Source organism: Equus asinus, chromosome 20, assembly GCF_041296235.1.
Source record: "Equus asinus isolate D_3611 breed Donkey chromosome 20, EquAss-T2T_v2, whole genome shotgun sequence".
Lineage (NCBI taxonomy): Eukaryota > Metazoa > Chordata > Mammalia > Perissodactyla > Equidae > Equus > Equus asinus.
The window spans coordinates 100,653,850-101,227,113 of record NC_091809.1 but is presented as its reverse complement, the minus strand read 5'-3'; the positions used below and the strand labels follow the sequence as shown (position 1 = coordinate 101,227,113).

The following is a 573,264-nucleotide window of genomic DNA, read 5'->3' as shown; positions in this document are numbered from 1 at the left end:
CTCTGCTCCACGGCCACTGCCTCCAAAACTGAAACGGTCTGTGAATCTCTGAACATTCTCTCTGGCATCGCTGATGGAGGAGAACAGGCAGGAGATTAATCCGGGGCTGAGGAGCAACAGCCCAACTCTCCCTGTGTCTCCTCTTTCCCAGGGATGGCTCTGAGAGGAGCCAAGGAGAGAGGGACTCATACACTGAGCCTGCCCCGGCACAGCCCACCCAGCCTCACTGATCCCCTGAGCTAGATGAACAGCACCCAGAGGGCAGCGTTGGGAATCACTCCTTGGAGCTCACTTTCTCTTTTGGGAGCAGGGGTCACATGTGTTTACCAGCCACACTCTGGCTCTGCTGGCACTGGGCACAAATGGAGATGTTGGACAGGATGCTCGCAAGGAGGAGATCATATCTCCCGCAAGACCCCTCACCCGTGCCTGCCCCTCCTGATCCCCAAAGGCAGCCCAGCTCTGCGCAGCCACCCCTGCACCCTCAAGCCCTGAGTCACCTGATGACTTTAGCAGCCCAGGCGCCCCCAGGGCCCCTCTTTGCAGCATCATAGTTCCCGCGGGCGTGGAAGTATTTGTCTGCACCTATGTAATTGGCTTCTCTCATGTCCTGGTAAGCTCTTAGCATGTCCCAAGTCCCTGGAAAGGAAAGGACACGGCCAAAGGGACACAGGGTGAACAGAAAGACTGTGACATCCCTTAGAGAAGAATCTTGAATGCAGAATCTTCCAGTGTCTCCATTTCTGCCTGAGGTCATAGCACCTTGGATTCCATAGGATGAGGAGCACATTGCTAATCCCAGTTGGCGTCTCCAGGGCACTCTAATGAGAGTCAGTGAGGTGGGCACAGCCGTGCTGTTGGGTGGTCGGACCCTCGTGATGCTGTCTGTGTGCTCCATCTCCCTTGAGGTCCACGTCTTATGTTTAAGGTAGGGAAGGGAGGCATGGTTATGGAACAGGATTTCTCCACTTCAGCACTATTGAAACCGCGAGTCAGACACGTGTCTGTTGAGCAGGGCTGTCCTGACCACTGGGAGATGTTGAGCACCGTCCCTGCCCTCTACACCCTAGAGCAGCAGCACGCTCCCCAGGTGACAACCAAAATGTTCCACACATTGCCAAATGTCCCAGAGCACAAGACTGCCCTTGGTCAAGAACCACTGCTACAGAATGAAGGATATATGAGACTAGCCAGGGGACGTGGGTGGGTGAGGTGGTGCCATGAAGACAGACTTGGGGAAGGCTGCAGACATACAGCACTTCTGTCCTGACACCTAAGGAAAATGAACTTGCAGACAGAATGCACATAATTGTGACTCGAGTCCCTGGGAGCGCTAGGGGCCTAAATGGCATCCTGAAAACCTTCTCGATAGACTGTCCTGCTGATGTAGGTGCTGAGGAAAGCAGCGCTGGAGCAGTGGTTCTTTTCTCAGGCTCGGCTGCACTTTCTAATCACCTGGGGATATTGGAAGTCTGATGGGATCACACCCCAGGTCAATGCCTCACACTCTGGGGGTGGCACTGAGGCCTCAGTAGTTTTAAGGCTTCCAGGGGACTCCAGCCTGCCGCTGGTTGGTACGCCCTGAGCCCTAGGAAGTGGTACCCACACCATTTACCTGGGAAGAGCTCTGGCCTCATGCACACCTGTGTTCAGACCTCTGCTCTGCCACCTGCTGACTGGTGGACAGTCCCTGGGCAATGGACTCAGCTGCTCTGAGCCTCAGTTTCCCCCCTTCGAAGTGGGGGGAAGACGCATTTGGAGGTATTCTGCAGTTAATGTAGGTGATCAGCTGCCACAGCTTGACCACAACTGCCCCTGTTTGCCTAGAACCATCCCAGTTAGCACTGAGTGAGTGTCGGAAAACCCCTCCGGCCAGAGCAAACCAGGATAGATGATCCCCCTAATTGCATGAATGCTCTCAGTTCCCAGCTGAGGCTTCATGTATGTTATTATTCTCTCTTTTTTTTTTACCAGTTAACAGCGTAGAAAAGGGTAGGAAGCCGACTAAACCAGGGACAGCGTCACTGACAACAGGAACCATCAGCAAGAGCTGAGTGAAGGACTCTCTAAACTATCCAGTTAGGAAATGGAGAGAAGAAAGGGAGGGAGGGAGGGAGGGAGGGAGAAGGGGCCGGAGGGCAGAGGGAGGACGCAGGAAAGAGAAGAAGAAAAGATGGAGAGCTTAATCAGTTTTATGCAACTTCGTCTGAGGAAACTTTATCCGGCTTCAGGACTTCTTTTGTGTCTTCCATTCAAACCTACCTTTCGGTGGGAACCATCATTGTTCTTTCTCTAGTCACTGATTGAAATAAATCCTGTGGTTTTCAATCCGTTTGAGGAAAAGCTCCCCAAACCCCTGGCACATGCAGCACCTAGGACAACACAGCCTAGGACAGCAGCTCCACCCTTGAGAGTGCTCAGGTGGATCCTAGTGGCCGGGGATGCCACCCCCTCCATCAGCCTTACCTCGAGCAGCCTCTCCAAGGAACGATAACAAGCCGCTGGCTCCCAGGACCAAGGAGCAGAAGATGAGGCCTGTGAACAGCTTCATGGTGCTGCAATGAATGGAGAGAGTCAGGGAGACTCGGACAAGACGGGCACACACCCTCGGGCGTGTGTGTCAAAGGGAGCCTCGCTGGATTTCCCACTGTTCTCGGTAGACTCTTAGTGGATCCTCGAGCAAACACTGCAGGAGGACCTCACGCAGAGCCACAGCCCTCAGTTCTGAACCCATCACCCCTGAACCCAAGACTCTCCGGGGTCACCAGGGCGGCCTTGATGGAGGAGAGGGCAGTTAGGACCAAATTGTCCCTCCAGACAGCCCCGTATTACTAATCAAAAACCATGTCCCATTTGCACAGTGCCAGCCCAGACCTCCCACAGGACAAACCCAAAACAGAATAATTGTTTTTGGAGGCAATAACAATCTTTCTGGGAAAGAGAAAGCAGAGTAAGTCTTTTAAACAGATCCCTCTTTGGAGTGGTCCCTCACCTGACTTCCAGTGAGCAGGGCTGCCGGTCCCTGCCTCTGGGGAGAGGTGGCTGCTTTTTATACTCAGCCTTCCCTGCTGGGGTCACAGGAGGCAAGAAAAGAAAGACTCGCTGCCTGGGTTAAAGTCCCTCCAGGTCACTTCCCCTAGAAAGCTGCAAAGGCACACTTACCGGACACCAGCAGTTGTCTCCATGCACAGGTCATTTCCCGGATTGTGCAACCCTGAGGGAGCAAGGCAGGCTGCTGGGCCTTGGTGGCCGTCGGGCCCAGAGGATGGCTCTGCTGTCAGAGTTGTGGGGTTTGAGGGGGGCCATGTGGGGAAGGGGAGAGGAAGGCTGTGGAGCCCCAGGATGGTCACCTGGGCTGCTGGAAAGTGTGGGGTTAGAGGACGGCTCCTCCCGCCAGGACTTTGCTCCACTGGACACTTCCTCAGATGGTCCCTGCTGGGCCGGCAGCAGATGTGTCAGAACGTAATTCCTCTCAGCTCCTGTCTAAAGCCCTGAGCTTCAAAACTGACAGGCGGCCCACCCAGTCTCCTGGGTGCTCCTTCCACCGCTCTGCCTGCGTGGCTCAGCTTTCAGCTCCAAGGCTCAGAAAAGCATGCTCGGCTGCTCTGCCAATGAGGAAGTGCATCATCTAACCTGTGCCTGAGGTTGGGGCATTTGTGTCGGGACTTCTTGCTTCCCCCTCTACCCCCAAATGCTGGAGACACCTCACAGTGGGAGTGGGAGTGTTTTGGTGCAAGGAACTAACGTGGAAACTCTATAAACCTGTACTAGGACAGAGGGAGGTAACGTCTGTAATGGGAAAATGGCAGCCCAACGGGAGACCTGCCAGGCTCCCAGTCAGGGGAACGTGGGGTGAGCCCTTTGTCACCTATATTTTCCAGGGTGGTCACTGTCTGCCCCATTGTCACTGTGAGTCAAAAACATCAGTAGGGTCAGCCCAGCGAGCTGAGTCCTTTATAGAAATGAGCTGAGCACCCAACTCTTCAGCAAAAATATGCTGGTGCCTCTTCCTAACCAGAAACCTAGAAAGAGAATTTTGGAGGCTGTAGCTCAGCCCAGACAAGTCGACGTTGCTCCAAGGTGTCTGAGGGCAGATCAAAGAGAAAGGCTGCTTCTCTGCCCGAGACCTAGTGACGTTCCTTCTTCCTCCTTCCTTTTGCTGGAATTTTTTAGACTTGCCAGAAAGTACTACTCTTTTTGACTCTCAACTCTCTGCCTGTTTAGTCGACTGTTCCCTTGTCATTATTTTCTAATATAAATAGATACAGAGTCTCAAACTCTCAGACTTCATTTGAAGAAGAAATCTGGCGAATGGAAGAAGATGTGCCAAGATGTTCTTGCGACACTGCAAAGATATCTTACATGTGTTTATGCCACTTGGGACAAAAGATTTCAGTTGCATTCATCCTAACATTGTTACCAGGGTGACAAATCCTCAGTGAAGACAGCCAAGCTGGCTGCTTCTTTGGAGGTTAAAAGTACAGGGAATGCAAACAATTCTGAGGTCCAGTTGCCTGATAAGACCACTAAAAAAAAAAAACCTCTTCCAAGAAACAATTTAACTTTAAATTAACAACAGAAGCCATGTCTGTCATGTCACTTTTGTATACATGGTGTTTATTCCACTGTCTGGTCAGTGACAGCACTCATTCATGACTCTGTTCGTCCACAGGTGCTCACCGAATCCTCCTGCACGCCAGCACTCCTGCAGGGGCTGGGAAATCCCTAACCTTGTGGCGTTGAGTTGTATTGATCGGTCAATGAGGATGTAACGCAAATAGTGACACCCCTCATTATCAAAACCGAATCCATTCCTGACAATGTGTTGGGTGGCAATTATATTTTGGGGTCAGGAGTAGCAAATTTTTGAATACCAATTTTTTATAATTGAAAAAATGATAATCCCTTCTAGCCAATTTTCCCAAATGTTATCAGAACCACTGGAACAGCTCTTTAACAATCTACCAAGGAGATCCACACAATATAAAACAATTAAAGCACCGATTACCTAATTATCTAATAATTAATGAGCCCATTAGTGGGTGTTTTGTGTGCAATCCACCATAATACTCTAGAAAGTTGGACACAAATTACATTTTCTTTCTATATTGTAACCATTATGTACCACAAATCTTAAAAGTTAAAAATATCGCTAAAGATGAATGAAAAAAATTTTCACATAATAAAATACACAGGAATTTTGGTGACAGAATAAATGAAAAGGTACATATATAAGATTTGTCTGTGTCCCAATTCCAGGAGTTGGGTGACAGTCTTTTCTACTTGGCACTGGAAATTCTGCACACAGATGGTAGTGAACAATGGGCTGAAGCTACAGATGATGGAATTACGAAACACACACACACATAGACACTCGCAAAATGGATGTCTGTGTAGCCTTTACTTTCTATCACACAAGCCCTGATAATGTGAGACTGTGTTTACAGTTAAATTTTTGAGTGGGTCGTAACGTTTATGTGTTGATCACTCACTAGCAACAGGCGTCACTATTGTGTGCATGATCTAAACCTAAGGGTGGTCTTAGGTGGTGATGTGGACAGGTAGCCCCTAGTAACAGGAGAGGCAGCAGAGAACCCGGGAATAAATGCAGGCAGCTCAGTGGGTTTCACGGTGGGAGCCCGTGGAAGTGAATTTCTGACGGCTCCTCTTTTTCAGTGAAATAGGCAGGAAAGGCATCAACTGAGAGGAGGATAGAGGCAGAGGAGGTGTGGAGAGTCCAGGAGAGAAGTGCAAATGGTCATCTAGGATAATAGCAGAGTGAACAAATGGAGAGTGTAGTACGATTGCAAGGCACTCGAGGTTACAAATTTAAAGTGTGACTAGTACTGTGGTTGTGTATTTTTCTCTGACCACATTCTTTGTCAGGGTCCAGACTTGACATAAGTGGGAATTGGATATCACCACTCAATATATACTTCTTGAATTGTTGAGTGAATTAATACACGCAAAGGTCAGAGAAGGATTCATTTAAAGATGAGGCAAGGTCATAGGCTACAGGGAGAGAGTTCACAAAGAGAGAGTGACTGAGGGTGAAACTAGGGCAAAACACATACTCCAAGGTCCATGGGCCCACAGAACCCCTGGGAATGGGGTTGCCCTGAGAGTAGTAGGAGCAGGTCTTTCTCTCATAAAGGAAGAAAAGGAGAGAACATGAGGATGATGGATTTTGAGATGGAGGATAGAGAACTGAGGGAAACCAGGAGCACTGGTCCTTCACCTGTCACAGGACTCATCACTGTCTACCTGTCGGCATTTCTGAGTTTGGCCCCACAGCGCACAAGTACCAGGGGTAAACCCTGTCTGGCTTATTGATGGACAATCTGCTGTCTCTCTCACCCCTAGTACAGCGTCCCACCTATCACAGGTTCGCAGTCATTTTCATTGATTGAATGATTCAATGAGCAAATGAATGAGAAGTAATCTGCATAGAATGATAGAGGTGGTGTGATGGTGGAGTTTGGAAGTTGAGAAGAATGGAAAAGCTTTGAAACAATGGTGTGCACTGTGTAGTGTTAGTCATTCAGAAATGAACATGCACATTGTTTGTATGCAGTAAAATGCCAGGCTCTTTGGAATGCATGAACTTATTGTCAAAAAATACATCCTGAAAGCAAACGCTTACCACCACCTCTCCCTGCACCCCGTTATTTCGCACCATCATCTGGATCATTGTGGTGAATCCCTAACTGCCTTCCACGTTTCCACCCTCGTCCCCAACAGGTGTCTTCTCAAAACAGCAATGAAACTGTTAAAACACAAGATAGATCAAGTCACTCTGTGCTCAAAACCCTGCAGAGGTTCCCACTTTCACTCAAAATTGAAGCCAAATCCCTTCAAATGGCTTAAGAGAGTCTCCTGTAATTGTCCCACTCAACCTCATTGCCTGCTTCTCTCCTCGGGCTCCCCTTGCTCCAGCCACAGTGGTCTTCTCCCCGTTCTTCAAATACCCCAGATGCAGGTCCCTTGCACTAGCTATTCCTTTCACGTGGAACATTCTTTTTCCAGATATTTGCGTATCGGAGCTTTGTGGAGAGCGAGATCTTAGATTTCTGGATGCTGGAAGGTCAACACTATAATTTTGTCTCTGGGAGTGCTGGCAGTGAGTACATTGGAACCAGGGCTGTGAGGGAAATGTGGAAATTTTCCATGAAGATGGGAGAGGAGTGGAGAGATGTATCAATAAACATAATAGAGACAGGCTTTGGCCCCAATAATTACTAATCAGATTGCCTATTTCAGATGTAACTGGCAGGTGTTTTAGGAATGCAGATTCCTGGGGCAGAATCTTCTAGGTTCTGATTCAGCAGGTTTGGAGTGGACTTCAGGAATGCCTGTCTTTGAAACTCTCCGTGTTGTGGCAATCACTTGTGCTGATAACATTGGTGAGGCCGGAGAGAGGGTGGCAGGAATGTGGCAGGGACCTAAGAGAAGACACTCACAGAGCATGGAGCCAAAGAACGTGGAGATGACAGTGGGAGCAAAGAGGATACCAACCCCACTTTCCCCTTCTATTGTTCAGGAATGGCAGGAGGTGTACCCCAGGGGAGATGATAATAAAGTGGAATCAACATGGGAAAGGGAAGTTTCAGGATTTTGCAACCAGGAAGGAAATAGGCAGAGACAAAGGGGAGACCCACAGAGCCTTCTCGCTCAGGGCTCCTTGGCAGCAGCAGGGGAAGACCAGTTGGAGAGTAGAGAGGGTTGAGACTGATGCACAGAGAAATTAGTTTATGTGAAGTGAAAGTGGGGACAGGAACACAGGGGTAAAGGGAGCATTGGTTTAGCGTATTGCTTAGTGACAGCAGGCTGTGATGATTGATTGCTCTGGGCTGAGTGTGGGTGCTGTGCTGTGAAGGCTGGTATGCGGGAGCCCGTGGAATCACCCCTCAGGGCTCAGATGGAGTGTAAAGGGAAACACCGGGGATGCCCTTCTGCCCTCCTGCCTTAGGTGCTGAAGTCTACTATGAACAGAAGTTCCAGAGCCAATGGAGGGACAAAGGAGGAGAGTAGGGGAAAGAGAGGTTAGTGAGGGTAGATAAGGTTTAGTTCCAACACATGTTGAATACCAAAAACTTATAAATCAGAAATGAGTTTTCATGCTGACACACAGCATTCAAATTTGGAGGCAAGAGGCCTAAAGGGCCAGGTCTTCCTACTTCTTGAGATCTCTAATTTCCCGAAAGAGGATCCAAGTTTTCTCCCCAGAAAACAGGTGCTTTGTTTATCTATGAATCTGTCATTCACTGAGTCACAGGCCACTCCTTCTCTCACACATACACCAGATCTCCTAGGAGTGACTGGCTTTTACTCATTAAAACACAATCCACCTTCAAACTCCTTTCTGATGAAGAATTGATATAGACTATGCATGGATCACTCAAGGACCAGAACTGAGGTCCCCCAAATACCCGTGTCCTTCTATTCCAGTTCCTTGCCTTCGTACTTAACAAATGTTCCTTTCTGGGAACTTGTATGCCCCTTGAAAATATGAGGGATGGTTTCTGATAAGTGCTGGTTGGATGATTTGGTTTGGGAGAATGCCATCAGACACAGCCATCTCAGCTTCTGGCTGTAGAAACCTGGACTTTGCCACATTCCATTATTGCTAGTGTGTCTCTAACAGAAAGTTCCATTACAAAACACCAGAATACTTTTCCAGTAGAGATTGTGACACTGAGTTCCCATCACGGATCCTAACACCCAGCCACCTGGATTTGGCGGCATCATGGCATAGAAGCTAAGAGCCAAGCTCCAGATTCAGACAGACCGAATCTGACTTCTTCTCTGTCATGTACTCATATTGTGGAAGTGCATTTACTGACCTGGAGAAGTGTAGATGGTGTCTTCAGGCAAAAGGAATGTAATAGGATATGATCCCACTTGTGTTCAAAGACACTTTCCCACAGTGAAACACAACCTAGGAAGTTGCACATCTGATGGTATCCATGTTTCTAGATCTGGGGAAGTGTTCGTGTTTTCTGGGCTTTCATAATTCCCTAAATGACATGTTCATTTATTCTCTCACTCATCAACTATTCATTGAGTGCCTTCTATGCAACAGCCACTACACCAGATGTTGGGCCTACATTTGTGGGAGGGAGGTGAGAAAGGATCAGATCCAAGCTATGTCTTCATGATTTGATACTTGTACTTGGGGAGAATAATGGTTATACACATGTAGAAAGCTCATGCTTCTTTGAGGATAAAATCAGTAAGATTTCAATAAATAAATGGATAAGATGATATATACAAAACAAACCATGGGGGCTGACCCAGTGGCATAGTGGTTAGGTTCACATGCTCTGCTTCAGTGGCCCCAGCTTCACCAGTTTGGATCCTGGTTGGGGACCTACACACCACTCATCGAGCCATGCTGTGGTGGCATCCCAAATACAAAGTAGAGGAAAATTCCCACAGATGTTAGTTCAGAGACGATCTTCCTCAAGCAAAAAGAGGACGATTGGTGACAGATGTTAGCTGAGGGCCAATCTTCCTCAACAACAAAACCCCCTAAAAAACAGAAGAGGGAAGGGAAGGTACCACTCATCCTCCTAAGCCTGTTGTCTCTCCCAAAGGGCCACCATCCTCAGGGACTAACGTCCTAACTCACTCCCATCCTGTCCTCCTTCAAATGAATAAAATCAGAAATGGCTCAGCTGTCAAGTGGCTCCCGCCATTTTTCTTCCTGCCGTCCCTCCAGCCAGCAGGCTATGGATCACAGCTGGTGGGAGGACAGGAGGAAGGACTTCCCTCCTCTTTCTTCCACCTAACAAGCTGATCATCAGGACCGTAGAAAGATCAACATTTTCACTGAGAGTGTGCACTCCTATGCTGTTGGGAGTGTGTCCTCTTCTCACGAAGCCCAAACCCGCATGGAGAGAGACCCTTTCCTCCCAGCCCGGAGTTTCCAATCTGCCTTCTCCAGTCCCCTGGAACCCGTGACTCAATCCCGTCTGTCCTTGGTTCTGCGTCTCTTCCCTCGAAGGCTGTTGGCTGAGGCTTGTTGCTCCCCTGAGGCCTCCTCGACTCCACCTGAGGGAAAGGATCAAGGTCAGGGACCTGCAGGGGACGTGGTGGGTTCAGTCACCAGCCCCCTGTCTGCCACATTGAGCCCACCCTCAGAGTCTGGAACTGCTGTTGTCAACGTACAAAAAGGCTGTGCATCGTTTCAAAGTATTTTCTTTTCTTTCCTTAAAACATTTCCGGAGGGGAGTAGTGAATTATAGACAACTCAAAACCCAACACCTCTGATGGAATTGTGTGGTATTGATGAGACTAAGGACTCACTTGGGGAGGGGACATTTTTAAAGTGCCAATAATTCTTCCTAGGTTTTGTGAATTTTCAAGCGATTAATAAGTACATCTTATGAATCATCATGAAACCTTCTGTATCAGTTGGGCTATTCAAATATCGAAGTTGCTAAGTGTGGTTTTCTATTTTATAAAAGAGAAAAGGTTTTCATTCTAAATATATAATAAGATGTTGTATCAGAAAGAGACTCGTTTTTCTTTTACATTCATGCAACATGGGAAATGTACCACTTATGACTGAGCAAAGTCAAATTTGTAGATTTACCGGACAGTCTGTCTCAATCTGATTAGTCGGCAACATGCGGAGTGCTTGTTTAGCTCTCTGTGTCCTAAACATCTGGAACTCCCTGCGTCTCTCACCCTCAGAGAGCTGTGACTTACAACTCATGGTTCAATGAACAAAAAGTGCTTTCAGGTCCAAGTGATTTGTCTTCCAATTTTGCCCTAATTAAAGCTCTCTGCCCACATGGAGACTCACATCTCTCTTGACACACCATCTCCTTCCATAATCCCAGTAGTGTATCTTCTGGGGAGACCTGCTGGGTGGGCACACTGCCCAGAAGCCGAGCCCTCCACTTCTCTGAAGCCCCCAGCCTGACTCAGAAGCTCCAGGCTCCCCACGTGAACTCCCAGGGCTGGGGGGCTCACAGCAGGCAGACCTGACCCCACCAGATCTTAGAAGGGAACCTGGGGCAGGCGTCACTCACAGAAAGATTGGGGATAAAGATCATGTGAGCCCCTGCTGGCATGCCTGCCCTTCTTGGCACACACATGTGCTCACCCGAGGCCCAGCGTACTTGAGAAGAGGCTATAATTACTGGCATTTAGACCAGTGAGAAGACTTCAGTGTCAGGGATGAATTAAGCCTATGACTTCCTGGGGTCCAGAAAGCTGTAGGTCCCAGTTCTATTTCCTATCTTTCACCAGGACTGCTCATTTTTCCAACTCAAATCCTGTGGGATCCCTCAGACTGGTGGGGAGTCATCGGGGAAGGAAACCAGACCTTCAGCCCAACCCCCTCCCAACTCCAGTGAGACGTATAAGCTCCAAATTCTGAGTTTCTTTAACGCAACAGGGCCAACGCCTCACCTTGCCTATCAACTAGTATTCCTGCCTGGCTGAATCGAGATGCTTCCCCTCCCACTGATGACGTGTGTGGCTTTTTTGTTATGGTTGCTTTTTCAATTCTTAACAGTTTTGGCTCTCTTTTCTGCTTGAAATACTTGGAAGAATAAGAAAGTTTCTGCTTTAAGATATAGGTTTTATCATTACTCAGGTATGGCAAGGCCAACAGATCAGGAGACGACTGCCAGCGAAACGATAGTTTGTTACTCACAGATCCCAAAAGAAGGGTGCATGCCACACCTCAGGGGGCCATCTAGGGAAGCAGCCAGGATAGGGCAAGGGGCAGAGGGAGTGGGGCCACTGTGGGGAGGAGCCTTTATTGTGGTTTCTGTGGTAGGAACAGTTCAGGCAGGGTAAGCAGGCTTAGGATTGGCTAGTTTGAATAATTTCAGCCAGCTCGGGCACAGGGGCCGGGCCTTAGTTGTCTGGTACTTGGCCCTTGATGGTTAGGGCAGGTGGCTAGTGGGCCAGAGTGTGGGGTCTCCACAGAGGAGGCGGATGGGGCGTGGGCTCTGGATTGGTTGGTGTGCTTGCGAAAGGTGCACTCACAGGTTAGTCATTTATGTTCTCCAGGAATTGGCCAGCTCTGGGAGGGGCTGTCCCGCCAGGGTCAGCAAGGCCTGTGACGTCAAAGCATCACAAATACAGACATGATTAACACAACTTCTGAGGCACCCTTGATTGGCTCAAGGATCCTGCAGTTGTCTGGTGAGCCAGGCTGTGTGAGGCTCAGTCCCGTGGAGGTTCCACCCTTGCCCGGCTTGCTGTATCTTGTTGTACATCCCTACAACCTTTGCTATCCTACCTCCAATGTCTCCAGTCTCAGTCCACACCTAGGAGTCCACTCTTCCTCTCTCTGCAGAGTGGTCAAGAGCCCAGTGACCTTCTCCACAGCAGATTCCACTAGGTTCTAGAGCTTTTGTCAGTCGAGCGCAAGTGCCTCCTTTTCCCAGCTTTTACACATTTTGCACCTAGCCTACCATTCCACAATGGAGAGTGCACTCTCTAAGTCTTCCATAACCTGCCTGCACCCATCCTGGGGACAGTTCGTTCCCATGTCCCCAGTGCGTTCCGTCCACTGTTCACTTGGTCTCTCCTTGGCCTGCCTCACACCTCAGGCCACAGTCCTGTCATCAGGTGCCAGAGTACAGGCTGCACTCTGTGTCCTAGAGCAGGGAGGATGAGATCTGATGCCCACTGGGTCTTTCCCTCTCTGCTCCATCTCTCCTGAAGCATCCCCAGGGGCAGTCCCAAATCTCCGTTCCCCAGGCGCAGTCCAACATCAGTTTAACATTCCCCGCAGGATGGTGGTGGGCAGAGGGGTACACACATTTCTCCACAGGCCCCCACTGCTCTCCATCGGGTTGTGTCATTCGGGCCTGGGGTAAGGAGGGTCTTCAAAGCTGTGCGGCTCCACCTCTCGGCACCCATTCTGGATGTAACCGGAGCTGCAAACAGCTCTCAGTTCTCCTGCCCCCCGAGTCACCCTCTGCCCCGGAGAGAGAGGACCAGTCACAGCGTCTCCCCACTTGGGTTAATCCCAGGTTCAAGCTTCTCAGAGACCAGGACATGTCCGTCTTTGCTCTCATCCTTTTAAATTGATTTAACTATTTACAGACCTGTATGCATCCATAAAGAATGAATTTGTTGCATTCCTAACAAAATTCCACTGGCAATTTTTAATTAGCATTGCGTTGAATTTATAAATTACTATGAGGAGAAGTGATGTCTTGACTAAACTAAAACATCCTCTCCATAAACATGACATACATCTCCATTTTTTGTCCCTTAACAAATTTTCAAATTTTCTCTGTGAAAGTTTATGTATTTTTTAAGGTTATTTCCTAGACAGTTAATATTTTTGGGACTATTTTGTACTATATTTTTTTAACTATTAAGAATTATTGTAGAGAAATTCTATTGATTTTAAAAATTTTATCTTGAATACAGCAGTCTCATTGAATTCTCTTTATAGTTCTACTAGTTTGCCATTGATTCTGATGGGTTTTCTGTGTAAAAGGTATCATCTTGAGATAATGATAGGTTCATTTCTTCTCCTCCATTTCTTACCATTCTTAGGTTTCTTGTCTTCAGCCGTGGCCAGGTCCTTCAGGAGGATGTGAAACTGAAGTGTAAGAGAAGGACATTCTGGTCTGATTCTTGGTCTTCTTGAGAATGCACCTAAGATTTCCTCATTATACATGAAGTTTGCTGTAGACAATGATCCTCAAACTTTTTGGTTTCAGGGTTCCATCACACTCTTAAAAATTATTGAGGACCCCAAAGAACTTTTATTTATGGAGACTCTATTTATTGGTATTTACCATACTAGAAAGAAAAAAATTTAAACACATTATTTTAAAACACAATAATAAATTAATTATGTCATGATAAATAATAACACTTTTATGACAAATAAACTTTTTCCTAAACAGAAGAAATTAGTAAGAAGAAAGTAGTTTTACATTTTTGAAAAAATTCTTAATGTGTGGCTTAATAGAGGACAGCTAGATTCTCATATTTGATTCTGCATTCAACCTGTTGCAATATATCATTTGGGTTGAAGTATATGAAGAAAATTCAGCCTCACACAGATATATAGTTGGGAAAGGGGAGAGTGTTTTAATAGCATTTTTAGATAATTCTGTCTATTCTTTGATGTAACACCAAAACTTGACAAGTGGTAGTTTCTTACAGGTCAGTTGCAATGTCAAATCTAAAATCATATCAATGAACTTTTCATACCCTGTACATTCAAGAGGAAATGAGAATGAAAAGTGAGAATTTTTGTAGCCTAATATGTGATCTATCCTTGAGAATGTTCCATGCGTGTTTGAAAAGAACATGGAGTCTGCAGTTTTCAGATAGACTGTTCTGCATATATCTACTAAGCCCATCTGGTCTCGTGTGTCATTTAAGGTCAACGTTTCTTTGTTGATCTTCTTTTTGGATGATCTATCCATTGATATAAGTGGAGTGTTAAAGTCCCCTACTATTATTGTGTTACTATTTCTGCTTTTATGTCCTTCAACAATTGCTTTATATGTTTAGGTGCTGCTATGTTGGGTGAATAGATATTTACAAATGCCGTGTCCTCTTGTTGGATTCTTCCCTTTATCATTACATAGTGCCCTTCTTTGTCTCTTGTTACAGTTTTTGCTTTAAAGTCTATTTTGTCTGATGTAAGTATTGCTTCCTCAGCTTTCTGTTCATTTCCTTTTGCATGGAGTATCTTTCCATCCCTTCACTTGCAGTTTGTGAGTGTCATTAGATCTAAAGTGTGTCTCTTGTATGCAGCATATGTATGTCTTGTTTTTTTATCCATTCAGCTACCCTAAGTCTTTTGATTGGAGCATTTAGTCCATTGAAATTTAAAGTAGCTATTGATAAGTATGTACTTATTGCCATTTTCTTACCTTTTCTTGAATATTTTAGCAGTTCTTCTCTGTTCCTTTCTTCTCTTGCTCTCTTCCCTTGTGATTTGATGGCTTTGTTTAGTATTATGTTTGAGTTCCTTTCTCTTTAGTTTTTGTGTATTTATTATAGTTTTCTGATTTGTGATTACCATGAGGTTCATATATAACAACCTATGTAAATAACAATCTAGATTAAGTTGATGATCTCTTAAGCTTGACCTCTTACTAAAAGCCCTGCACTCCACTCCCATCCCCCCGCATTTTATGTTTTGATATCATATTCAGCCTCTTTTGTGTGTCTGTGTACCCCTCAAACTCTTATCATGGAGATAGATATTTTTAGTATATTTGTCTTTTGACCTTAATACTAGCTTTATATGGGGTTGATATGCTACCTTTACTATATATTTGTCTTTGCCATTAATTTTTAAAAATAATTTTCTCATTCCAATTTGTGGTCATTTCTTTTCCATTTAAATGAGTCCCTTTAACATTTCTCATAAAGCAGTTTACTGGTAATAAACTCCTGTAGATTTTGCTTGTCTAGAAAACTGTTTCTCTCTCCTTCCATTCTGACTCATAACCTTACTAGATAGAGTATTCGTGGCTGTAGGTTTTTTCCTTTCATCACTTTGAATATATTATGCCACTCCCTTCTAGCCTGTAAGGTTTCTGCTGAGAAGTTGGCTGATAGACTTATAGGATTTCCTTTGTATGTAACTTGTGGTCTTTCTCTTGCACCAGCTAACTAATTTATTATTGAGTTGCATTGATCCATTGTTTATTCTTTAATGAGGTGTTTAAGTATTACATTTATAATCTTTATTTCCATTTGATTCTTCTTCAAAATTGATAGTTCCTACTTCATGTTGTGTTTTAACCCTTTTGATGATATTTATTACGTTTCTTATAAGTTTTCTTTGCATCTCTCCAACCCGCTAATTCTGGGACATCTACTATTATTTTCTCAGTTTGTCCTTCTTTCATAGCAGCTGTGCTGCTTGGGTGTGTGGTAGCTTTTCGCTGTGAGCTCCTTCTCCACAGGGAAGTCAGCCATCCCACCTAGATGTATGTGAGTGCGTGTGTACTCCAGGTTCTAGCATGTACGACACCCAGTGGGTTTAAAGTATTTAGATGTAGTGTGTGGGGTAAGTGGGCTTCGGGGCAGAGAGTCGGCAATGTTCCAGGTGGAGCCACTCATTTGCAGGCCATTTGGCCCTCCTTTACCTCCTCCCTGGCCCTGCCCCTTTGCAAGAAGCTTCTTGAGTTTTTCTAAAGACCCAGACCTCAGGGTGTGAAGATGGACATGTCCCCCAGCTTCTGTTCATATCTTGGTCAAAGCTCTGCTGGGCTCTGGTACTCACCCCTCTCTCACCCCCATGCTCCTCCACCAGCCCTCAAGGAGCTGGCCTGGCCTCCTGATATTTCTGTCTCATAGACAGTGGGGTGGGGTGGGGGGGGGTGGTGGTTCTGGCAAACAGTGACCCCTTCAGGGTAACAGAGGCAACAAAGAGCTCTCCCCACCTCTTGCCTGACTGGGAGCCTGGCAGCTCCAGCTGGTGTGCAAATTTATTGTACAACATTCTCACTCTCACTAGAAGGCGTCTCCAGGATTGGGTGAGGGGATGCAGAGATCCCCCCCCCTACACTAGATTGCCCCCAAATCAGGAGCAGCTTGGATGCTGCAGTACCTCACAGGCTAAGCCAGCGGAGAAGCTGACCAGGGCTTTTCTGTGCCTTGGAGCTGAAAGCTTGGCATCTTCTAAGATCTGGCGGGGTCAGGTCTGCCTGCTGTGAGGCAACTCATCCCTGGGAGTTCACGTGGGGAGCCTGGAGCTTCTGAGTCAGGCTGGGGACTTCAGAGAAGCGGAGGGCTCAGCTTCTGGGCAGTGTGTCCACCCAGCAGGTCTCCCCAGAAGATACACTACTGGGATTATGGAAGGAGATGCTGTGTCAAGAGAGATGTGAGTCTCCACGTGGGCAGAGAGGCAGCTTAATTAGAGAAAAATTGGAAGATGAATGACCTGGACCTGAAAGCACTTTCTGTTCATTGACCCACTTATTGTGAGTCACGGCTCTCTGAGGGTGAGAGGCACAGGGAGTTCCAGATGTTTAGGACACAGAGAGCTAAACAAGCACTCCGCATTTTGCCGACTAATCAGATTGAGACAGACTGTCCGGTAAATCTACAAATTTGACTTTGCTCAGTCATAAGCGGTAAATTTCCATGTTGCATTTTCCTGCCAATGAATGTGAAAGAAAAAGGAGTCTCTTTCTGGTAGAACATTTTATTATCTATTTAGAATGAAAACCTTTTCTCTTTTATAAAATAGAAAACCACACTTAACAACTTCGATATTTGAATAGCCCAACTGATACAGAAGGTTTCATGATGATTCATAAGGTGTACTTAATAATCGCTTGAAAATTCAGAAAACCTAAGAAGAATTATTGGTACTTTAAAAAGTCCCCTCCCCAAATGAGTCCTTAGTCTCATCAATACCATACAATTCCATCAGAGGTGTTGGGTTTTGAGTTGTCTATAATTCTCTACTCCCCTCTGGAAATGTTTTAAGGAAAGAAAAGAAAATACTTTGAAACGATACACAGCCTTTTTGTACGTTGGCAACAGCAGTTCCAGACTCTGAGGGTGGGCTCAATGTGGCAGACAGGGGGCTGGTGACTGAACCCACCACGTCCCCTGCAGGTCCCTGACCTTGATCCTTTCCCTCAGGTGGAGTCCAGGAGGCTTCAGAGGAGCAACAAGCCTCAGCCAACAGCCTTCGAGGGAAGAGACGCAGAACCAAGGACAGATGGGATTGAGTCACGGGCTCCTGGGGACTGGAGAAGGCAGATTGGAAACTCCGGGCTGGAGGAAAGCTGCTCTCTCCGTGGGCGTGTGGGCTTCGTGAGAAGAGGACACACTCCCAACAGCATAGGAATGCACACCCTCAGTGAAAACATTGGTCCTTCTATGGTCCTGATGATCAGCTTGTTAGGTGGAAGAAAGAAGAGGGAAGTCGTTCCTCCTGTGCTCCCGCCAGCTGTGATCCATAGCCTGCCGGCTGGAGGGACGGCAGTAAGAAAAGGGGCAGGAGCCACTTGACAGCTGAGCCATTTCTGATTTTATTCATTTGAAGGAGGACAGGATGGGAGTGAGTTAGGACGTTAGTCCCTGGGGATGGTGGCCCTTTGGGAGAGACAACAGGCTTAGGAGGATGAGTGGTACCTTGCCTTGACTCTTCTCTTTTGTACACATTTTCCCATTTATTTATTGGCATTTCACCGATTTTATCATCAAAGAAGTATCAGCTTTCTACACATGTATGATCATTTTTCTCCCCAAATACAAGTCTCATATGGTGAAGAAATAGCTTGATCTGGTTATTTCTCACCTTCCTCCGCCCAATGTATGCCCACTATCTAGTGTAGAGGCTGTTGCATAGAAAGCACTCAATGAACAGTTGATGAATGAATAAATAGATGAGTGTGTCATTGTATGGAATTCTGAAGGTCCGGAAAACAGGAACACTCCCTAATACCTAGAAATATAGATATAATTTGATGTGCAAATTTCTTGGTTGTGTTTCACTGTGGAAAAGTATCTTTGAACAAAAATGGGATCATAACGTATAACATTCTTTTTCTCTTAAGACACCATCTACTCTTCTCCAGGTCAGTAAATGCTCTTCCACAACATGAGTACACGACAGAGCAGAAGTCAGACTAGGTCTGTCTGAATCTGGAGCTTGGCTCTTAGCATCTATGCCAGACTGTGTCCAAGTCCAGGTGGCTGGGTGTTAGGATCCGTGATGGGAACTCAGTGTCACAATCTCTACTGGAAAAGTATTCTGGTGTTTTGTAATGGAACTTTCTGTTAGAGACACACTAGCAACAATGGAATGGGGCAAAGTCCAGGTTTCTACAGCCAGAAGCTGAGATGGCTGTGTCTGATGGCATTCTCCCAAACCAAGTCATCCAACCAGCAATTATCAGAAACCACCCCTCATATTTTCAAGGGGTGTACAAGTTCCCAGAAAGGAACATAAATTCAGTTATGGACGCAAGGAATTGGAATAGAAGGACATGGGCCAGGCATTGTGTGGGGCCTTAGTTCTGGTCCTTGAGTGAGCCATTCATAGTCTATATCCATTCTTCATCAGAAAGGAGTTTGAAGGTGGATTGTGTTTTAATGAGTAAAAACCAGTCACTCCTAGGAGATCTGGTGTATGTGTGAGAGAAGGAGTGGCCTGTGACTCAGTGAAAGATGGATTCCTAGAGAGACAAAGCACTTGTTTTCTAGGGAGAAAACTTGGATCCTCTTTCCGGAAATTAGAGATCTCAAGAAGTAGGAAGACCTGGCCCTTTAGGCCTCTTGCCTCCAAATTTGAATGCTGTGTGTCAGCATGAAAACTCATTTCTGATTTATAAGTTTTTGGTATTGAACATGTGTTGGGACTAAGCCTTATCTACCCTCACTAACCTCTCTTTCCCCTACTCTCCTCCTTTGTCCCTCCATTGGCTCTGGAACTTCTGTTCATAGTAGACTTCAGCACCTAAGGCAGGAGGGCAGAAGGGCATCCCCGGTGTTTCCCTTTACGCTCCATCTGGGCCCTGAGGGGTGATTCCACGGGCTCCCGCACACCAGCCTTCACAGCACAGCACCCACACTCAGCCCCAGAGCAATCAATCATCCCAGCCTGCTGTCACTAAGCAATGCGCTAAACCCCTGCCCCCTTTACCCCTGTGCTCCCGTCCCCACTTTCACTGCACATAAACTAATTTCTCTGTGCCTCAGTCTCAACCCTCTCTACTCTCCACCTGCCCTTCCCCTGCTGCCTCCAAGGAGCCCTGAGCGAGAAGGCTCTTGGCGTATCCCCTTTGTCTCTGCCTATTTCCTTCCTGGTTACAAAATCCTGACACTCTCCTTTCCCATGGTGATTCCACTTTATTATCATCTCCCCTGGGGTACACCTCCTGCCATTCCTGAACAATAGAAGGGGAAAGTGGGGTTGGTATCCTCTTTGCTCCCATTGTCATCTCCACATTCTTTGGCTCCATGCTCTGTGGAGTGTCTTCTCCTAGGTCCCTGCCACATTCCTGCCACCCTCTCTCCGGCCTCACCAATGTTATCAGCACAAGTGATTGCCACAACACGGAGAGTTTCAAAGACAGGCATTCCTGAAGTCCACTCCAAACCTGCTGAATCAGAACCTAGAAGATTCTGCCCCAGGAATCTGCATTCCTAAAACACCTGCCAGTTACATCTGAAATAGGCAATCTGATTAGTAATTATTGGGGCCAAAGCCTGTCTCTATTATGTTTATTGATACATCTCTCCACTCCTCTCCCATCTTCATGGAAAATTTCCACATTTCCCTCACAGCCCTGGTTCCAATGTACTCACTGCCAGCACTCCCAGTGACAAAATTACAGTGTTGACCTTCCAGCATCCAGAAATCTATGATCTCACTATCCTCAAAGCACAGCTACGCAAATACCTGGAAAAAGAATGTTCCACGTGAAAGGAATAGCTAGTGCAAGGGACCTGCATCTAGGGGATTTGAAGCACAGGGAAAAGACCACTGTGGCTGGAGCAAGGGGAGCCCGAGGAGAGAAGCAGGCAATGAGGTTGAGTGGGACAATTAGGGGAGACTGCCTTAAGTCATTTTAAGAGCTTTGGCTTCAATTATGAGTGAAATCGGGAACCTCTACAGGGTTTCAAGCACAGAGTGACTTGATCTATCTTGTGTTTTAACAGTTTCATTGCTGTTTTGAGAAGACACCTGTTGGGGACGAGGGTGGAAACGTGGAAGGCAGTTAGGGATTCACCACAATGATCCAGATGATGGTGCGAAATAACGGGGTGCAGGGAGAGGTGGTGGTAAGCGTTTGCTTTCAGGATGTATTTTTTGACAATAAGTTCAGACATTTCAAAGAACCCGGCATTTTACTGCATACAAACAATGTCCATGTTCATTTCTGAATGACTAACGCTACACAGTGCACACTATTGTTTCAAAGCTTTTCCATTCTTCTCAACTTCCAAACTCCACCGTCACACCACCTCTATCATTCTATGCAGATTACTTCTCGTTCGTTTGCTCATTGAATCATTCAATCAATGAAAATGACTGCGAACCTGTGATAGGTGGGACGCTGTACTAGGGGTGAGAGAGACAGCAGATTGTCCATCAATAAGCCAGACAGGGTTTACCCCTGGTACTTGTGCGCTGTGGGGCCAAACTCAGAAATGCCGACAGGTAGACAGTGATGAGTCCTGTGACAGGTGAAGGACCAGTGCTCCTGGTTTCCCTCAGTTCTCAAAATCCATCATCTCAAAATCCATCATCCTCATCTTCTCTCCTTTCGTTCCTTTATCAGAGAAAGACCTGCTCCTATTACTCCCAGGGCAACCCCGTCCCCAGTGGTCATGTGGGCCCATGGACCTTGGAGTATGTGTTTTGCCCTAGTTTCACCCTCAGTCACTCCCTCTTTGTGAACTCTCTCCCTGTAGCCTACGACCTTCCTCATCTTTAAATGAATCCTTCTCTGACCTCTGCGTGTATTAATTCGCTCAACAATTCAACAAGTATATATTGAGTGGTGATATCCAATTCCCACTTGCTTCAAGTCAGGACCTTGGCAACTGAATGTGGTCAGAGAAAAATACACAAGCACGGTAACTAGTCTCACTTTAAATTCGTAACCCCCAGTGCCTTGCAATCCTACTACACTCTCCAAGTTCGTTCATTATGCCCTTCTCCTAGATGAACATTTTCACTTCTCTCCTGGACCCTCCACACCTCCTCTTCCTCTATCCTCCTCTCAATTGATGCCTTTCCTGCCTATTTCACTGAAAAAGAGTAGCAATCAGAAATGGACTTCCACGGGCTCCCACCTTGAAATCCACTGAGCTGCCTGCATTTATTCCCAGGTTCTCTGCTGCCTCTCCTCTTACTAGGGGTGACCTGTCCACGTCACTACTTAAGGCCACCCTTAGGTTTAGATCATGCACAACAACAGTGATGCCTATTGCTAGTGAGTGATCAAGACATAAACCTTACAATCCACTCAAAAATTTAACTGTAAACACAGTCTCACATTATCAGGGCTTGTGTGATAGAAAGTAAGGGCAACCCAGACATCCATTTCGCGAGTGTGTATGTTTCGTAATTCCATCATCTGTAGCTTCAGACCATTGTTCACTACCACCTGTGTGCAGAATTTCCAGTGCCAAGTAGAAAAGACTGTCACCCAACTCCTGGAATTGGGACACAGACAAATTTGTTTTTCTTTTTTAAGATTTTATTTTTTTCCTTTTTCTCCCCAAAGCCCCCAGGTACATAGTTGTATATTCTTCGTTGTGGGTCCTTCTAGTTGTGGCATGTGGGACGCTGCCTCAGCGTGGCTCGATGAGCGGTGCCATGTCCTAGCCCAGGATTCGAACCGAGGAAACCCTGGGCCGCCTGCAGCGGAGTGCGAGAACTTAACCACTCAGCCACGGGGCCAGCCCCAGACAAATCTTAGATATGTACTTTATCACTTATTCTGTCACTAAAATTCCTATATATTTTATTATGTGAAAATTATTTGCATTCATTATCTTTAATAATTTAACTTTTAAAATTTGTGGTGCATAATGTTTACAGTATAGAAAGAAAGTGGAATTTGTGTCCAACTTTCTAGAGTATTATGGTGGATTGCACACAAAACACCCACTAATGGGCTCATTAAGTATTACATAATTAGGTAATTGGGGCTTTAATTGTTTTATATTGTGTGGATCTCCTTGGTAGATTGTTAAAGAGCTGTTCCAGTGGTTCTGATAACATTTGGGAAAATTGGCTAAGAAGGGATTATTATTTTTCCAATTGTAAAAGAATTGGTATTCAAAAATTTGCTACTCCTGACCCCAAAATATAATTGCCACCCAACACATTGTCAGGAATGGATTCGGTTTTGATAATGAGGGGTGTCACTATTTGTGTTACATCCTCATTGACCAATCGCTACAACTCAACACCACAAGGTTAGGGATGTCCCAGCCCGTGCAGGAGTGCTGGCGTGCAGGAGGATTCGGTGAGCACCTGTGGACGAACAGAGTCATGAATGAGTGCTGTCACTGACCAGACAGTGGGATAAACACCATATATACAAAGGTGACAAGACAGACATGGCTTCTGTTGTTAATTTAAAGTTAAATTGGCTCTTGGAAGAAATTTTTTTTAATGGTCTCATCAGGCAACTGGACCTCAGAAATTGTTTGCATTCCCTATACTTTTAACCTCCAAAGAAGCAGCCAGGTTGGCTGTCTTCACTGAGGATTTGTCACCCTGGTAACAATGTTAGGATGGATGTAACTGACATCTTTTGTCCCAAGTGGCATAAACACATGTAGGATATCTTTGCAGAGTCACAAGAACATCTTGGCACATCTTCTTCCATTCGCCAGATTTCTTCTTCAAACCGAGTCTGAGAGTTGAGACTCTGTATCCATTTATATTAGAAAATAATGACAAGGGAACAGTCAACTAAACAGTCAGAGAGTTGAGAGTCAAAAAGGGTAGTACTTTCTGGCAAGTCCGAAAAATCCAGTAAAAGGAAGGAGGAAGAATGAATGTCACGTGGTCCCGGGCAGAGAAACAGCCTTTCTCGTCGATCTGCCCTCAGACACCTTGGAGCGATGTCAGTTTGTCTGGGCTCAGCTACAGTCTCCAGAATTCTTATTCTAGAAGGTTTCTGGTTAGGATGAGGCACCAGGATATTTTCACTCGAGAGTTGGGAGCTCTGTTCATTTCTAGAAAGGACTCAGCTCGCTGGGCTGACGCTGCTGATGTTTTCGACTGACAGTGACAACGGGGAAGAAAGTGACCCCCTAGGAAAAGGGCTCGCCCCACGTTCCCCTGACTGGGACCCTGGCAGGTCTCCAGTTGGCCCACCATTTTCCCGTTACAGATGTTACCTCCCTCTGTCCTAATACAGGTTTCTTAGAGTTTACGCCTTAGTTCCTTGTACCAAAACACTCTCACTCCCGCTGTGAGGTGTCTCCAGTATTTGGGGGCGGAGGGGGAAGCAGGAAGTCCCCACACCATTGCCCCCACCTCAGGCACAGGTTAGATGATGCACTTCCTCACTGGCAGAGCAGCCCAGCATGCTTTTCTGAGCCTTGGAGCTGAAAGCTGAGCCACGCAGGCAGAGCGGTGGAGGGAGCACCCAGGAGACTGGGTGGGCCTACCTGTCAGTTTTGAAGCTCAGGCCTTTAGACAGGAGCTGAGAGGAATTGAAGTTCTGACACATCTGCTGCCGGCCCAGCAGGGACCATCTGAGGAAATGCCCAGTGGAGCAATGTCCTGGCAGGAGGAGCCGTCCTCTAACCCCACGCCTTCCAGCAACCCAGGGGACCATCCCAGGGCTCCATAGCCTTCCTCTCCCCTTCCTCAGCTGGCCCCTCTGAGACCCCCCATTCTGACAGCAGAGCCATCATCTGGGCCCGACGGCCGCCAAGGCCCAGCAGCCTACCTTTCTCCCTCAGGGTTGCACAATCCCGGAAATGACCTGTGCATGAAGAAACTGCTGGTGTCCGGTAAGTGTGCCTTTGCAGCTTTCTAGGGGAAGTGACCTGGAGGGACTTTAACCCAGGCAGCGAGTCTTTCTTTTCTTGCCTCCTGTGACCCCAGCAGGGAAGGCTGAGTATAAATAGCAGCCACCTCTCCCCAGAGGCAGGGACCGGCAGCCCTGCTCACTGGAAGTCAGGTGAGGGACCACTCCAAGGAGTGATATGTGTAAAAAACTTACTCTGCCTTCTCTTTCCCAGAAAGATTGTTATTGCCTCCAAAAACAATTATTCTGTTTTGGGTTTGTCCTGTGGGAGGTCTGGGCTGGCACTGTGCAAATGGGACATGGTTTTTCATTAGTAAGAGGGGTCTGTATGGAGGGACAATTTGGTCCTAACTGCCCTCTCCTCCATCAAGGCCGCCCTGGAGACCCCTCGGACAGTCTCGGGTTCAGGGGTGATGGGTTCAGAACTGAGGGCTGTGGCTCTGAGTGAGAGCCTCCTGCAGTGTTTGCTCGATGATCCACTAAGAGTCTACCAAGAACATTGGGAAATCCAGCGAGGCTCCCTTTGACACACACGCCCGAGGGTGTGTGCCTGTCTTGTCCGAGTCTCCCTGACTCTCTCCGTTCATTGCAGCACCATGAAGCTGTTCACAGGCCTCATCTTCTGCTCCTTGGTCCTGGGAGCCAGCGGCTTGTTATCGTTCCTTGGAGAGGCTGCTCGAGGTAAGGCTGATGGAGGGGGTGGCATCCCCGGCCACTAGGATCCACCCTGAGCACTCTCAAGGGTGGAGCTGCTGTCCTAGGCTGTGTTGTCCTAGGTGCTGCATGTGCCAGGGGTTTGGGGAGCTTTTCCTCAAACGGATTGAAAACCACAGGATTTATTTCAATCAGTGACTAGAGAAAGAACAATGATGGTTCCCACTGAAAGGTAGGTTTGAATGGAAGACACAAAAGAAGTCCTGAAGCCGGATAAAGTTTCCTCAGACGAAGTTGCATAAACCTGATTGAGCTCTCCATCTTTTCTTCTTCTCTTTCCTGCGCCCTCCCTCTGCCTTCCGGCCCCTTCTCCCTCCCTCCCTCCCTCCCTTTCTCTCTCCATTTCCTAACTGGATAGTTTAGAGAGTCCTTCACTCAGCTCTTGCTGATGGTTCCTGTTGTCAGTGACGCTGTCCCTGGTTTAGTCGGCTTCCTACCCTTTTCTAGACTGTTAACTGATAAAAAAAGAGAGAATAATAACATACATGAAGCCTCAGCTGGGAACTGAGCGCATTCATGCAATTAGGGGGATCAACTATCCTGGTTTGCTCTTGCCGGAGGGGTTTTCCGACACTCACTCAGTGCTAACTGGGATGGTTCTAGGCAAACAGGGGCAGTTGTGGTCAAGCTGGGGCAGTTGGTCACCTACATTAACTGCAGAATACCTCCAAACGCCTCTTCCCCCCACTTCGAAGGGGGGAAACTGAGGCTTAGAGCAGCTGAGCCCATTGCCCAGGGACTGTCCGCCAGTCAGCAGGTGGCAGAGCAGAGGTCTGAACACAGGTGTGCATGAGGCCAGAGCTCTTCCCAGGTAGATGGTGTGGGTACCACTTCCTAGGGCTCAGGGCGTACCAACCAGCGGCAGGCTGGAGTCCCCTGGAAGCCTTAAAACTACTGAGGCCTCAGTGCCACCCCCAGAGTGTGAGGCATTGACCTGGGGTGTGATCCCATCAGACTTCCAATATCCCCAGGTGATTAGAAAGTGCAGCCGAGCCTGAGAAAAGAACCACTGCTCCAGCGCTGCTTTCCTCAGCACCTACATCAGCAGGACAGTCTATCGAGAAGGTTTTCAGGATGCCATTTAGGCCCCTAGCGCTCCCAGGGACTCGAGTCACAATTATGTGCATTCTGTCTGCAAGTTCATTTTCCTTAGGTGTCAGGACAGAAGTGCTGTATGTCTGCAGCCTTCCCCAAGTCTGTCTTCATGGCACCACCTCACCCACCCACGTCCCCTGGCTAGTCTCATATATCCTTCATTCTGTAGCAGTGGTTCTTGACCAAGGGCAGTCTTGTGCTCTGGGACATTTGGCAATGTGTGGAACATTTTGGTTGTCACCTGGGGAGCGTGCTGCTGCTCTAGGGTGTAGAGGGCAGGGACGGTGCTCAACATCTCCCAGTGGTCAGGACAGCCCTGCTCAACAGACACGTGTCTGACTCGCGGTTTCAATAGTGCTGAAGTGGAGAAATCCTGTTCCATAACCATGCCTCCCTTCTCTACCTTAAACATAAGACGTGGACCTCAAGGGAGATGGAGCACACAGACAGCATCACGAGGGTCCGACCACAGAACAGCACGGCTGTGCCCACCTCACTGACTCTCATTAGAGTGCCCTGGAGACGCCAACTGGGATTAGCAATGTGCTCCTCATCCTATGGAATCCAAGGTGCTATGAGCTCAGGCTGAAATGGAGTCAGTGGAGGATTCTGCATTCAAGATTCTTCTCTAAGGGATGTCACAGTCTTTCTGTTCAGCTGATGTCCCTTTGGCCATGTCCTTTCCTTTCCAGGGACTTGGGACATGATAAGAGCTTACCATGACATGAGAGAAGCCAATTACATAGGTGCAGACAAATACTTCCACGCCCGCGGGAACTATGACGCTGCACAGAGGGGCCCTGGGGGCGCCTGGGCTGCTAAAGTCATCAGGTGACTCGGGGCCTGGGAATGCAGGGGTGGGTGCGCAGAGCTGGGCTGCCTTTGGGGATCAGGAGAGTGTAGGCTCTGGAGAACAGTCCTGAGGGGGGATTAGTTTCCTCCTCCCGTGCATCTTGTCCACCTTCTCCATCCATGCCCAGTGGCAGCAGAGCCAGAGTGTGGCTGGTTACGACCGGTGAGCCTGTCCCAAAAAAGAGAAAGTGAGCTCCATGGAGTGATTCCCAACTCTCCCCTCTGGTTGCTGTTCACCTAGCTCTGGGGATCAGTGAGGCTGGGTGGGTTGTGCCAGGGCAGGCTCAGTGTATGAGCCCCTCTCTCCTTGGCTCCTTTCAGAGCCATCCCTGGGAAAGAGGAGACACAGGGAGGGTGGGGCTGTTGCTCATCAGCCCTGGATTAATCTGCTGCCTGCCCTCCTCCATCAGCGATGGCAGAGAGAATTTTCAGAGATTCACAGACCGTTTGAAGTTTGGAGACAGCGGCCACGGAGCGGCGGACTCGAGGGCCGACCAGGCTGCCAATGAATGGGGCCGGAGCGGCAAAGACCCCAATCACTTCAGACCTGCTGGCCTGCCTGACAAATACTGAGCTTCCTCTTCACTCTGCTCTCAGGAGATGGGCTGAGAGCCCACTGAGGGCAGGGACACCCAGTTATTGAGGTCTATGGCCACAGAAGCCAGTGGGGGTCACAGAATTAGTGTCTAATAAATGCTTAAGAGATTGAATTTGTTGAAACTGTGTCTTTTTCTTTGGTCTAAGGACTGCCCCTTTGTTCCCAGGGGGTGATGGATGGACACTGGGGTGAAGGCCGAGCGTGTGTGTGCAGGTGGACAGTCTCAGCGTCACACAATACAGATACCCTGCACGACCCTCCCCTCATCAGCACCGCTCCCCTCTCCAGGCTGCTCTGGTTACATTGGTGCTATTTCCTGGTCTGTCTGTGTACAGGCCTCCTCACTGCCTGTCAGTTATGTCTTGTCACCTTCTCTGCCCCCAGGGCCTTAGTCCCTTTAATTGTATTCCTCAGTGGTCTCTGTCTGGGGACAGGAGGCACAGCCACGGAAGGTGTGGACTGTGGAATCCTGCTCCAGAAACTCCTTGGTCTTCTGCTCATTTCTTAGCAACGCCTACAAATCCAATTATTAACCATTTCTGTCCGTGCCATCCAAGAAATGCCTCCAGAGCAGTTTCCGGACACTCTATCTTCATCGTCTTATTTCAAGTCTAAATGAAGATGCAATACCACTTCACTTGTGAATATTTCCTCATTCCTCCTTCACCATAACTAGCTCAAAACTGGGGCATTGGTAGTGAAGAGAGAGCAGGATAGAGGAGACCCCTTTTGAATGTCAGGGTCCAGTCATGAGACACAAACCAGGCAGAAATTTGAAAAGGGAAATTTTAATACAGGAATTTCTAGCTGGTAACAGGATCAACTAGTAAGAAGTAAAGAATACAAGAAGGGATAGATTTGAGAAAGGGCACCCCACAAGGGTGAGGGGTAGACTTCTTGCTAAATCTGTAGCCCATTGGGAGGCTGATACAGATTGCTAGGTGTCACAAGCCAAAGTCGACAAACAAGAGCTCCCCGTCTGAGATGCCCATGAACCCGGGCAGGAACCCACCCGGGGAGCAGTTGAACTCCCTGTGAATGCAGCCGGGTCCCTGGAGCTCCCTGGAGGATCGCCCACACGGGGGTTGGAGGAAGAATGCTGCTGAACTCCCTGGAAACCAGCTGTGGAATAGGCAGGTCCATGGCCTGAATTGTGGCCCCCAAAATGTATGTTGAAGCCCAAGCGTGCAGTGTGGCTGCATTTGCATTAAGGAAGTAATTAAGGTTAAGTGAGGTCATAGGAGGGGGCTCCTGGTCTGATAGGATCAGTGTCCTTTAAGAGGAGCTGAATGGAGAGTTCATGCTCTCTCTACCATGTGTCTACACAGCAAGAAGTTGGGTGTCTGCAAGACAGGAACAGAGTCCTCATTAAGCACTCTTTCTGCTGGCCCCTTGATGTTGGACTTCCCAGCCTCCAGAAGTGGGAGAAATAATTTCTGTTGTGAAATCCCCGTCCGTGGTATTTTCTTATGGCAGAATGAGTTAAGACAGGTAGAATTCTGCTGAGCACCTTAGGAATCTAGTGGAGACACCACAGAAGTTGACAGGGGACTGTCTTGGCCCTGGGTTCCCACTGAAACTCCCTGGGGTGAGCGCTATGGTTGTGCTGCTCATGAGAACAGCACCCCAAGGGCTGGAGGAAGGAAAGCACACATGACCCGGAAGAGATGTCTTTACTTCCTGCTTCTCCCTCCAGTGCCCTCTGCTGACGAAGGTTAGCATCATGCCTAGCGGCACAGGAGAAACGTTTACAGGCTCCAGCTCCAGTGTCACCAACACGGAAAGATGGTGGATGTGGAGCTCAAAGTAAATAAATTCATAACTGACATCAACTCCTCTCTGAAAAAGAACTGAGGAGAACTCCTAAGGGGAGGAGATAATGATAAAATATTTGCAGAGGAATGACAAATTTGGTTATTTGTCAAGGAGAAAGGAGAAGCGTCAGTCACAACAGAACCTTCTCATCTGGTTCCCCTCAGAAGCCTCTACCCCCATTGCAGGGGCAGCAGGGTTGGGAGGTTCGAGGCTGAGCCTCACAGGACTGACGGGCAGGGGCGGGAGAATTCGGTGAAGGAGACCGTGCTGGCTGCTGGCTGGTGAGAGCTGGCTCCGAGTACTTCTGAGGCCGAAGTCCGAGCACTAGTGATCGAATGTTTTGTTAGGTTGTTAAGTAATATCTAATAAAAGCCAGGAAACCAATCATCTAAGCTTCTATGATGTAAAACTGGAAAAAGAAGAGCAAACTAAACCCAATGAAAGTAAAAGGAAGGAAGGAACTAAAAGCAGAAGGAAGGAACAAAAAGCAAAAAGGTTTAGTTTTTGAAAAGCTAATGAAACTGGTAAACCCCTAGCAATACTGATCAGGAAAACAATAAGGAGAGAAAACATGAAATCTGCATCAGGAATGAAAAAGAAGCTATCACCACATACACCACCAATACTTAAAAGGTTATTTTCAATGACTCTTTGACGATATTTGTGAATTGAGATGAAAGAAAGGAATTCTTTGAAAAAACATGCCTTACCAAAATTGATCAAGAAGAAATAAAAAATCTGAATAGCCCTATATCCACTAAAGGAATTGAATTTGTAATTAAAAAATCTACTAGGTGAAAACTCCCGGCCCAGAGAGCTGCACTGGTGAATTCTGTCAAACATTTAATAAAGAACTTTTAAAATAAAGTGTCTAAGCTTCCAGCTATAGAAGCAAAATAAAGAAGAGCAAGCTAAACTCAAAATAAATAGAAGGAAGGAAACAATATGGTTAAGAGCAGAAACCAATGAAACAGAAACAAACAACAGAGAAAATAACCAAAACCATGGGCAGAACCTTGGAAAGATTCACGACATTTATAAATTTTCAGCAAGATGGATCATAAAAAAGGATAGAAGTAAGTTATCACTACCAGAAATGAAAGTAGGAATATTACCATAGTTTCTATAGACATTACGAGGATAAGAAAAGACTATCATGAACAAATTTATGTCCATAAATTCAACAACTGAGATGAAAAGGACACATTCCATAAAAGACACAGCTTACGAAAACTGGTAAAAAAATTGAATAGCTACACATCTGTTAAAGAAATTCATAATTACAATTTTTCACACAGGTACATGCAAAAATATAGATCTACAATGGATCAGAATTGAAAGCCCAGAAATAAACCAACACATCTACGGACAGTCAATCTTTGACAAAGGAGCCAAGAACATACAATGGAGAAAGGAAAGTCTCTTCAATAAATGGTGTTGGGAAAACTGGACAGTCACATGCAGGAGAATGAAAGGAGACCATTATCTTGTACCATACACAAAAATCAACTCAAAATGGATTAAAGACTTGAAGCTAAGATGTGAAACCATAAAACTCCTAGAAGAAAATATAGGAGGTACACTCTTTGACATTAGGCTTAGCAGCATCTTTTCGAATACCATGTCTACTCAGGCAAGGGAAACAACAGAAAAAGTTCACAAATGGGACTGCATCAGACTAAAGACCTCATGCAAAGCGAAGGAACCTATGAACAAAATGGAAGCACAACTCACCAACTGCAATAAAATCTTTGCAAATCTTTTATCAGACAAGGGGTTGATCTCCAAAATATATAAAGAACTCATACACTCAACAAAAAAACCACAAACAACCCGATCAAAAAATGGGCAGAGGAAAAGAACAGACATTTTTCCAAGGAAGATATACAGATGGCCAACAGACACCTGAAGAGATGCTCAACATCACTAATTATTAGGGAAATGCAAATCAAAACCTCAACAGACATATCACTTTACACCAGTCAGACCGGATACAATTACCAAGACAAAAATCAACAAATGTTGGAGAGGATGTGGAGAAAAAGCACCAATATCCCATATGAACATAGATGCAAAAATTCTTAACACAATATTAACAAATAGAATCCTGCAATATGTCAAAAGGACAATGCAGCTTTGCCAGTGGGGTTGATTGCAATGTTGGTTTAACATTTGTAACACAATCACGGAAATTTACCACCTTAACAAAAGAAAGAAGAAAAATCATGTGATTATCTCAATAAATCCAGAAAAAGTAGTTGACAAAATTCAGCACCCATTCATTACAATAAAAACACCCAGTCTGATAAAGGGCATTTATGAAAAATCTTTGGCTAGCATCGTTCTTAGTGGTGCAATTTTGAACACTTCTCCTCAAGATGAGGAACAAATTAAGTTATCTTCAGTCCCATGAGTTTTACTCCACATTTTATTTGAGGTCCCAGCTAGTACAATTTAGAAGAGAGAGGAAGAGCAGGGGGAAGGGTAGGAGGAGGAGAAGAAGAAAAGAAAGAGGAGGAGAAGCAGGAGGCGGAGAAAGAAATCAAAAGCACAATGAAAGGATAGGAAGAAGTAAAACTGTCTTTATTGCTGATGACTAAATTGTATACAGAGAAACGGCTATGGAATCTGAAAACAACGAAACAGAACTAATAAGTGAATAGAGCAATGTCCCAGAACGTACAGAATCAATTGTGTTTCTATATTCTAGCAATGAAAAATGGGAAAATGGAGTGGAAAAAATATCCCGTACAGTAGGATTAGAAAACACAAAATATCAATTTAACAGAAGATGTGCAAGACTTGTAAAGTGAAAGCTACACAGAGCTGCTGAGAAAAGTTAAGGAAGATCTAAATAAATAGATATACCATGTTCATCAGTTGGAAGACTCTTTATTGTAAGAGGCCAATTATCAGCAACTTAATCAATAGATGCAACACCATCACACTCAGAATCCCATCAGGATATTTGTGTGGAAGTTGAGCTTATTCTAAAATTTATAGGCAAATACACATGGCCTAGATTAGCTAAAACCATCTGGAAAAAGAAGAACACAGTTAGGGAACATACACGACTTGATTTTAAGACTTACCAGAGACCTGCAGTCTTCAGAGCAGTTGCTGTTGGTGTAAGAATAGAACAGGGATCAGTTAACATTTTCGAAAAAGGGCCAGACTGTAAATATTTTAATGTTTGCGCCCATACAGTCTCTGTCACAACTCCTCAATCTGCTGTTGTAGCATGAAAGCAGCCACAGTCTGTGAGTCCATGGGAAGCCTATGTTCCAATAAAACTCTATTTACAAAAACAAGGGGCAGGTTAGATTTGGTCCATGGGCTTAGTTTGCTGACTCCTGGAACAGACTAATAGCACAGATTAGAAAGTCCAGAAATAATCCCACACTTAGAAGGATAATTTTGACAAAGGGCTAAAGAATTCAACGGAGAGAAAGAATTCATTTCAGCAAGTGGTGCCTGAGCAACTGTGTGACTGTACAGGAAAAGGGGTACCTTGACTTCTACCACAAAACATGCACAAAACTAATTTGAAATGGGTCTTATGTCTAAATGTGTAATTCTGTTAGAAGAAAACAGTGGAGACTACCTTGTTTCTGTGGAAGTATGCAAATTTCTAAGAATGCTTAAGGCACTCACCATAAAAGAAAAAGTTGATCAGTTGAATTTCATAAAAAGATAGTTATCAAAAGTACTCATCCAAAACACTTAAAAATGGACAGATAAGCTATAAACAGGAAAACATATTTTCAATACACAAATCTAACAAAGGATTTTCATGCAGAATGTACACAGATCTCTAAAAAAAATCAACCTAAAACACAAACAATTCAATTAAAATGAAGCAGATTTGAACAGGCATTTTACAAAAAGCTTATACCAACGGTTAGTAAACACGTGCAAAGATGCTCATATCGTTAATCAAAAGAGAAATGTCAATTAAAACCACATTGAGATACTGTATTAGTCAGTGTTCTCCAGAGAAACGGAACCAGTGGGATACATGTAGATAAATACATAAGAGAATATTTATTGTAGGAACTGGCTCACTCAATTACGGAGGCTGAGAAATCCCACAATCTGCTCTCTGTGAGCTGGAGAAGCAGGAAAGCCAGTGATGTAATTCAAGCCTGGTCCACAGGACCAAGAGCCAGGAGCGCTGATGTCTGGAGGCAGGAGACTGTGGATGTGCCAGCTCAAGCAGAGAGCAAATTTGTCCTTCCTCCACCTTTCTGTTCTACTCATCGGTGATGATAATCTTTGTTACTGACTCCATGGACTCAAATGCTAATTTCTTCCAGAAACATCCTACAGACACAACCAGAAATAATGTTTTACCAGCTACCTAGGCATCCCGTAGCCCAAGCAAATTGACACACAAAATTAATGGTCACAGGTACAACTTCACACGTCTTGGAATGGATACATTAAAATGAGTGCTCATACTAAGTGCTGGTGAGCATGTGCAGCAACTGGAAATGGGACAACCATCTTGAAAACAGTTTGGCAGTTTCTTCTAGTGTTAAACACACACCTTCTCTGAGACCCAGCAATTCCATCTCTAAGTTATTTCACCAAGAGAAAGAAAACACATGTCCATAAAAACTCTTGCATATGAACTTTCAAAGCAGATTTATTTTAGTAGCCTCAAACCGGAAACAACTCAAATGTCCATCATTTGAAGAATGGATAACCTGTGCTGTGTCCATACAGTGGACTTCTCCTCAGCAGTAAAAGGGAGCACATGAACATGAAAGTCTCTCAAATTACTGTACTGAGCAAAAAAAGCCTTACACATGAGTGATTCCATTTACATGAAGTTCAAGAACAGGGAAAACCAATATTTAACAGTGACAGAGCAGTTGCTGCCTCTGGGGCAGAGGGCATTGCCCAGGAAGGGGTACGAGGGCATTTCTGACATGATGGAAATGTTCCACATCTCTCTGAGGGCATGGGTTGCACGGATGTATTGATTTACCAAAACTCATATTCACATAAATGTCAGGGTGTGAAATTTCATGGTATATACGGTAGACCTTTCTCTTAGTTCAGGCTGCTATAACAAAATACCACTGACTGGGTGGCTTATAAACAACAGAAATGTCTTTCTCACTGGTGGCTCGGGAGTCCAAGATCAAGGTGCTTGCAGATTCGGTGTCTGATGAGAACCCACTTCCTTGTCACAGATGGCCATCTCACCACTGTGTCCTCACATGGTAGAAGGGACAGGGTGATCTCTGGGGTCTCCTAGGAAAGGGCTAATCCTATTCACTAGGGCTCCACCCTTATGACCTAATCACCTCCCAAAGGCTCCACTTCAAAACCGTCATGTTAGGTACTATGGTTCAACGTATGATACTTAGGGGGACACAAACGCTCAGTCTAAAGCCACCTCAATTTAAAAATAATAATTAGAAAATGTAGTATTCTGAATAAATGTCATCTTATATGACAATCTAAAATATGGATGTGTAACTAAATTAGTAAGATACACATTGTGAAGCATTTAGGAATGTACGGGTGATGCTGATGTGGCCCTGCCCTCCAAGAACAGGTGGTCCAGATGTAATAATCATTGAAAACCTGCCCTGAGGGAAGAGAGAGCCCCCCAGAGAGGGAGAATCGGGGCAAAGCCCAGGGAGGCCATGGAAGGCTTGTGCCTGGGACTATGACAGAGAGCATGGAAAGGAAACGGCATGAAGAACCCTACCACAAACCAGAAATTTTGTAGTTAATTTTTCTGATGAAATTGGTAAAAATAATGACCTTAAAGATAGCTGACCTAAATCTGCTAAATAGAGATTTAGCACAGGCTTGGACTAAAATTTCATTGCCTCAATTATTTATTTACTAAGTCATTTATTCAATAAATATTTGACAACTGTTTGCTGTGTATACTCTGTGACAGGCTCTGGGTTAAGCTAGGAAGATATTATACGTCTTGTCAAAATTAGGGATGGCTCCCCTTTCTGGGATAGTCTGAACTGCAATTCTTTTAATTGCTTTGAGACAGAAATTGTAGGACATCTAGGAAGAGAGTTGTCAAAAACATTTAATACATCCTTTTGGTCCCTATGAAGTGCAGCGATCAAACAAATTTAGACATTACCTGCACTGCTTGCAGTCTCTGCTGAAGTGGGATTGTTCAAGAGTGGGAACGGTCCCGGAGCCCAGAGTTAACAAAGCTCCACGGGCACGGGGTGAAGGCCCCTGAGGAAGGCAGCCCTGGAGAGGCTGCGCTCAGTGTGTGTTTAACAGGCACTGTCCCACTCAATGCTCATGAGGAGGATTATTATCTCAAGAAAGTTGTCCATACCGATGGGCAGGTTAGTACTCAAAGCCACATCTCTGTGACCCCAGAGCAGAGCAGTAGGGGCCGGCAACGGCCCAGACTGCTGAGGAATGAAAGTTTGGGTCACCCCTACAGGCAAGGAACCACAAGTAGCTGAGGTGAGGGTGAGGTGGAATCGGCGGTGGAAGAAGGTAGGTGTAAATACCAGCAACAGCCGTGTGACCAACTGCCAAGGATGTAACGGGTATGAGTAGTTCTGTGCTGTGAATGTGCTTGTATATACGTTGTCCAAATATTCTTTTCTTCTCTTCTCCTAATCCCTTACCATCGTACAGAATGGGTACTAACAGTAGTTAACTGTGTGACTCAGTGTTTAAGTTACAGAATTTCAAAAGGGGAGAGTGACCCACTAGAAGACAAATAAGCATCACCCAGAGCTGAAAAGGAGACTTCGTGTCCCCTTGGGGGAAACGATGGTATGTTTCATGAGTATGTGGGGTAGGTGTATCATGTTAGGGAGAAGGTGCCTTCGCTGTTGTCTTTATTTGCAATGAACTGTGGTTTGGGGAGGTGGTTACAGGTGCCAAGCTGACAGGGGGTAGACTGTGATGGGTTTGAAAGTGTCAACTTGGCTAGGCTGAACTACATTCCCCAGAATTCCCTTCCTTTTACGTTTCTGGTTGGGGGGGCATCAAGAGACATCTTAAACAAGATTTGGTGGTTGGAAGCGTGCAGGAGAGATACTGTTTTCACGTGTGGAAGGCTGGTGCAAGGACACCAGCATGTTCGTGCACATTGTGGCTTCTCTGCGGCGTGAGGCAGCTGCAGCTGCTCCACCTTCCTTTGGATCCTCCTTCAGCTTCTCTGACTCCTGCACCAGGGGTGTGTTTAGCTCCATGAGGAAGGGAGCCAACTTCTCCCACGGAACTCCTGCATCATCAAAACTGGAGGCGCTGAGAGAGACTGACAAGAGTTCTGGCTGGTTCTCACGGGTTTTAGCTCATGCTCCTGGGTTCGAGTTTTCCCTGCAGACATCAAGCTCTGGTATCAGACAAACAGACAACAGCATTACAGAGACAACTCGACCAGCACCCACAACAGTGGTGTAGGGTCAAACCATTCGCAATTATGTATAGACTCTTCTATAAGTCCTACTTCTGACTGAACCCTGCTTGATCCAGAATCACCTCATGAAACTGCTTCCCGACATCACCCTGGGTTCCTGAGGAAAGCTTCCTCCACTTCTCTTCACCTCAGTCGTGTCCTCCAAAGCTCCCTGGAGAACCAGCCTGAGGGTCTGCCGCTGCAGCCTCTGGTGCCTAAAGGAACCAACAAAAGAGGAGATGCTTGGGTTGGCACTGCTCTTAATGCCAGGTAGGTTCACCCCAGTCCTTCCAAGATAACTTGAGAACATGTTGGAGTCCTTCTGAATCCAGCAGAAACCATTGAAGCCAAAGGGCAGGCCGCAGAGGAGGAAGACCAGCACTGTGAGCAGGATGACCATGCAGAGCCTGGTCAGCTGCATCTGCCGGGAGCTACAGAGGATCCTGAGCAGCAGGGCCGGGCTGGACCCAGAGAGAAGCACCAGTAAGAAAATAAGCAAAGGGGCCAGCCAGGTGGCGTAGTGGTTAAGTTCATATGCTCTGCTTTGGTGGCCCGGGGTTTGCAGGTTTGGATCCTGGATGCAGACCTACACACTGCTCATTAAGCCAGGCTGTGGTGGAGTCCCACATGCAAAATAGAAGAAGAAGATCAGCACAGATGTCAGCTCAGGGAAAACCTTCCTCACCAAAAAAAAAAAGGAAAATAAGCAGAGATGAAATCAAATACCTAATACCAAACATGGTCACAATCCCTAGACAGGAAGCCACAGTAGCTTCCTTCCAGAACATTCAGCAGCAGGGACAGGGCCCAGAGCAGGGCACACATGACACTTGACATGTGTCTGCCATGGTGGCAGAGGTACCAGATGGGGCACAGGGTGGACAGGCAGTGCTCGGTGCTAATGATGCTGAGAAGGCTCAGGTCTGCGATGTGGGCAAAGTTCACCACAGTGGTGAAAAAGCTAGGGAAAGAGATGGAGATGGAATGGAAGGAGGTGATGAGTTCCTCCAGGGAATGTGTAATCTGGCAACAGTGGAAGAGGAAGCTGACTGCAGCCAGGTTGCAACGTAGATAGAGAAGGCAGTCCTCCGCATGTGGAAGCCCAGGAGCTAGATGACAACCGTGTTTCTGGGCAGCCCGACCAGGGTGATGACGACTATCAGCAAGGCCCGGATGAGGGTCTCCATGTTAAAAGTTTGAGGTGGGGCCTGGTCACGTCCATTCACTGGTGTGAATTCAGTCCCCCAGGCTGAGATGGTTAGATGTGTGCTCAGAAACCCTCCACTGGAAACCGAAACAAGATGTGAGCACCTGCTGTATGATCACTGACTCTCACGGCCACCCTGTGACGTGGGAATTGCTGTCCCCATGTCACAGGATGGAAATGGAGGCTTGCGGAGATTAAGATCCTTACCAAAGGCCGCATAGCCTTGGAGACCTGGAACCTGGATCGAAATCCAGTTCTCTCTGACTCTAAAATCCTGGGCTTTCTCTGCTGCACCACGGACCCTCTACTGACATGCGGATGTTCTGTAGTCTAATCATACTCCACCGCCACACCACTGACTGTCCAGAGGTTATGTCACGTCCCCAGAATTTCCTGAAGAAGGAAGAGAAAAGTCTGGGATAGGATCTGAGAGACCAGGAGAGGGCTATGGGCCCAAGCATTCCTTCTGTTCTGGGCCAAAAATTTCCTAACAGGTGCAGGAATTCAGGAAGACACAGAGATGCCCACAGCCCACCCTCATCACTAAGAGTGACCCAGCCACTGAGGAGAAAGAAGATCATGCTTTAGGGACATGAGGGGAATGTGACCTCTTGCTAGGACAAGTGTGAGGATGGCCAGGCAAGGTGGGCTGGAAATGGCTCAGTGTGTGAGCTCTACGGACACAGCAGCACTTTTTATATACATCCCCAGTGCCTAGATCTGTATGCGGCACACAGTGTGTCCTCAATAAATACTTATTCCATGAATGAGGAGGCTAACAAAGTGAAAGATTTGGGTTAAATACAAAAAAAATGAAAACACAATTAAAGAGACTAGAACACATGTGTGTAATGGATGAGGAAAATTTCACTCATGGTGACTCTTTCCTTGGAGAGCTCTGTGTGTGTTTAGAAGAATTCCTCATGTGTGCCCAAATTACTTAAGCTGGTCCTGATGTGCCTTTGAAGCGAGGATGCAACACAGCTTTGCTGAGCACCTAGAATCGTTTTGGTGCACAAGTTGGAGGCAGGTTTGGGGCTGAGCGGAATACAAGGGAGGAAGAGTAAGCGAGGGTGAGGGCCGAGGGCCACTGAGAAGAGCTGCTTGAGGTTCAGGAATGTCTCTGGGGGCTGTTACGTGGGCTGCTGTGGCATGTGCAGTGCAAACCCGCTCCGTTCTCCCTCCCAGGAGATCTCCAGTAGAGTTTGCGCCGCTGAGCTAAGTTTCAGTGTGAGAGGGATCTGTGCGGGGAAGTGGAAAAAGTGCAGGGCTTGGAGTGTGAAGGGAGATGCTCATGCAGAATTCAGCTGGAGGGAGATGAGGAGCTCAGGCTGGGGCAGTAACTGTGGCCACTTGAGGGCTTATCCCGTATTGCCTCCTTCAATCCCCTCAAGAGCCCTGTGAGGTGAGAACTGGTATTATCCCCAGTTTACAGAGCATGGAATTGGAGTACAGGAAAGGTGAGTGGTTTGCTCCTGGTCTCATACAGTGTGGATCTGAACCCAGCAGGGCTCCCTCAGCGTCTACACTTCTGACCAGACCTGCACACCTGCCACACTGTAGTGTCAATTACACGTGGACGGGAGAAAAGCAGAGAAGGAATTCCCAAGTTGAATCCAAGATGGCCGTCAAAATTATGGATTAAAAAATCATGTAACACAAGCAAACTCCAGAAACCCAGAAAGGGCAAGAGAAGCCAGTCAAATAGCGAAAAAGGAGAGGTGAGTAGAAGGTGTTTAGGGGCAGACAGCAGAATCCAGGAGCCCTTTCCTGCCTCACAAAGTCTCCAGAATCCAGAGGACTCACACAGGCAGAAGACCTCCAAGTGGGAAGAGGATGCGTCCTCCTGCGGGGCACAGAGAGGAAACAAAGACAGAATCATCCATCGTGCGCTCTGTTAGAGAGACAAGACCCCACAGCCCAGATTGGCCAGAAAAGGCTGTAGGAGGAAAACCAGAACCTCTGCTATCTCCACTCACACACCTGACCATTTATAAATATGTTACTAGGGTGGGGTGTATTTGTATTCCTTATCAAATTGGAAGCTCCATGAGGACCCAGTCACACCTGTTGTTGGTCACTACTGTATCCCCAGCATCTTGCACGTTCCTTAGGGACCGTCTATTGTGATATCCTCCCTTAACACAGAAGAAGCTGAGGCCTAAGGAGTCGGAGGGATTTTCCTGAGATGTCACCGTGAAGAGCAGATCCAATACCATCTCTGGTCTCCTGGAGCCCTGTCCAAGGATTTCCCACCGTTCTCAGCTGCAGCGTTCATCATTTCTGAGGAGCCCCCGAAAAATCTTCATGTGAACACAGAATGCGAGAGATAATCAGCAAACGCAGAGACTGCCCCTAATATCCATTCTCATGTCACATACTCTCTGAGTAGCTGCTCCTTCCCTGGTCCCTTCAAGCCTGGGGGTGGACAGTGCTTCACTTCTGCTTGCCTTAGGCTGCTTCACCATGCTTTGTCACTTTTCCTTAATCCTGCCCAGCTTTGCAAATACTCGGTCCCCTCATGAAACACTCCTCACTCATCCCAGTTTGGGCTGTTTCCTCCTGGGACTCTGCCAGATTCACAAGAGAAAAGAACTTTGAAAAGCCAGTGAAACAATGAAACCTGGGTTAACAGCAGTTCGTCTCCGGGAAGCAATGCCAGCATGTTCCCTTGCTCCCTAAATTCCTGTAAGAGGCGGCATCCTCTCCATGCCTGCAGATTTGAATGGTTCAATGAAGGGGAGAATATGAGGTGATGAATCAGAAGGGAGAAAGGTTCTGGCTGACCCCATTCGGATCGACCACAGTCGGAGCTGCCATCACCAAAGGTGCTAATGGAGAGCTTCAGTCTCCTGCCTTTTCCTGAAGGACACACCATGACCCCCTGCAGGTAGCACCCCAAAGTAGAAAGAGGGGACGGGAACTTAGAGCAAAAACCATCACTGGCCTTGGAAATAGGGCAGTTCTTGCTATATATCCTGACCCTTCTTCCATTCTTCTGGCCAGAGTGGAGAGTGAGAGCCTTTCTGTGGTTGAGTGACACCAGAGGACACTTCCCTGTCCTCTAAATCGGGAGATGCCTACAGGAGCTGGAGTGAGGGGCGGTGACCAAGCAAGGCTTATCAAGACACTGGACAGAACTTGCAATTTCCCGTGTAGACCCGGTGGGCAATTCAGAGGCCAGGGCTGTTTGAGACGTGACCCCTCACCAAGATGTTTCCCAGCATTTGCCCCACTTCCGCCCACACACCAGCCTCGCCCATCCCACCCCATCTGGTCCACCTCCTAGCAAGTAATCACTGTTCTGGAGCATACGGTTGACAACTGGGGACCTGGGTAGCAATGTCAAGCAATGTGAGCTTGCATTGTGAGGCTTCGTAACTAAAGAAAAGCCTATCATAGGGTGATTGAAAGTTCGCCATGACCTGACCTGATTTTTTTTGCTTGTTTTCTTTATGCTAACATAATGCATTCACATCTGGAACTTCTTTCCAAATGATAGAGAAACATATACAAAGTGGCAGTCTCCATGACTCCCGTTCTCCAGAGGCCACCCCTGATTATACTTCCCATTATCATTTCTTTTATTATTAGCTCAAAATAGTAAGCTTATATTTCTATATTTTAATTTATCAGCATTAACAACTGCATCAATGGGCTCCCCTTATAAAATGCAAGGAATTCAGCTCATGTAACATATCTTCTGCCTCCCTCCACTTCACAATATTTGCGATTTACTTATTTTCAGTTGGTCTGTATATCCAATATTTTCAGTCTTACGTTTTACGACTTCAGCTCATGTGTCTCATGCTACAGCCATATCGATCTACTTGTCATTTTTATACATGACATTTGAATCAGGAACTATTTAACATTCAGAAAAGTTTTTCCATGCCTTCATTCAGCAAATATTTAATAATTACTAATTGTGTCCCAGACACTGTTTCAGGCAATAGGGTGTGGTGTGAACAGCATCTCAGACAAGACCATGGCCCTGTGGAGCCCGTGCTCGAAGGCCTGGCTGAGCTCCCTCAGGATGCGAATGGAACTGAGAAGAGAAGAGGTGAAGGCTCAGCAGAGGGGTCTCCATCCATTAGAAGTCCGGAGGAGGAGCTGATTCAGCAAAACAGACTGAGAAGCAACAGCTGCTGTGGAAAGAGGAAAACTAGGAGAGTGTGGTGTTCCAGAATCCCAAATGACAGAGCTATTGCTCAGTAGTGTCAAATGCTGCCAGTGGTTGAGAAACCGACCTTTGGACCTGCAGCGTGGAGTCCTTGCCAGTCTCATCAATGTGGTTGCAGAGAAAGAGCGGCCTGGAGGACTAAGCAGAGCGGCTGGGAGAGAGAAGGGCAGGTGTGGGACGGGACTCCCGGACACCCCGGACATCAACTGAAACACTGCCACAGGCAAGGGGAGAGTTAGGATTGCTGGCTGAGCCACAGATTATTGCAGAAAAAATCAATCGTGTTTCCGAATACAAAAATAAAAACATAGAAGAAATCATAGGAAAAAACCCAACTCCTTCTTCTGAAAAAGAAGCGCAGTGAAGGCATTTCATACATTGAATACAGCCTCCGTAAGCGCAGCAGCGTAGCCCTGACTCGCACATGCTGACCCACTGACACAAATGCGTCCGCTGACTCAGTTCATGATAAAAGCTGAGCATCGAACTAGCAGGTAAACAGGGACTATTCCGTGAATGGAACTGGACAACTGGGTGGCCATCTTAAAAAAATAAACTGGAAAAGGTACTTCATGTATGATATTAGGGCAAATTCTAAATATACTACATATTTAAAAATAAATAATGAAGGTATAATTATTCCTGGAGAAACCATGGGAAAATGCTTTTGTAAGTCAAAGTAGGGAAATCCTTTCTAAATTTAGCACAAAATTTCCACAAGAACATAAAGAAATTTTGAGAACAAAATGAGACACCCTAATCGAAAGATAAATTAAAAGCTGGAAAAATATTTGTAACTCACAGATAAAGTTCTAATTTTTCCTATATGCAGAAGTTCTTACAAAATGTTAAATTAGAAAATGCAACAAAGCAATAAGAAAATTAAATTAAATTAAAATGCAAGATATGAGTTCACATTTCCTAAAAAAATACAAATGGCTCTTAAACACGAGAGAAGATGTGAAACCGAACTCATAATAAGAGAAAGGCAAAGTAAATTACACCGAGTTATAATTTACCTGCCAAAATTTCGAAGACCAAAAAGTTGTCAGTATCCCAGTGGGAGATCATGTGGGACAGATGCTCACACTTTTCTGGGGGAGTGAAGATTGATAGAGCCCCCAGGGAAGGCAGTTTGCAACTTATATAAACATATATAAAGTATCATACTTTTTTGCACTTTAATTCCTCGTTTAGGAATTTATCTTAGGGATATATTTGTATACATATGTACAAGGTTAACAAATGTGGGATTATTTGCATTAACGAAAGACTGGTAAAAGCCAAATGGCCACCAATACTGTATAAATTACGGTCCATCCATACAATGTATAAAAAGAGCCACAGACATGATATGGAAGGACCTTCAAGATACGTTAAGTTACAAAAAGAGAGTGCAGAGCGATGCATGTTTGCATATACACATGCATACACAGTTTTTATCAATATGAGATCTGCTGCCTAGAAGACCCTGCTTTAACTGCCTGCCTTCTTTGGTTCTCCCAGAATCATTACTTCATTCCATGGCTGGTCAAGCTGACAAGTCTTGCTTGTCCTGTGTCCTCACATGCCTTAGAGAGAAGCCCCAAGAGAGAAGCTAACATCCCCTTTGCTAATAATATGGATCCCCTCTTAGAGCATGACATCCGTGTGTAATTTTTTGGGAAGATCCTTTTCCAAACAGGGGTGAGACTGGAAAAACACACAGCGGAGGAAGTGGAGAAAGGGCCCTGTCCTCTCACGGCTGATTTTGCAAATGCAAGTTTCTCCTGTAATGTAGGAAACTAAAAAGAGAGCAAATGTGGCAATTAGGAAAATCTGCCAGAAAACAAATGCCTTGAATGACTCCACTTGAAAGAAACTACTTGAGGATAAGGAAAATAGTTTTATTCAATATGCTAATTTTTTATTTACACAGAAGAATTGAGCAAGATGGACTTTACCAAGGCACATTGTTGGACTTAAGACTTCTCTTCCCACTAATGCCAAAGCCAGGAGAGACACCAGCGACTGAATTTCAGCTGGAGAAACGGCCACAGGTGAGGCTTTCTTCTGGGGAGTAATTCTCTTGTTTTTCTCCTTCGAGATCTTTTTCTCACTTTTTGGTAAATTCTGACTGGGGAGGAGTTGTGTTTTCTACCCATTATGAGGTCAATGCTGGACAGAGTAGGACCTCAGGAAATGCTTATTGATCGACTCTAATCTGCTTTATTGAGTGACAAATTGGCCACAAACCGGTAAAACTTTGGGAACTTCTTATTTTCTTTAGAGATCTGGGCTGAGAATTAAGGGTTTATGCTTCATCCTAAAACCCATTTCGATCTTTCCTACAGTAATGATCCTAATAAAAACAAATGGAAATTGGGAACTAGGCTGTCTTTGAAATTCAGAATCCCAAAACATGTGTCTACCTTGGTTGTGATTCTCCGGCCCTCTGTGTCTTTCACTTCAGCACAATGAAGCTTTTCACTGCCATTGTTTTCTGCTCCTTGGTCGTGGGAGTCAGCAGTGAAGGCTGGTTTTCATTCTTCAAGGAGGCTGTCCAAGGTAAGAGCCCTGGAGGATGGAGGGCGCATCCAGCTGTCCCCAGGATTCACTCTGAGCAGAGGCCACATAGCCACTGGAAGTGGGTGCTCCTCAGAGAAGCCGCAAACGGGTCAGAGCAGGAGTGTTTCTCCTTCCAGGCTGGTCTGCCTCAGCACCCTCCATGGAGTCTCCAGACCAGAGTTTCAGCGGTGCTTCGGGCCCAGCCTGTCCTTGCCGGGAGTGTGCAGAGGGGTCAGCACTCCCTGGGGGTGAGCTCCTTGTGGGAATTCACAAGTGGCAAATTCCTCAGTCTTGGAGTCTCACTGTGAACTCAGTGTGCTCCCAGAGACGGAACCTTCAGTGTCAGTTTTTGCAAGACTTTAAACTTCACGTGTCGTTATTAATCTTGCTTTACCTTCCTTGTTCCTTCTTTAATGCTCTTCCTTTCTTTACATAGATGGGAATTTCTGACCTATATGATTTCCCTTCTCTCTAAAGAACTACTTTCAGCATTTCTTGCAAGGCAGGCCTACTACCAATAAATTCCTTCGATTTTTGTTTGAGAAGGTCTTTATTTCTCTTTCACCTTTGAAGGATGATATCACAGGGTGCAGAATTTGGGGTTGGCAGTTTTTTTCTCTCAACATGTTAAATATTTCCCTCCACTCTCTTCTTGTTTGCATGGGTTCTGAGGAGGAGTCAGATGTGATTCTCATCTTTGTTCCTCTGTAGCTAAGGTATTTTTTCCCTCTGGCTTCTTTCAGCATTTTTCCTTTATCTTTGATTTTCTGTACATGCCTAGGTGTGTTTTAGTTGTTCTTGTTGTTGGGTTTATCCAGCTTGCTGTTCTCTGAGTTTCTTGGATCTCTGCTTGGTGTCTGACATTAATGTGGAGAAATTCTCACTCATTATTGTTTCAGATATTTCATCTGTTCCTTTCTCTGTCTTCTCCTTCTGGTATTCCAAACACATATGTCACCCCTTTTCTAGTTGTCCCTCAGTACTTGGATGTTCTGTTTTGTTTTTTTTTCAGTCTGTTCTCTACTTTTTGATTTTTGAGGATTCTATTGAATCCTCTTGCTCGAAGATTCTTTTCTCAACCATATCCATTCTACTGATAACCCCATCAAAGGCATTGTTTCCTTCTGTTCCAGTGTTTTTCATGTCTAGCATTGATTTGTTCTTTCTTAGCATTTCCATCTCTCTGCTTACGTCACCCATCTGTTCTTGCACACTGTCTGCTTTATCCATAGAGCCCTTAGCATATTCAGCATGGTTGTTTTAAGTTCCCAGTCTGATAATTCCAATATCCCTGCCACGTTTGGGTCTGATGTTTGCTCTGTCTCTTCAAACTGTGTTTTGCCTTTTGGTATGCCTTGTGATTTTTTCTTGATAGCTGGATGTGGTGTATTGGGTAAAAGGAGCTCTTGTAACTGGGCCTTTAGTGATGTGCTGGTGAGATGTGGGGGGAGGGAGGGGTTCTATTGTCCTAGGGTTGGGTCGCAGTCTTTCAGTGAGCCCACGCTTCTGGACTGGGAACTAGTTAAGTGTTTCTCAGTTTTTTCCTCCCCCTCAAGTGGGGCAGGATGGCTGGAGTGGGCTGGAGTTGGGTATTTCCCTTGCCCAGGGCAGTTAGACTCTGATAATACAGTTTCCCCTGAGGGCGGCCCTTGGGAAGAAGAACAGAGGACTCTGACTTGCTTCAAATGGCTCCTTTTCCCTCCTCCTGCTGGAAGCCTGAGGGGATTTTTTGTGAGAACCTGGCAGCACTCCTGAAGGTAAATCTCACAATAATGTGGGGCCCCCTGTGACTGGGGCCCCTAGAGTTTTTAACTCTCAGAGTTATGCCCACTGAACCTCCAGAAATTCATCAATTCCAGTTCAGGCTCTCCTCCCTCAGCGCTGGTTCCCGCACTGGTGGGGCCTCCTGAGTCTCTGCTCCAGTAGGACTGGCATCCCTGTGTCTGCCCGTCTGACTCTCCTGTCTCGGGGGCAGTGGTCTGCCCTGTGTCCTCCCCTCTCTTACAGAGTCAAGAAGAATTGGTGCATTTTCAACCTGTTCAGCTATTTGCTTGTTGCTGAATTGGAGTATTGACTTCCAAACTCCTTACATGCAGAACTGGAACTGATGTATTAATGTTGCAATTGAAAGTTTTGTAATTTTTTTGTTGAAATTTGACAAATTCAATATTTCTATATTTTGAATTTCCTGTGCTATTCTTTTTTTTGTAAAAGATTGACACCTGTGCTAACATCTATGGCCAATCTTTTTTCTTTTCTTTTCTTTTCTTTTTCTTTTCTCTCCAAAGCCCCCAGCACATAGTTGTATATTCTGGTTGTGAGTGCCTCTGGTTGTGCTCTGTGGGACACCTCCTCAACAAGACCTGATGAGCGGTGCCCTGTCCGTGCCCAGCATCTGAACCGGCAAAACCCTGGGCGGATGAAGCGAGCGCACGAACATAACTACTCCGCCACAGGGTCTGCCCCATGCGCTACTCTTTTTAAATGAATTTCTATGAATACAGTTCTTAAAAAGAATTTTGGTGCTAGCTGCTAAGTTTTCTGCACATAGTAAAAAAATATCTCCTCCCTTAGGTCAGCGTATTTCAGAATTTGTGCTGTGGTGCACCTGCATTTGAATCTGCTGGGAGTTTTTGTATGAAACGAAATCCTGAGCCTCTTCTAGCCTCTGAGTCAGAATCTTGGAGATGGGGTGGGGCTAGGAATCAGCGTTTTGAACAAGGCTTCAGGTTATTTTAAACACAATACCAATGAGAATGACTATCTCAGGTGTTGCTACAACCCAGTGATAGAATCTATCAAGTACTTGGAGAAAACTCTTACCTATCAAACTGGAGAACATGGAATGAACGTCAAGGCAGCATCAGAGAAAGAACTGTTGTTAGGCTCAGCCCCAGATCAGCGATTCACGGACTCAGAGACAAAAGAATTAATACATGAAGTTAGTGAGACATATGCCACAGAACAAAGCACATCAATAATAATTAAGGTGGGGCCAGCCCCGTGGCGCAGTGGTTAAGTTCACGCGCTCTGCTTCAGCAGCCTGGGAATTGCAGGTTGGGATCCTGGGCGCGGACCTACGCACTGCTCGTCCAGCCACGCTGTGGTGGCGTCCTACGTGCAAAATAGAGGAAGACTGGCACAGATCTTAGCTCAGGGCTAATCTTCAAGCAAAAAAAGGAAGATGGTAACAGATGTTAGCTCAAGGCCAATCTTCCTCACACACACACATACACACACACACAAACCAAAGAATAATTAAGGGGCTGGCCCCGTGACATAGTGGTTAAGTCTTGCATGCCCTGCTTCGGACCACCGAAGCTGGCTTGGATCCCGGGCACAGACTTACACTGTTTGTGAAGTCATTTTGTGGTGGCAACCCACATATAAAATATAGAAAGATTGGCACAGATATTAGCTCAGTGCTAATCTTCCTCAAGCAAAAAAAGAGGAAGATTGGCAACAGATGTTAGCTCAGAGTGAATGTTTCTCACAAAAAAACAAAAGAAAAAGAATAATTAAAACTATCCATCTTGGTTTTTCTTTTCTCCAAGTGAGTAGGTTTAAAGAAATCCTTGACATGTGAGCCACGGCACGTCTCAATAAATATTTACTGAGCAACACAGGCACGACAGACACTTCCTCCAGCTCTTCCTCACTTAGATCTGTTTTGAGCATCTATTTTTCCACTAATGGTCTTTTAAACTCTTTTCATTGAGCTATAACAGTAAACTGAGATACAGTAAACTGCACAGCTTGATGAACTTCTGCATAGGTAAACACCCACGCTACCACCATCAGACCAAGATGTGTCATATTTCCAGCACCCCAGAAGGACAGCTCGTGTCCCCTCCCAGTTAATGTCCCCACCAAAGGTAACCCCTATTCTGGCCTCTATGATTATAGATTAGTTTTTCCTGCTTATTATCTTTAACAAAAATTTTATTGAAGTATAATTGACATATAACATTATATTAGTTTCATGTACAGCGTAATGATTCAATATTTGTATGTGTTGCGAAATGATCACCACAATAAGTCTAGTTAATATCCATCACCACACATAGTTACAAAAATTTTTTTTCTTGTAATGAAGACTTTTAAGACTTACTCTCTTAGCAACTTTCAAATATGCAATACAGTGTTATTAACTGTAGTCACCATGCTGTACATTGCATTCTTAGGACTTAACTATTTTATAACTGAAAGTTTGTGCTTTTGACCCCCTTCACCCATTTCTCCCGCCCACTACTTCCTGCCTCTGGCAACCGCCAATCTGTTCTCTGTATCTATGAGCTGGGATATTTTTTGAGGTTCTCCATATAAGTGAGATTATACAGTATTTGCCTTTCTCTGTCTGACTTATTTCACTTAGCACAATGTCCTCAAGGTCCATCCATGTTGTCATGAATGGCAAGATTTCATTGTGTTTATTTTATCTTTTTAAGATTGGCACCTGAGCTAACATCTGTTGCCAATCTTTTTTTTTCCTTCTTCTCCCCAGAGGCCCCCAGTACATAGTTGTATATTCTAGTTGTGAGTGCCTCTGGTTGTGCTATGTGGGACGCCACCTCGATATGGCTTGATAAGTGGTGCCATGTCCGTGCCTAAGATCCGAACTGGTGAAACCCTGGGCCACCGAAGCGGAGCGTGCGAACCTAATCACTCGGCCACGGGACAGGCCCCAAGATTTCATTCTTTTTTATGAATGAATATAGTCCATTGTGTATATGTATGTGTGTGTGTGTGTATATATATATATATATATATATATGTACACCTCATCTTCTTTATCCATTCATCCACTGATGGATGTTTAGTTTGTCTATATCTTGGCTATTGTAAATAATGCTGCGATGAACATAGGGTGCATAGGTCTATTCAAGTTAGTGTTTTTGTTTTCTTTGGATAAATACCCAGAAGCAGAATTGCTGGATCGTAAGGTAGTTCTATTTTTAATTTTTTGAGGCACCTCCATACTGTTTTCCATAGTGGCTGCACCAATTTACATTGATCTTCACATAAGAGAAATTAGGTGGAATGTGCTCTTTTGATCTGGCATTCTTCCATTCAACATTGTGTCTATAAGATTCATCCATGTTGTTGCTTATATGTATCAACAGTTTGCTCTTTTTCATTGGTGTGCAGTATTCCATTGTAGAAATGTACCATGATTTACTTGCTCACTCTATGTTGTCGGATAATTGGGTCTTTTCAGTTGTGGGCTGTTGTGGATGAAACTGCAGTGACATTGTGCACGTTGGTGTGCGTGCTCTCTGGTGGACACACACTCACTCATGCTGGGGACAGATACCCAGGAGAGGGGTTGTGGGCTAACAAGGGAGATGGAGGTTTAGCTCCAATAGATGCTGCCGAGTAGCTTTCCAAAACGGCACCAATTTACAATTCCATCCACAAAATATAAGAGTTTCAGGTGTACCACATCCTCACCACAACTGATACCATCAGTTTTTAAAATTTTTGTCGTTCTGATGGTGTATAGTGGCATCTCATTGTCCCCACTACCGTTCACTAACAGGAAAAGGAAACTAACTTACATCAGGCCCTCTGACATGCTAGGGATTGTTGGGCAGTTCCCTTATTATGTTTTATTTTATTTATTTATTTTTTCAAAGATTGGCACTTGAGCTAACATCTATTGCCAATCTTCTTTCTTCTTCTTCTTCTCCCCAAAGCCCCCTGGTACACAGTTGTATATCTTACTTGTGGGCCCTTCTACTGTGGCATGTGGGACGCCGCCTCAGCATGGCTTGATGAGCGGTGCCATGTCCGCACCCAGGATCTGAGCTGGCGAAACCCTGGGCTCCCAAAGTGGAGGGTGCCAACTTAACCACTCGCCAGGGGGCCGGCCCTCGCTCATTTTCTATTCTCATTTCCTCTGCTCATGTCATCTACTGTGGAGGTAGGTATGATGCTCCCGAGTGAAGGGTGAGGAAACCGGAGCTCAGTGAGCAGGCAGAGACCTGAACAGGATGCTCACGCCTTACAGCGCAGTCTGCCTACACAGGGCCTGTGGAGCTCCCTCAGGCAACTCCGCCTCATCCCTTACTGCCGGTTTCAGCATTTGTTCTGTGCCTTTGATGCCTGTCATGTCGAATTTATTCAAGCCCGAGTTGCCCTCCCTCAGTGGAAAGGATGTATTTGTCTTATGCACCATCGTAGTGGAAAAATGTGGAACCCCTTCTCCTCTCACTGCTTTGTCAGGAGTCAAAATCTGAAAGGAGTGGACAGTTTCCATTCCTTCACTCCTCCGGTATCTCACCAGCTTCATTTTGGTTATTTTGTCTCTTTCCAGGGCTTGGGACTTGGTGGGAGCCTACTGGGACATGAGACAAGCCAATTACCAACATTCAAGCAGATACTTCTATGCCCGGGGGAACTATGATGCTGCACAAAGGGGCCCTGGGGGTGTCTGAGCCGCTCAAGTGATCAGGTGACTGGGGTGCTGGGGTGGCCAGGGAGAGCGGAGCAGAGTTGTCTGTCTCCAGAGTCAGGAGGGCTGTGGTCCCCGCTCTTATTGCCCCTGCTCCTGAGGTCTGGGTGGCCAGCAGAGCCAGAGCAGGGCTGGTGTGGATGTGCCTCCCCCACCCCCAAAGAGAAAGGGAGGGATCTCTGCAGAGCTCTGTTGCGGAACATGGAAAGAACCAGTTGACCTGGACCTTTGCCCAAGGAGGTGCATGTTTTAGCCCCTCCTTCTTGAGCATGGGCTCTTCCAGCCTCCTCTGAAAGCCATTCCTTGGTGGAAAGAGAGAAGGGAATTGGGAGGTGGAGCTGTCTAGAATGACCCAGGAGACAATCTCCTCTCTCACTTCCTTTCAGCAACGCCAGGGAATATCTTCAAGGACTCTTACACAAGCTTTCCTTTGGAAGCAGCAGCTATGACTTGGAGGACTTGACTTCTGACCAGAGAGCTGGGGAATGGGGCTGGAGTGGCAACGACCCCGAGCATTTCAGACCTGCTGACCTGCCTAAGGAATACTGAGCTGCCTGCTCCCTCTGCTCTCAGGGGATGAGGCTGTGAGCCACACAACTCTCCCCACAAACAGGGCACAGTGTCACTGAGCTTTGTGTCCCCAGGAACTCATAAAAGGCCCCATACATGTTTGTCAAATTGAATTCATTGACAGAAAGTGGAATCTTTGAGACGGACTCTCAGGAAGAATGGCTAACTGGTCCCATATGGAAAATAAGCAGCACTGTGGAAGATGAGCCTGTGACTGTGGGGGCCCTGGGACCCCCACTGGATCTGTAACCATGCTATGTCCTCACATGACCCCACGGAGCCTCTCTGGTCCATAGTGGGCCCAGATTCTCCTCCTGAGTAAGCCGAGCTGGCAAAGCATTGGCCATCATGCTGGGCTGCTCAATGGCTGCCGGCATGGCTCTGGCACAAGTCCTGGGCAGCCCCCACCCGCCACTTCTTCATTGTGACCAGGCCTCCCCAGTTCTCTTGTTGCTGTGCCCAGGCCTCTTTGGGTCCAGACACTTCACTGCCCAATCAGTTGCATCCTGCCCCTCTGCCTCCAGGCCTTGTTGCCAGGGACCTCTTTCCCAATCAAGCAGGTACATTGCTTCGGGAAGCCTAATCCCAGGATCCCTATCCTGGAAACTTCCATCTGGGACTCCAGCTTATTTCTTGCCAACACCACAGCCTACCCCTGACTCAACTGTTAGCCAGTGCCTGCTCCTTTTACCTAAGGAAGCGTTCTCTATTAGTTCAGCTTGTCTTCATCCTCACTATCTTCAGTTCAGATGAAATACTGCTTTCCGTTCTAGAGGGAAGTCAGATGTGGGTAGACTCAGCCACAATTTAATAAGACCCTCCACAGAAGCACACACTGGGGGCAATCCACACTCTGCTGGGGTGTGGGAGGCTGGTGAACAGTAATGGGAGTAGCTTCTGTTTTCTTTCATTGCAAATGCCAGAAGGTGCTTGATAATTTACTGTCCCTATGTGATGTAAGCCACAGAGAAAGTCTTTGCAGTTCTCATTGGGAGCAACTGAGGTTTTTCCATTAAATAATATGTTTGCTATGACTTTTTGGCATAGAAGCTTATAAATTAAGAACATTCCCTTCGATGTACAGTTTTCTAAAGGATGTTTTTCGACTAGAAATATGTCTTAAACTTTGCGAAATTATTTTTTGATCGATTGAGATAATATTATTTTTCTCTTTTGGCTATGCATGTGGTGAATCACATTGATTGATGTTGTAATGTGGACCTAGTTTTGCATTTCAGGAATAAACCACTCTCAATCATGAGGCAGTTTTAATACTCAGATTGGGCTAGTTAGCACTATGTTTTACTTTGAATCATTATGACTTTGAAAGCAAAATGGGACTATAGGTTTAATTTCTTGTATTGCCCATCTCTGGTTTGGGAATCAAGATTACTCTAGTTTCTTTAAAATTGGCTGGGCAACAACATTCTTTATCTGTATAATTGCTATCTGTATGATACAGAATTGGCTGTGCCCTGAGACGTTAGCTGAAATCCCTGAAAAACCATCAGCATCAGCCAGGGATACTGGGGAGGAGAGATCTTTGACAAGCACTTCGATTTGTCGAATACTTGTTTGGCTTCCTAAAGATGTCTACGGCTCTTGCATCATCAAGGTGTCTTACTGACTCAAATAGCTTTCAGGGTGTTATTTCATCTTAATTAACAAATGTCATGTCACTGTGAGTTGATTAAATTGAGATCTGAGTAGGATGACTCCACACTCAGCCCAAACTGGAACCAGGAAAGGAGAACTCAGATGAACCTCCTTTGGGTCTGTATGGGGACTCTATCTGCCTCTTGAACTGGTTCTAACCAGCTCAGAATAATGCTGTTGCAGAGCTGAGAAACGCTGCAGTCATTGGAAGGCAGAATAATTAGGGTGTTTTGTGTTGTGTTGTGTTGTAGTTATTGCTGTGGTTGATTGCTGTCTTGTGGCTCCTCCAGAAGCCACTGTGTGAACACCCAGGGAATGCAGGGGTATTCTTACCTGTGAACCATCAGCGGTTGGCTCAGAGGAGAAACATTGTAGATCTGTTTTCTTAAATGCTTCTTTCCAGGTTTGATAGTCAGGTTAGACTTGGACGTGACTCTAGAAAAGTCGGCCATCTTTCCTTATGACACTTGTGGCTCAATGGAGAGCGCTTTCCCACGCTCCTGGACCTGGACAGAGTGAGGAACCACCCAGAGCAGGAACCACCCACAGCCTTAGCAGGTCATCTCCCCTCTAAGAATAGGGACTGCGGCCCTCAACAGACACATGTAGGCATGACGGTGCTGGTCTCCGGAAGCTCAGAGCAGCTGTGTAAGCGTGTTTTCCTTTCCGATGTGTGCATTCCCCCTCCCTGCGATGTGTGTTTTCTTGCAGAAAAAATGCAGCCACATAATCACCAGCACACACAAGAATTTAACGATTTCTTCAGTGATTTGAATGGAACGTTCTCTTTTAATCTCCCTGAGTGAGCTGGAGAGTAGGGAGTGGGGAACAAGCCTTTGTGGTGCTGGAGCTGTGTGTTTGCCGCAGCTGCCCGTTCCTCCAGGATTCACTTGTCTCTGCCTGGAAGGACCAAGGAAAGATCTGTGGAACTTTGATTAGAAGGGGTAGTGCCAGGCATGTGCCAGGAATTGTTTAATTACTGGCTCTGGAAGGAAAAAGTAAAGCCCTGACTTAAGGTGCAAGGTGTACACGGTCCCACAAGGGTAATTTGAAATGACCAACGACTTAGCAACTGCCTCGCAGAATCCCTGAAAACTTGACGGTTGACTCTGCCAAGCTGGTCTGAGCTGATTCCAGCACAGCACTGGGTGTCCACTTCCAAAGGTAGAGGCTGTCATCCATTTGAATTGAAATGGAGAGTTTCAAAGATGTCTCAGGTGAAAAGAGGAAGCCAAATAAAACTAATCCTTTAAAAAGTGCCAGCTTCTTAAGAAAACCCTCCAATTTATGAGAAAAATGAAAGGGTAGCTCCCACAATGTTTGTAAAGATAGCTAAGGGATGAGTTATGTATTCTGTACCTTGAGCAATACAGCAATAGGTTATAGAAGTTAGTTGTCAGAGGACTAAATAAGATAATTTTCCACTTTAAAACATGGTTTCAATGGCCAGTCCCAGTTGTTTGGTGGTTAAGTTTGGCGTGCTCTGCTTCAGTGGCCTGGGTTTGGTTCCTGGTTAGACCTGAACCATTTGTCTATCAGTGCCATGCTGTGGTGGCAGCTCACATACAAAAAGAGGGAAGATTGGCAGTGAATGTTAGCTCAGGATGGATGTTCCTCAGCAAAAAAGAAGAAGAAGAAGAAGTTTCCAAATTGGGGAAAAATTGCAACAAAGGTGATCATTAGTGTTCAGCTCGCCCCGTGATGTGGTGATTAAGTTCACGCACTCCGCTTCAATGGCTCGGGGTTCATGGGTTCAGATCCTGGGTGCGGACCTACACACCGCTCATCAAGCCGTGCTGCTGTCACATCCCACATGCAAAGTGGAGGACGATTGGCATGGATGTTAGCTCAGGGAGAGTGTTCCTCACCAAAGAAAGAAAGCAGGAGAGATACCATAAGGAAACTTTTTTTAAAAAAGGCAAAGTTCACTAGACAACTTTGTGGTCCTGGGATTACCACTCATTATTGTAAAACCTGATAAATAAAGGGAAAGACAAAAGCACTTAAAAGGATTAGTCCATGGTTGTATGTTATAATTTTGTTGAATTATGAGTTTGTTAAATATAAAATCAAATACATTTACTTTCCTAAAAAATGACTGAAAATAAAAGCCAGAAACTGGGGAAGATATTTGCAACACGCATAATCAAAAAGCCCTTGTGTCAAGCGTGTAAAGGACTCCTACTAATCGTCAAAAAGGAAAAAGAAATGAATATAAATTTCACAGAAGAGGAAGCACAAATGGCTCATTAATGTATAGAAATGGTGAATCTGATAGTCAGGAAAACACATATTTAAGCTACAATGTGACACTGTTTATCGCTCACCAACTTGACATAAAAACAAGCCTGGCCTAGAATGTGGAGCAGAGGCCGCTCATCCATCACTTCTGGGAACGTAAACTAGTGCAGCCATTTTGGAAAACAATTTGGCATTATCAGCTCAAGTTCAACACAGCTGTCTAGTATTCCACTCCTGGGTCTGTGCCCGTAGAAACTCTTGTACCGGGACATGTGTACAAGATCATTAGGAACAACACTGTTTGTAATAGCAGAAAAGAAACAACTCAAATGGCATAATAAGCTGTGAGACATTCCTGCTGTGGAATAGTATTCAGCAGTGAAGATGAATAAGGACTATAAGAGACGTCAACATGCCCATATCTAAAAAGATAGCATTGACCGAAATGCGCAAGTGACCAGAGAATCCATACAATATAATTCTGTTTACAGAAAGTTCAAAAACAGGCAAAGCCGAAATAGTGAATTGCTTATGAGTACACACACGTGGTCAAAACCACTTTAAAAGGCAGGGGACGATAAACACGAAGTTTAGGAGGGGATTCCCTGGGGAGAAAGGGCAGGGAGGAGCCTGCAGCCGGGGAGAGGGCACAGGAGCTTCTGCGGTGGGAGTAACAGCCTGGTACTGGGTTGCTTGGGGGCTCATCCAAGAGTGAGGGATGATAGTCTAAAATTTTTTAACTGATAAAGTAATATAACTTAATATATTACATTTTAAAATTCTGCCTCTGCTCCCCCTCATGAACAAGGTACGGAAGTTCTCAAACTTCCCACCAAAAGATACGCTTGTAGCCCAAATTGTTCCTCAAATCATTCTAATAGCTGCCAAATGATTGGTTGATGTTTTGGTTGCTGTGTGTGTTCTCTCACTCAGCTGTCACTAGTCAAGCGATGCCTTTCTGTGCCTTGACTGACATGGAGGAGCACGTGTGCTCTTCAGTGACACCCCATCAAACTGATAGTCATTGGATGATGTGAGGTCTCAACAGGTGGAGAACGAAGTGGTCCGTGGTGCTGAATTCTTCCCATGCCCTGCGAGGCAGCACACGCACAGGTTCCAGGACTCGGACCTGGACAACTTTCGGGGCACTGGGAGGAGGGTGGGATGCATTATTCTGTCTGCCACACTAGTCCACTCTTTCAGCTAAGGCTTCCTGACTCAAAAGTTTTTTCCTCACTTATTTATTTTTATTGAGCTGTAATTGATATATAATGTTATATTAGTCTCATGTGTACAACACAATGATTTGATATTTGTATATATTGCAAAATGATCACCACGATAAGTCTAGTTAACATGTATCACCACACACAGTTACATGTTTTTTTTCTTGTGATGACAACTTTTAAGATCTACTCACTTTGCAAGTTTCAAACATGTAATGCTAACTATAGTCTCCGTGCTGTACATTGCATTCTTAGGACTTAAGTTTTTTGCATTTTTTTTTTTTAGGAAGATTAGCCCTGAGCTAACTGCTACCAATCCTCCTCTTTTTCCTGGGGAAGAATGGCCCTGAGCTAACATCCGTGCCCATCTTCCTCTGCTTTATATGTGGGACGTCTGCCAAAGCATGGCTTGCCAAGCGGTGCCATGTCCGCACCCGGGATCCAAACCGGTGAACCCCGGACCCCCGAAGCAAAACGTGCCCACTTAACCACTGCGCCACCGGGCCACCCCCTGGACTTAAGTATTTTATAACTGAACCTTTGTGCCTTTTGACCCCTTTCATCCGTTTTGCCCACCCTCACTTCCTTCTTCTGACAACCATCAATCTGTTCTCTGTGTTATGTTTGGTTTTTGTTTTGTTTTTTTTTCAGATTCCACGTATAAGGGAGATCACACAGCATTTGTCTTTCTCTGTCTGATTTATTTCACTTAGCAAAATGTCCTCAAGGTCCATCATGTTCTCGCAAATGGCAAGATTTCCTTCTTTTTCATGGCTGAACGATATTTCATTGTGTGCGTATATATAGACATCACGTTTTATATATCCATTCGTCCATTGACAGACACAGGTTGCTTTCACATCTTGACTATTGTAAATAATACTGCAGTGAACATGGGGGTGCATATATCTTTCCAAGTTAGTGTTTTTGTTTCCTCCAGATAAATACTCAGAAGAGGAATTGCTAGATCACTTAGTTCTATTTTTAAAACCAGTATTTTAGGTGGCTCTATTTTCAGATTTTTGAGGAACCTCCATGCTGTTTTCCATACTGACTGCGCCAATTTACATTCCCACCAACAGTGCACGAGGGTTCCCTTTTCTCCACATCCTCGCCAACACTGCTGTTTCTTGTCTGTCTGATAACAGCCATTTTAACAGGTGTGAGGTGATATCTCATAGTGGTTTTCATTCAATTTCCCTGATTAGTGATGTTGAGCACCTTTTCATATAGCTATTGGCTATCTGTCTTCTTTGGAGAAATGTCTATTCAGATCCTCTGCCCATCTTTAAATCAGATTATTTGGGGGGGGTCTTTTTTTTTTGGTATTGAATTGTACAAGGTCTTTATGTATTTTGGATATTAACCCCTTATCAGATATATGACTTGCAAATATTTACTCCCATTTTGTAGGTTGCTTTTTCACTTTGCTGATGGTTTCCTTTGCTGTGCAGACTTTTTAGTTTGATGTTTATTTTTGTTTATTTTTGCTTTTCTTGCCTCTGCTTTTGGTGTTAAATCCAAAAAATCTTTGCCATGACCAATGTCAAGGAGCTTACCACCTATGTTTTCTTCTATTTTAAGTTTCAGGTCTTATGTTCAAGTCTTTAATCCATTTTGAGTTAACTTTTGTGTATGGTGTAAGATACGGGTCCAGTTTCATTCTTTTGCGTGTGTCTGTCCAGTTTTCCAGCACCATTTATTGAAGACACTGTCTTTCCCCCATTCTGTATTCTTTGCTCGTTTGTCATAAATTAATTGACCTTATATGTGTGGGATTACTTCTAGGCTCTCTATTCTGTTCCACTGATCTTTGTGTCTGATTTGATGCCAATATCATACTGTTTTGATTACTATACCTTTGTCATATAGTTTGAGATCAGGAATGTGATGTCTCCGACTTTGTTCTTCTTTCTCAGTGTTGCTTCAGCTATTGGGGGTCCTTTGTTCCATCCCAATTTTAGGCATCCACTCAAATTTAAGGTTCCATACAAATTTTAGGACTGTTTCTTCTATTTCTGGGAAACGCCTTTGGAATTTTGATAGGGATTGCATTGAATCTGTAGATTGCTTTGTGTAATATGGACATTTTAACAATATTAATTCTGCCAGTCCATGAGCAATGAAATTTTTAAAAAAGGCATTTTAAAGATGTTGGATATAATACTTCTTTTTAAAACCAGTAATATTTTAAATAGTTTATGAATGTATATGAATTGTAGCCTTAAAGGATGCCCAATGTTCTCATCTGGATACTAAATAGGTAGTTCATACTGAAAAGAGAAATCTGAAGAGTAAGAGAAAAAGAGCTCCTACAGATGGAAATCCAGATAATGTGTTGTTTAACTTTAACAAAATGGGGGACTTTAGATACAAAAGATTATGCACCCAATATTCCGTCTGTCCACGATCCTCCTCGGGCCTTTTCTTTCCTCAGGGTAAGTTCTGAGCCTCTCAGGCCCGTCTCTCTCTCTCTCATGGCTGTCTAGTGGGATCCAGGCTTAGCCTTAGACCCCGGCAGGAGCTCCTGACTGCTGGAGACAGAAGTCCTGCCGAGGTGAGGAGAGAACGTTGCCTCTTCTCCTGCAGCTGCGCAAGATACAGATGGTTCCTGCATCAAAACGCCGTCCTGGCAACAGGTATTTCTCAGAAAGGAAACTCGAAAGACACCCAGACTTCAGAGAATGGTGCTACATCCTGTAAAATGTATCTCTTGAGGGCCGCAGTCCCTAATTCTTCTGAGGGGAGACGACCTGCTAAGGCTGTGGGTGGTTCCTGCTCTGGGTGGCTCCTCACTCTGCCCAGGTCCAGGAGTGTAAGAAAGCGCTCTCTACTGAGCCACAAGGGTCATAAGGAAAGATGGCCAACTTTCCTAGAATCACGTCCAAGTCTAACCTGCCTATCAAACCTTGAAACAAGCATTTAAGAAAAAAGATCTACAGTGTTTCTCCTCTGAGCCAACTGCTGATGGCTCACAGGTAAGAATACATCTGCATTGCCTGGGTGTGCACACAGTGACTTCTGGAGGAGCCACAAGACAGCAATCAACCACAGCAATAACTACAACACAACACAACACAAAACCCCCATCATTATTCTACCTTCCAATGACTGCAGCATTTCTCAGCTCTGCAACAGCATTATTCTGAGCTGGTTAGAACCAGTTCAAGAGGCAGATAGAGTCCCCATACAGACCCAAAGGAGGTTTATCTGAGTTCTCCTTTCCTGGTTCCAGTTTGGGCTGAGTGTGGAGTCATCCTACTCAGATCTCAATTTAATCAACTCACAGTGACATGACATTTGTTAATTAAGATGAAATAACGCCCTGAAAGCTATTTGAGTCAGTAAGACACCTTGATGATGCAAGAGCCGTAGACATCTTTAGGAAGCCAAACAAGTATTCGACAAATCGAAGTGCTTGTCAAAGATCTCTCCTCCCCAGTATCCCTGGCTGATGCTGATGGTTTTTCAGGGAGTTCAGCTAAAGTCTCAGGGCACAGCTAACTCTGTATCATACAGATACCGGTTATACAGATAAAGAATGTTGTTGTCCAGCCAATTTTAAAGAAACTAGAGTAATCTTGATTCCCAAACCAGAGATGGGCAATACAAGAAATTAAACCTATAGTCCCATTTTGCTTTCAAAGTCACAATGATTCAAAGTAAAACATAGTGCTAACTAGCCCAATCTGAGTATTAAAACTGCCTCATGATTGAGAGTGGTTTATTCCTGAAATGCAAAACTAGGTCCACATTACAACATCAATCAATGTGATTCACCACATGCATAGCCAAAAGAGAAAAATAATATTATCTCAATCGATCAAAAAATAATTTCGCAAAGTTTAAGGCATATTTCTAGTCGAAAAACATCCTTTAGAAAACTGTACATCGAAGGGAATGTTCTTAATTTTATAAGCTTCTATGCCAAAAAGTCATAGCAAACATATTATTTAATGGAAAAACCTCAGTTGCTCCCAATGAGAACTGCAAAGACTTTCTCTGTGGCTTACATCATATAGGGACGGTAAATTATCAAGCACCTTCTGGCATTTGCAATGAAAGAAAACAGAAGCTACTCCCATTACTGTTCACCAGCCTCCCACACCCCAGCAGAGTGTGGATTGCCCCCAGTGTGTGCTTCTGTGGAGGGTCTTATTAAATTGTGGCTGAGTCTACCCACATCTGACTTCCCTCTAGAACGGAAAGCAGTATTTCATCTGAACTGAAGATAGTGAGGACGAAGACAAGCTGAACTAATAGGAGAACCCTTACTTAGGTAAAAGGAGCAGGCACTGGCTAACGGTTGAGTCAGGGGTAGGCTGTGAGGTTGGAAAGAAATAAGCTGGAGTCCCAGATGGAAGTTTCCAGGATAGGGATCCTGGGATTAGGCTTCCTGAAGCAATGTACCTGCTTGATTGGGAAAGAGGTCCCTGGCAACAAGGCCTGGAGGCAGAGGGGGCAGGATGCAACTGATTGGGCAGTGAAGTGTCTGGACACAGAGAGGCCTGGGCACAGCAATAAAATAACCGAGGAGGCCTGGTCACGATGAAGAAGTGGTGGGTGGTGGCTGCCCAGGACTTGTGCCAGAGCCATGTGGCCAGCCATTGAGGAACCCAGCATGATGGTCAATGCTTTGCCAGCTCGGCTTACTCAGGAAGAGAATCTGGGCCCACTACGGACCAGAGAGGCTCCATGGGGTCATGTGAGGACATGGCATAGTTACAGGTCCAGTGGGGTTCCCAGGGCCCCCACAGTCACAGGCTCATCTTCCACAGTGCTGCTTATTTTCCATATGGGACCAGTTAGCCATTCTTCCTGAGAGTCCGTCTCAAAGATTCCACTTTCTGTCAATGAATTCAATTTGACAAACATGTATGGGGCCTTTTATGAGTTCCATATTTTAGATTATTATATAAAATGACATATTTATTCAGAATGCTACACTTTCTAATTGTTATTTTAAAATTGAGGTGTCTTTAGACTGAGCGTTTATGTCCCTCTAAAAATCATATGTTGAACCCTAATACCCAACAGGATAGTTTCGAAGTGGAGCCTTTGGGGGGGGATTAGGTCATAAGGGTGGAGCCCTAATGAATAGGATTAGCCCTTTTCTAGGAGACCCCTGAGATCACCCTGTCCCTTATGCCATGTGAGGACACAGTGGAGAGATGGCCATCTGTGACAAGGAAGTGGGTTCTCATCAGACACCGAATCTGCAAGCACCTTGAACTCGGACTCCCAAGCCGCCAGTGAGAAAGAAATTTCTGTTGTTTATAAGCCACCCTGTCAATGGTATTTTGTTATAGCAGCCTGAACTAAGAGAAAGGTCTAACGTATATACCATGAAATTTCACACCTTGACATTTACATGTCAATGAGTTTTGGTAAATCAATACACCCATGCAACCCATGCCCTCAGAGAGATGTGGAACATTTCCATCATTTCAGAAATGCCCTCGTACCCCTTCCTGGGCAATCCCATCGGTCCCCAGAGGCAGCTACTGCTCTGTCACTGTTAAATATTGGTTTTCGCTGTTCTTGAACTTCATGTAAATGGAATCACACAGTATGCACTCATATGTAAGGCTTCTTTTGCTCAGTACAGTAATTTGAGAGAGATTCGTGTTCATGTGCTCCCTTTTATTGCTAATTAGAAGCTTCCCTGTATGGACATATCACAGTTTGTTTATCCATTCTTCAATTGATGGACATTTGAGTTGTTCCCAGTTTCAGGTTACTAAAATAAATCTGCTTTGAACGTTCATATGCAAGAGTTTTTACGGACATGTGTGTTCTTTCTCTTGGTGAAATAACTTAGAGATGGAATTGCTGGGTCTCAGAGAAGGTGTGTGTTTAACACTAGAAGAAACTGCCAAACTGTTTTCAAGATGGTTGTCCCATTTCCAGTTGCTGCACATGCTCACCAGCACTTAGTATGAGCACTCATTTTAATGTATCCATTCCAAGACATGTGAAGTTGTACCTGTGACCATTAATTTTGTGTGTCAATTTGATTTGGCTACAGGATGCCTAGGTAGCTGGTAAAACATATTTTCTGGTTGTGTCTGTAGGATGTTTCTGGAAGAAATTAGCATTTGAGTCCATGGAGTCAGTAAAGAAGATTATCATCACTGATGAGTGTGGCCATCATCCCACCTCTTGAGGGCCTGACCAGAACAGAAACGTGGAGGAAGGACAAATTTGCTCTCTGCTTGAGCTGGCACATCCACAGTCTCCTGCCTCCAGACATCAGCGCTCCTGGCTCTTGGTCCTGTGGACCAGGCTTGAATTACATCACTGGCTTTCCTGCTTCTCCAGCTCACAGAGAGCAGATTGTGGGATTTCTCAGCCTCCATAATTGAGTGAGCCAGTTCCTATAATAAATATTCTCTTATGTATTTATCTACATGTATCCCACTGGTTCCGTTTCTCTGGAGAACACTGACTAGTATAGTATCTCAATGTGGTTTTAATTGACATTTCTCTTTTGAGTAACGATATTGAGCATCTTTCCATGTGTTTACTAACCATTGATGTAAGCTTTTTGTAAAATGCCTGTTCAAATCTGCTGCCATTTTAATTGAATTGTTTGTGTTTTAGGTTGATATTTTTACAGGTCTGTATGTATTCTGCATGAAAATCCTTTGTTAGATTTGTGTATTGAAAATATGTTTTCCTGTGTACAGCTTTTTTAAGTGTTTTGGATGAGTACTTTTGATAAATATCTTTTTATGAAATTCAACTTATCAACTTTTTTTATGGTGAGTGCCTTAAGCATTCTTAGAAATTTGCATACTTCCACAGAAACAAGGTAGTCTCCACTGTTTTCTTCTAACAGAATTACAATTTTTGCTTTTACATTTCAGAATAAGACCCATTTCAAATTAGTTTTGTGCATGTTTTGTGGTAGGAGTCAAGGTGCCCCTTTTCCTGTACAGTCACACAGTTGCTCAGGCACCACTTGCTGAAATGAATTCTTTCTCTCCGTTGAATTCTTTAGCCCTTTGTCAAAATTATCCTTCTAAGTGTGGGATTATTTCTGGACTTTCTAATCTGTGCTGTTAGTCTATTCCAGGAGTTGGCAAACTAAGCCCATGGACCAAATCTAACCTGCCCCTTGTTTTTGTAAATAAACTTTTATGGGAACGTAGGCTTCCCATGTACTCACAGACTGTCTGTGGCTGCTTTCATGCTACGACAGCAGATTGAGGAGTTGTGACAGAGACTGTATGGGCGCAAACATTAAAATATTTACAGTCTGGCCCTTTTTCGAAAATGTTAACTGATCCCTGTTCTATTCTTACACCAACAGCAACTGCTCTGAAGACTGAAGCTCTCTGGTAAGTCTTAAAATCAAGTCATGTATGTTCCCTAACTTTGTTCTTCTTTTTCCAGATGGTTTTACCTAATCTAGGCCATGTGTATTTGCCTATAAATTTTACAATAAGCTCAACTTCCACACAAATATCCTGATGGGATTCTGAGTGTGATGGTGTTGCATCTATTGATTAAGTTGCTGATAACTGGACTCTTGCAATAAAGAGTCTTCCAACTGATGAACATGGTATATCTATGTTTTTAGATCTTCCTTAATTTTTCTCAGCAGCTCTGTGTAGCTTTCACTTTACAACTCTTGCACATCTTCTGTTAAATTGATACTTTGTGTTTTCTAATCCTACTGTACGGGATATTTTTTCCACTTCATTTTCCCATTTTTCATTGCTAGAATATAGAAACGCAATTGATTCTGTACGTTCTGGGACATTGCTCTATTCACTTATTAGTTCTGTTTCATTGTTTTCAGATTCCATAGCCGTTTCTCTGTATACAATTTAGTCATCAGAAATAAAGACAGTTTTACTTCTTCCTATCCTTTCATTATGCTTTTGATTTCTTTCTCCGCCTCCTTCTTCACTTCCTCTTTCTTTTCTTCTTCTTCTCCTCCTCCTACCCTTCCCCCTGCTCTTCCTCTCTCTTCTAAATTGTACTAGCTGGGACCTCAAATACAATGTGGAGTAAAACTCATGGGACTGAAGATAACTTAATTTGTTCCTCATCTTGAGGAGAAAGTGTTCAAAATTGCACCACTAAGAACGATGCTAGCCAAAGATTTTTCATAAATGCCCTTTATCAGACTGGGTGTTTTTATTGTAATGAATGGGTGCTGAATTTTGTCAACTACTTTTTCTGGATTTATTGAGATAATCACATGATTTTTCTTCTTTCTTTTTTTAAGGTGGTAAATTTCCGTGATTGTGTTACAAATGTTAAACCAACATTGCAATCAACCCCACTGGCAAAGCTGCATTGTCCTTTTGACATATTGCAGGATTCTATTTGTTAATATTGTGTTAAGAATTTTTGCATCTATGTTCATATGGGATATTGGTCCTTTTTCTCCACATCCTCTCCAACATTTGTTGATTTTTGTCTTGGTAATTGTACCCAGTCAGACTGGTGTAAAATGATATGTCTGTTGAGGTTTTGATTTGCATTTCCCTAATAATTAGTGATGTTGAGCATCTCTTCAGGTGTCTGTTGGCCATCTGTATATCTTCCTTGGAAAAATGTCTGTTCTTTTCCTCTGCCCATTTTTTGATCGGGTTGTTTGTGGTTTTTTTGTTGAGTGTATGAGTTCTTTATATATTTTGGAGATCAACCCCTTGTCTGATAAAAGATTTGCGAAGATTTTATTGCAGTTGGTGAGTTGTGCTTCCATTTTGTTCATAGGTTCCTTCGCTTTGCATGAGGTCTTTAGTCTGATGCAGTCCCATTTGTGAACTTTTTCTGTTGTTTCCCTTGCCTGAGTAGACATGGTATTCGAAAAGATGCTGCTAAGCCTAATGTCAAAGAGTGTACCTCCTATATTTTCTTCTAGGAGTTTTATGGTTTCACATCTTAGCTTCAAGTCCTTAATCTATTTTGAGTTGATTTTTGTGTATGGTACAAGATAATGGTCTCCTTTCATTCTCCTGCATGTGACTGTCCAGTTTTCCCAACACCATTTATTGAAGAGACTTTCCTTTCTCCATTGTATGTTCTTGGCTCCTTTGTCAAAGATTGACTGTCCGTAGACGTGTTGGTTTATTTCTGGGCTTTCAAGTATGATCCATTGTAGATCTATATTTTTTCATGTACCTGTGTGAAAAATTATAATTATAAATTTCTTTAACAGATGTGTAGCTATTCAATTTTTTTACCAGTTTTCGTAAGCTGTGTCTTTTATGGAATGTGTCCTTTTCATCTCAGTTGTTGAATTTACGGACATAAATTTGTTCATGATAGTCTTTTCTTATCCTTGTAATGTCTATAGAAACTATGGTAATATTCCTACTTTCATTTCTGATAGTGATAACTTACTTCTCTCTTTTTTTATGATCCGTCTTGCTGAAAATTTATAAATGTCGTGAATCTTTCCAAGGTTCTGCCCATGGTTTTGGTTATTTTCTCTGTTGTTTGTTTCTGTTTCATTGGTTTCTGCTCTTAACCATATTGTTTCCTTCCTTCTATTTATTTTGAGTTTACTTTGCTCTTCTTTATTTTGCTTCTATAGCTGGAAGCTTAGACACTTTATTTTAAAAGTTCTTTATTAAATGTTTGACAGAATTCACCAGTGCAGCTCTCTGGGCCGGGAGTTTTCACCTAGTAGATTTTTTAATTACAAATTCAATTCCTTTAGTGGATATAGGGCTATTCAGATTTTTTATTTCTTCTTGATCAATTTTGGTAAGGCATGTTTTTTCAAAGAATTCCTTTCTTTCATCTCAATTCACAAATATCGTCAAAGAGTCATTGAAAATAACCTTTCAAGTATTGGTGGTGTATGTGGTGATAGCTTCTTTTTCATTCCTGATGCAGATTTCATGTTTTCTCTCCTTATTGTTTTCCTGATCAGTATTGCTAGGGGTTTACCAGTTTCATTAGCTTTTCAAAAACTAAACCTTTTTGCTTTTTGTTCCTTCCTTCTGCTTTTAGTTCCTTCCTTCCTTTTACTTTCATTGGGTTTAGTTTGCTCTTCTTTTTCCAGTTTTATATCATAGAAGCTTAGATGATTGGTTTCCTGGCTTTTATTAGATATTACTTAACAACCTAACAAAACATTCGATCACTAGTGCTCGGACTTCGGCCTCAGAAGTACTCGGAGCCAGCTCTCACCAGCCAGCGGCCAGCACGGTCTCCTTCACCGATTTCTCCCGCCCCTGCCCGTCAGTCCTGTGAGGCTCAGCCTCGAACCTCCCAACCCTGCTGCCCCTGCGATGGGGGTAGAGGCTTCTGAGGGGAACCAGATGAGAAGGTTCTGTTGTGACTGACGCTTCTCCTTTCTCCTTGACAAATAACCAAATTTGTCATTCCTCTGCAAATATTTTATCATTATCTCCTCCCCTTAGGAGTTCTCCTCAGTTCTTTTTCAAAGAGGAGTTGATGTCAGTTATGAGTTTATTTACTTTGAGCTCCACATCCACCATCTTTCCGTGTTGGCGACACTGGAGCTGGAGCCTGTAAACGTTTCTCCTATGCCGCTAGGCATGATGCTAACCTTCGTCAGCAGAGGGCACTGGAGGGAGAAGCAGGAAGTAAAGACATCTCTTCCAGGTTATGTGTGCTTTCCTTCCTCCAGCCCTTGGGGTGCTGTTCTCATGAGCAGCACAACCATAGCGCTCACCCCAGGGAGTTTCAGTGGGAACCCAGGGCCAAGACAGTCCCCTGTCAACTTCTGTGGTGTCTCCACTAGATTCCTAAGGTGCTCAGCAGAATTCTACCTGTCTTAACTCATTCTGTCATAAGAAAATACCACGGGTGGTGGTTTCACAACAGAAATTATTTCTCCCACTTCTGGAGGCTGGGAAGTCCAACATCAAGGGGCCAGCAGAAGGACTACTCCATGAGGACTCTCTTCCTTTCTTGCAGACACCCACCTTCTTGCTGTGTAGTCTCATGGTAGAGAGAGCGTGAGCTATCTGGTCAGCTCCTCTTAAAGGACACTGATCCTATCAGACCAGGAGCCCCCTCCTATTACCTCACTTAACCTTAATTACTTCCTTAATGCAAATTCAGCCGCACTGCACCTTAGGGCTTCGACATACATTTTGGGGGCCACAATTCAGGCCACAGACCTGCCTATTCCATAACTGGCTTCCAGGGTGTTCAGCAGCATTCTTCCTCCAAACCCCGTGTGGGCGATCCTCCAGGGAGCTCCAGGGACCCGGCTGCATTCGCAGGGAGTTCAACTGCTCACCCGGGCGGCTTCCTGCCCGGGTTCATGGGCACCTCAGAGGGGGAGCTCTTGTTTGCCGGCTTTGGCTCGTGGCACCCAGCTATCTGTATCAGCCTCCCAATGGGCTACAGACTTAGCAAGAAGTCTACCCCTCACCCTTGTGGGGAGCCCTTTCTCGAATCTATCCCTTCTTGTATTCTTTACTTCTTCCTAGTTGATCCTGTTAACAGCTAGAAATTCCCTGTATTAAAATGTCACTTTTCAAATTCCTTCCTGCTTTGTGTCTCATGACTGGACCCTGACACTTAAAGGGGGTCTCCTCTATCCTGCTCTCTCTTCACTACCAATGCCCCAGTTTTGAGCTAGTTAAGGTGAAGAAGATATGAGGAAACATTCACAAGTGAGGCGGTGTTACATCTTCATTTAGGCTTGAAATAAAGTGATGATGATAGAGTGCCGTGAAACTGCTCTGAGACATTTCTTGGATGGCACGGATAGAAATTGGTTAATAATTGGATTTGTAGGTGTTGCTGGGGAATGAGCAGAAGACCAAGGTGTGAGTTGCAGGAGCAGGATTCCACAGTCCACACCTTCCGTGGCTGTGCCTCCTGTCCCCAGACAGAGACCACTGAGGAATACAATTAAAGGGAGTCGGCCCTGGAGTCAGAGAAGGTGACAAGACATAACTGACAGGGACTGAGGAGGCCTGGACACAGAGAGACCAGGAAAAAGCACCAATGTAACCAGAGGGGCCTGCAGAGGGGAGCGGGGCTGATGAGGGGAGGGTCCTGCAGGATGTCTGTCCTGTGTGATGCTGAGACTGTCTCCCCTGGACCCACACACACGGGCACAGGGTCACCCTTCACCTCAGTGTCCTTCCATCACCCCCTGGGAACAAACGGGCAGTCCTTAGACCAAAGAATAGCACGCGGTTTCAACAAATTCAATCTCTTAAGCATTTATTAGACAGTAATTCTGTGACCCCCCACTGGCTTCTGTGGCCATAGACCTCAATAACTGGGTGTCCCTGCCCTCAGGGTGCTCACAGCCCATCTCCTGAGAGCAGAGTGAAGAGGAAGCTCAGTACTTGTCAGGCAGGCCATGAGGTCTGAAGTGATTGGGGTCTTTGCCGCTCCGGCCCCATTCATTGGCAGCCTGGTCGGCTCTCGAGTCCTCTGCTCCACGGCCGCTGCCTCCAAAACTGAAACGGTCGGTGAATCTCTGAAAATTCTCTCTGCCATCACTGATGGAGGAGAACAGGCAGGAGATTAATCCGGGGCTGATGAGCAATAGCCCCACCCTTCCTGACTCTCATCTTTCCCAGGGATGGCTCTGAGAGGAGCCAAGGAGAGAGGGGCCCATACACTCAGCCTGCCCCGGCACAGCCCACCCAGCCTCACTGATCCCCTGATGCTGGGTGAACAGCACCCAGAGAGGAGGGTTGGGAATCACTCCTTGGAGCTCACTTTCTCTTTTGGGAGCAGGGGTCACATGTGTTCACCAGCCACACTCTGGCTCTGCTGCCACTGGGCACAGATGGAGAGGTTGGACAGGATGCACGCAAGGAGGAGATCATATCTCCCGCAAGACCCCTCACCCGGGTCTGCCCCTCCTGATCCCCAAAGGCAGCCCAGCTCTGCGCACCCACCCCTGCACCCTCAAGCCCTGAGTCACCTGATGACTTTAGCAGCCCAGGCGCCCCCAGGGCCCCTCCTGGCAGCGTCATAGTTCCCGCGGGCGTGGAAGTATTTGTCTGCACCTATGTAATTGGCTTCTCTCATGTCCTGGTAAGCTCTTAGCATGTCCCAAGTCCCTGGAAAGGAAAGGACACGGGCAAAGGGACACAGGGTGAACAGAAAGACTGTGACATCCCTTAGAGAAGAATCTTGAATGCAGAACCATCCACTTACTCCATTTCAGCCTGAGCTCATAGCACCTTGGATTCCATAGGATGAGGAGCACATTGCTAATCCCAGTTGGCGTCTCCAGCACACTCTAATGAGAGTCAGTGAGGTGGGCACAGCCGAGCTGTTGGGTGATCGGACCCTCGTGATGCTGTCTGTGTGCTCCATCTCCCTTGAGGTCCACATCTTATGTTTAAGGTAGAGAAGGGAGGTATGGTTATGGAACAGGATTTCTCCACTTCAGCACTATTGAAACCGCGAGTCAGACACGTGTGTGTTGAGCAGGGCTGTCCTGAGCACTGGCAGACGTTGAGCACCGTCCCTGCCCTCTACACCCTAGAGCAGCAGTACGCTCCCCAGGTGACAACCAAAATGTTCCACACATTGCCAAATGTCCCAGAGCACAAGACTGCCCTTGGTCAAGAACCACTGCTACAGAATGAAGGACATATGAGACTATGCAGGGGATGTGGGTGGGTGAGGTGGTGCCATGAAGACAGACTTGGGGAAGGCTGCAGACATATAGCACTTGTGTCCTGACACCTAAGAAAAATGAACTTGCAGACGGAATGCACATAATTGTGACTCGAGTCCCTGGGAGCGCTAGGGGCCTAAATGGCATCCTGAAAACCTTCTCGATAGACTGTCCTGCTGACGTGGGTGCTGAGGAAAGCAGCGCTGGAGCCATGGTTCTTTTCTCAGGCTCGGCTGCACTTCCTAACAACTGTGGGGTATTGGAAGTCTGATGGGATCACACCCCAGGTCAAAGCCTCACACTCTGAGGGTGGCACTGAGGCCTCAGCAGTTTTAAGGCTTCCAGGGGACTCCAGCCTGCCGCTGGTTGATGTGCCCTGAGCCCTAGGAAGTGGTACCCACACCATCTACCTGGGAAGAGCTCTGGCCTCGTGCACACCGGTGTTCAGACCTCTGCTCTGCCACCTGCTGACTGGCGGACAGTCCCTGGGCAATGGACTCAGCTGCTCTAAGCCTCAGTTTCCCCCCTTCGAAGTGGGGGGCAGAGGTGTTTGGAGGTATTCTGCAGTTAATGTAGGTGATCAACTGCCACAGCTTGACCACAGCTGCCCCTGTTTGCCTAGAACCATCCCAGTTAGCACTGAGTGAGTGTCGGAAAACCCCTCCGGCAAGAGCAAACCAGGATAGTTGATCCCCCTAATTGCATGAACGTGCTCAGTTCCTAGTGGAGCCTTCACATATGTTATTATTCTTTTTTTACCAGTTAACAGTCTAGAAATGGGTAGGAAGCCGACTAAACCAGGGACAGCGTCACTGACAACAGGAACCATCAGCAAGAGCTGAGTGAAGGACTCTCTAAACTATCCAGTTAGGAAATGGAGAGAGAAAGGGAGGGAGGGAGGGAGGGAGGGAGAAGGGGCCAGAGGGCAGAGGGAGGGCGCAGGAAAGAGAAGAAGAAAAGATGGAGAGCTCAATCAGGTTTATGCAACTTCGTCTGAGGAAACTTTATCCCGCTTCAGGACTTCTTTTGTGTCTTCCATTCAAACCTACCTTTCAGTGGGAATCATCATTGTCCTTTCTCTAGTCACTGATTGAAATAAATCCTGTGGTTTTTAATCCGTTTGAGGAAAAGCTCCCCAAACCCCTGGCACATGCAGCACCTAGGACAACACAGCCTAGGACAGCAGCTCCACCCTTGAGAGTGCTCAGGTGGATCCTAGTGGCCGGGGATGCCACCCCCTCCATCAGCCTTACCTCGAGCAGCCTCTCCAAGGAACGATAACAAGCCGCTGGCTCCCAGGACCAAGGAGCAGAAGATGAGGCCTGTGAATAGCTTCATGGTGCTGCAATGAACGGAGAGAGTCAGGGAGACTCGGACAAGACGGGCACACACCCTCGGGCGTGTGTGTCAAAGGGAGCCTGGTTGGATTTCCCACTGTTCTCGGTAGACTCTTAGTGGATCATCGAGCAAACACTGCAGGAGGCCCTCACTCAGAGCCACAGCCTTCAGTTCTGAACCCATCACCCCTGAACCCAAGACTCTCCGGGGTCACCAGGGCGGCCTTGATGGAGGAGAGGGCAGTTAGGACCAAATTGTCCCTCCATACAGACCCCTATTACTAATCAAAAACCATGTCCCATTTGCACAGTGTCAGCCCAGACCTCACACAGGACAAACCCAAAACAGAATAATTGTTTTTGGAGGCAATAACAATCTTTCTGGGAAAGAGAAAGCAGAGTAAGTCTTTTAAACATATCCCTCTTTGGAGCGGTCCCTCACCTGACTTCCAGTGAGCAGGGCTGCCGGTCCCTGCCTCTGGGGAGAGGTGGCTGCTTTTTATACTCAGCCTTCCCTGCTGGGGTCACAGGAGGCAAGAAAAGAAAGACTCGCTGCCTGGGTTAAAGTCCCTCCAGGTCACTTCCCCTAGAAAGCTGCAAAGGCACACTTACCGGACACCAGCAGTTGTCTCCATGCACAGGTCATTTCCCGGATTGTGCAACCCTGAGGGAGCAAGGCAGGCTGCTGGGCCTTGGCGGCCGTCAGGCCCAGAGGATGGCTCTGCTGTCAGAGTTGTGGGGTTTGAGGGGGGCCATCTGGGGAAGGGGAGAGGAAGGCTGTGGAGCCCCAGGATGGTCACCTGGGCTGCTGGAAGGTGTGGGGTTAGAGGACGGCTCCTCCGGCCAGGACTTTGCTCCACTGGACACTTCCTCAGATGGTGCCTGCCGGGCCGGCAGCAGATGTGTCAGAACTTCAATTCCTCTCAGCTCCTGTCTAAAGCCCTGAGCTTCAAAACTGACAGGCGGCCCACCCAGTCTCCTGGATGCTCCTTCCAGCGCTCTGCCTGCGTGGCTCAGCTTTCAGCTCCAAGGCTCAGAAAAGTCTGCTCGGCTGCTCTGCCAGTGAGGAAGTGTATTATCTAACCTGCGCCTGAGGTGGGGGCATTGGTGTGGGGCCTTCCTTGTTCCCCCTCCGCCCCCAAATGCTGGAGACACCTCACATCGGGAGTGAGAGTGTTTTGGTGCAAGGAACTAACGTGGAAACTCTAAGAAACCTGTATTAGCACAGAGGGAGGTAACGTCTGTAACGGGAAAATGGCAGCCCAACGGGAGACCTGCCAGGCTCCCAGTCAGGGGAATGTGTGGCGAGCCCTTTGTCACCTATATTTTCCTGGGTAGTCACTGTCTGGCCCATTGTCACTGTGAGTCAAAAACATCAGTAGGGTCAGCCCAGCAAGCTGAGTCCTTTATAGAAATGAGCTGAGCCCCCAACTCTTGAGCAAAAATATGCTGGTGCCTCTTCCTAACCAGAAACCTAGAAAGAGAATTCTGGGGGCTTTAGCTCAGCCCAGACAAGTCGACATCGCTCCAAGGTGTCTGAGGGCAGATCGAAGAGAAAGGCTGCTTCTCTGCCCGAGACCTAGTGACGTTCATTCTTCCTCCTTCCTTTTGCTGGAATTTTTTGGACTTGCCAGAAAGTACTACTTTTTTTGACTTTCAACTCTCTGCCTGTTTACTCGACTTTTCTCTTGTCATTATTTTCTAATATAAATAGACACAGAGTCTCAAACTCTCAGACTTCATTTGAAGAAGAAATCTGGCGAATGGTAGAAGATGTGCCAAGATGTTCTTGTGACTCTGCAAAGATATCCTACATGTGTTTATGCCGCTTGGGACAAAAGATGTCGGTTACATCCATCCTAACGTTGTTACCAGAGTGACAAATCCTCAGTGAAGACAGCCAAGCTGGCTGCTTCTTTGGAGGTTAAAAGTACAGGGAATGCAAACAATTCTGAGGTCCAGTTGCCTGATAAGACCACTAAAAAAAAAAAAACCTCTTCCATGAAACAATTTACTTTAAATTAACAATAGAAGCCATGTCTGTTCATCCACAGGTGCTCACCGAATCCTCCTGCACGCCAGCACTCCTGCACGGGCTGGGACATCCCTAGCCTTGTGGTGTTGAATTGTAGCGATCAGTCAATGAGGATGTAACACAAATAGTGTCACCCCTCATTATCAAAACTGAATCCATTCCTGACAATGTGTTGGGTGGCAATTATGTTTTGGGGTCAGGGGTAGCAAATTTTTGAACACCAATTTTTTATAATTGAAAAAAATAATAATCCCTTCTTAGCCAATTTTCCCAAAATATTATCAGAACCACTGGAACAGCTCTTTAACAATCTACCAAGGAGATCCACACAATATAAAACAATTAAAGCACCGATTACCTAATTATGTAATACTTAATGAGCCCATTAGTGGGTGTTTTGTGTGCAATCCACCATAATACTCTAGAAAGTTGGACACAAATTCCATTTTCTCTCTATACTGTAACCATTATGTACCACAAATCTTAAAGGTTAAAAATATTGCTAAAGATGATGAATGCAAATAATTTTCGCATAATAAAATATACAGGAATTTTGGTGACAGAATAAATGAATAGGTACATATATAAGATTTGTCTGTGTCCCAATTCCAGGAGTTGGTGACAGTCTTTTCTACTTGGCACTGGAAATTCTGCATACAGATGGGTGTGAACAATGGGCTGAAGCTACAGATGATGGAATTATGAAACACACACACATACACACACTCGCAAAATGGATGTCTGGGTTGCCCTTACTTTCTATCACACAAGCCCTGATAATGTGAGACTGTGTTTACAGTTAAATTTTTGAGTGGATCGTAACGTTTATGTCTTGATCACTCACTAGCAACAGGCATCACTGTTGTGTGCATGATCTAAACCTAAGGGTGGCCTTAGGTAGTGACGTGGACAGGTCGCCCCTAGTAACAGGAGAGGCAGCAGAGAACCCGGGAATAAACGCAGGCAGCTCGGTGGATTTCAAGGTGGGAGCCCATGGAAGTTCATTTCTGACCGCTCCTCTTTTTCAGTGAAATAGGCAGGAAAGGCATCACCTGAGAGGAAGATGGAGGAAGAGGATGTGTGGAGGGTCTAGGAGAGAAGTGCAAACGGTCACCTAGGAGAACGGCAGAGTGAACGAACTTGGAGAGTGTAGCAGGATTGCAAGGCACTGGACGTTACGAATTTAAAGTGAGACTAGTTACCCTGCTTGTGTATTTTCCTCTGACCACATTCAGTTGTCAAGGTCCTGACTTGAAGTAGGTGGGAATTGGATATCACCACTCAATATGTACTTGTTGAATTGCTGAGCGAATTAATACACACAAAGGTCAGAGAAGGATTCATTTAAAGATGAGGGAAGGTCATAGGCTACAGGGAGAGAGTTCACAAAGGGAGAGTGACTGAGGGTGAAACTAGGGCAAAACACATACTCCAAGGTCCATGGGCCCACAGAAACCCTGGGAATGGGGTTGCCCTGAGGGTAGCAGGAGCAGGTCTTTCTCTGATAAACGAATGAAAGGAGAGGTGATGAGGATGATGGATTTTGAGATGGAGGATAGAGAACTGAGGGAAACCAGGAGCACTGGTCCTTCACCTGTCACAGGACTCATCATTCTCTACCTGTCGGCATTTCTGAGTTTGGCTGCACAGCGCACAAGTACCAGGGGTAAACCCTGTCTGGCTTATTGATGGACAATCTGCTGTCTCTCTCACCCCTAGTACAGCGTCCCACCTATCACAGGTTCGCAGTCATTTTCATTGATTGAATGATTCAATGAGCAAACGAACGAGAAGTAATCTGCATAGAATGATAGAGGTGGTGTGACGGTGGAGTTTGGAAGTTGAGAAGAATGGAAAAGCTTTGAAACAATGGTGTGCACTGTGTAGTGTTAGTCATTCAGAAATGAACATGCACATTGTTTGTATGCAGTAAAACGTCGGGCTCTTTGAAATGTCTGAACTTATTGTCAAAAAATATATCCTGAAAGCAAACGCTTACCACCACCTCTCCCTGCACCCCGTTATTTCGCACCATCATCTGGATTATTGTGGTGAATCCCTAACTGCCTTCCATGTTTCCACCCTCGTCCCCAACAGGTGTCTTCTCAAAACAGCATTGAAACTGTTAAAACACAACATAGATCAAGTCACTCTGTGCTCAAAACTCTGAAGAGGTTCCCACTTTCACTCATAATTGAAGCCAAATCCCTTAAAATGGCTTAGGAGAGTCTCCTGTAATTGTCCCACTCAACCTCATTGCCTGCTTTTCTCCTCGGGCTCCCCTTGCTCCAGCCACAGTGGTCTTCTCCCAATTCTTCAAATCCCCCAGACGCAGCTCGCTTGCACTAGCTATTCCTTCCATTGTGGAACATGCTTTATCCAGGTATTTGCGTATCCGTGCTTTGCGGAGAGCGAGATCTTAGATTTCTGGATGCTGGAAGGTCAACACTATAATTTTGTCACTGGGAGTGTTGGCAGTGAGTACATTGGAACCAGGGCTGTGAGGGAAATGTGGAAATTTTCCATGAAGATGGGAGAAGAGTGGAGAGATGTATCAATAAACATAATAGAGACAGGCTTTGGCCCCAATAATTACTAATCAGATTGCCTATTTCAGATGTAACTGGCAGGTGTTTTAGGAATGCAGATTCCTGGGGCAGAATCTTCTAGGTTCTGATTCAGCAGGTTTGGAGTGGACTTCAGGAATGCCTGTCTTTGAAACTCTCCGTGTTGTGGCAATCACTTGTGCTGATAACATTGGTGAGGCCGGAGAGAGGGTGGCAGGGACCTAAGAGAAGACACTCACAGAGCATGGAGCCAAAGAACGTGGAGATGACAGTGGGAGCAAAGAGGATATAGACCCCGCTTTTCCCTTCTATTGTTCAGGAATGGCAGGAGGTGTACCCCAGGGGAGATGATAATAAAGTGGAATCAACATGGGAAAGGGAAGTTTCAGGATTTTGTAACCAGGAAGGAAATAGGCAGAGATAAAGGGGAGACCCACAGAGCCTTCTCGCTCAGGGCTCCTTGGCGGCAGCAGGGGAAGACCAGATGGGGAGTACAGAGGGTTGAGACTGATTCACAGAGAAATTAGTTTATGTGCAGTGAAAGTGGGGACGGGACCACAGGGGTAAAGGGAGCATTGGTTTAGCGTATTGCTTAGTGACAGCAGGCTGTAATGATTGATTGCTCTGGGCTGAGTGTGGGTGCTGTGCTGTGAAGGCTGGTATGCGGGAGCCCGTGGAATCACCCCTCAGGGCCCAGATGGAGTGTAAAGGGAAACACCGGGGATGCTCTTCTGCCCTCCTGCCTTAGGTGCTGAAGTCTACTATGAACAGAAGTTCCAGAGCCAATGGAGGGACAAAGGAGGAGAGTAGGGGAAAGAGAGGTTAGTGAGGGTAGATAAGGCTTAGTCCCAACACATGTTGAATACCAAAAACTTATAAATCAGAAATGAGTTTTCATGCTGACACACAGCATTCAAATTTGGAGGCAAGAGGCCTAAAGGGCCAGGTCTTCCTACTTCTTGAGAGCTCTAATTTCCGGAAAGAGGATCCAAGTTTTCTCCCTAGAAAACAGGTGCTTTGTTTATCTATGAATCTGTCTTTCACTGAGTCATAGGCTACTCCTTCTCTCACACGTACACCAGATCTCCTAGGAGTGACTGGCTTTTACCCATTAAAACACAATCCACCTTCAAACTCCTTTCTGATGAAGAATTGATATAGACTATGCATGGATCACTCAAGGACCAGAAGTGAGGCCCCGCACAATGCCTGGCCCGTGTCCTTCTATTCCAGTTCCTTGTCTTCGTAACTTAACGAATGTTCCTTTCTGGGAACTTGTATGCCCCTTGAAAATATGAGGGATGGTTTCTGATAAGTGCTGGTTGGATGATTTGGTTTGGGAGAATGCCATCAGACACAGCCATCTCAGCTTCTGGCTGTAGAAATCTGGACTTTGCCACATTCCATTATTGCTAGTGTGTCTCTAACAGAAAGTTCCGTTACAAAACACCAGCATACTTTTCCAGTAGAGATTGTGACACTGAGTTCCCATCACGGATCCTAACACCCAGCCACCTGGATTTGGCGGCATCATGGCATAGAAGCTAAGAGCCAAGCTCCAGATTCAGACAGACCGAGTCTGACTTCTTCTCTGTCATGTACTCATATTGTGGAAGAGCATTTACTGACCTGGAGAAGTGTAGATGGTGTCTTCAGGCAAAAAGAATGTAATAGGATATGATCCCACTTGTGTTCAAAGACATTTTCCCACAGTGAAACACAACCTAGGAAGTTGCACATCTAATGGTATCCATGTTTCTAGGTCGTGGGAAGTGTTCGTGTTTTCTGGGCTTTCATAATTCCCTAAATGACATGTTCATTTATTCTCTCACTCATCAACTATTCATTGAGTGCCTTCTATGCGAGAGCCACTACACCAGATGTTGGGCCTACATTTGTGGGAGGGAGGTGAGAAATGATCGGATCCAAGCTATGTCTTCATGATTTGAGACTTGTATTTGGGGAGAATAATGGTTATACACATGTAGAAAGCTCATGCTTCTTTGAGGATAAAATCAGTAAGATTTCAATAAATAAATGGATAAGATGATATATACAAAACAAAACAGTGGGGGCTGACCCAGTGGCATAGTGGTTAGGTTCACATGCTCTGCTTCAGTGGCCCCAGATTCACCAGTTTGGATTCTGGTCGTGGATCTACACACCACTCGTCGAGCCATGCTGTGGTGGCATCCCAAATACAAAATAGAGGAAAATTCCCACAGATGTTAGTTCAGAGACGATCTTCCTCAAGCAAAAAGAGGACGATTGGTGACAGATGTTAGCTGAGGGCCAATCTTCCTCAACAACAAAACCCCCTAAAAAACAGAAGAGGGAAGGGAAGGTACCACTCATCCTCCTAAGCCTGTTGTCTCTCCCAAAGGGCCACCATCCCCAGGGACTAACGTCCTTACTCACTCCCATCCTGTCCTCCTTCAAATGAATAAAATCAGAAATGGCTCAGCTGTCAAGTGGCTCCCGCTATTTTTCTTCCTGCCGTCCCTCCAGCCAGCAGGCTATGGATCACAGCTGGTGGGAGGACAGGAGGAAGGACTTCCCTCCTCTTTCTTCCACCTAACAAGCTGATCATCAGGACCGTAGAAAGATCAACATTTTCACTGAGAGTGTGCACTCCTATGCTGTTGGGAGTGTGTCCTCTTCTCACGAAGCCCAAACCCGCATGGAGAGAGACCCTTTCCTCCCAGCCCGGAGTTTCCAATCTGGGCTCTCCAGTCCCCAGGAGCCCGTGACTCAATCCCATCTGTCCTTGGTTCTGCGTCTCTTCCCTCAAAGGCTGTTAGCTGAGGCTTGTTGCTCCTCTGAAGCCTCCTGGACTCCACCTGAGGGAAAGGATCAAGGTCAGGGACCTGCAGGGGACGTGGTGGGTTCAGTCACCAGCCCCCTGTCTGCCACATTGAGCCCACCCTCAGAGTCTGGAACTGCTGTTGCCAACGTACAAAAAGGCTGTGCATCGTTTCAAACTATTTTCTTTTCTTTCCTTAAAACATTTCCAAAGGGGAGTAGAGAATTATAGACAACTCAAAACCCAACACCTCTGATGGAATTGTGTGGTATTGATGAGACTAAGGACTCACTTGGGGAGGGGACATTTTTAAAGTGCCAATAATTCTTCTTAGGTTTTCTGAATTTTCAAGCGATTATTAAGTACATCTTATGAATCATCATGAAACCTTCTGTATCAGTTGGGCTATTCAAATATTGAAGTTGCTAAGTGTGTTTTTCTATTTTATAACAGAGAAAAGGTTTTCATTCTAAATATATAATAAGATGTTGTATCAGAAAGAGACTCGTTTTTCTTTTACATTCATGCAACATGGGAAATGTACCACTTATGACTGAGCAAAGCCAAATTTGTAGATTTACCGGACAGTCTGTCTCAATCTGATTAGTCGGCAACATGCGGAGTGCTTGTTTAGCTCTCTGTGTCCTAAACATCTGGAACTCCCTGCTCCTCTCACCCTCAGAGAGCCATGACTTACAACACATGGTTCAATGAACAAAACATGCTTTCAGGTCCAAGTGATTTGTCTTCCAATTTTCCTCTGATTAAAGCTCTCTGCCCACGTGGAGACTCACATCTCTCTTGACACAGCATCTCCTTCCATAATCCCAGTAGTGTATCTTCTGGGGAGACCTGCTGGGTGGGCACACTGCCCAGAAGCTGAGCCCTCCGCTTCTCTGAAGCCCCCAGCCTGACTCAGAAGCTCCAGGCTCCCCACGTGAACTCCCAGGGCTGGGGGGCTCACAGCAGGCAGACCTGACCCCACCAGATCTTAGAAGGGAACCTGGGGCAGGCGTCACTCACAGAAAGATTGGGGATAATGATCATGTGAGCCCCTGCTGGCATGCCTGCCCTTCTTGGCACACACATGTGCTCACCCGAGGCCCAGCGTACTTGAGAAGAGGCTATAATTACTGGCATTTAGACCAGTGAGAAGACTTCAGTGTCAGGGATGAATTAAGCCTATGACTTCCTGGGGTCCAGATAGCTGTAGGTCCCAGTTCTATTTCCTATCTTTCACCAGGACTGCTCATTTTTCCAACTCAAATCCTGTGGGATCCCTCAGACTGGTGGGGAGTCATCGGGGAAGGAAACCAGACCTTCAGCCCAACCCCCTCCCAACTCCAGTGAGACGTATAAGCTCCAAATTCTGAGTTTCTTTAACGCAACAGGGCCAACGCCTCACCTTGCCTATCAACTAGTATTCCTGCCTGGCTGAATCGAGATGCTTCCCCTCCCACTGATGACGTGTGTGGCTTTTTTGTTATGGTTGTTTTTTCAATTCTTAACAGTTTTGGCTCTCTTTTCTGCTTGAAATACTTGGAAGAATAAGAAAGTTTCTGCTTTAAGATATAGGTTTTATCATTACTCAGGTATGGCAAGGCCAACAGATCAGGAGACGACTGCCAGCGAAACGATAGTTTGTTACTCACAGATCCCAAAAGAAGGTTGCATGCCACACCTCAGGGGGCCATCTAGGGAAGCAGCCAGGATAGGGCAAGGGGCAGAGGGAGTGGGGCCACTGTGGGGAGGAGCCTTTATTGTGGTTTCTGTGGTAGGAACAGTTCAGGCAGGGTAAGCAGGCTTAGGATTGGCTAGTTTGAATAATTTCAGCCAGCTCGGGCACAGGGGCCGGGCCTTAGTTGTCTGGTACTTGGCCCTTGATGGTTAGGGCAGGTGGCTAGTGGGCCAGAGTGTGGGGTCTCCACAGAGGAGGCGGATGGGGCGTGGGCTCTGGATTGGTTGGTGTGCTTGCGAAAGGTGCACTCACAGGTTAGTCATTTATGTTCTCCAGGAATTGGCCAGCTCTGGGAGGGGCTGTCCCGCCAGGGTCAGCAAGGCCTGTGACGTCAAAGCATCACAAATACAGACATGATTAACACAACTTCTGAGGCACCCTTGATTGGCTCAAGCATCCTGCAGTTGTCTGGTGAGCCAGGCTGTGTGAGGCTCAGTCCCGTGGAGGTTCCACCCTTGCCCGGCTTGCTGTATCTTGTTGTACATCCCTACAACCTTTGCTATCCTACCTCCAATGTCTCCAGTCTCAGTCCACACCTAGGAGTCCACTCTTCCTCTCTCTGCAGAGTGGTCAAGAGCCCAGTGACCTCCTCCACGGCAGATTCCACCACGTTCTAGAGCTTTTGTCAGTCGAGCGCAAGTGCCTCCTTTTCCCAGCTTTTACACATTTTGCACCTAGCCTACCGTTCCACAATGGAGAGTGCACTCTCTAAGTCCTCCATAACCTGTCTGCACCCATCCTGGGGACAGTTCGTTCCCATGTCCCCAGTGCGTTCCATCCACTGTTCACTTGGTCTCTCCTTGGCCTGCCCCGCACCTCAGGCCACAGTCCTGTCACCAGGTGCCAGAGTACAGGCTGCACTGTGTGTCCTAGAGCAGGGAGGATGAGATCTGATGCCCACTGGGTCTTTCCCTCTCTGCTCCATCTCTCCTGAAGCATCCCCAGGGGCAGTCCCAAATCTCCGTTCCCCAGGCGCAGTCCAACATCAGTTTAACATTCCCCGCAGGATGGTGGTGGGCAGAGGGGTACACACATTTCTCCACAGGCCCCCACTGCTCTCCATCGGGTTGTGTCATTCGGGCCTGGGGTAAGGAGGGTCTTCAAAGCTGTGCGGCTCCACCTCTCGGCACCCATTCTGGATGTAACCGGAGCTGCAAACAGCTCTCAGTTCTCCTGCCCCCCGAGTCACCCTCTGCCCCGGAGAGAGAGGAGCAGTCACAGCAGTCTCCCCACTTGGTTTAATCCCAGGTTCATGCTTCTCAGAGACTAGGACATGCCCCTCTTTGCTCTCATCCTTTTAAATTGATTTAACTATTTACAGACCTGTATGCATCCATAAAGAATGAATTTGTTGCATTCCTAACAAAATTCCACTGGCAATTTTTAATTAGCATTGCGTTGAATTTATAAATTACTATGAGGAGAAGTGATGTCTTGACTAAACTAAAACATCCTCTCCATAAACATCTCCATTTTTTATCCCTTAGCAAATTTTCAAATTTTGTCTGTGAAAGTTTATGTACTTTTTTAGGTTATTTCCTAGACAGTTAATATATTTTTTTTCTGCTTTTTCTCCCCAAATCCCCCCAGTACATAGTGGTATTTTTCCGTTGTGAGTCCTTCTGGTTGTGGCATGTGGGACGCCAACTCAACATGGCCTTGTGAGTGGTGCCATGTCCGCACCCAGGTTCTGAACCGGCGAAACCCTGGGTCACCGAAGCGGAGAATGCAAACTTAACTGCTGGGCCGTGGGGCAGGCCCCTAGACAGTTAATATTTTTGGTACTATTTTGTGTTGTATTTTTTTTTAACTTTTAAGAATTGTTGTTGTCCAGAAATGCTATTGGTTTTTTCAATTTTGTCTTGAATACGGCACTCTCATTGAATTCTCTTAATAGTTCTAATAGTTGCCATTTGATTCTGAAGGGTTTTCTGTGTAAAAGGTATCATCTTGAGATAATGATAGGTTCATTTCTTCTCCTCCGTTTCTTACCCCTCTTAGGTTTCTTGTCTTCAGCCATGGCCAGGTCCTTCAGGAGGATGTGAAACTGAAGTGTAAGAGAAGGTCGTTCTGGTCTGATTCTTGGTCTTCTTGAGAATGCACCTAAGATTTCCTCATTATACATGAAGTTTGCTGTAGACAATGATTCTCAAACTTTTTAGTTTCAGGGTTCCATCACACTCTTAAAAATTATTGAGAACCCCAAAGAACTTTTATTTATGGAGACTCTATTTCTTGATATTTACCATACTGGAAAGAAAAAAAATTTAAACATTTATTAATTATTTAAAAACACAATAATAAATTAATTACGTCATAATAAATAATACATTTTTATGAAAAATAAACTTTTTCCTAAACAGAAGGAATTAGTAAGAAGAAAGTAGTTTTACATTTTTGAAACATTTTTAATGTCTGGCTTAATAGAGGACAGCTAGATTCTCATATCTGATTCTGCATTCAACATGTTGCAATATATTATTTGGGTTGAAGCATATGAAGAAAATTCAGCCTCACACAGATGTATAGTTGGAAAAGGGGAGAGTATTTTAAAGGCATTTTTAGACAATTTTGTCTATTCTTGGATATAACACCAAAACTTGATGAGTGGTTGTTTCCTACAGGTCAGTTGCAACGTCAAATCTAAAACCATATCAATGAACTTTCCATACCCTGTACATTCATGAGGAAATGAGAATGAAAAAGGGAAACAGTGTCATAGAATTATTGTGAAAACAGTTTGACCTCACAGATGCCTGAAAGCTCCTAAGAGATCCTTAGGGGTCCCTGGAACACACTTTGAGAACTGCTGATATAGATAATTGGTATTTTTGCCTTTGGTTTTAGAATCAAGGTTGTTCTACCCTCATAAAATAAATTACACAGCTTTCCTCCTTTTTCTATTTTATTAAACAACATGTATAGATTTTGGTAAAATGGTAATGTTTTTGTAGAAACTGAGTCTACATTTTGGGGGGAATTTGAGGGGATGGTCTCTATCATTTCAATTTATTTATGCATATGGTTCTATTTTAATTTTTCTATTTCTTCTTGTGCTCACTTTGGAATTTATGTTTTCCAAGAATATATTTATTTTCTCTGGGTTACCAAATTGATTGGCATATTTCTTTTCTCTCTGAGTCATGAATTCTTCCACTATTTCTACCTTTCCTGTTTATTTTTTCTCTTCTTGGGGATTCATATTGATAATTCTACTGCTACCCTACATCGTTTAAAAATTTCTAGGGGCCGGCCCGGTGGCGCAGCGGTTAAGTGCGCACCTTCTGCTTCTTGGTGGCCCGGGGTTTGCCAGTTTGGATCCTGGATGCGGACGTGGCACCTCTTGGCAAGCCATGCGGTGGCAGGTGTCCCACATATAAAGTGGAGGAAGATGGGCACGTATGTTAGCTCAGCGCCAGTCTTCCTCAGAAAGAAGAGGAGGATTGGCAGCAGTTAGCTCAGGGCTAATCTTCCTCAAAAAAAAAAAAAAGTTTCTAATAATTTCCTCCTGTTTCTTTCTGTTGCCTCTTGGGAAAGTCCCTGGAGCTGTTCTGCCAGCTAACTAATTTATTTATTTATTCTTTATCATGAAAGTATGTTCTTTATTGAGGTAACATTGGTTTATAACATTATATAAATTTCAGGTGTACATCATTATATTTCAATTTCTGTGTAGACTACATCAAGGTCACCACCCAAAACTAATTACCATCTGTCACCAACACATGTGCACTATCACCCCTTTCTCTCTCCTCCCTCTCCCATCCCCTCTGGTAACCACCAATCTCATCTCTGTATCTATGTGTGGCTTGTCGTTTTTATCTTCCGCTTATGAATGAAATCATGCGGTATTTGACTTTCTCTGTCTGACTTATTTTACTTAGCATAATACCCTCAAGTTCTATCCATGCTGTTGCAAATGGCAAGATTCCCTCGTTTTTATGGCTGAGTAGTATTCCATTGTGTATATATACCACACCTTCTTTATCCATTCATCCCTTGATGGGCAGTTAGGTTGTTTCCGAGTCTTGGCTATTGTGAATAATGCTGAAATGACCATAGGAGTGCAAATATCTTTACGCGTTCATATTTTCATGTTCTTTGGATAAACACCCAAAGTAGAATAACTGGGTCATACGATATTCCTATTCTTAATTTTTTGAGGAATCTCCACACTGTTTTCCATAGAGGCTGCACAAATTTACATTCCCACCAGCAATGGATGAGGCTTCCCTTTTCTCCACATCTCTCCAACACTGGTTATGTGTTGTCTTGTTAATTATAGCCATTCTCATGGGCATGAGGTGATATCTTATTGTAGTTATGATTTACATTTCCCTAATAATTAATGATGTTGAACATCTTTTCATGTGCCTGTTGGCCATCTGTATATCTTCTTTGGAAAAATGTCTGTTTAGATCCTTTGCCCATTTTTTAATTGGGTTGTTTGGTTTTTGTTGTTGAGTTGTATCAGTTCTTTATATGTTTTGCGTACTAAGCCCTTATCAGATATATGATTTGCAAATATCTTCTTCCAATTGTTAGGTTGTCTTTTCGTTCTGCTGATAGTTTCCTTTGCTGTGCAGAAGTTTTTAGTTTGATGTGTCCTATTTGTTTGTTTTTACTGTTGTTTCCCTTGCCTGGTGAGACATGGTATTCAAAAAGATACTGTTAAACCAATACCAAAAAGTGTACTGCCAATATTTTCTTCTAGAGTTTTATGGTTTCAGTCTGTCATTCAAGTCCTTAATCCCTTTTGAGTTAATTTTTGTGCATGGTGTAAGACAATGTCCTGCTTTCATTCTTTTGCATGTGGCTGTGCAGTTTTCCCAACACCATTTATTGAAGAGACTTCCCTTTCTCCGTCCAATATTCTTGGCTCCCTTGTCGACAATTAGCTGTCCATAGATGTGTGGGTTTATTTCTGGGCTCCTGATTCTGTTCCATTGTTCTGTGTGTTTGTTTTTGTGCCTGTACCATGCTGTTTTGATTACGATAGCTTTGTAGTATATTTTGAAACCAAGGAGTGTGATATCTTCAGCTTTGTTCTTTTTTCTCAGGACTCCTTTGGCTATTCAGAGTCTTTTGTTATTCCATATAAATTTTAGAATTATTTGTTCTATTTCCGTGAAAAATTTCATTAGGACTTTGATAGGGATTGCACTGAATCTGTAGATTGCTTTAGGAAGTATGGACGTTTTAACTACGTTAATTCTTCCAGTCCATGAACACAGAGTATCTTTTCATTTCTTTGTGTCTTCCTTGATTTTTTAGACAATGTTTCATAGTTACTAGTGTACAGATTTTTCACCTCTTTGGTTAAATTTATTCCTAGGTATTTTATTCTTTTTGTTGTGATTATAAATGGGATTGTGTTCTTAACTTCACTTTCTGCTATTTCATTGTTAGTGTATAGAAATGCAACTGATTTTTGTATGTTGGTGTTGTATCCTGCAGCTTTACTATATTTGTTTATTATTTTTAATAGTTTATTGGTGGATTCTTCAGGGCTTTCTATATATAATATCATGTCATCTGCATATAGTGACAGTTTTACTTCTCCCTTTCCAACTTGAACCCCTTTTATTTCTTTTTCTTGCCTGATGGCTCTAGCTAGGCCTTCTAATACCGGGTTAAACAAGAGTGGGGAAAGTGGGCATCCTTGTCTGTTTCCTCTTCTTAAAGGGATAGCTTTCAATTTTCACCATTCGGTCTGATGTTAGCTGTAGGTTTGTTGTTTATGGCCTTTATTACGTTGAGGTACTTTCCTTCTATACCCATTCTATTTGGAGTTTTTATCATAAATGGATGCTGTATCTTGTTGAATATTTTTAATGTTTTGTTGTATTCAGTTTGCTAGTATTTTGTTGAGGATTTTTGCGTCTGTTTCGCCTCAGGCCCAGCTAGGCTAGGGCGGCAGGATATCGTGCCGAGGGACCGAAAAAATGAACCAGACTCTGCAAATGACACATATAGGTTTATTGGGTCTTACTTATGGGAGTGTGTCCAGTGGCAGCCAGCTGGACGGAAGTGTGCACCTGCAACCACCCCCTAAGAGAAGCTTGCTTAAGTAGGCAGAGGAACAAAGGCTGCATGCTTGCCAGAGGGCTGTCCTTGGTACAACCAGCGTTCCCAGGAACAGTAGGTCACATGGAGGGGCAATGTGTCCCCGTAAGACGTGATGCTCTTTCTGTGGGATAAGGGAGGATCTGGGCTCCCAGGCCCAAATTGCTACAAATCCCCGTAGCTGGACTGCCTGCTCAGAAGGGCGCCGGAAGGACACATGGTTGCAATGGGCCTGGGGGCTTTTTCTGAGCAAGCGAGGCCCAGGCCCTACAGCATCTATGTTCATCAGTGATATTGGCCCGTGGTTTTCTTTTTTTGTGTTGTCCTTGTCTGGCTTTGGTATCAGGGTAATGTTCTCCTAGTAGAATGAGTTAGGAAGCCTCCCCTCCTCTTTAACTTTTTGGAAGAGTTTGAGAAGGACAGGTATTCAGTCTTCTTTGAATGTTTGGTAGAATTCACCAGGGAAGCTGTCTGGTCCTGGACTTTTGTTTTTTGGGAGGTTTTTGATCACTGTTTCAATCTTCTTGCTAGTGATCAGTTTATTCAGATTCTCTATTTCTTTTTGATTCAGTTTTGGAAGGTTGTATGATTCTAAGAATTTATCCATTTCTTCCAGGTTATCTAATTTGTTGGCATATAGCTTTTCATAGTATTCTCTTATAATCCTTTGTATTTCTGTGGTGTCTATTGTAATTTCTCCTTTTTTGTGTTTGATTTTATTTATTTGAGACTTCTCTCTTTTTTTCTTTGTGAGTCTAGCTAAAGGTTTGTCAATTTTGTTTATCTTTTCAAAGAAACAGATTTTAGTTTCATTGTTTTTTTCTATTTTTTTTTTTACTCTCTATTTCATTTATTTCCACTCTGATTTTTATTTCCCTTCCTTCTACTGATTTTGGGCTTTGTTCTTCTTTTTCTAGTTCCTTTGGGTGCACCGTTAGATTGTTTATTTGAGCTTTTTCTTTTTCTTGAGGTAAGCCTGTGTTGCTATAAACTTCCCTCTTAGCACCGCTTTTGCTGTATCCCATAAATTTTGGCATGTCATATTTTAATTTTCATTTGCCTCCACGTATTTTTTTATTTCTCCCTTTGCTTCTTCATTGACCCAATATTTGTTCAGTAAAATTTTGTTTAATCTCCACATATTTGTGGCTTTTCCAGTTTTCTCTTGCAGTTGATTTCTAGTTTCATACCATATGTTCAGAAAAGATGCTTGGTATTATTTCAACCATCTTAAATTTATTGAGACTTGTGTTGTAGCCTAATATGTGATCTATCCTGGAGAATGTTCCATGTGTGTTTGAAAAGAACATGAAGTCTGCAGTTTTCAGATGGACTGTTCTGCACATATCTACTAAGCCCATCTGGTCTCATGTGTCATTTAAGGTCAACGTTTCTTTGTTGATCTTCTTTTTGGATGATCTATCCATTGATATAAGTGAAGTGTTAAAGTCCCCTACTATTATTGTGCTACTGTCTATTTCTGCTTTTATGTCCGTCAACAATTGCTTTATGTGATTGGGTGCTGCCATGTTGGGTTCATAGATATTTACAAATGTCGTGTCCTCTTGTTGGACTGTTCCCTTTATCATTATGTAGTACCCTTCTTTGTCTCTTGTTACAGTTTTTGCTTTAAAGTCTATTTTGTCTGATGTAAGTATTGCTTCCTCAGCTTTCTGTTCATTTCCTTTTGCATGGAGTATCTTTCCATCCCTTCACTTTCAGTTTGCGAATGTCTTTAGATCTTAAGTGTGTCTCTTGTATGCAGCATACGTATGTCTTGTTTTTTTATCCATTCAGCCACCCTATGTCTTTTGATTGGAGAATTTAGTCCATTGAACTTTAAAGTAGCTATTGATAAGTATGTATTTATTGCCATTTTGTTACTTTTTTCTGAATATTTTAGCAGTTCTTCTCTGTTCCTTTCTTCTTCTCTTGCTCTCTTCCCTTGTGATTTGATGGCTTTCTTTAGTATTATGTTTGAGTTCCTTTCTCTGTAGTTATTGTGTATTTATTATAGTTTTCTGATTTGTGATTACCATGAAGTTCATATATAATAACCTATGTAAGTAACAATCTAGATTAAGTTGATGGTCTCTTAAGCTAGACCTCTTACTAAAAGCCCTGCACTCCACTCCCATCCCCCTACATTTTATGTTTTCATATCATATTTAGCCTCTTTTGTGTGTCTGTGTACCCCTTAACCTCTTATCATGAAGACAGATATTTTTAGTATATTTGTCTTTTGACTTTCATATTAGCTTTAAAGGTGGTTGGTCTGCTACCCTTACTATATATTTGTCTTTACCAGTAATTTTTTTTGGATAATTTTCTCATTCCAATTTGTGGTCTTTTCTTTTCCACTTAAATAAGGCACTTTAACATTTCTCAGAAGGCCAGTTCAGTGGTGATAAACTCCTGTAGTTCTTCCTTGTCTAGAAAACTCTTTCTCTCTCCTTCCATTCTGAATGATAACCTTGCCAGATAGAGTATTCGTGGCTGTAGGTTTTTTCCGTTCATCACTTTGAATATATTGTGCCACTCCCTTCTAGCCTGTAAGGTTTCTGCTGAGAAGTTGGCTGACAGACTTATAGATTTCCTTTGTATGTAACTTGTGGTCTTTCTCTTGCACCTGCTAACTAATTTATTGTTGAGTTGCATTGATCCATTGTTTATCCATTAATGACATGTTTATATTAAGTGTTATATTTATAATCTTTATTTCCATTTGGTTCTTCTTCAAAATTGATAGTTCCTACTTCATGTTGTGTTTTAACCCTTTTGATGATATTTATTACGTTTCTTATAAGTTTTCTTTGCATCTCTCCGACCCGCTAATTCTGGGAGATCTGGTATTATTTTCTCAGTTTGTCCTTCTTTCATAGCAGCTGTGCTGCTTGGGTGTGTGGTAGCTTTTCGCTGTGAGCTCCTTCTCCACAGGGAAGTCAGCCATCCCACCTAGATGTATGTGAGTGTGTGTGTACTCCAGGTTCTAGCATGTACGACACCCAGTGGGTTTAAAGTATTTAGTGTCTGGGGTAAGTGGGCTTCGGGGCAGAGAGTCGGCAATGTTCCAGGTGGAGCCACTCATTTGCAAGCCATTTGGCCCTCCTTTACCTCCTTTCTGACCCTGCCTCTTTGCAAGAAGTTTCTTGAGTTGTTCTAAAGGCCCAGACCTCAGGGTGTGGAGATGGACATGTCCCCCAGCTTCTGTTCATATCTTGGTCAAAGCTCTGCTGGGCTCTGGTACTCACCCCTCTCTCACCCCCATGCTCCTCCATCAGCCCCAGAGGAGCTGGCCTGCCCTCCTGATATTTGTCTCATAGACACGAAGGCGGGGTGAGGAGTGGCAAACAGTGACTCCTTCAGGGTAACAGAGGCGACAAAGAGCTCTCTTGACCTCTTGCCTGACTTGGAGCCTGGCAGCCCCAGCTGGTGTGCAAATTTATTGTACAACATTGTCACTCCCACTAGGAGGCGTCTCCAGGATTGGGTGAGGGGATGCAGAGTCCCCCCCCCCCCCCACTAGATTGCCCCCAAATCAGGAGCAGCTTGGATAGTGCAGTCCCTCACAGGCTAAGCCAGCGGAGAAGCTGAGCAGGGCTTTTCTGTGCCTTGGAGCTTACAGCTTAGCATCTTCTAAGATCTGGTGGGGTCAGTTCTGCCTGCTGTGAGTCCCCCATCGCTGGGAGTTCACGTGGGGAGCCTGGAGCTTCTGAGTCAGGCTGGGGGCTTCAGAGAAGTGGAGGGCTCGGCTTCTGGGCAGTGTGCCCACCCAGCAGGTCTCCCCAGAAGATACACTACTGGGATTATGGAAGGAGATGCTGTGTCAAGAGAGATGTGAGTCTCCATGTGGGCAGAGAGCTTTAATTAGAGGAAAATTGGAAGACAAATCACTTGGACCTGAAAGCACTTTTTGTTCATTGAACCACGTGTTGTAAGTCACGGCTCTCTGAGGGTGAGAGGAGCAGGGAGTTCCAGATGTTTAGGACACAGAGAGCTAAACAAACACTCCCAACTTTGCTGACTAATCAGATTGAGACAGACTGTCCGGTATCTACAAATTTGGCTTTGCTCAGTCATAAGCGGTACATTTCCCAGGTTGCATTTTCCTGCCAATGAATGTGAAAGGAAAAGGAGTCTCTTTCTGATGGAACATATTATTGTCCATCTAGAATGAAAGCCTTTCTACTTTATAAAATTGAAAAAACCCAACAATCTAGATATTGGAATAGTGCAACTGATACAGAAAGTTTCATGATGATTCAGAAGATGTACTTATTAATCGCTTGAAAATTCACAAAAGCTAAGAAGAATTATTGGCACTTTAAAAATGTCCCCTCCGCAAATGAGTCCTTAGTCTCATCAATACCATACAATTCCATAAGAGGTTTTGGGTTTTGAGTTGTCTATAATTCACTACGCCCCTTTGGAAATGTTTCTAAGGAAAGAAAAGAAAATACTTTGAAACGATGCACATCCCTTTTGTACATTGACAACAGCAGTTCCAGACTTGCGGGTGAGCTCCCTGTGGCAGACAGGGGGCTGGTGACTGAACCCACCATTTCCCCTTCATGTCCCTAACCTTGATCCCTTCCCTCAGGTAGAGTCCAGGAGGCTTCAGAGGAACAACAAACCTCAGCCAACAGCCTTCAAGGGAAGAGACGCAGAACCAAGGACAGACGGGATTGAGTCACGGGCTCCTGGGGACTCGAGAAGGCAGATTGGAAACTCCGGGCTGGAGGAAAGCTGCTCTCTCCGTGGGCGTGTGGGCTTCGTGAGAAGAGGACACACTCCCAACAGCATAGGAGTGCACACCATCAGTGAAAACGTTGGTCCTTCTGTGGTCCTGATAATCAGCTTGTTAGGTGGAAGAAAGAAGAGGGAAGTCCTTACTCCTGTCCTCCCACCAGCTGTGATCCATAGCCTGCGGGCTGGAGGGACAGCAGGAAGAAAAGGGACAGGAGCCGCTTGACAGCTGAGGCATTTCTGATTTTATTCATTTGAAGGAGGACAGGATGGGAGTGAGTAAGGACGTTAGTCCCTGGGGATGGTGGCCCTTTGGGAGAGACAACAGGCTTAGGAGGAGGAGTGGTACCTTGCCTTACTCTTCTCTTTTGTACACATTTTCCCATTTATTTATTGGCATCTCACTGATTTTATCATCAAAGTATAAACTTTCTACACATGTGTAATCATTTCTCTCCCCAATTACAAGTTTCATATGGTGAAGACATAGCTTGATCTGGTTATTTCTCACCTTCCTCCCCCAAAGTATGCCCACTATCTAGTGTAGAGGCTGTTGCATAGAAAGCACTCAATGAATAGTTGATGAATGAATAAATAGATGAGCGTGTCATTCTATGGAATTCCGAAGGCCCAGAAAACAGGAAGACTTCCCACTATATAGAAATACAGATATAACTAGATGTGCAACTTCCTAGCTTGTATTTCGCTGTGGGAAAATAGCCGTGAACAAAAAAGAATCATAACCTACAACATTCTTTTTCCCTTAAGACATCATCGACTCTTCTCCAGGTCAGTAAATGCTCTTCCACAATATGAGTACATGACAGAGAAGAAGTCAGACTCGGTCTGTCTGAATCTGGAGCTTGGCTCTTAGCTTCTATGCCATGATGCCGCCAAATCCAGGTGGCTGGGTGTTAGGATCCGTGATGGGAACTCAGTGTCACAATCTCTACTGGAAAAGTATTCTGGTGTTTTGTAACGGAACCTTCTGTTAAAGACACACTAGCAACAATGGAATGGGGCAAAGTCCAGGTTTCTACAGCCAGAAGCTGAGATGGCTGTGTCTGATGGCATTCTCCCAAACCAAATCATCCAACCAGCACTTATCAGAAACCACCCCTCATATTTTCAAGGGATGTACAAGTTCCCAGAAAGGAACATTCATTAACCTACGAAGGCAAGGAACTGGAATAGAAGGACACGGGCCAGGCATTGTGCGGGGCCTCAGTTCTGGTCCTTGAGTGATCCATGAATAGTCTATGTCAATTCTTCATCAGAAAGGAGTTTGAAGGTGGATTGTGTTTTAATGAGTAAAAGCCAGTCACTCCTAGGAGATCTGGTGTATGTGTGAGAGAAGGAGTTGCCTTGACTCAGTGAAAGACAGATTCATAGATAAACAAAGGACCTGTTTTCTAGGGAGAAAACTTGGATCCTCTTTCCGGAAATTAGAGCTCTCAAGAAGTATAAAGACCTGGCCCTTTAGGCCTCTTGCCTCCAAATTTGAATACTGTGTGTCAGCATGAAAACTCATTTCTGATTTATAACTTTTTGGTATTAAACATGTGTTGGGACTAAGCCTTACCTATCCTCACTAACCTCTCTTTCCCCTACTCTCCTCCTTTGTCCCTCCATTGGCTCTGGAACTTCTGTTCATAGTAGACTTCAGCACCTAAGGCAGGAGGGCAGAAGGGCATCCCCGGTGTTTCCCTTTACACTCCATCTGGGCCCTGAGGGGTGATTCCACGGGCTCCTGTCTACCGTCCTTCACAGCACGGCACCCAGACTCAGCCCAGAGCAATCAATCATCCCAGCCTGCTGTCACTAACCAGTACGCTAAACCCCTGCCCTCTTTACCCCTGTGGTCCCATCCCCACTTTCACTTTACATAAACTAATTTCTCTGTGCATCAGTCTCAACCCTCTCTACTCTCCACCTGCCCTTCCCCTGCTGCCTCCAAGGAGCCCTGAGCGAAGGCTCTGTGGGTCTCCCCTTTGTCTCTGCCTTTTCCTTCCTGGTTACAAAATCCTGAAACTTCCCTTTCCCATGTTGATTCCACCTTATTGTCATCATCTCACCAGGGGTACACCTCCTGCCATTCCTGAACAATAGAAGGGGAAAGCGGGGTCTATATCCTCTTTGCTCCCACTGTCATCTCCACGTTCTTTAGCTCCATGTGCAGTGTCTTCTCCTAGGTCCCTGCCACATTCCTGCCACCCTCTCTCCGGCCTCACCAATGTTATCAGCACAAGTGATTGCCACAACACGGAGAGTTTCAAAGACAGGCATTCCTGAAGTCCACTCCAAACCTGCTGAATCAGAACCTAGAAGATTCTGCCCCAGGAATCTGCATTCCTAAAACACCTGCCAGTTACATCTGAAATAGGCAATCTGATTAGTAATTATTGGGGCCAAAGCCTGTCTCTATTATGTTTATTGATACATCTCTGCACTCCTCTCCCATCTTCATGGAAAATTTTCACATTTCCCTCACAGCCCTGGTTCCAATGTACTCACTGCCAACACTCCCAGTGACAAAATTATAGTGTTGACCTTCCAGCATCCAGAAATCTAAGATCTCGCTCTCCGAAAAGTGCCGATACGCAAATATCTGGAAAAAGAATGTTCCACGTGAAAGGAATAGCTAGTGCAAGGGAGCTGCGTCTGGGGGATTTGAAGAATAGGGAGAAGACCACTGTGGCTGGAGCAAGGGGAGCCCGAGGAGAGAAGCAGGCAATGAGGTTGAGTGGGACAATTACAGGAGACTCTCTTAAGCCATTTGAAGGGATTTGGCTTCAATTATGAGTGAAAGTGGGAACCTCTTCAGAGTTTTGAGCACAGAGTGACTTGATCTATGTTGTGTTTTAACAGTTTCAATGCTGTTTTGAGAAGACACCTGTTGGGGACGAGGGTGGAAACATGGAAGGCAGTTAGGGATTCACCACAATAATCCAGATGATGGTGCGAAATAACGGGGTGCAGGGAGAGGTGGTGGTAAGCGTTTGCTTTCAGGATGTATTTTTTGACAATAAGTTCACACATTCCAAAGAGCCTGGCATTTTACTGCATACAAACAATGTGCATGTTCATTTCTGAATGACTAACACTACACAGTGCACACTATTGTTTCAAAGCTTTTCCATTCTTCTCAACTTCCAAACTCCACCGTCACACCACCTCTATCATTCTATGCAGATTACTTCTCGTTCGTTTGCTCATTGAATCATTCAATCAATGAAAATGACTGCGAACCTGTGATAGGTGGGACGCTGTACTAGGGGTGAGAGAGACAGCAGATTGTCCATCAATAAGCCAGACAGGGTTTACCCCTGCTTCTTGTGCGCTGTGCAGCCAAACTCAGAATTGCCGACAGGTAGAGAATGATGAGTCCTGTGACAGGTGAAGGACCAGTGCTCCTGGTTTCCCTCAGTTCTCTATCCTCCATCTCAAAATCCATCATCCTCATCACCTCTCCTTTCATTCGTTTATCAGAGAAAGACCTGCTCCTGCTACCCTCAGGGCAACCCCATTCCCAGGGTTTCTGTGGGCCCATGGACCTTGGAGTATGTGTTTTGCCCTAGTTTCACCCTCAGTCACTCTCTCTTTGTGAACTCTCTCCCTGTAGCCTATGACCTTCCCTCATCTTTAAATGAATCCTTCTCTGACCTTTGTGTGTATTAATTCGCTCAGCAATTCAACAAGTACATATTGAGTGGTGATATCCAATTCCCACCTACTTCAAGTCAGGACCTTGGCAACTGAATGTGGTCAGAGGAAAATACACAAGCAGGGTAACTAGTCTCACTTTAAATTCGTAACCTCCAGTGCCTTGCAATCCTGCTACACTCTCCAAGTTCGTTCACTCTGCCGTTCTCCTAGGTGACCGTTTGCACTTCTCTCCTGGACCCTCCACACATCCTCTTCCTCCATCCTCCTCTCAGGTGATGCCTTTCCTGCCTATTTCACTGAAAAAGAGGAGCGGTCAGAATGAACTTCCATGGGCTCCCACCGTGAAATCCACCGAGCTGCCTGCGTTTATTCCCGGGTTCTCTGCTGCCTCTCCTGTTACTAGGGGCGACCTGTCCACGTCACTACCTAAGGCCACCCTTAGGTTTAGATCATGCACACAACAGTGATGCCTGTTGCTAGTGAGTGATCAAGACATAAACGTTACGATCCACTCAAAAATTTAACTGTAAACACAGTCTCACATTATCAGGGCTTGTGTGATAGAAAGTAAGGGCAACCCAGACATCCATTTTGCGAGTGTGTGTATGTGTGTGTGTTTCGTAACTCCATCATCTGTAGCTTCAGACCATTGTTCACTACCACCTATGTGCAGAATTTCCAGTGCCAAGTAGAAAAGACTGTCACCAACTCCTGGAATTGGGACACAGACAAATCTTATATATGTACCTTTTCATTAATCTGTCACCAAAATTCCTGTATATTTTATTATGCGAAAATTATTTGCATTCATCATCTTTAGCGATATTTTTAACTTTTAAGATTTGTGGTACATAATGGTTACAGTATAGAAAGAAAATGGAATTTGTGTCCAACTTTCAAGAGTATTATGGTGGATTGCACACAAAACACCCACTAATGGGCTCATTAAGTATTACATAATTAGGTAATCGGTGCTTTAATTGTTTTATATTGTGTGGATCTCCTTGGTAGATTGTTAAAGAGCCGTTCCAGTGGTTCTGATAACATTTGGGAAAATTGGCTAAGAAGGGATTATTATTTTTTCAATTGTAAAAAATTGGTGTTCAAAAATTTGCTACCCCTGACCCCAAAACATAATTGCCACCCAACACATTGTCAGGAATGGATTCAGTTTTGATAATGAGGGGTGACACTATTTGTGTTACATCCTCATTGACTGATCGCTACAATTCAACACCACAAGGCTAGGGATGTCCCAGCCCGTGCAGGAGTGCTGGCGTGCAGGAGGATTCGGTGAGCACCTGTGGATGAACAGACATGGCTTCTATTGTTAATTTAAAGTAAATTGTTTCATGGAAGAGGTTTTTTTTTTTTTTTTTTTAGTGGTCTTATCAGGCAACTGGACCTCAGAATTGTTTGCATTCCCTGTACTTTTAACCTCCAAAGAAGCAGCCATCTTGGCTGTCTTCACTGAGGGTTTGTCACCCTGGTCATAATGTTAGAATGGATGTAACTGACATTTTTGGCCCCAAGCGGCATAAACACATGTAAGATATCTTTGCAGAGTCACAAGAACATCTTGGCACATCTTCTCCCATTCGCCAGATTTCTTCTTCAAATGAAGTCTGAGAGTTTGAGACTCTGTATCTATTTATATTAGAAAATAATGACAAGAGAACAGTCGAGTAAACAGGGAGAGAGTTGAAAGTCAAAAAGAGTAGTACTTTCTGGCGAGTCTAAAAAATTCCAGCAAAAGGAAGGAGGAAGAAGGAACGTCACTAGGTCTCGGGCAGTGAAGCAGCCTTTCTCTACGATCTGCCCTCAGACACAGCCTCCAAAATTCTCTTTCTAGGTTTCTGGTTAGGAAGAGGCACCAGCATATTTTTGCTGAAGAGTTGAGGGCTCAGCTCATTTCTATAAAGGACTCAGCTTGCTGGGCTCCCCCTACTGAAGTTTTTGACTCACAGTGACAATGGGCCAGACAGTGACTACCCAGGAAAATATAGGTGACAAAGGGCTCGCCACACATTCCCCTGACTGGGAGCCTGGCAGGTCTCCCGTTGGGCTGCCATTTTCCCATTACAGACGTTACCTCCCTCTGTCCTGGTACAGGTTTCTTAGAGTTTCCACGTTAGTTCCTTGCACCAAAACACTCTCACTCCCACTGTGAGGTGTCTCCAGCATTTGGGGGCGGAGGGGGAACAAGGAAGGCCCCACACCAATGCCCCCACCTCAGGCGCAGGTTAGATAATACACTTCCTCACTGGCAGAGCAGCCGAGCAGGCTTTTCTGAGCCTTGGAGCTGAAAGCTGAGCCACGCAGGCAGAGCGGTGGAAGGAGCACCCAGGAGACTGGGTGGGCCGCCTGTCAGTTTTGAAGCTCAGGGCTTTAGACAGGAGCTGAGAGGAATTGAAGTTCTGACACATATGCTGCCGGCCCAGCAGGGACCATCTGAGGAAATGCCCAGTGGAGCCAGGTCCCGGCAGGAGGAGCCGTCCTCTAACCCCACACCTTCCAGCAGCCCAGGGGACCATCCCAGAGCTCCATAGCCTTCCTCTCCCCTTCCTCAGCTGGCCCCTCTGAGACCCCCCAATTCTGACAGCAGAGCCATCCTCTGGGCCTGACGGCCGCCAAGGCCCAGCAGCCTGCCTTGCTCCCTCAGGGTTGCACAATCCCGGAAATGACCTGTGCATGGAGACAACTGCTGGTGTCCGGTAAGTGTGCCTTTGCAGCTTTCTAGGGGAAGTGACCTGGAGGGACTTTGACCCAGGCACCGAGTCTTTCTTTTCTTGCCTCCTGTGACCCCAGCAGGGAAGGCTGAGTATAAAAAGCAGCCACCTCTCCCCAGAGGCAGGGACCGGCAGCCCTGCTCACCGGAAGTCAGGTGAAGGACCACTCCAAAGAGGGATCTGTTTAAAAGACTTACTCTGCTTTCTCTTTCCCAGAAAGATTGTTATTGCCTCCAAAAACAATTATTCTGTTTTGGGTTTGTCCTGTGTGAGGTCTGGGCTGGCACTGTGCAAAGGGGACATGGTTTTTGATTAGTAATAGGGGTCTGTATGGAGGGACAATTTGGTCCTAACTGCCCTCTCCTCCATCAAGGCCGCCCTGGAGACCCCTCGGACAGTCTTGGGTTCAGGGGTGATGGGTTCAGAACTGAGGGCTGTGGCTCTGAGTGAGGGCCTCCTGAAGTGTTTGCTCGATGATCCACTAAGAGTCTACTGAGAACAGTGGGAAATCCAGCGAGGCTCCCTTTGACACACAAGCCCAAGGGTGTGTGCCCGTCTTGTCCGAGTCTCCCTGACTCTCTCCGTTCATTGCAGCACCATGAAGCTGTTCACAGGCCTCATCTTCTGCTCCTTGGTCCTGGGAGCCAGCGGCTTGTTATCGTTCCTTGGAGAGGCTGCTCGAGGTAAGGCTGATGGAGGGGGTGGCATCCCCGGCCACTAGGATCCACCCTGAGCACTCTCAAGGGTGGAGCTGCTGTCCTAGGCTGTGTTGTCCTAGGTGTTGCATGTGCCAGGGGTTTGGGGAGCTTTCCCTCAAATGGATTGAAAACCACAGGATTTATTTCAATCAGTGACTAGAGAAAGAACAATGATGGTTCCCACTGAAAGGTAGGTTTGAATGGAAGACACAAAAGAAGTCCTGAAGCGGGATAAAGTTTCCTCAGACGAAGTTGCATAAACCTGATTGAGCTCTCCATCTTTTCTTCTTCTCTTTCCTGCGCCCTCCCTCTGCCCTCTGGCCCCTTCTCCCTCCCTCCCTCCCTCCCTCCCTTTCTCTCTCCATTTCCTAACTGGATAGTTTAGAGAGTCCTTCACTCAGCTCTTGCTGATGGTTCCTGTTGTCAGTGACGCTGTCCCTGGTTTAGTCGGCTTCCTACCCTTTTCTAGACTTTTAACTGATAAAAAAAGAATAATAACATATGTGAAGGCTCCACTAGGAACTGAGCACGTTCATGCAATTAGGGGGATCAACTATCCTGGTTTGCTCTTGCCGGAGGGGTTTTCCGACACTCACTGAGTGCTAACTGGGATGGCTCTAGGCAAACAGGGGCAGCTGTGGTCAAGCTGTGGCAGTTGGTCACCTACATTAACTGCAGAATACCTCCAAACACCTCTGCCCCCCACTTCGAAGGGGGGAAACTGAGGCTTAGAGCAGATGAGTCCATTGCCCAGGGACTGTCCGCCAGTCAGCAGGTGGCAGAGCAGAGGTCTGAACACAGGTGTGCATGAGGTCAGAGCTCTTCCCAGGTAGACGGTGTGGGTACCACTTCCTAGGGCTCAGGGCGTACCAACCAGCGGCAGGCTGGAGTCCCCTGGAAGCCTTAAAACTGCTGAGGCCTCAGTGACACCCTCAGAGGGTGAGGGATTGATCTGGGGTGTGATCCCATCAGACTTCCAATACCCCACGGTTGTTAGAAAGTGCAGCCGAGCCTGAGAAAAGAACCACTGCTCCAGCACTGCTTTCCTCAGCACCCACGTCAGCAGGACAGTCTATCGAGAAGGTTTTCAGGATGCCATTTAGGCCCCTAGCGCTCCCAGGGACTCGAGTCACAATTATGTGCATTCCGTCTGCAAGTTCATTTTCCTTAGGTGTCAGGACACAAGTGCTATATGTCTGCTGCCTTCCCCAAGTCTGTCTTCATGGCACCACCTCACCCACCCATGTCCCCTGCATAGTCTCATATGTCCTTCATTCTGTAGCAGTGGTTCTTGACCAAGGGCAGTCTTGTGCTCTGGGACATTTGGCAATGTGTGGAACATTTTGGTTGTCACCTGGGGAGCGTGCTGCTGCTCTAGGGTGTAGAGGGCAGGGACGGTGCTCAACATCTCCCAGTGGTCAGGACAGCCCTGCTCAACAGACACGTGTCTGACTCGCGGTTTCAATAGTGCTGAAGTGGAGAAATCCTGTTCCATAACCATGCCTCCCTTCTCTACCTTAAACATAAGACGTGGACCTCAAGGGAGATGGAGCACACAGACAGCATCATGAGGGTCCGACCACCCAACAACACGGCTGTGCCCACCTCACTGACTCTCATTAGAGTGCCCTGGAGACACCAACTGGGATTAGCAATGTGCTCCTCATCCTATGGAATCCAAGGTGCTATGAGCTCAGGCTGAAATGGAGTCAGTGGACGATTCTGCATTCTTGATTCTTCTCTAAGGGATGTCACGGTCTTTCTGTTCATCCTGTGTCCCTTTGCCCGTGTCCTTTCCTTTCCAGGGACTTGGGACATGCTAAGAGCTTACCATGACATGAGAGAAGCCAATTACATAGGCGCAGACAAATACTTCCACGCCCGTGGGAACTATGACGCTGCACAGAGGGGCCCTGGGGGCGCCTGGGCTGCTAAAGTCATCAGGTCACTTGGGGCCTGGGGCTGCAGGGGTGGGTGCGCAGAGCTGGGCTGCCTTTGGGGATCAGGAGGGGCAGACCCGGGTGAGGGGTCTTGTGGGAGATATGGTCTCCTCCTTGCGTGCATCCTGTCCACCCTCTCCATCTGTGCCCAGTGCCAGCAGAGCCAGAGTGTGGCTGGTGAACACATGTGACCCCTGCTCCCAAAAGAGAAACTAAGCTCCAAGGAGTGATTCCCAACCCTCCTCTCTGGGTGCTGTTCACCCAGCATCAGGGGATCAGTCAGGCTGGGTGGGCTGTGCCGGGGCAGGCTGAGTGTGTGGGCTCCTCTCTCCTTGGCTCCTCTCAGAGCCATCCCTGGGAAAGAGGAGACACAGGGAGGGTGGGGCTGTTGCTCATCAGCCCCGGATTAATCTCCTGCCTGTTATCCTCCATCAGCGATGGCAGAGAGAATTTTCAGAGATTCACAGACCGTTTCAGTTTTGGAGGCAGCGGCCGTGGAGCAGAGGACTCGAGAGCCGACCAGGCTGCCAATGAATGGGGCCGGAGCGGCAAAGACCCCAATCACTTCAGACCTCATGGCCTGCCTGACAAGTACTGAGCTTCCTCTTCACTCTGCTCTCAGGAGATGGGCTGTGAGCACCCTGAGGGCAGGGACACCCAGTTATTGAGGTCTATGGCCACAGAAGCCAGTGGGGGTCACAGAATTAGTGTCTAATAAATGCTTAAGAGATTGAATTTGTTGAAACCGCGTGCTATTCTTTGGTCTAAGGACTGCCCATTTGTTCCCAGGGGGCGATGGGTGGACACTGAGGTGAAGGCTGACCCTGTGCCTGTGTGTGTGGGTCCAGGGGAGACAGTCTCAGCATCACACAGGACAGACATCCTGCAGGACCCTCCCCTCATCAGCCCCGCTCCCCTCTCCAGGCCCCTCTGGTTACATTGGTGCTTTTTCCTGGTCTCTCTGTGTCCAGGCCTCCTCAGTCCCTGTCAGTTATGTCTTGTCACCTTCTCTGACTCCAGGGCCGACTCCCTTTAATTGTATTCCTCAGTGGTCTCTGTCTGGGGACAGGAGACACAGCCACGGAAGGTGTGGACTGTGGAATCCTGCTCCTGCAACTCACACCTTGGTCTTCTGCTCATTCCCCAGCAACACCTACAAATCCAATTATTAACCAATTTCTATCTGTGCCATCCACGAAATGCCTCAGAGCAGATTCCCGGCACTCTATCTTCATCACCTTATTTCAAGCCTAAATGAAGATGTAACACCGCCTCACTTGTGAATGTTTCCTCATATCTTCTTCACCTTAACTAGCTCAAAACTGGGGCATTGGTAGTGAAGAGAGAGCAGGATAGAGGAGACCCCCTTTAAGTGTCAGGGTCCAGTCATGAGACACAAACCAGGCAGGAATTTGAAAAGGAAAATTTTAATACAGGAATTTCTAGCTGGTAACAGGATCAACTAGTAAGAAGTAAAGAATACAAGAAGGGATAAATTCGAGAAAGGGCTCCCCACAAGGGTGAGGGGTAGACTTCTTGCTAAGTCTGTAGCCCATTGGGAGGCTGATACAGATTGCTGGGTGCCACGAGCCAAAGCCGACAAACAAGAGCTCCCCCTCTTAAGAGCCCATGGACCCGGGCAGGAAGCCGCCCGGGTGAGCAGTTGAACTCCCTGCGAATGCAGCCGGGTCCCTGGAGCTCCCTGGAGGATTGCCCACACTGGGGTTGGAGGAAGAATGCTGCTGAACACCCTGGAAGCCAGTTATGGAATAGGCAGGTCCGTGGCCTGAATTGTGTCCCCCAAAATGTATGTTGAAGCCCAAACATGCAGTCCAGCTGCATTTGCCTTAAGGAAGTAATTAAGGTTAAGTGAGGTCATAGGAGGGGGCTCCTTGTCTGATAGGGTCAGTGTCCTTTAAGAGGAGCTGACCAGATAGCTCACGCTCTCTCTACCATGAGACTACACAGCAAGAAGGTGGGTGTCTGCAAGACAGGAACAGAGTCCTCATTAAGTACTCAATTGAAGGCACCTTGATCTTGGACTTCCCAGCCTCCAGAACTGTTGAGGCCGGTACCTGAGGGTCACTGCAAATATTCAACAAGATTACCTTTGATCTTGTTATGAAAAGATGTTAATCTGGTCAATTTGCTGTTTTCTCATTTAACCTGTCAGGTGATTGAATGGTCACAAGGATTTCTGAGCTTGTTTTGCTGAAGAAAAAGAATGCCTTTGAGAGAGTTACAGGTGACCCCTTTGTTTCTCCTAAACTCCTCCTACCAGGCCCTTTAGTCCATAAAACTCCCTGCTTCTTCTCTTGTGAAGGCGGATTTGAGAGAACTATCCTCTCACCTGGTTTCGGCTAATTTGAATAAACTGTTCTCCATCCCAAGCATGATTTCACAGCGATTGGCTTACTGCACATCAGGCACACAAATTTGCAATGAAGAAGCTTGGTATCGATTTTGGCAAAGTTGGCAGGTGTTTTGTTCCCATGGCTGGACCACCCCTGTGAGGGTTCATGTGGTCAGTTGTCCCCCAGTAGCTGCCTGTGCATCTTTGCCCAGGGGACTTCCCCTGCCACTCTCCCCTTCCTGCTAGTGTCAGCTACCCTCAGCCCAAGACTGGCTTGGAGTGGAGACATGCAGTGGACTTCAGTCTACTTTTGGTTTTGCATTTCTTGGGAGTTGGGTTTTGTCCTTGTGTGGATGCGTTAGTCTTGTATGTGAGTACTTTCAGTTTTGCTTTTGCTGTGTGAGTCACTATGATCTGCACAGTCATCAATTCTCCTTCTTTCCCTTTGCATTTTGTCTGATTGGAAAGGGAAGCCCATCCTTTGGGAGAGATCTAGGGGATTGTTTGACTCCACTTTCTGTTTTTGCCCTCAAGGAGTTGGTTTTGTGTTTGCCAGTGTGTCGTCATGACATGCATGGTCATGAATTTCCTGTCTCTCCATTTGCATTTTGTGTGATGGAAGGGATGGTCCCTAGTTTGGAAGAGAGCTAAAGCATTGCTGGACTTCATCTTTTGTTTTCCTCTTGCAGGAGTCAGAGTTTGTCTTTGTAGTGGTGTGTTTTTCTTGTGTGTGAGTCAGCTATGGGAACACTGATTCAATCCCCATCCGTAGAGCCCTGGGCTACATTCTCCAAAATTGGATGACTTTTAGCTAAGAGCCCATGAAAAAAGAAAAACTTTTTCTTTTATAAGGTCATGTGGTCACAATATTCACTAAGGACCTTTAAATTGGAAAAACTTCTAAATTGGAAAAATTTTTAGACAGCTCTTGTCATAATTGTTTTATTGGTACATATTAAAAAAAACAAATGAGGGGCCGGCCCCGTGGCCAAGTGGTTAAGTTCTCGCACTCTGCTGCGGCGGCCCAGGGTTCGGATCCTGGGTGCAGACATGGCACTGCTCGTTAGGTCACGTTGAGGCAGCATCCCACATGCCACAACCAGAAGAACCCACAACTAAGATATACAACTATGTACGGGGGGCGGGGGGTGTTGGGGAGATAAAGCAGAAAAAAAAACAAATTAAAAAGCAAATACAAAAAAATAATGACTAGCCTTAAGAGTCTGACTCAGGTACAATTAAACTGAAAAATGAAAAAGTTTAGGGTTGATAAGATTGTAAAGGTTGGAATATTTGAGCTAATTTTATATAAAGATGTTATATCAACTTTGCCTGAGCTTGTTTTGGAAATGGACATTATGTCTGGCTGGGAATGCTTCCTCTACCTAATATTATAAGACTGACACTTGCTGATGGAGTCCTGATGAAGGCTGTGATTAGAGGTATAAGAGTTGGTGGAATTAAGTGATTATATCTCTTTTGCATGATTTATTATAAATTGTATTGTGGAGATAGACATCCTGTCCCACTGGAGGAAATGTTCTCCCAGTATTGATTTTGTAAAACAACATAAAAATCTGCCCTTCAGACAGTGTTAGTTAAACACGCTAAAGGAAGTCAACAGGGTTGCCTGAGCCCATACCATGTGACATATTTTCTATCTCCGGATGGCTATGGCCAAAATTAAGAGCTCTGTTTAGTTGGCTTAATGCAATGGAAACGAATCCAAACGTCTTTCAAATTAACATGATACGGAATAATCTTTGGTAAACGAAAGCTTCTTTAAGTTTGTTGGTTTGATTGAAATAGGCATGTCCTCAAAGTTATCAGAAAGTAGGATGTATGTTTTCAGTAAAGAAAGTATAAGACATAAAGATATTTTTGTTCGTTAAAAAAAGGTTGTAGAAGGTTTATGGAAGAAAACCTCTGAGAAAAGAATTTTATACTTGGTCAAGTCGGCTAACATTAAAATGAATCAATGAAGCGAATGAATTTTGATATGAAAAGTAAGCTGGTACAAAATTAGAATTTGTTTTTTCCCTCTCTTATAAGGATAATTTTCTTAAACTTTTAGTCCACTCTTAATAAAGGGATTATGGAAGTTTTTTCTCTTTCTTTTGTGAGAAAGATTGGCCCTCAGGTAACATCTATTGCCAATCTTCCTCTTTATTTTTTTGCCTGAGGAAGATGGTCCCTGAGCTAACCTCCATGCCAATCTTCCTCTACTTTGTATGTGGGATGCCCTACAGCATGGTGTGTAGGTCTGCACCCGGGATCCGAATCTGTGAACCCCAGGCCACCAAAGTACAGCATGCAAACTTAACCATTACACCACCAGGCTGGCCCCAAGATTTTTCTTTGAGTGGACTACCACAAGGGCATGGATTTTATGTTTTATCAACATAAATGTCCTGTATTGTTTTTAACAGGTCTTTAATCATAGGTGCTAATGTTTTTTCTTACAGCTATTTAATTTTCTGCATTTGCATAAAAGTCTTTAATTGTCACCATGGATAAATGGATGACTAACCATTGTTTCATAGAGGCCTATGAAATGGTGTTGGTAAAGGTTATTGATATATGTGTTTTAAAATTACATAACATTCCTAAAATTCTGATCTGTCCTGGTTGTCAGTCATAATTTGAATTCTGCCTTTGCAAATACATTTCATCTTCAGAGAGATTCATGGAAAAGACTCCTACACTTACTCTAGAATACTGCTTTCTGATAAACTTTCAGATAATAAAACTGAACTGGGTAAGAAATTACAGGACTCTAATGAAAAACTGATGACTTCATGAAACTGCTAAAAAAATCAATAGTTCATTACATGGGACTAAATGAACTGATGAGGAGGAATATAATTTTACAACTTTTGATTGGCAGTATTGCTGATTTTTAATGTTTTGCTTTTTCAGACTTAAGAAAATCTTTTCCTCTTTTCTCTTAAGGTAACTATGACTTATAGAAGTTTGGTAAATTATACTTTTGTAAGCAGAATTGAAACATTTATCTTTTTCTCCCTGCCTGATCCCTCCAGAATTTAGAAACTCTTAGTGAGTTATTCAAATATTCTTATTTTCATGGCAATTTAGTTATTTGTATAAGTTCAATAAGAATCTGTTGTCCAAATAACAAGACAAAATTGGAAACACTGGTTGTATTACCAAAGCTATGACTGGAATGTCATATTTGAAAGAAACATGCAGACTCAGATATGACACACAGGTAGGGAACAAAGATTGAATTTATGACGTAAAGCCACTTGGAAATATTGGCCTGATACCTTGCTTGCATAGTTCCCAGCAACCTTACCAGGTGAGTAAAGATGGTCACTTCTCTGGCAGGCAAAGAACCTCAGGATATTTTGGGGAACCACAAGATAAGAGAGGAATTGATCCAAATCTATAGGTATTGCAGAGAAAGTCTGATGACAAGTACTTGGCAAGGCCTGGCTTGGCCTTGAGAGATCTTTAAGTTCAATCTGAGATTCCTTATAAAAAGTTCCAGCAAAGCAGATTTAAAAGAGCCTATATGATCAATTGCTATTCTTCCTGTACTTATGAAAATAATTGGGCCGAGCCAACCAATTAGTCTTAATTTGTCTATCTTTGGTAAAAATTAGTCATTTTAGAGAGAAAAATTATGTTTCAGTAGAAACTATAATACAGAGTTATGGATATTAGATTCTACTTTTGTAAATTGTCCTTAACATTTTTGTTTTCTCTCTGTAAACTGGCTATTATGCTTCCTTGTTGACTTTGACCCCCAAGCCTAGAAGGACAATTGGATTATTAGAATTTCTCAGATGTTAGCAAAGGCAAGTAATCTTTCTAGAAGTTGGATATGTCATTCCAAACCTTATTCAGTGCATGACCATGAGGATGCCTTGATAATTCCAGTTTATAATGTCTAGAATAATTTTCAGGATGGTTCTCTTGGATTCCCTAAGGGATTATATCTATTTTTCAGGCACTACTAAAATTTGGGGCTCTCGCTACTTCTTATCCTTCTGGCTGGATATCTGATGATAAAATGTGCTTTTAGATGTTGTACTAAAACTATTGAACAAGGTGCAAAAATTCTAATGATGCTAAATGCAAAATGTCACCCAGTACTTGACAGTATTTTCAATCTCAGGTTGAAAATTTTCATTCCTCAGTTTGCTTATCTTGGCTCCCTTTCAGCAGTAAGTAGCCAGAATGATTGGCCCCCTGCTTCCTGCAATAATGAGAAAGGGAAAAAAGACAGTGAGATTGAAGTCAAGTACCTGAGGGTTGCTCTAAATATTCAATAAGACTACCTTTTCACTTTGTTATGAAAAGAAGTTAATCTTGTCAATTTTCTGTTTTCTGTTTAACCTGAGGGTTGACTCAAGGGTCTCAAGGATTAATGAGCTTGAGAGAAAGAACAGTCATTAGGTCATGCCTGAGAGAACCTACTCAACAGAATCACAGATATAAAATAATTAATACATGAAAGTAGTGAGAAATATCCTATAGAACAAAACACTTAAAGAATAATTAAAACCATCCATCTTAGGTTTCCTTTTTCTAAGTGAGTTTGTTTAAAGAAATCCTTGACATGTCAGCCATGGCAGGTCACAATAAATATTTACTGAGCAACACAGGCACTTATTCCACCTCTTCCTGGATTAGATGTATTTTTTTTTTCTGCTTTATCTTCCCAAACCCCCCTGTACATAGCTGTATATCTTAGTTGCAGGTCCTTCTAGTTGTGGGATGTGGCATGCTGCCTCAATGTAGCCTGACAAGCAGTGCCATGTCTGCGCCCAGGATCCGAACCCTGGGCCTCTGCAGTGGAGCGCATGAACTTAACCACTCGGCCATGGAGCCAGCCCCCTTTTTTTCTTTTTTGAGCATCTATTTCTCCACTAATCTTCTTTTTAAACTCTTTTCACTGAGATATAACAGTAAACTGAGATACAGTAAATTGTACAGTTTGATGAAATTCTATGTATATAAACACCCATGCTACCACTATCAGACCAAGATGTATCATATTTCCAGCACCCCAGAAGGATACCTTGTGTCCTCTCCCAGTTAATGTCCCCCACCAAAGGTAACCCCTATTCTGACCTCTATCTCTATAGACTAGTTTTTCTTGCTTTTGATCTTCAAATAAAAGAAGTCATACATCATGCACTCTTTTGTATCTGGCTTTCTTCCACGTGACATTATGTCTCTCCACTCACACTGCTCAGCTCTTATGTCTATAAGATTCAGCTGTGTTGTTGCTTATATCAATAGTTTGTTCTTTTTCATTGATGTATAGTATCCCATTATATGAACATATAGTCATGCACTGCATAACGATGTTTTGGTCAATGACAAACCACATATGGGACTGGTCCCATAAGATTAGTACCATCTAGGGTAGGTGTGTCGCAGGATATACCATCCAGGTTTGCATAAGTACACTCTGTGACATTTGCACAATCACAGAATCACCTAACAAGGCAGTTTTCAGAATATATCCCCACCACTAAATGACACATGACTATATGGCAATTTATTTGCCTATTCTATGTTGTTGGGTTTGTGAAATTGTGGGCTGTTATGGAAAAATTCACAATGAACATTGGTCTACCTGTTCTTTGGTGGATATGGCAGTCATTTATGTTGGAAGCGTATACTCAGGAGTGGGACTGTAGAGTCATAAGGCAAATGTAGGCTTAGTTTTAGTAGATACTGTCAAACAGTTTTCCAACACTGTACCAATTTAAACTTCTATCGACAATGCATAAGAGTTCCAGATGCACCACATCCTCACCACAACTGATAGTGTCAGTTTTTAAAATTTTTGACATTCTAGTGGGTGTATAGTGGCCTCTCATTGTCACCACTAGCCTTCACTAATAGGAAAAGGAAACTAACTGGCATCAAGTTCTCCAATATGTTAGTCACTTTATGGATATTTCCTCATTTTATCTTCTCATTTCACCCACCATGAAGGTAGGTATGATGCTCCCAATCCAAGGGTGAGGAAGCCAAAGCTCAGTTAGCAGGGTAGAGAGTTAAACAGGATGCTCACCCCTGACAGCGACAGCGCAGGCTGATTGCACAAGGCCTGTGGAGCTCCCTCAGGCAATTCCACCTCATCCCTTACTGCCAGTTTCAGCATTTGTTCTGTGCCTTTGATGCCTGTCATGTCGGATTTATTCAAGCCTGAGTTGCCCTCCCTCAGCAGAAAGGATGTATTTGTCTTATGCGCCATCGTAGTAGAGAAATGTGGAAGCCCTTCTCCTCTCACTGCTTTGTCAGGAGTCAAAATCTGAAAGGAGTGGACAGTTTCCATTCCTTCACTTCTCCGGTATCTCACCAGCTTCATTTTGGTTATTTTGTCTCTTTCCAGGGGCTTGGGATTTGGTGGGAGCCTGCTGGGACATGAGACAAGCCAATTATCAACATTCAACCAGATACTTCCATGCCTGGGGGAACTATGATGCTGCACAAGGGGGCCCTGGGAGTGTCTGGGTAGCTAAAGTGATCAGGTGACTGATGTCCTGAGGAGGTCAGTGAGCTGGGAACACAGCTGTCTGTCTCCAGAGTCAGGAGGGCTGTGGTGCCCACCTCCTCCTGCCCCTGCTCCTGGGGTCTGTGTGGCCAGCAGAGCCAGAGCAGGGCTGGTGTGGATGTGTCTCCCCCAATCCCAAAGAGAAAGGGAGGGGTCTCTGCAGAGCTCTGTTGCAGGACACGGAAAGAACGACTTGATTCAGGCCTGTGCCCAAGGGCGTGAGTTTTAGCCCCTCCTTCTTGAGCATGGGCTCTTCCAGCCTCCTCTGAATGTCATTCCTTGGTGAAAGGGAGAGGGAATTGGGAGGTGGAGCTGTCTAGAGCGACCCAGGAGACAATCTCCTCTCTCCTTTCCTTCCAGCAATGTCAGGGAAGATCTTCAAGGACTCTTAAACCAGCATCACTTTGGAAGCAGCAGCTATGAATTGGAGAACTTGAATTCCAACCGGAAAGCTGGGGAATGGGGCCAGAGTGGCAAGGACCCCGAGCACTTCAGACCTGCTGGCCTGCCTAAGGAATACTGAGCTCCCTGTTCCCTCTGCTTTCATGGGACTACACTGTTGGGCACACAGCTCACCCTCCAAAAGATAGGTGTAGTGTCACGGAGCTTTGTGTCCCCAGGAACTGATAAAGGGCACCCAGAGGTGCCCAGTGTTTTTCAAATTGAATTTGTTGATGGAAACTGGAATCTTTGAGACAGACTCTGGAAGAATGCCTACCTGATGCCATATGGAAGATAAGCAGCACTGTGGGGGATGAGCCTGTGACTATGGGGGCCCAGGGACCCCCACCGGACCTATAGCTATGCCATGTCATCACAGGACCCAATGAGCTCCTCTACTCTGTAGTGGGCCCCGTTTCTCCTCCTGAGTAAGCTGAGCTGGCAAAGCATTGGCATCATGCTGGGCTCCTCAATGGTTGGACGCATGGCTCTGGCACAAGTCCTGGGCAGCCACCACCCGCCACTTCTTCATTGTGGCCAGGCCTCCCCAGTTCTTTTGCTGCTGTGCGCAGGCCTCTCTGTGTCCAGACACTTCACTGCCCAGTCAATTGTATCCTGTCCCCTCTACTGCCAGGCCTTGTCCCCAGGGACCTCTTTCCCAATCAAGAAGATACTTTGCTTCTGGAAGCCTAATCCCAGGATCCCTATCCTGGAAACTTCTATCTGGGACTCCAGCTTATTTCTTGCCAACACCACAGCCTACCCCTGACTCAACTGGTAACCAGTCCCTGCTCCTTTTACCTAAGGAATAGTTCTCAGATTAGTTTCCCTTATCTTTAAACTCACTATGTTTATTTCAAATAAAATACCACTTTCAGCTCTCGAGGGGAAGTCAGATATGTAGATAGTTACAACACAGCTTAATAGGGGCCTCCACAGAAGCACACACTGGTGGCGATCCGAACTCTGCTGGGGTGTGGGAAGCTGGTGAATTGTGATTATAGAAACTGCCATTTTTGTTCATTTCAAATGCTGAATGTGCTCTACTGTAGACGCTTTCTTCGATTCACCCAAGGAGACAGTCTTTGCAGTTCTCAGCTGGAGAAGCTGAGGCTTAGAGGTATGTGCTTAGGACCTTGTCCAAAGTGCCGAGCCAGGATTGCAGGCTGGTGTGTCTGACCCCAGGACCTGCGACATGCTGAACAAGGCCAAGGGGATGGGCAGTGGGGACTCTCTCCTTCCCGGACCTCTAGCCCTTGGGGTAAGTGGCCAGGAGAGCACTTATGCCTGGAAATGCCTGACTTGTTAAGGTAGACAGCCCATCTCGTTCATCCTTGCAGGCACAATGCCCAGCAGGGTCCAGGCACTCAGCAGCTGCTTCCAATAAAATACCACATTGAAAACCCTGACTTCAATCCATTTCAAACTGCTCTTGCATGTTTTTCTCTTCCTCTTAATAGTCAAAATGTTGAAAAGCTGCCTGTCCACACTTTCTGATCCCTCACTTCTGACTGAGACTTGAGCCCACTCCAGCCTGGCCTCTGTCCCCACCACTCCAGCAAAATAGCTCTTGTCACCATTGACCACTCTGTTGCCGAAACAACTGACACATTTCTCTCCTGCTGGCAGGAGGGCTCTGAGCAATGGTCAGCACAGTGGCCCTCTGCCCCCTTCCCGGAAGCTTCTCTCTCCTGGCTTCACAATCCCACACTCTCCTTGTTTCTACTTCTATTTTTCTTTATCTCCTTAGACCTCTTCTTTCTCCTCTCCCTGAAACTCTAAAAGCTCCACAGACTTGGTTCTGGGCTCGCCCTTTTTATTTCTCTACACTCTCAAAAACAAGTGTAAATAGCATCCACATGCTGATGGCTATTCAGTCATGTCTCCACCTCAGAACCTCGTTTCTGAGCTCCGTGCTTGTATATCCAACAGGCCTCTTGACATCCGTGATTGTGGCGTCCAGAGATCACAAATTTCCCGTGTCCCAAGGGGAACTCTCCCATTCTCCCTTCCCTCTAGAATCTTCCTCCCCAGGCTTCTCCTGGTCAATAAATGACATGAGTACTCTCTCTCTCTTGCTCACCCCAGAAACTGGGGAACATGCTGGACGCTTCCCTCCCTTTGCCCCACATTTAATCCACTAGCAAGTCCTGCGACTCTCCTTCCAAAGTTCATCCCTAGTCCATCAGCTTGACCTCATGCTCACCTCCTTGCTCCCTGCCGCGTCATTGCTCACCTGGGTTACTGCAATTGCCATCTGACCAGTCTCCCCACTTCCATGGTTCCCTCTATACTGAAGTTGACTACGTAATTACTCATCCAAACCAAGTCACTTTTCAGAGTGAAAAGGGGCATTATTAATAATTATGCCAAGATACCAGGAACAAACTGGGACTGTCTCAGGCAAAATAGGACATCTGGTTACCGTACCTCTCAGTCTAACGTGCAAGCTATAATCAGATCACATCTCTCCCTTGATAAAAATCCATCAAGGATTCCTATTTCCCTTAGAATAAAATCTCCATCCTTGTCTCGCCCTACAAAGCTCAGTGTGATCTGTCCCTGGCCACCCTCCAGCATCATCTCATGCCATACCCTCCTGAGCTCCCCATTCTCCACTCCCACAAACAAGCCAAGCTTTTATTTGCCACAGGGCCTTTGCACATGACATTCCCTCTATGCAGAACACTCTTCTGCTTGCTTTTCATAGGCCTGAGCCTTTCTCAACTTGTGGGTCTCTCCTAAAATCCCTCTTTCTTGACAGAGGCCTTCCCTGATCATCTTGGTTGGCCTACCATGGGTACTCTTACTTTTTTACCAATTTTCAATATGTGAGATTCTTTTACTAATTTCTCTCTTTATTCTTCTGATTTTTGTTTGGATTTTCTTTTGGCCCATCTTCCTCCTTGTATTATAAAATCAATGAAAAAAGAGACCATTTCTGTCTTGTTCACCCCTAAATATCCAGTACCAAGCCAGTCGCTGTCATGTCATGGGATCTCAACAAATGCTTACTGAGTGAAGACATGAATGGTTGAATTAGTTTATTAAATTACTGATAAAAGGAAGATTTTCTTTCAGTATTGCTCAGACTAGTTATAAGGAACAGGGAGGAGCTATTGAAGAGGGAGACGCTAAAGATGAAGAAGAGAAATCACAGCTGCACCAGAGTCAAGGGGAGCAGGAGGCAGTGGGATCGAGCGCACAGGGGCGGTTAACCGCAAAGGGAGCAGAGACCTCTCGTGCTCTGAGAAAGGACAAATGGAGGAGGGAATGGGGTGGGGGTGCAGCACATTTGAGGCACAGGACCAGGCCTGTGGGGGCCCAGCTCTACCTGCTTGTGTCACCCATGATGCTCGGCTCATCTCACCCACTGTGTTTCCCTGCTTTCTTGTCTGTCTTCAGGGAAAGTGGGTGGGAAACCCAAGGACATCTGTGTGTCATCCTGTGTCCAAGTCCCCGTCAAAGCGCCTTGCAGGGAGCACACGCTTGGTAAATAGTGGCTGCAACGAACAAACAAAGCAGGAGAAGAGTGTTGTTCAGAAGCCGGCAGAAGTGGGAGGAGGGTTTGGGAGTCATAGAAAGTACGGATATTCGACGCAGGGTGCGACCTGCAGAGCGTGGTCATGAGTCCCTTTCAGGTGACTATGTACATCTGCACCAGCGTCATACTAAGATCCATCCAAAGTGACATCCCTTTATTTTATCATAGAAAATATGTTTCCTCTAACAATGCCTTGCACGCTCCCTCATAGAAATGAAAATTAGCAACCCAAGTGTAAATAAACTATTAGTCCTTATGGTATATGATGAGCAGCATTGGAAGAAAGCAATAAATACTTTGAATTTCCACAGCACAGTGCTGTCTCTCAGAGGGACGAGTGAGCAGAGAGCACTCTGTGAGGCTGGAGGAGCGGGAGGGACGCACCGCATTCTCTGAGTCCAGGACACCACGGACTCAAAGACGCATTATTGTTTATACACCACCAAGAAAAGCACGCTGCTGGGACAGAGATTTTAATCTTACATCACTCTTGCGAATAAACAAAAAGGAAAGAATACACAAAAGACATTTATTTAATTATTTCTAAAGCGATTACTACTATTTCATTAGCGCTGCCTGGTCAGTAGTGAATATAAGACACGTCCTACTTCAGAAATTTCTAATCAGGAAACGTGTGTCTTAGAAGTGATGAGATATGATATTTAAATGTAAAGCTATACAGCGTCTCTTTCTCATTGTATTTACTGAGAAGAAATAAGCTTTGAGCTCTTATTAACCACGAAGCGAGGGCTGTGCTCCGGAGGTGACGTTCAGCTTCACACCAGCCCCTCCGACACACAGGCCCCACAGGGAGGAGCAGGTGTGTCCTCGACTGTCCTGACAGGGGTCCGTGTGCCCAGCCCCCTCTGGGTGAGGTGTCGCCTCACCTGGCCCAGCCTCTGTCTCTCTCACCCAGCTGTCTTTCCAGTAGCCCCTCCCAGAATGAGTGAGGGCCTCTCCCCTTCCTGCCCAGGGCTGCAGAGTTGTGGGACGGGAGGGGGCTCACCCGTCTTCTTCCCAGCCACCCGCCATCACTGCCTCTTCAGCTCTGCCAGCCTGGGCCGCTACATCCTCTAGAAATCCCTAGAGGAGAAGCAACCAGGAAGGTCACTGGGTCCCACACACCTCAACTCTCTCAAGAACTCCCTTCCCACGCTCCCCTCTGGTCTGACGGGGGCACCAGGATGAGCCAGCAGTGCTGGCAGCTCGGCATGGGCCTAGCAGGGGACTGAGAGGAATTTTCCTTTTCTTATTGGCACTCAGAACCTATTTGAGGAACCCACCTGTCTCCACAAATACTGTACTCCCCACAAGACTGGCAACCCCAGTGTCTCCTGAACCCCTCTCCTCAGCCTCCCCTGTGCGGACCAGGGTGGGAAGGGATGAGGAGGTGGCTGATTGTGAAGGCTGGCACTGCCACCTCTTTGCAGCCCTGGGGGCTCACAAGATCTGGCCCTGCTCCGTGGATGCTCTCTCTAGGATGTGGGGAACTCAGCGCCACTTTGTCCCCAGCTGTGGGCAACGAGAAAGAAGCTTCACTCCACAGCCTGCCGCTCACTCTTGGGTGTGAAGGGAGCCCTGTCGCAATCCTCCAGCTCCCCAGGTCACTTTTGAAATCTCTGCTTCTGGGAAAGAAAATCCAGATCCTCTCAGAGAAGAGTGTGCTTGGCTTACATACAAGTTCATTATTTATGGAGTCTTGTCAAAGCACACTGTTTAAAACCCGTTTGCAAACCCTCCCGTCCGTGCCCCACTGGGGCCTTTCCTTAAAGAGTTGGGCAAACTGACAAGAGGTCCATCCTCGGCCAGGTGCCTCGTCCTGAACGACCTCACCTGGGAGCGAACCCAACGCACTGCCATCTTCCTTGCTCCCTCAGGGCTGACTCAGGGCTGTCCAAATCGTCTAACGAAGAGCCCTTAAACACCTCCACCTGTTTACCTTTCCGGGAAAGATACTTGCAAAACTTCTTCATCCGTCCACTCACTTATTCAAACCCTGTTTACTGAAATCCTCGTCTTGGTAGGACCGGTGCTAGGCCCCGGGGACAGCAGAAAACGAGACAGACAAGATCAGTGCTCTCCTGCAGGTAACATTCCCCTGGGAGTGTTATCATGAAGCTAAGAAGCAGTTAATCCATTGAATTAGACTGTGTGGGGCACTGATTGGCTTATGTGCTCTCCTGCGGCCAGGTCCAGGCGGCAGCTGCAGAGCACATGGCTGAGAACCCCCGCCCGGTCCTACAGAGCCGAGCTGAGTTTCAGCTTCGCCGTGACTGGTGGTAGGTGAGGGTGGTGACACGCAACAGTGACCACGACACGTTGTTCAGTGACAAAGCAGAACATAGAATGAAGAAATGACACCCCCCGTCTTTGTTTATGCATTCGTCTAGGTGCAGACACTTCGAATGTAGAGTGGAGGCCAAACAGGAGGCATCCACGAGGCTCTTCCCGTCCCAGCCCCTGATCTGGGCTGACGACATTAGTCCTGCTGTTGATTTTCATCTTTTTTTTTCTATTTTTTTCACTTTATTTTCTATTTTTCAAATTTTCTTCAGTGAACATGTTCATTTAACTAAGATTCTTTAAGCCTGTCTATATCTAGGCATTTTCCTAGGCACTGAGTGCGAATGGTGAAAAAACCAACAACCAGTTCCAGTCCTGACCGGGATTCCAAGATTGAGATAAGGAAAAACAACAAATGTCTATTCATAATAGAGTTTCCACGTCTATGCCTCTCTCTCTCACTCTCTCTCTCTCTGTCTCCGCACACACCAAAACAACACTGCATGTGCAAACACATATGTACACATAAATAATGCACCCACATTAATAAAGATTACAATAAGATAAAAATTAATAAGAGAGTCAGGGTCACTTGTAAAAATTTATAGTGGAAGGTAAGAGGGACAATACGTCACTAATGTCCATATTCCATATTCCATGTGTTAGTAATCCTTCCATGAGCTTTTCTTTTCCATATGATTCTGTTTCCTCTCAGGCCTGAATCTCTTTCAGAGGTAACCAATGTTATTCCAGCACTTGACCTTGAAAACTATGCGCCCTATTAATTTCTGGTGGAAGAACCTTCCTCGAGACAGACAAGAGAAAACGTTCCCTGTCCTTCTGCAGCTGCAAGAATGGCAGGTACGAGAACAAGAACTTACAAAGTTATTCCTAACAGAGGAGCTTTTATAACAGACTTCAGAGATGGTCGCTATGTCCTGTGACAGCAACTCTGTAATATTTTACTTGATGTTTAGACTTTAATCTCTGTCTTTGAAACACAATTCTTTTTTTTTTTTTTTTTTTTTTTGCTGAGAAAGATTTGCCCTGAGCTAACATCTGTGCCAATCTTCCTCTATTTTATATGTGGGTCACCGCTGCATCATGGCTGACGAGTGGTGTAGGTCGGCACCTGGGATCCAAGCCTGCACACCTGGGCCACTGAAGTGGAGTGTGCCGAACTCAACCACTATGCCACAGAGCCAGGGCCAGCCCCCAAAATTCTCTTTTGATGGAAGCTATTAGACTGGAAAAATGGATAGCTGGATCATGCCACGTGTTGGGAAGGATGTGGAGCTATAGAAATCCTCATGTACTGCTTTGGGCATATAGACTGGGGCTGCCATCCTGGAGAGCAGTGTGACACTTCAAAGCGAAAATGATGATATGCATAGCCAGCAATATCACTCTTTTGATATACATGACATTCCACAGGTATCATTTTTTCTGGTCTAATACATGCGACATAACTGCTTGTTGTTTTATTTGCACTTTTTTTTAAAATTAATTGATTATTTTTTTGAGGAAGATTAGCCCTGAGCTAACTACTGTCAGTCCTCCTCTTTTTGCTGAGGAAGGCTGGCCCTCAGCTAACATTGTGCTCATCTTCCTCCACTGTATATGTGGGACGCCTACTACATACAGCATGGCTTGCCAAGCGGTGCCATGTCTGCACCCGGGAGCTGAACCGGCGAACCCCGGGCCGGCGAGAAACAGAACGTGTGAACTTAACCTCTGCGCCACCGGGCTGGCCCCTTATTTGCACTTTTTTGATTGCTAATAAATTGTGCATCTCTTCCAGCTTATTACTTATTCATGTTGTCTATAAACTATTTTTTTCACATTCTTCTCCCATTTTTCTACTGGGTTGCTGTCTTCTCCTTATTGACTCATAGAAGTTCCTAGTATTTGAGATATTAATCCCTGGCCAGATTTTAGACACTGTCTTCTCCCATTCTGTATCTGAAAAAAACACTTAATTTTGAAATAATGAAATTCACCAGTTTCTGCCTTATATTTTTTGCTTTTGAAGTTTTGTTGAAGAATTTCTTCCCCATCTCTAGATCACAAGCATATTCTTTTCCATTAACTTTATAGTTTTCCTTTCCCATTTAGGTATTTAAGACTTCTAGAGCAGACATTTATATATGTGTTAGGTAAGGATCTGGTTTATTTTTCCCTGTATAGTGACCAGTTCTTTCTCAAACTCTCTACGAAATATCCCATCCTTTCCCCATGATTTGTCATGTCTCCTTGATCGTATATTAGTGTCCTATACGTGGGGCCCTTGCTCTGCACTCTCTTGTCTCCCACAGGTCAATGTGTCTTTTGTTAGCCACCACCGCTGTTTTTATTACCATGTTTGCTGCGTGTCTGAATGCTTGGTAAGGCAAGTGCCTCTTAGTACTCTTCTTTTCTAAGATTGATTTTTATATGCATGGACCTTATTTCTCAATATGAATTTTAGAGTAAATTTCTTCAGTTCCTCAAAAATTCAACTGAAATTTTGATTAAGATTGCATTAAATTTGTGGATTAATTTGGAGGAGAACTGACACATTTACAATATTAAGTTCTCCCATTAAAGAGCCTGGAACTTCTCTCCATTTGGTCAAATCATATTTTAAGGTATTTATTAGAGGTTTGAAATCTTCTCCATTGTGGTGGTGTGCATTCTTGGTTAAATTAATACCAAAATATTTTATACTTATGTTATTGCTAAGAATGGTTTATTATTTTTGATTATATTTTCTATTTGGTTATTTCCAGTATGGAGAAATGCTTTTGGTTCTTGTATCAAGCATCGGGAAACCTTATTAAATTCCCTTATATTACTAATAGTTTGTTTATTGTGTTTTTTTGGAGTTGATGATCATACTATCCACAAATGATAATTTTTTTCTTTTGTTTTGTTTTGCATTTTGGTGAGGAAGATCGGCCCTGAGCTAACATCTGTTGCCAATCTTCCTCTATTTTTTTTCTCCTCAAAGCCCCAGTACATAGTTGTATAGCCTAGTTGCAGGTCATTCTAGTTCTTCTATGTGGGATGCTGTCACAGCACGGCATGATGAGTGGTGCGTAGGTCTGTGTCCAGGATCTGAACCAGTGAACCCCGGGCCGCCAAAGCAGAGCACTCGAACTTGACCACTGGCCAGGGGTTTGGCCCCAGTGATGACAGTTTTATCTCTGCCTTTCCAATCTTCATATGTCTTATTTCTTTTTTATTTTCCAAGGCGTTGTCCAGGGATTCCAGAACAGCGTTAGACAACACTGCTGATAGTGACACTCCCTTTATTGTTCCCGATCCTCAAAGGCAACGAGATAAAAGCTTTTCTGTGAGATGAAATGTGCGCACTCTTTGGCATTAACCTTATAAAGTTAAGCGAGTTCCCTGTGATGCGCAGTTTTCCAGAGGAGTTTTTTAAGAAACTGTAAATATGTTTTCAGCTTTGTCAAATGTTCCTTCTTGGATCAATTGAGATGATATTATTTACCTCCATTAGGCTATTAATGTGGTGAATTACATTGATTTGGTAATTTTGACCTACTTTTGCAGTCCAAGAACAAACCACGCTCGATCATGGGGTGGTTTTAACACACACATTTGGTCAAGTAACGCTGCGCTGTATTTTGAATTGTGGTGCCTTTGTAAGTGAAACGGGAGTACTATTTTCTTCTTTTGTCTTGTCCATCTCTTGTTTTGGAATCAAGATTATTCTAGTTTCTTTAAAATGTCATTTTTTATATGTTTTTTACAACAACTTGTGTAACACAGAGTTAACCGTGCCCTGAGATTTCAGCAAACTCTCCGGAAAAACCATCTGGCCTCAGCCGGGAATACAGAGGAGGAGATCTTTCAACCACTTCAATTGTCTAATACTTATTTGGCTTCCTAAAGCTGTCTAAGTCTCTTGCATCAAAAAAGGTGTTTTACTGACTCAAATACCTTCGAGGGTGTTATTTAATCTAAACTAACAAACGACACATCACTGTGAGTTAACTAAATTGAGATCTGAGAACAGTGACTCCGCACTAAGCCTAAATGTGAACGAGGAAAGGAGAACTCAGATTAATCTTATTTGCTTCTATATGGGGAGTCTGTCTGCCTCCGAGAACGGGTTCTAACCAGCTCGGAATAATGCTGCTAAAGAGCTTTATGCTGAGAAATGCTATAGTCATTGGAAGGTAGACTAATTTTGGGGGTTTTGTGTTGTGTTGTGTCGTAGTTGTTGCTGTTGTTGACTGCTGTCTCATGGCTCCGCCAGAAGTCACTGTGTGCACACCCAGCGAATGCAGGCGTATTCCTACATGTGAGCCATCAGCAGTGGGCTCAGAGAAGAAATATTGTAGATCTGTTGTCTTAAATGCTTGTTTCTAAGTTGATAGTTGGGTTAGACTTGTGACTCTAGGAAAGTCGCTCATCTTTCATTATGACACTTGTGGTCCAATGGAGAGTGTTTTCCCACACTCCTGACCTGGGCAGAGCGAGGAGCCACCCAGCGCAGGAGCTACCCATTGGCAGTTTGCTTTGCCTCAGAGTTGGGGAGGTGCCGCCCTCTACCAGGTAAATGTAGAGGCGAAGGGTCTGGTCTCAGGAAGGTCAGAGCAGCTGCAAAAACATGTTTTTCTTCTGATGTATGCATTCCCTCCCCAGCAATGTTTTTTTTTTTTTCTTGGAGAGAAAATGCAGCCATATAATCAACAGTATGTGCAAGAATTTAATAATTTCTTCAGTTGCTTGAATGTAATGTTCTCTTTTAATCTCCCTGAGTGAGTTGAAGAGTGGGGACTGGGGAATCCAGCCTTTTTGGTGCTGAAGCTGCGTGTTCGCAGCAGCTGCCCATTCCTCCAGGATTGGTTTGTCTGCGCCTAGAAGGACAAAGGAAAGGCTCTGTGGAACTTGGAATTGGAAGGAATAGACCCAGGCGTGTGCTGGAAATTGTCTAAGAGCTGGCTCTCTGGAAGGGAAAAATAAAGTCCTGACTTACAGTGTTTGTCAGTTTCTAAGGTATACATAGTCTCACAAGGGTAATTTCAAATGCCCAATGACTTCACAATTCACTCACAAAATCCTGAAAATTTAGCAATCAACTCTCCCAAGCTGGTGTGAGCCGATTCCAGCACACCACTGGGTGTCCACTTCCAAAGGGTAGAGGCTATCAGCTCCACATTTGAATTGAAGTCGAGAATTTCAAAGATTTCTCAGGTGAAAAAAAGGAAGCCAAACAAAACCAATCCTTCAGAAAGTGCTAGCTTCTTAAGAAGCTCTCCAACTTGAGAGAAAAATGAAATTATAGCTCTCACAAGCTTTGCAAAGGTAGCTAAGGGATAAGTTATATATTCTGTACCTTGAGCAATACAGTAAGAGGTTATAGAGGTTGGTTGTCAGAGGATTGAATAAGATAATGTTCCACTTTAAAAGATGTTTCCAAATTGAAAAAAAAAATCTACCACAAAGGTAAGCATTAGCGTTCATCAAAAGATCATAAAGAAACCAAAAATAAGGGCAAAATTCATTAGACACCTTTACAGATGCTAGAATTACAACTCACTATTCTAAAATTTGATAAATAAAGGGAAAGAACAACACAGTTAAAAAGAATTAGTGTATGGCTGCACATTGCAATTTTGTTGAATTATGAGTTTGTTAAATATAAAACCAGATCCGTTCATTTCTATAAAAAGTGACTGAAAATAGAGTGAAAGTAAAAACCTCAAACTGGAAGGCTATGTTTCCAACACGCATGATCAAAAAGTCTTTGTATAAAGTATGTAAAGAACTCCTGCCAATCAATAAAAAGGAAAAGGAAATGAACAGACATTTCACAAAAGAGGCAGCACAGGTGGCTCGTCAATGTATAGAAACGCTGAATCTCATTGATAATCAGGGAAATGCAAATTTAAACTAATACGCAACACTATTTATCACTCACCACTTTGACATTAAAAACAAGTCTACCCTAGAACATGGAACAGGGCCACTCACCCATGACTTGTGGGAACATAAACTAGTGCAACCACTTTGGAAAGCAATTTGGCATTATCAACTCAAGTTCAAAATAAACATATTCTATTCCACTCTTGGGTCTGTGCCCACAGAAACTCTTTCACCAGGACATGTGCACAAGATCGTTAGAAGCAACACTGATTGTAATAGCAAAAAAGAAACAACTCAAATGTCAAAATAAGCTGTAGGATATTCATGCTGTGGAATAGTATTCAGCATTGAAAATGAAAGGACTACAGCAGACATTGACATGCCCATGTCCAGAAAGGTATCATTGACCAAAATAAGCAGGTGACCGGTGAATCCATTCAATATAATTCTCTTTACAGAAAGTTCAAGGACAAGGAAAGCCTAAATAGTAAATTGTTTATGAGTACACACACGTGATAAAAACAATTTTAGAAAAGCAGGGGGGCAATCAGCACAAAGTTTAGGAAGGGTTCCCTTTGGAGAAAGGGCAGGGAGGAGCCTGCAGCCAGAGAGAGGGCACAGGAGCTTCTGCGGTGGGAGTAACAGCCTGTTACTGGGTTGCTTGGGGGCTTACAGGGATCATAGTCCAAATATTTTATCTTGTAAAATAATATAAATGAACATATGAAATGTTAATGTATTGAAATTTAAAATTCTGACCCTGCTTCTCCATATGAATTCTAAAACTTCACACCAAAAGATATGGTTGTAGCACAAATTGATCCTCAAATCATTCTAATAGTCTCCAAATGATTGGTTGAGGTTTTGGTTGGTGTGCGTGTTCTTTCACTCAGCTGTCACTAGTCAAGTGATGCCTTTCTGTGCCTTGACTGACATGGAGGAGCATGTGTGCTCTTCAACGACTCCCCATCAAGCTGATAGTCATTAGATGATGTGAGGTCTCAACAGGTGCATGGAGAAATGGTCCATGGTGCTGAATTCTTCTCCTGCCCTGTGAGGCAACACATTCACAGGTTCCAAGGACTAGGATGAGAACAACTTTCTGGGTATTGGGGTGGGGGGAGGTAGTGGGATGTGTTGTTTTTTCTACTATACTAATAAACTCTTTCAGCTAAGTTTTTCTTGACTTTAAATTTTTTCCTTATTTATTTTTATTCAGCTATAATTGACATACAACATTATATTAGTTTCGTGTGTTCAGCATGATGATTTGGTATTTGTGTATATTGTGAAATGATCACCACAATAAGTCTAGTTAACATCCATCACAACATTTAGTTGCAATGTTTTTTCTTGTGACAAGAACTTTTGAGCTATTCTCTTAGCTACTTTAAAATATGCAATAAAGTGTTATCAACTATAGTCACCATGCTGTGCATTACATCGACAGGACTTAATTATTTTATAAGTGGAAATTTGTAGCTTTTGATCCCCTACACTCATTTTGCTCCTCCACCTCCACCTCTGGAAACCACCAATCTGTTCTCTGTATTATGAATTTGGCTTTTGTTTTTTTTAGATTCCACACATAAGTGACAATCCAGTATTTCTATTTGCCTTATTTCACTTAGCAAAATGCCTTCACATTCCATCTATGTTGTTGTAAATGGCTAGATTTCCATCTTTTTTATGGCTGAATAATATTCCAGTGTGTGTGTGCACATAGGTATACTTGTCAAGGTAAGGAGAGAATATATACATAGATACATACATATATATATATATATATCTCACATTTTCTTTATCCATTCATCCATCGATGAACAGTTATGTTGCTTCCAAATATTGACTATTATAAATAATGCTGCAATGAACACGAGGGTGTACATATCTTTTCAAGTTAGTGTTTTCATTTCCTTCAGATAAATAGTTAGAAGTGCAATGGCTAGATCATTTAGTTCTTTTTTTTTTCCTGATGGGGAAGTATCACCCTGAGCTAACACCTGTTGCCAATCCTCTTCTTTTTGCTGGAGGAAGATCATCACTGAGCTAACACCTGAGCCAATCATCCTCTATTTTGTATGTTGGACAGTGCCACAGAGTGGCTTGATGAGTGGTGTGTAGGTCTGAGCCTGGGATCTGAACACACAGACACTAGGTTGTTGAAGCAGAGTGTGCGAACTTCACCACTATACCACCAGGCCAGCCCCTAGTTCTATTTTTTTTTTTAAAGATTTTATTTTTTCCTTTTTCTCCCCAAAGCCCCCCGGTACATAGCCCCCGGTACATAGTTGTATATTCTTCGTTGTGGGTCCTTCCAGTTGTGGCATGTGGGACGCTGCCTCAGCGTGGTCTGATGAGTAGTGCCATGTCCGCGCCCAGGATTCGAACCAACGAAACACTGGGCTACCTGCAGCGGAGCGTGCGAACTTAACCACTCGGCCACGGGGCCAGCCCCCCTAGTTCTATTTTTAAAACCATTTTTTTTTGGTAGGTCTATTTTTAATTTTTTGAGGAACCTCCATACTGTTTTCCTTACTGACTGCACCAATTTACATTCCCACCACCATTGCACAAGGGTCCCTTTATCTCCCTGTCCTCACCAACACTTTTTATTTCTTGTCTTTTTGATAAGAGCCATTCTAACAGGTGTAGGGTGCTATCCCATTGTGGTTTTGATTTGCATTTCCCTGATAATTAGTGATGTTTAGCGCCTTTTCATATACTTGTTGGCTACATGTATGTCTTCTTTGGAAAAATGTCTGTTCACATCCTCTGACCATTTTTACATCAGATTTGTTTGGTTTTCAGCTATTGAATTGTATGAGGTCTTTATATATTTTGGATATTAAGCCCTTATCAGATTCATGATTTGCAAATATTTTCTCCCATTTGGTAGGTTACCTTTTCACTTTGTTGATGGTTTCCTTTACTGTGCAGAAGCTTTTTAGTTTGATGTAGTCCCACTTCTTTGTTTTTGCTTCTGGTATTAAAGCCAAAAGACATTTGCCGTGACCAATGTCAAGGAGCTTACTGCCTTTGTTTTCTTCTAGGAGTTTTATGGTTTCAGGTCTTACATTCAAGTCTTTAATCCATTTTGAATTAATTTTTGTGTGTGGTGTAAGATAAGGGTCTAGTTTCATTCTTTTGCAAGTATCTGTCCAGCTTTCCAGCACCATTTATTGAAGAAACTATCCTTTCCCCATTGTATATTCTTGGCTCCTTTATTGTAAATTAATTGACCATATATGTGTGAGTTTATTTATGGGCTCTCTATTCTGCTCTGTTGATCTATGTGTCTGTTTTTATGCCAATACCACACTGTTTTGGTTACTATACCTTTGTCATATAGTTTGAAATGAGGCAATGTGATGTCTCCAAGTTTGTTCTTCTTTCTCAATATTGCTTCGGCTATTTAGGGTCTTTTGTTCCATTCAAATTTTAGGATTCCATACAAAATTAAGTTCCATACAAATTTTAGGATTGTTTGTTCTATTTCCATGAAAAATGCCTTGGGAGAAGTGACATCAGTGTCACGGCGGAGTGAGCTTGCCTGGGACTCTCTCCCCTCCAACGTACAAAAAAAGGAGCAACAATATTCCCACAAAAAATATCCCAATAGCACAGGAATCCTCGGAGACCCACAGCAGCCAAACGACAGAGGGCAGAGAGACTGGCAACCCCTCGGAGGAGCTGGAACAGGTAAGAGAGAACTTCACTCCCTCCCCTAAACACTGGGATCGCTGCTGTGGGAGGCTGCATGAGGGAAGGAGTGGGGGAGGGGCTGTGCATCAGCAGGATCACCCAGGACTCCCTAGCGCCCTTGCAGGCCAAATGGAAGCCCTCTAATGGGGTGAAAGCTTTCATGTGGGGTGATCTCATCAAGCCAATACCCCAGGAGACCAGATAGCAGGAGCTGGTCAGGAAAACCCAGTCTGCATGCAAAAGAAAGTACCCCTCTGCCTCCCAACCTGCCCTGTGCCACGTCATCTTGGCTGAAGGTGAAGGCTCAGTATATGTGCCTCTCAAGCCCCATCAAGTGGCGACAGGCTGTAACTGCAACCAAATAATATCACTATGTGAAAAAATCGTTCTAGCATCAAACAATTCATAAAAGCTCCAGACCAGAGGGAAAACAAGCACCCAGAATTATGTCCTGAGGACTCAGAAATAAGTAAACTAAACGACAATGAATTCGGAATATCTATCATCAAAAAACCCAATGAGGTAAAGTAAAACATAGAGAAACAAGCCAATGAGTTCTGGAGTAACTTCACAAAAGAGATTGAAACTATAAAGAAGAATCAATCAGAAATACTAGAGATGAAAAATACAATGGAAGAAATAAGACATAATACAGATTCCTTGAATGCCTGTGTAGATGCCATAGAGGAGCAAATCAGCATAATTCAAGATAGACATGTTGAATGGCTCCAGACAGAGGAAGAGAGAGAACTAAGACTAAAAAGAAAGGAAGAAAATCTCCGAGAAATAGCCAACTCAATGAGGAAATGCAATATAAGAATTGTAGGTATCCCTGAGGGCAAAGAAAAGGAGAATGGAGCAGAAAGTGGCTCAAAGAAATAATAACAGAGAACTTCCCAAACCCAGGGAATGAAAGAGAAATGTGTACGGAGGAAGCTTTCAAATCTCCTAGATTTGTCAATGTAAAAAGACCTACGGCAAGGCATATAGTAGTAAAACTGGCAAAAATGAATGACAAAGAAAGAATACTCAGGACGGCAAGGCAGAAGAAAACAACCTACAAAGGAACCTCTATCAGACTTTCAGCAGATTTCTCTGCAGAAACCTTACAAGCTAGGAGATGTTGGAATGACATACTCAAAACTTTAAAAGATAAAAATCTTCAGCCAAGAATACTCTATCCAGCAAAAATATCCTTCAGATATGAGGGAGAAATTAAATCTTTCCCAGACAAACAAAAGCTAAGGGACTTCGTAGCCATGAGACACCCCCTACAAGAAATCCTCAAGAAGGCCCTCATACCTGAGAAAAGAAAAAAAAGGGAGAAAGGGGTCGCAAAACACAGAGTAAGGAGACAAAGAGATAGAACCAGAATAGGATAGCAAATATTCAACTATAGCATTAGGATAAAGGGAAGGAAAACAGAAAGACAATCTTGTCACTTTAACCACAAACTCACAACCTAAGTTGGAATAAGAGATGACAATAATAACCTAGGAGGGGAGGAGGAAAGGGACTTAATCAGTTTAGGCTGAGGAAGTAAGAGGCCACCAGAAAATGGACTATGTTATGCACGAGATTCTGAATACAAACTTCAGGGTGGCCACTAAACTAAAAGACAGAACAGAGACACAAAAAATAAATTAGGAAAAAGCTAAGAAACCCAGCATAAGAAACTGCAGTAGAAATGCAGGAAAACCAGAAAACGAGTGACAGAATGACAGCATTAAGCCCTCATACATCAATAATCACCCTCAATGTAAACAGATTGAACTCTCCAATAAAAAGACACAGAGTGGCAAGATGGATTAAAGAACAAGATCCAACAATCTGTTGCCTCCAGGAAACACATCTCAGCTCCAATGACAAACACAGGCTCAGAGTGAAGGGGTGGAAGACAACAATCCAAGCTAATGGCAAACAGAAGAAAGCAGGTGTCTCAATAGTTACATCAGACAAAGTAGATTTCAAGATAAGGCAGATAAAGAGAGACATAGACGCTTAGTATATAATGATCAAAGGGACACTACGTCAAGAAGAAATAATGCTTATAAATATCTATGCACCCAACACAGGAGCACCAAAGTTCATAAAGCAACTAATAACAAACCTAAAAGAAGATATTAAAAATAACACAATAATAGGAGGGGACCTCAACACCCCACTCACATCAATGGACAGATCATCCAGACAGAAAATCAACAAGAAAGCAGTGGAATTAAACGAAGAGCTAAAACAGTTGGACTTTAGACGTATACAGAAGACTCCATCCAAAAACAGCAGAATACACATTCTTCTCAGGTGTGCACAGAACATTCTCAAAGATAGACCATATGTTGGGAAACAAGGTAAGCCTCAATAAATTTTAAAAAATTGAAATAACAACAAGCATCTTCTCCAATCATAATACTATAAAGCTAGAAATGAATTACAAGAAAAAAGCTGAGAAAGGGACAAAGATGTGGAGACTAAACAATATGCTATTGAACAAGCAATGGATCATTGAAGAAATTAAAGGAGAAATCAAAAAATATCTGGAGACAAATGAAAATGATAACATACCATACCAACTCATATGGGATACAGCAAAAGCTGTATTAAGAGGGAAATTTGTTGCAATACAGGCACACCTTAACAAACAAGAAAAATTCCAAATAAGCAATGTTGAACTACACCTAATTGAATTACAAATTCAATTACGAGAAGAACAAACAAAGCCCAAAGTCAGCAGGAGAGAAATAATAAAAATCAGAGCAGAAATAAATGCTATTGAAACAAAAAAGTCAGTAGACAGGATCAATGAAACAAAGAGCTGGTTCTTTGAGAAGATAAATAAAATTGACAAACCCTTAGCCAGACTCCAAAGAAAAAAGGGAAAAACCTCAAAGAAACAAAATCAGAAATGAAAGAGGAGAAATAACAACAGACTCTGCAGAAATACAACGGATTATAAGAGGATACTATGAAAAACTATATGCCAACAAAATGGATAACCTAGAGGAAATGGATAAATGCTTAGACTCTTACAATCTCCCAAAGCTAAGTCAAGAAGAAGCAGACAATCTGAACAGACCAATCACAAGGAAGAGGACTGAAACAGCAATCAAAAACATCCCAAAGCATAAAACCCCAGGACCAGAAGGCTTTCCTGGGGAATTCTACCAAACTTTCAAAGAGGATTTAATACCTATACTTTTTAAGCTATTCCAAAAAATTAGGGAGTATGGAACACTTCCTCACACATTCTACGAGGCCAACATCACACTGATACCAAAGCCTGACAAGGACAGCACGAAAAAGGAGAACTGCAGGCCAATATCACTGATGAACATAGATGCAAAAGTTCTCAACAAAATTTTGGAGACTCGAATTGAGCAATACATCAAAAGGATCATACATCACAATCAAGTGGGATTCATACCAGGGACACAGGGATGGTTCATCATCTGTACGTCAATCAACGTGATACACCACATCAACAAATTGAGGAATAAAATCCACATGATCATCTCAATAGATGCAGAGAAAGTATTTGACAAGATCCAACAGCCATTTATGATAAAAACTCTGAACAAAATGGGGATAGAAGGAAACTACCTCAACATAATAAAGGCCATGTATGACAGACCCACAGCCAACATCATCATCAATGGGCAAAAACTGAGCAACATCCCCCTGAAAACAGGAACAAGACAAGGATGCCCACTATCACCACTCTTATTCAACATAGTACCGGAGGTTTTGGCCAGAGGAATTAGGCAAGAGAAATGAATAAAAGGAATCCAAACAGGGAGGGAAGAAGTGAAACTCTCGCTGTTTGCAGACAACATGATCTTATATATAGAAAGCCCCAAAGAATCCATTGGAAAACTTTTAGAAATAATCAACAACTACAGCAAAGTTGCAGGGTATAAAATCAACTTACATAAATCAGTAGCATTTCTATGCTCTAATAATGAACTAACAGAAAAAGAACTCAAGAACACACTCCTATTCACAATCACAACAAAAAGAATAAAATACCTCGGGGTGAATTTAACTAAGGAAGTGAAAGACCTATACAACGAAAACTACAAGGCTTTCCTGAAAGAAATGGATGATGACATAAAGAGATGGGGAGACATTCCATGTAGATGGATTGGAAGAATAAACATAGTTAAAATGTCCATACTACCTAAAGCAATCTACAGATTCAATGCAATCCCAATCAAAATCCCAATGATATTCTTTACAGAAATAGAACAGAGAATCCTACAATTCATATGGGGCAACAAAAGACCCACAATTGCTAAAGCAATTCTGAAAAAAAATAACAAAGCTGGAGGCATCATAATCCCTGACCTCGAAATGTACTACAAAGCTACAGTAATCAAAACGGCATGGTACTGGTACAAAAACAGGTGCACAGATCAAGGGAACAGAATTGAAAGCCCAGAAATAAAACCACTCATCTGTGGACAGCCAATCTTTGACAAAGGAGCTGAGGGCCTACAATGGAGGAAAGAAAGTCTTTTCAACAAATGGTGCTGGGAAAACTGAAAAGCCACATGTAAAAGAATGAAAATTGACCATTCTTTTTCACCATTCACAAAAATAAACTCAAAATGGATCAAAGACCTAAAGGTAAGACCTGAAACCATAAGGCTTCTAGAAGAAAATATAGGCAGTACGCTCTTTGACATTAGTATTAAAAGGATCTTTTTGGACACCATGTCTTCTCAGACAAGGGAAACAATAGAAAGGCTAAACAAATGAGACTTCATCAGACTAAAGAGCTTCTTCAAGGCAAGGGAAAACAGGATTGAAACACAAAAACAACCCACCCATTGGAAAAAATATTTGCAAGGCATACATCCAACAAAGGCTTAATATTCATAATATATAAAGAACTCATACAACTCAACAACAAAAAATCAAACAACCCGATGAAAAAATGGGCAGGGGACATGAACAGATATTTCTCCAAAGAAGATATATGGATGGCCAATAGGCACATGAAAAGACGCTCACCATCGCTGATCATCAGGGAAATGCACATCAAAACTACACTAAGATATCACCTTACACCTGTTGGAATGGCAAAAATAACCAAAACAAAAAGTAACAAATGTTGGAGAGGTTGTGGAGAAAAAGGATACCTCATACACTGCTGGTGGGAATGCAAACTGGTGCAGCCACTATGGAAAACAGTATGGAGATTCCTCAAAAAACTAAAAATAGAACTACCATACAATCCAGCCATCCCACTACTGGGTATTTATCTAAAGAGCTTGAAGTCAACAATTCCAAAAGTCCCATGCACCCCTATGTTCATTGCAGCATCATTTACAATAGCCAAGACATGGAAGCAACCTAAGTGCCCATCAACTTGGGTAAAGAAGATGTGGTATATATGCACAATGGAATACTACTCAGCCATAAAAAAGAATAAAATAGTCCCATTCACAACAACACGGATGGACCTTGAGAGAATTATGTTAAGTGAAATAAGCCAGATAGAGAAGGACAATCTCTGTATGACTCCACTCATATGAGGAATTTAAGCATGTAGACAAAGAGAACAGATTAGTGGCTACCAGGGGAAAGAGGGGTTCGGGGGTGGGCACAAAGGGCGAAGGGGGGCACCTACAACACGACTGACAAACAATAATGTACAACTGAAATTTCACAAGATTGTAAACTATCATAAACTCAATAAAAATTAACTTTAAAAAATGCCTTGGAATTTTGATAGGGATTGCATTGAATCTGTAGATCGCTTTCAGTAGTATGCACATTTTAACAATATTAATTCTTCCCATCCATGAGCATTGAAATTTTCTAAAGTTATTTTAATGATATTGGATATAATAATTGTTTAAAATCAGTAGTGCTTTAAATAGCACATAAATTGTAGTCTTAAAGGATGCCCGCAAATGTTCTCACCTGGTCACTAAACAGGAGGTTCATATTAGAAAATGAAATCTGAAGAGAAACAGTGTTGTTTAACAAGATGGGGGACTTTAGATACAAAACATTATGCACCCAACATTCCGTCTGTCCACGATCCTCCTCTGGCCCTTTCTTTCCTCGGGGTAAGTTCTCAGCATCTCAGGCCCGTCTCTCTCTCTCTCTCAGGGCTGTCTAGTGGGTTCCAGGCTTAGCCTTAGGCCCCGGCAGGAGCTCCTGACTGCTGGAGACAGAAGTCCTGCCGAGGCGAGGAGAGAACGTTCCCTCTTCTCCTGCAGCTGCGCGAGATGCAGATGGTTCCTCCATCAAAACGCTGTCCTGGCAACAGGTATTTCTCAGAAAGGGAACTCAAAAGACACCCAGACTTCAGAGAATGTTGCTACGTCCTATACAATGAAACCTAGATCTTTAAAGCTGTATTGTGATTGATAATCTTAGTTAATAATGTGTTAATAATGTGCGGCCTTGGTAATAACACAGTAATTAATCTTTTTGTCTTCAGCAAAGCATAACTTATGATGAATTTTCATGGTTGAGCCAGAAGAGCTAAAACGTGTGAGGTGCTTCACGCATGCCCAGAACTGATCCAAGGCCCTCTCAGCGTCAATCACGTCATCCTGAGACAACCCTGTGAGGCCCGTGTCCTTATTTCCTCATTTTATCTCCGCGGGCCTGCACATCCTTCTTCCTGCTGTCCCTCTGGATCTGGGACTTAGTCCTAAGATGCCATCCTTGGAAAGGCTATCGTGTGGGGCTTTTCTTTCACTTTGGTTTCTGACCCTAAGGGCCTTTGTGCTCTTCTCTTCCACTGGCATCAATCGTAACAGAAGAGACGGAGGTGTCTCAGACCTCTCAACAGCCTGCTCACACGTGGCTAGTGGAGCAGGGGCCCATCAGATTTATCATGAAAACCAGGTCACTTTCCAGAGTGCAAGGGGGCGTCACTATTAACAATTAAGATGGGACAATAGTTGATAACAGAGACTGTCTCCCTAACCCAGGACACAGTGACTCATGGGAGACTGTTGGGAAATCTCTTTAAGGCCTGGAGATCCTGATCTCCCCATGACAGGGTAGCTTCCTTTGGCAGGAGAAGCAAGTGAAAAATGCAGCTGGCCATTATGGTCTACTGCTCCAAGCATGGCCCTGCAAGGAACTGGGTGTCCCTTCCCAGAAGACAGAAGACATTGAGGAAGAAAGGAAGAGAACTTGCAATGCTGGCCAGAGTCCCTGCGAGGAGTTCCTCTTGGCATCTAGAAACTGTACTTGATTTCTCTCCAATGATTCTATCAAAGAAGAGAACAATCTGAATGACGTGAGAAAGTGGGGCATTGATTTCCCGCAGTGAATGGCTCCAAAGCGAGTAAAAGAAGTATAAATGGATGTGATCACTGGCCCACGACTTCCGTCCCAAGGAAGGTAGGAGAAAGGGGATCTGGACAATCACGTGCCCTCCTCAGTGGAGTAGCCCCCTGGCATGCCTGGGACCAGTGGCTGTGAGGGTTAACAAGTCCCCCTTCCCCATCAAGCCTACATCTAGGACTAAGTGAGCCAAGGCAGCTCAGGGACCTGGACTCCCCGGACCACAGGGAATCCACCTTTCCCAAGGAAGGAAGTTGTCTGTGGAATATCTGATGTTGCTTAGCCTTGTCTTGGATAAGAACAAAAGGCACAGGGAAATCCTTGACAGTTATCTGCCCTACAACTTTCATCTCATTATATCTACAAGCGTGAAAATATGACCCAGACCCAGAAAGAGCCATCACTCCTAATTCTGGCGGATCTAATCTAAGACAATGAGTCCCAAACACTAGCATAATCTGTGCTTGACTTGCTTCCCCTGGTTCATCGCTCCTCTTTCTAAGGTCCTACTCATAGTTCCTCTAGTCTTGTAACAAATTATGAGCCCTTCATCCTCACCATTCTCTCATGAGGCACCAGTCTCCCCTCCTTCTTGGCCATTGTTTCCATCTTCCAGCATCTTGGCTGCAAGTCTCCATGATGTGCCTGCCTCAGTCTTGGAGATTCCCTCCCTAGTATCTCCAATGCACTGCTCATGTTCCTCGTCTCCCAGAAACACTCCAGGCACAAATCCTGAGCTGGTACTCCCTGGGCTGGGCCTTACTTGCCCAACACTGTCCTTAGGCTTCAGCCAGGGTCCCACTGTGAGAAGGACCAGATCTGTTCCTTGGATCCTCCATCATCTCTGCCACGTTACACACACGTCATCTTTCCTCTCTAGGGAAATCCAGCCGCTTTTAAGATTTCCCTTTTGGATGAAGAGGCAGGAACGGGGCAGGCGGTGGACCATGGACGCCATCTGCCTGATAGCACCTGCATGCAATTTCTTCCCAAGATTATCTTACTAAACTCAAATAATAAAGCCCAGTCCTGCTTTTCTGGTTGAGACAGCTGTTCTCTATCATCACATCCTGCCAGCATTCTTGTGCGGCCTCCCAGCTTTCTCTGCATCCTTCCTGAATCTTCTATTCTGATAATTTGGCAGCCATTGGGCCATTTCCTGCTCGTTTTAATAGTGTGTCATTTCTACACAACATTGTAGCAAATGTCTACACTGCAGTTCAATGTTTCTGGGTTACAGCATCCTCCAAATACAACTTGTCATTATGACCTTCAACAGCAACTGATCCTGAATACACCTGAGTCTGGAGGACTCTCTTTTCCAGTTGAGACCACCTCATGTGGGTGCTCTGAATTTTATTTCCCTGGCTGGTCTCTCTCTCTCCTTTCCTACTCCTGTGCCCCGGGGTCCAGTTTCATCCTGAGCTGTCCCTTCAATGGAGCCAGTTCTGCTGGTCCATTTGACCTGTTTTGCTATATTTTCTAATCAAATCTCTTTTTCTAATATTGGTTTCCCTTCACAGCAAATGTCAGCACATTGTTCTGGGGAGGGAATAAAAACTTTCCCCACCAGGAGTGAGACTGGAAATGGACACAAAATACAACTTGTTACGCTCCTGAAAGCTGCCAGATTGCACAATCTGGGAAATTAGATGTGCGTGAAGAATAACCCTGATGTTATCGATGCTGTGTTGTGCCCAAGAGGAATTTCCCAAATTTCTTCTTTTTGCTTCACACCTGTGTTCCCATTCGTTCCCCTAGCGAAGTGTCGGTATATATAGCACCAGCCACATGACCCGGGCAGGCAGCACAGTCAGCCCAGCTCATCAGGAGTCCGGCAGAAAGGGACAGCCACAGGTGAGGGGCTAGAACTTTCCTACAGCTTTCCCCTTTGGAGATTCTCTTTCCCACCAGCTTCCTTGTGCTGCATCCCAGCTCTCTGCCTCCTTCCTGAGTCTGCTATTCTGACAATTAGAATTCAGCAATGTGAATACTTTTGGGGTAGGGATTTTGTTGTAAGCTTCTTCTGTGTGAAGTCAGTGATGGGTAGAGCAGGCTGCTACAGATAGTTGTAGATGGTTTAACTCATCTCATATTACAGAGAGGTGTGTGGTCACAAAATCCCCAAATGCCTCTCTGGGAAGTTTCTGTACAGTGGGCTTCAGAGATGATAGGGGATGATTGAAATGGAAAGCGGTTTATTCTTAGAACTCATTGCAATCTCTCATCCAGTATATCGCTGGGGTTCCAATGAGACAAATGGAAATGGAGCACTGGACCCTCTGAAATACAATCTGTCTGTCTATCCGTATAGATAGATATGCATATACATATACATATGCATGTATAATATTGAGTGGGATTTATTTTTAGAACACAAAGGTGGATCAATTTTACCAAAAAAGGAAAACACCTGTCCACTTTTGTTGCGTCTGCTTGACTCTCTACAGCAAAATGAAGCTTTCCATCAGCATCATTTTTTGCTCCCTGGTCCTGGGCGTCAGCAGCCGGGAATGGTTCACATTCCTCAAGGAAGCTGGTCAAGGTAAGGACCAAGGGATGGGTGGTGGGGAGGCTGCAACTGGCTGCCCCCAGGATTCATTGAGCAGAGGCCACATCCCCAGAGGACAAAGGCCACAAGTGGCTGGACAAGGAGCACGGTTTTCATGATAGCAGTTCCTCAGGGCGTTTGTGGGCAGCTTTGCACTCTTTGGTGGGGATCCCTAGGACAGAGGTCATAAGGTTTGGGCCTCAACTTTCAGCAGGAGTGAGGAGGAGACGTAGAGTTCAGGGAGCATGTCCCCTAAATACGAGTGGGGCCCTACTGCCGCCTAGTGGGGAGTCAGGGACAGCTCATGTCTGTGTCTCAGGAGCCATGAAGTGGGTGCATCAGTGTGTGGGGTGTGTTGGCACCCCCATCCACTTAGTAATTACAACCAGAGTAAGTGAGCTTTTGACACGTCCTAGGCACTGTTCTAAGAGCTTTACATGGACGAATGAACTCATTTTCATCCTCAGGTTTTAATCATTTCATCCTGTGATGTAGGTAACAATTATCCCTCAACAGGGAAACTGAGGCACAAACTGATTAAATACTTAGCATATTAAGTCCCAAAGCAGAGCGGGGGTTAGCTCAGGTCGTGGAGCTCCCCAGACCTGGCTATTAACCAGGAGCAACACGGTCTCGCAGACCAGAGTGCACCTGGGAGAGGGAGGGAACTGTGAACTCACACCCTGTTCTCACCTGAGCAAATGGACAACAGCGGGACGTGGAGCCTTTGGAAGCAACTCTACAGAGCTGCTCTCCCCCCAGCAAAAGGCACAATGAATTCCTGACGACGGTTCCAGTGGGGCTGAGAATGACCAGGAAACCGGGAGCAAGAGATATTTACCTCACTAGCCATTGGAAAGTAGCAAAAACTTCTTTATTTCACAAGATCAATTTGTGAGTTTTTTCTGTGATACTCTCTGAATAATTGCTTTACGAGTCTGCTGTTAATCCCATCTAAATTCTTGCAGACACAGCTGAAAATCTCTTTTCATCTCTTAGGCCACTGTTTCTCAAGGGCTGTCCTAGGACCACTTGCATGAAATCCCCTGGGGTCTGGGTGCTTGTGAAATGCAGACACCTGGGTCCACACACTCCCCTCCCTGAATCTCAGTCTCTGGGGCCGAGTTGGAATCTGGCCTTTACCAAACCCCCCGGGTGACATTTGTACACTAAAGGCTGAGAACCACTCCCTCCGGTTTGACCCCTCAAGTGACAAAATGTGTCACGCATTTTAGAAGTACTTATTGTGCAAGTCTGAACTCCTAGGATCTATTTAAGTGAGTAACTCAGAGGGGATAAGTACAGTAAGAAAGTCATAGCTCTCAACAAAACTATCATCTGAGCACCAGAAATAATAAAGACATCAAATGAAAGTAAGATATCCCACGGAGATATCTCATAAACTGAGATCACAACTCTACGTTAGATTTTTCTCTTTTTCTTAATCAGCTAATTTTTAAATCGTTGCCATTTTATTCCTGCATGATCAGATTCCTTCCGTCCATGACTTCCTGATCTTCACCTTAGGTGAGCCTCTTGACTTTTTTGTCCCACTGTTCCCAAGGACCAGACAGGTGATGGTACATTGACCACTACAATGTTCTAGAAGTCATACCTGTATCTCCTCAGTCTCTCTGCATAAACACTCTGAGGGAGGCAACACTCCTCCACTTTACTGGGGATGACACTGTCCCTTAGAGCTGGTGGGTCGTTGCCCTTGGTTGCACCTGATCACCCGGGTTCTTCACAACTCTCTTAGGGACTCACCTTTATCACCTGCCCATTGGATTCTGACCCCCATCCAGGCGCAGATGTGCACAGACACTCAGACATACTCAGGACCAAGCTGTCCTTGTGCTGCCCATGGGGACGAGTTTCTCCCATGACTGGGTTGGGAACCCCGTGGGTGCACAGCCTCCCTCAGAGTCGCCTTTGTCCTCACACTCAGGTCAGAGGGTCTCCTGCATCTTTCCAGGTAGAGGCTCATTGTACAACCAAACCTCCCTCAGGGACCATCCCACCTCGTCATCATAGGCATCACACATGGCCAAACACAATGTAGCAACAGAGCTGGGAATGCAATCAGGCAGAATAAAATTTGCACCTGGTGTGATTCTCATCGCATTAACCAGGAAGGAATATTCATCTCAAGCCAACACCATCTCCAAGGACTCTGTCAAAGGACGAAATCTTGGAATCAGTGGGAGGAAATTTCTTATTACTCTATTTTGCCAAGATGTGATCACCTTCATCTCATCATTTTTTTTCCTTCCAGGGGCTAAGGACATGTGGAGAGCCTACTCTGACATGAGAGAAGCCAATTACATAGGCGCAGACAAATACTTCCATGCCCGCGGGAACTATGACGCTGCACAGAGGGGCCCTGGGGGCGCCTGGGCTGCTAAAGTCATCAGGTGACTCGGGGCCTGGGGGTGCAGGGGTGGGTGCTCAGAGCTGGGCTGCCTTTGGGGTTGAGGAGGGGTAGGCCCCGGAGAAGTGACCTGTAGGGACCGTGGCCCCTCCTCCTCCTCAGGCCCACCGTCCCCCTCTGTGCCCAGTGTGGGGTCTGAGTGGTGATGGAGCCAGAGCAGGGCTGTGGGAATGGGTGACTCCCAACCCTCCCCTCTGGGTGCTGTTCACCCAGCATCAGGGCATCAGTGAGGCTGGGTGGGCTGTGCAGGGCCAGGCTGAGTGTATGGGCCCCTCTCTCCTTGGCTCCTCTCAGAGCCATCCCTGGGAAAGAGGAGACACAGGGAGGGTGGGGCTGTTGCTCATCAGCCCTGGATTAATCTCCTGCCTGTTCTCCATCAGCGATGCCAGAGAGAATGCTCAGAGATTGACAGACCGTTTCAAGTTTGGAGACAGCGGCCACGGAGAGGCGGACTCGAGGGCCGACCAGGCTGCCAATGAATGGGGCCGGAGCGGCAAAGACCCCAATCACTTCAGACCTCGTGGCCTGCCTGACAAGTACTGAGCTTCCTCTTCACTCTGCTCTCAGGAGATGAGCTGTGAGCCTGCTGAGGGCAGGGACACCCAGTTATTGACGTCTATGGCCACAGAAGCCAGTGGGGGTCACAGAATTAGTGTCTAATAAATGCTTAAGAGATTGAATTTGTTGAAACCGCGTGCTATTCTTTGGTCTAAGGACTGCCCATTTGTTCCCAGGGGGCGATGGGTGGACACTGAGATGAAGGCTGACCCTGTGCCTGTGTGTGTGGGTGCAGGGGAGACAGTCTCAGCATCACACAGGACAGACACCATGCACAACCTTCCCCCCATCAGCCCTGCTCCCCTCTGCAGGCCCCTCTGGTTACATTGGTGCTATTTCCTGGTCCTCCTGTCTCCAGGCCTCCTAACTCCCTCTCAGTTGTGTCCTGTCACTTCCCTGTCCCCAGGGTCTAGTCCCCTTAGTTTTGTTCCTTGGTGGCCTCTGTCTCTGGGGACAAGGGACCCAGCTAGGGAAGGAGTGGACCATGGAATCCTGCTCCAGGAACTGCCACCTTGGTTTTCTGTGCATTTCTCAGCAACAGCTATAAATCCAATTATTAACCAATTTCTGCCCATCCCATCCAAGAAAAGCCTCAGAGAAGTTTCCCTCTACCTTTTTTTCATTCCTTACACAGAAGTTCCCAGGAACAAAACATGTCGAGAAGCAGAGGCCTAGAGACAACATCAAGACTGCGTGTCAGGAGACCTTGTCTTGTCCGGATATGTTTTGTGTCCCGAGAGGAACTCAATTGCCCCCCCAAGCCCTTCCCAACAGAGGGGAGCCAGCAGCGTGTTATCTCCAGTGGGGAAACCAGGGTCGGTAACAAAAGGGGATGGGGTCTGTGAGAGCACAGGAATTATGGGAGACTCTCTAAATCATGGACTCCTACAGCAACCAAGAATCTTCAAAAATTTGTACAGCAATGTTCACAGGAGGATTATTCAAAATAGCCAAAAAGTGGAAGCAACTAAAATATTTGTCACTTAATGGGTATTTAAATGAAGTGTGGTAAATTCATACAAGAGACTATTATTCAGTCATAAAAGGAATGACGTACTGATACGTGCTACAGCATAAACTTGATAACATTATGCTAAATAAAAGAAGCCAGACACAAAAGCCCACATATTGTATGTTTTATTTATATGAAATGTCCACAATTGGCAAATCCAAAGAGACAGAAAGAAGATTCATGGTTGTCAGGGGCTGGGGCAGGGGGAATTGGAGAGACTGCTAAAGGGTGTGAGGTTTCTTTTTGGGATGATGAAAATGTTCTGGAATTACATAGAGCTGAAGAGTGCACAACCTTGTGAATATACCAAGACACTACTGAATTGTACACTTTAAAAAGGTGAATTTGGGGCTGGCCTGGCGGCATAGTGGTTAAGTTTACGTACTCCACTTTGGCAGCCCTGAGTTTGCCAGTTCAGATCCCAGGTGTGGACCTACGCACCGCTCATCAAGCCATGCTGTGGCAGGCGTCCCACATATAAAGTAGAGGAAGATGGGCACAGATGTTAGCTCAGGGCCAATCTTCCTCAGCAAGAAAAGGAGGATTGGCAGCAGATGTTAGCTCAGGGTTGATCTTCCTAAAAAAAACAAAAGGGTAAATTATATCTCAGTTTAAAAACTGTATGAGAAAAATTTTGTAAATAATAGACTATGGTCCTGGGGAAAAAAGGAGAGGACGTTCATTAAAAATGTGTGCCACGTGGACAAAGAGAACAATTTAGTTGTTACCAGGAGAAGGGAGTTGGGAGGTGGGCACAAAGGGTGAAGGGGCGCCCCTATATGGTGACTGACAAATAATCACATACAACTGAAATGTCACAATTTTCTAAACTATCATAACCTCAATAAAAATAAAAAAAATAAAAAAAGTAATAGCACTGAGCTATGGAAACTTTAAGTAATGTATGGACATGGGTTGCAATAGTTGTGGCCCACTGGAACAAAACCCAATATATAATAAAAACTTATCTATAAAGAAAAAAATAAAAATAATGTTTGCCACAGCCTTAAAATAGAGTACTATGCAGTCACCTAAGACAATATCCATGTTATATAGGAGAGTGTTTAGAAGTTCTGTTTACTGTTATCTCGTTGAGACAACTAAAGACCCTGCTGTTTATCTCGTGCATAGGGAATTTTCTAAAGAATATTATTATCTCCTTGTGAAAGAAGAAAAAGAGCTCTTGCTATGTTTAGCGTGAGATATTAATTATGCTTTGGTTAAAAAATAAAAACTAGGGATTCCTGAGATTGGCCAGAAGAATATTTGAATAATAATAACAGTCACAACGGATGACACTTGTTGAACTCGGACTATTCCTAGTGCGTCACATGACTCTAGGATGCAGATCACTTTTCCCATCAGGACACTGGGCACAGAGAGGCCGAGTCACTTGCTCAAGGTCACAGAGCTAGTGAGTGGCAAGGCCAGGATCCATCCCAGGCATTCGGCTTGAGGCTCCTGCCTTGACCTACACCACTTCCTCAAGTAGTAAGTATTGATAGATAATAATAAGACCCCCAAGTCCTCAGAGAGGACTCACAGTTAGTGGCCAGGGAGAAAAGCCGCCACTGCTGATGCGACTGTTGTGGGGAGAGAAGGACCAGGCAAGACCCAGCCCCACCTGGGGGCGGGAGCTCAGCAGTGAGGCACATGGAGCCAGCCTGGTCACAGCCTGGACTCTGCTCGGTGTGTCATCCACCCCATTCAGAGGTCCGAGTCCCCACCTACGCCCTCCCGCTCTTCCGGACAGCGCTGGGGAGCCCATCGCAGCCAAGTGTGGTCCAGGAGGAGCTTGATCCAGCATCCTGGGAGGGAGAATGCCAGGTCAGGACATGGCCAGGTCCAGGGACAGGGCAAGGGAACAGGAGGACCGGAGTCGGTGTAACTTACTTTTATATTTACATCATCAAAAAACAGACCACTGCTTTTCTTCTTTAAGTTCATGATCTTAAGAGGACTCAAAATGGTAGAAAGCGCCAGTGGCTGCACCTTCCTTGGGCACCAGCCTGCCTGGACCACTCGGTGGGCTGTCCCCTGAATAACCCCAGGCTCTTTGGGTCTCACTATGGGGAAGTGTGGACGTCCCTTCTCCCCTGGGCCCCAGACGGTAGTTGGGGGTTGCCCAGAGATTAGAGTCTGAGAACCTTCAGTACTTTCCTCACAAGCCCCAAGCTGGGCTGCACCTGCAGGTAAGGAGGTCAGGGGTTCCGCAGTGGGGACCTGGGGACATCAGAGTGAGGGAAGGGTGAGGAAGCGGGTTCTGTCAGGGGAGAGACAACGCAGCCTGTGATGATGGCTGAGAATCTACTGTTGCTTATCTGACGGATCCTTAACCTGGATGACAGAACAAGTCTAGGTGATAAAGCCTCAGGGAACAGAAGGTTTCCCCAACCTCAGCCCCTCCCCACCCCCACCACCTCCCCATGGTCCTTAGAGCAGTTTCCCAAGTATTTCTTTGCAAATGGTCCCAGAGAGCAGGAGTGAGAGAGGGGGAAGTAACACCAGGGAAGAACAAGGCCAATATAACGACAGATTATAGAGCAGCTCGAGTAAGAGCCTTACAGCTGGAGCTCAGCCCCACTGGGACCGTCTGAGGACTGTAGTAAAACGTGTCTCAGCACGATCCACCAGGAGCCGGAAAAGAAAAGCGCCCGTCCACTGGCTTCCATCTCCATGGTCAAGGGTGGGCCCTCAAAGGTCAGCTTTCCCCCATTTCTTGGTGTGCACATGGGAGTGCCCAGTGGGTTTCCCTGGGGTGTGAAGAGGAAGGTCTACGAAGTGGAGCCAAAGCAAGGTGCTCTCAGGGTGCACCCACGTGAGAGGGATCAATGCCCACAGGGAGCTCATGACTGCAGCAGCGGCTGGAGCGGAGGAGGGGCGGGAGGGTCTGGAGCAGTGCGGAAGCGGGTCAGCTACCCCACGGCCCGGTGCTTATGTAAGGCATGTGGACAAACACAGGCTCCCCAACGCATGGACGCAGTAAACTCACTCAGGAATGAAGGACTGTGGCTCTTAGACTGAGGATACCAGAGAGAGAAGGAAAAGACACTGGTTACCCAAGGGGTGGGGGGAGCAGGGGTGACTGGGAAGGACAGAGAGGCGTAACGACCGTGGACGTGTGGGATGAACCAGCCATGAAGCCTGAGGAGCACATGGACAGAGGCTGCCCCAGGGGGGACGTGATCTGGACCACAGTGCTCCGATGACTTTGGGAGTGCTGCGGGGCTTTCGCAGGTGAGGGACATGGTGGCACTCTTACCAACAAGATTATGTCTGCTACATACCACACAATATATTGCTTAAAATAGGTTGTTTTTGTGTCTTACAACAAGAGTAGTTAGTTTGAAGTTGGGGTAAAACTAGAATAATAGGATGGCCATTATTGGCTAGTGGATCCAAGGAATACACAAGCCACAGGGTCCACTGGTGGAGGTAAGTCCCAAAGGCCATGACCAGCAGCTTTGCAGCTAGGGTCTGGCCCCAACTTCCAAACCGAGCTCAGGCTGCACTGTCTCGTCTGGCTGGGAGTCCAGTGTCCTCTTCTCCTCCAGTTCCAGACTCAGTCTACAATCCCCAGCTCAAAAAAGCCATTCAGCCAGCTCCCACTCACATGGGGTAGGGCAACCAGACAGCCTGAGCTGTTGTTGACCCAGCTGGAGCCCAGCTCCCAGGCACCCCTCACACAAAGCTATTTCTCCAAAATTATTTACCCCTGAATAACTGAGAACAGAGCAGGCTGTGAGACTGACTCTACGCTCCCTTCAGTTACGGGAAGGCCAAGTGCTGTAACAAAACCACGGAAGCTTAAGGAATATGGAAATTTGTGACTCACTTACAGTTAGTGGCCACTAATCCAGCTGCCAGGGGCCTGGGGCGTGCTGTCTTCAGATTCCTTCCACGTGGCTGCTCTGCTGGGCTGCAGACTGAGCCTTGCTGCTCAAAGCTGATCCAAGGGCAAGAACCCTGAGCGTCACCTGGGATCTCGTCAGAAATGCACGATCTCAGGCTCCACCTCAGTGCTACTGTGGCAGCCAGGACCAGTTACATAACATGTGTTAAGTGCAGAACAAAAACGTGGGCCAAAGTCAGAAATTACTGAGAATCCCAGGATGGTGAAAGCAGGACCTGAAGCCAAGGACAGGGCCCTGCTGAGCACGGGGCTCCGCCCTTCTGCTCGGGCCTCATGCTGTGAGGACGGGAGGTTTACCAGGAAAAGCTACACAGCCCGGGTAGAAACACAGATCCACATCACTAAACCCAGGCTCTGCCCATGACGATCAGATGTAAACAGGGCCTCGCCCACTAAGGAACACAGGAACTTGATATTCAGATGGATTCAGAGAGTCGCCCATGTGGAATAATGAACCACCTGGGCAAGATGAGAAACCTCCATCTAAGAAAACATCCTCTGGACTCGGGACACGGCAGGGCCTCTTAGTATCTTTCTGAACTCTCAGAAGAGCTCCCGAGCGGGAATTTTCCAGGCCTCTCTTGTGATCCTCTAGACCTGGGCTGACTGGACGCACCAGGCTCGTCATCACAGCACAGCAGCGCTGTGTGCAATTCTGCAGGGTTTTCAGGAAGTTTAGTGGGATCCAGATTCTACCACAGGAAGGGGCGGGAGAGCTGGTTTTGGCTCCGCCCTCACTCTAAAGTTGCTGTTCCTGCCTCGAGGGAGATTTCAGCCCCTTATTCAGCCACAAAATGGTTAGGATGGTAGATTTCATGTTATCTGTAATTTACAGTTAAAAAAATTTTTGACACGTAGACCTTCGTGAAGGGACAGACCCCTGGTGGGATCTCAGCAGGCAGTGGGGCAAAGGGTACGTCAAGGTTGAGCGGGGGCACAGCCAGAGGGCCAAGAGCAGAGTGTATCCAAGAAGCAGAGAACCCAGGATGAGAGGCAAACTAGGGCTCTGAACTGAGAGTTTGGACACAAGTCAGAGGGCCTTGAATACCAAGCTCAAGGATTTGGGCTTTATTCTGAAAGCAGAGGAGAGCCCCCACAGTCTCTGATTGGGGAGAGGCTCGATTAAGGCTGTGCCTCAGGGGACAAGGACTCCGAGAAGGAATCTCCAGTGTACCTCCCAGGAGATCGAGACAATTGCTCTCTCAGGGGTCTTGGTTCATCTGTGAACCAGGATAACTGTACGTCCAAATCTGGGAACAACGTGGGGGTGGGGGCCAGTTGAAGGAGGTTAGATTTGTCTCTAAATCTACAGAGTCCAGGGCTGGGGCAAGATCCCTGGGTTCCGCATCTTTAACCAGGTCTGGGGTGACTGATGGGTGGCGGGCTGTGAATCACCTGATTGTGGTACCTGACGGGCTGCTGACATTGTCACGTGCGCAGACTGAGCGGTGGTGGTGGGAAGGCAGGGTACACAGTGAGGAAAGAGAGCTCCCTCAGGCTGCTGCCCCTGTCTAGGCAAGAAGGAGTGAGAAGGTGGGCTGGGGACGAGAGAGAACAGAAAAGAATGACTAATGGAAAACCCCACCAACCTAGAATTGAGAGGATTTACCTCGTAATTGGAAGTGAGGGTTGAGGAGGGGAAGAGGCAAGGATGACCACAAGGTTGTGAGCTTGACCAGGGCAGTGACAAGTTTAATAGGTGCAAGAACCTCAGTTTTGGTCTTCCCCCTCCCTCTGATTCATATAAACCAGTTTACACGGGTCTGATCACTACTGGGTGAAAGATGTTGCAAACCTTTCAGACAACAGCTTGCCCTTGTTACCCACAGACCAGGTCCCAGACACTACGCTCTGAGCTTCAGTCTCATTTGATTGTCACTGCCGGCTAGCTCTAACCCCAGTCTACGTGCTGCACATTCATCGTGTCATTTCATCCTCAGACTATCCTAAGTGAGTGCTACTATGAGCCCCATTTCACAGATGAGGAAACTGAGACAGAGAAACTCCCCCAAGGTCTTTTAGAAAAAGAGCCGACGTTCCAAGTCAGACCGTATCTCTGAGAACCCAGGCTCTGAGCTGCTCTGCTCCCTGTCACCCAGCTGTCAGGGCTGCACACGAAGGTGAGCAAGGTCACCATGAGCCACAGTCTGTGCAGCATTTCCAGGCAAGTGAAGGACACGAGTTGTAGTTGAGAACGCTGCCTAACATCCACGAAGACTGTTCAAATTTACATGTTTAACTGAATGGGAGGTTGGGTTTTTTCTATTTGTTTGCCTTGGAAATAAATTCAGATGATGTGATTTTTTTTTAATACTAGCAAATTCTCTGTACCCTTTTGGTAAATGAGGATTGCTGTAACACGCCCCAGAAAGATCTGTTGGGAAATGATTGCACAGTCGTGCAGTTCAGGCTGTCTCCTGAGATTTCCTGTGGGTCCTCTCTTGGACAAGCGCTGTGTAACAACCAAGCCGACAGACTGTGCAGGGAGGGCTCTCGCCCATTATCTTAGTACAGACATTCAGCATAATCCAGTCCAGCCAAGATCCAGCTGACGCTAGTGGGAAGGTGGACATGGGTATGATGCTCCCGAGTGAAGGGTGAGGAAGCCAGAGCTCAGTGAGCAGGCAGAGACCTGAACAGGATGCTCACGCCTGACAGCGACAGCGCAGGCTGATTGCACAAGGCCTGTGGAGCTCCCTCAGGCAATTCCACCTCATCCCTTACTGCCGGTTTCAGCATTTGTTCTGTGCCTTTGATGCCTGTCATGTCGGATTTATTCAAGCCTGAGTTGCCCTCCCTCAGCAGAAAGGATGTATTTGTCTTCTGCACCATCGTAGTGGAAAAATGTGGAAGCCCTTCTCCTCTCACTGCTTTGTCAGGAGTCAAAATCTGAAAGGAGTGGACAGTTTCCATTCCTTCACTTCTCCAGTATCTCACCAGCTTCATTTTGGTTATTTTGTCTCTTTCCAGGGCCTTGGGACTTGGTGGGAGCCTGCTGGGACATGAGACGAGCCAATTACCAACATTCAACCAGATACTTCCATGCCTGGGGGAACTATGATGCTGCACAAGGGGGCCCTGGGGGCATCAGGGCAGCTAAAGTGATCAGGTGACCGGGGTCCTGAGGAGGTCAGCGAGGGGGCAGCAGAGCTGTCTGTCTCCAGAGTCAGAACGACCCATGGCCCCCCTCCTCCTGCCCCTGCTCCTGGGGTCTGTGTGGCCAGCAGAGCCAGAGCAGGGCTGGTGTGGACGTGCCTCCCCCACCCCCAAAGAGAAAGGGAAGGGTTTCTGCAGAGTTCTGTTGTGGGACACGGAAAGAACCCGCTGACCCAGACCTTTGCCCAAGGAGGTGCATGTTTTAGCCCCTCCTTCTTGAGCATGGGCTCTTCCAGCCTCCTCTGAAAGTCATTCCTTGGTGGAAAGGAAGAAGGGAATTGGGAGGTGGAGCTATCTAGAGTGACCCAGGAGACAATCTCCTCTCTCGCTTCCTTCCAGCAATGCCAGGGAATATCTTCAAGGACTCTTACACAAGTTGTCCTTTGGAAGCAGCAGCTATGACTTGGAGGACCTGACTTCCAACCAGAGAGCTGCGGAATGAGGCCGGAGTGGCAACGACCCCGAACACTTCAGACCTGCTGGCCTGCCTAAGGAGTACTGAGCTCCCCGCTCCCTCTGCTCTCACGGGATGAGGCTGTGAGCCACACAACTCTCCCCACAAACAGGGCACAGTGTCACTGAGCTTTGTGTCCCCAGGAACTGATAAAGGGCACCCAGAGGTGCCAAATAAATGTTTGTCAAACTGAATTTGTTGATGGAAACTATAATCTTTAAGAAAGACTCTCAGGAAGAATGGCCACCTGGTCCCACATGCAAGATAAATAACACTGTGGAGGAAGAGCCTGTGACTGTGGGGGCCCAGGGACCCCCACCAGATCTGTAACTATGCCATGTCCTCACATGACCCCAATGTGCCCCTCTAGTCTGTAGTGGCCCCAGTTCCTCCTCCTGAGTAAGCTGAGTGGCAAAGCATTGGCCATCATGCGGGGCTTCTCAATGGCTGGCCACATGGCTCTGGCACAAATCCTGGGCAGCCTCCGCCCACCACTTCTTCATTGTGACTGGGCCTCCCCAGTTATTTTGTTGCTGACTCCAGGCCTCTTTGTGTCCAAACACTTCACTGCCCAATCAGGTGCATCCTGCCCCCTCTGCCTCCAGGCCTTGTCCCTAGGGACCTCTTTCCCAATCAAGAAGGTATGTTGCTTCAGGAAGCCTAATCCCAGGATCCCTATCCTGGAAACGTCCATCTGGACTCCAGCTTATTTCTCATCAGCATCAGAGACTAGCCTTAACTCAAATGGTAACCAGTCCCTGTTCATCTTACCTAAGGAATAGTTCTCATATTAGTTTCCCTTGTCTTCATTCTCACTATCTTGAGTTCAGATAAACTCTCCTTCCATTTCTAGAGGGAGGTCAAATGTGGGGAGACTCAAGCACAATTTAATAAGGGCCTCCACAGAAGCTCACACTGGGGGCAATCCACACTCTGCTGGGGTGTGGGAGGCTGGTGAACAGTAATTGGAGTAGCTTCCATTTCTTTCATTGCAAATGCCAGAATGTGCTGTATACTTTACAGGCCTTATTTGATTTAAGCCACAGAGAAAGTCTTTGCAGTTCTCATTTGGAGCAACTGAGGTTTTTCCATTAAATAATATGTTTGCTGAAAAATTTGGCGTTTAATCTTATAAAATTAAGAAGACTCCCTTCGAAGTGCGGTTTTCTAAAGGATTTTTTAAAACTATAAATGTGTCCTGAGCTTCATCAAGTGCTTTTTTGGATCAATTGAGATAATATCATTTTCCTCTTTCAGCTATTAAAATGTGGTGAATTACATTGATTGATGTTGTAACGTTGACCCATTTTTGCATCTCAAGAATAAGCCACACTCAATCATGAGACAGTTTTAATACTCAGATTTGGTTAGTAAACACTATATTTTATTTTGAGTTATCGTGCCTTTGAGCAAAGTGGGGCTATTGTTTTATTTTCTTGTATTGCCCATCTCTGGTTTGAGAATCAAGATTACTCTAGTTTCTTTGGAACAAGCTGAACAACTTCATTCTTTATCTGTTTTCTACAACGACTTGTATAACATAGAATTAACTGTCCCCTGAGACTTTAGCTGAACTCCCTGAAAACCATCTGGCCTCAGCAGGAGATATTGTAGAGGAGAGATCTTTGACAACCACTTCAATTTGTCTAATGCTTGTTTGGCTTCCTAAAGATGTCTGAGCCTCTTGCATCACATAGGTGTCTTACTGACTCAAATAGCTTTGAGGGTGTTATTTCATCTCAATTAACAAGTCATATGTCACCGTGAGTTGATTAAATTGAGATCTGAGAACCATGACTCCATATTAAGCCCAAATTTGAACCAGGAAAGGAGAACTCAGATTAACTCTATTTAGGACTGTATGAGGAGTCTGTCTGCCTCTGTGAGCTGGTTCTAAGCAGCTCAGAATAATGCTCTTGAAGAGTTTTTATGCTGAGAAATGCTATAGTCATTGAAAGGTAGAATAATTATTGGGTTTTGTTTTGTGTTGTGTCGTGTCGTAGTTATTGCTGTTGTCGATTGCTGTCTTATGGTTCTGCCAAAAGTCACCCTGTGCATACCCAGGGAATGCAGGCATGAATGTACACATGTACCTGTGAGCCATCAGCAGTCAGCTTAGAGGAGAAACACTGTAGATCTGTTGTCCTAAATGCTTGTTTCTAGGTTTGATAGTCAGGTTAGACTTGTACGTGATTCTAGGAGAGTCGGTCATCTTTCCTTATGACACTTGTGGCTCAGTGGAGAGCGTTTTCCCACGCTCCTGGACCTGGGCAGAGTGAGGAGCCACCCAGAGCAGGAACCACCCACAGCCTTAGCAGGTCGTCTCCCCTCGGAAGAATTAGGGACTGCGGCCCTGAACAGACACACATAGAGGTCATGGCGCTGGTCTCCGGAAGCTCGGAGCAGCTGTGTAAGCGTGTTTTCCTTTCCGATGTGTGCATTCCCCCTCCCCACAGTGTTTGTTTTCTTGCAGAGAAAATGCAGCCATTTAATCAACAGAATACACAAGAGTTTAATAATTTCTTCAGTTGTTCAAGTGTAATATTCTCTTTTAATCTCCCTCAGTGAATTGGAGAATGGGGAGTGGGGAATCCAGCCTTATTTGGTGCTGAAGCTGTGTATTTGCAGTAGCTGCCCATTCCTCCAGGATTGGTTTGTCTGCGCCTAGAAGGACAAAGGAAAGGATTTGTGGAACTTGGAACTGGAAGGAGAAGTCCCAGGCACGTGCTGGATACTGTTTAACAGCTGGCTCTTTGAAAGAAAAAATAAAGCCCTGACTTGTAACGTTTGTCCATTTCCATGGTGTAAATACTCCCATCACGGCTCATTTCAAGCTACCAGTGACATAACAGTTGGCTCACAAAATCCCTGAAAACGGCACAGTGGCTCTCCTGAGCTGGTCTGAGCAGCTGCAGACCACCACAGAGGAGTCCACTTCCAAAGGGTAAAGACTGCCAGCTATACATTTGAATCGAAGTTGAAAGTTTCATAGATTCCCTGGAAGAAAAAAAAGAAGCAGAACAAAACTTTTAATCCGTTACAGAAGTGTAAGGTTTTCAAGAAAACTCTCCAGCTTGAGAGAAAAATGAAAGTAGAGGTCTCATAATGTTTGCAAGGACAGCTGAGCCGTAAATGACCTCCTCTGTACTTGGAGCAAGCACGTTAAATAGGTTATAGAAATTGGTCACCAGAGGACTGAACAAGATCATGGTCTACTCTTAAAGACAGTTACAAACTGAAAAAAAAAACTGCAACAAAGTTAAGCTTTAGCGTTCAGCAAAAGATACCATATGAAACTTGAAGGAAAGAAAAAGGCAAAGCTCATTGGACTCGTTTGTGGTTCTAGGACTGTAACTCATTATTCTAAAAATTCATAAGCAAAGGGAAAAATAAATCATTTTACAAGAATTAGTGCGTGGCAGTAAAATATAATTTTGTTGAATTATGACTTTGTTAAATATAAAACCAAATCCACTTACTTCCATAAAAAGCGACTGAAAATAGAGTGACAATAAAAGCCACAAACTGGGGAACATATTTGCAATATACTTAATCAAAAAGGCTTTGTATCAAGTGTATGTAGAACTCCTACTAATCAACAAAAAGAGGAAAAGGAAATGACTAGAAATTTCACAGAAGGGGAACACAGATGGCTCATCAATGTATAGAAATGGTGAATCTCAAGATAATCAGGGAAATGCAAATTTAAACTGCAATGTGACACTATTTATCTCTCACCAACTTGACATAAAAACAAGTCTGGCCTACCACCTATGTTTTCTTCTAGGAGTTTTATGGTTTCAGGACTTATGTGAAGTCTTTAATCCATGTTAAGGTAATTTTTGTGCGTGGTGTAAGACGGGTCCAGTTTCATTGTTTTGCATGTGTCTGTCCAGTTTTCCAGCACCATTTGTTGAAGAGACTTTCCTTTCCTTTCCTCATTGTATATTCTTGGCTCCTTTGTCATAAATTAGTTGAACTAATTTCTGGGCTCTCTCTTCTGGTCCATTGATCTACGTGTCTGTTTTTATGCCAATATCACATAGATTACTGTAGCTTTGTCATATAGTTTGAAATCAGGAAACTTCATATCTTCAACTTTGTTCTTCTTTCTCAATATTACTTCGGCTCTTTGGAGTTTTTTGTTCCATTCAAATTTTAGGATTTCATGCAAATTTTAGGGTTGTGTGTTTTATTTCTTTGAAAAATGCCCTTGGAATTTTGATGAGGATTGCATTGAATCTGTATATCACCTTGGGAAGTATGAACATTTTAACAATATTAATTCTTCCCATCCCTGAGCACAAAAAGGATCTAAAGGCGTTTTCATGATGCTGGATATAATCGCTGTTTTAAAACCAGTAACATTTTAAATAGTACATGAATTGTAGCCTTAAAGGATGCCCACAAATGTTTTCACTGGATATTGAGCAAGTAGTTCATACTGGAAAGAGAAATCTGAAGAGTAAGAGAAAAAGAGCTCTTGCAGATAGAAATCTAGATAAAGTGTTGTTTAACTTTAACAAAATAGGGGACTTGAGATGCAAAAAATTATACACCCAACATTCCGTCTGTCCACGATCCTCCTCTGGCCCTTTCTTTCCTCGGGGTAAGTTCTCAGCGTCTCAGGCCTGTCTCTCTCTCTCTCTCAGGGCTGTCTAGTGGGTTCCAGGCTTAGCCTTAGGCCCCGGCAGGAGCTCCTGACTGCTGGAGACAGAAGTCCTGCCGAGGCGAGGAGAGAACGTTTCCTCTTCTCCTTCAGCTGCGCGAGATGCAGATGGTTCCTGCATCAAAACGCCGTCCTGGCAACAGGTATTTCTCACAAAGGAAACTCCAAAGACACCCAGACTTCAGAGAATGTTGCTACGTCCTATACAATGAAACCCTGATCTTTAAAACTGTATTCTGATTGATAACTTACCTATTAATGTGTTAATAATGTGTTGTCTTGGTAATAATATAGTAATCAATCTTTCCATCTTCGGTAAAGTATAAATTACTATGAATTTTCATGGTTGAGCCAGAAGAGCTAAAATGTGTTAAGTATTTTACATGCGCCCAGAACTGGTCCCAGCCCCTTTCAGGGTCAGTCATGTCGTCCTGATAACAACCCTCTGAGTTCGGTGTCGTTATTTTCTTCATTTGATACTCATGGACCTGCTCATCCTTTTTCCTGCTGTCCCTCCAAATCTGGGACTAATGCCTCAGATGCCATTCTTGGTCAGGCTAGCCTGTGGGGTTCTTTGTGTGTGTGGGGGGTGTGTGTGTGTGTGTGTGTGTGTGTGTGTGTGTAAGATTCACTCTGAGCTAACATCTGTGCCGGTCTTCCTCTATTTTGTATGTGGGCCGCTGCCACACCTTGGCTTGACAAGTGGTGTAGGTCCATGCCTGGGATCTGAACCCACAAACCCTGGACATGGAAGCAGAGTGTGCCAGAATTAACCTCTACCCCATGGGGCCAGCCCCTTTTAGGGCTCTTTCCTTTACTTTAGTTTCTGATCTTTTACTAAGGTTTCTGATCTTTCTCTTTCACTTACATTAATCGTAACAGAAGAAATGGAGGCATCTCAGGCCTCTCAAAAGCCTGCTCACATGAAGCTAGTAGACTAGGAGTCCATCTGGTTTATTATGAAGAACAGGTCACTTTCTAGAGGGAAGGGGGCGTCACTATTAACAATTAAACTGGGATAATAGGTGCTAACAGAGACTGTCTCCCCAAACAGGGACACAGTGACTCATGGGAGGCTGTTGGGAAATCCCTTTAAGGCCTGGAGATCCTGATCTCCCCATGACAGGGTAACTTGTTTTTGCAAGATAAGCAAGTGAAAAAGGCAGACGGCCACTATGGTCTACTGTTTCAAGCATGGCCCTGCAAGGAACTGTGTGTCCCTTCCCAGAAGACATCGAGTAAGAAAGGAAGGGAACATGCAATGCTGGTCAGAGTCCCTGTGAGGAGTTCCTCTTGGCATCTAGAAATTGTACATGCTTTCTCTCCAATGATTCGATCGATGAAAAGAACAACTTGAATGACGTGAGAAAGTGGGGCATTGATTTCCAGCATTGAATGGCTCCAAAACGAGTAAAAGAATTGTAACAGGATGTGATCACTGGTCCACGTCTTCTGTCCTGAGGAAGGTAGGAGAAAGAGGGTCTGGACATCACATGCCCTCCTCTATGAAGCAGCCACCCAGCATGACTGTGACCAACGGCTGTGGAGGGTTGACAAGACCCCCTTCCCTAGCAAGTCTACTCCAAGGGCAAAGTGATCCAAGCCAGTTCAGGGACCTGGACTCTCTGGACCACAGGGAATCTACCTTTTCCAAGGGAGGAAGTTATCTGTAGAATACCTGAATGTAGCTTAGCATTGTCTTGGATAAGACCTAATGGCCCAGGGAAATCCTTGACAGTTATCTGCCCTACAACTTTCATCTCATTATATCTACAAGAGTGAAAATATGACCCAGACCCAGAAAGAGCCATCACTCCTAATTCTGGCGGATCTAATCTAAGACAATGAGTCCCAAACACTAGCATAATCTGTGCTTGACTTGCTTCCCCTGGTTCATCGCTCCTCTTTCTAAGGTCCTACTCATAGTTCCTCTAGTCTTGTAACAAATTATGAGCCCTTCATCCTCACCATTCTCTCATGAGGCACCAGTCTCCCCTCCTTCTTGGCCATTGTTTCCATCTTCCAGCATCTCGGCTGCAAGTCTCCATGATGTGCCTGCCTCAGTCTTGGAGATTCCTTTCCTAGTATCTCCAACGCACTGCTCATGTTCCTCGTCTCCCAGAAACACTCCAGGCACAAATCCTGAGCTGGTACTCCCTGGGCTGGGCCTTACTTGCCCAACACTGTCCTTAGGCTTCAGCCAGGGTCCCACTGTGAGAAGGACCAGATCTGTTCCTTGGATCCTCCATCATCTCTGCCACGTTACACACACGTCATCTTTCCTCTCTAGGGAAATCCAGCCGCTTTTAAGATTTCCCTTTTGGATGAAGAGGCAGGAACGGGGCAGGCGGTGGACCATGGACGCCATCTGCCTGATAGCACCTGCATGCAATTTCTTCCCAAGATTGTCTTACTAAACTCAAATAATAAAGCCCAGTCCTGCTTTTCTGGTTGAGACAGCTGTTCTCTATCATCGCATCCTGCCAGCATTCTTGTGCGGCCTCCCAGCTTTCTCTGCATCCTTCCTGAATCTTCTATTCTGATAATTTGGCAGCCATTGGGCCATTTCCTGCTCGTTTTAATAGTGTGTCATTTCTACACAACATTGTAGCAAATGTCTACACTGCAGTTCAATGTTTCTGGGTTACAGCATCCTCCAAATACAACTTGTCATTATGACCTTCAACAGCAACTGATCCTGAATACACTTGAGTCTGGAGGACTCTCTTTTCCAGTTGAGACCACCTCATGCGAGTGCTCTGAATTTTATTTCCCTGGCTGGTCTCTATCTCTCCTTTCCTACTCCTGTGCCCCGGGGTCCAGTTTCATCCTGAGCTGTCCCTTCAATGGAGCCAGTTCTGCTGGTCCATTTGACCTGTTTTGCTACATTTTTAAATAAAATCTCTCTTTCTAATATTGATTTCCCTTCAAAGAAAATGTCAGTACATTATTTGGGGGGTAAAAATCTTTCCCCACCAGGAGTGAGACTGGAAATGGGCACAAAATACAACTTGTTACACTCCTGAAAGCTCCCAGATTGCACAATCTGGGAAATTCGACATGAGCGAAAAATAACCCTGATGTTCTGGATGCTGTGTTGTGCCCAAGAGGAATTTCCCAAATTTCTTCTTTTTGCTTCACACCTGTGTTCCCATTCATTCCCCTAGCGAAGTGTTGGTATATATAGCACCAGCCACATCTCCCGGGCAGGCAGCACAAGAAGCCCAGCTCATCAGGAGTCCGGCAGAAAGGGACAGCCACAGGTGAGGGGCTAGAACTTTCCTACAGCTTTCCTCTTTGGAGATTCTCTTTCCCACCAGCTTCCTTGTGCTGCATCCCAGCTCTCTGCCTCCTTCCCGAGTCTGCTATTCTGACAATTAGAATTCAGCAATGTGAATACTTTTGGGGTAGGGATGTTGTTGTAAGCTTCTTCTGTGTGAAGTCAGTGATGGGTAGAGCAGGCTGCTACAGATAGTTGTAGATGGTTTAACTCATCTCATATTACAGAGAGGTGTGTGGTCACAAAATCCCCAAATGCCTCTCTGGAAAGTTTCTGTACAGTGGGCTTCAGAGATGATAGGGGATGATTGAAATGGAAAGCGGTTTATTCTTAGAACTCATTGCAATTTCTCATCCAGTATATCGCTGGGGTTCCAATGAGACAAATGGAAATGGAACACTGGACCCTCTGAAATACAATCTATCTATATAGACAGATGTAGATATACATATACATATGCATATATAAAACTGAGTGGGATTTATTTTTAGAATGCAAGGGTGGATCAGTTTTACCAAAGAAAGAAAAATCCTTTTTGTGTCTGCTTGACTTTCTATAGCAAGATGAAGCTTTCCATCGGCATCATTTTTTGCTCCCTGGTCCTGGGTGTCAGCAGCCGGGAATGGTTCACATTCCTCAAGGAAGCTGGTCAAGGTAAGGACCAAGGGATGGGTGGTGGGGAGGTTCCAACTGACTATCCCCAGGATTCATTGAGCAGAGGTCACATCCCCAGAGGACAAAGGCCACAGGTGGGTAGACAAGGAGCATGGTCTTTATGATAGCAGTTCCCCCAGACTCTTCCGGGAAACTTTTTACTACTTTGTGGGGATCCCCAGGCCAGAAATCATAAGGTTTGGGCCGCAACTTTCAACAGGAGTGAGGAGGAGACATAGAGTTCAGGGACCCTGTTCCCTAAACACGAGTGGGGCTCTACTGCCGCCTAGTGGGGAGTCAGGGACAGCTCATGTCTATGTCTCAGGGGCCATGAAGTGGGTGCATCAGTGTGTGGGGTGTGTTCACACTCCCCATCCACTTAGTAATTACAACCAAAGTAAGCGAGCTTTTGATACGTCCTAGGCACTGTTCTAAGAGCTTTACATGGACGAATGAACTCGTTTTCATCCTCAGGTTTTAATCCTTTCATCCTGAGATGTAGGTACCATTATCCCTTAACAGGAAAACTGAGGCACGAAGAGATTCAGATACCTAACAAACTCCCAAAGCACAGCGGGAGTTAGCCCAGGTCGTGGAGCTCCCCAGACCTGGCTATTAACCAGGAGCAACACGGCCTCGCAGACCAGAGTGCACCTGGGAGAGGGAGGGAACTGTGGACACACACCCTGTTCTCACCTGAGCAAATGGGCAACAGCGGGACATGGAGCCTTTGGAAGCAACTCTACAGAGCTGCTCTCCCCCCAGCAAAAGGCACAATAAATTTCTGATGATGCTTCCAGTGGGGCTGAGAATGACCAGGAAACCGGGAGCAAGAGATATTTACCTCACTAGCCATAGTAAAGTGGAATAAATTTATTTATTTCTCAAAATTATTTTGTGGGTTTTTTTCTGTGATAGTCTCTGAATAATTGTTTGAAGAGTTTGCAGTTGATCCTATTGAAAGTCTCCTAGACCCAGCTGAAAATCTCTTTTCATCTCTTAGGTCAATGTCTTTCAAAGAGTTGTTCTAGGACCACTTGCATGAGAGTTCCCTGGGGTCTGGGTGCCTGTGAAATGCAGACACCTGGGTCCACACACTCCCCTCCCTGAATCTCAGTCTCTGGGGCTGAGCTGGAATCTGGCCTTTACTAAGCCCCCGGGTGACATTTGTACACTAAAGGCTGAGAACCACTCCCTCCGGTTTGACCCCTCAAGTGACAAAATGTGTCAGGCATCTTGGAAATACTTACTGCGCAAGTCTGGACTCCTAGGATCTATTTAAATCAGTAACTCAGAGGGAATGAATATAGTAGGAAAGTCATAACTCTCAACAAAACTATCTTTCTGAACAGCAGAAATAACAAAGATATAAAATGAAGACAAGTTATCTCATGGACATATTACATAAACTGATATTACAACTCTCCGTTAGATTTTTCTGTGTTTCCTAATCAGGTAATTTTTAAAAATCTTTGCCATTTTATTCTAGCTTGATCAGATTTCTTCCATCCGTAACCCCTACTCCTCATCTTGGTTCATTCTTTTTCTTCCTTCTGTCCTGCCTTTCCCAAGGACCAGACAGGTGATGGTACATTGACCACTACAATGTTCTAGAAGTCATACCTGTATCTCCTCAGTCTCTCTGCATAAACACTCTGAGGGAGGCAACACTCCTCCACTTTACTGGGGATGACACTGTCCCTTAGAGCTGGTGGGTCGTTGCCCTTTGTCCGCATCTGATCACCCGGGTTCTTCACAATTCTCTTAGGGACTCACCTTTATCACCTGCCCATTGGATTCTGACAGCCATCCAGGCGCAGATGTGCACGGACACTCAGACGTACTCAGGACTGAGCTGTCCTCACGCTGCCCATGGGGACGAGTTTCTCCCATGACTGGGTTGGGAACCCCGTGGGTGCACAGCCTCCCTCAGAGTCGCCTTTGTCCTCACACTCAGGTCAGAGGGTCTCCTGCATCTTTCCAGGTAGAGGCTCATTGTACAACCAAACCTCCCTCAGGGACCATCCCACCTCGTCATCATAGGCATCACACATGGCCAAACACAATGTAGCAACAGAGCTGGGAATGCAATCAGGCAGAATAAAATTTGCACCTGGTGTGATTCTCATCGCATTAACCAGGGAGGAAAAGGGAAGGAATATTCATCTCAAGCCAACACCATCTCCAAGGACTCTGTCAAAGGATGAAATCTTGGAATCAGTGGGAGGAAATTTCTTATTACTCTATTTTGCCAAGATGTGATCACCTTCATCTCATCATTTTCTTTCCCTTCCAGGGGCTAAGGACATGTGGAGAGCCTACTCTGACATGAGAGAAGCCAATTACAAAGGAGCAGACAAATACTTCCACGCCCGCGGGAATTATGATGCTGCACGGAGGGGCCCTGGGGGCGCCTGGGCTGCTAAAGTCATCAGGTGACTTGGGGCCTGGGGGTGCAGGGGTGGGTGCTCAGAGCTGGGCTGCCTTTGGGGATGAGGAGGGGTAGGCCCTGGAGAAGTGACCTGTAGGGACCGTGGCCCCTCCTCCTCCTCAGGCCCACCGTCTCCCTCTGTGCCCAGTGTGGGGTCTGAGTGGTGATGAACCCTGAGCAGGGCTGTGGGAATGGGCGACTCCCAACCCTCCCCTCTGGATGCTGTTCACCCAGCATCAGGGCATCAGCGGGCTGAGTGGGCTGTGTCCAGGTGGGCTCAGTGTATGGACCCCTCTCTCCTTGGCTCCTCTTAGAGCCATCCCTGGGAAAGAGGAGACACAGGGAGGGTGGGGCTGTTGCTCATCAGCCCCGGATTAATCTCCTGCCTGCCTTCCTCCTTTCCAGCAATGCCAGAGAGAATGCTCAGAGAGTCACAGACCTTTTCAAGTTTGGAGACAGCGGCCACGGAGCAGCAGACTCGAGGGCCGACCAGGCTGCCAATGAATGGGGCCGGAGCGGCAAAGACCCCAATCACTTCAGACCTGCTGGCCTGCCTGACAAGTACTGAGCTTCCTCTTCACTCTGCTCTCAGGAGACGGGCTGTGAGCCCACTGAGGGCAGGGACAGTTGCTGAGCTAGTGTTACTGAATTCTATACCCCTAGTAGTTGATGCTTGATGAAGAATACATAAAAGTGTTTAATAAATGCTTGTGAAATCCAATTTGTTGTTGGCATCTGGAAACAGTGTATGACAGTCTTTCTGAGAACATAAGCCTACCTAATATAGGTACAATGACCAATAAACACCATCACTTTTATTTTTAAATAGGAGATAAGGCACTAATAAACAATAGGAGTAAACTTGGGTAAAACTGTCAGTCCATAACACCAACCTTACTGTAAAGACCATATATGGTCCATTACATGGACCAATTATCAGACCATAACTGTTTCATAACATGGAAAGATAATAAGAGAATACTCTGAAGAACATCATCGATAAAGCTTAAAACTGGTCAAAAATCAACAAATTCTTGGAAAAACACAACTTACAAAAACTGACTCAAGAAGAAAGGAAAACTTGGATTATGTTATAATTATGGTAAAAGATCAAATCTTCCCTCAAAGGAAACAGCAGGCCTGAATATTTCTATAGATAAATTTAACCCTTTAAAAAAGCAAACAATTCCAATTTTGTACAAACAATTCCAGAGAGTAGAAGAGAAAATACTCCCCACCCTTTCCATGAGGGTATGAAAATTTGATGTCAAAAAAATCAAAGGAAAGTACAAAAAGGTACTCTGACTCACCCCAGCAGTGGCCATCTTCTTGGGTCAAAGTGTAGACTGAGGTTATGTCTCTTACATAACCCCAGAAGATCCTGAAATCTTGTAGAAGTGTGGTCAATCTCACATACCACACAGTTTCTTTCCCAAATCAGACCCTCTCCCCTGGGTTCTTGCTGGCCCCAGTGTCTCTGGTTACAATGGACTGTTTCTAGATCCCTCTGTGTCTAGACTTCCTCTCTGCCCAGTCGGCTGTGTCCCTTCTCCTCCTCTGCCTCCCAGGAGCCTGGGTCCCTCAGTGGTCTCTTTCCCTGTCATGGAGACCTAGTCACCAGGAGTCTTTCTCCTCTCCCATCCTCTCCTCCCAGATTCATTTGTTAACCAGTCCCTGTCCATGGTGCTGGGAGATATCTTTCAAAGTCATTTCACTTCTCTCTTTCCCCGCTAGGTGGTTAAGGTCATATAGAACTCAGGTCCTCAGTGCACCATAACTGTCAGCCCCAAATGTTTAATATTAAATGCCTCAGTAGCACTTTTCTTTTTAAAGATTGGCCCCTGAGCTAACATCTGTTGCCAATCTTCTTTTTTTTTTCTTCTCCCTAAAGTCCCCCAGGACACAGTTGTATATTCCAGGTGTGAGTGCCTCTGGCTCTGCTATGTGGGACGCCGCCTCAGCATGGCTTGATGAGTGGTGCCACGTGCGCGTCCAGGATCTGAACCGGTGAAACCCTGGGCTGCCGAAGTGGAGCGTGGGAACCTAACCACTCGACCAGGGGGCCGGTCCCCTCAGTAGCACTTTGTTCATGCTTTCTTGGGAATCCATATCCATCCTTCTCAGAGTTAGCGGCTTCTATGTCAGTCCTCCTGCTGGTTGGTTTTTAAGCTCCTCCAACACTAGTTAATAATAGGATGATAATGATAATGACAGCTAACATTCAGCGAGTTAACTGTGGGCCAGGCATGACTCTAAGTGTTTTCTTGTGTTATCTCATTGGACACTCACACTTTAATTATCTTTGTTTTATAGCTGAGGAAACTTGAGGCACAAACAGTTCAAATAATGTACCCAAGCCACATTGCTAGTTTGACACTAGAACCAACATTCTTAACGATTTTCTATAACTAGCATTTATATTGTAGTTTAGAGCTTATAAAACACTGTTGTATACATTAGTTCACTTAGTCATTCCTTCACGGAATGTATTCCATGTACCACCCCAGCTGATCCTCACAAGCCTATACTGGGGAGCGAGAGCAGTGGCAATAAAGGACTGAGGAAAAAGCAAGCAAGAATTTGGAGGAGATTATATCATTGTGTCAAGGGAACTGCAGAAAGAGGTATGTAGACACCTCCTTAGAGAACGGCATTAAGATAATTCTTCCCCCAACTTGTCAGTCCCTGGGACAGAGAGATATCTAGACCCTAGTTCTCAACAGGAACAGCACTGAACCCACCCCCATCCCCACCCCAGCTTTTAGATATCTTTGGGGACACTTTTGGTTGGCACAATAATTGGGGGCCATTTAGTGGATGGGCCCGAGATACATGCATCTTACAATTTATGAGACAGTGCTGCAAACAGAGGACCATCCTACACCCTGCATGACTTTTGTTATGTCCTATCAGACATGCAGGTAGGCAGAGTCAGATTCACTGTGAAGCTGATGAAGCTTAAGCTTCAAGGGCTCCTCACTTATATGGGACTATTCCACATCCCTGGGAGAGGCCCTAGAAAAGTGTTTATATGGTCCAATAGTGTAGTAAAATCTTCAAAAGTAAACTATGTTAACTGCAAGTAGTTAATGCCTCTGACTCTGTCCACTCCAACAGCCCACCATCACATTTCCTTTTGTGTTAAGTGGCACTGGGTGGTTACAGGCATTTTGTTGAACTAAGGAAAATCTGAGTTGGGAATACAATCGATTTGTATTTAGTGGGACATATTCATGTGGTTTGTGGTCATTTCCAAGTATAACTAAGTCATTGATCGCTATCCTGTAGGAATGGCCTCTAGGTATGCTTCCACCACCCACTGAGGTGGCTCCCAGGTGCAGGAGCAGAGGTCATAGGGCAAAATGAAAATGTCCTGTAGAGCCCAGCACAGAGAATGTGGGTAGTTGGGAAGAAAACTTTGGAATGTACAAGGTCAGGATGAGTCTATGGAGAACTGTAAGATCCTAAGTGCAAGACTTTATTCTCATCAAATCTGAGTCAAAACAAAAGTTCTCCCCCAGAGAGAGGTTTTCCAAATTGGACAGCAGTCAAAACTTTACAGAATATTACCACTAACAAGTAGAGAAGCTGAAAGAAACTTTCCTAAACTACCAATAATAATTTTTAAAAATTCAAACAACTAGGCTAGAGTAAAGACAGAATTATCTTTCTATTTTTCATTATAGAAAATGATCTTACAAGGTCATTGTCCTAGAAAGAGATGATCAGAGAGAACGCAACAAAATATGTTAAAAAAGGATTGCAAGTAGGGGGAGCACAGAAGATTTTTAAGGCAATGAAACTACTCTGTATGGTACTATAACAGTGGATACATGTCATAAATTTGTCCAAACTCATAGAATATACAACAGCAAGAGTGAACCCTATTGTAAACTATGGATTCTGGGTGATAATGATGTGTCATTGAAGGTTCATCAATTGCATCAAATGGACCACTCTGGTGTGGAATGTTGATAATGGCAGAGGCTATCGATGAGTTGGGGCAAGGGCTCTAGGGGAAACCTCTGTACCTTCTGCTCAACATTGCTGAGAACCTAAAACTGTTCTAAAGATAAAGTCTTTAAAAAAAAAAGAAAAAGGATTGTAGAAGTGTGTCAGGCTATTTATTAACAAAAATATTTGAATATTTTTCTGGATTTCATGATGTTTTAGGTATTTGTTGGCAATTTAAAATTGGTAATTTGTTGTGATGTCTTTTTTCCCATTCTAAATAAATATCTCCTATTATAACTAATTTAATATTTGTAATTTTGTACTGTTTTTCCTAAAGAAGACTTTCCAAATTGCATAATTCGGGCCCCACAAAACCTGGGTCCGCCCCTGCACATAAGATGAAAAGAATATTTATAATTATTTGAGCCTAAGACCCAATTGTATTTTATATATTAACACGGAGTATTTTTGTCCAGTTTTAATATACCTTAAAAATTTCCAGAAATGCAATTTTTGTGTAAATCAGAACTTCGTTTTGGTGGAAATTTTAACATCATCTGTTCATGATTTGGGAAGCCCCATTCCTGATGGAAGCACACCCGTGTCGTCCTGCATTTGTAACTGTTGGGTTCACAGTGACTTGATGCATATGTGTTAACATCAGGGACCTTTATAATGTCTTCTAGTACAGTTGTGCCTGAGCATTTAAAATATTGAAATATGTTTATCACTAAATAAGATTAATTTTATTTCTCCTTCTTTCTGTTAGGGCATCATATTGATATTTTTGAACTTACATGTTGAGGTAGGCCATATCGTCTATAATCTTCACTTCATTGAAGTAAAGTGGATGTTGTAAAATATTTGTTGCAGGGGTGGGAGGGAACGTTGGGTCTGAGGTTGAGTACCGTTGAACTAAATAGAAGCACGAACTGAAAATACAGGGAGTTGGAATATTGACATTCCTACTGGTGACTTTCGTCTTTCCCGGGATTCCAGTCACACCTTGGGAGAAGAATGAGCCCCTACTGATGTCTTTAAGTGTGGCAACATTGTCCAGAGATCCTTGGTCCCATAAGTGGAGATTCACTGCCCTGTTCCCTGCCCCAGCCTCCACCCCGGACCCTTCCAATCAGGCTAAGAGCTCCGGGAGAGATGGGATATCTGGTCCAGTGAGGGTGACAAATAACAGTTATGAAAAGGACACTGTGAGGGTCCTGGGTAGGATGAGGTGGGGGAAATACGTCATCGCGCTTCCAGGCCCGATGGGCAGATAGGGCTGGCTCTCGGGCCGGCCGGGCTCCGAGCAGCAGAGGGCGCTGTGGCGGGAGCCGCGCCGGGCGCTCCGGGTCCTCTGGCTCCAGGAGGCCTCTCGCTTCCTCCGGCGGCTTCCGGCGCGGCTGCTGCGCGCGGGTGGCCGTCGAGTCATGGATCGAAACCCTTCGCCGCCGCCGCCGAGTCGGGACCAGGCCGAGGAGGAGGCGGCCGGGGGCGACTGCATAGGGAGCACGGTCTACAGCAAGCACTGGCTCTTCGGCGTCCTCAGCGGGCTCATCCAGGTGCGGAAACCCGCGCCGCGCGTGGGCTCCCCCGCGTTCCCTCAGGCCCCCAGCCCCGGGGCCGCCATCCCCACGGCGACCCCTCCCCGGGCCCGCGCGGCTCGGCTACGCCCGGGTCCTGGCCGCCTCCGGGGTCCCCAGAACTACGGGGAGCCGCTCCCAGTGCACCTCAACACGAAGAGGGGTATAATGGCAGGGATGCCGGGATGCTTGCGGTTAAAAGACTTTACTTTTGCAAAATCTCCAAAAATATATGACTATGTAAATACAGTGTTCAGGCTTTTGCTCCTCATCCCCTCACTGTCATTTCCGAAGGTCCTGAATTATCCATTTCATGGACTGTTATTGTAGTAGAATAAGTGGTGATTTGGGGGTCATACAGATCTCATATCAAAAACGCGGCTTATCAACTACTGACTGTGTACTTTGGAGAAAGTCATGCGGGTGCTCAGAGCCTCGGCTTCTTTCTTAATTTCTATAAAATGGGATGATAATACCTATATTGTTCTTGTATAGGTTAAGTAATATTATAATGGCCATAGAGTACTTACCATGGTGTTTGGCTTGTAGGAGACTCTCCGTGAATGTGAACTTTCTCCTCCCCACGTCTCCCTAACTGATTTCGCTCACTCCATCTTGGTCCTCTCCGGTCCATCATCTACACTGCTGCCAGAATAATTTTAGAAAGAAAATGCTGTCCATGGAAACTCCTGGTAGTTCCCTTTGCCTACAGGAGAAAAATGCTAAAGTCTTAGCTTGGAATCTAGGGCTCTTCGAAACCTCTCCAGCCTCATCTGCCTGTGACACACTGTGTTCCATCAACACTAAAGTGCTCACCGTACCCCAGACATGCCGGGCCCTGAACTCTCAGCTCTCTACTTTCCTCTGGATGCACTTCTCCCCTTCTTCACATGGCAAACTCCTTTTCTCAGAGATTTAGTTGAAATATCCCCTCCGAAAAGAAATTTTCCCTCACTTCTCCCAGACCTTGGTCCTTGGTCCATGAGTTTTGCTCCCATGACTCTTTGTCCACCTTCAGTTGAGTCACTTAGCCTTTTCTTTGGGATTATCAGTATACATGTCTTTTCCCCACTAGATCCTAAAATGCTTGAAAGCAAGAGATTATATCTTATTTGTCTTTTGTTTTTCTACCCCAGTGCCTAGTGACACTGTTTACTCCATGAATGTTGAATGCAAAGCTCTACCCAAGGTACTAATTTTTTTGAACAAGGTTTTTGCAAGAGAAGGTAGTTTGAGGATAGTATCTTTGTGACTTTTACATGATTGTGGGATAATAGTACCTGGAAGTGCTACAGGCAGCTTGCATTCATCTCTTTTTTTCCTTTGTGTTTCTGAAGACTGTTAACCCTGAAAGCGCCAAGTCCAACTCAGATGATGAGGAGCAGCAGATGGAGCTTGATGAAGAAATGGAGAATGAAATTTGCAGAGTATGGGATATGTCAATGGACGAGGTATGGGGTTGGAAACGAAACAGAAAAGACTGTTGGGTAAGGAGGTGGTGGATGGATTTTTTTAAAAAGGTTCAGTCCTTAAGTCTCTGGAGAAAGACTTTAGCGTCTGTATCACTCCTATCTATAGTACAGGGAATGAGGTCCCAGGAGCTATAAATACTTAACTTTTATCTTTGAGGGTAGAGGAGCTGAGCTCTCATTAGATTTGGGCTAAATATATGGTTCTCGTGAATGCTAGAACTCTTGTAGCCCAGGAAGGTTCCAATACTTATCTCCCTAAAGAGGAGGCTGGCCTTGTGTTTGAGAGCAGGTGAGGAGTTGGAGACCACTGAGGTACCACGACTAAGTTAGAAGGGAGGGACAGAAGGAATTACATATATATAATTACAATAGTGGTATTTTGACATTTATACTCTATCGCTTGAAAACATTTTCATATATATTATTCCATTTGATCTTCACAATAGCCCTGTGGTATAGATAAGTATCCTTATTTTATAGATTAGAAAAGAGGTAAACGGAGATGGATGTGCTTAATCTCTCTTTTTTTTTTAAAGATTTTATTTTTCCTTTTATTCCCCAAAGCCCCCTGGTACGTAGTTGTATATTTTTAGTTGTGGGTTCTTCTAGTTGTGGCATGTGGGATGCCACCACAACATGGCTTGAAGAGCAGTGCCATGTCTGCACCCAGGATCCGAACTGGCAAAACCCTGGGCTGCTGAAGCAGAGCGCGCAAACTTAACCACTGGGCCACGGGGCCGGCCCCCATCTCATTTTATTGCTTGGACTCTTGTGGTAGATTCCTGATTAAAATCCTTGTTTTAATCTCTTTCACCTCCCTTCGGTCCTCCACACTGCTACCTATGTTATGTTTTTCCTAAAACGTAGATTTAATTGTATTCTTTTGTCTTAAAAATTGTCAACAGCTATTTGTTGCCTTTAGCCATTTTTTTAAACAGCTTTATTGAGCTATAATTGACCAAAAAAACTGCATATACTTTGAGATATAATTGACGTACAACAGATTGCACATACTTAAAGCCCAGTTTGCTAAGTTTTGATGTGTGTATTTGCACATGAAACCATCACCATAATCAAGATAGAGAACATATCTGTCACCCCCAAAAGTTTATGCCTCTTGCCCTTCCCTGCCTCTACCCTCTGCAGGGGAGCACTGATCCGCTTTCATCACTTCAGAGCAGTTTGCATTTTCTAGAGTTTTATATAAATGAGATTATATTCTTTTTTTGGAGATATCTGACTCTTTCACTCAGCATCATTATTTTGAGACTCATTCATGTCATGTATAGCAAGTTTATTATTTTTTTATTGCCGAGTGGTGTTCCATTATATGTGTATAGCACGATTTAGTCATCTGTTTACCTGTCGATGGATATTTGAGTTGTTTACAGTTTATTCCAGATAAAGCTGCTGTGAGGACTTCTGTGTATGAGTATGTATGGACATACGCTTTCCTTTCTGTTGACTGCATACCTAGAGTAGTATGGCTGGATCATATGGAAGGTCTATGTTTAACTTTTTAGAAATGGTTAAATTATTTTCCAAAGTGTTTTTTACCATTTTACATTACCACATGCAGTCTGTGAGATACACTTCTAGTTTCTCTGCATCCTTGCCAACACTTGGTATGGTCAGTGTTTTTAATTTTAGCCATTCTAAGTGTGTAGTGATTCTCATTGGGATTGTAATTTGGATTTCCCTTATAACTGATCATATTGAACATATTTTCATGTGCTTGTTTATAATCTGTATCTTTTTTGGTGCAGTGCCTTTTTTTTTTTTTTTTTTAACATTTAAAAGCTAAAGTTTTTTTGCTTAACAGATTCTGGTTTTTTTTTTTTTTTTTTATTTATTTATTTTTTTATTAATGTTATGATAGATTACAACCTTTTGAGATTTCAGTTGTACATTTTTGTTAGTCATATTGTGGGTACACCACTTCCCCCTCCGTACCCTCCCCCCACCCCCCCTTTTCCCTGGTAACCACCGATCAGATCTCCTTCTCAATATACTAATTTCCACCTATGAGTGGAGTCATATAGAGTTCGTCTTTCTCTGACTGACTTATTTCGCTTAACATAATGCCCTCGAGGTCCATCCACGTTGTTGTGAATGGGCCAATTTCGTCTTTTTTTATGGCTGAGTAGTATTCCATTGTGTATATATACCACATCTTCTTTATCCAATCATCAGTTTCTGGGCATGTAGGCTGGTTCCACGTCTTGGCTATTGTAAATAATGCTGCGATGAACATAGGGGTGCAACGGACTCTTGAGATATCTGATATCAGGTTCTTAGGATAGATACCCAGTAATGGGATGGCTGGGTCATAGGGTATTTCTATTTTTAACTTTTTGAGAAATCTCCATACTGTTTTCCATAGTGGCTGTACCAGTTTGCATTCCCACCAACAGTGTATGAGGGTTCCTCTTTCTCCACAACCTCTCCAACATTTGTCGTTCTTGGTTTTGGATGTTTTTGCCAATCTAACGGGGGTAAGGTGATATCTTAGTGTAGTTTTGATTTGCATTTCCCTGATGATTAGCGATGATGAACATCTTTTCATGTGTCTATTGGCCATATTCATATCTTCTTTTGAGAAATGTCTGTTCATGTCCTCTGCCCATTTTTTGATCGGGTTGTTTGTTTTTTTGTTGTTAAGCCGTGTGAGTTCTTTGTATATTATGGAGATTAACCCTTTGTCGGATAAGTGGCTTGTAAATATTTTTTCCCAATTAGTGAGCTGTTTTTTTGTTTCAATTCTGTTTTCCCTTGCCTTGAAGAAGCTCTTTAGTCTGATGAAGTCCCATTTGTTTATTCTTTCTATTGTTTCCCTCAACTGAGGAGTTACAGTGTCCGAAAAGATTCTTTTGAAACTGATGTCAAAGAGTGTACTGCCTATATTCTCTTCCAAAAGACTTATTGTCTCAGGCCTAATCTTTAGGTCTTTGATCCATTTTGAGTTTATTTTGGTGTGTGGTGAAAAAGAATGGTCGATTTTCAATCTTTTGCATGTGGCTGACCAGTTTTCCCAGCACCATTTGTTGAAGAGACTTTCTTTTCTCCATTGTAGGCCCTCTGCTCCTTTGTCGAAGATTAGCTGTCCATAGATGTGTGGTTTTATCTCTGGGCTTTCAATTCTGTTCCATTGATCTGTGGACCTGTTTTTGTACCAGTACCATGCTGTTTTGATCACTGTAGCTTTGTAGTATGTTTTGAAATCGGGGATTGTGATTCCGCCGGCTTTGTTTTTCTTGCTCAGGATTGCTTTAGCAATTCTGGTGCAGTGCCTTTTTAAATCTTTTCTCCACTTCTTAATTGTGGTGTTCTCATTTTTTTCCCCCTAAAAGTTGTATAATTTAAGGTTTTACTTATAGCGGTATGATCCATTTTGAGTTAATTTTTGTGTAGAGTGCAAGGTGTGGATTGAAGTTCACCTTTTTTGCATATGGATAGCCAGCTATTCTAGCTCATTTGTTAAAAAGACTGTTGTTTCTCCACTGAATTGCCTTTGCACGTTTTTCAAAAATCAGTTGTCCAGACGTATACATGTGACTCTATTTCTGGACTCTGTTCTGTTCCATTGATCTGTCTATCTTTATGCCAATACCACGCTGTTTTCATTACTGTAGCTTTATAATAAATCTTGAAATCAGGTATTATTAATCCTCCAACTTTGTTCTTAAAGTTGTTTTGGTTGTTTTGAGTCCTTTGTATTTCCACGTTAATTTTAGAATCAACTTGCCAGTTTCTATGAGCAGCCTGCTAGTTTTTTGACTGAGATTGAGTTGAATTTATAGATCATCTGGGAGAAGAATTGACAAATTAATGATAATGAATCTTTTGAGCCATGAGCAAATTAAATCTCCCCATTTATTTAAGTCTTCTTTAATTTCTTTCTGCAAAGTAGTTTTTAGTGTATAGGTCTTTCACATCTTTTGTCAGATTTGTTTCTGAGTATTTCATATTTTGGGATGGTATTTAAAAAAAATTTCAATATCTGATTGTTCGTTGCTAGTGTATCGAAATGCATTTGATTTTATATATTGTATATTCTGCAACTGTGCTAAATTCACTTAAGTTCTAGTGCCTTTTTTTGTAGATTCCACTGGATTGTCTACAGAAATAATTATGTCACTTATTAATAAGAGGTTTTACTGCTTCTTTTCCAGTCTGAATTCCTTTTATTTCTTTTTCTTGCACAGTTTCTCTGCCCAGAACCTCCGGTGTGATGTTGACTAGAGGTGATGGGAGGGGAAATCCTTGTCGTGTTCCTGATTGTGGAAGGAAAGAATTCCTTCTTCCACCATCAAGTGTGACGTAGCTGCAGATTGAGAAAGTTCTGTTCTGTCCCTAGTTTCTCAGGAGTCTTTATCAAGAATGGGTTTTGGATTTTGTCATGCTTTTGCTCAGTCTACTGAGATCATCATGTGGTTTTTCTTTTCAGTTTGTTAATATGGTGAACTACGTTTATTGATTTTCAAGTTGCTAAAATCTTACTTTAAAAAATTTGCATCTACGTTCATGAGAGATGTTCATTTTCTTGTCATTGTCTGGTTTGGTACCAGGGTAATTCTCTCCTCACAGAATGAGTTGGGAAGCTTTCCCTCTTCACTTTTCCGGAAGAGTTTGTCTGGAGTTGATGTTATTTCAATCTTAAATATTTGGTGGATTTACCAAAAAAGCCATCGGAGCTTGGAGTTTTCTTTTTAGGAAGATTTTTTTGTTTGTTTTTCAGTTTTATGTATTTATTACTTTTTTTAAAATAACTTTTTTGAGATATAATTCACTACCATAAAATTCACCATTCAGTGGTTTTTAGTATATTGTGGGAAAGACTATAAATTCAATTCTTTTAATAGATAGAGAGCTAATTCAGGTTACCTTGGAGTTTGTGTTTTTGAGGGAATTTATCCATTTCATCTAAGTTGTCAGATTTGTTGGTGTAAAGTTGTTCAGAGTGTTACATTATTGTCCTTTTAGTATTTGTAGAATCTGTAGTGATGGTGCCTCTCTCGTTCCTAATATTGATAATTCGTCTCTTTTGCCTTTTTTCCCTCATCAGTCTGGCTAGAAGTTTACCAATTTTATTGATCTTCACAAAGAATCAGCCTTTGGTTTCATTGATTTTCTCTATTGCTTTACTGTTTTCGATTTTATTGATTTCCACTTTGATCTTTATTTTTCCTTTCTTCTGCTTACTCTGGTTTGGTTTGCTCTACTTTTTCTAATTTCTTAAAGTAGAAGCTGAGGTCATTGATTTGAGACCCTTCTTTTTTTAACATAGGCAGTTAGCATTATAATTTTTCCCCTAAATATTGCTTTAGTCATGTCCCACAACTTGTGGTATGTTGTGTTTCATTTTTTTCAGTATACTTTCTAATTTTCCTTAATTTTTCTTTGCTTCTTGGATTTTTCTAGCAGTATGTCATTTAGGTTTTGAGTATTTGGAAATTGTTCAGATATCTTTCTGCTAACTGTGGTCACTGGACACTCTGAATCTTTTTAAACGTATTGTTTAAATGCAGTGTAAATGTTCCATGGCACTTACAAAGAATGTATATTCTCCTGTTGCTGAAGTGTGGAGTGTCTTACAAGTGTCAGATCAAGTTGGTTAAGTCTTCTTTCTACTTGTTCTACAATTAATGAGAAGCTGTGGTTTGAAAAGAATTTTTCTTTTAAAGAAAGATATTATTTTTCCGGTGAATCTTAGTGTGAAATCCTCAGATAGAAAGTAGATAAACAGAGCTGCTGTTTGAATGATATTGTTGCTGGAGAGGAGGGTCATGTTCTCGCCTCCTCTTCACCCTCTTATGGAAGTTCTTGAGGCCCCTCCAGAGAACTGAGCTCTCCACTCATCACTGAGGTCTCTGGCATTAAGTCCCTCCAATGAGACTGCTTCTCAGCCTTAGCTCCTACCACTCAAGGTTTGAGCAGGACCAGAGACTTCCAGATACTTCCTGCATTTTCATGCGTTCATGGTCTGTTCTCTGGAACACTCTCTGCCTGGAATGACCTCCAGCTGGCAAAATCTTTATAGCCCAGCTTAAATGTCACCTCCTCTATGATGCCTCCCCAGACACTCCGGGCAGAGTTCCTCTCTCTCCTGTGCTCTCATGGAACATGCTCACCCTGTTGCATAATACCTTCCTAGTTATTCAGTGATGGTTTTGAGCCTCTGTGTGCCCTGATTGATCTAAGTTTCTTCTCATAAAAGCTTAATGTCACCTCTTCAAAGATACCTTTTCTGATGATATATAAAGTAGACCTTGTTATCTTGGATTCTAGCACACATCATCTTGTTCATTTTCTTTGTAGCACTTAGAAATTATGTAGTTTAGTTGTTTATGTGTTTATTGTTTGTCCTTCTAGAATGAAAACTCCATGGGACTGAGACCTTAAATAGTTTGTTTACTGATGTGTCCCTACAGCCTGAAACCGTACCTGTTACTTAGGTTTTTCAGTAAATATTTGGTGAAGAATGAATGACTGAATGAATACCAGAAAGGTCGCCTGGTGTGGTGGTTAAGAGCGTGGCCTCAAGTTAGACTCATCTGGGGTCAGATCCTGGCACTGTTCTACTGAATGCATAATCTTGGGCAGATTGTTTAACCTTCTAAAACTTCAGTTTGTTTATTAGTGTAATAGGGCTAATAATAATAACTACTTTATAGAGTTGTTTTGAGAATTTGATGAGATAGTATGCAAACCACTTTACTATGCCTGACATGTAATGCTTGTTCAGTACGTGTTAATTGCTGTTGTTATTGTTGGTGTTGATATTGTCAGGCCACCTTGTGCTTCTCCAGGAATTATTAACTGTCATTAAATAAATCCCTGTATGCTACAAAGAGTTGCCCGCATGACAAACAGTTTGATCACTTAGAGTGGAGAGCATCTGCTGCTGTGACTTTGCATTTGGAGTGTATCTTTGAAAATATTTTCTCTGACCGTGCTCTCTTAATAAGTACAGTATGTCTCCCAATCAGCAGTCTCCTGCAGGTCACCTTGGTTTCCGCTGCTTTGAAAGATTACTGCCTCTCTCTTTGAGATGCCCCCAAGGGCCTTTCAAAGTGAATTGTCATGTAACCATGTAGCCTGTGTTTTAAGTTAAATTATCCCAAATATACACCTCAAGTTTGGTAAAAATCCTAGGCAATAGAGAGCCAGAAATTTGGTTTTATTTAAATATTTTACAGCGTGGGTCTCCCCGGCTAACTGATGTAGTTTTGGGGCTCACATTTCTCGGTGAGATTGGAACACATGTCCACTCCAGGTGTGTTTCCCTGTGTGGTCTATCCTTTCGGTGCTGTGGACCAGACAGTCTAGGAAGGAGCAGGAAGCTGCTACAGTCACAATATGATCAGAATTTTTTCTACTGAGGATTTTGAAAACACAAGTTCTGATTTGGGGCCCTTGGGGACCGAGCCAGTAGGAGTTTTCACCTGTTTTCCCCTGTCATGTTTTAAGCTCTTGGAAGACAGAAATTGCGAATTTTACTCTTTTTCCTTAGCCCCAGCTTCTAACATGCTACGTGGCAATCAGCAAATGTGCTTGAATGAGAATAATCTTATGGAAGTTCTTGAGGCCCCTCCAGAGAACTGAGCTCTCCACTCATCACTGAGGTCTCTGGCATAAATAATCATTAAGGGAGACAAAGGAGGACAGTCCTTTGGAATATGACAATTAAGACTAATTTCTTTGTGGAATTGTTCCATTGCCTTGGGACCAGATACCACAAAGACTCTCTAATCTTACTTTTGTCTCTTGACGCAATTCCTAACCTTATGGGTTTTTTTCTCTCGTGCCTGAAAGGAAGTGTATATGGAATTGTTGCTTTTTCTTTTTCATGGTTGCCTAAGCTGTGGGGTTTAAAGAGGAGTATTCAGCATCCAAGTTAATAATCATTTTTATTTTCAGGATGTGGCTTTATTTCTCCAAGAATTTAAAGCTCCTGACATATTTATGGGAGTGTTGGCCAAATCCAGATGTCCTCGATTAAGAGTAAGTGTGTACATTTCTAAATCCTTCCTCTTTGGAGCAATAATAGCAGATAGTATTTTATTTTTCTCACTTTAATTTTCTTACTGGCTACAAATCAGTCTGCAGATGTTTGTTGAACATCACCAGGTACTAGGTAATGTGCTATTTAAAATTATTAGAGTCCTAGAATTTTAGATTGGGGCTGGACAGGAGATCAGTACTTTCATGTAACGGTTGTGGAAACCAGATAGGCGCAACTGAAGTTACATCGCTTAGATGTGGTGGAACAAGAAACAGTGTCCAGACCTCCCATTTCTCGGTCTATTGCTCTTTGTTATTCATAAAATCCTCCATTTCTTAGAACCTTTCATTCTAAACTCAGCCTGTTGCTCAGAACTTTCCATAATCTAAATCTAATTCATCTTCTCCAACATAAAATCTCCAACATAAAGAAAGTCCTTCTAATTTATCCAGGCCCGTGTGCGTCTCCTCTCAGGAGCTTAGTGTGGTCATCGCCATCTCCGTGCCTCCCTTTGTCTGCCTTCCATCCCTCTCAATATTCACAGCAGTTGTTCCCGGTGATACTTTCCTTCTAAGTCTTCCCAAAGAAGCAAGCTCTCAGTGGCCATTGCTGACAGTAAACTCCCCAAAACACTTATCTGCACTTCTCACGTAGTCTTTATCTGTTCTGTGCTTCAGTGCCACTGAGGTTGCCATGTGCCATGCATATTGTGGGTGATTAGTAAATATCTATTAAGTGCTTATAATTATGAATAACTGCTATTTACTGAGTATTCGATTTTACTACTCTATGAGGTAGGCATTTGTCTCCACTTTATAAATAAAAGAACTGTCTCAGGCTAAGAAATTTGTCCAGAGTCGCACAAGTACAAGAATGGATCTGGGATCTGAGCCCAGACCTGTCTCACTTCGTGTAACGACTAACCACTGTGCTGTATGCCTCTCTCTCTTTAAGATTATAAAGTGGAGAATTGTACATCGTATTTTTCAAATTGAATGTTGAATTAAAATTCTATTGAGTAGAATTCTGCACCCGAGTTGGAGCCTGATGAACCACTTTTCCTTGGGCCATTATATCAATATAAAGATTTGACAGTTATATAACATTTCTCATGGATTTTTCTAACTTAAATGTATTGACTCGTGATTAGTACTTAAAGAAAATGAGCTTATGTCAGGAATGGCTCCTTTCAGGAATTAGTCATATCATTACCTGTGTCGGTGAGCCGCAGCCGCTCTGCTGCAGTGAGTCTCGGCCTCGGCACATGTTAGAGTCACCCAGAACGTGGGCCTTCAACCTTCAGCATGTCCCAGAGTCACTGATTCCTGGGCCCACCCCCACACTTTCTGACCCAGTAGGCCTGGGGAAGGATCGAGGATGTCTAACAAGTTCCCAGGTGATGCTAGTGCTCTGGACCCAGGCCACATTTTAAGAAGCTTTGCCCTAGTGAACTTTTAAAAATCCTAAGTCAGGCTATACCCAGATCATTTAAAACAGAATCTCCAAGTGTGAGGCTCCAGACAGCTTTGAAAGTTTCTCAGGCAATTCCTGTGAGCAGCTGAGACTGAGAAAGTTGATCTTTGATTGGAAGTTCGATTATTCCCTCTTCAGTTTGTAAGGGAGATGAATGTTTCTTTTCTGCCCCTGCTCTCTTTTATTCTTTTCCTGACATTTGACCACCCACATTTTATTGAAACTTTCCGCTCCTGTGGCTTCACTGCCACCTCACTCTCCTGGTCTCTGATCTCTTCAGTCACTTTCATTGGCTTTTTCTTTCTTGAGTGTGGACTCCTTCTAAGGTGTAGATCCAGATCCCTTGTCCTCTTTATATTTATTTTCTTAGTGGGCTTGTCTACTCTTTACACCTTTAAGTTACAGATCTGTGCCTGTGGGATCAAAGCTCTGACCTTCCCTCTGATTTTTGGCACTACATCTTCAACCTTCTTCAGGCATTCTCTGTTTGCATGCTGCATTTTCCAGTTCAAAATTCTGTATGTCCTAACTCAGTGTTATCACACTTTTCTGATCATAAAAAATCACATAGTGTGCTTGGTAAGCAGTAGCTTCCCAGGTCCTCCCCTGGAGCTTCTGATTCCGTAGCTCTGGGATGGGACTCGGAATCTGTGCTTTTAACTTGCTCCCCCAGTGCTTCTGTGTTCCAGCATGTTTGGAAACACTGTCTTAACTGAATTCATTGTATCTGTTTCTACACTTTCTTTTCCAATTTTCCTGTCAGTGGCACCATTATCTGCGACTGGAGAAATGAAGCAACTTGAAACCTAAGAGTCATTTTCCACTGCCTTCTCCCTTTGCCTCCCATCAGATTATTTTGCTTTCACGTTGAGTCTTTCTCAGCTTTATCCCCTTCCACGCCTGCCATCACCACCCTCGTCTTCTTGCACCTTGATACTTGAGATGCAGTGTGGCATGGGGGTTAAGTGCCCAGGCTCTGGAGCTCTGCTGTTTCCTAGTTGGAGATCTTGGGATAAGTTGCTTGACTTCTCTCTGCTACAGTTTCCTCATCTGGAAAAGGGGGATAAAAGTAGTGCGTACCTCCTACGTTCTTATATGGTGCCTAGAGTAGTGCCTGGACAGGGTAAGTGCTAAATAACGTTGGCTGTTGTTACTGAGGTTATTAACTTCTTTTAAAGTTTTTCACTATCTTGCACTATGCATTTTGCTACCAGAATAATCATCCTAGAGTGTCATTTCAGCATGTTGTCCCCCCTCCCTGAGAACATTCATGGCTCCAGGAAACCTAGATTAAGTCTAAGCTCTTCAACATGGCATTCAGGGCCCTTAGTCCTGATCCTTTTTCCCTGCTGTGTTTATCTCCTGCTGTTGCCCTGCTGTGTGCTTAGACCCTGCTTTCTTTCCTGCCCCATGTTAGCCATGTGCATAATTCCCTTCCTGCCTTTGCTGATACTTTCCCCCTTCTTTGAGTATCTGTCTTCTTGTTTGCACGTCTGAATCCTAGCAAACATTTAAGACTGAGTTCATGCATAAGATTTCTTCTTCAATAACTCCTGCCAGCTTTTGATCCTTCTCTTTCTTGTGTCTTTCATTCCTTCTCAAATCCTGTGAACGTGTCAAGGTTAGGGTGCAGGCAGTATATTTCTATATGCTGCCTCCCCTTCCCTTCTCCCCCCAAACTTGGCTCAGTGAAAGTTTTTTTTTTTAAGTTGTTCCTTTTTTTTTTTTTTGTATATGTGTCTTTCACTTCAGAGCCATTGTGACCTGTGAAATTTGATTTGGCAGGAAATCTGTGTGGGAATTTTAGGTAATATGGCCTGTTTCCAGGAGATATGTGTGTCTATCAGCAGTGATAAAAATCTTGGGTAAGTTTTACTACATAATAATTATGTTTTTTTAAAAATAGATTCGAATTTCATATCCCTAAGAAAATCCTAATACATAGGAGAGAGAGGAAAATATTACAAAATGTAGTACTTCCTTGCTCCTGATGAACACTCCAGGAATGTCATTGTGTATTGATAGTAGTAAGGGCTTCCATGCTATTTATGGACATGATTTGGGTTTTAGGCCTGTTTCCTTTATCAGTAGCAAAGGGACATAAATCATCAGCAGGTGGTAAGCCAGATAAGATAAGAACCAGTGGGCAAAGCTTGGAGATGGGGCACTGAGCACAGTCCAGAACAGTTTAGGCTCGGGGAATCCAAGGACTCAGAGAGCTAGAGTCTGGAGAGACTAGGCTTTCTGAGCAGGGTCACCCTGAGAACGCTGACTTAGATCAGGGGAGAGACTTGCCCACAGACTGGAAGATACAGGGCTGCCGCTGGGATTCAAAGGCTTTTGTGCTTCTGCTTGAAGGCTAGTTCTCGTCTACGCACAGGGAAGTTTTAGGCAGAGGGTATTTTAATGGTGGAAACCCTGGTAGTTACTTTAAGAGGTCTGAGAACACCCTGGAATTACATGCTAAATTTGGTGAGTGTATTCATTTTCTAGGTGGAGGGTTCATGGCTGTCAATCAGAATCTCAAAGAAATTTGTGCCCACAATAGGTTAGGAAAAGTGTTTTGGGTGGTTATTGTCAGCTCGGGCTGTGAGGGTTTATCGCAGGATTCAAGTACCTGGGTCTCTAAAACAGAGGTGATTACCTTTTCTAGGTGTTGGGGGGGGCTTTAAGATCCTAGTTTAAGGTATTTGTTCCTCAGTAATTCACAGTCATTCATGGAGTAAGTGATCAGGATTATGTTTGGTCTCTAGTGGACCCTGTCAAAAACCTGAGAATGAGTGATGTTAACAAGTTTTGTAAATTCAATTAAATGCTTATCTTAAATTTAATATGGAACAATTTACATTGCTGATGGGACGTAAATGTGTTCAACCACTTTAGAACAGTTGGGCATTATCTAGTCGACTTGGAAGATACGAATATGCTGTGACCAAGCCATGCCACTCATAGGTATATGGTCAGAGAAGCTGCATGTGTCCATCAGGATACTTGGACAAAAAGTCTTACAGGAGCCTTGTTTGAAATAGCCCCAAATTGGAATCAACCCAGATGTCCATCAGTAGTAGGCTGGAAAAATGAATTGTGTTCTCTTCATACAATGGAATGTTCTGCAGCAGTGAATCAAAGAACAGTAGCTACAGGAACAACGTGGGTAGATCTTAAAGATGTGGTGTTGAGCAAAAGAACTAAGGCTCGAAAGAGTATGTAGAATATAATTCCTTTCATATAAGGTTCAAAACCAAAATATATAGAATAATAAAACTATAGAGTAGAGCAAAGAAATGATCCTGGGAAAGTTAGGATGGTGGTCACTGCTAAGTGGGAAAGAGGACTGTGATTGGAACGGGCACACGGGCTGGAGGGGGCAGCACTGTCCCCTTCCTTTGAAACATAAATGTTTGCTTTATGATTAGTCGCTAAGTATAGATTTGTAGCTTATAAGCTTTTCTGTATATATGCTGTATTTCACAGTGAAAGTGTTCACAAAATTAAATGAAAACTCTACCTTGGTATTTGAAATGAGAGAAGTGAGGTGTATTGTGTTAACTTTTTTATTTTTGTAGACAGGTATTATTGCATTGTTTGTATGATTCAGACCCTCCTACTTTGCTGGAAACAAGCAGGTATGCATTCCTCTTTTTATGGATTCTGTAGGGGAAGGCCTGGTGGCGCAGCGGTTAAGTGCGCACGTTCTGCTTCGGCATCCCAGGGTTCGCTGGTTCGAATCCCAGGTGTGAACATGGCACCACTTGGCAAGCCATGCTGTGGTAGGCATCCCACATAAAATAGAGGAAGAGAGGCATGGATGTTAGCTCAGGACCAGTCTTCCTCAGCAAAAAGAGGAGGATTGGCAGATGTTAGCTCAGGGCTAATCTTCCTCAAAAAAAAAAAAGGATTCTGTATACTCGCTCGTAAGAGATTCTAGGACGATGGAGTTAATTCTTCATTCTTGAATTTCCTTTACTGGTTTTGATATAAAGATAGTAAGCCCACATTTATCGTGCAGGTTGTTGCTTACTTGCCTTTCCCAGACAGAAGTGGCCAGTGTCTGGGTTGAAAGAATTCGAGAACATCCAGCTATTTATGATAGCATCTGCTTCATTATGTCAAGTTCAACAAATGGTAAGGCACAGTGTAATCTAAGAAAAGTTTTTTTGATTGTATTTAATTATTAGGAAACCATGTAACTATTTCTAGAGGTCATTTAAAAAAACGCTAAGTGTGAGGTGAGAAAGTATTTCAATTCAAGATATAAAATTTCTTCTTAAACTCCACTTAAAAATCCCCCATTTAAAAATGAAGGAAGACAAGCAAATTTAAACAAAGGAGGTAAATAAATCTCCCCTGGAATGAGTAATCCTTTGGCGAGATTTGGCTTTCTTGGAATAGCTTTAGGAATTTTGATTAACCATCTGCTTTTAAAATTTTGTTTCTCATTTCAGTATCTGTTTTATTCTCTGCAGTTGACTTGCTGGTGAAGGTCGGGGAGGTTGTGGACAAGCTTTTCGATTTGGATGAAAAGCTAATGCTGGAGTGGATTAGAAATGGGGCTGTTCAGCCTCTGGACCAACCCCAGGAAGAGTCTGAAGAGCAGCCAGCGTTTAGAATTGTGCCCTGTGTACTTGAAGCTGCTAAACAAGTACGGTAGGCGAGCTCTTTGGTGTAAAATGTTCTAGGCAAATCCAGTAGCCAGAAATATCCTTGGATGAAAGTTTTCGTTTCCTTTCAGCAGGATGACTAGCACACAGCTGATCTTTGTCAGGTTTGGTTCACTGCTAATATTTGTGGTAACAACATATTGGCTCTTTGCAAGAATTGTAATGGTTACAAAGTACCTGTTCTAATATTACATAGGTATAGGCTATTTTTCAGTATTAATTATGATTACTGCCTTAAAATCTGCAATTTTGTGTAACTTAAATCAAATAGAAAAGTATTCTTGTGTTTTATTTTCCATTGAATGTTTAACAACTTCTTCAGTTAATGTCAGACATCGTTTGTTTTCTTGTTCCTTGTGTATATATATGCCAGTCTTGGATAAGTGATTTTGGGCTCTGATGTCTTGCCAGGAGTGATTACGAGGTCTTGTAGGTCGTTGGAACTGTTTATTGCTAGTCACTAGAAGGTTAATTTATGAACTGATCTGCTTAATGGTCAGTTGTGCACTCTTAGTGCTTAATAATCCACATTAAACCCTGTTAATTTTAGGTCCTTTACCCAAGTGAGGATTAAACTCATCGTCTTTCCTCCAAACCTGCTTCTCAGTGCTGTCAATCTCAGCGAGTGATGTAGTCGTTATCCCTTCTGGATGATGTGGAAGCAGCGTGGTAGTCATTACTGACATTGCCCCGTCCCACTCTTTCCCCTGGCCAGGCACCCTCAGGCCTGCCTCCGGGCCATCTCTGGGATCCCACCAATGCCATCACCAGGCCTCCGTCTCTCGGCTAGACAACAGCAACATTCTCTCACCTGCGATCCCTGTCTCCAGGCTTGCTCTTTCCAAGCCTCACTGTAGAGCCATCTTTCCAGAGCACATGCTCATCTTCTCGCTTTCATGCTTCAAACTCTTCAGTTGTCTTCCTGAGTCCTCGGTCCATATTTTTTAAAAACATGGCTTAGAAGGTCCTGCACAGGACCTCTCCACTCCTACTGCTTGTGCTCTGTGTTTCAACCGTGTGAAATTTCTCTCATTTCTTCAGCTGAACCAAGCTGTCTCTCCTCTAAGGCTTTGCATTCTGTGTCTCCTCTACCCTAAACATTTCTTTGCCACTTCACGTTTCTGTGTAAACATCGTTTCTCTTAGGACGCCTTTCCTGGCTCTCCAGACTAACTTGTCTGCTTGCTGTGCGGTCCTCTGGCACCTTGGACTTCCTCTAGTGTTACATTCCTAGCACTTTATTGTAATCACCCCTTTAATTATCTTCTTTCCTTTTAGACCATAAACTTCATGAAGGTAGGGCAGTGTCTTGTACGTCTCTGTTTTCCCAGCCCCTAACATAGTGCCTGAAAACAGTAGGTACTTAAATATTTGCTGAACCATCTTTTTAATTGTTCACTATTTTTTCACTTAATTGTTTGGCTGAAGAACTAAGACTGAGTTTCTAGGAATCCAAACTGTTGATCACAAAAATTATACTAATATGGTTTTAGTATTCTCAGCTAGGGAGCCAGGATAATCCTGTGAAGTTTTAGGAATATCATTATTGTTGATGCTTGGTGCACTGGGCCTGTCATTCACTCTATGACAGTTTTAGCATTTTTTGTCCTGATTATTCAAGTAAATGAGAATGATGGAGTATCACCTACCAGGTTTCTGCACTGTCGCTTTTGTGGGACAGGGCCAAAAAGAATTTTTCTCTCTTGTCCTGTGTGTTGATTATATTCTGTAATATTTGTTTGTTGTTTGACTGATTTCTTGATTAGAATGTAAGCTCCCGTGAGCACAGAGACTTTCTCCTATTCCCTGTTTCATCCCCAGCGCCTAGGGCAGTGACTAGTAGAGCGATAAATATTTGTTGAATGAATGAAGGATTGCAGTCCCATAGACAGTAAAGTTGTTGATTCAGTGCTTTTGCTTTTTGTATTTAGTTCTGAAAATCCAGAAGGGCTCGATGTTTACATGCACATCTTACAGCTGCTCACCACAGTGGATGATGGAATCCAGGCAATTGGTAAGATGCTTCATGGGGAAGAACTATGGTTACTCATTTAATTGTTTTCTGTTTTTTTAAATTACTACTTTTCTTTATCGTCTTTATTAAGTACAGTGTCCTGATACTGGAAAAGACACTTGGAATTTACTTTTTGACCTGGTCTGCCATGAATTCTGCCAGTCTGATGATCCCCCCATCATCCTTCAAGAACAGAAAACAGTGCTAGCCTCTATTTTTTCAGTGTTGTCTGCCATCTATGCTTCGCAGGCTGAACAGGAGTATCTAAAGATAGAAAAAGGCAAGTATCATTTAGTTCACTGAATGAAGTTCTAGTCTATGAGATTTTTTTTTTTTTTTTTTTTTTTTTTTTTATTTATTTATTTATTTTTTTATTAATGTTATGATAGATTACAACCTTTTGAGATTTCAGTTGTACATTTTTGTTAGTCATATTGTGGGTACACCACTTCCCCCTCCGTACCCTCCCCCCACCCCCCCTTTTCCCTGGTAACCACCGATCAGATCTCCTTCTCAATATACTAATTTCCACCTATGAGTGGAGTCATATAGAGTTCGTCTTTCTCTGACTGACTTATTTCGCTTAACATAATGCCCTCGAGGTCCATCCACGTTGTTGTGAATGGGCCAATTTCGTCTTTTTTTATGGCTGAGTAGTATTCCATTGTGTATATATACCACATCTTCTTTATCCAATCATCAGTTTCTGGGCATGTAGGCTGGTTCCACGTCTTGGCTATTGTAAATAATGCTGCGATGAACATAGGGGTGCAACGGACTCTTGAGATATCTGATATCAGGTTCTTAGGATAGATACCCAGTAATGGGATGGCTGGGTCATAGGGTATTTCTATTTTTAACTTTTTGAGAAATCTCCATACTGTTTTCCATAGTGGCTGTACCAGTTTGCATTCCCACCAACAGTGTATGAGGGTTCCTCTTTCTCCACAACCTCTCCAACATTTGTCGTTCTTGGTTTTGGATGTTTTTGCCAATCTAACGGGGGTAAGGTGATATCTTAGTGTAGTTTTGATTTGCATTTCCCTGATGATTAGCGATGATGAACATCTTTTCATGTGTCTATTGGCCATATTCATATCTTCTTTTGAGAAATGTCTGTTCATGTCCTCTGCCCATTTTTTGATCGGGTTGTTTGTTTTTTTGTTGTTAAGCCGTGTGAGTTCTTTGTATATTATGGAGATTAACCCTTTGTCGGATAAGTGGCTTGTAAATATTTTTTCCCAATTAGTGAGCTGTTTTTTTGTTTCAATTCTGTTTTCCCTTGCCTTGAAGAAGCTCTTTAGTCTGATGAAGTCCCATTTGTTTATTCTTTCTATTGTTTCCCTCAACTGAGGAGTTACAGTGTCCGAAAAGATTCTTTTGAAACTGATGTCAAAGAGTGTACTGCCTATATTCTCTTCCAAAAGACTTATTGTCTCAGGCCTAATCTTTAGGTCTTTGATCCATTTTGAGTTTATTTTGGTGTGTGGTGAAAAAGAATGGTCGATTTTCAATCTTTTGCATGTGGCTGACCAGTTTTCCCAGCACCATTTGTTGAAGAGACTTTCTTTTCTCCATTGTAGGCCCTCTGCTCCTTTGTCGAAGATTAGCTGTCCATAGATGTGTGGTTTTATCTCTGGGCTTTCAATTCTGTTCCATTGATCTGTGGACCTGTTTTTGTACCAGTACCATGCTGTTTTGATCACTGTAGCTTTGTAGTATGTTTTGAAATCGGGGATTGTGATTCCGCCGGCTTTGTTTTTCTTGCTCAGGATTGCTTTAGCAATTCGTGGTCTTTTGTTGCCCCATATGAATTTTAGGATTGTTTGTTCAATTTCTGTGAAGAATGTTCTTGGGATTCTGATTGGGATAGCATTGAATCTGTATATTGCTTTAGGTAGTATGGACATTTTAACTATGTTTATTCTTCCAATCCATGTGCAAGGAATGTCTTTCCATCTCTTTATGTCATCGTCAATTTCTTTCAAGAAAGTCTTGTAGTTTTCATTGTATAGATCCTTCACTTCCTTGGTTAAGTTTATCCCAAGGTATTTTATTCTTTTCGTTTCGATTGTGAATGGGATAGAGTTCTTGAGTTCTTTTTCTGTTAGTTTATTGTTAGTGTATAGAAATGCTACTGATTTATGCACGTTAATTTTATACCCTGCTACTTTGCTGTAGTTGTTGATTATTTCTAATAGTTTTTCTGTGGATTCTTTGGGGTTTTCTATGTATAAGATCATGTCGTCTGCAAACAACGAGAGTTTTACTTCTTCGTTACCTATTTGGATTCCTTTTATTTCTTTTTCCTGCCGAATTGCTCTGGCCAGCACCTCCAGTACTATGTTGAATAGGAGTGGTGAAAGTGGGCACCTTTGTCTTGTTCCTGTCCTCAGAGGGATGGCTTTCAGCTTTTGTCCGTTGAGTATGATGTTTGCTGTGGGTCTATCATATATGGCCTTTATTATGTTGAGGTACTTTCCTTCTATACCCATTTTACTGAGGGTCTTTATCATAAATGGGTGTTGGATCTTGTCGAATGCTTTCTCTGCATCTATTGAGATGATCATGTGGTTTTTGTTTTTCATTTTGTTGATGTAGTGTATCACATTGATTGACTTGCGGATGTTGAACCATCCCTGTGTCCCTGGTATAAATCCCACTTGATCATGGTGTATAATCTTTTTGATGTATTGCTGTAATCGGTTTGCCAAAATTTTGTTGAGGATTTTTGCATCTATGTTCATTAGTGATATTGGCCTGTAGTTCTCCTTCTTTGTGTTGTCCTTGTCAGGTTTGGGGATCAGAGTGATGTTGGCTTCATAGAATGTGTTAGGGAGTTCTCCATCTTTCTCAATTTTCTGGAACAGTTTGAGGAGAATAGGTATTAAGTCTTCTTTGAATGTTTGGTAGAATTCTCCAGAGAAGCCGTCTGGTCCTGGACTCTTGTTTTTGGGGAGGTTTTTGATTACCGTTTCTATTTCCTTACTTGTGATTGGTCTATTCAGATTCTCCATTTCTTCCTGATTCAGTTTGGGGAGATTGTAGGAGTCTAGGAATTTGTCCATTTCTTCCAGGTTGTTCAATTTGTTGGCATATAGTTTTTCATAGTATTCTCTTATGATCTCTTGTATTTCATTGGTATCTGTTGTGATTTCTCCTCTGTCATTCCTGATTTTATTAATTTGCGATTTCTCTCTTTTTTTCTTGGTGAGTCTGGCTAGGGGTTTGTCAATTTTGTTAATTCTTTCGAAGAACCAACTCTTTGTTTCATTGATCCTTTCTATTGTCTTTTTTGTTTCAATATCGTTTATTTCTGCTCTTATTTTTATTATTTCCCTCCTTCTACTGACTCTGGGCTTTGTTTGTTCTTCTTTTTCTAGTTCTGTTAGGTGTCGTTTGAGGTTGCTTATGTGAGCTTTTTCTTGTTTAGTGAGGTGAGCCTGTATTGCGATGAATTTCCCTCTTAGGACTGCTTTTGCTGCATCCCAAATGATTTGGTATGTCGTGTTCTCATTTTCATTAGTCTCCAGATAAAATTTGATTTCTTCTTTAATTTCTTCAATGATCCATTGTTTGTTGAGAAGCGTGTTGTTTAGTCTAGTCTATGAGATTTTTAAACCCCGGGCTTGTGTCTGCTCTTCATTTAGGTTTTAACTCCCCTTTTTTTGTTTTTTAGTGCTTTTATGCCCCTGATTACAAAAATACTGCGTACACTGTACAAAAAATTTATAAAATTTATAAAGGGAAGCATAGTGCTTGTTACCCCACCATCCGTACATTCACATGCATATATATTTTCAGTCCTGCTTTTTGGGCAACGTTTTTCATTTAGAAGTATGACATGAATATTTTCCTATGTAAACAAGTGGTCTTTGACAGAATGACTTTTACGACTACAATTAAATCCATGACCCATCTGGAATTTTTCTGGTGTTACATGTGAGGTATTATTTCAACTTTCTTCCCAAGGGCTACCCAGTTGTTTGTGAATAAACCAGTTTATCCACACTAGTGTGAAATTTCATCATCACTGTGTTTTAAATTTCCCTGTACATTTTGTTCAGTTCCATTGCTCTACTCGTGTATCAGTACCCATAGTGTTTTAGTTATTAAAGCTTTATATTTTAATGCTTAGTGGGGCTAGTCCTCCTTCATTCTAATTTTTCAGAATGTTTTTGAGTATTATTCTTGTCTAACACTGAATTAGATTGACAAGTTAGAAAAACAGAAACTCTTCCTGATATTTTTATTGAGATCATCTTAAATTTATAGCGTATCCAAGATGATGGTGTGCTTCCGCATTTTTTCAAGTCTTACTTTGTGTCCTCAAGAATGTTCTAAGATTTTCTTCATGTAGATCTTGCGTATTTCTGACTAGGTTTATTCCTAGATATTTTGTTTTGTATTGCTGTTGTCTGTGACGTCTTTTCTTCCATTGATTATTGCTCTTGGAATATGTGAAGGCTATTGATTTCTGTATATTTTGCATCTAGTAACCTTACTGAATTCTCTTACTGTTTTTAGTAGTTGTTCCAGTGATTATCTTGGGCTTTATCTGATAATGCTTTGGGTTTAAGTTAGATATGTTTTATCACTTTTCTCCCTCTGATTTCTTTCTCTTATCTAATGGATTGCCTTATACCTCTGGTGTTAAATAATAATGGTGGTAAAACGTCCTTACCTTGTTCCTGACTTTATTAGGAATGATTCTGGAGTTACACCATTCGTCATGATGCTGTTTTGAGCTTAAGCTATTTATGTTTTACCATTTAAGGAGATATTAATCTATTCCTATTTTACTAGAGTTTTTAATCAAAAATGAATGTTGAATATTTTCAAGTGTCTTTTCTGCATTTATGGTAGATAAGTTACCTCATTGAGAAGGTGGCTTTGAGTGCAGACCTACAGGAAATAATGGAGTGAGTCCCGTGACTACGTGGGGAGGAGAGCATTCCAGACAGAGGGGCTGCAGGTGTCAAACCCTGAGTGGGAAGTGTGCCTGGAATGTCTGAGGAGGGGCAGTGAGGCCTGTGTGGCTGGGGGCTCCAGCAAACAGGCCAGGCAGGCGAGAGGGGCTGGAGAGTGAAGGTCCGGGTCAGCCTTTTACTCTGAGTGAGATCGGGCGCTGTGGGGGCTTTGGAGCAGAGGATGGACAGACGTGCTGACATTACTAGGTCCCTCTGGCTGCCATGTTGATAAGAAATGCAGGGGGCTAGTTGGAAGGCTGTGTGAACTTGACGCAAGAGGTGATACAACAGGGATCAAGGTGGTAACAGTGGAGGTGGTGCAACAAATAGTCAGATTGCGATCATTTTTAGGTAGTGCCAATAGGATCTGCTGACAGGATGGGGAGGGTGAGAGGAGAAAAGTCAAATTATGTCTGGCATTTTTGTCCAAAAGAGTTGCCATTTTCTGAGATGGGAAAGACTTTTTTTGTTTGTTTTTCTTTCAGTTTGAGATATAATTGACATACAGCACTGTGCAAGTTTAAGGTGTACAGCGTAGTGATTTGGTGTACATATACTGTGAAATGATTACCACAGTGAGTTTAGTTAATGTCCATCACCTCACATAGTTACAAAAAAATGCTTTTTCCTTGTGATGAGAACTTTTAGGAGGAAAGACTGGGGGTTTTCTTGTTGTTTTTTATTATTATTTCTTTTTATTGAGGTCATAATAGTTTATAACGTTGGAAAATTTCAGTTGTCCATTGTTATTTGTCCATCACCATATATATGTGCCCCTTTATCCTTTATGGCCACCCCCAACCCCCTTACCCTCTGGTAACAGCTAATCTGTTTTCTTTGTCCATGTGGTAGTTTATCTTCCACATATGAGTGAAATCATATGGTGTTTGTCGTTCTCTGTCTGGCATATTTCACTTAACATGATACCCTCAAGGTCCATCCATGTTGTTGCAAATGGGATGGTTTTGTCTTTTTTTATGGCTGAGGAGTATTCCATTGTATATATATACACCACATCTTCTTTATCCATTCATCAGTCGATGGGCACTTGGGTTGCTTCCCTGTCTTGGCTATAGTGAATCATACTGCAGTGAGCATAGGGGGGCGTAAGTCTCTTTGAATTGTTGACTTCAAGTTCTTTGGATAAATACCCAGTAGTGGGATAGCTGGATCATATGGTATTTCTATTTTTAATTTTTTGAGAAATCTCCATACTGTTTTCCATAGTGGCTGCACCAGTTTGCATTCCCACCAGCAGGGTATGAGGGTTCCCTTTCCTTCACGTCCTCTCCAACATTTGTTATTTTTTTGTCTTGGTAATTGTAGCCATTCTAACGGGTGTAGAGTGATATCTCATTGTAGTTTTGATTTGCATTTCCCTGATGATTAGTGATGTTGAATATCTTTTCATGTACCTGTTGACCATCTGTATATTTTCTTTGAAAAAATGTCTGTTCATATCCTCTGGCCATTTTGTAATGAGGCTTTATTTTTTGTGTGTGAGGAAGATTGGCCCTGAGCTAATATCTGTTGCCAATCCTCCTCTTTTTGCTTGAGGGAGATTGTTGCTGAGCTAACATCTGTACCAATCTTCCTCTGTTTTATGTGGGATGCCACCACAGCGTGGCTTTGCAGGTGGTGCTAGGTCCACACCTAGGATCTGAACAGACAAACCCCAGGCCACTGAAGCGGAGTGCACAAATTCAACCACTGTGTCACTGGGCCCATACACTGACCATTTTTTGATTGTTTGTTTTTTTTGTTGTTGAGTTATATGAGTTCTTTATATATTTTGGAGATTAACCCTTCGTCAGATATATGATTTGCAAATATTTTCTCCCAGTTGGTGGATTGTCTTTTTGTTTTGTTCTTGGGTTCCTTTGCCTTGCATAAGCTCTTTAGTCTGACGAAGTCCCATTTGTTTATTTTTTCTTTTGTTTCGCTTGCCCAAGTAGGCATGGTATTCAGAAAGATCCTTCTAAGACCGATGAGTGTACTGCCTATATTTTCTTCTAGGAGTTATATAGTTTCACTTCTTACTTTCAAGTCTTTGATCCCTTTTGAGTTAACTTTTCTGTATGGCAAAAGATAATGGCCTACTTTCATTCTTTTGCATGTGGCTGTATGAAAGACTGGTTTTACGTATGTTCGAGATGTCTTTTTGATGTGCAAGTGGAGGTGCCAAGCAGGAGATTCTGATCTGAAGCTGAGGGGAAGGCCTGAGCTGGAATATAAATGTTGGAGCTGTCAGTTGTCATGCTGACGAGCTCTTCTGTAGCCTTAGTGCTTTCTTGTGTCTTGATTTAATGTAGGATGAGAGGAAAATTGATATCTTTTACGACTACTATGTCTGTCTATTTCTCGTTTTATCATTTGTAGTTTGCTTAATGAGTATTACATCATTTGGTATATAGAGATTCATTATAAATTGCCCATCTTGGTCTCCTTTCATGCTTTTTTGGCCTGAATCCTGTATATCAGCCGAAAACTTCACACCCTGTTTTCCTTCTGTTTGCATTTGCCACTAATACCTCTGCCGATCTTTGTCTTTTCAACCTTTCTAAATACTCTGTTGTAGGGGTTTTAATTTTTGTTCAATAGATGATTTTGACTCATTTAAATGTATTGATGTGGTATTTATGTTTGCTCTGAATGCTGTCGTGGTATATTTTCCATTATGTATATTTATAGTTAAATAAACAGCATATGGCTTATTTGTTTTGTTTCTGTGTGGAGTTCTAACATTAGAAAGATGTGTATTTTTGGTCTAGGAATTACCTTTATAATTATAACTGCTCTCAAAATATAATTATAACTACACCCCAATTTTTTTTTTAATTCTTAAAATCTAATAACTTAAAGGATATATCTCAGTGTTGGCAATTTCTTATCCCCTTTCCCCTGGTGCTTTCAAACTACAAATTCAACACTTGAAGGTGGCATTCTCGAATTACATTTTAAAATATTTGTTCTGTTCCATCCTTTTGAGTTTCTTCTTTGAGAGTTACAATTTTATGTCAGATCACCTTTCCTGTCTTCCATAACTGTTATTTTCTCCACTTAAGGGAACTTCTTGTTTCATTCCCTTTGTTTTGCTGTCCTTTACCGCCTCCATGCCTGGGCTGTCTTCTCAGCAGCATCCACTCTCCTTTGTGCACCTGTCAGCTTTGCCTTCCTTTCTGTGGTGGCTTTAATTTCTTCTTTTAACTTCTGCCTTGAGTTCTACCTGCTCAGGTTTTCTCTCCTGTCATCATTCGTTCTTTAGTCTGAGCTCTTTCATCTCTGTTTTGTGTTTAATTACATGTTGTATTAAAGCTCATGGCCAAATATTATCTTAACACTATAAGCTTCATATCAACTTCTTTTGATGAGTATTATTTGTCTGTCGTTTGTTTTTCTTGTTCCTTTCTTTCTTTTTTCTTTTAGTGTCTTTGTGTTGCTCCTATGCTGGTTTCTTTGTGCGTACTCATCTTTGAATGAATTGGGCTTTTCCTGGATTAACTCTTTCCAGGAAGCTCATGTAGGAGAATGGCTGAAGCTGTGTTCTAGGCTAACGGGAGTTGGGTCTCTGAGTCTCCTGGCTCTTTTTCCCAGGTACAAGGTAGCCATGGTAAAGACTCACCTTTCCCGTTGGCATTTGCTTCCTGTCTATGTGGCTTGTCTGTGGAATTACTCATTTCCCCCTCTTCCTCTGTTTCTTAGAACCCTAAGGAAGCACCGGCTGTCTTGCACACTCCATTCCCGCTGTTGCAAACAAGGGATTCTAGATTTGTGCCTCAGAGGAATGTGCTTAACCTTAGAAAAGCGGACTTTTCTGACCCTTGTGAGACCTGCAGCCTCAGGCGTCCTCTCATCACTTCTTCATGCCCCCCCGCTTGATTTACACTGCCTTTGACATTATTTCCACTTGCCTTGTGTTTAAGGTTTCAGCTGTCTCTTAGTTTATCCAAACTGGAATCTGGGTTTTGTTGCTTATTCTCTTTGTTTCTTTGGTGATTTCTAAAAGGAAGAGGGGAGAAATGTTGACCTTGAGCCCGATGCTCTTTCTAACTTCCTTGTATATATGCGCTTTCTGTTGAAATCATATAGAGAGTTTTTATTTGGAATATTAGAAGTGCATCTTTCTTTTTTTTATTAAGATTATGATAGTTAACAACCTTGTGAAATTACAGTTGTACATCATTATTAGTTATGTTGTAGGTACACCACTTCACCCTTAGTGCCCTCCCCCACCCCCCCTTTCCCCTGGTAACCACCGATCAGTTCTCCTTGTCTATATGTTAACTACCACCTATGAGTGGAGTCATACAGAGTTCGTCTTTCTCTGTCTGGAAGAAGCACATCTTTCTTGATGTTATGTGACTCAGTGTTCTTTATCCTTCCCTCACTTCCCAAAACTTTATGTATGATTTTTATGATTGGGTGAGAGAGTAAGGATTAAAGGCACTCCTTTGACTCTAAGCCACTAATTAACACTCACTTCCTTATCCTGCCTTGAGCCTTGAACAGGGGCTTTGTAGAGTTAGGGCTGGGGGTGAGGGAGGGCGAAGGGAGCCTGGTGTGGCATAGATTGATGCGACCTGCAGGGAAATCACGGATGAAGGACTCACTGTCAGAGTCGAGGGCTGGTGACAACACAAGTGCGAGAGGAGGAGTAAAGCCAAAGGGAGTATAATAAAACCGCCAGGCAGGGGAGGTGCTTAAAGAGGTGACATTGAGTTGAGAAGTAAGGAATACAACTTCCCTGGTTGCTAGTTTTTTAAATGTTGTTTCCATGTATTGTAAATGACCTAAGTTTGGAAGTGAAGTTAGATTTTTTTAAATTAAGATATTGATTCAATGCTAAAGAAAACTTTTTCCTGGATTTGTAACTATTAAGCAGAAATGGTAGGGTTAGAATCAGTGATTGAATCATGTTCATGCTATAGCATATAGTTTGAGTCTGAGTTGTAGTTTTATTTTTTACGTTCGATTTTTATTATAGGTTAATTAAAATGACTGTTCAGTCTTTTAAGAAATCATACTATTTTTGAAGCTAACTTAATAAAACATACAATTTAAAAGCTTCGTTTAAGATTTTTATGATCCAGTTTAAAGTTTAAATCTTTTCTCTCTGTGGCCTCCAAGGCCCTGCACGGTGGGACTCCTGTCCGACTCTGACCTCCTCGTGTGCCTCCTGCCCCTGCCCACTTGGCGTGAGCCGCGCTGGCCCTCTGTCTCTTCTTCAGACCTTCCCTGACGTTGCCTGTGTGGCACTTTTGCATTTGTTCCCTCTGCCTGAAATGTTTTCCTGGGCTCTTCACATTGATGCTTCTTACCCTTTAGTTCTCGAATCACTGTCACCTCTTCAGAGAGCCTCCCCTGCCGGCTGCTTTATTAGAGTCCCCTTTAATTTCCTTCATAGAACTTAGCAAAATCTGAAATGATCCGTTTTATTCATTAGCTTATTTAAGAGTGTACAAATGGAAGCCTCTGGAAGGCTGTGGCCTTGACGGTCTTGTTTACCGCTGTATCTATAGGATGCAGTGTCCAGCACTAGTAGGCGTTCAGTGCAAATGAATGAATGAGTGAAAGACCAAATTTAACTGGCTAATTCCGTGCCTCTTGGTTTCTTTGTACACTAGATCTTCCTCTAATTGACAGCCTGATTCGTGTCCTGCAAAATACAGAACATTGTCAGAAGAAGCCAGAGGACTCGGCAGAGTCTCGCACAGGAGAAACTAAAAAGTCTGATTTAACCCAAGATGATTTCCACTTGAAAATCTTAAAGGATATTTCGTGTGAATTTCTTTCTATTATTTTTCAGGTCTTAACAAAGGTAAGGAAGAAGCATTGATAATTTCTTCAGGAAAAGAAAGTGTGAATTGCTTAATGCTCCAAACTTTATTACTATTGTTTTTTAAAATACAAAAGTAGTATAACTATATTACATAAATTTAGGGAAATAGAGAAAGAAAAAACTTAGCACCATAAGTTTATAATCTTAAACCAGCAACTGATGTGGTTTGGTGTATTTATATGTGTATTTTTCATGTACTTATAACCCAGTATACACAATTTTTATAGACTGCTCTTTTCACTTAACATTATATTATAAGCACTTTTCCTGACTCTAATTCGCTGAAAGACTTCTCACTGAGAGCCAGTTTTATACCCAATTTGCCCAAAAATCAATTTTCAAAATTGACTGCAAACTTGTTTTAAGGAATATTCTTCCTGAATATGTTCGGGATAATTAGCATATTCTTCCTTTGGGCATACTTTCTATCCATGTATTTTACAAAAAAAATACATTTATCAATATAACTATGAAGAACACATTCATTGAATTTTTTCAAGAAGAATAGTTTTTGAAACAAGTTTCTGTTATTCTGCTGATTTGGTTTTTTGTGAATTGTCGTGCTTTCTTTTTCCAGATTTGGAGTCGTTACCTTAGCATAGATTTTCAGAAGTTAGATTATAAGGTTTGACATTATAAAAGTGAAGATGACTGAGGCGTAATGGCTACATATTGCCAAAATGTTTTTTTAACAAAGTATGTAACATGTTAGTTTTACTTGATCCTTATGGGTATTATAATTTTTATATCAAGTAAAGTTCAACAGGTGATAAATTGTGCTTTATTTTGATTTATGTTTTCTGTTATATGGAGGTTGAAACCTTTCCATATATTTGTATATTATGTTTCCTGCTTTGTGACTTTCTCTATTTTGATTATTTGCATGAACTCCTTGGGCAATAATATATCTTTTGCATATTCATTACAAAAATTTCTCCCATTGTTTGCTGTTGCTTTTGTTTTTTTTGGAGGGAGGGACATAGATGTTTGTTTATTTTTAAGTGACAGGAAGATAGGAGGAAGGTGGGCTGAGAACAGACCAGGGATATGTCATGAAAATTCTTCTATGATGTAATTAATAGAAGGTAGATTTAATCTTGAAGAAACTGAGGAGCTACTAAGGATTTTTTTTAAGCATCAAGTGATATGATCTGATTAGGAAGATTACTCCAGAAGCAATGGAGAGGATTAGAGAGCACTGAGGCTGGAGGCCCAGAGACCAGCCAGCAGGCTCTGGTGGTTGGTAATCTTCAAGAATAATCTGAAAAATAATAAGAGCCGAAACAGTGGAAGTGTGGATGGAGAGGAGGGGTGGGATGAGTGAGATTGAGGAGAGTAGATTAAGCACCTCGGCGGGGTCAGCCGCAGAGGAGGAAGGTCCTGGCTGTGTCCCGAGTTTCTGTTTGTGCAGCAGGGCGGGTGGGTGCTCGTGCCCTTCCCTAAAGTAAGGACTAGTGGAGCGCGTGTTTGGGTGACAGGAGGAGGAACGATGCTGGGTTCAGTTTGGGACATTTGAAATGCCTGTAGGATCAGTAGGAATTGTAGATACTCATTTGTATTTATTTACCAGATAAAGCTTTAGAAGTTTTCCTTTTTTGACATTAAATGGTTTTTTGTGTCTGTTTCAGGAGACTGTAGCTCAGGGACTAAAGGAGGGCCAGTTAAGCAAACAGAAGTGTTCCTGTGCATTTCAAAATCTTCTTCCTTTCTATAGCCCTGTGGTGAGTATGAGTGAATGTACAGGTTGCTGAGTTCCACAGGATTACTAAATAAAGTGTTTTTAAGTAAGTGCTTAATCTCTGAGGCCATTGTCAAAAAAGATAGTGCATACAGTTGACCCGACTTAATGCCTTTGTCAGATAGATGACTGCTGGATAATTCAGGGGACTAGCCTGAATCACAATTCTAATTTTATTTTATTTTTTTGGTGAGGAAGATTGGCCCTGAGCTAACATCTGTCACCTGTCTTCCTCTTTTTTGCTTGAGGAAGATTGTCCCTAAGCTAACATCTGTGCCAGTCTTCTTCCATTTTGTAAGTGGGTTGCCTCCACAGCATGACCTGACAAACGGTGTGTAGGTCTGCGCCTGGGATCCGAACCCATGAACCCCAGGCTGCCAAAGTGGAGCACATGGACTTAACCACTATGCCACTGGGCTGGCCCCACGATTCTAATTTTAAGAGAAAGAAATCAACACTGAATTTATCTGACCCCTTTCTGTTACAAAGTAGACAGCATATATATTAAGCAAAAATAAGATTCTTAGGTAGGATTAGTCAGTAGGTTTTATGGTTCTTCAAATTACATCACATTTGCTACCATTAGAGGTAATTTCAAAATAAGAACTTTTTTTTTTGATGAGGATCAGCCCTAGCTAACATCTGTTGCCAATCCTGCTCTTTTTGCTGAGGAAGACGAGCCCTGAGCTAACATCCATGCCCCTCTTCCTCTACTTTATATGTGGGACGCCTGCCACAGCGTGGCTCAACAAGCAGTGCATAGGTCTGCACCTGGGATCTGAACCGGCAAACCGCAGGCCGCCAAAGCAGAACATGCAAACTTAACTGCTGTGCCACCAGGCCGGCCCCAAAATAAGAACTTTTTTGGGAAAATGAAGTATGGAATGTGGGAGTGAGGGGACATGTCAGCAAGGAGGATGGTGATAAACTCTAATAATGGACCCTAAAGGGGAAGCAGCAGGAAGATAAATACTAGTTCAAGAGTGAAACAAAATGGTGAGGGCTGGTTCCCTCCTGATGTTTCAGAGGACCAGCCAGGAGGTACCTTGACTGTCCTCCAGGAGTCTGTTAACGTTTCTTTTCCACTGAACTGTTTAGAAACCACAGTAGAGCATTTTTATAGTCAACAGTTAGTACCTTAAACCACCCTTTCCTCTGCTTAGGTTTTGGGTCTTTTGTGTGACTCACAGGTGGAAGACTTCCTGAGAGTCCTGCGTGAAGTTGATGAGACTCTGGCTGATGACCTGGAGGAGGCCTTCCCAAGTTCGAAGGTTCAGACATAAAAACTGAATTGGAATCTCCTCTGGCCAAGAAATAAACTTTATTTTCTTCACTGGCGGTTGAAATTGATGAATAGGAAGTATTAGATAAAGCCTGTATTAGGTCATAGTTGTCTGGGATTACACTCCTGCCCCTCTCCCTCCCCCAGCCCCACCTCACTTTTATTTGGCATTGGAATCTGGAGTTTCACCACCATCAAGGCCCCCTCCCCCCTCTTTTTGTATTTGTTGTGTGGTATTTGTCATCTTCAGATAAAGAAAACAAAAATATGCAAGCTTATCATTGAGGTTCTTTTTAGAATATTTGAGGGGTTGGTGAGGATTTTCTTCATAGTCTTTAATGTGATTTTTACATGAAAAAATTTTTTTTAATTATTTTATTATTTCTTCTTGTTTTTCTTTTATTTGTTCTTTTGTGAGGAAGATTGGCCCTGAGCTAACATCTGTGCCAGTCTTCCTTTTTTAGGTGCGACGCCCCACAGCATGGCCTGAGGAGCAGTGCTAGGTTTGCACCTGGGATTGAAACCTATGAACCTGGGCCGCCGAAGTAGGGTGCGCATACTTAACCACTATGCCACTGGGCTCACCCCCAAAATTTGTATCCACTGCAGCTGCATTCAGCTACACTAATAGAAAACCCTACTATCATAACTTAACCCAATAGCTTTTGTGTATCTTGTGCAATAAGAAATCCGGAGGTGGGTAGTCCAGACCTGATTTGGTTGCTCAGGGACCCTGATTCCTTTCACCTCCCCACGTGATCTGCCATATAGACCTTTGTGTTCATATTTATTATCTTGTGGTTAAGGGGACTATAATGTCTCTGAATCGTTCATCTACATTCGGGGAGAGGGGGGAAGGAGAAAGATGTAAAGGGGCTTTATCCTCTCAAGTCTTCACCTTTTTATTTTGAAAGGACAGCGCTCCCTGGCCAGAACCACATCATGTGGCCATCCTTAACTGCAGGTGTTTGGGGTCAAGTTTTTTCCCTTTACAGCCTCTGTAGGAGAGGGAGGCAAGACAGAAGGGAGATATGAATGGCTTTTGGATAGCCAATCCATGGTGTTTGCCACAGTGTGCAAAATATTTCAGCCATCTTGTGATTGTTAATTTTGTTGATTCTGTGCCAGATTGTTAGTAACAACTCAGAAGCAGTTAGTAGTTTAGCTTTGTTACAGTTCAGTTTTTTTCTTTGTGTATGTGTGAAGATAGAAGTGCTAACATTTTGATGAAAGCACATTAGCAAAAATCTCTCTTTTTCAGCATGATTCCAGTGGTTGGGTTTTAGAAAATGATTTGCTTTAGTGAGTTCAGAGTTTTTAAATTAAGATTGAGGGAGTTACTTTTGATCGTTTACAAACTGCTATCCATGATTTTCTCTCTCATACTTTTATCATTCTTTGTAGTGCTTCCTAATGAAATATATTCAGAGAATCAACCAAGTACACTTATGGAAGCATCCAGTTTGCATTATTTCAGTTACTGAAAGTGGAATCGTAACCAAACTCAGTGGGTTCATCTCTTGGTGAGTGCGGAGCCAAAAAGCACAACCAAGCAGAAATAGGTGAAGAAAGCTTTATTACCTGCACAAGCAAATGGAGAACACTGGGGATAACTCCCAAAGCAGTGTCTCCCCGAGCTCAGTGCTCATGGAGACTCTGCAAAAGAGGGCGGAAGATCCAGGTTGATTTGCATAATAGCTGTAACAGCAGTGTTCACTGTGTTCTTTTAAGGCGCATGCATAGCATGTATACATGTTACTACATACACTATATGATCTAAAAATGGCTTTTTGGACCCTCCCGGGGAGGAGAATTTAAGATGCTAAATAGTTTAGGTAACTTCAGGACATCTGGTGCTGGAATATTTTGTGGAGGTCTTTCTGCAAACCATGTCATTTCTCTATATGTGATTTCTACAGAACACATAGTTTCTTTTTGTCTGAAAAACACTTGACAGATTATGTTAGTTGTTAACCAGATCCTCAATAATCCTTTCTTTGCTTGGTTACAGAATTTTTAATAGATTTTAAGAAAATATCAGTTATGAATGACAAAGCCAGCCTTTAAACTCTTCTTCTAGAGTAGCCCATTCCCAGTTGATTGCAGAATATTCTTAGCTTTAAAGCATTGTTCTTGCCTCACACTTTGTATTCTTTCCTTGAGTAACTTTTGCTGATAAACACAGGAGATAGTGTTATCGGGAAGAGATTTCCGATGTGGAGGTGGTTTCATTGTTGACAATGTCCCTGCTGAAAAGAATTGAACTATAAAATTAAGATCTTATCGTTGAAACTCTAGTTGATAGGTTTGCTTTATGTGTATTTGCATGTCTTCAATGCTAACCTTATCCACAGGCTGAACGTGGCTGTGTTTAACATGAGATTTCAAGGTGAAACCACTCCTACCTGCTGGCCAGTGCTACAAACTCCGTTCTTGTTCTATCTCTCTTTTTTTTTTTTTTTGAGGAAGATTAGCCCGAGCTAACTGCTGCCAATCCTCCTCTTTTTGCTGAGGAAGACTGGCCCTGAGTTAACATCCGTGCCCATCTTCCTCTACTTTATATGTGGGATGCCTACCACAGCATGGTGTGCCAAGCAGTGCCATGTCCGCACCCAGGATCCGACCTGGCGAACCCCAGGCCGCTGAAGTGGAACGTGCGCACTTAACCGCTGCACCACCGGGCTGGAGCCTCTTGTTATCTCTTGAAGTTTAACAGTTAAGATGCAAATAACCCCATGAGAGTAAAACTCTGATTTATTAGTTATGTTTGCCTCAGTACATATGAATTTCACCTTTTGTTTTCCTGAGAGCATGTTTTAAAAGGGGGAGCACAAGGATCTTGGTATCTGAGGGAAAGAGTGCAGCTCAAAGCTGGTGAGTTACAAAGGGAGAAAACGGATATGTTGTGAGAAGGCTGGTGATGTCCAGGTTACTGTCTGCTTCCCATTTCTGGCTTGGACCTGCCCTGTTTACTTGTTACTAATTGCTATTGTAACAGCATGAGGTGGTGTATATGTTCATAGTACTTATTTTGATATGTTTCAAAACTTCCTAAATCTATAAATTATAATAAACAGTTTTTTTAAAAGAGCAGAGGGCCGGCCCCATGGCCAAGTGGTTAAGTTCACACACTCCACTTCGGTGTCCCAGGCTTTGCCAGTTTGGATCCTGGGCACAGACCAACACACTGCTCATCAAGCCATGCTGTGGCAGCATCCCACACAGAAGAACTGGGATGACCTACAACTCGGATATACAACTATGTACTGGGGCTTTGGAAAGAAAAATTTTTAAAAAAGAGACAGATTGGCAACAGGTGTTAGCTCAGGGCCAATCTTCCTCACTAAAAAAAGCATACTTTAAAAAGAAAAAAAGAGCAATGTTAAAACTTTTTTAATCTACACAATCTGATGAATTCACCAAAAAAAATTTAGTGCTTACATTAATTACAGTGATGTTTTGAAACGGTGCCTTCTCCGGAAGCATAAATGTGAAATTTGGAGTTATACCTACAAATGAAACTGAAACTCATTCTTTTGCCTGTCCTTTATTGCAGGGGAGGGGAGAAATAACAAGAGGAACTTGAGTTAGCATTTGTTAAATATGTCATTCTATTTCTAATTAAATTTGAGTTTGATTTTGAAGTATCTAAGCCACTTAAGACCAGAACACAGAAGACATGTTCTCCGTCTGCCTACTGCGTTTTTTTTTTTTTAAGGTATTTTATCACCTGCTGTTAATGGGATATAGCTAAATTGTTTTCTTGGTTGATCCAACTTTGTAGATAAGAAGGCTTTCTACTCTTTCTTCAACATTTCCCATTGCCTTGGCTTTGGATTAGGTACCCTGGATTACTGGCATGTAAGTGGAAAAAGAAGTTTAAAAGCCGCCTTTCAACATATATATTTTTTTTGATGAGGCATGTCGACAAAAATAATCCATAACCAATCTATAAATGAAAATATGGGTGAGTTTATTCTGAGCTTAAATCTTAGGATTATAGCCCGGGAGAGTCTTTCCACAAAGGAACAGAGCACTCCAAAGAAGTGGGGGTACACAGGGTGGTTATATACCCTCAAAGAGGGTGTTTCACATGTGATTGGAATGTCCCTCCCACAATAGTCACAAGATTGCCCTGTCGGCACAGCACTTGATGGACACAGCAGGTAGTGGGTCTGCTCTCTCAGAGGGCGGAGCAGGAGGCAAGTCTATTGTCTCAAGCTGGGTGGTCACAGGTGAGCGCAGCAATCAATTCCTAGCCTAAGGAAAGATACTTAATCCTTAAGGAGACGCCAACGTTGGGAGGGGGAGAGAAGTTGCGCCTTTATCTCAAGGGCCTTTGCTCTTGCCATAGGGAGTGTCTAAAGCAGATATACAATGCGTGCTCAACGGCCTCGGTCAGGCCCTTTTCGAAAGACAAGGTCAGGCCGAATTAGGTTTACACCAAATGGCTTCCTCATATTCTCCAATATATCCTATAACTTGCCATTTTTATTTGTCAGGCACATGCAGAAACCAACCATATTAATTAAGACGTTAAAAAGCAACCTCTGTTTGGGATTCAAAAAATCTTAAATGCATGAAATGTTGAACGCCACTTTCTGTTCTGCAGGAACGGGCTGTAGTGATGCAGTGTCTGAGAGCTAACTGTGAACTTGAGTAAACTGAAGAAAAGGAATAGTACACTTATAGATTATCTTGCCTGTCTTAACTAGCATTTTTAAAAGCTGATCTGTAGCCTATGTTTTAAGAAATCAGGCAATATTCGTTTAGGACTGAACTGTGTATTCTACTTGAGCTTATATTCTCTTTTACCCCTTCGCAATTCCATCTGCTCTCTGCTCCTGGCAGAAGTTTTAAGAAAGAAAACAGGGAAACATCACTCTCAAGTTAGTCCATACCAGTACTTTTCTTTCTACTGTGTGGTGAGATCTAATCCAAGAACCATCATTAAAAGTCATGTTTCTAGTGGAATGATATTGATGCGGGGTCGGTGAGCCGAGGAGTCGAAAGAAAGATTTCTTAGACTCTTAAGATCTGGCAGTAGTGCTCTTTTATTTAGAGAGTAGAATAGCATGGGGACAAGACCCATGGGCAGTCAGAGTTTCTGCTGTTGCTGCTGCTGCTGCCCCCGCTGGCATGGGGACAGGACCCATGGGCAGGCAGAGCTGGTGCGTGGGGACAGGACCCACGGGCAGTCAGAGCTCCTGCTGCTGCCCAGAGTTGAGGGTTAGGGCTAATTTTATAAGGCATGGGTATGTGAATCATGTCTTTACAAGACAAAGGAAAGAACATGAAAAAAAGTTAAAATGGTATCAGTGCAGGTGGGGTCTGGTCGTTGGGTGATCCCATGACTTTTAGACAAGAATCAAATCAGATTAAGTAAAGGTCAGAAGCCACCACCCTAAATCAGTTACATGAGATTGCCAGACAGCAACCAACTTAAATTCTTGCCTTCCCCATTAAGAGTTTCTAGGGATAAGGTCATCTCTCCTCTTCTTCCTGGTACAGAGAGGGAGGCACCTTTTACAGATAGAGATTTACCTTACAAATGTAAATGTGTCCCAAAAAGGGCAAGTTCCATTCCCCAGAGCCTCCTTCCCTGTCCCAGTTTATCGAAAGCAATCAGCCCAAAACAATCCTGATGCCAAAGAGACATATGCTGGGGTGGCCAATTTCAGGTCCCTACAAGGTCATCCCCCCTTCCTTCACAAACGCAAATGTCTCAAAAGGGCAAGCAAAATTCCAGTCCTCGGAGCCTGCTTCTCATCTGCAGTTTTAAAAGTAACCAGCCTAAAAATCCTCATCATAAACCATTTTAAAATTAAGCAGCCTAAAAATCCTCATCAATATGATGTCTTAGATTTGCTTCAGAATAGCCTGGGATGAGGGGGAGGAAGGGGTTAAGGGAATAGGTGACAAGATTGGCCAAGAATTGGAATTGCTGAAGTTGGAAGATGATTACATGGGAATCTGTTCTACTGTTCCTTCTATTTTTGTATATGTTTGAGGTTTCCTCCTAATGTTTTTTAAAAGCAAGTAAATCTCACACAATTTTAAGCCTTAATTTAATTATGAATGATACTTATTCCTTTTATGTCTAAGTAAAAAACTATTGTATTAGCATTTAACTATTGAATTCAACACAATTGAAACCAACATAAATACTTGATAGAAAAGATTATCACCAGTATGTAACCAATTATGTAAAAATTATCATCTTGTTGTTTTAGCTGACTCGACAAGGAGACTTGTCATGAGGAATGTTAGTGACCAGTAACCAGATAGGAACTGATGTCGTATATGTTTTAGCACCATACTGGGGTACTTCTACTAACAAAAGTTCTTATTGGTGATCTTTAATGGTGTATATTGTGGGTAAAGGAAACTAAGAGAAAGAAGCAGAATCACAGAATTTTAGAGATGGACAGATTATTAGAGACCACAGTTAGTTAGGTTAGTCAGACGAGCCTGGGCCAATGCAGTCCTGAGGGCCAGGCCAGGCCTAAAGCAGCAACCAAAGGACACCAGGTAAGACTGGAAGCGGGAGGCCACCTGGTGGATGCTTCCAGCCTTCCACTCTCACCTCATGGTGTTTGTTTATCAGCATGACTGCTCTGCATCTCTGTATGGAATGCAGAGTCTGCATTGCCAAAATATCATGATGTACTTCAGGTTAATATGCATAAAGTCAGATTTGCTTGAATCCAATTTTGTACAAGTGAGGGAACATCTGTAATGTGAAAGCTAACGAGCCTCCATTGGTTTCTAGTTAGTTTTCAAAGCCAGAGAGTTTGGAACATTAGACGACTGCTTATACCATGACTTTTGTCCCCGTGTGAGTGCCCTTTTTTAACAGCTGTGTTTCCCCTTGAAGGCCATGCCTGCAAGACTTACATAACTTAGCAGCATGTGGTCTAGGCCATTCTCGCTTTACCCCAGTTCTCTGTGTCTCAGAGCCCTGGTGAGGGGCGAAATTCTGGAAACGGGCCATGCCACACTGAGACCAGGCCTAGAAGGGAGATCTGTATCTCAGGCAGTTGTGGGTCACTGACCAGCCTGTGGATTGGCGACTTTGGGCTAAGTGTCCACCCCTAATATAATCAACTGAAATTGAAACGAAAATGAATGTGATACAGAATTTGTCTAAGGACACAGAACAGTGTAGTAGACACCAGAATTACATACCTAGTAGAAATGGCCACCATTTATTGAGAGGTTACTGTGTGCCAGGCACTCTGTGGAGATCTTTGTATACATTATCTTCTTTAATTCTGCAGTAATCTCACAAGGTAATTACCATTTAACAGATGGAGAAATGAAGATTCAAGGTGGTTAAGTAACTTGGCCAAAGTTACGTAGACAGTAAGTAGCTGACCCAGGTCTGAATCCAGGCTTGCCTGACCCTAAAGCACGTTGTTTTAACCCCTATACTATACTTGGACCCTGTAGGTAGAGATGGACCAGATCTTGAAGGGTCCTATATATCTTGTGGAATAGACACCTGAGATATCTGCTTATCCATGCCGCCTTCTCTGAGAATTGTCCCTGAGCCACCCACATTCTTCCTCTGGTTACAGTGTATGGTTGAAGAAGGGATCCATTCCTGACCCAGGCTGGGCAGATCACATTGGGTCAGGGGCATTGGACTCTAAAGATCAAGTAACTTTCAAGGCTGAGGACACTGGGGGCAGCCAGCCGTGTTTGTTGTCTACTACGTACGAGGCGTTTTTCTAAACACTAGAAAGATAGCAGTGAAAAAAACCCAGAGTCTGCATACTGACAATACTGCAGAGGACAAAGACAAAATCTTGCCAAATGGAGCTTACATTCTAAAGAGTCGTGTGTAAGAGGTACCAAGGAAGAAGCTGGTCTGCAGAGAGGGACAGACAAGAAGTCATGTGGCCTGTAGCAGATTGGATCATTGTTCTCAGTTCTTCACCTCTGTGCACCCGTTCTCGTGCCATGGTTTCTCAGTGGATGGAGTATACTTCCCTGGCCCTTGACTTTGAGCTTGGCCAATAGAATGTTAATGGAGCTGATGGAAGCAGAGTACTTTGATGCACCATCCTTTTTTAAGGCTGAAGAATATTCTATTTGTGTGTGTGTGTGTGTGTGTGTGTGTGTGTATATATACACACACATCACATTTTCTTTATCTATCTGTCAGTGGACATTTAGGTTTCTTCTGTGTCTTGGCTTTGTGGATAATGCTGCAGTGAACATGGGCGTGCAGATATCTCTGAAATCCTGATTTCAGTCCCTTCAGATATGGACCCAGAAGTGAGATTGCTGCATCATATGGGAGTTTTATTTTTAATTTTTTTGAGGAACCTCCATACTATTTTCCATAGTGGCTGCACCAGTTTACATTCCCACAAACAGTATACAAGACTCCTTTACGCCACATCCTTGCCCACACTTGTTATCTTTGTTTTGTTTTGTTTTTTTAATAATAGCCATCCTAACTGGTGTGAGGTGGTATCTCATTTTGGTTTTGATTTGCGTTTCCCTGATGATCAGTGATGTTGAGCACATTTTCATATACCTGTTGACCATTTGTATGTCTTTGGAGAAGTGTCTATTTAGTTCCTTTGCCAATTTTTCAATCCAGTTATTTGGGTTTTTTGCTGTTGACTTGCAGGAGCTCCTTATATATTTGGATATTAGCTCTTTATCTGATACATGATTTGGAATTATTTTCTTCCATCCATAGTTGCCTTTTCATTTTGTTGGTTGTTTCCTTCGCTCTGTGAAAGCTTTTTAGTTTGATATAGTCCCACCTACCTAGTTTTGCTTTTGTTCCCTGGACTCTTGGTGTCATGTCCAAGAAATGATTGTCAAGACCAGTGTCAAGAAGCTTTTCCCCCATGTTTTCTTCCTGGAGTTTTGTGGTTTTAGGTATACATTTATGTTTTTATCCATTTTGAGTTAATTTTTATTTATGGTGTGAGATGAGGGTCCAATTTCGTTTTTTGTGCATGGATAGCCAGTTTTCCCCAGCACCATTTATTGAAGAGACTGTCCTTTCTTCATAGTATGTTCTTGGCACCTTTGTTGAAGATCAGTTAACTATATATATGTATGGGTTTATTTCTGGCTCTCTCTTTGATTCCATTGGTCTGTATGTCTGCTTTACAACAATCCCATTTATAATAGCATCAAAAAGAATAAAATACTTAACAATAAGCTTAAGCAAGGAGGTGAAAGATTTGTACACTGAAAACTAGAATGCTGACAAAAGAAATTAAGGCAGACACAAATAAATGGAAAGACATTCCTTGATCATGAATTGGAAAAATTAATATTGTTAAGATACCCATACTACCCCAAATAATCTACAGATTCAGTGCAATCCCTATCAAAATCCCAATGACATTTTTCACAGAAATAGAAGTAAACAATACTAAAATATAGATACAACCACAAAAGACTGAATAGGCAAAGCAATTTTGAGCTAAAAGAGCAAAGCTGGAGGCAACACACTTCATGATTTCAAAATATGTTACAAAGCTTTTTAGATTTTCTTGAATGGTATCTGGAAAATCACAAAAATTTGAAAATCCCACAACCACGTTTATTTTCCACAAAAGATAAATTAAGTGAATATATCCCATACTCGACACTTCATTACAAATATGATTTGTCCTGGAGCATCAAGACCTCTTTGACTGCAGTCTTACTGTGTCTTGCTGCCTCTAAATGCCTTTCCTTGTGAAATGGTTTTTAATTAGTTTTCAACACCAGCTTCCTGTGTTCCACTGCTAAGGCTACAGCATATATTTATAAAAACTTTTCTGCTCACTAGGACACCTCATTAGTTATATACTGAGCTTGTATCAATATTGGACTTGTTGACCTGCAGGCTGTTTAGAAGTTGAAGCCTTACCAGACCATCTGCCGAACCCTGCCCCTGGAAATGCTTTTCCCCATTACTGTAATGAAATCACTAAAATCATTTCCTGTTCCCAGTCCTTGTTCAGATCTTCTATCTATTGTCAATAAGAGGATATTAAAATACTCAGGAAAGTCCACAGATCCTTTTCATCCTGGTCGATGTAGCACATGGCTCTGTGTTTTAGTGTTGGAAATAATAAATAATGACGTCAAGCCTATTGTAATAAAAGAAGGCTGCTTATTAAACTCTTTCTCCAGCTGTTTTTCCTTTGACATCATGGAATCTGTTTATAATGAGTTTTATGGGTTTTCCCCCTTACCGTCCAAGGTTTATATGATTACATGAGCAATTGAAACGTTTTAGGAACAGTTCCTTCATAGGACTGACACTTCTCTGCTCATTCAGGCCTCTTGTGCACGCAGATTTCAACAATGGGATGGTGGGAAGGAAGGACGAAGAGGCTTTCTGTATTCTCCTGGAGGAGTTTGACTTCCTGAAGTATGGGCTTTGTTCCAGGAGGGAGTGTACATGGAAATCATGGCAAATGGGTGGGGAATGTATATTTATCATAGTTCATGATTCAAGAGAATGCACGTTCAGTGCTTTGTTATAAGTCAATCAACATAGGATCATGTAATCGACCCCACACCATCTGAGGAATTTGGCATCTCTAGAAATTCAGTTCCTTTGGGACTGTATTTGGGAAGGCTGGTGGCATTTATAAATCCATAAAATTCATGCTGTCTTCGAAGTACGGCTGGTTGCACTTTTCCTACCTGTACCCAGGAACAAGCATTCACTTGGCCAAGCGGCAAGTACTTCTCCCGGAGGAAGCTTTAAGTCCTTGACCTCTCTCATCACGGAAAAGTCTCTGCTCTGTCACCATTGGGACAAAAAAAAAAAATCTGCTAATGTTGTGCACCCTGGAACGAAGTCCCTAAGTTGAATTCTCTAATTTCTTTTTATGTTTGTTTTAGGTTTGGACAAACCATATAACTGTCGTGTTTGTCCTAGATAATTTCTAGAAGTTATTTCAATTTGTATGATTATAATGACCAGTATTTAAAGCAATGCGGAGACGTCTTGCTCCAAATGCACCCCTTTGCTTGTTGCCTACATCGAGTAGTATCTGAATGGTCTTTAAGGATCCAAATTGCACATTTTCAGATGAGCCTTGAGTAATCTGAAAATCTTAGTAGATTCTTCTCTTTCCTTCTATTTGGACATGTTTTAATGTGGGTTGGCTGTTTCTTTAGAGCAATTGTAGGAAAACACAGTTTTTCAGAACAAATCATGAAACACTCAAGGATTATTTTATCTTTTTGGATGTTGCCTCAGGTTGTACCCTGAGCACTTATGACCCTGAAGGACACCGGGAGGACCTTGCTGCAGATGCCCTTTGGAGGAACGTGCCAACTGCTCCGTAACCATGAGTTGGCTCTCCTTTGATGGAGAGATTAATATTTCCATAATTATATCATCCTGGTTGCTCTGTGCCCAGAGGTTACTCAGACTTGAAAGAAATGGAAATTAATTGAAAAAGAAAAAAAAAATTCATCCTCTCCTGTCTCCCCTCCAAGCCTCTCATCTGGAGAAGTGATGAGAAAGACATTCAAGGGTTTGTTGCCAGTAGGAGCCGACATGTTTATTTTCTTTCACAATTCTGAATATAAAGAACTAGAATTGGACAGTGGGAAGGAGGTAGGCACAAGAAGGGTATAGCTCTGCCTTAATAATTCCAAACAGAACAGAAACACTGGGTGGTGGACCCAGGATATACATGGAGGGTTGTCCTGTGAAGCTGTGAGCATCTGATCCTGGAAATAAGTGCAGAGGGAGCAAAAAAGGGATTTATAGCTGATGTGCTTGTCATCAGATGAATTAAACTGGTCTCCTACTACAGAGGAGCTGCCATCAGCTTATTTGCCACATCCTGGAGTTTTGGAAATACTTTGGTTAAAATCTTTTCTTTCTTTTCTGGCTCTGAAATTTGAGCTCAGTTATTTTAAGCTCCTACCATCTGTCTTGACCAGTTCTCTCACCCTAGATGCTAGTGCTGATTTCTGTAGTGCTGCGTTGAGCATTGGAGGGTTTCAGTGGGCAGAGGATTTCATCCTCCCTGGAAGAATTGGGACGTTAAGAGAGTGCAGGTTTCTTGTCATATCTTCAATCAGAGATAAATTTCCAGTATGCGATCAGTAAGCGCTTTGTTGAAGTTTATTGAACCAGTCAGAGAGAAGCTGTGAATTGTAGATGGGCGCTTCTCATGCATTCATTCATGCCACAAAGTGTGTTGTGATTTGTTCAATTTGCTGTGTGTTAAGCACTTTGCTCAGTTAGTGGGACTAAGAATGTGACTATTCAAGATAGGAGGAAAACAGGCAGCTAGTTAATACTAGCTGTGCATTTCATCAGTTCTGAAAGTCAAGATCCATGTCACTTCCCTTGAAGCGATGAACTTTCAGTCCTGCACGTTCCATGCTAGTTGGAGATTTGGGGCTCTCTTGAGGCTTACGTGACCATGAGAGAGAGAGAGCTTTTTGTAGGTGGATATCTCCCTACAGTTTATATGTGGGCCCAGCAGCAAGCGCCCTTCCACCACTGCTGCCCTCAGTAAAAATTAAGGACAGCAGATAAATGCTTGCCCTGCTCCTCTTGTGGGACCTCTCAAGGAGATCGCTTCTCAGGCTGCTCCATTCCAGCCTCGTGCTTAGCCATATCCCACCTGCAGAGGGAGGCTCTGAGTTTTACCTTCTCAAACTGCCTGAATTTCCCATGCAATATCAATGCTGAATTGAGAGCTGCTGGACGTGCCAACAGGCCTGCCATAGCTGGTCAAGATGATGCCTCAGCAGAGACCGAATGGAGGGAAGGCCCTGGCCCAGGAGGCTGGAGGAATGATGTGTGTATAGGAGACTCCAAGGTTTGTTGCCAGTGGGAGCGGAGATGAGGCCTAGTCACTCAGGGAGTGCTGCGGAGCCTGACCCCAGCCCAAAGAGACGAAACCCTGAATTCATGTGAGCCATAAGACGCAGCCTCAAACGACGGTGAAGTGACCAGCACTCTGGAAGCCAAGAGTTCAGAGATGGAAAGAACATAATCCTCATCACATCCGCCATGAAGTCTCATAGATACACCCGTCTGTACACCTCAATACCATCTTAGGAGGAAGCTATCTAAGACACTAAACCTTTTAAACCATTTTTTTTTTTTTTAATTAAAGACTGGGAAATTCTTGAAGGGTCTATTTAAATTGTTGGACCAGAGTAAATTTAAAATGAATTGGGTCTTTGGTTTATTGCTGCTTCTGTTACTAACAGATGGGGCCTCCAGACAAATACCAAATTTGTTATGGGCAAACTGAAGCTTACCTTCTCTCTCCACATCTGAGTAGTAGTGTGAGTTGAGTCTTGAGACCCTGTAACATGGGAAAAGAGTTGGATGAGGTGGAGTTGCCAGTTTTAGCAGATAAGAGAATCCTTACAGACTTCTTTCAGAATTTCTACAGTCAGGTGTACTCTATACTCTTCCACATAGATTCTTTTCCAAGAAAACAAAGAGGAGGACAATAGATGCGAAAGAGATTTCATCACATTTCAGGAGGTTTGCTGACTGACTTCTTTTGTATCGAGAATCCATAGGGACCACTTAATATGTGTGCCATGAAGCATCTTTCCCTGGGGGTGAGCCCAGAGGGTTTCTTTAAAAGCTGACACATCTAGAGGGAAAGATAAACTGTAAATCTAGTTTACAACCTGTCTCCAGTGTGAAACAGAAGAGACTGCCTAACTAGTGTTCACTTCCGTAGTCAACGAGCATTCACTGATGACCAGCTACATGTCAGGCACAGTGCTAAGTGCTCGGGAGACAGTGCTTGGAATATGGCAGTTGTTCTGTAAATGTTAGTTAAATAAATGAATGAAAACTGGGCTCCCTGTCCAGAGACAGATTTACCTGAAGCTAATAAAGCTTAAGCTTAAAGCAGTGATTCCCAGACTTTAACGCACATAGGAACCATCTGAGAATCTTTAAAAAATACTGACGCCTGGCTCCCACCCTAGATATTCTGATTTAATTGGTATGGGGTGCAAACTGGGCATCAGGATTTTTAAAGCTCCCCAAGTGGCTCTAATGCTCAGCAAAGTTGGGGGACCACTGCATTAAGGGCCTCTCGTTTGCTCAGGTCTCTTCCAAAGGTCCTGGGGGCAGGGTGCCCAGCAATTTCAAATTTGAAGTTTTGTATTCTTTTTCTTGAACAGGGCCCCCAAATTGAATGAGCTTCCGGTCGCGCAAAACCTGGATCTGACCTTCTCTGTCCTTGAGGCAGTCTTAGTCCAATCAGCAGGTTACTTAGCCGGCAGGAGCTTTTCAGAAGTGTAATTTGGCTGAAAGATGTGGATTAACAGTCCTTTTATGCTGCTACCACCACGTGAAAGCTAAACCGTGACAAGCAACAGATGCCGCTTTTTGTGCGCTCGTCCCTCTTTTTCTTTGGCCCCTGACCTTGGTGGTGATTTTTGCAGTGCTTTCAGAAGAACTCCACTTTGGAGAGGACGAATTGGTTGCTACAAGTGGTGGGGCTCTGTGGTTTTAACGGGTTTTGCAATATACTGATTGGATTTCACGGTCAGCACGAAGTTTATAGCACTAACGGTGCAAGGCCTTTGCTAGAGACACACTGGTCCTTTTCCGTGTCCTGGAGTTCTGTACCTCACCATCCCCCGACCTTTCCTGGAGGAGTTGCCTGGTGATGCTTATGAGGCTGATTTAAGGCTCTACAAGATTTACTCACTGATTTTATTACAGAGGCAAACAATAACCATTTCTGCTGCACATGTGGGCTTCTTGGCAGACAGGATGGCCACGTGTGGAACTTCCTCTTTTTTCCCTGTGGCCAGGTGCACACCTGGGAGTGTGTCTCCATGAGTCTCAATCGGATGAGCATGAACACAGCCTGAAGAGGAAAGAACGGAGCAGCTCACTGTGTAGGAGCTGACGAGAGGCGCTTAGTGTTTTGAAGTGGCTCTGAACTTGCTAAGTGGCCGTGTGAGCTGTGTTTACTCCTATCATCTACAGAATACAAAGGCTACTCCTGGGTTCCTGAGGCTTCCTTTTCCTGGCCATGCTTTGTTGGGAGTCCTCTTGGCCCTTTCCGTGTATCAAACACCTACTTGGGAGGTGACATCCAGGTTATTTCTGCACCTGATTATCAGTGGCTTTGTTGCCCTCTGGGGCAGAAGTTACATAATGCATAAGCCAGAGCCCTGGTGCTGACCATGGCAGGTTCAGGGCACAGCTGCTTCTCTCTGTCGGGAAAGGTGGGGGCTTTTTTGATGAATTTTTGCCACAGTGGAGCCTGTGAAGTCTTTTAATATCTGGCACCTAAGGAAAGGTGCCCCCAACTAACCTCTTCCGGGGTGGGGTTCGGGGTGTTAATGCCACGTAGATTGGATTTTCCCAAAGATGAAAGGACCATTTCTCCTTTCAATCCTTTTGGAACTGCAGGAGTCGCACTCCTTGTCTCTCCACAGGGTGCATTATCTTCTCTTGACTCTTCCAGGTGGTCGCATTCAGGTTCTTTCAGCCTCTTCCCACTGCCTGTGAAAGCTCGGCCATACTGCGTTGAGCTCATTTGGAGCTGCAGAGGAGAAGGGAGGTTGACCGGCAAGTTTGCTCATTTTCCCTGCTGTAGACACAGTGCTACTCTTTCATAAAAGCCTCAGAGCTCGTTAATTAGACAAAGGGCTTTGCTTTCCACAGCCCCAGCACATGCTGTTTGCCTTGTAGGAGAAATGACCGGTTGTACTGAATGAGAAGGGTGATATTGCCTCTTTGAACAGTACAAAGCAAACATTAAGACGTCAGACATTCGGGGAAACCACGTGCGCCCAAGCAGTGGGGCCCCTTCTCCAAGCGCAGTTGTTTGTCGTGCTGTAAGATGGTCTCCCTCAGCCTAGAAATCTGAATAGCCAGCACTTCCTAATGATTCAGAACTCTGTTTTTCTGTGGTTAGTGGCGTTTTATCACTGTTTGCTGCATCATCTTGAGCAGGAGTGCTGTATTGCACAACTCAAGGGGGCACCATTGGCACTGTCTTATGTCAGTCATGCTACCTTGATTTAGAATGTCTTGGCTCTTCCCGATGGTGTAGGGTGCTTTCCTAATTATCTCTTAATAATGGCCTAGGAGGTATAACTTAGAACCCAAAGTCCCCGAAGTCTAAGAACCTGAAGAAACTAAAAAGAAAGAGATCCTTTTGCTTCCTTAGTCCATTTTTTAAAATTCTGTGTGAGAAATTCCCTGGGATAAGTGAGGCCTTGGATTCTAGTCCCCCTCTGTCACTTGCTGTGGGACTATAGGCAAGCTATAATGCACAGCAAATAGGAGGGTTGGTCATGACCCACACTAAGTGGGCTGCTTTGCTCCATGTGTTTCAAATGACCACAAGGCAACATTTCTTGGAGTTATGGGCTGAAGCAAAGATGTTCAAATGACAAACAGAGTTTCCCTTGGTAACTTTTGAAAATGTAATTGAGAATTGAAGCAGATTTGGATTGAAACTTGCATAAAGCTGTGTGTGAACAGACTTGGACACAGCTTGGCCCGGGAAGCCCTTCGGGCATTATGGGAGATGAGTGCTCACTGAAGGCGTCACGTTGTGAAGATTACTGTGCTTTTTGGAGGGAGATTTAGTAGACTTGGATCTTGAAAACTCCAGAGATTATGTCCTGGCCTGATCTCTCTCCTTCATCCCTTTGCCTCATCAAATTACTTTCCATTTGAACATGGATAGAATCCCATATGGCCTCTAACATCGGAGGTCTTGTAGAAACAGCCTCTGTTTCATACTCAGATACAGACATGGAGATTTGACCTTTCTGACTAAGGGTTACAGAGAGAATTTTGTTTTATTATCACATCTTTCATTTCTCCCCCATGGACTTGCTCATTTCTGTATTCATTCATTCCTTTTCTGCAAACATGTATCGGGTAGTAATTTACTGAGCATCTTCTCAGTAACAGGCGCTGTGCTGATCCTGGGCTACAGAGACGAAAGGCACAGTTCTCACCCTCAAGGAGTTTGTGGTGAAAGAGAGAGATGAGGAAACAAATAATGACAGCGCCATAGAGAGGGGGAAGCTCAGGGAGCATTCCCACTGGGGTGTGGCCTCTGGAGGATGGTTGTAGCTTGTTTCAGAGATCCCCTTCAATTAGATAACATCTAAAGTGAACGCATAGTCATTGACTGGAGTTCAAACCAGGTTTCCTCTTGGAAGTGGTAGCATGATGAGTAGAACGACGCAGAGCTGAGAGACAGAACAGGTGGTTTCAAGTTCTTTGTATGCCATTTACAGGCAGTGCAACTTTAGATAAGTCACCGAACCATTCTGAGTCTCAGTTACTTTAAGGACCAAAGTAAACAATATAAATAAAAGAACTTTGTAAAATGTAAAACACCATATAAATTTAAGGGTTTGTTATTAGAGGAAAAAAAAACAGTTTCCCACATACACACGAACATCATGCTCCTGATATAAACACAACTTTTACTTTGGACCTATTTTTTTTTCCTGAAAGGACTTTTTTTCTCCCCTGAAAGAATTTTTTCTTAACCACACATATAAATCACATTGTGATATCCAAAACAATTCTTCCTTTTACCTACGTAAGTCTCCAGTCACAAGGCAAGTAGAAAGTCTGCATTTTAGACCCTCAGTTTGTGTATAACACGGTATTAAAATGAAACCCCCATAGGGAGCCTCAGGATAGCTTTGCAGAGAACGACTCTTCCTGAGGCGCACATTCTGTGAGGTCAGGCCACACTTTGCTTCAGTCTTACTGCACAAAAAAGAAAAGCTGTTCTCCATATGTTCCATACAGTATACGCCCACATTTAATATATTATTAATAACTCAACACTAAAAACTCAACATATCTTTTCCTATCTTAGGAGTATAACATCTTGGGTCTACAACTTTTTAGAAATAATCGTGCAGATCATGCATGCTAGTATTACTTTTCAAACTTTGATGAGGTGTTTGTATAAGGATTTGGGGTTACAACGCGTGTTAAAATAAGTGGTGTTGTCCATGGTGATATTCTACTTTACTGCTTTCTGGAAACGCCTCGGGAAAGGGAAGTGAAAGGAAACTTGCAATCACTGAGTGCTTCTTGTACGCTGCGGCCTGATCTAGGGGATCTCCATACACAATCTTACTAATACAACAGTCTCACAAGGGAGGTAATATCACCTCTGACTTCTGGATGAAGAAAGGTTCAGAGAGGTTAAGAAATATGTCGGTGATCACATAGATAGTCAGTGGAAGAGTTGGAATTTGACTCAGTTTGTCTGACTAAAAAGCCCATTTTCTTACCTAACATTGAATTGCCATCATATGAAATACTGTATTAGTTTTACTTGTTTTCCACATGAAATGACAAAGACAGCAAGTTTCCAGAATTGGAACCAAATGAGTATTCCGAAAGTATTATAACGATGCGATCTTTCTGAAAAAAAATTATTCAAGGATTTACTTCAAGAAAACTAAAAATGAATTCATAGCATAGAAGAAACAGTAACTTATGGGTCAGAACCCTTTGGTTTAATTAAAAAAAAAGGATCAAACTTCAGGTATGGCTGGTTCCAGATGTTCAAACACTGTCATTAGGTCCTAGTTTCTCTTTATCTTCCAGTAGTGCTCTTCTCCATGTTGGCGTCACCCTCAAAAAGTCTTCTTTGCTGGACAACTTCCATTAGCTGTGGGCTTTTATCCTCCAAGGTTAAGGATAAGAAAATATCTCTTCTTCTAAATTGTAAACAAGTCTTGGGCTTGATTCTCATTGGCCCAGTTTGGGCCATATGACCATCATTGAACCAATTAATCTGGCTAAAGGCTTCTAATCCTCTGATAGGCCAGTCCAGAGTCATGTGACCACCTTAGAACTGGGTGGGGAGGGCATAGAATCAGGTCCACCTAAAGCAATTGGATTGGGACTGGGAGTCAGGAGTGAGTCTGCAGAGGAAAACTAGGGTTCTCTTAACAGAAGAAGAGGGAATAGATGCAGAGCATCCAGAACAGTAATGTCCTCTACGAGCAACGAACCAGTAAACCAGGAAAACTCAAAATCAAGTAATCGCTGATAATGTTAATGTGACATTTGATGTGATTGTTAAATGTTAATGCACTAACAATTTATAAATAAAATTCCAGATAATTTCAACACATAGTTGAGGCTCAGTAAAGATTTGTGGAACAAATGAATGAGACATTAGGAGGTTTAGGATAGAGTGGGCAGGGGAAAAGAGAAGCAAGAGTGTTCTAAACTCCTTGTATTGTTAAGGAGAGAAGTTATAGATACTGATGAATCTTGGTGTTGATAGAAGTATGTATATTTAAGTATGTTTGTTAAGCGTTCAAATATAATCACTATTGAAATAGGAAAAAGATGTGGAATTTCTAAACCACTAGATTTAAAAAAAAAAAGGACCAAGGAAAATTTTATCAATCCAGCAAAAGTCAGGTTGGGAAAGGAAAAGAAGTAAAAATGCATTTTGAGGCTAAATATACCCATGATATGAATGTGCTGAATCCCATTATTAAAAGGTAAAGATTTTTATGTTGAGACAAAATCAAGTTTTATGCTCTTTACAGGAGAAACACCTGACAGAACAGCACACACTAAACGGCTGGATAAACAAAAACTAGCTAAGTGATAAAATAGGAAGCAGGAATTGAAAAACTAAGAATAGAATTCAAGGCAAAAAAAGTTAAAGGGCCACTTCGGCTGTTTTATAATTATAAGTGATACAATTAATCAATAAGATGTAACTTAAATGTAAACATAACTATACCAAACCATAGAACAACCAAACATATAATGCAAATTTTGTTAAAAATACACAAAAATTTTTTTTTCTTGTAGGAAACTTCAACTCACCTCACAGAAATGGACAGATCAAGTTCAAAAAATTAGTAAATTCATAGAGGATGTGAATAACAGTATTTTACAGTGTTGATTTTATATATTTGTCTTACTTATTTATCTCTCAAATCTAGTACTTAGTATGTGCCAGGAATTATTCTAAATACTTTACAGATGTGAACTCATTTAATCCTCCTAACAATCCTTTGAGACAACTGTGCTATTATCCTCATTTTCCATATAGAGAAACCGAGGCATGCAAGAGTTTGACTTGCCCTGGGTCACACAGCTCAGTAAATGATGGGACTGCACTGGGCTCCACAGTCCATGCTCTTGGCTCCTGTGCTCAAATGAGCAGATATATAGACCTTTGTACCCCACAGTAAAGAATATTTGGGCTTTCCATATATGGTTCTTAACTTCTTCCTGGCTTTTGGGAAGACCATACCCGGCAGCTCTCTTGCAGTGAGGAGGGGCAGTGTGATTAGTCATAGCCAATGAAAGAAGAGCAGAAATGGCACTTGTTGTTTCTGGGCCAAAGCATTTAAGAACTGGCATGCCACCTCAAAACTCTCTTTTCTCTTTTGGTGGCAGCCGTAGATTGAGATGGCACAACCACAGGATAGCAGTAGCCTAAATCCTGAGTAACCACACAGAGAATCATAGGGAGAGGAGCTACCCTGGAGAGTCACCCAGTACGAGAGAAATAAATCTTTTGTGTTAACATAGTAACTTTCACATTCTTTTCAAATTTAATGGAATATTCATAACTAATGTGATGAGCCACAAAGAACATCCTAATAAATTTCCCTAACTAGAAACCATACAGGCACATTCTCTGACTCTAGTGTAATAAAGCAAAAATATTTTTTTGAAGGGGGAAAACCAAAAGAGTATAACCACATAGAAATCATTAAATAATGGATAATTTTCTAGGAAAATAATGTTGACCCACAAAGAGGCAGAAAACTTAAAAGGCTAATATTCACCTTGAAATGGTAATAAAAGAACTACCCCCATCTCTACCTCAAAGCAACAGAAAATTGTGGGAAATTTTCCAAATTCTACAGAGATAACAAAACCAGATAAGAGCAGTCACACACACAAAGAAAACTATCATATGGATGCAAAACTTCTAGACAACATATCAGCAAATAAATTCAGCACCATATTAAAAGATATATAAAAATATATTTTAAAAATCCGTCATGATCAGGGTGAGTTTATCTTATGAATGCAAGGATGGTTTAACATTAGGAAATTTTTAAATGTAATTCACTGCATTCATTGATTTTTAAAAAAGAAGAGCTATGTGATCATTTCAGTAAATGCCAACAATTCATTTGATAAAATTTAACATCTATTCCTGAGAAAAACCCCTTTATAGTCTGAAATAGAAGAAAATTCCATTAACGTGATACCTATAGCAGATATGATTCTTAATTGAAACATTGGGAACATTCCCATTAAAGTATGCAACAAAACAAGGTATTATTATTGAGCATTATTCTGACAGCCCTACCTAGTACAATAGGATGAAAACAAGTAGATATAAAGTATAAATATTAAAAAGAAAGGATAAAAAATACTATTGTTTTCATAGTTTATTTTTCATTAATTTTTTTCTTGTCAAATAAAACACAAACGGAAAACTGCATGAAACAAATGTGCATGTTATTGAATTATTAAAAAGTAAATACTCTTGTATCCATCACCCAGCTCAAGAAATAAAACTTGGTCACCTGGAAGCCCCTTTGTAGCCCCCTCTCAGTCATAACTCCTGCCTTCCCCCAAAACAAACCGATATCCTGACTTTTATGGTGATCACTTATTTGAAAAGTGCTATTATTTTTTTCCAAGTGCCTTTTCAGGAAATATGATTCTGTACCTAGGAAGTCAAGAGACCCACCTGGCTGACCTTGTAGAACTAGTGAGATCAGGAGGGTGGACTTCACTCCTACAATTACTCTCCCACTTTCCTACGCCATCCATTTCTTCTGCCCTATTGGACCCTTCTTTCTCTAGTATCTCTTATCTTAAAAGAATAGAAATCCCTCCGTGTTCCCCACGTTCCTCTCCAGCTGCTACCACATTTTTTGCTCCGTTTTACAACAAAGCTGCTTCTGAAAGAGCTGACGTAATCTCTGTGGCCTACTCTTGCCTCTGCTCAGGTGCACTAGATTCCCTCTGCCCCTACCACGGGCATTCTTCTTGTCAAGGATCCCAGTGACTTCCCTGTTGCTGAATCCAGCGGTTCCATTTCTTTCCTCAACTTGAAGTAGCAGTAAAGGCAACAGACGGTTCCTTCCTTCTTGTAATGCTTTCTCTTCTTGGCTTCTGGACAACACGTTCTTCTGAGTTTTCTCCCTACTTGGTGTCGGTTCCTTCAGCCTCTTTTTCTGGCTCCTGTTCCTCCTCTTCTTAACCTCTGAACCTTGGCATGCCCTAGGGCCCAGTACTGGCCCTCTTTCTTTCTCTTGATACATTGTCTCCGTAGGAAATTTCACCTAGTCCTGTGATTTTGTATACTATTTAATATATCGTTGTCATACCAGTGACTTCTAAATTTATGCCTCTGCCTGTGATCTTTCTGAATTTTGGATTCTCATTTCTTAATGCCTACATTACATCTTCATCTGGATAGCGAGGAGGCATGTCAAACCTTCCACGTCCAAAACAAGACCTAATTTTCTCCTCCTTGCCAAACCTGCTCTCCCTCCCCACATCTGCATCTTGGTAAACGGAGCCATAATCTACTCAATTGCCAAGTAAGATGCCTAGGAATCATCCTTGAAATCCTGTTTCCCTTACCAGCCCCCCACCTCAGCCATAAACTGATCCTATTGATCCTCAGTTGTTACTCCATTCTCTTCATCTCTGCTCTGCCTGTATCCGCCATCAAACCCCAGCTGGACTCCTTCCATCGCCTTCCAGCGAATCTCCCTGCTTCCACCCTTACTCCTCACCCCACACCCACTGCCACAACCAGTCTCCACCTTAGAACTGGGAGGGGGGAGAAGTGTGTGATTTGGGGACCTCTCTAAACTCCAGCATAAAAGATTGATTTGACTTTTTGTAAAAACAGAAAAAATAGTAAGGTACAAGACATGTTAAAGGAAGTTAAAGACAAATGAAAGGTTTAGATGGCAGCCATGCATATAACGGTTAGTGTCCGTAATATCTAGAGAGCTCCTACTTATCAATGAGAAAAAATAACCTGTGAAAAATGAGCAGTGACATAGGAAATTCACATGTGAACAAATGTCTGAAAAGATGCTCAGCTCTGCTAATAATTTTAGAAAAAATGCTAATTAAAAATTATATACCTGTTTTTGCTATTCAGATTATCAGAAATTAAGATGAATAACATCCACTTTTGGTTAGGATGAGGGTGTTGTTTATATTCTTGAGAGAGGACTGTAAGTTAGTCTAATCTTTTCAGAAGGCAATCTGGCCGTATTGCACATCTGGGAATCAGTTCTACAGAAATGCCAGGCTGAATGCATGTATGCACATATTTCAACATAGGTTCTATCATTCAGTTGTCACTAACTGAACAAATGTGCCAGGCACTGGGATAGCCGATGGAGATTTAACAGCAAAACAAGTTAAAGAAAAAACAGACACAATTCTTTCCTGTGGGGAATATTAGTAAACAGACAGTCACACAAAGAACTATATAATAGCAGTTGTTAAAAGTGCTCTAAAGCAAAAGGGCAGGATGTGAGAAGGGGGCAAAGGGGAACCTAGTATAGACAGGGCGTCATCTTGTTTCAGGGAAGGAATTGATCCTTAAGTGAAAGCCTAAAGGATGAGAAAAGTTAATCAGCTGACAAGGCAGGGGTTGGGGTGTGTAGGGTGGAGAGCTTCCGGTCCAAGCATGTGGGAAGGTCCTGAGGTGGGAGGGAGCTTCGATTTGAGGACTGGAACCCAAGGCAAGGGCCGGACTGCAGTGAAGAATGGGAGAGTGAAGGGTTAAGAGGGCAGGTGCATAGGAGCCAGATTTGGGGCCTTTCAGATTGTGGGAAAGATTTTAAACTTCATCCTGTGAATAATGGGAAGCCATTTTATGGTTATCAGAGTAGTGACACGATCGTGTTTGCATTTGCGAAGTGTGGCAAAATTGTGTAGACTGCACAGTACGTTTTGGCATGTTTTAAAAATGAGAATGGATAAGAGGAGGGGCTGGGGTGGAGAAAAGGGAAACCGGTGAGGAGATGATAGCTACGTTTCAGAGAGGAGATGGAGGCTCAGCTAGCATGGTGACAGAGGAGGTGGAGAGGAGAGGATGAAATCAAGCGTATTTTGGAGGCAGAAGATACCAAATCTGCTAATGTACGGGATGAAGGCGATGAGAGACAAGCACATGCAGGAAGGAGGGAGGACTTGGAGGGCAGGGAGCTCCAGTTCACTTTTTTTATTGAGGTGAAATTCACCTAATAGAAAATTAACCATTTTTAAATGAGCAGGTTAGTGGTGTTTAATACACTCACAGTGTTGTGCAACCACTACCTCTATCTTGCTCCAAAACATTTCCATCATTCCAAAATAAACCCCCTGCCTATTAAGCAGTTACTCCTCGTTCTCTCACCCCGAACCAGCAACAGACTGCCCTTGGCAACCACCACCCTGCGTTCTGTTTCTATGGATTTACCTATTCTGGATATTTCATATAAATTGAATAATACAATATGTGACCTTTTGTGCCTGGCTTCTTTCATGTAGCATAATGTTTTCCAGGTTCATCCAAGTCGCAGCATATATTAGTGCTTCATTCTTTTTTATGGCTGAATAATATTCCATTGTATGGAATACCATGTTGTTTATCCATTCACCCATTGATGGATATGTGGGTTGTTTTCACCTTTTGACTATTGTGATTAGGGCTGCTATGAACATTTGTGTATAAGGATTTGTTTGAATACCTGCTTGCAGTTCTTTTGGTTATTTACCTAGGAGTGGAATTGCCGGGTCGTGTTAATTCTCTGTTTAACTTTGTGAGGAACTGTCAAACTGTTTTCCATAGTGGCTGACCCATTTTATATTCCCACCAGCAATGAATGTATAAGGGTTCAAATTTCTCCACGTCCTTGCCAACATTTGTTATTTTTCCAAGTTCACTTTTGAATATGGTAAGGCACTAATGTGTCATGTTAGTGGAGATATAAGATAAATTATTGGATATAAATGTCTGGAGTTTAAAAGGGAGGTTTGAGCTTGAAATATACATTTTGGAGTTGTTGGCATATCCTTGACATGAGAGGGGATGACATTGGAAGGAAGAAGGAATAGACTGAGCAGAGAAGAGGACCTAGGTCCTTGCCCAGAGAAACCCTGAATATCTGCAGGAGAGAGAAGGAGGAACTGGCAAAGAAGATCAAAGAGGACCAATCCAGAGGTACCACCCCGCCATCTTAGCAAGTGAGAAACTGGAGATTGGGATGTGTCCCCTCTCAAGTATGCTCTGCTGAAGATGTGAGGAGTGCACTGCGGTGTCCTTCTTTACCATCCTTGGAGCCAGAACTTTTAATTTCTCAAAAGGCACATCTCAGGGTCAGAACACTCCTTTGCCATAGATTCCACAGATGAAGATGATAGGACAAACATAAGGAAAAAGACCATTTCCTATCTGGGTTACCACCCAAAGCTTCTAATTTTGGTACAAAGATGCCCATGTCCTAATCTCTGGATTCTGTGAATATGTTATCTTACATTGCAGAAGGGACTTTGTAGATGTGATTAGGGATTTTGAGATGGGGAGGTTAACCTGAATTATTTGGGTAAGCACAAAGTAATCACAAAGGTCCTTACAAGTGATAGAGGAAGAGGAGAGTCAGAGACAGATTCAAAGATGCTGCATTGCTTGCTTTGAAGATGAACAAGGGGATCATGAGCCAAGGAATGCAGGTGGCCTATAGAAGCTGGAAAAGGCAGGAGAACAGATTCTCCCCTGGAGCTTCCAAGAGGAACACAGCCCTTTCAACCCCTTGAGTTTAGATCGATGAAACCCGTTTCAGATTTCTGACCTCCGAAACTAGTGTTGCTTTAGATCACCGAGTTTGTGGCAATTTGTTACAGCAGCAGGGGAAAGCCAATTAAACACTTCTAATTAGGCAAATATATATTTTCTCCAACTGACAACCCTTTCTCTGAACCTTCTCAGAGTATGTGAATTTTTAAATCATATAATTGAGCCCATTGAAAATTATTGATAGGTGGGATTCCAGGCGCAATGCTGGAGATGTTTTGAGAAGGGTCAGAATCATTTTAGAAACCTGTCAGAGAAGTGGGAAAGCCCAGGTGCCTGGAGTCCCCCAGGGTTGTGGGGTCTAGGTATGTTCAGAGAGGCTCAGAGAAGGTTCCAGCTCAGTCCTTCAAGATGACCTTGGATGGGCTTCAGTGAGATCAACTCCTCAGGCCTCTCCACCTCAGGGCCAGCACCCAACCAGTACTGATTTCCTTGGGGATGAGCTGACTGAATGACTTGGCCCCATCTCTCTTCTTTAACAGAGGTGGTTCACGCCCTCCTGTAGACCTAACTTTAGGAAAGCCATCTTGGACTTCAGCATGGTTCTCAAAGGTCTCTACCTGGCCAGTGTTCCTCAAGGTATTGCAGTAAGAACACCAAATTTAAAGTCAGAATGCTTTTGTTTGAGTCTTCATTCTGCTTACTAGCCTGTGCCATAAGATGGTCATAGAGCCTCCCTAAGCCTGAGATTCCTTATTTGTAAAATGAGAATGATATTTACCTCATAGAATTATGCAGATAAAATTTAAAAAATGCATGTGGAAGCTGTAAATGTCCTATATTTGAAAGGACATCCACACTCAGCAATGAAAAGGAACAAATTACTAATGCATGCAACAAAATGGATGCAGCTCAAAAGCATCATATTAAGTGCCAGGAGTCAAAAACCTATACATACCACATGACTCCATTTATTGACATTCTGAAATAGGCAAAACTATAGGGACAGAAATAACATTGGTGGTTGTCAGAGGTTGAGTGTGGGGGGAGGGGTTGAGACAAGGTGACTTTTTTGAGGTGATGAGTGTTTGGTGGCTACGCAACTGTATATGTTTGCCCAAATTCAGAACTGAATGTCTCAAAAGGGTAAAGTTTACTGCGTTAAATTATACATCAATAAATTTGACTCTTAAAAAAATTAGGGAAAAAAAGTCCTGCAACATAATGCCTTACCTGTATAGTCTTTTGAGACAGGATCTAATGAACTTAGCACTCAACCAATAAAAATAATGTAGCTAGCCCCAATTTTTGGCTTCTGTGCCGTATTGTTCATACAGCAGGTAACATGATTTTCTGCTAATATACCTTGTTCTTCTGCTTGCAGCTTTAAAATTTCTTTAATTGGAAAAGTACTGAGAACTTCCCTTCTAAGAAGTTCATCGATGGCTCTGCCTTGAGGAACAAGGGAAAGCACCAAAGAGTGATGAGGGCGGTCTGGGCCATCAGATAACCTAGAAGCACAGAGATATGAGAGGGGTTCCTGCCGTGGTCGCCAACCGGGAAAAGCAGAACGGAGGTCACGATGTCGGTAACAGATGTGATCTTGGTTTGGAGGGAATTTCCCACTCTGTTTAATATTAGTCAGACTTTTGTAGTTAAGCATGGCCGGACATTATCTTAATTAAAACACCAGGCAGATACACGTAAAGGCTGAGGCGTGCGAGCGTCGGCGCAGGCTGGCTGGACGGTCAGCACCGAGCGGAGGTCAGCTCCGGCGGAGGCTCCGCCCCGGGCAGGCGAGCCCCCTTCTCATTGGCCCTGCCCGGCTTCCCCGGGCGCCCATTGGCCCGCTCGCACGGCCGCTGCTATAAGAGGTGGGCAGCGCAGTCCTCGGGCTCACCCAGCTCGCCGCTAGCAGCACCCGAGGTGAGTGGGGTGGCCCTCTCCCGCGGGGACACGGGTCGCTGTCGCGGATTTGGGGGCGCTAGGCTGGCACGGGGCAGAGGCGGGGTCCCCCTCCCGGGATGTAAATGCACCCAGGGAGCTGGATCTGGGAGGTTGGAGTTCATCCCTATGGTCACTCACTCTTCTCCTTTCCTCCTACCGTCTTTGGGGAGAAAAAACTATTTTTGAGGGCCACCTGTGTGCCAGAAACAGGTTATTTACACGTCGTCTGATTTCACCTTCACACAAACCCTGTGAGGTAAATAGTTCTTGCATTTTACACATGAGGAAACAGGGGCAGAGTCGAACCCGGGTCTGTGTCTCCCTCTGTGAGCCAAAACATGTATATTCTTCTTCCATCCCTTCCTCTCCATCAAATGACATCTCTTTTTTCCCTCCTCCTCCCATAAAGGGAGCCTTAGACATCCCTAAAGAAAAGGGAGTCTCAGATGCAAACCTCTCAGCATTACACCTACCCTCATCACCTCCACCCCAAGACAGGACTGAGAGTTCCGGTGGGAGGTTACAACTGAGGAAGAGACTCAGGGCCTGGTAGTTCAGGTCCAGTTACTAGTCCAGATATGCTTAACCTTACCTCTGACCATTTGGTTTTCAAAGGCTTAAATTTAATTCCCCATTGATGTTCTACTCTAGTTGGCTTGGGTGAGAAAAGACTAGAATTGAGCTTTCTAATCTAGTAAAAGTTTGTGCTTGTCAATTAATATTCAAAGAAAAATGGAATTCACCTGTTTGGCTTAAAAGTAGATGTGAGCACCGCTTCAAGTAACTATACATGTTTCTGTAAAGCTGTAGTCTGTGGTCTGTGTTTCATCACTGGAGTTCCTTTCTACGTGAACTGTTACCATATTAGATCATCTTCTGGTAGGGATGTATCTTCCATTTCCATTTTCTTTGCCTCTGCCTTTATTTCCTAGACCAATGTTTTTCATAGGCAGTATTTTCTCTTGTATTTCATCTCCACTTTCACTCTCATTCTCTTTATTCCCCATTTAGAATAGAAAAATCAAGATTCTCTGGAGGACTCTGTCCCTCCACACTAGTCCTCCTCACAGCTTTTGGTTCTGTCTTCAAGTAGTATCTGTGGTTTCAAGATACTTTAATTTGATAGTCTTTCTGCTTCCTAGATCAGATAAATTTAAATTACACTTGTTATTGATGAAGGGGAGGAAAGAGTTAGTCAGTATGTTCACCTTGACCTCTACTCTGCCAAGGGGCTGTCAGTCTTCTGAGCTGCTTCTTAGTGTGGCTCCCTTGTTTCCAGTGGCGTGTCCTCACGCCAGTGCATCTTTCCTCAGGCCAGGAAACGCAGCAGGAGGATGACTCCCTGCCTTCACAGGAAAAGGGAAAGCACCAGTTGGCATTGGCCTATTAGGTGTTGCTTTAAAAAGAAAATATAATCTTGTTGATGAGACATGGATTCAAAAAGGTGTGCCCCCTTGGACACTTTGTAGCCTCTTAATCTTACCAGCTAGTGTTGTAGGGTTTTGTTCCTGAAGGAGTAGGAGGGGGTAGCTAAGTTGAAGGAGGAAAAGCAAGAAAATGACGAGTGAAAATTGTGAGGTTCTGAAAGGCATTTGGGTTAGCTGAATAAAGGAAAAAAGAACTGATGCTCATAAGCTCTGTCAACTCAGCAAAGTTAGGGCCCAATTTTAGTAAAGGTCAAAGCTCTATGCTCTGTAAGCTTATTTTGGGGGTGGGGAGTGGCGGAAGAGGAAGAGATGAGAATTCTTTTCTTCTAATTCCTTAGCAAAAGTTCCTTTTGTGAAACCTTATTCTTATATTGACTTAAACAAGAAGGATAGGAATTTTTCCAAACATCTGTATAAAATGCCTTCCACATCATAAATATTATATCCTTCATCCTCCTCTGCCTCCACCCACAAAGGTGATGTTGGTGGCAAAACTAGATCCATTCCAGAACCAGGGAAAGAAGAGAGAATTATGAACCCCAAAGGAATGGAGTTAGACCAGCCATGGCTTTTAGTAGCTTCTTACAATGGCTCCTGTCAGGGGAGCTTGAGGGCCAGTTTTGAAATGTGAAAGGAAATCTTTATGTAGTTTTATACGTAGAATTGCATTCTAAGCTCTGAGAGATTGTTGAAGGATGAACTGTCAGGAGATCTGAAATTCTTTCAGTGTCACCACTGACTGCAGAAATTGCTTTTCTTTACTGTTCTCTGATCCTTGCTCCCAGTTGTTACAGTTTGCTTGTGTTCGGGAATAGTGGTGGGCCAGGAAATAGCTCATTTTGCAGAATCCTCTTCCTTCAGCATGACATGGTGATGATATCAGGGAAAACAGGAATTCAGTAAGTATAGGCTGACTCAAATTATACTTTGGGGTCTTCATCTGCTTGCAAAAGAATTGCTAATTATTCACTTGAGATTTGGAACTTAATGCACTTTAGGGGTTTCATAATAAATAAACTAATGAAATTGAAAATCACCTTCAGACAAAAGAATACTTGACATTTTCTGTCATAAAACAGCCTTTCCATGTGCTTGCTACTATAAGAAATAGGTTTGGGGCTGGCCCCGTGGCCGAGTGGTTAAGTTCGCGCGCTCCGCTGCAGGCGGCCCAGTGTTTCGTTGGTTCGAATCCTGGGTGTGGACATGGCACTGCTCATCAAACCACGCTGAGGCAGCGTCCCACATGCCACAACTAGAAGGACCCACAACGAAGAATATACAACTATGTACTGGGGGGCTTTGGGGAGAAAAGAGGAAAACAATAAAATCTTAAAAAAAAAAAAAAGAAATAGGTTTATAACTATCCTGTGAAATGCTTAATTCCCAGGGCAAGAAAAATTCTTAGAGGAGTTTAGAATGTCAATTCCATTACAATTTAGCATTTTCCCTTTTTTCTGAAGACTGGGAAATTTGGGATGTACTATCCATTATCAGAGCTAATATTCACTGAGTACTTAGCATAGGCTGGCAACTGTTCTAAGGGTTTTATATATAATATATCTATTTAATCCTCCTTATAATCATAGATAGGTGGTAATTATCCTCCTTCTAATTTTGCAAATAAGGAAATTGATGCACATGGAAATTATAGCTTGCCTCGAAGGATTTGTAGATGGATTTATTACCAGACAACTGCTATATTATTTTACATCTCTCTTATTGTTTGCATCTGCATACTACAGGACAAAGTCACCTGTACTCTACATGAGAAAAACTCATCTGTGGTCTTTGAGTGATAGTTAGACAGATGAGAAATGTTTCCAAAGGTTTTCACATTTCTAAAAGCATTTTGAGAACGCATATCTGAGACCATTCCTGAATTTTTAACCCCAGCGTCACCAATTCAGAATTTCCTGTGTATACTGAAGTTTACCTTAAGAAATGGTCAATTCCTTTGAAGCCAAAGATCTCTCTTAGGATTTCTTGCTTCTCATCCATAAATCCTTTCTGATTAGGGACTTAAGGACGGGCCAGAAGCCATCTCCAGTCGTCTTCAGAATCTTGTGGGATATTGATCAAGGGGTGGGGAAGTAGGGGGGGAGGTTGGGTGTTTTCCTCAGATATCATAGCTGGGATCTCAGGGTCTCGTTCTCTTCTGCTTATTTGCACCTATTGGAAAGTCTGTCTCTCCTCCTCCCCCTCCCTCATACATATGCCTCTTTGGAGGCGAATTGTCTTCTTTGTTTTTTAATCTTTACTGCCCTAACACTGACTATGGTACTTTATACATGTGAATGTACTTGGGTTGAAATTTCACTTATTTTACCATTAGTAATCATTTAAGTCACAGAAAAAATCCACGTTAATATTAAGTTTAAGTGGTCATTTAGTTTTAAAGCTTTTGACATGGAGATTGTTTTAGTTGTAGAGAATAAATTAACACAATTAAATATATCTAAGCAGCTTTGATTTTAAACTCAATGAATCAATAAGTATTTGTTAAATTTTGAATTATGTATCTAAATCTTTTCTTGGTACCCGAAATAGGCTTGTTTCTTCTGTGGGGAAAACATCAAAATACCAAGTCACAGTGCGTGTTTTAAAGTGCATAAGAAAGTTTTGGATGTTGTGAGTTCCAGTTAATTGCTTGGGAACTTTGCCATTTCAGAAAGGTTAAGTAGCATGCCCAAGGTCATATACCGATAAATGTTAGACCAGTGATCGGATTGTCTGCCTTCACATTCCAGATATTTCCTTACACTGTTTTGCAGTGTAAATAGGTGGTTAAGAAGATGCCAAAGTAGATATCTGGGTCATCTTCTGAGAAGGCAGCTTTCAATTAGATGTAGAATTTTGTTCTACCGTCCATGTTTCTGGACATTTTTAGGGTAACCCCAGTGAAATCAGATGGATGTGTTAACATTCACATTTTCAAGGACACAATTTTAAATATGAGTTCCCACATTCTCCAGCTGTATGACCTTGAACAGGTTAGTTAGTTTCTCTAAGCTTCATTTTTCTCATTTATAAAATAGCTATAATTCCTATCCCCTCCTGCCAACATTTTATGAGAATTATATGAGATAATATTAGTGCGTGACATTTATAGACATTTGACAAATGTTGGTTCTCTTAGCCCCCTCCTGGGGTTGCTAAGAATGGATGGAATCTTGCCATCACAGAGTGGAGAATTTTCTTTTTTTCTTATCTTCATACTCTCTGAACTTATATGTAGAAGTCCTTCAACTTAGCACATGCCTGATTAATATTTGTTAAACCATATTCCAAAGGTGTCAGAAAGACTGAGTTCTGAAACAGAAAATTGTATTCCATTGGCAAATTTAGTAGCAGACTATTGTTTATGACCATACAGCTGAAAATTACTGAGCCATATTTGGTAGTTTATACCCTCTATCAAGACAGATAGGTCTCTTGGGCCTGCCTCTTATAAGGGGCCCCAAAATGTTACACAGTATGGATAAGAAAAAGGCTTTATGGAGGAAAGAGAAACTCACCAGGAGCTCTCTGGTCAGAAAGACAGAAATGCATGAAGTGCCTCATTTTGCATCATCCTATAGAAAAGCATTTCAAAGCTGGGACTTTAGCTAAATGGAAAACTACCTTATCCTTACTTTTCTCACTTAGCCTTTGATCAGACTGGCCATGGTGCTTACATAGGTATTTGGATGGGCATAGACGATCAAGTCCAGACTCCCCATATTACCTTCACAGAGTGCTTTGAAGGATCTGGCCCCACTTACCTTGCCTACATGATCTCCCACTGCTCTGTAATGGGTGAGCCCCACCTCATCCTTTGTTTTTCACTTCCTCATCTACTCCTTTCCCCTTTTTTCTTTAAGATCCAATTCAAACACATCTTCTTCAATGAAGCATCTCTGAACATGTACCAGAATAATCAATCTAGTCACTGCCATCACTATGCCATCTGTGCTCCCTGTTACAGTGCCCATCCATCTGCATTGTCACTCTCACCAGACTTCCAGTTCCCTGAGGGTGGAGACCATGTCTTAATCAATCTTTCATTCATTTATGCATTCAATGACATCTATCCAGGGCCTGTTATGTGCAGGGACTGTGCTGGGTCCTGGAGATACAGTGGTGAGTAAAAGCACATGTGATCCCTGCCCCCATGGAGCTCACCATCTAGTTGGAGAGACAGACGTCACCAAGTACTCACCAAGACAGAGCTACATCTGCACCTGTGACTTTGTTATGACTGGGGGGCATATGGTGTCATGATGCCAGCACCAAGGGGAGTTGACGCGGGGAGGTCAGGGAAGCCTCCACGAGAAGTGAAGATTGAGCTGTGAGGGACTGGAACACAGCCTGTCTGGCTTCAAGCCTACGCGGTCGCACTGTACCTGCTCGGAGTGGTCATGCTGCAGGCTTGGGTCAATGAGAGAGAGCAGGTGAAAGACAGTAGGATCACTTATCTCAGTTTAAGTTGTTAAAAGTTAATTCTACTAGAACTGCAACATGACACTGGGTGATTAGGAAGAAGTAATAACCAAAATAAAACTAATAAAAATAAATCCTCAATATGCGTTTTCTATTTATTAATCCAAATCTTATTTCTCAACTGAAAGTCATCAATACAAAGTCACTGTACCCTACTTCTAGCTCCCACAATATCCTCCCCTCTCCCAACACACACACACAAAGGTGGATTTATAATCGCATAGCACGTGCAGGCCAATATTGATTCTCCAGGGCCCATGGCCTAGGGGATTCCACAGTCAGAGACGAAAGGAGATACTTGTATGGAACTAGAACTCTCTTGGTACAGTTATTCTTCTAGTCCACATGTGTCCAGAGCTGACCAGGCTCTTGAACTTATAAAAGAAATACTGTAGAAAGCCTCATCCCTGTTCTGAAGGAGCTCACTGCTCCTTCATGTATGAATGTATTCAGACATGTATGAATAAACATTTGAGGAAGCCATTCGAGACCTGGTATAACAAAGTGCTACAATTGTCAGGAGAGAGGAGGTAGGTTTTCACAGAGAAAGAACACCTTGTTCTGGCCACAATAGTCTGGAAGACTGCGAGAAGCCGGCCGGCTTGAGTCATGCCCTGAAAGGTTTGGATTAGAGAAAAAGAAACAGTAACTACTAACGTGTATTGTATGCCTATTACATCCTGGGCACCGTGCTAGGCAATGTTTTATTTCACTTCGGTCTCATCACAGTCTTGCAAAGCATATCTGCATATCCCTGTTTTACAGGTAAGGAAACTAAAATTTTTGGTTAATGTTATCAAATATTGTCTACATTGCACAATTTCTTTCTTAGACCTTCCTTTATATTTTCATACTTTCTTGTTAGAGAAATACACCAACTTCATCATGATTGAAGACAACAAGGAAAACAAAGACCATTCTTTAGACAGGGGAAGAGCAACTCTCATTTTTTCCTTAAAGAATGAAGTTGGAGGACTTATAAAAGCCCTGAAAATCTTCCAGGTAAGCACTCTCCATATTTCTGCATAAAATTCTGCTAAAATGAGTCTCTAAAATTATATTTAAAATATAAATTATTGTAAATTCTTCAGAAGTGGACTACAGAAATTTCTTAAGCACTTAAATTTCTAAAATATTGCTCAATTCTAACAAATGGACAAGGGATACAAGCGATTTACAGGAGAGGAGATGCAAATGCTAATAAAGAAATGGGGGAGGAAAGATTCACTTCATAGATTTCAGAGAAGAAAATTTTAATTAAATAAAATATTAAAATTTTAATGATATTTAATATAGCAAAATAGCAAAGACTGTACGATTATACCGTTTCCTACTGCCAAAGCTTCCATGTGTTTTGGCACTTAAATACACCTTTGGTGTGAGGGTAAATTGATGTGACATGTAGGGAAACAATCTGGCAATATGTACATTATGAGCCTTAAAATGTTCATATTTTTTGAGCCAGTAATTCCACTTCCATAAATCTATCTTAAGGAAATTGGGGTCAGTCAGGCAGAACACAAACATTTACTGAGTACTTCTGTGTGCCAAGTCCTAAGGATGTGGATGTGATCCAAGGAGACACAGTGCCTGCCCTCACGGTGTGTATAACCCAGAGGGGGAGACAGACACTAAACAAATATTGTAGTAAATACATAATTACATGCGTGTAAAATGACCTGAAAGAGAAGTACCAGGTACTATGCTAGCATTGAACTGGGGACCTAACCTGGTTTAAGGGCTTAGGGATACAAAGATTTGTTTATGGGAACTAAAAATTATAAGCAAACTACTTGTCTTAAGGTAGGGGAGAGGTTAAATTATGCTACGAGAACATCACTGAGATTGAGCTTTTGCTCTGGAGGCAGATGACCTGGGTTCAAATCCTTGCTCTGTCACTTACTGGCTGGGTGATCATGGGCAAATTAATTAGTCTCTCTGTGCTTCAGTCTTTACATCTATAAAACAAGAACTCTACCTACCTCAGAGGGTCATTGTGAGAATTAACAGAGTTAATATATATAAAGTGCTTTGGATAGTTCAAAGTACATTATCAATAAATGTTGGCTATTTTAAAAATCAAGTTCACATCATATGACGTAATATTATATAGCCATTTGAAAATATTTCAAAGAATTATCATTTCAAAATATAGACAAATAGTCTAGAAGAGTTAGAAAAGCATCAGTTTTCCCACCCAACACACCATATCCTCAGTCTCACTCCGTGGACTATGGCAACCTTTTTTAACTATTCTGTTCCTTAGTTCCTTTGATGGTAAGTTTATAAAATGTAAATATTGCTCTTGTAGCTCTCTTTGAGTTATCAACTTCATACAATATTCATTTACTCTCTTTTGTGAATGATACTGTTACCACCTCCCTCCTTTCTCCCTCCTACTCCTCCTAAAATTTGATAATTAAGCTCTTCTATTGATTACCTTTGAGTCTCTAAATAATATGTCTTTGTTTCTTCTTCCATCAGCTGTCTTTTTAAATTTTATTTCTAATCAAAGAATACTTGTGTATGGTTTAAAAAGTCAACCCACACTATAAAGCTTGTGAAGAAAACAGCAGTCTTCTGCTTCATCTCTCTTCTCTCCTGAGTTCCATTTAATGTTTTGGTTAATCTTGGGTGCGGAGAGTTGAGTTCATCATACTCACTAAATACTCCCTAACCGTGTGCCCTGTTTAATTGATTTATGCAGCCTCCTCCTGCTTTATTTCCTCGTTCCACTCCATCTCCGATTCTTTCTTCTGATAGACAACTGCTCTGAAATGTTTAATCTATACATTGAATTATTTTTTGTGTGTACTTGGGGACGTGTAGAGTTTTTGTGTGTGCAGCATTGGTAACTTATATAAACGTTATCGTGTGGTACGCTTCTTCCTTCACTCAGCACTGTCTTTAAGACCTACCCATGCTGCTGTGTGTTGGTCTCATTTGTTCTTCTAGCGGCTGCATAGTGTTCTGGGATGCATCCACTCATTTTACTTATCCTCAGCCTACAGGAGGCAACCATTTCAATTCTTTTAACTATATTTTCTACCATTCAATTCCATATTTATAAACAATATACTTATTATGCTACTATTTCTTGCTTTTTTCAATTGTAGGTCTTTCTGAGTGATTTCCTACAATGGAAGTAAAGATTTAGCTTTCTTGACACAACTCCGTTTCCAGTGGCCCCCTCAACTTCCTTTTCCCCCCACCTTCCCAATGAGGTTATGTTGCCATTTTTGGCTATGTCAGTTTTTAGTGTGTCTATTCTTAAGATTATGGAAATCTTGTTCAAAGAAGAGCCATGTTATTCATTATTGTGAATCCTGCTTTCTTGTGCCACTGGATTACAGTCTAGTGTTTAAGAGCATAGACTACGGAGCTGGGCAGCCTGGGTTTGAATTACTTGTTAGCTGTGTGCCTTTGGGCAAACTGCTTAACCTCTCTATGCCTCTATTTCTGTAATTGAAATTTCTGATAGGGAGTGTCTCTCTTACTATCTGAATTTTCCTTGATCTTCTTGACTAAATTTTTCTTCCAGATGGACTTTTAAATTGTTTAGGTACGTTTCCTCACCAAATATCATCAAGATTTTGATTTTGATAGCATTCAATTTATAGATTAATTTAGGAAGGATTGATATTTTATGTTTTTTCTCCAAAAACATAATTTAGCTTTATATTTATTCAAGTCATCATTCAGAAAATATTTATGAATGCATTCTCATTGTAGAAATTTATAAGAAATAGATTAAATGAAACTCTCCTTCACTCCTGATCAATTCCAGTCCATTTTGTAACTGGCTTTCTTCTATTGATTCCATGATAAATTCTGTGTTCCATGATAAACCCTGCCTATTCCAATTTCCCAGCATCCCTGATACTCCCTCTCCTTTCTCGGTTCATGTCCCGTGATAATTCTTATCTCATCCCTACCTTTGCTCGTACAGTTTCTCCTGTTTGAATCCTCTTTCTTCCCTTCTGTCTTCCTATTCTATCTGTTCTTTAGGACTCATTTCAGTTCCTATCTACTCCGTAGAACCTTCTACTCTCTCTAACCCATGATGCCTTTTCCCTTTGCCAAACATCTTCTGCACCCGAACACTCATTACTTTTGTTTTCTCTTAGTCTTTCGTGCTAGCCAACTAGGTTAAACTCCTTGTATGTCTTACCCTTTTTCGTCTGCTTCACAGCTCTTATCTGGCTACATAGGTGTTTGCTAAGTTAACTTAGTTTGAACTGGTTAGTACTGAAGATCATCTACTCTAATCTTCTCATTTTTTAGATGAAAAAACTGTTGAATGATTGTTTCTTATGTTTCATTACTATGTCTCCACTCCTTTTCCTCAGCTACCCAAATTGGTGAGAGAAGATGCCCTCCTCCCACAGGTTTGCACATATGGCACCCGTAGCCTGGGCTGCACGGCAAGAGAACAGAAGAAGCAATCTGGTTCAGCTGGTTACTAAGTCTGTAGCTTAAGAGATTTGAGGTTTTAAATACTCTGGGTTCACGCTGTTCATCTAATTTTGCTAAATGCATTTTTGCAAGGAAACTTTTCTTTCTAAAGGACTAACATTAATATCACTTTTTGAAAACTGGCTTTTATTTATGATAATTTTCAAAAGGTTCTTTTTTATCTGGGAGAGTTGGTATTTTGATTTGAAGTCCAATCAGTTCTGGCAATCTGAGAAACTTCTAGTGAGTGTGATTTTATCAGTTTCTGGGGGATGTGATGAATTTTTCAAACTTTCTTGAATAGTACCTAATATTTAGGGAGAATTATTTTGCTGTTGGCAGCACTAAAAACAGCCTTTTTCCCCTTTGGCTATTATGACAAGTGTGAAGTTGACTTTTAATGGTAATGAAAGTCATCTTCTCAGAGACTATTATCATCTGAGGCCACTGAGGCCATCACACGTGATCTTGACCTTCTGTTTTACACAGGAGAAGCATGTGAACCTGTTACATATCGAGTCCCGAAAGTCAAAGAGGAGAAACTCAGAATTTGAGATTTTTATTGACTGTGATATCAACAGAGAACAATTGAATGATATTTTTCACCTCTTGAAGTCTCATACTAATGTTCTCTCTGTGAATCCACCAGATAATTTCACTGTGAAGGAAGATGGTAAGTTTGAAAAGTGAAAATACGACTCAGAAGATTATGTTCATAATCTGTGTGTAATCTTGTATTTATCTTAAAGGCATGAAAGTGAAAATAAAACACTGTCTCTTCAAATTGCTCACAGTTTTGTAGTGAAGGGAACACAAAATATAGTTTGCTCAAAATGCGAAAGAAAAATCATCAAGCAACATTTTATTACATGTGAGAGAAGTGAAAGGAAACTTTGAATATAAGAAAGAATTCAGCATAGTTAGAAATCAACTAAGTTATCTCCATTTCCAAATCATCAAGCATTTCTTGACTTCACAAACCTCCGTTCACAATCCCTGAGCACTTAGAAACTCTCACAGGGCTTAGCATTAGTAGAGTAAGTGAATATTTGAATTTGTTGAGAATGTTGACAGCTGCTGACAACTATGATGTGAAATACAGTCTGTACAGCATTCCTGCCTGTCCCCACTCCCACCAAAAACAATTGAAAAAGCAGTAAAGCCTTCTGAAGTTTCAGACACTCAGATCGCAAAGATATAGGCTAAGATCTTCCATTGTGAAAAAACCCTGGTAGTTTACTTGGGGCAAAGACAAATGGATAATTCAGCCAGGTTTTATATAGAGTATTCAATTGAAAATAATCCCTTCAGATTACGTCACAGTGTTTGGGGTATCATCAGAGCTGATATTTGTCTGCTATGTGTTCGTATGGCTGTACAAGCTATTACAATATTGATGTACTTCCATTTCTGCCTGGCAGATAGCTGCTTCCCTGAGTCCTGTGAGTGCCCCCCACCACTTGTGAAGCCAGTGTGCTCCAGATCCTCCCCGAGGAGTCCTCTCTCCACCACAAACAACTAAAGGGTTAACACCTGGCCAAGCAGGAGCCTAGGACTCTGCTCATGTCTATTTTAAGTGTTTAGTGCCCCTGTTGTATTTGCTAAATCTCTTGAATAGCACTTCTGGATTTGTTAGAAAGAGCGTTAGACTGGGGCAAGAAGGATGGAGTTCTAGTCCTCTCTCGTCCATTAGGAATGAGTTACCTTGGAGAAATTACTTTACCTCTCTGTACTTTGGTTAGCTCATCTATTAAATGAAGAGTTTTATAGAGGCTAAATGGTTTGGTTGATATTTAGGGCACATCAACTTGTATCAGATATTTCTACCAAGAAATGGAGAAACAAAAATATATAGTCCCTATCCTGGAGTCATTCCCATTCTTTTGTGTGAAACAGACACATAAACAGATGCATTGTAATAAAATATAGTAAAAGCTTTCAGGGGGCCGGCCCCGTGGCTGAGCAGTTAAGTTTGTGCACTTTGCTTTGCCTGCCCAGGGTTCGCAGGTTTGGATCCTGGGTGCAGACCTACACACTACTCATAGAGCCATGCTGTGGCAGCATCCCATATAGTAGAACTAGAATGACCTACAACTAGGATATACAACCATGAACTTGGGCTTTGGGGAGAAAAAAAAAAGAGGAAGATTGACAACAGATGTTAGCTCAGGGCCAATCTTCCTCACCAAAAAAAAGCATTAAAAAAAAAAAGCTTTGAGAGAGTTAGAAATATAGTGTCATAGGAACACAGATGACAAAGAATTAGCTCCACCTACAGGGTCAGTGAAGGCTCATTTGACTTGTATCTTGAAGGATGAGGAGAGTCTCAGGAAAATAGAAGGATGGAGTGGAGTGGAAAGTGGAGTGGGATAGGTATTCCAGGCAAAAGAACAGCATATGCAAAAAGCCAGAGTCTTAGGAGGGCTTGTATGTCTGAGGAATGATGAGAAGATCAAAGTGGCAAAGACATAAATGATCTCCAAGGTCCCATCATCAACAAAACTTAACAATCAAAGTTCTTACTAAATTTGCACTTAGTCTGTAAAGTTGCACATCTTTATTCTGTTTTTTTTTTTTAAGATAACTAAATATGTGGGTTAAGTTGTTTTGTTTTTCTTTTTAAAACTTTTGGTCTATTATTAAAGTACAGCATTTCTCCAACAACAGGTTGGTAGAAAATCAACCTGATGACTCAAAAAAATTTTAAAGCTCAAAAATTTTGAATGAAATTTACTTACTAGAAATAGAGTAGTTTACTTGTATAAATTTTGCCTCAATGTACGAGCTAAAATAAAAATCTCATCCAAAAGCATTTATGGCTTTCTTAATTTCTTCTTCCTTATTGCCTTATTTGAGACTGTCTCTTCAACTTTTAGTGGTTTTTGTATTTTGCAGATATGGAAACTGTTCCTTGGTTTCCAAAGAAGATTTCTGACCTGGACCTTTGTGCCAACAGAGTTCTGATGTATGGATCTGAACTAGATGCGGACCATCCTGTAAATATTCCTTTTTTTGAAAGTAATTTAAAGCAAACTAAAAATAAGGGCAACTTTTTGTTTTTTCCAGAAAGTGCTTATTCTAGACTAAATAAGATCTCATTTTAATCCGGATTTCAGGAAGTGTTAGTAGGCTTCCACATTGGTGGAATTGAGACTAACTGCCTGAAGAACATCTAACTTCATTGGCCCCAAAACATCTGCCCCATGCCTAGCATTCCTATTATTGAGAGCTATTTCAAGAGTTATACTAAAATGAAGACAGTGTCTGCAGTCAGTTTTTATTAAAATGGCATGAGTTATTGGAAAGCGGAGTAAATAGAGGAAGGAGAAAGACAGCACTCATGCTGCCCAGGATAATTGGTTTATTAGGCAGTCGATGAACTCGGAAGTTGTTTCCTTGGAAAATTATATGGGATACAGTACAGGTGTGAGTTGGAGAATTAGTAAATCCTGGGCATTAGGATTGCTTAAGGAGCTCTAGGATACTGGGAGGGGAGGAGAGAAGAGAGCCACAGACCAAGGATTTAATTCAGCTTCTACCACTTATTAGCTGTGTGAATGTGATCTTATACTGCCTTAACTGCCAGCTGATCCGTTCATTTATTCTATAACATCTTATTGAGTCACTATTGGAATTAATAAATTGCTATACCTGTCCTCAGGGAGCTTACAGTCTAGTTGGAAAGATAAAGCACGCATATATAAATAAACACACACAAGGTAAAAAGTAAAAAGTGTGCTAAGTGGCATGAACAGATTGCTTTGAAATATACACAAGAGAGCAAAGACTTCTAGCTGAAGAGATCGGAGAAAGGCAACATTTTTACTGAGCCTTAAGGGATTTTGGCAGGAAAGAGACGGAGAGGAAGGACAATTCATTGCAATATGAGCAAAGGTTCAGAGGCAAGAAAATTTGAGGGATGTTTTTGGAAAGATGAATAAATAAGTTTTACTGAGCTGCTACTTAGTCCTGCTGATTTTCACCTCCTAAATATTTCTTAAATTTGTTCTTTATTCATTCCTATGACCATATTCCTTAACTGGGCTCCCTGCTTCCAGTCTTACTATCTCAAACCCATCCTCCTCTTAGTCACTAGAACGATCAAAAACCTCAATATGATCATTATCTTTCTTCTGCCTAAAAATCACCAATGGTACAATAGGTACATATCTAAGAGAACTGAAAACATATGTCCTCGCAGAGACTTGTACACAAATGTTCATAGCATCATTATTCATAATAGCAAAAAAAAGGAGACAACCCAGATGTCCATCCGCTGATGAACGGATAAGTAAAGTGTGCTATGTCCGTAAAATGGAATATTATAGGCCATAAGAAAGCGTGAAATACTGATATGCTAAAACATGGATGACCCTTGAAAACATTATGATAACAAGAGAAGCTGGCCACCAAAGGCCGTGTATTGTATGATTCCTTTTATATTTTAGCACCAGCCAGGTGCGTCGTAGGGGCTCATGAATCTGTGTTAGAGATGAGTCTCATTCTCTCTTTGCAGGTGTCCTCCTCTTCTTTCCTAGTATTTGCATTATTGGCTATTTCCTCCTGGGCTTTGCTTTTTGATGCCTTATTTTGTCTATTTTTTTCCTAAATGTTTCTCGTAGATATAAATTCTAACATTGCTCTTTTGTCTATTTTTTTTATCATTGTGTGCTTCTGTAAATGATGAATATGTTTGCACTTTGCAATAAAAATATAAGGTTAGATTCAGTTGAGTCATGATTTCCAGTATTATTAATTACTATTTTATTATGAATTCCTATGACAGGAAAATATAAGTGAAAATGTAGTTGAACATTAAGAAAAAAAAACTCATCCTTGGAAAAGAGCCATGTATTTAACTAGGGTGGTGCTTTTCTCATTCCTCAAACTATTTTATTTTTGTAGTCACTATAGTATCTTTGTATCAATAATACCTTTTATCTTTGTAGCCACTGTAGTATAAAGCTCTAGTGTGGTACTGACTTTGAAATAAAAATGATCATAGATTTCTAACAATGCTTGCTCATAATAACAATTATGTAGCCCTTTAATATAATAGCTCAAGTAATAATGAAATGTTTCCTATATATCATTTGTCAAGGATTTTTTAGTGTGAATATTTAAAAACTTGTCTTTAATTATCAGGGCTTCAAAGACAATGTCTACCGTAAAAGACGAAAGTATTTTGCAGACTTGGCTATGAACTATAAACAGTAAGTGTATTGTAAAAATAACTTATCCAACTTTGAAATAATAAAATAATAGAGTACACTATGCTCATTTAGTAAATAGAAAATAAGTGCTACTGTTGATTAAATGCTAATTCAAAGTAACTCCTTCCCTGTATCTCACTAGTGGAGACCCCATTCCTAAGGTTGAATTCACTGAAGAGGAGATTAAGACGTGGGGTACTGTGTTCCGAGAGCTCAACAAACTTTATCCAACCCATGCGTGCAGAGAGTATCTCAAAAACTTACCTTTGCTTTCTAAATATTGTGGATACCGGGAAGATAATATCCCACAACTGGAAGATGTCTCAAACTTTTTAAAAGGTAATAAGCTAATTAATTTTTTGGAAGGGGAATGTTGAACTCTGTTTTGATCATGATAGAATTCTTAATAGAGGAATAAGGTCCAGTTATATGGGAGGTCAGAATTTTCCTGTACTCTGTCCTGGAGTATCGGGTACAGTAGTTGGCACCACATTTGAAGAGGGACAATCACAACCTGGAGGAAGTGTAGAGGAAAGTGAGCAGAATTATAAGGGGATTGGAAAATGTGTCATATAAGTAAAGTTTGAAGGACTCTTAGGGTGTTTAACTTGGAGATTTAGGGGACATTACAGCTATATTTAAATATTGGAAAATCATTTTTATGTAATAGAGGGTTACTCGGTGGCCCTAAAGTAAAGGACTATTGAAGAGAAACTGCAAGCTTTTGGCTCAGAATGGAGAAGACCTTGCTAAAAGAGCCATTTGAAAATAGAACAGGCTCCTGAGATGGTTAGTTCCCCATCCCTGGAGGTATTTGCAAGAGCGCCACACCACTCTCAGGGATGTGGTGGAGGAGATTCAAGCCACTTGGCCAAGGTTGGAGCAGATGATCTCTGAAGCCCTTTCCACACCAAGATTTTATCAGTTTCCCAAGGGAGGAGATGTGCTAGCAGGAACATAAACAAAGGGGAAGGACAATTGTGTTCCTTGTAGTTCTTCATATTTATTTGGCCCAGGCCTCCTTGTTTTTTCTATTTAATATAGGAAGTAAAATGGTCACTGATTTCCAGAGTCTAGAGAATGTAAGAAAAATAAAAATCTCCTTTGATCACAGCAGATTAGCACCTTAGCGGAAAAAAGAAGTTATGTTTTTGATTCAGAGTTTAGTTTCTTCTCATCATGGTCTGAAATTACTCTCTCTGAATTTCTTACATAGACTGTTACAAAAATCTGCATATCTATTCAACTCCATAATTATCATCACTCAACCACTATACACAAAACGAAGAAAGACTAAACAGGAAAGGGCAATATAGTTTTTACAAGGGAATAATTCACTTAAGTGGTTCCTACAAAAACTGGATTTTTATAAAAATACTGATTAAGGATGACAGAGAACCAATGCACATGACCTCGTGGGACATACAAAGATGGACAAGCAGATGCTACAGAAGTTGTCATCAAATCAAATTTTGCATAAGATTTGGAGGAAATATTTGCTACAGATACAAAACTGAAAGCTGTTCACTTAGGGTCTGGAGCTTGCATGGCTGCAGAACATTTTGCTAAAGGTATTTCAAGGGAAAGTGTCAAAGAGAGCAACCAAAATTAAAAGACAGTTCAAACAAAACATTAGTTGGAAGAGACCACCTGCGCTATCAAATACGGTGGCCACTAGGCATATAGTTGTTTAAATAGTTAAAATTAATGTAAACCAAAATGTTAGTTTCCTAGCTGCACTAGCCACATTTCAAGTACTTAATAGCCACATGTGGCTAGAGGCTACCCTATTGGGTAGCCTGGATATAGAACATTTCTATCATTGTGGAAAGATCTGTTGGACCATGAAGTCTGCATGTCAGAGTGGGAGAATCCGAGTACAAAGCAACTGGGTGGAACTGGAATACCAGAGTGTGAGGGTTTGAAATGAAGGGCAAGATTCAAGCTTATAGAGATGCCCTGAGCCACTGCACCCTAGTGGCTGCCCCTTCTACAGCGGGCATGCAGTCTTAGCTGTTGAGGGATGGAAGAGCATCATCCGGTTTAGATAAAATAAAGAAACTACAAGAGGTAGTACTGGCTTAAAATGACATAGATTCAAGAGTAGTTCTGGTCTAAATTAGTACATCTTGTTACTAAGTTATTTTTTTAAAAGAAAGTAAGGTTGTCTAGGGGGTATTCTGAACTCTTTAGGCAGGCAGCAAGGTGTAATATAAGGAAACCCGAGTTCTCATTCTACCTTTATCATCTACTGTGTGGCCTTGGGCACAATATTGAGTCTCTGAGCCTCAGTTTTATAGTTGTCACAGTGAGGAGAATAAACTCATCCTGTAAACATGAAAGGAGATCTGATATGTAAAAGGTCTAACTAATTGCCTGGCCATGGTAAGTGCTTATAATTATTACTTCCCCATAGTACACATATAATAAATTTTTAGTTTCCATGTCCTCCCTCAACGTGTTACTTGGTGCCACTGGCAGAATTAAAGTGTTGAAGTAAACAGTCTGTTCTGGTGAAGATTTTCTTTCTGTCTTTCTTTTTTTGGTGAGGAAGATTGGCCCTGAGTTAACATCTGTGGCCAATCTTTCTCTTTTTGCTTGAGGAAGATTGCTGCTGAGCTAACACCTGTGCCAGTCTGCCTCTATTTTATGTGGGATGCTGCCACAGTGTGGTTTGATGAGCGATATCTAGCTCCGCGCCTGGGATCCGAACCTGCAAACCCTGGGCTATGGAAACGGAGCCTGAAAACTTAACCACTATGCCACGGGGCCGGCCCCTGGTGAAGATTTTCTGTTTTCTCCTTTGCTTTGCAGAGCGCACAGGTTTTTCCATTCGTCCTGTAGCTGGTTACTTATCACCAAGAGATTTCTTATCAGGTTTAGCCTTTCGAGTTTTTCACTGCACACAGTATGTGAGACACAGTTCAGATCCCCTCTACACCCCAGAGCCGTAAGTACTTGCACTTCAACTTTCATTCATCAAATAGCTATTCGTAATAATGGTACCTACCTCATGAGGTTTTTGTGAAGATTAAATGAATTCACGTAAAGCATTTAGAACAGTGCCTGGCCCAGAACACATGCCCCATGCTCTATGTATGTTCTCCATTGTTAGTACTATTATTAATTGGCAGCCTGTTAGGTGCCAGGTGCTGTTCTAAGCATAGGAAGTGTAACGCTGAAAAAAATCAGACAAAAGCTTCTGCCTTCATAGAGCTTATATTCCAATGGAGAATATAGATAATAAACAAATCAGTAAATATATGTATTATTTCAGATGGTGATAAGTGCTGTGGAGCAAAATAAAGCAGGGAGAGGACATAGAGTTGTGCATGGGAGGTGTTTCTATTTGGAAAAGGGTGATCAGGGAAGGACATGCTGAGAAGTGACATTTGAGCAGAGCTCTGATTAAAACCCCTAAAGGAATGGAGGTCATGTGGCTGTTTATGGGTATCTGTATGCACTTATGTGCGTGTGTTTGTGAGTGGCCAAGGTTTTGAACCAAAATAGTTTCTTTATTTGTATTAGTGTCCTTTGTGGTTCATTTCCAAGTAGTACCACCTGATCAATCTGAAAAACAAAAAAGATCAGATTAATGGTTGGTTGTGCATTCATGAGAAGCATCACAGTGTGACAAGCTTGTACCTCTTTTTCAGAGATACCTGCCATGAACTCTTAGGTCATGTCCCCCTTTTGGCTGAACCTAGCTTTGCTCAGTTCTCCCAAGAAATTGGCCTGGCTTCCCTTGGAGCTTCAGAGGAGGCTGTTCAAAAACTGGCAACGGTATAAATCTGGAAATAGCTGTATAGATCAATAATTCTTACCTGGGGTGGGGTCTGAGTATTTGGGTAAAGTGTACATTCAAGATGACCATTTGAAAATTTGTCTTAATTTAATTTAAATAATTTAAATAACACTAAAGGAGGATGTAAAACTCTAAGATTTATCAAAAGGAGACATGAGCTTTAAAAAAAAAAAAGGTAGAGAAACTCTGGAGTACAATAATGTTAGTAGTTTGTATATCTTCTTTTTTCAACAAAAATGATAGATTCCCTAAAAATGATGCTAAAAATATTTTTGAGCGCAAGGTGCTAGACATCGTGCTGGAAATACAAAGATGAGTAAGGCCTGGTTCCTGCCTTCAAGGAACCTACACACTTCTTGAGGAGACAGTTGTGTTAGAAGGAGATGAGGTCTCTAGAGAAGTTCAGGCAGAGAGCTCTGGGAGTGCAGAGAACTGCTTGGGGCCGCTTTCATGGAAGACGAACATCCGGACTGGCCCATGGAAGAGAAGTAATGTTTTCATGTGCCGAGAAAGGAAGGAAGAACATCTCAGCATGAAGGCACACAAGAAAAGACAGGGAGTGCTTGTTGTAACTGGGGAAATGACAAGAAGCTGGAGCAGCCTGTGAGAGTGGGGGATGTGGTATGAAATAAGCTAGATGGTTAGAACAGTGCTTCTCGAATTGTGGTTTGGGGACCTCTGGGGTCTCTGAACGCCTTTCACAGGGTCCTTGAGTAAAAAGATCCATTCAAAGTGCAAAGTGGATTTGAATGTAATAGAGTTCATTGATGTGGTTTCAGATTTCACATTGCAGCTGAACTTTAAGAAACTACTGTTGAGTTTTGATGGAATATCAAAGAAGAATATCCACAATTGTCTGAAAAGGCTATTACAATATTAAACCCTCTTCCAACTACTTATCTGTGTGAGGCTGACTTTTCTGCATATACTTTAGCCAAAACAACATATTGCAACAGGCTAAATACAGAAGTAGATATGAGAGTCCATCTGTTTTCCAGCCAGACATCAGAAAGATTTGTAACGATGTAAAACAATGCTACTTTTCTCATGATTTTTGTTTTGTACAATATGGTTACTTTTCATTAAAATGTCTATATTACCATAAAATGGTTTATTATATTTTAAAATTAATTAATAAACTTTAAATTTTTCTCAGTTTTATTTCTTGATATGGTAAATATAGCTCGCTAATACCCAGATAAACAAAAGGTCTTGGGGTCCTCAGTAATTTTTAAGAGTGTGTAAGGGTCCCGGGAACAAAAGTTTGAGAAGTGCTGGTTTAGAACAAGACCGATTGAAGAAATACTTGTGAGCTGGTCTGGGGGTCTGGGGCTTCATTCCAGGGTGCTCTGGGTTGGGGATGAAGAGCTGTGATTTGTTATGTTGAGTCACTCAGGATGTGAAGTGATGTCGATGTCCTTTCGCAGTGCTACTTTTTCACTGTGGAGTTTGGTCTGTGTAAACAAGACGGGCAGCTGAGAGTCTTTGGTGCTGGATTACTCTCTTCTATCAGCGAACTCAAAGTAAGAGCTGTAGATCTTTGCACATAACCATACCCACTTCATAGAATTGATAAGACCTGAAATTATATTTGGATTTGAACAAGAGCTTACTATGGAAAATACTTGGGGTGGCAGTAAACATTACTTAAGAAACATTTTTCTCTAATTTCCAATTTAAATAAAAAAACTATGTTAAATCAGATGTGCAGGAAATACCATCCAAGGCACTGTCTTGCTCTCAGGAAGCTGACCGCCTGGTGGTGGGTACAAGTCGTGTATAGGAGTAACTAGTGCAGGGTAGAAAGTAGGTGCCATAATGCAGAAATAAAGAAAGAAAGATCCTTGGGTGCCTCCGACATGGAGAAGAGTGTTAGAACAATGGAGGTGATCTTGGGGCATTTATGGGGAATAGCAAGCTGTTTGTTTTGCTGGCATATATTGTGGGGGTAAATAGAGCTGTAGGAAATAAGTTTGGAAGTGGAGGTTGGGGCCAGTGCCTTAGTAATACATTCAGAGGTGTGCCGATTCGGGCAGTTGTGTGTAGATGTGATCCATGAAAATAGATAGCAGTCTTTGATTCGCTCACTCTCCCTCCTCCAGCATGCACTTTCTGGCCATGCCAAAGTAAAGCCCTTTGATCCCAAGATTACCTGCAAGCAGGAGTGTCTCATCACAACTTTTCAGGATGTCTACTTTGTGTCTGAAAGCTTCGAAGATGCAAAGGAGAAGATGAGGTAAAGTATATCTTCCTCATGACTTGATTTTCCCCTGCGAAAGATAGGTCCAATAATGGTAATGAATCGCAGAAGTAAACAGCTGGATATTTAGAATCTTACCCTACGCCTCTGCCTGTAACACATCTTTCTTTCATAACAAATATTTAGAGTATGTTGTTTATTATGATGCTCGGTAGTTGCAAATATGAATCAGATACATTGACAAGTTGCTTTTCTTCCCATCAGAGTTTGTAATCTAAAAGAAAAATAAACTACACACAATGAAACATTGTTCTGCACTTATTCAGGAGCAATTTATTCCAGCTAGGGGAACAGGTAAAGCTTAATGGCATTTGAGAAAGGATTTGAAGGATAGATAGGATTTAGATATGTTAATTTTTTGGCCAAAGGACAGCATAAGAAAGGTAAGGAGGTAGAAAAATATAGGAGATATGTGTGAGGCATTCAAAGCTGCTTTAATTATCAATCAGCTAAGTGTGTTGTTAAGAAAGGATATTGGAGGCAGAGAAACTGCTTAGGAGATTCTTGCAATACTTCAGGTGTAAATAAAAGCCTGAACTCTTTAAAGAGAGAGGTAGTAGGAAAGGAAAGGACTATAGGAGCAGAATCAACAGAACAATTGGTGGAGGGCTTATGATGCCACATTGTGATGATGGAGATAGATGGGGTTGAAGACATATTCCTTGTCTTCCGGGGTTTTCCCTTAGTTGAGGAGTTGGGCTATGCACAGAATCAAATAACAATCCCAGCAGGGCTCCTTCTAGCACATATGGCACCTTCGTGCAAATTAGAAGGAGAGGTCCCCCTGGGTTGACCGGGTGTATTGCAAGCTGGATTTCAACCCCTACTCATGTACAGTTGTCCTCAGCTGTGTCCTTAAAGGTCCTGAACACAATTGTTCTTGGGGGTGCCAAACGAGAGGTTCAAATGTTGGCTAAAGAAGGCACAACTTTAATGCTTGAAGAAAGGGTAGAATTTAGGTCATTTGAGAGAAGTCTAGAGGAAAACATTCTAAACAGAATGTATGTGGGTAGGAGGCAGGACTGTTCTTGGCCTGTTTCAGTGTCTGTGTGTGTGTGTGTGTGTGTAGGTGTAGTTATGTAAATCACAACTGAGGGGTCTGTGTCAATTATTGTCACTGTCTACTGATAAAGCTACTGTAGTTGGTCTCCTTACTGTATAAAGTAATGAATGGTTACTAAAGCCATCCACAGGATCTTTCCCCAGTAATACAGGGGCAGATGTATCCATGTCTACTTTCGATTTCCTACCCGTGTGGGATTCCAGGGGGCCTCTGCACATGCAGCGTAGGGAAGTAGCTCAGATTGGTTGCACGAATAGCTAATGAGATTTGTCTTTTGCCTAGTGTGTGAAATAGTTTTGCTGTTATTTAATTTTCATCATTTTCCCCCTAGAAATTGATCGCCTCTCATTTGTTTTCTTAAATAGAGAATTTACCAAAACAATTAAGCGTCCATTTGGAGTGAAGTATAATCCATATACACGAAGTATTCAGATCTTGAAAGACACCAAGAGCATAACCAGCGCCATGACCGAGCTTCAGCACGACCTCGATGTTGTCAGTGATGCCCTTGCTAAGGTTGGCAGGCAGCTGAGCATCTGATGTCGCCAGTCCTAATCCTGAGAGCAGCTGAGCATCAATTCAGAGGCCTGTGGGCCAACTCTTGCTTTTCTTGAAGAGCTGGTTGTGGGGGGGACTGCAGCCAAACAATATTCTCTATTCCCATCTCTTAATGGATCATTAGTCTTTGAAAATTTGTACCTGGATACTCTAGCTACAACTTATTCTTTTTCTAACATCTTTAGTGAAATATGATTCACATACCATACAATTCATTGACCACTTGCTTTTCATAGAGAACTTGTTTGACCCAATGGATAGATCTAGTCCCAGCCTGATTCTATTTTCCTCAATCCTTCTTGGCAAAATGACATTTATAATCATTTGAAGTATCTTAATGGGGTATTATGGAGCTGATTCATATTGTTATCCAAGATCCTCTTATTTCTGAAGTGTCTTACTTATCGATGAATTTGTGCCAAGCTTGGTCACATTCACATGCCTAAATTTAGTAGCCCAACTGTCTCCTCTGGTAGCATGAGCAAAGTGTAGAGGCCTTTGCACACGAAACATACCCAGTAAAGAGCAAGTAGTCTAGTTCAGGTGTAGTTTCCTGCAGGAAAATAGTAGCGGCAAAGTCTGGAAAGGTTGATTGGGGTATAATCCTTGAGATCAGGCTAAGAATTTGGGACTTTTTTTTGTAGCCACTAGGGAGTCCCTTCCAAGTGACCATCTTCCTTGAAACTCTTTTTCCTGTCTATGGCATTGCATCATGCTGGTTTGTTTTAGATTATCTGTCCTACTCGTGGGGCCAAGGGGAACTTGGTGGGGGTGCCACTTGCAAGGCCCATGTATCGTGATGAGATTGTCCTCTGGTTAGCAGGAGACAGCACTGCCAAAAGGAGAGTTCAAACTGAGAGACAAGAGAGAAGCACAAAGTTAAAGGTGGAAAAGCAGTGTCAAGTACTTTATTTCCAAGGTATAAGGTGAGACTGTAAATAGGAAGGCAAGTCATGAGGGTAGAGGGTGAGGAAATAAAGAAGAAGTGGAATGTAAGAAAGATCAAGAAGACCATTTCAGACCCACCACTGTAATAATGCAAGGGGTTGCAAGGATTGGTTATGTCGGCTGTATAGTTCAGGGAGTACTGATGGTGCTGTAGTACAGGCTTGATATAAATGAGTGAAGCTGAACTCTCAAATACATGCTGGGTCTCTTTATTTTGCTCCTTTCCTCCCCCTACCCACTAAAGGAAGACTTTCCTCAAATTTCTGTCTTTGGCCCTCCTCTCTCTGCCATCTCTTCATGAGAAATGTCATCCATGTCCACGACTTCAATTCTTATTTCAGATGACTCCCATATTTGCAGTGCTAACTCTGACATATTTCTTGAATTTTTGCCTGTTAATTCCAGCTGGCTGCTGGATATTTTCATCTAGATGTCCTATTCGTTAGGCCAACCTTGTACAACTCCTTGTAGTACCATTCATGCAGAATGAAATGGGATTGTGTAACACAGCAGCCCTGTCAAGTATCTGAAACTCAACAGGTTTAAAAGGAACTCAGAATCACCTGAATATTGTACCCCGTCAGCTTCCTCGCCCAGTGATCTTATTTCTTAATGGCACATTCACAGTCACATTTTAAGTTAATTTTCCAGTCTTAATCAGCTACTGGAAGAATTGTGTCCTTATTTTTTTTCACATTAATAGTCGAATTACATACCATTTAACATGTTTTATTTCACATCAGATCACTAGATCTTTTAATACTTTTTAGACCTCAAAAGAAATTATTAAAAACTTTAAAAGAATTTATTTCACTTTGTTATACAAAGAACTAGAATTGGGAAGAGTAATTCATGCTATTTTGGATTTACACATTACTTATAAATTTTAATAGCTGACCGACTGTTAAGTATACCTTTGATGGTAACAGACCCAAGTCAGCTAATCTAAAATCATTTGAAATATTGATTAGCTGGTTTATAGTTAGCATATTTTGTTGCAAGGAAATCTATTATAAGCAAACCATGATAGCAAATAACAGCAAATTATGCATACTGTATGTGGTTACTTTCATACAACTTTGATCATGGTAAAGAATCATAGTTGTTGAAGTTTATACTAATGGTATTTAAAATCACTCTATGACTAAAGCACACTGAAATAATGTTAAGGCACAACAGTTATAATTCACAACTTCAGAATAATGGAAATATTTAATGATTGATTTCACTTCTTTCTTCTAACCTCTGGATTTGTGATATTTAGTAAATCAGGAATCCTGAGAGTCTTAGAATTTTCATGCATTTTACGTATATATCTGCAAAGCATCTAGGAATATGTTAACAGTTATTCAAATATGAGAACAGAACTGAACCAAAAATTTGGTTCATAATTCTTAATCAGTGAGTTATTACTCAAAGATATAGATGGTGTTTTCCTGACTTTTTGAAGAAAGCTCGAAATGTTGGTCATCAGAATGCCCACATTTCTTAATCTGCCTATTTTGTCATTCAGAGTTATCCAGTAGTAACGACACACCAAAATGTACAGAATTATAGTTAATTTTTAAGTTGGCTCCCAAGTTGAAAAAAGAAAAAATTCTGGATTTCTCTAAGGGGACATATAATAGAGTTCATACATTAATTTCTAGGACATGTATCAAGATACTGTGGTCTATTTCAGTCTAGTCTTTATTTTACTATATAACATACATTTATGATTTGTAAGTTTGTTATTCAACTGGATAATAAATTAGCACAAAATTCATCTTCTCAACAAGCATTTATTTTTTGTCAAACAAATGTTAAAAACTAATTTAAATATATGTTAGCAATTTTATTGGTTTAAGGAATCTATAACATCCTTACACTTCTTAAAAAGCCTATGAATATGAGATATAAGGGAAGCCAAACCTGGAACCTAGAGTAACCGCTTTTCAGAATTCTTGATGAAGTCTGTCTCATGTTCCTCATCTGTAACACGAGCTAAGTCTACTTCCCTGGGTTATGGAGGAATTCTGTTATGAGAGGACTTTGTAAAAGAAACTTATTGTCATATGTAAAGAATCTTTAGTATAATCACTCTCCTAATCAGAGGTCCCCCATAGCTTCTGGATGATTTTATCTTTCTCCAGAGGGAATTCACTTTTGCTTCTAGCAGGCAGTATATAAAGGCATGGGAAGATCTCCTTAGTCCAACCAGGAATCAAGGCAATTGGAGCTGAGCTCAGTCTTTGTGAGGGCTGGTCTATTTCCAGGTTGCTTCTACTACTAAGGTGCAGCCCTATGGAGACCCCAAAGGAAAGCTATGGGTGTGGACCAGCGCTTTTCCTTGGGAACCCTGGGCTCCTACTTTTGTCCCCTCCTTCGCGCTCATCTGCCTCCCCCATAGGATTGCTAAAAGTACTGTTCAATTTCTCAGTTTCTCAGTTGCTGCTTTCAGCCCAGTTTCTTAGCCTCCAAGTCACTGCTTGCTAATTAGCAAATGCTTCAAGCAGAAAAGTTATGCCAAATATAATCTCTCAGCTTCAAGATCTTGGCCCTTCAAGTTCTGGCTGCTTTGACAGCTCTCCAATGACTTGAAACAGATTTTTAAAATGTGTTCCCCCAGTTTTTCTAGTTGTTTTTGGTGAGGGAAGTGGTCTGGAGCTAGCTAATCTGCCTTTATCAAAACAAAAATCTGACCTTGAAGTAAATCATTTAACTTCTTTGAGCCTCAGTTTTCTCATCTATGAAATAATGATCCTAACAGGACTTAGTGTACCAATAATATTGAGAGGATCAAATAAGATAATCTAATGGAAAAAAATTTCCTAACCTGTATGCTACAGAGGTATAGTGTGTACGGCCAGATACTTTATATTTTCCTCCTGTCGGGAGATAAGGCATCTGAAAGTGACACCATTAAATAGTTTAAGGCTAGCCCAGTTCAAGAGCTGCAACTCAACCAGGAAGAGTTAGTCGGCGGCATGTACCTAGTTGAAACAGTTGAAACATCTCAGTGCTTCCAAGAAATTGTATTAAGGGATATAACTGTAGGTTAGCTGAAGTATTGATGCATGTACATTCAAGAGGAATTCAAGTTGGGAAATGACTGAACTCTTCTAGACCCTCTCTCTATTAGAACTGACTCTGGGTACTCTGGGTACTCCTTGCCCCTTTGGTTGAAATCTGAGGTCCCTGCCTTGAAGTTTCTGCTCGTTCCCAGTCCTTAGCTTCTAATCTCTCTCTGCCTCTCTCTTTCACACACACATACACACACGCACTCACTGTCTCATTTCAGTATTTTAAAAGCCCAGTCTTGTGTAAAAGTTCAAAACATCGAACTTTATGTAATGTTAAAGTTTTTCTTCTCTGGAATCGAGAAAGGAAGGGGTGTGCTTAGTTAGCTTCTTATTTTCTTGCTCCTCCTTCCTCAGTCTCTAGGATGCCTCTGGCTCCTCCAGGGTTTGGGAATGGTGGTGGGGAGGGGAGGGTAAGGAGTAGAAAGTTCTTTTTGTTCTGATACTGTGTGAGTTGGCGTATGTGCTTCCTGTCCTTGGTAAGTATAAGGCTGACTCTCATTCTCTGTGGGTGTTTTGGAAGACCTTCCTACTTCTTATTCCTCAGGATCTCTTGATGTGGGTACCTCTCTGACTGGGCTGTTGAATTCATCTCCCTCAGCCTCTAGGAATGTATTGGCCAACTCTCTTGTGGGTGTCACTTGTCTGGCCAAAAGCCATTGGATTTCTCAGCACAAATTGGACAGCAGCCTGCCCAGGCCCCAGTCTGGAGGGATACATACCAAGTTCACTTAGTGGCCCTCTGAGGCATGCCTCTCCTTAGACATGAGGAGGGCAGGACTCACTGCACATTGACAACTAACACCACATATCCAAACAGAATTCTCTCTCAGCCTCTCTAACCTCTTTCATGGACTGGAAGTCATACACTGGTTTCTAGAGACCTCCTTCACAAGTTCTGCTTTGGTGGTCTTGTACGTCACTTAATAATGGGGGAGTAATTGGCACTTATTGCCTTGGAGTCTCAGCCAAAACTGAGACGGGAAGGGTCTGATTTTTACATTCTAGTACACATGCTTTAAGGAATGCTCAGAACGCTCTTACAAAACCATCAGCAATCATGGTATAGTTTTTGCACATCAAGGTCTCTCGAGAACAAAGAGCTGCTTTGCCTCGCTCAAGTTTACATTTTTCTTGGCATGGGCACTGATGTTCTCAAGATGTCACAGGCAGGAGAGGTAAAGGTGAGGTGCTGCCCTCAAGTGGTCTTATAGGCAGAGACACCAAGGAATGGGTGGAGTGAAAAAACAGGAAAGAACTGTGTCAAGTGCTCACCAGAAACACTTTCCAGGGCCCCCAGGCATAAAGGGTGATGAGTACTTGTGTCAGCAGAGGGGTCAAGTACTAGTGAATGTGGATTATCATCTTGGATGTGACCCCACTTGTACCCACAAGATAATGTGTGACTTGGAAAATATGCGTTATGTACAAAAAAGGACAAAAAAGAAAATAAAAATCACTTGTAATCCACTACCTGGAGTATATGTGTGTGTGTGTATGGAAAACTAGTATGATACTTACTTTAATGAAATATCATGAACATTTTCTCCTTGTTTAATATCCCCCAAAACATCTTTTAATGGGAACCTAGTATTCCATTGCATGGCTATGCCATAATTTAATCAGTTTATTTTTGGACTTTCAGGTAATAAGTTCTTTCCTATTATATATAACCCCATAATGAATAACTTGCAGTCTAAGTCTTTGTGCACAGCTCTGATTATTTTCTTGGGATAAATTAACAGAAGTGGAATTACCGGGTAAATATCTATCTTCACTTTCCTAATACGCATTGCCACATTTCCCTTCAGGAAGACTGTATTTAGCTCCCACAAGCAGCGTATGAGGGTGTCTGATAAAAACCATTTTATATGAAAATCTCTGTTGGGTGAAAATTACCCTGTATTGATGATCAGAATCAGGGCAGGGGCATGCTCGGAGCGCTGAGGGTTAGAAGGCCGCCCCGGCAGGAATCCGCGAGAACCAGCCTCCTCCATTCAGCGCCCCGGGGTGTAAATTCCCGCTCCGTGCCAGGAGCTGAAGGCGAGACCGCTACAGTGTAGAAAGGAAGACACTACACGCGCCTACCGAGAAGCTCCCTTGGATTTCGCAAACCCACACCAAAGCAGGCCCAAAGACAGTTCGGCCTAAGACGCGGGGGCAGGACCCCTTCCACTCCTCCCCGGGCTCAATTTCTTCCCCATCAAATAGCGATACAATCCCAGCCTCTCTGGGCTGTCGTGGGACACCAAGGAGACAAAAACATGAAGGAGCGTAACGCACCCCTACAGAATCATTACTAAAAATAAAGAGCGCCAGGGGAGGCAGAGAGTGGCAGACCCACGCTGCGAGACAAGGAGGCCTCTGGCGGACACGCTAAGACCGCGCCGGGGCAAGGCGGCTGCAGGCGGCCACCGCGCTCCTGGCCACCCCGCCCCCGCAGGCCCCACCCCCGTCGGGCTCCTCCCCCGGCGGGTATTCCCTCCCCACAGACCCCTCCCCCGGCGGGCCCCGCCCCCGGCGGCCCCTCCCTCCCTCCCGACCCCTCCCCCGGCGGGCCCCTCCCCCGGAGGGCTCCTCCCTCCGCGGGCCCCTCCTTCCCCACAGACCCCTCCCCCGTCAGGCCCCTCCTCCACCACAGACCCCTCCCCCGGCGGGCCCCTCCTCCACCACAGACACCACCTCCTCCCCGACCCTTCCCCCGTCAGGCCCCTCCTCCACCACAGACCCCTCCCCCGCCGGGCTCCTCCTCCACCACGGACTCCTCCCCCTCCCCAGACCCCTCCCCCATCGGGCCCCTCCCCCGGTGGCCCCCTCCCCGCGCCAGCCCCTCCCGGAAGCGCCGGCGGAGCGTCCCGCATGGAGCGCGAGCCGCGCGCCTCAGAGGCCGGCCCTGCGGCGGCCGCGCTCTTCGCTTGGGTACGTGACTCCGCCCCCGGCCGGGGCACTGGGACGGAGGGGCGCTCGGGGGCTGGGCGCTCCCGGCCTCGGCGTGGGCGGGCTGGGGCAGGGGCTGGGGCTGGGGCTGGGGCTTGGCGGGCGGCTGAGGCCGAGCCGGCCTAGGCTGGAGGATCCCGTGTTGGGGCTGAGGCGGAGAGGGCGGGGAGGGAAGGGCTTTCGCGGGGGGACTTAGGGGCCTGCTGTGGAGGGGTCCCGACCCGAGGGGCTGCGGCGCCGCGGGAAGAACCTGACTCCTGGCCGAGCGTCGGGTTCGGCGGGAGCCCTCGGGCCTGGATAGCGCCGGGAAGACAGCGTGGAGGGCTCTGCAGGGAGAGGACCGCCCCGTCTGAGCCCCGTGGGGCCACCTGTGCTCCACCCACCGTTTGGCCGGAGGCTGCAGGCCCTTCCCCAGCCCCACCCCTGCCTGGCGGGAGCATCCTCTGATGTGAGGCCTGCGGTGTTCGACCGTGCACGAGGCGGAGACCCTGCACATTTGCGGATATTCAGCTGTGACCGGATCTTACCTGTATTGGGGGCGTGGGGGTCTGCGCTGGTGTTGGTTTGACAGGAGCACCGAGAGACGGTCATCTTTATGTGTCGGGGGATGGGGGGGTGGGTGTCTGCCCAGGAGTGTGTGGCAGGCATCCATCCGATCAGCTGCTCGAGAACAAGCAAACCGAGTGTCTCCTAGTTCTTCATAGCACGTATCACAACTGTAATGAAATATGTATTTGTTCGAGTCAGTCTGCTTGGCTGGAACGTAAGCGTCCTAAGGGTGGGTTTTGTGCCTGGCTTGCTCAGGGTGCCAGGCACGTTGTAGGGTGCTCAGTAAATACTTGTTGGCTAGCGAGTGAATACCTGTGTGTGCCGAGCTGTGTGTTGGTCTGGGAACAACGCAAGAGTGAAAGACTTCCAGCTCTTGTGTCGGGAGAGGGATAACATCTATAGTGCAGTGAAAACCAGTATGTATTGATTAATTTTTAAAAAGGTGATTATCAGTACCAGGCAGAACTTGTTGAATGTCAGGCTGCAGACTGGCAGAAGGGAGAGCGTGGTGTGGCCTGAGGGAGCCTGGCTGGCTGAGTATCTTTGGGGTGGCGCTTGAACTGGGGGTGGAGTTGGGGATTGAATGTGTGCCTGGGGTGGGTGGCTGTCTCTGGCGTTTTCCTGGCAGGAGACTGGGGTCTGTGTGTCAGCTATGACCTTGTCCCCGTGAAACAGAGATGTTGTTGAACCTAACGCCACTGCTGTGTTTAGGGGCCTGCTGGTGTGTTCTTCCTGCTGCATGATCTTCGGGGAGGCGTGTGTTAGTCTGCTAAGGCTGCCGTAACAAAAGACCACAGACTGAGAGGCTTCAACAGGGGCAATTTATTTTCTCGTAGTTCTGGAGGCCAGAAGTCCAAGATCAAGGTGTCAGCAGGTTTAGTTTCTTCTGAGGCCTCTTTCTTTGGCTTGCAGAGGCTGCTTCTCTCTGTGTCCTCATGTGGCTTTTTCTCTGTGTAAGAGCATCTGGTGTCTCTTCTTAAAATGATACCAGTTGTCCTGGATTAGGGACCCACCTGTATGGTCTCATTTAACCGTAATTACCTTTTTAAAGGCTCTATGTCCAAATATAGTCACATTCTGAGGTACTGGAGGTTAGGGCTTCAACAGATTAGTTTTAGGGGAACACAATTCAGTCCATAACAGGGGATTTACCTTCTTGAAGGGATATGTGTGTCCATGGTGGAGGGGTGTCTGGAGTGTTTGTAAGGAAGGGAGGCAAATAGAGTGGTCGGCCATATGCAGTATTAAATTTTCCTTTGTTTTGCTTTATCCTGGATTTAGGGCCTCTTGCTGCATTACAAAAATTGAGTGCCATACTTTGAATCCCAGAATGCCTGTGTCTTCCCTTACTTTCTGTTTGGCAGCCTGCAGTCCTGGTAGTGGGGCAGCCACAGAGGTCTCAGGGCTGACAGAGAAATCCTTTGCGTTTACACTCCATTGATCTTTCTTAGGTAGGGACTCATAGGGTCTTACAGTCATTCGCTATAAAATATATGCACACCTTCTCTGGGTCAGCACAGTTTCAGATGCAGGAGAAATAGCAGTGAGCAAAACAAAGTTCCTGCCCTCATGGAGTTTACTTTTTGGAGAGGGGGAGGTAGATGGTAAATAAGTAAACAAATATGTAATGTCAGGAGTGCCATGAAGAAAAATAAAGCAGAAAAAGGGGATAAAGTGATGGGGTCGTACAGTCAGCCTCCTGCCAGGTAAACCTTGTCTGTCTCACTATCCTGTTTTTTCTTTTTTCTTAGAGACACAGTATGGTGTAATGAAAGGAACGGGGTATCTAACTTGTTGCCTACCCAGCTGTGTGACTATGGAAAGTTGCTTAATCTCTCTGAGCCTTAGTTTCTTCATCTGTGAAATGAGAGTGATAATGCCCATCTCTTCCATTTTTGTGAGGATTAAGGGTGAATGCTTACCCGATGGAGAAGCACTCAGTAACTGGTAGCTAATATTGCTTCTGAGGGCCTCTGGGACCTGTGCCCCTGCCCTGGTTTGCTCTTCCCTTGGAGACCTTGCAGCTAGGATGGCTGTGGAATAGACCACAAGGGATAGGAGTTTGCATGTATGTATGTATGTATGTGTATGTATGTATTTTTTGTAGTGGTTTTAAATCACTTTTCCTTATTCAGGTGTCTTAAAACATGAAGACGTTTTAAAGGTTTTGCTACTCATCTTTAGGAAGAACCAGCCAGGAGTAGATACTTGGATAAATTATAAGGATGTCTGAAATCTTAATAAGATTCTTCCTGCAGGGTCCACAATCCTTTATCTCCAATTTTGAATACAAAAAGCTCTGGAAACCCAAAACTGACCTGACATAAGGCTCTTTATAGTCTTTGCCCACTTACTGTATTTGTAGCTTTTACTGCAGAAATAATAGTTTTGCTTATAAGTGCTGCTCCAGGACCTTGCAGCAGTATACATGATTTATATATGGTATTACTATTCTTAAGTCTATAAAATTCTGAACCTGAAATACATCTGGCTGCAAGGGTTTTGGATTAGGGATTCTGGACCTTTATTGTGTAATAACAATGATAGACATATTGCCCACCAAGGGGAAATCTGTTCCCTTACAGGAATCTCAGCATGTGAATCTTGGAGTCACAAAACGTTGTACTTGGAAAGGGCCTTAGCGATCATTGCCAGCCTCTTTGTACAAATGGAATAACAACGGTGTGCCCTGCGTGAGGGCACAAAATCCTAAGCTCCTTTGATTAGAGAAAGATGTTGCAGTTTCCCCAGTGAGCGTGTGGGGAGAAGGGACAAGATCTGTTCCCAGGGCATTTCCCACCCGCTTCATTCCCATTTCCCCTCCTTCTTTCTTTCCTTAGTCTCTCTAGATAATTAGCTTTTATCAGAAGGAACTCCCATGCTCTCCCCCAAAGGCAACACAGGGGGCCTGGGCATTGGAAGGGGAAGGTGAGGAGTATCTTTGGATAAGCTGTGGATGCTAAGGGCTCCTCTCACATGGAAATGGTGGTGTCATGGGGGTGGGGCCACCAGCTAAGTATGGGTTTCCTATAACAGCCTCTTAAGATGAGCCTGTGAAATCCCATCTGTTATAGGCTCTGAGAGGTGTGTCAGGGTGAGAAGGATAGAGACAGGTAAGTACACACTGGCAGTTAGGGTTCCCATACTTTTTTATCCTTGGCTTATTTTATCCCTAGGGTGCAAACAGCTATGGACAGCTTGGCCTTGGCCATAAGGAAGATGTGCTTTTGCCCCAGCAACTGAATGACTTCTGTAAACCCGGGTGTGTCAGGAGGATCACGGGAGGAGGGGGCCACTCTGCTGTGGTCACAGGTAACTTCCTTCAGGAGTATAGAGCCCCTAATTTTCTTATCTAAACATTTTCCCTTAGGGGGTCATGTTGCCATCTTTCAGCCTTTTGTATTTTGCAGAGGAAAACATTTTTGTGATGGAGCCAAGTTACCATCAGAGAATCCTAGATTGTCAGAGCTGAAAGGACTTCATATAAATGAGGTTCAGAGAGGATAACTGACTGCTTAAGATTACAAGACAAATTAGTGGCAGAGTTGCGACATGTATCACATTTTATACCATATATTGCTATTTAACTTTCACACATGATTTAGAAGTCTTTGCAATTAGATTGAATATTTCTTGAGAGCAAGAACTTTGTATTTTCCTTAATCTTCCCTCACAATACCTAGGATAGTACTTAACAAGTTCGACAAGTGCTGTAAAGTTGCAAAAGAGGGCATATTGCATCCTGGTGAAGAACATGAGCTCTGGAATCAAACTGCCTGGGTTCAAATCCTGGTTCTGTTATTGATTTGCTGTGTGGCCTTGGGCAAATTACTTAATTTCTCTGTGCCACAAGTTTCCTCTCTGTTCCACGGGGCTAATAATGGTGGATGAGCAGAATCAGAGTTAAAGGGCTGCAGTATGACTTTTGTGGGTCCTTGGCACTTTTGCCTTTGTGGACTCTTTCCTCTATGAAGAAATATTTAAGATTATATTTTACAACTGCATTGATATAAAGATTAATATAATTCAGGCTAGATTTAGTATTAGATATCATTTTGTTACATTTATTTTTTCTTATTTTAAAAGAATTTAAAATGAAAACATTTTTGTGGGCCTCTAAAAGTATTGTGGGCCCTGGGCACTGTGCCTAAAGGATAGTCAGCCCCACACATCCAGCTCTTAGAACAGTACTTGGCACATTCTACTGTTTGATGGTGGCTTTTATTGTTCCAGTAGACGCTCAATTTGGTGATTGATTGGCCACTGCTGTAGGACTTGGAGTTTCCATTTAGATATTAGATTTGAACCCCTTGGCCCTGTGCCATTTGGTCCAGAGCACATTAATATGCATGGCTGATTAACGTGAGGGGGAAAAAGTTATGAGTCTGTGACTCCAAATAATTAGTGAAATTCTTTTGCTCCCTCTGGCAGTTGTAATTTCTCCTATGCACGCTATCACCAAAGCTTTATCTTTTGCAGATGGAGGAAGCCTTTTTGTTTGTGGCCTGAACAAAGATGGGCAGCTGGGGCTTGGTCACACGGAGGATGTCCTGTATTTTACCCCCTGCAGATCCCTCCTTGGCTGTCCCATCCAACAGGTGGCCTGTGGCTGGGATTTCACTATTATACTCACAGGTGAGTTGACTCTTAAGTAAGTCTTTATCACCTCAAAGGCTTTGGGTGAGAAAAACGTGGTGGTGGGGATGCTTATTGAATGAAAGTCTGTCTGTGTTTAAAAACACATGCAAATGTTCTCTCTGCTTGTCAAGCAGAGCTTTAACAGTAAAGCTTTGGGCTGGAAAACTTTTGCCAGAGACTGGGGAATGATCTAGATCACTTTCAGTGGCCACTTTCTGTCCCAGAAGTTCATGTTAGCTGTGTGTCTGGGCTTGCCAGCCACTACTGCCAGCTAAGGGTTGCTTACGGGGCATTGTGGTGGGTTGTATGAGGAAATCAGAGGCTGCCAAAACAGTAATAGCAGCTTTTGCCCAAAGAGGAATTAAAAAAAAACATAAATAAACATGGCTGGGCAGAACTGTTCAGTCTCTGCGAAGGCAGATAGCAGAATAGGATGTAGAGGGTTATGGGCAAAGGGCTGATAGGATAATGCTCTTGGGAGCAGCTGGCAATAGGTACTTTGTCAGCTCATTTCTCCCTGGAAGCCGTTTTGACCTTTCTGTTCACCTTTGCCCTGTCTAGCTTGCCATCCTGGATTGAAAGGACCATCTAGAGTTCTGACTGGGCTCCCTCTTTGTCACAGTCCTCTTGCAAGGGCATCTTCTGACCATGTCACCCCTGCCCCAAACCCCTGTGGATTCTCACAGGCATAGCTCAGACCCCAAGTGTTTAAGCATATGGCCTCCAGGTGCTCTTCCCACCAGTCCCTGTGGTTGCCTTGCCTTTTGTTCTCCACACTCCTCATACTTTCTTTCTAGTGAGACCAAGCAGTCCGTGCTGCTCTCTGTCTGGAACAGCCCCTCAGCTCTTATCCCGTCTTTAGAACCCTGCTCAGGTGTCACCGTCTCTCTTCTGCAGAGCGGTTCCGTCATGTGTGTTGAATTTGGTAGTAATTATTAGAATATGAATAACAGCTCTCGTTTATGAAGTGCTCAGTGTGGGCCTCTGGAGAAGTTGCATGGAGTGAGCAGATAACGCTGTTTCCTGCTCATCTTGGGAACCGGTCATGAGAAAGATGCAGAGCAGTCACACAGGTGGAGATCGCACTGCTGGGTTTTTACTGATAAAAGCTAGGTTGGAGACCTGGGTTAAGTGTCAGGCCAAGTGGTTCTGCTAACACTCCCCTGATCCAAGCCTACCCCCCAAACTCTGGGACTTCCTAAGGGGAAACGTTTACCATGTGTCAGCCCAGAGTGCCTGAGAAGAAGGTGCTAAGCCACACGTGTCCTGTTTCTTCTCCCAAACTCAGCAATTGGCTAGGTTACCTGCTGCCCCCCCCACCCCCCCCATCCTCCGGAAAGCAGTGAGTATGGGGAAGGGCACGGAGAAAGGCCTGGAAATTCCATCACATGGAGACCTGAAAAGTGGGAGATAAGTATCTTCTGCTCCCAACACCAGGCCCTGGGCTGAATGTTCTGCACAGCTCCTCTGCCGTTCATTGGGTGGTGTACTGGAGAGTCGGCGTGAAGCAGCCCTGTGCCCACTGTTTTTACTCCTAGAGGGGTAAAAGCAAGGACTGTGGTTTGAATGTGCTGAAGCCCAGGGCCCCGCTTGCTCCTCTCACTCCCTGTGCTCTTGTCATCCCTCAGCATTTGCCCACTGGTCACAGATATCTTACTTCTGAGGTCTGTGATTTAAATATTTGTATTTTGCAGGAAATGGTCAACTTCTGTCTTGTGGATCCAACTCCTTTGGCCAATTAGGAGTTCCTCATGGGCCTCGAAGATGTGTGGTTCCCCAGGCCATTGAGGTAAGGACGGCACCTAATCTTTAGCTTGCCTGTGTCCTGTTAAAGCGTTTCCAGGGTATTAGAGTTATTCCTCCGCAGACCAAAGGCTGGCTGGGTCCCTGAACACAAGCGAGGGAGTTAGAATTTAAGTTGAAAAACTCAAGTTCTTCTGGGAAAAATTAGGTTGAGAGGATGGATCTTATGAATGAAAAACCTCTGTTAGTTCTCAGACATGTAACTCTTTGTGAAGTAAAACAATACAGATAATATATCTTATAAAGACATTAATGGCATTTTACAATTCTAAAATTAGTGTTAGTGGGAACTATGTTAGAAACAGGTCCAGATAGAAGTGTCTTGCCTGAAGAAACCAAGCCAGGTAAATGGTGTAGGCCAGTGCTGTCCTGTAGAAATATAATGTGAGCCACATGTGTAATTTAAAATTTTCTAGTAGCACTATTTAGAAAAGTAAAAAGAAACAGGTAAAACTAAGTTTTAAAACAATAGCTTTATTGAGATGTAATTCATGTACCATAAAATTTACCTTTTAAAAATTTATAATTCAGTGGTTTTTAGCATATTCATGGAGATGTACAGCCAGTCACCATTATCTAATTTTAGAACATTTTCATCACTGCGTACCCGATAGCAGTCACTTCCCATTCTCTCCTCCCCCAGCCCCTGGCAACTGCTACTCTGTCTCTATGGATTTGCCTATTCTGGACATTTTATATAAATAGAATTATGCAGTGTGTGGCCTTTTTTGTCTGGCTTCTTTCACTTCACGTGATGTTTTCAAGTTTCATCCATGTAGTGGCATGTAGATGAAATTAATTTTAATAATTTTTAAACTAGTCCAATGTATCCAAACTATTATTTCATTTTATATGCCACCAATATAAAACTTTGTTAATGAGCTACTTTATATTTCTATATTTTATACTAAGTCTTTGAGTTCTGGTGTTCCCTTTTTCCTTGCACTGTCTCTCACTTCAGTCTAGTCACGTTTCCAGTGCTCTGTAGCCACGTGTAGTTAGAGGCTACCATGTTGAACAGCATGAGTGTCAGATAGGACTCCTGGCCCGATTTCAGAGCTCTTTCACTCATACTTAAAATGTACACATTTGTGAGGATTATGTTGTAAGTGAATTTTTAAAGAAATTATGCTGGAATCTAAAATGAGTTCCACCACCTAAGCTGCTCCACTCATCTCTAATTTCCTTAAACTCTGACTAATAGTGGGAGCTCTATTTTCATTGGAAAGAGCTTGTGTCTGTTCCTCTCATCTTGCTGAATTCCACTTGATCTGTGGGGTATTATTTGGGGTCATGATTTCCGTGGGGTTTTAGTCCCTTTGGGCTGTTCAAACAAAAATACCAAAGACTGGGTGGCTTAAACAACACACATTTATTTCTCACAGTTCCGGAGGCTGGGAAGTCCAAGATCAAGGCACCAGCAGATTTGGTGAGGGCCAGCTTCCTAGTTCATAGAGTGCTGTCTTTTTGCTGTATCCTTACATGTCAGAAGGGGCAAAGGCACTCTCTGGGGTCTCTTTTATAAGGGCATCCATCCCTTTCTTAAGGGCTCTGCCCTCATGACCTAATCACCTCCCAAAGGCCCCACCTCTTAATACCATCACATTGGGGATTAGGTTTCAACATGTGAATTTCACGAGAACACAAATGTTCAGTCTATAGCACATGGTATGCACACAAGTCTAGACTCTAGTCTCTGTTGTAGGAAGTGTTACAGCTTCCAATTGCAAATAGATGGCTTTTTAAGAACCTACATATGAGTTATAATTAATTTAGCTTAAGTCACATGATTAAAGAAGACAGAGAGGAACATTAGTTAAGATATGTTGGATGATAGGATCAGAAGGTAAAAGCGTTTTGACAGGCTGTATCCTATAGAGCAATGGGAGGAATGTGCCAAAGTGAAATATAATACAAAATTCATTCATTTATTTAAAAGCAACTATTGTGTATAGGCGCTGTGATTAGGCAGTGGGGACAGAGGTGAGTAAGATCCGATCCTAGCATTTGAGTTCTTGTAGTTTAGTAATACATGTTAGCTATGGAAATACCTAAATGCATCACCATGTTAGAACTATGGTAGATATGATATATCTACCCCAAAGGGGGAGTACTGAACTCTTTCTAGAGGAAATGCATCACCATGTTAGAACTATGGTAGATATGATATATCACCCCAAAGGGGGAGTACTGAACTCTTTCTAGAGGAAGAGGGGGTGAGAACAGGCTTATGCTTAGTCTTGAAAGTTGAGTAGAAGTTTGCCTGGCTTGGGATAGTAGGTTGCACAGAGCAGGTACAAAAGCAGCACAGTCCAGACAGAAGGAACCCTGTAAGCGAAGGCATGGAAGCATAAAACAGGAGGGTTTGGGATACTGCAGCAGTTTACTGTGATTGGAATACAAGGAAGTGGTGGAAGTGCCACCGGGGAGCGGGCAGCAGGGAGGTAGTGTGACAAACGCTAAGTCCACTGTGTTAGAGAGGGTGGGATGGGGTGGTGCGGAGGATGGAGGGAAAGAGGATGACTCAGGAAACTCCTGCTGATAATCCAAAGAGATGATTCTGGCCCAAACTAAAGCAGCAGCAGTGGGGATGGAGAGGAAGGGCTGGAGGTAAGTGGTGTTGAAGAGATTGAATCCACATGTCAAGTCCCTCAGTTACGTTTTTTTTTTTTGAGGAAGATTAGCCCTGAGCTAACATCCACCACCAGTCCTCTTTTTGCTGAGTAAGATTGGCCCTGAGCTAACATCTGTGCCCATTTTCTTCCGCTTTATATGTGGGATGCCTGCCACAGCATGGCTCGATAAGTGGTGCTTAGGTCTGCTCCTGGGATCCAAACCGGTGAACCCCGGGCCACTGAAGCAGAGCCTGCGAACTTAACTGCTATGCCACCAGGCCGACCCCAGCCCTTCAGTTACTTTTGAAAAAAAAAAATTAAAAGAAAAATTTTAAAGGACGATATGTTCAAATTATTATTAGCAGTAAGATTTGGTCTTTCCCAAAGCTAATATGATTGTGGGCTGCATTAACAGAAGTATAGTCTCCAGAAGGAGGGAGACCAGAGCCCTGTCCTTTGTGCTGGTCAGGCTACATCTGGGATGTTGTGTTGTGGTGTGGGTTTGGTTCGTAAGCCCTAGACATTAAGATGAAGAAGACTGAGACCCTGCCCTTGAGGGCCTTAAAGTTTAGAAAGACACTGTGCACTGTAAATAAACAAATGTGGTAAAGCCCCAAAGGGGCTGTGATTGGCGTATATACAGTCCCTTTAAAAGCGAGAGGCTGGGTCCCAAGAGCATGTTTAGAGGAGGGAAGCCAAGAAGGGTGAGGGAATTTGAAATCAGGTGGCAGCTGATGGAAGTGGGGTGTTGGGCCTAAAGAAGAGATATGTATTAGTTATCTATTGCTGTGTAATAAATTACCCCAGAATTTAGCAGCTTAAAACAACAAACGTTTATTGTCTCACAGTTTCTAAGAGTCAGGAATCTGGGAACAGCGTGGCTGGTCCCTCATGAGGTTGCAGTTGAGGCGTCAGCCGGGGCTTCGTGAGGTCTGCTGGAGAGCTGGAGGCTCTCCAGGCTGGTGGGACCACTTCAGCGGTCTCTCACCTGGCAGGCGGCTTCAGTTCCTTGCCAGGGGGGCCTCTCTATGGGACTGTTCAGACATGGCCTCTGGCTTCCCCCAAGAGTGATGGGGGAGAGAGAGAGGTCAAGCAAGAAGCCTCAGTGCCTTCTATCACCTAGTCTCTGAGCCGCTCATCACTTCCTTATCCTCTTCATTAGCAGCAAGTCACTAAGTCCAGCCCACACTCAAGGGGAGCAGAATAATGGGCACATCTTGAAGAGAGGAATCTCAAAGAACTTGAGAACCTATTTTCTTTTTGGTGAGGAAGATTGGCCCTGAGCTAACATCTGTTGCCAATCTTCCTCTTTTCTTTTTGCTTGAGGAAGATTGTTGCTGAGCTAACATCTGTGCCAGTCTTCCTCTATTTTGTATGTGGGATGTTGCCACAGCATGGCTTGATGAGCAGTGTATAGATCTGCACCTGGGATCTGAATTGGCAAACCCCTGGCTGCCTAAGTGGAGTGCACAAATTTAACCACTATGCCACTGGGAGGGCCCCGAGAACCTATTTTTAAAACCACCACAAGATGTCTGAGACAGGACATGACAACTGTCTTCACATATTTGGAAAGCACTGTCAGAAACTCTAGACAGAGAAGTTTGGCTCGCCTAAGGCAATAAATGGAGCTGTGCAAAGATGAACAGGCACCTGGGGAGGTGGTGAGCCGTGTCACTGGAAGTAGGTGTTTGGGGGGGGTTAGACAACCACATGGTGGGTGTATGGAGGGGTGTCTGGCATTGGATGGAGAGTGGACTAGCTAGAGCTCAGCAAACTAGAACCCTTGGTAAATAAAGTTTTATTGGAACACAGCCATGCCCATTCATTTCCGTAGTTATTGTGTATGGCTGCTTTTATGTTACGGTGGCAGAGTAGAGTAGAGTGACCGAAGACGTATTGCCTGCAAAGTCTATCTGGCCTTTTACAGAGAATGTTTGCCAGCCTTGGGCTGGATGACCTTGCAGGTCCCTCCCAACCCTGAGAGGCATTGTGATGGGGTATTTTTAAAAGACTTTTGTCTTTTAGGGACACATGTGCAAGTATTTATGGATGGAAATGTTGGGGGTTGGGAGCTCTAAACCAATCAGACACCTGATGAGGGCCGTGCTGCCTTGGATTTGGGCGTGAGTTATATAACATTTTGTAGATGGCTGATTCTGAGATCTCCACCCCTTTCTTTGTTTTGACAGCCCCTGAGAGAGAAGGTTGTTAGTATTGCTGCTGGACTGAGGCATGCTTTAGCTGCTACAGGTGATCATTTTGCTTTTGTTTTTTAAATAGGCATGTAATAAGGAGAAACAGCTTTATGAAAAAAATTTTTTTTAAGTTCTTTTTAAAAAAATTTTATTGAGGCCACATTGGTTTGTAACATTGTGTAAATTTCAGGTGTACATCATTATATTTCAGCTTCTGTATAGACTGCATCGTGTTCACCACCAAGTCTAGTTTCCATCCGTCACCATACATTTGTGCCTCTTTACCCCTTTTGCCCTCCCCGACCCTCTTCCCCTCTGGTAGCCACTAATCAGTTCTCCTTATCTATGTTTTTGTTTGTTTATCTTCCACATATGAGCAAAATCATACTGTATTTGTCTTTCTCTGTCAGACTTATTTTGCTTAGTACAATACCCTCAGGGTCCGTCCATGTTGTTGCAAATGGCACGATTTCATCTTTTGTTTATGACTGAGTAGTATTCCATTGTGTGTGTGTGTGTGTGTGTGTGTGTGTATGTATATAGTGTATAAATATAGGGTATAAATATATAGTGTATGTATCGTGTATATTTATATATGTATCTCACATCATCTATATCCATTCTTCAGTTGATGGGTACTTGGGTTGCTTCCACATCTTGGCTATTGTGAATAATGCTGCAATGAACATAGGAGCGCATGTATCTTTTTGAAATAGTGTTTTCATAGAGAAACAGAGCTTTGGAAGAAATAAACTTTAAGGAGTAATTTGGAGTGTCCTGCTGGTTGCAGTTCTGATTAAGAGGAGGGGACCTAACACAGATGTCATGTGGGAGGCGGGAGGAAGGAAATGAAGTTTTTAGCTCTTTCTTATGTTCTAGCCATGGTGCTTGGTTCTCCTGATTTAATTACTACCTCATTTAATCCTCACCACTGTGCAGTGATATGAGTTAAAGTTCTCCATATGAAGAAACTGAAACTGAGGTCTGGAGAGGCTGATGCACTGTCCACGGTTACATAAGGGAGTAAGGTAGCAAAGGTAGGGGTCAGAGTCTAGGATGGTCTGGATTCCAAGCCCAAGACCCACATTCTTTGCTGTAAACTGCACTGCTTTCCTAGTGGATTTTAGCGTTTATTAATTTAAAACCTTCAAATAAGCTTGTCTCCTGAACCATGAGAGGGTGACGGCTGTGGGGCTGATGCTGTGCAAGGTGGAGGGTGGAAAGTGGGGAGGTGGTGGGTGTGGATGAGCGATGACCCTTCTTTTTCTCCCTGGCTCATTGTTCTGCTCCCACTCCTGTGGGCTGAAGGACAGCTCTGATGGCTGTGGCAGCCGAGGCTCAAGTGCTTGGCCAGTCCAGCTGTGGAGTGGGGAGAGAGGAGGAGGCGAGGAAGAGGCTGGTGCAGCGCTGGGCTGATGGTCGCCTGGGGTTTAGTGTTGATTATACTTAAAAAAAAAGTTTAACTTTTTATTTTGAGATGATTGTAGATTCACCTGCAGTTATGAGAAATAAAATAGAGATCTCATGTACTCTTTTCCCAGTTTCTCCCAACGGTAATATCTTGTGAAACGACCACGCAGCAGCACAACCAGGATGTCTTGATACAGTCAAGATACAAGAGTTTCATCACACAAGGATCTCTCTTGTCGCTCTTTCATAGCCACACCCACTTCCTACCTATCCCCACCCCATTCTTAGCTCCTGGCGACCACTCTTCTGTTCTCCAACAATAATGTTGTCATTTCAACAATGTTATATAAATGGTATCATGCAGTACACAGCCTCCTGGGCTTGGCTGTTTTGCTCAGCATGATTCCTTGGCAATTTGTCCTAGTTGTGTCAATAATTTGTTCCTTTTTTTTTTTTTTTTTGTAAGATTGGCACCTGAACTAACAACTCTTGCCAATCTTTTTTTTTTTCTGCTTTTTTTCCCTCAATACCCCCAGGACATAGTTGTATATTTTAGTTGTGGGTCCTTCTAGTTGTGGCAAGTGGGACACTGCCTCAGTGTGGCCTCATGAGCAGTGCCATGTCTGCGCCCAGGATCCAAACCAGTGAAACCCGGGGCCTCCAAAGCATTCAAACTTAACCACTTGGCCATGGGGCCAGCCCCAATTTGTTCCTTTTTATTGCTGAGTAGTATTCCATTGTATAGATATACCACTGTATTAGTTTAGTAGGGCTGCCATAACAAAATACCACAGATTGGGTGGCTTAAACAACAGGAATTTATTTCTCACAGTTAAGGAGGCTAGAAGTCCAAGATGAAGATGCTGTGAGGGTTGCTTTGTGGTGAAACCTTTCTTCCTGGCTTGCAGATGGCTGCCTTCTCACTGTCTCCTCACATAGTCTTTCCTCTATGATGTCTCTTCCTCTTGTAAGGACACCAGTCCTATCAGATTAAGGCCTCGCTCTTCTGACCCGTTCAACTTTGGTTACTTCCTTATAGGTCCCATCTCCAAATACAGTCACCTTGGAGGTGAAGGCTTCAACATATGAATTTTCAGGGCACACAGTACAGTGGGTAACAACCACAGTTTGTTTAACCAGTCACCCACTGAAGGATCTGGTTGTGTCTAGTTTTTGGCCATTAAGAATAAAGGCATAAACATTTGTGGACAAGTTTTTATGTGGACATAAATCTTCATTTCTCTGGGATAAATGCTTAGGAGTGTGATTGATTGCTGAGTTGTATGGTGGCGGTTACCTTTCCTTAAGCTGCAGCTTCTCTTAGAAATTAGCAGGGCTGTAGAGTTACCCATCATTGGTTAACTTGCCCCTTTCTTGCGAAATTTCTGTAATTGCTAGTTATGTGTACATTTCTGTCCAGTTACAAAGCAGCACAGTTTACATCATGTGTTTGATAAACTTAATTGTAAGTCCTCCCCTCCCCTATTTAATCTGTAAATATTTCTGCATGCAGCTCTAAAAAATAATGACTTTTTCTGAAAATACCGTCATCTTACCTACAAGAAATTAACATTAATTCTGTAACTTCGTCCAATATCCAGTGTTTAAATTTCCCTGATTGTCTCAAAAATATTTTTTTTACAGTTTGTTTCAATCAGGATCTGAATTAGTCTACACATTGCAGTTGGTTGATATGTATCTCAAGTCTCTCTCTTTTAAAATATTCATTTATTCCTTTTAGTTATTGTGACAAAATACACATAAAATTTACCACCTTAACCATTTTTAAGCCTGCAGTTGAGCGGTAGTAAGTACATTCACATTATTGTGCCGCCATTACTACCGTCCATCTTCAGAACTTTTTTCATCTTGCAGCACTGAAGCTCTCACTCCACTAAAGAGTCCCTCCCCGTTCCACCCTCTCCCCAGACCCTGGCAGCCACCGTTCTACACCCCTCATACAGCTAACTCATATAAGTGAGATCGTACAGTATTTGTCTTTTTGTGGCTTATTTTACTTAGCATAATGTCCTCGAGGTCTATCCGTGTTGTAGCATATGTCAGGATTTCCTTCCTTTTTGAGGCTGAATAACATTTCATTGTATGTATATACCACATTTTGCTTATCCAAGAGACACTTGCGTTGCTTCCATGTTTTAGCTGTTGTGAATAATGCTGCTATGAACATGAGTATACAAATATCACTTTGAGATCTTGCTTTCAGTTCTTTAGGAAATATACCCAGAAGTAGAATTGCTGGATCATATAGTAATTCTATTTTTAATTTTTTGAGGAACTGCCATACCATTTTACATTCCCACTAACAGTGCACAAGGGTTCCAAATTCTCCACATCCTCACCAACACTTATATTCTGTTGTTTTTGTTTTTTTTAATAGTAGCCAACCTAATGAGTATGAAGTGGTATCTCATTGTGGTTTTGATTGCACTTCCCTAGTGATAGTGATGTTGAACATCTTTTTGTGTACTTATTGGCCATTTGTCTATTTTCTGTGGGGAAATGTCTATTCAAGTCCTTTGCTCATTTTTAAAACAGATTGTTTTTGTTGTTGTTGAGTTTTAGGAGTTCTCTATAAATTCTGAATATTATTTATCAGATATCTCATCTCTTTTAATCTATAAATTCCTTTTCATCTTTCTTTTTTTCCCTTGAAAGTTATTTGTTAAAGAGATGTTAAGTTTTGTTTTATTTCAACACTGTGTTTTGCTCACATTGTGCTCATCACTTACAATTCACAAAGCAGGCTAGACTGTTTACAGCCTAAAGGACTATTGGTTATAGGATACTTCCAGAGGAACAGAACCTTAATGTTGCCATTGGGTGATGGATTGTAGTTACACACATCTGACTATAGACCCAATGTATAAAATTTCATCTACACATTTATATGAGGTTCAGAACATGGGTACATGAATTAGCTTCAGTGGATATGGAAATAAGAGGCCATTCCACTGAAATAATGGCTATTAAGAAGCTATCTTGCAGTCATAAATATGTATTTATTTGGCAATTAGGAATGTCCGAGTCCATGTTGGTATAGTAGAAAAGGCAGTACATTAGGTGTTAGGAGAGCTGAGTCCAGTATTTTCTCTGCTACCAGCTCCCTGTCTGACCTTCGACAAATCGCATGCCCTCTTCAGGGCTCAGTTTTCTCATCTAGTTAATGTGAGGAATGGACTTGATAATCTTCAAGATTCTTTCCCACTCGGTCTGGAGTCCGAGTTGTCCTTTCAGGTTAATCATGAACAAGGTGTCATTCTAGTTGACTCTGCAGGAGTGTCCTGGAAGTTTTTGGAGGGAGTTTTATATGTTGGAATTTTCTTTGATGGTCTTCCATTGCCCTGAAAGTTGGGCTTGTGATTGGCATGGCGGTCATCCTTATGACCAGTCATAGGGCCCCTTGAAGCAATAGGCTTCTCCATAATATGCATGTTAACTGAGAATGAATTGAGAGTCTCCCATAGAGTGCAGTTCAAAGAACAATCTGGTCTTATCTGGATAAGCATTTTCTCTTTTTTCTCTTCTGCTCCATTGGGAAGCAAGTGGCATCGTGTTCCAGTGGGGCACTGGCTTGGCATCGTCTGGACGTCGGTTGTGCCCTGGGGAGACTCTCCCACTGTTTTTGACAGCAAAGGAACCAAGCAGAGTGACAGGTGAGGCCCTTATTTCTTCTGAGTTCTATATTTATTCCTTGTCAAGAAGTAGAGACACAGGCATGCAGAAAATGGGTAAATGGAGTTTTGCTTTTGTTGTTTCTTGGTCTCTCTGTCTTAACTCTCTCTGTTGGTTGCTCTGTTAGTCTTGCTGGGATTTTTGAGGGCCCAGTAAAAGCGTTCCTCTTTGCTGCCAGAGTTTGGAACTCATTGAGAGAGAGATGCGAGTCAAGTAGGTGGGGATCAGAATGCTAGCTCCAGAACTGTTAAAAGGTAGGTTGGAAGACGTGACTTAGGTGTTTGGAAGTAATGTGTAGCTACAGAGAGCCTTTAAATTCTGGCTCCTGGATGGAACTCACCCACCAGGCACTGGAGCAGCTGCGTAGTCGGCCCTGCTAAGCTTCCTGCACAGCTGAGGACAATGAGGAGGCACCCTCTCCACAGGCAGGCACATCTCACAGGGAGAACCCAGAAGGACTGTCTCACGTGTGCAGTTCCTTCTCCTCAGGGGAAAGCAAGTGTGAGCAAGAATGTAGAGAGAGGGCCTGGGAGTGTTCCCCTAGGGAAATCTCTCCATAGGGCACACGAGGAGTAGGTAGTAGGTATTCTGCCTGTGGGTCTGTGGGTCAGTTAGCCTATAGGGCTGTCTCTTTTTCTCTGTTTCACTCTGGGACTCAGTCTCTCTCTCTCTTTCTCCCTCCCTCTCCCTCTCTGTCTCTTAGCTGCTCTCTCCCTCTGCTCTACACTCTTCGTGGGCCTTTCTCTCTCTGGATGGAGCACCATGTCTCTGTCTCTCCTCTTCTCCCTGTCTTCCTCTCTCACTCTTACTTTGTACCACAGGTACTGAGGATTGGCTGAAGGAAGAACCTCCACAGGAAACCTCTGCTCTCCTCTAGCTCAGAACGAAGGAGGGATTTGTGAGGGTGGTGGGAAGGGGGGAAGGAAAAGGGAGGGGTAAGCCTCAGTGGAGTGAAGCACAGGATGTCGGGATTATTCCGATTTTCTTAAGTCCTGGAGGCTCTCCTTCAGCTGGGGTGAGGTTAGCCGCCCTGAAGCTCATGGGTTGAGTTGGGGGGGGTACTCAGAGGAGGAGAAAGGGTGCTGGATGCTGGACCGAAGTCCACTTCACATGACACTGGAAACATTCATAATATGAACTCCTGTTTCCCAAAGATTTTTTCCTGCCTCACCAGGGTATTCACTGCTCCCTGGGCATATCCTCCTTTCTCATTTTTCTCTGTGCCTAGGGGCAAGTTGTTACCTCTGCCTCTTCATTCTTGTTGCCCCTGCAGAAATCCTGATAATTTTTCAAGGCTTAGCTCAGATACAGCTTTCTCAGTAAAGACTCTTCCCTCTTCTTGCGTCTGTTGCCTTTTCTTCGTGTGCATGGACAGCACAGGGTGTTATGTTATTATGAATTGATTATATGTTTTCCCACACTCCAAAGATTATGAGCTTTTTAAGGGCAGGAACTGTGTCTACTTTCTGTTTTAGCACAAGACCTGTAACTAGAAGGAATCAGAAATGTTTTGATTTGATTTGATTGTAACGACTTATTTGGCATCTGCCTGGGGCACAGCTTAGGTTCAGGGCTGATTTGGAGGAGTTTTCTGATGAGACATTAGAATGGATCACGAACTTCCTGCCCTCAAAGCCTTTCACTTTTCCTTCTTCCATCTTTACTCTGTCATGTAGGTTCCGGACCTGGGACCCTGGGTGTCCTTTCCTCACTTGGCCACCAGGGGCCCAGGGCTTCCTCTCTGGTGAATGTGGTGGAAACCTTTGTTTTGTCCCTTCCTCCTTCTACAGGATACTTGAAGGTGTGAGGGGCATTTTATTAAGACACTCATTAACTAAACAGAAGTGTCAGAAAGAAGAATTACAGAGTAAGACTATTTCTTCACATGCTAGACCAGGTGACCACAACTTCTAGCAGAGTCGATCAGATTATACTTCGTCAGTGAAGGCAGGTAACTAAGGGAGGAAAAGTGCTGGATTTGGAGATGGAAGGCCAGTTCAAATTCTAGTTCTGCGGTGTGTTGTTAGAAGGCCTGGGTTTGTGTTTCAGTGCCTGCCTGTGATGGCTGAATGTATGAGATGTCGTTACTTCTAGGCCACTCAATGGACAGAGCTAGGAAATATACATGTACAGACACATATTTATATCTATATATAACCTATATCTATTTATCGATCTCTACTAGAAACCATGAGTTTACACTGATTTCTCCAGTTAAAATCCAACGTTGCATGGTCAAGTCCAGCCTTCCACCTTTCTGTGTCTGGACCTTTCCTCTCCTCTCTGATAGTGAGAAATTTGCCTCCTTTATCCTCAGTACATTTACTTTTTTGTTCAACCCCCTGGTACGTAACCAGTCTCTCTACCATGCCACCTATCTTCTTGGCCAATGCCGCTGACTCAGACCTTTCTGTACTGGCGGAGTTTCTCCCCAAGCCCTGGTGGTGTTTCTTGAGTTCCTTCTCTGCCTAGTTTGTTCTGTTATAAATGTAATTTCAAAAGAAATTAATTTTTTTGTAGGCCTAGAGGATTCTAAGGCGACATGTGTTGTTGCTGGCTCAGATCACTCAGCTTCATTGACAGGTGGGTACCTGCTCTTTCAGGTTAACGTGCCATCCAGAATTCTGTAGGTTTCTGCCTCAAGTGGTGCTATCAGGACACAGAGAGAAGAGCATAGACTTTGGAGTCAGAATTCTGATGCCACCATTGGTGTGATCTTAGGCAAGTCACTTTACCTTCCTGAGACTGTTTCCTTGTGTATAAAATACCTTGTGGGTAGTTTTGAGAATTAAATATGCAAATACATGTAAAGCACTCACATGAAACATAGGCTCACGTCCTTCCCCTGAGTTTGTTTTCTCAACTACCATAGGGATGAGCATATCTTCCTCTCAGGGTAATTGTGACTGTCCAATCATATAACCAACAGTAGATCTATATCTAATGTATTGTGATCTTATCCATTAAATGAGTTTCAGTGTCTAATATAACTCTCTAAGCTCTCTGTCTATCTATTCTCTCTAGCTGTTTAATCTCAAACTAACCTATTTTATCCACCTGTATCCTTCTGATCCATTTATCTATCTCTCTGTTTGCTCTCTTTGTATTTATCTACTCTATTTTATTTACTTAACTGTATATCTCTATTTTTATTTATCTTTCATCCTTATATCTTTCATTCTAGTCTGTGTATCTATCTCTCTAAATCTAGTTTTGTTTATATTTCTCTAATCTATTTTATATTTTTCTATATTTCTCTTGTTTATCTCTATTCCGTCTGTTTTTCTTTCTCACCCTCTATCTTTTTGGCTGTGCATCCATCCATACGTTTGGCACACCCAGCCGATGCAGTATAAACTTTCTAGTGACAATGCAGCATTTTCTTGAAAGTGAAGGTTCTGTCTTCCAAGGCCTAGCTTGCCCTGACCCCTGCTGGTGGACAGGAGACAGTGGCTCTGAGAGATTTGTTTTGCTAAGACCTCTCACACGGAATGAATGGTTTACATTTTTTAAGCAAAGGGAAATGACTTTCATCCTTAGTGTTTTCAGTTTTATGTGGCTGGTATTAAGGTGTGTACATAATATATGTAAATTAGTGATGGCCTGCATTCCTCAACATCATATTTGCCGTGCAGCCCAACTCAGAAGCTGCATTGTCTCTGGAGTATGAGAGCCATAATGTGAGAATTTAAATAGTTTACAAATTCTGAGCTATAGATAATTTATTTAATGAATTTAAAACAACCAAAGAACAAAAGAAATACCTACTTTTAGCCTATGTTTCATATGAAGTAGATTTATATATATGTGAAAAGGGTTGAACTGAAATGAATGCCAGCTATAAGGGACTCCACTGGTCCCATCTCTCCTTTTAGAGGAAGGACTGGAGGCCCCAGGGCGAGAAGTGACGTGTTCATGCCCCACAGTCAGTGAGGGTTGGGCAAGGCATTCTTTTCTGAGAGTAAGGGCAGACTAAGATGTTTCTATGCTGTTCTAATTAATTTGAAATGGCTGCATGCGTAAACCTAGAGACTCTCTAATTCCTAGCTAACGTCAGTCTCTTCGAAAATCTTGTAATCAGTAAAGTTATTTATTCATATGTGGAGCACTTCTATTATGGTGTTTTTAAAACATAGATGTTGAATTTTTGTTTTATTGAGATGTAATTTATATATAAAATTCACCCTTTTAAAGTGTACAATTTAGTGATTTTTAGTATATTCACAAAGTGACTTGATTTTTGGTATTTTGAAAGTGACTTAAAAATTGTCAAGATTAATATCCCTCTTTCCTGGTCAAGTTCAAGCTGTTACACAGTGAATTTTGTTCAGTGCCCTTTAGACCTTTCCTCTGGAGTTGTAGATTATGTAACTATTTGGCATTGCCGCAGAATTTAATTTTGCCTGCTGATGCAACAGTGTAATGATCCGCATGTGGAAGACAGTTTGTCTTTGCGAAAAGGTGGTTTAGACTTACTAAGATAAATGAAGGCTCATTGCAGACACAGGCTCATCGTCAGTGGCATTTTGGTAAGCTAACCAGTCCATTTCATGGGTTGAGACTTTGGTGAGGGGCTCCTCTGCCCTCCTGTAAGGGGTCCTCATACTTTGCATACCCTGGTGAAGTCCAGGGAGATTGCCCTCTCTCTGGGCATGAAATACACTAAATTCACTTCATAGAACTGCAGAATGTCAGCGCTGCAAGGTCACCTGGGTGACAAAAAGGCTCTACTGATTTACGCTCCCTCATTTTAGACTTGATGAGACAGAGGCCCAGAATGTGAAGGGATGTGCCCAATGTCAAAGAGTGGTTGAGTAGCAGATGTAGAACTTGAACCCTGAATCCTGGCCTAATGTCCTTAGATACTGTTTGACTTTTGATAAGTTTTTGAGAATATACCAGACTGCCCTAGGGCAAGCAATACTGTGAAGCTTTATTGGGAGGTCACACAATGCAGGGAAGTGAAGACCTGGCTTCTAGTTCTGCTTGACTCCTTATTGGCCATGTGATCTTTAAAGGCATTTAACTTCTCTGAGCCTTGATTAATTTATCTTCAGAGGAGTGCTGTCTAGTACAAATGTAATGTGAGCCACATTTCAAAAAGTAAAAAGAAGTGGTGAATTCATTTTAATATTTTACTTAATCCAGTATATCCAAAATATTATTTCAATATGTAATCAATATGAAAATTATTAATGAGCTACACTCTTTTTGGGTTTTATTTGCATTGTCTTTGCAATCTGTTTTGCCTTTTTTGGTCTTACAACACATCTCAGTTTGGACTAGCCACATTTCAAGTGTTCAGTAGCCACTGTGTATGCCGTGTGCTGCATAGGACAGTGTAGAATCTTAAATGTTAGGGTTGGAAAAGCGCTTAGAGGCCATCCAAGGAGTCACAAACTGTAGGTTCATCGGCCAAATTGTAGCCCTTGGCCCCATTTTGTTTGACTTCCAGTTAAAAAATTTTTTGGATGTAAATTCCTGGAGACAAGTGTGTGTGCCTCTTGTTTGCCAGAGTCGCTCACCTGTCTGTCTTGTTACCACTGTCATCAGATCGTCTGCCCTTCTAGATCAACCACCCTCTCCTGCAGTTTCCAGCTGGTGAAACTAAGGCATGGAGAGGAAATGATTTGCCCAAGGTCAGTAGCTAGTTAGCAGATCCAGGAATAGAGCCAGAGTCACTTGACTCTGAATTTGCTCTCTCTCTTCCTATTAAACCGCAATGTCAGTCAGTCACATTCCTGCTTATATCACAGAATTATTGTGAGGGTCAGATGAGCCAAAGCGCCACACGGATGGGCTGTGGCAGTGTTGTGCTTTCTGCTGAACAGGGCATGTAGTAAAGTAAGCTTATGCTTGAAAAGTTTGTTTAAATAATGTGTCTTTTAACCTGTTATTTTTAAAAGTTAATATATTTTTTCCTAACAAAAGGTAATGCAAACATGTATTTTAAAAATGTAGAAAATAGTGAAACATATGTCTTGCAAATGGTAGATGTTAAATAAATATTTGTTGAATGGATTAATGAAGAAATAAACTCCCACATTCCTATTCCTTGACAAACTACTAAGAACATTTGGCCTTGTTTCCTATTTACAGAATTAAAAAAAAATCGTGTATGTTATGCTATACGTGAGTTTTGTATCTTGCTTTGCTCGACTCAACACTGTAGCATATGAGTAATACAACCTCTTTTAACCCCTTTTTGTTCTGACTTGTATTATCTTCCATCATTTTGGACTAATGTTCCTTCACCTCTCTTGTTCCCCTCTGTTGAAGATGCAGGAGAGCTGTATGTTTGGGGAAGCAACAAACACGGGCAGCTGGCTTCCCAGGCTGCTTTCCTTCCTGTGCCCCAGAAAATAGAAGCACATTGTTTTCAGCATGAAAAGGTCACTGCCGTCTGGAGTGGGTGGACACACCTAGTTGCTCAGACAGGTGAGAGAGCAGAGAACTTGTGGTTGGCAAGAGCAGCTGGGGGACAGCTGTCTCAATAGCCCTGGGTGCTTGGGATCAAGTAGGTTGGCTTTTACTGATGAAAAGCTTGAAGGGCTGGGAAGGGGAGGACCTGGGACCTAGTTCTGCAATTGTTGTGTGGGTTAGGTTAACTCCTTCGGGCCTCAGAGCCAGGAGGCTTTGAGAAGGAACCCATGGCAGCAAGCATCACCTGGAAATTCTCCAGGGTGTTGAGGCGTCTTTGCTGTGTCAGAGCTGAAGGGATGACTCTGTTTGCATTTCTGCCTGAGTCTAAGTTAAAGGCGTCAGAAACTGTGAAGTTAAAGATAAATATTTCAAGAGTGAGGCAGGAGCATTGCTTTGAATCGTAACTGACATATTTTGATTGAGATCTTTATTAACAAACTCTGTACATTGATTCAGACATCCAGAGGTTCCCTCACATGTTACCTTACTGTGCCATGCCATGCAGATTCTGGCATCTTTATCTTTTCTTAAGACTTCATGTAGTTCTTGTCTTTTCTGAGGGCAGTTCTCCTTTCCTGGTCTTCGTATTCCTGACTTTGTTCTGGGGGTTGTTTCCTTGCGGCCTCTCTTGTTCCCTGCCTTCCTAGAGCTCCTGCTGACTTCCGCAGCCTTTCCCAGACAGGCAGTCTGTAAATCTTAAGATCTATTATAGTGTCAAGGCCGTCTGAACTTCAGGGGTTCTCGGGAGTCCCCTGGACTGCTCTTGGCCTGCTTGTTAGCTATACCCAGACCTCTGGACTCCCACATACCTGGTGACTGTTATTCCAGTACTTTCTGGCTTTTGTGGGTTTTCAGGTCAGCTTCAGTTATCTTTGGTAAGTCACACATACCACACATGTGAACACACAGACATAGACTTACGAGTATTCATATCTATGATGCTTTTAATTGGTCTGTAAAAGAAATTTTACGATCATTTTGGGACAGAGGCCTGTATAACAAAGGTGTATAGTAAACTTTCCATGTTTACCACTTCAGAGGATGCTTTAAGGAAAGTTTCATTCGTTTGGAGGAAAATCATGACTTTCCTCAAAGAGGTTCAGACTGTTTGAATATTGGGACTATCCACAGAAATTTTTCTTAAAGAGACTCACTGAGCATAGTAGCTGCTTATTTGTATAATTGTTTTTTTTTTATTGCTGTAACATTGGTTTATAACATTATATAACTTTCAGGTGTACATTGTAATATATTTCGAATTCTCTGTAGATTACATCATGTTCCTCACCCAAATTATAATTATAATCCATCACCACACATGTGTGCTGTATAATTGTTAATCTCTCTTTTCCTGCAGAGAGTGAGCTCTGTGAGGGAAGGCACCATATTAGTCTTGTTCACTTCTGTGTCTCCACTGCCTAGCGGAGAATATATTCGTTTCCTGCATTAAACTGTTTCTGGTTAAAAAGAGACTAAACGTACTCAGATGCATTTGAGTCAGCGTAGACAGCTAGGACTTCTGACCTCTTTCCTTGGCCTCACTGGTTCATGAACAGAAGACTTCAGTTTGTCAGTTTGGATTCAAGAGTCCAACCAAATCAGTTACTGTTTATAGGGAACCTATTGAGCGATGTGCTAAACCTTGGAGAAACAGAGGAGGAAAGACATGGGCCGTGTCCTTCCACTAGAATGTGCAGACAGGCTTAAGTCTAAGAATATAGAGATGAAAGACTTTACCATCCATCCACCCATCATACAAATGATGAGGATCTGTTTATGTACCATGCCTCGTACTAGATACAAATCCTGCCCTCCAGGAGCCCACTGTCCACTAGTGGAGACAGACCTGTGATCAAGTTTCAGTACATTGCAGTCTGAGATGTGCAAGAACAGAGGTAAGTGCAGCATGCAGAAGTAGCATAGAAACTAGCAGTAGTGTGAGTAATTGGGTGTTAACAGGTAGGCGTTTCATGGTTAGTCAGCCTTCAAAGAATTGCAGTGCAGTAAAATGCACTTACTACCAAGTCATAGTGAGTATGGTTGAGTCTGTCAGTAAACCCTTTGCCTAGTTAGGTAGCTGACTAATGAAAGACATAAAGATGCTGCTCCTTTGATTCTAGCTTTGAAGCATTGTAACCGACGCTGATTTCCACGTCTGGGCCAATGGCCCAGCCCTTGGGGCAGGAGGTTGGAACCCACATCCCTGATACTGTGTGAGTCACTCCAGCTGCTCTGAGCTCAGCTTCAGGTCTCCACCTCCACTTGAGAGTGATTTTTTGGTAATGTTTCAGCGATTTAATTAACTTGTTAATTCAGATCACTTGTTTATGTACTTTTTCACTTTCCCCCTTCTCCTAAGTCCAGAATTGTTCAAAGCTGGTATGTTTGAGTGCCCTGGTTATTGTACTGAATTTTGGGTAAATGAGCGTGTCTTGCTGCTTAATTCACCAATTTTGTGCTCCCTCTAGCAGCCGTGGAAGCCTTTGCCCTAGCCCAGTATCATTGAGAAGAAACACCCAGGTCTTCTAGTTTAATCAGACGCAGCTGCTCATATTAATTGGAACAAGATTTGCTTACAGGATCAGAAGCAGCTCATTAGTGGAACAAGGAGTTAGTTGACTCTAGTTGTTTTCACAAGCTCTGGTGGTGGATTGTTCCTGGGACCTACCTATAGGCCACATCAGCACGGAGGCTGCTCTGTCTCATTCTGGAAGGCATTAGTTGTGTGATATTGATTAAAATTGATTAAGAGTTTATGCACAGTGACCATATATCTGTCCAGTAAGATGGGATGGGATGGGTTAGTCCCTAGACCAGTGATTTTCAACCACAGGTGATTTTGTCCCCCAGGGGACATTTTCAATGTCTGGGGACGTATTTGGTTGTCATAACTGGGGTGTGCTACTGGCATCTAGTTGGTAGAGGCCAGGGATGCTGCTAAACATTCTACAGTGCAAGGGCAGCCCCCACAACAAAGAAATACCCAGCCCCAAGTTGTGCCAAGATTGAGAACAGCTGCCCGAGACTGACATCCCCCGTGGTAGCTGCTTAGCTAGGACAGTTCACAAGGTATCAGAATAACTTTACAGTTTTTCTGTATGGGAATCTGGGATGCAGTCTGCTCTCCCTCTTCAGGAGTCTGGTGCCTGCCTGCAGTGTTTGCAGTGGAAAAATACTTTTCTCTGTTAGTCAGAGGCACTTGGAAAAAGTCCAAGAGAACCTGTTCTAATCTGGGAAAGTTGGCAAGGGTACCTGTGTCTCAGGCTGATGGAGCTGCATTTTAGAAACCTTTCCCAAGCTGCTTAATGTCCCTGACCACTGTTCTCAGGAACTTCATGGGACTCCTGGGTGACTTTATCCAGGCTCAGTGACCTGCAGCTGTCTCATCTGAGCTTCATGATTTCCTGGCCTGAGGTGCTTCTAGTGAGAGTTGTGTGGCAGACCTGGGAGCCTTCCTAGTTTCATGACCTTGGTCACTTAAATCACTTCGCCTGTCCAGGCCTCAATTTCCCTGCCTCTCAAGGAGGATATTAAAACCTACCTGCATTCTACATAGGACTGCTTGTGAACTTCAAATGAATAAATCTGGGAGAGAGATCCCGGCGAATTGTAAAATGCTGTCCATACATACGTGAGGGGTGCCTGAGGTTGGGGTATGTTAGTATGTTAAGGCGTTAGCTGCTGCTTTTAGAAAGACTTCTATTTCAACGAGGCCTGCGCAGAGCTTGAGACATACCAGCTTCTCCCCTGAGGGCTTGAGCTGGCCAGGGATTCGATGCTCAATATCCAGCTCTGACAGGCAGTTTCCTAAAGTCTTTCACTTATGTGCAGCCAGCAAGTGGTTCTTTTATATTATCAAAAATTTGGAAGATCTTCGTGGCCTTATAGGTCACCTTCCTTGTTAAATTCTCTGTTGTTCCTCCGTGGTGTTCGTCCCAATTTGTAATTGTATGCATCTCTTTGTATTCTTGTTTGTTTAATGACTAGACTGTAGATTCCCTGAGAGCAGTGTCTGTTTTGTTCCTGGCTGTATCCCTAGCACCTGGCACAGCCCTGGCACACAGTAGGTGATTAGTCACTAATTGCTGAATGAGTGAATAAATGACAAGGTAAAGAGAAACATGGGCTTTGAAGTCACACAGGCCTGGGTTTGTATCTCAGCTCTGTCAGCTTCCTGATTGTGTGGTTGTGGCCAGCTCTACCTCTCTCCAGCTCCATTGCCACCACTGTAGTTCAGGCTACTGTCCCCTCTTTCCTGGATCCTGCAGGGGCCTCTGACTGGTGTCCTCCTTTTCTCACATCCACTTCCTCTCCCATCCAATCTGTTCTCCATATCTCAGTTGGAACATCTTTTCAAACCATTGTGTCACATTCCAGAGGTGTCCCATTGCTCTTAGGATACAAATATAACCCTTCGTGGCCTGAGAGGCCCTGTGTGCTCTGCTCTCTGCTGCCTTTCCAGCCCCATTTCTTCCTGTGCTAGCTCTGGGGCTCTAGCTGATCTCCCCTCTGGCCACTTCTTGGTACCTGCAATGCAGCATGTATTTCCCACCGTAGGGCCTTTGCACCTGTCGTTCCTTCTATTTGGCTCACTTATCCCTGCGCTCCTTCCTTATTTTGACTTAGCTACATCTTTTTTTTTTTTTTTCATACCTCAACTTAGTCATCACCTCCTTGGGAGGCCTTCCCTTGACATCCCTGACTAGTGCCTTTTCCCTTCTATCTGTTCTTGCAGCACTACAACCTCTCCTCTGTGCTGTTTTTTGTAGGATTCTTTGATAAATTCTCCCTCCTACTAGACTATAAGCTCTGTGAGGGCAGGAGCCACGTTGGTTTGCTCAGCATTGTACCCTCAGTGCTTAGCAGAGTACTTGGCATATATGAGGTAGGTACTTAGTTCATGTTGAACAAGTGAATAAACCTGACTTCTCTGATAGGAAAATGAGGAAATGTTGCCGACCTGGTATGAGGGTTAAATGAGATGATGAATTAAAGCTTCCAGCATCAGCGCAGGACTGGGCTCAGGTGTTTGCTCAGTCCACACTAGTTCCTCTGCCCTTGGAAACTTGGGAGCTCTCCGGAGCTCAGATGCCCCATATCTTCTCTTTCTGGTGAGGTCTCTGCGTGTCTCTGGATAGGTAACAGTTGATTCAGGACTCCTGGAGAGTGCAGAAAGATCATTGCTTACAGATGCTAAGTGCTGGTTGCTGGTGATTTATTAGAATTTCAAGGGGAAGGATTTACATAAGATCCAAGCCTTAATGTGAGGGTGGTCAGAATGTCTAGAATCTGTTGGTTTTAGGATGCTGGAAGCTCTCCCTGAGCCATGCAGTGTCCCAAAGTAGCTTTGTGGTCTTACAGAAGCTATGGATTGAAAAAATGGGCCTAAATACAGAGTTCTCTACATTCTTCACTTTCTTCAGTGTCACCTAAGAAAGTTCTAGAGTCTTAGAAGTTTGAGAGAATTAGAGATGGAAGAAGAAACTTCCTCACTTTACAAATGGGCAAACTGAAACAAAGAGGAGAGAGGGTGGCTTTATGGCCGCATTTAAGCTAGAGATCCAGCTCTGCTTTTCTGTGATTTTTTCCCCTCCCATCACTGCCCTCCTTGTTCTTGGATCTATCCTTTTAGTTGAGATGTTTTTTTATTCTTTAGTTTCTCTAAAGTGGGGAATTACATGGCACATGTGGAGGGGACCAGCTGTTAGCTACTCTCTTTTCTTCAAGTGTCACAGACCAAGAGCTATTTTGTTGCATGTGATGTCTAAGCATTAGTGAAATCCAAGCCTAGCCATTGATTCACATAAACTGAGTTTATAAATATACCTAATGCTGATTTTTCTGTTTTGGGGCAAAGATCCTTTCCAGAATAAGGTGACAGTGTATATTACTCCATCTTTGGGACCATATATCATGAAACCTCAACCCAGCTCAGGGAGCTTCTGACCTCATGGGCTCTATTTAAAGCCAGTGCTTTGGAATTCATGATGTTGGTGCTTTAGGACTTTGAAAACCTAGTGGTTGAAAGTCAAACTGAGCCCAAAGAACTTTTTTTTTTGGGTGAGGACTATTTGTCCTGAGCTAACATCTGTGCCAATACTACTCTACTTAGTATGTGGGATGCCTCCGCAGCATGGCTGATGAGTAGAGTAGGTCCACGCCCAGGATCCGAACCTGCGAACCCAGGCCACTGAAACAGAGGGTGTGGAACTTTAACCACTTGGCCGTGGGGCTGGCCCCCGAAAGGACTATTTTGAAAGGGATAGTTTTTGCCTATTATTAAAGTCATGAGTTTTTATCCTAAAATCCTTGGAATGTCAGAAATGGATGAGAACTTAGAGCTCACCTGGCCTGGCTGTCTCAGTTTAGAGATGGGGAAACTGAGGACTAAAGAGGGGGAAGCACAAGGAGTGAAGGAGCTGGGACAGAACTCAGGTCTCATGGCTCTCGGTCCAGTGCTCTTTCCGCCTTGTCACATTCTCTCCAGAGATGGTGAGGAAGTGTAGATGACTTAACCAGCCCCAGGGACCTGAACTGGGAATAATATTTCTTCTGTACATGAAGTTCTGCTTCCAGAAAACACCGATCCTTACCTGAAATGTGTAGCCATAGATCCCCTTATTGTATTTGTGCATTCAGTGGAAACTAGGGGATGGCACCCCAGGAGCGAGGGTCAGGAGGCCATTCCAGGATTCATAGAAGTTGCCGAATTTCCATTTATGATAAAACAACAGCAGTCACAGCTCTCATGGACCACTTCTGTCACCACAAAGTGCCTTCACATCCATTTTCTCCTATGAAGTTGGCAAGGTGGGTGGTGTTATCCTTGCTTCACAGACGAGTTCCTAATTGGTTCGCTGCGTCATCCCAGCTCACAGATGGGCAGCGCTAAAGCTTGAACCTAGTCTTCTGTCCCCAGGCCTGCTCCTCTTAATTTCCAGTAGTGTGTATCTCATGATGCTCTAACTCATTAACTGAACTGCTTTCACTCTTCAAAGAAGCATCTTTCTCCAGCTTTGCCAGTGCTTCTCCCAAGCAATAAGGAAGGAGATTCCTGTTATCTTTGGTCCTTCAGCAGGTGTTTGTGGAATGCTTATCTAGATGTGTGTAGCATTGTGCTACAGAACATAGGGTATATAAACTCCAGAACTACCTTCAGGAAGCTTGTAGTTGGGTGAACAAATGAAGTATTTAGTAGAAGAATAAAAAAGAATGTGTCAAAGAGCCAGAGGAGTGGCCCAGACACCGTAGGGTATCAGGGGAAGGAGAGGTCAGTGTGGGCTGGGTGGGCAGGGAAGGGTGTGAAATCCTTTGGGAAGGTCACATTTTAATGGGTGGAGAGTTTTGGACTTGGTTCTGTTGCTTTCTCTGTGTCCTCTGCCAAGCACAAAACTCTCTGGTCTGGGGCTAGCCTTGTGGCGTAGTTGTTAAGTTTGAGCACTCTGCTTCAGCGGCCTGGGGTTTGCAGGTTTGGATCCTGGACGCAGACCTACACACTGCTCATCAAGCCATGCTGTGACTCACATACAAAACAGAGGAAGATTGGCATGGATGTCAGCTCAGTGACAATCTTCCTCAAACAAAAAGAGGAAGGTTGGCAACAGATGTTAGCTCAGGGCCAATCTTCCTTACCAAAAACAAAAACAAAACCCAACCCAAACCCAAAGCTCTCTGGTCCCATTCTTTCATCTGGACAGTTGGAGGTTGTGGACATAATGATCTCTAAGGGCCATTCTGACTCTGAAATTCTATCCTGTAAAGAATAAAACTGGCCTAAGGAAATAATTATGGATGTATTGGAAGATTGAGTATAAGGTCATTCATTGCATCCTCATTTATAATGACAAAAACCAATGCATGGAAACAAATGAAATTGTAGGGGGACTGGTTAAATAAATTATGTACAACCATATGTTGGGATATCTGGCTGTTAAATAGAATGTTTTAGAAGGATATTTAATGACAGAGGAATATGCTCATATAGTAAGTGAAAAGAGTAGATTACAATAAGTTACTACACTATAACTTCTAATTTGTTTTTTTTAAATGAAGGATGTTTGCATAGAAAAGACTGGAAGGAAATATGCCAGAATATTATCTCTGACTGGTGGGATTATGAGTGCATTTTATTTTCTTTTATATTTTTTATGCTGAATTTATAATTTGCAGTCTGATTATATCCCCCGAAATGTTAAAATTAAGGAAGAAACTTTCTTGCCCCTTAGTGCAGGGAACTGGCCCCTTCGCCACCCATTCCTGTGTGTATGTCCTTGACAAATCACTTCCACGGGCCTCAGTTGGGAGGTCGCATGGAAAAGAGGCAAGAGACTGTAGAAGGAGGCAGGAAAGTGGGGATCTATTTTTGGCTCAGTGGTGAGTCAGCTTTGTGACCTGAGTCAGGTCCCTTCCCAACATCCCTGAGCCTTGGTTTCCTCATCTGAAGACGGGAGTTGGAGGTCACAAAAGATCCTTTGAGCTCCAAGATGTACTGGTTCCTGAAGATGGAGAATTTCTCTGCTGTCGTGGAGCTGGCCCCGAGTCCTCGTGGGTTCCTTGAGTCCACGTCCCTGCTTTCTTTCCTGCTCCCTGCACCTGGGCTCGTCTGCCCGGCTGCAAGCCATTCCTCCTGTTCAGAGTTCAGGGTGGGATTGGATGGAGTTCAGCGATGGGGCTGGGCTGAGAGGAGGCAATGACAGCATTCCACCGCTAGAGGGAAGCATGGTAATTGTTTCCCCCTCTCCCACTGTCATAGCTGCTCTGCAGGTGAAGAGGAGCCTTGATTTGCCTTGATTTGGTTTCAAATTCTAGAATTTTACAATTAGAAGGGCTTTGAAGATCATCTAGGAGAACCCTATTATGCTGCAGATGTGAGATAATAGAGGCCAGAAAAGGCAAGTGACCTACTTAGAGTTGCACAGTATGTTTTATTGGGGTCTGCCCTTTACAGTTTAGAAGAAGGCTGCAGACAAAGCCAAGAGTCATGTCCACAAAGGGTGGACAATTCCCATGATTGTGCAGGAGTCTAAGGGGTCTGCTTGCATATACCTTTACGGAGCTCCTTTGGCCAAGTGCTAAGGGCCTGCAGCTGGAGAATCAAAGCTCTGACTCTACCCTGAGAGCTCATGTCTGGTGGGGAAGGCACACGCCAGCACGTGGTGCTCCCCAGTGTCTGCCTCATCATCTGGGTCTGCCGCACCTGGGATCAGGCTGTGGTGGTGGCTTGGAGGCTGGTTTGTGGAAGACCTGTAGGGGTCCTCACGACACCCCCTAGGTTAGGAGGTATGCCCGGCACCCTCAGGTTGTTATTTCCAGTGAATTTCTGCAGGCAGGGCTCACATGTTCACGTGTCCTATCTTTTCTTGAGGTTCGCCAGGAATCCTGACATTTCGTTTCCCACCTGCCAAAGGCTTTGTTTCCTCGGCCCTGGGCTGACTTTATTTTTGGTTTCCAGGGTGCTCAGCAGCCCTGAGCACTATGGTAAAGTGGAACTGTGCGCTGGTCTGGGAGCCAGGCAGCTGTGCGACCTTGGGCCAGTTACTTCATCTCTGGGCAGGGAGATCAGGCTCTCAGCTGCAGGTGGTCATCTCTGCCAGAGAGATGAAGTTCTGGTTTATTTTTGGTTTCTGTGTTTGGCAATGGAGACCCGTTGATCTGTGGTCCCGCGAAATGCAGTGTGTGTCCCACCGAAGCAGAAGCAAGGTTCACCCTTTGAAGTAGGTTCATTTGGATAAGGGACTTGCAGGGGGCCTGGCCAGAGCCAAGTGCTGCTGGTCTGGAGGGCCACCAGATGGCAGCAGTGGGCACACAGAGGGCTTTGGGGTTGAGGCCAGTAGGGCCAACATCCAGTCAGAATTAGCATGGTCAGAGCTGAAAGGACCCCCCTGAGGTCACGCGGGCCCTCCCCCTCTTTTTATGGATGGGAGAACTCAGGCCCAGAGAGGGAGAGGGCTACCTAAGGTCTCACCGTGAGTTAGTACCTGAGGATCTCCTTGGTTGTGTGAGGAACCGCCATCAGCCTGGCCTCCAGCTGGCTGCCCCACAGGAGAGCTGGGAGACAAGGGCCTGGGCCCTGGGCCAGTGAGCCGGAGGCGGGCAGGGAAGGGGACAGCAGTTGACTGCCTTGATCCTGGTTTCTTGGAGCGTCTGGTGCTAATGCCTTCCTCCCTCCCCCTGCAGCAGGGCGGTGTCCCTCCCATCTGCTCAGTTCTCCTCCGGGCCAGGGCCCTCCTGTCAGGCTGTGCCGTGATGGAAGCTCACAGCCCCCATACCCAACAGATGCCCAGGCCCAGGGCCTTGCCAGTGGCACGCTGCAGTAGGATGTGAGTTACACAACTGGTTGAAGAAAACAATTTAAAAAAAAATCTTCCAGGGGGCAGAATAGGGCAGGGCAGCAGTGTTTGCCAGGCACCTACCAGGTGCTGCCCTTACATACTCCTCATACCCCTGATGTAGGGTTCATTCCCTTGCATTCCAGGTGAGGAAATTGAGGCTCAGAGAGGCTGAGTGGCTTGTCTAAAGTAACACGGTGAGGTGAGAAGCAAAGCAGACGCTCAGACCGTGGTCTGTTTGATGTCAAGGGTCATGCTCATTTCATCTCATTGTGTTACCTGCCTCACAGCGACTGCCCTGGAAATGTAGCAAGTGGCCCCCGGACTTTGGGGCAGGGAGGAACAGATGTTTCTCTCTTCCCTGGAGAAAGCTTGTGGGCAGTTGTGGTGGTGGGCTGCTGGGGGAGAAGGCAGTACAGGGCAGGTATTTGGGGGCAGTGGCAGCTGGCCCCTGAGAGGAGGGAAGGTGCCCTTCCTCTGTGTGCCTTACGCTAGCAGCTCCCTCTGCCAGCCGTGCTCGCCTAGCCAACCCCCTTGAAGCTATTGCCAGCTTCCATTGTTTTCTGCCCAGCTGTCACCTCTCATAGAGGGCCCCCCCCCCGCCCCGCTCCATCCGAAATGGCCACCACCACCCTCAGCCACACTCTGGTTCCTGCCCTGCTTTATTTTTCACTGCCTGAAGCCGTAATTTGATTATTGCTTACTTATTTGTGGTCACGCTCTCCTCACCAAATGCGAGCCCCCCGCGGTCAGGGACTTGGTCAGTTTCTCTCCCCCAGATCTCACCTGTACAGAGGAGAGGGCAGTGAGGGCTGGCTGCGTGGAGTGGCTGCAGCTTTGGGATGGGGAAGCTGTACCATCTCTAGGGGCCGTGCTTAGGAGACCCAGCCTGGGCCTTGCCCTCTTCCACCTTTTCGGAGAAGCCCAGGGTGGAGAGCCTCTGCTCCCTGAGGCAGACAGTGATGCCTGGGGTCCCAGAGTCATAGGGCCCGCCTTACTGCTGCACATCTGCAAGGCCTTGCCATGGGTCCTCGGCCTCCCCATTGTCCACAGCCGGTGGGGCACCAGCCATCCTGTGAGCTCACTGGATGGTTCTGGGAAGGGTGTGGAGGTCCCTGGCGAGGGCTCGGTTTCCAGTCAAGGAATTGTCGTCTTCTTTCCTGGTGGGGATTGATTTGTTCCAGGAGTTCTCTAAAAGTGGGTATTAAGTGACTGGCCTGTAATATTGCCATAATTCTTAGGTTCTTGATGAATGGCACTGTGCTTGCCCTTTCTCAAGGGACCTTGCTTGTCTCATGGGAACTTTCAGTAATCTGAACTTTCAGTAATCTGTCTCACGGGTAACTTTCAGTAGTAACAGCTGGTGCCTTAAAGTGCTCTCTGATGTGTGCCAAGATGAAGGTGGCCCATTTTGAGGAATCTTGGGTCAGCTTTTTCCTAATCTGAGAATGACTTTTTATCTTAGGAGGAAGCCTGATGTGGCCAAAAGAGGCTTGAAGAGCTGGGTGTAAGTTCTACTTTGGCTGCTGGTTGGCTGTGTGATCTTGGTCAGGTCATTTGACCTCTCAGGGCCTGAATTTCCTCATCTGTTCAGTGAGAGTCGTAATCCCTAATTTGTCTGCCTCAAGGGATATACTATGTCTCTCATTCACACATTCCTTCCTTCATTCCTTCACAGATATTTATTGAATAGGCAGAGATGAGGGGAGGTCATTCTAGGCAGAAGGAATACTGCAGACAGAGGTGTAGAAGTGGGAGGTGCTCCCTGGTGTAGTTTGCTTAACATGGAGCCAGGTAGACTGAGAAGGGCCTGGAAACACTCGAGTGTGATGGGCATGGTCCTTACTCAGGCTCTGTTATGGGGCAGTGGAGGGAGCAGCTGAAGGCATCTCTGACCGGGGGCGGCGATAAACATGAACAGTGAAGGAGCGACCCTGCATCAGGTGGCTCTGACGGCACCTCTCTTGAGCCTCATGCTTGCTTCTTGCTCCAGGTCTCATCTCTGTGGCTGACTTTGAGGTACTCTTTGTTCTTCAGGAAGCCGTATGCCCCCTGAGCTGGGGTGACTATTAGAATCCACAAGATGGTAGGGCCTGGAGTTCTCTGGCTCATGGGTCTGCCTTCTGGGAAGCTGGCCACGTGGAAGGTGAGTTAGGAAGCCATCACGTTGCCTTCAGTCTTGAAGCATGTCTTAAGGGCCTAGAGATGAGCAGCTTTGCTGCTTCTCGCACGCCTCCCTGAGGAGATGGAGGTATGTGGGGAAGGGTTACTCACATTTGTCAAGGACGCCCTGTGTGCCAGGCGTTTTGCCAGGGCTTTACAAAATTGTCTATTTAATCCTTACACAAAGTTTGCCGAGAGAGGCTCATTCCCATTTTCATGAAATTGAAGAGCAGTTGAGACATGGACTTGCCCTACCTAGTTACTTAGCCTCACCTTGTTCAATGTGAAACTGGGGTCAACAACATCACCGTGTCCCCTTCGAGGGTGTTGTAAGGATCAAGTGAGATCCTGATGTGAAAGCACTTTGTAAACTGGAAATTACTGTCTGCATAGGCAGGGTCATTAATAGTACTGCTTCCCAGTGAAATTCTTGAGATTTGCTTGGACCTTTCCTGCCTCGGCAGGTAGAAGGTTCTAGCCTTTGGTTTCTTTGTGCACTTTCTTCCAGCCAGCCCCAGAGTCAGTGGCTCCACTCACCGCTTGTCTCTTTAAAGCCCACAAATATGAAGGTACTACTCTTCTTTTAGAAAAATAACCCTACAGTACAAAATTAATATCAAAGTAAGCTTACTTTTTTGCCATTTTGGTGAAAACAATAAGAAGTCATGGAGTTTTAACGGTGGAAGGGACCATCTCGTCCTTATTTGAAATTTGAGAAAACGGAAGCCCAGGGAGGCAGTCCTCCTACAGCTCACGGATGCAGAGGAGGTGGGGTGGTTGCCCAGGACCCCTCCACTGCCCCACATCACCCCTCTCAAGAGAGACTTCAAGTGCTTCCTCTCTTTTATGGAGGAAGGATCCAGTTTAATCAGTTTCATTACACCAGCCCCTTTATGTAACAGGCTGTTTCCGGGTCCTGGCAGATGGTCCATAGTAACAGTGCTTTGCTGATTTGGTTGGAGCTGATCCTATGAAATGAAAAATCCTGTGCAGCAGATGCCTTTCCCAGTCCCTGGCCATGGAAAAGTCAGCCTCTGCGAGGAAGGTGCTATAGCTTTGTACTTACCGTCTCTGCTGTGACGGAAGGTGAATGCCAGGGAGGTGGTCTTAAACCCTGTCAGGTTTTTACAAAAGGTCTCACTGGGGCCTTAGAGTTTCTTGCTGGTAAAGGGTGTTTCTTCTGGGGCCTGAGGGATGGATGGGAGCAGGGAGCAGAGTGGGAGGGAGATTAGCAGATGTGGTATGGAAAGATAGGCTGTCTCACCATGGATCGGGCCTGGTGGCCCTTCACACCATGAGGATGTGCACATCCAGATGAGCAATTTGAATATAATGCAGTGCTTGTCACACCTCCCAGCAGCCTTGACGGTGGGCTTTGATCCCAAGCTTCCCCCAGCCCCTTCTGTTGAAATTCCTGGTCTCCAGGTCTCCTGATCATCTCCCCTTTCCTGGTGGGCTTGATCATAATGGCTTCTCCTCAGTGGCCTCCTCTGGCCATGCTCATAAGTGCCACTGCTTGGTGCAACAGGCAGATCCCCAGACCACTGACAGTGAAGTGGGCATCCGTTGCACGGCCTCTTCCTGACCTGGACCTGCTGCTCGGTTCTCACCCTGGCAGGTCCTCACGTGTGGGGTGGGAGAGTGCTCCCTCTCTGTGAGTACAGCTCTGTTAGGACCCCATAGGTCTTTTAGACCCACCACTCATGAGGAACCTGGAGAGTTTCCCAGAGGTGGGGTTAGAGAAAGTTTGTGAGGCACTGTCCAGTCAGGTCCTACGATGTCCTCGCTGGTTGACCGTAAACTGGCATCCCACGATAGGCTCCCTCCCCTCCTGGCTCCTGCCCCTTGGTGAGTTATTTGCCCATAGAAAGATTGGGGGCAGCCTTTGTCTCCCCTATTTGAAGATCTTAATCTGGGCCTCTCATTAACTGAAAGCCAATTTCTCTTTGGAAGCCAAGGATGCCTATAGTATTTCTGGGGCTTGTGGGATCTCTTGGGGTTTCAGAGGTAGGACCTGGCTTCCTAACGTAATAGCTTTGATGTGATGGTTTCGCTGGCCCAGTGTATGGTTTGTCTCTAGTCCTGCTCCCGCGGGGCCTCAGAGAGGTCTGCAGGGGGAGCTCTGTCCCCACAGCCAGGTGCTGGGTTCTTACTGAAGGAACTCGAGCATTCCTCTCTGCAGGCCCAGGCGTGCTTGGGAACTGCGGCTTTCCCTTGGCTGTGCTGAATCTCCCAAGTCTCGTTCCCAACTCCAGCCTCCAGCTCCGGCACTGTGAGTCATCATCACCAGTGGAAAACGCGGCCTCGCCAACAGCTGGGTGCAACGCTTGGCCTTTTTTATTCTTTCTTTTTTTATAACTTCACAGAGATGGAAACTGCTGATGATCTTTTGCAGTGGACAATAACTGAAGAAGTCTGGGGCTAGATATGGCAGTTCTAGGTAGGGAGAGGAGAACCCTGAGGAGATGGTGTAGGGATGTGTGTCTTTCCATCACCCGGTCCCTGGACCTTCCAAGAAGCCATCCCAGGGAGGCAGGCAGGAGGGAGCATGTGGCTCTCACCTGTCTCTATCCTTCCCTGCCGAGGAGCCAGGAGGCCTTTAGTTGTTAGCTGATGCAGGGAGCAATCGAGCTTTGAGAGGTTGACTGGTACTTTTCTAAGAGGCTGTAGACAGGATATACTGGAAGTCAGGATCGCCTGGGTTCTAGTCTTGCTTTGCTTCTCACTCCCTATTTGACCTTGGGTAAGTCAGTCACTTTCCTTACTGGGCCCCACTTTTCCCAGCTGGAAGCAGACAGTTGGGTTTAGAAGGGTACTGAGGTCCCTTCTTGCTCTGATGGTCTGTGAGTCTGAGTTGAATGTGAAGAATTTTGAACCTTATTCCGATATTCCTCTTGAACATCTGAAACTTCCAGCTCTTTCTCCAAGTGAACAGTGCTCACCGCATAGGAAGAGTCACACAGGTGCGATTCCTCCCTCCTCCAAGAATGTGCAGCCTTCCTCCTTCCCTCTCCCCACGAGGTGGTGGACAGAGTCTACTGGGAAGCAGGAAACTGGGATTCTCGTCTGGCTCTGGCAAAATACATATTTGTCCTTGGCAAATCATTCCCCTCTTTCAGCCTCTTTTTCTCTAAAGTCAAGGGATGACACTTGCTTCTTGGCTTCAACTCCCCCCTTTCCTCCCCCTACCCCTGCTTGAGCCTCCTAGTAGCTTTTCTGCAGGGTGTGATTCTTAGCTGCAGAAGCCCCGGGGTATGGTTTCCTTTCTTGCTGGGAGGGAGAGAAGCAAGATTATTTTTTTAATTACACAGCTAAGATTAGGCTGCAATCTACATTTTAAAATGTTATTAATAAGAATCTAAAAGTGTACAAAGAATCTGTGGAGTCTGAATGTGGAATGAGCTGGGAAACATCTGCAGAGGTACTGGCCCCAATCAGGGATTTTTCTCTGGGTGCCGAGTAGCTGCTGGGTATGACTGGCAGCCTGATGCACTGCTGCCCCTGCAGGAGCGGGGAGCCTAGCACTCAGCCGGAGCAGGGCTCACGGGCTGGCCTCTCGAAACGGTTCCTTGCAAAATGGCTTTAGAGAAAGAGTTATGGTTATTATATTACTGGCACCTCTATTTAGAGTTTATAAAGTGTTTCATGTCTTGTCTCCCTTTTCATCGTAGTGCCGAGAGGGAGTTAGGGCAAGTTTCCCGGCCCCTTCATGAGTTGGCTGAGGTCTCTTAAATTTAAGGTTTTTCCTTTCAGAAAGGTAGTGTGCTGTAGAGGAAAAGCCCCAGACAGCAAGGTGGGAGCTGGGTGCACTCCCGTGCCGCCGCCTCCCTCCCAGCTCTGCCTTTCCCCTTTCCCTACTTTATATTTCTCTAGAGCACGTAAAGTCATTTGCCACGGGTTATGTTTTATGTGTGGTTGGTCAGCTGTTGTCTTCTCCCCACTAGAATGTAAGCTTTTACCCAGGAAGGGAGTTCTGTCTGTTTTGTTCACTGCTGTGGCCCCAGCACCTGGGACAGCACCTGACGTGTATGAAGTGCTCAGGAACTATTGGTTCGATGTTGTTAATGCCTGGCTCTGCATCTCAGTAGTCCACGTGACTTGACAAAGTTGTTTATTTCCCTCAGTTCTGTTTTCTCATTGGGGAGTGGGCTGGGCTGGGTTCTGGTGTCCTGGGTGGCATACAAAAGTCCATGTCCCTGTGGCCGAGTGGTCAAGTTCGCGCTCTCCGCTGTAGGCGGCCCAGTATTTCGTTGGTTCGAATCCTGGGCGCGGACATGGCACTGCTCATCAAACCACGCTGAGGCAGCGTCCCACATGCCACAACTAGAAGAACCCACAACGAAGAATACACAACTATGTACCGGGGGGCTTTGGGGAGAAAAAGGAAAAAATAAAATCTTTAAAAAAAAAAAAAAAAAAAAGTCCATGGGAAGAGCAATGCCTGGAACTCTTCCCTCTTTCAGCAAACACTGGGCCCCGGCTGTGGGTCAGGCCCTGTGCTGGATGATGTGAGCAATGCAGGGAGAAGAGGAAGGACCGCTGTTCTCCACCCTTCAGTGCATGTGATGGGGGATTTTATGTGTCAGCTTGACTGGACCTCAGCTGGTCAGATACTTGGTAAACATTATTCTGGGTGATTCTGTGGGGGTGTTTTTGGATGAGATTAACATTTACGTGGTAGACTGAGTGAAACAGATTGCCCTCCCCATGTGGGTGGGCCTCATCCTATCAGTTGAAGACCTGAATAGAACAAAAGAGTGACCCTCCCCAAGTAAGAGGATTATCCTGTTTGACAGCCTTTGGACTGAGACATTGGCTCTGCAGATTTTAGACTTGCCAGACTTCATGATCATGTGAGCCAATTCCTTATAATAAATCTCTCTATATAGATCCTATTGGTTCTCTTTGTCTGGAGAAGCTTGGCTAATACAGTGGGCAACATAAGTCATGTCATCATATCATCTTTTATTTGGTGGCTTAGAATTAGTTGTTGGAACAGAGGTACAAGCACATGCCAGTGGCTCCTAAGGAATGAGTGGCTTATTCTGATGAGGGGATAATGGGACACTTTAGGGAGAGAGTGGCATTTGAGCCAGGCCGTGGGGGTGAGAAGGAGTTTGGTGGGTGGGACAAACAGGCTGACCAGCTTTGCAGGCTGGGGCAGAGCATGACCCTAAGGCCTGAGAGGGAGGAAGTAGGGTATGCCCTTGACAAAGGGGTGGGCATCCAGCTCTGAGATGACAGGTGCTTGGAGGGAGGGACTGTGTGGATGATGAGGAGGCTAAACAAACTAAGCGAATTAGCGCTGGGGCTTCCTGCAATGCCCTCACCTTGTTTGGGAGAAGACACCATTCTTCCCTGCTCTTGTCTAGGAACCACCTGGCCCTGCGTGGTGGATAGTCCTGCAGCCGGTCTAGGAGCTCCTCGGGGTGCAGTGTGTCTTGACTCCTATCACTGGTGCTCCTGATATGACAGCTAATAAGTCAGTGGTGAAAATGGAGCAGCTGTGCGGAATGCCTGGCATGTTTTGGGACTCTGATCTTTTTCATGTAGGTGAAGGATGACTCTTACTGGCTGGGCTTTCTTTGTGCTCCTGGCCCATACTTGTGTCCCTGTGACTCTGAACAACCTCCTGAAGTCCTTGGGCAAGTTCAATTTTGAAGAGGCAATGTGACCCAGTAAAAAGTGGAGCTGAGGTCACGCAGACCAGTGCATCCTCTGTGGGGAAGTGATGGGGGCACCGACTCTGGGACCAGGCTGCTGGGTTCCATCCAGGCTCTGCCACTGACAGCTGGGGGACTCTGAGCCCAAGACTTCACCTTTCTCTGTGCTATAATTTCTTTACCTCTGTTTGAGGATTATAATAATGTGTACTATGGGGTATTTTTTTGGACAAAATGTGACAATCCATGTAAAGAGCTTGGCAGGAAGTAAGTTCCCTCTAAATATTAGCTATTATCATCATCATCATCATCATCATCATCATCATCATCATCACCACTGTCAGTGTGGCTTTGCCACTTACTAGCTGTGTGATCTTAAGCAAGTCATTTAACCTCTGGGATCTGTTTCTTTTTCTGTAAAACGGGGTTCACACCAGGCATTCAGCATTGATTAAATTATATAACTTGGGGCTGGCCCCGTGGCTGAGTGGTTAAGTTTGCGGCTCCGCTTTGGGGGCCTGGGATTTCGCCAGTTCGGATCCCAGGTACGGACATGGCGTTACTTGTCAGACCATCCTGAGGTGGCATCCGGCATAGCACAACCAGAGGCACTCAAAACTAGAATATACAGCTATGTCCTGGGGGCCTTTGGGGACAAGAAGAAAAAACAAAAACAAAAAAACAAAAATACCCCAAGATTGGCAACAGATGTTTGCTCAGGTGCCAATTAAAAAAAAAATTATATAACTTAATGGCAGTGCCTGAAATGGAGTTTTACACAGAGTCAACTCTCAATAAATAAATTCTCCCCAGTTCCTTATGTATTTGTTCAGTCTCTTTGCAAGCTGCTGTTTTAGTTGAGGAGCCCATGTTTGAAAATTTTATTCCTATATTAACTTTTGAAAAATTCTAAATCTTTTGCTATGTGATATTTTCGTCATAGGATTTTGTAGACTTGGGAAATTTTACAAAAAAATAACAGGGTATACAGTCAAGTCCCAATTTTTATTTAGATTGTTAACTATATTAGTGGTCTTTGATATTAGAGTGGATGTTTTATTTTAGGACATTGGTAAGACTAAATGTGCCAATAAAATTAGATTGTACACCACTCATTTTGACACTGAAGATTTTTAGGCATCGTTACTGTAGTTTAGATCAGGAAGATATCTCGGAGGTCATCTATTCCAGTCCTCTTATTGTACAGATGAGAAAACTAGACCCCCAGAGGAGAAAGGGACTGTTCAAGGTCATGTAGCCTAGAAGAGAAGCCAGGATTAGGATCCAGATCTTCTGAGTCTTAGGTTAAAGCTTCCTCTCTTCTCCAGCTCACCTGGCTTCATCCCTCTTCTCCATTGCTCTCTTCCTTTTTTCCGCTAGTTTAATTTATTTGTGGTACAGTGTGCCAGATGCTATGCTTATATCTTACGAAAATCCAAAAATTCCATGGTGAAGCCTTGAGTGGTAGAGGCATTGACCCTAAGACATTGGTAGATGGGAGTTGGCAGAGAAGATTTGACAGCTTTGTAGAAACTGGGTAGAACTATGGAAATCCTTGATAAGGCTGTGCTGTTCAGTCTGGAAGAATAATAGTAATAGTGGCTAACATTTACTATTATGTATTATATAATTTATGCAAAAGTATCCTTGTAACCACCCTACAAGGTAGATATTATTGTTCCCATATTGCAGATGTTGAATAATTTGCTCAAGGTTGTGGAGCCAGCAAATGATAAAGCTCAGTAGTGGTGAGCAAGAAGTAGGTAGGTAGAGATGGTTAGATTCATTTGTTCATTCAGGCAGCAGCTATTTTATTGAGCACCTACGCTGTGCTGGGCTTTGTTCTAGGATACAGGGATGAACGAAAACAGACAGTCCCTGCTCTCAGAGCGGACTCTCTGGAGGGGCCGACGTGAATCCAACAGTCCTCCTAATGAGTGCACGTTTATAAACTGGCATAAGAGCTCCCAAGAAGAGGAACATGGTTCTCTGAGGTCATTACAGAAAAGAATCTGATCTGGGTTGAGGGCCCAGCAGAGTTGACGAGTGAGCAGGAGTTGAACAGGTTTGGGGGTAGTGCAGACAGCCAAGGCAGAGGGAAGCAGTATATAGGCCTGAGGGAGAGTGGCAGGGCACGTTTGCGCACGGGAAGTGGCCTGGTATGACCTTTCCAGCACCTCAGCTCTGAGCTCTCTCCCTTCCCTCTCTCCTGCTCTTTACATGGGAAGATTGGGCTGGATGACTCTTGGGTAGTTAGTTCTGTGTTTGACCAGTCTTTGGTTATTATCATCAAGTGCCTTTTTATAAAGTCTCTGTCCACGTGGCAGAAGAAAGGATTAGTTACTGAAATGAGGTTCTGACACTCTCAGGACTTAGAATTAATGACCCTGAGAGTAACTGGTGTTTGTCAACAGATGAATTATAAATATGACAAACTCTTAGGCAGACAGTGGCCTCCTTCTCATGTGTGTGTGTGGTGTGTCCTCTAGAAGGCCTCAAAGCATCCTGGAATATTAGAGGTGGGAAGGACTGAAGAGCTTATGGCCTTTCCTCTACCTGACCCATGGGTGTTCTTTTATAGCTTTTTTTATAACATTTCTACCATCTATTTATTAGCCCCATTTTGATATATTCAGTGACATTCTGTTCCCTTTTGGGACATATTTTGTTAAGAAAATATGGATGTTCCTTATATTACACTGTAATCTATCTTCTTGTCACCTTCAGGGCCCTTTCCCTAGAACAGGGTAGAAGTTCCTCTTCCCTGAGGAGCTCAGATATTGCTGGAGCAGCTTCTTACTGTGCCCAGAGCTGGGGCTGCCGCACCTGCCTCACCGCCATCCCAGGCAGCCATCTGGTGGATGGTAAAGGAAGCTGGCTCCTTGAATATTTGTCATCCACCCACCCTCCGGAGTCTCCTCTGACCTTAGAGCACACCTCCCTCTCCCCTCCTGCCCCCCCACCCCAAGGCTTTTCACCTAGTAGTCTTTCTCCTCATTCACTCCCTCTTTATTTATATTTGACTATTTGATAAGATATTTGCAGAAGGCCCCAGTATACTTAAATCATTTAGTAATGAAACAACATTTCATGATTTCCAATAACAGGACCCTTGATCAAGTACCTCTGCCCCTTTGTCTGTTTCTTTTAATGGCACACCACCTTCCCACTAACCTTGAAATCCTGAAATCTCAGAGTGGTGTTTCTCTCCTCCCGTTCCCTTTCTCTCACATCTAATGGGCGACAAGCCTTGCAAATTCTTACTTGTTCTCCCCCTATGACTTCAACCCCAGTTTCAGCCCTGGTGCGTCTTAGGCTTGCATGTTGTGGTTATTCCTTCCTTCCTTCCCTTTTCACTTACTACCTCTGCAACTTTGGGTAAGTGCCTTGTTCCCTGTCAGTAAAGTGGGGCTGGTAGGAGTTGGGAGGGACAAGCAAGATACTACCTAGAGAGGGCTTAGAACAGAAGGCTCACGCACGGAGTAAGTGCCATGGAAGGACGTGTCAGCTGTGAATATTATTGTTACTGGCCTCTCCAATCCTTTGCCACATGTACCATCCCCAAATGTTCCTTTCATCAGGCCCCACCCCTGCTCACAAGTCTGCTGTCCCTCCATGGTCTATTTAGCAGTAGTCCCCAAAATGAGCACGATGAATTGCCAGATGATTCTAGCTCGAAATGTTTCCTCAGAGCTCCCTAGGCATTCTTTCTCAACACTACTAATTTGACCCTGTTTTTTTCTATGCTGCATTGGGAACTTTTGCTGTGTGTATTTCTTGGCTCCATGGTTATTCTATGTTAATTCTCACAGGGATGTGCCTTTAAATTATATTTTACTTGCTGACTTTATTTTGAGCTGTTTGTCATTTCTCTCATTTATCTGGAGACACATACCTACACTTTTTGGATGACACTAATGTATTATTTTTTATCACAGTAGTATATAATTCTTTACTCTAAGGAAAAGATTCATTTGTTAATTTGTGATCTGAATCTCCTTGGGGTTGACAGCATGCTTCAGCTTAAGGCAGACATTTATCTACATTATGAACATTTTTTGTATGTGGATTCGTTGTTTTCTTTTGCACTGGGTGACCTAAAATCATAATCCTTGTGTTTAATGCCTTTATTTCAGCGCCTATAGTCCTGAGTTCTGCATGGCCTCCTGGGAAGGAGGCCATTCTAGGAGGAAAGCTGGATGGTACACAGAACATATCCATTTGATCTGGGTTCCCCTCCTGAAATGCTGTAACGATGGCTGTGTCGTCAGCCAGGTCTCTTCAGTCTGTGTCTGTAGCTGCGCAATCATTGGCGCAACCATTGGTCTCGGAGTCAGAAGACACAGGTTTACATCTTGATTCCACCACTTGCTGGTTGTTTGGACTTGACCAAGTCATTTAACTTCGTCTGTAAAATAAGCTTAATAATCTGTACTTCACAGAATTATTATGAGGATTAGTTGAGATAGTGTCTATGAATGTGCTGGACACATCGGAGGTGATCAATTAATGTCTATTTAAAAGAAGAGGAAGTGGAAAAGAGCCTCCTCTGTCCTCTGTGAACCTTCTGATGCAGAGTGTATTTTGGGGAGAAACAGACAGACAGTTTCAGAGAGTCCACCTGCCCGACTGACAAACTTCAGTTGGAGACTGAAGGCTGGACAATAGTCCGCCTGGTTTCTGGGCTTGTCTCTAATAGAATGTCTATGGCCTCCCCAGGGAGCATGAAGATTAATTAGTTAATCTTTGTAAAGTGCTTTGAAGGTGAAAAGTGCAACGTAAGTGGAATGGTTGAAATGCTATTGGAGATGTAATAATGGTAGCACCATATTCTGGCAGTCTTGCCTGTCTTGGACATCAATAATCAATAGCAGAGCAGGTTCTAAGATGTTTTTTACTTGATAAGAAGGGATTCGTTGTGGGATTTAGTGATAAGACATTTCTTTTTGTAATCTTGCAGATAGAAACTTGCCAGTTCTTCCCAGTAGAGGAATGCAATCAGTAACAGTCTCATCCTCAGGCTTCATGGGCGTCTCCTTGCTAAGGTAGTCTGGTTGTCAGTCCTAGCCAGCTCAAGTGGAGAGACAGTTTGCCAGTTTGGGATGCTTTGTGGGTCCTGGGCACATGGGCTATTTGGTCTAATCCTGCAGAAGCTGAGGAAGAGTGTTATGTGGTTATCCAGTGGTGTGGACCACTGTGAATAACCAATGCAAAGTGGTACTATGGGCCAATAGGAGATGTGGCTTAGCTGTGTGACCCTGGGCTGGTCGCTTCTCTGAGCCTAATTTTCTCTCCTGTCAAATGGAACATAGTAATTGATGAGAACAATAATAAGGGTGACTCACAGGAGGGTGAATTTCACCCTTTCTCTGGAGAATTGAGGAGTCTAGAAAGGTTTCAAATTACTGGTGGTACATAAGCTGGACTCTAGAGATTGAGCCATAGTTTACCAGATGAATAATGTAAGGAAAGGCTGCCATGGCAGCAGGAACAGCACATTCCAAGCCATGAGATCGCACATCCGAATGGAGCCCCCCCAGTTCTTTTAATATACCCAGTACCCCATGAGCCTTTTCTTCCTCTTTGAGGAAGCTTGGGAGTCTGATTCCTGTGAACTCCTTGGCTTCTGTGTTGGTGTCGGTGATCACGTCGATCCTGAGAACTGTATCCCTGCAGAGCCCTGTACCCTGCAATATTCTGACATGTCCCCCATGAGTCTGTGGTTGTTTTTTAGCTGACACTATAAACCATATGTTGAATGTGGGGCCAGATGAAGCTTTGATACTAAACACAGAGTAAGTAGTAGATTTGTCTAGAATTTAATATGCATTACTTGATGTTTTGTCTCTTAAGCGAAATTTTTCTTTGTTAAAATAAACATGTATAAAGAATTTATACAGCGCACATGGTTATGCATATTTATTGCAGAGAATCTGTTAATAATCTATGCCTCATCAGATTTTGCATTTCTGTTGAAATAACAAATGCAGCACTTGGCACAACTGAATGAGTTTGGTGAATTTTCTCTTATCTGGGAGAAGAAAGGCCATTTCTCCTTTTCCAAATTTCATTTTCTTCTGTCGTCTTTAGCACTGGCCAGCTTCCCAGGTGGTGCATCTGGAGACTGAATGCTTTTCTGGCTCCCAGTGATTTTGTCCTTTTTTCTCTCTCCCTCCCTTCCCTCCAGCACACACAGACACTGGCCTTGGCACTGTTCGCGTTGCTCCTTTGGGCGAGAGCATAGCCTCCGAAAGGCCCTCTTATGATACACGGAGGGGAAAACATGTGAAACTGACTGTTAATTGAGCTCAGAGTAAGACCCTGAGATGTGGCACGGACAAGTCAGGAGGCTGGGGAACTTCGGGGTGGCTGACAGGATCCCTGGATGGAGTGAGAGAGAGGAAATCCTGAGGACAGACACCTGGGCCAAGCACAGGACAGTGTGAGGAGGGGAGAGGCTGTGGAGGCCATCCGGTGAGGTTGAAGTGTTGCCTGTGGTCATGTCCATATCTGTTAGAATGTCGGAGCAAGGCTTTAGAATCAGCCTCTGTTGGAATCCAACTGTGGTACTCACCGCTTGTTTGATCTTGGGTGAGTCATTTCACCTCTCTGAACCTCAGTTCCCACAGCTGTGAAAATGGGAATTCTTGTGCTTTCTTTATAGGAAGATAGGCTCCTGGTACATTGTTGTTGGTACGAAAATAAATGTTCACACTTTCTCTTGTAATTCATTGCCTACCCATGAGAGCACAGCTGTGGAATGTAGCCTTAATTCAAATAATGTTTTATTTTAGAAACTGGCAAGGTGTTTACCTGGGGCCGTGCGGACTATGGTCAACTAGGGAGGAAGCTGGAGTCTCATGAAAACTGGAAACTGGACAAGCAGGGTTTGTCTCTCCCCTGCCCGAGACCACAGAAGAGCACGCCTTCACCTCTGCATTGCTTAATGGGAGCTACTGAGGTAGGAAGTGACTTTCCATAGATGTCATGCGTTCCTTTTCCCTATCTTTCAGTGAAACGTTTTTTGAGGGCCTACTGTGTGCTCATAGTCCAAGCATTATGGTAGGTTCCATGCAGGAATCTGAAGGGTCCTTGCCCTCACATTGTCTGTAGTTTAATATGGTAGAAAAGGCAGTTACCCAGATAACTAAACCACAAGGCAGACTACGTAACTCCTTTAGAGAGGCTCAGAGTACTGTGGGTCCACTTCAAAGAATAAGAAATGAATTCAGGATACAGGAATTGGGTTGAGGGGATATGGCTTTGATCTGTGCCTGGGAGCATGGGTCAGACTTGAGCAAGCAGCTGTAAGAAGAGGAGGACTTTCGGCTGGGCACAACAGCTTGAGCAGAGTCACAGAGGAAAGAAAGTGAAGAAAGTGTGTGGTGACCACTGGTGGCTCAGTTTGGCTAGAGCATGGGGTGTCTGGGGGCAAAAATGAGGTGCTATCAGACAGTTTGGTGGGACCTGATCAAGGGGGGCCTTTAAGTCTGAGCTGAGGATGCTGCACTTCTGTTTATATCTCCCAGTGTAGACAACACTGCGGTTCAGTTGCTTCTTCAGGCCCCTTTAGTTCCCTGAAATGTCTTGAATTTGTACATTTAAGGCTGAGTCTTAATTTCTCCAGGGTGTGTGTTTCTGGTACTAAATTTTACTTTACTGCTGTCCTTAAAAAAAAGAAAAGGCTAGGTTTTTGAGAAGAGTGAGGATGGCCACGCAGGAAATGTGCCTTTGAACCCAAGTTGGCTTAATGAAGGAATTCAGTCTTCATTCAGAGTCTGTCAAAAAATTAATAAGCTAGTGAGACTTCTGTAATTAGCATCAGACTAATTACAACCCTCTCCATACCTAGAGGGCTTCCCTTCCCCTGGGGCCTGCCTGGCCTCCTCCTTCCGGGTATGTAGGACGGCTCTCAATTTCTGCTGCACATCCCAGCCCTGGGCCTCTCGGGCCCTTCCTAAGTGCTGGGTTGATCTGTCTGTCTTTCTCTCTCTTTTTCTTTAATTGAAAAGGTACTAAACCACACCACAAAGACAATTTAGACGTGGTAATAATAATAATAAAACCATCCATAATCTTACCGGCCTAACACAACTGCATTCCTTTTTGCGTACACACATGTACATACTTACAAAGTTGTAGTGATAGCATTTATGGTGGTTTGTATTTGGTCTTCATTTATTTTGTCACAAATGCTTTGTTTTGTTTCCTCTTGGTCTTACAACATTATATGATCTGAAGGTTCTGGGGTTTTCCAAATCATTCTTTGAATGTTGGACATTTAGATTATGTCCTCCCCTGCTTTTTTTTGTCACTATGATGGATTCTGCAGTGAATACCCTGTTGAACTGTTTCCTTAAGATACAGTATTGGGGATGAAATTGCTGGGGCAGAGGCCATGAGCATCTTGATGACTTCTGCTGTATTTCTGTAGGTTCTGTCTGAAAGGAGTCAACTCCCCCAGCAGGGAACGAGGGAATGCAGTGCAGTATTTAAGCTAGATTGTCTGCCTAGCGACTTAGTGTGCTGAGGGCTCGGTTCCTAGCGCTTTAGACTCCTCAGCTTTTCTTTGTCTTTCCCAGGACATTTGAGACTTTGTGATCAGGTAGCATAGCGGAGGCATAGAGGCCTCATGGATTTTTCTGAGTCTGGTTTTATTGGCAAGATGAGGGTAATAATACCGACCACGGAAGGACATTGACGAGGGTTACTCGGAAAGTCCTTGGCATGCAGCAGGCACCTGGTAACGGTTGATTCCTTTCTCTTCTTCCCCTTTGAAGCATTTTAATGCCCTATGCTGGCCATGATGTGTGGCTCTGTGACAGACATGGCCAGTGCAAACATACAGCCTGAGAGCCTGACAGTGAGGTGACTTATTTAGCTTCTTGCTGAGGCAATCTGAAGAGTCAACTTGCACCCTGAGCCCCTTAGCAGCTTCATTTCAGGGCTTCCCTCCCTCTCTGCTCTAGTCTCTGGGGTGCTAGTGTGTATACACTCAGGTCTCACTGCAGAGTCAGACTCCAGGCTGTTTCCTGCTGGGAAGGTGAGTCTGGGAATTCTCTCTGGCTGTTGATGTCTGTGTCTGACCTGTCAGGCATCTATTTGCCTGAGGTGTAGAGCCAGGCCAGGGGCAGCTGGAAGCTGCTAGGAGTGGGTTCACCGTGGAAAAGATGACAGCCATGCTAAACTAGGCGCTGCCTTGGTCAGGGGCTTGGCCGGGGAGGTGGAGGGACACCTGGGGAGACAGGAACAGCCTCAAACTAAGCTGATGATTCCTGACCTTCAAGGAATTGAGTGTGGCCTGTAGCTGACCAATTGCCTTATCTGTCCAAGGGATAAGCAGAGGGAGGAATGAGCTGTCTGGGCTGGGACCTCAGGTAGGTCTGCCCAGAAGAGTCTGGAGGGACAGCCAAGCGGGAGGGGAAAGCACAGGTAGATGGAAGTGGACTGTGGTATAACCATCCCTTCCCATGAGCAAAGGAAAGCAAATAAGCACAATTACTTAGTGCTTATTATGGGCCAGGCAGTGTGCTAAATGCTTTACATATATTGTTTCATCTTCATAATGAGCATGGGCACAGGTATTATAATCATTGCTTTACGCACAAGGAAACCAAGGTCAGAGTGGGTGAGTCACTGGCCCCGGATTGCACAGCAGGTAAACAGTGGGGCTGGGGCTTGGACTTGAGTACTTGAAGCTCACATACTTCCTGTATAGACAACGTAAAATTGCTTATGTCCTTTTGCATGTGTGCCCTTAGCTGGATGAAAGTTCTAGAAGTCTGGGAGTCAGGGTCTCTGGTTCCCTGAGAGTCTCAATTCTTTTCTTTTGAGCTGTGTCTCACGTTTAGCCTGAGAAAGACTGAGATTTTAGACCTGCTGGGCCTTCCTTTAATGTTCATACACTGGTGAAAACTAGGTTTTTCCTGCATTCTGTATATGAAACTTGTGTATTTAAGCTTTACCTTAGATACTGGGTCTCTCTAGCCACTCCAGGAAAATTCCAGGGGTAGCACAGCAGTTGGGATTAATCCCCTCAAGCACGTGTCAGGGCAGGGTGTGTATGAGCAATTTTGTTTGCTTCTTAGCACTAAACATATTCCACAGCAGCTTTTTGCTTTCTAAGCCCCAGGTGGGGATGTTCCCTGCACATTTCCTGTGGAACATTGGCTCTGGACTCTGTCCAAAGGTGGAAGCATTCACAACTAGGCAGAAGTGCTTATGCTCACTTAGTGGGGACACTGGGGCCTCCCCAGGATTCTGAAGCAGCTAGAATTGGGCACCTGGTATGTAAGTGTAACCGGCAGGAAACCTGCTTGACTGAAGGTCAACAGCCCTTGGGAGACAAGAACTAGATGGGAGTCAGAAAGCCTGGGTTCGAGCTTTGGTTCTGCCCAGCTGAGTGAGTTTGTGCAAGCCCCTTTTCCTCCTGGACCTTCTGTTCCCCCAGGATGTTAGAGCAGATGATTCCTAATGTTTCCTATAGATCTAAGAGTCCTTTCCATCTCTGATTCCATTTCATGGAAATGATCACTACTTAAATGTGTAATGGCTCCTGTCTCTGGAGTCCCTCAGTGTTACAGCCAAGTCACTTAACTCCCAGCTTCTGGCTCCACCCTGGCAGACCTGGGAATGTTAACTTATCTGGAAGTTCCAGGCTTCACTACCGTTTCAGCCTTGCTCTCCTTCTTTGCCTTGGCTCTGTTCTCTGCCCTTCTTCCTTGTCCCCAAGCCCTGTTGTTCCCTTCTAGTTCACTGGTACTTAGTATGAGGCTCCTACTCCTTGGTCCCTGGACCTCAGTATGGTCCCCCTGCTCCCTGTTCAATCCCTCATTTTTTCAGGACCTCCCAGGTTTGGCTTTGATTCTCGTCCCTGTGGCTGTGCCCTTAGTGCCAGGGCAGGCAGACCTGGTGACACTACCTTCCTGGACTCCCTGCCTGACAGCCCCTCTGCTGGCTCTGTCTGTGCCGTCCCAACTTTTCTGCTCTCTTGCTGTACCTCTTTCTTGGCTTTGGGCTCTTGCCCATTCCATAGTCAACCCGGTAAACATTAGTTGACACCTGCTGTGTGCCTGCGTCAGCCACATAGTGGTGGTGCGTGGGGAAGTGGTTACAAAGATAAGGAATACATGATCTTTGCTGTCAGAGAACTTCCAGGAACCTAGATAGATAAATCCTTACTGTACAGAGTGAAAAGTGCTATGAGAGGTATGTATAAAAGGCCAAGGGCTCAGTGAAGATGGAATGATTTATTCTGAAGTCACTAACAGAAAAGAAGTGTTGTTTGAAGTAGGTTCTTAAACATGTAGGAGTTTAGCAAAGGTGAAAGGACATTCCAGGAAGAGGGAGCACAACAAGCACTAAAACTGTGAATCCAGGTCCGTGTTTAACTCCTGGTGCAGTTGGGATGCCTGTGCGTTCCAGTGGTCCGGTCTGGCTGCCTGTCTAGCCTGCCCCGTCACTGCCATCCCTCCTTCTGATAGGAGTATGATCTGAAGGAAAATAACTTCCACACACGTTATCTCATTTGATCCAAGTGTAATGCTATGAAATAAGGCAGAAGGGGGATAATTATCATTTTCTAATTGAGGAAACTGAGGCCCAGAGAGGCCAGCTAGGAATTAGGAAAAGACACAAGACAAAAAGCCTGAATCCCAGTGTTTCTGAGGGCCTTGCTCTGGGCTCAGTCTGCAGCCATCGTCCTGAGTCATGTTCCTGGTTTAAATTCTGCCCACGTTTGGTTGAGGAGCACCAAATGCCAGTGAGGGAGCTCGGTGTGCACGTGCACAGCCAGTGGAGCAGAAGCGGGAAACGTGGCAATAAACAAGAGCTGAACCAGAGACGGGGTAATTCTCATGCCAGATGCCATCAGCCCTCATTTTGCTGCAGGACTAAAACTGTTTGTTAGAGGATCAACCTGTGCACAGGGTCTCAGTGAAATCTGTCAGAACGAGTGGGAAAGGAGCTATTTTTAGTTTGCAGAGTCACTCACTCGGCTGTGTTAGCTGAGGTTTGAGCCAGTCCCCTACGCTTTCTACAGTGTTATTTCTGAAGGAGGAATCCCACTTGAATGCTGTGTAAAACCCATTAATGAACCTGGAAGTTTCCAGGGCATCTTTGTCCTGCAGCTCCCTCGGAAGGCTACTTTTCCTGAATGACCTTCCTCCTTTCCTATATTTATGCATTTCTAATTTTAAGTTTGTGTCAAGACTGTGGGACTTTGGTGCCCTAAATAACACAGAATCTACCACCAGCAATCAGCTGAGTCCGGAGGGCTCTGGCAGAATTGAACACAACCTGAAAAAGCATTCCCAAGTAGCTCTGTGGTGAGGAACCTGTGGCGCCTTTGCCGTTCTTAGACGAGTGTGAGGTTGCTGAGGCCATGGCGCCCGGGCAGTCAGAACCTTCCAGGTGTAGCTAGTTTTTGAGGCCTCCCCAAAATGGCGTAGCAGTGTTTACCCAAAGACTGTTTCGTGGGAGATTAGAAAGGCCAGCACGTTGGTGCTGTTGCTGCTGACCTAACGGGAGGAGAAGTAACACACACAGTCTCAAAGCTGTGGACTGGTTTTGTCTGTGTGAACACTCAGAAGAGAGGAAGAACGACCAGCCAGGGCTGGGCTGCCTTGTTTGAAAGAGGTGGAAAAGGATATGATACAGCAAGTGCTTACTTACTACCTGCGCTTTTCGTATCTATTTATAGTTAATCATCTCTCTCTTAACACTAAAACATAAGATCCAAGAGGGCAAGGGCCTTGTCTGTCTTGTTCAAAGCTGTGTTCCCAGTATCCAGAATAGTTCTTGACACTTCATATGTGCTAGCAGATGTTTGCTGACTGAATAAGTAAAAAATGAATGAAAGAAATGGTTTGGCAGGGATGTGCTCCTCTTCTGTCTCCCCATAGTCTGCGCTTCTCGGTTCCAGGCCAGTTCAGAAATAGGCATTCCCGTGTTTTTAGGCATTTAAGGATCAGATGTCCTGCAGAGCCAGAGAACAGACAGGCTTTGCCCCTGTGATGTGCTTGAACAACCCTGAAGTTTCTTACGAAGGCTGTTGGTGATGAGGCGTATAGTCCTTTAACACTTCACAATTTACTGAGTGCTTTCACGCTTATTCATCTTTGGCTTTTCTTCTTTAATCCAGCAGAGGCTTGTGTATACCTGTCTGTCTGAGCACTGCATTAGCTGAATAGGGGAAGCAGAGAAGAGTGGAACAGTTTCTGTCGCAGGGCTCAGATAAATTCATTGCGGGACAAACAGAATATGACAATGGCTATAAGAGAGAGTCTGACAATGAAAATATGTTGATCCCATCCCTTCCCATGTCCTTGGGGACCTTTTCTTTCTTGCATTTTCAGTCCTTGTGGTTCTGTTGGGTTCTATAGGGTTGGGGTTGGGGGGAGTTGGGGTGGGAGGTGGTGACTGGAAAGGCTTCCTGAATTGGAAGCTTTGACATTAAATTAGTTCTCAAGGGAGCTAATATAAAGTAACAGGGGAATCTTGGCAAGAACTTGCATTAAGAGGAAAGCAGAGGAAGAGCAGCCAGATAGAGACTGAGTATTGACAAGAGAGGGAGAAAGCAAGCCAGGAACTGCAGCATCTCAGAAGGAAGGAAATTTCAACAGGGAGGTCAGAGACTGAGAAGACCCTGGATCTGCTGATGGGGAGGTGTGCTGACACTTTGGAGAGAAGCTTCGGTGGAAAGGTGGAAGCTAAAGCAGGGACATGGGGAATGAAAAGGTGATGAGAAACTGAGGCTGCAGATGTGAATGACCCTTTCAGGAGATTCGTTGGCCAAAGAAGGATGAGAACAGGCTCAGGAGCTTGAAAGGAGAGCTTGGTTTGAGTTGGTTTTGTAAGCTCAGGGAAACTGGAGGGGGTCAGAAGGCTAAGAGAAAGGATTAGAGAGAGAGAGAAAAGCTTATGAGTAAAGATGCAAGGAGAGGCCATAGCCGGAGCCAGGCCCCCAAGGAGAGGAGAGAGAGGATTGACATCACTGTGAAGGAATTGGTTCTGCCAAGGAGGAAGGACACTTTTTTTCCTGCACAGGAGTGGAAAAAAAAGGGAGGATATGTGGGGATAGAAGTTTCAAGGTGGACCAGAGAAATGCTTTTATTGAAGTGTGTGTATCCTTTGTCACCATGGTATATCTTAGTTTTATTTATTTCCTCAATAAGTGTTTACTGCATCCTACTGCAGGCCGTGCACAGGGCAAGGTGCCCAGAATTCACAAAGAAAGGTCAGAGTTGCTGCCCAATACTGTAATAAAGTAATTATGAATGTGTCCATCTCTAAATCAAACTGAGTTCTTTGAGAGCATATTCTGTCTTATTTGTCTTTGTATTAGAAGTGTGCTGAAAAAAGTGTGAGAGCTCCTGTTGGGTGGCTTGCATCTTCCTCGTTAGATTGAAAGCCATATTGTCTTCTGGTGTGATGAGGTTAGTGTGGGAGGTCTCAGGGACGGACTAGTTCACTCTACTCTGTAGTGGGTCCATCCAGCACAGTCTGGCAACTGCCTGGAAGTAGGAGAAGAAAGACATCATTATTGGCTCTGACCCCTGAGTAGTGGGCAGGGCAGATGTTGCTGCCTTTGTTCTAGGGATGAGGAAACTAAAGTTCAAAGAGAAAGCTGTCACGAGTTCCAGGTTGCATGGACATGGCAGAACAGGACTTGAACCTGCCTCTCAGGGCTCTCAGTCTTCTCATTGCCAGCTCTGTGACACCAACATCTTCCTCTCTGATCAGAGAGGACAACTCTGATCAGAAAGTGGCCCTGGACTCTGGCTTTTCTATCACTAGGTGGTAGTTGGGTCTGCAGGAGACCTGGTAGCCGTCTCTAGACTCACAATCTGAGTCAGTGGCTCATGAGGAAAAGCAGGGGGAAAGGAATAGCCTCAGTGAGGACTGGGGCAGTGAAAACAGCTCCTGACTGGTGAACCGTAGTGCCTACTGGAATTGGAGGTCTGATGGACAAAATCTTGAATGTGGAGTGAGACCTGAGTTGGAATTTTTGCTTTGTCACCTACAATCCATGTGACTTTGGGTCAGTCTAAACCTCTCCAAAGTGGGAATAATAATATCTGCTTTACCTTGCCCACAGGGTTATCGAAAGGTGCATATAGAAGATATATAAGGGCTTTGGTAAACTCTAAAGTGCTGTGCATCAGTTATTTGTTCATAGCATATGAGCCACTCTATGATTCAGATACAGGTTTTGTTATAAGTATAGGTGAGAGCTGCTCTTATCTTTCAGTCACTTGAGATCTTAGGAACTACATACAATTGTCTTGGGTCTTGTGGGAAACACTTCTCAGAATCAGAACCTGTGATGATAGTGGAGGCCAAATGTTTGGTAATCCATAGTCAAACTCCATGCAGTGTCTGAGAGCATGAATTCCTGTCGAGGTAGCCATCAGCGTCTACAGCAAGGATGCTTCTTGCTTGCGCTCTCTCAGCCCCAGAGGAAATTCATCAGCACTGATTTAAAGTCCCAGTGACCTCCTATGTCACTACCACGCTCTGCAGCATTATGACTGCCCCGGCCATGCCCAGGGTCACCCTGGAGCTGACCAGCTATCTTTTGTTGCATTTGACCTTGAAAACTGGGCTGTCCCAGGGTGAAAGTAAATCACACAGAGGTTTAGAGTGAAAACAGAAGCCAATGAGGGTTTAAAGGAGGTTGCAGTAGTTTGATGAAAGAAGTGCGAGGTCTGTGAAAGCTGAGTGAGCTGTGCATGAATCCGTTGGTCGGGGAACTAAAACTACCTCCATCTCTACCACTGTCCCTGTAGCTCGGGCCTCCGTCATCTGTTGCCTTGTTACAGTGGCAGCCCCTTAGTTAAGAACCCCTTGTCTTTAGTCTGGCCTCATCCCAGCTGCCCCCACCCAGCTGCCAAAATGATGTACTAAAATATAAATCTGATCGTGCTATGCTTTCTTTTTTAAGATCCTTAGAAAATACAGAAAACATTCATCCCCACAATAAATGCTTAATGGAAACCTGCATATGGGAGAAACTAAGCCAAGCCTTTAGGATGTAGTGGAGAATAAGACCCAGCCTCTGCCCTTAAAGAGTAGGAAAAGCTCACAACCCATACTCCTCATAGCCAGAGTGCAAAGAATGGAGTTCCAAGAGTGTGAGTGCCAGGAAGGTTGTCGGCCTGTTCACCACTGTGTCCCCATCACCTTGATTAGAGCCTAGCACACAGTAGGTACTCAGCAAATAATTGTTATAGGGATGAATGTATGCCTTTTCTTTTTAATGCCTTCCCATCCAGGATGAAGTCCAAAATCTCTGGCTCGTCATAAGAAGCTCTTATTGACCCTGCCCTTATCAGAATATGCAGTTTCACCTTCTGCTCTTCTCTACCTTGCCTTCTGCAGTTCATCCATACTGCACCAACAGAGTCATCATGTTGTTTGATACTTCTGAGTCTTTGCATGTGGTGGTTATTCTGCTTCCCTTTGCCCTTGGCTACTTGGACAACCACTACCCATCCCCCAACAGATAGTAAGGATGATGTCTTATATTCATCTCAGTATTCCTACCATCCAGCCTGACTAACCTGCCCCTTCTTTCTTTCTTGATTGAGTTTTTCTTTGCTTGGTGTCATTACCCACCTTCCTTGGCTCTGTTGAGCTGTTGTCCCTCAAACCCTTTTCCACTTTCCATCTACCTCGGTTGTCCCTGATCCTTCTTGAGATTCCAGATCTGGAATTTGTTGACCTGCTGGAGGCCTGGCTCCTTGGCTGTGATGAACCCTGGCCTTCCTTTTGTCTTTCTTAAACACCGTCTCTCCCCAACAGTGGTCCTGTCAGACAGCTAGGCCTCTCTACCAGTTCCACTTGCACAAGAACCCTACCCTGAGCAGGGCCTAGACTTTGTCAGTCTCATTGCCCAGGGACTGGACTCTGTCCTGGATCCCCAGTCGCTTGAAACCTTGTTCTGGATGGCTAATTCCCCAGCAGAATGCCATCTGCTGGACTTTGAGGGCTGCTGCTGCTTGGAGCTTCCTGCTTGGAGGCCATCTTTGATATTGGCACTGGCCTGAATCAAGCCTCTCTCTGCCAGGCCCCTTTGGGTACTGTATATTGGATGGTTGTCTTAGGAGCCAGCCCTGTAGTCACCTTCTTCCCCAAAGGTTATTCCCATCCAGTTCCAGCCTCTTCTTGGCCTGTATGTTCTGAGCCACTGAGGCCTTGCCTGGCAGGGGCCCCCTGACATAGATAAAGAGAAAATATTGCTCTTATCACTTCCAAGGAAGCAAAACCAGGCCATTCTGTTGGGATGCGGCCTTCAGTACCCCAAGTCCCCAGCCTAGTTGGTGGAGGGACTGCAGAATGATGGCTAGAAAGAAGGAGGTTAGTCTTTGTCTGGTTACATAATTCCCTTCTGTGATGCAGTAGTTCTCTCTGTGGGAACACTGTCGGTGGTGGCCACCGCCTGCATCTGCAGCTTGCTGTTTGGAAGGGAGTTCTTTTTACTGGATGCCTGGTATTGTCTTAGATTAGGGAGACTGGCTGTAGATAGCAGAATTGGAAAGAATCAGAGATGTCATTGCAAAAAGATCAGCTGATACAACAATCAGTTGTGAAGCCTCTGGCTTTTCAGAAGGGCCAGAAGTATAAGGAGAAAGCAAAGCAGGGGGCAGAGTAGGAGCCCACTCACAGGTGCTGGGAGGCTGCTGGTGTCTCCCGTGAGGACCTTCCCATTGCCACTTCAGGAGCTGGCTGGGGAAGATTGCTCATGGCTGCTGAACAAAATGTGTGTGTTGTAGCCAGCACTCCCAGGACTGAGTGAGCAAAGTTCCTCACTCCAGGAAGGTGATTTAGTCATGAGTATCTTCTCTGTGTTTTTATCTCCACTTGGTCCCTGTTGGATAAGATTTTTTATTAATTGCCTGGAGCATGCACATCATATGAGGATAGAGTCTACATGAAGCTATATATATTGCCGTAAATAGGAGAAGGACTTGGAAGAATCAAGAGACTTTTCACTGTGGCTTGATTCTTGGACACTGCTTTACTTCACCGAGCCTCAGATTTTGCATCTGTTAAATTGATATTACACTTATTAGGCCTGCCTCTCCAAGTTATTGTCAAAATGATTTCGTAAATGTGAAAGCATTTTATAAACTATGAAGCAATAAACACATGTAAGTTGTGTTAGTAGATTTCTTTGTCATATCCAACCTTCTGTGTGTTTTCAGGAAACTCTAATTTCTTGTAGGTCTGTGGAAATTGTTGTCGGTTATCATAGAGCTGGAGTTTCATATGAATCATTTCCATGCTTCTTGTGTTCCTCTTGCTCCATCAGTATGTGTCGAATACCCAGGGTGCGTTCATTACATAAGAGCGGTGGACTTGGAATGTGACAACAGGGAGGACACAGAGTCCTAACACTTTCTAAATGTGATTGATAATATAAATCTCCTTCTGGTAAGAAATGAGGACATGTGAGAAGAGAGATCTAGAAGAGTGTTGGCCAGGTCTCTTGAGTCTTTGAGAGAGCTTCTTAGAGGGGATGAAATTTGAAGGCTAGAGGAGAGTTTGGTGGGAGGCAAGCTCAAGCCTCTTTAGGCTCCTGAAGGATCTAGGGGAAGAGGCTGGTTCCTTCTCAGGCACTGAACCTGGGGATGGTGTTGACAGGCTTGGGTTTGAGCACTGAGGTTGGCAGTTAAGAAAGACTTAATTGGGAACAATAGGATTTTTTAGAAATAATAATAATGATAGCTCCCATTTGTTGAATATTGACTATGTGCCATGTATTGTGCTAAGCACTGTTCAAACATCACTTTTAATTCTAACAGCATTCCTCTGAAACGTTATATATTTTATCTCATTTTGTGGATGAGGAAACCAAGACTTGAAATAGCTTGTCTAAGGACACAGACAGGAAATAGCAGAGCTAGCACAGTGCTAAAGTTGTGGACTAGAGGACATACAAGAGCCTGGATGATGGTTTTCCAGGTTGAAGGGCCAAAAGGTGACTATGAATGCTACTCACTCCACTCCCACCCTAGACGTCCAGATGGTGCCAGAAGAGGTGGAGCCTGTGACAGCTCCTTGGTGCCTGGGTGCAGACTAGGGGAGGCACACCTAGCAGAGCCACTGAGTGGCTTTCCTTCCCCAGAAACTCCCACTTTAAAGCTGGGACAGTGAAGTGTGCCTTTGAAGAGTTGAGAAAAGATATTTTAATTGTTCACTATTCCTTCCTGGGCTTCTGTTTCCGTTCACAGTGGCAGCAAGAATGAGTTTGGGAGTATTGCAACCCCAGCCCCTTACCTACAAATCTAAGTTGTACCACTTTACAAGGCTCACATTAGAGCTTACCCAGCTGAATCTTTTCTGGACAACTCCAGTTGCCATTTCGAGTTTAAGCTACCTGAAGACAGGTACCATGTCTCGATTGCAGCTTGATCTTCAGTACATGGTACAGTGCCCATCAGAAAGCAAGTGAATGGGGTTTATTATGGAACTAAATGAAAACCTGTCCTCACTTAGCATCTGAGTGAGTCCCCTGTTACTGTTTGATTTCACTGTAACATCTGGTCACCTCATGTGTGGTGATCTTCCAGAGGAGAGCATCTGGTGCTGAAGAGTGGGTGCTGTATTTTAGATTGTTTTTAAATTTTTTTATTGAGGTCATAATAGTTTATAACATTGTGAAATTTCAGTTGCATGTTACTATTTGTCAGTCACCATATATATGTGCCCCCTCAACCCTTGTGCCCACCCCCCAACCTCCTTCCCTCTGGTAACTACTGAACTGTTCTCTTTGCCCGTGTTTATCTTCCACATACAAGTGAGATCATATGATGTTTGTCTTCTTCTGTCTGGCTTATTTCACTTAACATAATACCCTCAAGGTCCATCCGTGTTGTTGCGAATGGGATGATTTTGTCTTTTTCTATGACTGAGGAGTACTCCATTGTGTATATATGTAAATATATATACCATATCTTCTTTATCCATTCGTCAGTCAGTGGGCACTTGGGTTGCTTCCACGTCTTGGCTATGGTGAGTAATGCTGCAGTGAACATAGGGGTGCATAAGTCTCTTTGAATTGTTGATTTCCAGTTCTTTAGATAAACACCCAATAGTGGGATAGCTGGGTCGTATGGTATTTCTATTTTTAATTTTTTGAGAAATCTCCATACTGTTTTCCCTAGTGGCTGCACCAGTTTGCATTCCCACCAGCAGTGGATGAGGGTTCCCTTTTCTCTCCAACCTCTCCAACATTTATTATTTTTTATCTGGGTGATTATAGCCATTGTAACAGGTGTAAGGTGATATGTTACTGTAGTTTTGATTTGCATTTCCTGGTCCTTAGTGATGTTGAGCATCTTTTCATGTACATGTTGGCCATCTGTATATCTTCTTTGGGAAAATGTCTGTTCATATCCTCTGCCCACTTTTTGATTGGGTTGTTTGTTTTTTTGTGGTTCAGTTGTGTGAGTTCTTTATATATTATGGAGATTAACACCTTGTCGGATATATGATTTGCAAATATTTTCTTCCTGTTGGTGGGTTGTCTTCGTTTTGATCCTGGATTTCTTTGCCTTCTAGAAGTTCTTTAGTTTGATGGAGTGCCACTTGTTTATTTTGTTTGTTTCCCTTGTCTGAGTAGACAGGGTATTCGAGAAGATGCTTTTAAGACTGATGTCAAAGAGTGTACTGCCTATATTTTCTTCTAGAAGTTTTATGGTTTCAGGTGTTACCTTCAAGTCTTTGGTCCATTTTGAGTTTACGAGTTTTGAGATAGTGGTCTACTTTTATTCTTTTGCATGTGACTGTCCAGTTTTCCCAAAACCATGTATTGAAGAGGCTTTCCTTTCTCCATTGGATGTTCCTTGGCTCCTTTTTTGAAGATTAGCTTACTGTAGTTGTGTGGTTTTATTTCTGGGGTTTCAGTTCTGTTGCATTGATCTGTGTGTCTGTTTTTGTACCAGTACCATGCTGTTTTGATTGCTATAGCTTTTTAGTATATTTTGAAGTCAGGGATTGTGATGCCTCTAGCTTTGTTCTTGTTTCTCGGGATTGTTTTGGCTATTCGAGGTCTTTTGTTGCCCCATATGAATTTTAAGATTCTTTGTTCTATTTCCGTGAAGAATGTCATTGGGATTCTGATTGAGATTGCATTGGATCTGTAGATTGCTTTAGGTGGTATGGACATTTTAACTATGTTTATTCTTTCAATCTATGTGCATGGAATATCTTTCCCTTTGTTTATGTAATTATCAATTTCTTTCAGTAATGTCTTATAGTTTTCCTTGTATAGGTCTTTCATCTCCTTGGTTAAATTTATTCCTAGATATTTATTCTTTTTGTTACAATAGTAAATGGGCTTGTATTGAGTTCTTTTTCTGTTAGTTCATTATTGGAGTATAGGAATGCTGCTGATTTTTGTAAGTTGACTTTGTATCCTACAACTTTACTGTAGTTGTTGATTATTTCTAATAGTTTTCCTATGGATTCTTTAGGATTTCCTATATATAAAATCATGTCATCTGCCAACAGCGAGTGTTTCACTTCTTTGTTGCCTATTTGGATTCCTTTTATTTCTTTTTTCTTGCCTAATTACTCTGGCCAAAACCTCCAGTACTATGTTGAATAAGAGTGGTCAGAGTAGGCACCCTTGTCTTGTTCCTGTTCTCAGAGGGATGGCTTTCAGTTTTTCCCCATTGAGTATGATGTTTACTGTGGGTTTGTCATGTATGGCCTTTATTATGTTGAGGTACTTTCCTTCTGTACCCATTTTATTGAGAGTTTTTATCATGAATGGATGTTGGATCTTGTCAAATGCTTTCTCTGCATCTATTGAGATTATCATGTGGTTTTTGTTCCTCACTTTGTTAATGTGGTGTATCACATTGATTGATTTGTGGATGTTGATCCAACCCTGTGTCCCTGGTATGAATCCCACTTGGTCATGGTGTATGATCTTTTTTATGTATTGCTGTATTCAGTTTGCCAATATTTTTTTGAGGATTTTTGCATCTGTGTTCATCAGCGATATTGGCCTGTAATTTTCCTTCTTTGTGTGTCCTTGTCTGGCCTTGGTATGAGGGTGATGTGGGCTTCAGGGAATGTGTTAGGAATTGTTCCATCTTCCTCGATTTTTTGGAATAGTTTGAGAAGGATAGGTAATAAATCTTTGAATGTTTGGTAGGATTTTCCAAAGAAGCCATCTGGTCCTGGACTTTTATTTTGGGGGAAGTTTTTGATTACTTTTTCAATCTCTTTACTTGTGATTCGTCTATTCAGGTTCTCTGTTTCTTCTTGATTCAGTTTTGAGAGATTTTAAGAGTCTAAGAATTTGTCCATTTCTTCTAGATTGTCCAGTTTCTTGCCATATAGTTTTTCATAGTATTGTCTTCTAATCTTTTGTATTTCTGTGGTATCCATTGTAATTTCTCCTCTTTCATCTCTAATTTTATTTATTTTATCCTTCTCTCTTTTTTTTCTTAGTGAATCTGACTAAGGGTTTGTCAGTTTTGTTTATCCTCTCAAAGAACCAGCTTTTTGTTTCATTGATCCTTCCTTTCTGCAGTCTTTTTTGTTTCAATTTCATTTATTTATCCTCTAATTTTTATTATTTTCCTCCTTCTGCTGAGTTTGGGCTTTGTTTGTTCTTCTTAATTCTGTCAGGTGTAGTTTAAGATTGCTTATTTGAGATTTTTCTTGTTTGTTAATGTGGGCCTGTATTGCTATAAATTTCCCTCTTAAAACTGCTTTTGCTGCATCCCCTATGAGTTGGTATGGTGTGTTTTCATTTTCATTTGTCTCCAGATATTTTTTGATTTCTTCAATGATCCATTGGTTGTTCAGTAGCTTGTTGTTTAGTCTCCACATCTTTGTTCCTTTCCCAGCTTTTTTCTTGTAGCTGATTTCTAGTTTCATAATATTATAGTTGGAAAAGATGCAGATATAATTTCTATCTTCTTAAATTTATTGAGGCTTGCCTTGTTTTCCAGTATATTGTCTATCCTTGAGAATGTTCCATGTGCACTTGAGCAGAATGTGTATTCTGCTGTTTTGGGATGGTGTGTTCTGTATGTATATCTATTAAGTCCATCTGATCTAGTTTTTCATTTAATTCCACTATTTCCTTGTTGACTTTCTGTCAGGATGATCTATCCATTGATGCAAGTGGGGTGTTGAGGTCTCCTACTATTAGCGTGTTGTCATTAATATCTCCTTTGAGGTTTGTTAATAGTTGCTTTATGTACTTTGGTGCTCCTGTGTTGGATGTGTATATATTTATAAGTGTTATGTCTTCTTGGTGGAGTGTCTCTTTTATCATTATATACTGCCCCTCTTTGCCTCTTGTTACCTGTTTTGTCTTGAAATCTACTTTGTCTGATAAGTATAGCAATACTTGCTTCCTTTTGTTTGCCATTAGCTTGGAGTATCATTTTCCATCCCTTAACTCTGAGCCTGTGTTTGTCTTTGGAGCTGAGATGTATTTCCTGGAGGAAGCATATTGTTGGGTCTTGTTTTTTTAATCCCTCCTGCCACTTTGTGTCTTTTGATTGAAGAACTCAATCCATTTACGTTTAGAGTGACTATTGCTATATGAGGGCTTAATGCTGCCATCTTATTGCTCATTTTCCAGTTCTTCTGCATTTCCTTTGTTTCTCATCCCATATATTTCAGACTACCAATTCAGTTAGGTAGTTTTCTATGATGGTTTTCTTAGTTTTCTCCATGTTTGTCATTTGTGTCTCTGTTCTAATTATTTGTTTAGGATTACCATTAGGTTTGTATAAAAAAATCTCATAGATGAGATAGCCCATTTTCTGATAGCCTCTTATTTCCTTAGACTAAGCTGATTCCATCCCTTTCCTTTTCCCCTTCTAAGTTATTGTCATTCCATCTTGTGTTGTGAGTTTGTGGTTAAAATGATGAGATTATTTTTATTTTGGTGTTTTCCTTCCCTTTATCTTTAATGTTATAGTTAAGTGTTTACTAACCTGAACTGATAGAGAGCTACCATTTTCTGATTATTGCCTACCTATTCCTCCCCTTGCTCAGGGCTTTGTAGCCCCTTTCCGTTTTTTTTTTTTCAGGTGTGAGGGCCTTCTTGTGGATTTCTTGTGGGGGGTGTCTTGTGGTGATGGACTCCCTTAGCTTTTCTTTATCTGGGAAAGTTTTTATTTCTCTGTCATAGCTGAAGGATATTTTCGCTGGATGGAGTATTCTTGGCTGAAACTTTTTGTCTTTCAGTATTTTGAATATATCATTCCACTCTCTCCTAGCCTGTAAGGTTTCTGCTGAGAAATCTGCTGAAAGCCTGATAGGCGTTCCTTTGTAAGTTATTTTCTTCTGCCTTGCTGCCCTTAATATTTTCTGTTTGTCATTAACTTTTGCCAGCTTTACTATCATCTGCCTTGCAGTAGGTCTTCTTACACTGATATAGTTAGGAGATCTGTTGGCTTCATTCACTTGTATTTCCAGCTCTTTCTCCAGGTTTGGGAAGTTCTCCGCTATTATTTCTTTGAACAAGCTTTCTGCTCCATTCTCCTTCTCGTCTCCCTCTGGAATACCTATAATCCTTATGTTGCATTTCCTAGTTGAGTCAGAGATTTCTTGGAGAGTTTCTTCATTTCTTTTTAGTCTTAGTTCTCTGTTCTCCATCTGAAGCATTTCTATATTTCTGTCCTCTAGATTGCTAATTCAGTCCTCTATAATATCAACTCTGTTATTCAAAGACTCTAGATTTTTCTTTATCTCATTCATTGTGTTTTTCATCTCCAGCCATTCTGATTGGCTTCTTAGGATTTTTTTTTGAATCTCATACACTATTGAATGGTGGGGGAAGGGGCCAGCTCAAACAGCAGGCATGTGGAGAAGCCTTGGGGACTTGAGCTCCATGACCTCTGAAGCAGGCTTGGAGAGGTCTGTGAGGGGATAGCTGTGTTGGTTGCTAATAGAGTTGTGTGATATATTAGTTTTGGAGGGAGAGGAACAAAAACAGAATGCTGACTCCTCCAGTTGTCTCAACATGAGGGTCATAGAAATATAAGCATCTTTCTCACTCTGCAGTGCTCCATTCCTCAGACGCCTATTTAAAAGTGAGAGCACAGAGGCACAAAAATGGTACATTTCCCTTTGCACCCTTCAAGGTGAAACTTCTGCTGCTGCATGGGGACTTGTGGGAGCAGTTCCGTAGTTACTGCTATACGATGCATTTATCATTCTGTCCCCTGGCACATTTTGCCAAGCTGCATAATTTCCCTGTTCCTTCCTACACTCACCAGCTTCATGATGATGATGTGTCTAGTGGCCACAGACTCCCTGATCAGAGTTTGTGGTGTAGTGGAAAGGGCAAGGTATTAGCTAATAATGACAGCAGGTAGCATTCACCAGGTCCCAGTGCAGTGCCAGGTTCTCTGCTAAGCACTTTCTAGACGCCATCTCTTTAGTTCTCATGATAGCCCAGTAGAGTTGGGATTATTATTCCTTTGTTTACAGATGAGGAGAATGAGGATTGGGGGTGGTCACTTGTCCAATGCCACATGGCTAGTAAGTGACAGAGTTGTGATTAAAACCCAGATCCTGGGCCAGCCCTGGTGGACTAGTGGTTAAGTTTGGCATGCTCGGCTTTGGTGGTTTGGGTTCTGTTCCTGGGTGCAGACCTGACTTGTCTGTCAGTGGCCATGCTGTGGCCATAGCCCACACAACAAAAGAAGAGGGAGATTGCCCATAGATGTTAGCTTAGGACAAATCTTCCTCAACAAAAAGGAGATTGGCAACTGGTGTTAGCTGAGGGTAAAACAAAATCAAAATAAAACAAATCAAACAAACAAACAGAAAACCCAGATCCTACCTCAAAGCCCATGCTATGAATTCCAGGATTCCATTTTGGACTCTAATGTTAATTCTCTGTGGGACTTGGAGCCAGAGACTCTGCCTCCCTGGGCTGCAGCTTATAATCTGTACAGTGAGAAGCAGTCCAAGGTTCTTCCAAAGCTCTAAGGCCAATACCATTCTGGTTTGGTTAGAACTCTTACCCACCTGGAGGCTGATTTCTTTTTAGCTTTGAGATTTTTTGTTTGTATGATTTATTTTATAGTGGTAGCCTGGCTGCCATGTATTAATTCTACAGCAACAACATTAATATGAGGCAATTAAGAGTGTACATAGTGTAAAATAGTATGGATCGGTGCTGTCCTTTAGAACTTTCTATGATGATGGAAATGGTTGTGTCAGTCCAGTACAGTAGCTAATAAGCACATGTTGCTACTAAGTACTTGAAATGTGGCTAGTGTGACTGAGGAACTGAATATTAAATGTTATTTAATTTTAAGTAATTTAAATTTAAATAGCCACATGTGGCCAGTAGCTACCATACTGGACAGTGCAGGGATAGATAGTATAATAATGTAAAACCAAATAGAGTATGGAGTCTTCTATTCCCATCTATCTTTAATTTGTCTCCTTTGTTCCAACTAAGGCTTCTGATTTCCATGTTGATTTTTCCAGAGGTGTAATACCTGATATATTATTACATTTGTATTGTGCTTTCAACATTCAGCACACATTCAGACATACATTATTGCATCATTTTTTCCTGCCTATAAAGCCTATAGAAAAGATGGATAGTGCTATGTGCTTTTCTAAGGAAACTGAGGCACAGAGGGGTTGAATATGCTACTTGGAGCTGAGTAAATACTTTTAGCATGAATAAGTGGTTTATCTGAAGCCATTTTTGGAGCCGTAGAACCAGGACTAGAAACTTAGGTCTTCAGATTCCTGGCTAGAGTCTCTTTTAGTTCTCCCATCACTGGTATGCCAAGCGTGGAGTAGAGAGACTTTAGATAACTAACTGTTTTAATGTTAGGTGGAGGACTTTTTATTTTCATTTTATACCTTTCTGTACTGTTTGATTTTTAAACTGTAGATAAGCATCATCTTAATTATAAGTTTAAAAATCAATATTTGGAAAAATTAAATGAAATGGTATGAGACTGCATAATGGAGCTATTCCTATTTTGTACGTGTGAGAACTGACATGCTAGTCAGAAAGGCAGCTTTTCATGTAAGATCTGTGATCAGAGGAGGATTCCATATGGTTCCATTTCCAGTATTGGTGGAGTAGTTCCCGTTAGACCAATCCTCCCACAGAAAACACTGTGAACTAGACAACATGTGAAAACAACTACCTGAAGGAACTGGACAGTGACCCAAAGCAGGCCCAGTCTCCACAACTGTCAGGTCCTGAAGGTCAAGGAGAGACTGAGGAACTGCTCCAGATGGAAGGATTCTAAAGAGACATGGCAACTACATGAAATGTACACTTGTGAACTGGATCCCTTTGTTGTAAAGGACATTACTGGAAGAAATGATGAACCCTAAATGGAGTTGAAGTTTTGTTGGTAGTTACATACCAGTGTTAATGTTTTAGTTTGGATGGTTGAATTGTTGTTATATAGAGAGTGTTGTTGGTTTTGGTGCCAAACACACTAACGTATCTTGGAGTGGTGAGGCATCAGTTTGGCGACTTGCTTAGAGATAGTTCTGAAAAAATAGAGAAAGAGAGGGAAGCGAATATAGAGCAAAGATGGTAAAATGTTAAAATTTCCTTTGAGGGAAATTTATATCTTTAAATACATATGTTAGAAAAGAAGAAAAAAGACTAGATTCAGTGACTTAAAATTCCACCTTTAGAAGCTGGCAAAAGAAAAGGAAACCTAAAATAAGTAGAAAGAAGGAAACAATAAAGGTAAGAGCAGAAATTAATGAAATAGAAAACAGACAAAAATAGAGAAAAATAACAAAGCCAAAAGCGGTGCTTTGATATATCAACAAAATTGATAAAGCCCTTGCTGGACTTATCAAGGAAAAAGAGAAAGAGGTCACAAAATACCAGTATCAGCAATGAAAGAGGTCTAGAAACATTAAAGGATACTGCAAATGTTATGAACACCTTTGTGCCAATAAATTTGGCAACTTAGATAAAATGGGTGAATTCTTTGAAAAAATGTAATTTACCAAAACTGACAAGGTGAAATAAATCTGATTATCTGTATATCTGTTAAAGAGATCAATTCATTATCTAAAACTTTCCCACAAAGAACCTTCTAGGCCTAGATGGTTTAACTGGTAAGTTTTATCAAGTATTTAAGGAAAAAACATGATTTTTACACGAACTATTTCAGAAAATAGAGGGGGGGGGTCCCTTCCCAACTCATTTTATGAAGTCAGCACAGTTCTGATATCAAAACCTAAAAAAGACACTACAAAAACCGAAAATTATAGACTGCTATCACTCATAAACATAGACATAAAAATCTTCAACAAAATATTAGCAAATCAAATCTGGCAACATCTAAAGAGGATACCTTATGACCAAGCTGTGTTATCCCAGGAATGAAAGCTTGCTTCAACATTTGAAAGATAGTGAAAGTAATTCACCATATTAACAAAATAAGAGAGGAGAACCATATGATAATCATTTCAGCAGATGCAGAAAAAGCTTTGACAAAATTGCAATGAGCTATCACCTCATACCTTTTAGGATGGCTGTTATCAAAAAGACAAAGATATATTGTGTGTTGACTAGGGAAAGAGTGTGGAGAAAAGGGAACCTTTATATACTGTTGATGGGAATGTAAATTGGTACAGACATTATGGAAAACAGTATAGAGGTTTCTCAAAAAATTAAATTTAAAATAAAAAGTAGAACTACCAGGGCTGGCCTGATGGTATAGTGGTTAAGTACACGCACTCCACTTTGGTGGTCAGGAGTTCACAGGTTTGGATCCCAGGCGCGGACCTAGCTCTGCTCATCAAGTCACTCTGTGGCAGCATCCCACATAAAATAGAGGAAGGTTGGCACAGATGTTAGCTCAGGGCCAATCTTCCTCATACACACACACACAAAAAGAACTACCATATGATCCAGCAATCCCACTTTTGGGTAGATACCCAAAGGAAATGAAATCAATATCTCAAAGAGATGTCTGCACCTCCATGTTCATTGCAGCATTATTCACATTGCCAGGATGTGGAAACTACATAAATGTCTGTCGATGGATGAATGGATAAAGAAAGTGTGATAAACACACACACACACACAACACACACACAGTGGAATATTATTCAGCCTTTAAAAAGAAAGAAATCCTGCCATTTGTGACAACATGGATGAACCTGGAGGACATTATGCTAAGTGAAATAAGCCAGACACAAAAAGACAAACACTGCATGATCTCATTTATATGTGGAATCTAAGAAAGTCTAAGTCATAAAAGCAGAGAGTAGAGTGATGGTTGGCAGTGGCTGGGAGATGGGAGAAGTGGGGAGATGTTGGTCAAAGGGTGTGAAGTTTCAGTTACGTGAGATAAGTTCTAGAGATTAATGTACAGTATGGTGACTATAGTTAATAATACTGTATTGTATACTTGAAATTTGCTAAGAGAGTAGATCTTAAGTGCTCTTACCACGCATACACACTCACACAAATAGTAACTGTGAAGTGATGGATGTGTTAATTAGCTTGATTGTGGTAATCATTTCACAATGTATTTGATATATATCAGATCACAGTGCACGTCTTAAATATATATAATTTTTATTTGTCAATTATGCCTCAATAAAGCTGGAAAAAAATTAACATCCATTTGTGATGAAAAACTCTTGGCAAATTAGAAAGAAACTTCTGCAATCTAATAAAGGGCATTTATAAAATGCAAACATCATAATTAATGGTGAAAAATTGAATGTGTTCCTCCTAAGATCAAAATAAGGCAAGCGTGTCCTCTTTCATTATTTTTATTTAACCTTATACTGGATGGAAGTTCTAGCCAGTGCCGTAAAGCAAGAAAAAGCAATAAAAGGCTTAAAAATCAGAAAGGAATGAGTAAATAAGTTTTTATTCACAGATGACATGATTGTTGACATAGAAAATCTTAAGGAATCTCTAAAATAACTATTAGGATCAAGAAGTGAATTTAGAAGAGTACAAAGTTGACATTCAGAAATTGATTGTATTTTTTATAGCACAGCAGTCAAGAATTGGAAGATCTTAAAAAAGCAATTTATTTTAAATTACATCAAGAAGCCTAAAATATCGAGGTATAAACTTTACCCAAAAAATGTGAAAGACCTGTGCATACAAACTACAGAACAGTGCTGTGAAAAGTTAAAGAAGACCTAAATCAATGGAGACATATATCACATTCATGGATTTGAAGATTCAGTGCTATTGTCAGTTCTCTGTAAATTGATTTATAGATTTAAAGCAATCTCAATCAAAATCCCAAGAGGCTTTTTTTGAAGTATAAATTGACAAGCTGATGCTAACATTTATGTGGAAACAAAAAGGACCTCAAATATCCAAAGAAATCTTGAAAAAGAATAAAGTTGGAGGATTCTCATTATCTGACTTCAAGATTTGCTGTAAAACTGCAGTGTGTCAAAAACAAAAATACAAATAACTTAATTAAAAAGATGGGCAAAGGACTTGAGTAGACATTTCTCTAAAGATGATATACAGATGGCCAACAGCATATGAAAAGATGCTCAATGTCCCTAATCATTAGGGAAATGCAAATCAAAACCACAGTGAGATACAGCTCATACCCATGAGGATGGCTACTATAAAAAAAACCCCAAAAAACAGAAAATAACTAGTGTTGGCCAGGATGTGGAGAAAGGAGCTGTCGTGCTCTGTTGGTGAAAATGTAAATTGGTGCATCTTCTATGGAAACAGTATGATGGTCACACAAATATTAAAAATGGAATTATCATATGATCCAGCAATTCTACTTCTGGATATATATTCAAAGGAATTGAAAGCAGGATCTTGAAAAGTGTTCATAGCAGCATTATTCACAATAGCCAAAAGGTGGAAGCAACCCAAGTATTCATGGACAGATGAATGGATAAGCAAAATGTGGTATATACATACAATGGAATATTATTCAGCTTTAAGAAGGAAGGAAATTCTGACACATGCTACAACATGGATGAACCTTGAGGACGTTGTGATAAATAAAATAAATCAGTCACAAAAAGACAAGTACTGTATGATTCCACTTATATGAAGTACCTGGGGTAGTCAAAATTGTAAAGACACAAAATAGAATCTTTATTCATAGTGGCCTCAAACTGGAAACAGCCCAAATATTCATCAATGGAGAATGGATAAATAACAGTAGTATATTTATACAATTCAAAAGGAGTGAAGTGATACATCCAACAACATGGAATCTCAAAAATATTCTGAGTGAAAGAAGCTTTACACAAAAGAGGACGTGCTGTGTGATTCCATATATATGAAATTCTAACAGGTAAAACTAAAACCAATAATATTAAATTAAGTACACATTATCATCTCTGTTTTACAGGTGAGGTCACTGGAACTCAGAGAAGCTAAGCACCTAGCCCAAGCAGGTCTGTGGCAGAGCTGGGCCTGCCACCCAGATGTCTTGACTGCCAGTGTATTGTCCTTTCCACTCTCCCAGGTGGCCTTGTTAGCATTCTGGGATGTTAATACACTGCCCATAAGGATGGCAAGGAGTACAATGCTGAGGGTGCAAGGTGGCTTGGGTTTCCTCTGACTCCTCTTTTTATTCTGAAAAGTGCTCTTCCAACTTCCCTGTTGAACCTACTAGAACAGACTCAGTTGGTTTGTCAGACTTCTTCAGCTTTCCTCTTCTTTGCTAGACTGGAAGAGGGAAGCAGCAGCCAGGCTGGAGAGTGCTCTGACTGTGCTATTCGAAGGGTTTTTCTGGGGCTCCTTCCTCTGCAATTAACACCTTTAATTAAAAATAAAACAAGCAAATAACTGTGTTCCTTCTCCTTTCCAAATATTGCAGAGAACCTTTGTGGTATTCTTGGTGGCCTGTCCTGGTGATGTCTGAGCATTAAATGCAAATTGAGAAAGGAACTGACAACAACATTACCAAGGAGGTTTTCTCAAAGGGAATGACCAAGTCTGGAATAGAACAGCCAACTGCTGCCAGATGGACAGGGTTCCACTGAGCTGTGAATTTGACCCAGACGCTGGCCTTTTCTGTGTATTTGCACTTTTGGGGTACCCCTCAGGTCTCTGCTCCCTGCTGGCTCCTTGACTCCCCATCCCGCAGGAGTCACGCTGCCTGTGATGCCGGGGCACACCCGATGATGCAGAGGAAGCCAGCAGCACACTGTATTCATGCAGCGAGGTGGCACCTCAGCTTCTCTGCCCAAATTAATTCACCGTTGTTAGCAGTCCTCCCAGCTGAGAAGACTCACAGCAGTTCAGAGTGTTCCAGTGCAGGAGTGGGTGCTGAGGAGAGGTGGACTTTTCTGTCCGTACTCGAATGCTCTTGCCTGATTTCCCTTGATCCTCCATTACCTTGGAAGACAACGGGCTGGGGAGGGAGGTGGAGACAGGTCGGTGGGTGGATAGAAATCAGAATAATGAAGTCCACCTCCCTTTTTAAGTTAGAAAGAAAACACGTATGTTTCCTGGCTTGTCATCGAACTTGTTTGTGATAAAAATATGCTTTTCTAGTCTTCTTTCCTCTCCTCTAATCTTCTTTTCCCTTTCTCCTTGTCCTGCTACTCACTCTTCCTCTTGTCCCTGCCCCACCTTCTGTTCTTTTATCATTTGTTTTCTGAGAGTGTGAAAATAGGGAATAGTAGGAAAAATAGGACATCACCAGACTCCTGCCCCTTGGCAAGGGGCAGGAGTCACCATCTTCCAGAGAAAGTCCAGAATGGAACATTCGCTCATTCAGTTTATCCCATTTGCTATGCTCTGTCTGCACAGTTCACTGTCTGATGAGAGCAAAGCTATAGCCAAGCTGAGGAAGACCAAGACACCAAAGCAGAAGTGGATTATCTTTCCCTAACTCATTCCATCAATTCAGCCCCTTCTGATACCCACGAGCATCCCTGCCTCTCTCCTCTAGGAGCAGTATGGATGAGTGCAGCTTTGTTTATGGATCTCCTTAGCGGTAAGAGGCTATTTGTTCACTTTCTTTAACTTGGTTCTCCATCACCCATCCTGAGGAAGCAGGGGCTCTCTGTCTCCTTAACCCCTCGTTCCTAGGATGTCCTGTTTGCCCACTGTCACTTACTCTTGAGTCCTAAGTATGAACTTTTATTTCCCCATGTTTTGGTCACTGACAGCTTCAAATAAGAACTGACATCTCTTGTGATCCTGAGCAGAGAGACCCACAGGAGGTGGAAGATTCTGGGGCTCCTCCTAATATCAGGATCAAGAGTCCCTGGAGAGCCAGGAATTCTGTAATGTAACACATTGAACTGAAAGTCAGACAGCCAGCTTCTAGACCCAGTTTGCAATAACTTGCTGCGTGGCCTTCAACAAATCACTTTCCTTCTTCTAGTCTCAGTTTTCCATCTATCTGTCACAAGCTTCAGTGCCTTCAGGGGGCATAGGTATAAGGTAAGCTGCTTATACACTGTATTGTGACCAAGCCAAGCCGCTGCTCAGGTGTATTATCTTTTAAAATGTTTGGTGGGCCACTCCTCCTGTCTCTCCCATGGCATGCCCTGGACCGCACTGCACAGTGAAGCCTTAGGACCAGTTTAGGTCCTCAGGGAAGTCACCATGAGCACTGTGTCACACAGCCAGTGGCAGAGGTCCTAGCAGCATATTTGCTGGGCAGGAGGGCCTTTACTAGTGGAGTGTGGGAAGCTGGTAAGGGCATAGTGGCCGCTGGCTGCTTGGGTTGCTCCCCAGAGGATCTCACTTTCTTGGCCACTGACTGCTTGCTTTACCCCTCATAGTGCATACCACTGAGCATCAGAACACTAGACAGGAAGGGTGGGCCCAACCCACTCCAGCCCTGCCTTGCCAACAATGCAGGACACATCCTGTGGGCAGAGGGATTTCACAGAGGCCTCTAGAATCCCAAGTTCCTAAAGTCTGACCTAATCACGGGCCATGTGGTCACCCAGTGCTGCTTGAACCCTTTCCCTAGGGATTCCATTTTTAGGATAGTTCTTATTGTTAGAAAGTTCATCCTTCTATTTGTTTTTATCTGTATACTATGTGGTAGGTAGGAGAGGAATTTTAAAAACATAATTTTCAATTTTTAGTTATAAAAACAGTGCATGCTTATTGTACAATGATAGAACACCAAAATCATCCATAATTTCACAACCTAGAGAAGCCCACTTGTAACATTGTAATGCCTTTTTATACATGTATTTTTAAAAAAATCCAAGATATTATGTATAGTATGTTTGCTTTGTATCCAGATTATCCACCTATAATTATATCGTGAACATTTCCCCCATATTATTAAGTATTCTTAACTATTTAACGTTAAAAAATAATATTCTATTATTTGGATATGCCACAATTTATGTATTATTTTTGGAAATTCAAGTTGTTTCCAAATTTTTCCTACTAAAAATTATGCTGTGATCAATATCTTCGTACCTAAATCCTTAGTCAAATCTCTGATTATTTTCTCAGGAAGAATTTCTAGAAATAGGATTCTTGGATCAAAGGATCTGGACTTTTTAAAGGCTCTTCACACCTGCTTAGTGTGGTAAGGATTATTCAGGGTTGCATTTTAGTCCCTGATCCCCATGCTGATCACCTGTGTGTTAGCAGATGCCTCAGTGTGAAAATTCTCTGTACCCATCAAATAGGGATTTTAAAGGTCCCCATATGCTCTTGCCATCCTCAGTGCTATTGAATGGCACCCCTAACTCTGCGAGTCTTTCCGAGGGCCTTGCTGGTTTCCTTGGCCAGAGCCACACCAGGACCAGAGTGGCACTGGAGAGCAGGAAACTTCATATTACCCTGGATTGACTGAAGGGTCAGCCTTCCTTAGTAGAACATGAAAAAAAAAGCTGTTCTGTTCACTCTCAGATGAGAATAATGCATGTGAAAACACATTGAAAACTGTGAAGAATTCTATAAATGTAATTTGTTATTATTAGGGTTACTTTGGAATCAAGTAATAACGCTGATATGACTACTAAGATATTATACAATGCTTTTGGCACATTGGAGGACATTGATACTTGAATGATAGCATGGAACTTCAGAGAATATTTACGCTGGCCTCCTTATTTTGCAGATAAGGAAACTGAGGCTCAGAGAACTTAACCCTCTTATCCAAGATCACACAGCAGGATAAGCCTGGCAGCCAGGTCTCCTTACTTGTAACTATTTTTTGTGCCACATTCTTTGCCTCTTCTAGAGCCAAGTGCCACAATTAGTATCTTACTCCTGTGTGCTTTTAAAATACTGTTTAACATTTTTACCAAAGAATTTTATCACTCTGCTTGTGTATTATACTGATTTGCTTTGTATACCATTTAAGAAAAAAAAAATAGGTCGAGTCCTGGGAAGTTCCAGACAGACTTACCATTAGATTATTTCTTCTTCTGAATTAGTGAGCTGAATTAATGAGAGTTATAGCACATACACATATATTTTTATTAGGTACATAAAGACCTTATGGAATGATCTTTGAGGAAATTCCCTAATTGCAACCTGTAACCCCCACCTTGGTGACCCCACCCCCCTTCTTTGCTTTATTACCTTCTGATGATTATGTTGGTGGTCTGGTGAATAAGATTGTAGCTCTAAGAGCCAGCAGCCCAGGTTCATTTCCTGGTCAGAGAACCACACCACCCATCTCTTGGTTGCCATATTGTGGTGGCTGTGTGTTGCTGTATTGCTGAAAGTTATGCTGCCAGTATTTCAAATACCTGCAGGGTTACCCATGGTGGACAGGTTTCAGCAGAGCTTCTGGATTAAGACACACTAGGAAGAAGGACATGGCCACCCACTTCCAAAAAAATTGGCCATGAAAACCCTATGAATAGCAGTGGAGCATATGTCTCATATAGCACCGGAAGATGAGAGGACGGCACCAACAGACCAGGCAGGGTTTTGCTTTGGGTCATTAGGATTCGGAATCAACTCATGGCACTAACAACAACAACAACATATATATATATATACACTTTACTTATTTGTTGTGTTTATTATCTGTCTTCCTCTATTAAACTGTAAGTGCCTTGAGGGCAGGATTTTTGTCCCTTTTAACTTCTCAGTGCTTAAATCAGTGCCTGGCACATGAGAGCATTTGATAGATTGTTATTGGTTGAGTAAATGAATAGGTCCTGAATTAGGAATAGGATCTCTGAGTTGGGGATAGAGACCTGGGATCTAATTCTAGTTCCTACTTGCCGGTATGAGCTTGGGTGAGTCTTTTTTCTCTTTGGAAAGTCTCCTTTCAGCATCTGTAAAATAAAAGCAGTGGATTTCTTAGGTTCTTTCTAACTCTAAAATTTCATGGTTCTATGCATTCTTAGTTTTTAAATGATTAGTAGTAGAACTATTTTTGTTTTATTTTCAAATAAAATTTTGTGCAGAATCTCAAAATCTAAAACAGATAAAAATGGAACTGTTCTGACTGCATTGGGAATAGGGATAGGAACATGGGGGAGGGAGAATGCAGCCTTAACTTGGCTGCCTGCAGGCAGGCCTATCTTGTGGGAGCTCCTGGGGTGTATCCATGCAACACAAGGCTCTGAGGCCACAGTTTGAAAACCCTCTCTGTAGATTAGTGAGAAATGGGAACTGGGTCATATCTCTGAGTAAAATTCTGTTTGTGCTCAGACAGAGATTTGAAGGGAAAGTTGAATAATGAAAAAAAGATGTGTTGTTAGGTAGTTGAATTGAATATGAAGTTTTCTTTCTACAAATAATTTATTTATTGTTATACAAAAATAAGATTGGGATAAAATTTTTTGGTTATTTGGTTTTATTAGAAACTCACTTGGTTGTGGTTACACAAAACATCTTTGTGTCTCGTTCCTTTTTCTTCTATGGCTACAAATGTCATGTAGCTTGAGGCCTAGAGATCTCTTTATTTTGGAATTGCCAGAGGACAGAAGGTTTTTATGAAGTTTTTACATTAAGATCCCCCAAGTCATGGCACCACCACTGGTCCCATGACATTAAAGTGGACCATTGTTGTAAAGAGTAGAACTCCGGTGCCCGCCTTGTGGCCCAGTGGTTAAGTTCGCTTGCTGGGCTTCAGCAGCCCAGGGTTTCCCCAGTTTGGATCCTGGGTGCGGACATGGCACCGCTCATCAGGCCATGCTGAAGTGGTGTCCCACATAGCACAAGCAAAGGCGCTCACAACTAGAACATATAACTATGTAATGGGGGGCTTTGGGGAGAAGAAGAAGAAGGGGAAAAATAACCAAAGATTGGCAACAGATGTTATGTTAGCTCAGGTGCCAGTCTTTAAAAAAAACAAAAGTAGAACTAACGTCTAAGCTGTCAGTCTTACCTGGAGGAGAGCTGTCAGATGTGTAGGTTCAACAGGACAGTGAATTAAAGATAAATGACATAGGCAGTTTCTTTTCTCCTGAATCTATAACCGGATTGAACTCTGATGGCCTACCAGCTGGGAAGCAAGCTAAGCTAATATTTGTCTAGCTCTGCGATCTGAATTATTTGAAGGCTGATTTGGCTTATTTGAATTTGAGTATCCACTAATAATCAAGAGAGATTGAAAGCTCTTGTTTTGTTGAGTACATATTTACCATGTATTGTATTATCTTTTATTAATTTAGCAGCTAAAGAAACATTCAGAGTAAATTGTCTGTAGACTCATTTGATTGATATTCCTTCCTGGATAATAGCAGTGATGTATGTCCCCAGTCAATACCTGTCATTCAAGGATCTCAACACTTAAGTAAAGTTCTAGTGTTTTTTATTATTCAATTTATTCTGAAAATCACCTGAATCTGGTTAATTCCATGAGCATTTTGAAACCATATGTTTCAGAGAAGTATAAGCATAGAGGCACCCCCTTTAGTAGAAACTTTCTTGTGGCTGTCACAGGAAAAGCAGAGCCACTTGTTGATGGCTCTTATTGATTGCTCCAGCTGAATGGTCCTGTCTGTTGCTATGGTAACTCTGGCATCATTTGGGATTATTCAAACTCAATTTTCCCAAAGACATTTATTTTGGTGATCCAAAATTTGAGGATCCAACAACACAGAGAACTATTTTCCAGTTTTCCTATGTGCCCACCTTGATATTTCTCATCCTTAAAGCAGCATATTTTTCTTTGCCTAATTTTAAAAGCTTTTAAAAGTAGTTTGTTCTTCAGTAGAGGATTTGTTTGCTGGTTTGATTTGAATTTAGGGGAATCTAGGTACCATCTCATAGTAACAACTCCTTGTTTTCTCATTGGCTCATCACAGTTTAGTTAATTATGCAAAGGTTATTGTTTTGTTTTATGTGTGAGGAACCCGAGCCCAGAGAGATGAAGTGCCTTTCCCAGAGATCCTAGCTAGTAGACTAAGCAAGTGCTAGACCCCAGGTCTCTTGATTCCAGGCTTACTACTCTTTCCAATAGAGGTCCAACTCAATGCATATCATTTTTCTTCCTCAGTTTGCCATTTGGATGTCACAAAATGACATTAATCAGTCAATACAGATTAAAATGAGAGAAAATCAATGGAACTAGTAGTGAATTGGAACAACATTATTAAATTTACAACCTTCCAAGCCCAGAGAGTTGTTTAAACTTCCATTTAAAATGAAAGATGATAGAAATGAACTGTCTTTAGATGGATTTACGATTAACCATGTGTGTCTTTTCCTTTGTGACCTGTAGAACCTCAAATCATTTCTACAGGAAATTTGCTCTTACAGTACAGCTGACTTTTCATTATTATTGTCTTCCTCAGTATTTAACATTTTGTGGTGTGCTGGAAGAAAATTGCATTTGGACCATAAAATTAGACCTAACTTGACATTGAGTTTCATTCCAGGAAAATAAATATTTTAAAATCAAATGTACTGTCTTAAAATTTAGTTGCAGTAAAATATTAATGTGTAACTCAGTATTGCCTTTATCTTCAAGGGTACTTTTTATTACATGGTTGCTCCCACATTTTAAAATATAGTGATACTCTTTAATTAAGGTCACTGACTCAATTAACATGCATAAAAACAATCCGTCGTTCTTTATACTCTCCCTGCCCCCAGCCACCCAACTTGAAGTTGCTCTGCATCTCTATTCCCACCCCAGAGCAAAAACAAAACAAGAAAAGACAAAACAAAAGCTTTTGGACAGCAACTCAGCTGTGCTGGGTTGATTTTGCCACCTGGTGGCAGAGGCGGAGGACTGTCCCAATATTCCTTCACTGCCTCCTTCCTTCTGGGGCTGATCCTACCCTCCTCTCTCTTGTTATTCAGAGCTCAGCAAAGCCTACTTTAAATAATCTTTCTCATATGTACTCACATATTTCTTTCTCCCTCTTTTAATTCTCCGTTTTTTAGTTTGGTGACCCTGCAACATTTATTGCCCACTCCTTTTTTACTTTCCACTCTCCTTTTGTGAGTCCAAAAAAAAAAGGTGACCTTCATTGTGGTTGCTGAGTCTAAGAGCCGTGCTGGTGAGTGCGTGGGAACACCCTTTGAAGTTATGAGCTCCCAGCTGAGGGGACAGAAGAGCCCTGTGTTTGGAAATGAAGTGTCACACAGCAAGAGGCCTGGGGCCTGACCTCCAAGGTTCCCAAATATGCGCAGACATTCCCTTCTGCATCAGAACCAGCGTTTCTCTCTCTTCCTCCCTCCCCTGATAAACCTGCTTTTTCCAAAACACGAGCATTTAAGATAATTTTTAAAACTATTTTTTACCCGATTTCCTTGTTTTTCTCCTGGGTTTAATGGACAACTTAGTTTTCTACCATTTATACTGCAAATATTGAGCAGTTGGGACCCTCCGAGGCAGTGGTTCTCATGCCTAAGCATGCATCAGAGTCGCCGGACGACCTGTGAGAAAACAATGCTGGGCCCCACCCCGGGAGTTTCTGATGCAGCAGGTCTGGGGTGGAGTCTGAGACTTTGATTTCCAAGTTCCCAGGCGGTGTTGCTGCTGAGGGCCTGGGGCCATGCCTTGAAAACCACTACCCCAGTGTTATGTGGCCTCTGTGGTAGGGATATCCGGCAGTGTTTTGCAATTCATTCTTTGGTCTAAGCGCTTGCAGAGGCCATTTTCTGGCAGGTGGACTGGGTTCCCATCTGCCAATTTTTCTTCCACAGCTGGAACCATTTGACCTATAGCCTCAGACTTTGTTTAAGGACAGAAATTGCATCTTATCATTCTATTTCTCTAGCCCTAAGAAGAGTGGCGAGGATACATTAAAAGGTGCTTAGCTGGGTATATATCTGGTGGTGAGGGTGGATGCTGTTGCAAGGCAGCAGGCCCGGGCTATTGAGTATCCTTTACAGAATTGTTTCCCTAAGAAAAAGGCCCTGGGTAGTGTGAGGGTTACGCTACTCTGTGTGGCGTGGCTTGTTGGTCAGGTGGGCATTGTAGACTTGCCCCAGGTCCCTTCTGGTAGCTGTCTGACTTGCAGTGCAGGTCAGCAGCTCATTAAAGGTGTTCCTATTATTAGTGGAAACAAAGAAAGGAGAAAAGTGTTTTCTGGGTAAATTTTATTTGGCAGTTTTCTTGATTAGTTTTATAATACTCTAGTTAGTCTTTTAAAAAAGACCTGAAATACCCAAGCAAATGACAAATGGTGGCTGTTTCAGGCAGTGCCTGTGGTGACATTGTCTGGTAAATTGTGGATGCAGAGGGAACAGGTGCAGTGGTGAATCGGGAGACTGGACTGCGCAGGAATACCATATTGGTCCTTCCTCCTGACTGGCGTGTCCGCTGTGTAACAGAGCCTCAAGTCAGGGGTGTGTGTGACTGCAGAGTGTTCCCTCGCTCACTGATTATAGCTGGTTGACGTGCATCCGTCTCAGATCTTGAGTGCCGTCAGGGCCCTTAGATGTTGTCCTAGTCCAGTCCCTTCTGTTTACAGCTGGTGGAATGAGGCCTGGGTAAGGGAAAGACTTGCCCCAAAGCAGGCGTCTAACGGGGCGATAGAATGGGCTTGCGCTGTGTCCTCCGAGTCTGGGCCTGGCGCTCCTCCCACTCCCTGTGCTGCCTTTGCCCTCACTGGTCTTCCTCAGTGACTGGAGCCCACTGTAGACCTTTGGGCTCCCTTTAGATACCTGCAGACAGCACAGTTGGGGAAGAGACTGGTGTCAGCTTTTGTCTGAATGCTCCAAAGGTCATTTTCTGTCATGAAGAATGGTCTCAGTCTGTGCCGTCTTCTCCCAGAGCTGCAGCCATTTGATCTCCAACTGTAGGCTCAGTGCTGCGCCCAGGGTTGTACCTTGGTCAGGTAGATGGAACCAGCTCAAGTTCAGAGCCTGGGAGTCAGTAAGATGCCATCTGGGCTGCTACCCCTGTCCAGCCTGGTCCAGCTTCTGTCTTGTTACCCTGTGCCTGATTCCTGTTTTGACAAGTTGATAAGTTCTTCTGGGGTCGGGGCCCTGCTTTGCTTTTATCAGTTCTTTCTTCACATAGACAGTTGGGGGAGGGGGTCACGGGATAATATCTGTTGAGCATCTATTTTGTGCCAGTCACACTACTCACATCGTATTATTTATTTGTCACTACATCTTTATGAAGTGTTCTCTCCATTTTACAGATGAAGAAACTGAGGCTCAACAAGATCATGGCACTTGCTTAAGGTGACATAGCTAATGAGTGGGGAAGCCAGGGTTCAAATTTGAGTCTGTTGAGCTCCAAATCCCACACTTTCCCACGGTACATTTCAGGGCCTCTAGTTTGCCCATAAATTCCAGTTCAATCGTTTGTTCAGTAAATGTTTATTGAGTCCTACATACTCTAGTAACTGTGCTGGTCACTGGAGAGGCAGTCCCTGCCCACATGGAGCTTACCATCTCTTGGGGTAGAAAAGTAATAATGAGGATGTTAGAGTGTTAAAAAGGAGGTACTGTGGGGTATATAACAGGAAAGGCTAATCTAGTCCAGGGTGGGGTGGGGGTTGGAGTATGAATCAGGCAAGACGTCCTGGAGGAAGAAACATTTAAGCTGAAGCATGAAAGGACCTTGCACAAAGACCTGAAGGAAGGCTAGTGTGGCAGGAGCACAGTGAGCAGTTGTGGACTGATGTCCTGCTACTTACCAGAAATCCTTCTTGCGCTGCCTGCCTGCCCAGCACAGTGCCTGGCATATACGGGGGACCCAATGAATGTTTGCAGAATGAACGCATGAATGAACGAAATAATAAATGAATGACAATTCTAAAAGCTCATTTTGTTTCTTATATAATAAGTTACTTTGGAATGATTCATAGTTCCAAACAGCTTTTTCCCCTAGCTCCTCTTATCTTTCTGTTGTTTTGGGTTTCCTTGCTATATTTTGAATGTCCTCACACGTGTCCTGCCTTTCCTTCACAGCCATGGGGTGTCTTCCTGCCTCAAAGAGAGCAAAAGCTGAGCTGCCCTATTATCCTCTTAGTGGCTGCCCTGAGCATGAAGTTTGAAATAGCGTCAGTGATTTGATTTTTTCCTCTGGGGATCTGGCAATTGAAAATAAATGTAGAAAGAGCCCCAAAGGAGGTTTTTCTTGGGGCCATGAGAGATGACAGCACCAGTTATTGGTGCACTTTGACAATGCAGAGTTATATAAGTGGATGAAAAATAGAGGCTATTCCACCAAAGTCAGCTTGCCTTACTTAAGAGCTTTTATATTCACAGAAGAGGGAGGCCCAGGGTGGTTCTGTAACTCCACTATTTGCAAATTCCTAGTTCGTGACATAGAGAAATAGAATTCTATAGATTGAGGTTCAATAAATGTTAATTTAAACAGTGAATATGTGCTGGGTGCTTTCACATTGCATTTAATAACTAAAATATAAACAGTATCCAGTTTCTAAAGAAATTTCTGACCTAACAGTTCTGGTAAGAGTAGCACAACACTGCAGAACCTGAAATAGGTGAGAATAGCGTACTCATTAGTATACCTTGGTCCAGAAAAAATTCCAAGACATTTTGAATTCCAATTTTTTTCAGATTTAACCTCCTGGGTCTTCCTCTGTGCTAGCTTCTGGACTGAGGAGTAGGCCTAGCACACAGTAAGTTTGAAGGGCAGTCTGGACTGACGCTGATAAAACTGAGTAAATGATCTTTGGTCTTTGTTTATTTGTTTTCCATTGGTGGGCCTATTCATTCATTCACTCATAAAACATTTGTTGAATGACTCCCATGCACAGGCCACAAGAGATACAAAGACAAGTTTCGCGGTCCTGTCCTCACAAAGCTTACAGCGCATGGGTGAGACAGATAAGAGTATGCTGTACAAAATGAGGAGGGAGTGTTGGGATGGGCGCCTAAAGCAACAGTGAGATCAGACGGGCATCCTAGGAGAAGGTGAACTTTAGAGGTCCACCAGGGTTCAGCTCACAATGACGACTCACAAAGGCAAGCCCTCGTCCCTCCCTGAGTGAGGACTGGGGCTGGCCGTGGTTCACTGAGTAGGTACTCAGAGTATCTTGCCCACGTCTCCCACCACAGGAAGGGTAGGATTATTTAAGGATAATTAGGAGTCCTAACACCTTACTCCTTTAGGTTCTGTTTAGGATTTGGAGGTCTTGAAGTTTGACTTTTGGAGGCTGTAGCTAATGGCTTCTAGAGAGTTTTATAGTCAGATCTCCACTTGGGATTTCTATCAGAGTTGGTTGGGGAAATCAGGTTGTCAGAAATCCTCCCTGATGCTATATGTCGTTAATGTATGATCCTGAAACCATAAGATGGAAGAGGAGCCTTTGCAGGTACAATAAGGCGTTTTGGAGCTGGGCTCTGAGGATTATAATTTATTTTTTCACAGTGTGCTTAGGATGAAAAACAGGCACTGTGATACTGAGCATGCCTCAAGAAAGAGGGTCCCTTCCTAACTTGCTGATGACCTGCACAGTCATCAAGTCCAAGCTTCTCCCCCCACCCTCCCCTGTCCCCTCCGTTGCTAGGGAAACAAGCAGTTGAGATATAGCCCTTGCATAGTGGGTGATGTGACCATGCAAACAGAGGAATGATTCTACAGTGTGTAGTAGAATCCCATGTCAGAGGAGCAAGTGGTGACTCTCATCTGGTGGGGAGGGGGAGGGAGGCTGCCTCTCAGGGACACATAGCACATTAGTGTAGCGTCAGAAATAGAACTCAGGGCCTAGGATGTTTTCTTTGCTTGTCTCAAAGCCCCATTGGCTGAATGAGACTTTCTCAGCTGGATGGTCATCAAGCCAGAAGCTGGCCTTCTCCCTGGATGTGGAAGCAAGGTTTGTTTAGTCGTTGCTGCTTCCAGTCTATGCTTGTCTTCCTCTTCCCTTTCTGCCCCAGGGGACTGACTCTGTGTGGGTCTGTGACCCCAGAGGTTGTGGCCGTCTCCCGCCTCTGACCTGCTGTGTAGGTCCAGGTAGTGTTCCTTTGAGCGTGGTCTTGTCTGTGGATTCCAGCTGAGACTGAGGTTCTAGTAGGGCAGGACCAGTCAGGAGACAGGTGGGGCTGAGAGAAGCGCCGTGGTTTCAGAGGTGACCTCCTTGCTGATTTTAGAGCTCTGTTCAGTGCCACTGGCAGCACGCCAGTACAGAAAGAGCTTTGGATTCACTAATGCTTGGGTCATGGTTAGACTTCCGTGCATAATTAGTATTTTTTAAGTCATTTTATCTAAAGACTTCAAATTTAGAGACTCTAAGTACTTGAGAGATATTTTATGGATAGCAGCTGAGTTGAAAAGGATCTTGCAGTATTTCTCCCTGGCCCTTACTTCTGGCCAGCTGCTTCTAATCACATTCGGTGAAGTCCTGTGACAGACATTCTTCCAGCTTCTTGCAGAAGATGTTATGCTCCAGGTCAGCCTGGGTTTTTCCGAGGAGCTGTAGAATAGTGTTTCTCAAACTTCAGTGCGCATGCACATCACTTAGGGATCTCGTTAAAATGCAGATCCTGATTCTGTACATCTGTCAGTAGGTCTACTCTGCATATGTTACAAGCTCCCAGTTGCTGTCAATGCTGTGGTCTGAGAACCACACTTTGACTAGCAAAGAAATTGTTGAATGTTGGGCATGGAAAGGTCCTTAGAAGTGGATCACCAAGTCTGAGTCTGTGACCGTTTAATATAGAGACCCAGGTAAGGAGAGTGACTTGCCTGAGGTCGCACAGCAAATTAGTGGAAGAGACCAGGACCAAATCTCAGGTCATTACTTTCTCTTTGTGTTGTATGTACTTCTCCTCTGCTGATCTGCAAAAAAGTATAAATAAAGAAGTAGAAATAAGGTTTCCTACTTGTGTTATCAGGTTTAGAGTCCAAATCTGATATGTTGTAGTCTAGACCCACCTGGAGCCCTTCTTTCTTAGGTTTAGTGAGACATTTTCTGTGTCAACCTCAAGATCGTCAACGGAGCCTCCTTCACACCACTCTTGGTGTGTAGCAGTGCTTGTTGAACAGAATTTGAATCCCTGTACACTGGTGCCAGAAGGTGCCAGATGGCCTAAACTGAGTCTCTAAACTGAGCTAACGCTCAGATTCTGGGATTGAAAGGTAGGTCTGGGACACTGAGCCAGCTGCCAGACGTCAGAACTTGCTTAGCACTTTGACTCTTAGAATGCACTAAGTGGCAAAGGGGACATACTGGGAATGGGGTAGTAGGTTTGACGCAGAACCCCGCCAGGGGCCTGGAGTTGTGGGAACAGCACAGCAGCCAGGGAACATGGCAGTAAGCAACAGTACTCTTGTCCGTTAAGTGGGGAGGGGCGTAGGAGTGGTTTGCAGGTATCTAGGCAATTGGGCAAACTTTTCATTCGATAAATATTTATTATATGTCTGTAACATGCCAGACACTGAGCTGCGCACTGGGGGATGTAGAGATGAATTCCTAGGAGCTCTGATCTCCGGAGGCTCCCAAGTAGATTCTGCATCAAGACAGATTGTTGGAGTGTTAGTAGGCAGTTCTCTGCTCTGAGTGGAATGGTTCACCAGGTGGGGATTCAGATAGAGGAACCAATTCAGGCTCATCCTTGCTAGACCTCTGGCACAAGCACGGCATGGTTTCTGGAATAAGGCAGGTGCTTAGAGATGAAAACTAAGGAACAAGGTCAGGGTGAGAATGGCCGCACACTGAGCTTGTTTCTGAGCTGCTAACTTCAGATACTTGAAACCTTTCCTAACTGAGGCAGGACTGATGGTCAGGGCTGGGCTGGGGCTGAGCCTGCAGGTAAGGTCACCTGGTGAAGACATGGAGCCAGGCACTCTGATACCAGAGGGACATAGCCGTGCAGGCTTACCATATTTTTACCTGCCTACCCTGCCTCCTTTGGCCCTGGCTCTAAGAATCACCGTATTCTGTGGTTATGGAGAGTAAGGTTCTAGAAGCTTCTCAGGATCAGGCCCTCTGGGGTAACAGAGGTGGCAAGAGGTGCCTGTCCCCATCATCATTTGTACTAACATGTCCCAGGGCCTCCCAGGGCTAAGATGTTATTAAATATCTCTTGATGGAGGCAAGTGACTAATGCTTCAGTGGGGAAAAGACTGGGTGAATGGATGGGTGGCTTGAGACCACAGACCAGGCTGCATTTGAAACTGATACCCAATGACTGAGGTGGAAGGGGTGCAGTGTTGGTAAGGATGGTAACAGTCAAACAGGAACAATTCCTGGCACCTGGTAGGCCCTCAGTAAATATTTGTTGACTGAGTAGGTGTTGACAAAGTACATTATAGTTTGCAAAACACTTCCAATTACATTCTCTCCCCAGACTCTATGAGATAGGCAGGGCATTATGCCCATTTAATACTGAGGAAGCTGAGCTCATGGTGTTATGTATTTTGTCCAAGATCATGCAGCTAGTAAATGTCAGAACTAGAACTCAGGTCTTCCGAGTCTCTCTCTAATGTTCTGTCTTTGAAGACATGTCTGAAAATGCACACAGGTGCTGCCAGGGATCTTGCTGTTGTACATTTGATTTTTGGTACTGATTAAACAGATATTGTTTTTTAATGCAAAACTTTTTTTTTTAAAGGAAATGTGCCTCTCTGTGTGCATTTTTACCAAATTGAGCCCTGGGGTGTCTTTATTTTTAATAAGGAAGAAACACTTGGGTCTGGAACAGCTGAACCAAGCACCATTGCTGCCTACTCATTAGCTGTGTCTAATTAGATTGAAACCAAGGAAGGAAGCAGCAGAGGCAACCATTTTTGTTTAGCAGGAATGGTCATGTATGGCTTTGAACCCTCCCTCCCTCCCTCCTCCTCCATAAGGCCATTAGAATGCAGCTCCTTTCACAAAACAGTAGTATATTTCTGTTGGGGGGAGGGTAAATGAGTGTGCGTGTGTGACAGGCAGGCAGACAGACCCACTGACTTCTGGGACCCTAGAGACTTAATGAGGAACTGCATCTTTTTGTTGGCGTCCAGATGTGTAGGGAGGGCAAAAAGACTGTTGTTTTTTCTTTAAGAACACACAAAATAGGAGCCATTTCTCTGAAGTACTTGGAGAAATTTGACTTCCTGTAAATGGCTTTAAAAAAACTACATGTGAAAGGTTTTGTTGCTGAAACTTGGGTCCCAGGTTTTCACATGGGTGGAGCAGTGCTGGCCTCCATCTCAGACTTGTGTAGATGGTTTTGTCCTATGAGTGTGACTGTGATCTCTGGGCCTGCTCTCTCCGGTCAAGCTTTCAGCTGGGGTCCTCCGTATCTGTGCTCCTCTGTTGTGCTCACACTGTGAGGCGGTCAGTGTGGAGAGCAGCTGATTTCTCTAACTCAGACCCGTCCTGTATGTGAAGGTACCTTGGGGACTGCCAAGGACCAGTTGCAGTTTTTCGGAGACTCGGTTTCTCCCAACTCCTCGAGCTGGCTGGCTTCACTTCTCCCCTCGCTATGCCTCCATCTCCATTCCCTCCCTCCCCCTCAAGTCAGCCCCCTCACTGCTGCATGATTATCCCTAGTCCTGCCCCATTTCCCATCTTCCACCCAGCTGCCAGAGTGCTGTGCCATGTTCATTCCCTGCTCAGAATCCTACAGTGGCCCTTCAGGGTTCCCGGGGGAAGCCATTCTCCTTGGCAGAGCATGCTGGGAGTTGTTGGCTCTCACTAATCTCCTCAACCCGTGTGTCTCCACCGCGCCTTTGTGCAGACCCTTCTTGTAGCCAGACTCGTAATTCCTGAACACACCAGATTTTCTGTCCTGCCTCTGTGCCTTTGCACATGCCATTCCTTTGACTAGATTTCAGTTCTTTAGATTTTAATCCAAGTGTTGCCTACCTGTTCTGTGAGATTTTCTAAATATGCCCAGGGAAAACTAGGTTCTTTCCTTTCTGCTATCTTAGTAATTCAGATGTATTCCTGCCATATTTTTGTTAAACAATTTTGTAGTAATTTGTTTGCATGTTTATCCCTCTCTGTTATTCCCAGTTCATGAAGCATTTGCTTGGTGTCTGCTTTCTAAAACTTCTCCTCTCTAACTATTGTTGAGTACTGATTCTTAATCGGGTGCTGGGCTAAGGAAAGTGTTACGTACATTTGCTCACTTCCTCCTCCTTGGGTGCAGAGATTATCATCATCTCCACTCTACAGACTAGGGAATCAAAGCTTAGAGAGTTTAAGTGACTTGGCACTATCACAGGGCTAGTCACTGGTAGACCTGGGGTTTGTGCCAGGTGCTATGCTAGTGCCATAGCTGTAACGTCAGTACAGCTGGACAGTCTCTTCCCTCGAGGAGCTTGCTGTCTAATAGCTGAGACAAATAAGTCAGAGCGTCAGCCCAGGAGGCTGAGTCCAGTGATGAGGGGTTCAGAGTGCTTCAGGGGGAGGGTGGGCTGGGGCTGTGTGCACACCCACATCTGTATCCCCAGCGCCCAGCACTTGTTAAATTGTTTTCCCCTGTGACCAGGATGCCACATCTCAGTCATCTTTTGTTCCATTCTCTCACCCTCTGTATTCTCATCAGTCCTTCCACAGTGCCTTCCTTTCCATCGAGTCTGGAATCTATGTTGTCTACACCCTGGGCTGGGCCCCATTCACATAAACTGCTCCAAGTGTGTGAGAAATGTGCGTGCGAGTGTCAAGGTTTCTGTAGTACCAGGAGTCTCTGGAGATCGCCTGTGCTCAGCTCATTTGTCATTGCCTAGGCTTCCTGGAGTGTTTCCATCCTAGGAAATTTTTTCTTGGCCTCAAGACAGGACTTCTAAGAACATGTCCCAGGATTGGGCCCTCTGGCACCATGTCCCTCTCACCCCACCAGCTCTGGCCAGCCTCGCTGTATGCTGGATCCTGTACTTCTTGCAGAGCGGAGAGCAAGGAGATGTGGCCCTGCTCTCCAGGGGCTCCGGATCCAGTACCTCAAACCAAGGGAGAGCCAGGAGCCTGGCTAGGACTGGAGGACGCTCCCTGGGCCTGTGGCAGGGCTGGCCCTGTAGACAGGAATTAGCTGTGAGGGGAGGAGAAGGTGGCACAGGCAGGGAAACAGGCTGACCTCATAGATGAGTCAGCTGGGGAGGAGCACAAGCAGAGATACAGCCAGGTGGAGTGGACTGTCCGTGGTCAGAGTGAGGAGAGATGGGAAAGGCTGGGATCCTCACCCATATTTCTTCCTGTTATGGAAGCCTTGGGTGGAAGTTAGTGTCGAACCAGGCAGAGGCTCCGAAGGATGACTGTTTCGGTCTGAAATCAAAAGAGGTGAACTCAGTGCCCAGAGAGGAAAACGTTCTAATTTTTCAGGGACACAAAGAAAAGGAGTAAAGGGAGTGAGGAGCAAGATGTAAGGAGGCCCTCCTGTGTGCATGTGCCAGGTTACTATATAATAACATGTGGTGTTTAATCTTCACCACAGCCCCATGAATCTATACTTATAGATGGGGAAACTGAGGCTGAATGTCACACAGCTAGTAACAGGAGAGCAGTCCTGAAGCCAAGTGTGACTGCAGAGCTTTGCCGCAGCATGCTGCTTGTCCCAGGAATTGAAAAACACCCCCCGGGCAGACAAGTGAGTAACTGCCTGAGCACCACGCAGAAAGCCGAAACTGCCAGTGTGAAAATCCAACCAAGGGCCAGACGTTGTCGGTGAGGGCTTTGCCAGCGTGGGCTGTTATACCTAGAAAACCCCCTGTTTTCCACGAAGAATCAGTTCTATGTTCTCTTCCCTGCCCTGGGCGGGACTGTCCCTTTCTGGGGTTCTTGTAGGTGAGCTCTGGGTCGCCGCTGATCCTTCGAGCTCTGAGAGCCCTCCATCACGCCCTGTCCGCTGTGCCTTGATGAATCGCCCTGCCACAGTTTAGGCGGAACCCTGTCTGTGAGTGTGTGATCTGTCTTACTGCCAGAGCTCATTGGGCTCCTTTAATAATTGAAGACCAACGTTAAACGCTTCAGTTTGTCCTCCGTGAGCAGGAGCCGTTTTCTCTAAGTGATATGCCCTGTCTCCCAAGGACACTCTGTTTCCTGAAGCGCAGGGATTCGGTTCATTCTGACGTTGCCACTGGGGAGCTTGATTTCATCAAGTCCTCTTTTCAACAGAGGTCTCCTATCTCATCTTTGAGGGCTGGGGGCTGGGCCGAGATCACTTTCCTGGGAGTTTGGACTAGGAAGTGGGTTCCAGGAGACAGGCTCAGCCACTTCTGGCTGTGCTGACAAGTCACTGCATTTTGTCACTTTAACAGAGAGGGGACACTGCAGGTCTGAATACCATCTGTTTACCCTGCCTGGGTCGTTCTGGGGGTTCTGATTGCGGTTTCCCAAGATCGTGTGCTCCTTGCTCCCAGGCCTCCCCGCCTTCCTCACCTTTCCCCACTCTCCTCAGACCTCTCTTCCCCTTTCCAGCTCCGCTCAGGGCCTGCTCCCCTTGGGGTCTGGGGATGGGCTCCTTCTCTGCACACGCAGCACTTCATGTCCCCCTCTTTCTTAGCACTCATCCCGCAATGTGGGGGTTCCTTGTTTACCTGCCTTTCCCCAGTGGACTGAGAGCTCTTTGGGGATGCTGGAATGACCAAATGAACAATTGAGGTAGTTTGTAAATTCTGCTGCTGGGAAAATAACAATGATAATTAAGGAAGAAAATTGACATTTATTGAGGACCTATTGTGACCCAGGTGCTGGGCGAGGTGTGGTAGCTCATTTAATTTTCACAATGGCCTTGGACTGTGGCTGTTAGAGGTTACATGAAGAAGTCAAGCTTCCTGCAGTCTTTCATTGTTATCCTTCTGCTTTTGGACTGACTCATCATAAATGACCTGCTTTATAATTTAATAATGAGTACTTTTGAAACTTAAAACGCTTTCTTTTAATTTTTGCAGTTTCACAGTTTAGCACTGAATACAATAATATATCAGATGACTGTCAAAATGCAGAACCAACTCTTTTGCTGGAAATAATTACACTTTGCCAACCCCGTTTATTTTGAGCAGCTTCGGCGCGCTAATGTACTGTGCTCTAAAATGAGCCTGTGATGTATGGATGATGCGGGGGGATCAGAGTGGCAATGAAACCAAGTGCAGATCCACTGGATGGTGGTAAAAAGGGAAATAGAACACGTCCCTTTGTTAAATACATCCTCTGAAGATAGTTTGTAATTTGACAATTTAGACAGCTGGAAAAATTAGGAGCTGCTGTGCTGGCGAAGCTGGCTTGATTCTGCAAACTTGCACTTGGAAAATGAAACCGTTGGTCCTCTTGGTGATGCTCTGGTCAGAGTGCGTGTCACTCAGGCGATAGGCAGGTTGGGACCTGCATACGTGGGCTTGCCCCTGGTCAGGCCAACTCCACTGTCTTGTGGGCATGGCTGCTGTTGCCTCTAATCTTACATTTCTCACTGCTTGCTCATCATTGCCTGCATCATGGGCTACTGTCCCCTTCAAGGTGGCCTGTCTAAAGCAAGACTCAGCCTGGCAGAGTGGATGTTGGAGTTGGACAGATTTGTGTTTGAATTCAGACTCCCACTACTGACTGGCAGCTGTGTTAGTTAGGGAAAGTCACGTTACCTCTCTGAGCCTCCGTTTCCTCATCTACAAAATGGAGATAATTCATTGAACAATTATTTATTGAGAACCTGTCATGTGCCAACCACTGTTCAAGGCATTTGGGAAATAGAAATCCTTGTCCTCGTGGAATTTACGTTTTAGTGAAGGAAGATAGACATTAAACTGTAGACGTAATAAATAAGAAAATTATATGTTTCAAGGTGATAAGTACAATAAAAAGAAGAGAGAGAGAGCAGGGTAAGGGACTTTGGGGATTCTGGAGGGGAGCTGGGATAAATGTGGGCTGCAGTTTTAATACGCCTCATTGAGGTGGTGACATGAGGGTAAAGAGGTGGAGTTGGTGAGGGACCTGGCCATGCAGATACCTGGTGAAGAGTGTCCCAGTGCAAAGGTTTGGCATATTCGAGAAGAGCAAGGAAGCCAGCGTGGCTCAAGCAGAGTGAGCATGGGCGCGAATAAGAGGGGATGAAGTCAGAGAGGCATTGGCAATAATATCTCCAGGGTTGTGAGGATTAAATGAAGCACCTTGCTCTTCCATCCGACTTCCCATTTTTCCATTGGCGTTGTCACTCTCCCAGCCACCCAGGCTCCAAACTTCAGTGAGACTTTGGTGTCTCCCTTCTCTTTGCCCCTATTGCCATTCTCTTGCTAGGTCCTGTAGCTGTGTTTCTCTCTTCTGTCTCTTTCTACTCATTCCATTGTCTTTAATCTAGTTGGTGGCCTCTCACTCGTCCAGTCACAATAGCCTCCTAAGCATTAGATCTGCCGCCAATCTCTCCATCACCCCCTTCCTTTCCACGCCATGCTGCAGTGCTGAGCCACCTCTCCCCTGCCCAGACCCCTCAGCTGCTCCTTAGTGTACTCATTTATCCATTCCTTTGTTCACACGTTCAGCGTCTTTTGAGCATCTGATCCTCAAAGTCATTTGAATTGAGTCCAATGGAGGAAGCAGACTTGAAAATAATAACAATGCCAATTCAGAAATGTTTGTTTTTACTGTATCCTCTTTCAAAAAGGATTTGGACTTCAATGACTTATTATGGAGTATGATGAGAATGTGAAGTGGCCTCTATAAATGTAAAGTTCCAACCTCTCCACCTGGCATTTAGAGTCTCCTCTGATTAGGCACGGACCTGCCTTTCTAGTTTTGTCTCCCGCATGCAAGGTAGGTGAGCCTTTTGCTTCTACCCAGGGGTCACTGCAGCTCTCCCATTCGGCCTTCTCTTCCAACCTCCAGGCCTTTGCTCACACCCTTGCCTTTGCCAGGGGTGCCCTTTTTGCCTGATCCATGTCCTGTCCATCCTTCCAGACTCAGCTTTAGATGGCGCCTCCTTGGGAAGTCTTCCCTGATCCCAGGTCCCAAGTGATCTCTCCCTTCTCTCAACTTCCATTAGTGTTTCTCTTTGTCATTCACCACTTTCCACCTTGGATTTTCGGTGGGAGGGGGGTGTGTGTGTTCCTGCTTTATTTCCTTCACTGGACTGTGCATTCCTTGAGGCATGGATCATTCTCATCTTTTATCACCAATTGCACCTGGCACGGCACCCTTTCTGTAGGAGGCACTCAATAAATCTTTGAGTGAGGGAATGATTGGGTGTTTCCCGAGCCGTAACATCTGGGAAGGGATTTGCCTTGGAGGTGCTTTCTCTTATGCTGATATAAATGAAGTACTAACAAGTTTCTGGAGCCCAGATGCATTGACCCTGCAGAGAGCTGCTACCGTCTGGTGTTGTAACTCAGAACGCATTTTCTTGTAGAAGCCATGATGTAAATAGTTTTTATAAGTAGTTCCATCACTAGTTCCAAATATCTGACTTAGAAACACATACTTTTGGAGGCCTGCTCATTCATAAGTTGGCTTGCTCATTCTTTTTTGAAGTTGCTCCATTTGTACCAGCAGGCAGGTAGTATCTGCTTAGCCGTACTTTGAGCCGCTGTCCACAGGCACAATGGGGTGGAGACAGGAACACAGACTGTCAAACAGAGATGACCAGCCCCACCACTTCTTAGCTGTATGACCTTCAGCAAGCTGCTTTACTGATTGTCTAATCTGTAAAACAGGAATAAAAATACCTACCGCTAGGCTTAGTGAGGATGAACAAGGTAACCTGTGTAAAGACCGTGCCTAGTCAGTACTTATAAATGCCGTCTAACAACAACAGCACCTTTAGGTCCCTTTTATCTTGCGTGTCTGTGAAGTTGCTGTGGTCTAGGACGGTGCTGCTCAGATGGTATTGTGCGTGTGAGTCCCCTGGGGACCTCAGTACAATGCAGAATCTGAATTCGTAGGTCTGGGATAGGGCCTGAGGTTCTGCATTTCTGATATGTCAGGCTGCTGACCCACGGACCATACTTTGAGTAGCAAGATGTTAGGGCAATGGTTCTCAAACTATATAGCCTGCCTCTCAATTGCCTGGAAAGCTTGTTAAAACAGGTTTCTGGGCCCCACCTCTAGTGATGTACTCATTCAGTAGGTCTGGGGTGGGACCTGAGAATTTTCATTTCTAAATAATTTCCCAGGTGATGCTGATGCTGCTGGTTCAGGGACCACACTTTGAGAACCATTGTGCTAGGGGGATTATGGGGATGAAGTTAATAAGAAAAATGAGGTAAGTGATGGTAGTTCTTCCACTCCAGGATACTTGTGCTCTCTGCTTTTTTATTGTAGATGCCCATTTAGTAACTATTTTCTGACCAGGCTCTGGAATGTCTTCTTAATAATTAAATAACAACAACTAGCAGTGAGCACTTACTGTGTGCCTGGCAATGTGCCAAGAACCTTATCTAGTTCCACTTAATTCTGGGAATAATCCTATGACATGGATACTATGATTTTTCAGTTTGGTGCGTCTCACGCTGACCAAGTCATAAGAATCACCTGATGTGCTTGCTAAAAATACAGATTTCTAGGTCTCTACCCTGGTAATTTTAATTTGGTGTGGCCCAGTGCCCCTAGGTGATTCTTTTGATTAGGTAAAGCTGAAAATCTCCTCTCTAATCAGCCTTCTTCTTCTTTTTCATCTATACCCAAATTACAAATTTCAAAGAAATACCAAATCAATATGATACAATATACTTGACAAACTAGAAGTTATACTGGGTCAAATTTTTCTTTGATGATTCAAGAAACCCTCTAGGATCTCCAAAAGCCTTAGGGTCCTCATTTTGACCATCCCTGGACTGTAGAGCTGCAGAAAAGCCACGTGATAGAGCATTCTATTTACTACAAGGCCAAGGAAGCCTGGCTGACTGTGTAATATTTGGCTTTCTTCAAGAAGAGTATTTTGTTTGGAACATTATTCTAGAAGATTGGTCTTCATTGCATCCTGATGGATTCTGTGATTCCACAGGATTTTGAGAAGATGTTTTACTTGGTTGTCTTCAGGGCAGAGCTTTTTGCCCACACCAGGGCCAGCTGGTGAGCCACTTGCTTGGAGCACACCCCATTGCTCCACCAACAATCCCAGCACCTGCTGCTCTCCCTCACCTTGTCAGGTGAGGTCAGGAGCCTTCAGCTCCTCTCTGTTTTTCCGGTCACTGGCTTATTTGCATAGGCATTCCCATTTAGCCTGGGGTTGTGTGTCCCATATGTCTCTGGAACTGTGGCTAAGAATGGAAAAGGGGAAAGGTTCAGATTGTACATGCAGTCGGAAAGTCACCAACCCTTTGCCTGCCTGGGAGGTCCTGTCTGCCTGCCTTGATGAGGGTGGTGGAGTGAGGCGGTGAGGTGTAGCCAGGGTGAGGTTGTCTATTAAATGTACCGCATGTTAGCCATCAGGAAAGACTGTTCTGAAATCAATGAAAATTGAGGTTTTCTTTAGTTCTACTGATGCTAATCTGAGATACTTCTTCGGCTAATTGATTTAACAGCCCTCAGAATAATTTTCTGCTGCTAATGGGAAAGGTGTTTCAGTTTGATGAAACGAGCACTGGACCAGGAGTCAGAAGAGCTGAGGACTCAGGACAGCTCTCCTGATTTCTTCTGTGATCTTGGACCAGTTAGGTAGTCACTTCTCTGGATATCAGTTTTAGCTTTAAAATGAGGAGATTGGGCTCAGTGATCTCAGAATCGGCTTGATGTTCTGTGATCTTGTGATGACCCATTCCCAGGAGCACGTGCCATCACAATAGCTTGTCCCAAAATACAAGTTCACCCACTCAACCAGCATCTATTGAGCGTCTAGTGTGTTTCAAGTACTGCCCTGGGCACTATGAGGGATGTAGCCGTAGATAAGCCATGTTGATCCATTCACTCACTTGCTCATTCTGTCATTCTTTCATATAACAAACATTTATTGAGCACCTGTCATGTGCCAAGCACTATGCAAAAAGCTGTGAGAGATACAAAGGTGAACTAGACACAGGTTTTGTTGTCAGGCAGTGCGCTGTCTTGAAGGGAGATAAGATGTGTGCATTAATAAAACTGTTCCTAACCACCTTCTAAAAGAGGGCCTCTCCTTTGCTTCTCCATCCCCTGACCCTGCTTCTGCTGTCCCTCGCCTCCCGACCTTGTGTTATTTGTTAGGATCATCTTCCTCTCAGAGTGTAAGCTCCATGAGAGCAGGGGCTTTGTTGTGATCACTGCTATAGTCTAGTACCTAGAATAGTGCCTGACACCAAATAAACACTCAATATAATCTTTTAAAAATAAAGCCTATAAAAGAAGGTAAAAATTATGTGTCATAAGAGATATTTAGATAAAGTGTTATGGGAGCTCAGGGAAGGGAGACCACTCTAATTAGGACAATGGTTTTTTAATCTGATTGCATATTAGAAACACCTTGGAAACTTTAAAAAAAATGTATCAACTGCCTAGGTCCTATTCCTAGGACTTAATCCTATTGATTAAATCAGAATCTCTTGGTGATGCCTGGACATCATTATTTTCTAAGAGCTCCCAGGTAATAATAATGGGTAGCTAAAACAAAGCAACCTAGAAGACTCCAGGAAGCTTCATGGAGGAAGTGGGATTTGAAACGGCTTGAAAATCGGGTAGGATTTGGATAAGAAGGAGGTATTCCAGATGGAGCACACAGCATAAACAAAGTAAAGAAGCAGGAATTACAGGCTGAGTTCAGGGATCAGAAGTAGTTCATTTTGGCTGGAGCCTACAGAACATGAACGGGAATAATTGAAGCGACATTATGAAGGTTAACTGGGGCCACTTTGAGGTCTTTGATGCAAGGCCATGGGGTTTGGGCTTCATTCGGCTTTGCAGTCATTGAGGATTGTGAATGACTTTTAAACAGAAGTGATGGGATCAGAGCTCTCTCTGGCTGCCCTTGGAGGATGGCTTGGAAGCAGACAGGGAGACCAGCTAGGAGGCAGTGCCGTGGTCCACATAACGTGGACTCAGCTTGGGGCTGCATCACTGGTGCTGGAGAGAAGGACTGAGGTAGAGCCAGGCTGCAGGGCCTGCCCACCCTCCAGCCGTGAGTCTCCTTTGAGGGCTCTCGGTGGACTCACTGGCATTCCAGTGATCAAGCCAAGGGACTCAGGCTGCACTGGCATTCCTAGCCCCGTTTGTTCCCATGCATGACTGACAAACTGATAGAGCAGCTGGGCCTCCTTCCTGAAATGACAGGCCATTTTAGCCAGAGAAGCATTTCTGCAAGCAGAACTCGGTATTATGCCAAGCTTCCTTTAGACAGAGGTTTCTGTTGTTTTAATATAGCAGTGTGTGTCTTTGCTTCATCTTTGGCTAATTCTGGCACCAAGGACACTATGAGGAATGACTGGTAGAGGTCAGCTCTACCAGAATCTGGAGCTGCTGATTTCTTAAGCTCTGGGTGTACTGAGGACAGGTACACGTCTTGCTTTCAACAAGACAGCTTTGAGTAAGGGCTGGGGGCCATGGGCCAAGTGGTATATTTCCAGTAGCCTTGTAGCAGAATGCTCATCTACAAAGAGCTGAAGTTTCTGGGGGCCCAGGACATCTGCATAGGCAAGGACGCCATATGTGTGTGGGGCTGCAGGAAAGTGGGTTTGGTGGAGGCCGGATGGTGCTTGGGTCTAGGTTGCTGATACAGGCTTGTGCAGAGAGGACTGCCTGCCCTTGGCCAGATGCTGCCGGTAGCTGGTGCATCCCCAGGGTCATATACTACTCAAAAGGACAGGCAAGCAAGAGATGGTAGTGCACATGCTATTTTCCTTCCTTCTCTCTGTTTTGCCAGGGCTGACCTTATTCACAGTCAGTTTCAGAATGTCAGTCCCTCAGACATGCACAGACTTTAGAATTTGCAGGGAGCTTTCACGTTATCTCATTGGAATCTCACAACAGTTTGTGAATTACTTAGGACAGGAATTGTGGATCCATTTTACTGGTGAGAAAACTGGGGCTAGGATGGGGTTAGGTAGCTTATTCTAAAGTCATGTAGATGTCAAGCATAAAGGGTGAGGCTTGTTCATGTGGGAGCCAAGAGGCAGTAGAAGAAGTTAATGTTCTGGCTCCTTCATTAGCTAGGTGGGTGACTTTGGGCAAGTCCTTTATTGTGCAGCTCACTTTTGTCAGCTCTAAATTGGGGATAGTAACACTTACTTAATAGGATTATTTGAGGTTTAAAATGATCATTTATTAAGAGAGTGTCCAATACAATGCTTGGCATACATTAAATGTTCAATTAGTTCCTGTTTTCAAACTTTTTTTGAAATACTTTTATAGACTCAAGGCAGTTGTAAAAATAGTACAGAGAGTCTGTGTGCCCTTCACCCAGCTTCCCCCAATGGTAGGATCTTACGTGGTAATAGTACAGTATCAACACTAGAAACTGACATTGCTACAATGCCTATTGTTAACCAGACTACAAACCTTATTCAGATTCCCTTTAACTTTTCAGATAAAAATTAGACTACATTATTTCTGAGTTTTTTTCCTAGCTCTGAAATGCTATATACAGTGTCTTCGTTGACCTTGACTTTTCTGTGGCATCCCTGTCCTCTCTCTTGGTTTTCACAGCACCGTGTGTCTCTCATTGTCTTCTCTGATCTTCTCCATCCCCTTCACTGTCCTCTGTACTGTTTGTCTCTCCACATTCAGTTCTTCATCCTGCTCTTCCCACCAGGGCCTTTTCCTCAGGTGAAATCTTACTTTCACCTTTCTTGAGGATTCTGGAATCAGTAAGCCCACCTCCAGTGGCCAAGCCCCTCTCCACTTCCCTGTGTATGGCTCTTTGCTGAATATAAGCTCTAACTCAGCGTATCCAAAACTAAACTTGTCGTTATTGAAATGCCACACTAGCACCCTGTCAGCTCTCCACTGACTTCTGGTTCTGTCAGTGAGTCGTCGTTAAAACCGCCCAGAGCTGTACAGGGAAACTTGGCTGATGGATACGTTCATTATCTTAATGGTGGTGAGGGTTTTGCTGGGTTTGTACATATGTCAAAACTTAGCAAGTTGTACATGTTAAATGTGTATGTGTCGATTATACCTCAGTGAAACTGTTAGAAAGAAAGAGAGAAAGAAAGAAAACTGCCCAGAGCCAGACAGCCTAGGTCTCGGTCCCGCTCTACTCCTTGGTCAAGGTACTCAACCTCTCCATGCCTCATTTTCCTCATCTGTAAAATGAGGATAATAACGACAACTTACTAAAGAGGGTTTTTGAGGAGGGTTAAATAAGTTAATTCAGGTGAAGTGCTTAAAACAGTACCTGCCACATGTTAAGCTCTCCAAGTGTTTGTTGTGTCTTCATCTCAGGTTCACAGTTCTGGCACGGAGTAGGTGTTCAATAAAGGTTTGTGGAATGAATGAATGCTGCTGTAATCTTGAAGTACTGTTTTCCTTCCTCAACTTTTATCCAAATATTGCTGCTGCTTGAAGGTCCAGCTTAGGTTCTCCCTGCTCCGTGGAGTCCTCTCCCCAAGGCCCTCCTGGCGTCCCTCCTCTCCCTCCTACACTCATGTTTTGCATTGGCACATTTGGTACTGATTCACAGCCAGATTTTTTCTTTTTTCTTTTTTGAGTGGCTTCATGTGTACATGTCTTTCCTCTCCATCTACATTGGACATCTGAGGGCACACATCATTTCTGATTTTTTTCTCTGTCTCCTTTGTCTATGCTGGGCATACAGTAGGTGCTCAGTAAAAATGGAATGAATGGATGAATGGTGTATGAGTCACAAGGTATTATGAGGACTTCATGTAATAAGACAAATTCCCATCAGTTATCTCATTATTAAAACGAACCCAGAATTTATAAAATTTAGCCCTGGAGGGAAATTTTCTGCGTGTGTGTAGGTGGCAAATGGTCCTGACTCTGCCGTCTGATCCACCTTCCCTTTTAGGTCTTGAGAGAGCTGTGGGCCTCCTTTAACATCATGGTCAGGTTGGACACAGACCTGCCTCCGAGTCCCCTGAGCACGGCTGAGGCAGGCTGGCACTGTTCTGAAGACTTGTCTGCATGATGGTGAGGGAGCCGTAGGGGACTAGGCAAAGAGGAGGAGAGGCTGAAGCAACTGGCTCCCTCGAGCTAAGACACTCAGCCTCTTGCCCCAGAAGTTGGGCACAACTCCCTCGATTCTGGCCTGGTCCTCTGTTTTCTAGCTGCAGCCTCTTGCCTACATGGAAGGTCCAATCTGAAAACTCATTTCCCAGGAGATCCTTCTTAGACATCCCGACATTTTTGTGTCTAAGACTGGAGAACCTGGCTTCTGTTCCTCTTGACACACATTTCCTTTATCCAATCTGAGAGACACATCCAGGATGATCACCATTCAGGTGACACTCCTTCCAGACTTGGTTTTGGCTTGTCCTGTATACAAGTCTAATAGTGTAATAATACCTCAGCCTTATCATCAATAAGACATCCATCCTGTGACAGTTACTCATGCAAATAACACATTATTCTGTGCCATCCCTACTGGGCCCTCACCTAGGTTACAGATTCATCATTATTAGTGCCATTTCTTTGGATTAAGCATTGCCCTTTCCAGCAGCATGTCCCACTAGAAATGGTAACATATTGGGCCCCTCATGTCTTGAAATACATTCATTTATCAACATGCCTCCCTCCCCTTCACAAGGAATCTAGAACAACTTATAAACACTAGATGCCTTGAGACAGAAGAGATACAGCTTCTGGTCAACAGTTATAATAATAGATGTCAATACTTCTGTTGTATACTTGTGTCTATTGTATATTAGAATACATTGTTCCTTTCATTTAGAAAGTATGGTACATCTCATATGTTTCTTTAAACAATCTATGAAATGGATATTATGTTCTCATTTTACCAATGAAGAATCTAAGATTCCTGGAGAAAAAAAGGCTTGGCTTGTCCAAGGTCATAGAGCTAGTAAGTGGTGGAGCCACCTAACTCTCAGCCCTGTTCTCTTTCCATTGTACGTCCTGACTCCTCCTACCAGTATCTTTTTGATGAGCTTGTTCTGGCTTTATAGCCCTAGATTTTTTCTGTGATTCCAGGCTTTATTACTTTCTCTACTGCTTCTATATCTTTTTAGTCTTGGTTGAGTTCCATAGATTCCAACAGGAAGAAGTTTATTCCTCTCAGACCCCAAGATTCCTCTATGGCTTCCTGTGCTGACTGTGCAACTCCATCCATCTCCCCTAGCTAGAGCTCCCTCTGGTCTCTGCCTTTATTTTTCCTTTGACCCTGCTTTGTTCCTTGTCTTTTTTCTCCTAATTTGTCCCATATTTCTCATGGTTCTTCCTGTCAGTCTTGGTTCTTTGATAGACTAAGGCTCCCCCTCCTATCAAGTAAGCTCAGTTTCCTGGATTTATTTGCTCAATCATTTATTTGCTCCTCCAGCCTTTTCTGAATGCTGGTGTCAAGCACTATATTTAAGCACTGGGACTTCCAAGATGGTAGAACATGGTTGAGGAGCCCGTGACAAGTCAGGAGCCCTTTACGGTTCAATATGGTAATGCTTGTGAAGGCATAGACAAAAGATGTTTGTTGGAGCTTAGGAGGAGGGACATGTAATCTGGATTTGGGGGTCAGAGATGTTTTCTTAGAAGAGATCATGTACCAACTGAGTCCTCAGGGGTGAACTAAAGTTGGCTCAGGGTGAGTGAGTGGTGGTGGTGGTTGGGGGAGTCCTGGGGAGGGCAGCATGCCAGGCAGAAAGACCTGCTTATATGAAGACCCAAAGCTTTGCGTTTAGGGAACTGCAAGCACTTTGGCCTGACTAGATCAGAGATTGTGCGGACAGTGAGAGATGAGGCAGAAGTAATCTGGAACCAGACCACCCAGGGCTCTTATTTTGTTCTGAAGTTGATGGCTGGTCATAGGAAGATCTTAAGTAGAGGAATGAGTTGTTTAGAACAGCATTTTAGAAAGATCACTACGATGGCAGGGTGAAGGATGGATTGGAGAGAGAAAGAGACACAGATAAGGGGTGAGTCAGAGGACTCTGGCAGTGATTGAGGCCTGGGTTGATGAGAACTTGAACTAAGGTTATGGCGGCAATAATGGAGAGAAGTAAATGGATTCAGAATATAAGGGAGGTGGCATTTCTAGGGTAGTAGCTGATTAGCTGTCCATACTGTTAGAGGATGAATGCCATTTTGTCTCACTCTCCCATGTGTCTGCCTTGCCTTTTCCTACATGCAGGTCCTCTCTGCTGTCAGAAGAGAAACTTGATGTTTGATTCCTTGTTGACTCTGTTTGCTCAACCCCCTTCCGCTACGCCATTCTCCCTGCAAGTCCCTTCTCCTTTGGCTAACCCTACCTCTATCATCTTTCTGATCAATGTCCAGGGCATTCTTTCTGTTTGCATTTGGAAACCTGGGTGACACCTGAGGTAACCTGAAGTCCCGCTCTGCGTGGATAGTGCCATCCTCTTCCAAGAGTGGTGCCTGGGGGGCAGTGAGATAAAGGTGACCTTATTTGCTGAGTTACCTCTAAAAGAGGAAGAGGCAAGTATCCCTCTTGCCTTTTTAGAATGGAAAGTCTTTAAACACAGTGGGAAAGAACATGTAACTAATTCTCATCAAGAGAAGAGGAAGCCCAGTGTGGGTAAACTGCAGTGCTCCAGGCTGGGCATGTTCGGATCTGTCCTCTCCGTGGTAGTGCCGACCAATGTAATCTTTTATGGAAGAGAATAGAGCATTAGCTTCAGAAAGGACCTTAGAGTTCATCCAGTTCATCGTCCTCATTTTGCTGATGAGGACTTGAAGTCTCGGGTGGTGTGGTTTACCCCAGGTCACAGTTAGCTAGTAGCAGAACTGGGACCCGAGTCAAGGACCCCTAGTGCAGTTCTTGTCTCACTAGCCGCATGAAAGTACATGATTTTTTCCCATAAGTTAGACAGTTTGACAGTCTGGAGAATAAGAGACTTAAAGGCTGTTTTAGTGGCAGTGTAGTTTGATAAGCCCCCTTTTCCCAAGAGACTGGAAATAGCTTGTCCAAGGTCACAGGGTGAGTGAGGGGTAGAGAGGCCTCCAGACTTGTAGTCTAGTGCTCTTTCCAGCTCAGTCCAAGGTGTCACCCAGGGCCCAAGACTTGGACAGCTTGGCTCCAAGGACACTGAACAGAATCATTCTTCAAATGCATCACAACCACAGTCGATTTCATAAGATCTAAAAGACATGATTTCCTTCTTTTTTCTTTTTTCCCTGAGTGTGTTTTTTTTATTTGATAAAAGTGTATGGCTGTGGAAATTACGTCAGTTTAATTAGGCTGCTTGACACAGTACTTTTCCACTGAATTTACTAGGAACTGTGAATTTGTTGTAGCAAACTGCACTGCAGGCTGCAGTATCTGATTGGCATGCCAGGAGCATCACTAGCGAACAGCTAAATAGAGATTGGGGAGAAAACTGGGTCAGGAAACAGGCCTCCCGTACCTGCAGCGGCTGCGGAAGGCGGCGCAGAGGCGGCAGGTGGCCACAGCATGGCACTGTCTCCCAGAGCCTGAGCCGCCGAGCACCCCGCCCCCAGCTCTGCGCTGCAGCCCCCAACCCGCCCTTTCCTTTGCAGGTGATTGTTCCTGTGGCCATTTTGCCTTCTGTTTCTCTACAGGCTGCAAAGCTTTTATACCTGGCAGCTCAGGAATGGCTTTTTCTCAGTAAAAAAGCCAAAGATTGGTTCAGATGGAATCTTCATTAGCCATTGTATTCCAAACCATGGAGCAAGTCTTTTGGCTTTCCAGAGCTGGGTCTGCTGGGGCTGGAACTGGGTTTGGGAGTTCTGCACAGGGATGAGGAAAGGCTTGGTAATGTTTCTGTTTGCCTCTCTCCAGTTTCCCTTCCCGTCTTTCTACCCCCGACCCTCCAGATTATATTGTATCCATCGTCTCAGTGCTGAGCACCAAGACCAATCAGAGGATCCTAGAAGGAAGAGTGAGTGATGATGCCAGAAGAGTCAGGAGGAACTTCTTGAAGGCAGTGGCATTCGAGCTAGGCTTTGCGTGATGAATTGGGTCAAGACAAGGAGAAATGAAGGAGAATGCTCGTGGCCTGCCCGTGCTGGTCTCAGGACTGCCTTGTGGAAGCTGGAGACCTCCCCAGTCATCTGGGGCTAGAATCTATCTCAGCGTGTCAGAGCTGACTGGGATCTGTTGGATCTGTTGTTTATCCTAGCTCCTTATGTTATGGTTGGGTAAATGAAGGCACAGAGAGAAAGGGGCTGGAACACGGACCAGCCCAGTACTGTTATAAGCACACTATGCCCAGTGATGCACTTGTCCTCATTGCTAGGGGGGCTCTGAGAACATCCACTTCCTTTTTCTGGCTTTTACTGCTATCATCATCTTTCTGACTCCTGTCATGTGAATTCAGAGATGCCCAATGCTCTCCACCTGTAAATTAACTATTAGGGAGAGAACCTGGGTCCTGCTGGCATTGGATTCCTAGGTCACTCGGGACCCTGCTGGACAGTCGTATCCCTTTCCTTCCTCAGGCCAAGCCAGATCAGGCCAAGACTGCTTTTTCAGTAGGGCTGGTGCCTCTCCAAGAATTCTTGGTAGGAATGGGTCTTGCCTCAGAGTGAGGACTCAAATTCTCACAGTCAGAAAAGCTGATTGTGGCAGGAATCCAGGCCATTGTACTTTCACGTTATTTTGTGAGAAAATTGGGCTTCTTTTGACTGAAAATTGTTTTCAATAAAGTATACTTAAATTTACTGAAATTTACTTTAGAGACAACTTTTGTTAGACCATTTTAATTTTGTACAGCATCTCTTTCCCTTTTGAGGAGAAATCAGAGGGTAGGAATAAAATGGTCTCCCTAGTGGTTTTCCCTGGATCTTTCGGATGGTCTCACTTCAACCTGAGGGATTCTTTGGACTAAGTATTGATGTTACAATTGAAATGCAGAAATGCATACCCATTTTCTGATAGATGTCCCAAAGTTTGCTAATCAAATGAACCATTTGCACAGGATCTTCCAAGGCCAACATGTTTTGGAAGACAGTTGATAATTCAAATGTCAAGTAGTCTCTGGCTTGAGCTAAGTGGAGTGAACAGAAGAACAAGCCCATTCAAACAGTTGTCAGACATTCCGGCTGTGAAAACCAGGCTTTGATGGCCCTGGTTGTCAGGTGGCCAGAACAGATCCAGTCCTCCTCAAAGCAGAGGTTCCTTTATTTTATATTATTTTGCTTTAGGTCAGAGCAGATGGTTTAAATGCCTGTAAATAATTTCCCTGGTCTTGGAAGGTTACATTCATTTGCAAATTAGTAGGCCTCGCGTCTGGTTAGTATTTACTGAAAGAAAGGAAGGAAAATGGGAAGGTAGGGAAGGAAAGAAGAAATGCTTCTTGATGCTTTGGCAGGTTTTCACCCAGAGTCTGACACATTCATAGAAATTTCCATACATTCACATTTTGGGGTCATACTAGGACTTGTCACTAGAGCGAACATCATCCAAACGGTTCATAGAAGTGGTTGAAATAGACAGAGAACAGCTGGAGAGAGGCTGCAATTTGAAGTTTGTCAGGAGTCACCTATCTTCCTTGCAGGATTACATAAAGGGAAGCGAAAGGCAGAGCTGCAGTCACAGTAGAACACCAGGGCAGGGCTCAGTCTGGCGTGGCGGAGGCCCTCTGGATAGTCTTTCCTAAACTTGTCCACCCCTGGCCACAGCCTCTTTGGTCGTGGACACTTAAGAGTAGTCCTTAGTCCTCAGCCATTCATGTGAGCTGTTGCCAAGCGCAGCTTGGAGAACCCAGGCTCTTCTGCTTGAGGACTCCCCCTCTGCTCCACTGGTTCAGGCCATGGTCCCTGCTCCCATTTCCAGCCTTGGAAATGCTTTTCTGTTTCTTGGAGCCCTCATTAGCCCTCTCTAAGGAAGAAAGTATATGAGACACAAAACCAGTATAGGGTCTAACGCAGTGGGCTTCTGACATTTTCTCCTCTTCCGTCTGCTTTGCCACTCTCTAGCCCCTGAACACTTCCCGGAATGTACTCCCCTGGCCCTAGACACCCACTGCTCTGTTCTGGGCACAGAGCAGATGTGGACTGACTGCTCAGGTGCTTTGTGTCATGCCTTCAAGGCCTGTAAGACTAGGATGAAGGGGGGATTGTAGTGTGCACTGCTGATGGCTGTTGTCTTGTCCCTTAAGACCATCCACAGGGCATGGAGACTCCCATTCCTTCTCTCTCCGTGGCTGACTTCTTGTCTAGTCTGGTGACTTCCCAGTTCTGATGCTGGTTAGGAATCCCAGGCAGCTTCAGTGTGCTTCCTCCTTCCTTTCATATCTATGCATTCAATTATCAAATACCATGATTTCACTCCTGTAGTTTCCCTCATATGTATCCCCATCTTCTCACTTGTGTTGTCACCTGAATGATTGCAAATAAGTTTCTCTTCCCAAAGCTCTGCTCTGGGAATGTCTGCCTTGGTTGCAGCCTTCACAGTGTTGGCTTCCTCTGCTTGCTGACCAGGCCCTCATCGTTTACTTGTTTGCATCTCAGGCTCTGATATGAAATGTTCATTAAACGTTCTACGATCTGTCCAGAGCAACCTTATCAGAACAGCGAGGGAAAAAGCAAATATCTATCTTCTCTCTTGTCGTTTCTTTCAGATGAATGAATTAAATATTTTTATTGCCTTGAAGATTAATTATCTTCTGTCCCCAGGCCAGCTTTAATATTCTAGCGGTCTCTTCTGGTGACTGGGACCTGACAGTTGGAATCTCTGCCCCAGCTCTAACCCTGCGCTTTGGCCAGGTGTCTCCGCAGCTCCAGATCATGTCGGGGTGAGTCACAGTCCAGGGCTTTAGGGAGATTGCAGTCCGACCTGCAGGATTTAGTTGAAGCACTGAGTCGTAGATCTTAGAACTGAGAGATGTCCTGAAATCTTCTAGTCCTTTCTGGCACATGAGATACTGTTATTACTGTTAACAGATAAAATACCTGAGACCCAGAGAGAGTTTAAGTGACTAACCCAGGGTCACTCGGCTCATCTTTGGACCCTAGTGCCAGACTAGATTTTAGGCTGTAAATGTACTTTATCTTCTCCATGTAAGCCAGCTCTTTATTTGGGGAAGGCACCAACTCTGTGAATTTCTCTCTGCAAATAAAACAATTTGGGACTCCTTTTGCAGGAGTAGTATGCCTCGTCAGTGTAAGGAAGGAAAGGCAGCCTAGAAGAAGCGACCTCCTCCCAGGCAGGTGATGTCTGGTGGGTAGGCAGACATCCTCTGTCCCTTGTTCCCCAGATTGCTCATGGGGTCAGTGTGTGGGACACTTTGTCCTACATGCCTCTTGTTCATGAATCCTTGTAGGCCCTCATGTACAAAAGGACGTTTTTGTTTGTTTCTAAAGTGGTTTCTCAGTCCCTCAGGATCGTCAAGCACTAATTCCTCATTTCTGCCTTTTCCACCTCAAACTAAAAGAGTAAACTATGTTCTTTCTGCATTTGCTACTCTCCTCCACCCTCCCCACCTCCAAGCTATCCTGCAGTTCTCCAGTGTTCTGTTCTCCTAATTACCCAGGCTTGGAGTCCTCCACGACCCAGCTGGATAAGAGTCCTCCAGCCATTTGGTCTGTCAGCACTCACCAACCCTGTCACTGCTGTCACATGCCTTGGAAATCCAGCCATTCCTTTCTGCTCCCTTGTGGCTGCCAGCAGCCACAGTGAGGTGTTTGTGCCTCTTCCCTGGACCACTACAGCAGCCTCTTAGTCATCTCCTGGTCCTTCGTCCTTCGTCCATCATGCAGAGGTAGACTCTAAACACTGCTACACTTTTGAGTTTTAAAACCTCCTGAAGCTATCAAACCAAACATTCCAGCTCTTTCATAGTCTATCCCTCCCTCCCCAGAATGAATTGTTCATGCCAATCAGACTGGGCTACTCATGTCTCCTACATATTTAGTGATTCTTTGCTCATTTTTTCCATGAAATGAAAAAATATAATAACATTTCTTTGCAAACTATAAAGCATGTGAGGTTTTGTTTGATCAACAAGTACTCTGCTGTGTGAAAGGGAAGAATGGGGTTTGGATTTGGTGACACTACCTACTGTATGCTGATAATTTACATATATTATCTTATTTAACCTTCTTGATAGTCCCATGAGTTAGATTGAGTTATGTTCATATTGCAGATGTGGAAACTGAGGCCCTAAGAAAAAAGCACGTTCTCTTCTGCTACACTGTGGACCTGGTGCTAGGGGTAGAGTGGTGGGTAGGAACTAAAAAATGTCTGGGCTGGCAGGAGGGATAGGGCGTGCACATAAACAGCTGTCATGGAGGAAAATGTCCATTGTCCTGAGAATTGTAGATATGGTGCTATGGAAATTCTGAGGATGGTGAAATTTCTTCTAGCTGGGGGATTAGAGAAGACTTCATAGAGAAGGTAGATTTCCACTGAGTGTGAAGGATGGGCAGTATTTTGACAGAAGGAACTAGGAGGCCGGGACAGGAAAAGAGGGACTAGCATAGACAGGCACAGAGAAGGAAATGGACTTGGTATCACCAGAGATCATCAGTGAATTGTCCAGTTGGTTGGAACACAGGGTTCTTGTGGAGGAGGACATAGTGGAATATAAGGCTGCAAAGGTGAGCTGTAGCCTGTTCATAGATGGACTTAAATGTCTGGTTAAAAGATTCATGGTCTGTTCTGTAAGCACAGAGGAGCCGTTAACAGGTTTTGAGCAGGGGTGTTGCTAGACACAGCTGAGATTTAGAAAGGTTGCCTTGGGCACCCAATGAATTGGAGAGAAGGGGAAACAGCAGAGAGAGGAAATAGTTTAGATGCTATTGCAATTGTCCAGTACAGATGTTCTGAGGGCCTGAAATAGCATAGTGGCAATGAGGATGGAGAAGAGAGGCAACAAGAGAGCAGAACCAGGGAGGCTGAATTACAGAACTTGGTGACTGGTTGGACTTGGGGAAAGAGAGGGGGGCTCAGATGATTCCGGGTTAACTGCGAGAATGGTGATGGCAGCACCTGAGAGAAGGAGGAGGGTCAGAAGGGAAAACAGATTTGGGGGTGGGAAAGAGTAGGGTGGTGTAGATGGTTTGTTCTGTTTTGTGCAGGTGGAATTTTAGGTGCTGGTGAATTGCCCCTTTCACATCTGTACTCAATGCTCTTTACTACTACTGCCACCATTCCTGATCCCCTCTGTCCTTCTCTTTATTAAGCAGACTTTTGGCTGCCTTTTATAGTTCAGCTGAGTGAAGCCCTCAAGAGAACCTTGTTTATGTTTGAATTTCTGATGTATCCTCCTTTCCACTCAGTGTTTCCTGAGTCCTATCTCCCCAGCATGTGCCCCATACACATACTTATACCTGGTATGTGTGGGATGAGCACCTGGTGATTATCATCAATGTGATCACAACAGTAGTTCATGTTTGCATGAATGTTCATAGTTGACAAAGCACTTAGAATGGTCATTTCCCTGCCACTCCTCCCAGGAGGGTCACTGAACCATTGACTCAACAAGCTGAGGAGGTTATTAGGGAATAAATGGTAGATTTTAGTTTAATAATAAATACAGTTGAAGACAGCACATATCAGGAAAGTTAGGATGATTTTTAGCTACTATAAGAAGGTAGACTCTGTTAGAAACAGTGGTCAAATTTAAAAATATATTCCAGGTGATCTCAAGACTGAGACTGATGTTTTATGTGTATTAAGAATAAAGACTTAGCATTGTACTTAGCAAATAGCTCCTACCTCCAGAAGTGTTGGATTATATTATTACTGATGGAAATTTTGAAACTGTAAAAGGAAAAAAACCATTTTTTCGGATAGGATCAATATTTTGATTAATATGGAAATATATACAATGCTTTTAAAGTACCCTTTAGAGGTCTAAAATGACTGTTAGTTGATGAATATAAAAATGTTTTGTTTGCTCATAAAATTATCACAGCTGACACATTTAGAGAGAATTAAATTTAGAAAATTTTAGAAGGCTGTTTTACTCTTCTAGTTTTTTTTAATGAAAGGTAAAAGAGGTCTTGGGGAAATAAGATTGCTTCCCCCCACCTCTCAACAGCTTCCCACTTCGCCTTTTGTTTCTCTGGGCCGTTGGATCGCCAATGGACAAAGGGGCAAGCAAGTGTCTACTCTAGCATATAAGTGTCTAGTCTGTCCAAGGTGCTGAATATAGGTAATTGAATTCAATCCTCACAATAGTCCTGTGAAGTTATTGCTGTAATTCTTGCCGTGCAGCTGAGGAAATTGAGGCTTAGGAAGTCTTAGTGACTTGGCCAAGTTCACAGAACGAATAGGTGATAGGACCAGAAGTTAAACTCTCACCTGGACTGTTGCAGTAGCTCCTTGACAGTCTGTGATTATCTCAAGCTCCAGCTCTCTTCCCCGTGCCATGCAGCCTTCCTGCTGCACGTGGCAGGGGGTGACAGCTTATGTTTACAGCTTCACATTGGAGCTGCTAGAACAAGTAATTCATTCAAAAATATTTGACTTCTGTTTTGCTTTAAGGCAGGGCCAAATTCTTGAGTACCTCAGTCACCATTGCTGCCTGCTACTTATTTAAAATACTTTAAAAAATAGTGTTAAATTATTGTGAATACTTAACCCTCCCAGTATGGCCTTTCCATAAATAGGACATATTGTTAAAAAGAGCTTGACAAGAGAAATCTATGTAGCATAGCTTTTTGAAATTTGCCTACTCCCCTTTGGAATGTGTGTTAGGGTTTCAAATTATGCTTTTGATATAACGTTTACTCATATTAGGGGCTAATGGGGCCCTCAGTCTTGTTGGAGTGGCAGAGAAAGAGGTGAATGTGCAGTGGTGTGTTTTCTGAGTGGGCCTCCCCAGCTCCAGTGCTCGGTTGAGGGCACAGGTGGAGGCAGAATAGTGAGGCAGGAAGGGGATGGGCCAGTCAACATACCGCCCAACCCAGCCTTTCTATCACTATAAATTAGATTTGTTTTTCCTGGAGTTTCATATTTCTGGCATCATACACTATGTACTTTTTTTGTGTCTGGCTCCTTTCATTTGGCACAGTGTTTTTGAGATTCATCCATGTTGTTACGTGTATCAGTAGACTGTACCTTTTTAATTGATGAGCAGTATTCCATTATATGGTTGTACCACAGTTTGTTTATCCATTTATCCATTGTATTAGTTTTCTCTTGCAGCCTAACTCATTCCCATAAACTTAGTGGCTTAAAACACCATCTCTTTCTTAGCTCCTAGTTCTATAGGTCAGAAGACTGGGTGGGCTCAGCTGTGTTTCCTGCTTAGGATTTCACAAAGCCAAAATCAAGATGTCAGGTGGGCTGGATTCTTATCTGGAGACTGTAGAGAAGAATCTGCTTCTAAGCTCATTCAGCTTGTTGGCCGTTGCTTGTGGTTATAGGACTGAGGTCCCCTTTCATTGCTGGTGGTTGGCCCGAAGTTGCTCTCAGCAATTAAATGCTGTTCTCCAGTCTTCACCCATGGCGCCTCCATCTTTAAAACAAGTAGTGTTGCCTCAGATCTCTCTTGTGCTTTGATTCTTTCTGAATTGTCCTTCTGCCATCGGCCAAAGAAAACTCTGCTTCTGAAGGGTTCCTAGGATTAGTTAGGCCCGTCTAGAGATAACCTTTCCATTTTTGACAGACTTTCATTTTACAATGGTCTTTCTGATATTAAGCTGTACTTTGTCATTTTGAGCATTTCTAGCCATTGATCCGCATTCTGCCATCTCCTTCTGCAACTTGATTCCTCTTCTCTCTGTCTTGTGGCCCTTGTACCATTCAGGTTTTCTCTTCTCCAGATAGAAAACACTCATTTTTCCCCCTTTATTTTTGACATGACATGTTGTAGGATACCATTAAATGTACTCTCTGGAATCATACATAATTAGATTTAAATTCAGCTGTGCCACCTGCTAACTGTGATGTTGGACAAGTTAACTTCTCTGAGCCTTGGTTTCCTTATCTTTGTATCACTTATAGGATTAATTCACAGATGAAGTGAGCTAATGCGTACAAAGCTCTTAAGTACCTTCCCTGTCACACTATATACATCCAATATGTTAGCCACTATCATTACTGCAGTATTGCTATTCTTTCCCCATTTCGTTCTTTTTCTTCTCAATGTGATCTGTTTTGTCAACGACCCTAATAAAATGTACTGCCCAAATTATACAAGTGCTTTCAAGAAGTTTGTGGTCCTTTTATTCAATAATTCTACTTTAGAAAATTTATCCCAAGGAAATAATCAGAGATGTAGGCAAAGATTTTTGTTGAAGAGTGTTCATCACGACACAATTTATAATGGCAAAATATTGAAAGCAGTCTAGGTACCAAAAAGTAGGGAAATAATGAAATTAGGGCATATTCCTATGATACTATAAAGCCATAAAAATCACATTTTCAATGAAAGTAATGACACAGGGAACATAACATTATGTTAAGTGCAAAAGTTGTGATTGAAAACGGAGTATATAGCATGACCCCAACTGTGTTTCTGAAATTATATATGTTTTATTCACATTTGATAGGGAAAAGGAAGGAAATATACTATGTGTTAACAGTAGGCAGTGGGATTATAGGTGTTTTTTATTTTCCTTGTTATATTTTTTTGCAATAATTGTATCTTACTTTTATCATTTGAAAAAGATAAACTTTGTTTAAACATTGTTTTGTACGTGGAGCCCAGAACAGTACCTGATAATCCACAGCTTTGTCTTGAACCAGAAAACTTGCAGAGTCACATCAGTAGATCAAGAAGTTACCTCTGCTGATCACTCAGCCAGGAACCTGACTAGAGGCAGTGGGATGCCAGCAGGCGGCCCCTGGGGCTGGGACAGCAGCACTCGGTAGACTGTTGACCTGTGGGGCTATGCCTAGGAAGGAACTCTGTCAGGCTGGCGCACATGGCACCGGTCAGTTGCAGCAGATACAGTTGTCATTCTTAGTGCTGTGTTCATTGTTACACTGCACACCACGCTTGTTATTAGAAGCTTTGATCTCTCTGTCACATCTTATCTGCATTCTTGACTTTTTAATCTCAGAAAGAATAAAGTCTTAGGTTCTAGCCCTCTAGATTTTGTTTTGTTTTGTTCTAATCCAAAAAGTAAAAGTGATCCTTAGTGTGAGGGGCTCCAGAGTACCGGAGTGCCTGTTGGTCAGGGGCCATGTTCAGGCACTCCTACCCCAGGCCTGGCAGTGGCCAGCCAAGCTCTGCTGTTGTAGCTACAGCAAAGGCAAAGATTCTTGGGCCTTGAACACAAATGGCTCAGAGTCAGCCCATCAGCTTGTTGTTGTTGTTACAGTTGTTGGGGATAGAACTGAGATATGAGGGGGCTGTGCAGTCTCCTAAACACTAAGGGTCCACTTTCTAACTGTTCCCAGCCTAGGGCATCACCCCACAGCTTTTCCTCAGGCCTTGTGGGATCCACCTATCATGTCTTGGGAGGCCAGTCTGTTTATCCACTGACTCAAATTCCAAACATCCAAAGGGTGATCTAGTCTCCGAATTCAACCATTACTTACAGAGCTCAAAGCATTTACAAGTCCCTGGTAAGGAGCTGAGGGAATTCAGAGATAAATTCAGTGTCATTCACCTAGCATTTCCTGAGTACCTACTCTGTGTCAGGCTCTGAGCCAAGAGCTCTGGGAGGTACACACATGAGTGACTTCAACAAACATCTGATTAAGACCTACTATGTGCAGGGCACTGTGCAAGGCACTGAGGAAGGAGGTTAATGAGACAGTCCTCATGCTTAAGAAAGTTGTAATCTGTATAATCTGGGAAGAGACAGACATGAGAACACTTAATAATAAGTGGAACAAGTGCTATTTCTATAGCAGGGCCCAGAGGAGGGAGCAATTACTTCTGAAGTGGCCTGCCACTTACTAGCTGTGTGCTTTTAGTTAAGGTATTTAACCACTCTATTCCTCAGTTCATCTATTAAATGAACATATAATGAGTTAATTCACATCAAGTGCCTAGACTCATTCTAGAGATTTAGTAGTCAATAAATGTCTGCAGTCCTTTTCCTTCTCCTCTTCTCCACTCTCCCTCCTTCCCAAGGATGAGTGAAGGTTACTCTGAACCGAGGGGACACCATGAGCCAGGCAAGATGAGGAGTGGGGTGGTGGGATGCTGTATAGGGGTCCAATGAGGCTGGAATGCAAGTATTTGTGGATAATTCTACTAGGGAAGGAAGAGAACCACACTAGGTCCAGACCATGGAGAATCTTCGATACCAGACTAAGGAGTGTGGGCTTGGGCAACAGGGAACAAAATAATCCACGTGTACTTTAGGAAGAGCATTGTGGCAGAGCAGCAGAGACTGGGGAGGAGAGCGACACTGAGGAAGCCGCTGCAGAATTCCAGGCAAGAACTAAAGCCAGAACTAAGACTCAGACCATTTCTCTGACTCCGTCACTGTGGCGGAGGCTGAAGAAGAGATTTAGTTCTCTCTTTTGTAGGCCTGTAGGTTCCTGGCTGAAGGAACATTGGTTTGAGTGACAGTTTGTCCCATGTAGCCCATAAGTTTTAATATTCAGAGATTATGTTTAGTCTTCTGACCTCAAGGCTGGTGCACCCATACCTCCCTGCCGCTTAGCAGCACACATTGCCTTGTGCATGAATTGAGCATATACACCTGACCTTCTGCACATGGACACGGGTGGCTTGCACAGAGCTGGGCTGCTGTGGAAGCTGCTGAAATCTGAAATAGCCTCATTGCAGGGGAGCCTTTATGAGGAGAGGCCCAGCATTTAAAATCACAACGATGAAAATTACCTTATTATTGGTCTCATATAAAGACATTTTCCAGAGGCCTTATATTATAAAAAGAGTTGGAATATCAAGGGAGACGAAATAACATTTATTGAATGACTTCAGAGAACAGGAGCTGTGTTGGCTTCTTTGGCATACTTGATCTCACTGAATCTTCACAAACCTGTGAGGCAAGTATTACTACACCCATTTTACAATGAAGAAACAAAGGCTCAGAAAGGGTAGTCCTCAAGCCCAAGGTCAGAGGACTTAACAAATGTCAGACTTTGGACCAGGCTCTTAATCTCTGTGAGCCTCAAGTTTCTCATCTGTCTTCAATACATTTACTTATTTGCTCAGTTCCCCTGTTTGAAACCAATCCAGGGCACTCCAGTCCTGCTGGCTACCTTCCTCGCACAGGATCCGATTCCCCAACAGGGCCACACTGTCCAGCTCTGATCCCCCACTGGGCTGTTGCTGCCCCTGCTTAGCCACTTTCTTCCTGTGGGCTCCCACCCTCCACTCCCCTGCTTGGCCACCTTCCTCACTTAGGCTTTTGGACTGAATTCCTCAGGAAGGCAGGCAGGCTGTACTTTTTACTTTGTAAAGCTTTTTTTCTTTTTTGTTTGTTTTGGTTGAAATAGAACTTAAATACAGTAAAATGTGCAAATCTTACGTTCAACTCAGTGAGTTTTTATATTTGTATACAACTATGTAATCCCAAATTAAGCACCCCAGCAAGCAAGCCTCCCTCATGTGTCTCCTCAAATGTACCCCCAACAGATAAGCACTACTCTACACTTTCACCTCAGATTGGCTTTGCTTGTTTAAATTTGTTTTTTTTTTATTTTGAAATAATTTGAAATGTATGGAAGAGCTGCAAGAATGATATAAAGACCTCTCCAAATCCTTTACCCAGGCACAGCATGTGTTCACATTTACCACATTTGTGTACACTTGTGCCTTCTTTCTTTCTGAAAATTTAACGTTGGTAGAATACTGTTATCTAATCTACAGAGCATCTGCATATTCCTCCACTTGACTCAATGATATCTTTTATGGCATTGGTTAATTTGATCGAGGATCCAATCCAGGATCGTATGTTGCATTTAGTTGTCATGTCTTTTTGCTTCCTTTGATCTGGAGTAGCTTTTCTTTATCTTTTATGACATTGATATTTCTTAAGTGTACAGGACAGTTATTTTATATAACAGCCCTCAATTTGGTTTTATCTGATTTCTCCTCATGATTAGATTCACTTAGGCACTTTTGGCAGGAATACTAAATAAGTGATTTTGTATTTTTAATGCTGCACACGAAGAGCACCTGATGTCAGTTTGTTCCATTATTAGTGATGTAACTTAGATCACTTGGGTAAGGTGGCATCTCCCTCCTTTCTCTCCTGTAAAGTTACCATTTCTTCTTTGAAATTAAGAAGTAATCTGTGAATAGATACTTTCAGAATGTGTAAATGTCCTGTTCCTCTTCAGATTTTTGCCCAGTAGTTTTAACATCCATTAATGATTCTTGCTTGCAATAACTATTACTACTGCAAAATTATTTTCTTGCCCAATTATTCCTTTTACGTTTATTGTTTTTGACATCGTACTATAAGAGCTTTCCCTGCTCCCCTATTTTTTATTATTCAGTGTGTATTTATGATATTTTATTTTATTCAATGAGTTATAATCTACTACTGTCATTATTCTTTTGATGCTCAAATTCTTCATGAGTTAGCCAATGGGAGACCCTTCAGGTTGGCTCCTGTATCCTTTTGACACGTCCTTGTCATTCTTTGATTACACTTCCTGGTGCAAATAGATGTTCCAGGCTCAAATTGTTCTTTCCTCATCACAACCCGGGAATCAGCCATTTCTCCAAAGAGCTCTTATTCCTCTTAGTAGAATAGTATTTAAAGGCCAAGATTGGTACATCAAGTGAATTCATTGCTGCTGGGGTATCATTGCTTCTATGCAATTTCATATTGGTTTAACTCAATTTGTGTGTGTGTGTGTGTGTGTGTGTATGTATAAAACTGTGAGTTCACACTGATGCCTCTAATTCTAATCCAGCTTCCATAGGGTTCCTCATTGCCATCCCTCATTCCATATTTGTGTTTCCTTCATCTGCAGTGAAAACTCTGGCTCCCAGCAACATTAATATATTTTCTCATTTTCACAGTCCTACAACACACAAAACACTTTCAGAGTTGATACATGCACACCACTATGAAAAAAAAAAGAATCTGCTAAGTAGAGTTAGAGATTTATTTACAGCTCTTTTTGTTCTTAAACATAAGTTATTTAGTGAAAGTACTGTGTTTAAAAGTTACTAGGATTGGTTCTTTTTTTCCCCCTTTAGAGCAGTTATGTTATTTATTTGAAATAAGTTTTGCCTGTTTTTGAGCTTTATGTAAATAGAGTCATGCAATATTTGCTCTTCTGTGTCTGATTTCTTCTGTTCAGCTTTATTCTTGAAGATTTATCCATGTTGTGAATAACATAGGGTTTTTCTTTCCCCATTGTTATAAAGTATTCTGAGTATACCACACTTAATCCACTCTAATAATGATGAATATTTGGGTAATTTTATATTTTTATTTATTATGACTAAAGCTGCTATGAACATTTTGAACACATGTTTTGATGGAAGTAAGGTATCATTTATTTTGGGGACTTGGGTCTCACGGCATATATGTGTATATATGTATATGTGTACGTGTGTGTGTGTGTATGTATGTTTAGCTTTACTAGATACTGCCAAACAGTTTTTCAAGGGAGTTATTGAATTTTCTTTCCTGCCAGCAATTTAAGAGAGTCCCAGTTATTCCACATCCTCACCAGCACTTCGTATTGGCCGTCTTTTTTCTTTGCAGCCTTTCTTGGCTATTAGGGCAAGGGTTAAATTTTTTTGAGAAGCATGCGGTAGGATGTTTGGCTGGCCTGAATCTACTAATTGCCTGTCTTTGAGTCTGGATGTGCAGCTCACCTGGTTCCACCTGTTCTCAGGGGTATAAGTAACTTAATGGTGTGCCTGTACTGAAATCCAGACGCATTGCTGTGGTAGGCGCCTTTAGTCTGCAAGCATCAGAGAGACTCTCAAGTTACTTTCCTATTGAAAGAAGGGCATGAGTAAGGGAAACGGGTGAAGCAAATGCCTCATAAAAGAACAACTGGAAGGTCATTTAGAACACAAGGCACTCAAACACCAAGACCTTCTTGAGCCCTCAGCAGTAAGTCTAGAACTCTCACATCCTAGTGACTTAGCTGCTCTTCTCTCTTGTGACTGTTCCTGTTGCTTCTGACTCTTCTGCCTGTAGCTCCTCCTTATATTAACCTTTCTTGTGTCTCTGTCTTCCAGCTACTGCTCCAGCTACGGACTATACCAGAGGACTCACTCCCTACAACCCTTTTCAGGCAGAATTTTCACATTAAGCCACCTCATAGGCTGTGGCCAGTCTGTGCAGTAGACCACTATGGGACAAGTGTCCATCCATAGTCCAATTAGGAGTGGCCACAGGAAGCAGGAGCACATAGTATCAACATGGCAGTTTAAGAGAAAGGAATTCTCTTAGAAGGGCACTATGGGAAAAGCACGCATATTAAGTGCCTGACTAGTTTCATTGTAGGTTATATCCTAATTGTTGTATATACTATATTCTAATTCAGTAGACATTTCTCAAGCCCTCTCCTTATGTGCCAATAGAATAACTGTGTTGAAAAAGGAAATGAACATAATGAACCTATGCCAGTCCTGATGCTTATAGTTTCCTTTTATATGTTCCCAAATTATATGTTTTATATGTTTTGGAAATGTATCTGCAGAACAGGGTCAAGCTCAAAGAGAATTTTATTCTATAGATGTTGGTGTGGGGGGGGCTGACAAAAGAGTTTGGGACGTATGAGATATGCCTGTTGTTATTAGCCCATTTTAAAGATGAGGGAGCTGAAGGTCAGAGAGGCCCAAAGTCACATGACCAGGAAGTGGCACGGGCAGGACTCAAACCTAGGTCCTCTGGTTCCATAACCAGAGCTCTTTCGACTACATCACATTGACTGGGGTGACGTACCCTACACCCATGCCCAAATTATTAACAGTACAAAGAAGACTCGGTAAAAGCAAACTGTAGCCGAAACAAGTGGTAGGATTGGAGAGACAGCAGATCTCCTTGGGGTTAAGATGATCTGGGAGGTTCCTCAAGGCAGTGGGTTTTGAACTGGGCCTTGTAGGGTTGGTAGATTTTAGAATGGTATGGAGAAAGGAAAATTGTGCCAATAAAGGTACAAAAATGGGGAAACAGATTTTCCAGGGACAGAGAAGGGACTCGTGTTGCTGGCTTTGTGGGTTTAGGTAGGAAAAGAGTGAGAGATCAAGTGTGGTAGGAGGTTAGGAGGCTTTGAGACTATGACAACTTAATTCTTTTTTTAAAAAAGCAGATCATGACATGATGGAGAGAAGAAAGCTTGAAGTCATTTAGGTGTCCCTTATAAGAGTCCAGGCTGGAGTGAAAAGGACTGAACCTAAGATGGTAGCAGCTGGAAATCAAGACATAGATATGAGAGTCTTTGAGAAGGCAGAATTAACAGGATGGAGACAGTAGGAGGGAGATAAAGAGTCAGTAGAGATCTGTCTGTCACTTGAGAGTTTGAGCCTTAGTGACTGAGGCAGTCTGGTCCCAGTGTTGGAAGAGGAGGGGCAGTATATGCAGTGGTTAAGCTTACAGGCTTTCCATCAAGGCCTGCCTGGGTGTATAGCCCAGTCTGACCTGGGACTAGTGATTTAATGCCTCTAATGTGTTTGCTGACCTGTTGAGTTGGGTGACAGATTCCCACTTCTCAGAGTAGCTGTGAGCATGCGAGGCTTTGCAGGTAAAGTGAAATTCCATAATGTCACATGGCTGGCATGCAGGCACTTACCAAATTTTAGCTCTCTTCCTCCGCACCCCAGCCTCTCCATTTGAGGAGATAGTTGAACCTAGTTTAAGGCTCATTTTCTGAGGTATATAATGTTCTTTGACAAAAAGGTATTGGCTTTACAATGGAGAATGGGTTCTTCCACCCTGGACTTTGACGTGGAGGACAAATGGAGCCTCTGGGCCTGGAGGTCTCACTTTTGATCTCCTTTGACACCTAGGCTTCAGTCAAAAATTCAAGCCCTCACACAGGGAGTTAAAGGTATCCTTCTAAGGCTAGCTGCTTCCAGAAGCAAGCAACTGCTGCCTCTCTGCACTCACCATGGGCTCCATTTGGGACTATTTCGGAAGCTAGGGGTAAAACTCTGTTGGCTGACTGCAGTTTGCCTGTAAAACGTGCCAGCCTCCCTGCCCTGCTTGTCTAAGAGGTTTGGACTTCTGGTTGTCTCCCCAGAGTTCTACACACGTGGCAACTGGGTTTGGGCAGAGTTCTAGCAAAGGCTGCCCTGAGGCACCCATTCCCTTCCATGTTTACCCTGGGCTGGTAGGAGCGCGCCATTCTGGAGCTGCGCCCAACAGCTTCTCCTCCTGGGGTGGCCATGCCCACCAAGGACTCTGTGAGGCCTGGAGCCCAGGCTTCAAATCCCTCCTCCTTCACAGGGACGACCACCCAGCCCCTGGCCATCAGGTGTCTCTGAGGGAGCGTGTGCCTCGTTGCCATAGTATCTGCCGGTGCCCAGGCCCATTGGCTTGGGCAGGAACCAATCAGCAGCCCTGCAGACTCCGTGCTGTGGCAGGATGGTCCCAGGGCTGCCAGCCGCTCTGGGGAAGATGAGGGCGGTCCCTGGCCTGTGGTGGGACTGGCCTCAGTCGGCTTCCTCTCCATGGCATCTCAGGGCTTCTTCCCCTGAGTCCTGCTCGCACCCTGCCCCACTCTGTTTTCTCGCCCTAATTTCCCCCGATTCAGAGTTGAACAGACTGGTGGACTTCCCTGTGAAGTGATAGCTTCCATGGGGAGGGCAGAGGACAAAGCTTTGTTGCCATTTTACAGCCGTTTCCCCCAAGAAAAAGCCCTGGAGCAGCTTCTTGATCTGTCCAGAAGTGGTGGCTCCTAGGCCCAGGAAGATGTCGTTTGAGCTGTGTTTAAGTACAGGGCCCTTCCGGCGTATGAAATCCCTTGATAATTGACACAGGGTTGCCAGATGTAAGGAAATGGATGGGCAGTTTGTTTCCATCCTATATATAAAAGAAAGGATTAAACCAGTTGGGAGGACATAAAGGTTGACTCTAATGTTCAAAGAATCCTGCACCTCCACCAGCTCCAAGACACTGGGCAAGTTACCTTCCCTCTCTGAACCCCAGTTGCCTCATTTGTAAGACTGTTATAACAAAAAAGATCTATCTCTTAGGTTTTATAAATGAAATAATACAGGCAAAGCGTTTAGCCAGGTGTCAGGTGGTAAGTGCTCACTGGGGCCAGTCAGCTGTTTTTAGAAATGGTACAGGGTACTGCTGAGAACTATAGGGTTCACAGTCAACATTTGGCAATATTTTCATGTTAATCTAATTTTGCTTACTCAGTTATTCCTTCATTTAACCCATTAATACATTCAGCATATATTCACTGGGCATCTACTACCAATCACTTCTTGCCGTAGCTCATGCTCATCCAGCTGTATTTCGTGGGGTCCAGCTCCCAGAGAATCCCTGTGCACCTCCCTTCATAAGAACTGATGGAGTCGAGGCTGTCAGGATGGTTGCTGGGAGATCTTGTCCCTGTGGCAGCTGGGGGTTTGGAAATTGTTTTCTGCAGCTTGGCCTCCTCAGGCTAAGATGCCCGAACAGAGCAGACCCTTCTGGTGTTCGAGCAGCACTGAGTCAGGACAGCTTTCCACGGCCACCTCTGTTCCCCACCCCTCACCCTTGGGGAGATATACCCCTCTTCTCTTGAAGGCTCCCGCCAACAAGCTGGAACCTGCTTTCTCTGTAGTTGGACTCTGTTGTCTAGCACTGGCCTCTGTAGCTGGTCCACTGTGCTTTCTGGACTAGAGTTTCTGGAACAATCCTACTGTGCTTTTGATACCCCCATAATCTCTGCTCTCCATTCCTGTAGTGCTGTTCCCTTCCTGCCCTCATTGTGCATCTCAGTGCCTGTCTCCAGTGGGGCTGGAGTGGCCACCCCATTACTCACATTTGTTTTGGGATCATCCAACTTCTCTGGACCCCTTATCTTTGTACTCTCCCCTCCCCCCACCCCCACTTCATGCCCTGCACCTGAGCTGTGTGGCACAGACCTTACTGGGCAGGTACTCTGCTAGATGTCTGAGGGCCAGAGGTGCCTAACACATGGACAGTTCATGAATAGACATCTCATATGTGATCAAGGCCATGATGCATAATGCTGTAGGAGTAGCCAGGGAGTAGCAACTGCCTCTGCCTTGAGAAGTCAGGGCTGGCTTTACCAGAAGGTGCTATCTGAGTAATCTTGAAGGATTTAGCTAGGTAGACAGTGGGAGAAAGGGAATTCCAGTCAAAGAGAATAGCATGCATAAAGGCCTGAAATCACATGATGTTCTTAGAGAGAATGTAATGTGCTGTGAATGGAAGGAACAAGGGGACTATATTATTTGGGGTTGAGGGTCCATGAGTAGCTAGGGAGGAAATGAAGCCAGAGAGGTAACCAGGGGCCTACTCATAAGGGCCTTGTGAGCCATACAATGTAATTTAGACTTTGCCCTCCCAACGCTGGCAGCCTGAGAAGGGTTTTATATGGGGGCGTGACGTGGTCAGATTGTGTTTAAGAAAGGGGAGATGCGTGGCTGTGAGGAGATGGGCTGTCTCATTTGTCCTCTAGCAAATCTGTAAGGCAGATGGGATGGATACTGTTACCTACTTTTTAGACCTGAGAACACTGATGCCCAAGAGGTTAAATACCTTGCCAAAGGTCTCAGAGCCAGAAAGCAGAGGACCTGCGACTCACCTGGCTTCTTGGCTCTGAATCTCTTTCTCCCAGGCACACTGCCATTGTTTACAGAGTCTTCTAGAAAGCTGTCTGAAGCTGGGTAGTGGGTTGATGCTGACAGGAGCAATATGAAGGAAATGGTCATTGATAGAATCTTGTTGAAAGACTAGAATTGGGATTTTGTGGCCTGTGGTGTTCGGTCTCTTGAGCGCTATGCCAATGCACAGACAGCAAGAAGCAGTGGGGAGCTTTGAGCTTCAAGCTCTGCAATGCCTTGACAAAATCCATCCATCACTGTCTTCCTCATTAATTCAGAGCAGCATCTGCTGCCTGGTACTGGCATTTGTCAGTGGCTTGTTGCTGTAAGCTCCTGGTCCTCAAGGTTGGTCAGCTCTGCAGGCCACAGCCCCAGGGTGAGCCCTGGCAGTCAGAGGCAGGCCCTTTTTCTGTCTGCATTTTGTAAAATGAAAGAACTTTATTTCTGAAAAACAAAGGTAGCATGATCTAGCAGAACAGAACATGAGTTTGGTGATCAGGCAGACCTGGGTTTTCATTGTGCTGCTGCCACGTAGCTATCTGTGAAAGTTATTCAACTTGTATGAGCCTCGGTTTCCTTATCTCTACAATCAGCAAAGGCAAACCTACCTGAAAAAATTATTGTGATGACTAGAATGTGAGAATGTCTAAAGTGGCTTGGCATGGCGCCTGGCACCTATGAGTCCTCAGTGCATGGTGGCTTTAATTCCTGTTCCTATTAATGCCACGACCACCACTACTGCTGCCACCATAGTTAAAGAATATTTGAAAAATAGAGAATAGAAGAAAAAATATCTTATGCTGTGTGTATGGCCCTGGGTGAGGCATGGTGGGACTCAGATAAGTCAGATACAGAGCCTGCCTCAAAGGAGCTCAGAGACTAGACAACCTAGAAATACTTACTGGGTTAGAATATGCAGGTGCTTCTTTGCCAGACACTGTCAGGGGGTCTACCGAAGTGTAGGTGGTCTTCCCTGTGGAATCTGGGACCCGGGAAACACCACTTTTACAAAGGAAAAACCCTTGGAAGCCTTGCTGCCCCTTCTCACCTGCATGTGTGTTAAACTGGCCTCCAGTGCTCAAATGCCTTCTGAGCCTGTTACCTTGACTGTCAGGGGCCTGTGCTGATCACCTTTGAATATCACTTCTGGGAAAGAGTGAGGCGCTGTAGCATCAAGGAAGGAGTTGTGTGAGAATGAGAGTGCCTCTAATCTTAGTTTTGACACACCAAGGCAAATTACTTCCTCTTCCCAAGCCTCAGTTTTTCTCCTCGTGATGTGCAAAGATTGGACCAGGTGATCTTCAGGGCCTCTCAGCACTGACATTCCAGGAGTACCTGAAGTCTTCCTCTTCCAGGAGCTGAAGTGAGCATCCTGATAAGGGTCACAGGATGCTTCTCCTCAGTCTAGAGGCCCTTTTAATTAGTGCCTGGGGAACCGTTTACACTTTCATGTTCCCAGTCACTTCCTCTTGGTAGCAGCTGGGACGTGCCGAGACTGAAAGGCAAGAAGTGTCTCTGACTGGGTGGAAACACTGGGTTCAGAGCCCCAAATGGTTGTCTTCTATGTATTAGGTCTTCATTCTTCTATGTACTTTGTTCTTTCATTCTCTCTTTCATTTAGCAGATGTTAACTGAGTCCTAGGCCTTGTACAATCCATCTGTGCAATCCAGAGATGAATAAGACTCAGCCCTGTTCTCAAGACACGTGCAGTCTAGTGGGAAGACAGAAAAATGTAAAAGGCAACATGATAGTTGCTATATTGGGGGTGTGTGTAAATTGTGTAGGGAAAGGAGTGCTTGAGTCTGCCTAGAAGCAAGAGCAAAGCAATATCAGGGGACACTTTGAGATTTTAAGGATGAGTACAAGTTTTCTAGGTAGGCAGTCAAAGAGAGGGCATTCTAGCAGAGGAACAGCCTGTGCAAACGCCCAGAGGTGTGAGAGAATGTGTCGTGTTCAGAGAACTGCAGATAGTTTGTGTGGCTGGAAGGTGAAAGGGAGAGTGAGCAGATGCGGAAAAGTCAAGCATTTCTCCTCAGACAAGTCTGTTTCCATTGAATTATTTGTTCAGTTTATCAGTCCGGATGAGAGTGATGGTCTTCTTAGTTCAGTTTTGAAAAACTATCTTTTGTGTTGCATTATATTTCCATAGATTTCCATTATATTTTTTTATGGTAGCACATGCTCATTATAGAAAGTTTGAAAAATAGAAAAAAGAAGAAGGAAGCAAAGATTTTTAAAAATCACTGATGGTCTCACTTCCTAAAGACAGATACTTTAACATCTTGATGTGTTTCTACTGAGTGTTTTCTTCACTCTTTATGTAGTTGTGAGTGTAATGTAATTGTAGTCTTAACTTTTGTATATGGTGCCCTCTTCTTCTTCCTCAAATTTGCTAAAAATGGATTTTAGTGTCATTAAAAAACAACTATGATCATAAAATATACTGGCTTAAATATCTATACATTTTCCTTCTCAAATATAACTTTTTTTTTCTTTTTGCAGGTCTCTTGTGGCTCAGAGCATAATCTGGCAGTGATTGGTAAGTAATTAGTGTCCTGATAACCTTGTTTGTTCGGAAACTCATGTGGCAGAATTGGAGAAGACTCTTGGTTAACCAAAGGCCAGGGTGCGTGTGTGTGTGTTGGGGGAGATTCTGGGAAATGGAAGTTCTTGGCTGGCCAAGGCTTTACTAGAAGTCCCCTTTCCAAAAATGCCAGTCCACATCATGGAGCATCTTTGTAAGGTGCCTGAACTGGCCTTCCTGCCTCAAGAAGTGGCATTTGAGGATATTAAAGATCTTACAGGCTGGGAGCATCATGTGTAGGAAGCCAGACATAAAAGGGGAAGAGGGTGGGTCTGCTCCTAGTCCTTTGAATAAATCCCTTATGCCAAGTTCTTTGCTCTTGGTTGGCTCTTTCTTTGGAAATATGGGGCTCTGCTCACTGCCTTGTATTTCATGGTACTCAGGAACTCCCAGTTGAAGCCAAGCCTTTGATTAATTGAGGTTACCTGTTAGCTGACTCTGGATAACCAAGGTTCACTGTCTTTATAATCAGGCCTATGAGTACTTGCTTCGAGAAACCTTCTCATTACTTCCACAGGTAGACTCATCTCCATCTCACAGTCCATTGAAGAGACAACAAGTAGGACCTGACAACCTGAGTTTAGTACAGGCTTCCACTTCCTAGCTGTGTGCACTTGGACACGGTGCTTAGCCCCTTGGTGCCTCGTTTCCTCATCTGTAAAATGGGGAGGGCAGTAGTGCCCACCTCCCAGGCTTGGTGTGAGGCTTAGAGGCGTTAGTGCACGTGGAGCACCGAGAACAGTACTTAGCTCCTAGTAAGAGGTTTAGAGGTGTTAGTTTTTATTATCTGATATCATTAGTTCAAATAATTGCCCTCCTCTGGTGTTAAAACAGAAAACTGGGGTTCCCTCCCACTCTGATATGTTAGGACTCTGTTACGAGCCCATTTCTACCTGTCAGGTGTCGGTGATTTCTCTTCCTGCTGCTTCTCTCCCAGCCTCTCACTCTCAGTTTCTGAAGGGCAAGGGCTCTATGTGTTCCTTTTGTTTCCTGCCTGTTTGCAGCACCCAGAGCTGCCTGGCACTCAGTAGAGACTCAAGCATGGTTTTCTGAATTGAGCTAGACTGGCTGTCCTGCCTGGGGTGGCAGCAGTTTGAAGCACCGCTTTGCAAGCCCGAACGTGATATGCAAGGAGGCAGAACCAAGGACAGCAGAGGAGGTAGGCTGCCAGCCAGCAGAGGGGGTGGGGAGGAAAAGGGGCCGGAGTCAGAGAAGGAGGGAGAAAATCTAACAGCAAACCTGCATGCTTTGCAACAGTGCTAGATACTTTATACTGGAACTGCTCAAGCCTGGGTGTAATTAAGACAAGCTAATCAAAGAATCAGAGGCGGTGCCTAGGATGTTGCTGCTGTTGCTGTCACTGGGCTGGGAGAGAGCTTGGCTCCCTCTGAGATCAGCACAAACCAAAAGATTGCAGGAATCTAAATACGTGAAAGAACAAAATCCAGATGAAGGAGGGGGCCAGAGCTAGCAGGCTGGCAGGCTGAGCTAACAGAGGCAGCCTAGGGCTGTAGAAAGAGAGACTGCAGGCAGATGGCCTTGGTTCAAACTGGCTCCATCTCTGTGTGAGCTTCCATTCTTGCCCTTGTCTTTGTAGTGGGGATAATTCCACCTTGCAGGATTGTTATTGTGAGGATTATGAGATTGTGAGATAATGTATGTGAAATACGTGGGATACAGGAGTGTGTGGGAAAAAAAAATATATATATATATATATATGTATATTTATAATTCTGTTTGTTTCTCATTTCTCTTGGTCAGGGTGGGGAGGGAGAGAATCACTTGTCAGGGTAACTGTTCTAGCAAAGTAATTATTAGTTGGGAGAGGAAATGATAATGTTCTGGAAAGGTGTGTCCAGTGTCACCCAGTGAGGAGAACATCAGAAGCAGTGGGAGAGCAGGGCATGCTGGTCAACTCCTTGAGGGCAGGCCTGTCATTTCCCATTTTGTCCGTAGTGCCTGGGCCCTGGCTCACAGTCTGCTGAATGAATGGTTCCAGAGTCAGGAGTGGTGGGCCCCGTCACAGGGCTCTGGACATGTCTGCCTGCCTGCGTGTGAGCTGGGAGCAGAGGCTCCCACTCCTGGAGAAGGGGGCCCTCAGTGGGTGCCCTGCAGGGTGCAAGCTGTGCAACAGGAAGCAACAAGAAGCTTCCTGTTTGCTCTGGCAGGAGGCCAGCAGGAGGGAGACAAGCGGGAGGAGGAGAGTTCCTACCAGCTTAAAGCCTGCTTCCCACAGCCAGTTCCTCCCGCAACCCTTCCCCAATGCCCACTTTCAGTGGAGTTCCCTGCCTTCACTCTCCTTGCCCAAGAACCAGCCCCTCAGTGCCTGGTGCTGGGTCCCACACATGATAGGCATGAAATAGTTATAAAATACACTAGAATAGAATATAAAGAAGCCAAACTTTGCTCAAGGGTAGAAGCAGCCTTAATGTGTAATGAATGTGCAACAGACAAATCATACTGGAAGGGGAGGTGGAAAAGAGATGGGTGGAAGGACATAATTCAGGACCTACTCTGTCTTAGGATGGACACAGCTCCACAAAGTATATTTGTACCCACTTTATAGAGAAGACGACTGAGACTCCGAGGTTAAACAGGTTGCTCAGGGATACGTAGCAGTAAATGGTAGAGCTGTCTGCCTGACATCCAAGACTGCTCCTTCGACCCTCTCATATCCTAGGGGCCCAAGGCAGGATGGGTAGTGGTTAACAAGAGCACAGGCCCTGGGGTCAGATGGCCCAGATTCAAGTCCTGGCTTCTCCATGTAGGAGCTGTATAACCTTCTGTAAGTGGCAAACCTTTCTGTATCTTGATCGCCTCATCCGGAATGTCATATTATTGACTTCATAGGGTTGTTATATAAAGTCCTAACAGTGCCTGGCACAGAAGAAAAGGTTCAATAAGTGTTAGCTGGTATTATTATTATGTATAAAAAGATTCAAGGAAGGAAGGAATTGTTAGATAACTGTAAGAAGTCCTGAGGCTCAGAGTGAGAATCTCAGAAGCTGAGAAGGAAGTCTTCCCCACCCAAGATGTCAGGGTCCAGGGCAGGATGTCAGCATAGCTGCAGAATGGACTTGTAAACTGATGCCTGGGGACCCCACTCTGGGGGATGTGCTAGCCCAGGATTTGTTCCAGATCAGGATTCTGCTATCCACTGTCCCAGACAGGGACTCAGGACCTGGTGTTCCAGCCTGAGGCCAGCTCCACGGCAGCCACATTTTAGGTTTCTTAGGGGATCAACATAATTCTACTCTGCTACTTCATTTGCTTCCAGGTTTCTTTTTCCCCCCTTCTTTTGCAGTTTGGTTTGGTTCTTAGTTTTCCAGTGATGTTTCTCTTGACATGTTCTTTGTCTGCTGCCAGGCATCGCCATGGCTAGACATGATGGTGAGGTGCTGCGATGTCCTGCTCTAGACAAAGAAAGAACTGCTGGAGCTGGGCATAGAGAAATTCAAGTGACAATCAGGAAGGAGAGAGCTGAGGCCATTGGCCATGGATGGCCTGGCTACTCCCTAGCTGTGAGCCTTGTACAGTCACCCTGCCTCACTGAGCTTGATTCTTCATCTGTAAAGCCAACCCACTCCTAAAGTTGTTCTTCCTAATGGCATAGGTGTGTTGGCTGCCTGCCACGTAATAGGTGCTCAGCAGGTGCTTGCTCACTTGGCAGCTTCTCTAGTTCTCATCCTTTGTTTCTTTCTTCCTTTCCACTCAGGATTTCCCTCCTCATCTGACAAAGCTGGCTGGCTGGCCGGCTGGCTGGCTCCCTCCCATTTGTGAGTGTAGAGTGAGGTCAGTAGAGGTGAGATGAGAGCATGTGGCCATCGCTTGCTCAGAAGGTCCCTGCCTGCCAGAGGCAGGCTCCCCCGGCCCGGCTCTGTCTTTGGGGCCCTCACCTCCATGTCTGGCTGAATTGGCTCCAGCTGTTTTGCTTCCCCCAGGAGCAGCTTATTTTGGCTTGAATGGGTAATTTGTTTGCCTTCTCTCCTGATGTGCAGTTGTTAGCCTTCCCTTCCTGCTGAGGAAAAAGAGCTGACTGCATTTCCTCTCTCCCCGCTCCACACAGACCCTTGGAAAAGATTTTATTGGTGGTCTTTTCCTGGAGCCCTCAGGCTCACCAGACAGGCATTGTGAAAGGGTTAGATGTTTGGCAGGAAACCGTGGTGCCTCCTCTTCCTCCTCCAAGCACAGCCAGCTCTTTTACCAAATTGGAACTATAATCTATGTAAGAGTTTTTTTTCATTTCACTGATGATTTCCAATTGTTGAACCTTCGTACCTTTGTAATGTGTGTGGCAGATCATCTGACTTTGGCCTGAAACCCATCAAACAGGGTCATGTAAGAATGTAATAGAGAGAATAACTCTTTTTTGACACTGGCTCTTCCTCTGAGAGGCAATATCTCCACACCCCAGGGCCTCGTGGAGAGCTTAGAGGCAAGTACAAGCTCGTGTGGTCCTCTGCGCAGTGTGAAAGGCAAAGCAGCAAGCGATGAGTTGGCACTGTTGTTAACCCCATTTTCTAGATGAGGGAAGCCAAGGCTTAGGCTGAGCAGTTTGCCCCACTCTGGTCAGAGTCAGGAGGAATCTGTGTGTCAGATCTTTAACCCAGGCCTCTATCATTAGAGCCTGTGGTCTACGACCTGATGCTGCCTTATTGCACACTGGTCACAGTCTGGCCTGTTTTTTTTATTGGTGAGAGAAATTGTCCCTGAGCAAACATCTGTGCCAGTCTTCCTCTATTTTGTATGTGGGACACTGCCACAGCATGGCTGATGAGCAGTGTGTAGGTCCATGCTCAGTATGGGGATCCAAACCCACAAACCCCGGGCCACCAAAGTAGAACGCCCGAACTTAACCACTACACCACCGGGCCAGCCCCTGGCCTGTTTTAAAGACTACCGGATAAGATTATTTCATCTCTTCATTCCAATATTTAGTACCCCTTCATATTGGCAACTTCTTCTGTAAATCTAGGCTAAATCTCTTCTGCTTCAGATTAAGCAGTTCTCTACATAATAACCAGATAAAATCGTGAAATTGGTGACATCATTTTAGAAAACCACCCCTTTTAGGATTCTTCTTCCCATTTCCATTGTCCCTTTCCTCTTTAAAAAAATTAATTTACTTATTTAATTTTTGAATAACTAATATATGTACATGATTCAAAACTTTAAAAAGCATAAAAAGATTTAAAATGAAAAACCTCCCTCCTACCCTGTCCCCCATCTGTCCACTGCCCAAAAACCTTTCCACCACATGTGCGGCTAATGCCTGTTATTAGCTTCTTCTGTATTCTTCTAGTTTCTTTTTGCATATATTAAGTGAATACAAAGATATATTTTTATCCTCTCCTTTTACATAAATGGTAGTATACTGTACACGTTTTTTAGTGTTTTTTCTTTCAACGATTTATCTGGGAGATCTTTCCAGATCAATATAAAAGCCTTCCTAGTTAGTTATTACAGCTACATAATATTCCAGTATACCTGTGGACCGTGATTTATTTAACCATACCCTATTGATGGACATTTAGGTCATTTCCAGTCTTTTACTGTTGCAAGTAATGATGTAGTGAATAACTTTGTATATATGTCATTTCATGTGTGGGAGGGTGTAGTTGTAGGATAAATTTCTAGAAGTGAAATTATTGTATCAAAGAGTATGTTTGTTATTTTGCAATATACTGCAAAATTGACCTCCATAGGAATTATACCATTTTTCACTCCCATCAGCAACATATGAGTGCCTGTTTCTACAGCCTCCCTAATATAGTCTGTTAGCAACTTTTGGATTTTTGCTAATCTGATAGGTGAAAAACTACTCAGGGTGGTTTTTGTTTGTTTTACTTTTAAATTTGAAGTACAATATATATTAGTCTCTCCTTATCCGTGGATTTGCTTTCCACAGCTTCAGTTACCTACAGTAAACCATGCTCCAAAAATATTGAATGGAAAATTCCAGAAATAGACAATTTGTAAGTTTTAAATTGCTTGCCATTCTGAGTAACAGGATGAAATCTTGTGCCATGCTCTCTGTCCTGCCTGGGATGTGAATCATCCCTTTGTACAGTATATCCACGCTATATATGCCACCCGCCTGTCAGTCACTTAGTAGGTGTCTCAGTTATCAGATCAACTGTCATGGTATCGCAGTGCTTGTGTTCAGGTCACCCTTATTTTACTTAATAATGGTCCCAAAGCACGAGAGTATTGATGCTGGCAATTTGGATATCCCAAAGAGAAGCCATAAAATGCTTCTGTTAAGTGAAAAGGTGAAAGTTCTCAACTTAATAAAGAAAGAAAAAAAATCTTATGCTGAGATTGCTAAGATCCACAGTAACTTTTATTATAGTGTATTGTTATAATTGTTTTATTTTATTTTTAGTTATTAATCTCTTACTGTGCCTAATTTATAAATTAAACTTGATCCTAGGTATGTATTTTTGGAAAAAAACATAGTACATGTAGGGTTCAGTACTCTCTAAGGTTTCAGGCATCCACTGGGGGGCTTGGAACGTATCCTGCACGGATAAGGGGGACTACTCTACATATAGGAAGGTGCACAAACATAAGGGTTCAATTTGATGAGTTTTTCCGTATGTATACCTAGGAAACCACACCCAGCAAAAGCTAGAGAACATTTTCGGCACCCCAGAGCCTACGTCAAACCCCTTCTCAGTCAGTACCCCCAGCCCCCAGCGTCCCCTGCAGAGGTTCTGACTTCTCTCTCCAGAGATGAGTTTTGCCTATGCTTGAACTTCATGTAAATATCATACAGTTGTACTCTTTTGTGTTTGGCTTTTTTTTGTCCAATACCTTGTGTCTGTAAGAGTCATCCATTTTGTGTGTAGCAGTGGTTCTTTTTTATTATCAGTAATATTCCACTGTATGAATATACTACAACTTATCCATTTAACTGTTGAACATTTGGGTTGTTTCTGGTTTGAGGATTGTGAACAAAGCTGCTATGAACATTCTTGTACATGCCTTTTGGTGAACATATACATTTATTTTTCTTGGATGTGTAACTAAGAGTAGGATTTCTAGGTCCTATGTATAGTATTAGTAAATACTGCTCAACAGTTTTCCAAAGTAGTTGTACTAATTTATACTAATCCCATCAGCAATATACAAGAGTTCCAGTTGTGCCACATCCTTGCCAGGTATTTTCAGCCTTATTGATTTAGGCCTTTCTGCTGACTGCATGGTGTGGAATCTCACTGTAATTTTAATTTGCATTTCCCTCATAACCAGTGACTTCAGTCACCTTTTCATATGCTTACAGGCCATGTGGGTAGCTTTGTTTGTCAAGTGCAAAATCATAAATGCAAAAAACTTTGTCTTTGCCCATTGTTTTAAAGTGGGTTTTATCTATGTTTTTCCTAATGATTTGTAGACATCCTTTATCTTATGGATTCAGGTCCTTTGTTGGATGTATGTATTGCAAACGTCTTCTCCCAGTCAGTGGCTTGCTCTTTTCCTCTCTTAATGGTATCTTTTGATGAATACATATTCTTAATTTTAATGAAATCCAGCTTCTCAGTCTTTTCTTTAATGGTTTGAGGTATTTGTGCCCTATTTAAAACATTTTTGCCTACTCCAAGATCATGAAAATATTCTCCTGTATGTTCTTGAAACTTTATTATTTTGCCTTTTACATTTAGACCTAAAATCCATCTCAAATTAGTTAAAACAAACAAACATTGCTCCACAACTGTTTATTGAAAAGTTCCTCCTTTCCCCATTGAATTTTAGAGGCTTGTTTCTGTAAATTAAGAGATTGTATATGTGTGTGAGTCTTTTTTTGGGCTCTCTTCTCTTTCATTAGTTTATTTTTTTATTTGCTTGCTAGAACCACACCATCTTCATTACTGTAGCTTTATAATAAATCCCAAATCTGGTTTTGTAAGCCCTCCAGCTTTGTTCTTCCTTAAGATTATTGTGGCCTTTCTAATCTCCGTCTAGTTTTAGTTATTATGAATGAAAGTTGAGCATCTTTTCATCAGTTCAAGAGTATTTTCTTCTTTATGAAGCATTTTTCCATACTGGTATTAGTTTTTCGTTGCTGTTGTAACGAATTACCACAAAATTAGTGACTTAAAACAACACAAAGATATTATTTTAGAGTTTGAAGGTCTCACTGAGCTAAAATCAGGGTGTGAGCAGTCTGCATTCCTTTCTGGAGGCCATAGGGAAAGTCTGTTTTCTTGCCTTTTCCAGAAAGCTTCTAGAGGCTGCCTGCATTCCTTGATTTGCGGCCCCCTTCTGTCTTCAAAACCAGCGATGCCTGGTCAAGACTTTCTCACATCATATCACTCTGACACTGAATCTTCTGCCCCCCTCTTCCACATTTAAGAATCCTTGTGATTACATTCAGCCCGCTTGGGTAAATTTTAAGGTCAGCCGATTAGCAAATTTAATTTCGTCTGCTACCTCAGTTCTCCTTTGCCATGTAACATGACGTTCACAGGCTCCAGGAATGAAGACTTTATTCTCATTTATAAAGGATGCCATTATTCTGCCTACCACAAAACCCTTTGCCCTTTTTTCCAATTAGATTGTTGAGCCTTTTCTAATAAATTTCTAGGAGCTCTTTACGTATCAGGGAGATTAGACCTTTGTCTATGATTTGAATTGCAAATATATTTTCCCACCTTTTTGTCTTTTCTTTTTGGTTTTGGTGTTTTTGTTTATTTTGTCCTGTTTTTGCATGAAACTTTTTCTTTCACTGTAGATGAAATTTATCAGTCTTTTCCTTTATGGCTTCTGGATTTTGAGTTAGAGAAGGCTTCCTCACTCCAGGATCTAAAGGACTTTCCTCATATTTTATTCTAGGACTATTATGGCTTTATTTTTTACATGTAAATCTTTGATCCATTTGGAATTTATCCTGATGTACAATGTCAGGTGGAATTCAACTTCATTATTTTTCCAGATGGCTACCCAATTGTCTCAACACTATTTATTGAATTCCCTTTCTTTGGCTGCATCCTCGGTCCCCTTGCTACCATGGCAGCTGTAAGGCATCAAGAGAGTCAGTGACTTACTCAAGATTGCCCAGCTTATCAGTGGCAGAGCAGGGGCTAGAACTTGGGTCCAGCTTGTGCGGCTCAGACAGGAGCTGGTGGCTGGTTCTCAAGGAGACTTCCCAAGTCATTGTGGTCTCTTGGGCAATTCCCCAAGCAGAGGAGGACTGCTGAGGTGGAGCAGCCTCTTTCAGCTCCCTTGGTTCTCAGTGCTCTGTCGCAGGGCCTGCTTTGCTCAACTCCAGAGCTGATAAATTCGTTGCCAGTATCACCCCTGGCCACTCAAGGCACCATATCTTCTCTACCAGATCAGACATGTGATAAGACCTTTTGCATTTGGGAGAGATGTTTCGCAGTTAATACAGAGATGTTTCTACAGATGGTTAGTTGTCATTCAAACCACATTTCTGTCATTTGTTTTCAAGGCATAGCCTCATGTCGCATCACTTTTTAGCCTTCAATAAAGGTGCATTTTTTCACTGTGATCCCTAAAGAAGGAATGTTTATATCACTCCACAGGAATCATCCTATATGAGACCACGGGTAAGGGTGCCAGGGTGTCAAGGAGGCTCACGTACTTTCTAAATTAGTCTCTCTCATGCCAGCTCTTTTGGGCACAAGATTGACCACCATGTTCTAGCACAATGCTCTGGTCCTTTTAGGGTTGCTTACAGTGGCAAAAACTGCAGTTGTGACCCACTACACTTGTTTACAAATACTCGGGAGGCTCGGGGCATTTGGAAAGGTAAATTTAACTAAGGTGAACTAAGGTGAAAAATATAGAGTGAGAGTAAGCTAGAGGCAGCCTTCCACAGTGGAAGGGCTGAGCTCTACTGCCAGCTCTGTCTGCCCCTAACTCTCCCTGTGATCCTGAGCAGTCAGTCTCCCTCTCTGGGCCTTAGGATCCCCATCCCCCATCTGAGAAATGTTTCTCAAGTCTGCTGCACCGCTCAGGTCTGTCCTCATGTCCACAGATGACGGTGTACATCTTAATAGACCCAAACCGTCTGCCTTTGCCTTGCATGCAGTAGGCGCTTCACATGTTTGTTAAATACTAAATGAATGTTACATACAGTATTTTCCTCATGCCCTCCCTTCATCTGCTGGAGGCTGACATGTAGCATTCTGAATGCTGTGGAGGAATACGGCAAATGGTTGTTACTTCTTTGGGCTCACATTCAATGGGAAAGAGGGCTATGAATTAAGCCTGGCACATAATATGTGCTTCATAAATAGTGAATGAACGAATGAATAAATACAAAGCAGAGAGTGATAGGAATAGAAGAAAGAGTGAAGAGGAAGGAATAACTAACTTTGGAAATCCTCTTGAAAGAGGTGGCTCCTGAGTGGAGGAAGGGTAACGAGGATGGTGTGCTGAGAGATCAACGTGAGCGAAGGAAATGAGGCCTTCAAAGTGTGAATTGTGGTTGACAGACAAGTGGTCAACCAGCAGGACGGTAAGGGTCAGCTGGGCCAAGTCTCCAGCGGCAGGCTGAGGGGGTTTGACTTCATTGTATAGACAGTGGAGAGCCATTATGGGTTATTTTGGAAGATACTTCAGAAGTTGACAATTACAAAAGAAGATAAAAGCCTTAACAACAACAAAAAAAAAGGTAATGCCTTTTTACAGAATAAAAGAGAACTGACAGGAGTTGGGTATCTACTCAGTCCTGGCACCACTCTGAGTATTTTACACGTATCATTTCATTTAGTCATCACCATGCAGGGCAGAAAGCAGAAAGATAAGAACTCTCCCTGTTCCCCACATGGGAAAATGGAGACTCAGAGAGGGGGAGCCTGGGATTCAGACTAACATCTGCTGACTCTGAGGTCGTCCCCCTCATCATGCTCCCTCCCTGCAGAGGTCAGACTTCGGGGTAATTAGCATACCAAGCAGCATCAACTAAGCTAATAGCATGCCCATGGCTTTGGGGGCATTGGAGGGCAGACAACAGCAGAGTTAGTACTGATAGTACTTGTCTGGAGGGGCCATGGCAGCCCCTATCTTATTGTCTATCCTCAGCATAGCACTTGGGGGACCACGTGTGACACTGAGGCAGCCTTAACAGTAGCCAAGCAGTCATGCCCGTGAGCCTGCTCTGTCCTCCTTAGACAGGAGCAAGCTTCCTGAGCCTGAGCAGCACCCTGATAGCTCCCTGGGAAACCTAGACTCACAGTGTTGCTCCTTAGCATCCACAGGCCTTGGCTTGCGCTGGTGGCCTTCAATACCATCTACCCAGTGGCTGCTGTCCCTTGCTGCCTCTTACCTCGGTGGAGTCCCTTATTCCTGCTGGGGACACCTAAAGCCCTTAAATACAGAATAGCTATGACTGCTTATTCCAAAGTGCTCTCACTGGGCAGGGCTTCAGCAAGTTCTGTTTGCCCAATTGGCCGTCCATGGGCTTATTCATTCGTTAAGAGGCTGCATTGTGTAGTAGAAAGAGCTCTGGGCCAAGGGACCCAAGTACAAGACTGGCTGCTGTCACCTTGGGCAGGCCACTTTCCTTCTCTAAACCTCCTTTTATTTATGGATAAAATCAGAGAATTGTAAAAGATAATGTCAAGGTTTCTTCCAGCTTCAACACTTTCTGAGACTATTTTGTTCATCTGTAAGTTCACCCCTTCACTGTAATGTGGGATTAGGGAATCCTTCTCAGAAGAGGTGATCTTTGAAGTAGGTCTTAAAGGATGAGGAGAAGGAAGAGAAAAACATTCCAGGGAATGGGGTCAACATGAACAAAAGCGTGGAGAAGGCCTAGGAAATTGGGGGGAAAGAGAGGATTGGGAAAGAAACAGAGCCGTGGGAAACAAGGCTGCAGGGATATGTGCGGCCAGGTGAGGAAGGCCTCGAGCGGCAGGCTGAGGCCTGGGATTTCATCCTGTGGGGTAAGAAGGAGCAGGAAAGGTTTTAAAGCAGAGGAATGACTTGATCTGCTCTGTTTTCAGAAGCTGACAGCCGTTCAACATAGGAATCTGGGAGGAATGGCGGTGGATCTTGTAGCTTTGTAGGATATTAATTCAGTATGTTCCTGCTTTTCGACTTGAGACAAGGACGATGCCACTGACCTTTTGGTCATGCTGGATGTCATGATCTAAAGTCTGATCGTTCTGACTAGGCATTGTGGCTCCAGAATGCCCATCAGACTCCTTGGTCTGGACTCGACCCCATCCTAGTTGTAATTCCAGGCCCAGCCCAAGGCCAGTCCCTCCCTCTTCCTGTGGCAGCCAAGAGGCTGACTTGGTCAGGAAGCTCCCTGGTGCAGCCCTCGCGTGGCATGTGTGCATATGTCAGGAGCCTCTTGTGTGTGCTCATGGCTTCAGAGTGCACAAGGCTCTTCAGCTCATCCATCTCCTCTCACTCTCAAAGTACCTCTGAAGTTCTCAGGGACAGTTCAATCCCTGTTGTACAAATGAGGAAGCGGAATCTTAAAAAGCTTCCTTGCTTTGCACCAAGCAGCATAATATAGTGTAAGGGGCCTGAGGCCTTGGAGTTAGGAAGCTATGAGTTCGAATTCCAGCTCTGCTGCTTAATATCTGTGTGACCGTGGGCAAGCTGCTACCCTCTCTAACTGTGGGTTTTTTATCTCTGAAGATTGAGATAATAGCTTCTGTAAATGCTTGTTGTTGGAGTGAATTAGGTGGTTTATGGAAAGCTCTTGGCACACAGTAGGTGCTCAGCATGTCTGTTTCTGACTCGGGTGCTCTTTCTGGTGTTTTAGTTTGCTTCCCATGTGGTCCTCTTTGTCGTCTCTCTCGCTCCTCTATTAAGTCAGTGCCGCAGACGTACATTAATGAAAGTACTCTTCCTGTGTATCCTGTACAAAGCTAGCCCTGTGGATGGGGCGAGAGGACGTGGGAAATGGCCCTTGCACTCACCTTGCTTATTGCCTGGCTGGTGTGTGTGTTGGAGCAGAGAGGGTCTAGTCTTCACTCCTGAAACAGAGCCGGGGTGATCTGACCATCAAGTGGAGTGCTAATGACCTCTCCTTCCTCCTCGGGGAACTTACGGTGTGGCATGTGCCAGGCTAAGCTCTTACCTCTGTTATCCCACTCAGCCCTTATATACACTCTTGCATTCTCTGCATATGTATTTCACATATGTTTGCATACTCTAGGACACAGAACCCTGTTTTACAGGTGAGAAAAATGAGGTGAGAAATGTTGAACATCTTGTCTTAAGATCTTACGACTAATATTTGGTGGAAATATTTACAGTGTTTATTTGAACTATATTATCTGACTCTGGAGCATGCAGTTTCTTTGTTTATTACAGAATAGTTTATGTATATAATTAAAGAGTAAAAAAATAATAAAAGGCTTAATAATGGCAGCTTCTGCCTCACCTTTTCCCACCCCCTGGTCGCATTCCCAGAACCAGCCATTTTGAACCGTTTTCAGATGTTTACCTCTATATTTCTAAATCAAATGCTTATTTAAAATATCAATTTTAAATGAAATAAATTTTATCTGTTGATTTCTTAATGTACATAAAAATTTAATTATCTTCTGCCACCACCTCCATGTCTTCTCCCTCCATCCCCCCAACTATGGTTAAATCACTAGTCTATCATTATGACCAGTGTAGATGCTGTTCTCACTGCTGAGCCAAGTAAGGTGTCATGCTATGGCTCTTGGGCTGTACCTTTTTCTTTTCCTGGAGTTAAAATTGCCTGACGTTTTCCCCTTTGATTGATTTTCTATATTCTAGTCACTAATTCATCCGAAAGGCCCCAAAACATCTATAAAACATCTCTCAATACTCTTTTGGACATGGTCAAATACATCAACTCTGTTAGCGAAAACCCACTCCCTCTGGAGCCCCGCCCTGCTCTTCCCGTCTGAAATGGTTGTCCTAGGCCTGCATAGTGTTACCCAGTGAGTTCTTACATTCTTCTGTGTCAAATACCTGCTTCACCTGCCCCCTGTCTTTCTTCTCCTTTACATTAGTCTCTCATTTTGGTGGAGAACATGTTTCAGTAACTTCCTAAGAAAGAGTCATTGAAGATAAATTTTCTTTTTTTTAAGGATTGGCACCTGAGCTAACAACTGTTGCCAATCTTTTTTTTTCCCCCTGCTTTTTCTCCCCCAATTCCCCCAGTACATAGTTGTATATTTTTAGTTGTGGGTCCTCCTAGTTGTGGCATGTGGGATGCCGCCTCAACGTGGCCTGATGAGCAGTGCCATGTGCGCACCCAGGATCCAAACCAGTGAAACCCTGGGCCGCCGAAGGCGGAATGTGCGAGCTTAACCACTTGGCCATGGGGCTGGCCCTGAAGATAAATTTTTTGATTCCTTGAATTTCTGAAAATATGTTTACTCTTTTCACACTTGATTGCTAGTGTAGCTGTGTGTAGGATTCTAGGTTGGAAATCCTTTTCCTTCTGACTTTTGGAGGCATTTTTCCACTGTCCTCTAGGTTCTAGTGTTACTATTGAGAAGTCTGCTGTTTTTTCTAATTCCTGTTCCTTTGTATGTGACCAGGGTTTCCTCCCTCTTTGAAACTTTTAGGAGCTTCTCTTTGTCTTCAGTGTTTTGAAATCTTATGAAGATGTGCCTTGGTGTGGGTCTTCTTTTGTTCATTGTCCTGATACTTAGTGAGCCCTCTCAATCTGGGATTTATGACCTTCAGTTCTGGGAAATTTTTCTTGAAATATTTCTTTGATAATTTTTTCCTTTTCTCTAGTCTCACTTTCTGGGGCTTCTATTAGATGTATATTGAACTCCTGAACTGATCTTCTAATTCCCTTAGCTTTCTTTCCTCTTGGGCATGTTTTTACTTTTTGATTACTTTTTGGGAAATTTCCTTGACTTGATCTTCTGGCCTTTCTACTGAAATTGTTATTTAAGCTATTGTTTTTAATTTCCAAGGGTTCTTTCTTATTCCTTAATCCTTTTTAAAAAAATAATTTCCTATTGTTCATATTGCCTTATCATTTATCATTTTTCAATGGATATTATTGTAGAGTTTTAAACATGTTTTCTTTTGCTCTCTGCCTTGTCTCTATTCCACTTTTCCTTTCTGATTCTTGGCTTGGGCTCTGTCTCACATGTTGGAGACTGTGCCGGATGTTTCTCGTTTGTCCTCCAGATGTGGTCTCCACTCTTTTCTACCCTGTTGTGTGCCCCCAGGAGGCTGACCTCTGTGGCCTGCATCAGGAGGCTCCCTTGCCCTCTGGCTTCCAGTTAGATTCAGCCAGTGAGAGGCATAGCAGGAGATCTGAGGACTGGAAAAGAGTGAGGTCAGAGTATTTATTACCACAGCTCCAGTCTGGCATCCCTTTCCATAACTCCACCCTCTCTGCTTCTGGTAACTGCTCCCTTCCCTTTCCTCTACACACTTAGAGGTGGTGAAGCTCTAGGTTTACCTCGTAGCCCTAGGGTTCTAAACTATCCCTTATTGGTTTCCTTAAACATTGTCCATGCCTCTATGAATGGTCCCTTTGTTGAACTCTTCCCTGCTGCTCGCTCTGAGGTGCATCTGTCTTCTGCTGAGACCCTGACTGTTACACAGGTTTTCCTCTCGAGAGATCTGGTGATCTTTGGCTGTCTGTTCATATTGAAAAGTAAGACGCTAAGTGAGACTCTGTGTGCGTGGAGAAGCCTCATTGATGGGTGGGCTTTCTTGTAAAATGTTGATCTAAGGAATGAGAGAAGATTTTTCGTTGGTAATCCTCCAGAGATCAGTATTTCTGGACTTTTTTTCTAATCTCCTGCCTTGGAGTGCATATGCCTGGCTGTTGACTTTCTGGAACAGGATGGAGGAAGGAGGCTTGGGGCCCTATCATTTGGTATACAGATCTCACTTAAACCATTTGTTTCATCCTTATCCTCACTGCCACCTTCCTGTGGGGCTGCTTTTTCCTGGGTCCAGGGCCTCCTTGGGTCAGTTTCTCCAGAGAACAAATGTCTAGTGCTCCTTTTGGGATGGCAGGAGGTAGGTTGCTTGGTTATGTGTTTTGGAGAGAGTATGAGCATCTAACTGTCCCGTAGATATGCTTTCAGCCAGTCACTCTGATTTCAGCCCTATCCTCACCCCACTTTCAAAGGCACTTGGTGCCTCTCAGTCCTGAGGCTTTCCAGGGCCCTTCAGGAAACGTGGGTTCCCTTTTCACTGTCCCCTGAGCTGGCACTGGGCTACAGCTTCCTCCATTCTGTGAAGTCAGTTACACCCTCCATCTGAAGTTACCTTCTTCGTCTGCAGTGTCTTGAGCTGTCTTGTCTGCCGTTGTCTCCCCTTCCATTCTCCCTTTCATGGTGGATGTACACCTTCTCTACTTCCTTCCAGTCAGTTTAAGGGGCTTTGGAAGGGAGTCGAGAGAAATACCTGGGCTCGCTCTGTCCTGAGGGGTGAGAAGTTCCCAGCTGGCCTGGTAGCCCACAGCTGTAGAGGGTACAGGAAGGGGTCCCAAAGTGGCCCTAAGACTGCAAGGCAGGCTGGCAGTGAGTGGAAGGTAACCCACCCAGAGCTGGAGCCTTGGCACTGTGGCCTTGTGCTAGCAGGTTGTGGGAGTTTTGTTGGTCTGTTCGTTTTATTCAGGTAGCGTGTCTTAGATAAATTCTGCATACAAAGAGAAGTTACTGTGATCAATGTGGAACTGACTTGCAAAATTTTTCAACAAATGGCATCAGATAGCAAGAAGGCAAAAACAACAACAAAAAAAAGTAAAATGATAGGGAATCTTGGACAGATGCTTTTTAAAAATTTAATTTTGCCAAATGGAGAGGATGGCCAAAGGTTTACGGGCTTCTGTGGGAGGGGTCCGCCTTTCTGCCGGAGGGAGCAGAATCTTAGCTGATGTGAGCTAAGAAGAGGCATGGGTGACAGAACCACAGACTTTAAAGGTGGAGGGGACTTCAGAAATGGCCTGATGCCATACAGACGAGGAAATGAGGGCCTAAGTGGGGAAGTGGTTTGCCCAAAGTCGCACAGTAAGTCAGGGCTGAACCCAAGTGACAGCGCCCATGTCCTGACTCCAGCTGGCACCACCACGCCTCTTTGGAAACAGACCATCAACAACTGTTGAGGTGAGCTCCAGAGGCGCCCACGCTCATCACTGTGACCTGGCCGCCACAGCATCAGGAGCCCTTGACTCGGCTCTCTCCTGGGTGGTTTCTGCTCCTCATCCACACTGGACAGATCCTATCCTCCATTGCCCTCTGCTGCATCACCTCACAGGTTTTTAGCACATGCAGCTTGGTATCATACAGAAATTTAGACCTATTTCCTTTTATTTCCTAATTTTTGAGACTCCCCCAGGGGTTGCTATATGAATTCAATTGTAGTTAAAGAAAAAGGTATGGGCTGACCCCATGGCTTAGTGGTTGAGTCTGGTGTACTCTGCTTCGGAGGCCCAGGTTTATGGGTTCAGATCCTGGGCACGGACCTACACCACTCGTCAGCCATGCTGTGGCAGCAAACCATGTATAAAGTGGAGGAAGATTGGCACAGATGTTAGCTCAGGACTAATCTTCCTCAGCAAAGAAAAGGAAAAAAAAGATAAAGACTTCAATAACTCAGCTTTTGGGGGAAGGTAAGGGGAAATAAGGGCCCAGGAAGCCATTACAATAGCTTATCGACTCTCAGGTATTTACTAACCATAATAACAGTAATAGCTGACATTATTGGTCCTTGCCATGGACAGTGTGTTGTTTTACACATTTTATATGCATTATTAATTGATTTTTTACATCAACCATAAGGTAGGTACTGTTATTATGTCTGTTTCATGGGTGGAGAAACTGAGGCACAGAGAGGTTAAATGACTTGCTTAAGGAAAAGAGCATTGTCCTGGGTACTCTACAGTGTAAGGGGCTGGATATCCAAACTGGTGGATTCATAATTAGTGAGTGATATTGTCCCAAATTATTCGGTAATAGATTGATAACAGCTGCAAAGGGATCTCTTGTGGCTGCCTCAGCCTGTCCTCATGAAGGCATGGAAGGAGAGTGTTCCACTTTCTGTGATATCAGAAAACTGAGAGGGTTTATGTACACAAAGGATGACAAAGTCAGGATCTAAACACGGGTGGAACTGTGGGTTGAAGTCAACAAAGTAACATTTAATTGGGCATAAATGTAAAAGTGGACCTAATGATAGACATTCTAAGTCTTAGGTGTTGACTGACTAGATGATTTCTGGTCAGTCTGCACTAGTGAGGCTGGCGCACAGGTGAGCCAGCCATGGCAGCAGAGATGTTGGCAGTGGCGGGGAGGATGAGCTCGTTGCTTATGTTGCCTTCAGCTGTCAGTGGGGCAGACAGTGGGGCGGTCCTGAAGGCAAAAAGTAAAGGGGTCTAGTGAGGAAGTTTGTGGGTAGGGATGGGATGTAGTTCTGAGTGTCTCGGGTTACAGCTCCACACCTGTGTGCCCACACTGAGAATAACCTTTGTCCACTCCAGAGAGAGCCCGCAAAGTGCAAGTGTACTTGGGAATGTTGAGTTTATAGAACTGAAGTGGGTTGGAGCTAGAAAGGACCTCAAAGGCCATCTATCCCCATTCCTCATCTACGAACGAAATAGCCAAGTCTTGAAAGCAGCAGTGATGGGTTCCAGTTGTGAGCCAGCCAGAGGAGAAACCCAGGCCACCTGAGAAGGCAGATCTCCTGCCACTCAGCCCAGAGCCTTTTGCTTCAAGCCATGTGTTCTCAGAAAGAGGTATTTGAAACTGTGACACCTTCCAAATCTGGGCCTGCCCATCCGAGGAAAGAGGTCTTTTTAATCAGGCCCTTTAGACTGTTCAGATGCTTCCCTTAATCTTGTCTTTTTGTGACTTTAATTTGCTTGCCCTCCAAGGGCTCTAACTGTGCTTCTGCAAAAATAGATAATAATATGGTCCCCCTCACCTTGCTTTATAGAGACTACCTGATGTTGTAAAAAGTATAAGTATGGTTAGAAAAGAAAGGTAATAATTTAGCATAAAAAGCAAGACAGAACATTGTAGGGTTTTTTTTTTTTTCCCCAGGAAGAGTAGCCCTGAGCTAACTGTTGCCAATCCTCCTCTTTTTGCTGAGGAAGGCTGGCCTTGAGCTAACATCCGTGCCCATCTTCTTCTACTTTATATGTGGGACGCCTACCACAGCATGGCATGCCAAGCGGTGCCACGTCCGCACCCGGGATCCAAACCGGCGAACCCCGGGCCGCTGAAGGGGAAGGTGCGCACTTAACCGCTGCGCCACCGGGCCGGCCTCTATCGTAGTTTTAATAAATAGTTTTATTATAATTCTCAAATGAATTTGATGTGAATTTTGGGGGACACTAAATCTGTGAAAGAAACCTGATTAGCTTTCAAATCTCAGCTCTGCCATTTTCTAGCTATGTTACTTTGAGTGAATTACAGCCCCCCTGAGCCTCAGTTTCCCTATGTGGATAAAGAGAATGAGAATCTCAAAATTAGGACAATTAAATGGGATAGTATATATAAAGGACCTAGCTTAACACCCCATACATCTCACCAGCAGTATAGAAGATTTCTGTAGCTCCACATCCTTGCCAAAACTTGGAATGAGCCAGCTTTCAATTTTTACAGTCCAATAGGTTCTATCAAAATAAGAATTTTGTTTCAGAGACAGGGTATATCAGCCCAGGTTCAACCAGAGAAACAGAACCAGTAGAAGACATGTGTTAGGAGATTTAATGCAAAGAATCAGCTTACATGACTTGTGGAGGATGGCTAGGCAAGTGTGAAATCCATAGGGCAAATCTTTAGGAAGGGCAGGCCTACACTACAGTCAACACGCAGAACTACTTCCTCGGGGAAACACCAGTTTTATTCTTAAGGCCTTTTAGCTGACTGGACCAGGCCTACCCAGTTTATCCAAAGTAGTCCCTTTTACATAAAGACAACTGATTATAGATGTTAATCACATCTACAAAATACCTTCACAGCAACACTTAGATTAGTGTTTGATTGAATAACTGGGTACAAATTGACACATAAAACTGACCATCACATGGTCCAACTTGTATTTAAGAAAATCATTCTGGGGACAGGAGGGAGGCTGAGCTAAAAGAGAGAGTCTGGAAGCAGAGAGACAAGTGGAGAAACCAGAGGATTACCTTAGGGGAAGGGAGCTGAGGGCCTGAATTAAGTACTGACAGCTGAGATGGAAAGAAGCGGTTTGAAAGACCAACTCAGCTTGTCAGGATTAAGTGACCTATTATGAACAGGGTGGAGAAGGAAAGAAGAATGGGCACGATCAGGGATGTCACCCCATTTTCTGCTTGGTAGACTGGGTAGATGTGTCATCACTGACTGAGAAGGGGAATACACGGAGAGAGGAAAGAGTGGGTTTTAGGCAAGGTGATGCATTTATTTTTGAACATAACCGAGTGTGAGATGCCTGTGGAACATCCAAATAGAACTATCTGGTAGGAGATTGGAATGAAGACTTTTTGCTATTTAGAGAGGTCAGGGAGCTGTTTCTGTAGAGAAAGGAGAGAAAGGTTAGTGAAGTAGATCTACTTAGTAGTTTTTTCTTCATATATATGGATAGTGTTTCCACTAAGTGGCCCTGTATAGCGCGCGTTGTGGGGATGCCTTTGATGTTACATCAGTATGACTCATCTGTGATTACTCCCGCTGCTGCAGTAGTTGGGCCCAGGGCAGAGGCTGCTTTCCTAGCCATCTTTTGCAGGGACCTGCCCACCCTGCAAGACTTTCTCCCTAGATGTCAAGAAGCCTTTGGCAAGGGTTAGGTCCTCAGTAGGAGCCCATGCTTGTGAAGGCTCTGTCTCCTTGAGGAAAATCCAGGATGGAGTTGCTAATTTCTTGGGAGTGACCTGAAAGCACACGGCACAAAGAATGATTAATGACTTCATGTAGCAGCTCACTGTCCCAGAAAACAAGGCCAGCACAGTCAGGCTGCCTGGGAAGAAGCACCCTCTGCTCTCCCAATTTCCAACCCTGGACCTCCTCTCAACAGATCTGCAGATGCTGGATGGGGGTTTTGTGCTCTGGGAGGTGTGGGAGCATGGGGAAGGGGAGGGAGTGAACATTCATTGAGCACCTTCTGTGTGCCACGCAGAGTGCAGGGCGCCTTCATGATGATAGTGATGAAAACAGCGTCAACTTACTGTTTGCCTTGGTACTGGGTACTAGGCATGTATGGCCTGTTTCTTTCTATTTAATTGTCACAACAACCATATAAGATAGGTACTATTATTATCCACATTTTATAGGAGAGAAAATCAAGGCAGAGAGATGACGTGACGTTCACCCAGGGTCACACAATCAGTAGATGTCTAAGGTGAGATTTGAAAAAATGTTCTGATTCCCAAGCCCAGAGTTCCAGACTCTGTGCTACCTCCCTCTGATACTGACACAGCCACTTTCCCCTCCTGGTCCTGTCATTCAGGAGAGCAAGACCACAGAGTTCTTTCTCCTACAGTTCTTGCAGATTTCTGTCTTCACAACTTTAAGGGGTGGGTGAGTTAGAGGAAGCACCAGATGGGAATTAGGAGACTTAGGTTCTTATCCCAGCCTCTGTCTGACCTTGAACCTTAACCTTTTGGAACCACACTTTCATCATCTATAAAATGGAGATACTAACATGTACCTCCAAGGGTGTTATGAGGATCAGATGAATAAATTGGTAGGGAAGCATTTTTGTAAACTTTGGGAGTTATTCTATAGCACCTGTACCTACTGTACTGCTTTTCAGAGCATTCTCTCTCCTGTTATCTTCCCCAGTCCTGGCTCCTCTTGTCCTTTATTATGATTCACGGCATTTTTATCTCTTAAAAGTCTCTGATAATCATGCCTTAAAGCAGGAGGCCACTGAAATTATTACATAACTATTCCCCTCCCTGAAGCAGCTGGGGGGTGGGGTGGTGTAGCAGATTTAGGAGATGAAGTTCTAACCCAGAGAAGACTTCTTGTCAGTCACAGGTGAGAATCATTCAAATGGCTGCCTCCTGAGTCCTTCCCAGAGCCAGAAGGTAAATTGGATGGCAGTGTTGCTTTCGTCACTCACTAAGCTTAAAATGAAGCTCAGCTTCTTACTTTGAAATGTAGCAGGGAACTGGGTTCCATTCCTAGCGTTGCCACTTACTAAGTGAGTGACCTTGGGCAAGTCCTCTTGCCTAACTGGGCCTCAGTTTCCTCATCTGTAAAATGGAGGTGCTAGTACCTGCCTCACAGAGTTGTTGTACCGCTCAGTTGAGATCGTGTGTGTAAAGGGCCCTGCATGGCACCAACTGCTCATTAGACTCCTGGTAATTCTTCCTTCTGCATGAGAACGACCACCTTGGGGAGGTAGATTAGTGAGGGGTGAAACAATCTGGTTTCTGGAGTGCGAGGCAGAGGACTCAGTCCTAGATGTTTGAATCATGTCCTATTTTTAGTGCAGTCCAGCCTAAGGTTTCAAAATATGGTGTCTTCCTTGTGTGTCCCTTCATCCTTTCCGTGTAAGCAGTGGGGGCTCCAGTGGGGACAGGATTGTCTAGCTTCTCTGAAGGTGCGTGCTCCTGCATCACATCTTCTTCCTCATTGGTGTCCCACACAGTCACTTTATGTCCCATCAGCTTCGAGGAAGTTGTGATAATGCTTCAACCTGAGTGATATACTCTAGTCGTCAGCAGGGTTCTCTCACTGCCAGCCTGGCCTTCAACCCTCCAACTTTTAAACCTTTGGAGGAATTTCATCCACCACCCCTGCCCATGTTCACATGTGGTTGACTTCATGAATTTGGGGAGCACAACAGTAAATATTTTTCCAGCAGGTCCTGTCTCTCCTCTCTGTTCTCAAGGTGCACACCTGCCCATGGGGCCGCACAGCCCTGGAGCTCTGGAGAGCCCACTGGACTCACAGGGTGGAGAGGGGAGGCAGACTGCTGGCACTCAGAAGGCACCTAATAATAAATGGTCTTGCTTGTCTTGCTTGCAGCAGCTCTCTGCCAGACAGAAGTATGTGTTAGTGGTTAAGAGCACAGGGTTTCAAATCAAAGAGACCAGAGTTGGAATCCTAACTCTGTGTGACCTGGGGCAAATTACTGAGCTCCTGTGAGTGTAGGATTTCTGCATCTGTCAGCTGGAGATAATAGTGCCATCTCCCAGGGCTGTGAGGACGAGTGAAAGGACGGTGTAGAGCCTCAGCACAGGGCCCGCCCCACAGGAAGCAGTAATGCATCATAACTGCAGCCTCTGTTTTACAGCAGAGGAGACAGCAGCCCAGGGAGGGTAACTTGTTTGTCTGAGATTGGCCTTGTCCCTATTTTATGTAAAAGGAAACTGAGTCTGAGAGGTGGAGGATCTTGCCCAAGGTTGTACAACTAGTAAGCAGCAGAACTATCTGAACTGTAAGCCAGGTCTCCTAACATTTTACCAGAAGCCTCTGGAAAACTGGAGTAAATGCCCCAAACGCATTTACAGCTGGCCTCCTGGTAGTGGAGTCTGAGCCCAGCCTCCCTTCGTCTGAATCCTGCTTTCTAGAAATGGGCTGCTGGTGAAAGATATGTGTGCACACTCAACACATGTTTGTGTACAAATAATACATATAATTGATGGAGCAGGATGTATAAATGATGGAGCAAGAAGGTGTCCTGGAAACCATGCTTCCCGAGTGCTCCAGGAATGCAGTGTTTTGGTTAATGGATTTTCTCAGAGTTTCAACCTCTTGGTTTCAGGTCTTGTTGAGGGTCATTATGAAAGGCATTGCAGCCATTCACTTTCTAATGCTGGAACAGGCTGTCTAGTTAGCATAATCAAATCCTTCCTAAATGACAGAGGATCTTGGCAGGGTCTCCAGTCATCATCAGAATGACTAGTTGTGATGTTCAGGACTCTAATAACAATCTGTATGTCTGTTTGCTGGATCTTTTATGCTCACTGTGTCCCTTAATCATGGCAACAGCCCTGTGTGTGTGTGTGTGGTGGGAGTGAGGAGCAGATAATTATCTTCCATCTCACAGATAATTGGGTGGAGATAATTATCCCCATCTCACAGGTGAGAAAGCTAGGACTCAGAGAGTGTGAATGCCTTGTTGGGCATCATATAGCTTGATGTAGCAGAGCTGTAACTGAAATGACATTGTAGATAGTGTAATAAAGCAGAAAAAAAACAGGTTTTTGAGTCAGACGTACCTAGGTTTAAATCTTGATTTTCATGCTTACTAATGGTGTTGAGCGAGTTACTCAGTCTCTCTGGTCCCAACATTGCTCATCTATAAAATGGGGAGAATAATGTTTCCCCTCCGGGATTGTTTTAAGGTTATTCTAAGTAATGTATGTAAAGCAACTAGCATTGTGCCTGGTCAGAGTAGGTCCTCAGCACAGGAAACTATTATTATTCTGTCTCCCAGTGTAGTGCTCTTTCCAATCTACCCAAATGTCCGCGACTGTGATATGGAAGGTACAGAGGATTGGGCTCGCCTGTCTTGAGCCCATCAAACTCTAGAACTGCCTTTTTGAAGTAAATATATTCTCATTAGCTTTGGGGGGTGGAGGGGGGGTTGTTTTATCTCTTTCTAACAACAAAGGCCTGAGATAGACTTTTATTCTGTAGGTAAACTTAAAAAATTTTACATCAATACAAAAGGTACTGCAAAGAAATAAAATAAGTATCATATGTAGATGTTATTGATAGTAAATTCCCACAGTCTGGAAATGCTTTATGGATCGTGTAGGTCTGTCTTTTTAAAAATATGCATAGAAGTTGAGCAGGAGAATGGGAGACATTTCATGTGGGATCAAAGGTGTGGAGGTGTGACGGTGTGAGATCTACTCAACTTGGCGGGAAGAGGATGCATCACTGGACGGGAGCATACATGATAAGGTTGGAAAAACAGACTCACCTGTTTAACTTCACGGTGGCATGTAAACATGTACGTGTTGCCCCCATCTCCTGCCATGTACATTACTAACCTGACATCCTTAGTTGGAAGTGCCGAGAGGCAGTGACTGAATAGATGTGCATTTAGCCTTGCTCTGTAGGAAGGCCATGTGATGTAGAAGAAAGAGCCCTAGACTAGGACTTCGGAGGCTCGGATGTTGCTCTTGGTTCCACCCCTATTCAGTAGTGTGACTTGGACAAGACATGGAACCTCCTTGGGCCTTACCTCCTCATTTATAAAACAGGCCACTTTTGGAAAATCCATTGGAGCTGTTTATCAAGAGGCTTGAAGATGTCCAGTCACTTTCGTTTATTAATTCGTAACCTGAAATTGTCTCCTGAGGAAAGATCGTATATGGAAAAAGCTTTATGGCTAAAGATGTTTATCATAGTGTTTTTATAATTTAATAAAATTAGAAGCTGCGTAAATGTCCAACAATTGGGATTACATAAATTATGGTCCATCTGCTTGACTAATTTGCAGTATTTACTAAGAGTAACAGCCTTGGTCATGTAAAAATGAAAACAAAGAGGCATAATAAAAAAATACTGGGAAAAATCATACTTCCCAATGTAGGCAACATTGTTGATGTCATTCTGGATCCTTCATGACCTGACCCCAGCCGTTCACACTAGCTTCCTTGGGCTACCGTTGTGGTGACGTCATGCTGGTGACCTTAGGACATGTTCCTAACAGACACCTTGCTCCCTTGTATGCGTTTGTATGTGTCATTCACTCCTCCTGGAGTGCCCTTCCCTCACTTGTCCAGCAGGTGAACATCTAGTCTCCTTCCGGTCCACCTTTACATTTCCCTAACTTCCTAGAAGGAGTCGATTGCTCCTTCGTCTCAGTTCCTGTATGTTTTGTGAGGGGGGCTCTAACACCTGTACATTGTGTTAGTCTTCTATGTCTCTTTCTGTCTCTGTACATGGATTGGACACCCCTTGATGGTCAGAACTGCATTGTCGCCAAATCCCAAGTTCTTAGCAGAGGGCCTGGCATTTAATGGGCACTCAATACATGTTGATTGAATTGTTTTTCATATTTTACTTTTTGCTTTTCCAGGTTTTCTGCATATTATAATGCATTTTACAATGACCATGCATGGTGCTTATAATGGAAGAAAACAGTAATTCATTTATCCATTTATTTTTAAGGAGATGACTGGTCTAACTCAAGGACCTGGAATCAGTACTGTTAACGAGCCACCTTGGTTGTTGTGATGTTTAGCCATCTGTGGGAACCCTTGACCTAAGTTCCTCTCAAGCACTTTCACCTTAAATCTTTCTAGTTCTCGGAGTGGTCTCCTGGCCCTGGCCACCCCTGCAGCGAGAGGCTTCAGCATGAGGAAGTTGTGAGCCGCAGGCTAGACAATGGAGAATAATTGTGATAGCTTCATTACTGAGCACCTATTCTGTGCCAAGGACTGCTTTACATGCAGCATTTTTTATCTGTATGATACCTTAAGGTCAGTTTTCTTATCTCCATTTTATAGATGAAGAAACTGAGGCAAGGAAAAGTTAAGTGTCTCGCCCAAGGTTAAATAACAAGAATACAGTGGAGCTCGTATTTTAATTCAGTTCTGTCAGACTTCAAAGCCTGGAAACTAGAACCTCCCTTACTGTCCCTTCCCTGCCCACCCCACTCACCAAAGGCATCCAAGCAGGGCCAGGTGAGGCCTGCTGTGTTCAGACGTGCCTGGTGGGGTGGGTGGGCACTGGAGCCCTCTGCCCTCTGTGCAAACGTGTGGGATCAGCATGCTTGATGGGCAGCCATGCGCCACGGAAGCGGAGGCTCCTGCTCACCAAATGTGCTCTGACGCCCACCCACCTGCTTACAGGGTGCAGTGAAGCAGCAGAATTCAATTTGCGGCAGTGACCTAAGAGGGGCTATTTTTAGTAAGAAAGTAGGTCAGGGGCTGCAGCGGTGCTGCCTGAGCAATGAGCAGCCTCCCCTCTCACCAGGAGGCTTGCGCGCCTCTCACGCAGCAGTATGAGGTGAAGAAGGCAGATCTGACATCCTCACATTCCTGCAGTTGTCGTTGTCACTGGGGAGCCACTGAGGGAGACACACACACGTGTGAGACACACAGGTTCTTGTCTGGGTTTGCCTAGGGTCCTGGACCCAATTTTCCTCAAGACATTAGAATCCATTCAGAAAACATCCCAAACGTGGTAGGAAGCTCATATATTGTACACCCGCTGCTTGCCAGCTGCTATTCTGAGTTTGATATGCATTATCTCATTTAATCTTGCAAATACCTCTGCAAAGTAGGTATTATTATCCCCATTTTGCAGTTGTGGAAACTGAGTTATGGAGAAATTAAGAGACTCTCTCAAGATCACACAGCTATGTATAGTGGAGGCAGATTTTGAATCCTGTGTGAGACTAAAGAGCTAATGACCAGTCCATCAAACCATGCTGGAGGCAATTTTTTACTTATCACTCTACTTCTGCCCCTTTTGTTTTGTACTTCAGAGAAAATAGTACAGAGATTGCTTTTTCCAGCTGGACTTACCTGAGTCAGACAACCTACTCCTTCCAGGATAGGAAAGAGTAGCCAGGACACAAACCTCTTCCCCAGAGAGGAGAAAGTACATCCCTGCATACTGCTGCCCAATCACAGCGGCCAGTAGTTGCCAAAAACAAACCAACCACGTGATTTCCCTGGACCTGGAGTGTCTTAAAATCCTCTGCCCCACTTGCTCTGCCACATATTAACCTGCATATCTGTGGCAAATTGCAGGGTGCTCATTGGCAATGCACAGGCGGACACGAGCTTGTTAACAGAATGCAGTAATTGACATATCGTGATTCATTATGCACAGCACGGAGTACTCCAGCAGAAGCCCACTTTGTGGCCAACCGCCGCTGGCACCACCAGCCTTGAGAATTTGTCCCTGGCTCTGTTCTGGCTCTCCAGCTGGAGAGCACCATACCTCCAAGGGCCAGAAGCAACCTGAGGCTTCTGCCTTATCCTGCTCCCTCCCTCCAGGCAAGGAGTGAGGTTATTTCCCCTGCCCCAGGCTGCATGGTCTTGGAGGGAGGTTATTTGTTTATTCATTCGTTCAATAAACATTCTTGAAAATGTGCCAAGCATGCCATGGAGAGCAAGACAGATAGTTCCTGCCCTCACTGAACTTACAGTCCCTCCCTGGGCCTTAATTTCCATATCTTTAAACGGGTAGGAAAAAGAGAACTGGATTGGTCGATCTGTTCCAGCTCTTAAGATTTCAGAATCTATGATTCTGTGTTATAAACATTTATCGTTGAGTCATAATGTCAATCTTAGTCATTTATATCCGATGCCAAAGAGAAAAAAAATGGAAATCTAGAATTGTAGAAACTAGATGGGAACCATGGATGTAAGCTAATTCAACTTCTTCACTTACAGATAGGAAAATGAGGCTAAGAGAAGGATGTGACTTGCCCAGTATGTGAGTGATAGAGCCAGGATGGAGAGGCCGGTCAGCTGAGCCCAGGTCTCACCTCCAGTCTTCGCCTCACTGGGAGTGCTGGTCAGCCCTCATTGGAACCTTTTCTCCAGTTAGCTTCTTTAAAACTGAGCCTTCCTGAGTCTCCGCCACCCACCCCCCAACCACTGCTTCTGGGCTCTGTTACCAGCCTCGGAGCCTGTGGCCTGCAGGTGGAAGAGGAAGGAGTAGCTCTGGTAGCTGAGCCTCAGAAGGTCAATAGAATTGGAATTCATTATGCCCAGACTGCCAAAAAGATGGACAGGAAGAAATTGAAGCAGAGCTTGTAGAGTTTGCTCTCAGAGTTCTCAAACAAGCGGATACAGGCAAACCACATGAAAGTGACAAAGAAGGGGACCCAGTGGAGGTGGCTGATGAGCAGCTGCTCAGTGTGGGCTCACAGAAGACCTGCAGAAGGGCCTTCTCCACTCATTCTCAGAGCCTTTCTACCTCTGGCCTTTGCCTGTCTCCTACATTTAGTCAGTGGAAAGAATTTAAAGGTGGGAGGAAAAGAGGAGCTTTCTGATGTCCCAGGGAGGCAAGGGGATTGAGTTCACTGCAGACAAGTCAGCAGTGGGAGGCTCATCATTCAGGGACCAGAGCATCTCCACTCTGGGTGGAGGAAGATGCTGTGGGTGTTGCAAGGCTGTAGCCAACTAGGAAAGTGCCCATTTCTCTGTTGCTTGTCCCTTCTCTCCATCACAGTTTGGGAACTGGTAACTTGAAGCACTGTCCTTAATTAATAATAAAATTTTCTGCCCTTTAGTGATCCCCTAGGATGGAGGTGATCAGAGGTAGGAGAGGGTGAGAATACTGTTCTCGATTATGAAAACCTATATCCATTCTGTGTATCCATGTATAATTTTAGTCTCCTAAATTGATCTATTTTCCACACTGTACTTTTGTAGAAAATAATTTTCCAGTAGGCACATATTGTCCTTAAAGAACCATCTAATCCATGTACGTAAAATATGTCATATGTAGACTTATAAATGTATATATAAAGCTTAAACATAAGTCATTCTGAATTTTTGAAAAAGGACTTCAAGTCACTTGGCTGTGAGCTGGAAACCTGAGCCTGGAGCATTGACTCTTGTGTCTCCTTGGGCTACTCACGTTCTCTGTATGCCTCTTTGCTCTCATACCTGCAAGGGGAAGGGGATGGGTCAGTGGTGGTTCTATTCAGCAGACCTGTGAATCAGTTCTGTTGAATCACTTGGGATAATTGCTAAACATACAGATTCCTGGGCCCCATTGCAGATCTGTAGAGTTGGAAATTTGAGTGTTGGAATTTTTAGTTCTAGTAATCCTCCAAGGGATTCCAGGTGATGCTGCCATGTTTTGAGTAGTTGTGTTCCAAGAACCCCTCTGGTTCTGATGTTTTAGAATCCTCTGCCTTCTCTCTCTTGCTCCTGATTTTCTCTTATACTTTTTCCCCTAGAACACTCCCCTCAGTAGACCGTGAACCTCTCAGGAGCAAGGGCCATATCTTGCCCACCTCTGTATGCCTGGCATCTGGTGCAATGCTGGGCACATGGCAAGTGCTCAGTAAGCAGAAGGAGGGAAGGAGGGGACGAATGGGCTTTCATGGCTTCACTACCGTTTATGCATATCCAAGTAATTTCCGTAATTTTTCCTGATAGGAAGAATGGAAAGAACACAGACGTTGGAAACTAACAAAATGGATTTGAATCTCATTTGCACCTCTTACTGTGTAGTGATTTCTGCCAAGTCATCTAATCTCTTTAAACTGCAGTTTCCTTGATTGTACAATAAGGATAATAGCACCTGTTGCTCAAGATTGCTGTGAGGATTAATTTACTACATGAGAATATGCATGGTAAAAGTGCTTGACATATTGTAGGAACTCGGATACTTTAGCTACTTTCTTTCTTTACATGGCCAATGGTGAGCAACAGGAAAAGGAGGGAAGGAGACACAGAAGAATGGATCATTCCCAAGCCAGCCACAGAGAATGACATATGATCCTTTGTCATCTCTTGGCTTTCCAGGACCCTGAGGCCCAGGTACCTTGGTGGATCCCTCCTGCTCAGTCCTGAGCACATCAGAATTCAGGCTTAGAATCTCCTGACTCCAAATGCAGTACAGTATCTTGATAAGTCTGCTACAGGGAAGTAGAAAAAGAAGTAGCAAAAGAAATTCTAGGAACTAGGTTTGGGTTCCCCATGTGGGCCCAATGTCTGGGTTGCAGTGAGAAACCTAAGTTCATTCAGAATGGTTGGTTCCCAGGGCCAAAGATCTTCAGGCTGGTTTTGTTAGCATATCATATCCCCTCTTCACATACGCTGTGTTGGAACTGCCACAGCGTGTTGCTTCTTATAAAAGTCTTCTTCAAATCGAGACCAGTTGTTTCAGCCCCACAAAGGAAACCACATTAGCTCTCTTCTGGGCAAAATGGTAAGTGGTTATCCCTCTCCACAATGCCTCCAGCACTACAATAATGATAACGGCCACCCTTTACCAAGTGCCTGCTGTGCCTGAATCTTTGTGGCATCACTGTGAGGAGGCATTATTAGCCCCATTTTACAAGGCAGCAGGTTGTAATTAAGACCATAGACTTTAGAGTTAGACCAAGGTTCAAATCCTGGCCCCACTGTGTTTTAGCCAACCCTCTCTTAGTCATGTCAGCAAAACAGGATTGGTAATGTATACCTCGTAGTACTGTGAGGAGTACATGAATACCACATGCATGGTACTTGACAGTGCCTAATACATAGTAAATAAATCCTTCATAAATGTAACTGGGGTGATGATGATGATGACATGCCATGATCTCTTGATCTATAGAAGGTAGGCCACTGTAGTAGATACTACTACAGTAGATACTAGTGGGATGAGGAGAGATGGCAAAAAATCAACAGCTCCAAGTAGCCTAAGACAAGTTCAGGAGAACCTTAGGAATGCTGTTACAAAGGAACCTGGTGTGATTGGTTGGAATAAACTCAGAGAAGAGCTGAATTTTATTTATTTATTTAGTGGATTTTTATTGACTACCTGCTTTGTGTCAGGCCTATGCTAAAAGCTGGAGATAGAATGATGATAAAAGAGACATGATCCTTGCCCTCAAGGAGCTTACAATTTCATGAGGGAATCAGACACTGTTAAAATAATTGCACCGGTCATGTAGAATTACAAACTAGGGTAAATGCTATGAGAGAGATGGACAGGTTTCTGTGAAAGCATATAATAGGGGTCCTGACCTACTTCAGTTGAGGAGGAATAGCTTTGCTGAGGAAGTGACATCTCAACTGAGATCTGGAGGGTCATTAGGAGTTTATGAGGTAGGGCAGTGGGCGAAGGGGTGGAAAGCTTTCTAGGCATATGGACCAATATGGCCCCCATGGTGAGAGACAACTTAGTTCTTTCAGAGAACTGAGGGAGTCAGTATGACTTGAGCAGAGAGTGGCGAAGAATGTGAGGTAGGAGAAGAGGCTGGAGAGGGAGATCAGGGCCTTGTTAAGGATTGTCTTTCTCTTTATTCTAAGAGCATGGGGACCACTGAAGGATTTGGAGCAAAGGCTGATAGATGTGTGTGTGGCACATGCGGAGAGTGATGTGACCGGTTTGGTATTTACAGGAGATCTTTTTGGCAGCGGTCTTGAGAATGGGTTGGAGGACGCAAGAGTGGTTGCGGGGAAACAGGTCAAGAGAAAGCTTTTGCATTAGTCCCAGTAAGAAATCATGCTGGGTAGGGCTAGAGTAGTGACATCAGAGATGAGGCAGGGAGGAGGGTTTGAGATAATTTGGAAGTGTGAGGAAAGACAGGATATAAAGGGCACCTCAGGTTTCTGGATGTACAAGTGGATTATGGCCCTGCCATTCTAAGCTTAAAAAAAGGCAGAAGAAGATCAGAAGACCAGATTTGGGTAGAAAGATCTTGATCTGAATTTGAACACACTGCATTTGAGGTACCTTTTAGACATCCAAGCGTGAATGTTTCATGCCGAGGGCCCGCAATGGTAGGACACAGTGGCCTTGGAATGCCTTGGGGCACTCTGACCCAGATCTAGCTGCTCTGGAGGTCAAACTTGTTTAGTCCCATTGATCCAAGGACTCATGGTTCTCTCCTCATTGTTCTGTTTCCTTGCCACATTTTTCTGAAAAGGGGTGCCATGAGAGAATTCAGCCTAAGGGGGGTCCAAAGTCTGGAGAGAGAGGTGGCTTCTTCAGGGCAAACAATTCAGATATTGGTGCATGTTGTTTGAGGTATTTTTTCCCAAATTTGTGGGTGAGATATTTATGTTTAATGTGTGTTCTTTTATTCATTTTTTAACTAAAATATTTTCTATTAATATATATCTACAGTATGACAGGCACAATGCTAAGTCAGAAAGGACCCCGTGTTCTTTGGGAAGTGACATCACCAGAACCCATCTGACATTACTGTTCTTGTGATCATAAAGAAACCAAGCAGGATACTGCTCTTTCTCTGAGTGCTGAATCTCCAGCATGCTGACTGCTGACTTTTATCAAGGAGGCACGTTGTTGAGTTCAGAGAGTGGGTTTATCAGGGGCTCCCTCTGCAGCTGTGACTCCCAGGTCTCTAGGCCCCCTCTCTTTTGCAGAGCCTCCCTAAACAGAAACAGCATCAGTGCCATTTCTTCACTTTGAATGGGGCTCAGCTGGGTAGTCTGAGTCCCACCCGCATGCCTGTGCCAAGTGTTCTGGTTTGTTGTCTGAGAGCATCTCTTTGTGTCCAGGTGAGGATGAGAGTAGTGGCTGATCAGGCCTTGTGTACTCCTCCTGTGGAGTGGCTGAGGAAGTTGGACTGGCAAGCTGAGAGGGAGTGGGCAGAGGAGCAATGCATGCAGCCCTGGTGCCATGTGCTAGGATTTGTGAGTACTCATGTGGAATAGCTACATGCTCTGAGAACATGTTTGCCTTGTGAAAATCTAAACTCATGAGCACTCACAACTAGAATATACAACTGTGTACTTGGGGGCTTTGGGGAGAAGAAGAAAACAAAAAGAATCTGTAAACTCGCGAGTGACATGAATTCAGGACAGTGATTACCATCATGAGATGGAGCATGGTCTCATCCCCTAGTGTATTTCACATGCAGTACAGTGAGGTGGGAAAACTATGCCAACATAGGCACCCAAGTGAAGTTGACCTTCCCTATGTCAGTGGAACAAAGAACTTCTTCCAACTGGAGCAGCTGGTGAGCCCGTTAGGGGAGGTGATCCTGCACAGGGTGACCCATGTGTCAGGTGGGACAGAGAGACTCCATCCCAGGGTGGGATGGTGGACTGAGAATTGCGTCTCTGAGATTCTGATTCTCGGCTTTGCCTTTCATCTTGAAAAGTAAGTCTGCCTTAGACAAATCTGCCAAGGACTGAAGTGTCCTTGATGTCAGAAGGCCCTTGGCTAAATCCCAGCTCCACATCTTCTAACTGTGTAACGTGGGTGAGTTGCTCTCTGAACCTCCTTCTAGCTGGGTCTGTCAAACCAGGTTTGTAAGACCTTGCAGAGTTTTGTGTGTACGAGGGTCAAATGAGTTAAGCCTAGCAGCCAGCACCCCAGGAGGTAAGAAGGGGAGAAACTGTGGAGCCTCTGGTCAGCTGCCTCTGATCAGCTGTCAACTCTGGGTATGTGCGCATGGCCTGGGTCTGCAAGCTCTGCTCAGGGAGAGCATTCGTTGCTCCCCAGAGCACAAATGCAGGGCATGTGTCAGCTCACTGGCAGCCTGAGGTGGGCTGGGACACATTGTCCCAATTTTTTGGTGCCTGAGGAGACACCCACTCAGCAAGCAATTAGCCCACCCAGCTTAAGTTTCCCCAAAGAACTCAGTCCTCATCACAGAGAAATTCTTTCAGGTTCTGACAGTGGCATGTTGCTTGTAATCTGACCCCTGTAAGAATTCTGGCTATGTCCTTTTCTCATGCCAGCTCTTTCCTAAAGACGAGGAGTTATTTTCCTGATGTGTAGGATAAAATCCTGTCGTGTTTTTGATGGTGTCTTAGGAGGTTCACACTGTTTTTATTTTCCAGGGGAGCATTAACAAGATATAGACTAGCCTTTGGATGGAGGTAGCACAGTCACTCGAGGCCATTTGCTGCTTGTAAAATTCTTAGCACCCCAGGCACAGCTCTGGTTTCATATGTCACCATCTAGCACACTCAAATCATGCCAACCTGAAGATACTTGTTCCTGCTCAGGGTGCCCCCAGTCATAACAGTGCCCATCTGCACTCACAATGCAGATTCATCTTCACTGGTTATTTTCTCCTCCAGCATCCCTGTGGGCTTTCTAGGGTGGAGTTCTTGGCCCTTTTATTCAGATTAAGAGAGCATTGCGCTTGCAAGGTACAATGCTTTGTCTGAGGTCATGCAGCTAGCTATTGACAGGGCTGTTTTTCAAATTCTGGTCTTCTAAGGGGCAGCCTGACATAGTGAAAACTCACCTGTGACAATCATGAGCTGTGTGACCTTGCACAAGCTAGTCATAATGTTACAAGTGGTTATTAATATTAGTAATAACAGTAAAATTTACAAAGCAGCCAGCGCAGTGGTAGGTGCTCTCCACCATATCTCATTGTATTATCACACTAGACCTGTGAGATGGGTTTTATTATTATCCGCTTTACAGATAAGCGTCCTAAAGTTCAGAGAGCTAAAGTAACTCGTCTGAGCCTCAATTTCTCTGCAAAATGAGAATTCTGATACCTCCCTGGGAGGGCGATTGTGAGACTGAATGAGGTAATGTATGTCACCTGCACAGCACGGAGCCTGCAGTGGAGGAGATGCTCAGTCAATGCTGCTTTCCTTTCTCTGGTCCCCGCTCTGACTCCTAATCCAGTGCTCTTTCCACTGCATCGCATTTAATCAGTTTAGAAGCTGAGGTCATGCTGAAGTCCTCTCCATAGCTTTCTCCATCACACTCTCCCCCACCCCCAGAGGCCACTTCAAGTCTCTGATCTGAGCTCTCTGTCAGATACTGCCTGTTTAGTCTTATGCCAGTTCAGGAAACACCATCCTTCCCTGGCATGCTGCATCACACCCCTGACATTTGCCCCAGGGCTGTGTTCTGGAACGCTAAAGCCTACCCTGGCCTCTCCAGCCACAAGCCTCTCTCCTTCCCTGACTTTCTCTAAGGCAAGTGCAGTTGTTTTCCTTATTTTGGCATCTTGCCTGGATCTTTCATGTCGTTATATTTTGTTTTATGAGGGGCCACATATGGACATGACCTGGGGCTCAGCTCTCCTGACTTCCAGCATCATCTTCTGCAGCTTATTATTATGTAATGTTTAAGAGGAGTATGCAGTAGGTCAGGGGAAAAAAATAGGAGCCCCTTCTTTGTCTTTGGGGAGACTCAGAAATGTATTCATTCGACTTTCAATAAGTATTTACTTATTTAGCACCCACTCTGAGCCAGACCTTGTGTTAGACACTGGATGTGGCCGTGAAGGAGACAGACAGGTCTGTCTTTCATGGAGTTGAAGATAATAAAAACATAAGCAAGTCAATCGGTAAGATAATTTTAGATTTTAAGTGCCGTGAAACAAAGAAATCAGGCTGTGGGCTGGAGAGTGACTGGGAGACACTTTGGCACTTTGCACAGGATGGTCAGGGGAAGGACTCCTTGAGGAGGTAACATTTTGAGCTGAGATCTCAAATGAAAAGCTGGGCAAGAGCATTCCAGGCTGAGGGAGCAATGAGAGCAAAGACCCAGAATGGAAAGGGCCTGGCCAGTCAAGGAGTAAAACGGAGATCTAGATGGCCAGGCCACAGTGTTCCAGAGGGAAAAACGATGAGGTCGAGAGAAGCGTGAGCTAGATCGTGTTGAGCTGAGGCCACAGAGGAGTTTGGATATTTTTCTGGAATCAATGGGAAGCCACTGAAGGGCTTTAAGCAGGGGAGTGATGTGATCGTAAAGAAAACTGAGGCTGCTAAGTGGAGAATGGGTTGTAAAATGTGAACAGGGAAGCAGAGATACCAGTTAGTAGGCTGTTATAATAGCCCAGCTGAGTTGACGGCAGCCTGGACTGGGTTAGGACAGTGGAGACAGAAGCAGGTAAGTTTGATATTATGCTGAAGTTAGGACAAGATTTGATGAAGGATTAGATGAAATAATCTATTCTGCTCAATCTACTCAGTACCCAGTTAGTGTAGATCAAAGTGATACCTAGTTTCAATTCCTAAACTGGGGTGGAGGAGAGATAGAGGGGGAGGACATCTGGCAGTGGGTGGACTTGAGAGGTGACAGACCTGGCTGCCAGGATGTACCTCTGTAAATTTGAGAGATTATAGATAGAGGCTTCTTCTCGCGTCTCTAAAAGACAGCTTGGAGAAGTAAAAAGGGGAGAGGTTTTCAAAGAATTCATTCATTCAACAGTCCTATAGCAAGCGCATTATCTGTGGCTGGTGTTTTGCTAGTAGTGAATAAGATAGGGCTCTGTCTTTACAACCTCCCCTCTCTTGGAGGAGGTAGAAATGTAAATAAATGAATCTCAGGGAATCAGTATGAATGATAAAGGGATGAATGAACAAGGGGATGTGGGAACACAAAGGAGAGGACTAATTTTCATCGGGGAAGTATGGGAAGGTTTCACAGAGAAACTGGGCATCAAAAGAGGGTAAAGAGAGAGAGCGTGCCAGAAAAAGAGGACAGCAATTGCAAAGACCCAGAATCCTGAAAGAAAGGGATGTATTCAAGAAATAGGAAACACCTCAGTGTGGCTGGGGTATAGAGTATGTGGTGGGGAGGTACAGGCCGGTGTGTAAGGTTGTTGACTGCACTGTGGAGGGCCTTGTGTGGCATGTTGAAAGTCCTAAAGGACTTAATCCTTTAGGCGTATTGGAACCAATGGAGGTCTTAAAGCCAGAGTCTAGTTGGTGGAAGGCAAATACCTGCCTCATAGACTGCCAGTCAGTCAAATCCCCATTTCCTACTGTGTCGGGATACAACCTCAGAAACGTTCTCAACACGCATTCCAGGCAGTCATTTCCAGTCAGCTGGAGTTGGCAGAGGAGGAGGCCTGTTTGCCATTCCTGAAAGAAGATAAGTCTTTGGATAAATTTAAAAAGAGAAATGTTCTAGCACCAAAAACTGCCTTTCACAATTATCTCATTAGCCAGAGGTATAAATTGCCTACATTGTGTAAGACGTGGAGAACAGTCAGGGAGAACCCAGTGTCCCTGCTGTTGAAAGGAGCGTGGCTCTTGGGCTGAAGGGAGAAATAGCAATCTAGGCTAAAGGAACATATTTCTGAGTATGGCCGTGACTGTATGAATTCCAGTTGGGCAGTGCTGAGGCCAAAAGTAGCAGGCTTTCAAGGAATTCTGGTCCACTAAGCCTTGAATGGATGCTCTTGGCCTGTAGGAAAGTACAGTGCTCTAGTAAATGCAAGGCCTTTTTGTCTAACTGGCATTCATCCTTTTCCCAGAAAGCTCTTTCAAAAAGGCCATGTAGCTCCTTTGAAGAAGATAAAATGTCCTGGGCTGTGAGGGACCAGAAAGTAACCATTAGTCTGAGAACTTGATGATGGCTGTGATTGTCTTTGCCGGTTCTGTATCCCTGGCACCCAGCACAGGACCTGGCACGTGGTGTGTGCTCAGTGATGTTTGTGGCGTAAGTGCACTAGGAAAAGAAAATAACCAACCAACCACCCAATCAAACATTCAACTGGGTTCTAATACCAGTTCTTGAATTTCAGTTCTCTTAGCTATATAGTGACCTGGTTGGTCTCTAAGGCCCTTGACACTGCTGTCCAAGGATTCTAGGATGATGAATAGAATGGTTCAGAGCAAGCCAAGTCATCACTCGTATTTCTGATATGCCTCAAATTTAATCAGAATAAAATATCAAAATCAGCCAGTACTTTACAGCATCTCAGATATGCCTTCTAAAAACAGAAACTGCGTCTGTCTCTGAGTTGTGAAGGAAATGTATTAGGTTATATTAAACAGCAAGACTGTCTTTTTTGTAGGAAAGAAAATGAATTAAATCTTATCTTCCTGATTGAGGATTTTAATTGGGATTTGAGTCAATTTGATCTAAATTTGAGCATCCATCCAGAAAACATTTATTGACATCTGCTATGAGCAGGGCTTTGTGCTAGGCATGTGGGAGATAGGAAGACGAACAAGACACAGGATGAACAAGATCCTTCTAGGCAGGAACTGACGGTCTAGTCAAGGAGATGAAACATACACACTTGACGGGGACCCCAGGTAGACAGAGAATAAGCTGGGACAGGCCAGATCCCGGGCTAGGGGAGGTCAGAGGAGGAAGCCCCTTCAAGTACATCATGCAGGCAGGAAGTCTGCCTCTTACCACGCCGTTGTGGGCTCAGAATTCACTGAGCCACCATGGCCATGAGGATGTACTGAGTGGCTGCTTAGAGCTCCCCATCAGCCTGAAGCTACTAAGTTGAGCACCTCAGCCCAAGCTGTTGTTGGCAGGGAAAAATCACCTCAGGCATTCAGCCACTGGCCTTTATAAGCAGTGCGTACACTGCACTGCCAAGGTCAGGGGCCCTTTTTATGGCTCACATCCTTGGGGTTGGTTTCAAGAAAACATTGTTCACTGCAACAGGAATTTGTATTCTTTCATTTGTAGGATTGGAAACTGCCTGTGTGGCCCTTTCTGCCTTGGCTGCCACTGAAATTCAGGGTCTGACTAAAATGGAAGCATCTACTTTCCGACATTTATCCAACAATTCCTTGTCAAACCCTTCATTGTGCAGGCCCCTGTGCTAAGTGGGTAGGAGACTCACACAGGCCCTGCCCTCAAGGAGCTGACAAAAGGAGTGTGAGCCAGGCCCAGGAAGAACTGCTAATCCCAGCTGTGAGAGAGGCCAGCTGAAAGACCAGCAGCAGAGGAGAAAGAGTTTGCTTTGAGGCTGGGGGCATAAAGGGAAAACCTAGAAGAGACCCCAGTGATTTGGCCCTTAGAAAATGTGGGGATCATATACATTGGAATAGGTGTAGTAGGTCTTCTAAAATAAAATAATGACAAAGGCATTGAGGAAGCAAAAAACTCTAGGCATGTTTAGGGAACTGGGAATACTTCAGTTTGACTGTAACAAAGGGAGCGTAAAGGGGAATAATACTTAAAATAGTTGGGGCCTGTTTTAGTCAGTTCGGGCTGCTATAACGAGATACCATAGGTTGGGTGGCTTAAACAACAAACATCTATTTCTCATGATCCTAGAGGCTGGAAGTTTGAGATCAGGGCATCAACATGGTCAGGTCTTGGTGAGAACCCTCCTTCTGGTTCACAGATGGCCATCTTCTTGCTGTGTCCTCACATGGTGGAGAGCAGAGAGAGAGGGGAAGCAAACTCCCTTTGGCTTTTCTTATCAGGGCCCTAATCCTGTCTTGAGGGCTCCACCCTCATCACCTAATCACCTCCCAAAGCCCCCATCTCTACATTCCATCACACTGGGGATTAGAGTTTCAACATATGAATTATGGGGGACACAAACATTCAGTCCATAGTAGGGCCAGATCACAGAGGCCTCCTTAGATGTCCCAGGGTGAGGCAGTTATGTATTTAACTCCATAGGCAATAAGATGGCACTAATAGTTTGTAAGCAGGAATGTGCATAAAATCCTAGGGTTGGAAAGGACTTTGGAGATGATCCAGTCCAGCCCTCCATCTCACTCATAAAGACTGAATCCCAAAAGGGGAAGGTGCCCGAGGTCAAACAGTAGTTAATGATGGAGCTGGAACCAGGGCCAAAACCAGAACCAGATCTTCTGGCTTCAAATACAGTGGTCTTTTATACTCTGTGATGAGATCTGTGCTCCAGGGAGATTAATGAGGCTTTCCAGTAGAGGCAGATTGAGGGTAGAGGAGAGGAGAGAGTCAGGGAGAGCCTTGGGAGGCTTTTATATGAAGTTAGACGAAAGGTAACACATGAGGTCTTTCATCAGGGCTCGGCTGTGGGCTGACGGGGCAGGGGGCTGAGGGGAGAGACACCACAGAGGTTCGGTCAGCAGGGCGTGGATGTGGAAGGCAGACAAAAGGAGGAAGTCTGCTTGTACTTTCTGCGGTTGCTGTTCTTTACTGAATTGTCCCACTGGGTTACATTTGGTAAACAACCTCCAAGTGGGAAAGAAGGGGGACACATCCAAAGTAAATACATCAAACACATTCAACATTTCCTAAGTGGAGCTGCTTTGTAATTTTTTTTGTCTCTCTTGCCTAGAGCGCCTGGTTCTTTTCCAGGACCTGGCCTTCCAGGTCTTAAGTCCTCAGAAGGGTGATCGCTTTGCCAGCCACCACTCTTGCTTCGTGGTTTTACACATGGGATGTTGGAACTGCCATCATAGCTGAGTGCCTCTGGTTTTAGATTTCCTGCTAGGCCCTGGGAAGGTGCTATCCATGTGACTTGCCTCTCGTCCCATGACTCTAGCTTTGGAACCAAAGCCCTGAGATGACCTGAAGCCAATACTGAGCTCCATAATAGGCCATCGTCTGGGGGCCTCGCCCCAGGTCCGTAGACCACCAGCCGTGGAACCTGGAGAGCATTGAAATGCAGATTCTTGGGCTCCATCTTATACCTACTGAATCAGAATCTCTGTTGGTGGAGCAGGAGTCTGTTTTTTGTCTTTTGTGGTTTTTTTTGAGGAAGATTAGCCCTGAGCTAACATCTGCTGCCAATCCTCCTCTCTTTGCTGAGGAAGACTGGCCCTGAGCTAACATCCGTGCCCATCTTCCTCCACTTTATATGTGGCACAGCTGCCACAGCATGGCTTGCCAAACGGTACCATGTCCGCACCTGGCATTTGAACCAGTGAACCCTGGGCCGCCAAAGCAGAATGTGCGAACTTAATCACTGCGCCACTGAGCTGGCCCCAGGAGTCTGTATTTTTGACAAGTGCCCCAAGTGATTCTTTTGCACCTAAAGTTTGAGACTCTGCCTTAGATCACTTAATTTGTTTTCTGGGCCTCAGCTTCCTTGTTTGAAAATGGGGAAATTATGTATTCACTTTACTGTGAGAATAGAAAAGCACTTGGAAAAATGATAAAAATATAATTATTATTATTTATATTACTAAGTTTACAATCTTAGGATCAAGGAAGTTTGAAATGTTTCTCAGACTGAGGTACACTGAAGACTGGTCAGAGGTCTGAGTGCTCACACCGGGGGCATGTATGTTTACCAGGAGAGGGACTATATGAATGAATACCTCCAGGAAAGAGAAACCCTGAAGCAAGGCCATTAAGCTTTCTCTTCTGTATTCTCCACCTCGTGCGTTCATTCAGCGTCATTCACTGAGTGCCTAATATGTGCCAGGGCACTGTGCCAGGCTGAGAACATAGAGATGAATCAGACATGGTCCCAGACCTCATGGGATTGGAGATCAATACGAAATGAGTGTTCACTGTGCTATGAGAAGCTCCGGCACCAGGGAGGGGAGAAGGGTGGGTATTGATGCTTTGGCAACAAGAACAGGAACCAGCTGTCAGGGAAGGTGTCACCAAGGTGACTCTGAAGCTGCATCTGAACATGGGTACGGTTGTTCCAAGAAGGAAAGCCTCCTTCACAGGCTTTGGCCCTGGCTTCCTCCTTCCATTCCATCACATTCTCTCCTCGGTTTTCCTCTGCTCCTTCCCCATCAAACCAATCTTAGGCACCCAGTGTTCTTGACCTTTTTCTTCTTCACCCCACCAAAACCTGCTTTCACTCTAAGTCAATACTTAGGTATAGTCATAAACACTTGGGTTTAAAACAGTGCTTTTATGGGGGACTAGGGGGTGCAGTTTATATCATTACCCTGGAAAGTTTTCATCTGAAGTGATTCTAAGCTCTATTGGAGATCTGTGTGTTTGTGTGTTTGCCTTTTACATCAGCCAGCTGATAGGAGAGGTGTTGTGCTTTGTTGGTTAGTTGTGTTTTGGGGGAAGAGGATTGGTGACCAGTGGTTTTTTCCAGCCCTTGTTATTTTACTAGGTAAATAATCACTATTTTGCTCACCTATGAAAAATCAAGGATTAACGCATAGTGTAAGCTGAACTGTAGGATGGCCTTCCTGTGTTTTAAGGTAGAACGACAATGGTTAATGAATCAGACCTTAAGCTGACATAGCCCTTCACAGTTTACAAAGTGCCCTGACCATGCATGTCCTTTCTACCCAAAAGGTTGTCCACAAACCAGCAGCTTTGGCCTTGGCCTTGGCTAATTAGAAATGCAGAATCTTGGGCCCTACCTGAGACCTGCTGCATCAGAATCTGTATTTTAACAAGATTCCCTGGCAATTCATATGCACATTAAAGTTTGAAAGAAACTATGAAGTTAGTGATTTATCCCCATTCATTGACTGAACACGAAAGTCCAGAGAGATTAAGGAACTTACCCAAGATCCCATAACAAGTGGCAGAGCCAGGATGCAAGCCCTGGTCTACCCAGTTCTAAGTTCAGCGCTGTGTACACCGTACAACTGGGCTTCTTTAATTAAAGACTGTATTAAAGAACATTTCTTCAGTGATTCATGGTCATTGAAGAGAGGAAAAGATGACACTTTTTCGAGATATAAATGTATCTTCTTGAGTGCCGCGGGAGACAAGGAGAGTCAAACGGGAGCTCGCATACTGAGCTTTGACTTTATGCCAGGCATGTGAACAACTCTGCGTGGCAGGTAGCCTTGTCTCCATTTTACAGGTAGTAAGAACCCTCAACATTTTACTGAATGTGACCAAACTGTAGGGACTCATAAGGAGGCAGGGGTTGAAGGTGGTATTTAAAGGTCTGATAGTAGGACTTCCTGGGTCAGAGGTCAAGGAATCAGAACTTTTGTGAGCCTTTTCTTTGGTCCTTGAGGTAAGATCCTCTTCCTGTATGAGGCCAGCTGCTTCCTTGACTAATCAGATTCAGTGGCTGCCCACTCCTTCTAAAGTCAGGGATTCAGACTTTGGTCACTTGGAGCTCCTCTTGATTTATGAACAACTCTGTCTCGTAGAGTAAAAGCGGTTTTCCCAAAGAGGAAAAAATAGCTTATAGAAAGGCCTTGAAGAATCAGGATGACAAAATGTATTATTTATAAGGGCCTAAAAAAAGTGCCGGATCCTCCACTCAAAGTGAGCAGGCGACAGCCAAGCACTGTGTGGAGTGGAGCCCAGCAGACTCCAACTAGGTCCACGTGGCAGGGCTGGTCAGCCACGGCTCCACTCAGTCTTCCAAGGGTCCTTCTCAGCAAGCGGCTCCTGCTACCAATACAGAGCAGCCAGTGTAGCTCATACAAATGGGTCCTAGCTTATGAGTCAGTACAATAGGATCACCTAAACAGGGAAATCCTTGAAGGAGAATGGGGGAAATGCAGTGAGAGTCTGTGGATTAGTGGGAAGACGCATACACAGGTACGCGCATGTGCGTGTGCACACACACACACACACACACACCCCCCATTTGTAAGATTATATTGAGCTCCTGACTTAATTACTCAAGAATGCAGTACTTATTGGAAGCGAAGAGACCATGCAGGACAGGAGTAGATATGAGTTATCTCAACCTTGTCTTCACAGGACCCTGTTTCCATGATGGAGCATGCAGCTGCTGGTGGCACTGTCCATGCAGAGTGGAAACAGCACCTAGGAAACTGCCACTTCTTGTTACATCTCAGATCTTTGTTACTCAAGGCTTGGCTCATCATTCTTAAAGAATTTACAACAATTTCTATGTTTTCTTTTAAAAGAATGTTTACAAACATCTCTCCTACCAAAACCTCTCCTGCATTTTGAAGCACACTCAGTGTCAGCAAGTGTACATTTTGTCCAGTGGGGAAGAAGCAGAGTCAGTGTCCAGGGGTCTCTGAACAGCAGCATTTACAGAAGACCCATGTCCCTGTCACCCATTTCTTCATTTTGCCATAATACCTTTGTTATCTGGGTGCTTGTGATACTGACTTAGACCTGAGGACCGTTTCCCAAATCCACTTGTCCATAGAGGGCAAGACTCAGAGACAGGAGGAAGGTCACTGAAAAATAGAAAGTGATGCCAAGGGACTTCTGAGGATACCCAAGGCAGTTATGAGATTGTGGTCCAGCTTCGGAGTGATTGCAAGTCTGCTCTTACCAACAGAACAATAAGCTGGGATTTGAACAGAGGCTGGAGCCTTCAGAACCCTCTCACCTGTCTCTAGTCCTTCCTCTGCTTTGTCCTCTTCCTTCCTCTGACAGTTGAAAATTTCTCTCCTGAGATGTGGTGACTACACTGTGGGGGAGAAGTTCTTTCAGGAGCTCTTGCTGTATTCAGAGCTTGCTGTGTGTTCGCTTTTGGCTGATGGCCTCCTCCCCGGCCATGGGAGCTAGTTGTGGTCCACTGGCCCTGATGCAGTCCCCTAGGATTGATGCAGGCCTCAACCTGGTATTGCCTGTGGTTCTAATCTCAGTGGTCTTCCAGTTTCCTCTTAGCAGAAATGGTTGTCCCTGGAGTGCAGGACGCCAATTCAATAGGCTCAATACCTACACGCCCTGGCGGTGCAGGGGAGCCTTCAAGAAGATGGACATTGACCTTACTACCCCTCACACTACAATTCAGAATTATAAAATCTTAAGATTAAAAGAAATTTTCAGCGTTTTGAAAGCCAGGTATTATTCAACATTTGAATCAGAAGCAACATGGTATAGAAGGACATGGTATATTGAACTGGTTGGGTTCAAATCCCATCTCCGCCATTTTCTAGCTGTGTGATCCTGGACTATTTGCTTGATCCCTCTAAGCAAGAAATGTCTTGTAGAGCCATACTGGAGAATAAAGATAATGTAGGTAAAGTGCCTACATAGATGATGTACTTGATAAGTAGTTGGTAATATTATTATCTGGAAAACCAGAGGCTTTCAAACTTTGGCCAGCAGAGCACCTGAGTTCTTTCAAGTGTTCTCCATCATATGTGGTTTTTAGACCCCTCACCACTCTGGTTACTCTATTTTTATTATTATTATTATTATTATTATTATCATTGTGGTAAAATATGCATAACAATTTACTACTTTAAATATACAGCTTGGGGGCATTAAGTCCATTCATGTTGTTGTGGAACCATCACTACCATTCATCTCCAGAACTTTTTCATCTTTCCATAGTGAAACTCTGTCCCCATTAAACACTAACTCCCCGTTCCCCTCTCCTCCCAGCCTGATACTCTTTGTTTGGGGGACAGAAGGGGAATTGGCCCTGAGTTAACATCCATTGCCAATCTTCCTCTTTTTTTGCTTGAGGAAGATTGCTCCTGAGATAACATCTGTGCTCATCTTCCTCTATTTTGTATGTGGGCCGCCTCCACATCATGGCTTGATGAGCAGTGTGTAGGTCTGCACCCGGAATCCGAACCTGCAAACCCTGGGCCGCTGAAGTGGAGCACACGAACTTAACCACTACACTACTGGTTGGGCCCCTGATTATTCTCTTTTGAATAGCATGCGCCAAGTTCTTCAGTGTCTTTCTTCCCACCACCAATGGGGGTTGGAAAGAGCCTCTTGGTAGGGTTTTCCTTGAATTCTGCACATTCCCACTGGGAAGCCCGAGAGTTAAAAGTCTGTGACAGTTGCAGCAAACTTTGGAGGTTACAGATAGTTACGAAATAGATGTCAGTACAGTTGCTTTGAATGGGATGGATCTTCAAAGAGCCTTCCAAGGACTAGTACATTCTGTCCAAAAATATCCCAGGATTTGGCCTGGCATGGCTTGGGGGAGAAACCAACAGTTTTTTGTTTGTTTGTTTGTTTGTTTTAAAGATTTTATATTTCCTTTTTCTCCCAAAGCTCCCCAGAACATAGTTTTGTATTTTTAGTTGTGGGTCCTTCTAGTTGTGACATGTTGGGACGCCGCCTCAATGTGGCCTGATGAGTGGTGCCATGTCCGCGCCCAGGATTCAAACCAGTGAAACCCTGGGCCGCCGCAGCAGAGCGTGCAGACTTAACCACACGGCCACAGGGCCGGCCCCAAAACCAAAGGTTTTTGAATTCTTCAGTAACATGTACCTCGTGGTGAAGGTTAAATGAGCTAATTCACGTCAAGTGTATAATACAGTGTCTGGCACAGATAAAGCCTTGATATGTAGGCTGTTGATACTGTTTTTGTACTTTTACAGAGACATTATGTATAATGTTTTAGTATTTAATCCCCACAATAGGTAGATATCTTCTTCATTTTCCATGAGGAAACCAAGGCTCTAAACTGTTAACACCTCTAAAATTACCGAGCTAGTAAGTAGCAGGGTAGCAGAGCTGGGATTCACACCCATACTCTTTCTCTCCTAAGACACTGCCTGTTGTGTTATCCCAAGAAAAGAACTCTATGGGTGAGTCATGTTGACTTCGTTCTTGGTATTTCCTCTTTCTGTCTACCTTGGCCTTTCTCTGGGGTTCTAACTTCTTGCTATTTCTTCTTCTTAAAATCATGCACCTGAAGTCCAAGCTTCAGAGCTTTCTGGATTTACCAGTCCCCATTCACTGCACCATCTTGAAGTGATCACTCATAGTCTTCAATAAGCTCTGCTCTAGAATAAGAAACTGAAACCATATGTGCAAACCGTGGAACTCTCTGGCTTTATTGAATCTAAGGAACTAATAGATTATGTTATGAAATTTAGAGCTGTCATTGGGGTTTTGGTCAGAAAATGCTGCTTTCCAGGACCTTCAAGTTACCCAGAAGCACTGGGTGGAGTTTATTCAGGGAAAAAAACCTGCTTACGTTTGACGTCCTTGAGTGACTAGGATTCGTTCTCCTCTCAGAAAACAGGACCAAATCACTCTGGTTTGCTCTTTGTCATGGCTCCTAGGAGCCTCAAAGCCAACTTTTGTGCTCAGTCACACACAGCATGGATATCAATTTTCAGGGCTGGCATGTTTGAATCCTCCTCCTTTTCATGGTTTTGAATTTCCATTTCTGTTTTACTTCCTCTGTTATAAGAATGCCCTTTGGGAAGAGATGAGCTCAGAGTAAGTAAATCAGTAAAGACTATAAGTGCCTAGAGGTCAAGGGCCATGTTTGTTTATCGTAGTATCCCTAGCACATAGCACAGGATCTGGTATGTGGTAGGTGCTGAATAAATGTTTATCAGTTGAATGAGTGAAAGCTATTAATGAATCATTATTCAAAATGACTTAAAGGGTGGCAACTTTGTCACTTCCCTTTGGACTTTCAGCTCACAAGGTCATCAAGGTGGAAGCTTTTAAAGATCTTGCTTAGACTTTGGAAGCCTATCCATACGGAATTGTGTGCACGTGCCAGTAACAGACACCAGAAATAGTAATGGCTTAAATAAAAGAGAAGTCAGTTTTCTCTCACTGTTATGCACTGAATTGTGTCTGCCAGAATTCATAGGTTAAAGATCTTACCCTCAGTGTAACTGTACTTGGAGATAGGGCCTATAAGGAGATAATAAATGTTAAGTGAGGTCGTAAGGATGGAGGCATAATCTGATAGGATTGGTGTCCTTATAGAAGAGGAAGAGACACCAGAGATCACTCTCCCTTCGTCTGGGCACAGAGGAAAGGCCATCTGCCAGCCAGGAAGAGAGGCCTCACCAGAAACCAACCCTGATGACATCTTGATCTTGGACTTCCAGCCTCCAGCACTATGGGAAAAAAAATTTCTGCTCTTTAAGCCACTCAGTCTGTGGTGTTTTGTTATGACAGCCCAAGGAGACTAAAACACTCACATATGAGAAGTCTGGTGATATGCAGCCCAGGGCTGGTAGAGTAGCTCTGTGGATAGCAAGGACCCTAGTTATTTCCATCCCTCCATTTCACTAGCCTTAGTATAGGCTTTCATCTTCAAGGTTTTCTCATGGTCCAAGGTGGCTATTAGAGTTCTGGCTGTCGCATCCATATTCAGGCAGGAAGCAAGGAGAAGGGGAAAGGACAAAATCAGGCCCTATTAAGACACCTTCCCTGAAGTGGTACCCAGCAATGTCCATTTACAACTCATTGGCCAGAACCTAGTTACATAGTCACACCTAACCATAATAAAGGCTGGGAAATTAGTCTTTTAGCTGGACGCGTGGCTTCCCTGAATAAAATTTGAGGAGAAGGGATCTTGAGTAGATAACCAGTAGTCTGTACCCCAAGAAGCATAAGCACTTTGGGGAATGAGAAAGCTGGAAGTGACCTTCTTACCCAAAACAACAGTCCCACTCCTCAGAGCCTGTGACTCACTACCGGTACCCTGAGCAAGACGTAAGAGGAGACGGCTCTCGTTGTCTGCAGAATAGTCCACGCTTCCTGCTTGGCTGGAGGGCCTTGCTCAGTTTGCTCTTAGCCACCCTCCCAGCCTTCTCTTCCCCTGTTCCCGGATACCTTGCCCCCAGCTGTATTCCCTGAATAGCCCTGCACTCACCTGCCCTCCAGTTCCCTCTACCTGGAACTATGCCTTATGCCCTTTGACAGCTTAATATCCTACCCATCCTTCCAGGCCTACCCAAACTCTTCCTCCTGGAAGCACCTGAGATGATATGGAATGCTCCTGATCCTATATTCCTATGCACTTTGCTTAAGTGTATATTTTAATACTCATCAGGAACTGCTTGCAATTAAGACTTACTAGGATATTGTCTCTACTTTTGTGTATGTTTGAAAATTTCTGTAATAAAACCTATTAATATGTGCTTGCCTTTCTCCTCAAGGGCAGGGATGACATCATCTTGTACCTGCACTACCAGGATGTCACAAGTATTTATTTCAATCCCTGCTCTCCCATAGAGAAGAATTCCGAATAACTGCTGTAGAAGCCCCCTCTAAAGGAGCTGGAACTGAACTTCCCATTCCCTGAGTGTGGGCCCTGCTTAGCGACTTGCTTCCAAAGAACGGAGCATGGAAGTGGGGTGGGGAAGGGAGAAAAACTCTACAGTGAAGAAATTTGGCAGATGTGACCTTGGCCAGGTGGTCAAGGTTAACATCATCAGTGACAAGTCATGTTGATGTTATGTACCTTTGATATGATATGATGAGAAGGGCACTTCACCTCTGTGGTCTTCCTCCCCAAAACCTGTAATCCCAGTCTAACCATGAGTAAAACATCAGAAAAACTCATAGAGGCATCCTACAAAATACCTGACTAGTACTCCTCAAAATTATCAAGGTCATCAAAAACAAGGAGGGAGCCTGGGGGAGGGGTATTTAGGAACTGTACTACCTTTTCAACTTTTCCATAAATCTAACACTATTCTAAAGTTAAAAGTTTATTAAAATAAATCCATGCTGTCCTGCTCACTGATTATCTGACTTGAGCAAGTCACTTCACCCCTCTGGGCTCCGTTCCTCAGCTGTACGTGGGGGTGACAGGACCTGCACTGCAGGATTGAGAAAAGGCTTCAGTGAGACAGCGTGTGACAGCGCTTTGGAAACAGTGTTCCCACATGATTGCCTAGCGTGCAGATTCCCCTCCTGCCTCTGCGGTTCCCCACACTGTGGCACTCCAGAGGTTTCCCCAGACTCGGCTGCTGTGGCCCAAGCACGGCCCAGCCCCCGCCCCGCTGGAGTTCCTTTACAGCTGGAATTCTGGGCAGGAAACTTCTCCCTCACCTCTCTTGACAGCTTGCTCTGAGGGACATAGATTGCATTTTTATTTTCATATGTCACTGGATTTTTTTCCCCTTGAATTTAGTTTTTCTCTTCAGGAATCAGCATATGACTCAAACTGCCAGTTCTAAATTTAGTATTGCCTGTGATATGGAGAATGCATTTAGTGCTGCCTGGGATATGTATTTGGAAATAATGGTTTTATTTATCCACATCCAGTAATTCTGCCTGCCTGCTGGGTTCTTTCAGGAAAGAGTTTGTCATCTCCTTTCCTCCTAATGATGAAATGTTGCCTGCTCAGGTCCCAGAGGCCCAGCCTGAGCCAGCTGCTGGTGACTTGAGTCTCTGATTAAACACTGTCATCCTCAGGATTCTGCAGTCATGGGTTCTCTCCAAGGCTTCTGTTTAGAGGGAGATTGGAGTCAGGTCTAGAAAGGGCATGTGGACTCTTTGGAGCCTGTAAGCTTATCTCTGGGCTCCCAGAGGATAAGATTTGCCCATTTTTCAGAGAGTTGCCCCTTCAGTACTGGAATACCAGTAGTCTCCCCTTATCCATGGGGATTAGTACTGAACCCTGTATATACCATGTTTTTTCCTAAACGTATGTACCTAGGATAAAGTTTTATTTACAAATTAGGCACAGTAAGAGATTCACAACAATAACTAATAAAATAGAACAACTATAACAATATACTATAATGAGAAAGTGATGTGAATATGTTCTCCCTCTGTCTCTCAAAATATTGTACTGTTCTCACCCTTCTTGTGATGATGTGAGATGATACAGTGCCTACGTGGTGAGATGAAGTGAGGGATGTGATGTAGGCATTGTGACGTCGTGTTAGGCCACCACTGACCTTCTGACAACACGTCAGAAGGAGAATCGTCGAGCCGTTGACTATGTCAGTGGTTAGTTGCCAGGAGCAGACAATGTCTGCAGTTGACCGTGGGTAACTAAAACCACGGAAAGCAAAACCACAAATGAGGGGGGCTACTGTATATGGAGGGAGGAGGTAGTTCCCCATGTACGCAGCATGTGCCCTGCACTTTGGGCGCTGAGGATATGGAAGTAAATCACATACAGCTCCCACCCTCTGAGAGCTACTCTTCCTTCCTTTATTCAAAAACATGTATTGAGCATCTACCATGTACCCAACACCATGCTAATCATTAGGGTTTTAATAGTGAACAAATCAGGCAAAGTTCCACTCCCCTGAAGCTCGCATTCTTGTACGTGTGGTTTCTATGGCCCTGACATAAGGCAGGAGATAAGGGTGACGTGAGCTAAGTTAGGGATACGGGCAGTGTGTGTTCGTTTCCTGGAGCTGAAGTAATAAAGCACAGCAGTCGGAGTGGGTTACAACAACAGAAGTGTGTTCTCTCACAGTTCCAGAGGCTGGAAGGCTGAGAACAAGGTGTCAGCAGGGCTCTTCTCCTGCCGGAGGCCCCGGCGGAGGACCCTTCCTTGCCTCTTCTGTCTTCTGGTGCCTTCAGTTGTGCCTTGGCTTGTGGCTACAAAACTCCCATCTCCACCTCCATCTTCACATGGCCTTCTTCTCTGTGTGTCTGTCTCCTTGTCTGTCTCTTAGGGCCCACCTGGATAATCCAGACTGATCTCATGTCACAATTCTTAACTGTTGTATCTGCAAAGGCTCTAGGGGAGAACGTGGTGTTTGCTTCTTCCAGCTTCTGGTGGCTTTTGACATTCTGTGACTTGTGGCCACATCACTCCAATCTCTGCCTCCATGGTCTCATTGCCTCTTCCTTTTCTCTCTGTGTGTCAAATGTCCCTCTGCCTTCTCTTGAAAGGATACTTATGATGGCACCTAGGGCCCATGCAGATAATCCAGGACAATTATCTCGTCTCAAAATCCTTAACTTAATCACATTTGTGTGTAAAGACTCTTTTTCCAAATAAGGTCACATTCACGGGTTCTGGGAGTTGAGGTGTGGCCATATCTTTTGGAGCTCCTACTGTTCAACCCACCACACAGTGCAAGATGGTAAGGCCTTTGTATAGTCACCCCATGAGGGAGGTTTTATTCTCATTTTCCAGATGAGGACACTAAGGCTCAGAGAAATTAAGTGATTTACCCAAGGTCATTCAAAAAGGAAATAGAATCAGAGATGGAAACCTGGTATTGTCTGACGTTGAAGCCCATTCTTTTCCTCCCATGGCCTCTTAACCAACTAGAAGTTTGGAAGAATCTCTCCTTTGATTTAAAACACAAATGGCCATGGGAAGACCACACCTAGCTTTACCAGGCCTTAAGTCCTAGTGGGGACTGTTAGCTGAGAGCAGGCTGCTGTGGAGGTGGACAGGAGGGGTCAGGGTGGAGGGCTGGTAGGGAAGACTCGGGCTTAGAGCCCAGGGTCGAGCAGGGATGCCTACTAAGTAGGGGAAATAGCACTTTAAGGAGAAGTGGGCCGTGCTTGGCCATCGTAGAGTTTTGCCCAGCACCTTCTCTGGCTCTTGGCTGTGTGAGGGGCCTCTGTGCTTGCCTGCAGCTGGGGAGGTCTCTGGCCAGAGCCTCTCTGGGACAAATGGGGGGGCCTGAGAAGTGTAGGGAAGGGGTCTCTCGGTCTGTGTCATTCGTTCTCCCCACATTGCCTGAGCACTGCTGTGGGCAAGGCACCAGAATCTCAGAGATGGACACCTGTGCTCCTTGCCCTGGAGGCAGAGTGGCAGAGTAGAAGAAGACTGAGAACCAAATCCCGCTCCACCTGCTGTCGCCACGTAACCACAGACGAGGTCCTTTACCTTCCTAAGCTCTGTTTTCTTATCTGGAAAATACGGATTTTTTTAAGATTTACAGGAGATGAAAACGAAATGTGATTGACACAGCCCTGGAATATAATAGGGTCAGTGAATGTTACCTCCGTTTCATCAAAAAGTTCACTTTCTGGGCCAAATCAGTAGTTCCCAAACTGTAGATTCTGGCTCCTGGGAATCCAAAGCATTGTCCCCAAATGCCTATGTCACCTACATGCAGCATTGTTTCAAATATGTATAGATGGTATCATGTTGACTTAAATAGTTACATTTAAAAGCTTTACTGAATTCATGTGACCTTTCGTCATCAAATGGTGCTTTGATCAGTGTGTACAGAAGATCCTAAAATTCTCTGATTAAAACAGAGTCCTCATACTCAAATATGTTGGCAACCACTGGTATAGCGTGGGAGACAGGTATAAACTGACAAATCAGATCACAGGTGGGCAATGCTGTTACACAGCTGGGTTCAGTTTCTCCCAAAGCTTAGAGGAAAGCCGGACAAGCTGCCTGGAGAAATCGGGGAGGGAGGAGGTAACATGCAGGCTAGGCCTTCGAAGCTGAGTAGGGGTTGCCTCATTTGGAGAGTGGGCGTTGCAGGTATAGAGAACAGCTGGTTAAAAGGCACAGAGTCAGGTGGTGGGGACTTCAGTTTCGGGGTGGTGGTTAGGTGGAGGGGAAAGGCGGGAAAAGAAGATATAGGAGCTGAGTCAGGGCCAGGCCTGAAAGCCGGGGAAGTGTTTGAAGTAGAGGAGTAACACTGTTCAGTCAGCCCTTCAGAAAGGCCACTGCCTTTGTGGAGAATGGAACTCGGGAGACCTGTGGCAGGAGGGCTGTCGGCGGAAGTCGTGGGGCTCGCAGCAGAGCGGGAAAGCACGAGGTCTCAGGAGCGACACAGCCTGGGCTTAAATCCTGGCCCTGCTCCCTGCCAGCTGAGTGATCCAGTTACTTAGTCTCTCTGTTCCTCATTTCCTTTCTGTAAAATGGACATACTATATCTACTGCATGGAGCTGTTAGGAGGACTTAAGTCACAAAAGGACTAAAGCCATATGATTCCACTCATATGAGGTACTGAGAGTAATCAAGCTCGTAGAGACAAAGTAGAATAGTGCTTACCAGGGCCTGAGGACGGGGAGGGAGGGGAAGTTAATTGTTTAATGCAGACAGAGTTTCAGTTTTGCGAGATGAAAAGAGTTCTAGAGATGGATGGTGGTGATGGTTGCACAACAGTGTGAATGTACTTAATACCACTGAACTGTACACTGACAAAGGATTAAAATGAGGGGCCAGCCCAGTGGTGTAGTGGTTAAGTTTGCGCACTCTACTTCAGCAGCCTCGGGTTCATGGGTTCCAGTCCCAGGCATGAACCTATACACTGCTCATCAAGCCATGCTGTGGTGGCATCCCACATACAAAATAGAGGAAGATTGGCACAGATGTTAGTTCAGGGACAATCTTCCTCACCAAAAAAAAAGAAAAAGAAAAAAGGTTAAAATGGTAAACTTTGTCATGTATATTTTACCACAATTTAAAAAAAGAATAAGAAAAAAAGTACATTTCAAGTGCATAGTTTCCGTCACGTAGAAAGCACTTAGTGACTGTTGTTAATATTGTTGTTCTGGGTAAGTGATGGTGAGGGCCTGAACTAGGGCAGTGAAAATGAGGATGGAGAGAGGAAACATCATCTGGATCTTTTAGGCAGAGCCCATCTGGCTAGGTGACCAGGAGCTAAGGGCTCAAGGCAGAACCACAGCAGTTACTGGGACTCCACAGAGCCAGGCCACACATCTCCCTCAGAGCTGCTCCAAGGACCAAGTGATGACTTCTCAGACCCATGGGTTTCTGCGGTCTGTCCTGCAGGGGCAGAAGGCCAGAGCCGGCTGGTGCTGAGTCACCTACTGGGCCTGGTGCTGCCAACGGCCCATCTCTACCCATCTCTCAGACGACAGCAGCTGCTGCATCCCAGACACAGGTGGCTCTCGGCTCTGCAGAGGAACAGCCTCTGTCTCCCAGAATCAAGCTGCAGGAACCTTACATGATGGCCTCCTCCCTCTCCTGGGATCTGAAAGCCTGGAGAAGAACTACCCCAGAAACCTGAGGGAAGAGGTAGCGGGCCCTTCCCTTTGATCGCTCAGTCCAAGCACGGGATTTCCCTTCATACGGTTTGTGGAAACCTCACCGAAACCAGGACTTGGGGGTTAGGGTGGCCTCAGCCCTGCAGGAGAGGGCTAGGCTGACAGGGAAAGCCCTGAGGGGCCCCCCTGCTGGAACTGGGGAGCCTGATGTGCCTTTCTAGAGAGGCAGTTTGGTGTAGTGATGAAGTTTCCAGGCTCAAGCCAGACAGTTTGGGTTCACAGCTCAGCCATGCCACTACCTAGTTACATGACAGTGGACAAGTGTGAACCTCTCTGAGTTTCAGTTTCCTTATCTGTAAAGTGGAGATGCCTCGCTCCTGGGATCCATATGGAGCCTGGCACAGTACAGGTGCTTAGTAAACATGTTTGCTTTCTCTGCTATAAAATTTCATACTTCTTTTTTTTCTCATAACCACCCTGGAAGGAAGAATTTGTTTGTTTGCTTTTTGATTTACAGGTAGAGAAATTGAAACTCTTGGGGATTGAGACACTTGCCTCAATCCCACAGGAAGTGGTGTAGTAGCTCAGAGTCCATCTAGGCCGTGGCCCTTCCCCTAGACTCACTGCTTCCTGTGTCTCACTCAGTCCTGGATGCAAGTAGGTTCACGCGTGAGGTCACTTTGGAACAGCACCTGGGCAGAGTGGACACCAGAAAGCCCTAGCCACATAGTGTCCATCCACTCTAACAGAAGAGGGTGCCCATGGTCACCTGAGGCCAGCTCTCCTAGGCCTTCTGTCTGTCTAGGGGAGAGAGGGGATTATATATATAATTATCATAAGTAAAGTGCCTTGGAATCCTTGCTTGTTCAAAGTCACCTGCTGGAAGAGCCTTCCTGATGCCAGTGACATCCATTCCTGGTTCTGTGGCCTTTCACCCTGAGGACAGATGAGGTCAGCTGGCCCCCGTGAATTCAGCCTGGAGTGGCTGCAACACACTCCCTAGCAGGGAGAGTTTGAGAAAGGCTGCAGCTTGGGCTGGATACTTGATTTGCCTCTTGTTAGCTGTGAGATCCTAGCTGAGGGCTCAACCCTCAGTTTCCTCAACTGTAAAACAGCATTAATAAAACTAACCTGGCAGAGTCATTGTTTGGGTTAAATGCTATGGAGCCAGGCTCCGTGTATTTAAACCCCAGCTCTGCCACTTACTAGCTGTGTAATATTGGGCAAGAAATTTAATCTCTCTGTGCTTTGGTTTTCTTGTCTGTAAAATGAGTATAATGAAAGGCCCTAACTCTAGGAGTTGTGGTGAAGGTTTATTAATGAGTTGAAACACGTGAAGTGCCTAGAGCCCCGCTTGGGACATTGAATGCTCTCAGTAAATGGTAGTTCTCAGTGTTGTGGTCACTAGCGTTTGCCTCTCCCTGGAGCACTGTGTAAACATCCAGGTGACTCTTTTTTTTTTTTTTTGGCACAATAACACCAGCAACAGAGGAGAGGAGGACTCCCTGGTCTCTCAGTAGACACAGGAGATAGTGTGTCTGTCCCGACAGGCTTCCTGGGGGAAGTAGTACTTTTCCTGGTCCTTGAAAGACTCTTTGGTCTGTAACGGGTAAGGCTGCTTCCCTACTGAGGGGTGAAATTTCCTCTGAAAGGAGATGTCATTGGCCTGTCACCTCATTCTTACCTGAGGAGGAAGCATGACCCCCAGACCAGAGCCCAGAAATGGAGAGATTGGCTGAGGCAAGAGGCAGAGTTGATTCCGGGACTCTTGACTTGGGTCCTGAGTGGGACAAGGCTCTGTAGGACAGATTTCCCAACCGGGGATCCAGACAGTGACCCCCCAGCACTAGGGGTGGCTGGCCTGGCCTGTGCTAGCAGGAGCCAGCCTTTGACTGCACATTCACCCAGTTTGCAAACATTATCATCTTTCATATGAGTCTTATCGTGGTGGGAAGGATGCTCCCGGAGGCCTTGCTTTTGAGGCAGTAAGCAAGATAGCGACCACAAGGAAACTGCTGGAAGTTGAAATAACAGGAGATGAGCAAGGGCTGCTGCAGAGGTGTGTCCAAGCCCTTTGGAGAGGGAGGAGCCGTTGGGGCCAGAACCCCCATCATGGCAGCCCTGCCACCTGGAGATGTGTTGGGATTGCTGGGACGTTTCCTTTTCAGTGCCCCTAGCATTCAGTAAACTCCATCCCGCAAATCCCACCCCGTCTCAGCTAGGCTAATGGGAACCCAGAAAGAGGATGCATCCATCCTTGGGCTGAGGTGTTCAGGGGAAGAATGCTCCCCCAACCCCAGCAGACATGGTGGTGGTGAGAGACCTTGGGGAGGGGTGGGGGAGGGTAGCCTGCAGAGGCAGTGACGGCTGCTTGCCCAGGCACCCCCCAGAGAGAGCAGCCCCTTCAGGGCTCATGGTTTGAGCAGAGAGTACGGTCTTCCCACTTCCAGGCAGAAGCCAAATGGAAACAGTCTCAGCCTGGATTTGCTTCTGGAGGAAGGCCATTCGGGGACTAACCAAACCTTGTCTTCCTCTGACACTCAGAGCTTCTGTTTAAAAGTGATGAGACCCTGAAGTATTTATGCAGACCCAAATGCTACGTCCAGATCCAGATCCCAGGGAAGAACAGAGATCTAAAGATGGAGTTCTGCAAAAAAAGATCGTCCTCTTGAATGAGCAAACCAGTTCGTACCCCTAGTTCCTGTTGGCATTGGCAGCATCCCTATGGAGAAGGAGAACTCAGAAGGATCGGCAACACTGTTTGCTTTGGCAGGGGATTAGTCCCAGCGTTCTTAGAAATTCTACTTCCTTGTGCCCTGTGAAACTGACAAAGCGTGAGCTTTGGAGTCTGCCTTGCCAAGTGACTGACTCTCCGAGCCTTGGTTTCCTCTCTGTAAACAAACATCTGAATAGCAAAACCTACCTCTCAGGGTCATTTGGAGGATTGAGTGAGATAAGTTAGATTAAAACACTCAACCCTTATTAGGTGGGGTTCTCCAAAGAACAGAGCCACTAGTGTCTCTGTCTCTCATTCTCTATCTAGAGAGATTTCATTTAAAAAATGTCTCATATGGTTATGGGGGCTGGCAAGTCTGTAATCCCTGGGGCAAGCCAGCAGGCTGGAGATTTGGGTAAAAGTTGATGTTGTAGTCCTGAATCCAAAGACAGGAAACTCAGGCAGGGTTTCTATGTTGCAGCCTTGAGGCAGAATTCCTTCTTCTTCAGGAAACCTCAGTCTTTGCTCTTAAGGCCTTCAGCTGATTGGATGAGGCCCACCACAATTGATTGTAAATGTTAATCACATCTAAAAAAAAATACCTTTACAGCAACATCTAGACTAGTGTTTGACCAAACAAGCAGTGACCATAGGCTAGCCAAGGTGACACAAAATGAACCATCACACCGTGAAAGGGTTAGGGTTCTCGACAAACACGTTTCCTTCCCTCTCCTTCTCCTTCCCTCTGTTTCAAAGTCATTGTTGACATCTTCAATGAAGAGACTTCACTCAGTGACATCTCTGGCATGTGGGCCTAGGAGCTGTTAGAATCTGAGCAGTGGGGCCTGTGTGCCCCTGCTGTCTCTCTGAGATCTGTTTCTGTTGACTTACATACCAGGGAATCAGCGTCCCTCCTTCCTGAGTCAAACCCTGGAGTAGTCTTAGTGGTTTTCCATTGAAGTCTGCACTCCAAGCCACACCAGTCTTCCTGTGTATCCTGTCCAGTGTGTTCCTGATCTGCTGCTCTAATATTTGCAGTATTGCATTTATTATTTTTGTTTCTGAGCTTAGGTCAGAAGACCTGGGCTCTGCCACAGCAAGACTGTTTTACCCACCAGGATGACCTTTCTGGCACAGGTTAGTTAGCAGTAACTGAGAGGCTAGAAGCAAAGTCTTTTTTTTTTTTTTTTTTTTTTAGATTTTATTTTTCTCCTTTTTCTCCCCAAAGCCCCCCGGTACATAGTTGTATATTTTGTTGTGGGTCCTTCTAGTTGTGGCATGTGGGACGCTGCCTCAGCGTGGTCTGATGAGCAGTGCCATGTCCGCGCCCAGGATCCGAACCAACGAAACACTGGGCCGCCTGCAGCGGAGCGCGCTAACTTAACCACTCAGCCATGGGGCCAGCCCCTGAGAGGCTAGAAGCAAAGTCTTGGTGGGGGAGTAAGAGTTAATGCCCTGCGGAGAATGTTTCAGGTGGCATTCTGCCTGGAAGCAGAGAGCTGGACTCAATTCTGTTTCAGAGATTTATACTCCACAGGTGATCAGAATGCTTCTCCTTTTAATGGAATGTGGAATTGCTTTGCCAAAGTTGAAGAATGCTAGATGGGATCTCTAAGGGAGCATAAGGTTCGGAAGAGAGCTCTGAACCAGGAATTAGGAGGCCTGGACCCTGCTTTCCCACTACCTCCCCGTGTGATCATGGGCAAGTCACTTCATGAGTTTAGGCCTCAGCTACCTCTTTCATAAGATCCTGGGAACCATGCACCACCTTATCTTTGCACGGTACCACCTTACAGCATTCAGAGCATCTTCCTGATTCAGCATCTCTGTTCCTCACACCAGCCGCATGAGGTAGGCAGGATAAGGTGTGGAAATGGATTGTTCCTATTTTGCAGACAAGGTTCAAACAGATTCAATGAGTTGCTCAAATTCACAGAGACGGGAGGAGGTAATGCTGGAATTGAACCCGGGATCCTTAGTCCAGCTCGTTTCGGGTGCTGTTTTGAATGCGGTGACATCTGTGAGACGGTGAGGGAGCACACACAGTGGAGTTGGCAGGAAGCCAGTGGGAAGGACAGCAGCTTCAGATGGGCAACACTGCCTTCATGCTCCCAGGGCCACCCAAGGCGTTGAGGGCAGTGATAGTCTGAGTGGACTCCCACAAACTGAAGGAGGTTTCTCTCTAGCTATCAAATTAAAATGTTTTCTCATGCTATTGATTCATTCAGAAAACATTTATTGAGGCTTTATCACAGACCAGGTTCTCTACTGGGGGGCAGGATAAGTAAGCAGAAGTATAATGCAAAGTAGACCGTCTGTCTACTTCTGCAAGCAGAAGTATAATGAAAAGTTTCATATTTGAATTGTAAACAGAGGGCTTTAGATTTACAGTGGAAGGTGTGTGCGATTGAGTCATCCTGGGGAGATGAAGGCAAATACAGCTGAGCCCTGAAGGAGGAAGCGGGGACCATCAGGAGAAGGAAAGAGGTCTCTGCCTGCTCTTCCTTCTCGGACCCCTGCAGCAGTCACTGCTGCTCTGGGGTGACACGAAGCCAGCTGCCACAGCCTGTTTGCTGTGAGACCTGGCCAGCGCCAACCCCAGTGGAGCCTCTGTCCTGCTTGTCAGATTTGATGCAGTGCCCTGAAGCACATACTACACAGCCAGAGAGACTCTGCCGGGCCGCTCCCGGAAGGGTGACGAGGAGAGGGGAGGCACGCAGGCCTCGGCAGGGAGGTGGGCAGGTTCGAAGGAGGTACCTCTTCTAGTGATTGTGCCGACCCTTCTGAAGGGCTGAGAGGCGGGAGCTGTTGCTTTGCATGCGTTATTTCAGACTGAGAGCGGTTTGTGTCTTTATTTTAAAACTAGCTTCCCAGTCTCCTGTGCAGTTTTCTGTCAGCTCGTTGCCATGGAGAAGTCGGTTGGGGCTGGAAGCTCTGTCCTTCTCTGTGTCAGCATTTCTGGACTCACCAGCTGCCTCCTGCCCCTTCTACAGATGGAGGGGGTGCAGGACCCCACTTGCTGGGCAGACCCTTTTTCTGCAAGGGCTGGAGTTGCATCTCGCTTCCCTTAGGATGGGAGTCCGTTTCTCTCTGCATTCACTCGGCAGCTCTCTCGATGTGCCTCTCTGTGCCAAGCATTGTGCTCTGCAAATACAAAGATAACTGCGGCTGGGGCACACAAATCTTTAGGCAGGACCCTGCCAGTACGTTCTAGCACACCATGCCCTTCTTCTACCGTTCCTCAACTACATTCTTACTTCAGAATTCAAAGCATGGAGTTTGTTTCTCCTCCAGCCTTTATAACTGCTCATTTAGAATCTCCCTGGAAGTTACTTCTGCATTCCTGGATCGCATTTCCACTCTGTGTCTCCAGCGCCCAGCACTTGACCTGGAGCAAAAGGGGGCCCGCCCAGGAAGTGTCTGTTTAATGGAGTCCTTTCTCAGACTTGTCAGGATGTCCGTCTGTCCTATCTTCCTTCCTCTGTTCTGAGCCTGGAGGCAGCATGGGCCAGTGGAGAACCAGGTAAATCTATGCTTGAGTTTGGCTCTACCTTTTCCTAGTTGCATGATCTCAAGCAAATGGCTTCTTCACCTGGAGCCTTAGTCAAACCCAATACTTTTCTTTAAACCTGAATCACAAATCTGTCAGTAATTGAGTTTTGACGTTTTAAAAAACAACATAGAAACTACTGGTGGCCATTTAACCCCACCAGGTGCTGTCCTGCTACACCCATGTGGGACCCAGTTGAGAAGTTACCCTGCAGGGAGCCCCGGGCTGGGATCAAGAGACCCAGAGCTGTGTCCTGGCTATAACCCGACGGTATTGCATGACCTGATCAAGTCTCTTTGCTTACCATGACCTCAGTCTCCCTATTTGAATAATTTTGGAATTGGATTGGGTGGTCTTGAAGAATTCTTTTCACTCTAAAAATCTGAAGATGCAACTTTTAAAAGAAGAATCTTCCCTCAGCTTCTGGTCCCACCATCACAAATGCCCCTAGGCTGGAGGCTGACCTCAGGATGACCCCTCTGCTGGCCTCTCGAAGCTGCTCTCCCAGAAAGCTCTGGACTAGCACACTGGCATCTCTTGGTGGCAGAAATCTCTTTTGGATGCAAAAGTCCTTTGACTCCATCGTTCTGTTCCCACCCTGAATCCAGTGGCTGGACTTGGCTTGCATCCCAGAACAGTGGAGAATTGCTGGAAGGAGTTCGTTCGTTCTTCACCTGTGTCTTGCTTTTCCTCAGGGCCTGTGGCCTTCCCGAGCCTTTAGCTACCGAGGATTCTGTTTCCTGAGCTACCTGCAATCCAGGGCTCTGTGCCAGGCACTGAGGAGGATACAGAGAGAGAGGTCATTCTCCTCACAGCCAGTCTCACAGTCTATGACAGGGATAGCGAGACAAAGCAGAGCTGTGCAGCTCATGGGAGGCTTGTCCTGGGAATCTGCAAACTTGGATTCTAGCCACGGCCCTTCTGTCTTGTGCAGGTTCTTCCCTTCTCTAAGCCCCAGTGTTGCCTTATGTAGAGTTGAGAGAGTTGCCCCAGTGATCGCAGAGTCCCCTTCCTGCTCTGAAACCTCCATTCTGAGTGCTGTAGCTCAGTGAAGGAGTGATGATTGTAGACTTCCTAGAGAAAGGAGGACTTGAGCTGAGCCTTGAAGGCTAGACTGGAATTTGGACTGGCCCAGGAGAAATGGATGATGGCCTTCCTGACTAGGGGAGGAGGGTGCATGAGCACAGGCAGACCATAGAGCACAGGTGAGGGTGGAGCAGGTGGGAGCCCTCCTGACCAGGGCAGAGGATTCGTGTGGTCATGAGGAGGGGGAGCAATCTCTGAGGAGGCAACTCTTGCCTTCCATCTGTGGGCACTTGTCCAGGGCTTGGGGTATCAGTGGTGCCTGCTAGGCAGGGAAGCAAACAAGGCAGGGTAAAACCAGGGCCCCCTTCTATCTGGGAGTCCCAGTCTGAAGGCTCAAGGGTCAAAAGTGGGAGAGGCCACCCTCTCCAGGCCCTTGCCTTCTCATCCCAGCCAGCGGGTCCCTGGTGAGTAGGATCAGGGCCGAGTGTGAAAGAGTAAGTTTTCCTGAGATAGCTGCCCTTCTATCATGGACTATTCCTCCCCAAATGTTTTCCTGAACTCAGAGTGACAAGAGGGATATTTTGACTGTGTCCTTGGGATTGGCTTCTAGATTCATCTCCCAGGCCTGTGAATCAAAGAGTCACGCATCCTAGACCTAAATGCAACCTTCATCCTCCAGTCCTCTGGCTGAGGCTGACTCCTCTCTGCCCTCTGTACCCACAGCTTTGCAGATGCCCAGTCCTCTTGGTCCTGCCTCCTTGCTTTCTCTCCAGCCATCTCTTTTCTGCATCCCACTGCCACTGAGACAGCGCAGGCTCCACTCATCCTCCTTCTCCTGGAATTGGCCTCTGCCTCCAAACATCTTCCTGTGGTCCCTCCTCCACGTTCCATCTGAAGTGTTTAGAAAGTGCCTGGCAGAGTCTAAGTGCTCCCTGAGTGTTACCTGTCATGATGACACCAACAGTGATGATAACTGTTATTATCCAGATTTGCTTCTGAAGCACAGCTCTGATTCTGCTGCTCCCTTGCCCAAAAGCCTTAGTGGCTTCCAATTGGCTGCTGAATAAAGTCCAAAATCTTTAGTCATTTTGAGGATTATATTTCCTGAGCCATCTGCAATGATACGCCCCCTACCTAGCATCTCGAGTTTATTTCCTTCTACTAGTTTTTGCACTTCCTCTTCTTCCACCAAACTGAACTCCCACCATTAGCTCTACAAGCCCCATCCACCTCCCCTGCATGGCCTTTGTCCCCACCATTCCCCCTACTTGGAATGCCCTTCCTCCGGCTCCCTTAATTGTTCTTTTTCCACTGGGAAGTCTCTGCTGACCACCTAGGTTATATATTCCTTGATGCAGGTGCCATGAATGATTCATTCTGTATCCCTGATAGCATCTACCAAGTAAAACTCAATAAATGTTTTATGAGTGACTGGAAAGACCTGGTTCAGCCCCCTCTTTTCAAGCAAGCTAGAGTTTGAATTAGGGAAGCTCAGTCGTCAAGGCCTATCCAGCCAGGCCTCACTAAGTATGAATTTCCTTGACAGGATCTGGAAGTTCCTCAGTGTCCATGGGCACATGTTCAATCAGCCAGCTCCACCTGGTCGTGACCCCTGGACGCTACACACAAGCAAAATGGCAGGAGAAGATAGAAACCCAGGGTAACCATATTAACTAAGGAGTTGGCTCCTGTTGGTCAGGATAGGGATCAACCACCCAAGTTATAGGGATCTGTGTGATCCTGTGACTATCAATATTCTGGAAGGTCCTTCTTGGGTCCTCCAGCAGGAGGATAAGAGGTCTTCAGGTAGTTATCATGGGACCTTCAAATTCCAAGGGGCTCCAGCCAGACAGCAATTTGGGGGACAGATAAAAGTCTCAGGCCCTTAGGTGGTAGAATGGCAGGAGAGTCTAGGCAGAGTGTCAGGGTCCTGCCCAGCCACCTGGAGTTTGACTCAGGCCTCCAGCCACAGGAGTCCCTAGTTTAGGGCTCACTAGTCATATGGCTGGGCGTGTCCAGTGGGCATCAGCCACGAGGTTGTCAGAGGGGGCTGAGCTCCCTCTCTGGTCAGGATGACTTGGAAATAGGCATGACCTCAGTTTGGAAACACCTTCTTGTCTTCAGTTCCCTTGGGTAGGCAGGACCAGGGGAGGTAAAAGCTGATAGGTAGCCAGGCCCAGAGGTGAGTCCTGCCTCCCCTCCTGGTTCAGTCTGGCTCACCAGACCCTTGCCTCCATTTCAAACTCAAGCCATGATCAAGCCACCCTCTGGGCCACCATTTGGAAAAGCCAGTCTCAGGCTGACACTGACTGCTTGTAAATGGCGTGGAATTAGGCTAATCAGTGGCTCTTAATTCCCAAACAAATGCGGGTGCTGTGCTAATTGCCAAGGTCCACGGCGGCAGATCCCTGGTTGGCAGCATCGAACAAGAGAAGTGGTAATTTGGGGGCTGGAGTGGGGGAGGGCCTGCTTTCCTGGCTGAGCCAGTTAAAAACCATATTACCCCCTGAGTGAGCCACAGTGCAGACAGCCAGGACCAGGCCTCCTTCTCAGCCAAGGGGCTGGGTGAGAGGCCCACAAGTGTGTTTGCAGGAGCTAAACCTCAGCACCAGTGGAGCAGTTTCTTGTCCATTAATGGATTATTTTTGGTTCATCAAGGAAGATTCCACCAGCACCCTGGCATGGCACTGCAGACAGAGCATCTCAAACTTTGGTCTGCCGTTACCATGGCAACATGGCATTTCCAGACTCTCCAGGCAACCTTACTGGCATCTGCTGCTGTGAAAGATTCAGGTGGAGAAGGGCCACTGCTCTTTCTCCATTAGAGACAGAGAAAATTGTGAAGACAGGGAGCCATGCACCAAACACCAGGATCTTAAAGGAAAATGCTGTTCCATTAATGTAGGGGCTTCTCGATGAAATGGTTTTTAGGTAGCTGTTAAAGCTGTTCTGTCTGTCATAGTCTGTTGGGGAGAGCTGCAGGATCAGAAGAGACCTCCTGGAGGAAGAAAGTGAGGGGAGATGGGGAAAAATAGGGGAGACAGTATGAACAAAGGCTCAGCCGGGGAGGCAGATGGATGGACAATGGGGTTTGGTGGGAGAAGAGACATTGGTGGAGATGGGCAGGTGTTAGCCATGCCTGTCTGAAACGTGCTGGTTTGAGCCATGTGTGGCAAAAGCCTGACCTTGGCCTCATTCCACCTGGATTATGTCCTGTCTCTTCCCCTCCTGGGCTCTGGGACCTGATCTCCACACCTCACACCTCGCTCCAGGTGGGCATTTCTTGCTTTCCGTTTTGGGTCACGTGTGTTTCAGGATCTCTTGTACCCACTAGAATTGCTAAACCTCTACATTTATAGGGGAACTGAGACCCAGAGAGGAAGATACTTGCCTAAGATCACCAGCGATAGGGAGGCCATGGAACATAGGGGTTAAGAATTTAGGATCTGGAGACAGACTGACTTTGGTTAGAGTCCTGGCTCCACTGTTTAGCTGTCAGGTGAGTGTGAGCCTCAGCTTCTTCAGGGGTAAGAGAAGGATCCTGAACATTCCTACCCTGTTGGGATATCGTGGCTGTGAAATGAGATATGGAAGTAGTACAGCAGCATTCCTGGTGTGTAGTTAAGAGCTCAGGAAATGGGGTTATTGAGATTGGGAATTCCTTAAAAATGGGGACTATCTTATTCATGTTTGCTCATTCCTCCTTCTGCTTCCTACACATGAGACACCCAAATACTACTTTATCTGGAGTTGATATTAAAAGGATGTTTGTTAATGGGATGAATGCATGAATGCTCAGAATAAAGAACTGCCCGCATCGATGGGCTCTGCACTCCTGTCAAGTGTTTTCAGCTTTGGTGCCTTTTGGTCTCCATAGGCTGGATCCAGGCCAGGCCAAGAGTCTGTCTTGTGTAGCTCAGCCCACACAGTAAAGTGACTTGCCCATTCAGGTCCCATACCCAGCTGCCCTGTGGCCCAGGACTTATACTTCCTAGGGCTGTGGGTTTCTTGAAGGACAGATGGAGTAGATTCCTCCCAACCTTCAGGCACAATATACAATATAAATGGAACTAATATATAGCTTTGTAGTATACAAAAAGTTTCCCTTCACTCTCGCATGAGCCTCACTGTAGCACTGAAATTGTCCGGAGTAATATCCCCACACCGGGGATGAAGACACCGAGACTCAGTGCTAAGGTGTCGCTGGTCCAAAAGTGCACAGCAGGAAGAGCTGGAGCAGGGGCATGGCCCCATCTTCTGACTCCAACTCTAGTGGTCTTTCCACCAAATGAAGGCTCTTTGGGTCTGTAGTTTTTCATAGGATGTGATTCCAGTGAGGTAAGGAGCTCTGGGCTTGGAGTCAAAATGCCTTGATTTGGATCATGTCCCCGTCACTTACAAGGGCACAGCTCTTGAGCAAGCCACCTCTCTTCTAGAGATGCTCGTTTCCTGATCTTCCTGCTTGGATTTGTAGTGGGGCTCAAGGTGCTTTGGAAGGTCTGAAACTCCAGGTGAATGACTGGGGAGAGGAATGTTGTTTTCAGCAAACAGCGTCTCCGGGAGCCGCCTTGAGCTCAACAAGTCTGCAGCCCCAATAGGTGCAGATGTGCTATGGAATGACTGGTATGGAATGCCTGGGTATGGTGGAAAGTGCTGTCCATTATCCTGAAACGTTAACCATCAGAGCCGGAAGGCCCTTGGAGATCAGTAAAGCTGGAGCCTTCAGTTTATGTGTGCAGAGACAGAGGCCTTGGGAGAGGCAGTGACTCACCCAGGACCACATGCTGAGTTAGTGGCAGAGCCGCCCGGTTCCTCCTCTAGGGCCCAGCAAAGCCTGGCATAGGCCCTTGCTCCAGGTGCCTCGTCTGAATGCATTTTAAAGCATCAGATAAAGAAATGACTGTTTGAAAGAACTTTGTATATTAGACAATATTTACAACAGTGGTATTTTTTTAAACATTTTTTATTATGAAAGTAATATGTGATCATGAAAAAAATTTGGATAATAGAGAAATGTTCTGTTTAGAAGATAACATACTGGGTACCATTCCTAAACGACAGAAATACCCCTGTAGGCAGGTTGCTATCTTTTAGATGGAGGCTTTTAGACCAGTGGTTCCCCAGACCCTGTACACCTTCTGGAAGTTTAGCTACAAAGAGAAGAGAGTAACTTCATAGAGGCCTTCAGGACTTAATTTAGTTCCACAGACTTCAGATGGTTAGATCTGCTACTAATAAGAGTAGTAATAATAGTTGTTGGCATTTGTAGAGTCCCTTCCAGGTAACAAACCACTTCTTCATAGGCGTTCTCATTGATTATTTGTTCATTACAAGAATCCTGTAAGGTAGAAAAAACAAGACTTATTTTCCCATTCTGCAAATGGGAAATCTGAGTCCCAGAGAGATTAAGTAACTTGCTCAAGATTACACATCTAGTAAGTAGTAGAGCTACTGACTTCAAATGAATACTTGGCATAAAGAAAGCAGAGAGTACCTAATAAATGTCTGTGAGTGAATGAATGAATACTTGACTCCCTTTCTTGGGAAGGCACTGGACATCATCTGGTGCAGCGGTTTTCAGAGCATGCTCTGGCAAGCCCTTTTATTCCATGGAGCCAGTTGGGGGTAGTGGGCAGCTGAGTGGATGAGGCTCTCAGCCCCTCACCGCTACTCCAATCAGAGGAGCTTCAGGTGTGGCCTGTTTCATGCACTGGGAGAGTGGAAACAATTTAGCTAGTTTGATTCCTAGATCAGTGGGTCTCAAACTCTCATGTGCATCAGAACCTCCACGGGACATCCCAATGGTTGGTCTGCGGTGGGCGCCAGAATTCTGATTGTTAACAAGTGCAGATGGTCATCAGGCCACAGTTTGAGAATCAGGGGCCTGATTCTTGGACTTGGGGAAGGTAAGACCCAGGGAGAAGCAGGGAGTTACCCTCAGTCATACAGCTCCATGGGAAGGAGCATAGGCCCCACTAGGAGTCTAATCCTTGGGTACCTCGTCCCTTCCCTCTGTACCACAACTGCAGCTGAGCCAGAAAACAAATGACACAGCAGAGAATAGCAGAACGGTTTCCATAGCAATGCTTAGTGGTTTGTGCCTGTCAGGATACCTCAGACAAACACTAATCTGAACCCTCATCTAGAACTTGTGTGAAGTGTTACCCACTTGTTCCACGCAAAAGGTCTTGGGGGATGGGAGGAAGGAAGAGGCATGGCATGTTTTTTTCATGTGCCCCTGTACTAGAGATTGTTCCAAATTTACTAATAGCTGGCAGCAAGATAGACCAGACCAAGGAGAGCTAGGAGTGGATCCTGGGCAGGAGACATGGGGCCCTCGCAGCGGCAAATGGAGAGATGGGGGAGGGAACAAGTATCAACTGAGTGTGTTTCATGTGATGGACTCTGTGCAGGGCACTTTATGTATTCATTCAAAAATAAAAGGAAAGGAAAAATGATTGTCCTTTTTTACAGATGAAGAAACCAAAGCTCAGACATACACAGTAGGTGACAGAGGCAACATGAGATCCAAGCTTGTCTGGCTCTATAGCGCTGAGCAGCAACAATTGTTTCCAAATTCTCTGGCCACCTGAGTGAGGACTTGAGCTATGCTGCCCAGCTGGCTCCTCCTGTCTCGGGAAGGGGAGGGTCGGCCTACAGGCAGTGGGGTGAGTGCTCGTTCAAAGAGCTGGGACAGACGCGGCCAGGCCAGGCTTGGTCCTGGAGCTGGAGGTGGAGTCTATCCAGTCTTTAGCTGTAAGCTCTCCTTTCCCCACAACTGAGGCTGCAGATGCCTTCAGCAGGGCTGCCGCGACTGCCCCCAACACACACACCCACGGCAGTTCCTTTGGACTGGGACCCCTGTGGACAGCTTCCCCAGCTCTCTGACTTGGTTTCCCCTCAAGGGAATGAGTGCCTCCTGGGACAGGTGACACCTATTCATTCCTAAAACAAATGCTGATTAAGTACCTTTTATGTACCCATAACTGTGCTAAGTGCTGCGGATACGGCAGTTGAACAAGGTGAAATTTTTCCTCTCATGGAGTTGTTCATTCTAGTGGAGAGACAGACAAATACATATATGGTGGAGTGTTACATGCTAGGAAGGAAAATAAAGCAGTGTGAGGGATAGAGGGATGGGGTTGAGTGGTCGGGGAAGGCACTCTGAGAAGGTGACATTTGAACTAAGACCCAAAAGAAACGGAGGGCAGGAGCCATGTGGATATCTGGAGAGGAGTGTTCCAGGCAGAAGGAATGGCCAGTACGAAAGCCAAAGCCAGAAGCATGGCTAGCCCTCTGGAGGAACAGCAAGGAGGCCGGTGTGGCTGGAGAGGAGTGAGTGAGGGGGAGAGCAGCAGTGGGCGTCAGAGAGGTAGCTGGGGACCAGATGGTGTGGAAGCTGACAGCCCAGGTCTGGACTTTGGAATTCCTTCTGAGTTAGGGTGCCGTTGGAGGATTTGCACTCTGGCACACATGTCCCTGGCTTCAGTCTTTAGAACCTCCAGCTCCTTCGTCTGGGAGGGGAATCTGTCACTTGGGAGTAGTCCGAGCTACTGTCCCCAGGAGACTGAGTAGTCTGAGCTGGGCACACGAGCAGTCACACAGGCAGGGAGCCAGAGGGGTCTCGCCAGGCCTCCCTTGCTGCAGTTGTGAGTTCGTCTCAGGGCCAGGGCTAAAGGGCCTCTCGGAGCTGCCTACCCCACAGGCCCTCATTTCTGGGTGGCCTCACACTCCTGGGGATTCGAAGTCTGGCAGCAGGGCTGCAGCATTTCCCGTGCCCACGCTGCATCCTCTGGGAACGCCTCTTCTCCCACTGACACCTGCCCCAGGAGAGCCCTGAGCCTGTGTCCCCAGCCCAGCAGCCCTGCGCTCACCAGGCCAAGGGGAGGATGTGGCTTCCACAGGCCCGCGGGAGAACTTAGACTTGGGGGTTCTAGTTACCCAAAATGGTAACTTTGCTTTCAAACAGTATGCATTTTTCATGAACTAGGGCCATTCATAAAGGAGATTTATATTTATTAGCCCATGTAGTATGCATACATCCCAGTCATGTACTTCATTCAAGGAAAACAAAAACAAGCTGGAATTCAGAGTGATAAAGGCATCAAGTTAGGCCCCATGGAATCCTAAGTGCCCATTACCACTTGAGCCGCCCACTGCTCACCTGGTAGCTCCTGCTGTTTGTCATTCCCACGGTTCCCAGTTTCCACTCAGGTTCATAACCTCTTAGGCTCACCAGAGGTCTCTATTTGGGAATATATTCATTCCTTCATGTCTAATGGGCACTTCCATCTTAAAATGTCCAAAACACAACTCTTGACTTTCTCCCCAGCCTATCCCTCCCCTGAGGCTTCCTCAGCTTAATAAATAGCACTTCTCTCCACCCATCGTGCAAGGAATCTGTCCTGATCCCTCCCTTCACTCACTGCCTGTGCACCACCCATCAGCAGGTCCTGCACACCCTACTTCCAAAATAGATTGTAAATCCTTCTGTTTCTCTCTGTCCCCACTGCTCTGGCCCACTCGGCCCACTCGGAGCCACTGTCCTGCCCTGCCCTGCCCTGCCCACTTCTCTGCAATGCAGAAGCCTCCTGAATCATCTCCCTTGCCTTGCCCATCAGAGAGCAGCCTTTTCAAATGTAAGTCAGATCTTATCACTCCCTGCTTCAAACCCTCCAGTGGCTTCTCAGCACACTCAGACTAACTCCTACGGCCTCACCAGGCCCCCCAAGGACTGCCTCCCCCCGTACCGCCTCCCGCTCAGCTGGCCCCAGACACTGTGGGCATCCTTGCTGTTCCTGGAACTGGCAGACTCCTTCCCACGTGGGGCCTTTGTATTCATCGTTTCCTCTGCCTGGAAAGCTCTTCCTCCAGGTGTTTTTGTGGCCAGCTCCCCATCATTCAGGTCACAGCACGGAGGCCTTGTTGGAGAGGACTTCTTGACCACCCATCCTTCTAACAACGTCACTTAGTCTGTTTTCTTTATAGCTCTTATCACTGGCCGCATCACGATGACCTGTGTGTCTACTTGCTTGTTGTTCCCCCGTTAGAATGTAAGCCCCTGGAGGACAGGAGCCTGTGTCTTGTTTACTCTGTACCCCTCCCACTAGAGCTGTGCTTAAAGCTCACGGGCAGTTTATAACTATTCATCCACGCACTTATTCATTCAACTCTGGTAGATAGAACCATAAGTAAATAGGCAGAGCACAGAGGACTTTTTGGGCAAAAAACTATTATCTATGAAATATAATGGAGGATACGCATCATTAAACATTTGTCCACACCCATAGAATGTACCACACCGAGGGGGACCCCTAATGTAAACCATGGACTTTGGGCCATAATGTGTCAATACAGGTTCATCGGTTTTAACAAATGTCCCACTCAGGTGTGGGATGTTGATAGTAGGGAGGCTGTGATATGTCAGGGCAGGGGACCTTCTGTTTAATTTTTCTGTGAACCTGAAACTGCTTTAAAAAATAATGTTGTTCTTTTTTGGCACCTGAGCTAATAACTGTTGCCAATCTTTTTTTTTTTTTTTTTTTCTGCTTTATCTTCCCAAACCCCCCATACATAGTTGTATATCTTAGTTGCAGGTCCTTCTAGTTGTGGGATGTGGGACACCGCCTCAACATGGCCTGATGAGCGGTGCCATGTCCACGCCCAGGATCCGAACCCTGGGCCACCGCAGCGGAGCGCGAGTACTTAACCACTCGGCCACAGAACCAGCCCCAAAATAATGTTTTTTAAAGGAAAAAAATGCAGTAATGTAAATTAAAAGTATTAATCCCAGTTTTATCCTATTTTTCCTATTTTTTTTTTACTGGCTTGAAGTTCAATGAAAGTGTGCTATCTGAAAAAAAAAAGATAAATAAGAGACAGACTCTATTCCCAAGGGGGTTTGATCCTTCTGGGGAACTGGCCACTGCCTTTTGGGGTGTGCCTTTCCCCAGGCACTCATCTCCCTGCACTGTCACGGTAGGATGGGCACCCATGTTCCTAACCCAGCATTTATGCGTTGAGGGAGCCTACATGCTGTGCACCGAATGGGCTGAACTGAATTGGGCACAGCACCGAACACAGAGGGGACACTCAGTAGGTGTTTATTAAGTGATTGGAAACCCTAGGGAGAATTCCTCCTCAAGGGGGTGTCATCCAGTGGCTTCTCAGTGAACTCAGTACCAAATCTTCTAATCTGCATGTGGATTCTTCTAGACCTACTGCTGGGTTCCAGAACAGACCTTACCCCCACCCCAACGACTGCTCTAACTTCCGGCCTCCTCTCCTACACACTGGTGAGTCCCAAACAGGCCTGGGGAGCACGATGTAGAGAGGCTCTATTGTGACCAGGCTCCGGGAATGGCCGCGGGCTGCAGGTCCTGGCCCCTCTGCTGGCGCCCTGCACCTTACTGTGTTCATTTAATAAGATGATATTGGATGGAGACAACTTGAAAGTTCTGGCCAGGTCCAAAACACCAGCACACAGGCCAGGCCAGGGGGGACCTGATATAGCAATGCAGAAACAGTTGAGGATGTGCATGAGCTGTGGGTTCAGCAAGAGTAGGCAGACTTGGACTCTAGCGCAGCTAATATGACCTCGGGATAAACTGATAGAGGCAGCCTCTGGGACAAGGTGTGCATCTGGATGGGCTCATTGTCTCTAGAGCCCTCAGGCAGCTCTGGGGACCACATTTCTAGAGGGATGATGACAACTTGGAACCTACCAAGAAGAGGGGCGCCTGACTGGCCATGAGGACAGGCCACCAGGTCATACAGAGGGACAATATACCACCTGGAGTGAAGAACTCTTAGAGGATAGGAGCCGTACTGTGCCCATACTGCCTGTCCAACAGGGCCAGACCCTGCTGGCAGCCCCAGACTCCACATCAGGCCTGCTCAGTCATGGCTTATCCCTTGCAGCACGTCACGGGGTGTGCTTGCTTCTGGACCTCTCTCAGCCTCTGTCTCTTCATCTCTAGAGCGTGATCACAATACCTTCTTCCCAGGGCTGCTCTCTTAAATGACATGGGTCATGCAAAAGCCGTTAGCACAATACGTGGTCATAGTCGGCCCTCAGGAGGGTTAGTTTCCTTTTCTGTTCCCTCTCCCAGTGCAGCCAAGAAGCCCAGAAAGCCAGCAGATCTAACAGAGAACACAGAATTCAGAAAGACAGTCTATGGGGAGGATTTCAGTTGTTTATAAAACAGGCCAACACGTTTCCACCTCGTAAGTTCTAAATCCATCATCCCCAGCTCCCCAGATCTAAGAATAGTCACCCAGTGGAGCCAACGTGCCACTGCATGCTGTCTCTGCAGGTGACTGAGGAAATGCAGCCACAGCAGCCACAGCACCTCCTACTCCTGGGGCGGGGGGCTGGCCTCCGCCCCTCCTGGTGGGCTGTTTCTGAACCTCTCGGAGACTGACTTTTCTCTTCCACAGTGTGTTAATCCAAGTACCCTCCTGACTGGGCTGCTCTAACCATCAAGAGCGGTGGCCACGGTGAGGCAGCAGAGGAGTGGAGGGCAGTGGGGAGGCGTGGAGGGGGACCTTTGGCAGCATACTGCCCCGCCCTGGGCCTCAGTTTCCTCCTATGTAGTGGGATAGATATTGACAGAGAGAACTGAACAGCCTTTTGAGCTATGGGGTTCTAACAGAGGTTCTAGAGCAGGCTCAGCCTTGCAGCCTCAGAATGAGGCCTATGAGGGCAAACCCATCAATTCAACACGTTTTTATTTATGGTCTGAACCGAGGCCATCCCTCTGTTCCGTCTCAGGGAGCCAGCCTGGGGACCTGGGTCTCTGTTCCCCCACGTTTCTCCTCTTCCTTCTCTCTCTCCTGCACATCCACACCCACGCACACCACCACACAAGTTCTCCCCGATCAGAAGGACTTGTGATTTGTCTTGTCCCAGGCTCTGCCCACTGTGGGAATCCCTCACCAGCCAGGGGCTCAGCACCTCCCGCGGCAGGCCACCTGCTGCCCCCTGGGACAGCCTCCCCGTCATTACAGCATTCCTCCTGATGGCGAGCTCAAATCAGCCTTCGCCTGGCATCTCCCCGTGTCCGTGGGCTCTCTTTAGGCCCTCTAGGAGAGAACAAGGCAGCTCCATTCTCTCGCTGGCCATTCATTCATTCCTCCATTCGTTTGCTCATTCATTCACACAACAGGTATTTATTGAGCACTAATATATGCCAAGTACTATTTCAGGTGGTGGGATACAGCAACAAACAAAACAGAGTCCCTGTTCTCAAAGAGCTTCTGTTCTGGTCAGGAGAGAGAGATAATAAATAAACAGTGAAACTATATAAAGAAAAATAAAGCAAGTGAGAAGAGAGAGATGGGAACAGGCGTAGATTGCTATTTCATATAGAATTGTCAGGGAAGGCCTCTCAGATAAGGTATGTCACCTTGAACAAATGAGAGAATGAACCTATGGATATGAGGGGCAAGAGCATTCCAGACAGCAGGAACAGCAAGTGCAAAGGCCCTGAGGTGAGGAACAGGAACTATTTGAGGGAAAGTAAGGAAGGCAATGTAGCTGTCGTGATGTCAGCAAGGTGGAAGATGATAGGACTTGAGGTCAAGGAGGAAGCTGGAGACCAGCTGTTGTTTATCTGAGTAAGAAGGCATTGGAGGATTCAGAGAAGAGCAGTGCCCTGTCTGACTTAGGTTTTAACAGGACCACTCAGGCTCTGTGTGGAGAATAGACCATGAGGGGTAATAGAGGCTAAGGACCAGTTAGGAAGCCCTTGCAGGAATCCTAGTGTGTGGTGATGGGGCTGGTGAGAAGTGGCCAGATTGCGGCTGTATTTTGAACATTACCTTCCAAAATCCCTTCTTCTACAGGCCCTCATCTTTTCATAGCTGGCAGACAGCCACAGCCTCCTCACCGGGCCCCTTGCCTCCAGTCCTCACCGCCCGTCTCCACCTCTCACCCCATTCCCAGTGCTGCCACAGATCCTGGTCTGGAAGGGACCCTGGGTCAGCCTGCTTCCACTTACCTGAGGCAGTTTGGGCACAATCCCAAAACATCTCCAGAGTAAGTCTCTGGGCGAACAGCCCCACTTTCTGATTCTGGAATGGCTTCTTCCTGCTGCTTCATCTCTTGCCTTGAGGGCACCAATGGCCCTGGTGAGTGATGAATGGACTAATTATTGGAAGAGTCCTGCACTAACAATGCCTCTTCCCTCTGCCTGGCCCAGCGGGGCCATTGTCCTCACAGCCATTCTCATGGCCATTCTCGCAGAAGCTGCCTCTCTTCTGGGCACTGCGACCAGGGACAGAGGCTTGCAGCTGCCTGTTGTTGAGGGCGTGGCCAGGAGGCAGCTCTGGCCATAGACCAGGGAACAAAGACAAGCAGCCAGGCACAGGACTGGGGTTGATGGCACCCAATTTCAGCATTGTGTGTGTCCCTCCCCTGCTGCTCTCCACACAGAACAGGGGGCTCAGAAAGACTGTGGGCAGAGGAAAGGCCCAGAGGAATTCACTTCCACTCAGTAGCTGTATCCTGAGGACTGAGTGATGAGTGTGCCCTGCTCCCCACACCCCACTCACATCCCCAGCTCACAGACGGGTGAGACAGTTACAAATAGAAGTAGCTGTAGAACCAGGAGGGGTGTGGTGTGTGCCTAAGAGCTCTGGGTACTGCAGGCACTCAGGGGAAGTGAAATGAACAGTCTTCTGATAGCCCAGTGGAACCCAGCCCTACACTCAGGCACCATTCTCTTCTGCAGCAAAACAGGAGGCCATGGGATCAATGAAAGTGGCTCAGAATGGGTAAATTTAGGACTGGTGAACCCTTTTATTTTTTAATGCTTTTTGGTGAGGAAGATTGGCCCTGAGCTAACATCTGTTGCCAATCTTCCTCTTTTTTCTTTTATTCTCCCCAAAGCCCCAGGACATAGTTGTATATCCTAGTTGTAGGTCATTCTAGCTTCTCTACGTGGGATGCCGCCACAGGATGGCTTGATGAGCATTGTGTAGGTCCATGCCCAGGATCCAAACCAGTGAACCGCCAAAGTGGAGCGTGCGAACTTAACCACTTGGCCATGGGGCGGGCCCCAGGACTGGTGAACTCTTATTCATCCTTCAAAACCCGGCAAAGAATTAACCTCTGGATCTTTTAGTGATAGCCACCTCCTCTTCTCACAGAGCATATCATCTCTTCTGTGCTACCTCTGTCCCTTAGAAATACAGTTATTATTTTGATCATCATCCTTTGTTATTGCTTTTTTAAATATTTGAACAAATGATAAAGAACATCCTGGTCACCCTTCACCCATTTCTCCCTCTCTTCCTCAGAGACTGTTCTCAGTTTGGGATGTATTCTTCAGGATCTGTACTTACAGAAATACATAAAGGCTTTTTGTAAATTAAGTCATACTCTCTGTATATTGTTCTGCAACCTATTTTCTCTTAAAAATGTCTAATATATCTTCCCATGTCCAGCCATAGAGCTCTACCTCATTATTCTTAATAGCTGGGTATTATTCAGTAGTGGAGTCAAACTATAATTTCTTTAAACACTCCTCTATTGATGATATTTTGGAGTTCTGCCAATCCTTTGCGATTACAAGGCATGCTGCAGTACACACTGTTGTGCGTGCATCCTTGCACACGCCTGCCACGCCCCCATAATCATCATTTCTATGGCTGCTTCCCCGGTGGACTGGGAGCCCCAAGGGTGGAAACTGAATTTTCCTCTTCTGGGTCTTGTGTCCAGCACAGGGCCAAACCAGAAGAAGCCCCCACATGATGAAATACATGACTCATCTGAGCAAAATCATGACCGTGTGAAAGGCCTGGGTGAATCCGGGAGCAGCAACGAGCCTGCGGGGCTGGGACAGAGAGCTGGGAAAGAGGGACAGACCACAGAGGGCCTCCAGAGCCGGATAGGAGGCCTGGACTTGGTCTCCTCAGTGGTGGGGGGACAGGGAATTGTCCCTGGGAGGACCCAGTCCACACTGTGTTGCAGCTTGATTCCCATCCGCACCCAAGGCCAGCTGCCTCTATGCAAGGAACAGAGTGACTTGTAACTGTCCAGGCGAGAGACGATAAGGACCTGAGCCTCTTCCTACTCTGAAGTTAAATTGCCACCTAGACCCAAAACACTTCAGGAGGCCTGAATTCCAGGCTCCTCACTCGCTGTTCCTTGCTCACAGCAGGACCCTAGGGCCCATCCCACCAAGTACTGCCGAAAGGGTGGGATCCCTGTGAGCTTGGGTGGCTGGACACACAGAAGTTTTTCCCAAATTTGCCCAGCTCCAAGGCAGGCTGTGTCCACACTGACATTTGCCAGCTTCCTGAATCCAGAGCCTTCCTCTTGTTGAGGTGCTCAGGCCTCACCCCTCCTCTCTCTCCCTGCCTGGTATTGCAGGAGAGCAGCCCTTCCTGATGCTCTGGGTGTTTGACAGGAAGAGAGAAGGGGAACCATTCGCTGCCTGACTTTTCACCCCCATCCCCCTCCTCTTCCTGCCCCCACCAGGTACACAGCTTCCGCAGCCCCGGCCCTGGTGCTCACAAGGCCTCAGTGAGGTTTCTGCTCCTCTGCAGAGTGCTGCTCTCACCAGCTACACTGTTGCTTTCCATGGAGATCTTGTCCCCACACAGGTGGACCGTTACGCTGTGCTTTTTCTTAATTATCTGGGAAGCAGGGTTTTGCCAGAGGACAGTACATTGACAGAAGAGGTCCTGGAGTCAGACTGCCTGGGTTCGGATCCAGCCCTGCTTCTTGTCAGCTCTGTTACCTTGCACAGTTCACACCACCTCTCTGGAAATGGGGATGACGTTCGATGCGCCTCTCAGGCTTGGGGGATTCATTGAATCAATACACACGAAGTGCTTGTCACCTGGTCTGGCGTACGCTCAGTGTTCAGCGAGTTTCTTACCATTTCACGTGGTTTGGAACCAGTGAAGGAGCCTGGGAGTCCCGGATTCTAGTCCTGACTGGAATGGCTCTCTCTGTGAGAGGTCATCTCACCTCTTTGAGCCTAGTTACCTCATCTGGAAAATGGAGGTAAAACACCTTGGAGGGTTGCCGTGGGAATTAAGGTGACATTTGGGTGAAACAAGCCCCATCCCTAGGTTGCAGCCCTCATCTTCATAGTCTGAGATGGCAGCCTGAGCTCCACGTTCCTAGTGACAGGATGGAGGAAGGGACGAAGAACAGACAAAGGGTGCATGCCATCTGTCTCTTAAGGAAGGGTCCCATAAGCCATTACCAAACGTTTCAGCTTGAATCTGATTGGCCACACTCGGCTGCAAAAGAGGTTGGGAAATGTAGTCTTCATTCTGTTGTTCAGGAACAACCAGGAGGCTGTGCCACACATGCTCATGTGTTTGCCACTCCTTGGCAAGGCCCTCCAGCAGAAATGCTGCCCCCTCCCTAGGGCCGGGCTGCAGTCCCAGCAGCATAAGGCCCTGGAAGGACCCGGGTTGCCAAGAAGCTCAGGCAGTGCCACAAGGGCTGAACAGATTTGAGTACTGTGTCCAGCCCGTGACAGGGACCCTGCCAGTCCCAAGGTTCCGCTGCCTGCAGAGCTCTTAGGCTGACACAAGTGTGGTGGGCCATGAGCTTCATCACTTGTCACGGCCTGGATCAGGCCAGCTCCCCTGAGCCCATGAACAAAGGACCTGAACTCTAAGAGGCTAGGGAATCCCTCTGTAACTGTGGGCTCTCCACTCAAGGCTCCACCATGTGCCCCGGGGCCAGTAAAGCAGATCTGGATCAATCAAGTGGGATTTCAGTGTCCTCAAGGACCTGGCAAGGACCAGGCACACTGCAGAGAGGCCTCTGTAAAGCCAGGTATTGTCCTGTAACTTAGCTGTCTAGCAAACTGGGTGTTCCAGATTCCAGTGAGCTCAGCGAGAGGCTTGTCGTAGGCCATTCTCCTCCCTCTCACTTCTGCTTGAGAACAGCCTGCACAGTAGCGTCTTGCTGAGCCCAGAGGGCCTTCCCATCTTCACTGTGCCCCTGAAAAGGTGGCGCGAAGTGAGGTTGTTGGGTAACCTATTCTAAATGCTGGAGGAGCTCAGTACTTAATGATGTCCTTCTATTAAGGGGATAGCCAATCTTTCAGTTGCCGAGTTCAGCAGCCTGGGTTTTTTTCTATAGGAGATTTGTGTAAAGTATTCAGGAACCCCAAACGTCTTGTCCTTTCACCCTAGGCCTTCCCCTCTGCTGCTGCCCCTCCCTCTCTGTGCCTTTTGCCACTGGCGTGGTCTTCTTTGCCTTTCCCTCTGCTCCTGTGGTCTGCTTCTTATGTGGGTGTGAGCTGACCCCATGTGTTGGGCACTGTGCTGGGGCATTATGCATGCATCAACTCGTGCAGTCCCTCCTAGCAACCGTGGGAGGTAGGCGGGGACAGAACAGAAGCACCTTTATCACACAGCCGTTTGGTAATGTGGAACCCAGGACAGCATAGCCCATGCATGGTAAATTGTATGCAGTCTGCATATGCCAGGGGCCGGCAGAGTATGCCCCACAGACCAAATCTGACCCGTGGCATGTTTTGTATGGCCTTGCAAGCTCAGAAGGATTTTTAAAGGGTTATAATAAAGAGGAAGAATGTGCAACAGAGACTGAATGAGGCCCTCAAACCTGAAACATTGACTGTCTGCCTTTATAGAATAAATTTGGCAAGCCCTGTACACAATAGGCAGAGTTTAGTACAGATTCTGGAGCCACACTGCCTGGGTTCTAGAGCCTGTTTCATCGTCGATAAAACAAGAATAATCTATAAAACAGAGCTCCCACCGAGTTGTTGGAATTAAGCGAAATAAAGAACATCAAGCACCTAACCTTGAGTGGGCTTCTTTGGAAGTACTAGGGGAAGATATTTCAGGCCCTTTGCCAGGCTTCTCGACCCAGTGGGCATGAAAGGCCTGGCGCAAAGCCTCTGGCTACCCCGGCCCGAGGGCAGCTTCCTCAGAGCGTGTTTCCTTTGGCAGGAGGAGAGGGACCTGCCAGCTGCCCATCGAGCTGTGTCCTGCTGGTAGGTCAGCTCTGCCTTCCTCCCACCCCCATTCCTGCTGACCGTCAGTTGGTGCCACTCACCAGGGCCGGGCACGAAGCCCACACCAGGTGCCGAGCTGGGCCCAAAGGTACCAAGCCTTCCACTCTCCCGCCTCGTGCCCCGGAGCCACCTGGCTGAAACTCCGGCTGAACTGTAGGAGCTGCGGCCCGGGGTCCATCCTCTCCATGTGCATTTCCTCACTCGCAGGCCAAACAGGCAGACATCTGTGTTTCCCCAAACCCAAGCTTTTGGCCAATGATTGCCTTCCTACTAGGGAAAGGAGAGGGATGTCCCAGGCTGGCCAGCCTCCCTCTGTGAAAGGACGGTCTGTAAAGCAGATTTTCAGTGGGTAATGAGTGAAATGTAGAGATTAGAAAATACAAATCATTGAAAAATGAAAAAGAATATTTTCCGATCTGGATAGGGATAGGCTTTCAATTCTTACAAACACTGGAAAAAATTATAAGATAAAAGATTAATACATTTTACTACATAGAACCATAAAACTTACGATTTACATCAAAAGACCTAAAACAAAATTTTAAGTCAAACAGAGAAAAAAGACTTATGCAAGATATGGCAGAGAAAGAATTAATATTCTTAAAATAAAAATCTTTAAAGCAACAAGGCTCTTAATTGATAACAACAATAGCAAATATTTATATAGTACTATGTACCAGGCATCATTCTAAGTATTTTATACATACTCATTTAATCCTTGTACACAAATTTATGATAAAGGTACTATTATCCCCATTTAACAGATGAGGGAACTGAAGCACAGAGAGGCTAAGTAACTTGCCCAAGGTCACTCAGCTAATAAATGGAGGAGCTGGGATTTGAGCCCAGGTCATCTGGCTTTTGGGTCTGAGCGCTTAAACTCTATTTATATTTTAAATAGGAAAAAGATACGAAGCAGTCAATACACAAAAGAGGAAATACAAATATTTGAGAAACATAATTAATTTTCAGTTTCAATGGTAACCAAAAAAGTACAAATTAAAACAATGAGATACCATTTTTTGTCCTTGAATTAGGAAAGATTTTTAAACATTATAATAACTAATAAATACTGGCCATGCTGGGGTGAAAGAGAGACTCGCACAGATTGCTGTAGTTAAAGTCAGGTGGCCTTTCTGAAAAGTACTCTGGCAGTGCTCAAAACCCAGGAGTCTCAAAAATGTCTATACCCTTTGACCAGGAATTCACATTCTAAGAATCTAATTTGAGAAAATAATTAGATAGACAAAGAGTCATGCATAAAGATGTTCAGAGGAATGTTATACAAAATAATGAAAAATTAGAAACAACCTACTTATCTGACAGTAGGATACAGGTTAAGGAAATTGTTTAATCTCCATAATGGACAATTAGGCAGCATTTTAAATAAATCTGTATAACAAAAGACACCATAAACAAAGTGAAGAGACACACCACTGACTTCTGGGGGAAGACACTTGCAATGCATGGAACAACAAAGAATTATATAAACAAAAGAGAATACACGAAGAAAACATGCAAATCAATAAGAAAAAGGTAAACAACCAAGGAACAAAACAGGCAAAGAATGTCTACATGCAACTCATAGGAGAGGCCATGGAGGGCTGATGAAGTAAGTGACGCTCCTCTCACTGGTGGGCGGGGAAATGTAAGTTTATTAAATATATTTGTCACAATAGCGGGAGTCCAAGGGCAAAGAGAGAGGGAAACAAGTTCATATCCATTGCTGATGGGACCAGAAATGACCGCAGCCACTTTGGAGAGCTATCATTGGCCATACAGAGTAAAATGAAACGTGATCCGCTACACCCACACTTCTAGGAGTCACCGCTGCGCAAACACCAGTTTGTACAAGGAGGCGCGTTCAAGGATGCTCATTGCAGTGCTGTTTATGATAGCAACAATTTTAGTATTGTATAATATATTGTGTATTATATATTATATAGTCTAATAAAATAACAGTTATCATTAAAGAGCTGTCCATCAGAAGGGAAATGGATAAATAACATGATTTATACATAATGCAATACTATGCACAGTTCAAATAAATGAACTAGACCTGTAACTATCAGCTCAGATGCATTTCAAACACAATGCTGAGTGTAAAGAGCAAGGCCCAAAAAGGATACATATTTGAGTGATACTATTTATGTAAATCTTTAAAACAAACAGAAAATATTACATAGTATTTACGGGCACATAGATGTAGAAAAAAGTAAAACAATCATGTGAATAATGTACACCAACTTAAAAGTCGTGGTGACTTCTGGGAAGCGGGGGATGGACGGGGGGCAAGGATGGGAGGGGGGCTTAAACTATCTTCATGATTGATTTTTTTAAAGGGAAGAGTCGAAGCAAATACGGCAAAATGTTAATGTTCTAAATCTGGGTGGGGATATGTCTTTCTGTTAAATTATTTTTGATACTTTTCTGTATATTGAACTATTTCAAAATTTCAAATTATTTTTAATTTACCTTTTGACTGATTTGCAATTCCATGGAGAAATGTTTGTGTTATAATATTGAGGGATAAAAGCAGGACAAAATATACACAAATATTTACAAATTAAATGTCCAAAAGAGATATCCAAAATATTCATGGTAGTGGGCAAGATTCTGGAAGTCTGCTTTTCTTTACACTCATCCATATTTTCCCTTTTTTCCTGTTTGCCATGAAGATGTATTTTATATCCAGAAAAAAATTTTTTTAACAACTACAGAAAAATGTGAGTGAGTTTAACCCCTAGGAAGACGTGATTTGATGGAATGGGAGCATAGCGGACTGTGGAAGAGCTGCACTTGCATGCTGGCTGGGGGACTCTCTGGCTGTATGACTCTGAGTTCATTCAGTCTTTCGTCTAGTCAACAAACCTTTATTGAGCACCAGCTGTGTGCGAGGCTGCATGCTGGAGATACAGCAGATACTCTCCCTCACTGTAGAGCAGATGGTCCAGTGAGGAGCAGACAGTAACCAGGTCACCACACAAGTCATCCGCCCACTGCCTTCGAAGACAATGCGCACGGGCCATAGCAAGAGTCTAAGTTGGATTGGGTGGCCGGGGACTCTGGCCTCTGAGCCACATTTAAGCTGGAATCTAAAGGATGAGGAGGTCTGGAGCCCAGTAGAGCAAGGACTTCGAGAGTCCTTTTCGAGAGAAAGGAAGGCCCACAGGGCGTGTTTAAGGAACTGAATGAAGGCAGGGTTCTGGAATGCAAGGGGTGGGGGGAGAGTTGTTGGAGGGAGGCCAGCAAGATAGTCAGGAGCCAGGTCACTGAGGGCCTCCCAGGCCAAGGAAAGGCCTCCTTCAGGGTGGTGGGAAGTCGGAGGGGTCTAGGCAGGGGAGTGAGGAGATCAGATTGCGGTGTCAGAGACCACCTGGTTGGGAAGCAGCCTGGTAGTTAGCTGGCAATGGGCATGGCCCAGATGAGAGAAAAGGGCTTCAGGATCAGGGCGATGGCAGCAGAGATGGAGACACATGGGAGGATTTGAGAAGTTTTTGGAGACAGAGTCGGCAGGTCTTAGGTTATATGTGTGTGTGTTGGGGGGTGGGAGTGAGGGAAGGGCCAAGGGGGAAGGCCAGGTTTGGGGCAGGAACAGTTGTGGATTGGTGGGGGTGGGAAACAGGGCAACAGGAGCAGACTCAGGAGGCAGGGGTGGAGCGGGGACAGAGAGCATGCCACCAAGTGTCACTGAGCTTTGGTTTTTTCATGTGTAAACTGAGGTTGTGACGACACCTGTGTCCCCAGGTGAGTGTTTCAACCCTGTTCTCCAAAACCATGTCCACAGCAGTCTCCCCTCTCCTTCACAGGTGGGGCTTGTTATTCCTGGGGCTGGAACGAGCATGGCATGTGCGGGGATGGCACCGAAGCCAACGTCTGGGCCCCAAAGCCCGTGCAGTCTCTGCGGTTGTCATCAGGTCTCCTTGTGGGCTGCGGGGCTGGCCACTCCCTGGCCCTCTGTCAGCTGCCAGCCCTTCCTGCACTGGACCAGGGCTCCAAGGTCACTGGCCCTTCCCCAGATGCCACTGAAGATGCCAAATCTCAGGAAGCCATGGATAAAGAGAAACTGGAAGGAAAGACAACCAGAATTTCTACCCAAAGCCAGTCTGACACGTGCAGAAATGGGGGGCTTGTGACAGAGCCTCTTTAATAAAGTGGCTTTTTCCACCCACAGTGTTGCTAGAGAATTGCTTTGTCAGGTCGTGGGGCTGGCCTGAGAAGGGCTCAGGAGGCACTGTGGTTGGGCTGACCTCAGAGTGGAACAACGGAGGCTGCCTGCCCAGAGTCCGGGGCTTAAGGAGACAGACATCCTTTCTACGCAGCAGATGAGAATGAGGGTTAGGTCCTCGCCAAAGGACACGGAAAGCCAAGCCCAGCAGGAAGGCTCCCGCCCATCCCTGCCTGGTGGGGACAGAAAGCTCGGCCCTATCCCCAGTGGTGGTTTTGGTCCAGCAGCCTTCAATTCAGCAGGCCAGAGGGCTCCTAGGCCCTGCTTGGAGCAGCTGCAGCCTCTCCTCGGCTTGTCTTCTCAGCGCCCAGAGCACGTCGTTTGCTGCTTCAAGGATATTGAGATACCCTGAGCAGATGGCCGGATACTTGGATGGGAAGAGGTTCTTATCTTGGTGACTAGGACCAAGGGAGAAAGCCCTGGAGTCCGGGTGGAAGGGAGTGGAGAGGAGTAAGTGGAGGAAGGGACAAGAGACCTGGGAAGACTCCACAGCAGAGACCCCTGGGACTGACAAAAGAATCCAGAACGAGTGAAACTCTCGGAAGATGGCTGTGTTCGTCTGAGCCAGGCAGGACTCTGGAGCCAGTCTGTGTGACCGTAATTGCCAAGCTGTGCAGTTTCAGCTGAGGGACAGGCCACAGCGTGGGAAGGGCAATCTAGGGATAGCCGCGTCAAGACCTGAACCTTGACATCTGCCCCCAGGCCCCAGCCTCTGCAGGAGGAGGGCCTTCAGGTGAGGTGAGGATCAGCCCAGACCCCGGGCCCCAGGCTTCCGCGGGGGGCAGCTATGGCTCAGGGGGACAGAGCACCTTTCTCTCTGCTGTGACTGGCAGCAGACCTTTGGCCAGAGGGCCTGAGAGAGCAGCTCTCCCTGGGGGACTGTGTGGCCATGTCCCCAGCTAGCCAGCCAGGTCTGCGGCCCATCCCACACGGTCTGCCTTTGTGACTCAGGAGAGGGTTTGGGTCTGTGAGGGCTGGGCTCCAGTGGCTTTAGGAAGTTACAAAACCCCCAGACATCAAAGCTGGAGCACCTGAAATGACCATCTAGCCCAGTGGCCTTCTAACTGCATTCGGTAGAGCCCAGAAGTCTTCTGAGAACTCACTGGCCACCTGGGGCTGTGGGTATAGGAAGGCGGAGTTCCCCACCCTCCACCTTATTCACAGCAGCTTTATTTTAACCTATGTTATATATTGGGCTTCACAGAAGATTTCATTGGACATAGGGTCCTGGAGAAAGTTTAAAAACCATGATCTTATCCAATATTTCATTGTGCATTTGGGAAAATGGAGGCCTAGAAAGGGGATGGGACCAACTCAAGGCCATACTCCTCACTCCTGACCCAGCAGGTGACCCATCCAGGGCCTTGAGCCAGACAAGGAAGGGGCATAAGGGGTATGCCCAGGGGCAGGTCCAGCTCAGGAGAGTTGGGACGAGGATAATCCTGAGCTCCCCAGGCCTGAACCTAGGAACCTCCCAGAGCTGTCACCCGACCTTGAACGCCAGCGCATGGAGTCCTGCTCCTAATATTGCAGCCTAGAAACACTGCTGCCCCGGCCAGCAGATCCCTTGGCCTCCTGCCTCCCAGAACCAGGGGAGGCCAGTGCAGCCTCCACGCACCTCTGGAACATGAGGAAGGACGTCTCCGTGCACTCTGAGCTGGTCTTCCAAGTTACCAAGCCCTCAGAGATGCAGCAGTGGATTGGATGGCCCAGAGACGACTCAAGCTGCAGCAGGCCCATTACTGGCCACCACCCACCATCCTCCAGGCCGAGTGGTCTGCATCAGCCACGCAGCCCAGAAAGCAGTCCCACACAGCTAGTGCTCGGCCCTCCTAGACAGGCTTTCTCCTCACGAGGAACCAACATGCTCGCTCCCAGTGTGGCAGTGCCGAATCCCCCCGACCTCTTTCAGCACCTGCTGGCAGAAATCCAAGTCCCAAGTCCTCTGCTGCTCAGCCTGGTGCCTCTCGAGAGGCCTGCCTGCGGGCACAGGAAGGCACGTCTCAGGGCTCCTTCCCAGCCTGAACCAGGCTCAGGCAGCGCCTCAGCCCTGAGCCTCAGAGCTCAACTCGGACCCGGAGACAGACCCTTTTTGGAAGTGTGCAGGGCACAGATAATCCACACGTGGAAGACCGAATGGCTCTGGCACTAGCAGACACCACAGCCCGTCCCTTCACCCCAAGTTCCTCTGCGTCGCCCTCCAGACAGCAGCAGACGGGCTTTCTCCAAGTCAGTTCACTGGCTGCATCTGATGAGGGCCCCAAAGCTCCAGGAGGTGAGGGGCTGTTGACTGCGCCTCCCAGGTTTCCTTCAGAACACTTTGATCCCTACTGGTCTTTCTCAGACTCATGGATGTCCAAACCCCTCATTCCTAATAGACCCTGAGCTCTTTGAGAGCAAAGGACCAGGGCTGGGTCGACCTGGAACCCCTCCCCAAGGTCGGGTCCTGGTACAGAGGAAGTGCCCAGTAAATGTTCATGAATGAACCAGTCACTATACCCTTGGGGTCACCATGGGGTGGGAGGTTAAATGGGTGGGCTCTATGATCCCACACCCCTACCCCTCGTCTGCTTTTATCTCTTGCAAATGTTTGATAACTATGCTGTGGACGTCGTAACCATCTGACGGTCAATTAATGTCGATGTTATCCACCTAGTTAGCTAATGAGCCATAGGAGCCAACCTGAGAAATACCCATTTGTTTTTTAAAATTTTTTTTCTGATGAACCAAGTAAACTGGGCTTCACATTCTTCCCTTGTGAGGAGGAAAGGAAAACGAAGAGGGGAGCAGGACCCTGCTGTGTGCTCACAGGTCTTGGGCCTGGCTCCTGGAGTGATTGTTGATGCCCAAGCACGTGCCAGGTGTTAGTGGGATGTTTACATCCCGACTGCCCCGCACGTGCTCCCCTCCTCACCGTAGGCCCCCCTTCTTTCCTTCACGCCCCACCACCTTTGGTCGTGGTGGGCCCTCAGACCACAGCCGGATGAACCTGTGCTTGGGAACAGTGAATCCAGGCCTAGGACTCAGAGGAAGCCCGCTGCCACGCCCCCAGGCAGCTGCCACGGCTGAGTGAAGTGACTTAGTGACAAATTGAAATTGGGAGTTAGTAAGTTAGTGGGGAAATGGTGGGGGTGTTAGAGGGAGGGGGTTCCAGATCCTGAGGTGCATGTGCGTCACCGCTGCAAGTTCAGAATTTCAGAGGGCCGGAGCCCAGAGAGGGCCCAGAGCTGGGAGATGAGAGGCTGTGGCCGTGCCAGCCGATGTCAGCAGCCTCAGCCCCCTTCTCAGGGCAGCAGGTGTCTGAGCAGGAGAGTGAGGGGTCAGACATGTGTGTGGAAGCCTCAGAGCAGCATGTGAAATGGCCCTTCTGTTACACCCGTGGCACTTCATGAAGGCAAGCAGGAGGCCAGGTCCTGAGGGTCCTGGGATCCAGGACCAGCAACTCTAGTGTTCCTGTCGATTCCACCGCCAGCCCCATGAAGGCCTTGAGATGGCTTAAGCTGAGCTCTGGAGTCAGACCACCTGGGTTAAAATCTTGGCTTCATCACTCATTGGCTGTGTGGCTTTGGGCCAGTTACTGTACCTCTCCATGCCTTTTCTCTTGCCTCTAAAATGAGCATGTTGAATTAGTGTGGGCATCAGGAGAGAACTTTTCTCAGATGCCTTGCACATGGCAGATGCTCAGTGCATGTTAATCCTCTTTCACAATTGGTTACTGTGTCCCTGGAAACGCATGTTCCAAATGGCTTTGTGTTGAGTCCAACTTGAGTCCACTAGAGGCATTTCTTCCAGGGCGGATCCAGGTGGAGGGAAGATACCCGCTTGCAGCAGCTGAGGCTGCTTGGCTTCTCCATCCTGATATCCAGGCATGGCTGTTGTGTAACAGCCCTTTGGCTACATCACCCCTGGGCAGAGGCCTTACCATACCCACGGCTCCACCTATCCCACCCATTGGTTTCTGGACCACACAGGGAACCGGGACATTGAGGCAAATGCTTAGAGGGGATGAGAAACTGTTAGATGAGAATTCAGCACCCACCCTCAGTCCCCCACCCACCCATATGATTGTTGACTCAGGCCATGCTGGGAGGTGTCAAGGGAACTGAAATCAAGGGGAGACTGACACAACGTGTTTGTGGCCCTGGGCAGAGCACTCCCCTCTGTGGGCCTCCGTTCCTCATCTGTAAAATGCTCAGAGGTTGACCACCGAGACCATTAAGAGATTGACTGCCATGACCAGTAGGGACTTTTCCACCTGAACATTTCTGGATTCTCTCTCTCTCCTGGAAAAGAATTGGAACCCCAATCCCTCATTCTACTCCCAACCCAAACCAAGTGAACAACCCAAGCAAATCAAGATCCCTAGGACAGGTCTTCATCCCTTCCAAGATGCCCCCAGGCTGAGGAAGGGGTGTGGGATGAGGGGGGTGGAACAGACTAGGTCTAGCAGGGGTGCAGCTGGGTAGGCTACCCAGACCTGTCAGGCAGACCTCTGCCATCAGATTCAAGAATGGCTCTAGGAGGGAGGTGACCGTGGTCTCCGCGGGGAGGCTAGGAGCTCTGACATGGCCAGATTCAAGGAGTTATGAATTTGGCGTGATTCACTGAGAAGTTTCCATGTTGGTCAACCCTCTAGAGATGTGTTCATTGTATGCACTCTCTTCTGAGAGCTGCCTTCTCCCCCCACCAACAGGATCTGCAGGGGGTTATCCAGAGGACAGCTTCTTCCTGAGGGCCTGGCTTCCCCCTGGTGCGAGGACAGCTGGCTCCTTGGGGGCAGTCCTTGAGACCAGAGAGCCAGGGCTCAGGCTCCCCACCCGGGGCGCAGCAGGCCTGACCAGAGGCCAGAACCGAATTGCAACACTGCCTGAGGCAATAAAAACCCAAATCCACGCTTCATCTCAAAAGTCAGCTTTTTATTATTGAGGGCCCGGGGAGGGGAGGGTGTCGAGCGAAAGCAGCATTGCTCTCTTTCCAGGAAATGTTGCGAGCTGCAGCAAAAGCTCAAGATGTTGCATTTTTTTTCAACTCAAGCATGTGTTTTTCAAAAATATCATCCTTCCCCACCCCCCACCACTAATTTTAGAATCAGACCAAAGCCAAGCTACTGTCCTCTGTTTCCGTTGGGAAAATACTACATGTATTCGAGATGCAGAAGTGTGTTTCTGCAAACCTCCAATTGCTTCCGGAAAACAAATCTGCTTTAGACTGTACAGAAACCATGAGACGAGGTATTTCATGCTGGGATCGCTTTGCATAACATTGGGCATGCAGTTTTTTACTCTGAAGTACTAAATTGCACACAATGCCAGGTTGTGCCTTAAAAAGGTGGGGGAGGGCCACCCCTCCCCGGTCCTGATCTTTTGGTGCTCGAAAGTAACACTGGAAAATCTGTACAGTGTTGACTAATTATTATGAACAATTTGTTGTGAAAGTTGGTTGCACTGCATCTACACACCGAGAAGATGACAGAATCAACCTAGACTAGCCGCTGTCAGGGGTCTTGGGGTGACGTCCGCTGGGTCACAAGCATGCCAGACAGAGGGAAGAAGGCGGCAGGGCGGGTTTCCACGATTCTATTTGCAGCAGAGTTCTCAGTTTCCGCGTGAGAGATGAACTATGAAGGTGAGGTCAATATGACCGATGACTGACCGACTGCCCTTGTTGGAACCTTTACTCTGGATCCCGTGTACAAAAAGGGAAGCAATTCGTCCCGTGCCCAGCCCTCCTCCCATCCCCCTCCCCCGAAAGGTACAGGTTTCTACTGAACGCTGGTACAGTTTGGCTCCAACAACGTGTGTAAAAGTAAAGAGCTTTGAAAGAAAATAAAGGACTTTTGCTTTTTTCTTTTCGTTGTTGTTTAGGGTAATCATACAGTTGCAGGGGGGTGGTGGGTTTGGTTGGCTGGGTTTTCTGTTTAACTTCATGCAAGTCATGCTAAGGAACCCCTCCACCCCCCTCCCCAAATAAAATAAAACTTCAAAAAATGAAAAGAAGGAAAAGAAATCCTCTACGGTCGGTTACCATTTGGCCGTAGGAAAAGCTACGTCCGTCCTAGTACAATGCCTGGGCCACTCGGACTCGTCCGGCAAACCTGCATGGCGTGAATTTACTCTGTCCGAGGGTGAGGAGGGGCTGCAGGTCCACCCAGATGCTTAATAGCCACCAGTGTCCTGGGCCAAGCCGCCTGGTCAAGTCACTCTCACAGCCTCTGTCGGCATATACTTAGCAATGACAGGGCTTTCTTTGCAAAGATCTGTATGTAAAGAATACAATTAACACTTGAGCTTCTCTTCTTGGCTTTCCCATCCCGCTTGGTACTTAGTTTTTAAGGAAAGAGGAGGAAAGACAGAACAGCCACATGCAGAGGCAGGCAGATTCTTCTCCAGCTGGCTTGGTGTTCCCATGCAGTGAGCCAGCCTAGCACGCCTCTTTCTCCCTCCTGGGGGGACAGGTGGAGTCCCTAACTCTTGTCCTACTCTGCACATGGCTTATGGCCTGGAATCCTCCTGAGAAACGCAAGTCCTCGGCGCCTGTCATGACTCCATGAGAGCGGGGCCGGGTGGATGTGGGTGGGGGCACTTCACCCTTCGCGCCTCCCAAAGACTCTGGCACCCACGCCTCTGTGGGATTGGGGCATGGGTACCACCTGTGCACAGTGGTTGCTGCTGGGTTCCCTGGCCACTACGGGCTTCTTCTGTCCCACACTCCCTGGGCTTCTAGAAGCGCAATAAAGAGACTCTCCCGTCTGCTCTTTTAGGCCAAACAGCTTGATCCAACATTCAAGATGAAGGAGACAGGCAGCCCATGAGACCTCACCGGGCAGAGCACAGCCGTTGGGAACACTCTGCCAGCTTTCCCCCTCACCCCCCTGGCTGCCCCTGCTCCTAGCATCTAGAACCTCCACCGGGGAAAAAGCCAGTTGTGAAGGGGAGCATCAGGTCTATCCATGGAAGGGTGCCAAGGATGGGGCCTGCCACCAGGCTGGCAGCCCTCCGCCATGCAGCACCATGCGGGCAGCGGTATGCCGCGCTGGGGTCCAAGGGACCTCCAGGCAGGGCAAGGAAGCAGGGACCAGCCTAGATCAGGTGGGCACAACAAGCACCAGTGACCAGAAGGACTTCCCCCGTCCCAGTGTAGGCTGCCTCTCCTCTTCTGGGTTTGCCCTTTATTTTGAATTCTGTGTTTTCTCCTTGTGTATTGTTGAATCACTTCAAATAACTGGAGCAGCTGTGAATGGCCACAGGCTACACCAACTGTTGCTCTTTAAAACCAACTATCCCTCTGGCCCAACGTGCTCACCCTGGTCAGCATGCATCCCATGTGAGCATGTGAGGCGCTCCAGACATGCACAAGCTGCCCAGCTTTCTCCGCCTTCCAGGCCCAGGCCAATGCCTGAAGCCTTGAGCTCAGGTGCTCTGGGACCTGCCCAAGCCTCTCTCCAGCCCATGCTCAAGCTCTAGTAGAAGCTTTTTCCCCAGGAGTCAGCCTAAGATAAGGGTCTGATACACGGAGACCTTGAACAGAACACGGGGCTCAGCCTTCACGAACCTCCAGGGGGCGCTAACCACACCCGGGGCTGTGGCTAATGGGGGCTGGGGAAGGAAGGGGCTGCAGAGTCCTGCGGAACCACCTTCTCATGGCAAGTTCTCTATCTGCCACTAGCAGTATTCTGATTGGCACACACCTTACCTCTGCAAGGACACTGGCCTCACCCCCAAGCCCTGAAGCCACCTCTCTCCTCATGCCTCTCCTATCATTGTTCTATGGATTCTCTTTAAAGGAGGCTTCTTCCGGAACATGGATCTCGGGTGGCTAAGCCCACAGCATCCTGGCCAGGCAAGGCCCACCCTGTATCCTTCCTCAACCAAGGGACAGGGGAGATCACTTTGCCTTCTGGGTCTGACCTGCCATGTGCTAGAGCGGCCTGGAGGACTCGAGGCTCCTCCTGCATCCCTGGATATCCCCCTGCCTTAGGGTCACAGCTTGTAGTTAGCCAGCCTGTCCCCAAGCCCCTTCCTACCGTTAGCTCGGTACCAACCCACAGCTGCCTGGACCTCAGGTCCTCTCTGCCAGCCCAACATCCTGCTTGGGAGAAAGGGACTCCAGGGGCTGACCCTGGGGGCTCCTTCTGCTCCCTGGCCCCCCTCAGTGTGCCTGCCTGCCCCTCAGCGCCCCTCGCCCGCCACCCCGCCCACCCATCTGCAGGAGCGCGAGGCAGCCCGGCTGATGCAGAGCGCCCCAGCCTCCTCTACATACCCTTTCTCATTCCTCCACCAGGCGGGCACGCGTACTCCCCGGTTGATAAGAGGAAGCAGGGTCCGTATCTCTCGCGGGTGCCCGAGCGCGTAAAGGGCAGGCCCTCATCGGGAGTGAGGGCCTGGTCTATGTGGGGGCAGTCTTCGTTCGCCAGCGCGGCCTTCGCCACCTCCCCATTCAGTTTGGAATCTTCAAACATATAAGCAGAAGCTATTGAGACACTCAAAACTGTTTAGTCGGGGGGACAGGCCAGAGGTGGGGCATTGACAAAGGGCAGCCCATCACTGAGGACGGAAGGGCAAGGGGGCCATGGAGGGAGGCATGAGGCTGGGAGTCCCCGGCTCATTCAGGCAGCCTGTGGGCTGCCCACAGTGCTGGGAAGGAGGGGCTCCTGGGTTTGCTCAAAGTTTGCAAAAAGATGAGTTGGTGATGGGCCCAGCAAGCGTGGTGCTGGAGGCCGAGCCCAGGGCCCAAGGCAGGGCCAATGAGACAGGATGGTGTGGATGCAGTCATGGGTAGAGGGCCAGACACAGAGCTCAGGGAGAAGACAGACAGACACGCAGAAACACTCTCGTCCAGAGAGGCAGCCTTTCCGGACCCCTCTGCTGCCTACCTGAGCCTGGCTGCCTCCCATCCACATCCAACCAGTTGCTCAGGCTTCCCTAGCCTCCCCACCCCGGATCCCAACAGTCAACACTATTCCATCCTCCATTTGGATCTCAGCTGGTCACTCACTTCATGCTGGTCACCCCCACACACACTATCTGATCACTCAGCCCCTTCCCCATACAGACTCAACCTGGTCATTCTATATGCTCCATTCCCCATGCAGACTAGGCCTGGTCACACAATCTGCTCTATCCCCGTATAGACTCAACCTGGTCACTCTGTATGCCCTGTCCCCCATGCACACTAGGCCTGGGCCCACAGTCTCCTCTGTGCCCATACAGACTCAACCTGGTCACTCTGTATGCCCTGTCCCCCATGCACACTAGGCCTGGGCCCACAGTCTCCTCTGTGCCCATACAGACTCAACCTGGTCACTCTGTATGCCCTGTCCCCCATGCACACTAGGCCTGGGCCCACAGTCTCCTCTGTGCCCATACAGACTCAACCTGGTCACTCTGTATGCCCTGTCCCCCATGCACACTAGGCCTGGGCCCACAGTCTCCTCTGTGCCCATACAGACTCAACCTGGTCACTCTGTATGCCCTGTCCCCCATGCACACTAGGCCTGGGCCCACAGTCTCCTCTGTCCCCTAGAGCCAATTTGACCATGCAGTCTGCTCCATCCCCCACTCAGACTTAAGCTGGTCACTCAGTCCACTCTGATCCCCATACGGATCAAGCTAGCGTCTTCCACCCCGCTCTGCCCCGAGCAGGCCTGGGCAGCTTGCACAGGCACAACAGGGATGTAGGCATGAGGCAGTGAGAGCAGTCATGACTTGGGAGGGGCTCCCATCCTCTGTCTCATCTCGGCAGCGTCCCCGGCAAAGCAGAGCAAATGGATGTGTAAAGACGACAGCGGCTGATGGACTCGGGTGGGAAGACGAGTCTTGGCCTCTGTGGTAGCCTGAGAGGGAACCTGACAGGAGGTGTGGGGCACATTTGGAGGGGGCAAAGTGTGGCCAGAGCAGGGAGCTGGCCCTCTCCCAAGTCCAGGAGCAGCACCATGGAAGCCTCTGGAGCTGGCAGAGGTAGCTCTGCCTGGCCTCTGCCCGCCTCCATCACTCTTGAAGACTGAGCCTGCCCCACGCTCTCTGCCCTCAAAGCAGAATCTTCCTGGCCAGGGTGGAGCCAACTCAGTCCCCACGGTGGGCACCGTGGCTTCCTTGAAGGCTCCATCTAGAAGGAGAGCCTGCAGGGAAGACGACACCAACATGGGCGTGGCCACAGAAGGGAGGCTCTCTCAAAGACGACAGAGGGGAGAAAAGCTGGAGACAGTCCCGCCCGATGTAACCCTCTTCGGTGACCCTGTTCACATCATGTAACTACACGCACAGGTGATCCTTCTCCGCGTGCACACTCAGCGTGCCCGCGGGCTGGATCACGGCCCGTGTACACATCATGTCACTACAAAGAGGCAGTCAGTCAAAAGAGAAATGGACCAATCAGGTTTATTCGTAAAGCAAATCCAAAAAAATCCCATCATAATTTTGGAACTTAAAAAAAAAGATGGCAAAGCATTTCACGTACAGTGCGTTTCTTGACAAATCCCAGGGGCTTCACTCCCCAATTTACTCTGAACCAGAAAGGCCAGTTACCAAGGTAACTCTGACAGCACGGGAATGGGGCTGGGGCCTCCCTGGGGTCTAGGGTCTGCCTAGCACATGTGCCCACAGACAGGCCTGGTCCAGCCTCCTGCTCTGGCTGGCCCCTGTCTTCCCTCCCAAGGGTCTCTGGGCTGAGGGAGGAGGGCGGCTGTGGGAAGGGGAGGAAAGTATACGGGAGGAGGAAGTGGACGAGGGTGCGGAAGTCAGGGCCTGTGGTACCCTGCACAAATATTCCTCAGGGGGAAGACAGCGAGTCCTACAGGCAGCATCTCCATCCGGGACGGGAGCCAGGACTTGCTGTCTCTCTGTTGGCCATCGTCTATAAGTGAGGTATCTACAGCCTGCAGTTCTTGCCCAGGGATGGGTCAAAGATGGGTGGTGGAGCCTGAGACCCCTCCTCTGGCTCTGCCCCCCGGTGCCATAGCCCTGCAGCATGCAGCTCCTGCAACCTTTAAAGGGCTCAAAATTGGGGCCCATTTTCCTTGCAGGGGCCAGGGACAGGGGATGGCCATCAGGGGTCCCTGGGGGGATGTGAGCTGGGCACTTTTCCCTCCCTGGAGGGACTCCCAGGACACCCCTGGCACCTGCCACTTTTCTCAACCATGACCTTTGAGGAGAGTCTATGACCAGGTGGGAGTGGTTAGGTCTCCCTCTGTGAAGGAGCCAGCCTCCCTGGGCTGTTCGTTTATCTGCGGTTTGGGGTGCTCTCAGAAACTGGGAGCCTTCCCGCCACCAACTCTAGAGAGGTGGCTAGAAGAAAGAGAAACCAAGGAGGAGCCAACTCTCCAAACCTGGGGAACCCGTGAAAAAGGCCAGAGGTGCCAGCTCACCCGAGACTCCCCTTCTCCTCCCCCCATCCTTTGGATGAGGTGGCTACCAGGAGCCTCACTTCCCGCCGGCTCCCCAGAAGGCTGGGAACCCTGCTTCCCCTCATCCAGGGCCCCTCAGCCCAGCTAGACCCGCAGGCCTGCAATGATGAAATGGCAGCATGGGCAGCGTCTCACAGAGATGGTTTCCAGGCTTTGAAATGGGCTGAGATAGATGAGCGTCCACAAGAGGGTCATTTTTTTTTAAACTTTGGAGCAAGGAGAGCCCGGTGTCCGGGCCCTCAGCCAGCAGGGCTGGCTTTTCTGCCCTGGTCTCCAGGCCCCGCCGATGTACTTACTGTTCACACCGGCGGCGGGCGCCGGGGGCGCATGCAGGGCTGGGGCGGGGAGGGGGTGCTGGGCATTTCCTTGGGTTTAGCCCTGAGGAGTCTGCCCAGCTGGGGGCTCAGGAAAAAAGTCCCAGGCTAACTGGGGACAGTCTGTGAAAGACACAGCAGAGGACAGTGACGAGAACAGGCACAAGTCATGCAACAAAACGAGGAGAGAGAGACATGATTAGTGGAGAGAGACAGAGAGAGAGAGAATGTGAACAACACAGAAAGAACACCCAGCCTGGCCCTCAGAGTCTGACCACCTCTCTGCTACTTCCCCTTAGCCCACTGGGGCCACGTGGACCCCACTCAGGGCCCCAGCTGCCCACCCTGGCCCTGCATCCAAGCAGAGGGGCCCTGCCCACACCCTGCCTGGTCACCTCTGCCCCAGTCCTGTCACCCTCCCTGCACCATGGGCCAGCACCACCCTGGCAGCCCCTGCAGCTCAGCAGGGGAAAGGTGGGAGAGGGCCCGGGCAGGGGCACTTTGCACTCGGCTGCTCAGGGGAGAAAACTCCACCCCCCACAAATAGGACCCAGAGGCTGCAGTGGCAGCTCCCAGAGAGCCCAGGCAGGGGCTTCTCTGGGACCTCACTGCTGCCCTCCAAGGCCATGGGCAGGAAGGGGGTCTGTCCACCACCCCTCCCCTGTGCCAGCCCCCTGCTCACCTATGGTGGGACCCCAGCAGCCCTGGACGTGGCACCACAGAGGAGCAACCCATATCACAGGAGCAGAGATGGACAAGACAGACGTGAATGGACATGGCAGGACAGAGGGAGCACTCCAAGCTGTCTGGAGCAGGCGGCCTGGGCCCCCGACTGCAGACGGAGGAGGTAGCTGAGCCCCATTCTGGGAGAGGAGCAGCTTCTCCCAGGCCCTGAACCCCAGGCAATCCCTAACCAAGCAAGGTGCCCTCCTGGCATCCCCCCATGAGGCCCTACAACCCACCCCCTCAGGACAAATCCCCCAAACACTGAGGCCGTGCCAGCCATGGTACAGAGGAGGAGACCAGATCATCCCTCACAGACACACAGACCTGAGAGTTCAGCAGAGACCAGAGGGTGGAGGTGAGGGGCAGGGGCTGCAGGCATGACCCGGAGGCCTTGCTGGAGTCCCAGGGGCTGGCCCTGGGGGAGTGCCCTCAGAGCCCAGCATGCTACACTTGGCCCCAACCCAGCTTCTACAAGTAGAACTGGAGAATCCCAGGTTTCTCTGAGGCCACTTGACCGCCCCTGGGGGTGGAGCAAGGCTGGAAAGGCGCGGGGGCTGCATCTCACCTCTCTCAGCTCCTGTGGGGTCTGGTCTCCGCTCACATTTGCCTTCCTCAGCTTGGCCTCCCCTCCCCGCCGTCAACTCTCTCACAAACTCACCCCCAGCCCCACATCCATCTAGGTGCACAGTTGCAAACATAAAAGGAGGCAAATGGAGAGGGACTCAGGGACGCAGAGATGGGGGGAGACCTCCTAAGGACCACAGCCCCTCTTGGTGATAGATAACGTGGGTCTCACACACCAGCTTTCGGAGGGAGGAATGTTCTGGCGAGGGATGAGGCTCAGAGTGGGTCTCAGAGCCAAGGTAGACAGGTCTGGACATCAGGACAGCACCACCAGGGGAAGTGAGTACTTGGGAAGGGGAGTGGGGATCGAGCGTGGGGATGGGGGAGACAGGCAAGAGGGTCCAGGCACCCAGTTCCAGAAGGCAAGCCTGGGAGGGCCTCAAATACCTCCTCAGCCATAGACACTGCTCAAGCCAGAGCTCTCTGGGTCCCCGAGACCTGGGGCCAGTGCAAGGAGGCTCCCAGGAGCAGGGCTGCCATGGCTGTGGGGCCCACGGGGTCCAACAGAGTGCATGGGCTTACAGGTCTGCTGCAGCATGGGAAGAGGGCTGTGTCCCTGGGACTAGCTGGTGTGCATGTCAGAACACATGTCTGCACTGTGTGTGTGTGTGTGTGTGTGTGTGTGTGTGTGCGCCCTCAGCACGTGGAGAACACTGGCATTGTCTAGGAGAACAGAGGAATCTGCCCGACTGGAGTGAACTGGGGATCCTTGAAGCCTGACCTGGGACACCCATGCTTGGCACCAGTCCTGAAAGAGCCAGTATTGGGGAGGGTGTGACAGAAGGGTCAGGTAGTGCAATGGTGGTGCCATTCGGCTGAACTCTTCCTGCTGGGCCGAGAATGGGGCTGGGGGCTAGGCCAGGCCAGATCCTCCCCAGAGCCTCAGGAATTTTCCTTGCCATGGAGGGGCTCTTGAGGTCAAACAGCTAGCTAATGCAAAGCAGAGAGGTGGGGCAGGAGCTTACCACCGGCCCATGCCTGACTCACTGAAAGGAAGCCATGCCTTGGCCGGGGAGCCTGGCCTCACCTCAGGCCCCCTGTTCTAGCCTCTGAGACCCCTGCCTGCCCCCGGCCCAGCCCAGAACACTAACCACATTTCTCTCAGGTGCCTACAGGAATCCCAGGAAGTGGGGAGGGGGAGGGGGCCTGGTGAGCGGCTGGAAAGCCCCCGCGGGCAGAGAAGTGAGCCTTGGGGGTGCTGCCCTGGGCAGCACAGCTGTGGGATGAAGCCAGATCAGGAGCAGGATTGGGGTGGCGGGCCAGAGAGCACGTCAGCAGGGAGGAATCAATCTTCCCCCAAAACGGGGGAAACCTGCTCCTCTAAGTCGGAGCTAGCCTGCAGCCCCCCAGCCAGACGTGGGCACCGGGACATCCTTCGCAGACTAAATGCTACCTGTCACTCACTCCGCCTCCCTCACGCCGGCACTCCTTCTCAGCTCAGTGTTGCCATTCTCCTCTGGGTCGTTCACTCCCTTGAAATCCCTGTGTCCACAGAATAAGTCGATGGTATTCCATGGGTAGAGGTAGACTGTGGGCTTTATTCTTCGGACCAGAGCCCCATGATCAACTTTATGTGCCATGTGCAGCTTCTCATAAAACTGAGATAGTCCCAGAACGAACCACTAGCCATGGAATATTAGAATATATCCCACGGTGACTAGTATTGTGTCATGGCCCCCTCCCCGTTCCCCGACGCCCACCGAATGCACCGGGAAGTGGTTGCCCACTGGTTGGGATGTCATGTATTGCTGCCGCAGTCCCTACCGCCGGAAATGGGGAGAACCCTTGGTGGGAGGCGGCTGCTGGTCTGCAGCGCTTTCGTCTAAGCTGCCCGGGGTGGTGGCCCCCTCCAGTCCTTGGCTCACCAGCCGCTTCCATCAGAAGGCCACCAGAAACTCCCACTCGACCATCAACCCAAACAGACAACGTGAAAGCTAGAGTCACTCCAACAGGTTCCTAAAGATAAACGCTAAACTCTAGAGTGGTGGTAGAAGATGAGTTGGTTCGGCATGCTATGGGGTAAGTAAGCTTGTTACAGAGGGCTGGAGGCGTCTCCCAGGACACACCTGGAGCTAGGCAGCCGGAATCAGAGCAGGAGTTCTACTCAGCTATGGAGACAGGCTCTGTCGGGGGTGAGAATCCTTGCTACTGCCTTTGCAGGGACCCTCCTGCCAGATCCCATGCACCATTTGTGCCGTCCGCACAGCCTGAAGGGAGCCGTGTAAAGACCAAAGCAAAAGCTGTCTGGCGTTTCAAAATCACACTCACCCCCATCCTGCCCCGACACTGGGTCAGCGGCCTGAGTCAGAGACTCACGCTTGACTCCTGCCCACCAAGGAGCAGCCCCCCAGGCTCCTGCTAAGAGAGTCCTTAGCAACCTTGAGGGCCGAGTCATCTCTTCAGAACCTCACAAGACCAGCACGTCAACCTCCTTACCCAGAGCCACCAGTGAGGTTCCTCTAGCAGGCTCTCGCCATGTGAATTTGGCTGCCCAGCATCTCCCTGGGCCCCCAGGCTCCACACCTCAAGATTGAGGGCGGGGTCCAGGGTCGCCCACGGAACTAAGGAAGCAGTCTGACTGAATCTGGAATCATCGCTACAGGGGGCGGAGGTGAAAGGTCAGATCGACATGCCTCTAAGAGGTTTCCTACCTGCTCTGTTAATTTCTAAAATTTCTTCCTGGGCCAGCGGGCATGTGTCACTCTGAGTACTGTGGTGTGGAGAGTTCACGACAGATTTACAATAATTGGGAGATCCCAGCTGCGGTGGCCGTGGAATATGCTTCTTTTTTTTCTTTGGTAGTTTCTGCTTAGCCATGGCTAAGGAGTAATACATCCCGAAATTGTTCACGATGACAGGCACGGGCATGGCGATGGTCAGCACACCCGCCAGTGCACACAGTGCTCCCACCAACATGCCGGACCACGTCTGTGGGTACATGTCTCCATAGCCCAGCGTTGTCATGGTGACCACGGCCCACCAGAAGCCAATGGGGATGTTCTTAAAGTGGGTGTGCTCACTGGCGCTGGGGTCATTGGGCTGTGCCCCTATCCTCTCAGCATAGTAGATCATAGTGGCGAAGATCAGGACGCCCAGAGCCAGGAAGATGATAAGCAGTAAGAACTCATTGGTGCTGGCGCGGAGAGTGTGGCCCAGGACCCGCAGGCCCACAAAATGGCGGGTCAGCTTGAAGATGCGCAGGATACGCACGAAGCGGACCACGCGCAGGAAGCCCAGGACGTCCTTGGCAGCCTTGGAAGACAGGCCGCTTAAGCCCACCTCCAGGTAGAAGGGGAGGATGGCCACAAAGTCAATGATGTTGAGTGAGTTCTTGATGAACTCTACCTTGTTGGGGCAGAAGACCACGCGCATGAGGAACTCGAAGGTGAACCAGACCACGCAGACGCCCTCGATGTAGGTGAGGAAGGCCTCCGTCTCCGCTTCCCGGTAGTAACGCACTTGCGTGCCATTCCGAACATTCTCGATCTCCGTCTTGTTCACGATGGGGTTGAAGCGCTCGTGGGTCTCCAGGCAGAAGGTGGTGATGGAGACCAGGATAAAGAAGAGGGAGGCAAAAGCCACATACTGTGGGGGAGAAACACACAGTGTCAGAGGGGAGGCCCTCCCACCCAGAGCGAGAAACCTGGGGTGCCTTTGTGCTGGGTCCACGCAGAGGCCAGGCCTGGGGAAGACGCCTGCACAATGCTCCCTCCAACATGGGCCAAGCCGACAGGCCACCTTTCCCTCCTCAGGGCGTGGGGTGAGGAGGCTTGGGGAAGGAAGGGGCTGTGACAGATTGCTTTGTTTTCACAGACGCCTTACCTTTCCTCCTGGATGTGCAGCTAGACTACATCTCCCAGCCTCCCCTGGGGTTGGGTGGGGTCATGGGACTGCGGTCAGTGGCCAGTGCACAGAAGGGGTGCGCACTAATGCCCAAGCTGACTCATAAAACCTTCCCACTCAATCTCCCACGCTCGCTTTCTTCCCCTGACTGCCAGTCAAATGCTAAGGCCTGGGGCCAGCAGAGCTACCGGAAGGAAGGGGCCTGAGTCCCTTAAAAAGAAAGACATCCACGAAATGCCCTCCCTGAACTGTCACCTGAGTGAAAACAACCTTCTGTTGTGTTAAGCACTGCAGTTTGGGGGTGATTTATTAAAGCACTTAGCCCATGCTGACTAATCAAAGTGACCTGGCCTGCTGGGGCTGAAGTTGGCAAAGAAACGGGAGTGGGCAGCCATGGTGGGCTCAGGCCCCTCCAAGGCTTCATGTTCCATCTGTCTTCCTTCCTACTCCAGTCTACTTGTTCTCCTTCTCACGGATCTGTGCCCCACTTGTGGGCTCTCTTTCTAGCCTATCTAGAACCGAAGAAGATGTGTATCTGCTCCAGGTCTTATATGACTTTTTTTTTAGCCCCTCTCTCTATCCTCCTAGGAACTCACACCACGAACCTGAAGTGAGTTCCCCATCCTTGGAGGTATTCAATAGAGGCTAAATGGTCATTTATCAGAGATACTGTGTTGAGGGTTCAAGCATTAGGAGAATTGGACCAGGGGGTCCTCAAAGTCACCATAAACAACAGAGTCTGCTTATCCCCTTCTGCTGCCTGCCAGCCCCAGGGGAGGGGTGCGGGTGAGAGGGAGGAGGAGCTGTTGAGGGGCTGGGGCTTTCCAGACATCTGTGGGTACCTGCTCCTCTCAGACCCCATCAGTGAGACGGAAACGGCCAGGATAACCCAGCCTGTCCACACCACCTGCTCTGGCCCTGAGCCCCCTGGAGAAAGGTTCAGGAGACCCTTTAGCTTGGTTTGATGGCCCCATCTGATGACCCCATGGGCTTCTCTAGCCCCTAGCAGACATTGGCACCCGAGGAAAAAGAAGCAAGCAGCTGTCTGAGTTTCAAACCCTCCTTCTCAGACTGAATTCCAGGCAAGGACTCTTCTTACAGCCTCCAGTTGGGTCCCCCTGGAACTCCAACATACCATGGCCTCCGTGGGCACCGCCCTGGGCAGACAGAATCCCGGTCAATCAGCTGTCCTCCAGGGACCTAACTGGTCATTCCCGCCTGCATGTTCCCACTGCTCCCCTCCCCTCTGGGTCCCCTTTCTCCCATGACAGACCGTGGCCAGAACAGGGCCAGCCCCTTGGAGGTAGCCATGGGCTACAGTCTGGAACGGGTGGCGCCTTTGGTCTATAGAGCTGCCCCCACAGAATACTTCCAGGAATGCCAAGTCTCCCCCTGTATCTGCAGTGGGAAGCAGCCATGCTGCTTCTGGCAATTTCTTTAGTTTGCATCCCCTGGTGAGGGGATGGGCAGCATTGGAAGTCCCAGAACAGCCCTGTCTGGGTTGACCATGGCCATGGGACCTGGTCCCCAACCTGGCAGGGATTTAGAAACCAATATGGACCTTCCAAGGCACATTCTTGGCTGGGGGAAGGGGCGGGGAGTGGGGGACGGGACAAAGTCAGCACTTCAGAATGTCAGTGTAAGAGTAGCCTTCAGGGATTACCCGGCCCCAGACACTACATGCTACAGAATGAAGGCTCTGGGAAGCCTGAGGCCTAGAAACAGGAGATCTGCCCAAGCCAATCACGATGGTAGCTAACAGTCCTGTAGGTTTGAGAGCACTGTGTAATTTTCAAAACTTTTATCCTAGACTACTCTCAAGTGTGATCCCTATGCATCCTTCCTTCCATCCACCTATGCTTCCTTTCTTTTTCCCATCCATCATCCATCCTTCCTTTCTCCCTCCCTTCCATCCACTCATCCTTCCTTCCTTCTGTCCTCTCTCCCTCCCTCCCTCTCATCCACACACTCATTCATCCTTCTTCCCTCCCTCTCTCCCTTCCTTCCCTTCTTTGTTCCTTCCTCCCTTCCCTCCCTCTCTCTCTTCCATACATCATACATTCATTCATTCTTCCCTTCCCTCCCAAGTAGTTGTACCCCATTGTGCCAAAAAGGAAACCCAGGTACAGAGAGGTTAGGGGACTAAACCAAGGGTTTAAGGCTAGTGATGAAGCTGAGACTTGGACCCAAATGTATCTAGCTCCAGAAGCCAAGCTCTCCACCATCAGACCTACCTAAGCTCTTGGGGCTAAAAGTATCAGCTACCAGGTAGCTGGCCCTGATTGTGTCTGTGGCTCCATCTTGGAGCTTGGCACCCACAGCCCAGACTGCCTGAGGGCAGGCTATGCTGTCTCCAGAGAGGGAGAGAGCGGGGTGCCTGGATCCACAGGGTGGAGCCCAGCCAAGCCTGGATCGTTCTTGGGCCTCGCTGCTGGGACTTACTAGCACCTGGGGCAGCAGCAGCCCCGGGGGACATGGATACTGCCCCGCCTTCCTCGGGGAATCAATGGACCGTAGCCTTGGTGGGCTAGCCTGCATCCCCACCTGGCCCACCTCCTCTCAGATCTAGAGACGGCAGGCTGAGAGATAACCTTAACTTGTTCAAGGACCCAGCCAGAGGGAGGGGGTCTGTGATGGGGAGGGGAAGTTCCTGGGATCTGCTGACCCCTGGCAGGAAGGGAACCTCGGCTGGGCAGGCCCAGGGCAGCAAGCCTTGGGAGCCCCTCTGCAGTAACCCTGGGCTGTCACCCCCAGTAGGGGCTGCTGGCAAGAGCAGGGAGCTCCATGTGAGCTGTCTACCCCCCAATCCCCAGTAACCCAGAGGACATGGGACAGTCACCCACAGACCAGTCACCCACAGACACACACAACTACCCAGAGACACACCTAGCCCATTCCCTAACCACATACACTGTGCACGTGGCCACACAAACTACAGCACGGTGTCCCCAACACACATACATAGAGAACACAGGGGCACCTGGAGCGTCCTGCAGCACGTCACCGCCACCAGGCATAAACACCCAGGTGCTGCACGGCCAGGCGCACAGCCCCGCAGCCCCACAGGGTGCCGGCGCATACATCTCAGAGCACACGGATGGTGCAGCAGTGGTCACCACACAGCATCTCCACCACGAATAGCACAGACCCCAGGCACTGCCACCCGGCCGGCCCCTCCTCTGCCCACCTCGCCCCCACTGGGTGTGACTGACTCAGTGTCTGTCTCTCCCACAGGATGGCAGCTCCAGCCCGCCTCGCCTCTGCCTCCTCTGCCTGCCTCCCTGCTGAGACAGCGCCAGCGTCTGGATTTCCCGTCCCCAGGGCCTGCCCACCATGCATACGTTTCCTGATTTCCTGCCACCTGCCAGACCATGCCTCCTGTCCCCAGGCCCCTCTGCAGTGACTATGCCCCATACACTCAGAATCCAAGCCAGCTGTGAGGCCAGTCCCTCCTGGGCAGCTAGTTTGATGAGGGGCACAAAGGGAGCTTTGCCCGGCAGCCAGGAGCACCTGTCACCCAGCCTGGCCACCTTAGTGACCACCCTGTGAAATTTCAAGACAACACAGGCAAGATCGCCTGACAATGCAGCATAAACCCAAGCTGGTAGTTTCTGGCTTTTTTCCCCCAGAACCAAATCACAAACTGTGAGAGACCCACCAATTGTGTTCTAGAAAATGGTAGCCATGGCAACAGAGCAAGGCATCCCATTTCTATGGTAACCAGGGTGGTGAGGCTGTTGGCTGTAAAGTCAGACAAACCTACTAACGATCTGTTGACTTAGGAAGAATATTTTATAAATCACCAAGTTATTTTTATCGTAACCCCACCCCTGAAACCATAAATCAGGAAGACAATTTACTATCTATTAAAATGACCAATATGTGCTATGACTTTCATTTATAAATCATTTATGCCACAGTCATCTGTAGAAAATTGTGCTTGCCTTTCGGAACCGTTCAGCGGTTTGCCGTGCGGATCTGTTCTTGCAGTTTGGCGTTCCAGGAACAAGGCGATGGTTGTAACATGGTGCAGGGACCGACATTCTGGTCTGGCCGCTTACTCGCTGTGTGACCTTGACAAGTCACTTCCCCTCTCTGGGCCTCAGCTTCATCATCGGTACAGTGAGGATTGGAGCTGGTCCCTTCTGAGGATTCTGAGACCCAGCAAGGTTGCAGGCAGTGGGGCTAATTAGGGGAGCCCTGGCTGGTGTCCAGGCCCCAGGACCCCAGAGGCTTCAGGTCAGTTTTTCCGCCTAATTAGATCTGCCCAGTGGGGGTGTGCAGCGTTTGAGTTAATCCACGCGGAGTCAGTGATGCAGAGCAGGCGGGATGGCCAATTGGCCTAAATAAATTGTCAGTCGAGTTGACTTTGGAAACTGAATTAGACTCGTCTGGACTCCTTTGGACTGGGCATGCCCACGGCACGCTGGTCTGGCTGAGGGCTTCAAGGGAGGAGATGGGACAGGGGGCTCTTTGGGGTCCAGTCCCTTTTCCGGTCCAAAAATAAATGCCTCCACCATCAACCCTGAGAGGCGTGGCAGGGTCCCAAGTACTCCATCCGGCTTCTGGGTCCTGGCCCCCATCCTTCTCACTGATCCTCCCCTCTTGGCACCCAGCTCAGGGAGCAGCGAGCAGGAGGAGCTCTCCACGGTGCTGCATGGAGGGTGTGAGCAAAAGTGTGTGAGAGTGTGTGCTGAGAACATGGCCGTGTGGGCGCCTGTTTGGGAAAAGTCTGTGTGCTGGGGAGAGTGGGGGGGGAGGGGAGACAGTGTGTAAATGTGGAGTAGGTGTGTACACAGTGAAGGTGTGTCACCTGTTTATGTGACCTGAAACGAGGCATGTATACAAAGCTTGTGTAAGTGGTCACTGTGGGGGGATATGTGGTTCATGTAGGTGGCAGAAATGTGTGTGCGTTGTGTGTGTGATATGTATGGGGTATGGTGTGTATGTGTGATAGGCATGGGGTGTAGTGTGTGTGTATATAAGGACATGCATGGGGTGTGATTGTGTGTGTGTGTGTGAGCACATGTTGGGCCATCTCCTAAGGGAATCAGGGTCTGGCTTGGCTCTCTGGACACGTGTTCTCTGAGCTGAGACCCAGCCCAGGGCCCTGACCCTTTTCCATGCCAGAGGTGGTCACTGGCTGGGGGCTGGGTGCCCCTCTCTCCGGGACTGTCCCTGACTGAGAGAGGACAGACAGGGTGGGAGCAAGAAGAGGCACTGAGCCAGCCCAGGGGAAGGCAAGGCTGTGCCCAGCTCCGAACCCGCTCATCGCACCACACTGACCCTCTCAGTCCCGGGATGCAGCCGGGGCAGCAGGGGAACCAGGGCCAGACAAGGAGAGCCCAGGCCTCAAGGAGCCCAGACTCCCAGAGAGACAAGAGCCCACTGCACGGAATTCACTCATGACCCCAGACCCAGGTCACAGCCAGAAAGGGCTGCCCCACAGTTCAGCTGGCAAACGTGGAGGTGGCAGAGGTTCCCATGTTGCTTTCACTCCAAGATGCACATTTTTTCACATTTTAGAAATGAAAATATGTCATAAAATGTACACACCCTTAAAATAGCATTTCTTCCCATGTCCCCAACACACTGTTATTTAGCTCAAGGCATGTCTGAAATCGATTGTACCTTGGACTTGTGAAAACATGGTCATTAGGAACCCAGAACATCAGGACAGAGGAAGCCCTCAGAGGTTTTCAGTCCAAAAGCCACCCGTGGGGCAGGAAGGAGAAGAGGAGGCCCAGGACGGGAGGGACCGGCCAGAGGTGCAGCAGAGTGAGGCCCAGGCTCTCCCGGAATGTCAGTGCTGGGCTGGCACGGGGCTTCCATGATGGCAGCCTCATAGCCTTTGCCTCCCACCCGCTCCAGGCCCTCTCCGCTGTCCAGGGCCCGCCTGCCTTCCAGATCCAGGTCAGAAACAGCTCGGTCCCTCCTGCCAAAGGAGGCAGCAGCTGCAGCCGAGATGGCAGGACTTCGAAGTCAGACCAAGCTGAAATGTGGCGCCTGGCTCGGCTGGTGACCCCGGACAAGTTCACCGCCCTTTGTGAGCCTTCATTCCTGGACAGGGAGGGGGCATGATCACAGGCCCTGCCTCTCGGGGGTTGTGATGGTGAAATGAAACACACAGAAGGTAAGATGGAGGGGTTCAAACACCTGGCTGCAGTCCCCACGCCAACCTCCCACCTCTGACCCTCGGGGGCTCCTCCCACCTGGTCCTCTCCCATCACAACAGAGCACCTAGGATCAGAGTGTCTCAGACACAGAAAAGCCTAGAATCTGACGGCCATGGAACAGAGGACGCTGCACTGGAAGGCACCTGGGAGACTCAGGCCAACAGCCTGGCCCTCAGAGCCTACTTCCCGGGGCCACAGCCCAAGACCCAGCACCACGGCCTCCAGCCGGTGAGGGACATGCTATCCTCAGGGGGACGGGACCTTTGCACGCCCACTTCCACAGGGTTTCCAGGTGACCCGCTGCCTGGCTGGGAGGAAATGAGGCTGGGTGGGAAGGACAGGTTGAGTGCCTCAGGAGAGCGGGGCTGTGTTGTCTTAGAGTGCCCTTCAGTCCCACAGGCCAGGAAGGATGGGTGTCAGGACCCCAGGGAGCCCATCAGGAGCCAACATCCCACCCACTCCTGTGACCTGAGAGTCCCTCCTGGAGATGGGACAGTAAACACCTTCCTCCACTAGCATCTTAAACTCTGAGAATTACCAGTTTTCCACACAGGAAATTCCTCTTCTAGCTCAGGTCTTAGAACTGTGTCTGATTGTGTGTCTCCTGGTGCACTTGTCTACTTTTCTGTTAGTAAATGAAGAGTCCTGGAACCCTTCATATTTCCTCTTTTGCTCTGCCTGCCAGGGAGCTCAGCTAAATTTTGTACTCAAGTCTGGAGTAATCTTTTTCCTGGGTTTGAAGCATCACTATTTCTTCTCTTCATCATACTACTCTCATTTTTTCTTCCCTCTTTATTTCTAAGGATTCTCTTTTAGGTGTGTCTCGAACCTTTTTGTGCCACAGATTGTAATAAGAAATTCGTCACTGAGACTCCACAATCAGGAAGCGAGTAGGAAGGCACCCTGTCTAGGCTACAGAGGCCTCCCCGGGGGCAGTTCCATAATCCCCTGTGCAGTGACGCCAGGGCAGATGCCTCTGTTGGTGATGGGCAGTGATGGGGAGCTCCCGAACCACTCACTCTGTCTTTGGACAGCTTTAGGGACAGGCATTCATTTGTTGTTTAAGACAGTCTCCCCGCCCCTTTCTCCCAGCAATCCCAGTTCTGCCCTCTGGGGTCACCAGAACACACCCGCTCCTCATCTTCCCCGTGACAGCCCTGCCCACGCCTGCAGATGGGCCTCAGGACCCCCCCTGAGCGCCCCCTCCTGCAGGCCAGGCTTCCTCTGGCTTCCACTCGCACTCCCTTTCTTGGGCGGCTCCCTGGACTGGTTCAGAGTCTAATTTTTTAAGCACCCGCTGCGTGCGGCTAAACGGACTACGCTTTACCCTTTTCAGTCCTCACGACTGCCTCAGTGGCGGGAGTATCCACTTTGTTGAGCCTCCCTGACTTCTGCTATAAAGTAACCATGACTGCTGTTACATCAGCATCCCATTACCTTTAAAAACTTCTCTGAGGGTTTTCACCCTCCATTTTGCAGATAAGAAAATTGAGGTTCGAAGTGGTTAAGACATGCAAAAAAACCAAAACCCACACAGCTCAGAAGTGATATGCAGAATTTGAAACCAGGTCTCTGCCTCTGAAACCACTATGCGCCAGGGCTACCATCTGTAAATCTCTCTCGCATCCACCCAGTGGCCCTGGGAGGAAGACAGTAGTCTTCCCCTCATGCTGACATCGGGCACAGCTGTCCACAGTTTACAACACCCTCACACGCTGAATCCCAGAGGAACAACACACACGCACACATACACACATCAACAGCTGGGCCGTTAGCGGGACAGTCTTGACTGCCCCCATTTAGCAGATGAGAAAATCAAGGCTCCAAGCTCCACCGTGTGTCCACTAGGAATCCACTGGGAAAATCCCCCCTAATGCCCACTTATGTTTTTGCATCGAGTCAGGGTCCTAATTCCCAACAGGGCAGACATGTGCATGTATAGATACAGCCGTCCCTGAGTATCCGTGAGGGATTGGGTCCAGGACCCCCTGCAGATACCAAACCCGGTGCATGCTCAGGTCCCTTAGATAAAATGGCACAGTATTTGCATATAACCTACACACATCCTCCCATACACTTCAGATCATCTCTAGATTACATATATTACCTAACAGCGGAAATGCTATGTAAATAGTTGTCATACTGTATCATTAGGGGAATAATGACAAGGAAAAAAGTCCATACTTATTTAGTACAGACACAACCATCGTAGGCCTTCTGACCTGCGGTTGGTTGAATCTGCGGATGCAGAACCTGCGGATACGGAGGGACAACTGTATACAGTATGCATGTGTGTGTTGGGGGGAGGGGAATAAAAAGAGGGACAGCTCAGGGAGGGCAGTGGCACAGCCCAGGTGGGACGACAGTTGACTGCCCACCTGCTCTCCCTCCAACAAATATTTACGCCTTCTCCCAGGCCTGTGCAGGGCAGCGAGGACAGAGTGAGCAGACCAGCCACAGCTCCTGGCAGGCGACACTGACATCTATCAAATAACCATACAAGTAAGAGTGTACCTATATGAGGTGGCAAGGCATTGAGGGGCCTTTAACAAGTCTTGGGGTCAGAGTGGCTCCCAGGAGGAAGTGACAAGTGTGCAGAGGTTGGAAGGATCTGTAAGAATCAGCTAGGGAGACAGAGGGTCCCAGGAAAAGCGTTCTGGGGGGGAAAGAACAGGAACCATGCCCAGTCCTCACGTTCCTGACCAGCAGCAGCTCAGACAGCTGATTGCTCCCTCCTTTTGGTCACCCTTCCCAGAGCCCCGCAGTCTTGATCTTCCTTCTACCTCACTCCCTGCTCCTTCTCAGTGTCCTTGCCAACCTCTTCTCCCCAGCCTCTAACTATCGGGGAGCCTGGAGGGCAGAGCTTGGTCCTCTTCTCCATCTACACACATTCCCTGAGCAATTCACCCAGTTTCAAGGCTTACATACCACCACCCATTCAAATGCCACTAACGGCGCACTCTTAAATGTCTATCTGCAGCCCAGCCTTTTGAACTCAGGTCTTCAGCATCCAACTCCTTAGCATCTCTGGGTGAAGGGCTAATAGCTCTCTGCAACTCAACACATCAGCCGGACTCCAGGCCACCCCCACCGCCTGCAGCCTGCTGCTCTTCACGAGATAGCAACTCCATCCTTCCAGGACGTTCTTGCCAAAAACCTTGGAGTCATCCTCGACGCCTCTCTTTTGGTCACACCTCACATTTAATCTGTAAGGAAATCCTGTTGGCTCAGCTTGAAATAAACCTAGACTCTGACCACTTCCCCCCACACTGCTACCACCGCTGTCGCAGCCATCTTCGGTTCCCCCGGGGTTACGGTAAGAGCCTCTGAACTGTTCCCCCGGATCCAGCATTCCCGTGCTCGAGGACTATTTGCCACACAGCAGCCAGACGATCCTCTTAAAATGTAAATCTGATTGTGTCATTTCTCTGCTCAAAACCCTGTACTGGTTCCCCGTTTCTCCCAGAGGAAAAGCCACGGTCCCCACCATGTCCTGCAGGCCCCCATGTGATCTGAGCCTCCATTCCCCCTCTCAGCTCCTCTCCTACCACTGTCCCCTTCGCTTGCTCCAGCCACACCCACCTCCTCAAACGAGTTCCTTAAACATGCCAGACACACGCCCCCCCTTAGGGCCCGCGCACTGGCTGCTCCCTGTGTCCAGAACGCCCTTCTCCAAATGTCCTCGTGACACCATCTCACGGGCGTACTCTCCACTGCTGAAAGTCTCAACCACACCCCACTCATCCGACTTTCTTTCCTCTACTCCCTGCACCCCTCAGCACGTTCCATTTTGAACACATGAACTTTTCCCAGCTTTATTGAGGTACAAATGACAGACAAGAACATTCACCTGTTCTAAGTGTCCAGTTGGTTGAGTGTTGGCCTTCACACTCTCTAATTTACTTAGTTTTCCTATTTGTTGTCTCTCTTCCCCCTTAGAATATAAGGTCCATGACGGGGCTCGATCTGGGGATCACGCTGGCCCCACCATCAGGCCCAGCCCTGCACTAGCAGCGGAAGAGGGCCCCTTGGGGACCAGGAGCACAGCTAAGCCCACACAGGTAAAAGGATCACATCTGTTCATGAATCTGTGCCTGAACCAGCCACAGACGCAGCTGCTCATCATTCAGCCACGTTCTCATCAGCTCAGTCTCCACAGAGATTGTTTGTTATACTAGCAGTGGGCACGGTGGTTGAGAGCAGATCCATGTCTACACTGGCAATGGGTACACTCATTGACAGCAGACTCATGTACACCGGCAGCAGGCGCAATCACGTTCACCTCTTGACAAAAATGGGCACAGTCAGTAAAAAAGACCTGAACCCCACAGGCTGCGAACATGAATGACTGAGCAGAGTGGGCACAAGGGCACGGAGGTTCCCTGTCAGAGAGGGGCCGACGTCCTCCTCCCAGCAGGCTGGCCAGCTGAAGGCGCTGGCCCCTTGTGGAGTCCGTCAGCCGGCGTCCAGTCCAGGGAGCAGAACTGGCGCCAGAATGTGGAATTCAAAACCTGCACGCAGGCCCTGGAGTGTGGAATCTCGAATCTGGGCGTCGGAACTGGAATCTGGGACACGTGGCAAGGAGATGAGACCGTGTCTATTCCCAGCCTCCTGAGATCACTCAAGGTGAGGAGAGGCTCGGGCTGTGACTCCCAGCGCCACCCGCCCCCTCCCCACCCCACGCCGGCCTGGCCCAGCCAGCCTGGGCTTAAAAAAGCACCAGGAAATGTCACTTTCTTTTTGAGGAGGTGCGAAGGGAGGAGATGGCCCAGGCCGTTCAGCTGCCGGCCTCTTCAAAGGTCGGAACGGCAGCAGTACCTTCCAATCCTGAGGTTTCTTTCCTACCCAGGTCGGACAGAATTCCAGCCCCTTGCCTGGCAGATGGACCTGCCTGGTGCCAGTCCAGGGGTCCCACTGCCCGACCAGGGCTATGGGCTCAGAGGCTCAGGGGCTCAGGGGCTGCAGCTAGACCAGGTACCTCTCCTGTGCTAGGCTGGCTCAAGGTGGCAACTCTGCGCCTTGGCCACTGACTGCTGACTGTTTGGCCTGGGACGTGCCTGCTCCCACGGTGCTGCCGTTTCCCCACCTGCGTAATGAGGGGTGGCCTCAACTCACAAGAATGTCCAGATCCTACCAGAGACACAGCCTGGATGAGAGCCAAGTGAGAGTGGATTCCTCCTGAGAGAAGAAAGTTCCAAGGACATTGGTCCTCCACTGACACAGCTTTCACTCATTTGTTCATTCATTCAATCATTAATATTTACTGAGTACCTGTTACACACCAGGCACCACTTGTCACAACCGCCTCTGAAATAACAGCTTCAAATAAAGCTCCCAGCACAGAGCTAGGCACACAGTAGGTCTTCAGTAATGAGAATAAGGACACCTACTGTGTATTGACACTTGTCCTGAGCCAGACCTGTCCCAAGCACTCTTACATGCTGCTCCTCCTCCACCCCTGCACCAACTCTGAGGTCCATACTGAGGTTTCCATCCTGACTTTACAAAGAAGGAAACTGAGGCTCGAGAGGTTAAGTTGCCCATGATCATATACCTAGGAGGTGATGGAGTCAGAATTTGAAACCCAGCTCTGACTCCAGAGCATATGCTCTTAACCACTCTCCTAGCCCCTCAACAAACATTTATTGAATGAATGCCTGAGAGAAATGAATGAAACTTTGTGCTGGTGCAGGTATGGGTCCATCAGTGCATCGGTATGCACGAGTGTGGGGCGCATGTGCGTGCAGATGTTTGCGTGTTTGCACATGGAGGTTTCTCATGGAAGACTTTCCCCTGTTGTCTTGGTCCCGTGTGTGCTGGAGCTATACTTAGCTGCAGCCGTGACTGTAATGAGCAGTTAGCGGTGCACCAGACACTCTCATTGGGACCTGGTTTCCCAGGGAGATCGCCGGGGCCAGCGTGTGGGGGGTGCAGCCTGGTGCCAGGGAACGCTAGAGCAGGGTTTCCAGAGGGAGCCTGGAGCTCACGGCACTGTGCTTTGTGCAAACGGAGACCCTTCACTCCAGCTAGAAGAATTGCTCCAGCCTAGCAGCATCTGAGTCTCCAGGCCTGCTGAGCTCAACTACTGGCCACCCATGTCCTTGGTCCCTTTACTGGCCCTTGCTAGGCAATTAGAACGAAAGCCTTGGAGCTCATGTCTAGTGTCTGGGAACTGACGGCAAAAAGCAGTGGGAAGATGGTGGACCTCAGGATACCTGAGCCCGGACCATCCAGGGCCTCAGGAGGGCGCACTCCCCAGCCAGCAGGGCTGTGCTGCAGCCTTGAGCACAGCCCCCAGAGCCATGCGAGGGGCTCGCTCATCAAGGCTGGGGACCTGAGGAGGAAGAGTGGCCTTCCACGCGGAACGGACTGAAATCCCAGGTATGCTCAGCGTGGCCTGGGGTTCAGAGGCCAATTCCCCACTCACTGTCTGCCCTCCAGTGGCCACAGGGAGCCTGGAAAACCCCGGGCCCTGCGCCTCCCCTGTCACATGGCTCCAGCTGCAACTTCTTTCCAGCCCGTCCTGGGTCTGCTCCATCAGAGCCACTCACATTTGAGAGTGGGCCAGGTCCCCAGGCCAGTCCCTGCCCCCAGCTCCCACCACCTCATCCTCCCATCACCTCATCCACAAACCATCCACCCCCTGCCTCTGGCAAACCCACTTTCTCCACGTGCGGGCTGGGCTGCTCCCCGCTGCCTTCCACCCTGAAGCCCTCAGCTTCCAAGTCCCATCCTCTGGATGTTTTCACTTCATGAGAGGTGGGACTTCCTCTCCTGCCTTGAAGCCAAGCAACTAGAAATTTATCCAGAGATCCTCACATCCATCCATTCATTCACCCATCCACCAAGCTACACACCAGCTGGGATCCATCATGCACCCTTCCTTCCGTCCGTTCATCCATCTCCATCCAGGCAGCCATCTTTTTATCCATTCTTTCGTCTGCTGTCTATCACCCATGGGTCCATCCAACCACCTCATTCTCCACCAGAGAACCACAGCACATAGTGCAGGAAGGACACTGGCACTGCTCCAGTTACCTTCTTAACGCCCCCAAAAAGACCTGGGAGCTGAGCCTTCTTCCACCACTTGCTAACTGGATGGTCTTGTACAAATAAATTCATCTCTCTGGGCCATTTTTTCCTTCATCAATAAAGTGGGGATCGTATCTAATCCTTCCGCCTCCCAGGGCTGTTGGGAGGCACGTTGCTTCAGCAAAGATTCATTGATGCCATATTTTGTAACAGGCAAGACCATTCCTCAAGCTGGTCCTTATCCTCTAAGAGGCTGCCGCTGAGTCGGGGTGACAGGTAACCTCAACAGGGCAGCTGGACCAGGGCAGGAAGAGTTCTCTGGGAGAGCAGCTCTTCAGGAGGCAGATCAGGAAAGGCTCCAGACAGGAGGGGCCGTCGAAGCAGGCCTTGAAGGATGGATTGTTTCAGATTGCAGAGGAGGAAGAAAGGGCATTCTTGGCAGAGAGAACAGAATAAGCAAAGGCAGGAGGCAGGGGAGCTAGAGCACGCTGGGCACAGTTGCCGTGCCTGGAGGCCAAGGCTGGGCCGCCTGGAGAGGTGGGACGGAAGGGTTCCCAAGGGGAGCACAACTAGGTTTGGGAAGGGCCATGGGCGTGGAAAGACTGGGCAGCCGGTGCAAACCACAGCAATTTCTCCCTCTGAGGCTCTTACTCAGATCCCGAGACTGCCAGACAGGAAAAAATATCCTCTTGGTGACAGCCAGGCTTCGGGAGACACCGTTACTGCGGCCTAGAAAGGAAGCCAGTTCCTGGCATTTCTGACCTTTGTGTCACTAAATATATTATCGGTGACAGTGGTGCAAGCCCCTGAGGCTGCAGGGCCACCGGACGAGGCTTCCACAGCCTGCTTCCCTGTCTCTGTGGCTCAGCCAGGGCCTCGTTCACACCAGCTGTCCTGGGGATCTGAACCCAGGACCAGGTTCGATGGGGCCCCAGGCAGGCAGATCCAGCCCCCCGTAAGAGCCTCCTGTGTGCCAGGCACCATGCTGGGGTTTTGCCCCTCTGGGACTCATCCCATTTCAGACAGGAGGAAGCAGACTCAGCCAGACGATACCTGCCTGAGCCACATGGAGGCAGGGAGACCAACACCCAGGCCTGGCCAGGTCCAAGGCCTGTGCTCTCGCCTCCACCCTGTCCCCTCCTCACACTCCCTTGAGACGGTGGTCTCCTGCACATGGTCCTGCTCTGACCCATATTTTCTCCCTCACAAATTCTCTTCCTGCCTCTGGTGGATTCCCCAGCATCCCTGAGAGGTAGGCGGCACCACGATGCACACTTTGAGATGAGAAGACTGAGTGCCAGGCTCCAGGGGTGCGGGCTGGTCAGGACCGAGTTAGGAGTACCCACGGCAACACGAGAAGAAGCCACTGCCCAGAGCCGGCCCTAGCAGAGGACAGCCACGTGGGCTTCTGAGAGGCCAGCCCTCAGCCCAGGGCTCTGGCTGGATCCAGGTGGCCCAGTGGGTGACCATGTCGCTCACGGCTGCTCAGAGAGCCCCTGATGTTGAGCATAAAACGGTAATCTCTAAGTGATGAGTCGTCGGCCCTGGCAGGAGGCTGTGGTCTGAAGTATATACACAGTTCTGCCCTGGGGACAAGGCCCAAGGGAGCCACAGCTTCCCGCTCTACCACCTTCGTGGGCAGAGAAGGTCCCCAGGGGGCCACCGGAGTCTCTCTGGTTACAGCAACCCTCTTTGTAGACATTCGGTTCATAGTCCCAGAACGCCCAGGTGGGTGAGGCCAGTGTCTGCAGAGCATCCTAGAAAGACGCCTTGTGTGCCAAATGGTGAGAATGATACCAGTGCGTAACTTGAACACCTGTGCTGGGCCATGCGCCGGGTGAAGGGCTTTCTACAGCTTATCTCGTTGCATTCTCACAGCACCCGCTGAATAGGGACTCTTGTTGCCCCCCTTTATGGCTGAGCTGGGTGGGCCTCCAGGGGCCACACAGCTGAGAATCAGCAGCGCCAGGTCGGGACCCAGGCAGTCGGGCTCCAGTCTGACCCGTAACTAGCGCGCTAACCATCGTCTCTCAGCACACCTGGAGGGAGGCCCAGCAGAGCAGTGAGGGAGGGCTGTGTAGATGCAGAGTGCCCACAAGACCCTTGTCTGGAAGGGCCCCTCGCCTCTGGCTCCGTCACCAATTTCTCTCCAGCCCCACATCCCTCAGAGAACAGCTCACACCCCAGCCTGGTGGCAGCTGTGTGTGGTCCCAGTGTTCCCCTAGGGCACAGCTGGCCTTTAAGGCAAGGACAGAGGTCCCCACCATGGTGAGGCAGGAGCCCCTCCCTGAGGCCCAGCCCCCTGAAGGTAGAGCCCCTGTGGCCGTGAGAGGGGAGTGAGGGCAGCGCAGCCGTGAGCACAGCCCAGCACAGGGCTGGCACACCCCGGGAGCCCAGGGGCAAGACCCACTGTCAGGAGCCCAGTGGGACTGCGAGGAGCTCTGCTCTGCTCTTTCTGACCTACCACTGTCCCCTGGCTCTCTGAGCCCAGCCCTGGACATTGGCCTCTCGCTGTGCCTTGAACCCCAAGCACATGCCTTCACAGGGCTTTTGCACGTCCCACTCCCTCTGTCCCTCAGATGTCACATCTCCCTCCTCACCTCCTTCAAGTCTTTGCTGAAACATCACCTGCTCAGGGAGGCCTTCCCTGCCACGCTAGCTGAAGTTGCCACCCCCAGCACTTCCTGGACCCTTCCCGCCATTGTACATCTCCACGGCACTTCTCACCATCTGTCACACTGTATATTCCACGTATCCATTTGTTTCTTTTTATTTGCCCTTCATTAGAATGGAAGCCTCTTGAGGGCAGGGATTTTTGCCTGTTTTGTTCTTTGCTCTATTCCCAGTGTCCAGTGCAGTGCCTGCCACCTAGTAAGCAGGTGCTCAATAAGTATCCACTGCATGCATGAGTGAATGAGTGCTGACAGCAGCCTGTGGCAGGGAACCACACGGACTATCTTTACGTGTAGAGTAGGGGTGTGGGAGAGAAGTCCCTTCCTGCACTGGGGATGGGAAGGGAAGAGGTGAGGGAGGCACACCCTGGGCAGTGGGCAAGGGGCCCATGGGCATGAGCCAGAGCCAGGGTGAAGCCGGCGCAGGGCTGCCAAGCTGGCAGGGAAGGGGCTGGGTTGGGCCGGTGTGGAAGGGGCATCCGAGGCCCTGTACAGGCTTGAGAAAGCTTTGTTGGCTGCCGTGGCCCAGGTCGAAGCAGCATCTGAGCCTGGGCGCAGTGAGGCTGGCTCCTGAGGCCCCCTGAGCTCAGCTGCCTGGGGCTGCCCCAGCTAATATTAGCTTGCCCCCACCCAGCCTGGCGTCAGCCTGGCGGGGCAGCCCAGCCCCAGAGCGGGCACCGCCCCCTCGCACCCACATGATCCCCAGGCCTTAGCCCCCAGGCTCCAGTGGCTCCTGGGGTCTGCCTGGCTTCTGCCGCCACTGCCCCTGTGCCTGAGCATCCCCCATAAAGAGGAGATGTTTCAAGGCCCTGAGCTGCGACCCACGGTCCCCACCCACCAGCCCCACCACACTGGCACACTTGTCAGCATCTCAGGTCCCCGTGCTTGGCCCTGGCCAGAGCCTGATGGCAGTGGCCCTCCCTACCTTTCCACCTGCAAGTGGAAGTTCCATCATCCATTTCTCTCACGCCCCAGCACACCTGGGAAGTGAGGCAGAGCAGGGACGAGCAGACCATTACGACAGATGAGGAGACTGAGGCTCAGAGGGGGCCGTGACCTGCCCATGACACACAGCAGGCTTGTGGCAAAACCAAGACAGAATCCAGGCCTGCCTCCCAGGGTGACATCCCTGAAATCTGGCCCCTGGGAGACAAACTCTGGAAGGAGGGGGCCCCAGGGCCAAGGCAGGCGAGGTGACCCCCAGAGAGGTATTTGAAGGGAGGGTCGGTTGCTGAAAGAAGGCAGCAGACAGGGACAGGTGAGCGACTGGATCTTCCAGGGCCGAGTGCTGGTAAAAGGACAGTAATGGAACCCAAGATAATTAAGCACTTATTACGTTCTGGGTTCTGGGCTAAGTGCTTAACACATTCAATCTTCCCAACCTCCCTATGAGTCACGTGCTATTAATATCCCTCTTGAGGCACAGACAGGTTAGGGAACTTGTCCAAGGTCACACAGCGGGGAAGTGGTGGGGCTGGGATTCGAACGCGGGCCTCCTGGCTCTAGATGAGAGAACGCGGCTCCAGGTCATAGAGCCAAGGTCGGGTAGCCAGGAAGTGGGGGCTGGCCTGGAAGCCCACCCACTTTCTACTGAACACATAACTGAGGCTTGAAGCGGGGGGATTCGGGACCAAAAGCATCGTAGGCCTTCGAGGGAAGAGTCCGTGATGAAAGCCAGTAACTAATGCCTAGGACTTCCCAGAAACACAGGTGGTGAAGGAGAAGCGACAATGGGATGGGAGAAGGAGGGGAGCAGGTGGACAGGAAGGGGAGGGGCAGGGAGAGGGGAAGCGAGAAAAAGAGCCTGGCCGGCCCTCAGGAGACACGGTTCCAAGAGAAGTCAGACTTGGGCGTTAGGCTGAACCAAGTGGACCCGGAAACCCAGTGTCCCTACAACGTCACCATCCTAAGAGCTTGTGCACCCTGGTTTTGGAAAAGAGTTTCCTGGCGTCTGAGCTGTGGTTGTGGGTAGTGGTGGGCTGACGCGGAGTGAAGGGTGAGTTTGGAGAGGTGGGGGGAGGGAGGGAGAGGATGTAAAGAGCCTCATCCGGCCCTGGGCAGGGACAGTGGCAGGTGGAACTCTGCCCTGACTGGGGTTTGCCCTCGGCCCCCTGGTCAGTGCACTGCAGCCCTCCTAGCACTGCCTCAGCCTCGGCCTCTCCATCACCGCTCCAGGCTTGGGGGATGGACGCCCTATGTTCCCGGGTGCCGTAAAGAAGGAGGGGGCCGGCCAGTAACAGGCTCAAAGGCGAGGCGCCAATGTCTGCCTGGGTCTGGAGCCCTGGCCTCCTATCCATTCTCTCAGTAAATATTTACTTAGCACCCACGGTGTGCCGGGCCCTGTCGTAGGTTCCAAGTGTAGGACGATGGGTAAAGGACAACAGATTCGTGGTTACCAGAGGGGAGGGGGTGGGGGGAGGGCGAAAGGTGTGAAGGGGCACATATGTATGGTGATGCATAAAAACTAGACTATCGGTGGTGAGCACGATGCAGTCTATACAGAAGCTTATATGTAATAATATACACCTGAAATGTACACAATTTTATAAGCCAATATGACCTCAATAAAATAATTTTTTAAAAAAGAGGCAAAAATCCCTGCCCTGGTGGAGCTTATATTCTAGCTGGGGAAACAGACAAGAAACCCAGTAAATAAGGAAAATATAGTTAGATGGTGTTAAAGGCCAACGAGAAAACAGGAATGCGACCAGGAAGGGAATGCAGGGGTGCATGTGAGAGGACGGCATCTGAGTCCAGACAGGAAGGAGTGAGGGGGAGCATGTGAGGGCAAGGTCTCCAGGGGGACGGACGGGGCATACAGGGCCGGAGGCAGAAGCAGGAAAACCAGAGGCCAGCAGGGGCGAGCAGGAGAGAGGCGGGAGAGTGGGGCACGAGGGTGGGTGTGGGGAGCTCCGATGGGGCCTCAGAACCTTGGAGGGACGGGCTTCAGCCCTGAGTGGGACCAGAAGCCAGAGGGAGCAGAGCACGGGGGTCTCCATCTGACCTGCATTTGGCCGTGTGGAGAAGGCGCTGGCTAGGGCAGAGGCGGGGAGGACAGCCGGCAGTAACCCAGGGAGACAAGATGGTGGCCGCATCCAGGGAGGGAGCAGTGGAGATGAGGGGACAGTCTGGTTCTGGGTATGTTTTCAACATGGAGACAACAGGATTTGCTGATGCGTGAGGGAGAGAGAGGAATCAAGGACGATGCCAGGCTTCAGGTCTGAGCAACTGGACAGATGGCCATTCACTGAGCTGGGGCCTCACCCCCAGGCCCCTCACCCTGACGCCAACGTCCTGGGCACAAGGAAAGATCAGAATCCCTGGTGAAGCCCTGCCAACCTGCACACTCCCCCAGGCGGCTCTGCGTCCTAAGCCCCACCTCCGCCAGGGCCCGCTGCTTGCCTCTGCTCTTCTCAGAATCCAGTGTGCGCGTGACTCATCTGGGGACCTTTGTTAAAATGCAGACTCTGAATCAGTAGGTCCAGGTGGGGCCTGAAACTCTTCACTTCTATCAACGGCTCAGGTGATGTTGATGCTGGCGGCAGGAGGGCCACCCCGAGCAGCAGGAGCCCCCCATCTCCCAGGCCCCACTGCAGGTCCTCCCTCACTGAGCACTAGCAACACCCGAGAATGGAGCAACCATCATTACTGCCCCCAGATCCAGGAATCAAAGTCTTGAGGGACAGAGCCCAGCAGGCTGCCCTTTGTGAAACGTCCCGGGCAATAGGATGACAAGAGTCACCAGGGGTGAGACTCCTCCAGCAACCACCCCTGCAGCCCCCACAGCAACCACTGCAAACACCCCCACCCAGCCCCAGGCCCATGCAGCACAGCAGCGGCTCACGCGCCCCGCTCCACAGTGCCCTACACCATCCAAGCTAGCCCCCACCTGCTCCAGCCCCACAGCCTGGCGGAGCATCTCTCCTCCGAGTGCACCTTTCCTGAAGACAGACGGCCAAGAGAAAGGCCTGGAGAAGAGGGCAACCCGCCGGCCCGAGCAAGCACACCTTAAAGAGGTGGCACCCACAGGTCTGCGCCCGTGAGAGGGCTGGGTAAGTCTACCAAGCCAATAATGGTTCACAGGGGCCCAGCACCAGCAGCGACCCCAGGCAGGGCGTGATCACTGTGTCCTAAATAAATGAATGAGAGTGGCTGAGGGACCCTGAGTGGAGGTAGCAGGAAGCTCTTCAGACCCCCTCCCTAGGCTCCTGCCTGCTTGGTGACAGCACCCTTGTCAGGAGAGCCCACACATGTCCTGGAGAGGAGCTGGGCCGACGATGCGCAAGGAGAGAGAGGGAGGGCCTGACTTGACTCCCACGGTGCCTCTGGGAGGTGGAGCCCAGAATTCTTAGCCTCCTGGAAAGTCAGAGCTGGGAAGGGACTGGTAGTCATTTAGAACGACCTCTGTATTTTACAGGTGGAGAAACTGCAGCCTGAAGGGGTGATGCAACCTGCCCAAGGGAGCCTGGCTGTTTTAATGGCCTGGCTACAGACCTTGCTCTGGCCCAGCTGCCCAATGCCTATAACTGGGGTCTTGTCTGTGGCCTCAGCTCTCCATGTCCTTGGCACGGTCTCTAATCCTGAGGGCCTGCCTGTCCTCAGCCACAGGCCTCCAGAGCTGACCTGCTGACCTCCAGCTCGAATCACGCAAGCCTGGTGACTCCGTACCCAGCCCAGACCCCTCACTTCCAAAGGAGGAGGGCATCGAGGGCAGGAGCAGCCAGGCTAGGCAGTAAGGGTCTTGAGAGATGGGTTTTCACATTCAGCAAAAACTAGAAAGGACAGCGAGAGAGGGGAACAGATAAGTAAAAACCTAGAGGTTGGAATGAGGGCTGAAGACGAGGAGGCCGGGGAGGAGCTTGGCAGAAGGGCGCAGCAGGAGACGTGGCCGGGTTCCAGAGCAGAAGGCCTCGAATGCCGAGCTGAGGAGGAGCCAGCATTCCCACCATGCGTCGCCTCATGCAGGATAACTTGTGATCCTCCCAAGTCCTCTGCCATTCCCTGCAGGCCAGATGGAGCCCCAGGGCCTGCAAGGATGGGGGCCAGCTGAAGCACCTGAAAACCCTCTGGCCGGGGGCCGCCAGAGCACTCCTAACCCGGCCAGGCTGGAGCCTCATCCCCAACCATCCCGGGGCCAGAACTTGCTGAGCAGGATTCCCAGACAGGTGGCTGGGAAAGAGAGTTTGGTGGGGGAGGGAGGGAACCAGCTGGAAACCCAGGCCTGGGCCACGGCAAGGCACAGACCCACCATCCCTGGGACAGCGACAGGAGGCAGCAGGGATGACGGACAGAGCTCCGGAGTCAGGCCGGCCCAGGTCTGGATGCCGGCTGCACCGCGTGTGAGCTGGGTGACCTTGGATAAGTTACTTAACCTCTTTGAGCCTCAGCAGCCTCATGGGTGACATTGGCCTGACAATAACAATTCAGTTCCACGGGGCTTTTGTGAGAATTCAACAAGAATATGTAAATCAAGCCCTTAAGGCTGTCTGACACACAGGGACTGCTTTAGCAACCAGCACCCACTAGTGCTGAGAGTTAAGAAAGGAGGGGGGTTCTGGAAATCCTGCTTGGGGATGACAAGAACAGCATTTGGGCCAAGCCTGGGTGGACCGCCCAGCGATGCTGGACCCTGGGTGGGGAGCGGGCAAGGCAGGCGGCAGGGCAGGTAACTGCTTATTCTCTCTCCCTCGGGGGAGGAAACATCGAGAGTGAATAAGAGAACAGCATGCCCAGGTGGGATTTGGTGTCCTTTTAAAACTGAGAGCAGAAAGAGAGGCAAACAGCTAGGCCCAGCCCAGCCGAGAGGCTTGGGGTGGGAGTGTGGGTCTCAGTGATACCCTATGTGGTCTTGGGCCTGTGTCTTCTCCTCTCTGAGCCTGTTTCTCCTCCACTGGATGAGAGTACTGACTGGCGGTGGCCTGGGAGCACCCATCTGCTGCAACAGTCCCACATGTGGAAGGTGGTCCCTCCACCCAAGTGGTTCCCCCAGATAAGGACTGGGAAACCCCCAGTCCCTGAGCCTCTCAGGCCCCCCTATTCCTCTGAGCCTGCACCCAGGGAAGGGAAGCCCAGGCTAGCGGGGTGGCGAGGCTGGCCTGGGGGCCAACAGGAGGCAGCGGCTTAAGGCCCTGACCTTTCAGTCCGGAAGGAACACACCCGTCATGGGACCGCTCAGAATAGCCAGGGTACTATATTCAGCTGTCGTGGGAGGCCCCGGGATCCCTGGCCTGGGCAGCGGCCCTGGAACGAGCCCCCCAGCCCCTCCCCCACCTCTGAGACGACCCGCCTCCTCTCTAAGGCTCAAGCCATCGCCTCCAGAACTTCTGGCAGATGCCAGACCTCCCGCTCCAGTCCAGGAGCACACACACCTGTCCCCAGAGCCAGGCTCCAAACGTTCCCTGAGGCCGAAGGGGCATGGGGCTCCCAGGCCACTGACCGGGGGGTCAGAGAGACCTAGGTTTCTGAACCAGCCCCCCAGGAAACCTGTGCGCATGTGACCTCAGGTAAAGTGCTCCTCGCTGGGCCTCAACATCCTCCTCTGTCTTAGTAATAGCTCCTGCTAGAGTGAGCATGTAAGGAGCTCAGAGCTCTGGATGAGGAAACAGACCTGAGCCAAGCCAGGCTGCTAATGAACACTTCATTACAAACCCCATGGCTTCTCTGAAGGGAAGGACCCCGACTCTAAGCCTGATCTAGCATATGAGGTCCGGGAAGCCATCACCAAGGAGCCAATGTTTGAGGCGGGGTATAAAGGATGCAGAGGGATGAACCAGGAGGAAAGAGTGTGCCAGAGGGGACAGCATATGCAAAGGTCCTGGGGTAGGGGGACCTGGCTCATGCAAGAAACTGAAATGAGGCCAGGGCAGCCAGAGCTCAGTGAGTGATGGGGAGAGCCAGGCCAGAGGAGACTGGATCAGCAGGCAGGCCTAAGGGGCCATGGTACGGGCTAGGGAAGCACTGAAGCATTTTTAAGCAGGCAAGGTGGTGAGCAGACAGATTTGTGAGTTGAAAAGACCTCTGTGTGTCACTGGAGAATGAACTGGAGGGACCAGCGGCTGGAGATGGGAGAGCAGTCAGGAAGCTGTTGGAAAGGTGGGCCTGAGGGAAACGATGGTGGCTTGAACCAGGATGGTAGACACGGAGACAGAGGGGAAAGGATGGAGTCTAGAGAGAGTCATAAAGTACAAGGATAATACAACCAGTAGGAGTAACAGCAGCAGCCAACATTTATTGAGCACTTACTGCATGCCAGGCCCTGACTCGGGTTCTCCACATAACACCTCAGTTATCTTTCCGTCAACCCCTGGGGGCAGGTTCTCTCATTAGGCCCATTTTAGAGGTGAAGACGATGAGGGACTCTGCCTAGGAGACACTTGGTTTGTGATGTTCATTGCTGGGGGGGCTGGGGGACCCCTGTAAAAGCACCACGGGAAGGAGGAGAGCACGCAATGGGGGACACACTGTGGCGGGGAGCACTCGGGGTGGCTGGGAGGGGAACACACCCCGCCCCCTCCACTGCTCGTGGGTCTCCTTCCTATGTTACCGTGACCTGAAGTGGGGCCTGGGCCGGGGGAGGGGCCTCTAGGGGGAGGGGCGAGCTGCTGGGAAGTCCCCAACAGCAGCTGTGTCCCCCATCCCTCTACATGCCAGGTCAAGACCTGAAGAGCCCTGTGTCAGCTGGGACCCAAGGGAGGACCACCTCTGGTAGCTCTTCATCCCTGCCTCGGGGTGAATCTCCTGCCAGGGAGTGGAGGAGTTGGACAGCATCAGGTCCTCAAGAGGAGGGGACAAGGCAGAGAAACAGAGACCGGCCTCAGAGCAGAGGTGGGCAGTGGGTGGATGGAGGGGGCTTCCCAAGCTGGGGAGCTGTTGGTACTTCCTTGTCATTTGGAAGGCCAAGTGACTCTGGGGGAAGGTGTCATCACACACACACACACACACATACACACACAGGGGATACTCTCTGGCCTACAGCCCAGGGACCACCACTGGCCCTGATCTGATACAGAACAATGTTCCCGACGACAACATACCAATAATAGATAAAAGCAAGGGCCTCAGACCTGCGCTGGCCCCCAAGGAGGAGAGGAGGGCAGCGTGCAAGCCAGGGCTGCCCTGGGCTGCCCCCACACTGCCCGCCTGCTCCCACACCTCTGCAGCTTTGCACGCCAGCACTGCCGGCCCCTGTCACCTGCCTGGCCAGTTCCTGCTTGCCCCTCCAAGTTTGCCCGGCATCACCTCCTCTGAGACAGTTCTTACTCTCCCGGCCCCAGGAAGCTCCTCCACAGCCCTTACCACAGAGTGTCATCATCCTCCTTTGCCTGTGTGTGTCTGGGGCACCACCCCTCACTCCGAGAATACAAGCCGGGCTCACCCTGTCCCAGCCTACCTCCCAACCCTCAGCCTTCAGCCTGGGTGCCCAGGACAGCTTAGGAGAGAGGGGCTATGGAACCAGCTGCTCCAGCCAGCCCTGTCACCCCTCAAGAGCTCAGAGGGGACCTCCCACCCTAGCCAAGTAGCCCCTATCTTCCAGGGCCAACACTAAGGCCCAGGGTGGGGTGGCCTCTCTACCTCTCCATGCACCAACAAAGGACCTGGGCTAGAGCAGTATTTGTACTGAGGGTGGGAAACGAGGAACAGGACCGTTCGCTGAGGCGGCCCAGGCGGCCCAGGAGACTGAGGCAGCGGGCAGGAGGCTGGCCTGCAGCTTCACCTTCCTCACGGTGTGCGCACAACCACGCAACCGGGGTCTCTCCACATGCAAGACACACCGCAACACTGACACACACAGGGTCTCACACACAGCCTGTCACACACACAGCCTCACACACACACAGTCTGTGTCATACACAGGGTCCCCCACCCCACAGAGAGCCTCACACACACATAGTCTCATGCACACAGTCTTACACACACACAGCCTCACACACAGAGCTTCACACTTGCCACACACAGCAATACACCCACAGTGACACACTCACCACAAGTCTCTCACACTCTCCCAAGAATCTCTCTCTCACACACACACGGCATCTCCCTTACACACACAGTCTCTCTCTCTCTCTTTCTTATATACGCACTCTCTCCCACGCAGTCTCATTCGCACACACAAAGTCCATCTCTCAAAACACACAGAATCTGTCTCTCTCACGTTCACACCGAATCTCTCTTACACAGTCAGTCTCACCACACACATACACACACACCACACCCAGAGTCTCACACACATATTTTTATTCTCATACAGTCTTTCTCACACACATGAAGAGTCTCTCACACCCACACAGAATCTCTCTTACACAGATTCTCTCTCACACACACAGCTTTTCCTTCACACACATATACAACGTCTCACACATACAGGATTCTGGGCTAGAATCTAGAAGAAAAATTTAAATCCTAATGCACAACGTGAGGAGGCTTCGGGCCATGTGGGGGAGGGGTAAACAAAGGTGACAGCGGTGGCGGGGCGGTAGGCGAGCAGGATGGAGGGGGGCGGCGGGCGGGCGGCCTCTGCGCAGACAAGCCGCAGAGAGGAGCGCAATGCAGCGAGGCCGGGTGGCAGCGGGACCCGGGTCTAGTCCAGGCTCAGCCCCCAGTTCTCCTGTGCCCTTGGGCAGGCCCTTCCCTGTGGGCCTCATCGTCCTCATTTGTCACCCAGGGGAGTTGGTACGACTCTGTGGGGCTACTGGGGAAAGAAGGTGGCACAGACAGGCCGGAGGCACCTTCCCCACCTCCTCTCCCCCCTACTGCCCAGCTTCGTCCCCACAGTCTGCTCTTCAGTGTGCACTCAAGGGAGTCAGGACTCTTCTGTAAGGATTGGTACACCGACAAGACCGCAAATCACACTAGCCAGCCCATTTATCTGCATTAGGTGAAGGCCACCCCCAGCCACGGCATGTCCGGTGGGAGGAGGTGGACAGGGGAGGGGGCTGGAACATGCCCCTCGTGGCCCCAGTCAAGCCTGAGACTCAGGGACACCAGTCAGATCCCTAAGGCTGAGCCTAAGAGGTGGGGTGGAGGGACCCAGCCTCCTGCTAGGGAGCCAGGAGGCTGAGAGAACAATGAGGAAGTTGGGCCTACTCCTTGTTTCCGGGGCCAAGGGGGTGGTGGTGGTAAGATGTTGTCCAAGGTCAAATGCAGATGGAATGGGCAGCTGCTCTAACCCAGGCCTTTGCCCAGCATGTCCCCCCACCATGTGCTGATTCCACCTCCCGGCCCCCCTCCTCCAGCCCCTCCCCACAGCTCAGCCACAGCCTCCAGTTACATAATCCCCTGGCTATGCGGGTCCCTGTCAGGAGAGAGAGGGGAGGAGAGACCTCTGAGGGTCCCAGTCCACTCTGGGAAATGGTGGGGAGCTGGTGGCCAGTTCAGGGGAGGATGGGGTCCCAGGAGACCCAGGTTCTAGTCCTGCTCGGCCTCTAGCTCCCTGGGTGACCTTGGGCAGGGTCCTTAGTGGCAAAACGAGGGACTCTGGCTCTCTTGACTCTCTCCCTATTACCCCCGTGCCCTCCCCGACACACACACACATCCTCTAGGATTTAAGGCATAAGATCAGACCACGGCCCCCTCCCTCACACGCCAAAACATGGTGTGCTTCATCCCAGGCCTGTGCCGAAACGCAGCCTTTCTCTGCTCGTGGGCACCTCAGTGCTCCCCAGGGCCCCTTCTCCCTCTGCGCCTCCACAGCTGGACAGACACTCCTGCCCCCTCCCCTGTCCCATCCCCCGGGGGTCCAGCCGGAAGGAGGGAAGGGATGTGGAGCCCTAAAGGAGAGTCGGCAGAAGCAATGGTTTGCCTGATAGAAAGCTGGGGGGGTGGCTCACGGATTGGGGAGGGACTCTGCCTTAATTCCTAGCTCTGACCCTCCCCCTCATGCCTTAGGCTCTGTTCAGGCCTGAGGACAGAGCCTGGCGAAGGTAAGAGTGTCTCTTCCAGGGTAGGTGGCTGCTCCCAGGGTCGCCCTTTAGGGCTCAGTTAAACAGCAAAGACCCTTAGAATTCACCAGACCCCCTCTCCCATTTTACAGAGGAGGATGCTGATCCAGAGAGGCCATCCCAGGGCCAAGGTCAGCAGCAGGGGGCCCTTTCTTCCCTGCAACAAGCTGCTGTCACTAGAGGGGAGTGGCCGAGGAAGACACGCCCACCTCTCACACACCTTCTCCTGCATGCTCCAGTTAGGGCCCCCCTCTGCCCCTGACAGGTCCCACAGGAAGCACAGGCTTAAGGCCAGTGGACCCCCCAACACTCTCCTCTTATAATAAGGAGGAAGGGCAGGCCCTGTTCTCAGGAGCAGGTCTCAGAGCCATCACATGACCCTCCCCACAGCCCAGCCCGACACCAGCTACCAGACTGTCAATTAGCCATAAAGACTCCCCCTTGACCATCTCCTCAGGGCGGCCGAGGCTGCTGCCTCGGAGGGGAGCTCTGTCCCCAGCAGCAGACCAGGCCTCAAGCCCTCTTCGTGGGCCCTGGCTGGCTCCTGATGCCCCTTATCGGGGAGGGAGAAGGGGCTCCCAGCCTCCCTCCCCACACCCAGATCTACAGGGCAGCCCACGTCTTCACAGCGTCCATGTGCAAAAACACAAATATGCACACACAGGCACTCCTGCACACTCATACACTCCTGCTCCCTCGCTCCCACTACATACTTCACCCATCCAAATACACACCACCACACTTACAGAAATACGCACACACGATCTACTCAAACACACCCATTCATGCTTGCACAGACTAAATTCGGAAATACAGACGCAGACCTTACACACGTACATACGTAGTCACCCTTGAAAGAATCGCCCGGTCTCTTGCACACGTACACGTCTGTACTCACACGCGCGCACACCCCCCTTTCAGTTCTGACTCCCTAGGCGCCCGTTCTCGGATGCACCCCTGCCCGCGGGAGGCAGAGGGCGCTGCCTTCCCCGCCCCGCTCTCCCGATGGGTCGGCCGTCACTTACCCGCGCGTAGCGGGATGAGTAGGGGTCCTCGAAGAGCGCCCAGATGCGCGGCTGCCAGCGGCGCCAGAAGCCGCCGGGCCGGCCGTCCGGGGAGTCGCTGAGCGCCAGGCGCTTGGTCATCTCCAGCTCGTCCTCGCCGTCGCCCGAGTCGCCCGGGCCGTCGGCGTCCGCGTCGTCAGCGCTGTTGTCCAGGGGCGCGCCTCCGAAGCTGTCGAGCGCCTCCTCGGCGTCGCGGTGCTGGCGGTACGTCATCCAGCAGCAGGGCTCCACGTCGGTCTCGTCGATGCCCCAGAAGGCCAGCTCCTCCTCGTAGAGCGGCCCGCACACGTCGGCCGGGCAGTGCAGCTTGCCCGTGCGGTAGTAGTTCAGGATGTGCGCGAAGACCCCCGGGTGGCGGTCGAAAAAGAACTCGTCAGCGCGAGGGTCATAGTCGAAGTGGCTGTGGGCGTCGGGCTCCGCCAGCCAGGCGAGCCGCGTGCCGGGCAGCGTGCGCAGCGTCGAGCGGTACGTCTGGTGGCGCGTGCCGCCCACGTTGATCACGATGCGCTCGCTCTCGTCCCCTTGGCCCATCGCGGCGCCCCCTTAGGCATGGCGCGGCCCAGCGACACCCATGGGAGCAGCCGCCAGGGGGAGTTGGCGCCGGGGAGGGGGGCGCGCGGCCTCCTCCCCCCTCCCCCCAGCCGTCGGGGGGACAGAGGACCTCGGCTCTGGCCACTCCAAGAGCGACCCAAACCCCTGGGGGCGCTCTCTGCCGGGTGCTGGTCCAGGGGAGTTTGCGCAGGATCCCGAGGGTCTCTAGGCACCAGATGTGGGAGGGAGCTGGTCCGGCTGCGGAGGAGGCAGAGGCGGAAAGGAGGGAGGGAGAGAGGGAGGGAAGAGGGAGGGAGGGGGGCGGCGCTCAGCGGCGAGCCCCGGGAGGAGGGGAAAGAGGGTGGGGGGGCCGGGCTCCCGTCCCCATCTCAGCGGGAAAATGGAGAAATCGACACAAAGCTGTTGGGGGGAAGGTCAGCTGTCCCCCGGGCCGGACAGATAGACCAGCCCCCGGAAGGGGGAGGGGAGGAGAGAAGGCCGGGAAATTCGCGCTCTGCTGTGCGGTGGTCGCCGCAGCGCGCTCTCGGCGCGGGGGAGATGGATGCCCGCCGCTTTCCTCCCTGCGTGGCCGGGCTGCAGCTCGGGGCGCAGGGCGGGCTCCGGCCCCCTCCCTCTCTCCTTGCCTGGCTGCCTGCTCCCCCCGGCGGCGGGCGCGCCTGCCCGCCCGCCCGCCCTCCTCGCTCCTTCTCCCCGCCTCTCGGAGGAGATGGCGGGCCCCCCGGGCAGGGGCACCCGGGGCGCTGCTCGGTGCGGCGGCCGCAGAGCGCTGCGCTCGGTGCGCCTCGGCTCGAGCTGGGGCTCCGCTGGGCTGCGCTCGGACTCCGGCTCCGGCTCCGGCGGCGGTGCTGAAGGGACAGCTCCCGGACTGTGGCTGAGCCGCGCGGGGCCGCGCAGGGGTTCTCCGGACCGGGTTTGCTCTGCGGGGCCGGCGGGCACTGGCTCCGGTGCCTCCGCGCCCCGCGCTCCGCGCCTCGCTTGGGGCAGGCAGTTGGCGCTGCCGGCCGAGGCGGGGGGGCTACGGTGGTCGGGCCCGGGAGGCGGGGGTGGCGGGTCCGGGCGCGGCGAGGCGAGGCCGGCGAGGCCGGGAAGGCGAGGCGCGGAGCGGCCGCCGCCGCCTCGACGCTGCTGCCGCCCGGGCTGCTGCTCGGCTCGCTGGCTCGCTTGCTCGCTCGCGCGGTCCGCGTCCAGCCCGCCGCTCTCCGGACACGGGCACACGGCGCGCGCAGCCGCACTCGCCCCCGGAGGGAGGCGCCGCGCTGGGTCCTAAAACGCCTTGATTCCGCGCCCCCCTCCCAGCCCGGCGCGGAGCCGGCCTCCCTCCACCTCGGCGCTGGGGGCGCCTGCCCCGAACCGCTCCTACTGCTCCCGGGGGACCCGCCGACGCTCCGCCCTCGGGGAACGCCACTTGATGGGCGGGGGCTCCGGGAGACGTCTAGGCTCGCGCCCTGGGGTCAGACTAAGGTGAGAAGGGCATTGCACCCGCCCGTTTCCAAGCTAGAGACTGTTTGATCCCCTAATGAGACGAGATGTCCCCGATCGCTATCAGAGACACCTTGACCAGAGGCAGAATTGGCCGCTCCAAAAACCCCTTTAATACCGACTCTTTTCACGGAACCTGGAGCCCCCATGATCTTTTCATGGATCCCTCTTGCATGGACTCTGAAAACACTCCCCGCCCCCCGCCAAACACGCCACACACACCCTGTCCTTTAAGCCCTCTACTAACAACCCAATTATCCTGGACCCCTGTGAGCCTTTACTGTCCCTGGGACCTTCATAACTCCAGGCTGACCTTAGCCCCCCTGGATGCCACATGCTCTGCTGTATTGATCCCAGGTCACTGATCCTCCCACACCAGCCCTGGGGCCCTAGGTGGGGATTCCTTATGAAAAGGGCATTCTGCCCTTAGAGGTCAGAAGGAGTAACTGCCCCCAGCAGCTGCTAGCACTGACAATGCCCCCTCCCTGCAGGGCTTCAGCTGCCCTGGGTGGTAAGCCGGGCTGTGTCTGGGACCTGGATGGGAGCGGCACCCGCTGTGACTCCTACAGCTTCATGTTGCTCCTGGGGGTGGGAGTTGCATTTTGAGCCTTCAAGCCTTCCTGGCCCATGTTTGCTGCCAGTGCCTCAGTTTACTCAACTCAGCAATCACTCCTTTACTCCTTACTTGTCCCAGGCACAGGGCCACAAGAGACCCTGCCCTGGATGGGCTCTCGGTCCGTTGGGGAAGTGGGCAGGTGGGCCTGGGCAGGCCGAGGAGGTCAGGCCCAGCTCCAGGGGTGGCCGCACCAGCAAAGAGACTTATTGATCACAGCCCAGCCCAATCGAACACAAGGCTGCCTGGGCGAAGGACGATTTAATTAAGAAGACATGAGGCTCTTATTTACCTGTCGGCACTCGCTAACTGTGCAGACAGCTGTCCCTCAACACTGACCCACAGATGCCATTGTGGGCCTGGGGACAAAGCCGTGCCACGGACATCTGTCTCCTCACTTGGCCAGGGGAATCCCTGCGCAGCCCCAGGGGAGTCTGTGTGTGGAGGGAAAAGGTTTGGAGGAGTGGAGAGGTTTGAAGAGGGGCAAGGGGCAGAGCAAGAGATGAGGGAGGGGAGAAAGAGTGGGGAGAGACAGAGAGAGGCAGAGTTGGGGCAAAACCAGGGACAGAGATGGGCAGAGGCAAAGAGAGGGCTGGAGTCTGGAGCCCAGATGGCTCCTCCACCCTCCAGAGATTAGTGTAAGGAGGAGCTGTTTCTCCTTCAATCTCAGAGTAAGGCCGAGAAGAGAGTGCTTTTGTGTCCCTCCTGCCCTGACCAGTGAGCCCCATGCCACAACCGTGAGGAGGCCTGAGCTGGGGCAGCTCAGCTTGGCCCAAGTCCAGATTCCCCAGGACACAGGCTCTCAGAAAGCTCTGCCCCAACCCAAGGAGGCCATAGAACAGAGGAATGGAGACCTCAGAAGGAGGAGGAAGAGAGGGACGCAGAGAAATGAAGACACACCCAGCTGGGAGAAATCAAGATGAGGAGGGACAAGAAAGAGGCCTCTCCAAACCTTCTCTTCCTTTCAGCCAGATGTCCAGTGCCTCACCCCCAGGAAGACTTCTGTGATCCCACCAGTCGCAGGAGCTCAGCACTCCACATCTTCCCTCTCCTGCAGGACCATGTGGGATCAGAGTATGGCTCTCCAACCTTCACTGTAGTTCATCTTCTTCCCCAAAATAGACGATCACCTCCTCTAGGGCTGCCCAGAACACAGTAGCACCTCACTAAGGGCTCAATGATTTGAGAAAGGCCAGGAGAGGGGCTGGGATCCCAGATCCCAGTGTCAGAGGCCTTGGGAGTGGAGCCCTTACCAGAGGCTGAGTCAGGGGGAGGGGCTTCTCCGGGGGCTCTCAGGGAGTCAGGGCAGAGTCTGCTCAGGCCACTCCTCAGCTAAAGTGTGCCCCAGGTCGGGGGAGAGGCAGGGGAGAGGCGGAGACACAGAGAGTCAGAGGGATCCCAGGAGGGGGAAGCTTGGGTGATTGGGAGCTCTGCTCAGGCCTGGCCCTGGAGGGTGTGCTAGAAAAAGAGAGGCGGGCCAGGGTTGGAGGGAGGGGGAATGTGAAAGGTGTCCATTGCACCCAGAAATGCCCTGCGATGTGAGCAGAGAAGGCTCAGAGAGAGGAGCCTCCCTAGCGGGAGGGGGCAGCTGCCCCCTGGGTGCCTCACACTGTCCCACCTTGATCCTGATGGCACCCCCAGCCCAGGCCCCAAAGAATGCCCCCCTTCTCTATCCTAAGCAAAGACACAAAAGTCCCTTCTCTCACTTCCTTTTCACACTGTAAGGAGGCTGGCATTTGCAGAAAGCCGAGAAAAACCAAGAGGGCAACGCAGACAGAAAGAAAAAAGCCCCAGAGAAATGGGGGTGTGGGGAGGGATTGCCAACAGAGCCTCAGCTTCTCACCCACAGCCACTACCCACAGACCCTCAGCCCGGCCCAGACCCTCACGCTTTCCACTCCGAGCAGTCCCCCTTATTCATAGCCTTTTGTCCCCTCCCTTGCAGAGGAAGGCTTATGGTCCCCTGCCAGAGGGTTATTGGGCGCAGTGGCTGGTGGGAGGGTAGGCAATGAATTCCTGATGGGGTCTTGTTCAGTGGTCAAGAGCATCGACTGTAGGACCGGGCTGCCTGGGTTCCAGTCCCAGCTCACCATTGACTAGTGTGACCTTGGGCAAGTTACTCAACTTCTCTAAGCCTCAGCTTCTTTACTGTGGGGTATGAATAATAAGCCCTATAGCCTTAACATCTCAGCTCTGGGATTTCTTTTGTTCAGGCTAGACAGGAGGGGGTGGTGGGCCCCAGTAAGCTGTGCGATTGGAATGGCTGGAGGATGAGCTGGGGCTGGCAGTGGACTCGAAAAAAGGGGAAGGGAGTCCTGAGCCAAGTTGGGCCTACGTTCTCACACCTGGCACTTGCAGGCCCTAGATCTGGTCCTGCTAGGCTCTGGAACTGGCCCAAGTCAAGCCCCCAGGCCTTTGTCCAGCTGTCCTGTGTCCTGTGTGCTGCTCTTAGCATTCCTGGTGGGTTGGAGTGCCATCTTGTGGCCACATCTGGAAACTAACCTAAGCTGGACACTGGGCTCTGTAAGCAGGGGGACCTACCGGCATCTCCTCCCAGACCAGAACTCCTCCCTCCGGTGGACAGGGGAGAGTGAAGCTAGAGGTGACATAGTGGGAAACTGGTCACTGTGGGCGTCGGGTCTGTAGCTTGAGCACTGACCCTGGTACCTAACCCGGGAATGGGGTGGGGTATACAGCTGTTCCTTCCTACAACTCCTGGGTGAATGGACCCCAGATTAGTTAGGCTAGGGCAAGTCTAGAAAGGAGCCAAGGTACAGAATTCTCTGGGGAAGTGCTAGATCAGGGTTTCTCAATCTCTGCACCACTGGCATTTTGGACCAGATGATCCTTTGTTGTGGGGGCTGTGCTGTGCATTGCAGGATGGTTAGCAGCATTCCTGGCCTCCACCCACCATGTGTCAGTAGAACCCCTTCCCCAATTGCGGCAATCAAAAAGGTCTACAGACACTGCCAAATGTCCTGAGGGGTAAAATTTCCTCCAGTTGAGAGAACCACTGATCTACACAGATCTGGTTACAAATCTCATTTTGCGGCTTATTAGCTGTGTAAACTACTCACCGTCCATCTCAGGCTTCTGTTTCCTCATTTGCATAAAGGGAATAATATTTTGTGAGGACTGAATGAGACAGCGTCTCTCATTCGACTTCCTCTCCTTCCCTTGGCCCCTTCCCTCGGACGGCACACCCCCTCCAACCCCTCCGTGACCAGCCCTTACGCCATGTCTCTTTCATGGGTCCCTGCCATAGCTCAACAACGCCCATCCCTCAGGGGGTCAGTGTCGTCCAGGGGGCAGAGCGTCGGCCTCCCCTAGGCTTGGCTTTGTGGAGGAGGAGGCCTTGACGCCTCTCGCTGCAGACTGTGGGAGTGAGGTGGGAAGGTGGGAACTGATGACACCTGTGGTGAAGGGTACCGAGGATGATCAGGGTCCCTGCATGTAGGGAGGACGGGTGGGCACGGGTACTTCTGCAAGAGTGTTCCCAGCAGGACTGGGCAGGGCCACTGAGTTCTCCTCCCAGAAGCAGCTGGAGATGTGAGGCTATCCCAAGGGTCTTCCTCCCTCTGCGATTCCTCTGCTAGGAGCCCTGTGGGTTCTCCTGTGTGTGCTCCCGGGGGGCGCCTGTGTGTGAGTCAGTCTGCAGGTCAGCCTGGGCGGCAGTGTGCAGGGGCGGGTCCAGGTTTTGCCAGGCCCAAAGTTTAGGTTTGAGGTTTTGGGGGTCACTCTTTAAAAAAACTTAAAAGTTGGGTGCAAAAGTGAATATTTATTTAGACTTAGAAAAAAAATTGAGACCAGATGTAAATTTAAAAGTTGACAAATACTACAAACCTAAAAAAATCCAGAAAAAAGTAGCTTAATATTTTTATTAACTGCCTGACACACCTACATAATACTTTTAAATAAGTTATATTACTTGGAAGCATTCATGATGCCAGCAAAAACAAGTTGCAACTTTTGTGTGCACTTACAGAGTGATCAATTAACAAAACCGCATTTATTGTGTTAAAGCCGATCAGAGATGACTGAAAATGAAAAAGTTATCATCCTCCCATATAGCTATTTTTTCTGTGCACCAACCAGACCCTGCTTTAAATTTCCATGCCAACTGACAGCTCCCGTGTTGTCCTAGGCAAGGTTTGTGGCTCTTGAAAATACCACTAGGAGAAGCTTACTTAAAGATGCACTCACGAAATGCACAGGGTCATTGTGCCAAACAGACGACTGGCAAAACAACCTCGAGGAAAAACAAAGTTGGGGGACCCACACTTCCCTATTTCAAAACTTATTACAAAGCTGCAGTAATCAAGACTGTGTGGTACTGCCCTGAGAATAGACACACAGATCAACAGAATAGAATTGAGAGTCCAGAAATAAGCCCATACGTTTATAGTTAATTGATTTTTGACAAAGGTGCCAAGGCAATTCAATGGGGGAAAGAAGAGTTCTTTCAACAAATAGTGCCGGGACAACTGGATGTCTGCCTGCTACAGAATGAGGCTGGATCCCTTCTTCACACCCTAGAAAAAGCAACTAAAAGTGGATCAAATACCTAAATGTAGGAACTAACACTATAAAACTCTTACTTGGATTAGGTCATGGTTTCTTAGATATGATGCCAAAAACACAAGCAATAAAGAACAATAGATAAATTGGACTCCATCAAAATTTTTAAAAAAAGCTTTTGTGCATCAAAGGACACTATGAAGAAAGTGAAAAGAGAACCCATAGAATGAAAGAAAGTATTTGCAAATCATAAGGGTCTAGTATCTAGAATATATAAAGAACTCTCATAACTCAACAACAAAAAGACAAATAACCTAATTTTAAAATAGACAATGGATTTGAATGGATATTTCTCCAAAGAAGATATACTAATGGCCAATAAGCACACAAAAAGATGCTCAACATCATTAGTCATTAGGGAAATGCAAATTAAAACCACAATGAGATACCGCTTCATGCCTACTAAGATGGGTAGAGTAAAAAGACAAACGATAACAGTGTTGTGGAGGACGTGGAGAAGTGGGGCCCTCGTACACTGCTGCTGGGGATGGAAACGGTACAGCTGCTTTGGGGAAGACTCTGGCATTTCCTCAAAAATTTAAACAGAGTTGTGATTTACCCAGCAATTTCATTTTTAGGTATATACCCAAGAGAATTAAAAGCATATGTTTACACAAAAACTTGTATGTGAATAATAGCAACATTATTCATAATTCACTAAAAAATGGAAGCAAACCGAGTATCTATCAACTGATGAATGGACACACAAAATGTGATGTCTCCACACGGTGGAATATTATTCAGCCAGAAAAAGGCACGAGGTACTGATACCTGCTACAACAGGGATGAAACTTGAAAATACTATGCTAAGTGAAAGAAGCCAGACACAAAAGGCCAAAAAGTGTGTGATTCCATTCATATGAAATGTCCGGGATAGGCAAAGCCATAGAGACAGAAAATAGATTAGTGGTTGCCAAGGGCTGACGGCAGGAGAGAAAGTGGGGAGCGACTGCTAATGGGTACAGGTTTCTTTTGGGAGTAATGAAAATGTTGTGGAATTAGATAGTGGTGATGGTTGCACAATGTTATGAATATAGTACAAACCACTGAATTGGACACTTAAAAAGGGTGAATTTTATGGTATTTGAATTATATCTCAATTAAAAATTGGGAAAAGTGGAAGGATCAGTAAACCAGGAGATTATAAATAATTTGCTTATGCTGCGAAAAATCTCACTTTGTCATGGTTCTGGTTCCCTTATCTGTAAAACATCTATTTCATCATCTTTTTCTTTCTCCGAATTGCTTTAAGTGAATTGCTAAAGAATTTCAGAAGTGGGACGTACCTTTTAAATTCACTAGCTCATTACACAGAGAGAAAGCCCAAGTCCGGATGGGGTAGGTCACACTCCCGAGGTCTGCGAGCTGCTCAGTGGCACCAGGCCTAGGTCCCGGGGATTAGCGAGCCGCTGACATCGTGCGGGACTCACTTCCCCCTGCTCCTGGGAGAGCTCTACACGAACTCAAACCTGCTGGTAAGTGTTGTCTGAAGAAAAAGTTCACTATGCGAAAATGACTGTGTATGGTATAAAAACGAATATCACACAGCCTCATATTTTAATCTTTTCCCTTTAATTGTAGTGAGTTGTGTGCAAACGATTTAAGTATTTTACAGATGAGAAAAAACTGAGCTAGAACCAACTCGTTCTTATCATGAGCACTGGCATCATCTTTGTTTTATCTCTCTCCACATCTCCTCATCCTTTCCGCCGTCCTCCTCTTGGCCTTTTTTCTTGCCTTTTTCTGCCTCACCCACTCCTTTTCACCCACATCAGGCTGTATATCCTTTAATTGCCTCTTCCTGTGACGATGGTTTTATAATATCTTTTTCTATACAGAGAATTGAGAGATAATTCAGATAGATCAGTCTTTCCCTCAACATGGCTGATGACAAGTTGTGCTGTATCATTGATCACCTACGGGAGCCCCCATCAGCCTCACCGCTCTATCGGAAATGTCATGTGCAATTTTAGGATTGGCGTCAAATTTGGGGGAAACTCCATCAAGTTTCTTTCATCTGTGGATTGGAAGTGTTCAAGGTATTTTGAGTTTTCTTGTGTGGTAATTAATTTTAAACGTTTTTAAATTGACAGTGTTCATTAAAAAGTTTGTTGATGCTGAGGTCTTGTTATAGTGACATATTATAAATTTTATTGTCTTTATTGATGTCAGCTTTGTTGTTAGATCAACAAAAGCTTAATCTTTTTCCAATTTGTTCATATAATTCACCCTTCTTCGTTGATTGGATTACAAACAATGCAGAGTCTTCAATAAGTCCATTCAAAAGTTATCTCTTGCTTTTAATAAATTCCTTTTTCATATCATCTAAATATACTTTGGGAGTACTATTGTCTTCACAATGTCAGAATCATTTTAACTCATTTCATTGTTCATCATTATTGCTTCTGTTTTATATTCCATTTATTTAAAATATGTTCTACTAAAGCCAGATTAGATGCATATCTTTAGGTAGGACCCCACCTTGTCCATAAATGCCATCCAACACAATGGGGAAGTCAGAATAGAAGGAGACAATCGTCATCACCAATTAGTTAAAATAATTTACTCTGGTAAATTAAAAAGGAAACGAGACGATGTGAACATATTTCCAGGGCTTCTCCCAGGGCCTTAGAAGGGCCCCATGCGAGGGAGGCGACCTGAGGTTTAAACGTCATTGGTGTCACGGTGCATCAGCTGGAGGGGTCTGAGTCCACGTGTGCCGTTGTATGAACACACAGTGTGGAGACTCACACCTACGTCTCCGTGAAGAGCACGGCTCGGCGTTTCCTCAGATGCAGCCCAGGCAAAAATGGCCCCAGGAGCAAGGGAAATTTCATCTACACGGCAAATGGAGTTGGGCTCAGCTAGATGTCCCCAGGGGACTGAGGTGAGGAACAGGCCAGGAAGGGGCCTCAAATCCCATCAACCGTGGTGTGATCCGGTCTCCAGCTGCTCCCCTCCCTCCTGACTTTCCTCACCTCCTCCCTTCTTCTGTCCTCTGCGGAGGCTACAGGGCAAGGCAGCTAAGAGTGTGGTCTCTGGGGCCACTCTGCCTGGGTTCGAATCCTGGCTCATGACCTAAGTGGGTGCAATGAGAGTTCTTCCCCGGCAGTTTCTAACTGGAGTTTAATGGCGTGACGTAAGGTAATCCCTGAGTTGTGGGAAAAAACCAACATGGAGTAGGAGAGAGTAAAGTCACATAGAGGCAAGAAGGGGAGTGTGTGGAAGAGTAAGAGGGGCTCCAGTCCCAGCTCTCAAGGCCCATGGACGCTGTGGTGCTTGTAGCACTATTTCGATCTGGGAACTGCCCCGTGTCCTTCCAACACACCCCAGGGGGGTTTAAGCTAGTTTGACTTGAGCTTCTGTCACTTGTCACCAGTAGTGTCCTGGACTAGATCTGTCCCCATATCTGCTTCTTCTTCCCCTGAGGGCTCCATCTCTGTAATGGCACCACTGCCCACTCTGAAGCAGACCAGAGCCTGGAGTCATCCTTTTCTCTCACTTTCATTTGCTCTGTGAACAGTTACACAGGTTGTTCACTGAACAAGTGCACCTGGCTAGGGAGGAGAGTGAGGGCTGAAGTCCAGCCTTCTCTCTGCTTGCCTAGCCCTGAACCCTGGTGCAGGGCAGTGTCCCTGGGAAAGAAGGGACACCTTTTTCTAATTGCACACTAACCCCCTATAGGCTGCTGGGGCCTTCTTCTTGTATGGGGTTGGTCCCCTCAGTGCAGAAACTAACTCCTCTCTTCACCTGGTTACCTCCTCACACCCCGATCTCATCTCTCCTCGCATCCTTTACTTTCCGGATGGCATTTCCCACCATTTATAATGTGGCATGTATTCACTTGGTTCTTTGTCCAACAGCTGTCTCCCCAGTGGATTTTAAGCTGTGGGAGGGTGAGCACTGTGCCCTCCAGGTTCTCCACTGTCTCGTCCACACCCGCTCTTCATCTGGCATGACTGTCTCCACTCCTGTGCTTTCTCTCCCTTCCCCAGTCACAGCCCCAGTTCAGGCCATATCCTCTGAGCAAGGTTGGTGGCCTCCTGATAAGTCCTCCTGTCTCAGGTCTTGTTCCCTCTTATCCATTCTGCCAGCCCAGACTGGCCTTTCTAAAACACACAATTATGTGTATCCTTCCCCTGGTTAGATTCCTCAATGGCTCCCTATTGCCCTCAGGATAAAGCCAAAATGAGGTCCACTGTGGCCCTGCCTCTGCCTCCTCCCCGTCTCACCTCCGGCCCCTCCCTGTGAGCATTTTTGGTTCCGTGGAGCCGCAGTTTGCTTTCGTCACCTCTGGGTATTTGCACTTGCTGTTTCCTCGGCTTGGAGCACCCTTCTTTCCTGACCAACTCCTTTGAGGTTCTAATTTGGGGTTACCTGCTTGTCTATACCTTCTGTTCCTGCTGTGTTCCTCTGCCCCACCCATGACCCATTACAGCACTTAATTCCCCGTGATGCAATCAGCTGCTGAAACATCCAGTGCCCGCAAGGTCTGAGTGCTTCCCAGGGTCAGGAGCTGTGTCCACTGGTCCCCTTCCACCCAGCATGGGACCTGGCATCTGCTGAATGAACGAACTCATGAACGAGCCCGAGGGGGTCGCAAAGGAGTGTAAAGACCCCCAAGGCACATCTGAGGAAGCCTCCAGAGGAAAACCGGAGGATCATTAGTACCCAAGCAGCCCTGGGCGGCTCCTCGGGGACCCTGTGTGGGGAGGGCAGAGGCTCTCAGATATGTACTGGGGCCCTTCCTTCTGGCATCACGTCTTGCCTGCGTTCTCCAATCCTCCCCCCCAAACCCACCAACTTGGTGAGCAGAGCCCTTGAAAGTGGGCATGTATGGTTCTCAGGAAAACCAGGTCTGTAAGGGTGGGATGTAGGAGGCACTGAGGTCCTGGTGACAAGAGTGAGCGTGTTGGGGGGTGGGGTTGGGGCAGTGTGTGAGTGGGGAAAACTTTGGCCAGGCCATCTTTCCAGGGGTGCCCTCTCAGTGGTGCCTCAGTGTGTGTATGTGTGTGTGTGGCGGGTCTCTCCCCATGGGTGTGCTGTCTTCTCTTATTTCTCAAGACACAGCTCAGATGGCATCTCTTCCAGGAAGCCCCCCCCCCCCCCAGCACCCTGGCTAAGTCAATGGCCCCTCCTCTGTTCTGGAGTGCTCATGGCTTGATGAGAGCCCTTACGCTACCTGTGCTGCTGCAGGCTTGCACGGCCCCCTCCTCACAGGCTCTGGGCTCCTGTCTTCTTCTGCGATCTGACAGTGCCTAGAGGCTCTATGTGCTGCATTACCGGCTGAGGAGAGGTGTCTGTGCCTGTCTGGGTGTCCATGCTCTCCCCTTGTGATCGCGCCTGTCACTAAGAGGCTATAAGTCCGCACAGCTTATCCCGCCCCCTCACACTCTTTTCCGTTCCTCGTGATGCTGCCAGCACCTTATCACATTCTCTATGCCCAGGAGGATTCCGAGCAGCACCCGGGGCCACGCCTTTCCAGTGATCCTTCTGGACACCACACCTGGGTTCACTCTGTGTGTATAGAGGGGCGTCATTCTCAACCTTGCACCACTTCAGAATCGACTGGGGAGCTGTAGCAAAATAGCAATACGTGGCCCCGAGTATCTGAGGCAGATACGTTCAATCGGAATCCCCGGGGGAGGGGGGCACGTTTGGTTCTTTTTTAATTACTCAGATCATTCTCAGATGCATCCTGACCAGAGAACCACCGACCTGTGTGTGGTATGTACGTCAAGGTCACAGGGACCTCCCCACTCGTTGGAGACCTAGCACCCTCCCTTCCCCTGACCCCCGGCTTCCTCCTTGCAATCCGCATGCCGCCTACAGGGGTCGCTGCGGTACAGCTGGCCCCGTTTGCGAAGTTTCCTCGGGGTCAAAATCCTGCCCCCGTCCCCAGGGAGAGCCGGAGCCGCCGCGGTATAAATTAGCGTCTTTATTTCGAAAACCCGGCAAGCGCCGGCGGCTCGCTCGCCTGCCATAATAACATACAAAGTCCCTGTTGCACCGCACACCATGCCTCAGAGATAAATACTGCCCTAGGGGCTCCTGCTCTGGCAAAGCAACTCTTATTTACAGAAATAGATTACAAAAGTATTACAAAAAGTGGTCCTGAACCGGGGAGGGGGTGCGAGTGGTAACCGGTACACTAGTTGCACCGGCGACGTGAGCGCACCCCGCAGACAACGGGAAACAGCGGACGTCGGGAGGGCTCCCGGAAGGAGAGGCCACGCCCCCCTAAGCGACCTGGGCGTCCGGGGGCGGGGCTTAGGTCTGCAGGGGTCCCACGCCCCCTGGGGGAGGAGACCAGGAAGAGGATGGGCCTAGCCCCTCGAGGATCAGTTCTGGCCCACCAAGGAACGCCGACCCGCCATCGCAGCGCGTCTCAGGGGAGGGTGCTGCGTGGAAAAAGAGGACTGTGTCCTTGTCCTGGGATGCAGGAGGCGGAAACACGCATCAGTTCTCCCGCCTTTCCTACCTCGGGATGCGTCGCTTTTAAAGCGCGGTTGGGGAGAGGTGGCATTTAAGCTCAATCTTTTCGGCGCGAGGGCACCCTCCCTCGGGCGGGTGGGCAGCAGCGCCCTCCGACGCGGCCGCCCACCCCTCAGAGCACCTGGTAGATGGGGTTGGGGTTCGCCCCCGCAGGGCACAGCGCGGCGGCGTTGGGGGAAGGGGTGGGGGCGCCGCGCTCGCCCTCGCTCGGGGTGGCCGTCTCCTGCGGGCCGGGAGACGACTCCGGCGGCGCGTCGGCCAGCAGAAGCGCGGGCGCGGCGGGACTCTCGGTGGAGATGCGCTCCACGATGCTGGACAGGCAGTCAAGGCTGGACACCGCAGCACTCTTCCCGGGCCTGGGTTCTGCACGGGGAGGGGAGGTTAGTATGCAGGGGTTGAGCCGCCGCCGAGTCTCCCTCCACTGGGCTCAGTGCTTTGGGGCAGACGGGAAACTGAGGGCCTGCCAGAGTCCGGGGCGATCCAGCAAGAGTGCCAGGCAAAAAGGGAGGGAGCCTCATGCTTAGTTTTTCATTCCCTATACCATCTCCCAGGATGGGCCCGGCGGGAGGGGAGGGGGTCCTAGAGAGAGGGAAGCCAGCGCAGCTCAAAGGGGAACGTGGGAAGGAGGCACGAATACGCACCGCTGTGCGCCTCGCTGTAGTAGGTGCCATCGTAGCAGTTCCGCCGCCGCGCACCGCTCGGGGGGCCGCTGTAGTCCATCTGCAAACGGCAAGGGGGACCAAGTCAGGCCCGCGGGACCGCGCAGGGCGGAGCATCACTCCCTGTAGCCGCCCCCTCCCCAACTCCCCAAATCTCAGCCACGAGTTTTGCGCCCGGATCTGTCCTGGTAGGGATGGGCAGGAGCTGTCTGCAGCATGCCAGCCCAAACAGAGGGCGGACAGTCACCTAAGAGCAGAAATCTGCATTTTGGAAGTAGGGATAAGTGCAGAAAAAGCAGATCTTCATGTCGGTGCAGGAGTGTGCTAATAGCGCCCCCAATCGGGTGGATCGCATCTGTCCCGCGCACCCCCAAAGCACTAGGCCATTACAGCGACGCAGCCCAGGATATGGGGGTCCACTCCCGGGAAGTTTTCTCGGCAACCCTCCTCCGGAGGGCTAGCTCCCCGCCCTCGGAAACGCGTCCCAGATATCCGGAGAGCTGCCCTCACTTCTCCTCTAGCGCGGGGGCCTGGCCTTACCATGCCGTCGGAGCAGTTGGAGCGCGGGCTGGACGCGTCCGAGTCGCCGCTATAGTGCTCGCCGCCGCGGCCTGGGGGCAGCGGGCCAGGCGCATAGAAGGCAGCGGCGGCGCCAGGGGGCGCGGCGTCCTGGTCACGCAGCAGCGCCTGCAGGCCCTCGATGTAGCGGATGGCGTTGCGCAGGATCTCCACCTTGGGCAGCCGCTGGTTCGGGTTGCTGGACGTGCAGCGCTTGAGCGTCTCGAAGGCTTCGTTGACTTTGCTCAGGCGGCGCCGCTCACGCATGGTGGCCGCCTTGCGGCGGTCGGCGTTAGTGGTCTTGCGCTTGCACGCCTTGCAAGCCCACAGTAGACAGCGGCCAGCTTGGTGGTGCCCGCTGGGCGCGCGCACATGCTCGTCCTCGCGCCCACCCGGGGCCGGGTGCACTGTCGCGGGGAAGTGCGCGTGTTCCTCGGGCTTCAGGAGTGCGCCCACGTGCACAAGGCGCGGGTCCAGGTCCTCGAAGAAGCGCAGGTCTGGGGAGTCGAAACACGGGTCATCATAGAAGTCGTCCGCTGTAGCAAAGTTGCAGAGAGAGCCGTCGGGGCCCGACAGGTCTACGTCGCGGAGCGGCGGCGACAGCAGCTCCATATCCGAGCGAGGGGCGGCGCAGTCCTGGCTTCTCCCAACCGCAGCGGCAGGGGTTGCCCGAAAGTTTCTGCCGCTCCGGAGTCCCGGCCGTGCAATAGCAAAGTACTGGGGGATCTGAATGTACACCCGACTGTCCTCGACCCTGCCCTGTCCTGTCTGGCCTGACGCGAGGCGAAGAAAGCGGTGGCAGCGCCCCAGGGCTTCCCCACCCCTATCTTCTCGCCAGGCGCCCTGGGCTATTTATACGGCAGTAGCCTAAGGGCCCCCAGAACCGGAGCGGACGGCTGGGGGCGGGGGCGCCCGAGGCCAATAGGAACAGAGCGGGGAGGGGCTTGGGATCCCCAGGGTGGCTGCAGGGGCAGGAGACAGGCCAGCCCCCAACCCCTAGACACTCGAACGCGCGCGCGCGCGCGCGCGAGCGTGCTCTGGCCCCTCCCTAGGCGGGGAGGGAGGCAGAAGCTGGCAGCCCAACGCGGCTGCACTTGGCTACGGGGCACACTCTTTCCAAACCTCTCTGGCACCAAACTCTTCCTCTGTCCTCGGGAAACGCTGGCCGTGCGCACTCACCTCGGAGCTGAGTTTGGGCTCCCCTCTGTCCTCTGATTTGTGGGGGACCCAAGAACAGGGTAGGAGTAGAAATCAGAAGGGAAGAGATGTGGAGAGAGACACGTGGCAGTGAGGCAGAGACCCACTCAGAGCTGAGATAGAGAGATGGTGAGAGAGATACCCAAGAGACTGAGAGACATTCAGAGAGCAGAAAGCTCTCTGAGAGGTAGAGGCAGAGAAACGCGCAACGACAGACTCGAGGAGCCCTAGTGGACGAACCGGAGACAAACTGGACGTGGCGGCCGTGTCGCTCGGCCAATCAGTGCCCCGAGAGTCGCTCAGAGGGCCGTGGGCCCAGCCCATCTTTCCTGGATGCTCAGAAACCCAGCCGCATCTCTACAGGAGTCGAGGATCCCAATCTCGGCAAACTCAGGTCCTGCCCCAGCAGGGAGGGAGGGAAGCGGACCCCTGCCCGACCCAACATGCTTGTGTCTGCAGCCGGGCGTCCAGTGCGGGTCTAGGCACATGTCTCTTCCGCTGGGAAGAAAACTCCGTCCGCTGGGGTCTGGCCTCCGCGTCTAGCGCAGCGCTGCCCCGAGGAAGCTCATTGCGCAAAGGCGGCGAGCGCCGGGCCGGGCCAGAGAGCCCCAGTCCAGAGCGGAGTCTTTGAGAGCGGAGTTGGCAGACTAATGGCCTAAGTTCGCGTCCCGACCCCACAGCTTCCTGTATGATTTTGAGGCCTCCCCGAGCCTGTTTTCTCACTTTGTAAATTTGGGGATAACAATAGCGATCTCTTGGCGTGACTGTGGGGACGGTGAGAATCTAAAGAGACGGGAGATGTGGAAGCCAGCAGTCCCAGGTGCAAGGCCATCCTAGCAAGAGGGCTTGCTTCTGTCTCTGGCCCGCCTGGCCCGTGTGCTCCCTGGGGGCCTCCCAGCTGTAGGCTAGGGCACGCAGCCCTGATGGGGCCCTTGGGAGTCTCAGGGCTCAGCTCCTGAGGAGGCCTCAGCTGCACTTCTTCCCAGCAGGCGGACTCGAGAGGCTGCGAGTAGAAGGCAGAGCAACCACCTCTTGGGGCCTCTGGCTCTCTCACAGCCCTGGGTGCCGCCACCCTGTAGAGCGTTCAGCCTCTTCCTGAATCTGCAGTCTACACCTCCCCCTCCAAACTCTGGCTGGAAATCTCCCTGGGACCAGACACCCCTACCTGGGTCTCTCCTCCTGGAGCTCAGAGATAGAAACACGAATGAGCTTTGTGCCTTTCCCAGAAACTTCCGGAAGCTGTCCTAGCTGGTCCTCTGGGCCCTGGGAAGCCCTGCCTTCCCACCAAACCTGAAGGGCTCTCATGGAGCCCTGCCTTCTTCGTTCTCTGCCACTTGCAGGAGTGCTGAAGCTCCCCTTCAGGAAGTAACTTCACTCTATAACACCACCTTCATTTATTCATTCAACAGATATCATGCAGCATCCAGTATGTGCCAGGTACTGGTCTTGGTGTCGGGGATACAGCAATGAACAAAACCAAGGCCCTGCTCTTGTGATGCTTACATTGTAGGGCAGGCTGACAGACAATAAATGGATAAGCAAGGAAGTATATGATGCCAGGGGGTTATAAGTTCTATGAAAAAAAATAAAGCCCGGGAACAAAGTGATGAAGATTATTTCATTGTATGGAGTGGGCAGGGAAGGACTCTCTGGGCTGATTACATCTGAGCAGAGACCTGAGTGAGGGGAGGGTGGAGGCAGAAATCTGGAGCCAGATAGAGGGAAGAGCATGTGCCAAGATCCTGGGGCAGGATTGTGTGGCAGATTTAAAGTACAGCAAGAGGTTGGTATGTCTGGAGCAGGATGAGCAAGTAGAAGGGTGGTGGGGATGGGGTCCGAAAGGGAGCAAAGGAATTCTATGCTGAGATGGAAAGCCCCTGGAGGGCTTGAGCGGAAGAGAGGAATGTCACTCCCTAACTTATATTTTAACAGGAGCATGCTGGTTACTGGAGAGCGAGCAGGGAGACCAACTAGGAGGCCACGGCAATAATCCAAGTGGGTGGCGCTGGTGGCTTAGATCTGAATGGCGGCAGTGGAGATGATGACAAGTGGTTCAGTTCCAGATATATCTTGAAGATGGAGCCAGCGAGACTTATTCATGATTGGATGTGGGCAGGGAGACAAGAGAGGAGGTGAGGACGACTCCTGGGAGAATGGAGTTGCAGAAGAGCAGGTTTGCAGGGGGCAGATCGAGAGCCCAGGTTGGGGCAAAATTCGAGATGTGTACTCAACATCCAGGTGGAGAGGTCAACGAGGCAGAGGATTTGTGAGGCTCAAGTTCCACAGGGGACGTCTGGGCACGAGGAAGACCAGTCCACTCAACCTCTCAGACATCTCTCAGGTCTCTGCACCCCCAGAGTCACCATCCTGGACTCAGCTGCCACACTGCTGGCCTGAGACCACAGTGGCCTCCCGGCTGCTCCCTCACATCCACTCTTGCCCCAGTTGACCATTCACTCCACAGCAGCTTGAGTAATCCCTTTAAGATGTAAACGGGATTATACCCTCTGCTGCTTCAGACACCCTAAGAGCTGCTCACTGCGTTTAGAATAAAATCTCATCTTCCTGCCCTGGCCTGGAAGGCCCTGCATGAGCTAGCCTCAGCCCACCTCTGCAATTCAGTCTGGAACCACTGTCCCCTTTGGGCACTCCATTGTAGCCTGACCTCCTCTCCCAACTTCCAATGCTCTGAGGACCGTCCTGCCCTGGAGCCTGGTACTTGCTGTTTATAGGATGTCTGCCGGGCTCTCCCCGCCATTGGCTGCTTTTCACGGATCAGGTCTTGGCTCAAGTGTTGTCTCCTCGGGACGTCTCTGCCATCCTCTTGAAGGTAGCTGGGTCGCATCACCCTGCTCATTTCCTCCTTGGCACAGCCACTCTTTAATGATCTTCTTTATTAGTTCGTTCATTGATTGATGTGGCCCCATGAAGGCAGGGACGTGTTGTCCACCATGGCATTTCCAGAAAACATCACAGCAACTGTCACATAGTAAGAACTTGAGAAATGTCAGATGAACAAATGGGTGGCCTCATGCCTTTGACTCTGTCTCTGTATATTTGAACTTCTTGAAATATGTCATTAATGAGGATGATTGTATTTCTTCTAAACTGGACAGTCACATATATGATTAGACACACATGCTGGTCACCCTTGCTCTTCCCAGGCAAGACCCAGGCCCAACTGCCCAGGGCATGAGCCTCTCTGTTAAGCAGTTGCACACGCCTGTTGCAATATCATAATAGGATACTACAGAGAGAAGTGGTGCTTATTATAAGCTTGAATCTTTTCATTTGACTTACACTCACAATGACGAAGGGAATAATTGTTATATTAGTAACTTAGACTGAAACAAATAGTCCTCCTTATTGTTCAAACCTCAGCAGAATGCCTGACACCTACTAGACACTCAATAACTATTTGTTGGGTGGATGAATGAATCAAACTCTTGAATCTAAGAGTACCCTGAGATTTCCAGGTGAGCTCTTTAAGCCACTTATCCTTGCAAACCCAGATTCTTCTCAAACCTGAGCAAGCAAAGGGAACACAGAAATAAATTGGATGCTGAGACTTAAATGATTACAACTTTGCTTTTTGTGTTTGTGTTCATAAAAGCCGCCTCAGGGCTGTCATCACGGTGCCTTTACAACAAGTAAATGTTCTATGTTCGAACTTACCAAACACGTTTAAATATTTTATCACTTGTGGCTTAGAAATCTAAACTGCTTTGACAGTTTTAAACCTGCCTCGTAGCTTCATCTTCTGTGGTAATTGGGAAGCACTGTTTTTAAATGCACACACGGTCTGGTGGTACAATGCCACTTCCACACGAGACTTCCAAGCGGACTTTGGTCTTCTATGAGGCTTCTGCTGCTTGAAGCGTTTGGGAATCCCTGGTCCTGCCAACCTCTACAGACCTCTCCAGACCTGGGACCCCGCCTGCCAGGGGCTGCTCTCCTGGGTGAGCCACCACGTCTTTGGGAGAAGTTTGCCAATACCACTTTCCTGTCTCTGTTGCGGAAAGAGCAGGGAGAGGTGTGTCCATCCTGGGACCTGATGCCTTTTAATCCTGGTGCTGGGCTGGGGACAGAGAGGGAAAATGGAGTCAGGTTTGGAAGCTGAAAGAGTCCAAACTCTTCCATTGCAGAGTTTAGTCAAAGGTGCCCCTCAGGGACACGGGTGCTCACTTGTTCTGGGAGGGGCCAATGGCAGTGGGCTGAGGGACCTAGCAGGGGGTGCTCCCAGCACCTCTCCCTTCAACTCAGGGCTGAGCAGACTGGGGGCTACGTAATCTTGGCCAAGTGCACACCTCACCCAGGCCTCGGCCTCCAGGCTTCACAGTCAGGAGCTCCTTGGGCAGCAGGTGGGAAGGGGGCTCCCTTCTCTTCCACCCTTTCCAGTCCTCTGTCCTCAGCTCCGAGGCCTGCCTGCCCGGGGCTATAAATGGAGAGCCGGCCTCTGGGCAGGAATGCAGGCCTGGCTGGACCCCACAGTGTTGCACCCTGAGGGAGCGGCCAGCCCCAGGGCTCCAGGCAGCCTTTATATCCATATATATAGCCTCTGGAAACCCAATCCAGCCTGCACCTGCCCTGGGCTTCAAGCACCCTGCCCCTGCCCAGGCTGGACCTGTGGCTCCTCCCCACGGCTGGCACAGGCTGCATATCTGGCCAGGGGGTGGGGAGTGCCACAGGGCCAGAGGGTGAAAATATGAGCAGGCCAGGTGGGGCAGGGCCAGCCCCAGGTCCCCTCTCTGTCCCCAGTCTTTCCATCCTGTCCCTGGATCCACCCTGAGCACCCCTCCCCTGTCGCCTGCCAACCTTGTTCCCTGGAAAGGCCTGAAACTGCTGGCCCCCGGGTACAGACCCTGCCCTGGGGCCAGTCTGAGTTGGTCAGGAGGGTATGGACGTGGTCCCAGATTCAGGGCCAGGGTCCCAGAGATTCTCCACAGACACCACACCTCCCGCTCGGGGGTGCTCCCTGGCTTCCCACATGCAAGCAGGGCCTGAGAGTGCAGCAGATGAAATGAGAGTTGGAGAAAGGAGTCCACGTGGAAGGGGAAGGGAACAGGGAGACAACAAATGCCACATATACAGCCTCCTGCCCCCCAATGTGTGCAGGGTGTGCTATGTTGGGGGGCACGTGCACTGTGTGGGTGGATACCCACTGTCTCTGGTCCCCTCCATGATTCATTCACTCATTCAACAAATATTTATGCAGCTCCTGTACTGGGAGTGTGGCAGGGAAGAAAGCAGACAGACGTCCCTGCCTGCGTGAGGCTGACCTCCTAGGAGGCAAGGCCCCTGGTGAGCAAGAAACGTACTAATACGTGTATCACAGGGCATGTTCGAAGGGGAGACGAGCCGTGGAAAATGTCAAAAGCAGAACAGGGTGAGTGGGACTGGGGCGCAGGGCGGGCCTGGTTGCAGAATTAAAGAGAGTGGTCAGGTTGACATGGTGACATTTGAGCAAAGAGGTCAGAGAGGTTTGGGAGTGAGCCACGTGCCCATCTGGGGAAGAGCGTTGCAGGCAGAGGGAACAGATCATTATTGAGCACCTTCTGTAGGACGGTCACCTCTGCCAGGAGCAGAGGATTCTGGGAGGGACAAGACAGGCGTGGCCATTGCTGTTCTAGGCGCCCGTGGCCTGAACGTCTGGTGCCAGGTGGGCTGGGTGAGGGCCGGGGTGGCATGAGATGGGGTTTGAGGATGGCTGAGACAGGGGACTTGTGCCCACTGGGGAGGCGAGGATGAGATGCTTCGGCACACAGACCCGCGTGGACAGCGCGTGTGTGCTCAGGGAGAGGGTGGAGGAAGGGGCTGTGCCTGACTGAGCCTGGCGTTGTGTGGGGGACCCCGCGGCCTGTGCAGCTCTCCACCCCGCCTGCCCCGGGCCGTGAGCACCTCCGCCCTGCCTTCCTCCCTCACCACGGCCACTTCTCACCTCCTGAAAGGGCTGAAAGGCCTTCATGGGACTGAAAGGGCCGGCGGGGGACATTCACGGGAGCCCAGACTGTCTGACAGATGCAGGGAGAGCCGAGGCCCAGTTTAAGAACCACCTGATGCCTGGCTTCTGAAAATCCCCAGGAGCTCATCATCCATTCTCCCTCCTTCCAGCTTATTCTTTACGTAATTGAAAACTTTCTGTGCCTCAGAGGCGAGGGCAGGGCTCTCTGAGGGCCCAGATTCCTGGGATCTGAAATGCAAACTCACCGTGGTTGACTAAACAACACAAATAAGGTGACAACAGCTTAATGACTGGAAGTGTTAAGGCTGGCAGGGTTCACGAAGGTGCTAATTATTCTTGCAGCCTAAGGGCATTAGGCTCCTGGGGTGAGGAGAGCTGTTAAAGGAGAGCTTTATATTTAATAGGAAATAACGTTACCAAAGTATGGCCTCTCCTCAAAGAGCACTTTGTCCCTGAGCTAAGATGGCGTGGATGCAGGAGGAGGAAGAAGGCCTCACCAAGTCACCTTCTACTTTATGCACAGAAGGATTTGTGAAAAGCCAGAGGATGTCCCTGTCTCCTCTGCCTATGACACTCCACAGGGGGTTGTGCCAAGGGTGCAGCATCTGGGCCCAGGACAGAGCTGACAGGCGCATTTCCTTGGAAGGACTGTTTGCCCCCCCCATACCGCCATGTCCCTCCGTGGAATGGCATGGGCATGTGTACTTCATAAACTGTGGACACCTCTCACATTCCGTGTATACCTCACACTCCATAGGGTACACCTCACACAGTGTACACTTCACAGTCTGTGTACACCTCTCATACCATGTCCACCTCACGCTCTGTGGGGTACACCTCACACAGTGTACACTTCACACTCTGTGTATACCTCACATTTCATGTATACCTCACACTGTGTATACCTCACATTCCGTGTACACCTCACACAATGTATACCTCTCACACCATGTACACCTCACACTCTGTGAATACACTCACACTGTGTATACCTCACATTCCGTGTACACCTCATACAACGTACAGCCCCCACAGTGTACACCCCACACTCTGTGTACACCTCATACTCTGTGTACACCTCATGCAATGTACACCTCCCACAGTGTAAACCCCACACTCTGTGTACACCTCATACTCTGTGTACACCTCATGCAATGTACACCTCCCACAGTGTAAACCCCACACTCTGTGTATACCTCATACTCTATGTACACCTCTCACTATGTACACCTCACGCTATGTACACCTCACATTATGTACACCTCTCACGTAAGTATATCTCACATACAGGACACATCTTCCACACTGTGTACACCTCTCACAGCATGTCCACCTCACGCACATTACACATCCTATGCGACGTACCCCTCATACTCCATGTATCCCTCACACGTGTATATACCTTACCCGCTGTGTACACCTCCCCTACAGAACACGCCTCACACCCCAAGTGCACACCCGCCTGTCCCACACACTCACATTCTATGTCAGGAATGTCTACACCTTGGTCCCAGTGTGAACACTTGCCTCCCCCTGTGTGCTGGGAGCCCTCCACTCCATCCAGAAAGAAGGCACTAAGGGGCATATTGGACTGGCATTCGTGTCTTCTTTGCAGTTTCTGGTTTGAACATTTTAAGCGGGATCTTCCTGCCTAGAGAGGGTCAGGCCTCCATGTCAGGGCTGAGGGAGGAACAGCTCGGGGTTGAGGGGAGAGCTGTGGACAGGGGCCTGGGGATGGGGACGGCTCACAGGACAGGATCCAGTGGGCAGCTGTGGGGGCCTAGGGAGGGGCCTCGGCCCCCAGCCCTCTCCTGGGGCCTCCTTTCTGCCTAATCAGCCCACCTGCCAGCCTGTGGGGCTCCAAGGAGCTGGGATTAAGGCGCACACAGCCGTTGGGCTCCAGGGACAGACACCAGCTGCTACCCCCAGCAGCTGCCCCACCACGCTCCTCGGAGGGGAGGTCGGACGCCTTGGGGAGACCTGATTCTCCCCAAGACCTGCCCATCCTTGACCAGTGGCACCCAGGGCAGGAGTTTCCTGGTAGAGAGATGGAGGGCAAGGGCCTCATGACTGGTACCCAGGCAGGCTGTCCAGGGCAACCGTCATCTGCCTCTGCCCTATATCCTGTCCTGCCACCACCATGAAGGCTTCCCAGATTGCTACTTCCCTCCTGGTTTGGGAAAGTGATTTATGGCCCACATGCCCCAACAGGCCAACCTTCCCTCCACGCCTGAGTGTTCCTTAAGTACTCACTCTGTTCCCAGGCTTCAAGCTAGGCCCTGCAGCAGGATCTAGGGATGGTTCAGGCAGGGCCCTGGCCTCTGAGAGCTCCACCTAGTGGGGAGACGGAGACCCTTGAATGAATAATCAACACCCTGTGGGAGCACCCAGAGGCGGCAGGGAACTCTCCTGTGGATACCCTAGAAGACCCCCTCAGGGAGGATGTATGATGTCCTTCTTCTTGGGTATCGAAGGATGACTGGGACTACCCACCCGGAGAACCAGAGGGAAAGGCATTCTAGGCTTAGGGAACAGCATAAGTGAGGGCCAGAAGGCGTGACAACATGCCATAGGATGTTCCCGTGCGGCTGACACTGTGTCTGGGGTTTCTTTGGCCGTTTGGGACCTGCTGCCTTAGACGCCCCCCGAGGGGTAAACGGCTCTGTCTGAGGTGAAGCCCACTAGTTTTCGAAGCAAGACAACAGGTTAAGTCAAGGGTGGAAGGTGATGTGAGGAGGGATTGTGGGGAAGGATGGCCCCCATGTACAGTGGAGAGAGCCTGGACTGAGGCCAAGGACCAGGGTCTTCACTGTGCTGGCTGTGTGCTGCCCTGGGGTCCTCCCTGAGCCCCTCCGAGCCCCTTCCTGCGTCTCACTTTCCCCACATGCAGGATGGAGGCATTGGACTCCTAGCTCCACTCACACTCAGGAAGGGGTCTGGCCAGGGTCCCTGCTTCTCCCTGGCCTCCCAGCTCCCTCTTGGGCCTCCCTTCTCAGCATGGAGACTAGAGGCCTGTACTTTGACCTGCACCCCTGGCCCGGCCTGGCACGGGGCCGGCGGTGGGTGAAGCAGTAGCCTGAGTGAGGCCGGGGCTCAGATGAGATGCAGAAGGCTGTTCCTCAGACTGGAGAGGCAGTTAACTTGAAGGTCCCCACCCGAGGAGCGCCAGGGGACTAGGAATGTCATAGACGTTGGCTTCACCTGAAGATGCAACACAGCCTCTCTCAGAACTTGGCCGTGGAGAACATCGTGCTGATCTTGCCTGACACAGAGACTGGGTCACTGGTGCCTGGGCCTGTGTTCCCAGGTGTCTCCGCTGGACTTAGGGGTCAGATTGACCTGGACTCGAATGCTGGCTCTGCCCCTTCCTACCTCGGGTAAGTCACTTCCCCTCTCTGTCTCGCTTTTCCCAGCTGTAAAGTATGACTTGTCCTAACACCTATCTAGAAGGATTGCAAGGGTTATACGCCAAGGCACACAGCATGCGTGTGTGGAGCCCCTCTCGTGGCACACAGTAGGAGCCTTGGGACTTGCCTGGCTTGCTCTCCCTTTGGACAGAAGCTAGGAGCAAGCAATGGATGGGGTGGGGCTGAGGCAGTGGGGGAGCCCAGCCTGTCTATTCTGGGCTCCGGACTTCTTGGAACTGGGGCCATGGTGGGGTGTGGGGTGGCTGGAAGTGTGGGTAACCATGCAGCCTGTGAAGTATTGTCTGCAGCAGCAGGAGTCACCGCCTCCACTGTGCGCACGGGCAGCCTGCCAGTCGCCCCCAAACAAAGCTTGGCCCGGGGGAGCAGAGCGGGCTGATGACAGATGCAGAGAGGCTGGTGCAGGCAGGGCCAGGGGCTGGGGGCTGGGAGAGGCCCGAGGACGCAGCTCTGTGGAAGGCACCCCCAGAGAGGGCTGAGGCCCAGCAGAGTCCACATCTCAGTGGCCAGCCAGTGTGCCCTGCCTGCCCCAACACACGTGACAATGTTTATGTCCATTGAACAGTGTAGGAATCTGAGGCCCAGGGTTCCAAGCAGCCTGCCCAGGACTCTCGGAGGCTTGGCCATGGAGGCTCTGGGGCAGGCAGGCTGGTCTCTCGGCTCTACATACCCGGCCAGCTCCAGGAAGCCCAGACCTCAGAGACAGGGGAACGGACTTGACAGTTTCTTGAGGCCCCTTTATGCCCAGGATTCTCTGGATGAATAAGGATGAACTTGCCCAGCCTCATGCCCTTGAAGCAGGCACATCCCCACCTGTGGAAAACAAAGGGAAATGCAGCGTCCCCAGGGGCTGGCACTGATTTGGTTTCTCTAAGGTCAAGAGGTGACTACCTCTGCCCTGACATACGACCTCTGACGCGTCTGGTTCCAGGGCCTTGGGTCTCACTGTCCTTCCTTAGCTACTTTGGGATGGGGGCTCAGAGTGGGCTTGTCCAGGAACTAGAGGGAGACAGGGGAGGTGGGCAGAACCGGAGGAGAAAGACATGTGGTCTGGGGGCCTTGCTGGGTCCATCAAATCTGCTCCTGTCCCTTCAGCCCCTCCCCTGCCTCTTTTTCCTTTCCCAGCCAAGCCTCCTTTTTCACTCTTATGAAGAATTTCAAACATAGAAATAGACACAATAGCATAATGACCCCGTTACTAGCTCTGACCACCATTAATTAACCCATGTCCAAACCTGATCTAGGAACGCCCCACTCACTTCCTCTCCTCCTGTTTTGTTGAAACAAATTTCAGACATTATATCATTTCACTTGTATATATTTGATTACGTGTCTCTAGAAGATAAGAACTTTTTTCACATAAGTACAACCCAATTGTACAGTAATTCCTTACACCAGCAAATATGCAATCAGTAATTGAATTTCCAATGATCTCATAAATGGTTTTGTTTGCTTGAATCAGGATTCAAACAGAGCCTACACACTGTGATTAGTTAATCTGTCTTTTTTTTTTTTTTTTAAAGATTTTATTATTTTCTTTTTCTCCCCTAAGCCCCCCGGTACATAGTTGTATATTCTTCGTTGTGGGTTCTTCTAGTTGTGGCATGTGGGACGCTGCCTCAGCGTGGTCTGATGAGCAGTGCCATGTCCGCGCCCAGGATTCGAACCAACGAAACACTGGGCTGCCTGCAGCGGAGCGCACGAACTTAACCACTCAGCCACGAGGCCAGCCCCTAGTTAATCTGTCTTTTAAGTCTCTTTACAGCTCTTCTATATCTTTTTTCCTTTGCAATTTATATATTGAAAAAAACTGGATTGTTTGTCCTGCAGAGTTTCTTACAGTCTGGAGATTTCCAATCGCATCTCTATGGTGTGCGGGTTTTTTCACACATTCTTTTTTACATGCTGATATAATTTTTAGCTGGAAATATGGCCACCTGGCAGAAGACTACATTTCCCAGATTCCCTTGCAGCTAGCCATAGCCATGTGAGTACGTTCTAGCCAACGGGGTGTGAGTGGAAGTTATTTGCATGCAGCTTCTTGGTTAGATTTCTATTCTGCTTCCCTCCCCCCCCCCCCCCCCCCCCCGTTGGTTGGAATAGGAGTGAATGGCAAGAGCTGGAGTAGCATCTGTGGTAGACAGAATAAGGCCGCCAAGATGCCCATGTCCTAATCCCCTAGAACCTGCGGATATGTTACATTACCTGGCATAGAGGACTTGGCAGATGGGATTAATGTAAGGATCTTGATGGCGAGATTATTCTGGATTATTTATGTAAGCCCAATGTCATCACAAGAGTCCTCAAGGAAAAGAAGGTGGCAGGAGAGGCAGAGTCAGAGAAGAAAATGTGATTACAGAAGCAGAGGTCAGAGTGATGTGGCCATGAGACAAGGAATGCAGGTAGCTTCTAGAAGCTGAAAAAGGCAAGGAAAGAATTCCCTTCTAGATCCTTCAGAAGGAACACTGGGCTATCAACACCTTGAACTTAGCCCTGTAAGACCCATGTCAGACTTCTGACCACCATAATTGTCAAATAAAAAATACGTGTTACTTTAAAGCACTAAGTTTGTGGTCATTTGTTTCAGGAAACTGATACGCTATCTTAGGTCACGTGATGGAAGTTGCTTGTTGAAGACTGTAGAGCAACAATCTCGAAAGAACCTGGGTCCCCAGTATTGTTAAACTGCCGTACAAGTCTTTGACCACCTCCCTGGAATGTTATGTATAACGGAATAAACTGTCTCTTTAGGTGTCTTCGTTGTTACCGCAGCCTGACCTGGGTCCTAATTAATATGCATACCTCCTATGTGTCTGGGAATGACACGGACCCTGGGAAATAAAATGTATAATGCATGTGGTAAGCATGGTGGCTGAGATACGCCCAGGAGAGTGTGTGGTCATAAACCAAGGAGGCAAGAAATACTTGCTGGACTGAGCTGACTGCTGCTGGATGGGTGGGGATCGTTCTCTTTATTTTGCAGATAGGGCCAAGAGATTGGTGATTCTCCCTCAGGCAGACAGACGGCGTACCTCTCAGACAGAAGTCGAGGTTCTGGGGTAACCATTAGGGAAGATGAGAAGTGAGAGCCACACGAAGGGAAGCAGTGTAACCGATGTGGTTACATGGGCTCTAGGAGTCACACTGCCCGGCTTGTACTCCTCCCTCCGCCACTCACTGTGTGATCTTGGCAAGTTCCTTAACCTCTTTGAGCCTCGGTTTCCACATCTGAAAAATGGAGATATTAATTTACATTTGTCAAAGTGCTGGATATGAAGGAAGAGAATGCCTGAAAAGTGGATCCAAAGCACAGAATCGGGCACACAGCAGGAACTCAAGAAACGGTGCTATTCTCAAGGTCTCCCCTGTCCAAAACTCAATGGTCAGGCCCACCTATTGGATGTTAGAGAGGTCCAGCACCCCTCAATCTCTGTGCACTGCCAATATTCAAGCCTGGGTCTCTCCCACACAGACTTCTAGAATAGTCACAGCTGCCACTTAACAGCCCTGCCCAAGTCAGGGAGGAAGAAGAGAAAGGGACTGCCCAGGGTGCCCCCTCCCTCGATTTCCCTCTCTTTCGTCCTACGTGAGGATGGACACTGAATTTGGCCCAACGGGGAGCAACCAGCAGCAAATGTGTAGGATACAGGCGTAATTCTGTTAAAATTGTTTCCAAGGGCTGTTCTCTGATCCTCTCACCTCCAACAGCTCTCAGGAGGAGGGGCCAGAATGGAGCTGCAGTTTTATCACTTGTTGCAAATGGTTCCCATTCGCTTTGCTCACTCATGCATTCTTTCGACAAACCATGAGCTTTCGCTCTGTGCCCAGCTCTGGAAGGTGGAAAATTGAACAAGCCTTGGTCTTTTCCTTTAAGTCTTTAAAGTGCGAGGGAGGAGGGCAGATGGCGAAACATTTTATGACCTCAGACGGCAGACGAAATTAGTGCCAACTAGAGGGAGCAATGACAATCTTTGCACTGAACGAGAATGACTGGTGGGAGGTCATCAGGAAACAACTTTTTTGTTGGGGAGGGGTCTCCCACAATCCCTTTAAAGTTTCTCTTTAGCACTATAGCTCTTTTCCTGATCCTGGATGAAAACCTGGGCAGTCTCATGACTTCTCTGGTCTCTTTAAGGTAATAAAAAGTCTTCCTGTTATTTTAGGTTACAATACTGTGGAAGAATCTAAGATGTTCCCCAAGATTCCATTCTCCCTCTGCCGTATACACATTCTTAATAATCCCCAGGACTGTGAATTTGATGATTTTATTCCAATGAATAGGTTATGTTGGCACAGTTGACATTAAGACTGGGAGATTATTTGGGTGGTCCTGACCTAATCACATGAGCCCTTTAAAAGTAGAGAGTTCTCCCCAGCTTGTCACAAAGGAGGAAGTCAGGGATTCAAAGCATGAGAAGGATTTGACATGCTGTTGTTGGCTTGAAGATGGAGTTGGCCATATAGAAAGGACCTGAGAGAGATTTCTAGGAGCTGAAAGTGACATCCAGCCAACAGCCAGCAAGAAAATTTGGACCTAAGTCATAAAACCATAAGGAACTGGGTTCTGCCAACAACTTGAGTGAGCTTGGATGTGGATTTTCCCCCAGAGGCTCCAGATGAGAACTCAGACTGCTGACGCCTTCCCTTCAGCCTCCTGAGACCCCGAGCAGAGAACCCAGCAGGCCAGGCCCGACTTCTGACTCGAAGGACTAATGGCGAGCTAACGAATGGGTGTTGCTTTGAGCCGCAAGTTTGTGGTAACTATGATATGCGGCAATAGAAAACTAATACAAATATAATCTCAATTCAGAGATTACAATGTCCGGTCTCATGAAATGATTAAAACTCTGAGAAGTGACTTCAGGGGCGGCTTCTCTCCCCTACCCTTCAGCTTGGGTGTGCTGAGGGTGGGAAATCCACAAAGAGACCTGCTACTCAGGAGGGAGAGGAGACGAGAAGGGTGGGGATGTTCTTTGACTGGTACTGTGTCACTATTCTAGTGGCAGCGCCTCCAGGCTTGAAAGCGCTTCTAAAGCTTACTCCTTCCAGCCTGGGTGCTTGCACGAGTTCTTAGAGATCCTCCTGCCCTCATTGCTGGGGACCTCTCACCTGCAACTCCGTTCCAATGACCTCTTGCAACTCTTGGCTTTCAGGGGTCCACCTCCAGGTTTCCTCTGCTGAGGCCCCATTGCTCTCCAGATGGCCTCTAGGGCAAGATGGAAGGCGTCCCATACTGGCTGTTTCTTATGTGGCCTACATCTAGCCCAGAGGAAGTACTCATGAATCCTTGCCCAGACATTTCTGCGAATGCAGCCTTCCACTCTGCAACTCCAGGCCATTTGACCCATCTTCTCATTCTTTATGTTTTGTATTCGTGACTCAGATGTCAGCCTACTATGTCGCCCAAACTACAGGGGAGGCATGTTAAGATCTCCATGTGGTCTCCTTAAAGCCCCTCTCTCTTGACTTCAAGTAAAGGGGAAAGCAGACCCCACTCCAACCCTGTGGGGGAATCTTCATGGCCCAAATAGCTCTCCCCAAAGAAAATCTCCCCTCAAGCCCTCAATGCCCTCAGATCATTGGTTCCCAGCCACCTCGTCAGAAATGCTTGCATCTTAGTTGGGGACCTCACTTTGGAATGGGCCTCACTGAGCACTTCCACAGCATCTTCAACACAAGCGACTCATAGTGGAGACACAGAGAAAGGACTAAGGAACACCTTGGCTGGAGTGGGAGGAGAGGAGTGGGGAAGGTCCCAGAGAAATGCATTTTGAGTTAATCATAGATGAACAGAGAGGGAAGGAAGCTGAGAGACCAAAATGGACAAAAGCAAAGAACTCTAAAAGGGCATTGTTTTGTAGGGACAGTCCAACAGAAGAATGGAAAGTTCATGGCTTCTGGAAGGAGACCTAACTTTGAATCCCAGACCTGCCACTTACGGCTGCGTGTTTTTGGACAGAGTGCTTAACCACTTTGCATTTCAGTTTCTTCATCTAGAAACTAGTGTACCCAAACCTGGAAGCAACCAAGATGTCCATCAGTAGGTGTGTGGATAAATGGGGATACATCCAGACCATGGAATATTATTCAGCACTAAAAAAGAAACGAGCTATGAAGCCATGAAATGACAATGGAGGAACCATAAATGCATATCACTAGGTGAAAGAAGCCAGTCTGAAAAGGTCACATACTGTATTATTCCAATTATATGACATTCCAGAAAAGGGAAAACTATGGAGACAGAAAAAAGATCAGTGGTTACCGGGGGTTAAGGGGGTGGGAGGGTGGGAAGGTGAACAGGCTGAGCACAGAGGAGTTTTTCGGGCAGTGAAACTATTTGGTAGGATACAGTAATGGTGGATACCTGTCATGATACATTTGTCCAAACTCACAGAATGTATAACACCAAGATGGAACCCTGAGGTAAACTATGGGCTTTGGGTGATAGTGTGCCAACGCAGGCTCATTGGTTGTAACAAATGTGCCGCTCTGATGTGGAATGTCAATGATGTAGAAAGTTGTTTGTGTATGGGGACAGGGGGTATATGGGAAATTTCTGTACGTTCTGCTCAGTTTTGCTGTGAACTTAAAACTGCTCTAAAAAATAAAGTCTATTTTTTAGAAAAAGATATATATCTGTTATCTATTACCACGATAATGCTATGTAATGATCCACCCCAAAACTCAGTGGCTTCCAACAATAAGCATTTGGTGTATGAGTCTGCAGCTTGCCTGTTTAGATTGGGCTGTTCTCCTGGACTCATCTGGGCAGCTGTTCTGGCCTCAGCTCGGCTCCCTCACATGTTGTGGCCGCCTGGCTCCTGGCTGTTCCAGACCGGTCTCGACTGGGTGAGGGGGGCAGCTCGGCAGGCTAGCCTGGGCATGTTTTCACAGTGATGGCCGTGGCGCAGAAGTGCAAGCAGAAGCACTCCCGTGTTTTTTCAAACCTCTGCTTGAGTCATGTATGCTATCTCTTGGGCCACAACAAGTTACATGGTTGAACTCAGGACTGAGGGATGGAGAAAGAAGCCTCTTGATGTGAAGAGCTGCAGAGTCGCGTGACAAAGGGCATGAATACGAGGAGAGAAGAATAGGGTCTGTCAATGTAGTTAGTCTACCACGTGGGCTAATAGTACACATACCCCACGGGTTTGTTGCAAAGATTAGATGTGGTCAAATATATGTGTTTAATGTAGGCCTGGCCCATGCTAGGAACTTATAAAGTGGTTGGCTCCTCCTCACCACAGGACTCACAGGCTATTTCTGGGACTTTAGGGATAGAGTAGATGATACTGAGGGTTGCTGGATACCACCGTAGCAAAGGTTAACGCATGATTTTGCTTCGCTCAGTAGACCTACCAGTGGGACCGTCCCCCAGGTCTCGGCTGTGGCTGTTTCTCAGGTTGGGTCTTCAGCCATAACAAGCACAAGGCCACCGCTTGGCAGACACCTGCTCATCGTGTGCAGAGTTATGTTCATCTGAATAGATCCCTACCAAATGAGAGGCGTCCCTGGAAGTCTTTCAAACCCTTGGCTTCCCTCTTACTACACAGACACAAGTCCCAGACAAAGGAAAAGCGATTCTCCTGCCTTTTGAGCAATAATGATGATGACGATAACAATAATAATATTAATAGCTCCCACCTACTAAGTAGGCAAAACTGAATCTCATCTGATCCTCACGTTAACTCACCAGGGTTAGTACTATTGCTCTCCTCACTTCACAGATGAGGGAACCGAGGCTCAGAGAAGCCACCCAGCTGGCAAGTGGCAGAGCTGGGACTTGAAGCCAAGTCTCTCCCGCTCCAAGGCCAAGACTCTTAACGAGTTCACTTTTTCTCGCTTAAAGGTCTTGTGTTTATTCTGCTCATCTCAAGTCGGAGGTCACTTGACATCTGTGCAACTTTTTGCCAGCCCACTTCAGCCGTTGTCCATGTGCTTCATGTCACACACGGACAAGGAACGACACACCTGCAGTGAGGGGTCATGGTTGAAGGGAATTTTTCCAGGTCTGTACAGGTGAGGGACCCCCAACTGCAGGGCTGTCCTCTCCTCCACCCTAGAGTTACCCTGGAAACCTCCCCCTTCCCTTGGAGGCCAGTGCCTGCTGGTCATTCCTGGGGACAGCCCGAGGTCTTGGCCAAAGCCAAGGCCGTGGAGCTGGCCCTCCTCCCAGGGCCCTGACCTCTCATGGCTTGTGTCTAGGGGTCAGTGAGGAGCAGGACTCCGGGAGGGAAGACAAGGCCCCAGTCCTCAGGTCTGAGTTGGAGAAACCCGAGAAGGCCCCCGGACAGCTGACTCTGGGCGCCACGTTTTGGAGGCGGCTGCCCCCTCCCCCACACGGGCTGTGCTGTGAGTCACGGGTTTTAAGCTGAGCACTCTGGGAGATTAACCAGCTTTGTGACCAGCTGCTGGAGGAGGATACTTGGCCGAAAGAAGCAGGATAAAGTTACCCTCTCAGAAGTTTATAGGAAGGCCCATAAATGCCCCCAACTGCTGTGGGGCCCACGATCCGGGGTGCTCCTGGATGCTCTCCCTGCCCGGACCATCAATGGCTGTACTCAACCCTCTGGTCCTCACTCACCTGGCAGGTTCTGCTGATCTGGCACCCATTGGGAATGCCCGCCACTTGGGGCCTAGTGGTTCCAAGAGGGGTCTTGGGCAGTGGGCCTTCCTTCCCTAGACGATACACGTTAGGAATAGAGCCCGGGCTGGAGTCAGTGGGAAGGGCCTGGCTCCCGCCTGGCTCAGGCCCAGGGCAGAGGATGACGGGAAATGCCTGGAGCAGGCTGGTGGGCCACTGCCACACAGGCTGTCCCAGGCAGGGTGAAATGGACAGGAAGGTCCCCACCCCAGGACCCCAGAATGCATCATGTTGAGGGGCTGAGGGAATCCTACGATGGGGAGGCAGAGGCCTGGGTTCTAGGCCGGCTCTGCCACTGACCCTCTGGCCTTAGTGTCCTCATCCACCAAAAGGAGGACTTGTGTCCGCCAGCCATTTTCAAATGATGTTCTGAGGTGTCCTGGGCCACTGAGAAGTGCTACAGGAATTCTACCACTGTTGGATGAGAGTTGCAGGCTAGTAGGATTCCCCACCTCTCATATTCTCCCCCTCCCCCCATTTCACATATTTGTATTCATCAAAATAACCTCATTTCCCCCCCCCTCTGATTGACTATCCATTCAGTCAACAATTATTCATTGAGTGCCTACTATGTGCCAGGCCCTGATATAGCCAGTGGAGAACGGTGGTGTTCTTTATAAGAAATAAGAGTTATACACTTGAACTAATTAAATTAATTTCTAAGAACAGAATGGCACCTCTATCTGCTTTCTGTATAAAAACTTACCTGAAGACAGGACTCTGCTCCTCACACAGTTGGCTTGGGATGCTCTCCTGGGTGGCTTCCTGTCCACCTGCCTCCGTTCCCAAAGTCCTAAGTGGCCAGATCCTCGGGGAGGTCCCAGGAAAGGGTGAGGGGGAGGCATCTTGCCCCCAGGGTAGCCGTTGGCATGGAGGCTCCTCCGCGTGGAGGGGCACAGTCTGAGTGAGGCTCTGAGTGCCCTCTCTACTGGGGCCCGAAGGGTGTGTGGGCAGGAGAGGTGCCGGGTGCAGCCTCTTCCTCTGGATCCAAAGATGGCATGTCCAGGAGAGCCCACACCAATCCCGGCCCCCTTCAACCTACCCACGGCCCCACTGGGGCCACTACCGATGCCAGCCTCTGCCCTGTGCCAGGTGTCTTACACACAGCTCCCTAATCCTGGAAGTTGGGTATTTTTAGCCACATTTTACAGATGAGGAAATGGAAGGACCTGCTACAGGCCAGGCCCATGCAAAACACTGGGGTACAGCAGAGAGCGGGTCAGGGTCGGTTCTAGTCTGGTGGGAGGTGATAACAGTACTATCTGACACCTATTACTACTTACTGTATGACAGGAACTTTTCCTAGATGAACTCAGTCTCCTCACTCCACCATATTATTATCCTTCCCATTTTGTAGCTGGGGAAAGGGAGACAGATTAGTGTTCAAAGGTCATAGAGCATGTAAGATGGAGCTGGAATTGGAACCCCAGCCCTTGCTATGCTGTCTAACAGCCAAGGTAACGTCGCTCCACCAGCATTCCTCGATGCCTTCACTGGGGCGATCGAGGGAACTGGACAGTCCTTGCTCTCCCAAAGCCCCCACTCAATGTGGGAGGCAGATGTACAACAGAGAGTCACCTCCAGGGTGAGGAGAGCAGCCCCTGGGGTCAGCACTGAGAGACAGGGGCGGGGAGGGGCTGGACGTGAATCCCAGCTCTGCCTCTGACCAGCGAGGTGACCTTGGTCAACACACAGAACCTCTCTGAATCTCAACTGCCTCCTCAGAAAGATGGGGATCACCACACCCAGCTGTCAGGACTGATTAGGATGACATAGATAACGCACGCACAGTGTCAAACACGGTGCAAGGCCCACAGTCAGCGCCTGGGAAATGGGAGCTGTTATTATCAACAATAGGAGGAGGAAGAGGAGGGTTTCAGAACGTGTCTCTCTGAGTCCTGCTCTGGGCCAGAGGCTGGCTCGCTGCACCCAGCCCTTCTCTCCAGCCCCAGTCTGTCCAGGCACCTGCTATGGGTCCTGGCATCCCTAGACAGGGACAGAGAAAGGCCAGGGTCAGGCCAAGAGGGCGGGTGAGGACAGCACAGCCCAGCTCCTCACTGCTGGGCAGCCTGGCGGGGGGAGGCGGTGGGAAGGGAGGGTGGGTAGGACTACTCCCAGCAGCTTGGTGCCTCCATGGAAGCAGAGAGGACATCTGTGTATGTGGAGGAGTGAGCTAGACCCTCCCACCTCTTAGAAATGAAGCCCCAGCAGGCTTTCTCTAGGAGCTGGTGGCAGGAGCAGGGTCTGTGGCTCTGCCTGCCCAGTGCCTCAGCTCAGTGAGCATTCTGTGCCTCTTACCATCCTCTGATCTCGGGCAGCTCCTATCTCCAGGAGATGCAGACAACGTCCAAGGAGCCCATGTCAGAGGTGATCTGAGCTTCTGCAAAGAGACAGGGTGGGGTGGGGTGAGAGTGCTAGAGGGAAGGCTGCGTCGTGGAGATGGTTCCTGCACTCTAGAGAAGTGAGAGGCCTCCTTCCCGTCAAAGGAAACAGCACGTGCAAAGGCCCAGAGGCCTACCTATAGCATTAGATAAGAAGAATTCCCAATCCTATCACAAGCTTTGTCCAGATCCAATTTCTTTGATAGAAAATGGGCAGTTAAAGCAAGTCCGGGGCCCTGAGTTAGGTCTGCTTAGGGATGGGCTTGAGGAGGCAGTTCTGAGTTTATGTGGGCAAGGAACACAGAGACCAGAACTCTGCCCCTGTGGTCTCCATCCAGCACCAGAGATCTGGGCCCTGCAGGGCAATGCTGAGACACTGCTGTGGGGAAGTAGACAGCTTGTGGGGGGCTTGTACCCCAAAGGCTATATCTGCAGAGGCAACTTGGGCAGCAGGCCCCAAGGAGGGTGAGAATTCTTCCTGATACCCACTAAATGCACACTCAGAGGACAGAGATGTCCCATAGGGTCTTGCCCAGAGACATTCATTCTCACAGCACGGGCCAAGGTCCTGGACAGCGACAGTCAACAGAGGGTGATAATAGGGACTGTCATATCAGAGAGGCACCCCCCAGTCAGACCCCCAGGGACTCAGACCCAGAGCGAGACATCACAAGGTGACAACTGCTCACAGCGACACACATCAATTGCCCCCACTTGTTCCTCAACACCCTGCCACAGGGCCACACACCTTCAGGCCGCTACCCTTCCCAGGGCGCCCTACGCTTCCCTTCCTCACTCAGGGCGCCTCTCAGTCCAGCGCAGCCGGTGGCCGTCAGCGACAGCCGCGGGGCCCCGGGTCCACACGTGCGCACGCCGCCCATGGCCGCGCACACCCCCGCGCACACGCCGGCGGGCTAACGAGCCCACAACCCTTCCCGGCGGGAGGGAGCCAGTTGTCGGGCGGGGCCGCGCGGTCACACAGCATTAGCCCTGCGGCCGCCCCGCCAGGTGCGGCCACTGCCCCTAATCCCTGGCCCTGGCCCGCTAAGCCGGGCCTGAGCGACGCCACAGCTGGGGGCGGCCGGCCACGCGCCGCGCATCCCCGCAGCCCCGGCCCACCGCCCTCCCAGGCACGCGCCCCCGCGGGCCCCTCCCCACGCTCCACCCGCTCCCACCTCCCCGACCCCTCCACCACCCACTGACCCCGTGCTCCCACCCCCGCCTATCCCTGAGCACCCCACGGCCCCGCCCCCAGACCCGCCCCCTATTTGCCCATCAGGCTGGCGGGAGCCACACCCCATCGCAGTCTGTCTGCGGCGGGACCTGCGGCGCCCAGCCCTGCTCAGAGCCACCCGCCTGCCCGCTCCGTGCCCACCCCGCCACCGGCCCATGACTTGGGCTGCCACCTACTCCCTTTACACCCCCCTCGCTTACCTGCTCTGCCTCTCAGCCAACCAGACTTCGGCCCCCTCCCTGCCTGGATTTGTGAAGTTCGGGTGGTCCTCTCTTCCCCCACCACATATATTTACAGCCTCCACCTGTTCCTGTTAGTCCCGGGCAAAGCTCACCTCCCCACAGGGCAGCCAAACTTCCATTCTAATCCTCTGACTCTTGCTAGACACCCCGGACGGATCTCAGGATCTTTGGGGGGATCCCAGGACCTCTTTGAACCTCTTTTATTTGTCTGAAAAATAAAGAGGTGTGATTTGAATGACCTCTGACGACTCTTTTGCCTTTTTGTATCCCACAACATTAGCAAGGTCGTGTACTTCCTGTGATCTGAATGTTGAAGACAGATGAGCGTGGGAGGGCACCCACTGGCCCCGTGTCCCCACCCCATCTTATCCCGTCACTTACCTCTTAGGGTCTGTGCCAGCCAAGGCAGCTTTTAGCCTCTGGTCTGGGGTGGGTAAGAGACGACAGGGAGGACTGGGTGTTTAGGTCTGAGCCAGAGCTTGGGGTTGGCTGGGGGGTCTTTGCCACCTTGGCATGCCCCCTGGAAGGGTGTGACTCTGGGACTGGCCTGCTGGGGGTCCTGGCCTCAGGCACTGCCAGCATCAGTGCTGATGGACAGCTCTGGCAGGTGGGAGCTGGCTGGTCACCCCTGACAACCCTGCCCACCTGTCGCCCTCCTGCTCGGGTGACCGGCTGCCTGACCCACTGACCAACTTCCTGCTGCTTCCCGGCACCCTGGGTACTATGTGATCGGGGCTGCAGTGCCCTGCCCCCTCTCCAGCTTTTCCCAGCAACTTACTGGCTCAGAGCACATGCACACAAATGTCATGCATATGCAGATTCACGCTGCACACACAGACGTGTGCACTAACACAGGGCCGCAGGCACGCACGCCCCACATCAGAGCCTGCGTTGTACTCAAGCAAGCTGAGCCAAATTCTCCTCCTCCTGTGGGAGAATAGAGGCATTGCCTTCCCTGTAGCAATAGGGCCATGTGGTAAAGGCAAAGGGCTTACGTCTGGGCCACCTGATGCCTGACGCTCTGTGAGATCCTAACTGTGTGACCTTGTCAGCCGCCCTGCACCTCAGGTTCCCCATCTGTTAAATAGAGCTGATTGTAAGCATCTGTTCACAGGACTGTTTTGAGAATCAAATGAAACAGTCCATGGACAGTGCTTAGAATGGTTCTTAGTTCAATGTAAGTCCACAGTACATGTTAACTTTTAATATTATTATCCAGTGGGGGCTGAGGGGCTCCTGGGCACACCGTAGATGATAATGTTTCTCTAATCTGTCTTTTCTGGCCATAACTGTTCAAATGGCTATGTCATCCTAATAGCATTTTTATTTGACTTTCCACATTATGAGAGGATGTCACTTGCCAGATGAAATCAGGATGTGCTGTTTCCACAGCTTCACCTGGATCCTGGCTGTGACTGCCCATTCTTTGCTGTTTAAATACTATGAAAGCACTCAAGGCTGGGCCTGAGTTCTTTAGAGAACTCCAGGCTGGGGTCTGGAGCCCACACATCGCCTCTTCGGAATCTGTTTTGGACCCTCTCCCCGGATCAGGATTCCTAGTCTGAGGATCCACCTCCTCCTTTCTGGAAATGAGGACACATCTACCCCCTCAAACAATATGACCCTTCCATCCCCCAGATCTCCCAGTAGCACGTTCACAGTCTCGCTTCACATGCGCTGGGGTTGTCAGAGTGGGATTTCTTGGGGCCTAAAGAGAAGAATGCACCTAGCAGAGCTCCGAGCTCTAGGACAATCTTATTCAGCATCTCCTCCTCCGGTCTGCTCCAACCAGACCTCATTTTGCCCTGGGAAACATTTGAGAAATGAATGAATGAGGCTGTTTCCCCTGTGGAGACAATAGATGCGTGATGAAACCGGAGAGTTCTCCTGCATATCTGCCCCCCTCGGCCCCAACAGGAAGTCTTCTTTGTTCTGCTGCTTACACTAAACAAAACTCTAGAAATCCTTTTTCTACCTTTATCATTTTCCCAAGTCTCATTCCCCCCGGGGCCTCTCTGTGCCTGCCTCCCGTCACTTATGTCCTCTCTTTGGTTTATTATCCTCAGGTGTGTGTCCTGCCTCTGTTTTTTGGGCATGTTTTTATTTACATTCTTTATTGTAACTATGATAAAGTATTATCACCTCTCTTATAAACCTTCCTGCACTGGTTATCTATTGTTGCATATCAAATTACCCCAAAACTTAGCAATTTTAAACAATAACCCTTTATTATCTGGCTGTTTCTGTGAGTCAGGAGTCCAGGAGCAGCTTAACTGTGCCTCTAGCTCAGGGTGTCTCAGAGGCTGATATCAACCTGTTGGCTGGGGCTGCAGTCATCTCGCTGCATGACCAGGGGAGGATCCATGTTCAGCTCACTCGTGTGACTGTTGGCGGGTCTCAGGTCCTTGCTGGCTGTTGGGTGGAGACATCAGCTCCTTGCCACGTGGGCCTCTCCATGGGGCAGCCCACAACGTGGCAGCTGGCTTCTCTCAGAGCAGGTGAACCGAGAAAGAGCAAGAGAGAGACTGCACCAAAACAGAGCCGCATCTTTTTATAACCTAATCTTGGAAGTGACATCCCGTTACTTCTGCTGATATTTGCCCTCAGAGGGAAGGGATTGCGTTATACCAGGAGGCAGAGATTGCTGGGAGCCGCCTTAGAGGCCGCCTACCACATTCCCCATGGGGCTTCTCCCTGTATTGTCTGCTCCGCACAGTGCCCTCGGGAGATATTTGTTCAAAGAATGAGTCGCATCATCAGGAGACACTCGGCAGAGGTCCTCTTATTCTGTATTGTTCTTGGATACTTCCCACCTCTCCCTCCACCTACCACACTTTTCTTCTTCATGGGGGTAACTTGCAATGAAATTTTTTAAAAGAATGTTACCTTTGAATAACACATCTGCTCATGAGAGTCTATCTTCTCTCCCGCTTTTTGAAAGTTGCCTTCCAAAAATGGGGACATGCTTGGCATTTATCTCATGCAGATAACCTCTGCGGTTATCACAAGTTCTTAGGCGACGCAGTTACTTTCTTTTAGGGTTCCTATCACCTTTTCATCCAACAGGTCAGGGCTAGTTTCAAAGAAACCATTCCCTATGTCACAACCTCCTGTGTACTCCTACAACTTATACCAACCTAACACAATGATTAGCTCCTGAAACTTGCCTGTGTGTGTCTGGTTCTGAATTCTCAACAATGACCTGTCACAGGGCAACCGCTTGGTGAGTAGTCATTGAGCACGCATCATGTGCTGGGGCTGGGCGACCAGGGAGACAAGGGTAGCTCGTGGAGCTCCCGGCTTCTGAATGGAGCAGGCACTCAGGAATGCTCGCTCCTTCTCTGAGACCAAATTGTAATCAAGTCCACCCACATTGATTATCAGGTGCTGTAATGGCAGAATTTCTAGGAGTGGCTCCTCAAATGCGGCTCCTTAGTCCCCAGAACTTGTGACTGTGATGAGATACCACTCCTCTGATTGGATTATGTTACATGGTACAGTCGACCTTAAAAAGGTGATTAACCGCGGGGGTCTAACCTAATCGCATGCGTCGTTACCAACTAAGAACTCTTTTATGCTGGTGGCAGAAGGGGAAGTCAGAGAGATTTGAAGCATAAGGACTCAGTGCACTGATTTGATTTGATTTGCGACTTTGAAGATAGAAGGGGCCGTATGAGAAGGAATGCAGGTGGCCTCGCGGTGCTGACAGACAGCCAGCAAGGACCAGGGCCCTGAGCCCTAAAATCACACGTACTGGACTCCTCCAGCAAATTGAATGAGTTTGGAAGCAGATTCTTGGAATATGTCTCATGACACCTTCCTATTGACACCTTGATTTCAGTCTCATGAGTCCTTGAGATTAGAACCTGGACATGCCCATCCAGACTTCCAATCTACAGAACTGTGAACTAATTAATAGGTCTTTTTTAAGTGTACAATTCAATGGTTTTTAGTATAATCACAAAATTGTGCAAGCATCATCTCTATCTAATTCCCGAACATTTTAGTCACTTCCCCCAAACAAAGCCCATACTCATTAAGTAGTCATTCTCCTTTCTCACTTCTTCCAGCCCTAAGCAAACACTAATCCATTTTCTGTATGTATATGGATTTGCCTATTCTGGACATCTCATGTAAATGGGATCATACAATATGCAGCCTTTTCTGTCTGGTTCTTTTTGCTTAGCATGATATTTTCAAGGTTCATCCAAACTGTAGCATATGTCAGTGCTACGTTCCTTTTTATGGCCGATTAATATTCCATTCTATAGATATAGCACATTATATTTATCCACTCATCAGCTGACGGACATTTGGGTGGGTTCTACTTTTTGACTTTTATGAATAAAGCTGCTATGAACATTCATGAACAGGTTTTTGCATGGATTTATGTTTTCAGTTCTCTTGGGTACATACCTAGGAGTAGAATTGCTGGGTCATATAATAACTCCATTTTTAACTTTTTGAAGAACTGCTAGACCATTTCCTAAAGTCACTGCCCCCATTCTCACACCCACCAGCAACATGTGAGGGTTCCAATTTCTCCACATGCATGCCAACAATTGTTATATTTGTCTTTTTTTTATTAAAACCATCCTGGTGGGTATGAGGTGGTATCTCATTGTGGTTTTAATTTGCATTTCTTTAATGACAACTGATGTTGAGTGGGTATTGTTTTAAGCCACTAAATTTGGAGTAATTTGCTACACAGCAATAGAAAACTAATACAGGTACTTTCTCACACCCAGGTGGCAAAAACGAAAATGGGGCAAAAGTTGACAACAAAATAAGCCCTTTGAGTTGAGTGGCAAAGGAGTCAATAAATGGCATTCTCATGAGGTGAACCTGGACTGCTGTGGGTGAGAGGACAGACATCTAAAGTTAAGGGTGGAACTAAATCAAGAACCAGGACAGTGACCCAGTTATGAAGGCATGGAAGGGCGGCAGACGTAGGGTGGATCCAAAGAATATTGGGAGTAAGTTGCTTCCAGTTTTGCCCATTTCTGTTGGTTCAGCCATAAGTATGGTTGTGTTAAAGGCACCTCAAAGTTTGCAACATGTTTGACTTTTAGTCACAAGTCCCTTGTAGCGGGACATCCAGATGGATGGAGACTTCATCACTGCTTAAATGGATCTGTAGGTCAGCCACTGGGACATGTTTCAATACGCCAACCTCCATTTCCGTCATCTAGCCAGAGAGCTTCAGGGCACATTCCTCTCCCCTTTCCCACCTTGATTCATTCATTCACTCATGAATGGGCCAAGTTCTAGTCTAGGCACATATGCATATGTAGGATACAGCAGCGAACGAAATACAGATCTTGTGGGGCTTACCTTTTAGCCAGGAGAGATGATCAACAAGCATAAAGATAATGAATAAATGAATTACATTCTCCAAGTGTTTTAGTGTAACATAAAAAAAAAGAAAAAGTAGATTGGGGTAAGGGAGATCAGGATGCTGAAAGGGAGAGACTTCAGTTGTAGTTAAAAGATGATCAGGGAAAAGCTTGTTGAAAAGGTGAGATTTAAGCAAAGGCTTGAAGGTGGTGAGGAATGAGCAGGCATATTCCAAGCAGAGGGAAAAATCACAACAAAGGTTCTAAGGCAGAAGCATGTGTGTCAGGTTTGAGAAACAGAAGGAGGTTGGTGTACCTGGAACAGAGGAGGAAGAGCGGTAGGAGATGAGGCCCTGGAGTTGATGGAACGAGATCATGCAGAGCCTTGTCGGCATTGCTAGGACTTTGGCTTTTAGTTTGAGTGATGTGGGAGAGCCTTGAAGAGTTTTGAGCAGAAGAGTTATGAGCCCTAACTTGCATTTTTAAAAGGATTTCTCTAGCTGCTGTGCCAAGAACAAATGGGGTGGGGAGCTAGGGCAGGGAGGGTAGAAGCAAGAGGACTTGGACAAAGGCTTCTGCAGTCATCTAGGCGAAAGATCATGGAAGCCTGGTTCACAACGGTAATGGTGGAGGGAGTAAGAAGTAGTGAGCTTTTGGATATAGTATTGGAAAGCAGAGCCAATAGGATCTCTTGACAGATTGGGTATGGGAGTGGAGAGGGGAGACAAAGAGAAGATTCACGATAGTGTGAAGGTGTTTGTCTGAGCAACGTGAATGCTGGAGTTGCCATAAGCTGAGACGGGAAAGGTCATATGGGGAGCAAGTTTGTGGGAGGAAATCAGGGGTTCAGTTGTGGATAAGTTAAGTTTAAGAGGTCCATTGGACATCCAAGTGATGACATCAAGCAGGCTGATAGACATAAGAAACCTGGGCTGAAGAGAGAAATTTGATAGTCATCAGCATATAAATGGTATTTACAGCAAGACTGAAGCACCAACACTGATGTTTTTGACATGCAGGATTGTTTGCCCTTCCCACTGAACAGACCCATCTTTTTTATGAAACATTTCCATCCTGTTTCTGAGGGATGAGTCGCATCCCACTAGGTCTCTGTGAAGCCTAAAAGATGCTATTGACTTTGTTGACTTAAAATCTCGAGATCATGGGGTTTATCACCCTGCTCTGATCTCTGCAGTGGAAGCTACTGCATTATTCACCGGCCCCTCCTCCCAGGCGGCATCTCTGACAAGCTGGGCAGCGTCCCTCCATTGCTCTTCTTTCTCAGTCATTCCAGTAGATGCCATACCAGTTCTATCAGGCCATCTTTCTCCCTCTTCCTCCATTTTCTGTTTGTTGGTAGATTGGTGTCAGATCGAGAAGCTCTTGGTGTGGACTTCAATAAGGTACATGCCTAGGGAGTCTTAGATGGTGTTTTTAAGTCAGAGAGCGATAGAATTTTCAGGCCAGTCCTGTAAATTATGCTCTCAGGGGCAGGAGGTGAGGATGGCTGCCAAAGATGCTGCCTCCACCAGAGCCCCTCGACACAGGGCTGGGGGGATCCTGGAGTGAGGTGTTCCCTACTCTTGTCAGCTATTCCCTGTCTGTTTTAGCGATGGCTACACCACGGGCAGGCGTGCATGTGGCAAGTGAAGGAAATGGGTTGAGGGTGTCAGGGCATGATAAAGGAGCTGAGGTCTGGGATCCATGCCTTGCATCACTCTGCTGTACGGATTTGGGGTCTCACACAGTGTGACGAGCTAGAACACCCCTAGGAGCCCCACCGCGTTCCTCTCCATAACCCCCCTGCCCTTTCCCTCCTCTGGGTTCTCACTTCCCTCTTCCCTCAGGCCTGGCTCTCCCTGCCTCCTCCTTCCTCACCCCAGGCAGAAAGGGGGCCAATTCAGGGCCCTATGACTCAGGCACAGGGTGGGGGAGGATGTTTTGGATGCCGCTCTGCTGACGCTGGTGCCCTCTGTTCTTACATCCTCCTTAATTTACTGCCTGAGGAGGGGGCCAGGGCTCTGGAGAGGGGATTAGATGGTCCACACTGATCTGAGGCAACAGCTGCTGGGCTGGCGGCCGAGGAGCGAAGAGTGAGCAGGAGGCGGGGGAGGCTCAGGCCTCCACCAGGGCCGGAAGGGAACTAGGCGGGCATCCGGATGGGGCCCCTAGGAGAGCTGGCTCTGGAGAAAGCTGCCCTTGGTCTGAGGGGTAGGGCTGCAAGCTTCGCCTAACCAATAAGGTCAAGTCCAGGAATCACACAAGAAGGCCAAAGGCGTCATCTGGTCAACCATCTTGCAAGCCTTCTGGAGAAAATTAGGAAGTGTTTTCTTTAGCTTCCTTCAATGCAGGGAATGGAAGATTGGCTCTGGGGCCTGGGGCTCAAAGGGCCACCTCATCAAGCCCTAAGTTGCTGTATAATTGTGAGAGAGGCTCCTTAAAGTCCAGGCTGCCCCACTTTGGTTGGAGAAATCCCTTACTTCATCATAGCACTCTCTTTTCTCTCACTCACCCTCCACGCGCTTGTTCCTCAGGAGGCAGAAGGCAAACCAGGTAGCAGCATTCCCATTTGACAGAGGGGTGAACTGAGACCCACAGAAGTTAAGTGCCTTGTCTCATGTCACCCTTGGGGTCAGTGGCGTGGCTGTGATGAGAGCCCAGTGCTCCTAAATAAATTACTGTGCTTCTTGAATACCAGGGCACACACGTTGACATTTAGCACTGGAGACTGGTCTCTCTCCTTCCTTCTAGGCTATAACTCCAGGTGACAATCTTGTCTAATGGGAAATGGCCCAGGCGTGCGAGCCATTAATCTGGACTCTTTGAATCAATTAATGTCTCCTTTTCAGGGACTTGGTTTTCCCTTCCACATAATGGACAATATCTTGAATAGCACTGTAACTATCCTTAAATGCCTAACAGAGTACTGCCTTGGTCAGTCAAAGGACAAGAAAGGCTTTTGGAATCATTAAAAAAATTGGAGTGAAGATTTTGGGCTCTGGAGTCAAAATATCTGGGCTGAAATATAATCTCTGCCACTTACGACTGTTTCTCGTAAGTTTTTCCCCTCTTTGACTTCAATTCCCTCATCTTCTGTAGATAAGGGATAATAACACCTACCACAAAAAGCTGTTATGAGGATTAAAAGAGACAATGCATTCTAAAAGCCAAGGATTGTCCTTGGTGCATAGTAAATGCTAAATAAACTATAGAAAGAGAAGTAGCAGTAGCAGTTGGGGGTGTTACTTCTTGCTTGCTGATACGAGTGGCCACTGAGATGGGACCAAGAGATCCCAGGTTAGTGAACAGCTTAGAGCATGGTCCTCACCCTGGCTGACCAATCAGGATCACTGCATTGGAGACCGATGCTTAACAAGGTTCCTAGGTGACCTTGAGGATCACCCAAGGTTGGTAATCACTACCTTAGGGGACCTGCTTTGACGGTCAGATAATTGACATATCATTTGTTTGTAGGTAAACAGGTGCTCAGCCATTTAATAGTTTAAACACTTTCCCCGATTGGCACTTTCACTACTAATTAACTCCTAACTAGCCCTTCCTTCTCTGGGTCATGAGAAGGAACTCCCCTCTGGGGGTTCCCAATTAATGAGGTTTACCCGGCTTGGGGGCCCCTGGGAAGCAAGCAGGACTAATTATGCTCTAGCCCCCCAATCCCCTGGCCAAATCCTCTCCCTGTCCTTCATCAATCTTGTCCTGGCCTCCAGCTGGCTTGCATTAGCTCTGGTTTTCCAGCCCCCATGGCTACGGCTGTAGCTGAGAGGTTGAGCCAGTCCAGGCTGGATGGATCTGTCACCCGATCCTGGGTCTGTGCCGCAGCCAGTCCTGGAATCTGGGGCAATGTGATCCTGCCCTGCGGGAGCTCCTAGCCAGGGCAGGGACGCCATGGCGGGGCTCAGAAAATCTCGGCTGTCCCGAGTCCTCTGCCTAAGCCCCTAAGGATCACATGCACCAATTCTCAGAGCATCTCCTGTCTAAGTCCCTCATCTTAAAGAAATGGAACTAGGGCCCAGAGACGTGAGACAGCTACCCAAAGTCACACAGTCTGTTCGCAGCAGAGCCTGCACTACGACTCTGAGCTCTCTACTCCTGGCCCAGGCACTTTCCCTGCCTCCTCCTGGAGAAGTTCTCTGTAGACCTATTGTCTGGGTGACGGGGTCTATATGGGGCTCCTGTCCAACCCCAGACTCCAAGGCAGACTAGATCAGGGGAAGGAGGTCTCTGAACTAAATCACATGGTCCTTTTGACTCTAATTAAAGAAGTAAATTTCCGGTCATTTGAAGTTGGGAATTTGAGGAGTAGCAGGAATGAAAATACGGGAATAATTGACATAAGGGCAATAAATAAGTTTTCAAACGTCCTTTCTAAACATAGCATCACTTTTTAGCATAACTGGGGAGCACCGATGGTTGGATTTGACACATAAGGATACTCACCTCTGGAACCCAAGTTTGCTTATTACAATGTTCACCCAAAGGTACGGAAACCCAGATCCTGAAACAGAAAGCCTCGGAGAGGAAAGCTTGCATTTTTTTCTTCGGTTGTTGAGGGAAAAGTCGAGAGAGTTCTCCAAAGATGGATCTTTCCCCCATCATTCCACTTGTTTAATGCCTGGATTTTAAATGTCTCGCTCAGACCTGCTTCCTTTGTACCTCCTACGTGCTCTGAGCCAGATCTCTAGGACAAGAAGTGGTTCCGTTAAGGTTCTGAGGGTAAGGACAGCAGGGGCCATGTGGCTGTGTGGTCTTGGCCTTCCTTCAAAGTGTCAAGATGTGAGGCAGCTCTAGTCTAGAGAAGGGGGGACAGCCACCTCCCCTCAGAGCCAGCCTGGAGCTCAGAGGTGGCTCCTGGCATGAGTTTGTGGGTGTGCAAAACGGGCCAGCCCTCCATAAGAGCTGCCTTGTGTTGAGAAAGGTCTTACCGTGTCCCAAGGGCTTTGCATGCAACTTTTTCATAAGATAGGTATTTCTATCCCTATTATACACTCGAGGAAACCGAGGCCGAGAGCAGTCAGGCAGCATGTCTAACATGACTAACTGTCTAAGTGGCGGAGTCAGGATTTGAACCCAGATTTGTCGTATTCAGAGGTCAGTACATTTTTCTCCAGTGCCTTTTGGGTGGAAGTATGGCATACTATACACTTCAGTGTGGGTGAGGTAAACGGGGTCACAGTTCTTGCTCCTTTTGAGTTTATTTCCCCATCGCTCTCTATCAGACCTCATACAATTGTTCAGGAAGGTTGTAGTCTGTGTGTGTAGCCTTTGGGGTCTGCCCCACAAGCCCCCGGCTCACTCTGACTTCAGCCACAGCCGTGGTGGAGAGTTCTATGCAAGTTCAGACTCTCCTAGTGTTCCACCTTCAGCAGGTGCCGGAGGCTTCCTGAGTTCTGGTTTGAGGTTTCTTCAGTGCCATGGGCTGAATTAGGCTGGAAGCACAGGGAGTTAACCTCCCCGGGAACAATTTTCAATCAGTGAGGGAGGGAGATGGTGGAGAAAGACTCCAGCGATCATCCATCAGGTGGATACCCCTGGGAGGCACTCTGCGCACTTCTCAGGGGTTCTGGCAGAATTGAGCCCCGATGCCTGCAGACAAGCCCTTGAGGAAACGCCCTCGTCTTGGCTTTTCCCATTTCCCGGGTTCGCTCTTCCTACTCCACACCTTTGCTTCCTGGGGTTGCCTTCTGGGTAGACCAGTCCACCAAACCCTTGCCTCTGGCTCTGCTTTCAGGGTGACCCAAACCAAGACCGTGTGCCTGTGTCTGGAAAGCGGTGTGAATTGGGGGCAGCACGGCAGGTGTGTGCAGGGGGACACTGGGTAGCCGAGTAGGAAACAACTTCAAACAGAAAGCAGCCTCTGAGGGACGCAGCCTCCAGGACCTCCTTCCCTTCCCTGGGGTTTCTCCACATACAAAGTTCCTGGAGCTCCTAGAGTGTCTGACTGAGAGGAAGGCATCCCGTGGTTACGGGAGCCGGCAGAGACATGTGGTTCTTGACATTTGTGGCAATGGGTGGGTCATCACTCACTGGGGTGTATCAGGATAGGCTGTCCCTGTCTCTAGTTGGGGATGTCCCTCAGCCCTCAGCGGTGGCTTCCCCAGGCTGTCATCAGCAGGGCTGTCTCAGGCAGCAACTCTTGGCCACAGTTTTAGTGAGCCAGTTTCATAGGTCAGAGTCTGGATCTTGCCAGGGTCGGGTCGGGGGTCGCCTCACCTGGTAATATCTTTAGAGATGATATCCAGCCACATCCTAAGCCTCTGTATAAAAACAAAAGGAGAATTTAACCAGCTGGAAAAATCAATTTAAATGCTTACAGAGAAACGGTAAGGCCTGACACTGCTGCCTCATTTTCGCGAGATGAATCACCAGAACGGTTGACCTCATGGCTAATCTATGAGCAAAGGCGCGCTGGCAGTTACTGCTGGCGCGAGAATGGCCTCAGACCTTTTTCCTGGAACCCTGGCGCCAGGCAGAGCCCAGAGTGGCCTTTCACCGTTAGGAAGTCAGACTACCTCTCCAAGGAGCGAATTCCCAACTCAGAGATGCAGGCCTGGCTGACTCCTCCATTGGTCAGTTTCACTGAATAACCCCCTTTTTGCTGTTCCCGATTGACCAGTTCCATCCCCCCCTCACAATGTGCAGGTCTCACTAGTCTGGTCCACCATGTGCTCTCCAGAGATCTTATTCTCTGATCGGTAAGTCCCCCCATGCAGTTAGCTGAAGTGAATCTCTGATTGGTTGGCTCTCAGACAACTTCCATCCAGTTCCTATTTAAAGGCTACTTCCTGCTATGACCATCTGAATTTATGCTACTTTCTTAGGCCTCCCTTCTGCTTCGTGCATCTTCCCCATGATGTAGAGTGAGGAGCAAAGCTTTGGAGTTGGATGAGATCTGGCTTTGAATCCCAGCCCAGCCACTCGTTACCTTTACAACTGTAGACAGAATGTTTAACTTTTGTATGCCCAGTTTTAACAGTGAAGAACACAAAAGTCAGATGGGTTCACATCACAGCTTTATTGTTTGCTGGCTCTCTGATTTCAAGTGGGTTTGAACTTCTCTGAGCCTCACTTTCCTCAGCCGGAAAGTAGGGCTATTAGTAGTGAGAATTAAATGCGGTAATGAATGTAAAGCATTTGTACATGACAAGTTCTCAATAAATGTTCGCTCTTTCTATTGTGTGTTTAGAGGGAAGGGAAGTGGCAGAACAGTGAAGACCCAGCCCTGCCCTCAAGTGGCTAAGGATTCAGTCTGAAGCTCAGCCGGTGTGCAGACCCTGGCAATGGTCAGTGATCTTACGGTGGAGTTCTTATCTTCCTGGGTGAGGACAACCCCAATGTATGGGCTTGCCTGGGCCTGTCCCTCATGGGGTGCAGGCAGAGGCTTCAGGTGTGAACCAGAGGTCCAGGAGAGACAGGAGAAGGTTGGAGAACGTTGCATTAAGACCAGTGGCTCTGAGAGACCCATGTGAGTCAGAGGTGGCAGGAGTATTTGTTGTGGCTGGTAAATATGCTAAAGCATTTAAAAATGAGCTTAAAAAGATTAACGAAGACAGGAAATTCACACTTATATGGGATTCAAATATAGGATATAGGATCTGGATTCAAACACATGACTATGGGATGACGATGTGTGACAGTTATGACAAGAGAGGAGGTAAGAGCTAAGGTGTATTACAGGGCATCCTTGCACTAGTCCATTAATACAATTTTCTGTCAATTGCCCAATAATGCTAAATAACCACTCTCCCAGTCTTTAATTGGTTAAGTAATTACAAGAGCTAAATACATTGTACTGGTAAAAATGAAAACATCAGTGGGTTTAAAAAAAAGGACACAAAAATTACTGTATTGGTCAAATTCAGCTTTTGGAATTCAGACTTTATTTTGTCAAAGAATGTTTCACCTGTATTTATGACTCTAAAATTTTAGGATTAGGCTATACTGTGCCTGGATTATTTTCATATGCAAAAATAATATACATATATCTGGTCAGTTTATGGGGAGGCCCTATGAAGACTGGTCATTGCCTGCCCTTTGCCAGAAGAATCTGGAAGCTTGTGTGAGCATCAGCAAGGATAAACTGCTGTGTCAGTAGTTGCTAGCCCTTTGAGACTCGGCCGCTTGTTGGCTGAAAGTACGTAGAAATCTTTGTCAGAATCATAGCCAGGGATCATATATATATTTTAATACCTCCTGATGTGTTTTTTGATTCTAAGTGTTTTGGGTTTGTGCCCTACAGCATTTCCACCATCCACCTTTGGGCTGTGGGGCTGGAGGAGGAAAGGAGGAGGAGAGGCTGTAAGAGAAGTCCCCCATCAGACAGGAAGGAGAAACAGAGAGCTCTTCAGTTGCTAGGAAAGATGAGGAAAGATCTGGGTGCTGCCTCTAGTGCAGGGATACAGGGGAGAAGGAAGATGATAGACGCCCCAATAGAAACACGACCCCCCAACAGGTTCCAGAAAATGCTGCAAGTGTTCATTGCACGGCTGCATTTTCCCCCAGATCCACCCTCACACTTCGAGCTGCGTCTAGACTGCCACCTGAAGTAGTTTTCGTGTGCTATGGGAGAGATCCAGAAGCATTTGCACGACTCTGGCAAGCAGAGAAGGTAGCTGAGAACCGTGAGTCAGCAGATCTGCCCAGATGTTGCTGTGCCACGGAGGTGCAAGGACCCCCTCTTGTGTGGAGGACTTCCGTAACAGGAGGGTGCAGGGAGCCAGGCCAAAGCTGGGGATCCAGGTGGGAGTTGTAGCTGAGTCTCAGAGCAGTCATCAGCTGAAGCAGGAGCCCAATGGCAGGATGAGAGAATCATCTCCCAGAAGGCAATCATCAAGTGATTTGCATTTGCTGAGAGCACAGATTGCAAGATATCCAGTCACAGATTCTTCAACTACAGATGAAGGAGTACAGAGGTTCCTGTCTGGAGAACAAGTGGGTTGAGCTCTCCCTTCCCCAGGTGAACAGAAGCCGTATGGCTCAGACCAGGGGTCCCTCTTCCTCCTGGTGCTCTTGTAGCACTCAGCGAGCAGAGAGGGAAGGGAGAGTGGGGAGCACTTTGAAGGACTGAGTAGCTACCGCAGAGAGAATTTACACAGAGCCTGTTTTAACTAGAAGAGTTGGAGTATAATTTTTTTCCCCACCTGCCTTTTGTTGGGAGACTGAAACAAGATAAAAAATATTTAGAGAACAATAAAGAAAAGTATATTTTCTTGCATATCTGGATTGTAAAGCATAAATTGTAACCCAGTGTCCAACATATACAGTGACCAGTGGCATTGTCTTGAAGGCTATGCAAGAAACAACTGTTTTGGGGGCCAGCCCCGTGGCCCAGTGGTTAAGTTCGCCCGCTCCGCTTCCACGGACCAGGGTTTCACTGGTTCGGATCCTGGGCGCAGACGTGGCACCACTCATCAGGCCAAGTTGAGGCAGCGTCCCACATGCCACAACTGGAAGGACCCACTACTAAAAAATATACAACTATGTACTGGGTGGATTTGGGGAGAAAAAGCAGAAAAAAAGATTGGCAACAGTTGTTAGCGCAGGCGCCAATCTTTAAAAAAACCCAACGGTTTTAAATCAAATTTTCATGTTGTAAAACTCTCTTGGTTGAAAGGATAGTATTTTAAACATGTTTGGTGTTATCCACTCCACAGCATATGATGGTTCTCTGATCTGCAGATTCTTCAGAGGGAGGGATTATAATTCATCATTTTTCATCCTGTAATTGATACACTAACTGCTTATGGAGACCCAGTATTTCAGAGGCAAAGTATAGCTATTGCTTTTTTTGCATGTCTTACTCCAAACCCATTAACAATGGGTGAAAAATTCAGTGTGGCAGTCACACCAAAGGTGTAAAAGGACTTCTCAAGTGACCCTTCAGATTATTATCAATGCCACTTTGTGTCAAATCATTAAATGCTAAACTGGCAAGAAATAAGACTGAATTTGCCGGTGTGGTTACCATGAAATATTAACAACCTAAGTGCCTGCGTTTCTGTAGTATATTCTGCAGTTTGAACAATTTCTATCACTTTTGTCTTTGGCAGAATGTTCTTTCTCCAAATTAAAAACAATTCGAGATCTTTAAGGAACTATGTGGGGGGGGAGGGCAGCACCATTTGTGAGCGGAGCACAGCTTATCAAAAAGGCTCAGATGGCTGGACGCCCTCCCCACCAGGCACTGCAAAGTCAGAGCACACCCTGGATAATTTGTGTCAAGTTCTCCAGAGCACCAGAATATTCTTGTTAGATTGTCAACATTTGTTTTACATTTTCAGGGCTTTTTTTCCACGAGGTGTATTTTTTTAAACTAATAAATCAGTAAAATTATTGGTTACTAGTAAAGTTATGTGCCTATTAACTACAATAAGCCTTTTTTGTCATGCTCGGTGTTGGGTGAGACACATCAGGCTTCACACTGGGGTCATTTTTCCCGACAGAAGGTCTTGTAATTCCCGCCAAATCTGCCTAGAAGGCCCACCCTTCAGTCCTGTGGGCTAAGGCACCTCCTTTGTGAAATGTGCTCTCCTGGTCAGTGGGGACAACACAAGATAGAACCCGACAGGAGGAAGGTAGGAGACAGGCAGAGACTTCGAGAAACGCTCTTACTGAGCCCTGACAGTGCGCTGGGCACAGGGCCACGCTCTTACGAGCATATTGTTGCCTTTAAAAAAACTTGCTATTGAAGTATAACATACATAGAGAAAAATGCACATGTGTCCATTTTGAAGAATTTTCATAAAATGAACACACCTGTGTAGTTAGCCCCCAAATTGAGAGACAGGCCGTGACAGCACCCCAGAAGCCTCCTGGTGTCCCCTCCCAGTCACTTCTGACTCTCCTAAGGGTAACTACTATCCTGACCTCCAGCACCGTAGATTAATTTTGTCTGATCTTTTTAACTTTTTATTTTTAAATAATCTTAGACTCATTAGAAGTCGCAAAAATAATAGAGTTCCATGTACCCTTTACCCAGCTTCCCCCCCCCCCCCACCCGTGGTATGTTACAGAACCACAGTGCATTAACAAAACCAGGAAATTGACGGCGGCACAATAATGGTAACTTAGTTACGCATCTTAATTCAGTTCTCACCAGTTTTTACACGCACTTATTTTTTGTTGTTGTCGTATTGACATTTTATCACATATGTACATTCATGTAATCCCCACCTCAATCAGGATACAGAAATATTTCATCACCACAAAGACTTTTGCCTGGTTTTAAACTTTATCTAAACGGTACCATGCAGTGTACTTTTGTTTCTGGCTTCTTTGATTGAATGTTTGCAAGATGTATGCTTGTTGCTGTGTGTAGGTGTAACTTGTTTATTCCGTTGTTGTATTCCATTGGGTGCATATCCCACGACTTATTTACCTGGTCTGCTGGTGGTGGACTTCCGGTAGTTTCAATTTTTGCCTGCTGTGAATGGTGCTGTTATGAACAGTGTAGCATATCTTTGTGTGAATACATGTAAACATTTCCGTTGAGTGTATACTGAGCAGTGGGAATGTGGGGTCTTAGCATATGCATATGTTTATCTTTGATACATGCTGCAAATCAATTTTCCAGAGTGTTTCTACCACTTGACATTCCCACCAGCAGTTCACGGAGACCTGGTTTCCACATTCTTACCAAATCTTGGGATTTTCTTTTCTCTTTTCACCATACAATGGTATACATGTGGTATTGTGTGGTGGGTTTAATTTGCATTTCCCTGATGACTAGCGAAGTTGAGCACCATTTCATACATTTCTTGGCCACTTGGACGTTACTTTTTGAGACGTGCCTGTTCACGTCTTTTGCCCTTTATTATATTGCATTGTCTTTTTTTTCCTCTCTTATTGATTTGTAAGAGTTTGGATATGAGTGCTTTGTTGGGGATACGCCTTGCAATACCTCCTCTCACTCTGTGTTGCCTTTTTTTTTTTAAGACTATGTATTTTTAGAGCAGTTTTAGGTTCACAGCAAAACTGAGTGGAAAGTACAGAGAGTTTCTACGTACCCCCTGCCCCAGCACACTCACAGCCTCCTCGCTATCAACATCCTGCATCAGAGCGGTACATTTCTTACAACTGGTGAACCTACATTGACACATCATCACCCAAAGTCCATGGTTTACATTAGGGTTCACTCTTGGTGCTGTACATTCTATGGGTTTGGACAAACGTATAATGACATGTTTCCACCATTATAGTTTCATACAGAATACTTTCATTGCCCTAATGCTCTACCTATTTATTTCTTCTTTCCCCGTAATCCCAGGCAACCGTTAATCTTTTCTCGTCTCCCTAATTTTGCTTTTCCAGAATGTCATACAGTGTGTGACATTTTCAGATTGGTTTCTTTCGCTTAGTGATGCGCATTTACGTTTCCTGCATGTCTTTTCATGGCTTGATAGATCATTTCTTTTTTTTTTTTTTTTGAGGAAGATTAGCCCTGAGCTAACATCCACTGCCAATCCTCCTCTTTTTGCTGAGGAAGACTGGCCCTGAGGTAACATTTGTGCCTATCTTCCTCTACTTTATTTGTGGGACGCCTACCACAGGATGGCGTGCCAAGTGGTACATATGTCTACAAGCAGGATCCGAACCCATGAACCCCAGGCTGCCAAAGCGGAATGTGCAAACTTAACCCCTGCACCACTGGGCTGGACCGGTAGCTCATTTCTTTTTAACACTGAACAGTATTCCATTGTCTGGATGTACTATGGTTTGTTTATTCATTCACCTACTGAAGGACATCTTGGTTCCTTCAAAGCTTTGGCAAATGAACAAAGCTGCTAAAACATCCACGTGCACTTTTTTGGTGTGGGCATAAATTTTCAACTCATTTGGGTAAATACCAAGAAGTGTGAATCCTGGATTATATGGTAAGAATATGATTAGTTTTTTAAGAGACTGCCAAACTGTCTTCCAAAGTGACCGTGCCATTTTGCATTCCCACCAATGATGAAGGAGAGATCATTTTGCTCCACATCCTCGTCAGCATTTGTTGTTGTCAGTGTTTTGGCTTTTGGGCATTCTGATAAGTGTGTAGCTGTATCTCTTTGTGGTTTTAGTTTGCAATTCCCTAGTAACATATGATGTTGAACATCTTTTTGTCTGCTTATCTGCCGTCTGTTTATCTTCTTTGGTGAGGTGTCTATTCAGATCCTTTGCCTGTTTTTAAATTGAATTGTTCATTTTCTTATTGTTGAGTTTCAAGAGTTCTTTGTATATTTTGGGAACAGTTCCTTATCAGATATGTCTTTTGCTAATATTTTCTCCCAGTCTATGATTTGTCTTCTCATTCTCTTAATATGTTGCTTTTTCACTCTATTAATGACATCTTTTGATGAACAGACATACTTAATCTAAATATGGTCCAATTTATCAAAAAAATTTCCCTTTTTGGTTAGTGCTTTTTATGTTCTGTTTAAGAAACTTTTGCCTATCCCAGTTCACAAAAATGTTCTCTGTTTTACTCTAAAAGCTTTCATGTTTTACGTTTCACATTTAGATTTGTGATCCAAATGGAACTGATTTTTGCGTATAGTGTGAGGTAGGGGTCAACATTCTTTTTTTCTCTATGGCTACCCAATTGACCCGGCACCATTTATTGAAAATATCATTTCCCCACTGCACTGCAATGGCATCTTTGTCATACATCAGGTGTCCATATATATGTGTGTTTGTTCACATTTATCTATTTTATTCTTCACAACAACTCTTTGTAAGAGGAGGGAGCCCTGGACTCAGGACTCCTGCCTTCCAGAGCTGCTCTACAGGTACCTGGCCTGAGACTGGCTGGAAGTTGGGAAACTTCTGTCATCGGAGTTAATTCTGTGGGCTTTGTAGTCTGGCAGATCTGCATTTGAGTCTTTGTTGAATGACTTTGAAAAAGTTGGTCGAGCCTATTTTCATATGTGTAAAATGAGGATAAGAACACCATTGTGACATGGTACTTGAGAGGCTTAGACAATTAAATGTGTGTTATTATGGTGGTTGTTATTACCATCTATTAGCTTAAGAATGAGGAGGAGGACAGGGTCATTCCACTGACCCTTTAAGTGCCTTAGTCCCCCTCCCCCTGGCTATTTCTATCTCCCTCGGGAAGCCCCTTCTGAGGACAAGGGAATGGAGAAGCTTTTGAAGGTCTGCCTCTTTGTGGGAGCCAGTTGCTCCCTCTCCTCAAGGCTTCTGCCTTCCTCAGAGCCTCTGCTCTTTCCTGAGACCATCTGTAGCCTCCCCCCACCAGGAACCTGTTAAGTGCATGCCGTTCCAAAGCAGGCATGGGATGCAGGAGCAAGAGCAAGGCTGGCCGTCAGGAAACCCTGGTTCTTAGGCTTGGCTCAGTAGTTCTTCTATTTGGACGATCTTAGACAAGCTGCTCTCCTCCCTGAGCCTTAGATTCTCACCCACGGTGGGGTGGAGTCATTCCATCCTGTCCCCAAGTCTCCTTGGCACTCACATTCTGTAACTTCTTAATGAGCTGTGACCTCAGTGACCTCTAGTTTGTAGGTTCCCAGAGGAGCTGCAGAGGAGGCTTACCCCACCCCGGGTGCCTATCATTTCCTAGAGAAGAACCAGTTAGTCTGATCACTGTTCTTTCTTATTCATCCCAAGGAAAGAATCCAAAATACAGAAGTAGCTTTATGCCCAAAGATGGTCACCACAGTATTGCTTATACCAGTGAAAACACCCAGTTTGGAAATAATTGCTCTGCCTTACGTTCCATCCGGGGGAAGCCACACTGGTCCTCAGGATCTAGATTCAGTCCAGAGAAATCTAATGTTGACTTGGTTTCAAGAAAGCAACCACAATACTTGATATAGAATCATTTAGCCATTCATCAAATATTTTTTGATCACCCATTATACCCCAGGCTAAGGAATGGCTATATGAAGATGAGTCAGACACTATTTCTGCCCTGAAAGAGTTCACAGTTTAACCAGGAAAGCAGAAATCCAAGGGGCAAAGTAAAAGCCAACATAAGCGCTGCATTATGGGCATGTGAAAGGTGCCATGAGAGCCCAGAGAACAGAGAGAGCCATTTTTCTTGGGGGAATAAGGAAGGCTTCCTGGAGAAGGTGACACCTGGGGTACCCAGATGAGAAGCTGCGAAGTAACTCCAGGCAGTGAAAGCAAAGGCATAGCAGGGGCAGTGCACCTATGTGGCTAGATTGTAGGGTGCATGGGAGTGGCAGAAGGGACAACACGCAGGAGAGGTAAGACATCAGTCAGGACGGTAGACTGGGATCAAATATGAAGGGCCTTGAATACCAAAGAAAGCAGTGTCAGCTGCATCCCATGAGTGGAGCAGGTGGGGAGGGGGTGAGGGAAGCGACAGGATAGGCACGATGATCAGGTGATGCTTTTGAAAGATGAATTGGAGAAGAGAAAGAATGGAGGCAGGATGATCAGATGGGAGCTGCTTACAATTTTCCAGGAGAGAGAGGAAGAGACGTGGAGGCCTGCGGTCACTGAGGACGGAGAGAAGCAGAGTCCCAGTGCCATTTAGGTGGTAGAATCAACAGCCCCTGTGGGCTGAGAGGATGTGGGAGGCGTGATGAGTCTCAGGTTTTCTGACTCTGGCAACTGCGTAGATGGTGGTATCCTCTCCTGAGATGGGAAACCCAGGGGGAGGAGAAGTCGGGGGGAAGACAAGGACTGTGCTCTGGGCTGTTTTGAGTTTTAGGTACCTAAGAGGAACTGTCAGGAGGTGGAGGGGTGGATAAACCAGGGGCGCAGAGAGAGACTGAGGCTGGTGATGTTGCTTTGGGCCTCATCAGCCTAGAGTTGGTGTTTTAAAGACTTTGGAGGAGAAGACGTGTCAAGGAGAGTGGATTGAGAAAAGGAAACTGAGGATAGCACTGAGAGGAGCCCCCACCCTTAAGGGAGGGAAAGAAAGGTGATGGAAAAGCAAAAGAAGAAAAGCAATGAAGGAGGCAGACAAGGGACAGTCAGAGGAGACCAGGAGAGCTCCTCTGGAAGGAGAGAGAGGTTCGAGAAGGAGGGAGCTGCCAATTGGTCTTATGATGCTGAGAGGACTAGACAGTTGAAGACTGAGATGTGACGTGTCTATTAAGTTTAGAAATGAAGTGGTCAGAACAGGAGAGTTTCCACGGGGTGAGGAGAGTGGAATCCAGACCACAAGGGGTTGAGGGGTGAGTGGGCAGTGAGGAAGCGGAGGGCAGTGAATGGAGACAACTCCTTTGAGGAGCTGGGCTAGGAAGAGAAGGAAAGAGATGGGGCGTGGGGGGCTGTTAAAGGAGGGTTTGAAGCTGTGATGGGGGTCTCAACTCTATTTCTACCAACTTCCAGCTAGTGAACAAGGTCAGAGTCTGCCATGGGACCTTTCTCCTCTGGGCCAGGCTTCCCATGGAAGAAATGGCCTCAGTCAAATGTCTGTCCTCTTCCTCTTTCTGTGTGTGTGTTCGTGGGCATGCACGTGCCCACATGTCCAGGCAGCCAGAGTAACGAGCCGTTAGGTTAGAGCTCTGGTTCCCCTCCTGGTCAGGAGACAGCCCTGGGGCAGCCCCAAGTTTCCTTGAGGGCGCGGGCCTGCATCCTTTTCTCCAAGAGGAAGATGAGAAGTGGGAGGCAGGCTGTGGACCATCAGGACCTGTCAGCGGCCTCTGCAAGTCTGCCCACCATCTGGGCCCTATCAGATGAGTGGGGCTTTTCCTGCATTAATCTCTGATGAGCTTGGCCTGGCTTTCATTTCAAAAGGCTCCACTTCTTTTCTGTCTTCCACCCGGCCCCTTCTTTACACCCCCTCCCCAAAAAAGGACTAAAAATTATGCCTTCTCCCTTCCTTGGTTTCCCAATCCATCTGGGGCCAGAGAAAACTTTGAAATTGGAGCAAGGCTCAGGATGGGGAGGGAGGGAACGCTGATGTAGCTGGTAGGGAGGGGCTAGGAGGAAGTGGCCAGCAGAGCTCCCGAGCAAGTGGAAGAGAACAGAGATCTCTTGGATGACCAGCTGTGGCTCCTCGGGCTCTCCAATCCTTTCCTTCCCATCTCCCGCCAAGTGTCCATCCATCATCCCAGTCTTTCCTTTCATGTCCCACATCCCTGGACACCATTTCCTGGCACTTCTACTCCTCCCCTGGGTGTCTCCATAGACTAGGGACAACTCTCTTGGCCTGTCAGGGAGTGAGTCCCAGCAGAGGTTGCCCTGTTATCAGCTGCCTGAAATCAGGGGCTTCCAGGGCCGTGAGGCAGGGACTTTGGGAACCTGGTTCTCTAGTCACACAGTGCAGGAGACCAGCGCTGAATGGTTGTGTGCCAAATGCAATATGGGGCATTGGGCTATCCAAGAGAGAGGGAGTTGAATGTATCTCAGAGTCTGTGAATCCTGGAATGTCAGAGCTAGGAGAAACCTTGAGACATATAGTCCAGCCCAATTATGGTACATAGAGGAAGTTAGGGCACAGAGAGAGGAGAGTGACCACACAGGGCCGGGATGAGAATCCAGCAATGAGGCTCTCGCTTATGGGTCTGCCCCATGTGGAATCCTGAAACAGGCATAAAAGATGCTTTACTGGTCATAAGTCAAAGGCTGAGTTGGATTCATAGTCCCTGGGGGCCAGGGTTGTCCTGAAGGTGCTTCATGACAGATCTGGGTTCCAAAGATTGGAGATGAGCAATGGGTGGGTGGGAGACAAAGTCAAGGACCAATTTGTAAGAGGGGTATGAGGGGAGGATGCGTGGCTAAGAATAAGAGGCAAGGTTAATGGGAGCCCATTCTCTTTAGATTCTGGCCTGTATGAATCTGTCTCTTTCTGTTTCCATGAAGTAGGGATTCATTCAGTAGTGAAAGACTGATTCCATGAGTACAAGATGGATTTGGCTACAAGTAACAGAAAACCCAGCTCAAGCTGGATGAAACAAGAAAAGTATTTATTGACTCACCTAACAAGAAGTTTAGAGATAAAGTGGGCTCAAGGACTGGTCGGTTCAGCAGCTCAATCATGTCATCAAGGATTCAGGTTCTCTCTGTTTCTTAGCTCTGCTTTATTCCAAGTCATAAGCTGGTTGCCTCCTGGTTGTAAAATAGCTGCCAGAAGAAAAGTGAGATTTTTTTTCCTTTATTTAGTTTAATGGGAAAAAGGAAAATAATCTTTCCCCAACAATGAAATGTAAGTCTTTTTCTTGAGTCTAATTGGGCAACTTTGGGTCACATGCCCATCCCTGGACCAACAGCAGTGACCAAGAGCATGCATAAATAATCCTATATAATACGTTAAAATGGATTTTTTAAAAAGCCTGTCAAGTTTTCTTGGAGATAAAAACCTAATTGGTGGGGAAAAATAATGGAAGCCCTGATGGACAGAACCAGTGAACTGAAAAATAGTGCCAAGGAATTCTCTCAGAATGCAATTTCAATGAGACAAAGAGGTGAAAAGTGTAAGATAAAAGTTTAAATATAGGAAGACTTAAGACTTCTGCTTATGTCCAGGATGTAGAAAGCCAGAAAGAGCATTCTCATTACTCCCACACTAATAAAAAGAAGAAGCTGGGTAAACCACAAAATCATAACACTTCTTGAACTCATCTGCAGTGGCCAGCTTCCAAGATGGCCCCAGTGATCCCTACTCCCTGGTATTTAAGCCCTTGGGTAATTCCCTCCCATATTGTACCAGGGTCAACCTGCTAAGCCATGGAGTACAGCAGAAGTGATGACATGGCACTTCCAAGATTAGGTTATAACACAATATGGTTTCTGTCTTAGGTTTTGTTCCCCACCCCCCCCCCCCCACCCCTCCTTGCTTGCTCTGGGGGAAGCAAGCTGCCATGTTGTGAGCAGCCCTATGGAAAGTTCTATGGGGCAAGGAACTGTAGGTTCTCACCAACAGCTAGCAACAAACTGAGGCCTCCTGACAACTGTGGGCATGAGCTTGGAAGAGTTCTTCAGCCCTATTCAAGTCTTGAGATGCTCTAGCCCTGGCCGACAGCTTGACTACAACCTCCTAGAGACCCTGAACCGGAATCACCCCATTAAGCCACTCCCGTACTCCTGAGACATGAAAACTGTGAGATAATATACATTGCTTTAAACTGCTACATTTGGGGGATAATTAATTATGTAGCAGTAGATAACTAATAACCCATCAGGGAGTGGAGTTTTCAGGGTAACCAAGCAGAGACAGGAAGTAAGCATTTGCTCACCTATGGCAGAGTATGGGAAAAAGAGATCTAAGTGCCCTAGAAAGAGGTAAAAAGAATAGAGATGATTTTTTATTTATTTATTTTTGACACACAAATGATCTTGTTTTTTTATTGAGGTATAATTGACACATAACGTTACGTCAGTTTCAGATGTACAACACGATAATCGTATATTTGTATATATTGAGAATGGTCACCACGGTAAGTCTAGTTCACACCTATCACTGTGCATAGTTAGAATGTTTTTGTGTGATGAGAACTTTGAAGAGCTACTCTCCTAGGCACTTGCTGATATGCAATACATTATTATTAACTGTAGTCACCATGCTGTACATTCCCTCCCCAGGACTTATTTTATACGTGGAGGTTTGTACCTTTTGACCCCCTTCACTCATTTCCCTCAACCCTACCCCAGGCAACCACCAATCTGTTCTCTGTATCTATGAGCTTGTTTTTCGTTTGTTTTTTAGATTCCACACGTGAGATCATTCGGTATTTGTCCTTCTCTGTCTGACTTATTTCACAAGACAGATTTTTAAAACAAACTGCTAAAGGCCAAATGTGAGTTAGCATGAGAATATAGAAATTCTGGGAGCTGCAAAAAAAAAAAAAAAGAAAACGGGTGGTTCCTACTCCTTGCAGGCTCTTCTCCATCAAACCTCATCGGTTGCTCATGACCAATCTTAGTGACAATGCAGGAGAATGGAGAACCAAAATCGGCCTGCACCTTGCTCTTGGACTTCCCAACCTCCAGAACTAGGAGAAGATAAGTTTGTGTTATTTAAGCCACCCAGTCTGTTGTATCTTCATTATGGTAGTCCTAGCTGACACAGTACTGATTTTAAATTGTTGTTTCAAATCCTCTGTTGACGAGATGTTGACCTTACATCCTACAACTTTGCTAAACTCACTTGTTAGTTCTACCGCTTCTTTGTTGATTCTTTGGGATTTTCTGCAGAGACAATTACGTCATCTGTTAGTAGAGACAGTTTTACTTTTTCCTTTCCAATCTGTATACCTTCTATTTCTTTCTCACGCCTTACTTCACTGGGTGGAACTTCCAGGACAATGGTGAATAGAAGTATATCCTATAGAAGATATCCTACCTTTATTCTCAAATTTAGGGGGAAGCATTTAGTGTTTCATCACTAAGTATGATACCATCTTTAGATTTGTCAGATGCTCCCTATTGGATTGAGGAAGTTTCCTTCTATTCTTAGTTTGCTGAGAGTTTTTATCATGAATAAATGTTAAATTTTGTCTAATGCTTTTTCTGTATTTGTTGAGATGATATTATGTTTTTTCTTATTCCTCTGTTGACAGTGATTTTCTCTGTTACATTGATTTTCAAATCTTGAACTAACCTTGCATAGCTGGGATAAGCCCCACTTGGTCATGATATACTGTTCTTTTTCTATACTGCTGGACTTTGATTTTCTAATGTTTTCTTAAGGATTTTTGCATCTATATTCATGAGGAATATTGGTCTATGGGTTTTTTTTCTCATAATGTCTTTTTCTGGTTTCAGCATCAGGGTAATGCTGGCCACATAAAATGAGTTGGCAAGTATTCCCTCCTCTTTAATTGTCTGGGAGAGTTTACATATAATTCGTATTATTTCTGCCTTAATATTTGGTAGAATTTGCTGGCGAAGCCATCTGGTCCTGGGGTTTTCTTTGTTAGAAAGTTTTTAAATTATTAATTAAATTTCTTTAATAGCTACAGGGTATTCAAATTATCTAAGTCTTCTTGAGTAGCATTTGGTAGTTTGTGTGCTCAAGAAATTTTTTCATTCCTTT

The 573,264-nt window shown here is 46.1% G+C and overlaps 11 protein-coding genes, 1 long non-coding RNA gene and 3 pseudogenes across 54 annotated transcripts in view; 9 read left to right on the top strand and 6 right to left on the bottom strand.

Moving 5' to 3' along the window:
- Positions 1–3,060, bottom strand: part of LOC123279012 (serum amyloid A protein-like) — a 3,291-nt gene extending 231 nt beyond the window's left edge. Inside the window, exons 1-4 of the mRNA XM_044753295.2 lie at positions 2,993–3,060; positions 2,467–2,555; positions 501–639; positions 1–70 (exon numbers count right to left, since the gene is read on the bottom strand). The exon at positions 1–70 is cut by the window's left edge and continues 231 nt beyond it. Coding sequence (XP_044609230.1) covers positions 1–70; positions 501–639; positions 2,467–2,551 — 294 coding nt within the window. The 5' untranslated portion in view covers positions 2,552–2,555; positions 2,993–3,060. The remainder of the gene's footprint in view (positions 71–500; positions 640–2,466; positions 2,556–2,992) is intronic.
- Positions 3,061–24,559: 21,499 nt separating this feature from the next.
- Positions 24,560–27,847, top strand: LOC123279016 (serum amyloid A protein-like). The gene is made up of 4 exons (XM_044753300.2): positions 24,560–24,629; positions 25,069–25,157; positions 26,978–27,116; positions 27,548–27,847. The coding sequence occupies exons 2-4, from the start codon at positions 25,073–25,075 to the stop codon at positions 27,708–27,710; spliced, it is 387 nt and encodes a 128-aa protein (XP_044609235.1). The 5' UTR covers positions 24,560–24,629; positions 25,069–25,072; the 3' UTR covers positions 27,711–27,847.
- A 9,193-nt stretch (positions 27,848–37,040) lies between these two features.
- Positions 37,041–40,387, bottom strand: LOC106827830 (mas-related G-protein coupled receptor member X2-like; annotated as a pseudogene).
- A 10,621-nt stretch (positions 40,388–51,008) lies between these two features.
- LOC139041173 (serum amyloid A protein-like) lies at positions 51,009–52,023 on the top strand (annotated as a pseudogene).
- A 17,182-nt stretch (positions 52,024–69,205) lies between these two features.
- Positions 69,206–72,489, bottom strand: LOC123279014 (serum amyloid A protein). The gene is made up of 4 exons (XM_070491279.1): positions 72,422–72,489; positions 71,896–71,984; positions 69,938–70,076; positions 69,206–69,506 (listed from the first exon to the last, which is right to left on the bottom strand). The coding sequence occupies exons 2-4, from the start codon at positions 71,978–71,980 to the stop codon at positions 69,344–69,346; spliced, it is 387 nt and encodes a 128-aa protein (XP_070347380.1). The 5' UTR covers positions 71,981–71,984; positions 72,422–72,489; the 3' UTR covers positions 69,206–69,343.
- A 25,928-nt stretch (positions 72,490–98,417) lies between these two features.
- LOC123279017 (serum amyloid A protein) lies at positions 98,418–101,702 on the top strand. Its single transcript, XM_044753301.2, has 4 exons — positions 98,418–98,484; positions 98,924–99,012; positions 100,833–100,971; positions 101,403–101,702. The coding sequence occupies exons 2-4, from the start codon at positions 98,928–98,930 to the stop codon at positions 101,563–101,565; spliced, it is 387 nt and encodes a 128-aa protein (XP_044609236.1). The 5' UTR covers positions 98,418–98,484; positions 98,924–98,927; the 3' UTR covers positions 101,566–101,702.
- A 33,107-nt stretch (positions 101,703–134,809) lies between these two features.
- Positions 134,810–138,675, top strand: LOC123278739 (serum amyloid A protein-like). Its single transcript, XM_044752417.2, has 4 exons — positions 134,810–134,876; positions 135,470–135,564; positions 137,846–137,984; positions 138,382–138,675. Exons 2-4 carry the CDS (start codon positions 135,474–135,476, stop codon positions 138,542–138,544), a joined length of 393 nt encoding a protein of 130 aa, XP_044608352.2. The 5' UTR covers positions 134,810–134,876; positions 135,470–135,473; the 3' UTR covers positions 138,545–138,675.
- Positions 138,676–142,008: 3,333 nt separating this feature from the next.
- Positions 142,009–148,361, top strand: LOC123278972 (serum amyloid A-4 protein-like; annotated as a pseudogene).
- Positions 148,362–154,938: 6,577 nt separating this feature from the next.
- Positions 154,939–158,857, top strand: LOC106835488 (serum amyloid A protein-like). Its single transcript, XM_014847877.3, has 4 exons — positions 154,939–155,026; positions 155,603–155,697; positions 157,994–158,132; positions 158,534–158,857. The coding sequence occupies exons 2-4, from the start codon at positions 155,607–155,609 to the stop codon at positions 158,694–158,696; spliced, it is 393 nt and encodes a 130-aa protein (XP_014703363.1). The 5' UTR covers positions 154,939–155,026; positions 155,603–155,606; the 3' UTR covers positions 158,697–158,857.
- A 4,592-nt stretch (positions 158,858–163,449) lies between these two features.
- On the top strand, positions 163,450–222,493 carry SAAL1 (serum amyloid A like 1). Of its 2 annotated transcripts, XM_070491321.1 has the most exons (13): positions 163,450–163,641; positions 165,000–165,113; positions 173,055–173,138; positions 176,398–176,477; positions 178,179–178,238; positions 178,622–178,737; positions 179,079–179,259; positions 181,204–181,286; positions 181,378–181,566; positions 191,881–192,074; positions 193,724–193,816; positions 221,448–221,544; positions 222,290–222,493. In XM_070491321.1, exons 1-13 carry the CDS (start codon positions 163,510–163,512, stop codon positions 222,304–222,306), a joined length of 1,440 nt encoding a protein of 479 aa, XP_070347422.1. In that variant the 5' UTR covers positions 163,450–163,509; the 3' UTR covers positions 222,307–222,493. The 2 variants fall into 2 exon arrangements, with proteins under 2 accessions (XP_070347422.1, XP_070347423.1); XM_070491322.1 differs by lacking the exons at positions 221,448–221,544; positions 222,290–222,493 and adding an exon at positions 195,024–195,166.
- A 30-nt stretch (positions 222,494–222,523) lies between these two features.
- TPH1 (tryptophan hydroxylase 1) lies at positions 222,524–251,592 on the top strand. Of its 2 annotated transcripts, XM_014847873.3 has the most exons (11): positions 222,524–222,831; positions 229,624–229,760; positions 233,703–233,886; positions 236,109–236,209; positions 238,359–238,426; positions 238,569–238,765; positions 241,241–241,376; positions 242,083–242,209; positions 243,659–243,754; positions 244,334–244,467; positions 245,920–251,592. In XM_014847873.3, exons 2-11 carry the CDS (start codon positions 229,644–229,646, stop codon positions 246,092–246,094), a joined length of 1,335 nt encoding a protein of 444 aa, XP_014703359.2. In that variant the 5' UTR covers positions 222,524–222,831; positions 229,624–229,643; the 3' UTR covers positions 246,095–251,592. The 2 variants fall into 2 exon arrangements, with proteins under 2 accessions (XP_014703359.2, XP_070347424.1); XM_070491323.1 differs by lacking the exon at positions 222,524–222,831 and having other exon boundaries at positions 229,623–229,760; positions 233,108–233,886.
- LOC123279089 (uncharacterized) lies at positions 241,383–253,407 on the bottom strand. 2 transcript variants are annotated; one of them, XR_011495933.1, is made up of 4 exons: positions 253,307–253,407; positions 252,019–252,156; positions 244,384–244,501; positions 241,383–241,996 (listed from the first exon to the last, which is right to left on the bottom strand). It is a non-coding gene; the product is annotated as an uncharacterized lncRNA (long non-coding RNA). The 2 variants fall into 2 exon arrangements; XR_011495934.1 differs by having other exon boundaries at positions 252,019–252,171; positions 253,307–253,378.
- On the top strand, positions 252,885–485,583 carry SERGEF (secretion regulating guanine nucleotide exchange factor). Of its 39 annotated transcripts, none has more exons than XM_070491294.1 (12): positions 252,885–253,038; positions 256,782–256,917; positions 258,085–258,240; positions 259,938–260,032; positions 264,854–264,914; positions 269,830–269,943; positions 272,483–272,545; positions 276,248–276,400; positions 301,334–301,500; positions 379,875–379,911; positions 452,127–452,206; positions 463,735–464,092. In XM_070491294.1, the coding sequence occupies exons 1-12, from the start codon at positions 252,979–252,981 to the stop codon at positions 464,059–464,061; spliced, it is 1,449 nt and encodes a 482-aa protein (XP_070347395.1). In that variant the 5' UTR covers positions 252,885–252,978; the 3' UTR covers positions 464,062–464,092. The 39 variants fall into 39 exon arrangements, with proteins under 39 accessions (XP_070347395.1, XP_070347388.1, XP_070347396.1 ...); XM_070491287.1 differs by lacking the exon at positions 452,127–452,206 and adding an exon at positions 459,861–460,013 and having other exon boundaries at positions 301,334–301,504; positions 379,876–379,911; XM_070491295.1 differs by lacking the exon at positions 452,127–452,206 and adding an exon at positions 459,861–459,904 and having other exon boundaries at positions 276,242–276,400.
- Positions 469,049–510,710, bottom strand: KCNC1 (potassium voltage-gated channel subfamily C member 1). Of its 2 annotated transcripts, none has more exons than XM_070491284.1 (4): positions 508,904–510,710; positions 479,870–480,803; positions 472,413–472,622; positions 469,049–470,409 (listed from the first exon to the last, which is right to left on the bottom strand). In XM_070491284.1, the coding sequence occupies exons 1-4, from the start codon at positions 509,471–509,473 to the stop codon at positions 470,345–470,347; spliced, it is 1,779 nt and encodes a 592-aa protein (XP_070347385.1). In that variant the 5' UTR covers positions 509,474–510,710; the 3' UTR covers positions 469,049–470,344. The 2 variants fall into 2 exon arrangements, with proteins under 2 accessions (XP_070347385.1, XP_014703357.1); XM_014847871.3 differs by having other exon boundaries at positions 472,413–472,601; positions 508,904–510,703.
- Positions 510,711–522,063: 11,353 nt separating this feature from the next.
- Positions 522,064–524,717, bottom strand: MYOD1 (myogenic differentiation 1). The gene is made up of 3 exons (XM_014847884.3): positions 523,858–524,717; positions 523,300–523,378; positions 522,064–523,021 (listed from the first exon to the last, which is right to left on the bottom strand). Exons 1-3 carry the CDS (start codon positions 524,485–524,487, stop codon positions 522,771–522,773), a joined length of 960 nt encoding a protein of 319 aa, XP_014703370.1. The 5' UTR covers positions 524,488–524,717; the 3' UTR covers positions 522,064–522,770.
- Positions 524,718–573,264: the final 48,547 nt, after the last annotated feature.

Bases quoted from the DNA above. Each gene is read 5' to 3' on its own strand.
- LOC123279016 (XM_044753300.2), top strand. From the start codon at position 25,073: ATGAAGCTGTTCACAGGCCTCATCTTCTGCTCCTTGGTCCTGGGAGCC. The intron at 25,158-26,977 runs GTAAGGCTGATG...TTTCCTTTCCAG, and splicing joins CCTTGGAGAGGCTGCTCGAG to GGACTTGGGACATGATAAGA. The intron at 27,117-27,547 runs GTGACTCGGGGC...CTCCTCCATCAG, and splicing joins TGGGCTGCTAAAGTCATCAG to CGATGGCAGAGAGAATTTTC.
- LOC123279014 (XM_070491279.1), bottom strand. From the start codon at position 71,980: ATGAAGCTATTCACAGGCCTCATCTTCTGCTCCTTGGTCCTGGGAGCC. The intron at 70,077-71,895 runs GTAAGGCTGATG...TTTCCTTTCCAG, and splicing joins CCTTGGAGAGGCTGCTCGAG to GGACTTGGGACATGCTAAGA. The intron at 69,507-69,937 runs GTGACTCAGGGC...CTCCTCCATCAG, and splicing joins TGGGCTGCTAAAGTCATCAG to TGATGGCAGAGAGAATTTTC.
- LOC123279017 (XM_044753301.2), top strand. From the start codon at position 98,928: ATGAAGCTGTTCACAGGCCTCATCTTCTGCTCCTTGGTCCTGGGAGCC. The intron at 99,013-100,832 runs GTAAGGCTGATG...TTTCCTTTCCAG, and splicing joins CCTTGGAGAGGCTGCTCGAG to GGACTTGGGACATGCTAAGA. The intron at 100,972-101,402 runs GTCACTTGGGGC...ATCCTCCATCAG, and splicing joins TGGGCTGCTAAAGTCATCAG to CGATGGCAGAGAGAATTTTC.
- LOC123278739 (XM_044752417.2), top strand. From the start codon at position 135,474: ATGAAGCTTTCCATCAGCATCATTTTTTGCTCCCTGGTCCTGGGCGTC. The intron at 135,565-137,845 runs GTAAGGACCAAG...TTTTCCTTCCAG, and splicing joins CCTCAAGGAAGCTGGTCAAG to GGGCTAAGGACATGTGGAGA. The intron at 137,985-138,381 runs GTGACTCGGGGC...GTTCTCCATCAG, and splicing joins TGGGCTGCTAAAGTCATCAG to CGATGCCAGAGAGAATGCTC.
- LOC106835488 (XM_014847877.3), top strand. From the start codon at position 155,607: ATGAAGCTTTCCATCGGCATCATTTTTTGCTCCCTGGTCCTGGGTGTC. The intron at 155,698-157,993 runs GTAAGGACCAAG...TTTCCCTTCCAG, and splicing joins CCTCAAGGAAGCTGGTCAAG to GGGCTAAGGACATGTGGAGA. The intron at 158,133-158,533 runs GTGACTTGGGGC...CCTCCTTTCCAG, and splicing joins TGGGCTGCTAAAGTCATCAG to CAATGCCAGAGAGAATGCTC.
- SAAL1 (XM_070491321.1), top strand. From the start codon at position 163,510: ATGGATCGAAACCCTTCGCCGCCGCCGCCGAGTCGGGACCAGGCCGAG. The intron at 165,114-173,054 runs GTATGGGGTTGG...TTTTATTTTCAG, and splicing joins GGGATATGTCAATGGACGAG to GATGTGGCTTTATTTCTCCA. The intron at 179,260-181,203 runs GTAGGCGAGCTC...TTTTGTATTTAG, and splicing joins GAAGCTGCTAAACAAGTACG to TTCTGAAAATCCAGAAGGGC.
- TPH1 (XM_014847873.3), top strand. From the start codon at position 229,644: ATGATTGAAGACAACAAGGAAAACAAAGACCATTCTTTAGACAGGGGA. The intron at 241,377-242,082 runs GTAAGTACTTGC...CCTCTTTTTCAG, and splicing joins CCCCTCTACACCCCAGAGCC to AGATACCTGCCATGAACTCT. The intron at 242,210-243,658 runs GTATAAATCTGG...GTCCTTTCGCAG, and splicing joins CTGTTCAAAAACTGGCAACG to TGCTACTTTTTCACTGTGGA.
- SERGEF (XM_070491285.1), top strand. From the start codon at position 252,979: ATGGAGCGCGAGCCGCGCGCCTCAGAGGCCGGCCCTGCGGCGGCCGCG. The intron at 253,039-256,781 runs GTACGTGACTCC...TTTTATCCCTAG, and splicing joins CGGCCGCGCTCTTCGCTTGG to GGTGCAAACAGCTATGGACA. The intron at 460,014-463,734 runs GTACCAAGCCTT...TCTCCTTCACAG, and splicing joins GTGCCGAGCTGGGCCCAAAG to GTGGGGCTTGTTATTCCTGG.
- KCNC1 (XM_070491284.1), bottom strand. From the start codon at position 509,473: ATGGGCCAAGGGGACGAGAGCGAGCGCATCGTGATCAACGTGGGCGGC. The intron at 480,804-508,903 runs GTAAGTGACGGC...TCTCCCCCACAG, and splicing joins ACTCATCCCGCTACGCGCGG to TATGTGGCTTTTGCCTCCCT. The intron at 470,410-472,412 runs GTATGTAGAGGA...CTTTACATACAG, and splicing joins TGGTGGAGGAATGAGAAAGG to ATCTTTGCAAAGAAAGCCCT.
- MYOD1 (XM_014847884.3), bottom strand. From the start codon at position 524,487: ATGGAGCTGCTGTCGCCGCCGCTCCGCGACGTAGACCTGTCGGGCCCC. The intron at 523,379-523,857 runs GTAAGGCCAGGC...TGCCGTTTGCAG, and splicing joins CCAACTGCTCCGACGGCATG to ATGGACTACAGCGGCCCCCC. The intron at 523,022-523,299 runs GTGCGTATTCGT...CTCCCCGTGCAG, and splicing joins CTACAGCGAGGCGCACAGCG to AACCCAGGCCCGGGAAGAGT.